The sequence below is a fragment of the Sinohyriopsis cumingii genome, chromosome 12 (assembly GCF_028554795.1).
Source record: "Sinohyriopsis cumingii isolate HCF-2022 chromosome 12, ASM2855479v2, whole genome shotgun sequence".
Classification (NCBI taxonomy): Eukaryota; Metazoa; Mollusca; class Bivalvia; order Unionida; family Unionidae; genus Sinohyriopsis; species Sinohyriopsis cumingii.
The window spans coordinates 31,772,446-32,349,161 of NC_142972.1; the positions used below are offsets into that span (position 1 = coordinate 31,772,446).

General features: G+C 36.9%; 5 protein-coding genes and 2 long non-coding RNA genes across 18 annotated transcripts in view; 2 read left to right on the forward strand and 5 right to left on the reverse strand.

The window, feature by feature from the left end:
• The first annotated feature begins 41,669 nt into the window (after window positions 1-41,669).
• LOC149786199 (uncharacterized) lies at window positions 41,670-48,895 on the forward strand. Its single transcript, XR_016425188.1, has 3 exons — window positions 41,670-41,985; window positions 44,778-44,846; window positions 46,822-48,895. It is a non-coding gene; the product is annotated as an uncharacterized LOC149786199 (long non-coding RNA).
• Window positions 48,896-139,639: 90,744 nt separating this feature from the next.
• Window positions 139,640-312,913, reverse strand: LOC149786200 (N-acetylated-alpha-linked acidic dipeptidase 2-like). Its single transcript, XM_089976557.1, has 20 exons — window positions 312,456-312,913; window positions 254,482-254,660; window positions 248,030-248,095; window positions 246,800-246,956; window positions 238,178-238,309; window positions 234,214-234,339; window positions 228,529-228,709; window positions 226,617-226,710; window positions 222,747-222,833; window positions 222,302-222,387; window positions 217,438-217,557; window positions 204,336-204,418; window positions 199,984-200,115; window positions 186,504-186,592; window positions 185,034-185,127; window positions 178,028-178,158; window positions 164,229-164,353; window positions 155,790-155,871; window positions 152,071-152,163; window positions 139,640-146,371 (listed from the first exon to the last, which is right to left on the reverse strand). The coding sequence occupies exons 1-20, from the start codon at window positions 312,480-312,482 to the stop codon at window positions 146,185-146,187; spliced, it is 2,271 nt and encodes a 756-aa protein (XP_089832683.1). The 5' UTR covers window positions 312,483-312,913; the 3' UTR covers window positions 139,640-146,184.
• LOC149786201 (lambda-crystallin-like) lies at window positions 306,279-403,100 on the forward strand. Of its 3 annotated transcripts, none has more exons than XM_089976559.1 (6): window positions 306,279-306,299; window positions 382,419-382,653; window positions 386,229-386,390; window positions 393,038-393,232; window positions 398,888-398,993; window positions 400,776-403,100. In XM_089976559.1, the coding sequence occupies exons 2-6, from the start codon at window positions 382,444-382,446 to the stop codon at window positions 401,015-401,017; spliced, it is 915 nt and encodes a 304-aa protein (XP_089832685.1). In that variant the 5' UTR covers window positions 306,279-306,299; window positions 382,419-382,443; the 3' UTR covers window positions 401,018-403,100. The 3 variants fall into 3 exon arrangements, with proteins under 3 accessions (XP_089832685.1, XP_089832684.1, XP_089832686.1); XM_089976558.1 differs by lacking the exon at window positions 306,279-306,299 and adding an exon at window positions 374,839-375,042; XM_089976560.1 differs by lacking the exon at window positions 306,279-306,299 and adding an exon at window positions 375,121-375,230.
• Window positions 403,101-419,951: 16,851 nt separating this feature from the next.
• Window positions 419,952-426,644, reverse strand: LOC149786202 (uncharacterized). The gene is made up of 2 exons (XR_016424889.1): window positions 422,029-426,644; window positions 419,952-421,490 (listed from the first exon to the last, which is right to left on the reverse strand). It is a non-coding gene; the product is annotated as an uncharacterized LOC149786202 (long non-coding RNA).
• A 656-nt stretch (window positions 426,645-427,300) lies between these two features.
• Window positions 427,301-440,108, reverse strand: LOC149786203 (uncharacterized). 8 transcript variants are annotated; one of them, XM_089976561.1, is made up of 9 exons: window positions 439,834-440,108; window positions 438,188-438,309; window positions 435,816-435,994; window positions 433,895-433,967; window positions 432,891-433,089; window positions 430,928-431,021; window positions 430,134-430,250; window positions 429,416-429,532; window positions 427,301-429,020 (listed from the first exon to the last, which is right to left on the reverse strand). In XM_089976561.1, exons 1-9 carry the CDS (start codon window positions 439,905-439,907, stop codon window positions 428,928-428,930), a joined length of 1,068 nt encoding a protein of 355 aa, XP_089832687.1. In that variant the 5' UTR covers window positions 439,908-440,108; the 3' UTR covers window positions 427,301-428,927. The 8 variants fall into 8 exon arrangements, with proteins under 8 accessions (XP_089832687.1, XP_089832691.1, XP_089832692.1 ...); XM_089976565.1 differs by having other exon boundaries at window positions 438,188-438,486; window positions 439,834-440,107; XM_089976566.1 differs by lacking the exon at window positions 439,834-440,108 and adding an exon at window positions 439,669-439,794 and having other exon boundaries at window positions 438,188-438,486.
• A 26,683-nt stretch (window positions 440,109-466,791) lies between these two features.
• On the reverse strand, window positions 466,792-486,583 carry LOC149786204 (uncharacterized). Of its 2 annotated transcripts, XM_089976570.1 has the most exons (10): window positions 486,474-486,583; window positions 486,014-486,077; window positions 482,321-482,424; window positions 480,965-481,143; window positions 476,283-476,355; window positions 475,323-475,521; window positions 471,825-471,918; window positions 470,546-470,662; window positions 468,686-468,802; window positions 466,792-468,285 (listed from the first exon to the last, which is right to left on the reverse strand). In XM_089976570.1, the coding sequence occupies exons 3-10, from the start codon at window positions 482,418-482,420 to the stop codon at window positions 468,193-468,195; spliced, it is 972 nt and encodes a 323-aa protein (XP_089832696.1). In that variant the 5' UTR covers window positions 482,421-482,424; window positions 486,014-486,077; window positions 486,474-486,583; the 3' UTR covers window positions 466,792-468,192. The 2 variants fall into 2 exon arrangements, with proteins under 2 accessions (XP_089832696.1, XP_089832695.1); XM_089976569.1 differs by lacking the exon at window positions 486,474-486,583 and having other exon boundaries at window positions 486,014-486,169.
• A 73,818-nt stretch (window positions 486,584-560,401) lies between these two features.
• LOC149786205 (uncharacterized) overlaps window positions 560,402-576,716 on the reverse strand; it is a 47,560-nt gene continuing 31,245 nt past the window's right edge. For both annotated transcript variants that reach the window (XM_089976572.1, XM_089976573.1), the window contains exon 2: window positions 560,402-563,477. In XM_089976572.1, coding sequence (XP_089832698.1) covers window positions 560,777-563,477 — 2,701 coding nt within the window. In that variant the 3' untranslated portion in view covers window positions 560,402-560,776. The remainder of the gene's footprint in view (window positions 563,478-576,716) is intronic.

The window sequence follows — 576,716 nt, forward strand, 5'->3', positions numbered from 1 at the left end:
TCCAGGTCCTCCATTTAATGCTATCAAACGATCCAGGTCCTCCTTTTAATGTTATCAAAACGATCTAGGTCCTCCAATTAATGTTATCAAAACTATCTAGGTCCTCCTTTTAATAATATCAAAACGATCTAGGTCCTTCATTTAATGCTATCAAAAGGCTCTAGGTCCTCCATTTAACGCTATCAAAAGGCTCTATGTCCTCCATTTAATGCTATCAAAACGCTCTAGGTCCTCCATTTAATGCTATCAAAACGATCTAGGTCCTCCATTTAATGCTATCAAACGATCCAGGTCCTCCTTTTAATGTTATCAAAACGATCTAGGTCCTCCATTTAATGTTATCAAAAGTATCTAGGTCCTCCTTTTAATAATATCAAAACGATCTAGGTCCTCCATTTAATGCCATCAAAACGCACTCTGTCCTCCATTTTACGTTATCAAAACGATCTATGTCCTCCTTTTAATGCTATCAAAACGATCTAGGTCCTCCATTTAATGCTATCAAAACGATCTAGGTCCTCTATTTAATGTTATCAAAACGATCCAGGTCCTCCATTTAATGCTATCAAAACGATCTAGGTCCTGATATTAATGCTATCAAAACGATCTAGGTCCTCCATTTAATGTTATCAAAACGATCTAGGTCCTCCATTTAATGCTATCAAAACGATCTAGGTCCTCCATTTAATAATATCAAAACGATCTAGGTCCTGATATTAATGCTATCAAAACGATCTAGGTCCTCCATTTAATGCTATCAAAACGATCTAGATCCTCCATTTAATGCTATCAAAACGATCTAGATCCTCCATTTTATGCTATCAAAACGATCTAGGTCCTCCTTTTAATGCTATCAAAACGATCTAGGTCCTCCTTTTAATGCTATCAAAACGCTCTAGGTCCTCCATTTTACGCTATCAAAACGATCTATGTCCTCCTTTTAATGCTATCAAAACGATTTAGGTCCTCCATTTAATGTTATCAAAATGATCTAGGTAATCCATTTAATGTTATCAAAACGATATAGGTCCTCCATTTAATGCTATCAAAACGTTCTAGGTCCTCCATTTAATGCTATCTAACGATCCAGGTCCTCCATTTAATGCTATCAAAACGATCTAGGTCCTCCTTTTAATGCTATTAAAACGATATAGGTCCTCCAATACTACTAAAGATTCTCAGTGGTTTTTTCTAAAATCTCCTCTTCAATAGGCATGCCATCATCTAAAAAAGCTTTTGTAACAAACACTAACAAAAGTGTAGGATAACAAATCATGTTTTTATTTATGCAAGTTCACAACAAACAGCTATTGCATCCATAGCACCTGAAACTGTTACTATACCAACCTCTTAAATATTTGCTTTCAATGATATCTGGAAAATAATGTTTGTTATTGCTTTTGTCTGTCATTTATTCAATTCAGAGAAATTATTCGTTTTGCTCGCGACATTTCTGGAAATGGATTTACCAGAACAACAAAACAATCAAGGCAACATTTCTGGAAATGGATTTCCAAACAATCAAGGCCCAGCTTCTCTGTGCCATTATTAAACTATTAAAATCTTAACCCATTTACTTCATCAAATTTAGGTCAATTGCCTACAGTTGGTATTTATTTGTTTCACAGTTTTTGTTATATTTGATAAATTCTGTTTTATAGCTATGTATTGTTTTCTTCAGTTGCGAAAGCCCAATCTTGACCTGGGCTCAGAGCCGTGCTATATCTTTGTGTTTCTCAGCAGCCGAGACACATAACAAAATCGCTACCAACGGTCATGCACCGTCACTACTGTTACCGGCTTTGGGGTCGGTTTCTTCAAAGACATTTTCAGCTTCCATTTACCTTTAGAGGCCAACTCTTTCATTAGATCATTTTGTCTTTTCACTACTAAAAACGCCTCATTAGAAAATACATTTATAGAAGAATGATTTCAAATCGATTGGATAATGGTCTGTTTGATACATTAATTGATTATCCTCTTCCTGGATTTATAAAAATTCGTTATGCTTTATATCGAGACAGCAATACGTTTCTAGACAACACTTAGGTTTGGCTCTTTGCGTATCAATTGAATATATCTTTTTCACGGTGTGACCCACGTGCATGTTTGTCGTGAATGAGTGCAAACGTAAGTGAGTGATCGAGTACAGTGTAAGAAGTGCATAATGGGGGCTCTAAAGGCGATCCCATGTTACCTAATAAAAGCCCTTGGCACTTCTGTTCTCGTGTCGGGACGAACAACACCTTTCTCGTTCTACTTTTGAAATCGGCATTCTCTACAAGCCCACTTTTCATGATGGCCAATCAATCAGACAACTCGTGATCCCAGAGCCATGGAGCCTAGCCTTGAAAGTCATTAATAACGGTATAGGCCATCAAGGCTAGGAGAAGACACGTTGGTTAGCTAGGCAAAGGTTTTATTGGCCTGGACTGGAGACGGACGTGAATAGCAAGGCGGAGTTTTGCGAATGGTGTATATGCAACACGACTCATGCAAGGGTCATGGCTGAATTAAACCCAATTCACACCACTCGTGGAGCTCGTTTGCATAGACCTTTGTCACTATAACGGTCTAAGGGAGGGTTTGAGAGTATATTGGAGATAACTGATCGTTTCACCATTCCTTGCCGCAACCAGATAGCTCAGACTACCGCTAAAGCCCTTTATGAGCAATTCATTCGATATTACAGTTTCCCAGAAAGGCTTCACAGTGATCAGGGATGTAATTTCGAGGTTAGGGTTATAAAGGAGCTATCCTAATTAGCAAACATATGGAAGTCTTGCTTATCTCAGTTTCACTCATAGGGAAATGATGCCTGCGATTGCTTCAATGGAACGCTCTTAAAAATAATAGGGACATTGGAGGAAAAGCAAAAAATGGAAGTTGTACATTGCTCCAATTGTCCATGCAAATAATGCTACTAAGAATGGATTTTCACCCATTTTTTAATGTTTGGGTGGCACCTCCGGCTTTCGGTTGGAGCCTATCTGGGCACCACACCAGATTTTTGGCTAGGCTGTTGCAAGGTCTCAAATGATGGATCGCGTCGACCCTGTCTTTCGGGAGCAGTCCATATCTAACGGTGCAGCTACTAAGCGGAGCAGTTATTAGTTAGAACTAGCAAGTAAACTACTATACCACACACATGCCCCAACTCACAATAGATGTCACCTTATAAACAGGATAGTCGGTGAAACAGTGGTCGAAGAGCGAAAAAGCACCACACATGAATATAACTTTTTATCTGTCTTTCAGTTTGTTTGGCAGTGTATTTAGGTGGGGTTAGAAAAACGTATACTAGAAAAGAAAAGGAATGTACTGATTATAATCAAACAGAAGTAACCTTTCTTCACATAAGTACCGTATATTTCCCGTTAGTTAATAAATTCCACGACCAGCTAGTGTTGTAGTAATTTCTTGTTCTATTTGTCTATGTCATGAAAAGGAGGGAGTCTCAAGTTGTTACAAAACAGAATTTATTCACACACGTTCTGAGTCATACATCAACAAGCTTCCATGATTGCCCCACCCCCCTCCTATCGGGATCAGTCCTATCTAATGTTGCAGCTACTAAGGAAAGCAGTTGTTAGTTTGAACTAGCAAGTAAACTACGATGCCACACATCTCCCGTCCTTTGAGAATATACGAAAATAACAGTTTACTTATGACTAGATTGAAAAAAAAATGTATTAATTCCGCCAATATGAAAACATTAAATAAGTAAGCAATGAATTTACTGTCTTTGTATCTGAGCTATCCATTGAAAGAATTTGACGGAATTGATTTATATAATAGGTTACTGTAACCTTGCACAGGATAGTCCTAATTTTAATACTATAGAAATCTAAAAGTCAATTCTATTGCAACAATTCAGAAATAGAATATTAAACTACGCTTTGACACATTGCTAAAAGTCACTTTCATAGACAAAATCACTGAATCTGGCTGGTTTTCGGAAGAATCTCCCACTTAACGTCTGCACTGGAGTGTTTGGACTGTTGAGTCCATTGGGTACAGCTTGCTTGCTGGGGGTCGGCTGCACTGGATTACTCTGGGTAGTAGAATCATCAGATGGTGACACGGGCTCCGTGTTCTTCAGAGACTTTTGCTGGACTCCAAATGAGTCCTGACAGGACACTGTGGGGACTTTGTTGCAATGTCTGTAGACGTATTTTTATTGACTGGAAGTAGATTCTCACGTCTTTTCACCCGCTGTACAATGTATTCGAATGCGCCTGTATATCCCTTGGGGAGCTTTTACCAAGTAGCTTAATCTGTCTTTGTCTGCTTGAATAGCTGTGCCTGGTGTTAACTACTTGTTATCATTTTCAGGCCATTTGATTCTGACGCTGTCTCCCTCAGTAATATTTCGCAAATTATGTGTAGTGTGGAGCCGGTTGTAAAAGAATCGATATCTGTGTTTTGTCTTAAAATCTCTCTGCCTGATGGTTTTAGGTTTGGCCACTTGGGGTTTAACGTCTTTTCAATAATGGGCAAGGTGGTCCTCATCCTGCGTCCCATCATCAATTGGGTGGGCTGGCACCTGTCACAAGAAATACATCATCCTGTTTAAGTACGGACTTTGCTATTTTGACACTACTATATGCTTCGCCATTCGCTTGTGGTTAGCGAGGGCTGGCAAATACTTTTTTAAAGTTGTATTTCTCAGCAAACTCCTTGAATTCTGAGGAAGTGAACTGGGTCCCATTGTCTGATACTGCGATTTCCAGGATTCTCCATCGGGCAAATGTGTTATTTAGCTTTCCAATTACCTGCTGCAGGTTGTTTTTGTTAGATGCATAATTTCCAAATAGCGTGAATAGTAGTCAGTAGCTACCAGGTATCATTCTTCTTTGGATTCACACATATCGATTGCAATTTTCTGCCATGGTCTGTCTGGTAGAGATGTTGTCTTCAATGGTTCCCTCGTCTGTGCTAGCTTCCTAATCTGACAAAATTCACATGTCTCTATTTTATCTTGGATCTGTCTTGCAATCCCAGACCACCATACACAACCTTGGGCTCTCTCACGGAATTTAGCTAATCCCTGATGACCCCCGTGAATGACATCAAGAATTCCGAGCATTAAGACTGTAGGCATGATAACTCTGTCTCTGAAGAGAAATATGTCGTTCTGAAGTGAGAGTTCACTGCGTATATCGAACTATGGATGTACATCTCGGAGATAGCTGTTTCTGTTAAGCTTGAGACCACTCCTGTTGAGCTTTTCCAATACCAAATTTAGGCGTCTGTCATGCTCCTCTAAGGTTCTGCCATAAATGAGTATATCATCCATAATCGTCTCTGCCCCTTTATAGCCAGTCAACAGCTCTGTCATTTTTCTCTGCAAAATCTCTGGTGTCGACATAATACCACATGGGACTCATTTAAAGCAGAATCGACCCAGTGGTGTAATAAAGGTGGTCAGCTTTGCACTTATTTTATGTAAAGGTATTTGATAAAATCCGCTTTCTGCATCAAGTTTGGAGAAGACAGTGGAGCCTATCAGCTTCGGTGATACCTCATCTAGAGTAAGGAGCATATATCGTTCCCATTTGTCAGCCTCATCGAGCTTCTTCAAGTCAACACAAATTCTAACTTTGCCATTTTTCGAAGGGACTGATACCATATGCGCACACCATTTTGTGGGCTCAATTACTTCTTCTTTCACCTTAAACAACAACGGAAATGGTACAGGCCTGGGTGCAGGTATACTGTATGGCCTGGCATCATCCTGGATTGCGATCTTTACTGGCTCACACTTCAACAGGCCAAAGTGCCCAAAGGATGTTTTGTTGATCTCTTCAAATCTTTTCACAAGACCCATTGCATTTGCAGCTGCACTTCCAAGGAGATAATTGGCACGTGGTCCCATGATGACAAATACCCGAAACTGGTACGATACTTTTTTTACAGGTGGTATGTGCTATAAACTCGCCTCTTGAATCCAGAATCCCTCCAGGACTGCACAACTTGGATCCCGATTGTCTCAGCTTTGGTTTTGTTGGAAGAGAGTTGCATGTTGCTTCAGACATAACTGTTGCGTCTTCTCCAGTGCCTATTTTGAAGTGAACTGAGGTTCCACAAATGTTAAAAATCACACGCCATGCCTCATTATCATCATCACACATATTTACTGAGCCAAGGAAGAATGCTTCTTGGTATTCTACATATTCTGTACCTGGTGTTTCATTGAATTTGACCTCATTTACTCTTTTTGAGCGACAGACAATGGCAAAGCGGTCAAGCTTGTTGCAACTTCTGCACCATTTTCCTTTAGCAGGACATCTCGCACCTTTACCAAGCCACTTGTTACATTGTGACATGTTTGTTGTGCTGTTGTTTGACCAATCTGATATAGTTTTCGCCATTTGCGCTGTCCATTTCGGTTGGTCGATCCTGGTTTAGTGCTTGATGCCTTGATCTGTTTAGAAATTTCATCCAAATCTTTGACCGTCCGACTTTGGTCGCGTATCTAACTTTTAACCAGTTCTGACTGTGTCGCTATTTGTATGGCCTTCACTAAGGTAAGGTCGGCCTCCATTTGTAGCTTTTCCGAAACCTCTTTATCCAGAATGCCAATTACAAGACGATCACTTATTGCCTCGTCCTTTTCTGTGCCAAAGTCACAATGATCGGAAATTTCATACAGCTTTCCTACAATTTCCTCCACAGAATCTCCTGGTTTTTGACTAAGTTGGTGAAAACTCACTCTTTCGTGGATTACATTGCTCTTGGGGACGAAGTATTCGTAAAAGTTCTGCAAAACTAGGGCGTACTTGTGGGCGTCTTCGTGTGAGCAAACTCAAACGACTTAAATAGTTGTTCTGTTTCTTTCCCCATTGCATATATTCGTGAACTTTATTGATCTGCCTCATCTTCCTTATTTAGTTTGGTGGCGATCATAAAGCGTGCGGTACGTTGTTCCCAATCCGGCCACTCCACTGGCTTCACAAAGTTAGAGCTCTTCGGTGCTGGAATTTTGCCATTTTCACTCACTACAAAAGTTTATGTATCTTTTGGAGTCACATCTGACACCACGTAACGACAACGAGGGAGTCTCAAGTTGATACACAAACAGTATTTATTCACACACGTTCTGTGTACACATCAACAAGCTGCCATGATGGATCGCGGCGCCCCCTGCCTCTCGGGATCAGTCCCTATATAATGTTGCAGTAACTAAGGGGAACAGTTATTAGTTAGAACTAGCAAGTAAACTACTATACCACACACATGCCCCAACTCACAATAGATATCATCGTATAAACAGAATAGTCGGTGAAACGGTGGTCGAACAACACAAAAGCTGCACACATGAATATAACTTTTTATCTGTCTTTCAGTTTGTTTGTCAATGTATTTAGGTGTGGTTAGAAAAACATATACTAGAAAAGAAAGGGAATCTATTGATTATAATCAGATAGAAGTGACTTTTCTTCAAATAAGTAATTATTAAACACTGATTACCTCAGAGCTCACAGTATAATTTAGAAAAAGTCCAGTCCACATCTATATCCCCCAAAAATCGGAAACCAGTAATTTATGGTAATGGAGACCCTGTTGTTAAGGGAAACAGAAATTGTCACTTTGAGAGCCCCAGTACTATACATAAGTGTTAATATAATTCATTTACATTTTTACACATATGTTTTAAATATAATTTATGTTTCCTGTACCCCTTTTTCTGAGGTAAGACGTGTTTCACTTTTATGATAGTATAAAAATTTAAATTGGTGTTTTATTGATAAAATAGTTTCAATTAGAACATTAGACTGACATTTATGTATGTATTTATTTATTTAACACACAAGCTTGGTATCCTTATCAGCTCGTGACCCTTCAAAACCGAAGATAACTTAAGGTCGTCGAGTGCGTAGTCAACCACTATCTATCAGCTGAGATCTTTAGATAAAGTTATTGAGTTTCTCTTGTTTTACTTTTGAAAGAAGGATAGAAAGAGAGGATATAAAAATAGAAGAAAATAATTTAAAAAGAAAACATGGAATTAAGTGCAACTAGAGACCCTATGCAATATAATTCACACCCGTATTGTTGCTTAACTATAGCAAATTATGTACCCTTTTCCTTCTCTCAATACACTATCAAATGCTTTGCATGGGTCAATTGGCTTGAAAAGTAAAAGCATGATTTCTTTCAGTTATATTTTTTAATAACTAATTGTTAGACAATTATCTATCTTCGTTTAATAATAATAATAATAATAATAATAATAATAATATAAAACAAAAACAGCAGAAAGAACAACACCACGTCTATCAATAATCTTTATTTAACAAGAATAACACGATTAATCATGAATGACCTATCTACCACGTGGCACTCGACGTAATGACAGGATAGTTTCATTATTTGATGATCTTAGTTGAAGTACTTTAGACATCGTCTGGCGATGGAGTGTTCGTGTGATTTATTTGTAATGATTCTTTCAAAATAAAGAATACTACTTTGTACTGGCAGCTTCTGTAGACGTGAAAAATGAACATTCGAGGGTGTCGGTATAGGAGGTTTCAGAATTATATGTGCGAGTTTTTTCTGGAATTTATCAATTCTGGATGGATTAGAATCGCATGCATTTACCTATATCGTACAGCTATAGTCTGTCAGTGGTAGTATATATCCAGATAAATAAACCCCAAGCGACTGGGAAGTTAAAAATGTTGACAGTAATTTTAAGAGTAATACATTTGACACCCATTGCACATGCATAATCGATATCTTAATTCCAACCGAGTGTTGATCAAATGTAAACGCCAAGAAGTTTTTGATTTTTAACACAAAACAAGTTTAATTCATTCCGAGTGAGAAGTAAATAAATGTCAATGGATAGGCGTTGTCTTGTTTCGAATGTTATACATATACATTCTGTTTTGTTAACACCAAAGTGATACATTGTAGAGGTTGATTTGAACTCACTCATTTCTATGTTAATCGTTTAGAGACTTCCTTGCCGTCTATTCTCACTTTTAAGTCGGATTCATTTCATGGCAAGAGAGGCACAGACCTTTAAAATGGGAGGGGGTAGGGTTTGCGTGATATTATGGTTTTAGCAAATAAGTGGTAGGAAGCAGGTGCTGTAAGGGAGATAAATAGTTTCTTTCATTTACTTTCTAAAGTATTGTTTTAGGATGAATTACATTCCCTGATATAAGGCTAAAGTAAAAGACAAGCAAACGAGTTCGATTTGAAATTACATTTGTCTTAGTTAATCGTTTTTTCTTTTCTTTTTTCGTTCGCCGTTCTCGGTCATTTAAATGAATACATCACTATTCCACCAGGAAAAATAGAACATAGTACCTATTTAATTATGTTATTTGGGTCACACTGACCCGTTGAGCAGTCTTATGTTACGTGTTTAGGCTCGAATAAACAGTAGCACAAGAAAGAGTGAAAAAAAAACAAGCTTTGAAAAATTAAACAAATAATTTCTTTTCCTGGAAAAATACTGTAAAAAATGAAAAAATAAAAACTTACGGTTTTAAGAATCACATCCAAAAATAATCCAAGAATAATCCACGAATAATATTTTAGAAGTCCTAATAATTAAATGTTTTAATGAATTCACGTTCGAGTCCCGACGAAGAATCCAAGATGGAAGGCGATGACGTATACTGTATCCTTTGTGGTGTTGGAATGTCTACAAATATACGTAACAAGCAGTCTTGGGCTTGCAGATTCACAAAGTATTTTTAGCTTGTTCGTTGGTTTTGGCTTTCTTTTCCAACTTGACTCTCTGTCTGGTGTTAATTTCCCGTTTATCCCCATAAACATTCGATCGCTTATTCCTATCCATTTTCTATAAAATCTAACACATTACTCATCTGCTATATTTCATTTAGAGGGTAGACAAATTCAGGTTTCCGTCCAAACACACGCAACACTCTTATACAAACAGGAAGACTCACATGACGTCATACGGTATTTCATAGCAAGTGCAGACCGTCACGCCATGCAACACTATTGCAAAACATGTGGACGAAGATATTTGCTGAATTTTCGTTTTGCTCAATACATGTTTGACCCTACTATACACAGTCACCTTCTTGTTAAAAAAAACTTCAGGTATATCTCTCTTTGTTTCACACACACACACACACACACACACACACACAACACACACACACACAAACACACACACAAACGCACGCACGCACGCAAGTACGTCCAAACACATACTGACACTTTCCTCATCTTGAGATTTATTTTATGAAACGGTATATTTATTGCGTTGCAGACCGTCACCTAAAACAAAACTTATGAACCAAGATAGTACCAATTTTGAATTCCCATTATTCCCGATAGCGTTTTGACCCTATTTATTACAGCGCCCACTTTTCTCAAAACTTCGTTAAATCATTTCTTAGTGTTTCGCACACACACACACACACACACACACACACACGGCGCGCGCGGGCTTATCTCACCCACACATTGAAAAACACAAAGTTCTCATGACTCAGACTCTCACATCAGGATACACCGTTACAAAACATAACATGGCTGCCTTTTTAATTTCTGTTTGTCCCCAGTGGACTAATAACTTTTATATTTTAATTTCTCGCTTGTCCTTATAAGCTTTCGACTTCAATTAACAAAGCACTTCTCTACAGTATTTCAATTAGAGGGCAGACAATCTCACATCTACTTTCAAACAAACGCAACTCTTACGCAGACAGACTCACTGGATATCATACGGTATTTCAGTTCGAGTGCAGATCATCACCTACTGCAATGCTGTTAAAATTCATACGGATCAGAATGGTACCTATGATTAATATATGTTGTTGTCGATAAACTTTTGACCTTATTTAACAGAGATGCCCTTTGTTTTGAACGATTATTTTCAGGCCCGGCCCTAGGGCAAAGCGAACGAGGCAACCGCCTTGGGCACCGCGCTTTCATAAATTCAACTTTGCAATGCAATTTGTTTGCCCGGGCCCCGCTCGTCGCTTGCTGCCTTGAGGCCCTGCATGCCGGCTTGGGCCCCGCACATCCTAGGGCCGGGCCTGATTACTTTTGTCGCTACAATTTTCAAACACACACATGCACACACATAGTCACTCAGATGTACACCCAAATTCCTTTGAAACATACGACATCATTTCCAGAGCAAACTGCGACCTCAGGCTATACGTTTCAACATGGCTGCATCGTGTTTCAATTTTGTCCACATACATATTCGTTACTTTGTCTCTATAAATTTGCGACCAGTAATTTTCCCATGCTAATTTCACGTTTGTCACTATAAACGTTCGACCCCATTTGACACAGGACTCCACCATAGCATTTCGTTGAGAGGGCAGACAAACATACATTTCAGACAGACTCACCTGACGTCGTATCTTATTTCCTGTCTACAGCAAACCGTCACCTAATCCAACACTGTCACGAAACATATGAAGCAAGATGGTTATATGTTAAATTCTCCTTATGTCACGTATATGATGGACCCTATTTAACGTGGGACTCCCCTTACACCCCTAAATGGCATGCTTTACTCCTACGTCTTGTAACAGGACAAAACTTTTGATGGGTTTTATCGTTCACTTTGAGGTGTGTTCATCGTTTGTGCGTCAGGGACGCACGCTGCAGAAAATTGACGCACACTTTCTGTTGCAGCGCGTTTTTTTTGTTTTTTTTTTGTTTTTTTTTTTTGTTTTTTTTTGATGCAAAGTATTCACGAAATGCACTGAGGATTTATTTAATTTCCAATGCTTTGCATGAGGGATAGCATTGTGTATAACTCGATCATAGGCGTAGACTAGTTCCCTGATTTGTATGTTCCATGCGTTTCACTCCGCTATTCGTGTAGTGGAGTGCAACGCACTGAGCATACAAAAAAGGGAACCAGACTAACATAGACAATGTTATTACGGAGTAACTTTCCCTAATCTCGCGAGTTCTCACGCGATTTCCATCGAAGTCAGCAAGATCATCCAGATGTTTGACCTCAATGCTTGTTGCACTAGGAAATTGATCTCCAGATTAAAATGGCGTGCACTAATAGTCATTAGCAAAGAAAATGAAAGAAACAGAACACAAAAGAGTAACTGTGGATATAACTTTAATGAAAAATGAAGAGAAAAAAATCCCACCACTGGAATACGGCAGAGCCATTAGGATTACCGGTGTGACATCTGATCGCGTTATTATGAAGACTGCAAAAGTGAATAATCCTTTCGTGACAGGGTTTAAGAAATTCAACAAATCTGCCCTCGTTCGCCACGAGATATCTGGAGAACACATTATCACCCAAGACATTCTTTCACAACAAAGAAATCATTAAACTTGCAGTGACAAATGCGTTATTTGGATTAAAATGTCAGGGGGTTGATGCAGATTTTGTTGGTTTTTAACTTTGCTGCAATAAGAGAAAGATCTTAAAGTTCAAGTGTAACTTATTCGAAAGAAGATGAATCATTAGTCTCTTATTTTTGGAAACATTTTTCTAGGACGAAGTACAATACAACCGTTGATAGTATACGGTTTATGACAGGCAGTAAATTAAATGCCATTTGGTTCAAAAGATTTATTTAGCTTTTTTATTGGCTTATATATAATGTGCTGGTCTATAATATTGCTACAAAAAGATGTAAGGCTTTCAAAGAAAAATGAACTAATAAAATTATTCTTTGTTTATTAATTGTGCATGTTGGTTTATTGTATACTTATTGAGAAAGATAGTATGTTGTGCAAGGTGCAATATCCTATTTCAAGCTGAAAAAGTACGGGTCAGATGAAAAATTTTCAGTATATTTTTAACCCCCACATGTTTTATTTGACCTCCAGTTCTGACACCAAGTTGGGTTTTTTTTACCTTCAGGTTTATTCCCCTGGGGGATACACTGTCAACCCTTACAGAAGAAGAACATAAACCATTTTTAGGTGTTGGATGGAGAAGTTGAAGCACATCAAGTGCTGAAAATATCAGAGAAGTCTTCGGCCGAATTGTCCGAGGCTGTAAAACAAAGTTTCACACCCCTGAACCAGACCGATTTATCCCGAGTTCAGCCAACAGGAAGAGTTCGCAAGAACGGCGAAGCTTTGCAAGCATTTCGAATACTGTAGCTTAGGACTCTAGCCTTCTCAGAAGCATTGTACATTTCATCATTGATGACTTGTATGATTATCTGATGCTCCTGGAAGTGCAAAAGGCAGCATTACAGACAACCTTTGAATCAGAGGTCTTTGACTAAGATGGGCTGCAATGAAGAGGCAAAATGGATGCGACAAAACACAACAAAGGGCAGGGATCAGCGATCAGAGATTTGAGAAACCAAGTATTGTAACTGACTAAATTGGTCTCCCGGCTGAGAAATGAAATCAGGAATACTGATCAATGGAGAACGGGTTCAGAGCGACGCAGAAACAGAAACCGTGACGAGTTTAGTTGCTACAGATTCGACCAGTTGGGACTTTCAATTGCCCTGCTAAGAAGCCTTGTAACAATGGTTCTCCACTGAGGCAGGTAGTGTAAAATATGGCAGGGACAAAAATACGAAAAAAGGTTTCAAGGAATAATATGATATAATTTATATCATTCGAACCTTTGTTAATTATTTGCGATTGTTATATATTGTATTTTACTATAAAAGCACAGTGCTTCCCATGATGTATTATGTTTGTGCATTCGTATGCAATGAAAGCACATACTTGTTGGGCGTTAGTTGCACAAGGAGAAAACACACTGACAGTAATTCTTGTTTCGCTAAAGTTTACGTTCTGATTTCAAATGTAGCTTTTTTCTCGTGTGATATAGAACCAATTATGACTGCGGTAATGGCGTGATATGGTGTGAAGAGACGGATTAAGCAAGACCAAGAACTAAGCTGTACCATCGAGTGAAGTAGTAGAAGCCACAAAACTGGATCAAGCACATTTCGTGGAACAGGATAAGGAAGGATTAATTATCTAGAACATTTGAAGACATGATCTTACGTCAACCAGAACAAAGGAGCTCCAAGGTCCGTCACAGAAACAACAAAATTTTGTAAATCAGTCCCTAGTGAGAGTATAGACTGTTCATGGAGATCTCTTCCCTCATTACTTCATCTCTGTTGATCTATAAGTCAATCTTGAGGGAGAACGACATCGATGACGGGTTATTTTGAAGACTCCAACGAGAACACATATACTACTGAGTCAACGACTCAGACGACGGTTTAGTCGCCGATACCATAGAGTCAACGACTGAGACTACGATCAAGTCTGCGACCGAGAATAAGACCCAATAGACAACTCGCAGTATATTAGTACGAGCATTTGTATGATGTACCAATGTTGAATAGTTCAAACACGATACATATGACTTAAATGAAAACGTTGCATTGAATTGCGCCTACAGTGAATACCTCCTATACTTGGAGTCATACTACGACTGCTGATGTGTTTTTCCAGAAAACAAATGTTTTGAACTTGTTCTTGGGCAAAATAAATTTCGCAGGAATATTTTCCAAGTTACCTTTACCTTATTCTCCGTCATAACAGGTCTATCATGAAGCTATGGAGCCATAAACAGAAAGCAGCTTTCTCTGTAGACTTTTGTTAATGGGGACAAAATATGTAGTCATGTACACAACATAATGTGCAGGAACCCTCATGATCTTCTTAGACTTACCATGATCTTGAACTTTAGATCCGAAACAATTTGTCTTTCTTCCCTTAATAACACGTCATGAACAGATAGTGACAAACGAACTTACTCTAAACAAAAGCTATTGAGCCAAACCCAAATTCCCATGACCCACAATGTCATTTGAATCCAAAAGCAAGATACATGACACCTTATGTGCAACCCATCCACAAAGTTTTATCAAAGGCTTAGGTTAAAAAAAATTACGATGCAAGAAATGTCTTTATCGGTCATGGTGACAGTTATAATGACTTTGACATTGCACTTTTCGATTCCTAAATCAACAGGTTTCTTTCCTCAGTGAAATTTAGGCCATTCAAACACAAATTTCGGTTATGGTAGAAGCTCCTTTTTTTAAATGCAGAAACCATTTTTTATTTCTCATTCATTTTTCTTCATTCCGATACAGTGATCTTGACATTTGGACCTTTAAAAAGGAAGACCTGGTCCTAACCCCAAGTGTGAACCATGCATTATGTTTGGTCCAGGTCTATGATAAAGAACTGGTGTAATTACATGGAGAACAATTTCCGTCTACAGACACAGTGGCCTTGACGTTTGACTATTTTGCCCCAAGGTAAACAGGCTTCTTTGCCCGAAACGCAACATGTTACACTTATCTTGGTCCAAATATATAATATAGAGATAACGTTATTACGCGGAAACTAATTTTGATTTCAGACGCAGTCACCGTGATCATTGTACTTAAAAATCGATAGGCTTCCTCCATGTATGTATTGCAAATTATTTCATAAATTGGCCAAGGTACATATTGTAGAACTCCTGTTCTGGTCCCGAAGCAAGTTAATGATGAATACAAATTGGTATAGTTCGGGGAAAGGGTGTCATAATTTTGCCTTCTATGAATTTTCATCATGACATGAAATGAAATTTAAAACTAACACTGGGAGGGGATGTTGTGCCCTGGTCAGTCCCCTTATACACTCAAGCTTGTACTTATGGCATGGAAAAACATATTAAAGACTTATTCCAAATGGACGTGATGGAAACAGCAGGGCATGGCCCTAAATTAATAACATGTAAAATTCATATTTAATGTACAATATCTTTATTGGTCAAGCTTGAGATATGCCTAGCCTCAATACACAATTCAGAGCATTATATATTTAGGTTCTGTCAACGAAATAATTTAAATATGAGTGAATCCAAACTGCGGGAGATGTTTCCGATGACGTGATAGGTTCTAGTTTCAGTAATAATGATAACCAGGACGTACTGTGTTTCTAGTGTGAACAGAGAGTAACAAGACTGATTAATCATCGTTTCTGAAGCATTAATCTGACTGGTATTCTGGGAGTTATCGATCTAAAAGCAAGTCAATAGCACTGCTTATACCCTCCTGTTGTTGAAATTATGTATTACTTTGTAAACTTTTTCAGCAATAAAGTAACGAGCAAGAAGTGGCGTATGATTATATATGAAAGTAGTACATGAGCGTACGTATAAACAGTAGTACATGAGCGTACGTATAAACAGTAGTACATGTGCGATTTTGTGGTTACAGAAAATAAAAAAGAACCTTTATATCTTGACCATACTACTGTCACGAACTCCCCTACACTTATCCGAATACATAAGATAGGGGAGGGTTAATATTTGGGACAGGTGAAAGTCACTCAAGAGATGAAGACAAACAACGAAAACTACAGGACTTTATTGCATTTATTTACATTCTCTAACGATGTTAAATGAATTAAAAAAATTATACACTGATTCAAGTCCTTATGTTCAGCTCTGGTACAGTTCTCTCGTGATGCTACACCCAAGTCAATTGTTTTTTCACTGGTCCGAATATCGTTCCTCAGTTTAGCTCCATGAATATACACATTTTATTCCGTCCATCAGTCACCAATACCTATAATACTATTTACTGTTCCGATTTCTACTCCACCGCCGAAAACGCTCGGTAGGGTCCTATAGATACGTACATCCCCCCCCCCACTTCTATCTTTCTCACTCACTGCTGTATATTCTAATAACATTCGATGTACATCTGATAGCTTGCTTCCCACACAACACGTTTATCTTGTAGGAACATAGGTTTCTACTTAAAATCGAAATGTCAGTATAAATCAATTATTATAACCTGTCTTCACTCCTGAGATGCTTTGGCCACACGGTTAATTTTACCGGTCAGTGTGACAGTTACACATTAATCCTGTTAAATTATTCAATTTTTCCTTGATATATAAATTCTGATGAGGTCTTCAAACTACAAGTAATGAGGTAAATTCAGCTGATTAGAAGCAAAACTCGCCATTACTGATACCGAGATAAGGAATAAATCAAATTTCTTAAAAATAATTCTCCATTGCTGAATAATAAATAAAACTGGTGTAAGGGTGATATGTTGGTGAGATTCTGGGTTTATTTTAGTGGTCAAGGAAGGTGAGTCAGCTTTCAAAAAAACTTAAATATTGGATACTTACATGAAAATGAGCCAAATTGTTTTGAGAAACGTTTAAAACTGGTTGTCATGTCCACAGTTGAGTTCTTTCTGGAGAAACAAAATATTGCAGGTCGTCTATTAGTGAGACAGTGTTTGAAAGGAACAGTGATGCACCCATAGAAGAGTGTTTTTGGAGAAAAAAATTAAAATGGTTGGTTGGAGGATCACCTGTCTCATCTTTTGAAGAAAGAAAAATTGTTTAACGCTCATATCTTGGCGAACCAAGTTTTTAAAAACATTTTCAATGTAGTATTCATACTTTATGAAGACTGCTTTTTAAAAACAGATTCAATCGGGTGGGAGTACCTATGACGAATGCCAATCGATGACTATTATGCTACAAAAATGATGTTTAACCTCTATGGAAAATATGACATATAAATCAGCGTTACCGTTGACTGACTTAATACAGTTTAGCGTTTATTAGCCAGCATTTCATTTCTTACCCCCAATGTATCCTTGCGGGCTCGGTGGGGTAGAACTGGCCCAATGTGACCCTAACCCACCCACCCCTGCGTGTGGCAAGCATATAATATAGGCCACTGTAATTCAGATTCTACCAGTGGGTATGTCCGGGTCGACTGCCGTGGTGTATCCTTGAGCAAGACACTTTGCTTCCATTGCCTGGACACTAAAATCTTGTTTTGCTGTGCTGTAAAACAACAACAAAAAATCAATCTCTCTTTTTTATATACTGATTTCAACGTACTGGGTTAGTAGTGGTATTGGGCAGAACGTAAGATTTAATGTATTTATTCAAGATCTGGATAACGAGATATCAGTAACTAGGAACAAATACGCTTAGTTCACAGTGATTCAGATGCCCGTTATCTACATATCATCCATCCATCTACCTATATATCCAATATAGGCCAGCTAGGTGGATGCCTAGGGTGCCAAGTTAAATGGGGCACCAAATGAGAGGACGGTTTAAGGGGGTTGGTGATTGCATGGTTCGCCTAGGGTACCAGGAGATGTCATCTATTCTAGGGACGATCCAGTATTTATCTATCTAACAAGCTTTCGTCAGGGGAGAAACCAGCTTACATACACAAAATAAACGGTACACGTTTGATGGTTTTATTGGTTTAATTTATCACAAGCGGAACCCTCTATCGAAGAGTCTAGTTTTGTAAATAGCCTTCTTAACTTAGCTCCTTCTGTATCCTCTCCTAAGGTGACCGTTAAGCTCTCCAAGTCTCTTTTAAAAAATAGAAGGTAATGTAAGAAAAATTCTGGACTACTATACGTTATAATCATAAGAGAAAATTTACAATAAGAGATATAAAAATAACATGTAACAAAAGTGAAACAACATGTCTTGTTTTAATTCCAGGTTGTAGACAAGTTAAGAAAATACAGCATAACAAAATAATCTATGGCATCTACAAAACTTGCTAAAGAAATTATAACCCAGTAGAGTTATGCATATGTGTTTTCAAGGAAATGTATAGAAAGAATGGTGTGGCTAGATAAATAATAATGATAATACAAATTGATAATAATAACGCATTTTATTACTTGGATAAATATGATAGCAAAAATTGCATACGATGGAAAACTGATGACTGGCTGTAATTTTGATAAAACTGCAAAGAGAAGGTTAATGCTTTCAAGTAGGCCCAACACTCTATGCGTTTTCAGTTTTAATGTCCAGTATCGTTCCTTACTCTGCATTGTATGTCAGTCCTACCCAGGTTTATACTCAATTGGTAGCATCTGAAGAGATTCGACTGAATTGTTGAAATGTGTTGCGAATGTGGCTTTTGTGATTAGTCAGCAGCTTTCTGAAATCAACGGATTCGCTAACATATTGACTGGCATGATATTGCATTCCCGAATATACATTGTTTGATCGAGATCATAGATTCTGATTGATAACTCGTGTTCTCGAAATTCTTAACGATTCAGTCTCGGGCATATGTTTGAAAATTATGGGACGCTGGTCTTTTCAGACGATGGACCTGAATTTTGTGTGGTCTTGTTTATTGTTATCTTGGCACGTACCAGATGGTCATTGCAGTATTTTGGTCTACGGTAAGCAAACAGGAACATCCTGAAACATACCATTTGGACGTTTCGATGATTTAGTATGGTGAAAATGCTTCTGAATGGCATGTCATTAGTCTGTAGCATCAGGGTAAAATCCTTACTCAAAACGGTACACGTTTGATGGTTTTATTGGTTTAATGTATCACGAGAGGAACCCTCTATCAAAGAGTCTAGTTTTGTAAATAGCCTTCTTAACGTAGCTTCTTCTGTATCCTCTCCTAAGGTGACCCTTAAGCTCTCCGAGTCTCTTTTAAAATATAGAAGGGTAAGAGCATTACAAACGGTATTTGGCAATTACACAAATACCGTAAGGAAATTTTTTTTATTAGCTGCTGTGGGTGGCAGCTGGTCGAGAGTAGATGATGTTAAGAGTCAGTAATTTTAGAATGCAGGTCAATTTCTATGTTCCCTTCCAGAAGGTTGGGTTGAGTAGAAGCTACTGGTTGTTAAATTCAAAATTATCAAACTTGTTAACATTCATTAAATGTTTGACCAAATAGAATGTTGGAAAGTAAGGACCAGGTCGATGATTCTATGCTTCATTGTAATCCATGATATCTTCATCGTGTGGTATGTTGGTCTATAATAAAGATACATCCATATCGGCATGGAGAGTGTGGTTTGAAAGGTTCGTTTGAGGGGGTACATTGTCAATGGTATCTTGGATATATGGAAGTTTTTTCGACGAAAGGCAGGAGGTAATAATCAACGAATTCAGATATTATATCAATGGGAATGTTGCTTTCATACATTATGGTCTCCCCGGGCTCCGATCTTTTAGTATTTCAAAGAGAAAATAAAATATTCCTAAATTTGGCGACAACTGGTAAGAAGTAAATTATTCTTTTGTCACCAGTGTGTCTTCTTCTTCGTCTTCTTTCAATAATGTGCAGGGTTCCTATGTGAACTATGTTAAAAGCAGGTTACACAGAAGAAGATATGTCCTTCATTATGCATGTATTTGAATGTATGGCAATTAGTTTGTAGTGTGTACAGCTGTTGGGTCATAATTGGGTTTCTTATATAAACTTTTGCCCAAATGCTGTCTGTTCTCCTTAGCGACGTAGTCAGACGCATTTATGCCAACAACACATCACCTCTTTCTTATCGGCTGTCACGTTCATTCCTCCAGCTCAGCGACTATCTTTCTTGTCGGGATAAATTGTCTTTTCTGCTATGGCTCGTTAGATAGTATGCTATTTTCCACACGGGAAAAGAGTACTTCAAGAGCTGAAACTTTACTATATGTGACAAGATCACATTATAACCCCTCGTGAATTGGCAGCCTTTCAAATGAGTGTGTGTGACTGACATTATCAAGACACGCACACACTCACACGCACTATCAATACTGTAAAATTACCAGAACATTGAAGTTGCTCATAACCTAAACGCTCGTCTTTATTTACAATGTGTGTGGCAGACATGGTGCCTCGTGGGTTGTGGTTGGAGAACCACCCAATGATGATCCCTACTGCCATGCACGCCAATCCCGCTTACAGCAGCGCTAGGTAGATTGTTCTTCTCGTCTGCTTTTGTGGTAGATTCATCTGTCAATAACTGGAGAAGAAAAAGAAATATGAGCAATAATCTGTTTTATGATTTCAGAAAGAAAAGCACTACACGACGCTTCACTACACTCGTCATTTTTTGCAGTTCAGCATATGCTGAAATAAGAAAAATTCAGCAACGTTTGCCACACACCTAATGTGTTCAATGGAACAAAAAATATACAGTAGTGATATTTGACTGAAATACTGAATCGTATTGTTACTAAGCCGACATGGCATGTTACCAAGTTTCATATCGCAAAGGGCATTAGAGTGATAATGTCCCAAAAGTGAACAGTTTAATTTGTGACCCTGAGCTTTGATATAAATCCTTGGCTATGATAAATGGCATATCATCAAACAAAGAAACAACAGTCCATCCAAAAACCTTCCACAGCTTCTAATACATGAAACATAAATGTAATGGAAAACGCTTTAATATTCACCTATCCCCTTCATCCCATAAACTCTAAGAGCTCTGAATTTATTGATCGAAAGAGAAAGTATGACAGAAAACTTCTTGCGTAAAGTTTTGAAATTGAACAAAGAGATATGAACCCCAATGTGGTAGGCAACAAATAATAATACTTTATATTATTACACTAAGAGGTACATCCCTTTTTCACCAACAGCTCAAACGGTGTTGAGAAGAACGAAAAGATCAATGTAAAAATTACGATAATTTAGTCCTGACCTTGAAGATATGATCCCTGATGTGGCAGAGAACACATGATGATATATAAAAAAGACCAATAGACCAAGTTCCAGCGATTAATCGCATACAACTCTGTAGACATTGTAGGGAAAGATTTATGTTGAGCCTTGATGTTGACCTTGAAGATACGACTCCCTTGCTCTCTTTCGCGACAGACTTTCTTATGATGATCTACGAGTTGTCCATTAATATCAAAGGGCTTTACAGTTACAGAACAGAAAAGAAACAGACGAACAGATGGAAACGCCAATGTCATGCCTCCGACTTATCGCGAAAAGGCGGGGCAATTATAGTCATAACAATAAATTCGATCCGTGCAGGAGAAGTCAACAAAATGTATAAAGGGTCATGTCGAGTAGCACCAACATTTTCTTCAAAAAGGGAGGGAGGAAGTTTTATGTTCAATAACGTTGGCAAGTGTTCTTCGCAGCTATAACATTAGTCGGTGTAATTTTAGCCACGTATAAACCATTTATGGAATATGGAGCAAATATTGGAGATGCTTGAAGGACATAAAAATGTGCTACAGATATTGCGACAGAAAACTATTAATAGATACAGTATGGGTCGTCATAAAAAATATGTCATGAATCAAGCGTTAGAAATACAGTTTGTTTAACTGACTATCAAGTACAGACTTAAAACCGTTGTATACAGATGTGACAGAAACAAAACTACTAATCCCAAAGCTTCCTAGTACAAGCTTAAGAAATAATTCTCTTGAGCTAACATTTAAGCGGACCAATTTTTATCAAACTTGATACTGAAAGCATTATCATTTGTTTACAACAACTTTAACGGGGTGGACACGCTGGAAAAGGAGTCAACAGGCCTCACAGTTCATGAGTTATGGTGCCATGTCTTCTTAAACTGTCACAGTAAATCCATCACGTCATTCACTCTTACCTCGTGGATGGCTTTTATAGTAACTCTTATAGACATCAAGTTTTCACAACTAGCAAGCTAATGTTGTCACTAAACCTAAATGACCAAGTACTCGTGTACCTGGTTTCAGAATTACAAGGAAGATTTTATAAATGCATCTCTTTGATTGACATGTAGCTTCTTGGTAATTCGTGACAACTATGGAACATAAGTATGTTCTGTGTGTTTGCGGACATATATATATATATATATATATATATATATATATATATATATATATATATATATATATATATATATATTCTCTGTGTGCCTTTGTATACACTGCGTTAATTCACGGATGTAAATTTTTCTTGTGTTGCTGTTGTTGTGATTTGATTTTTAAAGTAGCTCTCACAATGTTTCAGTCATATCGCTACGATGTCTGCTGTGTGGCAGTTAAAAGTGATGCCTACAATTGGGGCATTATGCCGCATATATGCAGCATGATGTCCCACTCAGTCACATGATCCTGACAGGGAGACGACCGGTCCTAACACTAACCTCGTAATGTTGAACGCCAAGCGAGGGAGCTGTTATTACCATTTTATAAGTATTAAGTATGACTCGGCCGGGGATCGAACCCACGACCTCATGCATCCGAGGCGGACGCTCTAACTACTAGGCCACCGGAGCGGTGGATGCGAATTGTATGGGAATTTTTCTAGAAGCAGACGGATTTAGTTTCTACTTTAAAAAGACCGTCAAACCGTTTTGTTTCTATAAGATACCAATTGAATATTATTGCAATTATTATTTATTGACCCTTACTGTTGTAACAAACGTTTGGTTTCTTTTCTCTCTCCTTTGGTTTTTCTTATGTTGTATGTGCAATATCTATGTGCAAGTTGTCATATTTGGGTTTATTTCCTAATTAGTGACATTCGATTTGATCTTTACTCGTCTTTTTTAATTTCATGTCAGTCTCTGATTTTCTGGAACGCTTTCCGACAGATATATATATATATATATATATATATATATATATATATATATATATATATATATATATATATATATATATATATAATGTCAGAGTAAACAGTACTTGTAAGAATTTGATAGATATAGTAATCTATGTCGAATGAAAACTATTTAAGTTTGGTCTGACTTCAACCTGCCGTCTCTTCTAAGCAATAAATGCCAACGAAGATTTACATTTCAATATTGATATTGCAAATATTTTTTGGTAGTTTAGAAACTTATAACGGGATGCGCACAATCGAAGAGGAGTCAATGGTGCTCAAAGCATGCAAATTATGGTACCGTGGCTTCTTAAATTGTCACAGTAAATCCATCACGTCATTCACTTTTATCTCAAGGATGGCTTTTAAAATAGAGGCTTTAGACGTTAAGTTTAAAACGCAAACAATCCAGTGTGAACACTAAACTTGAAATACAACAGCTGACCCGCGTTGATTCGATGGACAAAGTGGAGCCCGCATCGTCGAATCTCAATTGCATTACCGCGACTCCCAAGAAAGAAATGAACCCACTGTATTAAAATTTAGTAAATGATCAAATTTACGCGAAATCTATGTTGTATAGTAAAACCTGTTTTAGTTGACATTTTCTTATAAAAAAAACAAGTTTTTAAATGACTCCATTGTATGAACCGTTCTCTATATTACATACAGACTTGGCTCTCATATCGAGGATACTTATCTCTTGAGAGCAAAATGTGTGGTCCATTGAATGTCTTTTAAGTTCCGTTTCATTGAACATATGTTCATTTGACTTCCAAACAAATCCATGAGATTTCAATCTACACATTTTTGCTGTCATGCATCAGCAAGTAAATTAACCCTTACATGGGAATCCCAGCGGTACAGTAGTGATTGGTTGAAGGGCGGGGTTCTCGATCAGAAAATTTGAATCCTGCCATCGTGATATTTGTCTTGATAATAAATCTTTGGCGGGAACTCGGTAGCTTTGTTTTTGTTTGCAGATGTCGATTGAGTTCCGAATTAAACATTTTCCGAACTTGAGTTTGAACATCATGTAAGTTTAAAAAATGTATAGTAAAACTCGTTGTCTTTTCACGTCAATCCAATCTGGGCAAAAGCCGTAAAGTGTATGTGATGTAAGTTAAAAATACGTAATACGTTTCTACATGTATCGCACATGAAGCATAATATTTTGTTTATCCACAAGTATTTTAGACACGGGAAGACTGAATTGATTCGGATCGAATCTGAATCAATAACAACCTCCCATATTCCGAATTTTGATTTTGGATACAATTGTAACACTGCCGGACAATGTACTGTACTCTTATCTTTTTCCGCCGCAAAATATGACCTTTCAAATAGTATTGTGGCCCTAAAAATCCATTCAAGTCAATGATATGAGATTTTCATCCTAGCTTATTCTTGGCACAGAGCTCAAATCCAGTGATGAGCATTAAAATAATGAAATATACATATTGTTTTGCAAAAAATGTAAATCCCGGTACTCGAAATCTGGGAATTTATATGGAAATCGTGTTACCAATAAAACGATTATTTTTTTATGTTGTAGTTTATATACAAACTGATGATCTTCATGAATTGTACTTACATACAGCAAGGTTTCGAACTGGCTTAGCATACTATTCAAATGTGTTGATTAGCATGAAGCACGACTAAAGGTCATGGACTACTTTCAAAAACTCTATTGATTGCCTTTTGGAATAAGAAGTCAGAGGGCTAATGAAGCTCAAAGCAAACCATTATTGTGAACATTGTTCCACACGTGGATAGAAAGAAAAATGAATTCAGCACTATATGCAACTATCTTATGTTTGCAAGTAGCTTTAATATTTAAAATTTGACCTCGTCATAAATTTTAGCAAATTGCGTGCCTCGTTATGTACTGCCTTTTCCATTGTTTTAGTAATATCTGACCAACATGCAGAAAGAAGCCATTTTAAGCAACAAATTTCAGCAATATGCTGCGATTTCAATTTATGACTTGACTTCGTGCTCCACAAATAATGAATTTTCTTACGCCCCGTTTCTATTTATTGTTAGTACCGGGAAACGCTTGCTTTTGTGTTTAGGTCCCACAATAGATTTGCTTCTCCCTGATGTGTTTCTAACTGTCTAGATCGTTTTAGGATTTTCATTGTCTCTCGCGGTGCTACGCATTAACAGTTCACATACAGTTCGCCTCTGCTGTTATGAATAACTTATTGGGGAGTTTTATGCATTCAAATAGTAACATTATCACATCTTGCTTTGTTGGCATTACTTGTATTGTATGGCGAAGATTTTAAATATTTTCCTCATTACGGAGTTTATATTTATTTTTGATCTGCTCTAAATCACAGGATGATCTCTATAGACAACGAAGTAGTTCTGCTATACAAGAACAAGTACGTTGCCTCTGACATGAGCACTCCAGCAGACGTTTTCAGTGTTACTCCAGCGCGATACGCTTAGACCAAAAGGCCTCAGTTACTAACACTCTTCACATATAAACCATATATATTTTACTTGTAATAGTGACAGTTGTTGATGTCTTCGATTCGCCTAATTCAAAGCGAATGCGCTAGTGATTGTATCGAAACATAAACATACTCTAAGACTGCCTGATAATTCACTTAAGTCAATCACGTGCTTCATTTTATCATTTTTGTTTATTTCTAAGAATGATTTTAAGTGGCACGGTAAAAGATCTGGTAAGATAAATATCCCTCCTAGTCCTAGGGCGTCAGTAAAAACCAATATTTGTAAATAGCTTGTCTCACTGCGCTTGTGAATATTGATTTTGTTTTAAATTCACTGTTGTTACCTACATATACGAGTTTGATGGTTTGTGGAAAGTAAAGCAAGAACACTGGAATTGAAATTTATTCAAATGTAAGAGAAAACAGATTGTAATATATAACACTTCACATTAAGCCAGGAATCGTATTTTAAGAAATTATTCACATGTTTGCTCGTTGTAACCGCAAATACGATGGCTATATAATAGATATAATTTTAAATGCATCCAAATGGTCTTTATATCACAATGCTTTCTGTCATATTTGGTAAAATTTATCTTCGCTGTGTTTGAAAAGTCTTTGCTATTCTTTTAACAAAGTCAGTATTGGATGGCACAAATTTTTATCCAAATTGATACTGTAAGCATTATGTTTTGCTTAGAACAATTTTACTGGGGTGGACACGATGGAAAAGGAGTCAACAGGCCTCACAGTTCATGAGTTATGATGCCATGTCTTCTTAAACTGTCACAGTAAATCCATGACGTCATTCACTCTTACCTCGTGGATGGCTTTTATAGTAACTCTTATAGACATCAAGTTTTCACATCAAGCAAGCTAATGTTGTCACTAAACCTAAATGACCAAGTACTCGTGTACCTGGTGTCAGAATTACGAAGATTTTGTAAATGAATCTCTTTGACTGACATGTAGCTTCTTGGTAATTTGTGTCAAACATCGAATAAAATTATGTTCTGTGTGTTAGCGGATATATATATATATATATATATATATATATATATATATATATATATATATATATATATATATATATATATATATATATGGGGGGGGGTCTTTGTGTGATTTTATATACACTACATGCATTCACGGATGGGAATTGTATGGGAATTGTTTTTTAAGCAGACGTACTTAGTTTCTACTTTGCAAAGACCATCAAACTGACAAATGCTATGTAGACTTCCACTACATTGGCTCCAATCTACAAAATGAAGGATGATTCGTGTGTGAATGTGTTTGTGTGTGCTTGAAGGCACAGCAACACAGATGAATATGGAGAAAACATAGGAAGGTTCTTATAAAACACGACCGTGTACCATAGCTGATTAGATAGAAATGTCATGGAATCACGAGTCTGACACACCAACCACTGTACCATTGCAACTCACCAGAAAGGAATGAACCGAAGTTACTACACATTTTATAAATAATTAAATGTACAATAAATCTACGTTATATAGTAAAACCTGCTGTAGTGAATGTTTTCACGTAAATGACGCCAAGTTCAAAGGAACACCAATGCATGAACCGTTTCTAAAATATTGCATGGAGACTTGACATTCATTTAAAGGATAAATGTCTCTTGAGAGCAATATATGTGGTCCCTTGAATGTCAGTCAAAGTCAGATTTCATGACCTTTAGGTTCGTTTACCTTCCACTAGACTTAGCAGCAGAGACGGTTAACAGAGTTTTTGCTGGAACATGATTTAAAAAAAATAAAAACTACCTACGAAAATGAAAATAGAAGGTCAATAACGCCAGACCAAAGTCTCTAACTTACCGAGCGTTTCTCTAATCGGGTTAGTTTTTTTTTTGTTACTTTATCGCTGTCGTTAGTATGTTTAAAGAAGTATGCTCGTTTTCGCTTACCGCGGGACGTTTTATTGAACTCGCACCTTCTCTGTTGCTATAATCTATCAAATATTGTATCAACGCCTATACGATATCTTGTTCTGGGATCGAGTAAATTTATTGTTATAAATACGTGTGGAGTAGATTGTGCTTTTGCAAAGAAGTTTTTTTTTAAACCTAATCATGTCCATATCCCCACTACACCATGTTTGATGAATATTTCGCAGAGTATGTGTATCAACTCCATTAAACACAACTAAAATTGTACAGTTATCTCTGATCACTTTAGGTATTTGTACATATCTCAGAGTAACATAGATAATATCTGTATTTTATGCCTTCCACGGGAAAATATTCTTGCTGGATTTGTTTGTTTGTCAAACATAACATCATCATACACAACTAAATTATTCATAAATCCGTCTAATTCAACTATAAACGGTGGTTCATTAATATCTGTAATAAAATTATTAATATCATCGTCATCTTCATTTAATAACTTTACATTTTCATTAAAATTATTAAGTACATCGTAACATCTCTGATCATCAACTGACGGAGCCACTATTTATAACTTATCCCATTTGAGCCATCTCATTATCGAATTAAGTAATAATTGCGTTTTACAAGACCAAGATGGACCTATTTGTATCATTCTGATAGAATTCGATAATGCTGAAATAGGTTTTACTGGCTCTTGTTTTCGTGTCGCTGAGAAATCAATAACATCCATGTTGTAGAGATATAATAAATAATATGAATCTATATTGTGTTCGATGTAGAGGATTTACATCCACGCGTGGACTAGCAACAATAATAACAAAAAATAAAAAGCGTGCACTTACAGGCTAGTGTGTAAAATGTGGTACAAATAAAAATAAATTTATTTCTAATAATAAAATTGGTGGTTATATCGCTACTACATCAGGAAAATTACCAGGAACTCCATGGGCTAAATACCCAGGAGAAAAACATCTTCCAAGATATAATTATCGTGGTCCTGGAATCCGACTTGACGAGCGATATCAACCAAGACCTGGAGAGTATCCAATAAACGCGATTGATAAAGCATTTCATATTCATGGTGTAGCTTATAATAGTAAAGATTTAGAACAACGACAGATTGCAGACGTAAAATTAGCTCATGCATTAAATTCTTATATAAAAAAGTCTTTCAGAGAATCATTAGAAAATTGGTTGGTAAGATCTACGATGAAAGGTAAATTATTATTCGGAGCCGGTAATTAATCAACCGATTATTATAAAATAATGTAATCGATTTATTATAGCACAATACGATATTGGAAACTAGAGCAGCGATTAGTAAATTAGTAAACTTGCTGATGCAAAAAATGTTACAAGTTATGTTGCTACAAAATGATTAGCACGACAGTCAATATGGCAAATTTAGCTACCACCACCTAAACAAAAATTCCGCATGCCCATTTTGATGTCATCACTCCTAATTAAGTTCATGAAGCAAATATTATTTTTTTACCACATGATACTATCAAAATTGGAAGACATCAATTAACATACAAATATGCATTAATTGTCGTTGTCGTTGAAATTAGATATAAAGAAGCAGAACCGTTTTCAACTAAAACAGTAACTGATATATATCATGAACTACGAAAATATTATTATTATTTCTGCAATCCAAAAGTTAAAACATGACGGTATAAAAATATTGAATTCATGCAACAAAAATTTGAAAATAACTACACACTATCCACAGAAGACAGATTAATGAAGCTAATTCAGCAAGCTATGTTTCAATCTTTGGCTGCGATAGAGGAAACGGAAGTAAATTTGTTTCGCTTTCAAAATCCTTAGGTCAGAATCGTCTCACGAATACGAAAGGAAAAAGATATTAAACACACGTGTTAGACAATTAAGAAAGATTATGTCAGATCGTGGAAACGAAAGTGCTGTCAGTGACTGTAGTAGTGAAAGCACTGATTGTGTCTAAGAGAATCAGTACAAAAAGCTCTGGACTTTGTATTTTTTATCCTATGAAATTGTCATCAATCTGAGGAATTAGATAATATTTTTTTTAAAGTTTTTCAATTCAATATAAAAATGCGCATAATTCATAATATGATCTCTATCACACGTGCTCATAATACTATGTTCTCGTTGCAGTTCATTTAATTGTTCCTACGTCAATAAAAAGTTTTCACTGCCGTATTCATCAATAATTATACTGACACTATAAATTGTTTTGTCCCATCTTGACGTGGTGTCATTATTTTTCTGATTGCGTTTTCAAGCACGACTTTGTCGTGTAAAAAAACTGTCACATGCTGATACATTATATAATACCTCTTGATTAAATAATTAATTGTAAAACACTCTGATGATCAAAAATCGTTAAGATCTTACGTAATAATTTATACTCAGAGATTCTCCATTCGATAATTATTCTTCCATTTTATTTTTCCATATTTATCATGACAAAAAAATCAGAATCTTAAATATCTTTTTTATAATGATTTTTTAATTTTTCTGAATTTTGTGATTTTTTTAATATTTTTTTACTAATTTAGTTGAAATACTTGATCTTGACTATTTTTTGTATAAATTCTTGCATAACACACCTAAAGTGATGTTTTTCATGTGTTTCTTGTCAGGTTTTTTTGACTGATTTTCAAGTGAAAAATGAGAATTTATCGAAAAATGGTCAAAACCAATTAAAGAATCGCTGGGGTTTTCACCCACAAGAATTAAGAAATCTGAGAGATTGTCTTCGGCAAGTTTATCAAAATAGATACCCAAAAAAAATTGTCATCAGAAGAAAATAAATCTGATGTTAGGTTGAGGTTGAAAATCGTCAAAAATCGTTATGATTTTAAGTAGAGATTTATGTTCATATTTTCAGTTCTTAAATCAATTAAGTATCCGCTCTGGTCGGTAAGTTTGAATGTATTCTTGACAAATATGGATTATGACATCGTAGATAAACAGGATTGATCGGTTCTTGCACGAACAAATAACCGGGAGGAACTTGCAGCGTAAATGTATACAGAATATATCCTTGCTGAACTTGATTGGGCTTCTCAAGATGCTGCCATCAATTGCACCACATACTAGATTGACTGCGATCGTTGAAGTTATATTTACAATTCCCGCTGAAATATGTCTGCCGCCACCGTACGGATCATTGATGTATCTGAGAATAGCCGGTAGTGGGGCCATTTTTCTCCATGATTCAGCGAATTTAGGGAAAAACTCATTAATAAGATCTTTAATTAATTTTGTTTAGTTTATTTTAATTTTTAGATTCAGGTACTAAAGATTTTGGTAATTGCGCTTCGGTTATTTAATAATGATTAAAAAAACAATTGTTTTAATGTTATCGGTTTAGGATTGCGAATATTTGGTTTTCCGGTGCTAATATCTTCATCACCACTAACAGGTACTGTTTCAATGAAAATTTTATTAACAAATTTGAGATCTGATATAATATGGTTTAGATGCTGTATTGACTGGATGATCTGTTGTTTTACATCATCATTATAATACTGAGATAGATACGAAAACAAATTTCGTAGATCTATAAATGACTTACAGTGGTCAGATTTAATGGTTTTAAAAAATATTTTATTAAGATATTTTTCGTCGATGACAACATTATATTTATCTTCGTAATTATATACAGTACTTCTTAATTTCGAAAACCTTATACCATCAGACGCAATAAAATATTCCTCATCATGATGTTTCAAAGGAAGCCAAGTTCGATGTTGTGGAAGTTTCATAAATATTTTTTTTTTATCCGTGAGAAATTCATTCAACAATGGTTCTGGCGGTCCTTTATAATCTAAAGGAATTTCAGGCCAACCTATGACGCTTATAATCGATGATTGGTGGATCTCTTAAAACAACTATATTTTTTTTCCATTCATGATGACTTAACCTGTCGTTGTGTCACCAGTGGATCGCAAACGATTGGCAACACTTTTTGTAATTTCATTTCTAATAGTTGCGATTGATATATTTGAATCTCTGATTTTTCCGTCATTGGTAAATACTGCAATATTAACCGTAGTAGCACCAAGAACTCTACGAACTATGTCATTCCATTTGATATTACTCGTCTTTAAAACACCGTATTTATCCTGAAAAATAACAACTTCATCTGGGTCAACTCCAGAGAGGTTCATAATATCGGCAAGTTCACCTTTAGTTACCTAATTCGACAGATCGATATCATCCCATTTTTTCTTGCCTCCAGTGATCTTAGAAGATCTTCCGTAAATATCAACCATTATACTTTAAGATCTGTTTAAAACGATTGACGGCTACTTGTATAAGCATGCACGACTTTGTGAGGTGGTAATATTGATTTTGATATAGCGTCGACTACAGCAATTGCTTCAAGACCGCATATTGGCGGATCGGTTATTGTTTGTGTTGGTAATGTTGAGTACCAGACTGGAGTTTTCACTGTGTTCACGTAATTTAAAAATTCTTTTGTTGGAGCCAACCCATACGAATGAAAATAAATAATTTCACGTGGATCAATTGCGTATGGGTACCTGGACCAGAACTATTATCAAGATTAATGATACCTCTTTCAACGCTGTTTGGTCGTTCTGATAATTGATCGCGTACAAACACACCTCTACAATGTTTGATCATCAACCGAGCAGCATCAAGTAAATCAAAATTTGACATCGTAAAGATCAACTAATTTTTCCTGGAAGTATCAGGCCGTCTCCGTATCGATGGTGAGTTCCTGGTAATCTTAGATCGCTCCCTCTTTTTTAATTCATTTGCCTACTACTTTCTCAGCTAACCTATGACCAGAAAATCCAACAGCACCAAGTGCAGCTGCTTTTGCAACAGCTGGAGCCGCATCGCCTATCAACGCTGATATAGCCGCAAGAAGTGGAAATATACCGCCTGTTTTAATTGAGTGTTTAATCGCACCAGTAGAAAGATTGAGTTTAACGCCTGCTTTTGATTGCTTAGCGCTATTGAAATGTTTAAGTTGACTTTCGGTTAGTGATAATTTATCTTGACCATCTGTGATCTGATCTCGCTTTAGTGATATGTTTATTCCACAGTTCTTTGCTGAACTTGATTGAAGTTTTTTAATCTCACATGGAATCCGACTAACACTAACATGATGATATGACATTATAAATATCGTGAGTGATTTAGTTACATGTTTCTACGGGGGCATCAACGACTCTCATTCGTCCACCTATACCCTCAAGCAGCATCGATTTGTCGCTGAGTATAACAGTGATTGCTCTGTAAGCACCATGAATTATTGGTGGACCAGCTACAGCAACAGGAGGTTGTGTTACATAATCTCGAAAATGAATATCAACGACGGATTGTCTAGATAAATCAAGATGTTCCAACGAGAAGTAATAAATCGGATACATATTTGTAAAATCGAATTGTGATATTTGCAACACTGTGTCTAAGTTTTGATCGCGTCCCATAAACGTCATTAATGGATGATATGCACGAGCTACATGATTTTGATCAAAATTCAGTAATATATCTTCAGTTGGTTCTTGAGGTCCGTTTATCCGTAAAGAAACTTCACTTACTCCAGGTTTGTCAAATATCATATATGACTACGTGTTTGTGAATTTAATCGCGCAAAATCTTGAAAAGCAACAAATATGTGTCGTGGTGCAGAAACACCTTGCTGTGATGCCGTATGCCATGTAAATAAACCATTAACACTAGTTTGAACACTGTCTGTATTTACTGTTAACCATGACAACAATGATTTATCACCTTGATCCATAAAAATAAATAGTTTTTGTTCTTCGGCGATCGTTGGAGTCATTACCGGCATCCACAACGAAAGTTTTGTTAGTATTACTTTACCAGCATCATCAGCAGGTCACCAAATTTCATCATCGTCAGTAACCTCTCTTACAAGCGCAACTGTATGTCTAGCCCCAAAGATAACTTTTCTAACTTTTCTACAAAATCCGAAGATGTGAGATAGTGGAATTGCGCATGAAAATCTTCTACGATCATCTTTCAACATTGGTCGTCGTGCTAAAAATTCGAAGTTGTAATCTGGATTAGAACAATGAGACACCGGCCCCACATCAGCGTCGGCGTTGTTGGCAAAGTTTTGCAGTCGTCTTATATGATGCGGTCTGTGTTCTGAGCTGTCAGTACCGTCTTTGGCGAATATCATTGTCGGGCCGCTGATCTTGTATAATCATCTGAATATCTTGCTAGGCCTACTATCGTCGTGGCAACGTCGACGTCCTTCTGAATTGATTCAATAGTTCTTCCGTCGATGATATACGTGGCACTGTCAAACAACACCATGATTCCGTTGTTGACAAAACCGATGCTAACATCACCAACATATTCAGTATCATCTGTTTTAATAATTTCACCTTCTACCCCAATAAATGCCTCAGCGGGTAAGAACTATCTGCTTGTATCTTGAACTTGTAATTCAACTCGTCCACGCTGATTTGGTTGTCGTGAGTTGTAAGAATCATACTGATAATCGCGTATAGATTCATCCGTGAGAACTGGCGCATCGATGTCAAACGCGGGATATGCGCTTGAACATATTACAGTTATCTTCGTCTTCGTCTTCGTTATATCAAACTTCAAGCTATATTTGTTTCAGCTTCAACATCCAACTCTGATAGTTTTTGATTTGCAGCTTGATTTGCTACTTTACTGACATTTGCAGGCATAACATCAGTACTGGGTAACTCCACTGATGGTTGAGATTTTCGTCGTATTAATCGTGCTAGTCTATCCTTGAAGTATTTCTTCACCCACACGTGGAGGTTGTGAGGCAGCTATTTCAGTTGGAAAATCTCGTAACATCTGTTTTGTTTGTTTTGTTCTTCTCGCTATTTTGTTAGTTTGCTCAGCGATTTGTCGTACTGATGGAAGAATGCCTTCAGTAGCTTCTGCAACTCTTTCAGTAACTTTTCAAACAGATCTAAATAACCATTCTGAACTTTCTGCGTATTCAGCTTGAGATTCTTGTCGTTGTTGTTACTTTTGTTTGACAGAATCACGAACAGGAAGAAAATTCTTTATTGCTTCTAGTTCCTCCCAAGCTAAACTAGCCGTGTAGGTTTCTATAGCTGGTGACATTATTTTGCCAGTGATGATTTAATTGTCGCACGGATTTTTAACAATAAATATCGTACTGGTCTTGATAAAATCTTTGGCTGAGAGACTGCTAATTATAGTAGCAGAGAGGTGCGACCTCAGTAAAATGTCCCGCAGTAAACGAGAAGCTCATACTTTTTAAAACAACGGCGAGACAGTAACAAAATAAACTAACTCAATCAGAGAAACTCTCGGTAAGTTAGAGACTTTGGTTTGGCGTTATTGACCTTTTATCTTCGTTTTCGTAGGAAGCTTTATTTTTTCAAAAATGACGTTCGAGCAAAAGCTCTGTTCACCCTCTCTGCTGCTGACCGTGTTGATTTCATTGGTGTGCCGTTCTTAAAGGCACCTAGCGTCCCATGCATGTTATTGTTAATAATGTCATTAAAAGCAAATATGAAAAAGAAAATCAAATTTCTGTAAGATTTTGAGCCATTTAGTCATCACTTTCGTTCATTATTAGTTAAGAAAAAAGCAAGTAAATTGAAAATTACATGGGATCCGCAGCTGCTCATTGGTGTCTGGCCAAAGGGCATCAACTCTTTAGCGGGAACTCGGCAGCTTGGCTACACCTACTGCAGCTGTCGATCGAGTTCAAAATTAATATTTTCCAGTCTCAAGTTTGAACGGCATGGAAGTTTAAATAAGGAAATGAAACCTTTCTTAAATATTTTGTAGCTTTTGCGGTAGGATAGCAAATTTCGCTGTTGAATAATGACTAACTTCCATAAACTGCATAAGATTAGTAATTCTTGAATATTCTGTAAATGGAACTACACGCTGTGTTTTACAACATTATGTATTATAATGTTGGGGTAGGGTAGAAAAGAGATTCACATCATAAGCTGCTCCTAACACTTGGCGAAGAAATACAACGATTTACAGTTACTCAGCCTCCATGAAAGCAGACTGGAGAAAACAAAAGTTAACCATCTCCAGATCAGTTTATTACAGTTCATGCATCACGAGTGCACTTCTTAGCTAAGGACCAAACATTTTTTCTTTCTCCTTTCGTTTTTCTTAAGTTGAATGTACAACGTCTATGTGTCATTTTGCATATTTGGGCTTATTTCCTAATTATTGATATTCCATTTGTGCTTTCCTCATCTTTTTTAATTTCATGTCAATCAGTGAATTTCAGTGTAAACTATTACATTTCTAACTCTCCAATAGAGATTGATTCATTGATTGATTGAAATCACGCTAAACCAGAATACAATCTCTATAGTGAGACGAGAATCAAGGTGTTAAAAGATCGACACACACACAAACACACACACGCACACAGACACACACACACAATCTTTTGCAAATAAGGTACTGAAACTTGCAACTTATGCAGCTGACGAACACTTTGTTGACTGATATAGTGTAAGAATTTGTATTCTAATATTGTTATATTTTTTTGTTAATTTCTTTTTTTCTTTTTTTAAAATACTTATTTATTGATTGTATTCAGATGATTTATTCTTGTATCATGTAATCTTCCATGGAAGGAAATAAAGATAATGATGATGGGTTCATTTCCTAATTAGTGAGATTCGATTTGATCTTTACTCGTCTTTTTCAATTTCATGTCAGTCTCTGATTTTCTGGAACGCTTTCCGAAATCGTCAGTGTAAACAGTTACATTTTTAACTCTCCAGTAGAGATTGATTGTTTGATTATTTGATTGATTATATTAATTGAATCACGTTAACCCAGAATAGAGCATCTATACAGAGACGAGAATCAAGATCTTAAAGGTTTAACACACACACACACACACACACACACACACATATAATATATATATATATATATATATATATATATATATATATATATATATATATATATATATATATATATATATATATATATATATATATATATATAAACGTAAGAGCAAACATTACTTGTAAGAATTGGATAAATATGGTAATCTATGACGAATGAAAACTATTTAAGTTTGGTCTGACTTCAACCTGCCGTCTCTTCTGAGCAATAAATGCCAACGAAGATTAACGTCTCCATATTGATATTGCAAATATTTTTTGGTAGTTTAGAAACTTATAACGGAATGCGCACAATTGAAGAGGAGTCAATGGTGCTCAAAGCATGCAAATTATGGTATCGTGGCTTCTTAAATTGTCACAGTAAATCCATCACGTCATTCACTTATATTTCAAGGATGGCTTTTACGATAACGATTTTAGACGTTAAGTTTAAAACGCAAACAATCCAATGTGAACACTAAACTTGAAATACAACAGCGGACCCGCGTTGATTCGATGGACAAAGTGGAGCCCATATCATCTGGTCCTAACTTGACATGCTAACCATTGCACTACCCCGATTCCAAGAAAGAAATAAACCCAACTGTTTTAAAATTAAGTAAATTATCAAATTTACGCGAAATCTAGTTGACATTTTCTTATAAAGAAAACAAGATTTTGAATGACGCCATTGTATGAACCGTTCCCTATATTACATACAGACTTGGCTCTCATATCGAGGATACTTATCTATTGAGAGTAGAATGTGTGGTCCATTGAATGTATTTTAAGCTCCGTTTCATTGCACTTAGTTTCATTTGCCTTCCAAACAAATCCATGAGATTTCAATCTACAAATTTTTGCTGTCGTGCATCATTAGTTGCAAAACCAGCAAGTAAATTAACCCTTACATGGGAATCCCAGCGGTACAGTAGTGATTGGTTGAAGGGCGGGGTTCTCAACCAGAAGATTGGAATCCTGCCATCGTGATATGTGTCTTGACAATAAATCTTTGGCGGGAACTCGGTAGCGTTGTTTTTGTTTGCAGATGTCGATTGAGTTCCGAATTAAGCATCTTCCGAACTCGAGTTGAATATCATGTAATTTTTAATGAAATCTATAGTAAAACTCTTTGTCTTTCAAGTCAATCCAATCTTGGGAAAAGCGGTAAAGTGTGTGTGTGTGTGTGTGTGTGTGTGTGTGTGTTTATATATACTTGCGAGGACTTGAGTTTGAATGTACACCAACATCTTGAGGACTGGACTACATTGTGAGGACTTACATACCAGTCCTCGAAATGTTTATTCGGCAAATGGTTCAGAATCTCATCGTAAGAGATGAATTACGCGTTATTGTGAAAGTCCTCACAAAGTCGGTAATGTTTGACAGTAATTTATAACCTTATAAATAATTTTGGACTTCTGAAAACATAGCTAAAATAAGAAAAGGAGATCTAACTCGAGGCAGGAGAAATACAATTTTAATAAAGAAGTGTGGACCTTGAATCGAGCACAGCCTACCTATTGTTATGTCTAGTTTTTAATGCGAGGAACGACACATATTACCACTCATTTAAAAAAATAGGTTTGTTTCTTCCAAAACAACAATGTAGCACAACGTTCCGCTCGCCTAAATTATAAATTGAAAAAGCAAACCATTCAAAATATCATAAACATTATGTTAATTGATAGAAAATCCAATTAAATGAAATAAGACAACTGGGATAACTTTGATATAATCTTGCTGTCTCAAACATACAGAGAATATAGCAATAGACACAATATAGCACTAACACACATAGCAAACACTGAGACCTAGGAGGCCTCTAGCAAAGGTCACAAACATTTTCAGTGGAAGGGACTTCGAGCGAGGTGAATAAAACCTGGCTCGGACGAACAACCCTAAAGATAACACTAAGGAGAAAATAAATACCCCGTCAAAAATTAAATAAAAAATTTGTAATACAAAACTTCTTTTTGAAATAGAACAAACAACACATCTGAGGGGGAAACACACAAACATAGAAACACTTTAATTATTTTGGAAAGGGGGCATCTGTCTGGTGCCCCCCCCAAAAAAAAATAAATAAATAAATAAATAATTACTAGTATTATTAGTTGTTTTAAAAAGAAATAATTTTGTTAAATGGTAAACTGGTGATGTCAGCAGAAAGTGCGTTATTTTAAGCCCGGTGTGGCTGATATAGTGCGGTATTTGTGGCGCGTGATTTGGTGTGTACATGGATTTGACCGCTTCAAGACTTAATGCCCCTAACTCTCGGAAGACGGCAAGACGTACTGGATTAAACTGGTAAGAAACAAATAGATTCTTTATAAAAATTGTTTATTATATTCGTCCAAAATAGCTGTTCGTTCTTTCATTAGTTATCATCTGTGACAACTTGCTTGATTCCGGTTCCATCAAAGATGCGCAGGTCCTCATATCATTGCATCATTGCTTATATTTAACTTTGAGTCATGCACATAGGATAAATAAAATATTATGACTGACAGCGAAGTTGTAAGCAACGATACAAACCCCTGTGCGATGGTCTTGATTATTGTATTCCCATGTCAAAACAGTTGACATTGATGTCATAATAATTGGTAAACGATGAACCGGCTCTCTCTCTCTCTCTCTCTCTCTCCTTTTCAACTTGATTGTCAAGAGAGAAGCAGAGTAGAGCTAAATGAACTTTATAGTACAAGAAGAACATTGTGCTTTTTCTTGTTTGTTTATTTTTTTTTAAATCCGAAAAAGAAAAAGAAACTTTTCAAAACAAATTCAGATAGATAAGGAAAGGAAAATGGAATATCCCTGTGTCAGTACCTGATACCTTTGTAAAGTAAATGGTTGCTCCCTTTCAAACTAGTACAGTTCTCACTCATGATGAAGCAGTTATCTCCACACAGATAACAAGGCTCTGTACATGACAGACTCGTTGATTATTATATAAACAAACTTGGTTACTATAGTCTGAATCCTGACTTGGTATCTCACAAGCAGGAGTGTTCCAAAATCACGTTCTAATGAACTAGTCAACTACAAGTAAGACTTAGTGATTCTCAGGACTATACCGGTTGGAGGTCGCTGCTATTCTAGCCAAATTGGTCTGAGTATTATGGGACAAAGACATACTCTGACACTCTTTTACTTATTTCTGCCATTCCTATCATTACTCTTCTGACTGTCCTATCCTTTCCGTCGTTACTTTATCTTTGACCACACACCATCCGTTGCTTAATAGCTAAGCATGACTGTGTCGGCATATTTATAGATAGATAGATATAGCTCCCCGTTTGTTTGTACACAGTCAATAGCAAATCTTTAATGTGATAAAAGGTGCACAGAACTTAGTCATTTCATTCATTGAATTTCTTACCTGACTGTGACCCCGAGTGGCAATAACACTAGCATCCTCCACACCGTTCAAGCTTAACGGTCTGTCCATACTATCACGGCAGCATATTGTATGCACTACGGGTGAGTCTCTTTTCCTCAGACAGCGTTGTGATGTAGTTCATCTTCTTCAGAAACTGCCGGATAATTCCTTAAAGTACCATAGTGTTGAGAGTTTAGTTTTATATCTATTTCCACTCATGAATATAAAAATGACACCGCTTGTTAAATCCACGGGAAAGGCAAATTTGTATTTGTCATTTTGTTTTGTGTGCTTGATTTGACATTGTAAATATCGGAAGCAGACAGCATATTATTTTCCTTCTATGTACATACATGTTTAGTCCTGCACATACCACTTCACTGAAAATGGACTTGTCCAGGAACCAGAAATGACTGACGAGCATGGTCATCTTTTAAACTGAAAACATCGTTTGAAGTGAAATGCTCAAATGATAACTGTGTTAGGGCCAACCTGGGCATAATCAGGTTTGAAATTATAAATCAATAAATGAACTGATTAAGTTCTAAGCATCTCTGATCTCATTTGTGCCTTTTGTTTTTTAAATTGGGGAAGTATATTTAGACTATAGTTTAAGCTCGATTTAGTGGAACTTGCTGTTGGTATTGAATGGGATGGCCATGTCAGCATGTGATATGTGAGAGCACTTTCACATCCTGCAGAAAATTAATTCTCAGACTTGGAAAACTCTGCATATGGTTATTTATAGTTCTACACTTCCACACTAAACCCTAACGAACTTTATTCGACTTAGGCCTATCCCATACATATATACGGTAGTCAGCAGCATTGCCATTGCTATGCGTCAGCTGTGAGACTGCAACTATAATTAATGGCCATCATATTGCTTAGATCAACACACGGTGTTAACAACAGCTTTCTTGGGCAAATAAGTCTTGTAATTTTTGTTTCACTGATGTTCTGTTACAGTGATACAGAGTTATGGACTATTACATATGCTATCTCCCTGCTATTATTAGCACATGATTAATAGTTGGCCTAGACTGGACATCAGAAGACATCACTGTCCTGTGCCATAAACATATGCACGTATTATCCATACACTGAGCTAGGTAATATTTGACCATAAATATATAGTTCCCACATACATATCTTGGTGATGTCATCCATAAATATATGGCTCCCAAACTACCCTAGTTAATATTTGTCAGAATTCGCACCTTCACACAAGTCTGCTACTCCTTGTGCCACCATTGTAATATATGCTCCAGTAGAAAACAGTGTTTTAAAGTAACAACAGTAGTACATAAAAAACTCAAATTTACCAGAAAATGAGACAAAAGACTCACTTTAATATTCCTAAAGGTTTCTTATATCTATTATAATTTTGATTGGGGAGAGATTTTGTATCTAAAGCAAAACAAAATCAAAAAGTGGGGAAAATCATGATGGAATTATAATTAAATTACTTACTTGTTAGTAAAAAAAATAGTCTATCAGATTTAGCTTGTGACCCGTTTTTATAAAAAAAAATGGGCAATGTGCATATGCATCCATCATAACTCATTCCTCGATAAGTGCAGATAATCATAGACAAAAGACAAATTTACAGGAGAAGATTTTGAATTCAATTTATTATCATTCTTACCATTATCTTGATTATCTTCAAAGGAACTAAAATATATATGTCAGATTGAGTTAAATATCAACATTCTATTAAAGGATTGTTGGAAATTGACTTTTAAAGTTAAATTGCTTTTATCATCAGATTTAAGATCATAGTACTTTCATACATAACAGATGTTTTCTTAAGGATTTAATGCCATTTTAACACAATATAGGCTATACATGGCGGCCAGTATAACTGGCGGAGGAAGTACTCTGGAAAACCTTAGGAAGAACCATCCACCCACGAGAAGCTGCTGGCAAGCTTTGTCAAGTAACCACGTTAGCCGAGCCTGAGACTCAAACCCACGCAGACAGAGGTGAGATGGCAGAGATCAGGAACGGTGAGTGCTTTAGATACTGGCCGCTCGGGGACCCTAAAACAAATATAAAGGACACTGATACAGCTATGAAATGTATTTTAAAAGCATCTACAGTAACAACGAACCACCCAAGAAAATCGGTTACAACAGCTCCTCATGGAACTTGAGATTTCATTACAGCTACTGATGTAGGTGTCCACTGTCTGTCACATTGCCAACACATGTTTAGTAGCTGACTGTTTTAGGCAGAGGTTGGTTTGCCTCATCGAAATAGTTACTAAGGATTTTGATGAGAACTTTACTGATTCAAAACAGGATAATTAGTGTAATAGATTTTGCATGGCAAGTAACATTTTGTCATTGAGAGATTCATTCTCCTGAGAACTGGAAGTTCGTGAATTTGAGTCAAAAACAGTGCCTCATCAAAATGTGTTAGGATGAAACAGTTATTTTATCTGCTGTTTTTAGACCATGATTTCTTGTGTATAAAGCACATTAATATAGCTAGAATATCAAAACTTATACAGCATAGTGTTAGGAACGCTTTCAATTACAACTTTGAGAAGACATAAAATAAAATGCCCTTGAGATTTTGGAATTAATTGTCAAATGACTCTTTAGTTTGGAAATCTGTTGAGAACCCTGCCTCTGTGTGTAAGGAGGGTATACCTTGTCAAAACAGTAGCATGATTGTTTCTATCTTGAGATTCCTTATCAAAGCTTTCTACAGAATCAAATGAATAGTGCACAGTTTTTATTACATATGCAGTATTTAATGTGTTTTTATGACTAGCTTTATTTGAATCTTAAAAGGTGTTTATGAATTAAGTAGATGTCCCATTGAAGGCCCCGTTAAGTGGTTAGTAAAGAACTGAGTTTTAGAAGGACTGGCTGCATTACTGTTTCCACAATTAGAAATTAATGCTTGAATGATGGACTACTATAGTATTAAGGTTGGTAAGTGAGCAACATAACACTTGTACCCCAGACTTACCGATTTTAACACTGTTACCCTAGTCTTACCGATTTTAACACTGTTACTCTAGTCTTACCGATTTTAACACTGTTACCCTGTCTTACCGATTTTAACACTGTTACTCTAGTCTTACCGATTTTAACACTCTTACCCAGTCTTACCGATTTTAACACTGTTACCCAGTCTTACCGATTTTAACACTCTTACCCAGTCTTACCGATTTTAACACTCTTACCCAGTCTTACCGATTTTAACACTCTTACCCAGTCTTACCGATTTTAACACTGTTACTCTAGTCTTACCGATTTTAACACTCTTACCCAGTCTTACCGATTTTAACACTCTTACCCAGTCTTACCGATTTTAACACTCTTACCCAGTCTTACCGATTTTAACACTGTTACTCTAGTCTTACCGATTTTAACACTGTTACCCTGTCTTACCGATTTTAACACTGTTACTCTAGTCTTACCGATTTTAACACTCTTACCCAGTCTTACCGATTTTAACACTGTTACCCTAGTCTTACCGATTTTAACACTGTTACCCTGTCTTACTGTGTAAGCTTTCGCCCCTGATATGTATAGTGGGATTAGGGCTGGTAATTGTCTTACTTCCTGAACAAACCGTGCCAGTGGCCTAGTACTTAGAGTATCTGCCTTGGATGAGGGAGATTGTGGGTTCGAACCCCGGCCGAGTCATATGAAAGACTTACAAAAATATCACTGAGCATTAAGAGGTAAGTTCAACATCATATCAAACTTGTTTTAAAGTTTATTTTAAATACCTTGTTCACAAGGGGTCGCGTGCATAAATCCAGGGGACCCCACCAAAATGATCTGAATCAGGCCCCACATTTGAGAAGGTCGGTGCTTTGTGACTGGATGGGACAAGATGCTACATGTCTGTAGCATGATGCCTATTGATAGACATCACTATAAACTTTCTAACTGCAGACATCATTGCGATATGACTGAAAATATTTTAAAGCTACATTAAAAACTCAAATCACACACACATTTCCTAAATAATGTCTGCTGCATACAAGTTCCGTTATCTAATTCCTTTGGTGATACTGAAATTACCATTACGCCTTTTTACTTCTGGAAGTATATCCAGATAGAATCAAGTAGTTTAGTTTTTTTTTTATTTTTGCACCACTAAGAGTTATTAACCACTTTGTTAAAAGAAAATTTACACTTAGTTCACACATATTAGGCATATATCTGCTTACATATCTCTTCAATCTACTGAAATGATGATCAACACATTTTGAAGGAAATAAATACCTGATTATATCTGTATATACTTCTGTAAGGAGAAAGGCGACAGAGTAAATTTTGTATGATTAACACAGATAGAATCAAATCTGAGCAGTTTTATCAATATGGACTGTATGGGAGAGATTCTTGAAAACTAGATTATTGAAAACGTGTCCTTGTTGTTGACTGCCGATAGGTTATACTATAGATCAGTAATTGTTCAGGCAGTACATGGACCCTCCACCAGTATGTATCAGGGGTGATGCCCTACATGGTATGACAGACTAACAGCTTCTTATAATGCTTCTAACTGATGTGTTTTATGTATCCTTATATATAGTTTTCTTAGCTTCAGGAAATATGATGATGAAACTACATGCAAATATACATTATATCTCACCATTTTCACATATTTGATAGGTTCCAATTTTAAAGGTCAGATCATAGCAAGATATAAGACACATGCCAGATTTGTTTACTTTGTTATAGCATTTTTGATAATGAAAACAGTTGGAAAGTATTCAGGTCTTACAGTGTATTTAATATAAAATATATTTGAAGATTTTTTCTGACAGAGGTTATTGAAGACCTTCCAGATGATGGTGCAGACTAGGGAGAAGAAGAAAAAAGAGCTCTGTTACATTGTGTGTATGCTCTGAAGATAAGTAACAGAAAGAGTGAAAAGCAATAAGTTTTGTAAAATTCAACAAATACTTTATTTCCCTAGAATGCAAAGTAAAAATGTAATTAAAAGGAACTTATGGTATTATGAATTAAATCCCAAATAATCCTAGAATTACAGACACAAGTCCTAATCATTTAAAGGCCTGAATAAGTTAAATCCAAAACTGAGGGCGTTGCTGTGTATGTAGTAGCTTGTAGAGTGTTAACGTTCCAACAGTCGTTTGTTGAATCACAGTAGTATAATTCCAGGTTTGAATTCACTATGTATTTCAGTGACTGTCTCTATCCAAGATTTTTGTCAGAGCGCTTTTGTATTTCCAGAGAAAATAATAACTTGAATTCAATAATTTGAAGAAAAAGATCCCAGCCTGAAATAAAATACTGAACACAACTTATAATTCAACTTGAAAGTGCTAGATCTTAAAGCATGACTGAAAATTCCACTCAATTTCAAGATTACATACTATTCTACTTGACCTCAGGTCACAATTAGCATTTTTTAAGATATACCTAATTGACAATAACCTTCTAGAATGATCCTGATGCTTGCAAAATAAAATTGTTAGTTATTATTAGAAAGCAGAACCTGGACTACGTGAATTAAACTAAGGGAATTTCAAAACCTAGACCCAGACCCAAACAAACATATTTACTTCTTCTTAATAATGATCCTGATATTAATCCTATACACATAGAGAATATTTTAGCTATGTATTATTTGTTTACAAAATAAAATTTAAAAAATGTCAGTTCAGGTCAAGCAGAAGATGAACTCAATTTTGGACACGGTCAAGCCCAACATACAATGTTACATTATAATAGCATGTAATGAAATACAAAATTTAAAGAAAAAAAATAACAAGCGTTGCAAATTAAATTTACATAAAAGGAGAATTTTGTGAAGATAATATCGAGTTTAGCACTTGAAATAAATTGATATGCATAGCTTTATAATAAAAACAAGATGTGACCAGAAAAACCACAAAGGTTGTGAATTTCTTACTTGATGGTTACCACAAACAACTAATTGCATGAACCCGTGATAATCTGTATTGGAAGACGAGCTCATTTATTAAGGATATCCACTTAGTAATATCTCTACGTTGAAATTACATGTTTATAACGTTATTTAAATGTATCATACTAGATTGATTGGACCTTTTGTTATATCAAAATAATTATATTTCAGAACAGTATAGGACCATCAGAAATATGTGTATTACAAACTACAAACTTTCACATGAAAATAAAGAAATCGCTGTTAATGCTAACATCTGTACTTTCAAGATTGTTCAGCAAAAATTGGTGATAACTATATCTCACAATATTAAACTGAGTTCAGCTTATGTCAAAACTAATTGTTCCAGTATATCTAAATCATATTTAGTTAAGGGCGCATTATTCCGTTTTGATTGCTAGAGATGTTAACAATTAAACTCGTTTACTTTCTTTTTCTGGCTTCAACTCATAAACGTTATGGCTGTGATACTGAAGTTAAAACTTTTACATTTGCTATGCTTGTAGATGATATTCATTTGTAGCTTTTGCTGTTAAAACAAATTAATAGTATGTTACAATAACATATTTGTCAGTGTGCACTCAAGACCCTAATGTTAATATTCATATTATCAGTATTGGTTTCTTTACATTGCTTAGAGTTGTTCCATTTAAACATACCTGGTACCCAGGGTAGGCAGTGTTATAAAACTATATGCCACGGTACTTTGATTTCACAGAGTTCATATTGAAATGATGAGAAAATTCTAAATTGGATCTTTGGGTGAGTAACCACTATAAAAATGCCTTCCCTGTGTTCCAGGTATGTTTTAATGGAACAGCCCTTACATGGTAAACAGTTGAACAATTACTGCTTCAAATGGTATCAATATTTGGGGAATGTAAGATCTGAAAGTAAAAGGGAATATTTTGTTTTAGGTAAAAACTGCAAGTCAGGCGTGAAAGCAAAAAGGAAGAAAATGACAAGAATACCATGGTCTATGGAGGAGAAGGCACTGTAGAAAGACAACTGGGACAATTTATAAGAACTGGTTCACTACCAGGAAAAGCAACATGTGAAGAGGTAAAGAGGAAGGAACCTATTATGGCAAGGTGTCCATGGAGCCAGATTAAAGTCTATTAAAAATTCAAAATCTAAAGCTATATTAAAGATAAATAAATTAAAACCTTTACCTGAAAAATTCAAACAGATGATAAATATTTGATATCCTATAAATTGGTACTTTTGGAATAGAAAGTCTCGGCTTTGTTTTATACTGCAAATCAACATATATGTGGATTATGTAATTCAAAACGTGTTATCGTTCATCGTGTAATTCTTTGTTACTCCAACCTAAGTCTGTCTGAATATTGTGAAGGCAAAACTTATTAAACATCTTTCAGATGAATCTGTTTATGCAACTGTTCTGTTTGTCAGATGTTTAAAATGTTAATCGACGAGATTATGTCACATTCATATTCTTGACTTGTATTATGCACCTATTTTAAGTGTGTTCAAAGGTCTGCTGCCCATGTTTCATTTTTATCATTTTTTTTTTGGACTTAGGGAAAAAATTCTAATTGGAATTATAGCGCAGATAACTTAAACTTTGTTTGCTTTTTTTCCGAATATGTAATGGTGAAATTATTTGAATTACTCAAATACATTTATACTTTACAAAGGAAATTGTCTTGCTTCTTGATGTTTCTTCCAAACACATATTGACAGTGTGACGTTTCATCAAGTTTGGAAGGAACTACCTTATCTGATTATAATAGAGATTGTCCATGCAGACAGTAATGATAAATAAGATGATGTTTTCACGTAACAATGCAGCAGTATTGCATATGACTTCTGTGATGCCATTTTTGTCATGACTCCTCCACCTTAGATGGAAGTTGATGTCCTTTCGTTCATCTGTCAACGCCCTCAATGGTACAGTATTTTTTTACTTTCTTTCACTTTAATACCATTGTAACCAACATTTCGAATGTTGTTTATGAGTGGGCTCAATATGCATGGCCAGCTTCTTGTATTTATTCAATAATGACATACATATTGACTGAAATGACTTTGTTTGGGTTGCATCTTTTATATTAAACATTTTTGCGGAGATGAACATTTACAGAATGCAGTGAAATATGTAAAACAACAGTGAAGCAACACAAAGACTTTCTCATTCGCATTCTTTACCTCAAACAATAAATATCAGCAACACCAATATTAAATTCACACAATCAGTACGAAACCAAGGTGTTACTCTGGACAGTACTCTCACATTGCACAAATATGTGATGAACATATACAAGGCTGCATATCTTGAGCTGAGACGCATCAGCTCAGTTCGCAAATATCTTTCAGTTGATGCCACTAAAACACTTGTGTGTTCATTAGTACTTTCAAGACTCGACTATTGTAACTCAATTCTGTCTGGTTCATCTCAATATCTGCTCCAGAAACATTAAAAAGTTCAAAACACAGCTGCTCGGATCATACTTAGAGTATCACGATCAGAACACACCTCCCCGCTGCTCTGTACCCAACACTGGCTATCCATTCGATCCAGAATCAAACACAAAATTTGTTCTCTGTGCTACGTTTCACTGTCGGACTGTAGTCCAACATACCTATCCGACCTCACCCACGTGTACACACCAGCAAGATACTTACGCTCCTCTTCTGACAATCGTATGCTCATTATTCCCACTATGAAAACAAAGTCATATGGACAGCGTTCTTTTGCATATCAGGGCCCAGCAGCGTGGAATGAATTGCCCACGGAACTTAGACACAAAGACATAGTGATCACATTCAAGATGGCTCTCAAAACTGACTTATTTCGACTGCAAGAACAAACTTAAAGACCTAATAATGTTTCCTACCTTAAATATTCTCAGCATGTTTTTTTTTAATGTTTTCTAATTTCATGGTGTTTGTTTTTGTAATAATATTATATGTTTTTTATCTTATAGGTGTTGTCTAACGTTGTAAAGCGCTTAGAGCTTCTAAGGATTAGGCGCTATACAAAGTCCTCATTATTATTATTATTATTATTATTATTATTATTATTATTATATGTGTCATATTTATACATGCTTATCTGACTCAATTAAATTATAATGCAATTAAACCATTTAATGTTTTTCTTCTCAACTTCTTACTGTTATTTATTTTTAATTCTTTGGTTTCAAACAGTATTGGGTAGGTGGCCATATCAGCTCGGTAGGCGGATCACGGCGTTTTGTAATCCAATGGTCATTAGTTCACTACACTGGAGAGGAAAAACAAAGCCTGACCTTAGATCCTGAATAAGAACACTCTGACCAGATTTTGGCAATGCACCTGATAACAAAAGACTCTGAGAAGCTCCTGTGTCCCTTAATATTTTAATTGGGATAGGTTTGGTAGAATTGCCCACAGGTGATATAGAACCTTTCAACGTAAACGGCTTATTATTCTCAATAATAAAATCAGTCTGATTTGTTTGATATAACTATTTATTGCTTTCAGTACAGGACTGTGACCTTGGTCTCTTAAAATAGGAGCCTTTGGAAAGTCTGCCTTTATTTTGGTGCTTATTTTTCAATCTTTAACAATCAGAAATAGCATGCACTTTCTTGTTGCAATATAGGTTCATCCAGTTTCCATTTTTAAATTCCTAACCTGTGTTGAAATATATCAGGTACCAACTCATCACCCCTCAAGATACATTCCTTAACCATATCATAATTAACACTTTGTTGCAATGACAATGAAGTGTAGATTTTATTAGGTTTGCCAATAAGTACACTTTGTACAAATATATTTCAATGCTCTCTTGGTCGTATTGATATACTTCCTCTTCTCTAACAATTGATACTAACCCTTTATTTATGACAGCATCAAAACACAAACATGCATGTAAAGGGAGGGCCGCTTTTCACTTTTCAGTTCTATCTTTTAAAATCTAAATTGCATTTCCCCTTTTTCCTTTGCTCCCTGTATTTTCATCTCTTCTTTTTTATTTCCATTTGCCTATAGACCACTCCGGTGGCCTAGTGGCTAGATCGTCAGCCCTGGATAGGGGAGGTTGCTGGTTCGAACCCTGGCCGAGTCATACCAAAGACATAAAAATGGTACAACTTCCGCGCTGGGTGCTCAGCATTAAAAGTTTCATGTTGGCACTTGTTATCCTGGTGTTAGGATAATGTGTCTTGGTAGGACAGTAGCATGATACGCCACTACTAGACATCACTATATATCACTACACCACGCCGCAGACATTGTAGTGATATGACTGAAACATTTTTAAAGCTATGATAAATATTAAAATCGCACACACACACATTCCATTTGCATATCTTCTCTATCTCTCTCTCTCTCTCTCTCTCTCTCTCTCTCTCTCTTTCCTCTTTCTGAAATTGCGGTTGTCTTTCTTTTCTTCAAATGAATTCCAGTAGTCATGCAAACAAATTCCAATATTGAACTTGATATGTCAATATTCTCGAATGTGCTAATGTGCCAACAGTCTTCATATATCGGGGTGATATAATCCAAAACGTCTTAAATCAATTCAGTACAATTCCCAAATAGTGATTTAGTCTAAGAAGTAAGAATGAGTACCTTGAAATTCAAGTGAATAATTTAAAGAAATGAATCCTCTGAAATATTACCTGAAAAGCAACCTAAATTGAGTCCTCAAAAACTGATGTTAAGACATGCAATAAAGAAGTTCTGTTACTTCTCCCATTGTAAACAATCCCAAAATTTAATAACAGAACCAGGTTGAAGGTTATTTTGAGAATATTTTAAGATTTAAACAATGTCAGGTCCCTTACTAAAATTTCAGTTAATAACATCTAATGCAGCAAGTACACTTGGAATTCCCAAGAGGAACACCAGTGTCCTAAATTCAAACTCAAGTAAAAGTTTATCTCACGTAATATTGATCTTAATATATAATCTAAAATCATAGATAAATATTAGTTATGTATTATACTGTTTACACAAAAATAAGAGTTTTTTCAGGTATGCATTAGACTCAATTACTGACCAAGGTTAGTATCACAATTTAGAGATACGTAACAAATAATCATAAAGGCCAACAAATACAAATTAAATATACATCACAAGCGTTGTTACATGGTTTTAAAGTTGCGTTTTTATATGTCTGCGGTATCTAGAGTCTTGGCTACTTCCCACATTTATAATGAGAGAAACAATCCTTGCATTGTACCACCTGTATTATACGTACAAGGACAAACCGCCACCAGTTTTGCTTTTCTTGGAATATTGACGCTGTAACAATGGATCTTTTGAGAACAGTGAAAAGGAACCTGAAGTTTACAGCATTACGGGGTTCCTCTACTAACATTGGTCTAAAAATGTATTTCAAACTGAAATAGAGTATGTCTTTAATCAAGGAGAACTGAGAAAGTGAATGAAAATTTACAACTGTACAGAACTTCGCTCCCATCCTTAGTCCAAAAATGATTGTCGCATAATTTAGAGCAATGAGGAGGGGAATACCTAGCACTTTTCATATTCTTCTCAGGTAATGCCTTGTTTCTGCGGTGGTATTTTACAATAAAATCCAATGATATTGTTCAGATATTGTTGTTGTTGTAGGGTTTAACGTCATTTTTCAGCACACGATAGGCTATACATGGCGGCCAGTATTAATGGTGGAGGAAGAACCCGGGAAAACCCCGGAAAGAACCACCGACCCACAAGAAGCTACTGGCAAGCTTTCTCACATACCCATGTTGGCTGAATCCGAGACTCGAACCTACGCAGACAGAGGTGAGATGGCAGTGATCCGTAACGGAGAGCGCTTTAGACCACTCGATATTCACATCACTTTAAGTGAACTATGCTCAGTGGATTTATCATACAAAATTGTGAAGATAACACGTTGTAAAGAAGCATTGTCTGCTAGTACGACTCGACCTTGCCATGAAAGTTTACCACACGTAGTCTAATTGGTTCTAAATGAAAATGATGCCACTCAAACATTCAACATGGCCAACACAGCATCCATCTTGACAATATTGTTCTCGCTACTCCTGAGTGGATAGTCGCACCAATATGGGGTTCTCACCAACAGACTTCTTGTAATGTCTTCGTCCTAAATTAGAATGGTGCCGATCTGATGTTAAGTATGGCCACCATGGTAGGCATCTTGAAAAATGTTTTGCTACCCCATAATAGAAAGTTATATAGCCATCGGGTCTTCACGGAAAAACGTATGATGTCTAGTCTGTTCTAAACAAAACTGTTGCTGATCTGGTGTCTAATATGGACACAGCAGTTTTGCTTTGGTCCTATTAGTTTGATATTCTTGGATGAGAGGTCATGAACTTGTTACGATATGTGATCTGAAACTGTTTCAGTGCAATATATTACAGGTAAACAATGAATGCTGATAATGTCAGATGTTCAAAAAGTAGTAATAAAAAATAACTGAATTTGATTTTATGCTCTCCCCTCACCTATCTCGTACAATTGTTATAGTTGTAAATCTCGTCATCAGTAACTAGCACAAGTCTTCAATTTCATGCAGAATATAATAAACACTCTTATTATTGTTATTAGGACTTTCAGAATATACTTGCCTGATTCCAGGAAGAAGTTCACATTAGTCACAGGCATTACCCCGTGCGAAAGGCAACACAATTAAGAGAGGTCGTGTACAGTTAGTAATTCTGTATGATTTGCAATTTTCATACTTTGCGATCTCCCCAAACTACATATATCATCCCCTTTGTGTATGATTACATATATAGCAATCTTCTTTTCATAATGGTCCACAGTTTCTATAATCAGTCTATCCCTTTTAAAGTGTATAGTTTCCATTTTGTAATCCGTCACATAACATCAATATTTGAAGCAAGTTTTGACAACAGGTGCTATATATTTATATTTTATATTGTCAGTTACATATATATATATATATATATATATATATATATATATATATATATATATATATATATTAAAAATGACATGGCTTTTATAGTGTTGGTATAAAGCAATTTGATAGACCAATACTGTTGGTATATCAATTTGTGATCCAACCATGAAGCAATAATAAGCATATATAAACATTCTTGCAACGGCGCCTTTGCTACTGTGTTCTGTCCACTTATTAATCACTAGTGACGTATGAAAATAACGATAATAGTAATAATAATCCCCGTTTTCTAAATGAATACGCAATTTCATTGCTATCCTTTCTGCCTGGAGTGAGGGAGATAAGAATTTGGGATGCATGAAAACCTTGAAATTGAATTTAAACCAAGTAACATGCAACGGTATGTGTGCACTTGCCTTGGGATTTATATAATCAAAGATAGAAAGTTATAAACCCTGTCAACATTATACGGTAAATTTCTTGGTTACTTGGTACTCGTACATGTACTATGATGTGTGTTTGTGATCTGAATTTTTAACGTAGCCTTAGCAAGTTTTCAGTCATCTTCCTACGATATCTGCAGTGTGACAGTTTCTAGTGATGTCATGCACTGGGGAACCAAGCCGCAGACATGTAGCACGATGCCCCCGCTAGTCATATTATCCTGACACCAGAATGACCAGTCCTAACACTAATCTCTTAATGATGGGCGCCTAGCGAGGCAGCAGTACCATTTTTATAAGTCTTTGGTATGATTCGGCCGGGGTTCGAACCCGCGACCTCTCGCATCCGACGCGGACGCACTAACCACTAGTCCACCTTAGCGGTCCATACTATTGTGTATATAATGTTTAGTTGTTGTTTCTTAAACCTATTATAATGTTCTAACATCGATTATTATTAATTAAATATAAAAATGTCCACCACCACCACCTCTCTCTCTCTCTCTCTCTCTCTCTCTGGACCATAGTAGCAAGATACGGGCGAAAATCTATGAAAAGACGAGCTAACAGGAGAATTTTCGTTTGTGTCATCCCAAGATGCCTCTGGACTTATGAATGATGGTAATTCAAACCGACCAAAGGGAGACAGACAGACAGACAGAGACAGAGAGTTTATGGTTGTTAGTACTGTTATTAAAGCAAAATAATGATATAGATCAACTGTAAATATGTTAAAATATTTTAATTACCTCTTTGTTTGTTCATCATTTTGCTTGGTTTCTATTCCACACTAACTTCCATACGCTGGTCCGTGAAGGGCTGAGCGTTCATTTAATGATTGCGCTAAGCATGTGTTTGTAGTGCTCCACTTTCTTTATTAATACCATCTTTCAATTTTAAATCATAAATGTGTCTTATATTGATTTTATCAATGTAAAATGTAAAACCTCAAAAAGAAAACAATCAACTTATCAAACAGCAAAGGTGATTTTAAATAGCAACAAAAGGCACATACTGCATTTTGTAGTGGATACACTCGGTAGGGATGTGAGTAGTTCATTCACTCTGTCAATACACTGTTGCCTGTAGTCAATCTTAAACTCCATTCAAAGTGCAAACACATGTAAGCAGCAGGGAGGGCGAACAGACCTAGGGGTTCCGACAAAAAATAATCCCTCCACAGAAATCTAATCCGGAGAAAGATTCTATTTACCGAATAAAGGCTTCCTGTAGGAGTTACATCGCTATTGACCCTCAATCCGAAAATAAACATTTAGTTCGAAGATCTAGCTGCAGAATAATATGTTCATGATTTTTATTTTATTTTTGATTACATTTTGACGACCGACTGTTGGTAGGCGCCCTCCCTGCTGCTGTCGTATTTAAACGGATTTTTAGAATTCGGATTGCATTAAAATAGATATAATATCGAATTAAAAATATTTTAATTTTCAATTTCAAGATACAAATAAAAATAAAATAATATGAATGTAGGAGAGTCACTTAGATCTAGAATAGCACGAGAGCGACTAGAAGCAATAAAGAAATATATACCAACAAAAGAATCAGTAAGGACAAAAATAAAGGCCGTTAAAGACGCAAAGGAAGGATTTGCTTAAGCAACTAAGGAACTATTTAAGCCAATAACCGAAACAACAGAAAAGGTTCTTCTAGGTGATGTAAAAGATCTCGAGGTGAGAAAACACGGCATCCTTCCTGTGTTGAAAAGAATTGAAGAACAAACTCGACCGCAGCCTGCTGCTGCACCTGGAGTTGTACCTCCACCTAGAGCCGGAAAACCTGCAGTTGGTAAACCTAAAGTGGAATTAAAACCCAAATCCAAAGTCGCTGGGTATCAGGAGGCAGGTGATGGAACGATAGTACTCAACCCAAAACAGCAACAACAGGTAGAACTTTTACTGGCCAGATTTAATGATGAGGGTAAGCAGATGATAAAAGAACTACCTTGGGGAAGTGAGAGAAAAGTAACTGAGGCTGGTATTTTTGTGCATAATTCTTTTGATGACAGATTCGATTATCTAGGATCTGAAGGAGGAAAAGTTAGAGATCGAAAGGATTGGGCATCATTGATATATAAGATAAAATGAAATATTCCACGTCATTACGCCGATGATCCCGTTTATCCGCATTTTATGCGTGGTGTATCAGGTGAAGTGCGTATTATGGAGAAACGGCAAATAGAAGAAGAAGAACTAGAGAGAGAACAAAGACAACGGGAAAAAGAACAAAAAGAATCAGAAAGAGAGCAGAAAAAACAAAGACGACTGGAGAAAGAAAAAAAAATAAAAAGAAGTAAGGAGATACTACTGGACCCACAATCAGCCCAGCAAATGTTTACTCCTCCTACTGTTTTAGACAGATATAAGGATTTAATTACTGATGAAACCATTCAGAAAATCCAGGATGAAAAGTACGCACCTTCAGTTGCATCTCTTTATGCCTCTAGAGATTTATATCTCAAACCGGAACATCGTGATAAAATGATAAGCAAAGAAGCCTGGCCACTAATAATATATTCTGTGCATAAGAACAAAGAAACTGATCCTTCTGATCCAGAAAATAAAAAATTTTATGAGAGAGTAACAGAAATAAAAAAATCCCCACTCGGTTATATTAAATCGCTTTTTGGTAGTCCAAAAACAGGTAGCGGATACACCATCTGTCCTGATAGCGTCGTTAATGATGTATCCCGATTAGAGGTTCTCATTGGGGGAAAACGAGCTGGAAATAATTCACATGACATAGTTAACGAAGCAACCGATATCTGTCGGAGATTATTTCAGGGAAAAATCATCGACGTATCTATTTATCGCGATCTTATTGATGAGCTCATAGATGATCATCACAGCGATTAAATAATTAGATTATAAATAAAATGATTATTCATAAAAGTCATCAGAGACCGATACAGGCTCGTATCGTGAACTCGAGATTACCTGTATACAAATTTAAATACGGATTAGGGATAGGCGATTCGATTATCAAATTTTTCACTCGAGTGGCTCCTAAGGTTGGTCCGTTAGCTAAGCAGCTATCGTCGAAAGCCATAGGGGTTATTCGCGATAAGGTCATAGGTACCGTTGGCGATGCTACTAGCAAAGCATACGACGCTATTAAAGATAGAATACTGAGATTAGTGAGAAAAAAACCAAAACCAGCTGATAAATTAAATATTACCGCTGAGATGCCTAGCGATGTCAGTAAAATTATAAATAACGCAGCCAATGAAAAACTAGCATCATTGGTGTTAGAGCAGGTACCACAGCAGGAAATAATCAGCACCTCTGCATTTGGAGGGCGTCTTCGTTTTAGACGATAAAAATATTTTATTAATAAATATGTTCTCGCGGACATCTAATGAAGCTTTTAGATTGGACGAACCAGCAGAGAGAGACGATTCAGCGCGAGATTATCAGTATTACTCATACGACGCGATAACACCAAACAGTCCCAGTAGAATTGAATTACAGGTGCAGGATAGCACGAGATATTTTCTACCATGTGAGGCATTCATTGAGGTGGTTGGTAAGATTGTGAGAAACGATAATACCAATTACGGAGAAGCTGTCAAGGTTGGATTAGTTATCAACGGCATTATGGCGCTATTCAAGAGCGCCGCATACATGATCGATGGCAGAGAAATCGAATCAATCAATGATAACGTCGATGTAGCAACCACGATGATAGGCTTAGCGAGATACTCAGATGACTTCACTAGATCAGCTGGTCCCAGCATGATGTTCACTAAGGATAATTCAGACTTTGCTGAATCTGATCAATTTATCGTGAGACAACCAAATAATCGTGCTGATCCACCTGTTGCTGTTGCTAATTTTGAGGATGTAATGATTAGAACTGTTAATAATTATAATCTCGGATTTAAAGCGCGTAGGGATATGTTATCAGGCGACAGTAGAAGATTTTCATGTGCTATCCCGCTGTCACATATATTTGGATTCTGCAGAGATTTTAGAAAAGTTATATTTGGAGCCAAACACACCGTTGTCTTCTATCGAAAAGGTGACAGCAACGACGCTATCTGGAGGTCTGGACTTGCAGATGATAATGGTAAGGTTGTATTAGAAAAACTGACTCTGTGGATACCATCAATGACGCCATCGATAGACGAGGAGAGAAATCTGTTATCGTTTATGAATCAGGGTGGCAAATTTGTCATGTCATGGTTAACGACGTTTACAGATAGCATTCAAAGTAACATCAACGGTAATTTTACCTGGCATATAGCATCTCAGCAGGGTGTGTCTGCACCGAGACACATTTTCGTTGCTATTCAACGGGCTGCCAGATTAAATGATCAGCGTCAAACCCATATAATTTTTGATAATTTCAATGCTAGTGATGTATCACTGAGGGTAAATGGACATCAGGAGCCAGTTGAAGAGATTCACAGAAGGATCAGTAGCACGTGGTTATCATAGATTGTGGAGCTACATGGGTAGAGATCAAAATATAGATACCGGATTGCAAATATCACAGATTTCAGGAATTTCTATCCGATCTATTACTTTTCACTGGAACACATTAATTTGATAAAACAGTCCGTAGTTGATATACATTTTAAAGCCAGAATAAATAATGCAGGTGCTGCTGCATTTAGGGCTGTTGCTGTTATACTCAGCGATAGAACCATGATCCTCGAGGGTATTGAAGGCAGAATGAGAATTATTGATGCCCCTGTAGAAAAAATGTGATTTAGATTCAATCATAAATTTATAAAATGCCGTATGATCACGTTAGTGTGACTCTGACTCAGGGTCAGATAAAAAAGCTACAGTCAGAATTAACAAAAAAATGTGGTACGAAATTGACGTTAAAACACGATCAGATTCAGGGTGGTCCAAATAAACTATCTTTGACAAAAACACAACAAAAACATTTCAATAAAGCTAAATCATCCAATACCGGAATACAAATTACACTATCTCCTGCAGCTATAAAAGATATGGTTAAGGTAGGTGGTATTTTCCCGCTATTAGCTGCGATACCAGCATTATTAGCTGCTGCTGCGCCGGTTGTGGCAAAGGCAGCTGCGTTAGGTGCAGCTGGTTTAGCCGCTAAGGAAGGAGCTAAGTGGGTTGCGAAAAAAGTCACCGGCGGCAGATACAGTAAAAAAAAAGGACGAGGATTCTATCTGCCAGGAACACAATACGGTCGAGGTCAGAGGCGTATTTATGCGAGATCAATTACCGCCTCGTCCAGATAAATACGAGACAGGAATTATAAATCTCGATAACAGTACCGGACCTGGTACTCACTGGGTAGCGTACGCGATAAATCCACGTGAAATTATTTATGCTGACTCATACGGATTAGCCCCACCTAGAGAAATTTTAGATTATGTAGATCAGCTAAATGTTCCAACGTGGTATTCTACGCTACCAACACAAACATTAACTGATCCTCCGATATGTGGCGACGAAGCAATAAATATTTTATCAGCGATATCCAGATCAAAAAAAAAACTACCATAAAACAGTACACGAGTACACGTCAGATAAATTAAATTAGGTAAATAAATTATAAATGGTTGACATTTACGGTAGGTCTGGCTCGTTACCTGACATCGATGTGGATTTATCTAAATATGCAACAAAAGACGACATCAACGATCTTTTATCACTGACTGGAGTAGATCCTGATGAGGTTGTTGTTTTTCAGGATCAACACGGTAAACTAAAGACGAGTAACGTAAAGATAGGTGATATAATTAAACGAGATGAACACAGTACTCACGTAGATAATCTCAATACCGCCAAAGAAGATATCAATTTTAAATAATTTTGTAGAGAATATAGGTAATCTAGTGCGTCAGAAAATAGACATATCAGTATATGACGGAGAGATTCGCGATATTAACGTAAAAATCAATAATCGCATGAAAATCACCGGTGATACAATGTTGGGAGAAATTAATATGACTAAAAATAAAATATCTTCACTGGGAGATCCAACTACTGGTGAAGATGCTACACACAAAAATTACGTCGATGATGTAAAAAATAAATTACTGACTCTGCGCGAAGAATATAATTTTCATGTAATTACTTTTACGAGATTCAGGGAAAATAGCTTGAAAATACACAAAATACTTTAAGATTTTTGGGGAAACCACCTGTAATCAACATAAAACTTGCAGATATTAAAAATTTACTTGATAATACAGTTCGTGTGGTAGCATCGTCTGTATCTGCAATGTGGTCAAAAACAGAGTTCGCAATAAGATTTACTCCAGCTGTTACTGGTATCTACAGATTAACAATAACTAGTCCAGTAAAATTTAATAACATGACCAACTACATAGAAACAAATACATTTCAAACGTCGAGTATGCATATATTACAAAAAAATATCACAAATTTTCTTTCATTAAATCCTGAGGATAAAAATTTAACTGAAGCAACTTACTCGTACGTGATTGAACTTTTAGTTGAAACGTCCTAATTATAAATTTGGAATACAGATATAGTCAGGCTCGTGCATGGCAGATGTCGTTGAAGAGTATCATCGACGTCTATCAGGTAAAAATGAAGAAATATCAACGCAGATTGGTTATTATTGATGTTGCTGTTTATTCTGTCTCAGCGGTTATTACCGGTGTTGGAATAATCCTATCCGCGTTAACTATGACCGCCCCACTGGTTATCACGGTTATCGTTTCGACAACCACCACGTTAGCTGGTATATTCGGTATCATAACGAAAAAGATCTCCTCGTGTACTAACACGAAATTAATCGCGTATAAAGATAAACTAAATACAGCAACAGCAGCGTATTCTAAATTATTTTTGTTGCTGTCAGAGAGTCTCAACGACGGTGTTATATCCGACGCAGAATTCGCGCTGATATCTAGGATTTACAATCAAGCGATTAAAGACATCAATATAAATAATGACCGAATTGCTGCAACAGATGCGACGAACACGATGGTGACAAGAACGACCATGACCTCAGCTAGTTCAACTAAACCTGAATTTAGCATAATTTTTCCTATTCCTATCTCTATCGACGAGATAGCATTAGCTCAGTTGCGCATATATTACAGTTGGCCAAATATCAGATCAAAAATCATTTGGTGGACTGCAATCAAATAATTCCTTCGTTTTTGCCTATAAAAATAAACCTGATGGTACTCCAGACTGGAATGTGGTTGGAATACCATCAGGTAGTTACAGTATTGTTAGCATTAGTGATGAATTCACACGAAGAATAAAAAATATAACCGGGAAAGATCCTGGAATAAAAATAACTGCAAATGAACCAACACTAACCTCAATAATTGAGATTAACTCTGATTATCAGGTAGATATTTATGCGAGTTCGATAAGAACAGTGTTAGGTTGGCCCGAGGTTAGACCACCGCCACCACTAATACCACCAGAACCTAAGAGAGAAGATTTTACCACAGATAGGAGATCCTATCATGGAAACGAAGATATTTCAAGAATTATAAGAACTAAAACAATAAGAACAAATTTACATTTGGTAATGTAGGTACCATGAGGTGGGAGTTTGTTTTCAGAGAATTCGGGGGTGGTAGAGTGGATGAGTTATTATCCTTTGGATTCGCTGATTTAATCTTAAAATTTAGAGAAATTAATGGATACGCTGTGGCATCTTTAAACAAACTAAAAAAGTTTCTTCAGGAATGCATAAATAATATATCGAGCTCATGTGATGAAATCATTAAACATGTAGAATTAATAAATCAGTATATCTCAGATATCGAATATTATAATACAAGGGTAATTCAGGTGATAATGGATGATAATACAGGAAATAAAGAAAGATTTATGACGGCGTATTCGCTAACTGAAGCGACGCTACCAAATTATAAATTCCTGGAGTATAAAGCAGATGAATTAAAAAAATCTCTCAAATATACCGTTGATGAAAAGTTTCCTAAATTACACGATGTATGGAGAAAAAAATTACCACCAGCAATCACTTTAACGCGTAACAACGCCGAGGATGGTACCGGACGGCATGTTTCACCAGGGGTAGTCAATATAACCACCACCATCACGGTTAATCTCAATTGTGATATCATCGAAAACAGCTATAATGCTGATGCAGCAGTGTCAGATCAAGCGAAACAAGGGTTCGTTTTGTATTCGTTTTCACCAAATGTGCCACCGGGACATTTGATTGTGCAAGAGCCAATCAACCCCGTTTATCTTCGATGTCATAATAGGATGTCACAGCAGGTGAATTTTTCCCTGACTGATTAATCTGGACATCTGCTAGATACACGCGGAGAAACACTAAGTATAAATTTATTAATAAAATCATAAAAAAATAAATTCATAAAAAATAAAATAAATAAAATCATAAAAAAATAAAATAAATAAAATCATAAAAAATAAAATATAATTTAGTGATTTTTGGCCATTTTGGTCGTTTTTTTCACCTATTTTGCCTATTAGATAGATTGGGTAAGATACCCGTTTCTTTAATTGATTTCAATTAGAGATGATATAAAAGTCAGTAAAAAACGGTAAAAATCAGATAAAATCTACCAAAAATCAGATAAAATCAGCAAAATCAACTCAGAAAACAACCAAAATAGTTAAAAATCAGTGGTTTTTACTGACTTTTATATCATCTCTAATTGAAATCAATTAAAGAAACGGGTATCTTACCCGATTATCCAATGAATAAAAACGACCAAAAGCAATTAAAAATCACCCAAAACAGTCGATTTTTCGCCCAAAACAGTCAAAATTCACTAAAATTCACTTAAATAAAATAAAATTCACTAAAATAAAATAATTCAGAATAAATAAAATAATAATAATTCAGAATAAATATAATAATTCAGAATAAATAATAATTCTGAGTACCAACTAACCCATCAAAATTGATCATTTCACATAAATCTGAGTACCATCTAACCCATCAAAATTACGAATTTGATTGATTTGCATGATTCTGAGTACCAACTAACCCATCAAAATTATGAATTTGATCATTTTACATAAATCTGAGTACCAACTAACCCATCAAAATTATGAATTTGATCATTTTACATAAATCTGAGTACCAACTAACCCATCAAAATTATGAATTTCATTGATTTGCATGATTCTGAGTACCAACTAACCCATCAAATTCAGAATAAATATAATAATTCAGAATAAATAAAATAAATAATAATTTTGAGTACCAACTAACCCATCAAATTCAGAATAAATAAATAATAATTCAGAATAGATATAATAATTCAGAATAAATAAAATAAATAATAATTCTGAGTACCAACTAGCCCATCAAAATTACAAAATTGATCATTTTACATAAATCTGAGTACCAACTAACCCATCAAAATTATGAATTTCATTGATTTGCATGATTCTGAGTACCAAATAACCCATCAAAATTATGAATTTGATTGATTTGTATGATTGTGAGTACCAACTAACCCATCAAATTCAGAATAAATAAATAATAATTCAGAATAAATATAATAATTCAGAATAAATAAATAAATAATAATTCTGAGTACCAACTAACCCATCAAATTCAGAATAAATAAATAATAATTCAGAATAAATGTAATAATTCAGAATAAATAAAATAAATAATAATTCTGAGTACCAACTAACCCATCAAATTCAGAATAAATAAATAATAATTCAGAATAAATATAATAATTCAGAAAAAATAAAATAAATAATAATTCTGAGTATCAACTAGCCCATCAAAATTATGAATTTGATTGATTTGTATGATTCTGAGTACCAACTAACCCATCAAATTCAGAATAAATAAATAATAATTCAGAATAAATATAATAATTCAGAAAAAAATAAAATAAATAATAATTCTGAGTACCAACTTACCCATCAAATTCAGAATAAATAAATAATAATTCAGAATAAATATAATAATTCAGAAAAAATAAAATAAATAATAATTCTGAGTATCAACTAGCCCATCAAAATTACAAAATCGATCATTTCGCACGATTCTGAGTACCAACTAACCCATCAAAATTACAAAATTGATCATTTCGCACGATTCTGAGTACCAACTAACCCATCAAAATTATGAATTTGATTGATTTGCATGATTCTGAGTACCAACTAACCCATCAAATTCAGAATAAATAAATAATAATTCAGAATAAATATAACAATTCAGAATGAATAAATAATAATTCAGAATAAATATAATAATTCAGAATAAATAAAATAAATAATAATTCTGAGTACCAACTAACCCATCAAAATTACGAATTTGATCGGTTTGTATGATTCTGAGTACCAACTAACCCATCAAAATTACGAAATTGATCATTTCACATAATTCTGAGTACCAACTAACCCATCAAAATTACGAAATTGATCATTTCACATAATTCTGAGTACCAACTAACCCATCAAAAGTGATCATTTCACATAATTCTAGTACCAACTAACCCATCAAAACTGATCATTTCACATAATTCATGTAAAATTAACTTAAATTTATATAAAATAAAATAAAATAACAGAATAAAATAAAATAACAGAAACTAAAATAAAGTATTTTTTTTACTGACTTTCACTATCTATTAGTCTCCGTAATTGCCGTGCACGTGTATCTATCATTTTTTTGGATTCGTATTCATCAGACAGCGATGATCTAATCCTTTCAACGACACGCGCTAACGGAGTAAAATCTATTATGTTAGCCTCATCGATGTTAATGAGCGATTTATACATCGCAGATTGTATCTTTTTTATGAGTCTGTATTCAGACGACAGTGTGTATCTGCCCTCCTGCTTACTCTGCACTATGGTATCGAAATCAGCGGTAATCTTATCAGAATCCAGATCGTCTGATAACGATATCTCTTTTATTTTTAGCGTCTCAATTGATTTTATTATTTCATCAATATTTTTCTGATCCATATTTGTAAATAATTTATTTATCTAATATGAGTGGATAATAACTAAATTTGATCCACGATCCAAATTTGTATGAGAAGGTTGATTTATGTTTCCCCTCTGCAACAAACCGCACTGAAGCTGAATCAATACCAAAATATTTTGCAGCTAAATTCATGGATTGAAAATATAATTCCTCGTTGGTTTCTGTGTTAATTGATTTAACAGCCTTAGAAACTTTTCTTCCATCACCTGCATTTCCCTTTGCAGTATTTTCGCTTTGTGTTATTGCCTGAAGGTTATCTATGGAATTATTTAATTTATTTCCATCGATATGATCAATCACTAATCCGTGTTCGATTGGTCCATAAAAATATTCAAACACAAATCTGTGATTGCTGTAACATATTCTTCTTCTTCTCTTACCAAAAGTAAAACGAAGATAACCAACATTATTAACGCTACCAACCTTATTTTTCGTTTTGCAATTTCTGACTGAACCATCAGTAGATGCCTCGTAATTATCAATGATTGGATGTTTCACGAATATGACATTCATTATATAATATTCTATTTATCTAAATGGAAGTTTGTCCGAGAATCTACTTAAATAATCTTCCTCACACCTGATGGCGATATCACTATTGGGTGATTTTTTTTATCGTAATGTCGTTTTAATTCTCTGTAATTTTTACCGCCACATTCTAAGCATATTCTAGTCTTTCCCCGAATTCCAATGTTGCATCTGATGCATCTCGTAGGACCGACTCCACCTCGCTTTATATAAGCTAAATGTATTCCACAGTACTCTTTTCTGCACAATCTATCACAGCAAGTAAACGAACCAACCATGAGCCATTTGCAATTATTCATATTTATTTAAAGATATATTTGTTTAAAATATAATAAAATGGTATTTGATCTCGATGAAGCAGAATATATCATTCCTGAGGTAGATCAGGCTAAGAAGGAATTTTACGATGATGGAGCAGCTCATGTATGGTCGACGTGGAAAGCAGCTGATATTGATAATACGATGAACGATACACGAGCCAAAAAAATAATTAACTCACTCGGTAGTGATAAATATATATTCAGAATAAAATTTATTGTGAATAACGAGAACGATGTTTGGATTACTCGTGATAAACGTGATCCTGTAATTAATGGTAAAAAATCTGTAACGGTGAGTAATAATTCTAAGCCAGGATTACTAACAGGCATAGATAAACCATACTATGTACGAGCATATCCTGTAGCGGCTGTTGTTTATGGTATTTACAGACTGAATAAACCTGTTGCTGAGGATCTCGCTAAGATGAAAATGTCAGTGAAGATAAACTGTGTAGCTGAACGGGTGATAGAACATTTTACCAACATAAAACGCGGAAACGGCCTAACAAATTTAAGAAAAGAAAAAATAAATGATTGGGCGGAGTCTGTTGCTGATGGTGCATCGATAAGCGACGTTGCTGTGTTATCAGCGAAATTGAAATTCCCGATCACGGTAAAAACGATATCAGGTGAGATATTGTATTCTTCTGCGTATAAATCCAAAGGATCTCCTATCGAGATAATTGATCATAATTCACATGCTTGGAGTAGCGCAGTAACTGTTTTTCCTCGGAATCGTGTTATCAAATTCTATTCTGTAGATGCAGGAAATATGTTTGATTTTATTTATAAAATAAGCAAATCAGATCAAGTATCTGTTTGGTTATTTTCTAGTGATGATCGATATGATCAGTTCGTCAGGCCCAACGGAGATATGTATCGAAGTGAATCTCTGCATGATTCGATGACATCGATAGCGGAGAAGTACTCAGTGAATAAGGAATTATTGGTTAACTGCTTCACGATCCCGTCTGTTGTTGCTCATGCAGCAAGAGAGAAAAATTCGTGGAAACCAACCAGAAAAGATTTTCTTAAAGATGTTCAAGATAGTTGCGTCGAATACGGTCATGGTGGATTATGGAATACAAAATATAATTTTTATTGACATGATTTCGTTTGACATGATAGCGTGTTATCCGGGCAGTTTCTTAGGAATGGGAGAATGTAGCAAATATTTTACTCAGTTTGGTCATCCGTGTGACGAAATGACGAGGATATCAATTAACGGTCCGTTGCCAGATTTCCCCCTAACAGGATTCGCTAAGGTTACATCGTTCAAATTCGATAAAGGATTACATAAAATATGCTGTGTTTGGTTTGGAAGACACCTATCAGAACAGAGATGGGTTCCAATAGTATTATTGAGATATATGCTAGATTCTGCTATGTTAACATCGTTGATGGTCAGCGAAGCTATTATTTTGTATCAGAAGCAATTTAACGTCTGGCTACCAACCGAACACGATGACGCAAAGGATTTAGGCAGAAAAATAATCAGTAAATTCACTCAGGGTGGTGCTTATGATCATCAGAGATGTAATTGCAGATTAATTATGGATGAGGCTGAGTTAGATTTTATAATCGCTGATACCGCTGAGAGAGGTATATTTTGTAGCAGAGAGGATGTTTATGTCGCTGATGGAACGAAATTAGGTACCGTGGTTAATTATCTCGAGGGAGAATCACCTCAGTATGTTCATCTAAGATCATCAATGTTAGCGTACGCGAGTATAAATCTTTTATCGATGATAAATAAATTTCCTGATACCGCGGTTAGAGTAGTTACAGGTTCATTTTATATTGATAAAAAATACCTACCGGAGTTAAAAAAAACTAACCGGAGATGGATCATGGGGTACATGGCGAGTAAAGGACGAGTATAATTTACATTACTGTGAAGACGCTGATGTGGCTGATGAGGAAAAATACCACTCAGATAGCGCATCAGAAACATCAACAGCACCATCTGTGTATGATCCTGCCGCAAGATATAAAATGATATACATAAATGGACCGGGCTGATCGGGTAAAACAACCAGAATGATAGAATTATTTAAAAACTCCGATATCCATTAGCACGAGAAATGAAACAACGAGGAGTAAATTCGTGTACGTATCAAAGTTTTTTCAAGTACAACGGTGGTACGTGGAGTGCGTCTAGGATGGGAGAAAAACATATAAATAAAAAAATTATATGGGACGAAATTTGTACAGTATTTGCTGGTACATTGAAAATGTTTCTGGAATGGTTATTAACGAAAAATACCGCCGTAATTATGTGCGGAGATCACGGTCAACCTATTCCTATTGATGGTGAATCGCCTCACGAGTGGCTGAAGGATTTTGTTGATTATTACGAGGAGGTCGATACTGATTATAGATCACTTGATGGTAGATTGAGTGAATTTAAGAAATTAATTAAAATCAAATAAAATTCAGTGTGATGTAATGAGAGAGGTAATCCAAGAAACATCAATGAATGATTTTTTATCAATATGGACACCAAACGATCTGATAGTAGCTAGCAGAAAAGTAATCAGAGACGTACTTCAACAAAAACTATTTAAGTTACATCAGGAAAAATTTCCTCTGATGCCTGTTCCGCTGTGTTATAGACCAATCGATACCAGACTACAAAATATCGACGTCGATATACCAGGACGAGGCAAGCAGAATTTAGTGTTAAATGATATCGTCGTCGTTGATATCTGTTTCGTTAATGATATGCTAGGTGCGGAAAAATCACCGTGGACGTTGGGATATGCTATGACTATTCATTCCTCACAGGGATTAACTATCTCAGATTGTCGGGTTTGGATTGTGGACGATAATGTGGAGTGGTCCAATCTGGTATATTTAGCTGTATCCAGAGTGAGAAAAATATCTCAGTTGGGCAGAATCACCTTAGATAGATCGGTTATCAACGACGAAACCAGCGAATACGTGATTAAAAAAAATTATTCAGCTATAAACAAACTGATAAGAAAAATAATCACGAATTCGATCTGGATGTAGATTTCATTTTATCGTTGAAAGAAAAACAAAATAACCACTGTTCCGGTTGTAATTGTATTATGACTTGGACATATCAAAAGAATGATTCAAGACAATTTACCGTGGACAGAATAAATAATAATCTAGGACATAACAGAAAAAATGTTACTCTAGCGTGTTTAGAGTGTAATAGACGCGGAATAGATTATTTGAGTGACTGAGGAGGGAACTGAGTATCAGCCGGTACTACCTGTAATTCTTCTCGTGTAAAGCCGCGTTGAGGAGCAAAAACATCAAGCATATAAATTGCTGGTCTACCTGATGATTTTGTTACAGATACTATTTTGTGTGTCGTCACACTCCAGATAGGATCCGTCGCTCTTTTTCTGCCTCCCTCAGCCTCGCCATGTTTATATAAATATCTAACGATAACATCGCCGAGTACTGGTCGAATTGAAAAATCTTTTCTAATGATCGATATAAATTTTTTTTGTATAGCTATTGCTGGTTTCATATTTATCGTTCTTGTTACCTCGTTATTTATTGCTGAGATAACATTAGGTAGCCTGACGACCCAGTCGCTAGATCGTTTATCCTGAATGAATTCTCTCGCGTATTGATATCCAAATAATTTTTCGGCCAGTGTTCTGTTAAATCGTTCAGCAATATCCTGGTCGTTGTGAATGTTGACCTTGCCGCGTCTTATTGCAACATTCTTCTTGTTCATCAAATGAGTAACAGCGCCGAGGAATTCTCGTCCAGGATCAACCTGTAGTAACCTTGGCCATGTTAATGGACCTCGTTGATATATTCTTTCAAATGCATTAGCTACATCAGTTGTTGTTTTAGTTATAAGCGGCTCAGCTTCTTTGTATCTACTAGCGATATCTACCACAGTTAATACGTATTTGTATGTTTTATCGTTAACGGTATCGTGTGGTAGAAACATTATATCAGCCTGATGAACCTCATTTGGAACACTGACATCGAAATGTGCGTATTCTATTCGTTTGGGTGGTGGTAGATAAATCTGCCATATAGCCTGTTTAGATAACCACATAGCAGCTACTGATGGTTTTACCTTAGCAGCCTTCGCTAGTTTTTTGATAGCGGATTTACCTCTCCAGAATCCAGCAGGAGAATAATAAATTTCTTCCATATAATACTAACCAGCACCTAGAACTAATTTACTTTTCATAGCAGCATTAATTATCCAGCTGGCCAATCTTTCTCTGAGAGTCTTATTTTTTATGGAATTTAATGCGTGAATTAATTTAATGTCAGCTAGATGTCGTTGTTGCAGATCCTTACTTCGATATGCGATATCATGAATACGACAGGCTTGATCAATTGTACTTACAGGATCCTCACCAGGATTCGGTTGATCCTGATCGTTTAATCTGATATCGAGTCTGGTTCCTGGTCCGCAGTAATTGTATCCTGGTAGATGCTTTTCTCCGGGGTATTTGGACCAAAAGAATCCAGGTAACGATGATAATCCTGAGGTAATATCACCTCCGTATTTTCTCTTTTTTTTTAATCGTTTTTACTTTAACCGATTTTTCGACCGATGAAGAGAATCTAAATTTTTTCGTGCCACATATCTCACATTTACCGGTAACAGCCGATCTATTATTTTTTGTAACGACAGTTGATACATCTACAGTTGGAGTTCGTGTTCTACACCGCACACAATATAAATCATAATATAATTATACCATGAATGTAATTGATTTTTCAGCTACTTAGAAATCTGTTCCGGTAAAGCACCATGCTGCTTTACCTAATTCGATTAGAATGATTATAATAGGACCATCAGGGTCAGGTAAAACACAATTATTGCTGAATCTGATTATGAGATGGCTGAAATGGGATAAGCTGTATTCAGTTGCACCATCCGTAGATGATCAACGATGATATCAGGTACTTAAAGAGTTTAATGAAAATGCGGCATTGTTGAATAACGGTGAGAATATAATTGATTTTATCACTGATGTAGAAGAGGCTCCTTCGGTTGATGCTCTAGATGGTTCAATAAATAATCTGGTGGTCTACGATGATGTCATGCTAGATAAACAATCGAATCCTGCCAGAATATTTTCACGTGGACGACATAAAAACACTGACGTCATTTATGTAACTCAGAGATATACTCAGATTCCAAAGGTAATCAGAGATAATTGTAACATGCTAGCGATCTTCAACGGTGTAGATACACATACGCTGAGAAACATTCATCAGACTTGGTGTAGCGGCGACATGGATATAAATAAATTTAAAAATTTTTTTGGACGAGCTCAGTCTACGCCGTATGGATTCGTGACAGTAAATTTATGTGATCCACGAACCAGATATCGAGTCGGCCTAGATAGAATCTTTTGATACATCTGATTATTAAAAATTCATTTAAAGACGACAGCAGCAGGGAGGGCGTCCACCTCAGGTCGGTCGTCAAAATGTAATCAAAAATAAAATAAAAATCATGAACATATTATTCTGCAGCTAGATCTTCGAACTAAATGTTTATTTTCGGATTGAGGGTCAATAGCGATGTAACTCCTACAGGAAGCCTCTATTCGGTAAATAGAATCTTTCTCCGGATTAGATTTCTGTGGAGGGATTATTTTTTGTCGGAACCCTTAGGTCTGTTCGCCCTCCCTGCTGCTCATGTATTTGCATGTGATATAAATATAATATATGTACAGTATGTACGCTGTATCAATTATAAACCACTCGTATACATTTTTCATTAATAGAATGTTCGACAAGCCTCTTTTTCTATTAATGAGAAATGTATACATCTCGTGGTACGCGGACTTCAAGCCCTAACACAAGCGTGGAAAGATTGCGGTCTGCATTATATGCCGAGATTCCAAAGATTATTTTGATGGATGTCGCCTATTTTATAGTAATAAGGTAATACTTGTACATGATAATAATGTAACTCGTGTGAGATTTATTTTACAGGCATGCTTAATAAAGCACGTATCAATAATTATTATAGCCATTTCTATTTCTTTAAAAGCCTAATCAGTCAACCTTAACACTAGCAACCCAATCGGTGTTTATCATCTACTGTATGATTATTTACATGAACATTACATAAGGCTTATAACTCTTTGTTGTTTGAAAAATTAGTAAACGAATTAAAATAAGTATACTTAACTCCATCTCAAAAGTCAGCTCGTCAGAGAGAGTTTAATGCATGTCGCCGACTTCATGGTGATTAGATGATTATTGTTAAGCAAATGGATAAGTCAGTGTTCTCAATCATTTAGTTTTAAGAACAAAATATTATTCCATAAAGTCTAGCTTTCATTACTGTACATGTTGATCTGGTAACATATCTAGGCGTAGTAAAGTGAATTTAATAACGGTTCCAAAAGCAGATCAGATGAACCCTTTAGAAGAAAAATATTTAATGTTCCAGTTCAATGTATTTTACCTACTCCCAACCCTTTCTAACTATACTCTCATATATATATGCATTCTAAACCTTCCTTTCCTTCTCGCGTACATATTTATCTTCATTTATTATTTACACACATCTTTTTGATAACTGTAATTATGGGCATATGATTTTAAGGCATAAACAAAATAAAAATTAACTGTAAAACGAATGGAACGCAATTTCCTTCACTTCCCGTTTTATTCTGCCTTATATTTAAACTTTAGTTGTGATATATTGTCATATAATGAGTCAAGCGCAGATTTCCCAAAGGCAACTTTAGTTCCAGTGAATTTGCATTGGGCAAACTGACTTATGATATTTGTGTTGCTTTGGTGTCAACCTACATTTTTTGAAATCACATTTTTTTTAAATAGACGAATTGACAGTTTAGATATGTTTGATATTCTTATTTTTTTTTTTGTACTATCTAGACTTGATGCATATATTTGCTATAATGCTATTTCACAGTTCCCAACTGGATGGTAATTTTTGATTGTGTCAATAAAAGAGGTTACAAAGTTGCAAAACAGTGCCTGAGGTTTTGTTTTTGGCAAAATAACTTAAAATTATATTTTAATAAGATTTGAACATTTAAGTTCGTGTAACAATCTGTCTATAGTTTCAATTGCAGATAAATTAGTTCCTAAGCTTTTAAATAAATATCTTCTCATGTTTTTGCAAGACAAGCACAATAAGAAAAAAATATTCAGGTTCTCAGTGTGTAATTAGTCATCACAATGACGTCATCACAATGACGTCATCACAATGATGGTAAAGAGTACTCCTCATAATGTTTAAAGAAGTCTACGGCAAAAATGAAGTGATACAGATATTGCCTGGCTTACATTTAAGCTTGCTTTCAAATTTCTAACATATACTTTCATTCCTTCTTATGGTCCTCGAAATGTAGTCATATGTCAAGGACCTCACAAGTATATGAATACACATGTGTGTGTGTGTGTGTGTGTGTGTGTGTGTGTGTGATATGGATATTTAACGTTACTTTACCAGTTTTCAGTCATGTTGCTGCGACATCTGCAGTGTGGCGGTTTATAGTGACGTCTAGCACTGGGGCATCATACCGCAGACATGTAGCATGATGTCTCACCCAGTTACATTATCCTGACACCATGCCGACCGGTCCTACAACTAACCTCTTAATGCTTAGCGCCAATCGAGGCAGCTGTTAGAACCATTTTTATAAGTCTTTGGTATGACTCGGTCGGGGAACGAACCCACGACCTCCCACATCTGAGGCGGACGATCTAACTACTAGGCCACCGGAGCGGTGATGTAAATTGAAACACGTTTCTACATGTATCGCACATGAAGCATAATATTTTGTTTACCCACAAGTCTTTTAGACATGGGAAGCTTGAAATGATTCGGATAGAATATGAATCAATAACAACCTCCCATGTTCCGAATTTTGATTCTGGATACAATTGTAACACTATCGGTCAATTGACTGTACTCTTTTTTTTTTCCTTCACAATATAATCTTTCAAATATTATCGTGACTTTAAAACACCATTTAATTCAATTATATGAGTATCAACATACTTTCATGCTAGTTTATTCTTTGCACTGAGATTTAAATTCAGTCATGAGCATGAAAAAAGAGAAAATGTGTGATTTGGTTTGAATTTATGTCACATGTTATATTTCGCTATAGTCCTCAATGGCTTGTTTCAACAGCGCACATTATATTACGGTTGTTTTGTGTATTTTTTTGTCGTAATGTAAGGGTATACATATTTCCTTTTGCTGTCTGTTAGTTGCAGTTAAATTTTTATTCCCAAAAGAACGTTTCACACATGTTTTTGTTACTCCACATTTAGTGTAATTCCCATCCCTGTACATATTAATCGAGCTATTTTGCCCGTTTCAACTGTATGTAGCCGACGATCCAAACTTTTAGCATAGCCAGTTTGGCAAGACACGTAGCATTTAAACCTCAATTTACTTTTTATCGGTGGTAGCGTTCAAAATGATTATATATATATATATATATATATATATATATATATATATATATATATATATATATATATATATATATATGAAACTGCATGACCACAATGCAACACTGTCTTGACAACTGAACTACAAGATCTATAGTCTAGCGTACATGGCGAAATGGGTTATGATTGCCGTACATATTGAACTATATATAATACGTGACAAAATGGCGGACGGGTGGAGATATAACGTTAAAGCGCAAACGTTCAGTTGATAACACGCTGAATGATTGGCACGATAAGAATTCACATAACAAGTGATTTCCTTTATCTATTGGTCTAAAGATTAGCTTAAAACTGCTTTAGAAGATACATTACTGTGTATTAAAACTATGTAATTCTATGGGTTACAGCAGTATATAAAAAAAACTCTTCATTACTACAAAATTGACAAGAGAGCATCTTGAGATCGACTTGTCATTTATAAGTATCATTTTGTGATTTTAACATGTCCTTAAATTATGAGATTAAACGGTATTATTGCCTATTAAATACCAGCTAATGTACATAACAGCCATTGTACAGAAGCAGTTGCCGCATGATGCATTTTCATCTTTGTGTACAAGTGGTAAATATTATACACACGAGTTATTCACAAGCCAAGAAAATGCAGTTCATTTAAGTGATCAAGTGCTGACATTATTTGACACTATTATAATTTAATAGCTTTTGAAGATCGACAGCAGTTGAACAGTTAGTAAAAAACATGAAAATCAATATGTAAATATTTGCAACAAGTGATGTAAATATTGGTCAATGATTGCATCAAGCGATTTATCTATTGGCCAATGATTGCGTCAAGTGATATACCTATAGCTCAATGATTGCATCCAGTGATATACCAAGTTGTCAGAGCGCTCCGGTGGCCTAGTGGTTAGAGCCTTGGAAGCTGGAGGTAATGGGTTCGAACCACGGCCAAGTCGTGCCAAAGACTTACAAAAATGGCACTAACAGCTGCCTCGCTAGGTGCTCAGCATTAAGAGGTTAATGTTACGACTGGTCGGCCTGGTGTCAGGATAATGTGACTGGGTTGGACATCATGCTACATGACTGCGGCATGACGTCCCAGTGCTATACATCGCTGCCACACTGCAAACATCGTAGTGATATCACTGAAAAATTGTTAAAGCTACGTGAAAAATCATAATCACACACACTGCTCAATGATTACATCCAGTGATATACCAACTGGTTAATGATTGCATCACATAATATTCCTGATAATCATACCAACTGCCCATTGAGTTCATGTTGAAAGCATGGACAATATTTCTGCTGGTGGCTCGGATGGGAGGGGAGCAGATACCACATGCGCTCTGGTACATTATGCACGCATATCAAATGAAAGATATAAACCAAAAACGTCTTATGTATCCTTACTAATGATTACTTTTCTTTTCTTATACGTTCTTTAAGTACTTGGTAATGTACAGTGAGTGGTTCTGAAGTTTAACATTTCTAAAATTCACATCTCCGAGTTTGAATAAGAACACAAAGGACGCAGCCTTGAAATTCTATCAAATGAGCAAGAAAATGTTCGAATCATTTCTACTGTTTTACCTTAGACATAATTTGCTGGCATTAACCAATCTAAAATGCTTGCCTCTACACCATACAAGTGACTCATTAACTATAAACAAAAATAAATGAATACAAATATGACAAGGTCATTTTCAGTCAAAACTGCAAGCTGTTACTGCTTCCACTTGAAAATAAAGGTCTAATGTGTTTATGAAAACTAAGTTCTTTATAACCCATGCATACATGAGTAAATACAAACTTACTTGTATCATACGATATAAGGTCTATCATTTTTGCATGGTTCCCTGAGCGGTTGGTGTGAAATAAGTATGCAATCATCACAAAATTATTATTAAAGATCTACTATGTTAAGGAATACTTCGTTATAACACCTCAATAAGTACTCCAAAATACAGTACCATCGTACAAAGTGTAGTTTCACTTAATATTTGCTAGGTATATGTACATTAAAGGGATTTAATTATGCGGTGTTTACATAATTAGCACAATAACTGTTTTCATGGCACATGGGTGCTCAGCCACGGTGCTTAATATTCAAGAAAGAGTTGTTTTACTGTTTTATGTTACCACAGTGTAACGGAGAGAACAAAATCTATGAATTTATTTGGATGAAAGACGTAGCATATGAACACAAAGGCGAAACAATATTGATATTATCCCTGCCAAATTCATGAATTAAGAAAAAACTTTCAATTGTAAAGTTTCAACCAGAAAATGCAATCTTTACTTCGCATGAATCTAATCGTTATATCTTTGAAGGAATAAAATTACGTTTTGGTTTAACTTTGTTTGTCTCAATTTTGTCATCTAAATGAGAAAACGGTCATTATTGATAAATCGGCTAGGACAGCCAAAAGTCATTAGGTCAATCATACAAGATAAATTATAAAATCCATTTTACGAAGCCAAGTTTACGTTAGGCATGCCATTGGACTATATGTATCTAAATCTGGGCCATGAGTTGTATTCTCCTTGAAAGGCAGCACAATAATACCTATCATACCTATATTTTGAAAGTGGACTTACCTCAGCTTCATTGGCAGCCGACTAATAATTCTCTGTAGATCACTATTGCTATGTTACCAGTTGGAAAGTTTTTAACCCTATGAGCCCAAGACGGCAAGCAGACGACAATAAATGCGCATCTTTTTTATGTTGCGTATATATTTGTTGTCTAAAATGAAATAAGAATTATAAGGTTACATTCTTGAGAGACGAACGTTCAAATACTATAAGGCTATAAACTTGCCATGTACCGAAATAAAGTGATCAAGATTAAAAGGTTCCATTTAACTATTCAAATATTGATGCGAGATTGTTAATTCCAGGTAATATTTTTCCAAGCACGACTGAAACACATTTCGGGTCAATAAAAACAAGTGTGTTTCAGATTAAAGGTACTCTAAAATATTTCACTGATGTCACAAAATGGCAGATATACGATACAAAAGTAAAGAATAACGAAAATTCACACACATATACGATACAAAAGTAAAGAATAACGAAAATTCACACACATACAGGATACAAAAGTAAAGAATAACGAAAAATTCACACACATACACGATACAAAAGTAAAGAATAACGAAAATTCACACACATACAGTGTCAAGAACGTGCATGGCACTATACGATGCAAGGTTCATTCTACACTAACAGGCGTAATTTAGTGTCGGAATGACGCCATAAGTAACTAAACTTGTATGAAAAACCATTGTCAATCGTAAAATCAGAATTTTTTTTCCAAAATTGAGATACGTATCTCTTTACTTAAATAAGTTAAAAAGTCCCCAAAATCTGTGCAGGTCAACGAAAATTTAATGATTGCTACATTGTAGTTCATTGCAATAAGCTGAATTTTTATTCTACAGAGTTTACGAAATTCAATTGTAATGAGCAAAATCGTGAATTAAAGCATACTATTTTACCGATGCCACTGAGTCAAAGTAATTAAAATATAGCACACTTTGACTCTTTACACATGTCACTGAGTAAAATGAATTGAAAATATAACACACTTCAGACCCTTTACATATGACACTGAATGAAAGTAAATTAAAACGTGCCACACTTTGACTCTTTGCATATGTCACTGAGTGAGAGGATTTAAAATAAAGCACGCTTAGACACTTTACACGTTACTCAGTGAAAGTAATTAAAACGTGCCCCACTTTGACTCTTTGCATACGTCACTGAGCAAGAGGAATTAAAATATAGCACGCTTTGACTCTTTACACATGCCACGAAGTGAGAGGAGTGATTTGTAGGAATATGCGACTTACTAAACAGATATATTACCACACTTTGTGGACACAATTAGTGGACACAATTTCGTGTACATTATGGTGATTCCAAAAATATGAAAGGAGACTGAAAAGCTCTTTGTATCCTCAAAATGATAAATATAGTATGCAACCATATCTTATATACTTTATATACATACGTGTATGCAACCACATCTTATATACTTCTTTTATACATACGTGTATGCAACCACATCTTATATACTTTTTCTTACACATGCTTGTATGAAACCACATCTTGTATACTTCTTCTTATACATACGTGTATGTAACCACAAATTATATACTTTTTCTTACACATGCTTGTATGAAACCACATCTTGTATACTTCTTCTGATACATACTTGTATGCAACCACATCTTATATACTTCTTTTATAAATACGTGCATGCAACCACATCTTATGTACTTCTTTTATACATATATTAGGACAGAACGTTTAAGCAAAAGTATTAAGAATGAAATTTTCTCTAAATTGTATAAAAAGCAATTTTTCATTAAATTATATTGAAAGTAATTTTCCATTAAATTATATTGAAAGTAATTTTCCACTAAAATATATTGAGATAAATGTTATATATTTGTGTGATATAACTGTATGCTATTTTATAAACATCGTGCTTTACGAGCAGGTGCAGAAATCCATAAAATACATTTCGCTCGTAACTAAATGTCAGCAATTTAGATTTGGGGGGAAGCTGTTAAACAGAAAAATTATTATGTCAATAATGGATGAGACGTAGATGGTTCACACGATGGCCATGGGAAAGTGCAAGAGTCTTGTTCTGGCTGAAATGAACGAAACCAAAAACTATAAATACAGAAGCGGGCTTACGAAGGGTTAGTTCTTTCCTCGAGTCAGAACAGCCCTGTCTTTTCCTTACAGGTAAGAATCGTCTGTGTTCGCAATCTTCTTTAAAGAATGGGCACTTTTTAATATTTGAGACTTTAACGGAAAAGTTCATATTTTTCCAACATTTTTGTGACTTCTTTATATTTTATATTATAATATAATGGAATGTTTAATTGTATTTATGGTATGTATTATTGGAAAAGATGAATTCGCTATCAACTTCATGTTAAGATTTAATTTGGAAATAAATATCCTTAAGTAATATCGAATAATGTTTAGTAACCTATTCCAAATTAGTATTCTATTTTAAATTTAGTAAAATACATTTCTTTAAAATGATTGTTGTATTAATCGCAACTATTGAATTTTATACTCATTGGCTAACATGTAGTTAATCGAGATTTAACTATCTGTATTACATTCTAAAAGGCAGTAATTATACAAATGTATGAAGTTGGTAAGCTCGATGGGAAATTGTAATTTTATATGTATTTCATGTATTCTTAATATAAAGGCTTTATAAATGTATCTTTAGAATTTAGCGTTATATATATCAATAAAAAGTTCGTTCCTCGTGTCAGAACAGTTTCGTCTTTTCCTTACAGCGATTCCGTACCACATTCCCCAAGATGTAGCCGTATCAACGCGATTATTGGTGACACGCTTCTTAGAGAGCCTGAACTCCTTCTTCTCTCTTTCTCTCCAGCCATGGGCAAAGACATTTCGTAACTTATGAGTATGATACAAAACATATGATAACAAGACTCTTGAACGTGTAATGCAACGACATATTGTATACTTCGTTTATACATACGTGAATGCAACCACATCTTATATATTTCTTTTATATATACGTGGATGCAACCACATCTTATATACTTATTTTATACATACGTGGATGCAACCATATCTTATATACCTATTTTATACATATGTATATGCAATCACATCTTATACTTCTTCCTATACATACGTGAATGCAACCACATCTTATATACCTATTTTATACATACGTGGATGCAACCACATCTTATATGCTTATTTCATACATACGTGGATGCAACCACATCTTATATACCTATTTTATACATACGTGTATGCAATCACATCTTATACTTCTTCCTATACATACGTGAATGCAACCACATCTTATACATTTCTTTTATATATACGTGGATGCAACCACATGTTATATACTTATTTTATACATACGTGGATGCAACCACATCTTAGATACTTTTTCTTACACATGCTTGTATGCAACCACATTTGATATACTTCTTCTGATACATACGTGTATTTAACCATATCTTATATACTTCTTCATATACATATGTGTATGCAACAACATCTTACATACTTCTTTTATACATACGTGCATGTAACCACATCTTATATACATCTTTTATACATATATTAGGAGAGAACGTTTAAGTAAAAGTATTAAGATTGAAATTTTCTCTAAATTATATTGAAAGTAATTTTCCACTAAAATATATTGAGATAAATGTTATATATTTGTGTGATATAACTGTATGCTATTTTTTTTATAAAGATCGTGCTTGACGAGCAGGTGCAGAAATCCATAAAATACATTTCGCTCGTTTCCAAATGTCAGCAATTTAGATTGAGTGGGTGGGGGGAGCTGCTAAACAGAAAAATTATTATGTCAATAATTGATGAGTTACGCAGATGGTTCACACGATGGTAATGGGAAAGTGCAAGAGTCTTGTTCGGGCTGAACTGAACGAAACCAAAAACTGTATAAATACAGAAGCGGGCTTACGAAGGGTTAGTTCGTTCCTCGAGTCAGAACAGCCCTGTCTTTTCCTTACAGGTAAGAATCGTCTGTGTTCGCAATCTTCTTTAAAGAATGGGCACTTTTTAATATTTGAGATAATAACGGAAAAGTTCATATTTTTCCAACATTTTTGTGACTTCTTTATATTTTATACTATAATATAATGGAATGTTTAATTGTATTTGTGGTATGTATTATTAGAAAAGATGAATGCGCTATCAACTTCATGTTAAGATTTAATTTGGAAATAAATATCCTTAAGTAATATCGAGTAATATTTAGCAACCTATTGCAAATTAGTATTCTATTTTAAATTTAGTAAAACATATTTCTTTAAAATGATTGTTGCATTAATAGCAACTATTAAATTTTATACTCATTGGCTAACATGAAGTTAATGGAGATTTAACTATCTGTATTACATTCTAAAAGGCAGAAATTATACAAATGTATGAAGTTGGTAAGCTCGATGGGAAATTGTAATTTTATATGTATTTCGTGTATTCTTAATATAAAGGCTTTATAAATGTATCTTTAGAATTTAGCGTTATATATATTAATAAAAAGTTCGTTCCTCGAGTCAGAACAGCTCTGTCCTTTCCTTACAGCGATTCCGTACCTCATTCCCCAAGATGTAGCCGTATCAACGCGATTATTGGTGACACGCTTCTTAGAGAGCCTGAACTCCGTCTTCTCTATTTCTCTCCAACCATGGCCAAGACATTTCGTAACTTATGAGTATGATGCAAAACATATCATAACAAGACTCTTGAACGTGTAATTCAAGGACATCTTATATACTTCGTTTATACATACGTGTATGCAACCATATTTTATATACTTAGTTTATACATACGTGAATGCAACGACATTTTATATACTTCGTTTATACATACGTGAATGTAACGACATTTTATATACTTATTTTATACATACGTGTATGCAATCACATCTTATATAATTCTTCTTATACATACGTGTATGCAACCATATATTATATACCTCTTATACATACGTGTATGCAACCATATCTTAGATACCTTTTCTTATGCATACGTGTATGCAACCACATCTTGTACACTTCTTATCCATACGTGTATGCAACGATATCTTATATACTTCTTTTATACATACGTGGATGCAACCACGTCTTATATACCTATTTTATACATACGTGCATGCAGCGACATCTTACATACTTCTTTTATACATACGTGGATGCAATCACATCTTATATACTTATTTTATACATACGTGTTTGCAATCACATCTCATATGCATCTTCATATACATACGTGTATGAAACCACATCTTATCTACTTCTTGTACATACGTGTATGTAACCACTTCTTGTATACTTCTTGTTATGCACACGTGTATGCAACCACATCGTATATACTTCATATACATACGTGTATGCAACCACAGCTTGTATAATTCTTCATATACATACGCGTATACAACCACATCTTGTACACTTCTGCGTATCCATACGTGTATGCAACCCCATCTTATATACATCTTCTTATACATACGTGTATGCAACCACATCTTATATACTTATTCTTTTACATACGTGTAGGTAACCACATCTTATATACCTCTTCATATACATACGTGTATGAAACCACATCTTATATACTTATGCGTATGCATACGTGTATTCAGCCACATCTTATATACTTCTTCATATACATACGTGTATGCAATCACATCTTGTATACTTCTTATGCACACGTGTATGCAACCACATCTTGTATACTTCTTATACATACGTGTATGCAACCACATATTGTATACTTCTTCATATGCATACGTGTATGCATCCACATTTTATATACTTCTTCTTATACATACGTGTATGCAACCACATCTTATATACTTCTTCATATACATACGTGTATGCAATCACATCTTGTATACTTCTTCTTATGCACACGTGTATGCAACCACATCTTGTATACTTCTTATACATACGTGTATGCAACCACATATTGTATACTTCTTCATATGCATACGTCTATACAGCCACATTTTAAATACTTCTTCTTATACATACGTGTATGCAACCACATCTTATATACTTCTTCATATACATACGTGTATGCAACCACATCTTGTATACTTCTTATGCACACGTGTATGCAACCACATCCTATATACTTCTTCTTGTGCATAAGTGTATGCAACCACATCCTATATACTTCTTCTTATACATACGTGTATGCAATGACATCTTATATACTTCTTATACATACGTGTATGCAACCCCACATTTTATATACTTCTTCATATACATACGTGTATGCAACCACATCTTGTATACTTCTTATGCACACGTGTATGCAACCACATCCTATATACTTCTTCTTGTGCATAAGTGTATGCAACCACATCCTATATACTTCTTCTTATACATACGTGTATGCAATGACATCTTATATACTTCTTATACATACGTGTATGCAACCCCACATTTTATATACTTCTTCATATACATACGTGTATGCAACTACATCTTGTATACTTCATAGGCATACGTGTATGCAACCACATTTTATATTCTTCTTCTTCTGCATACGTATATGCAATCACATCTTGTATACTTCTTATGCATACGTGTATGCAACCACATCTTTTTACTTATTCTTATACATACGAGTATGCAACCACATATTATATACTTCTTCATATGCATACGTGTATGCAGCCACATCTTGTATACTTCTGCTTATGTATACGTGTGTACAACCACATCTTATATACTTCTTCTTGTGCATACGTGTATGCAACCACATCTTATATCGTTCTTCTTGTGCATACGTGTATGCAACCACACCTTATATACTTCTTCTTATACATACGTGTATGCAAACACATCTTATATACTTCTTCTTGTGCATACGTGTATGCAACCACACCTTATATACTTCTTCTTATACATACGTGTATGCAAAAACATCTTATATACTTCTTGTGCATACGTGTATGTAACCACATCTTATATACCTCTTCTTGTGTATACGTGTATGCAACCACATCTTATATACTTCTTCTTAGACATACGTGTATGCAAAAACATCCTATATACTTCTTGTGCATACGTACGTAAATCTCTTTACAATGCGGATAGTCTTGTCAGCCAGCAGTCTGCTTTAAGCTGTAGAGGTATGTAAGTTTATTAGTTTCTAGTCTATAAATTATAATTACTGTATTACCACGTTTATTTTTGTATGTTTGCTACGTAGTTTTTGTTTACGCAGTATAATGCACATATTTATATTCATGTTTTCGACTTAGCAAGGGATTTATATTAATAAAATAAAGCTACATTTTATTAGAACTGTTTAATATAGTAGGATTCTTATCGAGCAGGGTTAGGTTTATTTTTAAACTTCCTGTCGCAAGGATAGTTATCGAAACACCTTTTCTTCACCGGAACCGTGGAAGCGTTGTGCATAGCCAACCCGATCTATGCACTTACGATTGGCAATGTACAAGGATCTAGACTCCCGACCATGTCAGACTTCCGATTCCCGATCATCCAAGCAGTGCAAACTAGGGCTCAGGTAAAGGAAGATAACAAACATTTACGTAAATTAAAAGTACCGGAAGCCATTACTGAAATCTCCCGCGAAGAATTTCAGAATGAGCAAAAGCAGCAGAGGGGGTGAACAGACCACTTGTCTGAAACCTAATTTGCTTAAAGCCCTATTTTTGCTTTATTGAGGTCCCTCACCCCCTCTGCTGCTCTCAGAGGGATTTGATTGTTTGTACATCATCATAACTGTGACGATGACTCATCAGCAATTAAAGGAGGTTTTTTAAATTTATACAATATATATAATGAATAATCCCCGGGGGCAGTAGTAGTATGTGTAAAGGGGGTTATGAGCACAACTTCATACTAGTTAAATATTAATTGAAGGACGTTCCATGATCTACATGATCGTGTGAAGCCCTCGATTAAGAGGGTTATGATTTTTTTTGCATCAAAAATTCATCAACGGTCGGAAAAGTTTTGTTTGTTCTGATACAATATTCAACGAGACTTCGGTATCTTGATCCGCCACAATCTGTACAGATTCTGTATTTTCCTCTGACAGCCTTACCACATACAGTACATGGCCGCGGCCCAGTTGAGCTGCTTCTTCGTGCTAATACCATGTGCCGCCCACAAAATTCACCGTAACTTCGCCTGCCACACTCGAAAAATGATCCCTGTGGAAGCCATTTACATACGTGCACGGCTAATGCTGGATTTGGCATTATATATACTGTTTATTATATTTAAATATAAAACACAATTAGATATATAAATATATTAAATATAATGAATAATCTTATATGTATCGAGAACGATCCAGAATTTAATCTGGATAGTCCGTTCGAGACGAATACCGATGAAGAACTTCAAGACATTTCAGCGATTAATTATTTCGTTTTCAGAGATTACTACGCCGCGTTTAATATATCATCGTTGGAGAAATATGTTTGTGTTTCATCCAAGAGCGATGCAATACGAGCATTACGCAGCTGCAATAATTATGATTATTACCTCAGAGGAATAATTATACAGCATTTCGATAAATTCTACTTATTTGCGTCTGATGATTTTGAACAACTTGCCGATAAATTCATCGGTAAATCATCTGTGACAGAAATAATACCAAAATTCCGATTGAGATACCCAATCTTCGACATTGATTCATTTTACAAGCACAGGATGATTCACGAGAATAAATTCGATAAGTTGGGTACATACACGCAGACAGATGAAAAAATTACTCACGATGAGATTATCGATTATTTCGCTCAATTATGCAATTGTACACACGATCGAGTTTATTTATTCGAAACAACCCGTGGCTATCATGTTCTTGTTAAATCAACACCTGTGTCATTTCAGACACAGATAGAACTAATTGAAAAAGCATCAAATGACAATCGAGATTGGTGTATTGATAAACAAGCTGGATTACACAGTATAAAGCTGCATAATACTAAATCACACAAACCGGGTATAACAACAACGTGTAAAAGATTAATTTCACACGCTCATGAGACCATTCGACAAAGTGATTTATTAGTTTGTCCAACATCAATCCAACCCAAGGAGGTATTATACATCAAGGAAGAAAAACACCAACAATATTATTCTAATGAAATCACCGATCAAGATCTCGAAAAAATATCTACGGAATTGACAGGGGAACCGGATCAACTAATGTACGTAATTAGTACATGTGAAAACAGACTGACTATCCAGCGACGACCAGGAACTTTTGTAATATCTGTCAACGGCGACACGGATACAATTATATTAATGATCACGCCGAGGACAAATGTGATAATTATCTCGTATACGTGCACAGCGATTGTTTTGTTGTGGTTTGTCCGCGAGGAACCAGTAAAATAATAATTCAGCACGATTACGATAAACAAATTGATGATTATCTAAGCGAAGCATCAATCAATGGTGTCATTGGCGCTGTCGTAGAACCATTACCAATGTGTCAAAGAAATCCTGATTACATTAAATACCTAATGATGGCGAAATACCGTAGTGATAATTATCCTGGAGTGACCATTAGCAGCGTCGCAGATCATAATTACACTGCTGCTCCCGTGCACGAATCCGGTCCTGGTTGTAAAATCATCGACGGGGATTACATTGATGGATCATCTTGTGGAATGGGAAAATCTTTCGCGGCAATAGCGTCAATGAAGCCACATCAATCAGCGCTGTACTTATCATACCGAAAAACATTTACCGAAAAAATTAAATCAGATTGTAATTTTGAATCCTACACAGATATTCCTGGAGATATTGTTATGCGCGGCAACATAAGAGTAATTGTACAATGGGAATCATTACATCGTGTTCGAGGGATTTCAGATGTTGTTATCGTTGATGAGTGGCATGGTCTTCGCAGACAGTGTTTCTCATCGACCGCACGTAGCCGCGCACAATGGGATAAATTCGCTGACATTATTACAACGGCGCCACGAGTAATAGTTGCTGATGCTGATGCTGACAATGACGATCTGATATTATTTCGGGGTCAATTGGCGCGATCCGATATGAAATTCATCATCAATGATTACAGGGTAGATCATGATAAAACGTTTATCGTTGAACAATCACACCGGGATAATCTTGTCAGTTTGTTAAATTGTGTTAAAAACAACAGCGTTGCAGTGTTTACACATAACAAATCTAGCGGCGCTTATTCAGTCGAGAGTTTAGCTCGACAATTGCAGCATCAAGGATATCGCGTAAAATATTATCATGCTGATACTGATTCCACGCACAATAACAAAGATTTCTCTGATACCGACAACGCGTATAACAACACCGACGTGGTGATTTTTAATCATACGTTAGAAGCAGGAGTCAGCATCATTACACAGCGATTTCGACATTTGTGTTTTCGGAAGAATTAGGATCTGTTGAAGCAACTAAACAAGCACTACATAGATTTATATGTGTCGCTGAGATTCATTATTCAGCGACATCACGACGCAGCAAAAATCTTCCTTTGACTCGCAGTGATATCATCGCGACAATCATTGACAACGAAAGAAATCTCAATGAAGCTGAAAAATCATTTCGGACTCCAAATCTCGGAGAAATTAACATCGCGTTCTGATTCGCATTTATCAGTAATATCATCGATGAGAATAATTCCAGATCGTATTTTACTCCTCGATTAATCGCGGCCATGCGCAATACCGTCTATGAAATCATACAGACAATCCCGGACGAGTATGAAATATGGTTGTCGCGATTATGCATAAAAAAACCATCTGCGACAGAAATTAATAATAATCCCGCCGTCGATGAATTTCTTAAAACAACAATTGGCGCGCGGATAAAAAAATACTCGTATGAGAAATCAAACAACAGCACGTTAAAATACCATTCATGGAATCCTGATGAGCAATTGGAACCATATCAGAAGAAACTAAAATATCTCGACTATATATTTCAGACCGACATTGGAAAACTCGACGCGGATAAAATCGGGCATCTTTACAAGAAGTCCACGGCGATGATACGAGCCCAACATGTCATCGTTGACAAGTTCAATGATGGCCATTCCACAACAACAGTATTCAGATCTGATAAAATATCCCCACGGGAAAAACTAGCGACGGTCCGAGATGTCCTTGATGTGTTAAAATTACTCGATATTGTCCCGGACAACTTATCAACGATGACGATAACGATAATCCGAGATGAGCTCATGGCAAACATCGAAGCAATGTTACAGAATCCGCATCACATGGAAAAGTACACCGGGTTTATAAAACATTTCTCGGCGATATTTTCCGAGGCGCGATTACAAGCAAAATCACTGAAAACAAAAAATATCATTGAAAAAATTAAATTGATTTATAAAGGATTCGGCGCGGAAGTAAAACCAAATGACAATAATCACGCTAACAGGAACAATTATACACTGTATTATCCACAATGGCCTGAATCGGATTTTATCGTCGATGTATCATGGCAAAATACTATCATAGATGATCCAGGATATTTAGCCGGTAATGATATTTCGATCATAGATGAACATGCCAAATGGTTGAAATTTCACATTTGGAGTATTAATAAATGGTTTAGTCGATACGATATCCCGGATCAGTAATCAAACCACTTGAAATTGTTTGGCGAAACTATCATATTTCCTATATAATATATGATTATGATAGTTTCGCCATCATTCAGATAAATATCATTGTCAATCTGACGCTGGCGAAACTATCATATTTCCTATATAATATATGATTATGATAGTTTCGCCATCATTCAAATAAATATCATTGTCAATCTGACGCTGGCGAAACTATCATATTTCCTATATAATATATGATTATGATAGTTTCGCCATCATTCAGACAAATATCTTTGTCAATCTGACGCTGACGAAACTATCTTATTTCCTATATAATATATGATTATGATAGTTTCGCCATCATTCAAATAAATATCATTGTCAATCTGACGCTGGCGAAACTATCATATTTCTTATATAATATATGATTATGATAGTTTCGCCATCATTCAGATACATATCATTGTCATTCTGACTGAAATGATGGCGAAACTATCATATTTCCTATATAATATATGATTATGATAGTTTCGCCATTATTCAAATAAATATCATTGTCAATCTGACGCTGGCAAAACTATCATATTTCCTATATAATATATGATTATGATAGTTTCGCCATCATTCAGATAAATATCATTGTCAATCTGACGCTGGCGAAACTATCATATTTCTTATATAATATATGATTATGATAGTTTCGCCATCATTCAGATACATATCATTGTCATTCTGACTGAAATGATGGCGAAACTATCATATTTCCTATATAATATATGATTATGATAGTTTCGCCATTATTCAAATAAATATCATTGTCAATCTGACGCTGGAAAAACTATCATATTTCCTATACAATATATGATTATGATAGTTTCGCCATCATTCAGATAAATATCATTGTCAATCTGACGCTGGCGAAACTATCATATTTCTTATATAATATATGATTATGATAGTTTCGCCATCATTCAGATAAATATCATTGTCAATCTGACTGAAATGATGGCGAAACTATCATATTTCCTATATAATATATGATTATGGTAGTTTCTTCATCATTCAGAAAAATATCATTGCTTGTTGAAAGTGGCAAAAATATTACATAGTAATATGGCACTTTCCACAGTATCATCGCATGGTTATTATTTAATATTCATCGATAAATTCCACACTGGTGAATATTATTATGATATTTTACTCATCCCCGATTTGTCTGTCTGAATAATTAAATCAGTGATTATATATAATGTCTGAATACATCAGCATGATGATCTTAGAAAAACCCGTTGCAGGATGTAAAATTACCATGATATTTATCTGAATGATGGCGAAACTATCATAATCATATATTATATAGGAAATATGATAGTTTCGCCAGCGTCAGATTGACAATGATATTTATTTGAATGATGGCGAAACTATCATAATCATATATTATATAGGAAATATGATAGTTTCGCCAGCGTCAGATTGACAATGATATTTATCTGAATGATGGCGAAACTATCATAATCATATGTTATATAGGAAATATGATAATTTTGCCAAACAATTTCAAGTGGTTTGATTACTGATCCGGGATATCGTATCGACTAAACCATTTATTAATACTCCAAATGTGAAATTTCAACCATTTGGCGTGTTCATCTATGATCGGAATATCATTACCGGCTAAATATCCTGGATCATCTATGATAGTATTTTGCCATGATACATCGACGATAAAATCCGATTCAGGCCATTGTGGATAATACAGTGTATAATTGTTCCTGTTAGCGTGATTATTGTCATTTGGTTTTACTTCCGCGCCGAATCCTTTATAAATCAATTTAATTTTTTCAATGATATTTTTTGTTTTCAGTGATTTTGCTTGTAATCGCGCCTCGGAAAATATCGCCGAGAAATGTTTTATAAACCCGGTGTACTTTTCCATGTGATGCGGATTCTGTAACATTGCTTCGATGTTTGCCATGAGCTCATCTCGGATTATCGTTATCGTCATCGTTGATAAGTTGTCCGGGACAATATCGAGTAATTTTAACACATCAAGGACATCTCGGACCGTCGCTAGTTTTTCCCGTGGGGATATTTTATCAGATCTGAATACTGTTGTTGTGGAATGGCCATCATTGAACTTGTCAACGATGACATGTTGGGCTCGTATCATCGCCGTGGACTTCTTGTAAAGATGCCCGATTTTATCCGCGTCGAGTTTTCCAATGTCGGTCTGAAATATATAGTCGAGATATTTTAGTTTCTTCTGATATGGTTCCAATTGCTCATCAGGATTCCATGAATGGTATTTTAACGTGCTGTTGTTTGATTTCTCATACGAGTATTTTTTTATCCGCGCGCCAATTGTTGTTTTAAGAAATTCATCGACGGCGGGATTATTATTAATTTCTGTCGCAGATGGTTTTTTTATGCATAATCGCGACAACCATATTTCATACTCGTCCGGGATTGTCTGTATGATTTCATAGACGGTATTGCGCATGGCCGCGATTAATCGAGGAGTAAAATACGATCTGGAATTATTCTCATCGATGATATTACTGATAAATGCGAATCAGAACGCGATGTTAATTTCTCCGAGATTTGGAGTCCGAAATGATTTTTCAGCTTCATTGAGATTTCTTTCGTTGTCAATGATTGTCGCGATGATATCACTGCGAGTCAAAGGAAGATTTTTGCTGCGTCGTGATGTCGCTGAATAATGAATCTCAGCGACACATATAAATCTATGTAGTGCTTGTTTAGTTGCTTCAACAGATCCTAATTCTTCCGAAAACACAAATGTCGAAATCGCTGTGTAATGATGCTGACTCCTGCTTCTAACGTATGATTAAAAATCACCACGTCGGTGTTGTTATACGCGTTGTCGGTATCAGAGAAATCTTTGTTATTGTGCGTGGAATCAGTATCAGCATGATAATATTTTACGCGATATCCTTGATGCTGCAATTGTCGAGCTAAACTCTCGACTGAATAAGCGCCGCTAGATTTGTTATGTGTAAACACTGCAACGCTGTTGTTTTTAACACAATTTAACAAACTGACAAGATTATCCCGGTGTGATTGTTCAACGATAAACGTTTTATCATGATCTACCCTGTAATCATTGATGATGAATTTCATATCGGATCGCGCCAATTGACCCCGAAATAATATCAGATCGTCATTGTCAGCATCAGCATCAGCAACTATTACTCGTGGCGCCGTTGTAATAATGTCAGCGAATTTATCCCATTGTGCGCGGCTACGTGCGGTCGATGAGAAACACTGTCTGCGAAGACCATGCCACTCATCAACGATAACAACATCTGAAATCCCTCGAACACGATGTAATGATTCCCATTGTACAATTACTCTTATGTTGCCGCGCATAACAATATCTCCAGGAATATCTGTGTAGGATTCAAAATTACAATCTGATTTAATTTTTTCGGTAAATGTTTTTCGGTATGATAAGTACAGCGCTGATTGATGTGGCTTCATTGACGCTATTGCCGCGAAAGATTTTCCCATTCCACAAGATGATCCATCAATGTAATCCCCGTCGATGATTTTACAACCAGGACCGGATTCGTGCACGGGAGCAGCAGTGTAATTATGATCTGCGACGCTGCTAATGGTCACTCCAGGATAATTATCACTACGGTATTTCGCCATCATTAGGTATTTAATGTAATCAGGATTTCTTTGACACATTGGTAATGGTTCTACGACAGCGCCAATGACACCATTGATTGATGCTTCGCTTAGATAATCATCAATTTGTTTATCGTAATCGTGCTGAATTATTATTTTACTGGTTCCTCGCGGACAAACCACAACAAAACAATCGCTGTGCACGTATACGAGATAATTATCACATTTGTCCTCGGCGTGATCATTAATATAATTGTATCCGTGTCGCCGTTGACAGATATTACAAAAGTTCCTGGTCGTCGCTGGATAGTCAGTCTGTTTTCACATGTACTAATTACGTACATTAGTTGATCCGGTTCCCCTGTCAATTCCGTAGATATTTTTTCGAGATCTTGATCGGTGATTTCATTAGAATAATATTGTTGGTGTTTTTCTTCCTTGATGTATAATACCTCCTTGGGTTGGATTGATGTTGGACAAACTAATAAATCACTTTGTCGAATGGTCTCATGAGCGTGTGAAATTAATCTTTTACACGTTGTTGTTATACCCGGTTTGTGTGATTTAGTATTATGCAGCTTTATACTGTGTAATCCAGCTTGTTTATCAATACACCAATCTCGATTGTCATTTGATGCTTTTTCAATTAGTTCTATCTGTGTCTGAAATGACACAGGTGTTGATTTAACAAGAACATGATAGCCACGGGTTGTTTCGAATAAATAAACTCGATCGTGTGTACAATTGCATAATTGAGCGAAATAATCGATAATCTCATCGTGAGTAATTTTTTCATCTGTCTGCGTGTATGTACCCAACTTATCGAATTTATTCTCGTGAATCATCCTGTGCTTGTAAAATGAATCAATGTCGAAGATTGGGTATCTCAATCGGAATTTTGGTATTATTTCTGTCACAGATGATTTACCGATGAATTTATCGGCAAGTTGTTCAAAATCATCAGACGCAAATAAGTAGAATTTATCGAAATGCTGTATAATTATTCCTCTGAGGTAATAATCATAATTATTGCAGCTGCGTAATGCTCGTATTGCATCGCTCTTGGATGAAACACAAACATATTTCTCCAACGATGATATATTAAACGCGGCGTAGTAATCTCTGAAAACGAAATAATTAATCGCTGAAATGTCTTGAAGTTCTTCATCGGTATTCGTCTCGAACGGACTATCCAGATTAAATTCTGGATCGTTCTCGATACATATAAGATTATTCATTATATTTAATATATTTATATATCTAATTGTGTTTTATATTTAAATATAATAAACAGTATATATAATGCCAAATCCAGCATTAGCCGTGCACGTATGTAAATGGCTTCCACAGGGATCATTTTTCGAGTGTGGCAGGCGAAGTTACGGTGAATTTTGTGGGCGGCACATGGTATTAGCACGAAGAAGCAGCTCAACTGGGCCGCGGCCATGTACTGTATGTGGTAAGGCTGTCAGAGGAAAATACAGAATCTGTACAGATTGTGGCGGATCAAGATACCGAAGTCTCGTTGAACATTGTATCAGAACAAACAAAACGTTTCCGACGTTTGATGAATTTTTGATGCAAAAAAAATCATAATCCTCTTTATCGAGGGCTTCACACGATCATGTAGATCATGGAACGTCCTTCAATTAATATTTAACTAGTATGAAGTTGTGCTCATAACCCCCTTTACACATACTACTACTGCCCCCGGGGATTATTCATTATATATATTGTATAAACTTAAAAAACCTCCTTTAATTGCTGATGAGTCATCGTCACAGTTATGATACTGTACAAACAAATCCCTCTGAGAGCAGCAGAGGGGGTGAGGGACCTCAATAAAGCAAAAATAGGGCTTTAAGCAAATTAGGTTTCAGACAAGTGGTCTGTTCACCTCCTCTGCTGCTGAAAAACGTGACGCGTCTCTACGTGCAACCGCGGAGAGGGCATTATCGGGTACCGTGAGGAAGTGTAAGAACGGGGGTTCTTCTAAATTCCTTACTCGAAAAGGTTTAATGTATAGGGAATACTGTACACTTGCGAGGAAGTTCTTGCAACTAGTGGTTGCCCAGAAATTCAGGTCGCATGTACTCATGGTCGCGCGCGAGTCGAGTAGGCATGAAGAAAACAACAGATAGGGTATTAAGAGAATTCTATTGGCCTGGTGTCAATAGCGACGTAGCGCGGTTCTGTCGCTCGTGCGATGTTTGCCAGAAGACTGTCTCTAAGGGCATGTAATTAGAGTACCGTTAGGTCAGATGCCCTTGATACTCCGTTTAAAAGAGAGGCCGTTGACATTGTAGGACCTATATTTCCACATACAGATTGGAAAAACCGATACATCTTGACGCTGATAGATTACGCTAATAGATACCCCGAAACCATAGCTTTGCCATCCATTGAAACCGAACGTGTAGCCAAAGCGCTCGTAGACCTGTTCAGCAGGATCGGAGTGCCCGAAGAGGTTCTTACGGATTGTGGAGCGTAATTCACCTCAGATCTCATGGCATAAATTAGTAGGTTGTTGTCCCTTAAACAGTTGTGCACGACACCCTACCACCATATGTGCAATGGGTTCGTCGAGAAATTCAACGGGACGTTGAAGCAAATGTTTTGACGGATGTGGGCGGAGAGACCTAAGGATTGGGATAGGTATCTGAACGCAATTCTATTCGTGTGTCGCGAGGTTCCTCATGAAAGTTTAGGATTCTCCCCGTTTGAACTATTGTACGGTTGGACAGTTCGTGGTCCTATGCGCATTCTACGCGAACTGTGGTCAGACGAAGTCGCGGACGAAGAAGTTAAGACCACTTACCAATACGTGGTAGATTTGCGCGAAAGATTAGAGAGTATATGTCGAATGGTGGAAGACGAACTCGCGAAATTTAGCGTAGGTACGCGAAGTACTACAACCGAGGAACGCGGAGTAAAAAGTTCGATGTAAGTAATCAAGTGTTGGTACTTCTCCCAACGAATAAAAACAACCATCTAGTCCAATCGAAAGGGCCATATAAAGTCAGACAGGCGAAATGCGAAATGGACTATATCATAGACGTGGAGGGTAAGTCCAAGATATTTCACGCCAATATGCTTAAACTCTACGTAGAAAGACCTAGACAAACAATTGATAAAGAGGTCGTGAATGTAATATGCGTAGCGGTGATAGAGGATAGTTCGTGTGACGAATCGGAATTCGTCTCCAGTACAGAAATGCCCCTTGAATAACACATTGACGTAGGGAAAGAAGGTATTGCCCGGATTTATCAATGAGTCAGCGTACACAGATCTTGGGGTTTTTGTCCCAATACCCTGGCGTTTTTACTCACAAACTGGGCCGTACTGGATTGATCACGAGATCAAGTTGAAAACATCTGAGCCGATCAGGATTAAAGGATATCCAATACCCTTTAATGCGCGGAAGACAATCAACGAAGAAATGGGGAAAATGGTAGACCAGGAAGTGATCGAACCTTCCAGCTCCCCGCACTCGTCGCCCGTTTTGTTAGTGAGAAACAAAGACGGGACAAACCGTTTTTGCATTGACTTTCGGCACTTGAACAAAATCACAGTGTTCGACGCAGAACCAATGCCAGACATGGAAAGTTTATTTTCAAAGTTGGCAGGTCATAAATACATTTCCAAATTAGACCTTACCAAGGGATATTGGCAGATACCAATCGCTGATAATGTCTACGAGTTAACGGTATTCGCAACTCCCAAATGTCTTTGTCAATTTAAAGTTATGCCTTTCGGTTTAGTCAACGCCGGTGCGTCATGCGTTCGTCTCATGCGCAAACTGTTCAACGGTATGGAAAACGTCGACAGTTTCGTAGATGATATCTTTGTTTATACACATACATGGGATGAACATGTTAAGGATCTGTTTAATAGACTTCACACTGCAAATCTTACAGCTAAGCCCACCAAATGTAGTATAGGGTATTTTCGCATAGAATGTTTGGGACATTTCGTTAGGTGGACTAGGTCATTTGAAACCTGACCCAGATAAAATATGAGCAATCAGTGATGCATTTAGACCAGAAACTAAAAAACAAGTAAGAACTTTCCTAGGTTTGATTGGATTTTACATGAAATTTGTCCCCAATTTTGCGGCTATTGCCAGCCCATGAACAGACTTGACTAGGAATGGGCAACCGAATAAAATTCCCTGGGGTGTATGCCAGAAATAAGCATTTAACGCTTTAAAACATAAACTGGTAAGTGCGCCAATCTTAAAGTTGCCAGAATTGAACAACACTTTTGTGCTGAGGACTGATGCGTCCGATACGGGTCTTGGGGCTATTTGCTACAGGAGCAAGAGGGAACGAAATTGCCCATTGCTTATGCAAGTAGGAAATTGCTCCCTAGGGAGCAAAAGTACTCCGTGATTGAGAAGGAGTGCCAAGTCTTAGTATGGGGGATAGGAATATTCAGTACTTACCTTTTCGGGAGGGAGTTTACCTTACAAACGGGCCATCAGCCGCTCCTGTAATTGAACAAAGCGAAGGTCGCCAATGCAAGATTGATGCGTTGGGCGTTGTATTTGCAATCATATAGTTTCCGGATCGAGGCGATTCGAGGATTGGAAAATGTGGGTGCTGATTTTTTAAGTAGGGTGTGATTGTCAGATCATTTTCGTTCAGTGTTCAAGTTGGAAGTTTTAACAATTGTTTATGTTCACATTCCGTGATTTTTCTCAAAGTGGTAACACTTTATTTTTTTTTGGGGGGGGAAGTATTGTCACGGAATTAAACTCTTTTATTTATTGAATACATGTGGTCGGGTTTCGTTTTTGTATGCAACGATACCCGAAGGTGATTTATGTATATTGTGTCGTATTTAGAAATAGTGAGTTCGGTTCATCCCATGCCACACGTGCGAAGTGCTCTTGGTTGGACGAACCTAATACATACAATGCAAGCAGCAGGGAAGTTCTACAGACCAGACCGTTCCAATAAAAAAAAACCTTCTATGAGAACATTTTCTGCAGAAACCTCAGAAAACAGAAATAAACCTTTCCAGAAAAACTAATTTGCATAAATTCGACCCCTAATGCAATTTTTGTGTGCGAATTATGTCATTCTGGACAATGAAAAAAATATGATTTTTCGGGGGGGGGTGGGAAAATGATTGGGTGTCGATGAAGTTTGCAAGAAAAAAGCTGCAAATGCTAATTTTACTTCACAATAAAACAATATCATTGAAAATAAGATGAGTCGAAAAACTAGCACAGTTGGAGAGCCTCATTCTGCAAGATTAACACGAGAAGAATTAGCGGCAGTAAGGAAACTCATTCCGACAAAAAAATTATTTAAGAAAAAAGTTCGTGAGTATGATGATTCACAATATCATATTGGTGAGGTATCGTCAAAATGGTTGAGTCCAGTCACTGGAGTTATCGAACAAGTCGCATATGGCAAACAACAAAAGGATAAGGAACTTAAAGATCTTGGGCTTATTCCCATGACGAGAGATATTGAGCAACATACCCAAGTGGTTCCGGGTCAACTTGAGCAAATTCGACAAGCACAAGAGCAAGCACAAGCGCAAGCACAAGCACAAGCACAAGCACAAGCGCAAGCACAAGCACAAGCGCAAGCACAAGCGCAAGCACAAGCGCAAGCGCAAGCACAAGCGCAAGCACAAGCACAAGCACAATTGCCGCAAAAACAACCTCAAAGTGGAAAAATAAAAATTTTGGGCTCCGATAAATTTACCGATGAGACTATCGCAAGAATAAAATCAATGAATCAGAAAGAGGTTGTAATATTTATTGTGGAAAATTTTGAGAAAAACAGACGAAAAAAACTGATGAAACCGGGTCAATCCGAGAAAGTAACATTCGTAAATTGGACAAAGTGGGTATATTATGTATACAAGGATGTCAAAATAGTTAAATATAAAGATCCAGAATATAATAAATTTACTCTTTTGGTAAATAATTATGAAAAGATATACAAATCTAAACCATTATCGCTATCTTTGTCTTCATCTCACGAAGTTGAAACTGAACCAGAAGAATTTGAAACCGAATTTCCAAAAATTAAACAAAAAAGACTTATGCCATCAAGATATTTTACCAGTGATACTCTTGAAAAAATTAGAGACCAAGATGAATTAATTCGAATCGCAAGGTTTGGTTTTACAGAACCAGAAAAATATTTGAAAACAAAATATCATGATTTAAATATGACAAAGGGACAATGGATACCTACTGTGTATTTTGCTTCTGTGGAAAAACCTGTTGATATCGAAGATCCTGATTACAAAATTTTTACAAGAGAAATAAGACAATTAGATCAGGAAGAAATATCAAAATCGCCCGAAGAACTTGAAGATGAACCTGAAGATGAACCTGAAGATGAACCTGAAGATGAACCCAAAACAGGAAGTGGATATACCATCTGTCCTGACAGTGTTGTCAACGACGTATCTCGCCTCGAAGTATTAATCGGAGGAAAACGAGCTGGAAATAACTCTCGTGAAATAATCAACGAAGCCTCAGATATTTGTCAGCGATTATTTCGTGGTGGTATCATTGATTCTCACATTTACAAGGAACTCGTCGATGAGCTTATCGATTAAAATAACACAATTGAAATAACATGATTGTTCACAAACATCAGCGCAGACCAAGACAGGTCCGCGTAGTTAACTCTCGATTGCCCGTGTACAAATATATCCACGGTAATGGATTCGGTGATATCATTGGAAGTCTTGTCACGCGAGTAATACCTAAAATTGGACCCGTGATTAAGCAATTTGGGTTGAAAGCAATAGGAAAGATCGGCGAGACTGCCATTTCTGGTATCGGTAATTTAGCTAGTAAAGGCTTCAACGCTATCAAAGATAAAATATTAAGTTTAGTACGTAAAAAACAACCCGTCAAATTACCCATTACCAGCGAAATGCCACCTGAAGTCAGTAAGGCCATAAATGATGCGGCAAATAAAAAAATAAATGATCTAGCACAGGAAGCTGCTATAACAAATCTAGCGCAGGAAGTTGCTAATACAAATCCAGCAAATACAAGTTTTGTTTCAGGTGATGGTCTTCGTTTTAGACGATATTATTAATAATAAATGTTCGCACAAGTGTCAAATGAAGTATTTGATATGGACGAGCCAGTAGGTAGGGATACATCAGTGCGAGATTTTCAGTATTTCTCGTACGATACAGTTGAGCCAGATTCAAGAAATCGGAAGGAAATTCAAGTTCACGATACAACAAGATATTTTCTTCCATCTGAGGCATATATCGAATTTGTTGGAAAACTTGTTAGGACTGATGGTACTGACTTTGGAGCGGATTTTAAAGTTGGTTTTGTTAATAATGGAATTATGGCATTATTCAACAGCGCCACTTACATGATCGATGGAAAGGAGATTGAATCAATTACGAATAACGTTGATGTAGCAACGACGATTATAGGATTAGCAAGATATTCGGATGATTTTACCAGATCAGCCGGTCCTGGTATGATGTTTGTGAAGGATAATACTGATGACCCCGATCATTTTCCGCATGTTATCAGACAACCCAATGATCGCGCCCCTAATCCTGCCCCCGTTGCTAATATCGAAAATATGATAATTAGCGTTAATGACCGTTATAACCTTGGATTTCATGTGCGAAAAAAAATGTTACTGGGAAATAGTCGAAGATTCTCTTGTGCAATTCCATTATCTCATATTTTTGGATTTTGTAGACATTTTAGAAAAGTTATTTACGGAGCGAAGCATACGATAACTTTCGTTCGGGATGCCAATGATAATAGAGCCATCTGGCGAGCAGGTGGCGCAGCAGCTGATATCGGTAGAGTTGTCCTTGAAAAATTTACTTTGTGGATGCCAGCGATAACACCATCGATGATCATAGAAGAAAAATTATTATCATTTATGAATCAGGGGGGAAAATCTATTATGTCCTGGTTGACAACAATGACTGATTCTATCGAAAATGTTAATATTAACGGAATTTTTACTTGGCGAATTGCGTCACAACAGGGATCATCCGCACCAAGACACATCTTTGTTATTATGCAAAATATGGTTAGATACAATCAAGAACACAGTCACATGATATTCGATAGATTTCTAGCAACAAATGTATCGTTGAGAATAAATGGCCAACAGGAGCCAACCGAAGAAATAGCTATCAATTTTGAAAATTACTCCACGGCACGTGCATATCATCGATTACTAAGTTTTATGGGCCGTGATCAAAATATTGATACGGGATTGCAAATATCACAATTGGATTTTAATACTCTCTATCCCATCTATTACTTTTCCCTGGAACATCTCGATTTGGTAAAACAGTCGGTTGTCGATATTCACTTCAAGGCCAGAATTAACACACTTGGACAAAACGCAAAAGCCATTGCGGTTATTCTCAGCGATAGAACAATGTTTCTGGAAGGCATCAGCGGTAGAATGAGAGTCATCGACGCGCCCGTAGAAAACATGTAACAAATTCCAAATTTAGATTAATCGGTTATTAATATGCCATACGATCACGTCAGCGTAACTCTGACTCCCGGTCAGATAAAAAAGCTTCAATCGGCAACAACAGCGCGACGAGGTTTAAGTTTAACCTTAAAAAGCAATCAGCTTCACGGTGGACCTAACAAACTATCGTTAACTAAAAATCAACACGGATATTTCACCAGAGCCAGATCAGCAAATACTGGTATTCGCTTGAATCTCTCGATAGGAGCAATCAGAGATATGATCAAAATAGGTGGTATTTTTCCTTTATTCGCCGCTATTCCAGGATTAATAGCTGCAGCGGCCCCCGCGATTGCAAAGGCAGTAGGATTAGGTGCACTTGGAGGGATAGGTTCCGCATTAGGAAGGAAGGTCGTCGGAGGAAGATATCACAAAAAAAAGGGAGGGATATTCCCTCTTCTCCCCCTTCTCACAAAATTGATGCAGCCGCAACAAGGATCAGGCCTTTACCTAAGACGACCCCCGTACGGATCCGGTCTAAGTCGAGCCTACCAGCCTCAAATTTAGATTTAATCAGTGAAGCAAAAAAAAAGAAAATAAAATTTTTCAGGGGCGTATTTATGCGAGATCAACTACCGGATAAACCAAATCCTACCGAGACAGGAATAATAAACCTCGATAAAAATTCCGGCCCTGGCACTCACTGGGTTGCTTACGCGATTAATCCTCGCGAAGTTATTTACTTCGACTCATACGGATTAGCACCGCCAAATGAATTTATTAGGTATGTGTCAAAACTAAAACTTCCAGTTTGGTATTCAACACTTCCAACACAAACATTAGCAGATCCACCAATATGCGGTCCAGAGTCAATTAATGTCCTTGATGCAATTTCAAAATCATCCAATCCTTATCGCAAAATTTTATTTGAATATACCGTAGATAAATATCATGGTTGACATTTACGGTAGATCTCTCTTCAGAAAAGAAAAAAAGGGAGCAGTCGACATCGATACATCAAAGTTTGCAACCAAGAGTGATATTAACAATCTTCTATCGTTATCAGAAGTTGATCCTGGCGAAGTTGCTGTTTTTCAAAATACCGAAGGGCGATTACAAACTAGCAACGTTAAAATAACTGATATAATCAAGCGAGACGAATACCGCGATCACATTAGTCAATTTACTCGCCAATCGGAGATGGTATTAAAATCTGTTGCTGATATCGCCGATATTATAGCAAAGTTACCCCTGAAGGCCGATAAAGCATTACACGACGATCTTCAGGACAGAATGACAAAAAGACTTAACAGGCTAAATAACGACCTTAAAAAACTTGACGATATTTTAGATAAATTTAGCAAAAAATTTGACGAGAATATAAAAACATCAACTGATACTTCCTCCGCCGCAAACGAACTAGCAAATAAGAAAACCGATGACGATCTTAGCGAGAAAATAAAAAAAATCAACGAGGAAATTACTAATATTCTTGCCGAAATTAACGAAGTAAATATCTCGATGAGTCAGAAAATCGATAAAACATCAATCGACGATCTCAACAAAAAAATAAAAAAAATCAACGAGGAAATTACTAATATTCTTGCCAAAATTAACGAAGTAAATATCTCGATGGGTCAGAAACCATCGATCGACGATCTCAACAAAAAAATCAACGAGGAAATTATTAAACTCGGTAATGTTGTTGTTCCTGAATTTACCAGGGGGATTAACGCGATGCAAGGACAAATAAAATCCATCAACGATGAAATTAACGTGGTACGTGAATTAGCGCGTCAAAAGTTAGATACATCAACGTACGACGAAAAAATTCAAGATTTAAACACGAAACTTCTCGCTACAATAGCAAAGATTGATCAATCCGCCGATAAAACTGGTCACGCCACTGACGTAAAGCAATTAGGTAAGGAAATTATCGAAATAACCACAAAAATATCGTCAATGAACCTTGGAAGATTATCGCGAATTTCGATACCGGATGGGGTAGAAACAAAAAATCTACAATGTCATGTACCATTTGTGGTAAAAATATATTATGATCAATGGACACCTGAGAATAACACATTTAAATTCACCGCGCCAATTACTGGCGTATATCGAGGATATATTATCATATCGCAAAAATTCAATGTAATAATTGACGATGATTATGAGGATTTTAATGAATATAGTCCTGGTTTTTTTATTACTACTATATTTGAAAATCAAATAAAAATCTTTAAGCTAGAACCGCAAGTTAGAGATATTATGTTTGCTGATTATCAAGTAATTTTCGAATATTTATCTGGAATTGTCTCAATTAATTAAATAAATAACTAATAAATGACAGCATCTGATTACCGATACAATCTTGCGCGATCATGGCAGGATTCACTGCGAAAACAACTTGACGATTATCAAACAAAAATAAATAAATACCAGCGCAAATTAGTTATCATTGATGTTGCAGTGTACGCAGTATCTGCGGTAGTCGCTGGTGCAGGAATAATTCTATCCGCGGTAACAATGATAGCGCCAATCGTAGCAACAATAATAATCTCGTCAACAACAGCAATCGCGGGTGTTCTTAATATCATCGCAAAAAAGATATCCTCGTGCGCAAATGAAAAGTTATCTTCGTACAAAAGTAAACTAACTAAAGTTAGTGACGCGTACTCGAAGTTATCATTGTTACTTTCTGAAAGTCTCAACGATGGTATTATATCCGATCTAGAATTTTCCGCAATGATCAGTATTTACTCGGAGATTGAACAAATGAATATTAATAATGTCCGAGTTAGCCCAGATCGTGACAAACACGACACCGCCAACAACAACGTTAATATCGCTAAGTTCAACGAAACCAGAGTTTAGCATTAATTTCTCAACACCAATTAGCGTTAACGAAATTGCATTAACACAATTGCGCGTCTACAATAGCTGGCCTAATGTTAGATCGAAATCATTTGGTAATTTGATGCCAAATAATTCACTTGTTTTTGCAAATAAGAATAAACCCGATGGAACACCCGATTGGATCGTCGTTGGTATACCAACCGGTAGTTACGAAATTGATCAGCTGAATAATGAGTTTACCACTAGAATATCAAATTTAACCGGCGATGCTACTCCGGGAATAAAGATATCTTCACATGATCCAACACTATCGTCAATGATAGAAGTGAAATCACCGTATATTGTTGATATTTACCAATCATCGATTAGGAATATATTAGGTTGGCCCGAGGTCGCACCTCTGATAAAACCAAAGAAATCGGATGTTATTATTCCAGGTTGGTATGATGAAACCCTTCCAGAACTACCGGAACCAAAAAAGGAAGATTTTACAACCGACGAAGGATGGTATGGAGATATCAAACACAAACCTTTGATCCACAGCGCCATCAATCTCATGAATAACCACAAATTTAACCTGGTAATGTTCGCTTTCACTTTTATTAACGAAAGAATTCTCTCATGGCTGCCTCTTCCTAAAATCCCCCCAGATGTGAAAATCTTCGACGCTACCCACATTAACAGGATAATAGCCCCCATAGACGGTATCTTGGTAAGAAGAACCCTCGACGAGTTTATTCAAGAACACGAATTACAATTAAATTTATTGCGCGGATCATTTCATGAATGCATCCTAAATAAATCTGGTTCATGTAGCGAAATTATAAAACACGTGAAAATTTTAAATCAACTTGCGAATGATATTGAATATTATCATGATATGTTTATTCGGGCGATAGTCGACGATATATCAATTGCTGGCTATGTTCTCCCTATTAGCAAATTCGAGTTGATCAAGAACTCGGGTGAGAAACAAAAATTCATGAGAGTATTTGAATTAACCGAGGAAACACTGCCAAATTTCAAATTCCCCAATTCTGATTTTGATGCGATGAGAAAATCCGTCACTGATACCATTGATGATTTATTTCCGAAATTACATGCCGCATGGACCAAAAAAATACATTCAGAATTGATTCTTAAACACAATAACGATCCTGACAAAGGTGGACGGCATATCTCGCCGGGTATCGTTAATATAACGGAAGTTATCGCGATTTATCTTCACGCGGATGTTGTCGAGGGTAGCTATAATGTTGATTCGTCAGTGTCGAATCAAGCGAATCAGGGTTTTATATTGTACTCATTTTCACCTAGCGCATCTCCTGGTTATTTGATAATCAAGGAACCAATGAATCCGTTTTACCTGCGATGTCATAATCGATTTTTGTCAAGAATAAATTTCAAACTAACGGATCAGAAAGAAAATTTACTTGATATACGAGGAGAAACTGTAAGTATCAATTTGCTAGTGAAATCGTGAGAATCTTTGATTCTTGAATCTGTATCCGTGGGAAAAAATAAGCGAAAAAAATAAATAAAATCCAGGGAAATTTTCAAAATTAATATATTTTTTTAATTTTTGTTTTTTTTTTGTTTTGTGGAATTAGGAATCGGAAGATTCCCTAATTTTGTTTTCATCGACAAGTTTTTTCAACTGTCTGACACGCGAACTTGTAATTTTTCGTGATTCATATGCGTCTGATAAAATCAATCTAGCTTTCTCCACTAGCGTTGATAATTTAACGAAATCCTCGATGCGATCATCGTTGACTGTAGCAAGTGATTGATACATCGCAATTTGGATTTTCTTTATTAATTTGTATTCGGACGGCAGTGTGTATTTGTATTCGAGTTTTCCTTGAACAATCGTCTCGAATTCTGATCTGATTTTACTTGTATCTAGATCCGATGGAAGATTTATTTTTTTTCTCAAGTCATCGATAGCTTCGATGATATTGCTTATGATTTGTTCGTTCATTATATTAATTTTGTAATATTCAATTATTCTTCAAAATCTTCGTTATCTGAGTCTGGTATTATTTGGATGTAGGTGAATCTGATCCATGTGTCGGAATTATATGAAAATGTAGCGTGAATTTTTCCTTCTGCTACTCGCCATACTGTGATGGAATTAATTTCATAATATTTTGCAGCAGCATTCATTGATTCGAATGCAAGTTCTTCACCTGTTTCCTGATTTATCGATTTGACAGCTTTAGCGAATCGTGAACCACCTGTATTACCAAAGGCGCAATTTTGACTCTGGGTTATCGCTCGAAGGTTATTTAGTTTGTTATTGAGTTTATTTCCATCGATATGATCAATAACAAGTCCAATTTCTATTGGTCCCCGAAAACACTCGTAAATGAATCTGTGATTATAATATCTTGTTTTGGTTTTGCGGGAGGCGGTGAAGCTGAGATAACCCGAATTAACAACACTACCAATACAATTTTTTGTTTTGATGTGTCTGACATTACCATCGGCAGATGCCTCGTATCCAATGATTGTTGGATGTGATCTATATTCGTGTGTAGGAATCGTTGATTTTGAATCCATTATATAATATTTATATGTCTAAATCGAAATTTGCCTTGAATCTATTAATATAATCTTCTTCACATTTTATCACTGAGGAAGATCTTCTTTCATAATATCTCCGTAACTCACGATATTTTTTTCCACCACAGGAGAAACATAAACGCGTCTTTCCTCGGGTGCCAACTTGACAAACTAAACATCGTTGTGGTCCTTTGCTGCCTCGTCGAATTGCATATATATGAGCGCCGCAATATTCACCTCTGCAGGATTTGTCGCATGATTTTGTTGATCCGACTGTTATCCATGAACATTTATTCATTATATTTAAACATTTGTCTAAAATATAATAATGGATATATTTGATCTTGATGAGGCAGAATTTATCATTCCTGAAGTTGATCGTGCGAAGAAGGAATTTTTCGATGATGGAGCGATTCATACCTGGTCAACTTGGAAAACTAACTTCGTTAATGCTACGATGAACCTAGAGCGAGCAAAGAAGATAATCGATCATATAAAAAACTCACATGAAGAAGAACGATTTATCTTTGGAATAAAATTTATCGCACAAATGCCTGATGATACTTGGATCATTCGCGATAAACGAGACCCAATACGCGGTGGTAAGAAAAATGTTGTTCTTGATAAGAATTCAAAACCAGGATTGTTATTGGGAATCGACGGTCCTTATTATGCTAGGGCGTATCCATCTAGTGCTGTTGTTTATGGAATTTATCGGCTGAATAATAATCCTGATGTAAAAAATCTACCTGCGATGAAAGAATCGCCGATGATAAATTGTGTTGCCGAGCGAGTTATTGAGCACATGAAAAATGCCCGACGCGGATCTGGCTTGACTCAATTGAGGTTGGATAAAATTAACTCATGGGCGAAGACGGTTGTTAATGGTGCATCGATTGACGATGTTGCTGTGTTGAGCAAGAAACTTAAATTTCCTATCACGGTTAAAACACTATCGGGCGAAATATTATATTCATCACCGTATAGTTCTCGAGGAACACCAATCGAAATTGTTGATCATAATTCGCACGCGTGGTCACAGTCGGTAATGATGTTCCCGAGGGATCGTTCTGTTAAATTTTATCCCGTAGATTCCGGGAAAGACAATTCCGATGCAATGTTTAGGTATATCAAAATATTAGCCGCGTCCGATCCAATATCGGTTTGGTTATTTTCGAGCGAAGAAAAGTATGATCAGTTTATCTTGCCGCGCGGAGATATTTACCGTGATGAAATATTACACGAATCGATGAAAAATATCGCAGTGAAGTATTCATCAAATCCGGATCAGTTATTAACGAACTGCTTTACTGTTCCATCTGTTACTGCTCATGCTGCTAGAGAGAGAAACTCGTGGAAACCTACAAGGAACGAATTTCTCACTGATATTCAACTTAGCTGTATCGAATACGGCCATGGAGGATTGTGGAATACCAAATATTATTTCGAAGATATGATTTCCGTTGACATGAGCGCGTGTTATCCTGGAAGTTTCCTCGGATATGGCGATTGTGCAGATTACTTTGCTAAATTTGGTCATCCAACCAGCGATATGACAAGGGTATCGATTAACGGACCGTTACCTGATTTTGTTATGACAGGATTCGCTCATGTTACTTCATTCGAGTTTGCTGAAAACTTACATAAAATCTGCTATATTTGGTTTGGTCGGCATTTATCTCAGCGAAGATGGGTCCCTACGGTATTGTTGAGATTTATGTTGGATTCGTCGATGTTAATATCGTTGACGGTAAGTGAAGCGATTATATCGTATAGGAAACAAACTGAAGTGTGGTTACCCACGGATTGTGAAAATGCGAAAGATATCGGAAGAAAAATAATTGGTAAATTTACTCAAGGAGGATCAGTTGATCATAAACACCGACACGCTAGGTTATTTATCAATGATGCCGAGATGGATTTTATTATCGCCGATACCGTATCGCGTGGAATATTTTGTAACAGAGAGAATATTATCATTGATGGAGAAAAGTTGGGTACCGTGATTAGTTATCTCGATGGAGAATCAGCGCAATATACTCATTTAAGATCATCGATGCTAGCTTATGTGAGTATTAATTTGCTGTCGATGATAAATAAATTTTCTGATATCGCGGTAAGAGTTGCAACGGATTCATTTTATATCGATAAGAAATTTCAACACAGGCTGGAAAATTTAATCACTGATGGTTCTTGGGGAACTTGGAGAATAAAAAACGAGGATATTCTAGATTATTGCGAAGACGCTGATGTGGAAGATTGCGATAAGTTTCATAAGGATAAATGCGATGAAGTATCAACGGCCGCATCTGCATTTGATCCGATTTCACGAAGTAAATTTGTCTACATGAACGGTCCTGGCGGTAGCGGTAAAACAACAAGAGCGATAAATTTATTTTCAAAATCTGATATGATCGTGTTGACTCCAACTCACAGATTAGCGCGAGAAATAAGACAACGCGGCGTTGATTCTTGTACGTATCATAGTTATTTCAAATACAGCGGTGGATTATGGGATTCGGCTCGCATGGGAAATAAATATATCAACAAAATCATAATATTTGATGAAATTTGTACAGTAAATTTAGTTGTGTTAAAATCATTCCTGGGTTGGTTGGAGGAGAAAAACACCGCTGTGATAATGTGCGGAGATCATGGTCAGCCAGATCCTATTGATGGCGAATCTCCACATGAATGGCTCAGGAACTTCGTTGATTATTATGAAGAAATCGATACTGATTATAGATCCGATGATATTTTACTGACCGAGTTTAAAAAAATGATTCGGTTGCAACCTAATAAGTTTCAATGTGATGTGATGAGAAAAATAATCAACGAGACTTCGATGGATAATTTTCTAACCTTGTGGCGTCCAGATCATCTGATTGTTGCTAGTAGAAAAATTATTCGCGATGCTATTCAGGAAATGTTATTCAAGCTTCATTGTGAGAAATTTCCAACATTGCAGGTACCGTTGTGTTATAGGCCCGCTGATACCAGGAAACAAAATATTAATGTTACTTTGCCATGCGGAGAAGAAAAAATATTAGTTTTGAATGATATTATTTTCGTTGATATTAATCTTGTCAATGATGCGATAAACGCGGAAAGATCACCATGGAAACTCGGATACGCAACAACGATACATTCATCGCAGGGATTGACTGTACATGGCCAAGTTTGGATCGTCGATGATAGAATTTCTTGGTCAAATTTAGTTTATCTAGCCGTGTCTCGAGTAAGAAAATTATCTCAGTTAGGTAGAATTAAATTTCACATTAACGAAGATGGTGGTAATTGAGTATCCTTCGGTATTATTTGTAATTCCTCCTTGGTAAATCCTCGTTGTGGTGCTAGTGAATCTAAGAAATAAATTGCTGGTCTTCCTGACGATCTTGTTACAGCTGATATTTTATGTGTTGTAACACTCCAGGTTGGATCAGTTGCTCTTTTTCTTCCTCCCTCGGCTTCTCCTTCCTTATATAAATATCTGACTATGACGCTACCTAGCACAAGCGGAATTGTGGAACTTCGCTTTAGTGGTATATTTGGTTTTGTAATTGCAGTTGCGGGCTTCATTGATATTGTTCGTGTTACTTCGTTATTTAGTGCGTTAATCACGTGAGGTAATCTTGTTACCCAATCGTGAGATCGTTTATCTTGGATAAATTCTCTCGCGTATTGATATCCGAATAATCGTTCTGCAAGAGTTTTATTGAATCTCTCAACGATAGCTTGATTGTGATGAACACCTACAATACCGCGACGGATTTTAACATTATTCTTTTTCATCAGTGAAGTAACCGCACCGAGGAATTCTCGTCCTGGATCAATCTGAAGAAGTTTCGGCCATGTTAACGGAGATCGCGAGTAAATTTTCTCAAATGCCTTTGAAACTTCTGTTGCTGTTTTATTTGATAATGGTTCTGCTTCCTTGTATCTGCTAGCAATATCAACAACCGTCAAAACATATTTGTATGTAACTCCGTCAACGGTATCGTAAGGAAGAAACATTAAATCAGCCTGATGGACTTCATTAGGGACGCTGACAGAGAAACTCGCATATGATATTTTCTTAGGCGGAGGAAGATAAATTTGCCAGACTGCTTGTCTCGATAGCCACGATTCAGCGACAGATTGCTTTACTTTTGCTGCCTTGGCAAGTTTGGCAATTGCTGATTTTCCTCGCCAAAATCCTCGCGGAGAATAATATATTTGCTCCATTATAAATTACCAGCACCTAGTACTAATTTACCTTTCATCGCGCCTTTTATTAACCAAGTTGCCAATTTCTCTTTGAAATTTTTATCAGGAATAGCATCTATTGCGTGAATTAATTTAATATCAGCGAGATGTCTTTGTTGTAAATCTCCGCTACGATATGCAAGATCGTGATAGTAGCATGCGTTATCGATGGCGTTTACTGGATCCTCGCCAGGATTTGGTTGATTATTATTATTGAGTCTTATATCGAGCCTCGTACCAGGTCCACAGTAATTGTATCCTGGCAGATGTTTCTCTCCGGGATATTTCACCCAAGGAGCTCCAGGTAGATTTGTTAAGGAGGCGGCGATGTCTCCTCCGGTTCTACTTTTTTTTTTACAAATCTAAACTTGATTGTCTTGCAAACTTCACATTCACCTTTGATTGCATTTCTGTTGTTGCGTGTAACGACTTCGATTGGATTTATCGTAGCAGTTCGAGTGCGACACTTAACACAATATGAATCCATAATATTCTAATAACATGAATGTAATTGATTTTTCAGCCACAAAGAAACGCGAGCAAGTAAAACATATCGCGGCATTACCAAATTCGATCAGAATGATAATCATTGGACCATCGGGATCTGGAAAAACACAGTTGTTGTTGAATTTGATTATGCGATGGTTAAAATGGGATAAATTGTATTTGGTTGCGCCATCCGTTGATGATCAGCGATGTTATCAGGTATTAAAAGAATTTAGCGATAATACTGATGATGGCACAATAGAATTTATAACGGATATCAATGAAACTCCATCGGTGGAAAATTTAGACGGTGATGTTAATAATCTTGTCGTATTCGATGATGTAATGCTGGATAAGCAAACTAATCCAGCTAGGATATTCTCGCGTGGCCGACATAAGAACACCGATGTAATTTACGTGACGCAGCGATATGCGCAAATTCCAAAGGTAATTAGGGACAATTGTAATATTTTATCAGTATTCAATGGCGTTGATACTCACACGCTGAGAAATATTCATCAGACTTGGTGTAACGGCGATATGGATATAAATAAATTTAAAAATTTCTTCAGTCACGCTCAAGCAACACCGCACGGATTTATCACGATTAATCTTCATGATCCTCGTAGTAGATATCGAGTAGGTCTTGATCAGATTTACTCATAAAATTGCAGCTTTTTTCTTGCAAACTTCATCGACACCCAATCATTTTCCCACCCCCCCCGAAAAATCATATTTTTTTCATTGTCCAGAATGACATAATTCGCACACAAAAATTGCATTAGGGGTCGAATTTATGCAAATTAGTTTTTCTGGAAAGGTTTATTTCTGTTTTCTGAGGTTTCTGCAGAAAATGTTCTCATAGAAGGTTTTTTTTTATTGGAACGGTCTGGTCTGTAGAACTTCCCTGCTGCTCAATGCACAATGTCTGTGAATAAGTACCTCACAGTACGTAAATCTCTTTACAATGCGGAGAGTCTTGTCAGCCAGCAGTCTGCTTTAAGAGCGTGCACATCTTCAGTTGTAGAGGTATGTAAGTTTATTAATTTCTAGTCTATAAGTAATAATTACTGTATTACCACGTTTATTTTTGTATGTTTGCTATGTAGCTTTGGTGTACGCAGGATAATGCACACATTTCTATTCTTGTTTTCGACTTAGCAAGGGATTTATATTAGTAATATATAGCTACATTTTTTTTAAAGAACTGTTTAACATAGAAGGATTCTTATCGAGCAGGGTTAGGTTAATTTTGAACCTGTCATTTTGTAATTATTGTGCTGATAATGTAATCTACATAACTTACCGTGTATAACGTCATTACTTAATTATGCCGTGTCATGTATAATACACGGTATTGAATATATTTCAGCTGTCTAATGTCCGGGTTGTCCGGAGGGTCTAATGTCTAATGTCCGGAGTGTGTAGAGCTATGTAAAGCTGTCTGGAGTGTCCAGAGTATCTAGAGTGATCAGAGTGACCCTAGCGTTCAAAGTTATGTGATCGGGGTCGACGTGGTGCAAGCTGTAAAGCCAACCACAGGAATTAACTGTAGCAGCTGTGAAACTGAACTGTAGCAGCCGTGGAGCTGAAACAAAGTGTACTGATGACGGATTGTATCTCCTTACATGTAATTTGTTAGCCGTGGGCTACCCGTGAGCTAATTTTGGGGTTCGTAAACCTCATTGTATCTTTCGAGACTGTAAAGATCAGTTGTATATCTGTCCCTTTTTTATCACCATAATTTCACTACCTGAGTGAACCATTTTACTACATGAGTAAAATTTTACATTGTTTACTACCTGAGTAAACTATATCCATCATTTCATTGTCAGATCGTTGTGAACCATTCGCCCCTTGTCTTTGTATTTGGTAAATTTATTTGTATTTTTCATCATTAAGTCTGTGCGTTCTTATGTTAATTAAATCCAATATTTGGATTATATATACACGCACATCTTCATAATTAGTTGCTCATTCAAGTCATCTATTATTAAACATTGTATTCATATCATCGTCAAAAGTGTTCTGTTGTGAATCCGAAAATCCCACCCGGTTCATCTTGCTACATCTGTTACCATGTTTGCGTTTTTTGAACGAGTACGAAACTTTGGGAACCCTTAACCTCTCTGTGATTGCATCTACAAAGATTTATGTGCACATTATTCCGTCAATCTTATGAGTGAAAAATTGTTAAAGCAACGTAAAAATGAAAATTACATCACATCACTTATGAGTGGCAATTGTTCTTTATATAATTAATTTCGTATATATAACCGCAGATCTTATGTTTGGCATTGGTTCTTTGTATGACTCAGCAAATATTTATTTGCATATAAAGCCACCGATCTTATGTTTGGCATTGGTTCTTTTTATGACTCAGCAAATATTGATTTGCATATAAAACCACCGATCGTGTCAGAGGCAATCGATTCTACAAAGATTGACGTGCATATAAAACCACCGATTTTATGAATGGCAATTGACTCTACAAAGATTGACGTGCATATAAAAATCAGACCTCATGAGTGACAATTGACTCTACAAAGACTGACGTGCATATAAACCACAGATCTTATGAGTGGCAATTGTTTTTTATGACACATTTCATTCATTGACTTACATACACCAGGTCATTCAACCAGATATCACCCCACTAATATCTATCACACGATCGTCTCCAAACATCGGATTGGGAAAATCGCTGGCTTGCTTTTCTAATTAATCCTGGGCAGATTGCATCCTTATCACCGACAATGAACTTGAATCAACACTTGCCTTTGAGTGTTTCGGGTGAAAATATTAGATTTGTTGCATCACATCAATATCTGCGAACTATTTTATTAGCTATTGTTTTTTATGGATCCATACTGAGTCTATATTTCATGCATATGACTGATTTATTCCCACCTAGCTCACGAAACAAACTGTCATATAATCAGAGAAATTCGAATAATATCATTCAACATCTATGTCGAACCGATGTTAGAATGATTGTACATAGCAACACCTGAAACTCAGCACCAATTCCCACGAACATGTGCATCTAAACTAGCATTAAATAAAACCCAAATTTCCTTCGCAAACATTTACACTCCAAACTTTTGGCGAGCTTTTGCCGTATTAAGCCGATTAAGATAGCAGCAGAGAGGGCAAACAGACCACTGTGGGGAATGGTCACCCTTTTTTTTACCCAAAAAATAGTGACCCTTCATAGAGGTAAAAACCACGTCTACGGTTATTGTTTGTCCCAAACAGAATTGTAGACAATGCCCTCTCTGCTGCTATGTTATTCTGAATAATCCTGGGAATCTGTATCTGAATCCTGGGAATCTGTATCTTGAAGATCTTTAAATCTTAAATAATATTCAAGTTCTGATGGTGGTTTTTCTATTTTTGGATTTATGTTCCTTTTGTGTTTATAATATATCATTAAACTTCTGTATCTATCTCCACCGCAATTTTTGCAAATCTGATATAATCCTCTAACGCCGTTGTTGTAACCAACACAACTTCGTGGACCAGCATGAGGATTTTTTGATAAAATATAGTTGTTTTTTACAATATTCTCCACGGCATCTTTTATCACATTTGTTAGTGGTTCCTTGACGCAGCCACGTAATGATATCTGTTTAATTAAATTTACGCCCTCTCTGCTGCTATCCAAATATTTTATCAAGATCTACACGATATCTTGTTCTAGGATCGTGCAAATTTTATTGTTATAAATCCATGCGGAGTAGCTTGCGCTCGTGAAAAGAAATTTCTGAATTTAATTATATCCATGTCACCGCTGCACCAAGTTTGATGAATATTTCTCATCGTGTGTGTGTCTACGCCATTAAAAACAACTAAAATATTGCAATTATCTCTGATTACTTTCGGAATTTGTGTATACCGCTGAGTAACATAGATCACATCTGTATTTTTAAGTCTGCCACGAGAAAATATCCTGGCTGGATTGGATTGTTTGTCTAGCATCACATCATCATACACAACTAATTATTAATAAACCCATGAAGATCATCTACGGACGGTGCTTCATTAATATCTGTTATAAAATTAATAATATTTTCATCTTCATTTATTAATTTTGCATTTTCGTTAAAATCTTTTAATACTTCATAACACCTCTGATCATCAACGGATGGTGCTACCAAATATAATTTATCCCATTTCAACCATCTCATTATCAAGTTAAGTAATAATTGCGTCTTATCCGATCCAGATGGTCCTATGATAATCATTCTGATGGAATTGGGTAACGCAGGGTGGTGTTTACCTGGCTGTCGTCGCCGAGTTGCTGAGAAATCAATTATATCCATATATTTTATATCATGAATCTATATTGTTTACGTTGTAGATCTAAAACTCCAACTACTGATTTAGCTACGGTTACAACAAAAAATAAAAAATAGCGTATGGTGGAAAATGTTCTGTATGCGGTAGAAAGAAATTTTCGTTTTTACCTAATAAGCGCGGTGGTGATATTGCTAATTTGATGTCAAAGTTTCCAGGTACTCCATGGGCTAAATACCCAGGAGAAAAACATCTACCAGGATATAATTATTGCGGTCCTGGTACCAGACTTGATATCAGACTTGATAATCAGGATCAACCAAAACCAGGCGAGGAATCAATAAACATTATTGATCGAGCTTGTCACGCTCATGATGTTGCATATAAAAGTAAAAATCTACAAGACAGGCATATTGCAGATGTGAAATTAATTCACGCGCTAGATTCTATAAAAAAATAAACATATTAAAGAAAAATTAGCTAATTGGTTAGTAAGATCTGCGATGAAAGGTAAATTAGCGTTTGGATCTGGTAATATATAATGGAATCGATTTATTATTGACCAAGAGGATGCTGGAAAGGTAAAGAAGCAATTAGTAAACTTGCTGATGCAGCAGCGGTTAAACATTCTACTGCTAAAGCGTGGTTATCCAAACAAGCAATATGGCAAATTTACCTACCACCACCTAAGCAAATTAAGTACGCGTATTTCGCTGTCAATGTTCCTAATGAAGTTCATCAAGCTGATATTTTATTTTTACCACATGATACTGTACGTAGAAAAACATACAAGTACGCGTTAACTGTTGTTGATGTTGCAAGTGGATATAAAGATGCAGAACCGCTATCAACGAAAACATCATCTGAAGTAGCCGATGCGTTTGAACGAATTTATCAACGAGGACCATTACGATGGCCACAGCTGCTACAGGTTGATCCTGGCAAGTAATTTCTTGGTCCAGTATCATCGTTGATGAAGCAATATAATACCAAAATACGACGAGGGCATACTGCAATTCATCGTGATCAGGCAATTGCTGAACGATTTAATCGAACACTCGCTGAGCGGTTATTTGGATATCAATACGCGAGGGAATTTATTCAGGATACGAGATGTCGTGAATGGGTTGCAAGATTACCAAGCGTGATAGCTGCATTAAATAATGAGATTACACGAACAACCAACATGAAACCCATTAATGCAATTACAAAAAAAAATATATACCAATACAACGAAAAGATATTGAAAAACAAAAAATACTGGGTGATGTTATAGTTAGATACTTATATGAACCGGGTGAACTTGAAGGTGGTAAAAAAAGAGCTACTGATCCTATTTGGAGTGTTACCACACACAAAATATCCATCGTGACAAGATCCCCAGGTAGACCTGCAATCTACAGATTAGATTCGGTTGCTCCTCAACGTGGATTTACACGTGAACAATTACAAGTAATTCCCGAGGATACACAACTACCACCGCGATCACCTAACTAGCGCCTCTACGCCGATTACACTCGAGACAGGTCAACATCACATTTTCTCGTGCATGACCGCGACTGCTATCTTTTCTGTCTACGGTAAATTGTCTTGAATCATTACTCGAATACCTCCACATCATTATATAATTACAACTTGCGCAATGATTATTCTGCTGTTGTTTTAACTCAATAATAAATTCAACATCAAGATCAAAGTCGCGTTCATTTTTTTATCAGATTGTTTGTATCCGATTAATTGTTTTCTTATTATAAAACCGTCGATGATGTTATATTTATTAACGATTTCAGCAATTATAATTCTCCGTAACTGAGACATTTTTCTAACCCTTGATACCGCTAAATAAACTAAATTTGACCACTCTATACGATCGTCTACAATCCAGACTCGTGTATCAGAAATAGTTAATCCCTGAGACGAGTGGATCGTCATAGCGTATCCCAATACCCATGGAGATTTGTCAGCGTGTAATGCATCTTCGACCACACTGATATCAACAGCGACAATATCATTTAATACGAGATTTTGCTTCTCAGTCTGTCCTGGAATATTAACATTAATATTCTGTTTTCGTGTATCTGATGGTCTATAACATAACGATACGTGCAATTCTGAATATTTTTCTGCATGTAGCTGAAATAACTGCTGTTGTAAAGCGTCTCTGATTATTTTCCTGCTTGCTACTATCAAATCGCTGGGTCTCCATAGTTTTAAAAAATTACTCATTGAGGTCTCTGAGATCACTCCACGTATTATTTCACACTGAATTTTGTTTGATTGTAATCTGATTAATTTTTTAAACTCCTTTAAATTTACGTCAAGAGATCTATGATCATCATCTATTTCTTCTTAATAATCAACGAAATTTTTTAACCAATCATGTGGAGTGGTCGAACAAAAGGCGGCGGTTGACCATGATCGCCACACATTATTATAGCGGTATTTTTCGTCAACAACCAATCAAGAAACGTTTTTAATGTATCCAATGACACCGTACATATCTCGTCCCAAATAATTATTTTAGGTATATATTTTTCTCCCATTCGTTCAGGAGTCCATGTATCCCCGCGCCATCGAAAGAAACTATGATGCATGCACGATTGTACTTGCCGTTGTTTCATCTCTCGTGCAAGTCTATGTGTGGGTGTCAGCACGATCATATCTGAATTTCTAAAAACATTAATTGCTCGAGTCGTCTTGCCGCATCCACCAGGTCCATTGAGATATATTGTCTTATATCTAGTTATTGGATCACTCACTGACGGCGCTTTCGACATTTCTGATATTTTATTACCTTTACGATAAAAATTTCTCACCGGAACATCTGCTGATTCTGTATAATTGTGCAATATTTCCTTTTTTATTCTCCACGAACTCCATCGTTCATCATTACTTGTAAATTTCATAACAGACTCTAAATATTTACTCGAAATATAAAACGAATATGTTGCGACTCTGACTGCGGTCTCAGGAAATCTATTAATCATCGATAATAAATTTATAGAAACATAGGCCAACAAAGAAGATCTTAGATGAGTATACTGTGGGGAGACATCATTTATGTAACTAACGATCGTATCCAATTTTGTTCCGTCGGATAAATAAACACTTTCTCGATTTACAAATATATTTCTCGCTGTTGTATCAGCAATTATAAAATCGTACTCGGCATCATCTAGAATTAATCGTGTGTGATGTCTTTTATGATCATATGCACCACCCTGAGTAAATTTACCTATAATTCTTCTACCGAGATCTTTTGCGGTTTTTTCGTTATTTTTGAGTTTAATCTCGAGAATTTTAGGAGCTTCTTTGATAATATCATCTTCGGAAACATCAGGTCATTTTTCCTTAAATTCCTTAACAACTTCATCGAGACTGATAGAATCTGGCATGGGTAACCAAACTTCGGTCTGCGCGTGATATTATATAATCGCCTCACTGACAACCAACGATGTCAGTACCGCACAATCTAGCATATATCGTAATAAAACTATATGCACCCAACGTTTTTCACAAAAATGTCTGCCAAACATAACAAATCTTGTGAAGATTTTCATTAAACTCGAATGATTCAACACAAGCGAATCCAGTCAGATCAAAATCAGGTAATGGTCCATTAATTGCCACTCGCGTCATCTCGTTTGTAGGGTAACCGAATCTTTTAAAGTACACAGAACAATCTCCGTATCCTAGAAAACTTCCCGGATAACATGCAACCATATCAACCGAAATAACATCATTGTAATTATATTTGGTATTCCACAATCCGCCGTGTCCGTATTCGACGCAACTTGCGCGTACGTCCTCGAGTAAATCAAATCGTCTTGGTTTCCATAAATTTTTTTCTCTAGCAAAATGAGCCGCAACAGATGGAACGGTAAAACAATTAGTTAGTAATTTGACAGTATTTTCCGTGAAGTGCTTGTACTCTAAAAACTTCTTCGCGAGATTTTTCATCTCGTCGTGGACAGATTCTGTTCGATATATTTCACCGTTCGGTTTAACAAATTGATCAAATTCACCATCCTCATCACTTTTAAATAACCATACCGATACAGGATCGATTTTACTTATTTTATTAATAAAATCAAACATACCTCCCCCCATATCTGAGGGGTAAAATCTAACAGTTCGATCACGTGGAAATATTGTTACTGCGCTAGTCCATGCATGCGCGTTATGATGAATAATATTTATTGGAGCTCCTTTCGATTTATATTTTGATTCATATAATATTTCTCCGGTTATCGTTGATACTTGTATTGGAAATTTTAATATTTTTCCTAGTTCAGCAACATCTTTTATTGTAGCACGGTGTCCTTAACTGAATCAGCCCACGCGTTTATTTTTTCACGTCTTAAATCAGTTAATCCGTTTCCATGCATAGCGTTTGTAAAGTGTTCTATTACTCGTTCGGCCACACAATTTAATCTTGAAAATTTCATGGGTGCCAGTTTATCAACGCTGGGTTTTTTATTTATCTCATAGATTAAATAAATAACTGCTGTTACAGGGTAAGCTCGCTCATAATACGGTTTATCAATACCAGTCAACAGACCCGGTTTGGAATTTTTACTTAATATGACAGTTTTATTATTAACAAGGACAGGATCATATTTATCACGGATAATCCAGCTACCTGTTTATGTCAGTACAATAAATTTTACTCTGAAGAAATATTTTTGATCACCCTCGTACTCAGTGATGTAGTTAATAATAGTTGCCGCTCGTTTGTCATTCATTGTAGCGTCCTTGACAGCATTGCGAATAATCTTGAACGTTGACCATACATGAGATGCACCATCTGTATAAAATTCTTTCTTGGCGTCGTGAATTTTTGAGATCAAACTTTTATTTTTCGGATCAACCAGATCTCGTACTGGTAAGTCAGGAGATAATCTGTCGAGATTAAATTTATATTTAGACGGCCTAGTTTGGGATAATCTCTCGAATTCGTTCATATAATTAAAACAAATATTTAAATAAAAAATATTATATATACAATGTTTCAATGCAAATGGCTCATGATCGGCTCAGTAAATCGTGGCAACAAATCCTGCAGAGGTGAATTTTGTTGGATGCACTTACAAAGTATACAGCGAGGAAGTCTAGGACCAATACCGTGTCTGCAATGTGGTATTGGAGTGCGAAGGAAAATAGGGTTATGTGCAAATTTCGGTGCAAAACGGTTCAGAGAACTTAAGAGATATTATGACAACAAAAAATAATAGTGAAAACGCTATAAAATCCGTGGAGGATTATATATCAAGATTCCAGACAAACAATAATTTAAACAAATAATATTATTGCATAATGGAGCAAAATAAATTTGTTCCACATCCTGTCATCAAGAATTACGAATCGGATCATAATGGTGTTATTAGAAATTGTAGGTTGAAGAGACCAGTTGGTGTTGTTAATAATTCTGGTTATCTTAGATTTACTGTTGGGAAGAAACCTTATCTCTGTCATCATTTCATTTACGAGTGTCACAAGGGGTTGATCAAAGATGGTTTTGTTATTGATCATATTAACGGGGATCCTCAAAATAATAGTTTATCCAACCTTCGTGTTGTTACGCAGAGCGAGAACTCTGCACGTGGTAATACTGGAAGATTAAAACAATCAGAAAGAGGGCGTAAATTCTACAAACATAGAAACTGGTGAAGAAACAATATTTCGTTCGATATGTGCCGCTGCGAAATACTTTGATATTCACTCGTATTCAGTACAAAAAGTAGCAGAAAATATATATAAAACTGTTTTCTCAAAAAAAATATAAACAAAAAAATCACCTTTCAGTATTGTTAACTATCATCACTACCTCGAATTAATTTTTTTAATTTATGTCACAGTATTTCCTCCATACATTACTTATTTTTAGCCCATACGAAAGGGAGATTACTTCTGTATTCGTAGATTTCTGATTTTTTATGGTCGTAATTAGTCAGTTTTAACTAATTACGTCATAATTAATTGCTTGTAGAAGTATATTTATGGTTTTTAAATATATAAACGTATTTCCCATCATACAGCATAGCGAAATTACTTTTAGATCTGTTACGAGAAATTGAGGTAATTTACAATCTGCTTGACCGTTGTTATTGATCCGCAGGCAGTTGTATATAGGCAGAACACAATGCATTTACAATCTGCTTAGAAACCGTTATCATGGTACAAATCGATCCGTAGGTGGAACACGCTGTATTCACAATCCGCTATTGATTTCGCAGGTTTGTATTTGCAGTCTGTTACGAAAAACGCTGTTATAATACAGATATATTCAAAAACCGTTGTCATAATACAGATATATTCAGAAACCGTTGTTTTAATGTAAAAACAGTTATTTAAATGTAGAAATCATTGTTATTCAGAAACCGTTGTTTTAGTGCAAATGTATGTACCGTAACTATATATTAATTTCCGAAACATAAGTTTGCAAGAAGATTCGATAGCTCAATCGGTAACGTATTGAACTGTGAAGCTCGCGGTCCAGGATCGAATCCCCATGGCTAACAACTGTCTTTGGTGCGCATAATTGCGATTTTATAATAATTGGGGGGCACCGCCAAACACCCCCCGCTCAGCAGAACCCTCCCAACCACAATCACCGGTGGTTGATACATGTTTTGTCCTTCATTCATTGTATATACTCATTCATTAGATGTTTGTGCCGTCCTGCATTCATTGTATATATAATCTGAGCTCGCTAAAACACTCGATTAGGGGCTCGTCATTCATAATATATGTTGTGTCGTCTTATGTTCTGTATCCTCTAAACTTAGTAGAATGCGGTGGCAAGCTACGAGTTTAATGAGGTTGTAAATATGTAAATACTTATGTGTTGTGTTCCATGTTGTGTATCCTCTAAAGTTAGTAGAATGCGGTGGCAAGCTACGAGTTTAATGAGGATTGTCATCACCAAACACACCCTCTAGACCGTTGTTTGACGGGTTAGGGGCTGTCATAGGGGGTAGTGTTTCGTGTGCCCATAGAACTTGGTAGAATGCGGTGGCAAGCTACGAGTCCTTGGGTTGTAAATATGTTGTGCCGTCCTTGAAACATCCCGCCGAACTCGCTAAACACTCGATAGGGGTTCTGTAGGGATAATTTTTTTATTTTAAATATTTATATATTATATAATGAACCATGAAAATATCAAAGACATTATTTCTGCTATTAAAAAACTAGAAGAAAACGGAATTAATATATCTGATGAACTAAATCCTGAAAAAATAATATCTGATCTTGAAACGTTAGAACTTAAAAATGAAAATAAGTATGTTCTATCATCTCAGTATAAGTTCATCAAGCGGATTCAGGCAGCTATGTTTCAGTCACTAGCTATGGTGAACGATGATCAAGTAAATAAATTTATTCCTCTTTCTGTTGCAGTAGAAAAGGTCAGATCGGGATTATCCAGCGAGTACGAAACGAAAAAAAACAATCAGTACCCGCATAAGGTACTTAAGAAAAATTATGTCAGCAGGTAACAACCAAAGCAACCCTGTCTGAAATATAAAATCTGATTAATTGGCATAGTTTCGACCACATATGGGTGAAGCATCATAAATATATATTATTAAGAAAATGATACTTCACCCATTGTCATGGGTGTTATATTTAATATCACATCAGAATTAATAAATTGATTGATTTATACAAAAAATAAGATATTTCAGAATATTTTTTTGTAGTATTTTTTGGAAAACTGATTAATTTACATAATTTTAAGTACCAACCACCCCATCAGAATTAATAAATTAATTGATTTATACAAATTTAAGTACCAATCACCCCATCAAAATTAGCAAACTGATTGATTTGTATAATTTTAAGTACCATTCACCCCATCAAAATTAGCAAACTGATTGATTTGTATAATTTTAAGTACTAATCACCCCATCAGAATTAATAAATTAATTAATTTACATAAATAATAAAATATTTCAAAATAATAATAAAATATTTCAGAATAATAATAAAATATTTTTTGTAGTATTTTTGGGAAAACTAATTGATTTGTATAATTTTCAGTACCAATTACCCTATCAGAATTACAAATCTGATTGATTTGCATAATTGTCAGTACCAAACACCCCATCAGAATTAGCAAACCGATTGATTTGCATAATTTTCAGTACCAATTACCCTATCAGACTGATTTGCATAAATAATAAAATATTTCAGAATAATAATGAAATATTTCAGAATAATAATAAAATATTTTAGAATAATAATAAAATATTTTTTTTGGTAGTATTTTTGGGAAAACTGATTGATTTGTATACTTTTGAGTAGCAATCACCCCATCAGAATTAACAAATTGATTGATTTATATAATTTTGAGTACCAATCACCCCATCAAAATTACAAATCTGATTGATTTGTATAATTTTAAGTACCAACCACCCCCATCAGATTGATTCATAAAAAATAAAATATTTCAGAATAATAATAAATTGTTTCAGATTATACAAAACTGATTAATTTGTGTAATTTACCCCATCAGTGATTAATTAACCCTTACATTTATTTATTTATTCTGAAATATTATTTTTTTAAGTTGATCGAGTTTAATACAGGAGTGTGTATAATTTAGAATCTGATCTCTGTTGCAAATGATCGCGATAATATGTTCTCGACGGAGCTCATCTAACTGTTCTTGTGTTAATAAGAAATCCTCGTTTCCGTATTCATCAATAATTAAATTAACGTTAAATTGCTCTGTGTTTTGTGAAAACGCTGTTCTGATGGCGTTTTCAAGGACTTCTTTGTCATGTATAAAAACCTTCACGTGGTGGTACATTACATAATATTTACCTGATTAATTAAGATTTCACATACAGATTTATTACAAGCTCTTCTCCACGTAGGTTAATTAAGCGATTAAGGTGCTCTGTGAGCTTAAAATTTATTCGTGTTAACACATTATTGTGACACCGCAAATACACAGGATTAGTTGGTTCTTGCACGATTAAACTTCCAGGGGATACCTGTGGTGTAAATGTATATAAAATATATCCTTGTTGAGCCTGATTTGATCTTCCGAGATCTATTTGATAGCTACCATCAATTACGTCACAAACCAGATTGACCACGATCGTGCTGGTTATATTAACGATTCCCGGAGATACGTGTCTGCCGCTGCCGTGTGGATCATTATTATGTCTGAAAACAGTTGCTAGTGGGGTTATTTTTCTCCATGCATCGAGTATTTTAGGAAAATATTCATCAATAACATCATTGAGAGATTTTCTTAATCTATCCGGATTATAATCAGGGAACTTAAACGTTGTAATATCAGCTTCGGATATTTTGTACTTGGTTGCGAAAAACCTTCTATAACTACCCGATGATTCAAAAACTAAGTTTATGATTCTATTATGAAAATATTCAATAGTATCAGCTATATTATTTAAAATTTCTACTCGTTTAATAATTTCTTCACTCGTAGATGTCAAATCGGACAAATATTCATTAAAAAGAGTACGTAAATTAACCAGTTGTTCTTCGTGATGTGAATTTATGATACTAATGACATTATTGATATTTATATCGTAAAATGAATTATACAGGTTATTACCGCCATCAGCGTTGTGTAAGAGCCAATAGTACTCACCAGTTTTATCGACATGAAATTGATCCCGTTTATCCCATACCCGTTTTTCTATGTTCCACCAGAAACTTGTATAATTCATTTTAATATTATGATGAAAACTTTTCGATGATGTAAAATCATCCCGAGTTGGTTCTGGTGGTATCGGTGTTATCTGTGATATTTCAGGCCAACCTAGTACGGATCTTATCGTGGACTGATAAATATCAACGACATAATCAGGAGAATGTATCGCAATCGTCGAAGACAGCGTCGGTTCATGAACGTTAATTGATATTTTCGCTTCTTTTCCGGTTATTGATTTTATTCTACGTTGAAATTCCTCATTGATCTCTTCAATCTCATAACGGCCAGTTGGTATTCCAACATTTATCCAGTCAGGAGTACCATCTGGTTTGTTCTTGTTAGCAAATACAAGCGAATTATTTGCTTTGTGTACCATTAAATGATTTTGATCTGATATTTGGCCAGCTGTAATATACCCGTAACTGAGCTAGTGCTATTTCCTTAACTGGAATTGCAGTAGGAAAGTTAATACTAAATTCAGGATTAGTTGAACTTACAGAGATCATCGTTATCTTTGGTGGAGTTGTATTAGTCACGATCTGCTGGCGTAATTCCGTCATTATTAGTACTTGTATCTTTAATACCGATACCTTCGTCATATATTTTAGTCACCATTGAAAACTCGAAATCAGATATAATTCCATCACTGAGACTTGCTGATAACAACGAGGACAATTTCGAGTATGCTACCGTTGTTGTGTGTAATTTTATTGTGTAATCGGAATAATTTTTCATTAATGCAGTGCATATTTTTTTTGTGATGATATTATGTACACCTGCAATAGTTGTTGCTGCTTAAATGCAAATAGTTACGGCTACTGGTGCCATCATTGTCACCGCTGATAATATAACACCTGTTCCAGCAACAACAGCGGATACTAAATAAACAATCACATCAACGATAACTAATCGTCGTCTATATTTCTTTACTTTTACTGTATACTGTTCAACCCGATCTTTTAATGCTGCCTGCCATTCACGCGCCTGATTGTACCTGTATTGAGATGCATCGCTGATTGAGGTACTCGTTATATTTTTATGCAGTAACCAATTTAGGTGTTTCAGCTACAAATTCCAAACACCACCAATAAGATGTTGCGGTTAATTTCTTATCAGCTGCTTCCAGAATAAAAATTTCTTCGGTTCCGCTATTTAATATAACAGATACAACCCCGGAAAACTTATCAGTTGAATGGCGCCATGGATACGTTGCAAATATTTCAAATTTTGCAGCACTGAACACAGACAACCTGTACACGCCAGTGACTGTTGCGGTATATTTAATAGTTTTATTTTGCTGCGACCATGTTGCGAATCCCGATGATACAGTGTATACGATGTTTGTGATATGCCCGGGAGTTATTCCGGCTGGAATTTTAATCAAATTGGTTTTATTAACGATCTCAGGAATCCCCGCTACGATGTTTTGCTGTGTTTGTTTGATCGTGTCGATGTTCGTCTTGATATCAACGAGATTTATGTCAACGGAGTGCGGAGTGCCGAAAAATTTATCTATGGATTCGTCGGTTTTTTGAAAATTTCTTCGAAATCTTCCAAAAGCGCCCACATGAACATCATACTCGGCCCGCAACGTGGATAATTTACCATCTACGGTGTTGTAGTTGACGTCGACGTATATTTTTGTTGCTGCGTCTTCGTCGGATGTTGGATCTCTTAACACTACTATCTTATTCCCGTTCATGCTAAGTTCACCTGTCATTGTGTCGCCGGTATTTTTTACGCGATTAGCAACACTTTTTGCAATGTCATCTCTGATGGTTGTAAACGACATACTTGAATCCATGATTTTGCCGCTGTCAGTAAACACAGGGATATTATCCGTGACCGCACCCGTCGAACTATATCATTCCATCTGATGTTGCTCGTTTTTAGTTTTCCGTATCGATCCTGAAAAATAACAACCTCATCTGGGTCAACTCCAGCCAGGTTCATGATATCAGCAAGTTCATCTTTAGTCGCGTACTTTGACAGATCAACGTCGCCGGACTTTTTCTTAACGCGTGAAGATCTTCTTCCGTAAATATCAACTATTATATTTTAAGATCTGTTTAAAACGCTTTACGCGCAACGAATCGGTTGCTTGTATAATCATGCACGACTTTATGTGGCGGTTTGGATGATTTTAATACAGCGTTAAGTACATTAATTACTTCACGGCCGCATATTGGCGGATCTGTCATTGTTTGTGTTGGTAGCGTTGAATACCAAACTTGCGCGTGAAGTGGTGCAACATACTTGATAAATTCAACAGGTGGAGCTAACCCGTATGAATCAAAATAAACGATTCCACGTGGATCAACCGTGCATGATACCCAATGAGTATCGGGTCCTGAATTCGAGTCAAGATTGGTAATACCTGTTTCGAATTTGTTCGGTTGTTTTGGTAATTGATCTCGCATAAAAACACCTAAAGGCTTTTATTTTTAATCGTTTAGCAGCATCAAGTAAATCAAAATTTGATGGTGGAACATCTAACGTGGAAGCCTCAAACCTTTTCCCCAACGAGATACCGGTAATCTTAGGCCGCGTCCCTTTTTTTGTATCCATTTCCTGTTGCTTTCTTTAGAGCCATTCCAGCAGCTGTTCCAACAGCACCTAACGCGGCTGCTTTTGCTACAGCTGGAGCGGCAGCAGCTATTAACGCTGGAATAGCCGCGAGAAGTGGAAATATACCACCTATTTTAACCATGTCCTTGATGGCGCTCGGAGAAAGATGTAATTGAACTCCGGTTTTTGATTCTAGGGCTTTATTGAAATGTTTAATCTGATTATTTGTCAACGATAATTTGTTTGGACCACCATCAATCTGATCTCGTTTTAGTGATATTTTAGTTCCGCATTTGCTGGCGGTTTTTGATTGAAGCTTTTTGACCTGACCAGGAGTCAGAGTAACATTAACATGACCATACGACATTTTTATATAAATATATTTTTCTAAATAACATGATTAAAGATTTTCCACTGGTGCATCAACGACTCTCATTCGACCACTACCACCTTCAAGTAACATGGCTTTATCGCTGAGTATGACCGCGATTGCTCTGTAGAAGGCACCACCACCTGGCGGGTTAGTAACACGAGCTCGAAAGTGTATATCAACGACAGACTGTTTGGACAAATCAAGATGTTCCAGTGAAAAATAATAAATCCGATATAGATTTGTAAAATCTAATTGTGATATTTGCAAACCAGTATCTATATTTTGATCATGTCCCATGAATGACATTAAACGATGATATGCACGTGCTACGTGATTTTGATCAAAATTTAACAATATATCTTCAGCTGGTTCTTGATGTCCATTTATCCGCAAGGAAACTTCATTAACTCCAAGGTTGTCAAATATCATATGTGAACGTTCTTGATTATTCGTCCGAGCATTATTTTGCAGCGCAATAAAAATATGCCGTGGTGCATATGCCATGTGAATAAACCATTAACATTACTTTGAACAGCATCTGTGATTACTGTTAACCATGATAGCAATGATTTACCGCTTTGATCCATAAAAGATATTAATTTTTGTTCTTCAGTAATAGATGGAGTCATTGCTGGCATCCACAATGAAAGCTTTGATATATTTACTTTACCAGCATCAGCAACACCAACACCTCGCCAGATTGCATCATTGTCATCACCTTTTCTTACGAGCACAACCGTGTGTTTGGCTCCAAAGATGACCTTTCTAACATTTCTGCAAAATCCAAAGATGTGAGGTAATGGAATTGCACATGAAAAATTTATATTATCTCCTGACAACGCTGCTCGACGTGTTGCAAACCCTAAGTTGTATCTCGTATTAACAATTTTTATAATATCAAATTCACCTGCTGGTCTATCTTTATGCTCAAAATCACCTGTTTGATCAGCAACTGCAGTATCTCGTGGTGTCCGTAATTTAATATACTGAACATGATCAGCGTTGTTGGTAATACCTTTAGCAAACATCATTGTTGGACCGGCTGATCTTGTGTAATCATCAGAATATCTCGCTAGACCAATTATTGTTGTAGCTACATCGACATCCTTCTGAATTGTTTCAATATTTTTTCCGTCAACCATATATGTGGCGCTATCAAACAACACCATAATTCCGTTGTTGACAAAACCAACACGCAAATTGACACCATATGGCGTATTATCCGCCTTTACAAGTTCACCTTCTACTTCAATAAACGCCTCAGCGGGCAAGAAATATCTACTTGTATCATGAACCTGTAATTCGATTCTCCCCCGCTGATTTGGTTGTCTTGCGTCATAAGAATAAAATTGATAATCACGTACCGATTCATATTTAATGACAGGTGCCTCCATATCAAATGCTACGTCGGATTCGCGCTTGAACATTTTTATTATAATTACCATTTTTCCAAATGATGATCTAAATTATCGTCGACGAAGACCGCTTCCTGCTATTAAATTTGATGTTATATCCCTTTCTGCTTCTTAAGATAATTCCGCTAGTTTTTGATTTGCAGCCTGATTTATTATTTTACTTACGTCAGCGGGCATCACTTCAGTACTTGCCAGTTTCAGTGATGGTTGTCGTTTTCGTCGCATTAATCGTGCTAGTCTATCTTTGATCGCCGAGAACGCCTTACCAGCAACATTGACAATTGCTCCAGGAGCTTTATCACGAACAATATCAATATCTTTCATTGATAATTGTTTTGCAATAGGTGCTACTTTTGGAGCTATCCTTGTAAATAATCCCTGTACAACATCACCAAGTCCATCTCCGTAAGTAGCTCTGTAGATTGGTAATCGTGAGTTTACCGCTCTGACCTGCACTGGTTTGCGATGATTATTATGTATGATCATCTTATTTTATTTGCTATTTATCTAACAACTAGTCACTATAATCATCAACAAGTTCATCGATAAGTTCTCGGTAAACTCCGATATCCATGATACCACCTTGAAATAATCGCCGACAAATATCAGCTGCTTCATTAATTATTTCTGGTGAATTATTTCCAGCTCGTTTTCCTCCTATGAGAACTTCTAACCGTGACACATCATTAATAATATTATCAGGACAAACAAAATCATTTCCCAGACCACTTCCAGTTGCTCCTTCTTCTGATTTCTTAGATGGTTTTGTTCTAAATAGCTTTTTAATTTTTGACAGCGGTGAAGAAGATTGTTGTTGTTCTATTTGTTGCAAAGGTGAAGGAAGTTGATACTGGGAGAGTTTTTCTTGTTCTTGTTGTCTCATTTTCTCTCCATGAAGTACTTTTACTTCTCCATAAAGATTTCTATATTCTAAATCATTACTTCTAACCTGCCTTTTGTTTGCATATATGCGATATATCCATTTAATAAGATCTTCATTATTTGTCTTTTCATGAGGGGGGTTTAAAATATCAGATTTATTAATTATACAATATAATATTTTTTCGGGTAATTTTTCTCTTTCAGTATTTCTAATATCTTCGGCAAACCCTTCCTTAAATTTTGCAATTAATTTTATATTTTCTCTTACTGGTTCTGGTTCAAATTCAAGTTCTTTTTCCACACCGGTGACTTCAGCACGAAGTTTTCCAATACTTTCAAGTATTTCCTCACCAACAGGTGGAGGTTGACCGCAGCTAATCAATTGGAAGATCTCGTAAAATCTTCTTTGTCTGTTTAGTTCTTCTTGCTATTTTTTCGGTTTGTTCTGCTGTTTGTTTTGATACCGGAAGAAGATCTTCTTTGATAACAGCTGTTACTTGTTCAGTAGCTGCAGTGACGGGTTTAAACAGTTTTTTAGTGTCCTCTTCGTATTCAACTTGTGCTTCTTGCTGCGCTTGTAGATTTTTTCTAAATGAGTCTCGCACGGTAAGAAATTTTTTAATTGCTTCTAGTCTCTCTCGTGCTATTCTTGCAGTATGAGATTCTGGATGTACCACTATTTTTTAATATAACAATTTTTTAATTAATAGCAGCAGAGAGGGCCTTGTCTACAATTCTGTTTGGGACAAACAATAACCGTAGACGTGGTATTTACCTCTATGAAGGGTCACTATTTTTTTTTGGCAAAAAAAAGGGTGACCATTCCCCACAGTGGTCTGTTCGCCCTCTCTGCTGCTAAGATACAGCTGCAGTTCGCAGAGTTATGATTTACTTGCATGCAATCTTATGCCATTTTCTTCCCGTTATTGGGGATTTCCAACAGAAAACGGCCATCATTTTCTTTATGAATGCAGTTTAATAATGCAAGAAAAGCAGGATATTAGCAATGAATATTTGCATGGTATAGAAATGCGACTTCTCTGATTGCTTTGAATAATATTCATGATAATGAAGAGGTCAACTGGCTGATTTTTGCTTCTGTTAGTATATGACAAACGACAGCAGTCCACTTGTTATTATCATATTTTATTAGACTTATTTTTGTAAGAAAACACTTTAAATTTCTGTCGTTATTATTGATTCATCTTTAATGTCAGTCTGTGGAATTCTTTACTGTTGTGTTCAGATATAATTTTGGAGAAATAATTTATTTAATAATTTAATTAACAGAGTATTTGAACATGCCTTGCTGCAGAGAGATATGTTTATTTGTTGATTTTACTAAACTTGCAGGTTTTGCTACTTTCTGGTACTTAGTTCTTTATCCTGGATAACTGCACCATCCAGTCTGGAAGGTGTCCAATCTGGAAGGTGCAATTATCCAGGATAAAGAGAAGTCAATAATCCAGAACAATATATTGCACTTTTCTAGACCTGGTCAATTATTAAAAATAAGAAATGCTAAAATTGTCACTTTGTGTTTGTATTCTTGTGTAAGTTTATATCTGTTCACAACCAAGTAAACTGTAAAATCCCTTATCATCCCCCTCATGTGTGTGAGTATGGTGTGTGTATAAACACTCACTTCCCTTTGATCCTTCTCATGTGTGTGAGTATAGTGTGTGTATAAACACTCAATTCCCTTTGGTGCTGTAATTATAAAATAATCACTTTTTATAATTAGCAGCAATTCACCAGAACAATGAAAATAAATAATTTGATCAGTTATATATGCTCCAGTTTCAAATTTTAAAATGACACATCTTAAGCAATCAAACTGAATTTCAAGTATTTGAGAATTACAAGGATGTTTAGTTTTTCAAACAGTTCATTAAGTGCACACTTCCCAGCATTTATGGAATATAAGTATTTGTCTCATCCATAAAACTGTTGTTGAAGGTATCATTTATATCAAAGTCTCATCATTTTTCATAATCTCAAAACAAAAGTGCAAACACAAAAATGGAAGACACTACCTGATAGAAGTCAGTGTGCCATTAGAACAGTGTCTACAATCATGAAAATCTTGCAGTTGGGATTCTCAAGTGTGTTATATTTATGTATAAAAAGAAATCTTTAGAAATGTGGAATAAAAAAAAACATATTTGAGTTTTTAGAGAGTATCTAAACCATAAATATTTTTTGACTGTATTTTAATCATGTTTCCATCGTCGATAGATATCAATTTGTTGGCAACTGGACTTTAAAATCCTTACATTTGATTACATAACTTATTTCTCTCTTGATCAGTCTTTCATACAAACTAAATTCCTTCATATTTATTTTTCAGGTTGATTGGATGCATCCTGTAATCTGTGTATCTGTGTATTAGCTAAGACCTCCCATATTATAGCTGTTTTTTTTTTTTTTTTTTTTTTTCACAATTAAAAAGAAGCCAAATGATACAAAGATACAAAGAAAGAGTTCATCATCACTGTAATGAATACATAGTACACTATTTGCCTACAACATACATTGCACATCATACATACATGTTGTTGGAATCCGTTAGTCTCGAGAGACGATGGAACTGCGCCCATGAGAGATGTCCCGGTTGGTGGTTGTGCAGCGTCTGCTGTGGCTATGTAGTCCAAACCGGGAGTGACAGTCCTGGCTGCACTTGAAGGTTGCGTCTGATGTTGGTTGGAGCTGCTTCTTCTTCCTCTGAGATCGTCTTTCATCAGCTAGCAAGTGTAGCTTGTCCTCTCCGGCTTTCAGACCAGTGATCAGAGCATGTCGCCAGCTTGATCTGTCTAGAACGAGCTCTTCCCAGGTGTTGACATCGATGTCAAGGGCTTTCATGTCGTGCTTGCAGACATCCTTGAAGCGGAGATGTGGCCGTCCGATCGACCTTTTGCCAGAGGCGAGTTCCGAATAAAGAATATCTTTGGGGATCCGTCCGTCATCCATCCGGTGTACATGGCCCAGCCATCTGATGCGACGTTGGCGGAGGAGTGTAACCAATGCTGGGAATCTTGGCACGCTCGAGCACCTCGTTGTTTGTTACTCGATCGCTCCAGGTGATCCATCCCGAGTATGCGTTGGAGGCATCGCATGTGAAAGGCGCTCAGTCTTTTCTTTTGTGAGGCGTACAGAGTCCAGGTTTCACTGGCGTACATGAGAGTGCTTAGCACGCAGGCGCGTTACACGGTGATCTTAGTGTTCAGGGTCAGCATGCTATTGTTCCACACTCTCTGCGACAACCTGGAAAGAGTTGATGATACCTTTCCGATCCGCTTGTTGAGCTCAGCATCGAGCGAGAGGTTGTTGGTGATGATAGAGCCGAGGTACATGAGCTGACTGACCACCTCAAGTTCGTAGTTGTTGATGATGCTGGGGGGGGGTCCGCGACATGAACCATCACGTTTGTTTTCTTTAGGCTTATGGTTAACCCAAACTCATCGCATGCTTTAGCAAAGCGGTCCATCAGGCGCAGAAGCTCAGTTTCTGTGTGGGTGGCTAGAGCAGCATCGACTGCGAAGAGCATGTCCCTGATGGTGACTTCACGCACTTTGCTCTTTGCCTTCAGTCGTGCCAGGTTGAACAGTCTGCCGTCTGATCGCGTGTGCAGGTAAATCCCTTCTGTGGATGTCCCAAAGGCGTGTTTGAGCAGGACTGCGAAGATGACGAAGAGCGTGGGGGCAAGGACGCAGCCCTATTTAACTCCATTGCGGATGTCAAAGGGGTCGGATGTTGAGCCATCGTACTGCACTGTGCCTTTCATGTCATCGTGGAAGGACTTGTTGTTGTTGTTGTGGGGTTTAACGCCATTTTTCAACACACGATAGGCTATGCATGGCGGCCAATATTAATGGTGGAGGAAGAACCCGGGAAAACCCCGGGAAGAACCACCGACACACGAGAAACTACTGGAAAGCTTTCTCACATACCCACATTGGCCGAATCCTGGACTCGAACCCAAGCAGACAGAGGTGAGATGGCAGTGATCCGTAACGGAGAGCGCTTTAGACCACTCGGCCACTCGGGGCCCCCGTGGAAGGACTAGATCATGCTTAGCAGCTGTAGAGGGCAGCCAATTTTCGCCAGGATTGTGAAGAGTCCGTCTCTGCTAACCAGATCGAATGCCTTGGTGAGGTCTATAAAGGCCAGGAAGAGGGGTCTGTGTTGTTCTCTGCATTTTGTCCTGCAGTTGCCTGACGGAGAAGATCATGTCGATTGTGGACCTCTCTGCACGGAACCCGCACTGCGACTCTGGGTACACTCTGTCAGCAAGCGTCTGCAGTCTGTTCAGGATGACGCGTGCGAAAACTTTACCCACGATACTGAGAAGTGATATGCCCCTGTAGTTGTTGCAGTCGCTTCTGTCGCCCTTGTTCTTGTACAGGGTTATGATGTTAGCGTCTCTCATGTCCCGAGGCACTGCACCCTCGTCCCAGCACTGGCAGAGGAGGTCGTGCAGGTGTGTGATGTGAGCAGCACGCTACATCCGCACTTGATGAGTTCTGCTGCGATGCCATCCTTCCATGGGGCTTTACTTCAGGACAGTTTATCTAAGGCCTTCTTTAGTTCGGCTACAGTAGGTTTCTCGTCCAGTTCGGCCATGAGAGGGAGGTTTTCAATGGCGTTGAGGGCATCACTGTTCACGTGGTTCTCTTTGGAGTACAGTTCAGAGTAGTATTCCACCCAACGCTCCATCTGCTTACCCTTGTTGTGGATGGCATCACCTGTGGCAGACTTCAGTGGTGCTGTCACTTTCTTCGTGGGACCCATTGCTTTCTTTATGCCATCGAACATGCCTCTGATGTTTCCGATATCTGCTGCTGACTGGATGTTCTGACAGAGCTGAAGCCAGTATTCATTGGCACACTGCCGTGTTAATCTCTGCACTTTGCTTCTGGTAGACCTGTATGCCTGTAGTGTCTTCTGGCAGGGGGATCGCTTGTATTGCAGGTGAGCACTGCGACGCTCTTCTATGGCTGGCATTAGTGTGGCAGAGTTAGCCTCAAACCAGTCATTGTTCTTTGCTTCTTACCAAAGATCCGTGTGGCTGTGCTGTACACAATCTCTCTGATGTGATCCCATCTTTCTTTGGCACTGCCGTTGGGGGTTCTGAATCAAACGTCTTGGAAAGAGCATAGGTGAATTCCTCAGCCTTGTCTGGATATGATGTTTTGCTCACATCAATGTGTGGTTTACCCTCTTGCCTAGAGCGGTGGAGCTTCTTCGGCTGAAGCTTTATTTTCAGCACATCAGCGAGTGGTCGGTGTCTCAGTCAGCACTGTGGAAGGTACGGGCAAGAAGCATAACCTTCATGGCTGACCGTCTTGCAATGATCAAGTCCAGCTGGTGCCAGTGTTTAGACCGGGGATGCCTCCAATACACTTTGTGCTGTGGCTTGGTCTGAAAGAATGAATTGGTGATGCTGAGGTCGTGGTACAAGCACATCTCTAGAAGGCGCTGCCCATTCTCATTCATCTTCCCAACGCCAAACTTGCCAAGACAGGAGGGCCAAGAGTCATGGTCGGCACCCATCCTAGCACTGAAGTCGCCCAGCAAAATCAAGTTCTCTTCCTTGGGAATTTTGTCGTTGAGCGAGTTTAACTCATCGTAAAACTCATCCTTGGTGTCTGCTGAGGCGTTTAGTGTGGGAGCGTAAACGCTGATCAGGTTGACATGCCCGTTTATGGTGTGGAGGCGGAGGGATAGCAGTCTTCCATTTCCTTGTTGATAGAGTTCTATGATCCCCAGCAGAGTGTTCCTGACAGCGAATCCAACACCAGACTCTCTGGCTTCGTCGGCGCTCTTTCCTTGCCAGAAGAATTTGTAGTTCTTTTCTCTGAGGGACCCATAATCTGGTAGTCGTGTCTCCTGAAGTGAGGCGATGTAGACCTGGAGTCTTGCAAGCTCGCCGTTGATGAATGAAGTCTTTCGAACATCACTGATTGTCTGGAGATCATCTAAAAGCCCAGTCAGCATGGTCCGGACATTCCAGGTACCTACCTTGAGGATTGAAGGTTTCCTTGTTGGTTTTCTTTTGTTATTTATTGGTGCAGTAGTTGCATTCCGCTTGTCAGGTACTTGCGTACCTTAAGCCTTACGAACCCTGCAAGGCAGGCGAACTGTGACGGGACGACACCTTATTGGCTGGGGGTTGCCCACTTTGAGGTGGGCGGTAGCTGTCCAGTGAAACCTGTTGATCTCTCCCACCGTCAGAAGCAACCCTTGGCGTCTGGCTCTACGCCAATCGAGCGGTGACTTATAACCGGTAAACTGCTGATTCCCGTGTTGTGTCGACGCTGTGGAACGAAGCTGGAGTGTCCTCTCCAGGGCGCAAGCCTGGGCCATGTGATATGGAGAATCAACTGTAGCCCATGCAGCTTATCCCCCCTCTCCACTCAGCTGATGGATCCAAGGGAAAGGACAAGCCGATAAGTCATGGCACCAGCTGCGTCACAGGAGTTGCCGAGATGACACTGAAATCAATGCCAAGTCGCCTTAGGGCCTCCGTCTCCGGATTTTCTGTTGAGGTTTACTCCCTTAACCTTTCCCATGAGAGGGTATAGTCGCAAGGCAGCGAAGGTTTGAAATCGGAGTTTACCTTCTCCTAGATGGGTGACCAACCAAGGTTAACGAGCCCCATCTGCCCGAAGCATCTGGTTTTGAGGCGCCAGAAACTCAACTGTCATCCCTTCTCCAGTCAGTTTAAACAGGTTCCGCCACTCGTGAAAGCCTGGAGCTGGATTTGGTTGTCAGAGGTTCTATCAGACGCAAGCCATTGGGAGATTTCCAAAGGAACTGGGTACTTATCTCCCACATCTGCCCCCGGCGATGACAACCCTTGGAATATACATACATAGAATCAACAGCAAACGTACATCGCTGCCATGTATATAGAATCCACATCAAACATACATGGACATTATCTATGTAGAATATGGCTGAATATGTACACAGCCACCATGGATATTAGTCACTACTTAGCAGTCCTACTGTACAAGCTGCAAGCAAATGGGTGTTAGAGGGCAAAGTCTAGATATGAAAAAAGATAATTTTCTCAAGCAACAAATGCACATTTTGTTTCAATTTCAAAAGAGCTTGCCAACTGGGACTTGCCAAAAGTGGCTTCTAGAACCTAAATAAGTAGTTAAAGCAGGAGAATATCAAAATTTGCTTGATGTGTATTGTAGTTGTAGTTGTTGTAGGGTTTAACACCATTTTTCATCACATGATAGGCTATACATGGAGGCCAGTATTAATGGTGGAGGAAGAACCTGGGAAAACCCCAGAAAGAACCACCGACCCACGAGAAGCTACTGGCAAGCTTTCTCATATACCCACATTAGCCAAATCCGAGACTCGAACCCATGCAGACAGAGGTGAGATGGCAGTGATCCGTAATGGAGAGCACTTTAGATCACTCGGCCACTCGGGACCCCTGATGTGTATTGGAAACAGTTTTGAAATGATGACTCTTGAATAAAAGGTGATATGCTTTAATATATACATGTATCACGTTTTCTCTACAGGTCAGCATTACTGTTTAAAATACAAGTGACTTGATGAATTTAGAAGTATGCATCACTACTTTTTTGACAATTTGACCTTGTCAAGTTTATTTTCAATGATAAGTAAACCATTCCTCCACTTTCCAAAAACTGTTTTAGTCCGTCATTTTTATAATTGGAAAACAAGAATTATGTCTGAACATACAAGTATAAAGAAAAATCTTCTAAAATGATTTCCAATAATTACAGTAATGAAAATAAATGCTTGCGTTTGAAATATAAAGTTAAAACAATGAAACAAACATATTTAAAAATTGTCAAAACAATCTTTTTAAACAAAATACAATTTTAGGTAAACTTGTATAGAAACCATCCTGTATGCACTATATTAATATGAGGATTAAATGGGATTATTTGTTTTATACTTGTGTTGGAGCCTGTAGGAAACTGTACATACTGTTTGTTGTCTTATCTCATGATTGTTCAACACAAATACTATAATTAGTGCTTTCCTTTTTATGCCAAATTATCATTTGATAATTTGTCAGTACTTTGAGAATGAATCAAATTCCCTGATGTTTCACATGTGTCTGTGCTTTGAGAATGAATCAAATTCCCTGTTTCACATGTGTCAGTGCTTTGTGTCATGAATTATGCTCTTACATGAAGGCAAGGGTAGTAGTCAAATGTGGAATGTTCAGTATGAGTAAAATGCTAAGAAAGCGTTACCAACGCCATCTCACGTGAAGGTATCTGTGCAAAATCAATGGAAGGATTTGCAGAGGTTTTCAGTAAATACTTTTGTAAACTTTCAGATAAACTTTGTGAGGAATGTAGCAATGCTTGAACATCAAGATATCTGGCACTCCTCACTGATTCCATTTTCATTAGATATCTGGCACTCCTCACTGATCCCTGCTTACCTCAAAATATCTGGCACTCCTCACTGATCCCTGTTTACATCAAAATATCTGGCACTCCTCACTGATCCCTGTTTACATCAAAATATCTGACACTCTTCACTGATCCCTGTTTACATCAAAATATCTGGCACTCCTCACTGATCCCTGTTTACATCAGAAGCAGATGTATATGACACATTAGTTGACTTCAATGTCAATAAAGCTGTAGTACTAAATGACACTGGACCAAAGTTGTTAAAACTTTTAGCACCAGTAAATGCCAAGTCTGTAGGAAAAAAACTAATCTAAGTATTAAGATAAATGAATTTCCATACCTATTTAAATGTGCTAAAGTAACACTAATTTACAAGAGTGGAGGAAAGGATGATTGCTGTAAATACAAGCCAATATCAGTCTTACCAATACTGTCTAAAGTCTTTGAAAAACATGCTTACTCACATCAGAATGATAATCTTTTTCACAATGAGCAGTCTGGATTGAGGGATTCCCATTATTGTCAAATAGCCCTCATTAAAATCACTATGCTTGGTTAGATAAAACGAATAAACAAAACATGACCAGTGTTGCTTACCTTGAATTTAAATAGGAAGATCACTGTATCCTTATCTTGCTTACAATGCAATACTTTTGATGATGACATAAAATGGCTCAGTTCTTTTCTTCAACACAAAATGCAGCATGTTTGTATAGGTAGCACTAATAATAGCATCTACTGCAGTTATTATGGATCATGTTCCACAAAGGTCAGTATTGGGTCATCATTATTTTTAATCTTTATAAATGACTTCTTAAGTACTAATAAGAACTTGGGGGCCCCGAGTGGCCAAGTGGTCTAAAGCACTCACCATTATGGATCACTGCCATCACACCTCTGTCTGCGTGGTTCAAGTCCAAGACTCGGCTAACGTGGGTACGTGGGAAAGACTGCCAGTAGCTTCTCGTGGGTCAGTGGTTCTTTCTTGGGTTTTCCAGGGTTCTTCCTCCACCAGTTATACTGGCCGCCATATATAGCCTATCTTGTGCTGAAAAATGGCATTAAACCCTAGAACAACAACAACTAATAAGAACTTGAATGTACACTTGTTTACAGATAACACAACAAAATACCATTCTGCTCCATCTTTAAATACCATCCAAACCAAGTTAGAGATTTCTTTATTGAATTATAGTGTAAATAATGACAAAGTAAGACTAAGTGCATGTTAATAGCTACATTTCAGATATTGGCTCACAGGGATTGGACGCATCTATACTTAAATGTTATGGGCCCCGAGTGGCCAAGTGGTCTAAAACGCTCTCCATTACAGATCACTGCCATCTCACCTCTGTCTGCGCGGGTTCGAGTCTAGATTCGGCCTCTGCGGGTATGTGAGAAAGCTTGCCAGTAGCTTCTCGTGGGTCGGTGGTTCTTTCCTGGGTTTTCCTGGGTACTTCCTCTATTAATGCTGGCTGCCATGCATAGCCTATTGTGTGCTGAAAAATGGCATTAAACCCCACAACAACAACAACAACTTAAATGTTATGAATGTAACTGTTAAAAGTGCTTCAAAACATAAACTGCTTGGAATTCAAGTTGGCAGTTTTCTTCAGTGGAGTGTACAGGTTAATATTGTATGTAAATTGCTCTCTTATATTTCTTCATTGTTTGCAGAAATTAAGAAATATCTCCCTCCTGATGTCAGGGTATTATATCCGAATGCTTATATTCAACCAGATTATTGCCCTGATGGATGGATAAATAACAACAACAAAAAAGAAAAGCATGTATACCTTTAAATAAACCTTTTGATGCACCTTCAGAACTCCTGTCGTAAACATCAAGTTTTTAGGAAACTGACAAAAGAATTTATTGAAGTAAAGCTGTTTTAGTAAACAAAGCTGTAATTGGCACTGCACCACATCTACAAGACAGGTTAAGCTGGATACAATCAAGTTTTGGTGTATATGTATTTTACCCACCAAGACACATCAACATTTAAACAAGATATTTCATTTGAAAAAGATGTGTGTGTGTGATTAGGATGAGGTGGACGCTCTAACCACTAGGCCACCGGAGCAGTTTGAAAAAGATATCTTGTTAAAAAAAATATAACAAAATTCTTTATTTCAATAAAATTTAATTTTAAAAAGATAGTTTTTAAACAAGACATTATTTCATTTAAACAAAATATTTATCACATTTAAATTCAAACAAAAGATTAACTTAACAAAGTCTGTTACAAATTAGAGAAAAGTTATCTTTATTATTTATACTGTACACACTGTCAAGATTAAAGACTAAGAATGATACAGAATGCTACATTTCACACCACAGGCACAGTACTTAAGGTAATCTTATGAGGCTAAATGGCTAATGGAAATTCTATCTGCAGGATAATACAGTGCAATAACAGACCGTCTTGATCGAATATAATGGCAGATGGAAATATCTGCAGTATAATACAGTGGAATAACAGACCATCTTGATGGCAGATGGAAATTCTATTTACAGTACAATCCAGTGGAATAACATATTTTGGTCATATAGAATGGGTGATGGAAATTCTATTTACAGTAAAATACAATGGAATAACATATCATCTTGGTCAAATTTAATGTCTTTGATGACATGACTGTACCATACATTCAAACAACTCGCATGACAGTATTAATCCATATCAACATATGACCTTGATGTGGCATCAAACAAGTCACCTTCACTACATCAAAAAAGACTTACTTCATAAATAACATCTTTGAAAGATTGCATAAAGGGGTGGGTGGGTTAACTGACTTTACATAATATAAAAACCTAACTCTTAATTTTACTTACAATTTTTTTATTTTTCAATGGGAAGAATTGATATTAGGCAACTACTGGGAAATCCATACAAGGGTTGACTGAAGTGTTCCAGAAAGAATGTAAAAATATCTTTTAAATAAAGCAACTTGAAATCATAATTTTAGGCAACTATTGGACAATATATACAAGGATTGACTGAAGTGTTCTAGAAAGAATGCAAAAATTACTTATAAATAAAATGACTTGAAATCATAAAAGTTTGCCTTCCATAATTAAAAACATTCCAATTTAGGACATAATGATATCACATGCTTAGCAACTTTATCATTTTCTACAGCTTATATGTAGACATGTTGAGAAAATAGCAGAGTCCATTTTCAACAGGTTGTGGGTATGCAGTGTTATGCAAAATCACTGACACAGGCAAAAGCTGACATGGATGCTGGGTGTGGATCAAACACGCTTGCTAAATCTGGGATCGGTCTTAATACCGATGAATCTTAATAACAAAGAGCACTTGTAACTGTTTAGGAATAAAACATTTCTCACAATACTTTATAACAAATTTTGGGACCTTCTAAAGACTGCTCCATTCAAAATAAATGTTTATTTAAAGAAGAAACTATCTGGTCCATAAACTGATGTTAAAACCAGGCTGTATTACACTTTCATGTCTCATAATGAGATTAGTTCACCAGGGTTGTACTGTAACTGATCTTAAAACCAGGCTGTATTACACTTTCATGTCTCATATTGAGATTAGTTCACCAGGGTTGTACTGTAACTGATCTTAAAACAAGGCTGTATTACACTTTAATACCACAGAATGAGATTAGTTTACCTGGGTTGTACTGTAACTGATCTTAAAACCAGGCTGTATTACACTTTCATACCTCATAATGAGATTAATTCACCAGGGTTGGATTGTACAAGTAGTTAGTTAATACCTCCAAAACTTGACAAGATGTACACAAGATAGCAGGTAAAAATGTATTCCAAACAAAGTAAATGAAGGAAAGCAAACACACATACTTTCCATGCAGTAACAACATTTTGAAATAAAATCTGATGACAAACTGTCCATTTAAAGAGCAATGAACACAAATACATTAAAAAAAGGCATGGATTAAGAACAGAAGAGTTGCTAAAGAGACTGTATTGTATTTTTGTATTTTTAACACAAAGTGAAAAAAGGACACAGACTGTAGACAGTAGATTACAACAATACTTACAGTGTGATTTGGATTTTTAATGTAGCTTTAACAATTTCTCAGTCATAGCACTATGATGACTGCAGTGTGTCAGTTTATAGTGATATCGAGCATTGAAGCATCATGCTGCAGACTTGTGGCATCATGTCCCACCCAGTCACATTATCCTGACACAAGACTGACCAGTCTTAACACTAACCTCTTAATGCTGTGCGCCAAGTGAGGTAGCTGCTGGTACCATATTTTATAAGTCTTTGGTATGACTCGGCCAAGATTTCTTAGATTCACTAACATTTTATTTTGTTTCGGCCACTCCTCAGTTGACATATGAAATTAGTTCACATTCCAAGGTACAGACATTGCTACCTCACCATCTACAGACATGTCAGTATTTGCTTCTTGAGTAGAGAGTAGATGATCATTGATAAATCAATGAGGTGTGGACCCACTACAGAGCCTCATGGAACACCACATCATGTGTAGAATAGGAAAAAGTGGATATTTCCCACAGGGACCTGTTGCTTCCTATCACAAAAATATGAATTTAAGTTTTTTGCATCGCCCTGAAATCTATAACATTGTAGCTTAGGTGATATGATACTGAATTGCTACACGTATATTCATTAATGTAAGGGCTATGTCTTGGGAGAAGAAAATAGTTTTTTTTGTTTCCCAAGACCTTTGTGCATATACAAAAAAAAACATCGGTGCATTTTCATTGTGCCAACATTTATTGACACACAAAATGACAGACAAAACTGGGATGACTGCAACATGTCACATGGCAGTGGCCAGCTCTTGTTCAGTTATGACTTCAATCAACTGTCATTAACTACTATGAATTTTTTGATCATTATGTTGCATATGCATATTTTCAGATTTCTCTAATGTGAAATACAGACTTCATAATTCATGGAACGCTTAGTGTTTACCTCAAGAACTGTCTACAGAGTACAGTACAGTACTTACACAGTGCAAATCGTACACAGCATCACATACATTTTTTATTCCAAAAAATATTAGATGCAGATTTGCTTTATGCAATATTTTTATGAAAATGCATTCATCCAATCACATTTTATCTAGACATCCATTGCTATTACATTTATTTTGACCATGCACTCAAGAGTTAGTGTTTTTCAGAAATGTGACTCAACAAAATGATGTAAATTATCTGAAAAAATGCACATATTTCATTACATAAAACACTTAACCAGCATGTATTAAAAAAATTGATCATCATCATTTTTAGTTTTGTATTTATATGCTTAACACAAAATCATTTTCCACACATTAGTCATTCCACTTTTGATTTTGGCCACCTCGTTATTTTAGCATTTCCTTTTGTTTATAATCGGAAGGTTTGTTGTTTGTTTTCTGTCAGCAATACAGATCAAGTAAATGTTTAAGCCATGAAACTGGCTTAGTTAGAGATTTTTCTGGTGACAATGTCGGTACCCATTTGTTGAACACCATTAATACACACCAATTAACAGTTGTAAAATCTAAACCGAGTTAAGCAGTATGAGAGGCCATACAAAATAGCAGTAATAAATTAATTTTGGCCCTAAAATTTATAACAGATTGACTACCCATAGTAACAATGTTGTCGTATTAATGTTTTTGTTTTTGACCATATGACATTTTTTTTCTCCAGCTCTCACTCTCTCTGTGCATTCTACTCCATAATATTAGCAAGATTACCATAGCCAAGGAAACGGGTACTTATTCAAGCTCACTTAATCAAAGTCATCTAGGTTCGAGTTTTATAGTATTACAATTATTTTCAAAGCATTATTTCTGAAACTTCTTACCATATTGTAGGGATATTACTCAAGTTTAGTGCAGTGGTGCCTATGATTTGAAACCAATGTATGTACTTCATTTAGCACAAGTTAAAATCTTCAATTTACATGTGGAGACGCTGTGATGTAAGCATGCTCACTAAAAATCACTGAAGCAAACTATTTTCATTTTTTCATACTGTATCACTTTATAACATAAAGTAATTACATTTTCAAGCATAAAACATAATTACTGGTGATTATCAACAATTTTCATGCAATAATGCTTAAAATGACAATTGTTATCTAGAGCATAAAAGGGGAGAGATTACTGTTTATACTGGTACAACATCCCACTAATGCTTAATTCTTGTCACTGTTCAATTTAATTATACATATCGGAATTAGGTAGAAGGATAAAGAAAACAGGAGAATTAAATATATTTAATTACTTTTCAATTAATTGTATTAATTCATAACATTTCTATTTAATAATTCAAGATGATAGTCCATTAATAAAAATGAAGTTTTTTTCTCTTTTTAATGAAATGTCGTTAAATCATTCAAATACATTGATTGATTATTATAAAAATAATGATGGTCTCCCAAAAACTTATAGCCCATGAAAAAACAGCCATAAATTAATGTACCAACATTTAACAGTCATAAAAATTACTTCTGAATAAAATTAAGGGTGTCCCAAGATTCATAGTGTCGTAATAATTACAGTTATTATGCATATGTACTTCAAGTAGAGTCAAATAAAGAGACCTTTGCACATTTAGCCTGGATGTGTGATGTCTCTGAAAGTAGACCTTTAGAATCTCTAACATTCAAATTTTTTTAATGGTGTTTCTTTTCCATGTTTGCTAAAGTATCCGAAGAGTAATTTCACAGCCATTACAGGTTAACAAGTTACACTGTGTACACAGATCAAACAGTGACTCAAACCTGTTTACAGAATTATTACATTCAAAATTGTACACATGTTCTAATCCAGTTTGTTGGTTATGTATGTTGCACAGAGCTGTACTCCACTGCACTTCACTTACTGGAATGTGCATGACTTTTGTTTAGGTTCTAGTTAATTATAAACAAAACGAATCTGCTTTCCATTCGAACACCTCTGTGCTATATGACCTCTGACCAGTGTCCCGTTAAACTCAGTGATACCAACATACGTGTTTGTATTTGTACAAGAACCAGTAAAAATAACATTTATCTACAAATTTCAGCATGCAATCAAGACATTAAAAAAAACATCTTATCATTAAAGCAGCAAACTTGACTATACACATTTCGACAATGAAACATGGAATTTGCTCTTTGATTGACCTTCTCCTGATTGGATCATGCTCAACAATTCCAGAAAATAGTATATGTAGTAAGAGCAAGTGAAATTTTTTGTTTCATTGTAATATTATAATCTCAAAAAATAACAAGACAGCCGCATCAGTTACTATCTTCTTTAGATCATTAACTAATGGACCAAATCTGAAAGAGTATCATTTCAGTTCTTTTGTGAAAGAACAAAATACTAGATAAGTTAAATTAAATATATGTACAACAAATATGTGCTTGTCTTACAAGATATCAGAACGATCATGGTGGTATAACAATAAGCAAGTGTAGGTATCATAAAAAGAAATACAACACAGAGCTAAGGGCATAACATCAGATCAATCCTGGCTGTATCAAATAAGTGTAGGTATCATAAAAAAATATTAAACAAAAAACAAAGCTAACGGCATCACATCAGATCAATCCTGGCTTTATCATGATGGGTTAAGTTTATGTATCATAAAAAGGATGTACAAAACAGAGCTAAAGACAAAATAGGGTAAAATCCTTAAAATACAAAGTCAAATTCTTTTCATAAACTGCAGTCTTTTAAAAAGTCTAAGATCTTCTAAGGAAGAAAATAACATTAAGGTATCATGAGACAATTTTATATGGCAAGTTTTGTCAATGGATTTTTAACATTGGGTATATCTTCAGTTAACTTCATTGTTTTCTTTTACAAATGTGTGAACCATGTGATTTAGATGGCATTCAAAAGAATGAAGCTGCAATTACATCATGTTATGTGCCATCTCTGACAGTTCCGACCTTGTTGCACTTTCTTACATTAAGGTAACAAGACATCATATTTTTGGTTTTAATTTGTCATACTTCTGACTTGATAATGCAGCTACTGCTGTATTGTCTGAGATTCAGGTTTACATTTGATTTTATATATGAATCAGTAGAGGTAAAAATAATATTTATTTCAGTTTTATCTACCTATGATTTGTACATCTTTTAATTTTTTATGAAAAATCTAAGGCAAAGATAATTTTATTTTCTGAACTTGTAGGTATATACAATCTGTATACTTCTACAGTTGCAAAAATATATGGAAGATTGCTGGTGCATGAAAAATTAAAGGGATGTGCACAAACAATTATCAAATAGAAAGGAAATCATATATATATATATATATATATATATATATATATATATATATATATATATATATATATATATATATATATATATATATATATATATCTTATTCAGATTTGATCTGCTTAATTTTGCTATCTTTTTACTGATAACAATTCAAGATCTTGTTAGTATGCATTACAATATCTTAGCATTTTTAAAACAACTGATAATATGAATAAATGTATGCTAAAAATAAACACATGCCCTGAACTTATCATCTATGTTTTACAGTATATTTAATCATTTGTAATTTTACACACAGAAATCTGCTTTAAAAATCTTTACAAATATGCCAAAATTATGTATTTTTGTGCCATGAGACAGTATCACTCTTGTTATTGTTTCAAGAGGAGATAACTGTAGCTTCTTGATTAGTTCCTAAAGTCCAATAGGATCCAATGAATTAGCAGCAGACTGAATAGTGTAGGTGACCACATACACCTGTTGTTTCAGCAAATCCCAGCTGCTGGCTTTATTGTGCTGAATTTCAAACATGGTGTCCACAATTCCTGGAAAACTAGTTCCTGTGTAGCTGTCAAACTTGCTAGGAGCAAACATCACATGCCTAGAGGGATAAACATATTGCTATCAGTCATATTACTGTAACCAAGGTTACCAAACATCATAATAATAATATACATATTGCACATCAGTACTAGGTGCCCTTGCCTATAACATAGTCCACATTTATAAAATGGATATGTTAATAGACCCAATAACAATAATAATAATAATGATAATATAGTCCACTGTTCCCTCTCTACAGTACACCTTGATAACTTGTAGACACACTTATAATGCAGAGGTAGATACGGATCCCATATTTTCTAAAGGAAATTCCAAAAACAATCGAACCCCTGTTCAATGAAAGCAAATAAAATTAAGAACAAAACTGGAAAATTAAACCTTGATATTTCATTCATTTTATAATTCAAAATGGTGGCTAGTGCCTAGAAAATTGAACAAATATCATGAAACACAACTTTAAATAAGAAGTCATATATTTTGTTACATTTATAGTAAAAAATACCCAGCACACTGTAAATAACAATATACAATGAAATTTTGATCAAATAAAATGTTAGTAAGGTCTACTATAATAACTGTAACTGTAATCATAATTGTAATCATTAATATTCATGGATCTCACTCATAATTGTAATCATTCATAACACCTCATTATTATGCATGCTCTCACTCATAATTGTAATCACCTTAATAATATGCACAGATTTCACTTATAATTGTTACAACCTTATTAATATGCATCGTTGCACCCATAATTGTAATCACCTCATTCATAGGCATGGTCACACTTATAATTGTTATAACCTTATTAATATGCATATACCTCACCCATAATTGTAATCACCTCATTAATATGCATGGTCACACTCATAACTGTAATCACCTTATTTATATGCAAGGATCTCACTTACAATTGTAACAACCTCATTAATAAGCATGGACCTCATTCATAATTGTAATCACCTTATTAATATGCATGGATCTCACTCGTAATTGCAATCATCCAAGACCTTAACGATTTAAACCTATGTTCCAAGCTTTGGTCAAAATCAGATCACAAATAGTGTAATAGTAACAAGCTCACCCAATCACATGCATTCATAAGGGTGGATCCAATGTATAATCCAACTCTTGTTGTAAGATCATGATAGTATAATCTATATTCTCAGTTGTCTCAGTTTTACAAAATTGGATCAAATATATGACTTCCAGAGGGCTTACAAGCTCAGGCAGTCAGAGGTAACATCATCTCATTAGTATGCAAAGATCTTGTTGACATAAACCCATATTCCATATTGGATCAAAATTGGTCCTGAAACATGCATGGTGTCCTGGGTGGTAACAAGCTCATCAGATGTGTAGATTTCACACAATCTCTGACTCTTACAAGATCTTGATGCTTTAAACATATGTTCTAAGCTGTATCAAAACTGGATCAGAAATATCTCTTGCCGATTGGTAACAAGCTCAGACAATCTGATGCACCATCACTTCATTGAAAGAGCATGGTGGCTCATTATCAACATTATCAGAGATTTTGATATTCAAACCTATATTCCAAATTTGACTGAACTCAGATCTAAATAGTGTTGTTGCCATAGTTATAACAGTGATAAAGTAAATAGTACTCAGATTGGAAACTCCAGAGAGTTGCCCGACATCACCCATTCACTTCTGATATGCAAATGAAGTTCCCAGTCATCGGTTTAGCAGTATGATTGATACCACAGCTAAAATGTAACAGTGTTTTATTGGGAAGCAATTTATATTTTCTACCTTTCCAACTTTACATTAAGATTTATTATATTTTGCTAATATCAATAACAAAACAAACATCTGATATCCCTTCCATTTTTATCTTTAGTAATATTAAAAGCATTATATCATGTTCTGCATTATCGAGCAATAACATCTTCTAGCACACAAGGCTTGATTAGCCTGATCTAACACACGACTGGTTAGCTTGATCTAGAACACAAGTCTTGATTAGCTTGATCTTCTAGCACCCAAGGCTTGATTAGCTTGATTTTCTAGCACCCAAGGCTTGACTAGCTTGATTTTCTAGCACCCAAGGCTTGATTAGCTTGATCTTCTAGCACCCAAGGCTTGATTAGCCTGATCTAACACACAAGGCTTGATTAGCCTGATCTAACACATAAGACTGATTAGCATGATCTAGAACACAGGTCTTGATTAGCATGATCTTCTAGCACCCAAGGCTTGATTAGCTTGATTTTCTAGCACACAAGGCTTGACTAGCTTGATTTTCTAGCACCCAAGGCTTGATTAGCTTGATCTTCCAGCACACAATGGCTGGATTAACTTGATCTAGCACACAATGCTTGATTAGCTTGATCTAACACACAATGCTTGATTAGCTTGATCTTCTAGCACCTAAGGCTTGATTAGCTTGATACAGCACATAAGGCTTGATTAGCTTGATCTTATAGCACCCAAGGCTTGATTAGCTTGATCTAGCACACAAGGCTGGGTTAACTTGATCTAGCACACAAGGCTGGATTAACCTGATCTAGCACACAATGCTTGATTAACTTGATCTAGCACATAAGGCTTGATTAGCTTGATCTTCTAGCACCAAAGGCTTGATTAGCTTGATGTAGCATACAAGGCTTGATTAGCTTGATCTTCTAGTGCCCAATGCTTGATTAGCTTGATTTTCTAGCACCCAATGCTTGATTAGGTTGATCTAACACACAAGGCGTGATTAGCTTGATCTTCCAGCACACAAGGCTTGATTAACTTGATCTAGCATACAAGGCTTGATTAGCCTGATCTTCTAGCACACAAAACTTGATTAGATTCATCTTCTAGCACACAAGGTTTGATTAGGTTGATCTTCCAGCACACAAGGCTTGGTTAGATTCCTCTTCTAGCAAACAAGGCTTGATTAGCTTGATCTAGCACACAAGGCTTGATTAGCTTGATCTTCCAGCACACAATGCTTGATTAGATTCATCTTCTAGCACCCAAGGCTCGATTAGCTTGATCTAGCACACAATGCTTGATTAGCTTGATCTTCCAGCACACAAGGATTGATTAGATTCATCTTCTAGCACACAAGGCTTGATTAGCTTGATCTAGCACCCAAGACTTGATTGGCTTGATCTAGCACACTTCCAGCACACAAGGCTTGATTAGATTCACCTTCTAGCACACAAGGCTTGATTAGCTTGATCTTCTAGCACCCAATGCTTGATTAGCTTGATTTTCTAGCACCCAATGCATGATTAGGTTGATCTAGCACACAAGGCTTGATTAGCTTGATCTTCCAGCACACAAGGCTTGATTAACTTGATCTAGCATACAAGGCTTGATTAGCCTGATCTTCTAGCACACAAGGCTTGATTAGATTCATCTTCTAGCACACAAGGCTTGATTAGCTTGATCTTCCAGCACACAAGGCTTGATTACATTCATCTTCTAGCACACAAGGCTTGATTACATTCATCTTCTAGCACACAAGGCTTGATTAGCTTGATCTAGCACCCAAGACTTGATTAGCTTGATCTAGCACACAAGGCTTGATTAGCTTGATCTTCCAGCACACAAGGCTTGATTAGCTTGATCTAACACACAAAGCTTGATTAGCATGATCTTCTAGCACCCAAGGCTTGATTAGGTTGATCAAACACACAAGGCTGGATTAACTTGATCTAGCACACAAGGCTTGATTAGATTGATCTAGCACACAAGGCTTGATTAGCTTGATCTTCTAGCATGCAAGGCTTGATTAGCTTGATCTAGCACCCAAGGCTTCATTAGCTTGATCTTGAGGCACACAAGGCTTGATTAACTTGATCTAGCATGCAAGGCTTGATTAGCTTGATCTAGCACACAAGGCCTGATTAGCTTGATCTTATTGGACACAAGGCTTGATTAGCTTGTTCTTCTAGCACCCAAGACTTGATTAGCTTGATCTAGCACACAAGGCTTGATTAGCTTGATCTTTCAGCACACAAGGCTTGATTAGATCTATCTTCTAGCACACAAGGCTTGATTAGCTTGATCCAGCACACAAGGCTGGATTAACTTGATCTAGCACACAAGGCTTGATTAGCTTGATTAGATTTATCTTCTAGCACACAAGGCTTGATTAGCTTTATCTAGCATACAAGGCTTGATTAGCTTGATCTTTTAGACCCCAAGGCTTGATTAGCTTGATCTAGCACACAAGGCTTGATTACATTCATCTTCTAGCACACAATGCTTGATTAGCTTGATCTAGCATACAAAGCTTGATTAGCTTCATCATCTAGCACACAATGCTTGATTAGCTTGATCTAGCACACAAGGCTTAATTACCTTGATCTTCTAGCATACAAGGTTCAATCACTTTGATTTTCTAGCACACAAGGCTTGATTAGCTTGATCTTCTAGCACACAATGCTTGGTTAGATTCATCTTCTAGCAAACAAGGCTTGATTTGTTTGATCTAGCACACAAGACTTGATTAGCTTGATCTTCCAGCACACAAGGCTTGATTAGATTCATCTTCTAGCACACAAGCCTTGATTAGCTTCATATTCCAGCACACAAGGCTTGGTTAGATTCATCTTCTTGCAAACAAGGCTTGATTAGCTTGATCTAGCACACAAAGCTTGATTAGCTTGATCTTCCAGCACACAAGGCTTGATTAGATTCATCTTCTAGTTCAAAAGGCTTGATTAGCTTGATCTAACACACAAGGCTTGATTAGCTTGATCTTCTAGCACCCAAGGCTTGATTAGCTTGATCTAGCACACAAGGCTTGATTAGCTTGATCTGGCACACAAGGCTGGATTAACTTGATTTAGCACACAAGGCTTGATTAGGTTGATCTAGCACACAAGGCTTGATTAGCTTGATCTTCAGGTACACAAGGCTTGATTAACTTGATCTAGCATACAAGGCTTGATTAGCTTGATCTAGCACACAAGGCCTGATTAGCTTGATCTTCTAGCACACAAGACTTGATTAGATTCGTCTTGTAGCACACAAGGCTTGATTAGCCTGATCTAACATACAAGGCTGGATTAACTTGATCTAGCACACAAGGCTTGATTAGCTTGTTCTTCTAGCACCCAAGACTTGATTAGCTTGATCTAGCACACAGGGCTTGATTAGCTTGATCTTCCAGCACAAAAGGCTTGATTAGATTTATCTTCTAGCACACAAGGCTTGATTAGCTTGATCTAGCACACAAGGCTGGATTAACTTGATCTAGCACACAAGGCTTGATTAGCTTGATCTTTTAGAACCCAAGCCTTGATTAGCTTGATGTAGCACACAAGGTTTGATTAGATTCATCTTCTAGCACACAAGGCTTGATTAGATTCATCTTCTAGCACACAAGGCTTGATTAGCTTGATCTAGCACACAAGGGTTGATTAGTTTGATCTAGCATACAAGGCTTGATTAGCTTCATCATCTAGCATACAATGCTTGATTAGCTTGATCTAGCACAGAAGGCTTAATTACCTTGATCTTCTAGCATACAAGGTTCAATTACTTTGATTTTCTAGCACACAAGGCTTGATTAGCTTGATCTTCTAGCACACAAGGTTCAATCACTTTTATTTTCTAGCTCACAAGGCTTGATTAGCTTGATCTTCTAGCACACAAGGCCAGTTGAGCTTGGTCTATGTTTCATTAAGAATAAAATAGCTTCCTAAAGTACCATAAACAAAAGGAATTAAAACCTATAACTGTGACAGTTCTGACATGAATAAAACTTACTTGTAGATTGGTCTTCCCGGCACCCCCTCTGGGTCTATGAAGGCCCTCTCAAGCTGCATCATCTTATCATTCACTATCCTTACTGCCAAGGGACTGGAATGGAAATGATGGTTATCTAATTATTTCATTCCTAGTCAAAAAAGCCTCCATGGTGAAAAATTAAAGCACTGAATTGTTGACTAATGCAATTAATCACAACATCTTGCACAGAAACTATTCAAATGGAAGGCATGGTATAATTTCAAAGGAATGGGGTAAAACTAATTTCAATTATGCAATATTTAGCTGTCATTATTGCACTGCCCAAAGTTTTCCTAGAACGAGTCCCCAATGCGAGGTGAATTTCCTTCTCCAATTACAAATGGAGGCCTTAGAATGTACAAAACATAATCCCAGTCTAATGCTTTAATAATTTCCATTATTTGGAATACTGTCCATTTTTGTTTTTGACAATGACTGAAAGGATATCAGGACAAGCAAGGCTGAGGGGAGTTGGACAATAACAGGTGGTAAGTATTATATGATTAAAATTGGTTTTAAACAAAAAGACTCCTTCAAAGGGACTGATGCTCTACTGGAAGAAAAGAATGTATAAGAATTCAAAATAAGACCAGGTCTTCCTTTTAACTGCAAAGTGTTGAATCCAGCTTTGATATTTTTCAGCTATAATATGATTTTCAAATTAACTGCTGTGGTGAACATACTGGAAGTTATTTTGGTAACACCATCATTCAGGACCAAGAAGGCATCATAAGAAATATTCTGGTGGAAACCCCATGTTGGTATGGCTTTCCATTTTGGAGAAGCAATACTAAGAAGATTTTCAAGAAGGATGCCACAGTGGCTATATTTGTGTCAGGCTGCTGCTATTGCTTTTTAGTACCAGCTAGATACCATAACAAATCTTTTGGCAAATGCAAAATGTTAATATGACCAGTCATCTGGAAGAAGTAGTGATAACAAGATGGTCAAAATGCCATTGTGGCAGTCATATTAGAAGTTGGATCTGCATATTTTCATTTCATTAGAAATCATCTTTCAGTGACAACCCCATGTGGATATGACCAAACACTCAGGAAAGATAGTGGTAACAAGATTTTTGAGATGGCTGCTGTTGCAGGCATACAGAATGACTGAATGGCACCATTAGGACCAACCATACATCAAAAGAAGTTGTTTCATAAAAATAAAATATGCTGATATGACCAACCATTCAGCAGGAGTAGTGATAACAATGTTTGCAACATATTAGAGATTAGATTAGCCCCATTTTCAATGAGGGCCAACTAGACATCTTTTAGTGAAATCCCTATGTTGATAACACCATCCATTCAAGATGCATAAAGATAATGATAAGATTTTCATTATGGCTACCATGGCATAATGATAAGAAGATTTTCATTATGGCCACTATGGCATAATGACAACAAGATTTTCATTACGGCCACTATGGCATAATGATAACAAGATTTTCATTATGGCCACTACAGCATAATGATAACAAGATTTTTATTATGGCCACTATGGCATAATGATAATAAGATTTTCATTATGGCCACTATGGCATAATGATAACAAGATTTTCATTATGGCCACTATGGCATAATGATAATAAGATCGTCAGTATGGCCACTATGGCATAATTATAACAAGATTTTCATTATGGCCACTATGGCATAATGATAACAAGATTTTCATTATGGCCACTATGGCATAATGATAACAAGATTTTCATTATGGCCACTATGGCACAATGATAAGATTTTGATTATGGCCACTATGGCACAATGATAAGATTTTCCTTATGCCACTATGGTATAATGATAAAAAGATTATGGTCACTGTGGCCATCAGATTAGCCCTATTTTCATATAGGACTAACTAGACATCATAAGATGTATTCTGGCAATAGTATTTTCCATTCAGTGGGATTTACAAAAATCAAGGTTCCAAGATGGCCATTATCGTGGCCAAATTGGATGCCAAATTGGCACCATTTTCATTTAAGACCAACTGGACATAATACATGAAGTTTTCTGTTGATGCTCCATGTCAATATTACTTTCCATTCAGGGTGAGTCATGATAACAAGATTTTCAACATGGCCACTATAGTGCCCATTTTGGATATTAGATTGGCCCCACTTTCACTGAGGAACAGCTAGACATCATCAAAAGCCTTTAAGTGAAAATTAAATGTCAATATGATGATCCATTCAGGAGGAGTAGGGATAACAAGATTTTCAAGAAATGACTAATCCACCCACTCCAAGTACCATTTAATTCTATACATATGAATAGTTCCTAGGTGGGAACTGGTATTCTGCACAAGTCCACATGTACATGCTGAGATTTTATTGAATATTAACTTATCTTCATTTCCAGAAATATAAAATAAAAACCAGTAGCACAGTTCTCTGAAACTGGCTGAAAGTTCACAGCACAGCCACATTTCCTTCCAGAACAATGAGTCTAGGCCATAATAGACACAACTTTAGAAAAGATATTGAAAAATTGGGAGTCCATGGTCACAATCTGAATGTCCCCAAAGCAGGAAAACTAACAAAGATTGAAATAGACAAATGTATTCCACAATGGCAAACAAGTTAATCTATGTTAGATCCTGCGAATTGCATGCAGTTTTCAAGGTCAGTATTGAATAATATCTACACCTGGTATTTAAAAGACACATTCGACTTTTAAAGTCCGTTTCCCTTCAAGATATATCTGATATTTGATATTTGTAAACACTGGATGTTAGTTTAATACAATGAATGTTATGACTATGAATAAGTGACATCAATGAGCAAAAATCAACAAAATTTGTAAACTTCAACAAATAATAATACAAAGTGAAATTATAAAAAGACCTTGCACTAATGTGAATTAAATCCCAAATAGTATTACAAGTTCTATCAAAAGTTAAAATGTATAAAATTCCAAACGAATTCCAGTAATGATCTGAATGTGTTGATGTATGAATAGCCTGGAATGTGGTGATGTGTTAACAGTCTTGTTGTATCCTAATAACATAAATCCAAAATGTCCTTGAATGAATTCAAGACAATCCCCAAATAGTGATTTAGTCCACATGTGTAGTTTGTTATTCCAGTGAATAACGTAAGTAAATAAATCCTCTCAAATTAAAACTGAACACAACAATAAGACTGATTCCACTTTCAAGTTAAGGTAGGAGCAAGTCATTCTAATATAATCAGCCTTAAGATAAAACCTAAGAAAGTTCATTTCTAGAACATTCAAAGTTATAAGCAATCTTATGTTGATCCCCACCACTCCCAACTTAAAGGAAACTTCCATCAAACTGTAAACAAAATTTGTTTCTAGAAAATTCTAAAGTCATAAATTAAAGCTGTATCTAGGATTCAAACCTAGCAAACATGATTACCCTGCATGACATCAGACATGTAGGCCCAACTGATTACCCTGCATGACATCAGACATGTAGGCCCAACTCCTACCCTCAATTATAGATAAAAGTCAATCACACAATACAAATTAAATATATATAACAGGATCAAAGCTGTAGCTAGGATTCCAACTAGCAGACATGATTACCCTGCATGACATCAGACATGTAGGCCCAACTCCTACCCTCAATTATAGATAAAAGTCAATCACACAATACAAATTATATATATATATAAAACAGAATCATGGACAAAAGCCAACACTAAATATACAAAATAACACCATACTTACTCATTTTTATCAACAGTTTGTATATAGTCATAAAACTTCTGTGCAGCTAATGTCAAGTTGCTACTTGCTGAATCCAAGGCAGCTAAAAAAAAGAATCTTCTTTTACTTTTTTGTAGGCTAATATTTAAGTGTTAGTAATACTTTTATATCTTTACTTGATAAACACGAAGGCAAGTTAAGAAAGCACACAATTTTTGGTTATTTACATCCACCCATATGCTAATCAATTTTTCCAAATGGAAATAAATGACAGAGAAAATAGTATGTTACATATATACTATTAGATCTTAATGGTCCCTACACTAACATACTGAGTGGCATTTTTATCTGAAATGGATTCAACAGGAATACCCAGAGCATGCTTCTTCTTTATGGGATCTACCATATCATATGCATACATCACGCCACCAGCAGGATGCTGTTTATAGGGGAACTACCTTGTCATAATCATACATCATACCATCAGTAGGATGCTGTTGTTAGGGGAACTATCATGTCATAATCATACATCATGCCACAAGTTGGATGCTGTTTTCATGGGAATTACCTTGTCATAATCATACATCATGCCATCAGTAGGATGCTGTTTTCATGGGAATTACCTTGTCATAATCATGCATTATGCCACCAGTAGGATGCTGTTCTTACAGGAACTACCTTGTCATAATCATGCATCATGCCATCAGTAGGATGCTATCTTTATGGGAACTATCTTGTCATAACCATGAATCATACCAAAAGTAGGATGCTATCTTTATGGGAACAACCTTGTCATAATCACATCCGCTCCGGTGGCCTAGTGGTTAAAGCATCCACCTCGGATGCGGGAGGTTGTGGGTTTGATCCCCGGCCAAGTCTTACCAAAGACTTACAAAAATGGTGCTAATAGCTGCCTCGCTTGGCACTTAGCATTAAGAGGTTAGTGTTAGGTCTGGTTGGCCTGGTGTCAGAATAATGTGACTGGGTGGGACATCATGCTACATGTCTGCGGCATGATGCCCCAGTGCTAGACATCACTGTAAACTGCCACACTGCAAACATCGTAGCGATATGACTCAGTTTTGTTTAAAGCTACGTTAAAAATCCAAAACACACATACACACATTGTCATAATCATACATCATGCCAAAAGTAGGATGCTGTTTTCATGGGAACTACCTTGTCATAATCATACATCATGCCACTGGTAGGATGCTGTTGTTAAATGAACTACCTTGTCATAATCATACATCATGCCAAAAGTAGGATGCTGTTTTCATGGGAACTACCTTGTCATAATCATGCACCATGTCACAAGTAGGATGCTGTTATTGTCTGGGGAACAACCTTGTCATAATCATACATCATGCCAAGAGTAGGATGCTGTTGTTAGGGGAACAACCTTGTGATAATCATACATCATGCCAAAAGTGGGATGCTGTTCTTAGGAGAACTACCTTGTCATAACCATACATCATGGCAAAAGTAGAATGCTGTTTTCATGTGAACTACCTTGCCATAATCATGCATCATGCCACCAGTAGATGGCTGTTTTCAAACGTAGGATGCTGTTGTTAGGGGAACTACCTTGTCATAATCATGCATCATGCATAATCATACATCATGCCAAAAGTAGGATGCTGTTTTCATGGTAACTACCTTGTCATAATCATTCATCATGCCAAAAAGTAGGATGCTGTTGTAAAGGGAACTACCTTGTAATAATCATACATCATGCCACCAGTAGGAAGCTGTTTTCATGAGAACTACCTTGTCATAATCATACATCATGCCAAAAAGTAGGATGCTATCATTAGCTTGTCATAATCATGCATCATGCCAAAAGTAGGATCCTGTTGTAAAGGGCACTACCTTGCAATAATCATACATCATGCCACCAGTAGGAAGCTGTTTTCATCGGAACTACCTTGTCATAATCATACATCATGCCAAAAGTAGGCTGCTGCTTTCATGGCAATTACCTTGTCATAATCATAAACCATGCCCAAAGTAGGATGCTGTTCTTAGGGGAAATACATTGTCATAATCATGCATCACGCCACCAGTAGGATGCTGTTTTCATGTGGACTACCTTGTCATAATCATGCATCATGCCACAAGTTGGATGCTGTTTTCATGGGAACTACCTTGTCATAATCACAACCACTCTGGTGGCCTAGTGGTTAGAGCATCCACCTCAGATGTGGGAGGTCGTGGGTTTGATCCCCGGCCGAGTCTTACCAAAGACTTACAAAAATGGTACTAATAGCTGCCTCACTTGGTATTCAGCATTAAGAAGTTAGTGTTAGGACTGGTTGGCCTGTTGTAGGATAATATGACTGGGTGGGACATCATGCTACATGTCCGTGACATGATGCCTCAGTGCTAGACATCACTATAAACTGCCACACTGCAGACATCATAGCGATATGACTGAAAAATTGTTAAAGCTAGGTTAAAAATCCAAAACACACATACACACATTGACATAATCATACATCATGCCAAAAGTAGAAGCTGTTGTTAGGGGAACTATCTTGTCATAACCATGCATCATACCAAATGTAGGATGATGTTTCTAAGGGAATTGCATTGTCATAATCATGCCACACTGAACCTAAATATTCAATCCATCCAATTTTCTTGAAATCATTACAAACTGATGATGCTGAGACTTAAACTAAAGAGTGTTTTAACTGTACTTACAAACAGGTGTGTGTGTGTGTTGTGTGATTTGGAATTTTAATGTACCTGTCACAATTTTCAGTCATATCACTACAATGTCTGCAGTGTGGCAGTTTATAGTGATGTTTAGCACTGGGACATCATGCTGCAGACATGTAGCATCATGTTCCACCCAGTCACCTTATCCTGACACCAAGGTGACAAGTTTTAACACTAACTTCTTAATGCTAAAGGCCCTAGAGTGAGGCAGCTGTTAGTATCATTTTTATTTATAAGTTTTTGGTATGACTCAGCCGGGGTTCTAACCACTAGACCGCCAGAGCGGTCACTTACAAACTGGTGTTTGATCAGACAACTGTCTCATTATGAAACTGCTTTGATTATCCATGTTATTTTATGGCAGCAAAATCAGCTGACATATGCACCAAAACCTGATTGCTCAGTGTGACCTTGGCATTTATTTGTGATACAGTGGTCAACATCTGTGACATGCGAGTTTCATGACTGCTTATCATACTACTTTTATTCGATGGTAGATTTCCCAATTATAACCTTATTTAAGACAAATTCAGTTTCGTCTTTCAACTTAGAAGATCATTACAAACAGCGGTGTTTGTAATTTGATCCATTTCCAACATCACTGCTGCTTGAGTGCTTAGATCCAATATTGCCTTCACTAACTGATGTTATTAATACCTCTCTCTAATCAGGGGAATTCCCATCATTTTTCAAAACTGCCATTGTAAAGCCTCTGCTGAAGAAACCAACACTAGACCATAACGATTTAAAGAACTACTTACTAGTTTCTAATCTCCCATTCATATAAAAAATCTTAAAAAAGGTTGTTCTATCCCAGCTTGTATCTCATCTGAATTCAAACAGTCTTTTTAGCAATGTACAATATGCATATCGCCCTTGCCACAGTACTGAAACTAATCTTCTAAATGTAGTTAATGATATTCTCTCTGCACTGGATAGCGTAAAGATTACAGTTCTCACCCTCCTTGATTTGTCTGCAGCATTTGACACAACAGACCATGATATATTACTTAACCATCTCCAGCATGTATTTGGCATTCATGATACAGCTTTACTGTGGTTCAAGTCCTACTTGGTCAACAGGACACAAACTGTATCTGCAAATGGAATACACTCCAGCCCAGTTGATCTATGTTGTGGAGTTCCACAGGGGTCTGTTCTTGGACCTGTTCTCTTCATTATATACACTCAGTTGCTCTCAAGTGTCATAGATGATCATCCAGTGTCTCACCAATTGTATGCTGATGACACCCAAATATACAAATCTAGCCACCCAACTGAAGTTGGTGCTACCATCCAAGGTGTAGAGAGGTGCATTTCTGATGTGAAATCATGGATGACATGTAACAAGCTGCAGATGAATGATGATAAAACAGAGGCCATTCTGATCACAACACAAAGAATTTCTCATTCACATCCTTTACCTCAAACAATAAATATCAGCAACACCAACATTAAATTCACACAATCAGTACGAAACCTAGGTGTTACTCTGGACAGTACTCTCATATTGCACCAACATGTCATGAACATATGCAAGGCTGCATATCTTGAGCTGAGACGTATCAGCTCAATTCGCAAATATCTTTCATTAGTACTTTCAAGGCGGGACCATTGTAACTCAATTCTGTCTGGTTCATCTCAATATCTGTTCCAGAACTTCAAAAAGTTCAAAACACAGCTGTTCGGATCATACTTAGAGTACCACGATCAGAGCACACCTCCCCGCTGCTCTGTATCCTACACTGGCTATCCATTCGATCCAGAATCAAACACATAATGTGTTCCCTGTGCTATGTTTCACTGTTGGACTCCAGTCCAACATACCTATCCAACCTCACCCATGTGTACACACCAGCAAGATACATACGCTCCTCTTCTGACAACCGTATACTCGTTATTCCACTTTCAAAACAAAATCATATGGACAGCATTCTTTTGCATACCAGGGTCCAGCAGCATAGAATGAATTGCCCACTGAACTTAGACACAAAGACACAGTGATCCCATTCAAGAGTGCTCTAAAACTCACTTATTTCGACTGCAAGAACAAACTTAAAGACCTAATAATGTTTCCTACCTTAAATATTCTCAGCATGTTTTTCTTATGTTTACTAATTTCATGGTGTTTGCTTTTGTAATCATATCTTTATATCTTTTTTATCTTATATGTGTTGTCTAATGTTGTAAAACACTTAGAGCTTCTAAAGATTAGGCGCTATACAAAGTCCTCATTATTATTATTATTATTAATTATCTTAATGAACCAGTCTAAGTGATTAGACTCATTTATGTATCTAAAGCATCAGTGACCTATCTATCGCTTCAAGCATCAAGCAATTTTGATGGAGAATATGGAATATCTTTCAAAGATAATATGAATAATAGGCAAATAACTTCAATCATACATTTTATTGTCAGGGCAAATCCTCACAATCTTAATATTAGAACTGGCTCCAGTCAGCAATTTGTATATGTTATTATAATGTGAATCCCACTCAAAGATAGGTTTCTAATGATGTTTGAGAGTTGTTGATCTTTGATCAATTCACTTTGTTAATACTTTACTCAAACCAGTTAAGCAACATAATATGTTCCACAGTTCAAGAACTTGCTAATTTTTTGTAAAATCTGAACTATGGTAATTATATCATTTATGTAAAATCTGAACTATGGTAATTATATCATTTATGTAAAATCTGAACTATGGTAATTATATCATTTATGTAAAATCTGAACTATGGTAATTATATCATTTATGTAAAATCTGAACTATGGTAATTATATCATTTATGTAAAATCTGAACTATGGTAATTATATCATTTATGTAAAGCTTATACTTATCACCAGTTGCAGTATGTATACACAGTAAACAGACTAACCTAGCTTTACAAACAAAAGCACAAGAAATGTAGCCAGAATTCATTATTTGTGAAATAATATACTCAAATATCATCATTAAAATATTCTTTACAGGCAAGCAAAGACATAATGTAACCTAGTTTACTTACTTGGACCATTTTCTGACCAGCACTGAACTTGTTAAGCAAACTGATGCACTAAAATATTAAAAATATACAGCTGAACCTGTCATACTTCATATCCACTCACTGCCACTCAATGATATTAACAAACATGCAAACCTCATGAATGGGAGGGTTTTCCTCCCAAGATTAGGGCTTTCTCCTGTCCCTCCTGCCACTCACTGAAATCTTCTGTGCATAGAAAATTATTAAGGAAAATATGTTTCCATTTTCTGCACATTTTTATTTCAGTGTTGCATATTTACGGTAATGCTGCCTGTAATCGCATCACTGTAAATTGGCTTAAGCAGGGCAGGACTGCTGATGTCACCCTTTGATCCTTTTGGCAGAGTTGTCTGGCTTCACTGTTTGAAGTTTGTTGAGATGGAATTATAATATGTGTGAGCAGAAGTAATTCCAAAAGGATTAAAGACATTAATTAATTATAGTTGGGTTGCTAAACAGCTCAATCAGCATATACAATAAACATTACTTTTATTCTCTCTACAAGTATTTTTGGCTTCAGTGATTAAAGTTGTAGAGGTGAATTCGAGACTATAATATGTACAATTAACGTAAATTGGACAGGATTAAAGATGTTTATTGATTATGGCTGGACTAGTCAAGAGCTCAAGTGGGATAAAACTGAGACCTGCTAATCCTAACAATACTTTTCCAGCATGGCAGTCCATTTTTTTTCAATAAGTTAGACCAGTTTCAATAACGTGTTACAAAATATCAGGGGCCCCGAGTGGCCGAGTGGTCTAATGCGCTCTCCATTACGGATTACTGCCATTTCACCTCTGTCTGCGTAGGTTCGAGTCTCGGATTCGGCCAATGTGGATATGTGAGAAAGTTTGCCAGTAGCCTCTCGAGGGTCGGTGGTTCTTTCCGGGGTTTTCCCGGGTTCTTCCTCCACCATTAATACTGGCTGCCATGTATAGCATATCGTGTGCTGAAAAATGGCATTAAACCCAACAACAACAACAACAAAATATCATGTACTGCTACTGCCAAAATAGAAAACTTACATTTAAAATTCCAGAAGTGTGATTCAAGACAGATGGAGCAACGATAAACATTGTGTTCAACTAAACAGTTTGTAAAATGGACCTTAATTACCTCCAGTACAGTTTCCAATCCCTATGAAGCTCAATTGCTTCCTATCTTTCAGTATGATGTAATCCTGTAAAAAAATTTAATTTCATTGTGATGATGGCAATAATCTTTCCCACCTGAAGACATACTCCAATCAACACAAGATGTCCATTAAGCATAACTGTTGCCGTTCCTGCTATTTCCCCCAAAAATCTGAGTATTCCTTTTTATTCTTCTGTTCTGACTATTAAAATTTTTAAGAGGCTTCTTGGATGCCATTTTTGGAAAGTTCTAAGCAAAAGCTTGATCATGCAGACATACTGCATCACAAAATATGTGCAGATTAAAGCATCTGAGGTAGTCCTGTAAAGTTAGTCTGGTTCCCTGACCAACTCCACTGAATCTAATCTCAGATCCAAATCAAACACTGACACACTAATATCTCGATTTTGTCAAAATCATGTAGCCAGATTTTGTTTTTTTATTCATATTTCAAGGGCCATTATCTTAAGACTTGCTGCAAATTCGTAAGGGTTGGCAGCTCTGTAGAGTTTGGTCATTCTGACCTTAGTGTTGTCAAGATGTTTAAATGCACGTTATCTCCCACAGCCAAACACCAAAAAATACCCAAAAAACAAATCAATCAAAATATCACAAAAAATTAAATGATGGATGGAAATAGGGATTTAAGTAGTTGAAATTAAGTTCAAAGGAATATGACTATGTATTCTGCTCTTCCTGGAAATCTGATTTTAAAATCTGTTACAGTGGTAAGAAATTTTGACAGTACACTTCATGCGGAAACCCTGTCTCATAAAAGCATATCAACCATGACAACAAATATGTCATTAATACGATAATAATGATGATGATTATATAGCACTGCTCTATACACTTTGTGCCATCAAACAGTACCTCTAGCAATACTAAATACATAACACAGACTTCACACTCCATTAATAAGTAAAAAAGAAGCAGACCTACAAGTTAGGTAATTATTACATAGAGAACTGGTAATTATGTAAACAGGAAATAGCATTCTTCCACTTCATTAAACTTAAAGGGGTTGGTTGCTGACCAATCAAATTCTTTAACTGATTCACAAATTGGTTGGTCCATGTTTTCCTGCCTTCTTGTCATTCCATAAATCGACATTGCTCAGTTGAGACCTATTGTTTATTTATGTGTAAATTTGAGTCAAATTTTGAAGGGACGAAGGATAATTATTTTTTGCAACCAAGTGATCCATCCAAGATGTGGTAGGAATTTCATTGAAACCAAGTTATCCATCCAAGATATGATGGAAATTTCATTGAAACCAAGTGATCTATCCAAGATATGTTGGGAATTTCATTGAAACCAAGTTATCCATCCAAGATGTGGTGGGAATTTCATTGAAACCAAGTTATCTATCCAAGATGTGGTGGGAATGTCACTGAAACCAAGTGAGCCATGCAAGACATGGTTGGAATTTTTATTACAACCAAGCAATTATTCCAAATACTTTCATCCTCATGAACTTAACTCTTTCATAATTTACCCATCATGGCATAGTATATTAACATGAAAGAAGATGGATTAACAATATAGTAAGTGCTCTACAACACTGCTTACCAATATTAACACTCTGTTCTTGCCATAGAGTTCCATATTGTTCCTTAAATGCGACTGTTACATCTGCTACGGCCTTTGCATATCTCCTTACATCAAATGACAACAGTGTTTCATCAGCAAGTTTCCTGAAATACAAAGCAACAACATAATCAATGTTTCTTAAACAAAAAATTTATATTTTCAAGGTTTACTTATGGCCCTAACTGAGTGGAATGAACATTTTGGCATTTATAAAAAAAATCTGATTCGTTTTCAGAGTGTCATATAATCTAAGTTCTGACTTTAGATTAGACATTGGATCATGTATTGAAAAAAATATGTATCATTAGAAACAATGGCAGCTGTATAAAATCAAATGTAACTATGCAAATACATTGAATTTTTCATGCTAAATATGATAACCTTTTGATACTAACTGCCTGCTATCTGGGACTAAGAAATATAAGGTTGTTTTTTGTTTCTTCTTAACTTATTAACTCTGAAAAAAGCAGACTGATTGGACACAAATGAATATGCTTTTTGTTAAATTCTGTAAGTAGAGTGGACTTTTTATAGTCATGTAAATGCTTCTCCGTTTATTTTGCAACAGTGGCCAGATGTAGTAAAGGCTCGGCACCATCTGAACAACACTGAAAGCCATGGATATCTGGATGATTTCAAAGTTTGTCACATTCAGTTGAATGGTTGTTGTGTGTGTGTGTGTGTGTGTGTGTGTGTATGTGATTTGAATTTTAACGTAGCTTTAACAATTTTCAGTCATATTGCTACCATGTCTGCAGTGTGGCAGTTTATAGTGATGTCCAGCTCTGAGGCATCATGCTGCAGACATGTGACATCATGTCCCACCAATTCACATTATCCTGACACCAGGATGACCAGGCGGATGATCTAACTACATAGGCCACCAAAACAGTCCTAGTGGTTGTTGTATTTGTTTTTTTGTAATGGAAGCCATATTTGACAGGGGACCAGCATCACATGACAAATTTAAAATCCATCCAATCCAAGACGCTTTCTGTTAAATGTGCTCAAATTCTGTTGATCAATTTCTGAGAAATCATTTAAAGGCTTTCTATTTTTAGTAACACTTGCCATATTTTATGGAGAATATCCACTATTTGGACAAACTGAAAGGCTTTCATGTCTGGATGCTTTCTCTCCAATCTGGCCAAATTCTGCTGGAAGTTTTTAAAAAGTCATTAAAGAATTGTCTATTTTTAAAAGGACAACCATAAAGGATGGATCAGTATCAATTAAACAAGTGTGAAAGGTTGTATAATGCAAGACTGCACCTTCAAAATCATGTGTAAACTGGTCAAGCAATTTTTGAGAAATTGTAAATAGCAATAATAACTATTGGAATAGAAGATGCACAACTGACAAATCATGACAGATAAAGCACTCTACCATGAACTCACTTGGCCTTATGACTGACAAGGCATGATGGATGAAGCACTCTACCATGAGCTCACTTGGCCTTATGACTGACAAATCAAGACAGATAAAGCACTCTACCATGAGCTCACTTGGCCTTATGACTGACAAAGCATGATGGATAAAGCACTCTACCATGAGCTCACTTGGCCTTATGACTGACAAAGCATGACAGATAAAGCACTCTACCATGAACTCACTTGGCCTTATGACTGACAAGGCATGATGGATAAAGCACTCTACCATGAGCTCACTACTTGGCCTTATGACTGACAAATCAAGACAGATAAAGCACTCTACCATGAACTCACTTGGCCTTATGACTGACAAGGCATGATGGATAAAGCACTCTACCATCAGTTCACTTGGCCTTATGACTGACAAATCAAGACAGATAAAGCACTCTACCATGAGCTCACTTGGCCTTATGACTGACAAAGCATGATGGATAAAGCACTCTACCATGAGCTCACTTGGCCTTATGACTGACAAAGCATGATGGATAAAGCATTCTACCATGAGCTAACTTGGCATTATGACTGACAAATCATGACAGATAAAGCACTCTACCATGAGCTCACTTGGCCTTATGACTGACAAGGCATGATGGACAAAACACTCTACCATGAACTCACTACTTGGCCTTATGACTGACAAAGTATGATGGATAAAGCACTCTACCATGAGCTCACTACTTGGCCTTATGACTGACAAGGCATGATGGATAAAGCACTCTACCATGAGCTCACTTGGCCTTATGACTGTCAAAGCATGATGGATAAAGCACTCTACCATGAGCTCACTACTTGGCCTTATGACTGACAGGGCATGATGGATAAAGCATTCTACCATGAGCTCACTTGGCCTTATGACTGACAAGGCATGATGGATAAAGCACTCTACCATCAGCTCACTTGGCCTTATGACTGACAAGGCATGAAGGATAAAGCACTACCATGAGCTCACTACTTGGTCTTATGACTGACGAGGCATGATGGATAAAGCACTCTACCATGAGTTCACTACTTGGCCTTATGACTGACAAAGCATGATGGATAAAGCACTCTACCATGAGCTCACTTGGTCTTATGATTGACAAATCATGACAGATAAAGCACTCTACCATGGGCTCACTTGGCTTTATGACTGACAAAGAATGATGGATAAAGTACTCTACCTTGCATAATTCACATCTCAACCTTTTTAATAATGAATACGCCCATTTTGAGTTACAAGTTGAGAGAGATAGATAATAAAGCATCCCAAAATATGCAATCTTGCTCAATTTTTCTTATCAGTATTTTTACTAGCTTTAGCTGCAAAAACAAATGTGGGATACTTTGGTCTCAGCAAAAAACATGAAACTCAATTCTTTCCCAACTGAGAAATCAGCTCGAATGTCTCCTATGTGTGCATGCAGGAGAGACATATACAAAGCTTACTCTAATAACATGGTAACAGCAAAAAAAGGTTTTATTTTGGGGAACATCTCAAGGTGTCATCAGAGCACATGGCCCATATACCAGGTGCATTAAAATGTTCTGAAAATTAGTGCACTGTACAACAAAGTTTCTGAATTAATGAATTGTATGTCAGTGCATCCCATCAAAGCGTAACTCATGCACCTTCACCCCATTTCTCATTTTAATTATTCAAATATTAAATGTCATTTTGTATTCACAATTTATTATGTCGTTCACACACTAGGAAACATCACTTCCAACTGTACGGCAATTTTCAAATTGTCTGCCTCTCAGTAAATCTTTGTCAATGAATTTCAGCCAAGTATCAATAGGCGCTAAATCATGGCAGTATGGAGAATGTGTCAAAATTTGGATCCTGTGCTCCTTCAGGACCTATCACAATGTTGGTTCTATGCACTGGTGAGTTGTTGAAGAGTGGATGGATAGCTCTCATACTGGTGCACAGATGGGTGGCTTGGTAGAGTTCCACAGCTTTTGGCAACCCTTTGGAAGCATAAAAATATTATGCCATTCTAACCAAGTCAGACACAGTACCTGGATGAAGGGGCCTTAGCATAAAAAACAATGCATGTACAACTCTCCTGATAGTCCGAATACATCTAACAATTTGGGGTCTCTGCTAATTTTCTCTGATCCAAACCTGACTTTCTTTCACATCACATTCAAATATCTGGTCACTCTTTAGCTATTTGTCAATTTCAACCCAAGTATTGTTTTGAACAGCATTCAACAAATGCAGCAACCATCTTGCAAAAGCCTTTCTGCACTTCAAATTATTCTTCAACAGATTACAAAAAGCTGATGAATTAATGCAATAGAAATATCTTCATTATGTACTGAGCATCTCATCAACTGCTCCCTTCACTACAGGCACTTCCCACCAATCTTGTACAGACCTTTCCGAGTTTCAAAACGATGCAAGATATTAAAGAACTGCTGCTGATATAATGCCTGTCACAATAGAAATATCTTCCACCATATATTCAGCATCATTCATTGCAGCCACTCACCAATTACAGACAATGGTCTTCCAAAACATTGCTTATCTTATAAAGGATTTGTAACCCTCTTTTAAATGATCAAATATCAAAATTGAAGCACATGACAGAATTACGCCTGTAAACTTTACTGATGTTGACCTTGATGTCAGTTTGAGAGTACACTAACAGCACTGGGATCTGAATCTTTGATTAATAGCAATACTGCATTTCTCTGACATTTTTAAGTCACTGTCATTTACTTATGTCATATGCATATATATGCAAATGTCTGGCATGCTGCATGTGACACTGCACATCATTTTATAAAATGTTTTTTCACTAATTGATCGACATTTAATTACTGACCACATTAAAGATGCAAAAAAAACTTAAAAATATTCAGAACTTTTTGAATACCCCTCGTAAAAATTGAACTACTCAGATTTATGACACTCTTTGGTCAGAAATGTATGATTTTTACTTCATACAGTAAAACATGTTCTCAAAGACCACTGCAAGGAAAGACCATATGTCTTGAGACACCAGAATCTCAGTGCAAATTTATTAACTATAGAGTGTTATGACCTGTCATGAGGGGCCACCTGTCTTGAAAGACCATTATTTTGTTGCAGAAGGGGTGGTCTTTCAAATCCATTTCCATTGCATTAGGCAGATAAATCAGCCCCAAACCTGTCCTGATACTAAATAAATGTTTAAATCTATAATCAATATCAGTACAGGTTTGGGGCTATTTATCGGACTAGCTAATAGCCAGCCCTGTACAACAGTACTATAACTTGATGTACAGTATTTCATGTTATTTTTCGTATATGAAAAAATAATTATTAATTTCAGTGTATGAAAAATTATATATAAAATAAATAATTATCATTTGGTGGTACTGACAGTGTACAAAAAATAAAGGGATCATGCCTTAACAAGTTGTACGGAACACACACTACTTGACAATCTAATGGTACAAACGTACAAAGTATATGTATTTTTCTGTCTCATTTTGCTCCCAACTCAAGAATCTAATTACAATAAAAATAAAAGTACTCAAACATTTTTGTTGTTATTAGTGAATGAGAGAGAGAAAGAGGATTATGTCTCAGTGTGCAAGCTTGTCTGCATTTAGAGCATATGTAGCTGTTATGTTGTGTAATGTTGGCAAAATGATTAAGATGATTTGAACATGTATTAGTTATGGGTATTATTTATTGGTAAAGTGTGTGTGTGTGTGATTTGATTTTTAACGTAGCTTTAACAATTTTTCAGTTATATCGCTACAATGTCTGCAATGTGACAGTTTATAGTGATGTCTAGCACTGGGGAATCATGCTGCAGACATGTAGCATGATGTCCCACCCAGTCACATTATCCTGACACCAGGCCGACCAGTCCTAACACTAACCTCTTAATGCTAAGCGCAAAGCGAGGCAGCTGTTAGTGCCATTTTTGTAAGTCTTTGGTATGATTCAACCAGGGATCGAACCCACAACCTCCCACATCTGAGATGGATGCTCTGACCACTAGGCCACCGGAGTGGTAAATTGTATGCAACGATATGAGACCACACTGTCAAGAAATTAAATGCAACTTGTACTTTTACAGCAACAATAATCTCATTATCAAATTGCAATAAAAAATAAAGAACCTGAAATCACGTTTTAGTTAATGTGCGCAAATACGGGCATGTGTGCGAGAGTGAGAGAGAGATATGAAACAAATTTTTTTCAGTGTACAAGACTGTATTTATTCAAGGTGGTTTTTATTTGTAGCTTTTGCAAAGAGAAAAAAGACTGTTACCTGATGATTGTGATAATCCTCATGTATTACAATCTTACTATATTCCATTATCAATAAACACCACTATATCAACAATTCATTCTTGTTTCAACTACAATGTACATTGTCAGAACAACCACATTGTTATGCAGTGTTATTTACACAGTAATTAAACATGCCTAGCACTTTGGTTATTCCAGTTCAAACCAGATTGAGTGCAAAAATCGACAGACAATGTCAAATCAGCGACGCTGCCAGTAGAGAAATGAGGCTCTCTTTAGAGAAATGAAAATCTAACAATGTGCTATTGAAGTTGTTGTCCATACAGCAGATGTTATAAGGGCAAGAGATCATATGCATTACTTGTTATTCAAACTCACCTATAAAGATACCAGTGGGGTATATCGTAGAATAGATTTGCAATAAAATGTTAATTATATCCAAGTCAAAACAGAACAAGCACTTTAAAGATAGTATATATATATATATATATATACACACACACACAAATCGATTTACTGGAGTCCATGACTTTCATATTTACAATAGAAAATGACAAGGTTTTTATATTTTATGTTTGTATGACTATAATGAAACAATAAGACTAGTTGACCAATGGTCTGTGGTCTTCACTTTAGCATGTACTGAGATGTAATTTTTGTTGGATAAGAAAACATCAAAGGTCTTCGGAACTCATTTTAAAATGCAAATGGTGTTTTGTTATGGTGACGGACTTAATAAGGAGAACTAATTAACGATAACATTTAAAGGTATGGTCTGTGAAGTCCTTTGTACATTTGTTAATAAACACCAGTAAATACTGTAATGACATTTGGAGAGCTTATGCACATGGGCGCCACAGGATATTTTGCAGGGGGGTGCAGTCAGTCATGGCCAGGAGAGTTAGTATAGCAAGCAGTCTGAAACTATAGCTAATATTTACTAAATGTATCATTGTATTTTTTTGTGCAAAAACAAACTGGCAATATGCTATTTTCAATCTTTTTACAAACGTAAATCTTCTTAGTAGACATTTTATGTCCGATAATTTAATGGATTTTTTCAAAAAATTACAAAGTGATATGTATGAAAAATTATAATACATTTAAATAATTATTATTTTGATAACTGGATTGTGTACGAAAAATTAAAAGGTACAAAAAAATACATGAAATATGGTACACATACATATTTCTAAATAAAAGACAAGTTGTCCTTTATTTAGAATATGAATGGATCAAGTTATATTATTGTTTCTCAGGTCAGCCAAGTTTTATTTTCACATGACCTTCATAGACAACAGAAACATGATTGAATATAGTGATTTTGCATGCACCGAAATAGTGACAATCCAAAGATCACATAGCAAAAGCTGTTTTAGCCCAATGATTTGAAACTCTAAGTACCCTTACCAGAATTGTTCTGTTTATACAGTACATTTTCACCATTTTATCTGGACATCACTAACAATCACACATGTTTATGTTGTTACTTATTGCTGGGAGAGAATGATCTGAACATGTACCTATCTGTGAAATTACTACAATATCTGTGATTTACTCACTATACTGAACATGTACCTATCTGTGAAATTACCACAATATCTGTGATTTACTCACTACACTGGACATGATGCTGACCAAGAGTTGCAAGGGGCTGACTTAAGAGTTGTGTGTATAACATTACAGAGTGGCTGACTGGAGTTGTATAATGTTATATAGTGAGTGACTGAAGAGTTGCATGTATAACATTATAGAGTGACTGAAGAGTTGCATGCATAACATTACAGAGTGACAAACTGAAGAGTTGCATGCATAACATTATAGAGTGACTGAAGAGTTGCATATATAACATTATAGAGTGACTGAAGAGTTCCACAGATAACATTATAGAGTGGCTGACTGGAGTTGTATAATATTATATAGTGAGTGACTGAAGAGTTGCATGTATAACATTATAGAGTGACAGATTGCAGTTTTGCATGCATAACATTATAGAGTGACAAACAGAAGATTTGCATGTATAACATTACAGAGTGACAGATTGAAGTTTTGCATGCATAACATTATAGAGTGACAAACTGAAGAGTTGCATGTATAACATTATAGAGTGACAGATTGCAGTTTTGCATGCATAACATTATAGAGTGACTGAAGAGTTGCATGTATAACATTATAGAGTGACAGATTGAAGTTTTGCATGCATAACATTATAGAGTGACAAACTGAAGAGTTGCTTGTATAACATTACAGAGTGACAGATTGAAGTTTTGCATGAATAACATTATAGTGACTGAAGAGTTGCATATATAACATTATGGAGTGACTGAAGAGTTCCACACATAACATTATAGAGTGACTGACAGAAGTGTTCCATGTATAACATAAGAGTGACTGAAGAATTGCATATATAACATTAGAAAGTGGCTGAAGAGTTACACATGCAACATTACTGGGTGAATGACTGAAGGGTTGCATGTATAACATTATAGGGTGAATGAAGTGTTGCATGTTTAACATTATAATGACACTGAGGAGTTGCATGTATAACATTATACTGTGACAGACTGAAGGGTTGCATGTACAACATTACAGACTGACTGAAGAGTTGTATATATAACATTACAGAGTGAATGAAGAGTTACACTTACAACATTACAGAGTGAATGACTGAAGAGATTAATGTATAACATTATAGAGTGACTGAAGAGTTGCATATATAACATTACGGAGTGACTAAGTGTGTGTGATTTAGATTGTTAACACAGCTTTAACAATTTTCCAGTCATATTGCTAGAATGTCTGCGGCGTGGCAGTTTAAAGTGATGTCAAGCACTGGGGCATCATGCCACAGACATGTACAATGATGTCCCACCCAGTCACATTATCATGACACCAGGACGACCATGTCCTAACACTAACGTTATAGAGTGACTTAAGAGTTGCATGTATAACATTATAGAATGACCAAAGAGTTCTATGTTTAACATTATAGTGACACTGAAGAGTTGAACGAATAATATTACAGTGACAGACTGAAGAACTGCATGTATAACATTACAGTGACTGAAGTGTTGCATGTATAAAATTAGAGTGGCTGAAGAGTTGCATGTGTAACGTTACAGTGACTGAAGTGTTGCATGTATAACATTACAGTGACTTAAGTGTTGTATGTATAATATTACAGAGTGACTGAAGAGTTGCATGTATAACATTACAGAGTGACCAAAGCGTTGCATGTTTAACATTATAGTGACACTGAAGAGTTGAATGAATAACATTACAGTGATAGACTGAAGAGCAGCATGTATAACATTACGGAGTGACTGAAGAGTTGCATGTATAAAATTAGAGTGACTGAAGAGTTGCATGCATAATATTATAGACTGTCAGACTGAAGAGTTGCATATATAACATTATAGAGTGGCTGAAGAGTTGCATGTGTAACATTTTAGAGTGACTGAAGAGTTGTATGAAAAACATAACAGAGTGAATGACGGAAGAGATGCATGTATAAAATTATAGTGACTAAAGTGATGTGATGTGATATGATTTAGATTTTTAACGCAACTTTAACAATTTTTCAGTCATATCGCTACGATGTCTGCAATGTGGCAGTTTATAATGCATTATAATGTTATACATGCAACTCTTCAGCCCATCACTGGGGCATCATGCCGCAGACATGTAGCATGATGTCCCACCCAGACACATTATCCTGACACCAAGCCAATCAGTCCTAACACTAACCTCTTAATGCTGAGCGCCAAGTGAGGCAGCTGTTAGTATCATTTTTGTAAGTCTTTGGTATGACTCGGCTGGGGATCGAACCAATGACCTCCTGCATCTGAGGTGGACACTCTAACCACTAGCCCACCAGAGCAGTCATAGTGACTAAAGAGATGCATGCATAACATTATAGAGTGAGACTGAAGAGTTGCATGTATAACAGTAAGAGTGACTGAAGAGTTACATGTATGACATTAAAGAGTGACTGGCTGAAGAGTTGCATGTATAGCATTATAGAGTGACTGAAGAGTTGCATACAAAACATTATAGAATGGCTTTAGAGTTGCATGTATAACATTATCGAGTGACTTAAGAGTTGCATATATAACATTTTAGAGTGACTGAAGAGTTGCATGAAAAACATTACAGAGTGAATGACTGAAGATTTGCATGTATGACATTAAAGAGTGACTGAAGAGATGCATGTATAAAATTATAGTGACTAAACAGATGCATGCATAACATTATAGAGTGAGACTGAAGAGTTGCATGAATAACATTAAGAGTGACTGAAGAGTTGCATGCATAACATGATAGCGTGAATGAAGAGTTGTATGTATAACATTACATAGTGACTTTAATGTTGTATGCACAACACTAAAAGTTACCAAAGAGATGTATGCATAACATTATAGAGTGACTGCCTGAAGAGTTGGATGCAGAACATTATAGAGTGAGACTGAAGAGTTGCATGTATAACATTAAGACTAATGAGTTGCATGCATAACATTATAGAGTGGCTGACTAAAGACTTGTATCTATAACATTAGTAGAATAACTGAAGAGTTGCATACATAACATTACAGAGTGATTGACTGAAGAGTTACATGTATAACATTATATAGTGACAGACTGAAGAACTGCATGTATAACATTGTAGTGTAACTGAAGAGTTGTTTGTATAACATTTTAGAGCGACTGTAGAGTTGCATGCATAATATTAGAATGATTTAAGAGTTTTATGAGTAATATTACAGAGTGACTGAAGAATTGCATGCATAACATTATAGAGCAATTGAAGAGTTGCATAAATAACATTACAGAATGAATGACTGAAGAGTTGCATGTATAACATTATAGAGTGACTGATTTTGTTGTTGTAGGGTTTAACACCATTTTTCAGTACAAGATAGACTATACATGGTGGCCAGTATAACTGGTGGAGGAACAACCCTGGAAAACCCACGGAAGAACCAGACCCATGAGAAGCTGCTGGCAGGCTTTCTCATGTTCCCAAATTAGCCGAGCATGAAGACTCGAACCCACATAGAAGTGAAATGGCAGATATCCGTAATGGTGAGCACTTTAGGCTAATTGGTCAGTCAGGGCCCCTAATGAGCGACTAAAGAATTGCATTTATAACATTACAGAGTGAATGAAGAGTAGCATGTATAGCATTATAGTGTGAATGAAGAGTTGCATGTATAACATTATACAGCGACTTAAGAGTTCCATACCCAATATTATGGAGTGACTGACTGAAGAGTTGCATGCATAACATTATAGAGTGACTGAAGATTTGCATGTATAACATTATAGAGTGACTGAAGAGTTGCATGTATAATATTATAGAGTGGCTGAAGAGTTGCATGTATAATATTATAGAGTGACTAAAGAGTTGCATGTATAATGTTATAGAGTAAGGGACTGAAGAGTTGCATCTATAACATTACAGACTGACAGACTGAAGAGTTCCAAGTATAGTATTATAGTGACGGAAGAGTTGCATACAAAACATTATAGAGTGGCTTTAGACTTGCATGTATAACAAGATAGAGTGAATGAAGAGTTGTATGCATAACATTACATAGTGACTTTAGAGTTGTATGCACAACATTAAAAAGTTACTAAAGAGATGCTTGCATAACATTATAAAGTGACTGCCTGAAGAGTTGGATACAGAACATTATAGAGTGAGACTGAAGAGTTGCATGCATAACATTATGGAGTGAATGAAGAGTTGCATGAATAACATTATAGAGTGGCTGACTAAAGAGTTCTAACTATAACATTAGCAGAATGACTGAAGAGTTGCATGCATAACATTACAGAGTGATTGACTGAAGAGTTACATGTATAACATCACAGAGTGAATGAAGAGTTGCATGTATAACATTACAGAGTGACAAACTGAAGAGTTGCATGAATAACATTGAAGAATGACTGAAGAGTTGCATGTATAACATTACAGACTGTCTGAAGAGTTGCTTACATAACATTGAAGAATGACTGAAGAGTTGTATGTATAACATTACAGTGACAAACTGAAGAGTTGCATGAATAACATTAAAGAATGACTGAAGAGTTGCATGTATAACATTACAGAGTGACAAACTGAAGAGTTGCATACATAACATTACAGAGTGACTGAAGAGTTGCATGAATAACATTACAAACTGTCAGAAGAGTTGCATATATAACATTACAGTGACTGCAGAGTTGCATTTATAACATTGCAGTGAGACTGAAGAGTTATATGTATAACATTATAGTGAATGAAGAGTTGTGTGCATAACATTATAGAATGACTGAAAAGTTGCATACATAACATTACAGAATGAATGACTGAAGAGTTGCATGTATAACATTATAGAGCAATTGACGAGTTGCATACATAACGTTACATAATGAATGACAGAAGAGTTGCATGCATAACATTACAGAGTAACTGATTTTGTTGTTGTAGGGTTTAACACCATTTTTCAGCACAAGATAGACTATACATGGTGGCCAGTATAACTGGTGGAGGAAGAACCCTGGAAAACCCCAGGAAGAACCACTGACCAGTGAGAAGCTACTGGCAGGCTTTCTCATGTTCCCACGTTAGCTGAGCTCGAGACTCGAACCCACGTAGGCAGAGGTGAGATGGCAGTAATCCGTAATGGTGAGCGCTTTAGACCACTCGGTCAGTCAGGACCCCTATACAGTGACTGAAGAGTTGCATGTATAACATTATAGAGTGACTGAAGAGTTGCATGTATAACATTATAGAGTGACTGAAGGGTTGCATGTATAACATTACAGAGTGAATGAAGCATGTATAACATTATATAGTGACTGAAGAGTTGCATGTATAACATCACAGAGTGAATGAAGCATGTATAACATTATAGAGTGACTGAAGAGCTGCATGTATAACATTATAGAGTGAATGAAGCATGTATAACATTAGAGACTGAAAAGCTGCATGTATAACATTATAGAGTGACTGAAGAGTTGCATACATAACATAATAGAGTGGCTGAAGAGCTGCATGTATAACATTATTGAGTGACTGAAGAGTTACATGTATGACATTGTAGAGTGACTCACTGAAGAGTTGCATCTATAACATTAAAGAGTGACAGACTGAAGAGTTGGATGTATATCATTATAGATAGACTGAAGAGTTGCATGTATAACATTATAAAGTGACTGAAGAGTTTCATGAATAACATTATCGAGTGACTGAAGGGTTGCATGTATAACATTATAGAGTGACTGAAGAGTTGCATGTATAACATTATAGAGTGACTGAAGAGTTGCATGTAAAACATTTTAGAGTAACTGAAGAGTTGCATGTATAACATTATAGAGTGAATGAAGCATGTATAACATTATAGAGTGACTGAAGAGTTGCATGTAAAACATTATAGAGTAACTGAAGAGTTGCATGTATAACATTATAGAGTGAATGAAGCATGTATAACATTATAGAGTGACTGAAGAGTTGCATGTATAACATTATAGAGTGACTGAAGAGTTGCATGTAAAACATTATAGAGTAACTGAAGAGTTGCATGTATAACATTATAGAGTGAATGAAGCATGTATAACATTAGAGACTGAAGAGCTGCATGTATAACATTATAGAGTGACTTAAGAGTTGCATACATAACATTATAGAGTGGCTGACTGAAGAGTTGCATTCAGTTTTATGAAATTCTGGGTATTTATGTAAACACAATAATCTCGGTTAAATTACGATTTTAAGTTTTTTCTGCAACTAATCTAATGTTCTGACTAAACATTCTTAGCTTTTCTCCAACTTTGACCAACTGTTGCAAATTACAGAGCTTTTTCCAGCCTGGTATAACTTACTTTTATTCTTGACATTTTCCTATTTTATCCGTGGTTTTACCTTTCATTTAAAATGTTTGTTTGATTATAATAAAAAAAGTCAGATTTATTAATTCAACTGTTGCACACATACCAGAATACTCAGAATGCCATTATGATACTTGATGGCCTGGTCTGTTGATTGGCTACATTTATCAGTGCTAAACAAATTACGCATATGCTACTGGGATTAAATTATGAGAGCTATTGAGATATAACAGACTTACCAGCTAAGAACTCCCCACAGTCTTGCCATGGCCAATGTATAGTTGAAGGATGGGTCTATAAATGACGTGTACATGTGGAATGTTTCGTATGCAGAGTGATATAATGGGTAGGAAATTATGTCCCACTTTTTCTGAAATATGAAACATGGCAACTTCACAATAATGTCTTTGTAATGAAAGAAAAAAGATTTTACAGCAAACAAATATTGAAAAAATACTGTACATTCATTTTCCTATATCCAAGCCTTGATTCTTAGTCTTCAGTCTAGGAACAGCATTATCTATAGACTAAGAAACCTATGTAATAACATTCTTCCTTCACATTCAAATTCCTTTCATATTATCATGCATCACCTTGTAGGATTCAGTGTTAGTAATTCTTATATTTCTTTATTTCTGTCTCAGGAGTTCAAAATGCTTGCATATTTAGTGTGGAGTTAATTACTGGACCATCAAGCAAGTGTGTTGACCTGTTACATAGTAATGCCTTTTTCAAGGACCAAGTTCTGTCCATTTTTGCAGGGAAGCACAGTCATTTGAGAACATATAGGGTTGATGTGTGCAAGTAAGGCAATGACTACTAAAACTCATGGATCAAGTTCAATTCCCTGGACAACCAGGGACAAGCTTGCAAGATCTATGTACATTGGGTAAGACCACAATATCCATCAATACAGATACAATTTGAATACAAATTACTTCTCACCAAATAAAAGTGAATACAATATGTTGAAGAGAAATATTGTTCTAAATATTGCAATGAATGATATCAAAATATTAACAGTAGGTGAACAGAATAATTTTGAGAAAGGCTAAGTTTATGCACAAAGTTACAAAAAATATGAACATATTCATATATATAAAATGCAAGGAAATAAGGCAACACATTTAATATGAATTAACTATCATTACATTCCAAAACCCAACAAAATAATTGTCAAATAATAGTATTCAATATTTCAAAATAATTCTTGAATAATAGCATTCAATATTTGGGGCCAATAATTCGGAATAAAGTTAAAAACCGAAATTATAGAAATCGCAAAGTATAAAAAGAACATATTTCATTATAATTTAACAAAAACATTACAACTTCAAAGAATCAATTCTAAAACCTGTTACTAAGTTCACTATAGTTTTATACTGTATGTATCTAGCTGTAGCAAGTATTATACAATTTTCTGTTTGTTAAGTTCATATATAAATTTAGCTTATTATTAATTACATTTAAATTGATCTATTTTATATACTTTCCATGAGATATGAATATAGAATAGTGTATGTAAATATGTACTATATATGTCGGTGTTGTTGTTGATGTTGTTGCTATGGGGTTTTAATGCCATTTTTCAGCACAAGATAGGCTATACATGGTGGCCAGTATAACTTGTGGAAGAAGAGTGGGGGAAAACCATGGAGAGAACCACCCACCTATGAGAAGCTACTGGCTAGCTTTCTCACATACCAGCATTGTCTTAGCCCGAGACTCAAATCTATGCAGACATATGAAATGGCAGTGATCCATAACTGTGAGCACTTTTGACCACTCAGAGCCCCTACTATATTTGTACCATGTGCAAATAATTCAGGATAATCAATGATCACATGAATTCACCTCTCTGAAGTTTTCTCTTGTCATCAGTAGTCTTTGTAAACATTTTTGTTACACAAAGTAAGTTTACAATAAAGTGATCTTGATAACAAAGTTATAGCTCCTTTTCTAATTTTGTTTTGAAATTTGTTCTCTAATCAGTTTAACTTTCAATCTTAAAATTGATATCACACGACCTATCTACCTACACGCAAACCAATCAATCTACATACCAACCTAGTAACATCTCATCACAGGCATTAAAGACATAAAACAATAAAGCCAAACATTCTTTTCTAGGAGGTCAAGGCATTGTTAATGTAACAAGTTCATAAAACCAGAAATTAATCATTCTGCATTATGTTTATTTAAGTTATTCTTCATAATCTGCTTGGGAAACCATTACTACTATCCACCCTTATAGATAGCCAATTTTTACAGAGTGAAAGTCACATGCTTTGTTTAACTTGACAGTAACAGTTACCTGTACAAGGATGCAGTAACAGCTACCTGCATCAATAATTACCTTGATTAACTGCTACAGATGAGAATTTATATAAAAGCATGCCGTTCATTCATCTAATCCTTAGTAATTCACCTGTACAATATATAGCTAACTTGCTCAGGTTAACCAACAGCAAAATACATAAAATGTGTAGTCATTAATACAGAAAGTTCTTCATTGTTTAAACATCTTTATTCCTATTTCCAATGACCATGGTTTGAAAGGCCCTTCTCAGAATGTACATAGTACGGAAGAATCTATGTGAACATAAGTGCAAACACTTCATCCATTTCAATAAAGCATAAAATGCAGGTCACAGTGACCTTCTTTGGTTTTAAGGATGTAGCAGTAACTAAGATGTATAATAATGATGTTTCATTATTGAAACATAAACAGCACTCAATATATTAATTTTTAATAGAAAATTTCAACCAAGCTACTGAAGCATGAAATTTGGGTCATAGAGACCTCTTTTTGCAGTAAGGCTGTAGAACTTTCCGAAATGCAAGCTTCATGTTTCTAGGTAGGATGGTGTGCATGCCAAAACTTTTGTTGTCATGATCAAGCCAAATACAAAAAGCTAACCAGACCCAGTAAAAGATGAAATGAAGGATACAATAGGTTTTTTTTGTTTTAAAAGGTGCATATCATTGTGAATGTTATGATTCTAGCATAAATAGTGCCTTACAAATGGAACAAAACTTAACTTTAAAATATCAACAATAATAACATATTTCTGCAATGAAGGAATAGTACTTATTAAGATGCATCTTAGTACCAAATTCATGACCCTATCTCTCTCTGTCTCTGTCTCTGTCTCTCTCTCTCTCTCTCTCTCTCTTATATATATACATAAGTTTTATTGTTTGTTGGTTTCTTTTTCTCTAGGATTATATGTTATGTATCACTGTATTTTGGACCTGATCATGTCCAAAATCAAGTTCATTGTGTACCTGGCCAGTAACTTTTATTTTGGTAAACAAATAATATATACTAGGTAATATTTTCTCTATGAGTGAGAGTTAAATATTAGTATCATTATCAACAAAAATAAACATATATATTGGGTCTTGTTCTAGGACATTTGTATTCCCTATACAATAACCTGTTTTACCTGATGTTTACCTCATTCTTTATTATTATTTTAGTAAAAGAGTTTATCTGTAACCCAGTTTGGCAATATCATGCTGAGGAAATGGAAGCTAAGTGCCTTTCCCAACAACTCACCAAAGAAGCTGGTTTGGGCAGGTCTTGAACCCACAAATCTTGGACAACAAATCTGATGCTCTACCAAGTGAGCTAGCATGGTTACCTTGTTTGGCATATAATTCAGAATTGAGTGAAGAAATGATTCAATACCAAACAGCATGGATAATGAACATAAGACATTGTAAGCTTTCTTTTAAAATCTGAGGCCCACCCCCCAGTCTCAAATAGCCTGCTGAATGAATGAAGGCCATCCACTGCTTCAAGGAATTTGGCAGGTTGATTTGTATGTCAGTCATGCTTCAAGGAATTTGGCAGGTTGATTTGTATGTCAGTCAAGCTTCAAAGAATTTGGCAGGTTGATTTGAATGTCAGTCATGCTTCAAGGAATTTGGCAGGCTGATTTGTATGTCAGTCATGCTTCAAAGAATTTGGCAGGTTGATTTGTATGTCAGTCATGCTTCAAAGAATTTGGCAGGCTGATTTGTATGTCAGTCATGCTTCAAAGAATTTGGCAGATTGATTTGTATGTCAGTCATGCTTCTAGGAATTTGGCAGGTTGATTTGTATGTCAGTCATGCTTCAAAGAATTTGGCAGGTTGATTTGTATGTCAGTCATGCTTCAAAGAATTTGGCAGGTTTATTTGAATGGCAGTCATGCTTCTTTAGTTTCTTTTGGTTTAAATCCTGACCCCATGGATGCATTTTATAAAGAAAAATGTTGTATGCATTTTGAGATATATACGTACAGTTATGTCTTTATGTTGCATAGAGTGAAACCCTGTTATAAGACTCTTCTTTATGAAATGAATTTGGACATAGCATAGTGGTGGCATGACATAGCATAGTGGTGGCATCACAAAGCATAGTGGTGGCATGACATAGCATAGTGATGGCATGACAGCATGGTGGTGGCATGACATGGCATAGTGGTGGCATGACACAGTCTAGTGGTGGCATGACATAGCATAGTGGTGGCATGACACAGCATGGTGATGGCATGACTCCACAAAATGTTATATTTTATACATTTCTAAAAATACTACAAAGTTTTTGTGCCAAAACAAGAAAAGTTTTCTTTAATAATTTGGCAAGAAAAAGAGTCTTATTACTCAATCTTTCATTGTATGAATAAAAATATTAAAAGTTTCTTTTGTGAATGTTCATTTCAACTGAGTCAACAGTCAATCATTGCAACAGGATCTTAATCTGAACTATTCATGCTATATATGTATGTACCAATGCATCATTCTCTGCTTACAGTTAACTATTAAGTATGCAAAAACTGTTTTTCATTTAACATCCATTGATTTAAAATTGTAACTGTGCTACTGAAAAATTAATCCATCCACACTGTTGCCCATCATGGACCAGATACAATGGCTATCATGGATGTCCACAATGTGGCTTGTAGTGGACATAAAGTTTTACTTTGCCAACTGGAAAGTCACAGCAATAGAATTATGTAATAATGTATGTCCACTGTGTATGGTGTTCATTGTGTAATATGTAATTATGTAATAGTGTATGTTCACTATGTATGGTGTTCATTGTGTAATATGTAATTATGTAATAATGTATGTCCACTGTGTGTTGTGTTCATTGTGTAATATGTAATTATGTAATAATGTATGTCCACTGTGTATGGTGTTCATTGTGTAATATGTAATTATGTAATAATGTATGTCCACTGTGTATGGAGTTCATTGTGTAATATGTAATTATGTAATAATGTATGTCCACTGTGTATGGTGTTCATTGTGTAATATGTAATTATGTAATAATGTATGTCCACTGTGTATGGTGTTCATTGTGTAATATGTAATTATGTAATAATGTATGTCCACTGTGTATGGTGTTCATTGTGTAATATGTAATTATGTAATAGTGTATGTTCACTATGTATGGTGTTCATTGTGTAATATGTAATTATGTAATAATGTATGTCCACTGTGTATGGTGTTCATTGTGTAATATGTAATAATGTATGACCACTGTGTATGGTGTTCATTGTGTAATATGTAATTATGTAATAGTGTATGTCCACTGTTTATGGTGTTCATTGACTGGCTCACACAAATATGGATCATGGTTGTTGTTGTAAGGTTTAATGCCTTTTTTTTCAGCACAAGATAGGTTATACATGGCGGCCAATACAACTGGTGGAGGAAGAACCCGGGAAAACCCCGGGAAGAACCACCGACCCACAAGAAGCTACTGGCAGGCTTTCTCATGTACCATCATTAGCCGAGCCTGAGACTTGAACTCACGCAGACAAGGTGAGATTACAGTGATCCATAACAGTGAGCGCTAAGGACCACTCGGCCACTCAGGGCCCCATGGATCATGGTAATGTATGGCAGGGACAATGGGCTTATTATACCACCATAAACATTCTCATGTAAAAGTAAACAGTTATTATGACTTTTCATGTTATTACAGTACAGTACTATGTTTCATTGTAACAGACTAACGTGAAAGCGTAACGAGTTACACTGACTTAGCAAACATGTGATGACACTTCAATATTATCTTTCATTGTAAGAGACTTGCATGAGACTGTAAGGAGTAGAGGTACCTGTTTACTGTGGTATTTTTGGGGGTGGCAAGTACTATACCTTTTCACTATAACAGTAATTTATTAATTCTGACATTATGCAATTTACATAATCTTGTTATGCATTTAATGATATTAATAGTTATGTTTTAAGTGTTCATGAAATGTATTTTTAAAAAGTTATATTTATCACAAATTAATTTTGAATATTACAAAGATAATCATATTTTAATCCTTTATCTTATGTTTGACATGTGTCACATATACCAGAAGGATTGCCAAATGGGATGTTGTGAGAAATATTTAGGCCAAATCCAGCTTCTGGACAAATTTTAGTGTTTAAACTTGTTCATTTTTCAGTTATTTACTGATGTATGTTAATGTGTAAAGTAAATGTATTCCTTGTAAGACTGAGAAACATACAAAGAATTTAAGGACAGCAGTACTGTTCTTTTCAATTTTTTAATTTTATGTAATTTCTCAAATTCACTGAATATTTTCTTATTTGTTGAGCAAATGTTTTGTTTACAGATAACTATCTTTGCCATGTGTTGCATTCTAGTCTTACCTTTCCTGAGAATTAATCAATATTGTAGACAGCGAACTGTAGGCTTCAAAGTAAATAGTTCCTACTTTTATCAACAATCTCAGTATAATGTCTTTAACAGGGCATCAGCTATGGTGCAAGTTTAATCATCCCACTTTAGCTATGGTGTTAGATTACAACTTGTACAACAATTAACATTAACACAACGAATTCATCTACTACAAGGTACGGACCATTTCTGGCTTTTTGGGTGGGGGCTGCAATATTTTTTTGAGTTATTTTATTTGCTCAAGTTTTGTTCAAATAATATAATGGGTATAATATGGTGTTGTTTTTCTATAACTCAAAGCAAGATGTCTCTTTTTCAGCTATTGACAGATGATGTTTTTAAAAAAAATAACATGTCAGGCACCTGCCTCAAAACATTAAATTGTTGGTTCATAATATAATTGTGGTATACAGTGGTATGCATTGTGGTATGTTCAGAAATACAGCATTACAATATTTTTTGTGGTACACAGCTCTAGTAGGTAGTTATACTGAGTTTGTAATAATGTAACGGCTCTTAAATATTATAAATTTTAATTGTAAGTTACTTACATAATCATAAGAATACCACATGTCAATACTGGGCACTCCAGCTCTTTGGTAGAATGCAGCCATGTCACTTCCTGAACCAAGGGAATAAAAAATGCTGCAATGATAATAATGATAATAATAACAGAATCAGTAACAGCAGCAGAGGGTCCCTTACTATAAAGCCTTTCAGTATATCACTGTCCCTCTTAATAATGCAGGTATGCATTCAATTGATAAAGTTTCCTCTTATACTTGCTACTTACTTTACTTGTTTTGTCATAAAGAGAACCAGTTATAATGCGATTTCACATCATGATATACTCAGTTTGTGTGGTCTAATGTACTTTAGGACTGAACTGCAGGAGCAACCCATGGTAAAAAGTACACTCACATACAATGTGGTCCACTTGTATGCCTCCAATGAAAGTATTTATAATACTGTAGCAGCAATACACTGTAGTAGTAGTAGTAAGAGTAATAGTAGTAGTAGCAACAGTAATAGTAGTAGCAATAGTAATAGTAGTAGTAGCAATAGTAATAATAGTAGTAGTAGCAATAATACTAGTAGCTGTAGTAATAGTCATAGTATTAGTAGTAGTAATAGTAGTAGCAAAGGTAACAGTAGCAGTAGCAATAGTAGTAGCAGTAGCAATAGTAATAGTAGTAATAATAGTAGCAGTAGTAATAGTAGTAGCAATACTAGTAGTAGTATTAGCAACAGGAGTAGCAATAGTAGTAGTAGCAACAGTAATACTAGTAACAATAGTAATAGTAGTAATAGTAGTAGTAGTAGCAATACTAATAGTAGTAGTTGTAGTAATTATCATAGTATTAGAAGTAACAATAGTAATAGTAGCAGTTGCAACAGTAGTAGTAGTAGCAATAGAGTAGTAGTAGCAACAGTAGTAGTAATAGTAGTAGTAGCAGTAGCAGAAATAATATTAGCAGTAGTAGCAATAGTAGTAGTAACAGTAGTAGCAATAGTAGTAGTAGTAGTAATAGCAATAGTAGTAGTTGTAGCAATAGTACTAGTAGTAGTAGCAATAGTAGTAGTAATGTTACACAAGTTATTAACAGCATCATTACAGGAAGACAAAGAAGATGCAGCAACTGAAGAAAAAGGAGAAGCATGCAGAGATGAAACTGAAGAAGACAATAATGACATTGAGCCATCTCTGCACTATAAAGATGACACTTGAGTTACCAAAAGCCAATCAACATAATAAGTTTATGATTGCTAGCAAACATGTGCGAACTGTATGACTAATTTTTTCACTGAAAGACAAAAGTAGTTCATATGGGCCCATTTTTGTGCTTGGATATTATTTTCTAGGTTTCCTGTTTACTTATGAAAAACACTGAAGCTATTAAAGAACAAACTTAAACTCTGAGGAAGAATACTCATGATGTTTCAAGTTATCTACAGAGATATGAACTATAGTGTGATACAGGCATTTAAACTACAATGAAAATCAAACAATGTCAATTTACCTTGGTTCTCCGGTTCCATTTCCTGGATTTGCCTTGTTCCATATGTCATATAGGGTCCTATAGGGTGATGCTGGATCAGGATTAGGAATCTTAAAAGGAAAAATAATTTTTTAAAAATTCAGTCCAACTTATAAAACACAATGTGGTATGGGTATAAAAGCTTTATCCAATTTTTGTATTGCTTGGAGTACTCTGAGGTTGCATGCAATTCAAGTGTTCTTGAGTATTCCAGTGATTGTATTTGATTTATGCTGAATATTCAAGTGTTTCTTAGTGTTTTGTGATGAGTGTTCTAGTGATGCTTGTACTTGATTTATGCTGATGAGTGTTCTAGTGATGTTTTGTATTTGATTTATGCTGAATATTCAAGTGTTGCTTAGTGTTTTGTGATGAGTGTTCTAGTGATACTTGTACTTGATTTATGCTGATGAATGTTCTGGTGATATTCTGTATTTGATTTATGCTGATGAGTGTTCTAGTGATGCTTGTACTTGATTTATGCTGATGAGTGTTCTAGTGATGCTTGTACTTGATTTATGCTGATGAGTGTTCTAGTGATGCTTGTACTTGATTTATGCTGATGAGTGTTCTAGTGATGCTTGTACTTGATTTATGCTGATGAGTGTTCTAGTGATGCTTGTACCTGATTTATGCTGATGAATGTTCTAGTGATGCTTGTACTTGATTCATGCTGATGAATGTTCTGGTGATATTCTGTATTTGATTTATGCTGATGAGTGTTCTAGTGATGCTTGTACTTGATTTATGCTGATGATTGTTCTAGTGATGCTTGTACTTGATTTATGCTGATGAGTGTTCTAGTGATGCTTGTACTTGATTTATGCTGATGAATGTTCTAGTGATGCTTGTACTTGATTTATGCTGATGAGTGTTCTAGTGATGCTTGTACTTGATTTATGCTGATGATTGTTCTAGTGATGCTTGTACTTGATTTATGCTGATGAGTGTTCTAGTGATGCTTGTACTTGATTTATGCTGATGAGTGTTCTAGTGATGCTTGTACCTGATTTATGCTGATGAATGTTCTAGTGATGCTTGTACTTGATTTATGCTGATGAGTGTTCTAGTGATGCTTGTACTTGATTTATGCTGATGAGTGTTCTAGTGATGCTTGTACTTGATTTATGCTGATGAGTGTTCTAGTGATGCTTGTACTTGATTTATGCTGATGAATGTTCTGGTGATATTCTGTATTTGATTTATGCTGAATATTCAAGTGATGCTTAGTGTTTAGTAATAATGAGTGTTCTAGTGATTCAATGTATTTCAATAATTCTGTATATTTAAGTGATGATTTGTACAAGTGATTCTATGTATTTCAATAATTCTGCATATTTCAGTGATTCAATGTATTTCAGTGATTCTGTGCATTTTAGTGGTGCTGAGTATCTGAGCAATGCTAAGTGAGGTGTGCAGAGTCTCTGAGTGATGCTGAGTATGTGTTCTATGCAGAGTATCTGAGTGATGCTGAGTATGTGATCTATGTAGAGTATCCGAGTGATGCTGAGTATGTGATCTATGCAGAGTATCTGAGTGATGCTGAGTATGTGATCTATGCAGAGTATCTGAGTGATGCTGAGTATGTGATCTATGTAGAGTATCTGAGTGATGCTGAGTATGTGATCTATGCAGAGTATCCGAGTGATGCTGAGTATGTGATCTATGCAGAGTATCTGAGTGATGCTGAGTATGTGATCTATGTAGAGTATCTGAGTGATGCTGATTATGTGATCTATGCAAAGTATCTGAGTGATGCTGAGTATGTGATCTATGCAGAGTATCTGAGTGATGCTGAGTATGTGATCTATGTAGAGTATCTGAGTGATGCTGATTATGTGATCTATGCAAAGTATCTGAGTGATGCTGAGTATGTGATCTATGTAGAGTATCTGAGTGATGCTGAGTATGTGATCTATGCAGAGTATCTGAGTGATGCTGAGTATGTGATCTATGTAGAGTATCTGAGTGATGCTGATTATGTGATCTATGCAAAGTATCTGAGTGATGCTGAGTATGTGATCTATGCAGAGTATCTGAGTGATACTAAGTATGTGAGGTGTGCAGAGTAAATGTGGTGCTGAGTAAGAGTGATGCAGAGTATCTGAGTGATATGGAGTATGCAACTTATGCAGAGTATCTGTGATGCTGAGTATTCAAATGATCCTCAGCATCCAAGTGATGCCAAGTATTCATGTGATTAGTGTTTGAGTTATCAAGATTTACTCTACTTATAGTTCACTTACAGGTTGATTATGAAAGTACATAAGCACACAATAAGCACATGTTCTAATGTGAAAGTAAATAAAAAAGCAGAAATAAATAAATATACTAAATCAGACAATTTGAAAAGATCAGAATGCTAAAATATGCAAACATACATTCATACTGGTTAATGTGTGTGGCAACTTGGCAAATATTCTAGTTTAGTCTTAAATTTGATATTTATCAAGTTCTACAAAATTGTCAGCTTTGCAGCCATTGTGACATCATGGTATTCTGTGTAGAACAGTACTAAGATTTATCACTTCAAAAATGATAAACAAAATTTATTTGAACAAGTGTAAGAATCGGAACAGCAGCTTTGTGTTTAAGGTTGTGTGGTATTAATGACAGCAACTATGTGTTTAGGGTTGTGGGACAATAATGATAGCAACTATGTGTTTCAAGTTGTGTGACAATAATGATAACAACTATGTGTTTAAGGTTGTGTGATATTAATGATAACACTATGTGTTTAAGGTTGTGTGACAATAATGATAGCAACTATGTGCTTCAGGTTGTGTGACAATACTGATAGCAGCTTTGTGTTTAAGATTGTGTGACAAAAATGATAGCAACTATGTGTTTAAGTTTATTTGACAATAATTATAACAACTATGTGTTTAAGGCTGTGTAACAATAATGATAACTATGTGTTTAAGGTTGTGTGGCATTAATGATAACAACTATGTGTTTATGATTGTGTCGTATTAATGATAGCAACTATGAGTTTAAGGTTGTGTGGCATTAATGATAACAACTATGCATTTACGGTTGTGTGGCAATAATGATAACTATGCATTTAAGGTTGTGTGGCATTAATGATAACAACTATGCATTTAAGGTTGTGTGACATTAATGATAACAACTATGTGTTTATGATTGTGTCGTATTAATGATAGCAACTATGAGTTTAAGGTTGTGTGGCATTAATGATAACAACTATGTGTTTAAGGTTGTGTGGCATTAATGATAACAACTATGTGTTTAAGGTTGTGTAGCATTAATGATAACAACTATGTGTTTAAGGTTGTGTGGCATTAATGATAACAACTATGTGTTTAAGGCTGTGTCCTATTAATGATAGCAACTATGTGTTTAAGGTTGTGTGGCATTAATCATAACAACTATGTGTTTAAGGTTGTGTGGCATTAATGATTACTATGAGTTTAAGGTTGTGTGGCATTTATGATAACTATGAGTTTAAGGTTGTGTGGCATTTATGATAACTACTGTGTGTTTAAGGTTGTGTGGCATTAATGATAACAACTATGTGTTTAAGGTTGTGTGGCATTTACGATAACTATGAGTTTAAGGTTGTGTGGCATTTATGATAACTATGAGTTTAAGGTTGTATGGCATTTATGATAACTACTATGTGTTTAAGGTTGTGTGGGATTTATGATAACTATGTGTTTAAGGTTGTGTGGCATTAATGATAACAACTATGTGTTTAAGGTTGTGTGGCATTAATGATAACAACTATGTGTTTAAGGTTGTGTGGCATTTATGATAACTATGAGTTTAAGGTTGTGTGGCATTTATGATAACTATGAGTTTAAGGTTGTGTGACATTTATGATAACTACTATGTGTTTAAGGTTGTGTGGGATTTATGATAACTATGTGTTTAAGGTTGTGTCATATTAATGATAGTAACTATGTGTTTAAGGTTGTGTGGCATTAATGATAACAACTATGTGTTTAAGGTTGTGTGGCATTTATGATAACTATGAGTTTAAGGTTGTGTGGCATTTATGATAACTATGAGTTTAAGGTTGTGTGGCATTTATGATAACTATGAGTTTAAGGTTGTGTGGCATTTATGATAACTACTATGTGTTTAAGGTTGTGTGGGATTTATGATAACTATGTGTTTAAGGTTGTGTCATATTAATGATAGTAACTATGTGTTTAAGGTCGTGTGGCATTAATGATGACAACTATGTGTTTAAAGTTGTGTGACAATAATGATAGCAACTACATGTTTAAGGTATAACAACTATGTGTTTAAGGTTGTGTGACAATAATGATAGCAACTACATGTTTAAGGTATAACAACTACATGTTTAAGGTTGTGTGACAATAATGATAGCAACTATGTGTTTACGGTTGTGTTACAAAAATGATAGCAACTATGAGTTTAAGGTTGTGTGACATTAATGATAACAACTATGTGTTTAAGGTTGTCTGACAATAATGATAACAACTATGTGTTTAAGGTTGTGTGACAATAACGATATCAGCAATGTGTTTAAGGTTTTGAGGCAATAATGATAACAGCTTTGTGTTTAAGGTTTTGGGACATTATTGATAACAGCTTTGTGTTTAAGATTGTGTGACAGCAATAATAACACAGCTATGTGTTTAAGGCTGTGTGACATTAATAATAAAAGCTATGTGTTTAAGATTGTTTGATATTAATAATAACATCATACCTATTAAGACTGTGTGACACTAGTTATAACAGCTTTGTTTCTAGTGTTGTTTGACAATAATGATAATACCTTTTATTCAAGGCTGTGTCATTTTGTATTGCTATCCACTGCATCTGGATTCATCACTAGATGTTTCAGCATCGTCATGATACTGGATCAGACAGGCCTAGTTGAGAGAGTGAAGGTGGCTCTGCACAACATTCCCTCACTTAAATCCAACAAATATCCAAGTGATGTCATTATACCCCACCTACCATCAAATACCTTCAAGTCCTGCGGTAATGGGCAAACAGCAAGTGTGGATACACTAGGAGCTGTAATTGCACACCTGCACACAAGTGACGCTGGTCATTTTTCACTGGTTTGAAGCAGCAGAGGAATTCAGCATCCTCTGGGCGCCTGAGCAGCCCAAATTAGGATTAGGTTGCTCACCTCCACAGCAAGAAGACAAGGCTAGAAAAGGCGCCTAAACATTGTCTGTTTCAATACAATGCTGGTCAGCATACTGTGGCTTACAGGGATCCCATCTTAATGGTTGAAATCTAAGAGGACAAAAATGACACAACTCGCCATCATTGCCTGGAATATGTGCACACTAATGGAAAGGGCATCAGCAGAAAGACCAGAGAGAAAAACAGCTCTAGCTGGTAAATAGCTGGCAAAATTCAATATCCTGATAGCAGTCCTGAATGAAAACTTGCCTAACTGATGTAGCTCAACGCACCAAAATAGGAGCTGACCACACATTCTTCTCGAGTGGCTGGAGTAAAAAGTGACATGAAGCTGATGTTGGGTCTACCTTCAAAACACAGCTGGTCAGCAAGCTTACAAATCTCCCAAAGGGCATGAATGAGAGACTGATGCAAATGAGATTCTGTCTCAAAAGAACATGCAATCATCAGCAACTATGCACTCCTTATGACTAACCCAGATGAGATCAAGGACAAGTTTTACGAAGACCTAGAGTCTCTTATAGTAGAAGTACTTAAGGCAGAGAAGCTCATCATCTTTGGTTACCTCAATGCTAGAGTTGGCACACATCAAAAGACATGGCCAGACATCATTGTCAAAAATGACCTTGGATTATGCAGCAACAACAGACACCTCTCCCTGAGGAAATGTGCTGAACACGACCTAATCACCAACATGGTCTTCCACTGCTAAACTGTAATAAGACATCTTAGATGCACATCCCAAGCACTGGCTTCTCACTGACTAGATCAGGGTCAGAAGACAGAAGCAGGATATCCAAATGATGAAGGCCAAGAGAAGTGCTGAATGCTGGACTAAACCTAGGCTCATAGTATACAAGCTTAATATCCAAATTCATCTGAGTAGATGGCCACAAGGCAAAAAAAGCCCCAAAAGTTCAATGTCTTCATACGGAAACAGGAGAAGATAAAACAGGCATTTGTCAAAGAACTGTGCACCCAGCAAGAAACAATAGCTGTGAACACTGAGAATTCAAGGAAAAGTTGGCATCCTTCAGTATCTGTGTAGTCAGCTACATCCAAAAACCCGTGATTGCACCTTGTGTAAACATCAGGACTGGTTTGCTGAGAACAATGCTGCTATACAGATAGTACTGCATGAGAAACACACAAGAAATATCAGTTACAAAAAATTTCTGTTTAGAAGACAGCACTTCATCATCTAAGAAAGCTACCCAAACAACATCAAGAGGACTGTCCAATGCAAGCAGAGTTGCAAGAACATTGGCTGAGCAACAAGGCAGATATGTTTTAGTCCTATGTAGACAAGAATGACAAGAAGAACTTCAATGGTACTTTGAAGACAATCTATGGGCCACAGTTATAAGGGGCATCTCCATGGCAACACTACAATGATCAGAACATTTCAACATCTTCAATCAGGATTCATCTATCTGTGAAAAGGCAAATGACTGACTGCCTCAAGTGGGAATCAACACATCATTGCTGAACCTCCAGTACTGACTGAAATTGAGAAAGGAATTTATCCACTGTCAAATGGCTAAGCACTGAAGCAGATTCAATACCAGCATAAGTCAACAAGGTTTACTTGGCACCTAATGATTGAACTCTTCCAGTTGTTGTTGTTGTGGGGTATAACGTCATTTTTCAGCACACAATAAGTTATGCATGGCAGCCAGTATTAATGGTGGAGGAAGAACCACCGACCCATGAGAAGCTACTGGCAAGCTTTCTCACATACCCACATTGGCCAAATCCTAGACTCGAACCCACGCAGACAGAGGTGAGAGAATTCTTCCAGTCAAAGTGGACTTAAGTTACTACCATATACCACTTGGGTACAAGGAAGCATTGACTGTCAACTTCTGCAAGCAGAAAGACAATCCTGTGACAAACATGGGAACATCTTCTTGCTGCCAATAGATGAAAAATTCCTTACCAGAATTCTGCAGAATCACCTTGTGCATCACACTGATCAAGTCATTAAGCCTGCGAGTCAGTGTGTCTTCTGGAACGGTCATGGGACGATAGACATGGTGTTTGCAACTTTTCAGTTCCAGAAGAAATGCCAGGAACAGAACTCCAAAATATAAAAAGCATTCATGGAACTGACAAGTCTTTTTACAGTCAGTCATAGGGACTCAGGAAGATTACTCCTCTTTTCCCAAAGAAATTTATTTTAATGGTTTGGCAATTCCATGATCACATGCTAGCTCAAGATGTGGGTGATGGTTAATGATCTGAATCATTCACAGTCACCAATGGAGTCAACCAAGGCTGTGTGTTGGCCACAACCCTCTTCAGCCTGTTCTCTGCTACACTTAAGATGCCTTCCATACTATACACTGGGATTGACATCAAATACCTGACTGATGGCAAGCTCTTCAATCTGAGGAGACTATGGGTGAAACCAAAGTTACAGGAAAGACTGTTCATGTTCCCCCCCAATTGGTGGTGATGGTTCCTTGAATGTAAAATCAGAGTCTGACATGCAACAGAGAATGGACAATTTCTCTTCAACTTGCAACAGTTTCAGTATCACAATCAGTATCAAGAAATACCAACCTTCCTTATATAGAGCCTATCATCACAGTAAAACCCTCCAGACAGTTGACAAGCTCACCCCTCTCAGCAGTACACTGTCACATGCGATCCACAAATGCCAGAATCACTAAGGTGGCGCTCACCAGATAATATGTACTTTTGAGAGAGTGACGTATGTAAGGTGAAGTAGTTCGCATTTAAAACATGCACAGTGGAGAGAATGTTTGCATACCTCTATGCTACATTAATGTAATGTGGATGATATTTCTTTTGGATATTGTACTTTTGGAAATTTTACATGATTTAAGCACACTGCTAACTAAAATGACTGCTCCCTTGTGTTAAAAAATCAGTCTGAATTAGTCTAAAGTACACTATACATAGCAGCTATTAAAATAGGGAAAATGAATTTTGCCAGACTAGACAATACCAGCTTCTGAAAGTGCAATGAATGAATTACCAAATATATAAAATGTAAAAAAAGTTATCGGCTCTTTTTTATACAATTGACCTCTGAAGTTCAGGAAGTGAAAATGACCAAGTAGAGCTAGCACTTTTTGAAAGGTGCACATTTGAAGTAAGGCCAAGCTGTATACTCTATAACCCATAGTACACCCATCAATCATACACCAAAATAAAGGGAATTAAAGGTTCTTTGCATTATACCTAAGATATACAAGGTCTTTTTTAAATAGCCAGTATAACCAGTGAGGAAAGCCGGGGACATTCTTTTTCTTTAAATTCCTAACCCTATGCAAAATGCGAAACTGTATAGCGCCACCTTAAAGAAAATAAAAAAATGTTTGCAATTATTTTTTTTTATTTTCATATAATTATGTATGATGTTCTGAATAAAATGGTACATTCATATTGCATTTAAGCATGAAAATAAGCTAATTATGATCATTTTTCTCTTGCTTACATAATTTGCCATGAGGTATGTTTGTGTGAGTAGTGACCTTAATTATGGGGAAATTAGAAGACTTAGAATATAGGAATAGAGTCAACTTAAATTTAAAACTGTTGCAATAAGTGACAGAAATATATGGTGAAAATGTTTCTTTTCATTTATTTGCAATGAAATAAAAAATAAATGATGAGAAAGTGAATTCGCTTCTTCCATATTAAACAATAGGCAAATATTTTACACTTTGACCTTTGACCTTTATGAAGCTGATGAGTTACCTCCCTTTTCTAATTGTAAAATTCATTGTTGATATCTCAGAAATAATTCTGGCTAGTTTCATGTTCCTATCATTCAGCATAACATTGGTTGCTATGTTTACAAAATGTAATGTGCATTCTTAAAATAGCTCACTTTTATCATGGGGGGGGTAGGCTGGACTTGTTAGAGACTCTGACACTCATAAATACTGTTCTGTGGGGAAAAAGGCAGGAGAATTATTCATAAGGATTGTTTTGATGCTTGCGACTTAAATGTTTCAGCCATATAAACATAATTAAATCATAAAAAAATAATATCTACATCTTCTTTATGGTGGTGCTCACCAGATAATATGTACTTTTGAGAAAGTGACGTATGTAAGGTGAAGTAGTTCGCATTTAAAACATGCACAGTGGAGAGAATGTTTGCATACCTCTATGCTACATTAATGTAATGTGGATGATATTTCTTTTGGATATTGTACTTTTGGAAATTTTACATGATTTAAGCACACTGCTAACTAAAATGACTGCTCCCTTGTGTTAAAAAATCAGTCTGAATTAGTCTAAAGTACACTATACATAGCAGCTATTAAAATAGGGAAAATGAATTTTGCCAGACTAGACAATACCAGCTTCTGAAAGTGCAATGAATGAATTACCAAATATATAAAATGTAAAAAAAGTTATCGGCTCTTTTTTATACAATTGACCTCTGAAGTTCAGGAAGTGAAAATGACCAAGTAGAGCTAGCACTTTTTGAAAGGTGCACATTTGAAGTAAGGCCAAGCTGTATACTCTATAACCCATAGTACACCCATCAATCATACACCAAAATAAAGGGAATTAAAGGTTCTTTGCATTATACCTAAGATATACAAGGTCTTTTTTAAATAGCCAGTATAACCAGTGAGGAAAGCCGGGGACATTCTTTTTCTTTAAATTCCTAACCCTATGCAAAATGCGAAACTGTATAGCGCCACCTTAAAGAAAATAAAAAAATGTTTGCAATTATTTTTTTTTATTTTCATATAATTATGTATGATGTTCTGAATAAAATGGTACATTCATATTGCATTTAAGCATGAAAATAAGCTAATTATGATCATTTTTCTCTTGCTTACATAATTTGCCATGAGGTATGTTTGTGTGAGTAGTGACCTTAATTATGGGGAAATTAGAAGACTTAGAATATAGGAATAGAGTCAACTTAAATTTAAAACTGTTGCAATAAGTGACAGAAATATATGGTGAAAATGTTTCTTTTCATTTATTTGCAATGAAATAAAAAATAAATGATGAGAAAGTGAATTCGCTTCTTCCATATTAAACAATAGGCAAATATTTTACACTTTGACCTTTGACCTTTATGAAGCTGATGAGTTACCTCCCTTTTCTAATTGTAAAATTCATTGTTGATATCTCAGAAATAATTCTGGCTAGTTTCATGTTCCTATCATTCAGCATAACATTGGTTGCTATGTTTACAAAATGTAATGTGCATTCTTAAAATAGCTCACTTTTATCATGGGGGGGGTAGGCTGGACTTGTTAGAGACTCTGACACTCATAAATACTGTTCTGTGGGGAAAAAGGCAGGAGAATTATTCATAAGGATTGTTTTGATGCTTGCGACTTAAATGTTTCAGCCATATAAACATAATTAAATCATAAAAAAATAATATCTACATCTTCTTTATGGTGGTGCTCACCAGATAATATGTACTTTTGAGAAAGTGACGTATGTAAGGTGAAGTAGTTCGCATTTAAAACATGCACAGTGGAGAGAATGTTTGCATACCTCTATGCTACATTAATGTAATGTGGATGATATTTCTTTTGGATATTGTACTTTTGGAAATTTTACATGATTTAAGCACACTGCTAACTAAAATGACTGCTCCCTTGTGTTAAAAAATCAGTCTGAATTAGTCTAAAGTACACTATACATAGCAGCTATTAAAATAGGGAAAATGAATTTTGCCAGACTAGACAATACCAGCTTCTGAAAGTGCAATGAATGAATTACCAAATATATAAAATGTAAAAAAAGTTATCAGCTCTTTTTTATACAATTGACCTCTGAAATTCAGGAAGTGAAAATGACCAAGTAGAGCTAGCACTTTTTTGAAAGGTGCACATTTGAAGTAAGGCCAAGCTGTATACTCTATAACCCATAGTACACCCATCAATCATACACCAAAATAAAGGGAATTAAAGGTTCTTTGCATTATACCTAAGATATACAAGGTCTTTTTTAAATAGCCAGTATAACCAGTGAGGAAAGCCGGGGACATTCTTTTTCTTTAAATTCCTAACCCTATGCAAAATGCGAAACTGTATAGCGCCACCTAAACCAAATGTGGACTTCAGCAGAAAATGGACAAATATACAGTAGCACAGATGCATCAGTATGCAAATAAAACTAAAGGGCTACTAAGTCGCTGTGTTGGTCACCCTAACATATGCATGCAAAAATCTGGATGTTGTACAGATGACATGCCAAAAAGCTGAACCATTTCCATTTGGGCTGCCTGAGGAAACCAATGAGGATAAGATGACAGGACAGGGTCCAAGACACAGGTTGTCACATGGGCAGGTTGTCACATGGGCAGGGATTCCAAGAATCCACACTCTGCTGGCAAAATCACTGATCAGACGAGCAGGCCATGTCACTAGGATTTCAGCAGCTACTAAAGATCTTATATGGTGATGCGAAGGACAGAATGTGATCTCAGAGTGATCTGAAGGACAGAAAGTAATCTCAGAGTGATCAAATGAAATCCTTCAAAGATTCCCTCAAGTCATATTTGAAACACTTCAGCACTGAGTTTTGGATAGATCTCACAAAGGATCAGAGCTGCAGACCTTGAACTGAGTAGAATTGCAGAGATATCAGAATCAAGAGCAGCTTTAGTCTCAGAACTGCAGCATATCCTCTATTGAATCAAGCAACCCCACAGTGGTATCTCCTGTCCAGTGTCCTCTATTGAATCAAGCAACCCCACATTGGCATCTTCTGTCCAGTGTCCTCTATTAAATCAAGCAACCCCACATTGGTATCTTCTGTCCAGTGTCCTCTATTGAATCAAGCAACCCCACAGTGGTATCTTCTGTCCAGTGTCCTCTATTGAATCAAGCAACCCCACAGTAGTATCTTCTGTCCAGTGTTCTCTACTGAATCAAGCAACCCCACGGCAGTATCTTCCATCCAGTGTCCTCTATTGAATCAAGCAACCCCACAGTGGTATCTTCTGTCCATTGTGCCACAAACAATTCATATCACAAATTGTCCTCATCATCCACTTGTGTACTCACAGAGATCGAACTAGTTAGTAATGTCATGGTCATCTTTGAAGTCGAATTATGCAAAACATGTTACTTTTGATTTCGTAACTGTAATCTCATACACTGGGGAAAAAAAGAAAACTTCAGAGGTGACAAAATAAATAAAACACTAGATGTTGCAAATGAAATAAAATGAAGACTTGTTTTTTTTATCAAGTCTTCTAATTGGGGAGCATGTCAACGTAATTGTTTTACAGATCCATCTAATGTAAACACCAAACACCTATACCTAGTGCATATTTTCTGCACACACACACACACACACAGAAAACCTGTGTAGGAAAAGATATTTCAAGTGGAAAAGTTGCTGCATGGGGCAGTCCCACTCTCTCAGCCTCAAAAGCCTGGATCCAGTGGTAAAACAAAACATCACAGCTGTAGACCTCCTTTGCTGGAGTGGATGGCCATGGCATCCTCTGTGCTTTGTTTATGCACATGAATAAATATACAAATGTAATGAATTTTGTTTTTTCATTTTATTGTTTTTGCTATTTTATTATTATTATTTATTATTATGCAAATGCAGCAATATCGTTACTGTCACTGTAAGTGTTCTTAATTCATGGTCTGAGAGGAAGCCATTGTTTTCTTCTCACTATCTACTGTTCTGGAAGCTCAATACATGGAAACAGTAGGCCTATGCAACACCTATATCAATTATGGGACAGTAAGTTTTTTTGGAGCAGCCTATACGAATGAGCTTAATTTTAATTGGACTTTAGTATCTTCATTTTAGGAAGCTTTTTTCCCTGTTGCACCAAGTCACATAGTGCATTATGTATCACAATGACTACTATTTTTTAAAAAAACGTTAACCTGGATCTTACTGTTTCAGATTTTAGTGGCCATTCCACCATAATTGTTTGGTGGCTCTCACATCCCAAATTTGATCTTTCTAATGCCTCACATTTTGGTGGCTGCCTCACCTCCAAGTTTGAACACAATACTGTGTCAAATTTCAATTACATTACTGCCACAAATTTTTGATTTACAGCTATCAAAGAGTGCATTACATTCACAGACATGTTTCAATGAGATTTTCACTTTTGCATTGCTTGCATGGTACATTATGTGTCACAATTTCTGACAACAAGTTTCCAACAGCTCAACGTGGATCTAGCTGCCTCACACTTCACTGACTCTGCTACCTCAAGTTTCAAAGATTCTGTGGCCTCATATTTTGATATCCGACTAATCACTAAGTTTATTATGTCTACATTTGTGTTACATATATATTTCAGAATGTTTCTACTCACAAGTCTGGCAGCTTGATAAAGTGGATCCTGAAGAAGTGGACTAGTACCAGCCATCAGATTATCTATGAAGTCCACAGCATAGTCCACGTTTATATAGGCTACAGCTCTCTCATACAACACCTTCATGTATTCCTGTGTAAGGAAGAATTATCATATCAAAAAATGTGTACAGTTTAAGTTGTAATCACAGAAATATCATTCAACTCTATTCCTGCACATTTTCTTTTTCTTTCTTTCTTTTTTCGATTTCCTAATGCTTGCTTGCATAATATTATTTGTAAAACAGCTGGATATACCTCACAAACAGCAGGATATACCTCATACGCAGCTGGATACACCTCACATACAGCTGGATATACCTCACACACAGGCTAATATTAAGCATTCTTCATAACCATGTAAATATCCATGTAAATATTATTAAATGGTCAATCTTGGAAAACTGGACAATTACTCTTCACATCATGCTAACATCCTGCAATATAATGGAATATGCAAAGGATAAGGGAAACAGAAAGTATCAAGTCACATGGCTACCAACTGATGGGTGAATGCAGAGTTGAATTATTGACAAAATAAATTCTAAATGAATTTTTACACCATAGTCTCGTGATGACTTGACATAAAGAACCATTCACAATTACATGAGATGGATGGGTATAAGAAAGATTGAAAGGTTAACTGAATGCTATCTGAAGCACAGTCTGCTTCATTCTGATTTCTCTGTCTCTGCCTCTCCATCTATATATATCTCTCAATCTCTCTTTTCCTCTCTTTCTTTTTATATATATATATAAACATACATACATACATAACATTCAGTTAAATAAAACTGAAGGGTACAATGAGTGGTTTTGAAAGAGAGAGAGAAATGTAAAACAGGTAGCCAGAAAATCTGAGATAATAAAAAATCCCTACAATATGAAATTAGAAACCTGCATCTGAGGAAATAAATTAGAGGAAAATCTCTCCCACTTTTCATATACATCCATACATACAGGATTTGCAATTTATTCAGAAGTCAGGAACAGAAGCCTCATCCCAACATAAAGAAAACTGTATTATAAAAACAGAGAAGAAACAAATGTGCAGTATTCCCAAAAACATTTCTAGGTGTGTGATTCTTTAGGTAATTTACAACACCCAAAAACACACTCAAAACATAATTATTGTTTTTTTCTCTTCTAAACTGCTGTTATTACCAATCTATCCAGCCAAATTAAAAAAAGCAGCAATTCTGGAAGGGTTCCCATGCTTGTTTTAATTCAAAAATGACGAAATCATTTATTTATTATTCCATATGATTTTCAAAGCAAGCTGCTTATTCAACAAGGCACTGTATTGGTGAGTTTGTCTTTGGGCATAGGGCTTTACTGTATTTGCTGACCCATAAGTCAATGCAAAGTATAAAAAGAATTCGCTAATTTTGTAAATCTTCCATCATTCATCCTGTTGTTGTTGTTGCTGTTGTTGTAGGGTTTAACGCCATTTTTCAGCACACGATAGGCTATACATGGCAGCCAGTATTAATGGGAGGAAGAACCCAGGAAAAACCCAGAAAGAACCACCAACCCACGAGAAGCTACTGGCAAGCTTTCTCACATAACCACATTAGCCGAATCCGAGACTCAGACCAGGCAGACAGAGGTGAGATGGCAGTGATCCATAACAGAGAGTGCTTTAGACCACTCGGCCACTCGAGGCCCCCTCATTCATCCTGTACAAGTCAATGTGGAGTAAAAGATGAGGCCAGATCATACCTTGGCTTTGTCTATTTCACTAGCAACTTCTAGTTTTATGAATATTAACGGTATCACTATATGCTATTCCAGATTACCAGCAAACAGGAAATTACATTGCCAATGCTAACATGCTTTTTCCAGTTTTATTTTGAAGAGAGAGAGTGAGGTTTCAGGATAAATGTAATCTGTATTGTTCAGTTATCTGATCATTGTGATGTTACTCATGTACAAGGGAAATACTGAATATCAATACCTACATATTCAATTAATACCTCTGAATAAAAGAATTCTTCTTTTTTAATTACGATATCCGTTGTCACAAAATTCACATGGCTTTACAGTGTTCTTTACATGCTAATTATAGCTACAGCTCTGGCCATGTCATTCTAGCTGACTTGTGTCAAAGTGCAAGACTTGGCAGACAAGATCAAATTAGTGAGGCTACCTATAGGTGAATATGGTACCATGTACTGACAGGAAATGCCAGGTGCTTGCTCCTTTAAGTTGCTCAACCAGTGACACCTTTTGTTCTCACCAAAATAAGTGTCAGAGCAATTCTGAGTAACAACTAGCATGAGCAGAGATCAAACCAAATGCCACCTAACTATAGAAAGTGTACACGCACACACTGATAAAGGGTAATCTTTTTTAATGGGGATGGAAAGGTCATTGTACTTGCAAAGAAAATAAAACAGCATGCAACATGGTCATTCTTGGGATTTAACCAAAATGAAGTCTATAGGGATACCAATATCATGAATATTTAAATATAAATGATATACCTTTGAAACTGATGGAGTATACTATGTACTTTCATAGTTTCCATTTACTATTTTATCACTGTTTTCTTTCTTTGACAAAATATTCAGCTAAAGAGGGGCAGTAAGGTACCAAATAGCATGAAGGGATGAAATATCTTGCTCTCTCTCGTATCTGGGCATATTTTAGTTTGGTCACAAAGAGCAAGAAAAATATGATGGAATACCTGTCTTTGTCATGGTTACTAGTTTTCTAACTTGTCTATTCTAATACACATATAAGTAATCAAATTTAAAAAAACAATTATATTACTAGTGCATCCTGCTTTAGCAATTTACATCTGATGCACATGAATTTAACACTGATGATCATGCAAATGATTTAAAATCCTTCTCAATGTCAGTTCCTATATTTTTCATACATGATCACTTCCTCAAAATGATAATCATTTGTTATACATTACTTTTTTGTACTTTGAAGAAAAAAATGTTTTAATATGAAAAATGACATGACATACAACAAAGTAATTTGAATGACATAATCCATATACAAGTCAGTTTGGAGTACAAGATCAAGCACAGACTTCCTGGTCAAAAAGTATTGACTTATAGGCCATCAAATATGGCATTGGTGAATTTGTCTTGGGGCATAAGGCTGTATTGGTAAATTTGTCTTCGGGCATAAGGCTGTATTTGTGAGTTTGTCTTGGAGGATAAGGCTGTATTGGTGAATTTGCTTTCGGGCATAGACTGTATTGTTGAGTTTGTCTTTGGGCATAAGGCTGTGTTGGTGAATTTGACTTGGGCATAAAGCTGTATTGGTGAACTTGTCTTTGACCATAAGGCTATATTGGTGAATTTGTCTTGAGGCATAGGCAGTACTGGTGAATTTGTCTTCGGGCATAATGTTGTATTGGTGAATTTGTCTTGGGGCATAAGGTTGTCTTGGTGAATTTATCTTGGAGCATAAGGCTGTATTGGTGAATTTGTCTTGGAGCATAAGGCTGTATTGGTGACTTTGTCTTGAAGCATAGGCAGTATTGGTGAATTTGTCTTCAGGCATAATGCTGTATTGGTGAATTTGTCTTCGGGCATAAGGCTGTATTGGTGAATTTGTCTTGGAGCATAAGGCTGTATTGGTGAATTTGTCTTGGAGCATAGGCAGTATTGGTGAATTTGTCTTGGAGCATAGGCAGTAATGGTGAATATGTCTTGGGGCATAATGCTGTATTGGTGAATTTGTCTTGGGGAATAAGGCTGTATTGGTGAATTTGTCTTGGAGCATAAGGCTGTATTGGTGAATTTGTCTTGGAGCATAGGCAGTATTGGTGAATATTTGTCTTCAGGCATAAGGCTGTATTGGTGAATTTGTCTTCGGGCATAATGCTGTACTGGTGAGTTTGCCATTCAGCTTAGTGTCACATCAGTGTGAATTGCACATTCATTGAGTTACATTTGATATATTGTCACGGAATCTAATGAAGTGGCTTTTGCATGGTTTATTTTGTACAAAGAAGGGTTTTTAATGTGAAGAGTACTGGTGGGAGTTTGCATGATATAATTAATGGTTTTTACCCCTATTGAGGGTCAATATATGGTGACTGATATTTTTTGTCCATTTATGTTTTGTGTGGGAGAACCACAATGTCTTTACTGTATATAATAAAGACTCATAGTAGATCTGATAGCACAACTATCTATTGATGCATGTACAGTTCAATTTTAAATATGCAACGTGTTACACTTAACAGCAGGTACTGACAGAAGCTGTACCAAATGGCACAACTAATGGCAGACAGACAGACAGACAGACAAACAGTCAAAGATACATAAAACCTGACTAATAACTGACCTCAACCCATTCTGTTGATCCAATCAATCCAACTTCCTCTCCACCCCAAGTACAGAAAACAATTGTTCTCTGAGGTCGAATATCTGCAGTAGTTTAAAAACTAAAAGTTAATTAAAGTTGATGAGTAAACTCATGCTGAAACATGCTCAAACAGGAGTCCCTTATAGGAACTTATGCAATACTAGCTAAACAATTCCAGAAATCTGAGACAGTTTCTTCTGTTAATTATTTTTAACAATGAGAACTGAATTTGTCTGATATTCTTGAGAAACTCCAACATACTAAATTTAGTAACAAAACTATTTTCTTACTTATCAGAGTTAACATGTTTCTAAGTAAACCTGTAACTGCTGAACAAAGTTCATCATCACAGCTTCTTATGTTGAACCTGATACCATGGATAAAAGATCAGTGAACTTGTCCCAGACAATTTCAAGAAGGACAATGTTAAGATATACCCACATGCTATGTTTGGCTAAATCATTGTTTAAAACCAACTATTCATAATAAGAAGTCTTTTAGTGAAAATCACCAGTTAGAGAAACCATCCATTCAGGAGGACTAGTCATAAAGCGATTCAGAAGACAGCCACCATAGCAGCCAAACTCGATATCACATCTAGGACCAGCCAGACATCATACTGAGTCATATTGCAACCCATGTTAATATGACCATCCTAAGGAGTAGTCATTAGAATATAATTTTCAAGATGGCCTCAATGGTGACCATATTGGATGTCAGATTGGCACTATTGTCATTTTGGACCAACAAGACATCATAAAAAGTGTTTCAGTGAAAATTCCATGTTGACGTAACATTGCATTCATGAATAGAAATAAAAATATTTTCTAGAAGATGTCCAAACTGGATGTCAAACTGGAACCATTTTCATCTGGGACCAACTCACACATAAAAAGTCATTTGGTGAAAACCCCTTAGTCAATATACCCATCCATTCAACGAAGAAAGAAAAAAAACAGCCAGAAGAAGATTTTCAAGACGGACACAACAACTGCTATATTGGATGTCAATATGACTCCTTATTTGCTGGAATCAATTTGATCTATTAAAAGTCCTTTAGTGTAGATCCCATGTTGATATTACCAACCAAGAAGAAGAAATTGTAATAACAGGATTTTCAAGATGGATACCACCTAAAACCAACTAGACATCATAAGAAAACTTTTAGTGAAAACCCCATGTTGATATGACTATCCACCCAAAAGAACAGTTGCAACGAGAATGTACAGATGACCAACATAGTGACCTTGTTAGATGCCAAATTTAGCTTTACTGTCATTTAGGACCAACTAAACATCAAGTTCCACATGTCACTATGACCATCCATTAAGGAACAGAAGTGAAAGTAAGATTTTCAAGATGGCCATAATGTCAGATTACCACCATTTTCATTTAGGACCAACTAGTCCTTGCTAACTCTTTTAGTGAAAATCCCATTATGAAATGAAGATCCATTAAGGAGGTATGGTGATAACAAGATGATTTTGAAGATTTGTCATCATGGTAACCATAATGGATTTCATATGTATACAATTACCATTTAAAACAAATAAGACATCATACAAGGTATTTTGGTGAAAATCTCACGTTAATTTGACCTTCTGTTCAAGAGGATTAGTTATCAAAAGATTTTCAAGACAGCCACCATGGTGGCCATATTGGTTACCTAAGCATAACCATTTTCATTTACTACCGACTAGACTTTGGGACATATGTGAGTGTAGAGTTTCATGGCAATCCTCCAAGAAATTTAGGAGGAATAGTGCTAACAAACCTGTCTAACTGACAGGCATTGGATGGACTAGAAACAACAGGCCTACATAATGGTTCTTTTGATGAGTAGAACAATTTTAAAAATGCATATTTTAATAAGTACTTTATATTTTCATTTAAATACAATGAATTTTTATTAGTTTCCATTAAAAAAAGAAAAGTTGCAACACTACTTATTGCAACACTATTTATCACAACACTACTTATTGCAACAAAGTGATTACAAATTTTCTTCATACAACATCAAAACAGTGATGTAACAAAACTGTGTGCAAACAAAGGTTGTTGCAATATATGTGAATTTAACAAAAAAGATGATATAAATGACTTCAGATTATATTTTATATATAATTAACTTAACCAAATTGTCTTGTGAAGGATAACTGACCAAACCTTTTTCTCAAAGAGAATTAAAAAAATTAAAAAGAACAACAAAAAGAAAAATGAGTCAAGATTTAATATAATATATCCTTCACACATGCAAGTGTAAATAAATGATTACATAGCTCACCTCTATGTAGCTTTTACTAGTGTCCTCATCCAGTGTAAATATTATCATGCAGATAATAAATTCAGTCTAAAGTGGTCCTGACAAAAAAAAAACTGGCATTTTTTCTAACAAACGTTTTTATTTTTTGCCATTTTTTACCTTAATATTTTGAACTTCTAATCTCTTTTCAAAATGCATTTCTGGGGTAAAATGTATTTCAATTTTGTTAATTTTACTTACCTGTTATAATTACATTACTTTCACTTTTAATGGGCTATCATACTCAATGATGCATTTCCTCCTGTAGTTACAACCAAAAAAAAAAGAAACATTTCTGAAGAATAAACTTTCTCCCAATCTGATGCCTTGCTTACTACTGTCATATGGCATACTGCCATTTTTCACTAGGACCTAGTCTGATAGGACATAAAAATACAAGAAGGACGTAAAAGTGGGGACCAAGGAGGGAAATTTGGTAATAGTTAACAGACAAGTACTACATAAACAAAATCAGCTTTACCACATAAGCTATATTTTATAACAGTAATACATTATATGCATACTGAAGCTCTGGGCTCACTTTTACAGATCAATGACATCTCACCTGTTTGTGTGGGTCTGAATCTGAGATCAGCCTATGTAGGTATGTGAGAACCAGTAACTTCTTGCAGAGCAGTAGCTCTTCCCAGGGTTTTCCTGGGTCTGCCTCCACCAAATATGCTTAACCCATGTGCTGAAAAATGGCATCCAGCAGACAAAACCAAACCATTATCTGTATGTCTAACATTGGTGAATTTTTTAGCCAACAGGAGATGGATGGCCCAATATGTGTCAGAGCAAACATACCATCTGCTGTCAGTAGAGTGATTGCTGCAGACAAGGATGGTCTGATAACTTGCCTGGACAACACAAACATGCCTAATGTATATGTGCTTTTGCTCTGCTAAGTTCAACATCAAAATAAATGAAGAGAAGGTGGAGTGAAATTGTCATTAAATCATCAGAAAAGAATGCTTAAGATGCATGATGCCTTAACTTTACCAGCTTTGATTCTCAAGGTGGAAAGATCTCTATCAGTGTCCCACTGAATAATCCACCTAATGATAATGCCTGCTATCAGAATGCTACAGAATAGGGAATACAGTTGGTTCAGGGGTACTGAAGATAGCCGATTCTTGGCCAGAAAGCCCAGAAGAAAGACTAATTCACAGATGCCACTGAAAAATCATGGGCAAGCCCCCTTTTCATACAAAAGGCATTTGGTCTCCTCCATGGCAAAATAAACATCATCAAGGTCAAAACCCTTCTAGCATAGGTCATGTAGTCTGCAAGACTGCTCAAACCTGATCAAAGCTGACAGATCATTTTATATGAGCCTCACACTATGTGCTTTGACAACAGAAGCCTACTCAAAGGCAACTCCCACAAACATGTTGAGGAGATCATTCAACCATGATCAATGAAATCACTGGGGGCTATCAGGATGAGCCATGATGTTGTTGTTGTTGTTATAGGGTTTAACGCCACTTTCAGCACAAGATAGGCTATACATGGCGGCCAGTATTAATGGTGGAGGAAAAACCCGAGAAAACCCTGGAAAGAACCACCGACCCATGAGAAGCTACCGGCAATCTTTCTCACATATCCACACTGGCCAAGCCCGAGACTCGAACCTATGAGCCATGATGTAGAAGTCCTGACTTTGTGAGTAACTTGAGGGATTATTCTGAACTGTGGAAATGTGTAAGCATACAGTTAATCCAACTTCAGTCTGAAGGCATCAACTGCCACTGCTACTGACCAGTGCAGAGATCATTCTGTTAGGATGGCCCATCCTGGTCTGGACAGGCTGTCAACCAGGATATTTATCTTGTCTAAATCTGCTGCTGTCTTCACAGTAAACAGGAGACAGAGGAAAATATACAACTAAGTCTTCTATGACAACTTATTATTTCCAGATAGCCTTCATTTTTCTAATCTTTCTATCTATTATGCATCTTCTTTATATTTAAATATAAATTAAATAATATCACACAGATACGCTTGAGTTAAGGCCCCTCAGGGCACTTATGAGATTCATGCTTCTGACATTAAAGTAATATTCCTGACTTTACTTTTTCCTGTAGGTAAGAATGATTCTATGCTACTGTGGACTTGCTCTTCAACTTAAATATAAACTAATTTTTACAGATTGGTATTTTTCAGTCAAACATTTCCATATAGAGTGCAATTTTCTGAAGTCAGAGTATGAATGGACAAGTAAGTTGCACTGTACAAGGTCATGATGTATATTAATGCCAAATCCAGTGCATACCATAATGGCTGTAACTCTTGGGACATGAAAAATAGTTTATTTTGTCCATGTCCCAAGACTTGTATGCATGTAAACATACAACATTTTCAGTGTCCCAACACTTGTTGACAAAATTGTCAAGATCAATACGCCACACGGCAGTGACCAGCTCGTTCAATCACCACTTAAACAAACTGTTATGAACTAATATGAACTGTGTTATTAATTTGCATGTGCATATTTTCTGATTTCTCCAACAAGAAATTAAATAATGCTAATAAAGACTTCATAATTTGCATGCCAGTTTGAATTTTAGCTGGAAGTCCAGGCTATACTATTGTTATGTATATTTAATTTAATTGTTTGTTTGTTAGTTTGTTGTTTTTTTAAAATTTCATTACATGTTATTGTAATGTAACATTGTATGCTGGACTTAAACTTGTCCAAAATTGATTTCATTTCTGCTTGACCGGACTGACCTTTTTTTATTTCATTTATGTCAACAACTAATACATAGCTAAATTATTCTCTATGTGTATGAGCTTAATATCAGGATTATTATTCAGGTAAATAAGGATTAAATATGTCGATTTGGGTTAGGGTTTTGGAGATTCCTAAATTTTACAGGTTATTGTGTTGTAAATAAACAAGGCTCATTAGATCATTCTAGAAGGTTATTTTCCCTTAGGTAATGTTCTTTTAGAAAATGCTAATTGTGACATAAGGTCAAGTGGAGAACAATATAATCTTGTGATTGTGAGGATTTAGTCCGTTCATGCTTTAACATCTAGCAGCTTTAAGTTGTAATGTTTTGACCAGTTTGGGCTGAATTTTATTTTCTCCAAATTACTGAGTTCAAGAGATTATTTTCTCTGGAAATACAAAAGTGCTCTGATAAAATTCTTGGAGAAAGACATTCACTAGAATTTATGCTGAATTAAAACCTGAAATAATATTTATGTGATTCAACAAGAGACTGTTGATACATCAGCACTCCATAGGCTATAACAGACATGTGACTGCCTTCAGTTTGGGATCTCTTTGGGACTTGAACTCAGTTTTATTCAGGACTTTTTTTTTAGGGATTTGCATCTATATTTCATGGATTATTTTAGGATTTAATTTGCAATACCTCAAGTTATTTTATTCTCATTTTCACTTTGTATTCCAGGGAAATAAATTATTTGTTAAATTTTACAAAGTTTATTGTCTTTCACTCTTTTCTCTTGCTTACTTTAAGAGCATAGACTCGTAACACTATCATGTACTGTACTGACGACATACAGCATATCATGCTTTGTGTCACTTACATCCTTCTTTATTTCAGCAAACATTTACTTTGATCCACACACTTATGAGTTGTTTCTGTGTCTCCATTTATAATCTGAAGATTTGTCTTTTGTTATCCAACAGCAATCCAGGCTAGTTAATCATTTAAACCCTGAAATTGGCTTGGGTGAATAAGGAATTGTGTATGGCAGCTATGCCAGTACTTTGATGCCTGTAATTGCCTTTTACTCCATAATATCAGCACTTTTACAATAGCTATGTACTTATTTTAAAAACTGCTTACATCAAAGCAAACAACAAACAAGTTTTTATGGTATTACAATTATTCTGAAGCATTACTTCTCAAATGTCTTTGTTGTATTTTGGTAATATTATTTAAGTTTAGTGCAGTGGTGCCAATGGTTTAAATCCAAGAGATGTACTTCATTCAGTGCATCTTAAAACCTTCAATGTACATATGGTGCTGCCATTATGTAAATATTCTCACTCAATGCAAATGTTGAATCAAACACTATTGTTCTTCAATGTTGTCATACTGGAATCACATTTTAATGAGTTGAGTATTTACATTTCGAAGGTAAAATAAAACTTTTAAAACAAATTATATTAACCTGTAACATTTCCATGTCATAATTAATTGCTGATAGTCACTAAACATCCACAAAGCATTTTGTTGTGTCATTTCAATTTATAAATTACACATATCAATTAGCAGAAAAAATGTTGAAACTTCTACTGCATAAACAAATTGTTATAATTTCCTGTCCAAACATGTATAGGTCATTTAAAAAAAAATGTAAATGCAGCTTAATTTCCTAGTTATTATCAGACGAATGAGAAGCGAGTATTTCTGCAATTTCCTGTTACAGTAGGAAAGATGACTGCATTAGGTAAGTTGGTCCTATTATAGTGGGAAATACGACTGCATTAGGTAAGTCGGTCCTATTATAGTGGGAATCATGACTGCATTAGGTAAGTTGGTCCTGTTATAGTGGGAATCATGACTGCATTAGGTAAGTCGGTCCTATTATAGTGGGAATCATGACTGCATGAGGTAAGTCGGTCCTATTATAGTGGGAATCATGACTGCATTAGGTAAGTCGGTCCTGTTATAGTGGGAATCATGACTGCATTAGGTAAGTTGGTCCTATTATAGTGGGAATCATGACTGCATTAGGTAAGTCGGTCCTATTATAGTGGGAATCATGACTGCATTAGGTAAGTTGGTCCTGTTATAGTGGGAATCATGACTGCATTAGGTAAGTTGGTCCTATTATAGTGGGAATCATGACTGCATTAGGTAAGTTGGTCCTATTATAGTGGGAATCATGACTGCATTAGGTAAGTTGGTCCTATTATAGTGGGAATCATGACTGCATTAGGTAAGTCGGTCCTGTTATAGTGGGAATCATGACTGCATTAGGTAAGTTGGTCCTATTATAGTGGGAATCATGACTGCATTAGGTAAGTTGGTCCTATTATAGTGGGAATCATGACTGCATTAGGTAAGTCGGTCCTATTATAGTGGGAATCATGACTGCATTAGGTAAGTTGTTCCTATTATAGTGGGAAATACGACTGCATTAGGTAAGTCGGTCCTATTATAGTGGGAATCATGACTGCATTAGGTAAGTCGGTCCTATTATAGTGGGAATCATGACTGCATTAGGTAAGTCGGTCCTATTATAGTGGGAATCATGACTGCATTAGGTAAGTTGGTCCTATTATAGTGGGAATCATGACTGCATTAGGTAAGTCGGTCCTATTATAGTGGGAATCATGACTGCATTAGGTAAGTTGGTCCTGTTATAGTGGGAATCATGACTGCATTAGGTAAGTTGGTCCTATTATAGTGGGAATCATGACTGCATGAGGTAAGTCGGTCCTATTATAGTGGGAATCATGACTGCATTAGGTAAGTCGGTCCTATTATAGTGGGAATCATGACTGCATGAGGTAAGTCGGTCCTATTATAGTGGGAATCATGACTGCATTAGGTAAGTTGGTCCTATTATAGTGGGAAATACGACTGCATTAGGTAAGTCGGTCCTATTATAGTGGGAATCATGACTGCATGAGGTAAGTCGGTCCTATTATAGTGGGAATCATGACTGCATTAGGTAAGTTGGTCCTATTATAGTGGGAATCATGACTGCATTAGGTAAGTTGGTCCTATTATAATGGGAATCATGACTGCATTAGGTAAGTTGGTCCTGTTATAGTGGGAATCATGACTGCATTAGGTAAGTTGGTCCTATTATAGTGGGAATCATGACTGCATGAGGTAAGTCGGTCCTATTATAGTGGGAATCATGACTGCATTAGGTAAGTCGGTCCTATTATAGTGGGAATCATGACTGCATTAGGTAAGTCGGTCCTATTATAGTGGGAATCATGACTGCATTAGGTAAGTTGGTCCTATTATAGTGGGAATCATGACTGCATTAGGTAAGTCGGTCCTATTATAGTGGGAATCATGACTGCATTAGGTAAGTCGGTCCTATTATAATGGGAAATATGACTGCATTAGGTAAGTTGGTCCTGTTATAGTGGGAATCATGACTGCATTAGGTAAGTCGGTCCTATTATAATGGGAAATATGACTGCATTAGGTAAGTTGGTCCTATTATAGTGGGAATCATGACTGCATTAGGTAAGTTGGTCCTATTATAGTGGGAATCATGACTGCATTAGGTAAGTCGGTCCTATTATAGTGGGAATCATGACTGCATTAGGTAAGTCGGTCCTATTATAATGGGAAATATGACTGCATTAGGTAAGTTGGTCCTGTTATAGTGGGAATCATGACTGCATTAGGTAAGTCGGTCCTATTATAGTGGGAATCATGACTGCATTAGGTAAGTTGGTCCTATTATAGTGGGAATCATGACTGCATTAGGTAAGTTGGTCCTGTTATAGTGGGAATCATGACTGCATTAGGTAAGCTGTTCCTATTATAGTGGGAAATATGACTGCATTAGGTAAGTTGGTTTTGTTATAGTGGGAATCATGACTGCATTAGGTAAGTCGGTCCTATTATAGTGGGAATCATGACTGCATGAGGTAAGTTGGTCCTGTTATAGTGGGAATCATGACTGTATCGGGTGAGTCGGTCCTATTATAGTGGGAAATACGACTGCATTAGGTAAGTCGGTCCTATTATAGTGGGAATCATGACTGTATCGGGTGAGTTGGTGCTATTATGGTGGGAATCATGACTGCAAGTGTTAAGTTGGTGCTATCACAAATATTAGTATCAAGGACTCAAACCAGTAATTCTAATTTTATACCACAGTCACATGGTTGACAGATGAGTTGAAAAGATTTTTGATAGAACTAAATATGACTGACTTGTGCAATGTTTTAATGGTGATATTTGCAAATTATCTTAATTAATTAAACTCATATATTGCACAGGTAACAACTTTAAGATTTTGGAAGTTATTTACGATATTGTTTTGCAATGTTAATGTATGTATTAGCAACATTTCTCTCATGAAATGGGTCCCTGCCAACTAGAAGAAAGAGACTGAATTGCATTATTTAGTATTTGAGTAATACAGTCATTGCTGCATTCTTTGTTTTAGTCAGTATCATACTTTAGTTCAGTCTAATCAGACTTACAAGTCTTCTTTCTACAGTCAATGGCCAGATGTTTCTTAACCAAACAATGGGTCAATTCATACAGTAAAGAAAGCAAGTTCATTACAAAAATCATTACAAAAATCATTTCAGTGACAATTATTCCCAACACAAAATTTAAAATTAGTATTAAAGCACATAACAGACACACTCTCCATGCCCTGGTTATCTCACTGGCAATGTCCAGCTGGTCCATGCCCTGATTATAAAATGTTTTTTAAGAGGTTCGAAATAAACATACACTATATGGTGGAGTTTGATCCATAAAATAAGTTCCCAATGATAAGACTGTGGTGTATATTACATGTTTGGAACAATGCATATTATGACATTCAAATACGGTGCAGGTTGAAATCTCTTTTTCTGCAGGGTTTAAGGTTGACATTGTAACTAATGTAACTAGTAAGTAGTTTTGTTCAGGCATTGGACCATTTCTGCTGTTTGTCACTCATAATAGAGTAACTACTTATCGACTGAAGTTGATAGTTCATGCTACTGGTATGTGTCAATTTCATCCCTCTATCATATTTGCTTTTTTCTTTCAGTCTTTTCATCATGCATCCCAGTTTCTTTGATCCAGCAACTTGTTTTTAAACCATTTTTGGGTTTGTAGCTGTGATGGGGAAAGGATTTTCTTTACAAAATTCTGCCAATAGCTTCTCATGGGTATGTGGTTCTTCCTGAGGTTTTCCCGGGTTCTTCCTCCACCATTAATATTGGCCACTGTGCATAGTCTATCGTGTGCTGAAATATGGCGTTAAACCCCACAACCACCATCCCCACTACAAAATTCTGCTGGTCTTTTTCTCAGCATACCTTTTGTAGATAGCAACTGGGTCTCTCTCATAGTTGTCTTTATTTTAACATACATTAGGATTAATAACCTGATGTCTTTCCCAATGTCTCCTGCTCTTGTCTTTTTCTGCCTTTCATTGAATTCAAGGTATCCTGGTTGTTCACATCTTGTTTTTAATACAATATCCGCCAACACCATTTCAAATTAAAATGTCCAGTCACTCCCCTCCAAACAAACTGCACAAAATGTTTAAACCACACTATGTTAGCATGGCTTCAGGTGCTTTCATCTCCATCAGTTTTTTGTGATAGAATGCATTCATTTCTTCATTTGTGACTGGCTGACTGTGCTGGGATTTATTCCTTAGATTTTGATTTTAAATCTCTTTGCATTGCTTGAATAGCATCTCTGGTTAAAGTAAAATTTGTGTGATTTCCACTGATGAAATTCTTGCATATTTATTTTTAGGTTGCAATCAACCAAAGTGATCGTAGTACTTCTTAAGCTACTGAATTCAAACTCAGATCCATTTTATTTCCCTAACAATGAATATAAAACTAGTTTTGATGGGGCAATTGCATGTAAGCTTCTGAATTAAATTTTTATTTCAAGAATTAAGTCAAAAGGCTTACATCATAGAGTATTTTTTTTTGTGAGTGCTTGCATCGTGCTTGCTTTCAGTAAATTTCAATATGTTATCAGGCTCATTGTGTACGAATCCATGTCTCACATGCAGGCACAGAATGATCAATTTTATGTACAATTTTTCATTTATATGTCAAGCAAATGCCTAAATTAACTCACTTTAGTTGCTTTATCATCCTGCTCCTTTCTTGACAGCATCTTTGTTTTCTCCAGAGTTGAACAGAATATTTGCCAATTTATTGCAAGACAATGAGAGGCCAAAAACAGATGTGTTGACAGGGATGACAGCAGACAACTCAGGGTGGAGCTTAATAACCTTCTTGGACTCAATATTTATTGTTTTATTTATTTAAAAACAATTTTAATTTAAATCCAAAACCACGCTTTGAAAGTACAACATAAAAACAAGATCACTATGCCTACTCATACACCATGGGCAAATCACAATTTGATACACCTATACTATGGATATATTGTACTGCTTTGTGCCAATATTTTTTTTAAATGTTATTTTTAATGTATGAGGGGCGTGTATATGTGTGTTGTTGTTGTTGCTGTAGTGTTTAACGCCATTTTTCAGCACACGACTGGCTATACATGGCAGCCAGTATTAATGGTGGAGGAAAAACCCCGGGAAAAAAAACACTGACTTATGAGAAGCTACTGGCAAGCTTTCTCACATACCCACATTGGCTGAATCTGAGACTTGAACCCATGCAGACAGAGGTGAGATGGCAATAATCTGTAACAGATAACACTTTACACCACTCGGGGCCCTCGTGTGTGTGTGTGTGTGTGTGTATGTGTGTAATGTAATGTAAATATAAATGTAATGTAATGTAATGTAATGTAAATGTAAATGTAATGTAATGTAATGTATTGTAAATGTAATGTAAATGTAAATGTAATGTAATGTAATGTAATGTAAATGTAATGTAATGTAAACGTAATGTAAATGTAATGTAATGTAATGTAATGTAAATGTAATGTAATGTAAACGTAATGTAAATGTAAATGTAATGTAAATGTAATGTAAATGTAATGTAATGTAAATATAAATGTAATGTAATGTAATGTAATGTAAATGTAAATGTAAATGTAATGTAAATGTAAATGTAATGTAATGTAAATGCAATGTAAATGTAAATGTAATATAATGTAAATGTAAATGTAATGTAAATGTAAATGTAATGTAATGTAAATAGAAATATATGGTCCTCAAAACCTATTTGATCATGAGCAAAATGCCAAAACTTAACCAAGGCAAGTAAAATGTGAAATGTAAGTCACAGTACAAACAGGGATGCATACATTTAATGATTAAACCATGAACACATGAACAGAACATGAAAAAATAAACTTAAAACAAAATTTAACTAAAATCAGTGAAGGATGAAATACGGGTCAAAGTGATCTATTTTTATGATCATGTAGAACCCATCAAAATGCATCCTCATGCCATGTTTCATGATTCCTGATATAACAGTATTTATAAAGAATGAAGGAAAAAAAATGAAATAAAAGAAAATCCTTAACCAAGAAAATTAATGTACATGTATATACAGAGTTAGCTCCTTCACCCCCACCCCCCACCAGGGAAGATGCTATGAAATGTTCCAAACTATTTTATCTATGTAGGTGGACCAAACATCAAGTATCTACACAAAACAAATTACTGAATAATGTATCAATAAGAATACAAGCAGATACATAAAATGCCATATCTGACTTTGTGGGCTTGAAAGTCCTCATTTACAGAAAGTAATGTATCTGACACTTTGTACCTAAAACTCCTCATTTGCATGAAGTACTGTATCTGACACTATGGGCTTAAAAGTCCTCATTTTCATAAAATACTGAATCTGAAACTGGGGGCCTAAAATTCCACATTTGCATAAAGTCCATGTGTTTGAAGCTCAGCATAATAAGTGCACAATGCTGATGTCATAAGCAGTGTATACTTGAAGATTAAAAAGTGCATAATATATATTCATGGATAAACAGTGTATGGTATATACTTGTACATAAACAGTGTATAGTATATATTCATATACAGGACTGATGATGACTACCTGTACCATAAACAGGACGATGATGACTACCTGTAATATAAATTCATTGTTAGATACTACTCAACAGATATTCAACTTACCTGACTGTTTCATTTTTCCCATTACCCGCGTAATTTCAGTGAGAGCTGCTGTCCCCGACAGTGGATCTATTGCTCCAAACACCCATGCATCATGGTGGTTACCTAGCAACACATACCTGTCTGAATAATAATAAAAATAATTACACTGTTTTAAACGTATTTAGTTAATAAATAGAAGAATGAAATTTTAAGATTGATTAAATAACTCATCAAAATTGTTTGATGATTATTCGACAAAACTCAATCTTATCAAAATAAATCATCAGCAACATTCAAATTCAATTACTGACATGATCTGTTTAATATAAAATCTAGCTCTAATTAGAACAAAGTATTAAGTATACCTAAATGTCCAGAGATTAGAACAAGTATTAAATATACCTTGATATTCTCAGATCAGTTACAAGTATTAAGTATAACCTGATGTATTCAGATTAGAACAAGTATTAAGTATATGCTGATGTCCACAGATTATAACTAGTATTAAGTATAACCTGATGTCCTCAGATTAGGACAAGTATTTAGTATACCCTCATGTCCACAGATTAGAACAAACTTTAATTATACGCTGATGTCCTCAGATTAGAACAAGTATTAAGTATACCCTGATGTCCTCAGATTAGAACAAGTATTAAGTATACTCTGATGTCCTCAGATTAGGACAAGTATTTCGTATACCCTCATGTCCACAGATTAGAACAAGCATTAATTATACGCTGATGTCCTCAGATTAGAACAAGCATTAAGTATACCCTGATGTCCTCAGATTAGAACAAGTATTAAGTATACCCTGATGTCCTCAGATTAAAACAAGTATTAAGTATACCCTCATGTCCATAGATTAGAACAAGCATTAATTATATGCCAATGTCCTCAGATTATAACAATTAAGTATACCCTGATGTCCTCAGATTAGAACAAGTATTAAGTATACCCTGAAGTTCATAGATTAGAACAAGTATTAAGTATAGATTAGAACAAGTATTAAGTATACCCTGATGTCCTCAGATTAGAACAAGTATTAGGTATACCATGAAGTCCATAGATTAGAACAAGTATTAAGTATAGATTAGAACAAGTATTAAGTATACCCTGATGTCCTCAGATTAGAACAAGTATTAAGTATACCCAGATGACCATAGATTAGAACAAGTATTAAGTATACCCTGATGTCCTCAGATTAGAACAAGTGTTAACTATACCCTGATGTCCTCAGATTAGAACAAGTATTAAGTATACCCTGATGTCCACAGATTATAACAAGTATTAAGTATGTCTTTGTCCTGAGATTAGAATAAGTGTTAAGTATGTCTATGTCCACAGATTAGAAGTATTAAGTATGTCTATGTTCATAGACTAGAACAAGTGTTAAGTATGTCTATGTCCTCAGATTATAACAAGTATTAAGTATACCCTGATGTCCATAGATTAGAACAAGTATTAAGTATGTCTATATCCATATGTTAGAAAAAGTATCAAGTGGGTATAAGCAAGAAAAAAGTAGGTCTATATTCAGATGCTGGAACCATGGTTCCCATGCTTTTTTAAAGATAAATTTCCAGGTCATTTCCAGGGGTTTTTTCAGGATGAAATTAAATTTTTCAAGGCTCACATATGATCATTACTGAATGGAATTAAAGAAAATTTTAGATTACAAAACATGCATTTTATTTAAAACAAAAATGTTTCTGTCTTGAGAATGCCAAAACATCTATGTCAGAAAAGATGATCATGCACTAAACCATAAAATGTATCACATGTAACAAGATCAACAACTATATATTCCAATAAATTTGCATGTAAAGAGCATCAACCCGAAACCTGTTGTTGTAGCAACAATCTGGACAGTCAGATTCATCATGCAGAGAGCACATTTCAATGTGTTAGCCACGTAATACAACAAAACCTGTGTAGTTGTTCTCAGAATAAATATATAGAGAGAATTTTGTGTTCTTTCATCTTTGCTCTTTTTATTACAAACAGTGTATGACTTTCATATAATACTTTTATTGTTATCTACAACATTTGAAATGGGGTTAATATTGATACCACATCACTACTAGATCTATGATGTCATGAATATGTGGGTTGCGAGATTTGTGTACTCATGCGACTAACAATGCTAATCACAAGTACCAGGTCAAATGTCATCAACGCCATGGTTTCATCTTGTCTTTAAGCAGATTCAAGACATAACAATGTAAAACTTGCAATTTCTGAGAAAATCAATCATTTTTAGATCAATTTCATGCACTTATGACTCGATATAAGAACATTTAAGTTTGCTAGGACATCTAGTAAGTGGCTACACTTTGCTGCCACCATGTTGGCTTCTAGTGACCATAAACTGGTTTTCAAACTTCTATGTAATAAAGGATGTCAATATTCATCAAGCTCTCTGTGAAACAACCAGTCCACTAGCTGAATCTAATCCACTGAGCATTTTGATTGCCTCAACAAATATGTTTATGGCAAGCACCAAAATGACCCATACTATAACCTCCAAATATTCTGGGCAGAGCTCGATAATTTTAACTCACAAACAATTCAGTTACGATTAAATTATGTAATTGTTTCTGGCATCAGGTGCTGGTGGAAAACTCTCAGGTTTTTCCCAACTTTCATAAATATTGCAAAATTCAAAATCTTTTCACAGTTAAGAAAACAATTATAATTTCTCCTGCCTTCATCCTGATTTCCCAGTAGTGTGGGAACCCTTCAGAACAAGCATCAAGCTGGTCTAAGTCGAGACATTAGAATAATTATCAGGTTGATCTGTATTCCGATGTTACATTGAGAAGTAGTTCTATGTCCAGACATCAGAAAAAGCATCAAGTATGTCCAGGCACAAGAACAAGCATCAAGTATGTCCAGGCACAAGAACAAGTATCAAGTATGCCTCAATTAGAAGAAGTTTCAAATATGTCTATGTCCAGTTATTAGAACAAGCATGTCCAAAATGTTAAAGTATGTATCAAGCAGGTCTATGTCAAGACATCAGGACAAGTATCAAGTAGGTCTATGTCAAGACATCAGGACAAGTATTAAGCAGGTCTATGTCAAGACATCAGGACAAGTATCAAGCAGGTGTATGTCAAGACATCAGGACAAGTATCAATTAGGTCTATGTCAAGACATCAGGACAAGTATCAAGCAGGTGTATGTCAAGACATCAGGACAAGTATCAATTAGGTCTATGTCAAGACATCAGGACAAGTATCAAGCACGTCTATGTCAAGACATCAGAACAAGTATCAAGCAGGTCTATGTCAAGACTTCAGGACAAGTATCAAGCAGGTCTATGTCAAGACATCAGGACAAGTATCAATTAGGTCTATGTCAAGACATTAGGACAAGTATCAAGTAGGTCCATGTCAAGACATCAGGACAAGTATCAAGTAGGTCCATGTCAAGACATCAGGACAAGTATCAATTAGGTCTATGTCAAGACATCAGGACAAGTACCAAGTAGGTCCATGTCAAGACATCAGGACAAGTATCAAGCAGGTCTATGTCAAGACATCGGGACAAGTATCAAACAGGTCTATGTGGAGACATCAAGACAAGTATCAAGCAGGTGTATGTCAAGACATCAGGACAAGTATCAATTAGGTCTATGTCAAGACATTAGGACAAGTATCAAGTATGTCTATATCAAGACAGGAAAAGTATCAATTAGGTCTATGTCAAGACATCACAAGTATCAAGTATGTCTATATCAAGACATCAGGACAAGTATCAAGTAGGTCTACGTCAAAACATCAGGACAAGTATCAAGTCAGATTCATCATGCAGAGAGCACGTCCAGACATTAGATCCAGTATTATGTCTATGTCCCGACCTTAGATCCAGTATTATGTCTATGTCCCAACCTTAGAACCAGTATTATGTCTATGTCCCAACATTAGAACCAGTATTATGTCTCTATGTCCTGACATTAGAACCAGTATTATGTCTATGTCCCGACATTAGAACCAGTATTATGTCTATGTATCAACATTAGAACCAGTATTATGTCTATGTCCTGATATTAGAACCAGTATTATGTCTACATTCTGACCTTAAAACCAGTATTATGTCTATGTCCCAACATTACAACCAGTATTATGTCTATGTCCCAACATTAGAACCAGTATTATGTCTCTATGTCCTGACATTACAACCAGTATTATGTCTATGTCCTGACATTAGAACCAGTATTATGTCTATGTCCCGACATTAGAACCAGTATTATGTCTATGTCCCAACATCAGAACCAGTATTATGTCTCTATGTCCCAACATTAGAACCAGTATTAAGTCTATGTCCTGACATTAGAACCAGTATTATGTTTATGTCCTGACACTAGAACCAGTATTATGTCTATGTCCCGACATTAGAACCAGTATTATGTCTATGTCCTGACATTAGAACCAGTATTATGTCTATGTCCTGACATTAGAACCAGTATTATGTCTATGTCCTGACATTAGAACCAGTATTATGTCTATGTCCTGACCTTAGAACCAGTATTACGTCTACATCCCGACCTTAGAACCAGTATTATGTTTATGTCCCAACATTAGAACCAGTATTATGTTTATGTCCCGACATTAGAACCAGTATTATGTCTATGTCCTGACATTAGAACCAGTATTATGTCTATGTACCAACTTTAGATCATGTATTAAGTTTGTCTATTTCCAAACATCAGTCTTACTATTACAATCATGTAATTGTTCTGATTGTTTTAGTGATGACGTTGTGTTTATATGCACATGTGTTTCAACCCTTTTCAATATTTGGTAGCATCAAGAAGAGTACTTTGTGATACCTTTACTAAAGATTACAAATATTAAGTATACAATTGTCAGTTTTTAAATACCTGGTTCAACCTTTCCCCTAATAACTCCAATTATATTTTCCACAGTTGCAACCTTCAGGTAATTGTTCACTGTTAATTTCACCTTCCTGAAAGACAAATGACACTAAGGTACCATCAACACTTCCACACTAAAATTTACAGCAGATAAAAAAATATATTATGTTCATATGAATATAATTCAAATGTATTACTTTGTTGTAGTAATTGAAGGTAACTGAGACCAACCTAGCTAGAAATTTGAAAATTGGCTGACATATTGAAAATGATTAATTCTAAAGTCTTGCTCCCACTGTATGCAGCAGTTGATACATACAACTTTCAAGCAACTTTCAAAAGTTGGATGCATAACAGAAGACTTATTTAAGAAGTTTATTTATTTGAGCTTACAAAATCTTGTGTGTACAGTGCTAACTGAAAAGTAACCTTTGAATATTCATAAAATTACCTGGTTGTATTGAATCCAGGACCAATCATGTATGTTATATTGAGTTTTCCTTTCCAGGTGTTAGGAGCTGGATGGCCACCCAGTTCCCTGAAATTTGCAATGATTTATTTACTATATTTAAACATGTATCACTTGTGTTCAATTGCAAATAGCTAGTGCTTTAAGCTCAACTGTAAATAGCTAGTGCTTTATGCTCAATTTCAAATAACTAGTGCTTTATACTCAACTGTAAATAGCTAGTGCTTTATGCTCAACTGTAAAAAGCTAGTGCATTATGCTCAACTGCAAATAGCTAGTACTTTGTGCCCAACAGTAACTAGCTAGTGCATTATGCTCTTCATTTCTAATAACATGATAATATTCATATAGAGGACTCTAATCCACTGATTATTATTATATAAAATCATACTTATATAATGTTCATAATGTGTGTGCAGTATACATGATAAATTATGGTAAAAGTCAACACTAATTTAAATATTATAACTTTTTAACTAAACAATCTAAGAATCACACAAGTGTTGCAAAATATAAAGACCAGCTATTTACAATCAGGTATGAACAGTCTTTATCCCATGATACGGTGTGAAGGAATCTAACAAATTTGTCCACAAACTGGATGGGTTGATATCCTTAATAAACTGTCAACATTTGAAAGAAGAGGTAAGGGCTTATCTTCTGATAAAAAATAAAGGATAACCAAATTAAAAGAAATAAACAACCAATAGCTACAATGAATGTGATCAAATGTTCCTATTAATGTCTGATTGAAAATGTATTTCCAACAATTCTCTCATTTTTACTAGAAGACAAAATAATAATTTAAAAAGTTATTTTACATATACATTTCTATTCTGATATACACCAAGAAAAATAATGGTGTGTGCAAGTTTACTCTGAAATGATAATTAGTTCAGCATAATGTATGGTATTATCTATAATGTTCATGAAAAACATGTCGAAGTTAACAAACAATATAATGTATATCTGCTATCTTTAATGCTCATGGAAATCATGTAGACTATAACAAACAGCATACTGTATATCTGTTATCATCTCTACAACGCTCATGGATAAACACCATACTGACTATAACAAACAGCATACTGTATATCTGTTATCATCTATAATGCTCATGGATAAACACCATACAGACTATAACAAACAGCATACTGTATATCTGTCATCTATAATGCTCATGGATAAACACCATACAGACTATAACAAACAGCATACTGTATATCTGTCATCTATAATGCTCATGGATAACACACAGACTATAACAAACAGCATACTGTATATCTGTTATCATCTCTACAACGCTCATGGATAAACACCATACTGACTATAACAAACAGCATACTGTATATCTGTTATCATCTATAATGCTCATGGATAAACACCATACAGATTATAACAAACAGCATAATGTATATGTCATCTATAATGCTCATGGATTAACACCATACAGACTATAACAAACAGCATACTGTGTATCTGTTATCATCTATAATGCTCATGGATAAACGCCATACAGACTATAACAAACAGCATACTGTATATGTCATCTATAATGCTCATGGATAACACATAGACTACAACAAACAGCATACTGTATATCTGTTATCATCTATAATGCTCATGGATAAACACCATACAGACTATAACAAACAGCATACTGTATATCTGTTATCATCTATAATGCTCATGGATAAACACCATACAGACTATAACAAACAGCATACTGTATATCTGTCATCTATAATGCTCATGGATAACACACAGACTATAACAAACAGCATACTGTATATCTTTTATCATCTATAATGCTCATGGATAAACACCATACAGACTATAACAAACAGCATACTGTGTATCTGTTATCATCTATAATGCTCAAGGATAAACGCCATACAGACTATAACAAACAGCATACTGTATATGTCATCTATAATGCTCATGGATAACACATAGACTATAACAAACAGCATACTGTATATCTGTTATCATCTATAATGCTCATGGATAAACACCATACAGACTATAACAAACAGCATACTGTATATCTGTTATCATCTATAATGCTCATGGATAAACACCATACAGACTATAACAAACAGCATACTGTATATGTCATCCATAATGCTCATGGATAACAAACAGACTATAACAAACAGCATAGTGTATATCCATTATTATCTCTAATGCTCAATAGATAACAAGTAAACTATAACAGCAGAGACTCAGCACTCCATCATAACACATTACTCAACATTTCAAACAATAAGTGTTTCTCATTGCTGGAAATTGATAAATACAGTCTTTTGAAAGGTCAGATGTTTTTTCAATAAGATTGGAATTTGACAAAAGATTTTTCTTGGAAGAACTAGGCCCCTTCATCATCAAACTTTATTAATACTTTGAGTAAAAAAATCTTAATCCAGACTCAGAAATATTACTCACAATTCACAAATACAGCCTTTTGATTGGTCATTGGACATTTCTGAGTAAGAATTGAATTTTATTACGAAGGAACCAGATCTTCTGTTGCACACTGTCCCAACAGATCAATGTCTACACTACTGGTTCTACTTATAATCTTAAACAAACCACATGGACACTGATACTCTAGCACAATTTGTGATGGCAAATTCAGGTCTATTCTGTTCTGAGTTGGGATTTGTGTACCATACAGAGGAAAATGTTTTATCTCTCTTGTCCCATTAAAGCTCAATTTCTTCATTATGGTCAAGGATGAATAATAAAGACAAGAAAAGTATGATCTGAACCTAACAATGTTTTTTTCAAAAAGATTTAAGCATTACAGTTTAACCAATCCAAATTAATCCATATTGCTACAAACATTAAAACTTTGATAAGAGTTAAGCAACTGAAATACAAAACATTTCTCTAAGGGCATGCTCAATCTCTTTGTACACAATTATCTTGTCTACAACCCATCATGACATTTCCCCACTTAAATAAAGATAAATACTGAAAGTTCTGTACGGTCCATGACTCAATTTCTGTACTACTTGTACTGTACCCTTTGGTCCATTGTTCAGTTTCTATACTACTTGTACTGTACTCTGGTCCATTACTCAATTTCTATACTACTTGTTCTGTACCCTATGGTCCATGACTCAATTTCTGTACTACTTGTACTGTACCCTGTGGTCCATTACTCAATTTCTGTACTTCTTGTTCTGTACCCTATGGTCCATGACTCAATTTTTATACTACTTAATATGCTGTACCCTATGGTCCACAACTCAATTTATATACTACTTATGGTTCAGTTATTTTACACTTTGTTTCCATGGTAACAAAGAAAATCCTGAATGCTGAAAGTATCAACAGGCACCTAAAGCAACAAGCTCGTCATGTGTACCAAGTTTGGTTGAAAAACCACTCTGAGTATTATGCCCAGAAATGTAAATAGACATCTTCTCTCTCCCCTTTTCCTCAATCCAGCCCCAACCCCATGCAAAAATTTGAAACAACAAAAAATTCAACTGCAAAATTTGGTCACAGATCTTCAGGTTTTATAAGTTTTATTGTATTTATCTCATGCAATCTTATAATCTCATATGCAATCCTATATTAACTGTTACTAACTATAGTGCATGGCTGTATTTCTTGACCATGATGAATTATTTTATTATATATGACAGTAGGTCAAAGATTTAAAAAACAGGCATGCCTGCATCTCTTCTTTTACAAAGGTTTGGCAAATAATAACTAAAGACGTCTTTTTCTAACTATAAGCTCCCCCCCCCCAGTTTCATCAGGCTAATCTATCATGTTTATAATAGGAAAAATAATGTAGCTCAGTGTTCATTTTTCATTGTGAAACTAAGTCTCCATTACCTTAGAAAGTGAACTGCATCCCCATATCCAATTGGTTGGCATGGAATCTTGATATTAATGATACTTTTGTCCACTGCTAGTCTGTGTGCATACTCTAAAAGATGACAAAAATATACAACACAAAGTAAAAGAAAATATTATGTATATTTAATCTGCATTATTTGTTACTTTATTTTTTTCATTTTATTATTTCATTATATGCTATTGTAATGTAACACTGCATGTTGGACTTAACCTTGTCCAAAATCAAGTTTATTTTCTACTTGGCCTGAAATATTGATTTTTGTAATTTATTCTGTAAACAACTAATAAAAAGTTAAACTGTTCTGTGTGTATGGGTTTAATATCAAGATCATTATTAATACAGGTAAACATGTTTATTTGGGTCTGGGTCTAGGTTATTGGAATTCTCCTACAATTTATCTGGTGTACCTGACATAGTTCAGGTTTATATTATAAGTTTAGCAATAAATTTGTAATTATCACAAAGATTTTATTTTGTAAACACTGAGAAGTTTCTAGAAGGTTATTTTCCATTATTGAATGTTTTTGTTTTTCTTTTTAGAAAATGTTAAACGCGACCTGAGGTATTGCAGAAGACTATATAATATTGTTACTGAAAGAATTATTTGTTGCTGCTTTAAGATCTAGCACAATTTATGTTGTATTATACATAGTGACCAGTAATTTGTTTCAGGCCGGACTTTATTACTTCAAATTATTTAACTGAAGTGATTTTTTACTCTGGAAATACAGTGCTCATAAAAAAAAAATATTCTTGGACAGATGCATTCACTGAAATATATAGTAGATCAAACCTGGAATTGTATTAATGTGATTCAACAAAAGACTGTTGGCACATCAACACTTTAGGAACTACAACAGGTACATCAACACCTTCAGCATTGGATTTAATTTGGACTTCAGCTAAATTTTATTTTTAACTTTACATTATTAGGACTTGAGTCTGTAATTCTATCATTATTTGGGATTTAATTCGCAATACCATAAGTTCCTTTTTATTACATTTTCACTTTGTATTCTTGGGAATTTAATTATTTGCTTAATTTTACCAAGTTTGTTGATTTTCATTCTTTTCTGTTACTTTTTTTAAGAGCACAGACTCGCAGCAATATTACTAAAGGTAAGCTCCCTTGTTGCAATTTTAACACCAAAAGAAATTACCACCAAGTCAATTCTCATGCCTAAGATAAAAATCTTTTATTGTTGTTGGATGAGAGTACATTTTAAAACAAGCAATTAAATTTCCATAGTTTAGGCTCAAAATTAAAGACATGTTTGAGAACAAAAATGAAAGAATGGAACCTGGTTGATAATTGAGTCAAATCTGCTTCTAAGATTTAAAAATATCTCAGTTTTTCTGAAGCAGTACCAAGAACACATTAATTTAGGAAAATTAGAAGAAGCGGAGCTAGACTGAGAGTTTTACAAAAAATAACAAAAGATCAACAAAAAATAACAAAATATCAACAACAAAAGCAATCAAGAATATCCAGGTCTCCTACATTTGTTTCCATACTTATCTGTTTACAAGCTGGAGGACAACACCACCAATAACTGTACTAACATTTGGCAAATAATGACAAAGGATATTTTTGTATGATAATAAGCCTACCCTAATTTGTTACAAATTTATTAAACTGAACTCCTGGTCTAAACAATGGAGAAATTCTGATATAACATGATTTTTGTTGGTGTTTGATCTTTGAAAGAGTTGTAATGTTTTCAAGATCAGTTTTATTTAAATGTCTTATTTCACTGATCTAATTTGAGAAATTTCAGGTGAAATTTAATACAATACACACCATGTGGAATTGGGGTGCTGGACTGTAATGGGCCCCAAACATGTATTGAAAGAAAATCCATGTTAAACATTTGGTTTAGTTCATACCTCGAGCAGGATAAAATGGTGTCAGATAGTCACCATCTCCACCAACAGTTCCACGCTGAACACCAGTATCTGGCATCCACCAGGAATGAGGGTATGTATTTGATGTTCCATTAATATTGACATCGGCTGGATCGGAGTACAATATCACACCAGAGGCATGAAACCGCTGAGCATTTAATACCTGAAATAGCATTACGGCCTTTATCAGAAGATAGTAATATTACAGCCTTTATATGAAGACAGCTATATTACAGCCATTATCAGAAGACAGCTACAGTACAACCATTATCAGAAGACAGCCATATTAGTCATTATCAGAAGAGAGTTATATTACTTATATTACAACCATTATCAGAAGACAGCCATATTACAACCATTTTCAGAAGACAGCCATATTATAGCCATTATCAGAAGACAGCCATTATCAGAAGACAGATATTATTACAACCATTATCAGAAGACAGTCATATTACAGCCATTATCAGAAGACAGCCATATTACAACCATTATCAGAAGACAGCTATATTACAACCATTATCAGAAGACAGATATTATTACAACCATTATCAAAAGACAGCCATATTACAGCCATTATCAGAAGACAGCCATATTACAGAAATTATCAGAAGATAATAAGAGCTAAGTTTTGTGCAAACACCCAGGCCTAACTGGAAAAAACATTGGCAAATAAAGTATTAGATTGCAAGACCATGAATTGCAGTTTCTGCAAGAAAATGGATATATCTAAAATCTTTAGAAGCACATTTTACTAACCTCAAATAGAAATCAAAATTAAGAGGACATTGTACCACACATAATGTCATCTATTTACTCACCTGCACTAAATATGGTAAACAATATGTAGGTGAGACAAAAAGGGAATTCTAAGTGAGAATAAAAGAAAACTTGAGGGATATCTATAATCATAAAAATTCCCGTGTCCAAACATTTGAATTTATCTGACCACAACATAGACTGTGTTAAATATTAGATAATAGAAATGGTGTCCAAACATTTTAATTTATCTGAACACAACACAGACTGTGGTAAATATTATATAACAGAAATCACTAAATCTGATCCAGAGCTCTCTAGTAGCACTATTTTTATGAAAGACAGACCTTTTTGGGATGTACCAATTACATACTCTACAGCCAGTAGAGATCAACATCTCTGTATAAATGGGAGTTCAGGCATTTTTAACATTATCAGAAGATAATCCTGTATTTCTCTTCGTTATAAATTTGAACCCATCATGACTTACCAAAGAAACAAAATGATGTGCCTAATTACAATTCTTGGACTGGTATTGATGGAATCAAATACACTGTACTTTGGTCTCACATATTTTCATAAAGGTAGCAATTTATATAGGAATTTTTGGTGATGAATTTAAAGGACCCAATGACAAATTTGTCACACGTGATATGCAGAGGTCCCCAGCCCCTTTTTCTTATTCACACACTCCTAGCAATCAAGAAAACTCAACTGTTTAATAAATCAAATTCATTACTATAATTCAGTAATACAATATTAACTGTTACACATGTTTCCTTTATATTAACCCTTAAAAACAAAATTATAAATCATAAGAATAGTTAAATAATACTAGTATACAAAAACATAGACTTAATACTTGCTCAAATCACTCTTTCATTCAAGTAAAACTGTTGTTGAAAATTGTATAAACATCTCACTGTATCCATGGATGCTTAATCCCAATGAACTACAAGACTGCAAATACTAGAACAATTGTTTGAAGCAGAATTACTAACAAAATGTTAATTTGGGGTTTAATGTCATTTTCAGCACATGATAGGCTATATTACACAGCCAGTTTCTCTCATAGAGGAAGAACCCGGAAGAAGAAAAAAAATGGAAAGAACCACCAATCTATAGGAAGCTACTGGGAAGCTTTCTCATAATCCCATACTGGCTGATTCTGAGGCTTGAACCCAAGCAAATAGAGATGAGATGTCGGTGATCTGTAAAGGTGAGTGCCTTAAGACCACACAGCAACCTGGGGCTGATTTAAACAATTCCAGCTTCCTCAAAGTCAAGATAAATAGGTCCAATTTTTCAGTCATTTTCATGTCAGCTGTAAATATTCATTGTGCTTGAATCAGACTGATTGAAGAGTTTTAAAGTCCACTAAAGCAATACACTGTAATTCATCTTTGAAGTCTTTGTTGTCCCTGATGGTCTCAATTACCTGTTGCGCATACCAGTTGTTGTATGATTTTATTTCATCTTTGTAGTTTCTTTTTGTAGTCAAGTCTAGTGAATGAAGTTGGTCTGTGTCATGAGGCAGGTACAGACAAAGGAGTGATTCCATTGTCTTTATTTGCTGTCAAGTCTTTAGTCTAGTGACTGAAGTTTTTCTGTCATGAGACAGGCACAGACAAAGGAGTGATTCCATTGTCTTTATTTGTTGTCAAGTCTAGTGACTGAAGTTGGTCTGTGTCATGAGGCAGGTACAGACAAAAGATTCCATTGTCTTTATTTGTTGTCAAGTCTAGTGACTGAAGTTGGTCTGTGTCATGAGGCAGGTACAGACAAAGGAAAGATTCCATTGTTTTTATATGTCAAGTCTAGGGACTGAAGTTGGTCTGTGTCATGAAGCAGGCACAGACAAATGAGTGATTCCACTGTCTTTATTTGTTGTCAAGTCTAGTGACTGAAGTTGGTCTGTGTCATGAGGCAGGCACAGACAAAAAGGATACCAATGTCTTTATTTTGATGTCAAGTCTAGTGACTGAAGTTGGTCTGTGTCATGAGGCAGGCACAGACAAAAGGATTCCATTGTCTTTCAATTTAGTTGGCATCTTTGCCCTCTGAGCACATAAAACAATGACACTGACTGCTGATTTCCTTGAGCAAGGAGTAGCTGGTCACATGACTGGTTCTCCTGTGGAATGGCAATATTATCCACATAACAAATCAGATTCTTCTGTGTTCCAGTGTGAAACTGTTGGAGTCACATCCCATGAGTCAGGGATAGTGCTTTAAAAAAGAGATCATACACATGCTTTAATAACCAAATGTTGTTGACTGTGTTAGCACATTCCGATGTTGAACACCTGGATGTAAAGACTGTAGGTGACTGATTTTGATAGGTGTTTGGATTGTGCTCATACCGGTGGTAGTCTTTTTAACCATACCTGTCATTTTGTTTGTTGTCAAGTCTAGTGACTGAAGTTGGTCTGTGTCATGAGGCAGGCACAGACAAAAAGGATACCAATGTCTTTATTTTGTTGTCAAGTCTAGTGACTGAAGTTGGTCTGTGTCATGAGGCAGGCACAGACAAAAGGATTCCATTGTCTTTCAATTTAGTTGGCATCTTTGCCCTCTGAGCACATAAAACAATGACACTGACTGCTGATTTCCTTGAACAAGGGGTAGCTGGTCACATGACTGGTTCTCCTGTGGAATGGCAATATTATCCACATAACAAATCAGATTCTTCTGTGTTCCAGTGTGAAACTGTTGGAGTCACATCCCATGAGTCAGGGATAGTGCTTTAAAAAAGAGATCATACACATGCTTTAATAACCAAATGTTGTTGACTGTGTTAGCACATTCCGATGTTGAACACATGGATGTAAAGACTGTAGGTGACTGATTTTGATAGGTGTTTGGATTGTGCTCATACCGGTGGTAGTCTTTTTAACCACACCTGTCATTTTGTTGCTGGCATTATATTAGCCCTTGGTGTTCTTTATTTTGGAGGTTATTCCATGAAATTAAATAAAAACATTAGCTAAGGAGATGTTTGTCTATAAATCAGCCGTCTGCAACTTGCTGAAAAAGGGGTAAGGTACTGAAAGAGTTGATTTCGGACAATTTATCAGTTACAGATTAAACTTTTACAGACAAAATATGCCCGCTCCCCTCTTTAAATATGTATTTGATTTGTATTAAGGACAGAATTTAATAAAGAAAATTATTTAAATAGCCCATGTCTTTCTTCTCTGTAGTGGTACATATATTCATGGATTGTAGACATGTTGGTTAAAAAGCTCCAATCATGCATACTGACAAACAATATATATCGTAAATTGTAAATTTGCATGCAATGTGCATTAAAGTCAATGAGAAGGCTTATAAAAAACTTTTTGCTTTGTAAAAATGTTTCAATGATGTGTATATTCACATCAGCTCTGAAACTTATTTTCATTTAATATGTTTTACACAAGTACATTTTTAGTACTGACTTGCTGTCAAGATGTTGCCCAAATTGCCATAGAAAAAGCAATTTATGTAATACTTGATCATTTGTTTCAAAACAATATTGTGCATACACTTTGTACATTACTAATAGGTGATGTGTATGGAGAAGAATTAAAAATGTTCCAATTGTCAGTGATGAAAGCTATTTTGTTTATGCACTGTTTGAGGGAAAAGCTACATTTATGTTATTATTAATTAAAAAAAATATTCCTTATCATCATCATTGATCCAAAAATTATGTTTCAATTCATTTTATACGAGTGATTTTGCAATAGCTGTGACCTACACAACAAGCAATGCACATGTTCAACATATAAAGCACAGTTTTTTATTTCACTGACCGAGGACATCAGTTTGATAGAATTATTGTCAAGACAAGTGAACATGCACTGGTTTTATATTATATATCAAATAGGTCACCAGAATGGATGGAATAAAGAAAGGAAAACTGCATTAAGACAGATTAATAAAAATGTATCTTTAATGTTTTAGCACAAGGCCAAATGTATCAAGTTCCTACTTAATTCCAGTGGTATTCCAAATAAGTTCTAATACTGAATGTGTTGACGTGCCTGTAGTCTCGAATATCCTAATGTGCCAGTGGTCTGTAGTGTGGTGATATGCTAAGTCTTTTGATGAATCACAGTAGCAAAATCCAAATATGTTCTAGTCTGAAATCACTATAATGCCAAATTAATGTTCCAGTGAAAGAATACTCTAGATGTACACTTTGTACTTCCAGTGAATAATAATTTGAATAAATAATTCCACACAAATGAAAAAGTGAACACAACAAAAAGACTGGTTCTACTTTGAGATTATAAAGCAAGAATGAGTAATTTTCAAGTAAACAACATTATATAAAAACCTAAGACACAAAAGTAGAACCTGGATGAGGGTCAAAAGTTCATTTCTAGAATATTCTAAATTATCAACAAGATAAGGTCTATTACTAAAATTGTAATAAAGAACATGGGAAACAACAGGTAGACCAGGTATTTCCATGGGGAAATCCAATGTCTTAGACCCAGACTAAGATAAACATGTTTACTTCCAATGATAATGATCCTAATATTTAAATATTAACTATGCATTATTTGTTTACCAAAACAATTTACTGGTCAGATACAGAATATACTTAATTTTGGATATGGTTAAGCCCTAAATACAATTACACATAACATATAATCAAGGAGAAAAAACTAATAAATACAAATCAAATATACTTAACAATAACATTCAAAATTCAGCAACTCTACAAATTTTGAACATTTGTGACTTTTTGGGCTAAAAGAAGGCCTTATAGTACCATACCCTTTATTAGGCTTGCCTTTTGGTACTATTATAGGAGAAATATTTATGCCATTTTAATTGATATTACTAATACTTCAGAGACAAATGTCAACAGTTATATTCTGAAACTTACTAAGAGTGACAGGAATTAAATAAACTGACCTTGTCACCTCGAAATATTTTCCCATATCTTGCAATAACTATCTTATTGGTTATATTGATGGACAGATTTTTTTTCAGGAACATGAAATCTTCAATTTGTCCATAGTTGACATACACCAGGTCACCCTGAAAATACAAAATATATTCCAAAGTAGGAATTTTTCTTCAATAGTGCATCCTGTATTTAACAAAAGTATGTGTATTTATTTATTTTCACCAATGTTCAGCAATCATATTAATAAAATAAAGTCTCAATACAATAAAGTAATACATCAATTATTTGTAAACCAATTATCTGAATTTTTCACCAAACTGGACTATGTATTTATTTATGTCCTAATAATTGTTATTTATATTATGATTTATCAAGATGATCATAATATCAGTGTCTTCCAGATACTTTGAATTATCAACCTTTAACATTATTCTAAAATTTAAATCGGTGAAATAAATTAATTGCAAATACTGTAAGAGAAGCAATATTTTAGTGCTTTGTTATACACACATCTATTGGATGTCTTGAGCTGCCTCCCTTAATATGTAATGCCAACTAACCAATAGCATGTAACAACTGTGCATTATACATCGGCCGAAAATGGTGGTGGGAAATGACTTCAAAAGGATACTTTATAAGTTTAACATCGAAAGTATGACTATATACAAGAGAGAAGCCACTACTGGTGTATTGGAGTGAAAGGTATATGTACAAACACAGACCGACAGTGGAAAATCGCTTATTTTTTAAATCCATTTAAGTTGTGTGCTCTACTTGTCTCAATCACGTAGGAACAGTGTTCAAATTTGAACATACTAAGTTTGACTGTATGTGTTGGCTTGCCAAATAGGGTTAACATATTGTATCGGAACTATGGCTAGCGAAGATGGTTGTTGTCATGCCACACATTTTTGAGATGATATCAGCTGGGGTCTTACAATGTGACACCTGTTGTGTCAAAAACAACGGTACCATATATACTCAGTTACAAGTACACTTGACTAAAATTCTACCCATCTCCTCCTTTTATCGCTGCAAGAGGCTAATTTTTCTTTCACCACTGAATATATTAAGGTGTACTTAGCAACTCAGTCTGTAAGGGGTGACAGGTCATCAGCAAGTCAGACTTGCACTTCAGATTAATAAACAAGACAAGCTAAATAGACAGATTAAAAGTTAGATATATTAGAAAAATAAATACAAAATCACTGTAAAAGTAAATACACCTATATATTGAGTGGAATAAGTCACAAAATAAATTGACACAAATAGAAAACAATACTGATGGACATGTTACTGTGTGGTGGGTAATATTTAATATTTCAAATTACTAAAACCCAAATTAAATGCTCATAAAAGCATTGTGTAATGAATACTGTAAGGAGATGGATAACATAGTGCATACCATATATAGGCAATTCTGGAAGCTATAGTGGCATGAAAATAAAAATATTTGAGTTTACAGCTTTCTATACTCACTACAAACATGTAGAGTTTCCAATATAACACCTTGATTAGTTATAATTTTTGCGTGTTTCACTTATAAATTGACCCATACTCTTCATGAATAAAACTGCCAGTAAAAAATCTTTCACATAAAAGTCGATATATTCCATTCTAATTAGCCTCAACTATATATATATATATATATATATATATATATATATATATATATATATATATATATATATATGTCATTTAATAACCAGCAATTTTTCCACAGATATTTCCCTGCCACTGCCAACTAGGCCCTGATTCATAATTTAGAAACTATTCATAGCTCCACCCTTAACGTATATGCACTAACCTGGCATTACAAGGGGAGGTAATTGTGCAGTCAACATGCATTTATGAGCCTGTCCCTACACCATGAGGCAATGCTATGAGAGTCATAACTTGGAAACTATTGAGATCCCAACCCAAGGGAACTGTGGTAGTTTAGTGGCGAAGGAGTTGGACTTCTGACAAGATTGTTGCAGGTTAACTCCCACAATGTCATCAGCATGGCTAGACTACCCAGTTTCTACAGACGTTTCTACGACCATGGATTTCTTCGCTCTTAGTAAGTAAATCTGGAAGTGTTCCAGGAGGAAAACATTGTTACCTTTTTATTGGAAGCTAAAACTAATATACGTCAAATATATATACTAGTAATGGCAACGAATATATAAAATACCATATTAAATTACATTTGCTACAATTAATCCAAATATCTGGACCAAAAAAAATGATTACTTTTCTCACAGTTTGGATAATTGGTGTGCAAACGAAAAACACCATTTTTCACAGAATACCTTGTCTAGAAAATGAACATCTTTATTGTGTTCTGGTACACACAGTACATTCAATCATCAATGTCAGTTGAATGTGAGGTATGAAAGCCAGGTTACATTATAAGCCCTACTGCAAAAACAGAACTTTGCATGATATGTTTTCTTTTACAAATGCAAAATACTTTCTAATTTATTTTTCATTTTGATCATGTAAACATAATGCCATTGCAAACCAGTGTTCAGAAAGGTCAAGTTGTCTTAGACACAACATATACAACTCTGCTATCTTCTTCAGTGAGAGTGACATCCCCTTTTTTGTGCATGTGCCCATAGGTGACAGTAAAAAGAGTCAATGTGCCCCAGTCCTGAGAACATGATGGTCTCTGCATAGGAAAATAATAGTCTGATTCTTAATATGTTATGAACTGTAGATTTCTGGCCCTCTCTGCATACTTCTTCATTGATTAGATAACTAAAGGTGAAAATTCTGATGGTAGATAAAAATAATAACTGGGAGTGCCAGTGGAACTCTGCTATAGATAAGGCAATCAAAGCTTTTCAAGGTCTGACACTCATCTATTCAATCACATGATTTAGAGAAAGGTAGAACAAGTCTGTGATCCAATATTTTTTAAAGTTTACCTTAAAAAGAAATATACTTTGTGTCACAAAATTGTATATACTATTGAAAACTACTAAAAATTATAGAAATGTAGTGTAAAGAAATCTAACCAAAATACCATACTTCCTTAATAATATTCAGGCATTTCAAATATGGTACAACTTTTAGAAATAACTCTCTGCACACGAATAAACTTGGACATTGTATTTTTATGATAAATATGTGTCTGTGTGATTTGGATTTGTAACATAGCTTTAACAATTTTTCAGTCATATCCCTACAATATCTGCAGTGTGGCAGTTTATGGTGATGTCTAGCACTGGGGCATCATGCCACAGATATGTAGTATGTTGTCCCACCAAGTCACATTATCCTGACACCAGGCCGACCAGCCCTAACACTAACCTCATCATAGCAAGGCAGCTGTTAGCACCATTTTTATAAGTCTTTGGTATGACTCTGCAAGGGTTTGAACATGTGACCTGCAACATCTGAGGTGGATGCTCTAACCACTAGGCCACAGGAGCGGTACAATAAATATGCTCCTATTAAAACAAAATCTTTTCTTGCACATAATTAAATTATGTTCTTGTTACTTCTTTTGTAAAAGCCTAGGGTTTTGGTTTGCATCAGAAATGCACAATAATACAGTGGGATGTTTGCCCATCTTTAAGGTATTTTGACAAAAAGACTATTGTTGAGTTCATTATTTACTACAATAAGAATGAACTTTTTTACTCAGTAGAACGACTAATAATTCACTGGTATTTTATAAACTCATCTACTAATATAGTGATATCATCAAATTATTACCAACTATTAAGGTTACTTGTTATAAAAATATTTTATATTTTTTTTCTTTAACTGAAATTATAAGTCATTTATTATAATCACTAACATTTATTACTTTCTGATTATTCAAAACTTCTTCAATTGAAATGTAGGCATCTTGTATTCTAAAACAGAAATCAATCCTGCAGAGTTTTCACAAGCAAGTGCAGATGTAAGGAGGGACAAAGCATGGAACAAAATAAATAAAGCTGCAGGTTATAAGAATAAATTTAAGTCTGCTACCTGAACAATTCCTGCTGGAGCAAATGAATTGTATGGTGGAATAATGTCAGACTGGTTGCCATCTGGATCCAGGGGCTTCTCTACAAAGGCAGAGGTGAAAATTGCGGTCCCATTGTCAAACACAATCTCCACCTGAAAGTTCAATATTCTCATGTATCATGATTTGATTGAAAACTGCAGTCATTGTAACACATGAACATTTAGGACCTATTGTTGTGATAGGAAGATGCAAACTTAAAAACTACAATTATAAATACTGACAGATGATTATCCAAGCTTGTCATATTTATCTCCCCTGAATTGCAGTCAGCCATCATGCAGGTAACACACTCAGATTAAATGTATGGTAAATGTTAGATCTACACAAATTTAATTAATTTTCACAAATTCTGTATACATAAAATTACAGCTTGAATGTATAGCAAATGTTAGATCCATAAAAATTATATTTACTTTCAGAAATTGTGTATTTTTCAAAATTAGACAAATTTTCTATTGTGGCAATGTTATAGATCAGTTTATCTATTCATTAGAGAAGATTGATCTTAAAGATGGACCAGAAGAGCTCAGAAGTAGTATCAGATGAACTGTCCTTTCCATGTCCTTCAATTTTATTTGTTATGGCTTATCGTTTACCATTTATTTTCTATTTATTTCATTTGATGAGGGGACTATTACGGTAAGCAGTCTTCTCAAGCTTATTAACCAATTACAAACATAAATTTCTATCATGTGGACCTAAGACAGACACACGGACAGACAAAATATTATGGGTAAGATAATGGAATACAATCCAGGCATCTACACAGGGTGAGGTACTTAAGGCACATAACAAGCAGAAATGTAAGTTGAATTTTATGTATATCATGATGCAGTTAATAGAATCTATGTTGGCATTTGAACTGAGACAAGGAAATCTCAGTCAAGGGGTTATACAGAAAAGGAAAAAAAACACAAAAAATTATAATGGTTATGTGTTGGAAATATTGTGCAATGAGCATCTTGACCCATGTACTGCTTTTCCTATTATTGTGCATTAAGATGAATATGTTAATGAGGGCAATGTGGCGACCTGTAAACCCTAAGTACACAAGTTCTATGCAAGAGAACACAGAAACATAAAAACTTTTGATATTATTACCGTATTATCACACTGAATCAATGGATGTCGTATGAAATTAACAATAAGTAATGAATATTTTTTAAATTAAGTTAAATTTTATCTTTCATCAGTTCTAATTTGGAAAGCAGTCTTTATGGGTATGAAATGATATGATACTGCGCAGTACAATATGCCTACTGGGCACAGTGCTAACAAAGTGTCAAGAGACATGAGGAAATTTCTAATTCATGACTTTCTTTAAATTCATATTTTCTGTCCTGGAAATGAGGCAAGTATTGCTAACACTAGTGCAATGATATGCTACCTAGAAATCTTTCTGTGGAATAGCATATGAACAGATGAATGAACCACTCTGGTTGGTAAGTGCAGGAGTTTTCATTTGCAATAGCATTATGTTTGATTCAACTGAGGTGGATTGTGAGTGTTCGACTAGGTTAGAGGAAACCAGTCTGAAATAATACATTTCTGGTTTTTGCCAGCTTTGCAGTAGCTTTTGAGTGAGTTTGGAATTGTGTAGCCAGTGATGTGTATTGCCTGTGTCTCTGGAACTCTATAAAATAGCTAGAGCTGACTGAGATAACAAGAATGAGATAGGAAATGTAAGGTTAGCAAAACAGGTAGATTTTTCTGTCACACAAGTAAGAAACTTAAAGCAAATAATAGGCTCAATGTAAGATGAATTTTATGTATATCACAGTGAGGTATTTGAAGCAAACTACAGGCTGAATATAAGCTGAATTTTACATACATCATCATGAGATACTTGAAGCACACAACTGTCTGAATGTAGGCTAAGTTTAATGTACATCATGGTGAGGTACCTGAAGCACACAACTGTCTGAATGTAGGCTAAGTTTAATGTACATCATGGTGAGGTACTTGAAGCACACAACTGTCTGAATGTAGGCTAAGTTTAATGTACATCATGGTGAGGTACTTGAAGCACACAACTGTCTGAATGTAAGCTAAGTTTAATGTACATCATGGTGAGGTACTTGAAGCACACAACTGTCTGAATGTAGGCTAAGTTTAATGTACATCATAGTGAGGTACCTGAAGCACACAACTGGCTGAATGTAAGATGGAATTCATGTACATCATGGTGACATACTTGAAGCATACAACTGAGTTAATGCAAGTTTAATGTTCATCATGGTGAGGTACTTGAAGCAAATAAGTTGCTGAATGTAAGCTGAATTGAATTTATATTATGGTGAGGTACCTGAAGCACATAACTGTCTGAACGTAGATTAAGTTTAATGTACATCAAAGTGAGGTACCTGAAGCACACAACTGGCTGAATGTAAGTTGAATTTAATGTACTTCATGTGAGGTACCTGAAGCACACAACAAACTGAATGTAAAATGGATTTCATGTACATCATGGTGACATACTTGAAGCATACAACTGACTGAATGCAAGTTAAGTTTAATGTACATCATAGTGAGGTACCTGAAGCATATAAGTTGCTGAATGTAAGCTGAATTTAATGTACATCATGGTGAAGTACTTTAAGAACACAAATGGCTTAATGGAAGATGAATTTTATTTATATCAAGGTGAGGTACTTCAAGCATACAATTGGCTAATGTAAAGTGAATTTTATGTATGACATTGTGAGATAATTGAAGCACACAGCTGGCTCAGTGTAAATCGAATTTTATGCGCATCATGGTGATATGTTTGACACACAACAGGCTGTATGTAAGCTGAATTTTATGTACATCACGGGGAAGTACTTGAAGTATACAACAGGCTTAATTTTAGATGAAGTTTTGTGTATATATCATAGTGACACATAAAACAAACAACTAGCTGTGTAGAATTAAATTTATGTATAACATGGTGAGGTACTTGAAGCACACAACTGGCTGAATGTAAAATTAATTTTATGTGTATCATGGTGACAATGCTTGACACAAACTGGCTGAATGTAAGATGAATTTTATGTGTATCGTGGTGACAATGCTTGACACACAACTGGCTGAATGTAAGATGAATTTTACGTGTATCGTGGTGACAACACTTGACACACAACTGGCTGAATGTAAGATGAATTTTTTGTATATCATGTACTCTTACTCATAATACCTGACTTGTACAGCACTCACAAAAATTAGAACAAAGCATTCATTTCACATGGTACTAATGTTTATACAGTGCAGAAAATGCAGTGCAAGGTAGGGCTCAAACCTAAGACTTTCCCAACAAAGCCCTTCCAGCAGTTTCACAGATGTAATTTGATTTAACTAAAGAATCTCTTCAAGGTCCAAAGAATGAATTATGCAGACATCACAAGACATTCTCTCTTCACAGTCCACAAACTGTATTATGTATACCCCACAAGACAGTAAATTATGCAGACACCACAAGATAATTTTTCTTTTCAATCAACAATCAGAATGATGATGACCACAGAAGAATCTCTCACTTCAGGGTCCATTAACTGAATTATGTATACCCAACAAGAGTCTCCTCATGAATTGTGCAGACTGCACAAGATACACTTCTGGGTCCACATTATGAATTATGTAGACCGTACAAGACACTCTTCTGGATCCAAAGAAAGAATTATGTAGACCGTACAAGACACTCTTCTGGGTCCGCAGAATGAACTATGTAGGCCGTACAAGACACTCTTCTGGGTCCACAGAATGACCTATGTAGACCGTACAAGACACTCTTCTGGGTCCACAGAAATGAATTATTTAGACCGTACAAGACACTCTTTTGGATCCACAGAAATGAATTAAGTAGACCGTACAAGACACTCTTCTGGGTCCACAGAATGAATTATTTAGACTGTACAAGACACTCTTCTGGGTCCGCAGAATGAATTATGTAGACCATACAAGACACTCTTCTGGATCCACAGAAATGAATTATGTAGACCGTACAAGACACTCTTCTGGATCCACATTATGAATTATGTAGACCGTACAAGACACTCTTCTGGATCCACAGAAATGAATTATGCAGACCGCACAAGACACTCTTCTGGGTCCACAGAATGAATTATTTAGACCGTACAAGACACTCTTCTGGGTCCGCAGAATGAATTATGTAGACCATACAAGACACTTTTCTGGGTCCACAGAATGAATAATTTAGACCATACAAGACACTCTTCTGGATCCACAGAAATGAATTATGTAGATCGTACAAGACACTCTTCTGGGTCAGCAGAACGAAGTATGTAGACCATACAAGTCACTCTTCTGGGTCCACAGAATGAATTATGTAGATTGTACAAGACTATCTTCTGGGTCCACAGAATGAATTATGTAGACTATACAAGACACTCTTCTGGGTCCGCAGAATGAATTATGTAGACCATACAAGACACCCTTCTGGGTCAGCAGAATGAATTATGTAGACCATACAAGACACCCTTCTGGGTCCACAGAATGAATTATGTAGACTATACAAGACACTCTTTTGGATCCACAGAAATGAATTAAGTAGACCGTACAAGACACTCTTCTGGGTCCACAGAATGTATTATTTAGACCGTACAAGACACTCTTCTGGGTCCGCAGAATGAATTATGTAGACCATACAAGACACTCTTCTGGATCCACAGAAATGAATTATGTAGACCGTACAAGACACTCTTCTGGATCCACATAAATGAGTTATGTAGACTGTACAAGACACTCTTCTGGATCCACAGAAATGAATTATGTAGACCGCACAAGACACTCTTCTGGGTCCACAGAATGAATTATTTAGACCGTACAAGACACTCTTCTGGGTCCGCAGAATGAATTATGTAGACCATACAAGACACTTTTCTGGGTCCACAGAATGAATTATTTAGACCATACAAGACACTCTTCTGGATCCACAGAAATGAATTATGTAGATAGTACAAGACACTCTTCTGGGTCAGCAGAACGAATTATGTAGACCATACAAGTCACTCTTCTGGGTCCACAGAATGAATTATGTAGATTGTACAAGACTATCTTCTGGGTCCACAGAATGAATTATGTAGACTATACAAGACACTCTTCTGGGTCCGCAGAATGAATTATGTAGACCATACAAGACACCCTTCTGGGTCAGCAGAATGAATTATGTAGACCATACAAGACACCCTTCTGGGTCCACAGAATGAATTATGTAGACTATACAAGACACTCTTCTGGGTCCGCAGAATGAATTATGTAGATCATACAAGACACTCTTCTGGGTCTGCAGAATGAATTATGTAGATCGTACAAGACACTCTTCTAGGTCCACAGAATGAATTATGTAGACTATACAAGACACTCTTCTGGGTCTGCAGAATGAATTATTTAGATCGTACAAGACACTCTCCTGGGTCCACAGAATGAATTTTGTGGACCATACAAGACACTCTCCTGGGTCCGCAGAATGAATTATGTAGACCGTACAAGACACTCTCTCTCAGACTGAATTATGAAGGACCAATAAAAAACTCTCTCTTCAGGGTCTGGAGACTGGATTATGCAGATCCCACAGAAGTCTCTCTCAGGGTCCACAGGCTGAACTATGTAGACCTCACATAACACTCTCTCTCTTCAGGGTCCACAGATTGAACTACGCAGACCTCACATTACGCTCTCTCTCTTCAGGGTCCACAGAATGAACTATGCAGACCTCATATGATACTCTCTCTGCAGGGTCCACAGACTTAACTATGCAGACCTAACATGACACTCTCTCTTTATGGTCCACATACTGAACTATGCAGTCCTCACATCACACTCTCTCTTCAAGGTCCACAGACTGAACTATGCAGACCTCACATCATACTATCTCTTTAGGGTTCACAGACTGAGCTATGCGGACCTCACATCACACTCTTCTTTAGCATTCACAGGCTGAACTAAGCAGACGTCAAATGACACTCTCTCTTTAGGGTTCACAGACTGAACTATGTAGACCTCACATGACACTCTCTCTTCAGGGTCCACAGACTGAACTACGCCGACCTCACATGACACTATATCCAACATGACACTCTCTTCAGATCCAAAGGCTGAATTATGTAGATGTCACATGACACTCATCAGGTCGAAAGGTTGAATTATGTAGATGTCACAAGACACTCTCTTCAGGTCCAAAAACTGAATTAAGGGTTCCTACGATACCGAGAAATCGGGAAAAAGTCGGGAGAAATGATAATTTTTTCCGACAGTGAAAAGTCCTTGAATTGTGCAAATATTGATGAAAGTCGGGAAGAACCAGGGAATTTTCCTCCACAATGTGATGCACGAAACAATTATGTAATTGAGTCGTAACTGAACTGATCGTGAGTTTAATTTATCGATTTCTAACCAGAATATTAGGAGGTTGCAGTATGGATCATTTGGGTGCTTGCCATAAATATATTTTCTGAGACAATCCAAACGCTCAGTGGATTAGATTCAGCATGTAGACTTTTTGTTTCACAGACAGCTTGATATCCGTACTTTTTTATTATTATGGAAGGTATGAAAACCAGTCTAGCATCACAAGCAGCCAACATGGTGGTGTTAAAGCATATCCCCTTAGCGGATGGGCTAGCAAACTTAAACATTGTTAAATCGAGTTATACCTGCATGAAATTGATATGAAAAATATTTATTTTCTCAGAAATTGTGAGAGTATTCAAATCGTTATGTCTATAATCTGCTGAAAGACAATGAAACTAATGCGTTGATGAAATTTGAGCTGGTACTAGCAATTCTGATAGCATGTCGCACGAGCACACAGAATCTCACAACCGTCATTTTGAAATATTGTAGAAAAAAATATTCAATGAAAGCTGTATACTGGTTGTAATAAAAATACAAAACAAAAGAGCACAAAATTCTCTATATTTATTCTGACAACAACTTTGGAGTTTTGTTGTATCACGTGATTATCACGTTGACATGTACTCTCTCACGCAGGGAGCATACGAAGCAGGAAACAAGACTACTCTGCTTGACGAATCAGACTGGCCCAGTTTCTTGTAGTTGTTCTCGAAATAAATATGTTGAGAATTATATCTTCTTTCTGTTTTTATACAAAAGGTATCAGACCTTGATTTAATATAATTGAAATTTTATACAACAACATTAAAAAGGAGTTTGTTGTTGATATCACATGCCTACTGGACTTCCGATGTCGTTGTTTGAGTTTTGTGAAGTAATGTGACTATTAACGCAAATGGCGAGTACCAGGTCAGGTTTCATCTATGCCGAGTTTCATCTAGTCTGTCAGCGGATTAAAGACATAATGATTATAATACTTGCATTTTTGAGAAAATAAATAATTTTCCTATCGATTACATGCAGGTATAAGTCAATATAACCTAGTTTAAATTTGCTAGGCCTGCTGGTAAGCTATCTTAAGGTGGTGGCAGATTCAAAATTTTTTATATGTAACTGCTCTCAACCCACACTCCATCCAAAATGTCCAAATGTGAAAAATGGAGTAGGAATATTTGGCGGAAACCCAGATTAGAAAAGTTTTGAATCTCTGAGCTGAACTTTGGTGCAAAACTATTACACAGTGACATGTAGCTTGAAGCATTGGTTTCAGATCTTAAATGGAATGCAGAAAAAATGGGAAATTGTCATCACTTTTATTATATATAAAGTAATGATAATAGCCCATGTATCAATACAGGTTTTGGGGACTGGGTTATTGAACTACAAGAAGACAAGTTGATTTTACAGAAAATTCAGTCCTTGTTTATACAACAATATATAATTTTGAAAATCTTTTGTCAAAATTTAAATCAACCCTTTTGTAAATGTCCTTAAACGATGGAATTTTTAACCAAATCATCTTAAGAAGTTTAGGTCGGTTGAAAAATCTTGTTTGAGATTTTATTGGCACACATGATCATCGTTTCTGACATGTTTTGGAGTGTCTTGAAAGAAAAACATCTTCAGATTTGGAAAATGCATGTTTTACAATCCAAAATGATTTTTAATTCCATTCAGTAATGGTCATATGTTAACCCTGAAAAAATTAATTTCATCCTGGAAAAAACCTGGAAATTTATATTTAGAAAAGCATGGGAACCATGTGAATTCCATAGATGCAATAAGACTCTCTATTTCAATCCAAATGATTAGACCCCACAAAGCAATCTCTCTTTGAGTCCAGAGAATGAATTGTACAATCCCCACTATAACTCTTTCTCTCTTCTTGTCCAAAAAATGAATTATGGAGATTCCACAAAACTCTGTCTTTAGGTCCACCAACTAAATTATGTAGACCTCATAAGAAAATCTTTCTTTGGGTCCACAGACTGAATTATGCAAACCTCACAAGACTTTCTCTTTGGGTTCAGATAATGAATTACATAGACCCCACAAGATACTGTCTTCAGGGTCCAGAGACTTATCATTCTACAGAGTTATCATCCTACAGTGTAAGAAGATTGGAGTAACTTCCCTTCAAATTGGCCAACCAAGATATCCAAGATGATGCCTTGATGGGTTGTATTTAAAAATAGAAGACAGTAAAACTCCCAAAAAGTTATCTGACTCACTTTATTTGGATCTGTAGTGTTTGGGTACGACAATAGGACTTCATAGGGAGTAACTTCCACTTTGTCCAGTCCATTGTCTCTCCACTGCTGGGCAATGTGCTTCACCAAATCATGGACACCATCTGTTGCTGCCAATCTTTGTCTGCCTGTGTAATTCCTAATAAAACGGCAGTTAAGAATAAAAGAAAAACTGGATATTATATATATATATATATATATAGTATCTTGACCTTTGTCCATGACCTGAATACAGTTTTAGTGTACACCTGATTTATGTCTTGTTTGTTAGTAATATATAGATGTCTGCTTGAATGTGAGTTTAAGCCCTAGCATTGATTATGAGCTTAGAAGGTTTTAGAAGTTAACATATTTTACAAATCTGATGAGAAAAAATTACCCACATCCTGGTTGTCTTACTGTGTCTTAGGTTATATAAAGGTTGTGATAACAAAATTATTCATAGCCAGATAATCACATGTAACTACAAATAACTTGTATCTAGCTATATAATAATGACCAGCAACATACATTTATATCTAGCTATATACTAATGACCAGCTACATACATTTATATCTAGCTATATAATAATGACCATCTACATAAATTTGTATCAAATTATATAATAATGACCTGCTATATAAATTTATATCTAGCTATATAATAATGACCAGCTACATAAATTTATATCTAGCTATATAATAATGACCAGCTACATAAATTTATATCTAGCTATATAATAATGACCATCTACATAAATTTATATCTAGCTATATAAATAATGACCAGCTATATAAATTTGTATCTAGCTATATAATAATGACCATCTACATAAATTTATATCTAGCTATATAAATAATGACCAGCTATATAAATTTGTATCTAGCTATATAATAATGACCAGCTACATAAATTTATATCTAGCTATATAATTACATATAGCTATACAAAACTTGCATCTAGCTATATAATCACAAATTTCAGCATGATTGTGCATGTTCTGAAATACAAGAAATATTTTAGTCTAAATTAATATCTTAAACTGAAAAATCTTAAAGATTCAATTTCAATTTTTTTTCCATTAGAAAAGTATAGTTCTGATTCATGCCCACTTGAAATTACATTCCTTAACTATCTATTTGTAATTTTTATTTGTATTTATTTACTTATTTATTTATTTATTTATTTATTATAACAGCACTGAAAGCGCAGAGATCTGAAAACATACTTACTGAAGGTTAGATTTGATATTTTCCTTTTCTAGATCATTCATAATGCGTTTGAACGAATTCTCCATGCTGAAAAACAGGAATTAATTTAGAAAAAAAGCAATAACTTGATATCTGCATTGTTTACTGGATTTGACATTGTCTAGAATTGATTTTTTTTACATTTTTTAAAAATATTTTTGATGTAAACAACATTAATAGAAACACTGTATCTAGTTGCTGACCTTGTTCCAAAATCAGTAACAGTTTTAGTAAACAATTTTTTTATTTTGTTTTAATTATCTTTCTCAGAGTGAAAAATCATTAAGTTGAGTCAAAGTCATACCTGGACTACGACATCAAGCAAGTGTCAATTGGTAAACTAACTTCTATTTTTTCCAGAAGGATGAACTTATGACCCTCAACATGGGAATCTGTTCTGCATCTTAGTTAGTCATATAACAGATGTATTAACAAAAGCTAGTCAGTCAAGCTAAAAACATTTGATACATTAAGATTATTATGTTGTGACCAGTTTGGGCAGAAATTTATTTTCTTCAAATTACTGAGTGCTCTGACAAAGACATTCACTGGAATTTATATGGAATTCAAAAACTGGAATAATAATTTCTGTGATTCAACAAGAGACTGTAGACACATCATTACAACGCTGACTATTACGGATGTCAATGCCTTCCATCTTGAATTTCATTGGGACTTGAACTGTGATTCACTCAGAACTTTTCATTGATAGGACTTGTGTTTTAATTCTTGGATTATTTTTTGGATTTAATTTGTAAAACCATGAATTCTTTTTTTCTCATTTGTCACTTTGTATTCTAGAGAAATAAATTATTTGTTAAATTTTAGAAAGCTTGCTGTCTTCACTATTTTCTGTTACTTATTTTAAGAGCATAGACTTATAACAAATATATCAAAAAGATACACCTCACTAGCAGACAAAACCAGTGAAAGGATTGCAGGGCAGGTTATCACAATGAAAGTCAATGTTAACAAACCAAAGTGCAAAGCATAATACATGTACATGTCAGTTAAATTTGACAATGAAAAGGCCAAATCTGAGAAATAAAGAAGCTGTGGCCAATTTAGACAGAGTGATCAATAGATACAATGTGTGCAATTTAGACAGAGTGATCAATAAATAAAATGTGGGCAATTTAGACAGTGTGATCAATAGATACAATGAGGGCAATTTAGACTTAGTGATCAAAAGATACAATGTGGGCAATTTAGACAGAGTGATCAATAGATACAATGTGGGCAATTTAGAAAGTGATCAATAGATACAATTTGGGCAATTTAGACAGTGATCAAATAGATACAATGTGGGCAATTTAGACAGAGTGATCAATAGATACAATGTGGGCAATTTAGACACTGATCAGTAGATACAATGTGGGCAATTTAGACAGAGTGATCAATAGATACAATAGATACAATGTGGGCAATTTAGACAGAATGATCAATAGATACAATGTAAGCCAAACTGAGCATTACATGAAGCTGTTTAACACAGCATATGCCATAACAAAACAGAGATAATTCTTTCCGACTATGAATTTCTTTGCATCAAAACACTGACACATGTCTGCAGATTTCCCAGTACAATTTTCATATGTTGCATCCAATTTATTATTTATGTTATAGCACTGGAAAGTGTTCAACTTGTAGTTGCAGGTGTTACTGAACTGGCTGGTTCTTCTGTTATTCACAACTATAGATGCATTGCTATGATCCTCTCCAATAAGTTCCTGTTGGTCTTGAGCACTGATGGCCGAATGAGGGCCATGCACGTGCCTAAAAACTATTAGAAACATAACTGGACCTGTTACTTTTTCAAATAATAATATCCTATTATGAAATGAAGGTTGGACTCAAACTCAGACTACAGTTTCTTCATGTTCATAATCTTTTCTGAAATTTCCAGAGACAAGTAAAAGGTGCTTAAGGGCAGCAAAACTGTCTCAAATTCTATCCATCCGATCATGCACTCTTATTTATACATAACTTATTAAGTTATCAACTTCAACTGGTTAGTGGTACCTTATCAACTGGTGATTTTGAATCAATCATTGGATCCCACCACAAGAATACCAACGAGCTTTTTGAGAATGAAATTCAGAAACTGCTGCATGTAGATGAACTGCAGCTGTCTGAGCTTGAATGATATGCATCTTTCTGTGTTGTTGGGGATTATGCTTACTGGTGCCTTTGATACTTCAGAGACTCCTTGCATTATTAAGTGGCAATCATACCAACACAGGCTATGAAGTACACCAAGGAGTTTGTTTAATTCACATTTAGTAGACTGCATTCATTGTGTGTGGTTCCTCTGTATGTACCAGTCACAGATGTGACAGTGATCGCGTACTTTGGCATCAGTCCGAAAAGGGCCATCACAAATCCAGCAATGAGAGGCCACAGATAACCAGCAAATATTATCATGTGCCATAATCGTGAACACAGGTGAGGAGAGCTACTGCAGATCCATTTCAACTGTAATACATTTGAGATACCATCTCAACTATGTCCTGGTCATGATACAACATTGGTGTCTCAGTCACTCAATACATCTTACTACAGGGGGGCAAAACCTGCATTGGACTAGTTCAGAAATTTGTGTTGTCTTTCAATGAACCTAAATTAGGAAAGCAGGACATCCCATTGGAATGTGCAAGCATTCAAAGTCTGCATAAATGACATGTGTAACTTTCATCTTCCTTTGCACCACAGTAAAATTCAGAATGATTTTGCTAGGCTCTGGAATAATTATAGACTGTGCTTTTTCAGAGATTCAACCAATGTCATACATCAGCATGGCAATTTCCTAGAATTGTACAGTACTTACTGTGCTGTTACACTTTATGGGGAGAATCCTTTATCCACTGGTAATGATATTGTGTCTCTGGACCAAGCAAAAATAACTAATCAACAGTAAACAGATTGTATGTGTGCATAAATAGAAGAACTAGTTGCAGACCCAAACAAATGCATTGATAGCAATGTCTGGATCAAGCGATTCAAACTTGACAGTGTCAGGATTAAGCCATTCAAACCTGACAGTGTCAGGATTAAGCCATTCAAACCTGACAGTGTCAGGGTTAAGCCATTCAAACTAGCCAATGCCAGGATTAAGCCATTCAAACTTGACAGTGTCAGGATTAAGCCATTCAAACTTGACAGTGTCAGGATTAAGCCATTCAAACCTGACAGTGTCAGGATTAAGCCATTCAAACTAGCCAATGCCAGGATTAAGCCATTCAAACTTGACAGTGTCAGGATTAAGCCATTCAAACTTGACAGTGTCAGGATTAAGCCATTCAAACCTGACAGTGTCAGGGTTAAGCCATTCAAACTAGCCAATGCCAGGATTAAGCCATTCAAACTTGACAGTGTCAGGATTAAGCCATTCAAACTTGAGGGGGTCAGGATTAAGCCATTCAAACTAGCCAATGCCAGGATTAAGACTTTCAAACATGCAAGTGTCAGAAACCTGTATAGGGAGTTCTATTTTGTCAAATTCAAGTTCACTCCATTATCATTTGTATTCTGCTTCTAATCCATATTGTTGCTCACTAGATGTAACATGGACAAGAGTGCCCATTAAAACATATCATCATTTTTTCAAGTTGATTACTGTTCACTGGAATACAAGTTGGCATTTTAATATAATCTGACCTGCAGAAAGGCTTTAACAGGAAAACATGAAGTGAACTTTGATGAATTTGTCCACAGTCTATCCATACCCTCTATTAGTGAATTTTTCCAATATCACAAGAATCATTGTAAAAGCTTTATCAACTTCCTCATTAATAGTCTCTGTATCTTTGCAGTTCAGCATCACATGAGAACCATTTTGAATTCACAGGCTTTTGATTTAAAACATCACCACTGCACGGTTAAGTGACATATACATGAAGAACAATCTCCCTCTTAACAATGGATGTGCCCATGGGTTGTCTTGTTGATATAATTCTAAGATGCATCATTGAAAGAAGTTTTACCACATCTTTTTCCTTGCTTGTAATTGATTGGTGTGTGTGTATGTGTGTGATTAGGATTTTTAACGTAGCTTTAACAATGTTTCAGTCATATCGCTATCATGTCTGCAGTGTGGTAGTTTATAGTGATGTCTAGCACTGGGGCATAAAGCCGCAGACATGTAGCATGATGTCAAACCCAGTCACATTATCCTGACACCAGGCTGACCAGTCCTAACATTAACCTCTTAATGCTGAGCGCCTGGTGAGGCATCTGTTAGTACCATTTTTTGAACCCACAACCTACCATTCCGAGATGGATGTCCTAACCACTAGGCCACTGGAGCGGTCATGTATGTATGTTTTTGATTGAAATAACTGCCTGATAATCTTGTAAAACATGACATTTATGGAATTTAAACTCTGCGACTTGCATTTATCATGTTTTTGCAGCAGCGATAACAGCTGTGATACAATGGTGATGCTCCTGTTCATTGTCAACCACCTGTGCCATTTCATCCTGCTTAGGATTCTTTATATGGTACTGTACAGGTATTTTACAAAGTTACTTCACAGTCAGCTGTGGCTCCAATGGAGAATGTCCAAACATCACAAGTATTTATGTTTTCCTCAATCTGACTGATATTCATACTCCCAAGCTCTCATGCAAGTTGCTTCAGCAACTTACATAAAATATGTCTTAGGCTGATGTCTGCCCAAATGAGCTTTAAATGATTAATCAGTGAGTGCTGCACCAACCTGCATACTTCTGTTTGCATCAACAAACCCAATAATTCTAACTGCTTTGCGTGTATATCACAGTATGGCTTTTGCTCCTCTGGATATACAATGGGTTTCATAAAATCTCCCCCAATGGTCAAAGAGTGTGGATGCCATTGCTAGGTTAATACTGAAAGCATTTATTTAATTGCAATTACCCTCATGACATTCACTATCTTTGTCGCTAGGTTCACTCACTGGTGATTTGACTAACATCAGCCATTTGGATTTTTCTTGCTCAAAATCATACAATGACTTTTCATGCTTTTCCTCCATAAACATACCTGAAAACTCATACAGCTTATAAACCTCTTTGACAAAACTGTATGACTCATTAATGTGAAGTTGCACACTCTCCATTGTTTGGGCAATATGATTCCCATGTTAGATACGCTAATATATCCTTCAAAATACATTACACATCAATCTTAGGTTTTCACCATTACATATAATGCTTTAATTTAATAGAGAGCAACAATATCTGGTGCATTTATTGGCTGGCTTATTTGAACTTACTGATCTTCAAATCATTAAAGTACGTTGCATCTATACAACTACTGTTTACCTTACATTTTCGACAATAATAAACAATAGATGCCAGGCCCTATGCATAAACTTGTCATGTTGAGCATGGGCAGTGCTGTGGTGGCAAACAGACAGCCTTTATTCTATCGTAAACATATTAGATCTAACTCATCAAACAGTCTTCTATGCCTCGTGTACGAGTCTGATATTCACTGTAAGAAGTAATTAGTGAAATAAATTTTGGAGATTACTGAGATTTGGCATGAACTTGAGGTAAAAATTATGTTCTCTATAAATTGCCATTTTCTTCTGGTACATAATAGACGCATCAAAATAAACATGTTTGCTGATGTTTACAAACGACGTGGTGGCCCCGAGTGGCCGAATGGTCTAAAGCGCTCGCCGTTACGGATCACTGGCATCTCACCTCTGTCTGCGCCGGTTCGAGTCTCGGATTCAGCCTATGTGGGTATGTGAGAAAGTTAGCCATTAGCTTCTCGTGGGTTGGTGGTTCTTTCCGGTGTTTTCCCTGGTTCTTCCTCCACTATTAATACTGGCCGCCAGGTATAGCCTATCGTGTGCTGAAACATTGCGTAAACCCCACAACAACAACAACAACAACAAACGACGTGTAATTTACTTGCCAATTTAGATTTTGTCTGTTAAATAAACGAGCTTACACGGTGAACAAAGATCAATTACAGTCAAGTTGTCGTGTTAGAAAACAAAAACAGAATTTAAATAAAATTGATTAACTAAAGAGTATAAACTTATTTAAAACATTTATGAAAAATATAACCCTTTATTCGACTTGACATGTGACTGACCCGATACATATGTGTTACAGGCCATGTTACTGTCCTTAGTTTGGTTTAATTATTAAACTTTTGTTTTTAAATAATCCTAAACTAGCAAATATAAAATTTTATTTGTTTATTTATTCAAGAGACTGATATATTATGAGATGATATCTAACTGAAACTAGGAAGTAAATGCGTACACTTCACAAGCAGAGACAGATATGGTTACATGTGAAATATGTGTCTGATACTTGATAGAATTATATAGCAGCGGTCCATGAACTGACAGCCACTAAGAGGCGCATGGGAACTCTAAAAAACATACAATAACTACTGGAAAATTACCAGATATGAAATTATGCAAACTTACTCGTGTTGATGTTGCTGATAACTGTTATGCTGATTTTCACAGCCTTGTTTGCCTCCTGAATTGTGGAAGAACAGCCACCCAATAAAGACCCCCGCCGCCAGACACAAACATACCAACCCCATCACTTTCAGCACCTGGCATAGTTTTCTTTTCCTCGGCTCTGGAGTTCGAAAATCCATCTGTCGGAAGAAAACAGTAAAAATTAAAAATAACAAAAAATGTGGCTTACAATTTAACCAAAAAAAGCAACTCTATCGTCCACTAGACAAAACATTCTTCATAGGCAAATATATAATTATATTTGAAATTTTTTTGAACGGTGTAGGAGAATTAAAACTTTTACACATGTTCACATGGACGGAAAAAATCAAAATATCCCTATTTCTGCAAGAGAACCAAGAAACGCATTTTCTGCTTCCCAAACGCGTCATAACTGTCTATAAAGACGATAGGAAATTTCAATTTAAGTACGTCAAATTACACCTAGCAGCGAACTACGTGTAATAGTACAGCTTAAAAGGCAAAATTAGTCCGAGGTCTTGAGATTACCAGTTGTACAAAATTCATATCCTCGTGGAACGGATATGCAGAGAGATATCGAAAAAGCTTTCTAGTTTTATCTTTACCCATAAAACACTATAGTGTCATGGGTAAAACTTGTCACAAAGTCAGTTGCAAGTTTAGTATGAAACTGAATAAATCCAAGACATTCAAAACCACACATACAAACCTGAAATATACCAGTCATTGTACCATTTGTTACATTTAACTTACCTTACTTGCGTTAAACAATGTATAGGTCATACCTGTAAATTTCAAATGAAGCTAATACAACACTTATTGCATATCTGGACAAAATGAGATATCTAAATACTTCAATTTATCTAACCACATAGATTGGATTCAAGAGCAGACGGTAGAAATTATATTGTGTGACAGTCTACTGGCTATGTCCATTCTACTAATTATATTGTGTGACAGCGATTTGTCTACTGGCTATGTCCATTCTACTAATTATATTGTGTGACAGTGATCTGTCTAATGGCTATGTCCGTTCTACTAATTATATTTTGTGACAGTGATTTGTCTACTGGCTATTTCCGTTCTACTCTTATGTTACGTGTTTAGGCTCGAATAAACAGTAACACAAGAAAGAGTGAAAACAACAAGCTTTGAAAACTATAATAAATAATTTATTTCCCTGGAAAAATACTGTAAAAAATGAAGAAGAAAAAAATAACTTACGGTTTCCATAATCAAATCCAAAAATAATCCAAGAATAATCCACGAATAAAATTTTGTAAGTCCTAATAATGAAATGTTCTAATGATTTCAAGTTCGAGTCCCAACGAAGAATCCAAGATGGAAGGCAATGACGTATGCTGTAACTTGTACTGTGTTGAAGTCCACAGGTCCTTGTAGAAACACAATAATTAATCCTCCGGTTTTGGAAATCCGAATAAAATTTTCCAGAAATGTCCTTGTTTAACAATTCTGTAAGACTACAATAGTATTTCCAGAGAAACGAATTAATCCTTTAGAGTCCAAACAATCTGAAGAAAAATTAACATATAACTCAAAAACTCAAAACTATTCACAACAGAAGAAAACAACTTGACATCAAGTGTTTAAAAGCCCCAAAACTCTGAGGTCTCTCTCTCTAAACATCACTATTAATATTAAGTATTTCGCAATTTTGGAAATGCCTAATTGCGAAATAGAGGATCAGGTGATCATGTTTACATATAAATATCACGTAGCCCCTGTATGTCCTTGATAAGAACCAATCATTTTACTCCGAGAATAAAAGTTGTTTACCTGACCCTCAATCAAGGCCAGGGACTAAGTCAAAAATAGAAACAAGTGTTTCTGTTATAAGGTATTTATGGAAAGTTCCAGGTCAAACTGAATTTTCTGGAAAATATCAAATTCCTTGTAAACAAAATTACATTACATTGACATGTAAAGAAAATAAAAAGATTCCAAAACCCACAAACAATCAAATCAAACACAGATTAAATCAAATATACGTAACACTACTAATTATAATGCGTGACAGTGATTTGTCTACTGGCTATGTCCGTTCTACTAATGATATTGTGTGACAGTGATTTGTCTACTAGCTATTTTCGTTCTACTAATTATATTATGTGACAGTGATTTGTCTACTAGCTATTTCTGTTCTACAAACTGTATTGCGTGACAGTGATTTTTCTACTGGCTATGTCCGTTCTACTAATTGTATTGCGTGACAGTGATTTTTATACTGGCTATGTCCGTTCTACTAATTGTATTGCGCGACAGTGATTTGTCTACTGGCTATGTCCGTTCTACTAATTATATTGCGTGACAGTGATTTGTCTACTGGCTATGTCCGTTCTACTAATGATATTGTGTGACAGTGATTTGTCTACTGGCTATGTCCGTTCTACTAATTGTATTGTATAACAGTGATTTGTTTACTAGCTATTTCCGTTCTACTAATGATATTGTGTGACAGTGATTTGTCTACTGGCTATGTCCGTTCTACTAACTGTATTGTGTAACAGTGATTTGTTTACTAGCTATTTCCGTTCTACTAATTATATTGTGTGACAGTGATTTGTCTACTGGCTATGTCCGTTCTACTAATTATATTGTGTGACAGTGATCTGTCTACTAGCTATTTCCGTTCTACTAACTGTATTGCGTGACAGTGATTTGTCTACTGGCTATGTCCGTTCTACTAATTGTATTGCGTGACAGTGATTTGTCTACTGGCTATGTCCGTTCTACTAACTGTATTGTGTGACAGTGATTTGTCTACTGGCTATGTCCGTTCTACTAACTGTATTGTGTGACAGTGATTTGTCTACTGGCTATGTCCGTTCTACTAACTGTATTGCGTGACAGTGATTTGTTTTTTATGAGCTATTTCCGTTCTACTAATTATATTGTGTGACAGTGATTTGTCTACTGGCTATGTCTGTTCTACTAATTATATTGTGTGACAGTGATTTGTTTACTAGCTATTTCCGTTCTACTAATTGTATTGTGTGACAGTGATTTGTTTACTAGCTATTTCCGTTCTACTAATTACATTGTGTGACAGTGATTTGTCTACTGGCTATGTCTGTTCTACTAATTATATTGTGTGACAGTGATTTGTCTACTAGCTGTATTAAATGTAAAGACTGAATATATATAGATACAACAAGTGCACACACTCTATCCGGTAGCAATCCACGTCCGTTGTTTAACTGAGATTTCAAGCAATTTAACTAAGAACAATACATACTAGTTTTGCATATTCTTTTTAACCATAATTTTACCTGTTATTTTTATCCATCACTGAAATCACCTTTAATGCTGTCCAAAGGTTTCGACTGAGAATTAGTTTCAATATATCCACTATTGGAAGGTATCACGAGAGTTAGTTAATGCAATGAAAATGAAAAACTGAAGTTAAAGAAAATAAAAAATAATTTTAAACATGTAAAAATGTTAATGCCAAAGTTTCTAATCTGATACTTATTATTCACTAATTTTATTTTAGAGAAGACTAAAATTTCAATTTATTTAGATACTGTAAATGCATTATCGACAGTTAATCCCTCCTAAACACTTCCCACTGCCATGTTACAGTGATGACAGCTGATCGTTTATCCTAACTGTGATGATACCTGATCTTTTATCCTTAATGTTTTATCATAATGGTTCATCTTTAATGGCGAACTACAAAGGAATTGTTCATTTATTTTCCAGTGGATTTCCTCTCTGATTCAAATGTCGAAAAATTAGGAAATTACGCTCGAGTTCAATGTAAAACCGCTGTAAATCGCGACTAAATAAGGTAAAAGGTCAAGTTTAAAAGACTCAGGGTTTTCCCGGTATAGTTCGATTACGCGTAATGTGGCCACACATTGTCACGGAATTGAGTGAACTTAATGTTTACGCATTACGTCTGAACGAAAATGTACTCGGGTTACGATACCGTGCACATCGTTGCCCTAGCGTGATTTAGTTTCGTCTTTAGCTATTTTTAAATACTGAATTTGGTTTACCCATTGCTGCACAAGAAAATGACAGCAGTTAGCAAACAGAATACGTTAAGCTCTGTGACCGTTGATTTCACCACAACCAGGGGATTTATTGAGTAAACGTGTGTGTGTGTGTGTGTGTGTGTGTGTGTGTGTGTGTGATTTGGATTTGTAACGCAGCTTTATCAATTTGTCTGCAGTGTGGCAGTTTGTAGTTACGTCTAACACTGGTGCAGACGTGTAGCATCATATCCCACCCAGTACATTATCCTGACACCAAGCCGACCAGTCCCTAACACTAACCTCATAATGCTGAGCGCCAAACGAGGCAGCTGCTAGTATTATTTTTTATATTTCTTTGGTATGACTTGGCCGGGGTTCGAACCCACAACCTACTGCATCCAAGGCAGACTCTGTAACCACTTAAGCCACCGGAGCAATCAGTTAATTAGGTTTGTTTCATCACATCGTAAAGATTTTTGTCAGCCAACTGTCAGCTTTAAGGATGGCTTCCTGACCGGCAAAAAGGCTAAGGCAAAATATCTGACAGCGGGCTCTGCCCGTAATGATTGTTTCAAAAGACAAGCAAGTAGTGAAAGGGGTGAGATTAGCGTCAATGGGAATTAGCATTAAAAACACCCCCTGGGCGAGATTAGCGTCAATGGAAATTTAACATGGGCAAAAAACCCTGGGTAAGATTAGCGTCAATGGAATTTAACATTGGAGAAAGGAAAAAAAAGGAAATATTGAGATCAGCGTCAAAGGCATTCGAACAATGGAAAAAAAATATCGATTCTAGGGACAAAGGCAATTGAACATGGGGAATAGAGTTTGGGTCTGTCTTGGGACAAGGGGAATTGAACATGGGAATAAAGTGTGGGTTTGTCTAGGGACAAAGGGGAATTGAACATGTTAGAAAAAAAAAACTACTTTAGGGACAAGGGGAATTGAACATGGGATTTTTTTTTTTTTTTAAATTTTTATAAAGGGGTAGGCAATCGAAAGGCTATCTCTTTTCGAGAAATGTGGGTGGCCCTGAAAAGGGCCTTTGGGTTTATGTTAATATTAATATTAACATAGACGGCATCTGTCACATCTTCTTCTTCTTCTTAAACTCCTTCTAACTGCAGGTCCATACACAAGTACCCTCTTGAGGCATCCTTGTCTTTCTATGTAAACTCTTCTCATCCATAGACTAGTATCTGTCCTATCAACAACAGTCCACTTGGACCGGACATACATGAGCATGTCCGTCCTAAACATCATGGAAGACACAAGGGTGGATGATTCAACTGTGGTCCACATCGTGAGGCGACGAGAACAGGTGAATCAATGCAGTGAACTGCGCTTATTTATAGGTAGAGGAAGGATTGAAACGGATTGAGTTCATTCACCAATCCGAACACGCGTTACAAAATTCAGTCAGTCCGCATCCAATCCGAAGAGAGCAGTCTGTGACGTCATGTGGTCTATATAGATTCGCTAGCGCCTGTGTGCTGTCAATCTATGCGACAGTGATTCAACATGACGGAAACTCAGAAAACGATCCATTGGGGTGCACCAGCAGTGGAGACCGCCCAAGGGAACCCGGACTTACTTTCAGAAGAGGTACATTGGGATTTTGTGGATTTTCTTACCTCGCAAGAATTTGTTCCGGAGCCTTCGTCTCATTCTTCATTACAGCAAGTGGAGAATGTTAGACAGAGACAGAAAGAAGAATTGGAGAAATTTATGCAACGACAAAAGGAAGCGGAACAAGCTTTTCTCCTACAGCAACAGCAACAGCAACAAGAAGAGGTAAGAAAAAAACAACAACAAGAAGAAGTAGCAGCAAAGAAACAAGAGGGTGAAAATCAAACGGCTACGGTACTGTCGGACATTTTAGCGGAGTTAAGAAGTCTGAAACAAATGTATCAGACTTCTTTATCACGACCTAAGAGAATACGACCTTCCCGAGCTAAACACGCCAACCCTGTGACTAAGCCTATCGTACCACCCTTAGTGATTTCAACCCAATCATCAGAAGTAGGCCTCGGCCGTGGCAAAGGCTTAAGGCAGTTAAAGTTGATTGCTTAAACTCACCCCCTACACCAAAATAAAAAGGCCCTTCTCAGGGCCACCCACTTCTCTCGAAAAGAGATAGCCTTTCAATTTGCCAATAACTCAAAAATCAACAACAAAAAAAAAAACATTTTACCCTTATAGTACATGTCTGTGTATGAGTGCGTGAGTGTAGCTTCTTATTTTAAAATCAAAACTCAAAGACACTTACCTCATATAATTAAAGTATTCTTTTCTCCATAGTTACAATCCAATTCACAATTCACAACAGAACACTTTATAAATTACATTCACTTCTTCTGTTTCTTTTTTTTTACTCTCTCTTTATTTTTCAATTTCTTCACCGTACACAGTCTTTTCCTCCTCTTCCTCCTCACTTTCTTCCCTTCTTCTTTTCTTCTCCTGTTTCTTTTTCTTCACCTGGCTGCTTTCTTCCTCTGAAGAATCTCTCTCTTCTTCTGAAGAATCCCTCTTTTCTTCCGACTCCTCTTGTTTCTTTTTTGGGCAATCTGGAGACCAATGTCCTTTTTCTTTACAATAATAACAGGTATCTTGACTTTTGTCTTTTCTAGCCCCTTTTTTTCTTTTTTGACGGTCTGGACACTCTGAAGACCAATGCCCTTTCTTCTGACAGATATAGCAAGTATCTTGACTTCTATCTCGAAAGGAAGGAGAGTAGTCCCTCGGCTGGTCTGAAGAGAATTTTCTAATGACCCCTCGCAAAGCTCTGATGAAACGTTCCATCTGGGTAGTCTCTTCCATCGTTGTGCTCGGCTTGAGAGTGAAATGAATAGAGAAAGGACAAGACACACACCCTTTTTATATACGCTGGTTTGTCATGACTATAAATTAGTCTATGGTGTTTAAACTTGAGTCATTTGACGTTTTGCACTCAAGATGAAACGATCCTATTCATTCGAGAAGAAAGAAGAAGAAGAAAGTAAGAGGCAGAAACGTGATCTATCGCCTCGTACCAGAGCTGAAGTCTTGGCACAAATTCATGCCAGTGATTTTGAAGAGGACATGAGTGAACCAGAATCCGAACCCTCTGAACAAAGTTCACCACCCTTAGTTAACCCTGAAAAGTACTATTCCATTCGAGAGACGGAAAAGCGCTCCTCTAGAAAATTTAGAACCACGGCTTACACCTACACAGTGAAGTTTAAAGATTTCAAGTCCGACGTACCGTTGGAGAAAGCAGAAGGGTTTATCACCGAGATGTGGGATTCTTTGCTCACCGCACTCAAGCGACAATGTCAACCCAAAGAAGACGATCGCTTGATACTATCCATAGATCACGACAGCTTGAAATCCCCTGTTTGCATCGAGTTTAGCAGACCCGCAGAACTAACCCCTTCCAAAGTCATGGACAAGATTCAACACGTACAACAATCTAATGACCAGTTTGACATCACCGATGGTAAAGCCACACTGAAAATGGCCCACGTCTCTCCTCCTCATGGGACCGGACAACGCAATAAGGTGTTATTGGTGAACGACCTTCGCAGCACCAAAAAGAGTCTCGTCCAAATTAACAACCCTCAAGACCAGATGTGCTTAGCCCGAGCCATCGTGGTGGGACGAACCTATGCCAACAAGAACGACACGGCAGAATGGAAAAGAGCCTGGAAAACTATTCAACAATCGGACCGAGCCAAACAACGAAACGAAGCAGAACTCCTGTTGAAACAAGCCGGACTGTCCAAAGACACACCCTGTGGCATTCCTGAAATGCAAAAATTGCAAGATGTCCTAGCTCCACGCTACACTTTGAAAGTGCACCCTCAAGAAGTGCGCGGACCTCTGTTGTTTCGAGGGAAAGACTTTATGGACGGAAAATACATTCATGTCTATTATCACGATGACCATTTCGATACCATTACCACTATCACTGGATTCCTGGGATACAGTTATTACTGTGAGAAATGTGACTATGGCTATAACAATCGAGAGCAACACAAACATTGCGGATGGAAATGCCCAGGATGTTTGGCCTCTCCACCCTGTCTGAGCGAAGGACAAGAAAGAGTACATTGTCCTGCTTGTCTGCGCACGTTTGTCAGCCCTGCCTGTTACCAACAACATCTGAAGACGCAAGGTTCACAGCAGAAATGTGCTTGTCAACTGCTGAGACTGTGCCCTACGTGTCGACAAGGCCTACGTACCAATAATGCCAAGGCACACGTATGTTCAGGAAAGAAAAAATGTCACATTTGTCACCACATCGTGGACTTGAAACACCAGTGTTACGTGCAAAAATACCAACCCCAACCAGAGAAAGAGGACGGTCACAAGAAGAAAGGCAATTTCATCTTTTTCGATTTCGAATGCATGCAAGAGACTGGCATTCACATTCCTAATTTCTGAGTGGCTCATCGAGCGTGCGAGAAGTGCATTCAAGAACCTATCTTCAGTCATTGCCCTCACTGCAGCAAGATTCCCGGAGGGCGTGACAAAATCTTTCGAGGACCGAACACGTTAGCCGATTTTGCCCAATGGGTCTTAGATCCCATCGACAAGACGTGGAGCAAAGAGGACATCGAACGTTACGGAGATTGTCATCGTCATGCCACAGTGATGGCTCACAATTTCTCCGGATACGATGGACAGTTTCTTCTCAGATACTATACGGAACAAGGCACCGAACGTCCTAAAGTGACTTTGAACGGAGCCAAAATCATTTTCATGCAAGTGGGACAAGTGCAGTTTAAAGATTCGATGAGCTATTTGGCCATGCCTTTGAATCGAATGCCTAAAACGTTTGGAATGACAAAAATGGCTAAAGGGTACTTTCCACACTTTTTCAATACTGAAGCCAATCAACACGCCGTTCTACCCCATTTGCCTGAGGTTCACTATTACGACCCCGACAACATGCGTACCGAACAACGAGAAGCTTTCTACACTTGGTACCAGGCTTATGCCTCTGACCCCTTCGACTTTCAGGAAGAAATGTAAAAGTATTGTCGTTCCGACGTGGACATTTTACGACGTTGCTGTGGAAAATTTCGAGAACTGTTCATGGAACACGGAGGGGTCGATCCTTTGAAAGAAGCTTGCACCATTGCCAAAGCGTGTTCCTTAGTGTATCGACAACGATTCATGCCTGAAAACACCGTGGCTGTCATCAGTCCTCAAACGACCCACTATGTCAAACGTCAGTACTCGGTCAAAGCCCTACGTTGGTTACATTACTTGTGCGACAAGGAAGACAAATGGATTCAGCATGCCCGCAACGGAGGAGGCGAAAAGACCATCGGAACGTATTCGGTCGTGTACGAGTTTAACGGTTGCTTATTTCACGGATGTCCCGTCTGTTACCCTGATCGTAGCACTAAAAATCAGTTTTTACAACGAACCATGGAAGACTTGTACCAGGACACTTGTCAGCGACGCCTAAGGTTAGAACAGCAAGGATACCAAGTGGTGGAAATGTGGGAACACGAGTACGATCACCGTATGAAAACCAATCCCGAGTTTAAACGTGCCGTGGAAAGTTACAAGCTGATGGACCCCCTAAACCCGAGGGATAGTTTGTACGGAGGAAGGACCAATGCCACCTGTTTGCTGTACCAAGCCGACGAAGAGAAAGGAGAAGAAATCAAATACTTGGACGTGTGTTCGTTGTATCCTTACGTGTGCAAATATTGTCCCTTTCCTGCAGGGCACCCACAATTGTTCACGGAACACATCGACCTGAAAAACATTCGACAATACGAAGGCTTGATCAAGTGTAAAGTTTTGCCTCCCACGAACCTATACCATCCCGTCTTACCTCACCATTGTCAAGGCAAACTGATGTTTCCATTGTGTCGTACTTGTGCCGAAACGTGCAACCAAGACCAACCTTGTCAGCACACCCAGGAAGAACGGGCCTTGACGGGAACCTGGGTCAGCGTAGAATTGTTCAAAGCTCTGGACATGGGATACCAACTGTTAGAAGTGTACGAAATTTGCCATTTTCCCAAGACACAACAATACCACAAGGGTGACCCCAGTCAGAAAGGCATTTTCGCCGACTACGTGGATGCCTTTTTGAAACTGAAGCAAGAAGCCAGCGGCTATCCTTCCTGGTGTCACACTTCCGAAGACGAAAAGACATTCAAAGAGAAATACTATGAACAAGAAGGCATCTCTTTAGACCACATCGAGAAAAACGAAGGCAGGCGGTCGTTTGCCAAAGTGATGTTAAATTCCTTGTGGGGTAAAATGGCACAACGACCGTGTTTACCCAAGACGGAATATTTGACAGAACCTTCCCGCTACTTTCAGATGATTCACGACAAAACCAAATACATGAAACACGTGGACGTCGTTCGCGAGGATTTGATCTTGGTCAATTACGAAGAAGATCTGGACTTTGTACAAGACGACCCCTTTGGAAATGTCATCATTGCGGCTTACGTGACAGCTCATGCTCGCTTAAAATTGTACGAAGCTTTAGAACTGTTAGGGGAACGTGTCCTGTACTTTGACACGGACAGTTGCATTTACATCCATCACCCGAGTCAACAGCACCCTGACATCGAAGGAGACCGTTTAGGAGCCTGGACAGACGAACATCCCGACGACAAGATTCTAAGTTTCGTCAGTGGTGGTCCCAAAAATTACGGCTACGAATACCGGGACCCACAAGGAGAATTGCACACGACGTGTAAAGTGAAAGGATTGACTCTGAATTATCGTACCAGTCGTGTGGTGAACTTTGGGGTATTGAAAGAAGCCTTGCAATCGGCAGAGGATGCAAACTTTAAAGTGACCACCTATCAACCGAACAAAACTGTAGGTTTACCCACTCACCACATCGTCAGTCGACCCTTGGAAAAAGTCTATCAAATCGTGTACCAGAAGCGAGTGCGACTTCCCAATCATTTCACCTTACCGTATGGCCACGTCGGTATTGGTCTGTATATAAAAAGGAACCCTAGGCAAGATCGATAGTTCATTGTGACTACCAAGACCGAGCGAACAAGATGAATACTTTCAGAGAGACACAAAACAAGTTTAGACAGGCACAATTCAAGTGTGGGGCTTCTGAAGTGGAATGCGATTGTGAGCCTTGCGACTTTTCAACCTGTGTTAGTGACGGTGCCAGAAGAACCCGTCACCCAGGACGGGACTGTCGTGGACAGGCCTCAAAGACCCTTTCGGGAGGACACTTGTGTGACCTTACCCCCTACTACAGAACTGGTTAGAACATTACCCAAAACATGTTGTACAGACACTTGTGTTTATTCCACGTTAATGGTTATCATGTGCCTTTTATCCTTATACTTAAGCCTTTGGCTTTTATGTATTTCTGTCTTTCGTATTCATGTTTGAAACATTCAATAAACGTGTTCTGAAAAAAAGTATATGAACTCTTGTCTTGTTTGTTTTCGTGTCACAAGTGACATTTCTCACACTATGGCTACCTCTGCTGTCTCTGCTCCCTCTTCCTCCACTGTCAAAGTCATCGACGAACACTTAGATAGTGCCAGTTGGGAGACTTTGTATCTTCGCCATCCCTTTAACATGCTCATTGCTGGACCTAGCGGTTCAGGCAAAACCGAATTTGTCAAACGTTTGATCGAACATAAACATCATTTGATCGATCGACCACCTCAGCGGATCGTGTGGTGTTACAAACAGTGGCAATCGGCGTACAGCCTCTTGCGAGAAAGTCAAGGCGATTCCATCGTGTTTGTGGAAGGCATTCCTAAAGAAGACGACGGCATCGTCTCTGACTCCCGTCAAACCCATTTGGTCATTTTCGACGACATGTTAGGAGAAGACGAAGAAGAAATTAAACTGTGGTTTACGCGCAAAGGGCATCACCGTAATGCCAGTGTCGTTTACATCACCCAAAATTTGTTTCAACAAAGTAAAGCCCATCGCACCATCAGTCTCAATGCGCATTACGTGGTCTTGTTTAAAAGCCCTCGAGATAAATCGCAAGTGCAAGTCTTAGCCAAACAGTTAGGAACGCCTTGGCTGACTCAGGCGTACGACGATGCCACTCAAACTCCACACGCCTATTTACTCGTCGATTTGAAACCTACGACCCCCGCGGATTTGCGATTTCGTACCCACTTGTTTCACCACTGGTGCCAAGACGGAGGGCCTGTCCTGTATACGTCTCCGTCCTCGACTTCATTTCACTCCACATAAAAAAATCTTTAAAAACCTCAGACCCTTTTTCGTCTGTCTCACTCACAGTGCGAACATGACGTCCCTTCAGTCGCATCTTCCCGTCAAATTGATTCGTGCCTTGTATGGCATCAGTCGAGAAAAAAATCCACAAATACGAGCTCGTGTCTTAGAAACTAGTCTCAAAGAAGTCTTACGATGGTTCACGGTGACGACACGTCAAATACTCCAAGGAATCATTCAGATTCCTCATCAAACCAAACGCTTTTTCGATCGAAACAAAGTCGCTTTGGTCCAACTGGCCGATCCCCGCATCGACACTCAAACAAAAAAACAAATCATTTTGAAACCTGGAGGGAGTGGTACTCTAGGAGGGGTCATCATTATCTCACTCTTAAGATGGGATCCTAATGCCCCCAAAGTTATCCCCAAGAAAAAAGTCCAACGAAGCCCCAAGAAGAAAAAGAAAAAGACCAGGTCCCCAAGAAGAACTTCTCCAGTGGCGGGACCCTCCTCTTACCAGACACCACCCCGGGAAAAGAAAAGAAGCCCCCAGAAAAAGAAAAGTCCACAGAAGAAAACTAGTCGCAAGAGAGGCACTTCAGCCAGGACGCAACCTTACACCCGCAAACCACGACCTGCCACGGCGGTGACCGCATCTCCGGCAGCCTCACGTTCATCCACTTCTCCGTTGATGACACCAAGAACTGAAGAGTACTTGGAGACGTTGATCACACCAAGAACTTCTCCGTTGATGACCCCAAAAAGAACTTCCCCAGTGGCAGGACCCTCCAATTTAGTGGCAGTGGCTGCTGCATACAAAGTACCTTCTCCCAAAATCAAAGTCCATGAAAGATCGGGTATGTTACAAAGTTTACTGGATTTGTCCAAGCAAGAACTGGCTCGATTTAGTCCGTTGCGTACCCCTCCACGACGTGTCATGCCTGTCCTCAAACTGATACGCTGTAAAGACAATCAGTGGCGACGCGTTCCAGTATAAAAAAGACCTGTGACCAAGTCGGGGGTATCAGTGTTTTTTTGGTGCTCCTGAAGACTCAAAGATGTCACCCTCCAGAAAACCCCAAGGAAAGAAAAGAAAAGGACTACCACCACGTTTAGTCAAACATGGGGACATGTTATCTGTCCTGTCCAAAGCTTCTTCACCTCTACGAAAAAAACTCATTCAATCGGCCTCCAAAGAGGTCATCGATACCGTGTGCGAATGTTGTTTGAACGTTTTGAAAGGCACGATCCCTTTGTCCAAACACCAGAAACAATGCTTAAGCAAACATCGTCACGTTCTTCGCCAAATGGTTCGAAAGAAAATTCCCATTCGTCAAAAGAAGAAGATGTTGGTCCAACGTGGAGGCATTTTGCCTCTCTTGTTAGGCCCCATACTGAAAGGAGTCTTGGGAACCATGTTGGGAGGACTGGTGGGAGCAAGATAAAAAGGCCCTCGGAAGTCCCAAGATCTCAGAATTGACCCCTGACAACCCTATGGAAGGACGAAAACTAGCTCTAGTGCCTTACAAACGATGGATGGAATACCATCGGTGGCAAGAACAACGCACCCCGCATTTACCTCCCAATCCCCATTTGAGCGAGATGTCCCAGTTACAACACGAATTGCAGTCCTTAATGGATCGCCAAGATTTGTCCGAAACAGAAAAATCGCAAAAGTACGGTCAACTCTTGCAACGACTGCAACTCTTTCACCAGAAAGCTTTAGACGAAACAGCTCTACCCACTCTGAAAGATTTTAAGACCTTGATGAAAAGTCCAGCACCATCACCAGTACCAGTACCAGTACCACCACTACCAGTGACCAAGACAGAAAAAGGAGAAGAAGAAGAAGAAGGGTTTCAAATTCCACCAGAAAAAGTACGCAAGTTAACAACACCACCTACCTCCAGAATTGGATGGATTAAAAAGATGATGGCCACCCCTTCTTCATCACAAGAGAAAAAGAAAGTGAAGACAGAAGTGAAGACAGAAGTGAAACAAGAACCGATATCCCCAGCTCAGATATCCTCCTCTTCAACACCTATTGCTGGTCGCACACGCAAAGCATTGCAATCCAAGAAAGTACCACAAGAGAAAAAGAGTAGCATCTTCCAAGAGTGGGTGCCTTATTAACACACCAACCAACACAAAAAATGGAAAAAGTCTTAGCCAGCATTTACTACGATCCCTCGCATCCTGCAGGTTACGCAGGAGTTCAAAAATTGTATCGTGCTGCCAAAACGCGACTGAAAAGTCTCCGTTTACCTCAAGTGCAACGATGGTTACAAGAACAAGCTACCTACACTTTACACAAACCCATTCGACGCAAGTTTGCCAGAAGTCGCATCCGAGTGGAAGGCATCGATCATCAATGGCAAGCCGATTTAGCCGATGTCTCTCATTTGGCCAGCTACAATCGTGGCTACAAATATTTGTTTTGTGTCATCGACGTCTTTTCCAAATTTGCCTGGGTCGTGCCCTTGACTTCCAAATCGAGCAGCGAGTTAGTGCGAGCCCTGCAACGGGTGTTGAAACAAAGCGGTCGTCACCCTCTTCGATGGCAAACGGACAAAGGCACCGAATTTCTGAACCAAGCTTTCCAAAAAGAATTAAAGAAACGTGACATTCATTTTTTTACCACCGAGAATCCCGAAACCAAAGCCAGCATCGTGGAACGTTTTCAACGCACTTTGAAAGAACGCATGTGGAAATATTTTACGCATCACCACACTCTGAATTACATCGACATCTTACCGCACCTGGTGCAAGCGTACAACCAATCTTACCATCAAAGCATCGGACGTGCCCCGCAAGACGTGACTCCCGACAACGAAGTGTTGGTGTTTGAGCGTCTGTTCGGTACGTCCCCGACGAGGGTTGTCCCCAAGAAAAGTGGAGAGTTGACCGTAGGAGATTGGGTGCGCATTGGCAAAACCAAACGCACTTTCGACAAAGGTTACTTACCTAACTGGACGACCGAATTGTTTCGCGTCACTGGACGAGTGCATGGCCGTCATCCTGCCGTCTATAAATTGGAAGACATGAACGGAGAAGTGCTCAAAGGAACGTTTTATTTGCCCGAGTTACAACGTGTCACCAAAAAAGAAGACGACGTGTACGACATCGAAAGCATTCTCGAACGCAGAACCCGTAAAGTGGGCAAACAACGTGTCAAAGAAGTCAAAGTACGTTGGAAAGGATATCCGCCCAGTTTTGATTCTTGGATCGACGCTTCGCAAGTCATCGACTATAAAAAGAAGTGACCATCATGTCCTTTCACACAGACGCAGCTACGTCGATCACTCCTCCTTCACCTAGTTCTTCTGTGCAAGATTTACAAAAACAACCCTTGTGGGTGTGGTGTGGAGAACGTGTGCCTAAAACGCAAATCGTCTTTTTCTGCCAAATCTTCGTGGTGTATTGTGTCATCGGGGCAGCCCTTGCCAATTTGAGTTTGCAACATGGAGACAAACAATTGTGGACCATTTTATTGAGCAGTTGCATCGGTTACCTGCTTCCCAATCCCTCCCTGAAATTCTCCTCGAACGGGAACCACGGGAACCTTGTGTCCAGTGCCAGTGCCAGTCACCACTCCAACAACAACCACAACCAGAACCCCATTTTGGGCGGAGACACGCCTCTGACATCCACTAACCCCTCGGACAGCCACAGAACTCTGGAATTATGAGTCACGAAAACCAATTTTACTTAACCTTACCCAGTGACAGTTTCATGGAGGTGTTTCCCCACAACACGTTGTGCTGTTACACGGCTAAATTACCTCAAGCCATCCAGTTAGATCACGAAGCCCACTGGGAAGTGGCTTTAGTAGAAATGATTCACCCTACACAAATCCAAAACATCACCGAAAAGCAAAACACTTTTGAGGTCGAAATCCTGAAAAAACAATTACAAGAAGCCACGAATGACATCGGGTTTTCAGGGGACACAAGACCATCCAACAATTCACCCTTCAATATCTACACCTTGAAAATTCCGGCAGGGTTTTATTTTAGTGGCCAACATTTGGTGGACACCATTACTTCCAGGTTCGAGTTCACCTTTGGCAAAGCCCTGAACAGAGTCAAAAAAAGTGTCACCCTGGAGTACCATAAAGTGGCTCGTCGCTTACTGATGAAATTTCAGGATACCCAAACGTTGTCCATCAGTTTTAATCGTGACTTGTTTGATATTTTAGGTGCAGACACAAAAATGGCTCCAAATTTTAAACCGAAGATCAACAGCAATACGGAATTTTACAAGTTTTCTCGATTCCCTGTAGAACTGAACCAAGGACTGAATTTGATGTTCGTGTACTCCGATGTGGTGGAGTATAACGTGGTGGGACACACCTCTGTACCGTTACTGCGTGTCATTCCTTTCAAAGTGGATAGTACCACGACCAGTGACCAGGAAGGTGGAAACACCTATCACGTCCACCGGGAATTTGTGCATCCTCATTATTTGCCTGTCAGCAAGTCGTATTTGGACACGGTCAACATTGCTATAAAAGGAGATTTGGGACAAAATATTCCATTCACCAAAGGAAAAGTCACGGTGAAACTCCATTTTCGAAAACGGTTCTCTCACGACTCGTAAGTCATGTATCCAGTGTATCGAGGGGTTGCACGACAACGAGGACACGGTTTAGGAGATATGTTAAAATCGGCCTTTCGTTCGGTGGCCCCGGTGTTGAAACCGATGGTGACACGCGGATTGCACGCCTTGAAAGATGCGGCACTGACGCAAGGCAAAGAATTTCTCCAAAATGTCATCATCGACAAACAAAACCCTAAAGAAGCCTTCATGAGGGCAGGCAAAAATGTCTTGCTGCAAACGGGTAAAGACCTTTTGGGCCGACAAGACACACCTATAAATGCCCTGCACGCTACCGAGTCAAGCATTCAGCAAGGACAAGGCAGAAAGAGACGTCGAAGAAAACACCCTTTCACCAGACTTCAAGCTAGAAAGGCCAAGAAAAGAAGAACCGTTCGAGACTTAGACGTTTTCGATTATTGAGACACTGCAACAAAAAAATGATGCACCGAGAGTCTTGCGCCTGTTCCAAGACAGAACTAGATCTGTTTGCCATGCCCCCCACCATGATGACCATGCAAGAATCCCAAAGGGTGGAATTTCATCCCGTCTCCTCATTGACCGATTCCGCTCCCATCGAGTTTGAAATCAAGGGACAGCCCGAAGATTACATCGATCTGAATAGCAGTTACTTGTACCTGAAAGTCAAAGTTCTAGATAAGGATGGAAATGCTATAGACACTGAGCCAGTAGCTCCCGTCAACAATTTCATGCATTCCTTGTTCAGCTCAGTGGACTTGTACTTGAACAACAAACTGGTTAGCAGCAGCATGGATACTTACCCTTACCGTGCCTACCTGGAAAATCTCTTGACGTACGGAATAGACGCCAAGAACACTCATCTCAATGCCTGCGTGCTATGGGAACCTGACGAAGCGGGCGAATTTGATAAAACAGGTCTTGAAGCTGACCCCAAGTCAAAAACAACCACCAATGAGGGATTTGTAGAACGAAGAAAGAGAATCATAGGACCCAACCAAAGTTTAGAACTGATGGATCGTTTGCATTTGGACATGTGGTTGCAAGAAAAATATTTGCTGAACGGGGTGGATGTCCGCCTGAGACTGAATCGGAGCAGTACCGCTTTCCATTTATTGGCTGATGCTGGCGAGTACAAAACCAAAATCCAAGAAGCCAGACTCTACGTACGTCGTGTGGAAGTGTTACCTAAAGTAGGTAACGACATCAGTCAGACGTTGAGCAGAACGACCGCCAAGTATCCGATCCGACGCGTAGAAGTGAAAACTTTCACCATTCCTATGGGACAGCGATCCATGATCGAAGATCATCTGTTCCAAGGACAGCTACCCAAACGTTTGATCCTTGGTATGGTCTCGAATGAAGCCTTCAACGGAACTATCACTAAAAATCCTTTCAACTTTCATCACTTCAACGTGTCCAAGAGTGAAGTCAGTCGCGATGGCAAGACCTTGTGTACCCGACCTTTCGAACCTGACTTTGAGAAGAAGAATTACTTGAGATCGTACTTGTCCTTGTACGAAGCCACGGGACAGTTAGGAACCAACACCAGTCACAGCATTACGTACGACGATTATGACGGAGGCTATGCTTTGTGGGCTTTTGATTTCACTCCAGACCAAGGCAGCGACGAGGGACATTTCCACCCTATAAAATCCGGCCAGATTCGTGTGAAAATTCAGTTCGGAAACAGAATCGGTGATGATGATGTAACGTTGAACGTCATCCTGTATGCAGAATTCGATAATACCATAGAAATCAACAGTTTGAGAGAAGTCATTCTAGATTACTAGAAGCCATGGAAGACTGTTATCCCTCTTTACCTAGTGGAGAAGCTTTGAAGATGGAATGTGGGGAGACCGTGGAAGGAGAATCCCAACACAAAGACGAAAAGGACATCGTGATCAAGTCGAGATGGCCAGAACAAGAACAGCAATTGGTCTCCTACTGTGCTACATACCTGGCAGACACAATTACGACATGGATGAAGCATTATTACTATGGATGTCAAAACATCAGTCAAGAAGAAAAATTCAACGAATATCTGGACGAAGCTTGGAGTCCGTTTAAAAAAGACGTGTTACGTTGGTGGTATAAAGACTTGCGTGAACATTTCTGTCCTCCATTAACGACTCGAGACATCCATTACATCAAAACCCTCTTTGACACATTCAAAGAGAAAGTCGAGATCGAAATTGATCACTTATTATCAGCAAAAGAACATTTAGTGACTTATTTTGATCGTGATTTTTCTAGAAACGATGAGAAAGTAAATCGTTGATTTTTTGACTAGTATGCTTATTTTGTTGTCTTAAGCTAGGAAACGTAGTGTCCATCCATGACTCAATGACTTGCAACAGTGGAAATCACAATTTCATTCACAACTTTGCCAACCCTGTTTAAAGTAGAGTGTAAATTGAAAAAAAAATGTTTGATGTTATATTGTTGGATTATTGTTAAAAAATGTTAGAGTTGTTGGTTAGTGTTAAGTGATTTTTGAATAAAAAATGATGTGTTTTGAAAAAAATGCCTTTGTGATTTGTTTGGCTATAAGAATGTTTGATTCATGCTCTTTGACTTCTTACTATCCCTCTCATGACACTCATTGAACATTGCGGCTCGAAAACCGTGGAGGTATGTTTTCCTTCACGTCCGCGCTTTGACTTTAAGAACCGGGTTGTTTTCAGTCTAACCATCCATTGTCGACTCATCCTCCTACGAAGATGTGCTCCAAACTAGCTAAGCTAAACGAAGCCTACGTGAATTTGCATAGGGTCAGACACAGTCTGATACCGAAGACAGAAGAGATAGAGAATGTAAGAATGCTAAAAGTCACTGAAGACTTGATAGAAGAACTCTTCAGAGAAGAAGTGAACAGGGAGAAAGAAGAATGGACAGAGAAGTACAGACTTCAGAGACAGCAGCAACAACAACAACAGCAACAGCAACAGCAGCAGGAACCTGAACCTGAGAGAGGCTTTGTCGATTGTCGTATCGACACCAAAGAGTTCTTCTTCTCTTTCCGAAGAAGCAGACCTATCGCCAGAAAGTCTATCCTCAGAGGACATCGCATTCTTAGAAACTAAAAGATTGCCATAGCAAACAAAAAAACAAACAGCCCTTTTCAGGGCTACCCCAATACTCTAGAAAAGAAATAACAATCAATTTGCCAATGTGTGTAGGTAGAGTAGTGTGAATATAAACACTAACTCTTTTTTATAGTGTGAGGGTATGTGTTTGTGTGTTCGTGTTTGTAACATCTCACGTACGTTGGTGTGGATAGTAGATTAAGATCATGTTTTTTTTTTGGCTGTTTGAGGTGTGGGGAGAGTAGATTTGGGGGGTTTGATTGAATTGCTTTGCGTATGTGAATAGTATATTCGAGTGATTAATGAAAAAAAATTTTAGAATAGGAATGGGTAGTATAAAAAAGTGAGTGAGTGTTTCTTTTAGGTCCGCGCGTTGTTTTTTGGTCATGATCTAGGTAAGATCAATTTTATGTTTTTTAGGGGGATGTTTTCCTTCACGTCCGCACTTTTAGTATAAATTGAAACTCGTTCGGCAGTCCAGCTACCCTTGTTGATTGATCAACACCAGAATGAACACGAGACTGGCGAAACTGTTGGAACTTCATGTTCATCTGGAATATGCCAGGCGCCTGTTGAACGAACTGGCCGCGGAGGCCATTGTGGAAGGAAGGATGAGAGAGGAGGAGGAAAGAAGAAATAAAGAAGAGGAGGAGAGAAGATACAAAGAAGAGGAGAGAAGATACAAAGAGGAGGAGAGAAGATACAAAGAAGAGGAGGAGGAAAAGGAGAAAAGAAGAAGAAATTTCAGAATCCCAGAAACCGAAAATTGGGATTCTGAAGCCACATATCCTGCCTCTGCTCTCTCCCCCAAAAAAGTAAAAAGCAACTGGGGAACAAGATGTGTATGTGGCGCCAGGCCTGGAAGGTGCCACCATTAACCAGGTGTCCATGAAGTTCCAAAAAAAACAGCCCTTTTCAGGGCTACCCAATACTCTAGAAAAGAAATAACCATCAATTTGCCAATGTGTGTGTGTGTGTGTGTGTGTGTGTAGGTAGAGTAGTGTGAATATAAACACTAACTCTTTTTTCATAGTGCGAGTGTATGTGTTTGTGTGTTTGTGTTTGTAACTGCTCACGTAAGTTTGTGTGAATGGTAGATTATGGGCTTCTTTATTGTTTCTTAGCGTATGTGAAGAGTATAGTTTGGGTTTTGTAACCGCTCACGTACGATTGTGTGGATAGTAGATTATGGATTTTATTTATTGTTTCTTAGCGTATGTGGAGAGTATAGTTTGGGTTTTGTAACCGCTCACGTACGATTGTGTGGATAGTAGATTATGGACTTTGTTTATTGTTTCTTAGCGTATGTGGAGAGTATAGTTTGGGTTTTGTAACCGCTCACGTACGATTGTGTGGATAGTAGATTATGGATTTTGTTTATTGTTTCTTAGCGTATGTGGAGAGTATAGTTTGGGTTTTGTAACCGCTCACGTACGATTGTGTGGATAGTAGATTATGGATTTTGTTTTAATGATTTGCGTGTGTATATAGTAGATTTGGGGTTTGTTTATTGTTGCTTCACTTATGTGGATAGTATATTATATGAAATGAGAAAAGTAGGGGATGTTTTCTTTCACGTCCACACGATGTTAGGTCATGATCTAGGTAATATCAATTTTATGTTTTAGGGGGATGTTTTCCTTCACGTCCACGCTTTTCGTATAAGAACCCACAGTATTCGTCGTTCAAACCATTCTACAGAGAAGATGGCTTCGAACCACCTCGATAAATTTCAAACACTGCAAGACGTCCTTGACAATTTGGGCATGATAGAACAAATGCTAGTACGACTCAATGAAGACCACTATTCTTATAGTCCGCATAGAGTAAAAATGGAGATTAACAACTTAAGAAAAGCAAAGGACATGATAGGTGGTGTGATGAAGGAAATAAAGGAGGAGAAGGAGGATGAAGAGGAAAGGATAAGAATAAGAAAATGGAATGAAAAAATTGAAAAAGAAGAAGAAAATGAGAAGAGGAAGAAAGAAGAGGAGGAGGAAGAGAAGAAAGAAGAGGAGGAGAAAAAAAGAAGAAAAAGAGTGTAGGTGAGAAAATAAGAAGTTGGTGGAGAAAAAGAAGAAATTAGAAGCAGAAAAAGAAGAAGAAACCAAAGGCCCTTTTCAGGGCCAGCCATATTTCTCGAAAAGAGAATGACTTTTCAATTGCCTACCCCTTTATAAAATTTTTTAAAAAAAAAAAAATGCCATGTTCAATTCCCCTTGTCCCTAAAGTAGTTTTTTTTTTCTAACATGTTCAATTCCCCTTTGTCCCTAGACAAACCCACACTTTATTCCCATGTTCAATTCCCCTTGTCCCTAGACAGACCCAAACTCTATTCCCCATGTTCAATTGCCTTTGTCCCTAGAATCGATATTTTGTTTTTCCATTGTTCGAATGCCTTTGACGCTAATCCCAATATTTCCTTTTTTTTCCTTTCTCCAATGTTAAATTCCATTGACGCTAATCTTACCCAGGGTTTTTTGCCCATGTTAAATTTCCATTGACACTAATCTCGCCCAGGGTGGTTAATGTTAAATTTCCATTGACGCTAATCTCGCCCAGGGGGTGTTTTTAATGCTAATTCCCATTGACGCTAATCTCACCCCTTTCACTACTCAAGCACCAATAACCTTTACCTGTTGAGGTATGTGAAATATAAAATTTTATTATTTTTTTAACTGTCTATTTAATGTGATAAAACTGTTTGATTTACTCGATGCTCCAGTATTTATTATAAATTTTACAGAGTCATAACTATGTCATATAACGCCTCTAATGACTATACGGTCTTATAATAAGTAAGAAAAAGAGCGAAAACTAATAAATTTTGTAAAATTGAAAACAATAGCGGCCTTAGCGTGGCGCGAAAGGTGCGATCGCACCGCGCCCGTAAGCTAGGTGGGCCCTAAAATTTTGGAGTTTCTTTCAAACAGATTATAATTAAAGCAGATTATTTAAAAATAAATTTGATTTTATCTATGAACATTTCATTGAATTTCTTCAGTGACAGAAAAATTAGATTTAGGGGGCCATTGTCCTCATTTCCAGTAAATGAGTGAATTGAATAAATGAATCTTATCAACTAAATGCAGCTGAATATAATCAAAGACTGGTGTTTGCTACTGAAAATGTTTAACAGTAAACATCTCTTATATAGATTACTAAGACGCAATACAAATGGGGTCACATATTCATGTTGTGCAACCTTGAACGAATCGCTTTTACCAGATTATCCCGTCTTGCACTAGCTGAAGTTTGTCCCAACTATTCCCGTCTTGACCTTAAACTAGTCTAAGCTTAACCCATCTTGCCTTAGCTTTATCTTAATGCAAATACCACGACAAATAATGGACACTTATAAATGTAATGATGTAACAAATATTCATTTTACCATCTACACTGGCCTTAGAGTTAGTCATAATACAAGAATTATTAACACTGATACGTGACTTTGATCTTACTAATAATACCATGGAAGTGACACACATAATAGATAAAAGATACACCATCAATCCATAATCTTACTGATAATACCATGAAAGTGATATGCATGATAGACAAAAGATACTCCATCAACCTATTATCTTACTGACAATACTATGAAAGTGAAACACATGATAGACAAAAGATACACCATCAATCCATGATGTTACTGACAATACCATGAAAGTGATACGCATGATAGACAAAAGACACACCATCAAACCATTATCTTACTGACAATACCATGAAAGTGATACGCATGATAGACAAAAGACACACCATCAAACCATGATCTTACTGACAATACCATGAAAGTGATACACATGAAAGGCAAAAGATACACCATCAAACCATTATCTTACTGACAACACCATGAAAGTGATACACATGAAAGGCAAAACATACACCATCAAACCATTATCTTACTGACAACACCATGAAAGTGATACACATGAAAGGCAAAAGATACACCATCAAACCATTATCTTACAGGGTAAAACGATTCATTACGTTACCAATAAAATTAAAGTGGAAACGTCCATGAAAGTTGTAAATGACAACATCAAGGCACAAGGTAAAAGCTATACCATGTTTTGTGTCTAGTACTATATTAAACATTTCAAAGTTACAGACCCAACGACAAATAACAATGCTCGCCTTTGATCTTGAGGTTAGCACAAAGTAGCAAATTAGACACACCTGTCATTCAAGTCTATAAACGTTCACCAATTTTCAAAATTTCCAACCCCACACTAAAAGTACATCGTACCTTACACTGTTACTTTGACCTTCAAGAAAAGACAGCAACAAACCCTGTAATTCCTATGTCCAAAGGTACAAAATATCAGCAACACAATAAGCTGGATTTAGTAAAAGTTGCATGTAGAAGAATCTGCGTAATTTTGTTCCAAATTACACACGCAACTATGCACACAGGTCCCACATTTTCCTTTAAGAAGCACGTGGGAAGTCTCACTTGTATAGTTATCACACCGCATTATTGCTTGGGTAAACATAAATTTCACTGTAATCCAAAACATAATGATGCATAATTTTTTTCAAAAGGAGACAAAAAACCAATTAAATCAATGACATGCCGCTTCATGTTAAAGCAGTACAAATCCATTCTCCTGCATTACGGATGACCTCAAAATTCAGCCAAGCTTCAGAAATGTATCCTTTAGGCTTCTTATATAATCTTTATTATCGCATATTTGGCAACGACTTTAAATATCACTTTTCTGAGAGATCTGTTTGGCCCTGAAAAGGGCTCATTGTTTTTTGTTTTTCAGGCACGCTCGCTGTTAGTGTTATCACCTGCTGTGCCAGGCTCCACATGCAGCACTTTTTCCTATTTGTTTCCCCCGCCATGATCAACAGAAATGGAGAGGGAAAAGAGAGGCTGGTTAGTCTCATTCTCCCAATCCTCCACTTCAGGAACATGGGTTACTCTTGCTGATAATACACTTGTTACTGCAGCTCCATCTCAAGTTCCATACTCCAATATCTTTGCTCGGCCTTCTGTTGTTAAGATCTTCACCGCTGCTGTTCTTCTTCCTTCTGTCTTTACTCTTCCTCCTACTCCCTCTTTCTCCATCCTTTCTTTCCTTCATAAAATCCTTGATAAAATCTTTCACCATTTTGTAGTATATGAATGATCGCTCTTACAGGGAAAGACATCCATGTCTTCATCCCGGTTTAGGGGTTTTTATACTTGTCCAAATGGATGATGGCTTCCAGACGTCTTCCATTAATATTGGAACTCTTTTTATTTCTTGCTGAATCGATGATGAAAGGAAAGACCGGTGAACAGGTTTAATAGATCTGAGACAGGAACATGAAGAAACAGTCCCTCCAAATTTGATATCAAGATGTGAAAGAATCCTCTTGGAATATTCAAAGATCGACAGAGAAAGTGAAAATGTTTGTCAAACTAATTTTTGAAAACAAAAAGCAAACAGCCAACACCATTTTTCAAAATCAACATAATTTAAATCAGCCCCGCTACCTTAAGCATCAACAAACAATGCAGAGCGAGGATCAGGGCTAGTCCGTTACCTTTCATACACAAATGCCAAACAAATATTAAACACAAACATATCAAGGTTGGTAATGTTACGAAGTAAGACACTACTTTCAATGATTTCTTACTGTTATTTTGCCATTAATGAACACCACGTTTCTGTACTAAAGAAAATAGATATTCACATTGTCCATGTAACAGCAATATGTGACCTCAAAAATTCCCCTCTGACATTGATGGGAATTTAACAATGAGATGACACTCTGACCTCAGTGGGAATTTAACTCTGTTGGCTCTCTGGCTTCAAAGGAAATTTAACACAGTGGGGTTCTCAGGGAAATGTAATGCTCAAACTACACTTATTATCCAACATGCCATTGGGAGTGACTACCACCCAGTCATGTAATATCCAACACCCCACTCGCAACACTTACTATCCAGCACCCTACACATACTGTCCAATATAATGGCTGGAGCGACCAACACCCCATTCATGTACTATACAACACCCCATACTTACTACCCAACATGCAATTTGGAGAGACTAACACCCACTCATATATTAAACAATGGGTAGGACTGCTTACACATACATAAGCATACTATTACACACAGTGGCAGGAGTGGTCACGCATACACAATCATATTATCACCCTAGTGGTGAGTTTACCTTTTAGTTGTGAATTAAAACAAATACAGCCTCATTGTTAAATTCCAAATGAGGCATGAACACCATCTTAATGTTAAATTCCCAACGAGGTATGAGTGCCATTTTTTAACCAAATTTAAGCCTCGATCTTAAATTCCAACTGAGGCCAGAGTACCGATCTGAAACCCACAATTATAGTATTAATGTCAAATTCCTACTGAAGCAGGATGCAATCTCACTAATTCACACTAAGTACAGAGTGTCATCTTAATGTTAAATTCACACTGAAGCAAGAGTGCCTTTCTTGAAACAAAAAAGTATAGCCTTGGTGTTAGATTCCTATTAAGGCCAAAGTGCAATCTGAATACTAAATTCCCATTAAATCAAGAGTGCCATTTTGTAGGCCAGACCACCGCATACTACAACTATTCAGGAAAGAAATTTGATTAAAAAATACCCATTTGAGAAAAGAAGTACTTCCGGATATCGCTAGTATTAAGGAACTAAGTAATAGCAAGTTTTATAATTGATTATATTGTGCCACATCACCGTTCAACTTCCTTGTTCTGTGAATTCAACATAGTATTTCATGAAAATTTAATCTCGTCATGCCCAAGAGAAAGTATATAAAGTACGTTAAAACTGACCAATTCTTGTGAGTGGACAGCACTACAAAGCCAAATAATTACTCTCACCCACCTGAATTGTCTTATGAAATTAAACAGATATTTTCAGTTATCTGCAAAATAAATTATTTTATATATAAAAAAAACAGCAGACTTCTCTATGTTCATTTAAACCTTTACATAAGACTTTAAAAAAATTCAGTCCTTCAGATTCGCGAAAGATCTCTGTCGTTTATGTATACCCATCAAAGCATTTTGTGTTTAAATTTGCAAACTATGAGATATATTATCTCAAACATTTGGAGTGAATAGTGTGGATAAGTAATTATAGGTTAGTGCATTTGTATGGGATGGAAATACTGCACGACATTGGAAGTCCAGTATATCCATCCGACAAAACGAGTTCATATTTTCCCATACAAATGTACCGCTCAGGTGGCCTAGTGGTTAGAGCATCCGCCTCGGATGTGGGAGGTCATGGGTTCGATCCCCGACTGAGTCATACCAAAAACTTACAAAAATGGTACTAACAGCTGCCTCGCTTAGCGCTCAGCATTAAGAGGTTAGTGTTAGGACTGGTCGGCCTGGTGTCAGGATAATGTGACTGGGTGGGACATCATGCTACATGTCTGCGGCATGATGCCCCAGTGCTAGACATCACTATAAACTGCCACACTGCAGACATCGTAACGATATGACTGAAATATTGTTAAAGCTACGTTAAAAAACCAAATCACACACACACACACACACACACACACACACACACACAAATGCAGTAACCTTTCTACTATATGCTCATTTTCTTATTCTACCTAAGGCTTAATTATGTAAACAAAAATACACTACAAGAAACAAGGTAACTGAATGTATGCCGTATCCAAACTAAATGCACACATAACTCCGCCCAGATAAATTTGAAACTAGTCGCGTAATAGACATAACTTTCGAAAGAAAATGGTGTTTTGGTCTACTTAAAACTGAAATTTGGAGTCATATTGTGAATTAATGTGCATTGCAACAACTTTTCCAGCTGATCTGGAATTAATAGATTTTTGGTATATTTGTCGTTTCTACGAAATTTTGTGATTATGGACGGGATTTATCTGTGCCAATTCGACATGAAGTACATCGGATTTCAGCGGCGACGGAACAGCGGGTTGGCATCTGCAAGTGTTTCTGTTTTGTCACTGAATGCTTGAAATCATAATGTGTGAAAAATATTAGGTCTTTCAATTGCAATTATCAAAAGGACGCTATGGAATATAATGTTTATTTCATTTTGTTTGCATAAAGGAGGATGTAACTGCACTTGATAAATAGTCGAAATTACAGTACAATTTCGAAATAAGTAATCAAGCTTGAGAAGCTATGACACGGCTCGTGTAATTCGGATTTGCAGAACTAAGAACGTACAATTTGGATAAATTCAGGATGTAAAACTGTAAGTATATTTTTTGGCCATTCTTATTAACAGCTAAAGAAGACAGCTTATGCCTTGTTACTTCCATGTTATTTGTAGGTATCCAGAAATTTTATGAAATCTGGCGTCTATCGCCTGCCCAAATCCGAAACATTGTATCGAAAAAGTTAACATGGAATGTAGCAATGCAGCTGGTATTTGGCAGTCCACGAAACATCTGCTTTAGTTCATTCAGAAACAAATTTAATCAACCAAAACGTAAAGCGCCTACTACGTGAGTGTACATGATTGGTTTACAAACCAAAAGTGCTGGCATCTGCATCCATTGTTGTTTACAATAGAAAGTAGTTCCTTTATGAGTGCAATATGAAGTGCGCGCGAGTGCAATATCGTAAACTACTAAATGATTCTGACAATGTAAAGTTACCAGAGAAATAAAACGAGCATACAATAATCTACTTAATGCATTTGAATGTGACAGCATAACTACATTCTATTTGCTCTTACTGAACCTGTTCAGTATCGCTTCTAATTGTATAAGATAGCTACCAGCAGCAGAGGGGGCGAATCGGACATTTTGTCCAATCGTCATTTGGCTTAATTAATACCTTCTGCACTCAGCGGATCCAGCGTCGTCAGCGCCTGGTAAAAAAAAATGACGTCGTCGTCGGGGGGTAAATCGAACGTCATTTAGTTTAATATACTTTCTGCGCGCCGATCCCAGTGTCGTCAGCGTCCGGTAAAAAAGCGCGACGACCGCGTTGATGTCATCGCCCCCTCTGCTGCTAAGTGGCTATTTACAATGATCTTACAAACAGAGTGATCACTAACTCCTCCTCTTGTAGATCAATTAGGTTATTTGACTGATCGGTAAGTCTGAAATTAATTCTTGTTAAAAACCGATTATGGCATCGCATATAGACCGGATTAATTGGACTCTCAACGATTAAAAATCCCGGAGGGGCTGTTGGTGAAAATGAATAAAGGATATACCCCTGTTGAGCCTGATTTGATTGCTTGGTATTCACCTGGTAACTCCCTTCGATAACATCACACACTAGATTGATTGCTATCACAGACGTAATATTTACGTTGTATGGAGCAATATGCCTACCATCCTCTCCGTTATCGTGTCTGAGGATAGTTGATGGGGCGAGAAAATCATTAAGAGATTTTCTTAGTTCTGGTGCGTTGTATCCTGGAAACTTGAAATCGGGTAAATCGGCTTCTGTGATATTATACTCGGTTAGGAATTTTTGTTTATTATCATCGCTGTTAGCAGATGTTGTCTTAACGATTCGTTCATTAATATATTCCATGTCTGATATAAGTTGATTTAACACCTCAACGTGTTTTCGTGCTTTTGTTTTCCGTAGCTGTTCTAGTTGTGATCGGTAATTACGATTAATCTCGGCAAACGCACCAGTGATATCATTTAAACTAACTGTGACCACGGCGGACGATTCAGGAGTTTCCTTATACGGAAAATACCATTGCATGGTATTCCTGTCTTGAAATATAAACCTGCTGGGTAATAACGTGTTTTTTATAATAGACAAATCATCTCGATAACTGGGATTAATTTCATGATACGATTGCGCATTCGTGTGCAAGTCCGCGGGGATTTCATGAGGTGGATTCTTAGGCCATCCTAGTATGGTTCTTATTGAACTGTTATAAATATCAACCATATACCCCGGTGTGCTTATTTCAATCGTCGACGATAACGTCGGTTCATGAACCGTAATAGCGATTTTTGATTCTTTTCCTGTGATCGATTTTATCCTGCGTTGAAATTCTTTATTGATTTGTTCTATTTGGTATGACCCAGTTGGTATTGTAACCTCCTTCCAGTCTGGGGTTCCATCGGGTTTATTTGTCCATGCAAAAACCAGCGAGTTATTAGGTTGTTGTCCGTTAAATGCGTCCGCTCGGATATTAGGCCAACTGTGATATACTCGCAATTTTGCCAGTGCTATTTCCTTTACTGGAACCGGTGATGGGAAGTTCACACTGAATTCGGGTTTCGTTGACGTTATCGATATCATACTTGTTTGTACCGGAGTGGTGTTCTCCGCGATCCGTTGAAGTAATTGAAACCCTTCGGGGTTCAGCGACATTATTATTATTTGCTGTTTTTAGTGTTTAATTTCAACACCGAATATTAACAACCTGCTTGTTTTCAGGAGAATGTTTTAAGCCCATTGAAGTGGTTTCAGCGACGTGGTTTCCGGCTTCCAGTTGAAAATTTTCGATTTTTGACATCGCGGAGCCATACAACTGGACCATCGTGGAGAATTCAACATCGGATATGAACGAATTATCAATCGACAACGAGATCAACCCGGATAATTTCGAGTACGCGTCGGATACTATTTGATGTTTTATTGTATACTCGTTGAGTTTTTTCTGAGAACACGATGATATCTTTCTAGTGATTGCGTTGGCGACTTCAGCAATTGTTGTCGCCGCGGAGATAGCGATTGGAACAGCGATCGGGGCTATCATGGTCACCGTGGATAAAATGACACCGGTACCGGCTACTATACCGGACACCGAGTACACGGCCACGTCGATGGCGGTTATTTTACGACGGTATTTTTTTATTTTTGCGCGGTATTGTTCGGAAAGCGTTTTCAAGTTCGCGGAGAATTCTTTTGCGGTATCGAATCGATATTGATGTGACGTCGGTGATACCTCTGATTCAATTACCCTGGTGGTCATTTTATTTTAAAAAAACTAGTGTTTTCAATTACTTACTTAGATCCACTACAAATTCCACATACCATGTGATGTTTGTCTTAAATAGACCGCTATCAACGGCTCTAATTATAAACCGTTCGGTTGCATTTTTGTCAACGATTGTTGATATTGTATTGTTAAACCCGGATGAACTCGACGATGATATACTGAACTGCATCGCTGAAATCAATGTCAATCGATAAATGCCCTTAACAGTTGCGGTGATATTTACTGTATCATGCGTAGGAGTCCAATCGAATGATCCGTGTTGAACCGTGTATACGCTATTGCCGATGCTCCCATGAGGTGTTTTCATTTTTTCGAGTTGCTCTGTCATTCCAGGTAGTCTGTCTTTAATCTCTGTAATATCAGTTTTGACCGCTTTTATCCCCCGTTCATGCACGTCTATATTAGTTCTGATCGCTGTAATATTATTGTCTACTGCTTTTAATTCCCCTGTATGCGCGTCTATACTTTTTCTGTTCGCTGCAACATCAGTTTTGATTGTTTTTATTTCCCCTCCATGCACGTCTATACTTTTTTTGTTCGCTGCAACATCAGTTTTGATCGTTCCTATTTCCCGTCCATTCGCGTCTATACTTTTTTTGTTCGCTGCAACATCAGTTTTGATCGTTCCTATTTCCCCTCCATGCGCGTCTATATTCCTTTTGTTCGCTTCAACATCAGTTTTGACTGTTTCTATTTCCCCTGTATGCGCGTCTATACTTTTTTTGTTCGCTGCAACATCAGTTTTGATCGTTCCTATTTCCCCTCCATGCACGTCTATACTAGTTCTGATCGCTGTAATATCAGTTTTGATCATTCCTATTTCCCCTCCATACGCGTCTATATTCCTTTTGTTCGCTACAACATCAGTTTTGATTGTTTCTATTCTCCATCCATGCGCGTCTATATTATTCTTGTTCGCTACAATATCAGTTTTGATCGTTCCTATTCTCCGTTCATGCACGTCTATACTAGTTCTGATCGCTGTAATATCAGTTTTGATCGTTCCTATTTCCCCTCCATACGCGTCTATACTTTTTTTGTTCGCTGCAACATCAGTTTTGATTGTTTTTATTTCCCCTCCATACGCGTCTATACTTTTTTTGTTCGCTGCAACATCAGTTTTGATTGTTTTTATTTCCCCTCCATACGCGCCTACATTATTCTTGTTCGCTGCAACATCAGTTTTGATTGTTTTTATTTCCCCTCCATACGCGTCTATACTTTTTTTGTTCGCTGCAACATCAGTTTTGATTGTTCTTATTTCCCCTCTATACGCGTCTACATTTTTTTTGTTCGCTTCAACATCAGTTTTGATTGTTTTTATTTCCTGTCCATTCGCGTCTATACTTTTTTTGTTCGCTTCAACATCAGTTTTGATCGTTCCTATTTCCTGTCCATTCGCGTCTATACTTTTTTTGTTCGCTGCAACATCAGTTTTGATCGTTCCTATTTCCTGTGTATGCCCGTCTACATTTTTTTTGTTCGCTTCAACATCAGTTTTGATTGTTTTTATTTCCTGTCCATTTGCGTCTACATTATTCTTGTTCGCTGCAACATCAGTTTTGATTGTTTTTATTTCCTGTCCATACGCAGTGATCTCATTTATAGTTGTTGTAATCTCATCCAGCTTGGTATTTTTTTTACCAAAAAATTTATCAAAGTTGTCATCGATCCTGTTAACATTTTTTCGTAACGTGTAAAATTGGCCTGACAGCGTTGTAAACTCCGAAATAGTATTTTTTATTGTTGTAATATTCGGTTCGGTTACCGTCGGGGTCCCAAAAAAACTAGCGGTAGTGAGTTGTATATCGGTGACAGATTTTTTCACCTCGGTGACAGATTTTTTCACCTGCGTGTCAAGTTCGGTCACCAATCTATCCAACCTTATAAAACCGTCTTGGATTAATGTTACCCTATTCGTTATCGTCAGTAGATGTTCACCCGGTTTGAGTCGTCCGTCGCTGGTATACAGCGCGATAGCGTTCTCGGCGGCATCACGCTATCGTGTTAAAACGTCATCCAGCGACACATTACTGGATTTCAATTTACCCTGGCGGTCTTGAAATACAACTATTTCGCCCGGGTCAACACTTGTTAGGTTCAACGTCTCAGCGATTTCATCCTCGATTAGTTTTTTTATGTCATCGGTGGCGGGCGTTTCCGTGGATTCTTTCAGCGCCGAAATAGGTCGTCCCCAAATATCAATCATTATTATTTAATGTAATTGTCTCTAAATTTCCCACTAGTGTATTCGTTTACAATCACATGTGGTGGTTTTCGCGATGATGAAATCGCCGCGAGTACGTTCAATACCTCACGGCCACATATCGGTGGGTCGCTTAATTGCTGTGTTGGCAGCGTGGAATAAAAAACCGGGGCTGAACACGCCCGGATATACCGCATGAACTCGTTCGGCGGGGCTAACCCGTATGAATCAAAATAGACGATCGCGCGCGGATCAATCGCGTACGCAACCCAATGAGTTCCCGCTCCGGAGGATTTATCGAGGTTAATTATGCCGGTTTCAATATTCCTTGGTGCCGCCGGTAATTGATCCCTCATAAAAACACCTCTGAAGTTTTTTATCGCTAACACGTCGGCGGCATCTATTAAATCAAAATTAGACATAGGAGTCATTGACTCTTGCGTTAATAAACGGTTCCCGGTAGTCTTAGACCCTTTCCCGAGTACCATGAATACGGGGTTCCCGGTAGTCTTAGACCCTTTCCGGCCACGGATCGTCCTTGTTTCTTTTTTTTATAGCCTCTTCCGGTTGCCTTCTTCAATGCCATCCCCGCCGCGGTACCAACGGCCCCCAACGCCGCCGCCTTAGCCACTGCTGGTGCGGGCGCGGCAATCAACGCTGGAATCGCAGCTAACAGCGGAAATATCCCACCGGTCTTTTCCATGTTTTTAATCGCTGCGGCCGAGAAATCTATTTGAATACCCTTTTTATTCTTCATTGCATCATTGAAATGTTTTATTTGACGCGCCGTCAACGATATCTTATGATTACCACCTACCATCTGCGACGGCTTTAGCGTTATTGTGGTCCCGCATTGTTTAGCCGACTTTGATCGTAATTTCTTGACTTGACCATCAGTTAGTGTAACGCCGACAACACTATACGACATTTTATTGTAAACGCGTTTGTGTTTTCAATTACATGTTTTCCACTGGCGCATCAACGATTCTCATTCGTCCACCAACACCTTCTAGCAGCATTGATTTATCGCTGAGAATGACAGCAACCGCTCTATAATCGGCACCACCCGGGGATATACGAGCTCGGAAGTGTATATCAACGACGGATTGTCTCGTTAAATCAAGATGTTCCAACGAAAAGTAATAAATCGGATACAGGTTTTTAAAATCAAGTTGTGATATTTGCAAACCAGTGTCGACGTTTTGATCACGACCCATATATGACAGCAATCGATGATACACACGTGCGATATGGTTGTCGCCGTAATTAAGCTGTATATCCTCGGATGGTTCCTGTTGTCCGTTTATTCTCAGCGAAACATCCCTGACTCCTAATTGATCAAATATCATATGGCTGCGTTCTTGATTACCCAATCGATCCATATTCTGTAGCGCTATAAATATATGACGCGGGGCTGAAACGCCTTGTTTTGATGCCAAGTGCCATGTAAATGTATCAGCGACATTATCCTCTTTAGCATCAGTTGTTACCGCTAGCCAACTTAACAACGATTTCCCTCCCTGTTCCATAAATGCTAACAATCGTGCTTCCGTGGTAACTGATGGAGTCAACACCGGCATCCACAATGCTATTTTAGTTAAAACGACTTTACCGTTATAGACGCCAGCAGCACGCCATATTGCATTGTTATCATCGCCCCTTCGCGCTAGCACAATTGTATGCTTAGCCCCATAGATAACTTTTCTGACATTTCTACAAAATCCGAATATGTGATGGAGTGGAATCGCGCATGAAAACTGTCGGCGTGGTCTTTGCAACATCCCTACTCGTGTTGCAAATCCTAGATTGTAATTATCGTTAATACTTTTTATAACAGTGAAATCAGCGCCTGGTTTTGCTCTGCGATCTGGATTGGCTGCTTCAGCCTGGTCAACTGCGGTATTTTCTTTCGTCAGCACGTTAATGTACTGAAGATGATCAGCGTTATTAGTGGTATCCTTTGCGAACATCATAGATGGGCCCGCCGATCTTGTATAATCATCCGAGTATCTTGCTAACCCAATTATCGTCGTTGCAACATCAACCTCGCGTTCTATTGATTCAATTTCTCGCCCGTCAATAAGATATCTGGCACTCTCAAATAACGCCATGATACCGTTGTTGACAAAACCAACTCGAACACGAGGGTCATCTGCGTACGGTGTATTAGCGGCAACATTTGTCACGAGTTCTCCCTCAATTTCGATAAACGCTTCACACGGCAAAAAGTATTTACTGGTATCTTGGACTTGAAGTTCAATTCGCGATCGTAGGTCGGCTTGTGGTGGTTGATAGGAATAAAATTGATAATCACGGACGGAATCATCCCTGCGCACTAGGGCATCCATATCAAACGCGGGATCAGCGGTTCGCGCAAACATTTTATTATTCATCATGTTGATGTTTTCAATTGCAATTCATCAACGTCGTTTTCGTCGTAAATTCTTTGAATTCTGTTTAAGACCACTTCCCGCTATCGCGTTCATGAGCGCGTTGGTTGTTGCATCGGTGGATGACTGAGCCGCCAACGACTCTAGTTTTTCTTCCACGGCGTTATTTATTACTTTACTGACATTTGCAGGCATCACTGTCGTTGATGGCATCACCGGTGGTTTCTGTTTTCTTTTTCTCACCAACGACATTAGTTTGTCCTTTGCTGCAGAAAACGCCTTTCCGGCAACATCTCCAATAGCACTAATACCCCTATCACGAATAACATCAATAGCCTTCATTCCTAATTGTTTGGCTAACGGCGCTACTTTTGGAGCCATTCTTGTAAATAACCCCGCAATGGTATTACCGAGACCATCTCCATAGTACGCGCGGTAAACAGGCAATCGCGAGTTTACCACGTAGACGAGTACTGGTTTATCATGGTTGTAGTGTATGATCATCTTATTATTATCATGTTAATGTTTTCCAATTAGTAATTGTGATCACCAGTGATTGATCAATCGCTGTGATGACCGTGGTCATCAAAACCATCCACGAGTTCGTTTATGAGCATTCGATATATATTAATACCCATTACACCGCCGGCAAATAGCCGCCTGCAAATATCAGCGGCTTCATTAATAATTTCTCTGGAATTATTTCCGGCTCGTTTCCCTCCGATAAGTACTTCTAACCGTGATATATCACTGAGAACATTACCAGGACAAGTAACATTAGCGTTTCCAACTAAGCCGCTGCCTAAATATCCATCTTCAGTTGTTTCTTTAGTTGTGTCCCATTTACCAAGAAATCCAGCTGACTTTTCTTTATCCACTCTACTCAATACCATCTCTTTAAAATCCTCGAAATCATTGCGGATATTTTTTGTGATTTTAAATTTGTCACGTTTTGCCAGGTATACTTTTTTTTATCCAATTCTTGTCATTTTTTATATACTCTTTATACATTTTGTTTACAGCGTTTTCTCTTAGATCAGGTGAAAAATTCAGCGCGGTGAATTTAGCTAATTCAGTGACATCTAAACTTTTAATTTTATTGTATACATCGTGTGTAAATATACTTTGTGGTGAATACATTTTTTTATAGTAACGTCTTCATCCTCTTCTTCAGTATCACCTTGTCGTCGTAGTTCTTCTAGTACTCGTTCTTTTTGTCGTTGTTGCTGTCCAGTAGTTGTTATATCCACGGGAAGTGTTTCCAGAGACTTTTTTGTTTGTTCGGTCTCTGCTGCTATCTTTTCAAGTACAGGAAGAAGAGGCACTTCTCGTCGCTCGCCCTCCTTAGGAATATCTCCATATATTGCTCGTTCTGTTGCCGCTGTAACATCCTTAGTCGCTTTAGTTACCGGGGCAAATAACTGTTCACTTCCAACAGCAAAATCAATTTGCATTTGTTGCCGCGTTTGAAGTTTCTCTCTCACTCTGTCTCGTAACGGTATAAACTTTTTAAGCGCTGCTAGTCTTTCACGTGCTAATCTCGTTGTAAGTGATTCACCTACCATTTATTATAAATAAAATTCTTCTAATTTTATAATACAAACCCCCAACACGTCATTGCAATTAAGTACTAAGTTATTTAATAATGTACTACCAGGTCAAAGTATCCATCAACGACAAAGTCAAACTATACGACGCAATCCGGGAATGCTTCAAAAATAATCACGGGGAGGGTTTTAAACTAGTGGTTGCTGAACACGGTGATGATAGATTCTTGCTAACACCACAGCAATATCAGCAACTACGTGAAAACGGCGGTGTCGCAGTAATTATCTGCGACCACAAACAGTTAATTCAGTACGCACATAGTTGTATAGGAAAATCCAGATTGATAAGAATTCTTGGAGGAGAAAATCCTATGTAGAAATATACCTGCACACGTATATGACTTCGCTGATGGCAAAAAAAAAATGTTGTTTTAACGTTTTATTTTTTTTTTACTTGTACACACAAGTAACTTCAATGAGTATAATCGGTGATTTCAATTGAGAGAGTTCTCTCCTCCGCAGCGTCTTCGTCTAGAATCTTCCTGATGTTTTTAATTTTATTAGAGATTTCTCGACGCCGTTCAAAAGCCTGTCCGAGTTTTCGTCGTATTTTTTCAACAATCCAATAAATGCATTTACGTCATTGCCATACAGGTTTTCATTGATCGTATATTGTAATCGCTTTATAAAAGAATACTCACGTGGCAAGGTATATCGACCTTTCTTTGATTGCTCGTTAATAATTTCATAATCGGACAATATTTTTTGGTTATCAAGCTTATCAGATAATACAATTCCTTGATTTTTTAATTTTGAAATTTCAGTTAAAATGTTACTGATGTCTTCGATATTCATATTCTTATAAACATCTTTATTTCTAATATAAAAAAAATGTTTTACAAAATGAACTCTAGGCACATAAAGATGCTGTTAACATCTTTACTGCCTAGAGAAATATGTGCGTGATTATGGACTCGTATAACATAAAGTTGCCACCGCATCTTCGTGTTAACAGAGAGTATTATGATTGGACGGCACATACATAAAAGACCCGTTTGGAAACCCCGCTGGCGCCCTATGACGTCAGAGAGGCCCATCGGTTACTTAATTAAGGACATTCATCAACAACACATCTTGGAACCCCTTGGGTGCCTTCGCATCCATCTGAGCCCAAGGGAACCCCAAAACATACATCTCCGGGAGGGAGGCCTAGGGTGATAAACGTCATCGTAGACCGCCCAGAAGATATGCTTGGGGGGACATCACTACATGTACTTAATTAAGGATGGATATATTTACAATGAAATGATTGATGGATGATGGGACGGCACAAGACAGCACAAACATAAAACGGCGGGGCGGAACTCTACGGCCAATTCAACCAATCAAAAGCAACCCAATTAAATAAACCCGGTTGCATGATTGTGAACAAAAGACAACCACACGCCCGGGTCAAGAGCGTGGGTTAGTTTTGATTAGTTGAATTGGCTTTCGAAAGCCCCAGGCTTATAACGAGTCATAAGGTGACTAGTACAACCGCGTCAGTCACAAGGTGTGTGTTAATTTGAATTCCCTTGAATCGTTAAATCCTTAAATACTTATTAATGGTGTTTCACAGCGTTTAAATGAAACCAAATATTTGAATAAAACATTAAAAAAAAGAATACAGCTGTTAGATAACAGCGTGTATTTCATTAGTTTTCATCGTAAAATGATTAATTAATCGTAACATTAATTGGACTTCAAGGGACGTAACTCTTGTCATGCGACGCTATCACAAAACGAGTTATCTCCCTTGATGCCCATTCAGATAATATGAAAATCGAATTTTGTGTCCGGTCTTTTTTGAGATCGCTGTTTTAGTTATATTCTCTGCAACATCTCGAACTGATTTACTACAAATATCGAAGTATTTACCAGCCGCATTCATAGAGCGAAATATTTTTTCTTCGTGCGTTATTGTATCAAATGACTTTATGGGTTTTGCCTTTCTCATCCCTCCTGTTTTTCCAAATTTGGAATTTTGACTCGGTGTAACAGCTCTTAGATTACACAGTCTGTTATTTTGAGGACATCCATCAATGTGATCAATAACGAGACCGTCGTTGATCAGTCCGTTAAACGCTTCATATACCATCCTGTGAATAAGACAGATTTTTTTCCCAGCATTAAATCGCAAGTATCCGTGATTATTTACGGTACCAACCGGCTTCTTCAGTCTGCGGTTTCTAACAACGCCGTCGCGAGATGCCTCGTAATTAACAAACACAGGGTGAGGTCTGAACTCTTGGTCCATTTGTATAATAATACTACTTGTCTAATTCATTATTTGGTTTAATTATAAACCTTTCAATGTAGTCTTGAGGAGTTTTGATGATTTTGTCCTTGACGAAGTCAGCGGTGGGGTCAATGACAGCGTTTTTAATTCGCTTGTCATAATAGCGTTTTAGTTCCCTGTATCGTTTGCCGCCACAATTGATACATAATTGTGATTTACCACGCACCCCAACGTGGCAAACCAAGCACGGGAGGGGACCAAGAGAACCATTACGAACGCTTTGTAAATGATACCCGCAGAATTCACCTCTACATGATTTATTGCACGGGGTTGTCGACCCAATCATCAACCATTTGCAGTGATTCATTATACTATATTCTTTTATTTAAATACTTGTTTTAATTATATGGAGGAGGAGTTCAAGAAATTAGCAGCAATTAAGCCCTGGAAAAATATTAAATTCAATCTCGATAGAGTCCTCAAGGACACACCAAAAGCGTTAATAAACGATAGAACCCTGTTGAATAAAATCCGTGATTGTATCAATGAATTCAAGCGTGATGGTGCATCTCATAGTTGGTCAACATTTCGAATTGATGGTGTTGTTGATGCTACCATGAACGACAAACGCGCGGCAATGATAACATCACAACTTGGCTCCAGCGAGTATTTCTTCAGAGTAAAATTCATTGTCCGGGTGGAATCAGGTAATTGGATCATACGTGATAAATTTGAACCAGTTCTCAGCGACAAGAAAACAGTTATTGTTAGCCGCGACTCCAAGCCGGGGTTGTTAACCGGAATTGACAGACCATACTATGAACGAGCGTATCCTGAAACAGCAGTTGTTTATGGAATATACCCGTTAAATAAGAAACCTGATATCGGAAAACTAGTGCCGATGAAACAGTCAACGGGGATAAATTGTGTAGCAGAACGAGTAATAGAGCATTTTACAAATGCATGTCGAGGAAATAAACTGACCGATTTACGACGTAGCAAAATCTGCCAGTGGGAGGAGACAGTGCGCGAGCGTGGAGCAACCATCAGCGACGTAGCGAGATTAGAAACGTCGCTGAGATTTCCAATAACCGTTACAACGATAACCGGTGAAGTATTATACGAATCAAAGTATACATCAAAGGGAGCCCCAATCAAAATTATTGATCATAACGAACACGCATGGACGTCCGCGATCACAGTATTTCCACGGGATAGAACAGTAAAGTATATACCTGAAGAATTCCTGGGAGAACAATTCTCCAAGGACGGTTTTCTCGCGGAGAGGAAACTATTTGATGCTATTGCCTGCTTGTGTAAAAACGACCCTGTATCAGTGTGGTTACTTCGCAGCGCTGAAAACGATGCGGATACCTTTGATCAGTTTATAAGACCAAACGGTGAATTATATCGCACTGAAGCGTTTCACAACAAGATGAAAAAAACCGCCATGGAATTTGAAGAGCATGATGAACAACTGCTAACAAATTGTTTTACGATTCCATCGGTTGCGGCTCATGTTGCAGCAAAGAAAAATGCGTGGAGTCCAACACGCAAGGAATTTCTACCGGATGTACAATCCAGTTGTTTGGAATACTATCACGGTGGACTATGGAACACCGGATACAACCGCGACGCTATGATCTCGGTTGATATGGTTGCCTGTTATCCAGCGAGTTTTCTCGGGTATGGATCCGCCGCTGAGTACTTTAAACGATTTGGACACCCCAGACATGAAATGACTCGTGTTGCTATTAATGGACCACTGCCTGATTTTGATTTAACCGGATTCGCTCGCATAGTATCATTTGAATTCGCAGCAGGACTTCATCGCTGTTGTTATATTTGGATCGGTAGACACATGACTGAAAAGAAGTGGCTGCCAATAGCGCTGCTACGGTATATGATTGATTGTAAAATGCTAATTTCGTTGATTGTCAGTGACGCGATTATATCATACCGGGCGCAGACTGAAGTCTGGTTACCAGAACCGGAGCGTCTAGATAGTATAATTGACGAATCCAGAAAACAGATTGATGCCGACGAGGAATATATCATCGAATGGTCCAGGAGGATATTTAACCAACGAAACCGCGAGGCAAAAGATCTCGGTAGAAGAATAATTGGTAAGTTCACACAAGGTGGAAAAAACTGCGATTACAAACGATATTGCTCACGGCTGATTATAGATGACGCAGAATATGATTTCGTAATCAAGGACGCAGTGGCGAAAAATAAATACGTGAACTGTAAAACAGCTTTCTTGTCCAATGGAACAAGGTTGGGTACAGTTGTTACTTACAGCGATGGAGACAGCCCAGCATACCCGCATTTGAGGGCGTCTATGCTGGGTTATGCTTGCATAAATTTATTCTCGATGATAAATAGATTTCCCGACACCGCAGTTAGAGTTGCGATTGATTCATTTTATATTGACGTAAAGTATAAGGGAAACATAGCCGAGTTTACTAGTCCGGACGAGAGTTGGGGCACATGGAGAATTAAAAATGAAATACGACGCGATTATTCACCATCAGCAGATGTCACCGTTGAGAACAACTACTTACGCGGTGATAATCTATCAGAATGGTCTAATGCATCACCGTGTTCTGATCCAATTTGTAGACACAAAACAGTTTATTTAAGCGGCTGTGGCGGGTCAGGAAAGACGACCCGGGCAATTGAATTATTTCGAACGCGGGCAAGTATAATCGTGCTTACACCGACCCATAGACTAGCGCGAGAGATAAAACAACGAAATGTTGACGCCGTTACTTATCACAGCTTTTTTCGATACAGCGGCGGTGAGTGGACTCCTGATCGAATGGGGGAAAAATTTATTCCTGAGGTTATCATCTGGGATGAGATATGTACTGTTTCGTTAGATGTTTTACAAATGTTTCTTGAGTGGTTGCTGCGCGCGAATACAGCGGTGATAATGTGTGGCGACCATGGCCAACCACCACCATTTGTCGGCGAGGGTCCACATGATTGGTTAAAGGGTTTTGTGGACTATTATGAAGAAACCGATACTGATTACCGAGCACTTGATGAACAACTGCGCGAGGTTAAAAAATTAATCAGATTACAGCCGGATAGAATTCAATGTGAAATAATTCGTGAGGTGATTCCGGAAACGCCGTTAAATGAATTCTGGGAAACATGGAGACCAAACGATTTGATTGTAGCGAGTAGAAAGATAGTCAGAGACACACTTCAGCAAAAGTTGTTTACGTTGCATAAGGAAAAGTTTCCAAGGCGCCCAGAGCCGTTATGCTATAGACCCGCGCACACACGGCGGCAGAACATTGAAGTTGAAATCCCGGGCCCGACGGCGTCAGGGACAAAAAAACAGGTTCTCGTGCTGAATGATATCGTGCTCGTTGATATCAGCGTCGTCGAGGACGCGCTACGTGCTGATAAATCCCCGTGGACGCTAGGATACGCAACAACAATACATTCCTCGCAGGGACTAACCATCACGGACACAATTGTTTGGATGGTTGATAATCGCATCGAATGGTCAAATCTAGTCTATCTTGCAGCGTCCCGAGTATGGAGAATAAATCAGCTTCGAAGAATTGTTATTGACGAAGCCAGTGACGGAGTCACCGACAAAGTCACCAACGACATCATCGATGCAAGCGTCATCGATAGAAAACTCTCGGGTTACCGCCAACAGGATAAAAAAAAACAGCGGCGTTTTGATACTGATGCCGAATTAATAATTGCGTTACGACAACAACAGAATAATCACTGCACGAGTTGTAATTGTGTAATGCGCTGGCGTTATTCGGATAAAGACGCTCGCCAATTTACCGTGGACAGAATCGATAACAGTCTCGGTCATGTCAAAAACAATGTGAGGTTGACCTGTCTTGAGTGCAATAGACGCAACGGCGCTAGTTAAGACCACGCGGGGGTAATTGAGTATCGTCAGGTATCACTTGTAGTTGCTCGCGTGTAAACCCCCGCTGTGGGGCAGTTGAATCCAGTCTATAGATCGGTGGTCTACCAGTTGATCGTGTTATCGTTGATATGTTATGTGTGGTAACACTCCAAATAGGATCAGTAGCTCTTTTTTTACCGCCTTCAAGCTCTCCTGGTTCATACAGATATCTCACGGTGACATCGCCGAGAATCGGCTTGGAAACGCTATCTATTTTTGATCTTCCGGGTATATACTTTTTTTTAATCGCGTCGCTGGGCTTCATGTTGATTGCTCGGGTAATCTCGTTATTTAACGCTGCAATTACGCCTGGCAACCTTTTGACCCATTCACGAGATCGTTTTTCTTGGATGAATTCCTTCGCGTATTGATATCCAAATAACCGTTCAGCAAGAGTCCGATTGAATCGTTCAACAATTGCCTGATCACGATGTAGCGCAGTATGACCTCGTCGTATCGCGACGCTATGATGTTTCAGCGTTGATAAAACAGCGCCGTGAAATTCACTACCAGGATCAACTTGTAATAGATTTGGCCAGCGCAGAGGACCTCTTCGATAAATCCGCTCAAACGCATCGGCCACTTCAGTTGCTGACTTTGTTTTTAACGGCTCCGCTTGTTTGTATCGACTCGCAACATCAACTACGGTTAGCGCATATTTGTAACCGTTGTCATGCGGCAGAAATAGTATATCAGCCTGATGAACTTCATTAGGTACGCTGACATCAAAGCGCGAGAAGTTGATTTGTTTAGGTGGTGGTAGATAAATTTGCCATATAGCCTGTTTGGATAACCAATTAGCCGCAGTGGCCTTTGTTACCTTTGCAGCGCTTGCAAGCTTACCAATTGCGGCCTTCCCCTTCCAGTATCCTCTCGGAGAATAATAGATGGATTCCATGTTGTTATTAATTACCAGCGCCCATCATTAATTTACCTTTCATAACCGATTTTACCAACCATGAAGCCAATTTTTCTTTGAAGGATTTATCAGGAATAGCATTTAACGCGTGAATTAATTTTACGTCCGCGATATGACGCTGTTGCAGATCGCTACTTTTGTAGTAAGCAACATCATGAGCATGACACGCCTTATCGATAGCGTTTATTGGATACTCACCGGGTTTGGGCTGATTTTGATCATCGAGTCTGATATCTAATCGTGTTCCGGGGCCACAGTAGCTATATCCTGGGAGGTGCTTTTCCCCTGGATACTTTGCCCACGGTGTTCCGGGGAGTTTTGATAACTTGGCTGCAATATCACCTCCTCGCTTTTTTTTAAAACATCCCCGGGTCTAATAGAAATAAATCTAAATTTCTTTATAGCGCATTGTACACACTTACCAGTAAGTGCTGATCTATTATTTCTTGTTGTAACGGTTGTCATATCATTTGTGCCAGTACGTACTCTACACTTCACACAATATAGATCCATAATTTATGTACAGAGATATGAATATAATTGATTTTTCGGCGACTAAAACAAGAGAACCAGTTAAGCATGTTGCAGCGTTACCAAACTCGATCCGGATGATTATCATCGGACCATCTGGATCCGGCAAGACGCAATTGTTACTTAATTTAATAATGAGATGGATGAAGTGGGACAAGTTGTATTTAATCGCCCCTAGCGTAGATGATCAACGATGCTACGAGGTGTTGAAAGATTTTAACGAGAATGCATCAGCAATCGCTGAAAAAAATGTTATTGAGTTTATTACAGATATCAATGATGCACCAGGTATTGATGATATTGATGGCGACGTTAACAATTTAGTCGTGTACGATGATGTTATGTTAGACAATCAAAAAAACCCAGCTAGGATATTTTCCAGAGGCAGGCATAAAAACACTGACGTGATATATGTCACTCAACGATACACTCAGATTCCAAAAGTAATCAGAGACAACTGTAATATTCTTGCTGTGTTCAACGGCGTTGATACACACACGCTACGAAATATTTGGCAAACATGGTGCGGCGGTGACATGGACTTTAATGTTTTTCGAAACTTTTTTAGTCATGCTCAGTCGACCCCACATGGATTTGTAACGATAAATTTACATGATCCTCGGACACAATATCGTATTGGACTTGACCAAATATTCGGTTAGTTGTAAATAATTTTCATTGTAAATAGCCACTTAGCAGCAGAGGGGGCGATGACATCAACGCGGTCATCGCGCTTTTTTACCGGACGCTGACGACACTGGGATCGGGGCGCAGAAAGTACATTAAACTAAATGACGTTCGATTTACCCCCCGACGACGACGTCATTTTTTTTTACCAGGCGCTGACGACGCTGGATCCGCTGAGTGCAGAAGGTATTAATTAAGCCAAATGACGATTGGACAAAATGTCCGATTCGCCCCCTCTGCTGCTCTACCAATGTGGGTTTTTTTTCTCACTGTGGTGTAAACCATCTAGCCTTTCATGCAAAACACTATACAAAAGAATAAATAGCTACCATATAAAACCACCAGTCATACCAAACATCCTGAGTCAGAGTATATACAATACTGGGTGCATCTTATATTAAATAGTAACCTCTCTTTGATCACCATCATATCTTGGGATACATGTGTTCAATCCCATCATAGCGAATTATACTCAATAAAAGCGCTGCTGTCTTGAATGCCAAACCTATAATGGTTGCTTAAGAGGCGCTCTTAAAGATGAATAAAATAAAAAATTATTTATTATTATTATTATTATTATTATTAATTTATTTTTAATTTTTAGGTTTTTTTTGCAAACTATTTCATCCACAAGATAAGGATCTTAATTGACTGAATCAACGAGAAATCCAAGGAGTCAAATTTCTGAGACAGAATAAATTGTACCCACTTGTGCTTAACCATAAAATCCAGATCAACTTTTTCAAGCATACAATACATACAGGCTCTCTGAATTCCAATTCCATCTGGTTTTTAACTGTATCTCATCAAAAACATATAAAGACCTGATAATCAAACCCAAAGCACTAACATCCCAAAATTTCCCTACCACCAAATACTAAATCAAAATATTTTTTATCTCCTGTTTTGTTGAAGATGCTTTTGCTCCAGAAAGATCATAATGTCTGGCAAGCTAAAGCTACATGTCCTTTTTCAAAGACTCTAACCCTTCCTGGGTAGGATTTAACACAAAGTTCTCCACTTTAGATAACACTGTGAATGCTTGCTGGTTTCACAAAAGATTTATCCCATATGTGAAATAAAACCTTTACCTGGGACAATGAAAATTCCAAAGGTAAATCAATTTAAATTTTAAGGACAATATTTAATATCTCTGAAATGTTTTAAATTCAGATTCTGCAATGGACCCCAATTTCTGTTATGACTATGGTCTTAACTATGTAACATTAATAAAACAAAGCCAACAAGCTTAGTAAAATCAATAAATAATCTATCTAAGTTACAAACTCTAAATTTATGAGAAACTTAGAGTATTGTGAATTAAATCCCAAATAATCCTCAATGTTCTATCGTAAGTCCAAACATAATGAATGCTCCAAATGAATTCCATAGGTCTTCAATGTCTTAAAGTATCATAATGATATAGCCCAGAATGTCTTTGAATGAGTCCTCAATAATTCCAAAGTAGTGTTTTAGTTCAAAACATCAATAAGCAATTCTGTAATTAAAAAAAACAATTTATATATATAATTTCCCTCAAATTACATAGGAAAACAACTTTAAACTCTTATCAAAGATTCCCAAAGACTCATAAAAAGAGGAATGAAGAATTGTTTACCTCACTGTATATATGCCAATTTCACTTGACCTAGGACACAATACAATTTTCCAGGGAAAAGCCCAGGTCTTGAACTCAAATCCATGTAAGCATGTTTAAAAAATGACAAAAGTCAAGTAGGCCAAAACTCTACCTTCAATCATGGACAAGGGTCAAACCCACAAAACAAATTAAATACACATATCACTTTAATCATGCAGTTAAGCTTTGCATACATGTGACCAAGTAATATGAATTAAAAGCTATGCATATATGTGACAAAGTAGTGTGCAAAGTACAGTAGGTGCATATGTAAGAAACAAAACATGTATAAACATTCTATGGTTACACTGAAATGGCAAGGTTTATGACCATGTGACTGCACGGAATTTGAACATTCTAGTTACACTGTAATGCGATCCCCTTTATAAGGAGAGTACAGTAGGTGCATATATAAGAAACAAAAATTGTATAAACATTCTATGGTTACAATGAAATGGCAAGGAGGCTGATGACCATGTGACTGCACGGCATTTGAACATTCTACAGTTACACTGTAATGTGATCCCCTTTATAAGGAGAGTGCACCGATCAAACCTGATGAGTGGATGTACTCAGAGAAGCAGACCTCAGGTATGTAACTGCAACTCACTGTTTTGCTCTATTACTAGTATTACAATCAGTGTTTTCTTCTTTACACATCTGGCAATATTTTAAGCACAATTATTTTAACACTGTATGTAAAAAATATAAACTTGTCTCACTTGTCTATTGGATATTATAGTCAAATATTTTCAGATAAAATTGCATCAATACTTTGTTCAAGGAGGACAGAGTTACTGGAATGACTAGGAAGCATCCTACTTAATAACTAAAACTTGTACATTTTCAAATGCAATACTGGCTTTCATACTACTATTCCAGGTGGTCTCTAAAATATATCAAGGCAATCTTGAAACATCTACTGCAGGACCTATTCTAGAACTGAAAATTATCACGTGAAGATCCCACCCTCCACTGAAAAAAGGTGAGAATTGTCTGACTAAATAAATTTTAAGACTTAAAAAAATTATGGGTGGCTTCTCAAGCATTCTGCTGATTTTTCTGCATAATGTTTTAGAAATTATGAGTTAATCTTGCAAAAAAGTTTCTGTGTAGACCCTGCTACTTTATATATAAAAAATGCCTACAGTATTCATTCTTGTTTTCGGCATCCATTCTTGTTTCACTTTCTCTTTTTGTGCCCACAAGTATGCATGCTTTACATATCCCTTGGCAACAATCAGCATTTATTCACTGTTTGCTGATGGGGGAGGGGGATTCAGCTGGTTGCATAAAACAAATTTAATGACAATTACTGCATACAAGATGTATGGTGATGAATAGCTTCTCCCCATCCCCACCCCATGATGGGGATGAGTCAATAGTGAAAAAATGGCAAAACTCTACTAAAAGTATTGCAGGTGCAATTTATGATCTGCATATCTGATGATGATGATAATTATAAGTACAAAGCAGTATTTCCTCAAAGGTACAAAGGTACAAAACAGCGAGTCCAAAATACCCTTGGTGTCTGAACTGGAGGTCAGATTTAAGAAAATAAAGAAACTGGTATCAGAAGTGAGAGTCAAATTAAATATTTGGCGGTCTCTGATGCACAAATAAGGGTAAAGGTAAGTAATACGTTTCACAGCAATTCACACAAAAATGGCAAAATTCTGTGACATATTGCATCCATCTGCCTGTTATGAAAGGGGAAATTACTCTTACAAAACCATGGGAGCACAGAAATTTGTCAATATGTGCATCTCTTTTACATGAAGACCATATTACGTACCAAGTTTCTCAGTGATCCACAAACAAAGTGTCGAAGTAGATGTAACAGGCCATATACAGAGTGCAAAACTCATTTGGGTTATGAGCTAACTGCAAAAACAACCTAAAGCAGTCAAATGTAATATGTATAGTAAGACATAGTAACATTTTATTGTAACTATGGTGCCAATAGTAGGGCATAACTGATTAGCATTTTTCTACTGATTTCCAATTCCGGATTTTGGGCATGAAATTTTTCCGATTCCGGATACGATTCAATTAATCGGAAATGCTAAATTAAAAGGTTTTTCAAGTTAACTTTTTAAACCGTGTTACACACGTTTTGCATATCACACCGATGTCACAAGGGGAAGGATATGGCAGGACTATAGCAAAATGCAACGATGTTCAAAGCCACAAAGAATCCATGAAATTTTTTATTTTTTTGCCAGTTCCGACCCATTCTTTGTTCAACAATTAGTTGATCTTGCCGCCAGGCTTTTATTTTCCCGCCTTAATCATTTATGTCGGCAAGCGGCCAGTTCCATCCTGTACTTTATTCAACAATTAGTTGATCTTGCCGCCATGCTTTAATGTCGCGGTCAAATAAAAATAAAACAGGCTTTTGTTTGGTCCTATAAAGTTGGCCTCTTGCGGAATCATTTTCTTTTAATACCTCATTAGCATGTGTCAATGTATTCAATATTATGCCTTCATTATTGAGGATGTTGACATAAACGGGTAGGACTGTATTATATATTTTAATAAATTTAAATCTTTCGGTCTAACTCAAGTATTATCATTTCACCCCGTTGTGTTGACCATATTGGACTTTTCTGACTTCTTATTTAACTTTATTAACGCACTATCGAATGACACGCAGTGTTAGACACGGTGCTATAGAAATTCAACTTTATTATTTTTATTATCCGAATCGGTCGTTCCTGCCTTGTCCGACTCCGATTAATCGGAAGTTCATACTATCCGGTGGAATCCGATTTCCGGATCAAAAGTCGGTTATGCCCTAGCCAATAGAGATACACAGAACTTAGTTTGATTATTCTAGTATGAACAATACATAAGAATGGTTTCATTTGCTATTTTACTGCATAGCAACACAAGTAGATTATTTAGTGCCGAATCCAAGCAAGAAACATGTCTCACAATGAACAACTTGTGTGATGAGAGTAACCCTCATCAAGAAGCATCCCCTCACTAAGTTTCCTGATTCCAAACATAAATGTTGTTATGATTCTAGGTCTTACAGTGAATAACAGAATGAAAGTAAAACCAACAATTTAGGTTAAATCAACAAGCAATTTATTTCTCAACAATACAAAGTGAAAATTTAAGAGACACTAAGTGTATTTGGATTGAATCCCAAATAATCCCAAATGTCCTGTCACAAGTCAAAAAATATTGAACGTCCGGAAATAATTCCAAAAGTTTTATATGACCTGATATAAGAAATGATGCAATTCATAATTACTTTGAATGAGTTCACAAAATAAAGTAGTGTTTAGAAATTCCAAAAGTTGAATATCAAATCCCTATTTATGCACCTTTTCACTTGACCCATGACATAAAATGTGAATCATTCCAACCGAAAATTTCAGTCTACTTAAAAACATGACAGACCTTGAATTCAAATGCATGTAAACACTTTCTTTGACGGTACAACTTACAATCATAGACAAAAGTTAGCTATGTAAAAATCTTGCTTACAGCTTACAATCATTGGACAAAATAGATATATATTAACAGGGTATACAACTGAATGTGCACACAAAAAAAGAGCTAAATGCAACCGCTTCGCCCTGAAAGATCAACTATTGTTATTGTTATGAATATCTGCACTACATATCAATTTTTAATACAGTTTTATTTAAATCATTTGAGTTAATGACATTTATATTTTAATTCTTCAGATTCAGTGACTGGCTTTTGTTGAAGGAAAAGTACATGTACAATACAGGTATAACTTCATTCATAAATCAAGGCTGATTGACAAAGTCAAGTTAACAACTATTTTGTTCAAGTACACCACACATCAATTAGACTGGAGGTCATGAAATGATCAAAAATACTTGGAGTGCATTTCAAAGCCACCGGTGTATCATGCGTGCCCTAGTTGTTGATTACCTCAAAATTATGAGAAGGTCAGAACACGACTGTTAAGTATTTCACAGTTTAATGATTTAAATGTTGGTGACTCAGATTTTGTTGATTTTGGTGCACACATAGAGGCTATATAAAAGCACCAAGTTAGGATTCTTCTGTTAGTTGAAGCTTTTTTAAGAGTCGTAAGAGTGAACTGTGATGTTGTGATTATAATTTTTCATTGGTATAGCCAAGGGAAAAAAATTATTCTATAACTAACAGTACCTTGGGGATCATGTGCAATTATTCAAAGTCATGAATGTTTCAATAATTCAGTGATTATGTGAAACTTTCAAGGACTTTAGTGATATCATGCTTTTACCTTGAAGTAAAAACATTTGAATTCAGAACTGCGGTGCTAGCACATTAGCACATTAGAACCTTCATTTGGAATACCTTTGGATAGTTTCTGGATTAATGTGCAATTTGGGATAATATTCAAGGATTTCATTCACTGTTTAATTCTTTCACTTTGTTTGATTTTTATATTTTAAGGAAATAAATTTATATTTTGGAAACTTGAATGTTGGGTTTTATCTTGTCTTATTATTTAGTTTTCTGCCCAGAGATATAACATTATTTATAACCCCTCCCCAGTGGATGGGTGCAAAGAAACCCACTCCTAACTACAGCCCAGGACCTAGGAGGAAAGGCTAAACATACACATATTGTTTTGTACTGTGCACCTGCTGATACCTGGGGTAGTATAGAGGCGAGATAAAACTGTTATGATAATGAATATCTGACGTAGCACTTACAACCAGCAAACCAGCTCTTGTCAGTTGACAAAAAATAGCATGCTCAAAGGCTTATGAACTATTTCTTACGGTCACCTGCTATGGGGAAAAAAGAGGGGTGTTTCTCAGGATGGACACAGTATTCATTTTTTGTGCAAAGCGATTACAAAGGTAAGAGTCAACTAGCTGCAAACAATCCAAGTAAAAGCATGACTCAAATAACCCATATCTTAAATTGGATGTTATGAAGTGCATTCAGTCCACTAAATGCATGGTACTGATAAGATATGGGGTAAACATAATCAGCCAGTGTAATCATGTGTAGGAAGTCATGATTGCTCAGCTGGGAGAGCATCAGACTCATAATCCAAGGGTTAAAAGTTTGATGCCCATCCAAACCAGCCCTTGTCAGCTGCCTTGTTGTGTCCATGGCACAGGCAAATGGTTCCAATTTGCTCTCTTTGATATATCTAACAAAAGTTAAAAGTGCCATCAAACCATAAAAATAAATCCAATCTAATCACCTGTAACTTATTACTAAATTTCTAGGTAACAAGTATAATTAAGATGATCTTTTTTTTACAAGTAATGATAATTACAATCCAAAGTACAGTCTTATCAGGATTGCTGCATGATGTAACATGATTACATTTTCATAAATTTATGCTTACAACCTAAATGCGTTTCAAACTATTTTAAATGATAAGGAGGCATGGAGTTAACTTTTGTGGTATCTGTATTTTATAAAAAATATCAATATTTTATTGCAAAAGATCTCTATTTTATCAAAAATATCTATATTTTATTGCAAAAGATCTGTACTATATCACAAAAATCTATATTTTATTCCAAAAGATCTGTAGTTTATCACAAAAATCTCTATTTTATTCCAAAAGATCTGTATTTTATCACAAAAGTCTATATTTTATCAAACAAAAAATGTTCTCTGAGCACAATTCTACAATTAGTCTCATTTATCTTATTATACTGTGGGTCTGTAAACCCTCAATCAACTTTTTCAGCAAATGTTATTTCATAAACTCTCATGATATTCTGAGAAGTTTCATTCCATGTATTTAAATAAATGACATGAAGAAAATGAAATGTATGTTTAGACTGTACTTTCTATTTGAATAATAACCACATAATCACATGTGCATTAGATAGCATGTAACACAATTTTTATTTAGACTATATATCACATAGATGCCCAACAACTCTGTACTTGCATATTTTTTTGGCAAGTTTCACTAAGTACATTTGGAAACATGTCTTCATGTAGAGCTCCATGACTGAAATCATCTACAGGCAGCTTGAGATTCTTAAAAATGCATTTGGGTTTTGTTTTCTATTTTTAGACCAACTTTGGTATAGATTATCTGCTTATTGTCAGAGTATGACCAGTGTTAATACCCTCAGTATAAATACAATGATATTCACTTTACCTTGTTCTATGTTAACTCTGAAAAAGTACTCTTAAATGGTCTAGACAAACATGCACCAATAAAACATTCATACCCACAGAGAAAACCATTACATTATATGAAAAGAAGCTAACGTAACACACATTCCACTGTTTTCACAAAATGTCTCCACAATATTAATTTGCCAGTGCAAAGATCCGACTGTATCAGCACAGTTTGCAATGACATCGGCATATATGAATGCAATAATATCAAATGTTTCTTATGTAATAAAGATACAGTCATAAAATTAAAACAGTGGTTAATTTCTGATTCAATACAATACAGTAATGATCTGGAAAACCAAATGCACCGATGACATGAGACTGTACCAATTAACTGCATACTTTGTGCACATGTGCTTGTTTGATCAGCACCCAAAGACATTGGACCTTGACTCTATTAATTCCTTTTTCTTTTCATACTTATAATTTTCTATTTTAATGCAAATCACATTTTTGAATCTATTTCAACTCATTTTGTAATCTGTCAGATTTTGAATGGAACTGTTAAGTTATATTTATAGAAAGAATGTGCTTTTTTTAAAGGATTACATTGTTTATCGCACCAAAAAGGTTGTGCTTTCTTTGTTACACTGAAACAACACACATCAGGCTGACTTGTGATATATATCAATGATACATTGCATAGCTTCTTCAATCCCACGGGATAAAGAATGATTAAAATTATATCCAAATTCAGAATGTTTACAGTGGAATAAATTAATAAATTCGTTAGTCTTTTTTTTATTCCTTCTGTACCTGTCAAAAGTTTGAACAGTATACTTTTCCTCCAATATGCGCTTGTTTCTAGTGTTGGCAAGTGGAAAAGTGAACTCACATATAACTGGCTTGTGCACAGTTTCACTCCGTGTGTCAATTTCAAAATCTGAACAATATTTAAAGACGCAGGTTGAAGCAATCATATAGTTAACTACATTAGCCCCTTCATTTTCAATACATATGAAATTTTCCTCTCGATTCTGGTGCAATCTACTATTTAGGATCTACATGGAGTATGTTTACAGTTTACTTGAATATTGGAGGAAGGCTAGTGATGAAAGCAAAAATGTAGCAGCAGTCCTGATGGGATTTATCCAAGGCCTTTAACTATCTACCTCAAGATATTCACCTTTGCAAGGGCTTATGATATGTTAGATGGTTCAGTACATCTATTACTAAGCATATCTGTCACATCAAAAGCATCAAATTAAGATGCGTGTCTTGAGTAACTTGACAGAAATTCAAAAAGGGGTTCCTCTGGAATCATTCCTTGGACCATTACATTTTAATGTTATTATCAATGATATCTTCTATTTTATTATTATCAATGATATCTTCTATTTTATTATTATCAATGATATCTTCTGTTTTATTATCATCAATGATATCTTCTATATTATTACACATGGCTCTTTATATAACCATACCAATGATAAAGCCTTGTCCTATTCCTTACCGGATTTTGACTCTTCGATTAACACACTTAAAACAGAATCCAACATTCTGAATGTCCGGTACACTGTAAACAAAATACAAGCCATCTCTGAAAAGTTTCATGCACTAGTGGTAGTAATAAAGATCTTTAGTATGAAGCCTGTACTAAACATAAGCAGTGCCATCAAACTGTGAAGAAATTGTTAAACTGCTATGAATTGCCTTGACTATCAACTGCTATACAATTTGCATGTCAAAATCTTCGTAGCAAAGCTTCGAGACAACTATCTGTCTTGAAACATATTGGTAAGAATTAAACAAGACTCGAGGCAACTATCTGTCTTGAAATGTATTGGTAAGAATTAAACAAGACTCGAGGCAACTATCTGTCTTGAAACATACTGGTCTGAATTAAACAAGACTCGAGGCAACTATCTGTCTTGAAATGTATTGGTCTGAATGAACCAAGACTCGAGGCAACTATCTGTCTTGAAATGTATTGGACTGAATTAACCAAGACTCAAGGCAACAATCTGTCTTGAAATGTAATGGTCTGAACTAACCAAGACTCGAGACAACTATATGTCTTGTATTGGTCTGAATTAAACAAGACTCGAGGCAACTATCTGTCTTGAAATGTATTGGTCTGAATTAACCAAGACTCGAGGCAACTATCTGTCTTGAAATGTATTGGTCTGAATTAACCAAGACTCGAGGCAACTATCTGTCTTGAAATGTATTGGTCTGAACTAACCAAGACTCGAGACAACTATATGTCTTGTATCGGTCTGAATTAAACAAGACTCGAGACAACTATCTGTCTTGAAATGTATTGGTCTGAATTAACAAAGACTCGAGACAACTATCTGTCTTGAAATGTATTGGTCTGAATTAACCAAGACCCGAGACAACTGTCTTGAAATGTATTGGTCTGAATTAACAAAAACTCGAGACAACTATCTGTCTTGAAATGTATTGGTCTGAATTAACCAAGACTCAAGACAACTATCTGTCTTGAAATGTACTGGTCTGAATTAACCAAGACTCAAAATAACTATCTGTCTTGTATTGGTCTGAATTAACCAAGACTCGAGGCAACTATCAGTCTTGAAATGTATTGGTCTGAATTAACCAAGACTCAAGACAACTATCTGTCTTGAAATGTATTGGTCTGAATTAACAAAGACTCGAGACAACTATCTGTCTTGAAATGTATTTTTCTGAATTAACCAAGACTCTAAATAACTATCTGTCTTGTATTGGTCTGAATTAACCAAGACTCAAGACAACTATCTGTCTTGAAATGTATTGGTCTGAATTAAACAAGACTCGACAACTATCTGTCTTGAAATGTATTGGTCTGAATTAACAAAGACTCGAGACAACTATCTGTCTTGAAATGTATTGGTCTGAACTAACCAAGACTCAAGACAACTATCTGTCTTGAAATGTATTGGTCTGAATTAACTAAGACTCGAGACAACTGTATGTCTTGCATTGGTCTGAATTAACCAAGACTCAAGACAACTATCTGTCTTGAAATGTATTGGTCTGAATTAACCAAGACTCAAGACAACTGTCTTGAAATGTATTGGTCTGAACTAACCAAGACTCGAGACAACTATCTGTCTTGAAATGTATTGGTCTGAATTAACCAAGACTCAAGACAACTGTCTTGAAATGTATTGGTCTGAACTAACCAAGACTCGAGACAACTATCTGTCTTGAAATGTATTGGTCTGAATTAACCAAGACTTGAGACAACTATCTGTCTTGAAATGTATTGGTCTGAATTAACCAAGACTTGAGACAACTATCTGTCTTGAAATGTATTGGTCTGAATTAACAAAGACTCGAGACAACTATCTGTCTTGAAATGTATTGGTCTGAACTAACCAAGACTCGAGACAACTATCTGTCTTGAAATGTATTGGTCTGAATTAACCAAGACTTGGGACAACTGTCTTGAAATGTATTGGTCTGAAATAACCAAGACTCAAGACAACTGTCTTGAAATGTTTTGGTCAGAATTAAACGAGACTCAAGACAACTATCTGCCTTGAAACTAAGCAAACTGACAATCTTACATACAATGATCCTTTATAACTTCAACTTCTATCACTAGCCTGCATTTCTGCTGTGACATCAACAGTAAAAAAATATTTAAAAAATATGAAAGCATTCTCTGAGATTTGTGTATGATGATTACACTAGCAGTTACCATAAACTCTGATTTATGGCAAAAATGACAACCCTGAGGTGCACAGACTTCTGGCTATGGCTATAAGGACTTTTGCAATTCTGAATAAAAATGCTCCCAAATGTTTGGATGATTTGACATGTTTAAACACAATAAATACATTTCTAGATATTCAATTATTTTAGATATCCTAAGAATTAAAAGCTCAACATTTTGCAACAAATCTTTTCGACATGCAGCTGTCATACTATTTTAGAGAACAGTCAAATCGTAATTCATTTAGATTATTAATTCTTTACTGGAATGGCAAAAAATGTAAATTCAATATCTGCAAACAATACACATAACCCACCGACTACCAACTCCCCATGCCGAGATGATGACAGCTGATATCTGTCTTACCGTTTCGTTTTATCTGTCCTAGTCTTATGTACTATCAAACGCCATGTTGTTCGCTTTCGTTTTCAGTCATCTCCATCCCAACATGCGTTTTTATAGTCCTAAACAGGTGGCTCTGCATTTAATATAAATTTCTATTTTTACCCATATTACAATTCTCTGTAATAGCATCTTTTTTTTTCTTTTTTTTTGTAAACTATCCTAACTTTCGGTTTTAACGTATCAAAATACTAAATTCAGTTTTAAGTATTGCCTTTTAAAATGCTTTGTTTGCTTGTGTTTATATTATGCGCCGTGTTTATCTTTTCAGCTGCATTATGCTGTGTTTGTATGTCTTGCCAATCATGCTTGTTTTAATGTCTTATTCGATCGTTTTGAAATGTCGATAAAAAGAGACTGTTTAACTGCTGTTCTAAATCATGTTGACAAATCTTATCTTATCGCGACTTAAATTGGCTATCACAGGAAGTGAAACAGTCGTCTGCGAAACAACTACGCAGCTAAACCGGTACAACATGTAATTTTACACTGTAACAATTAGGTCCTGAAATCGTACACTAATCCCAATAACAAAGCCATATTGCCTTCAAAAATGTATTTCCACATCTGAGCCACAAAGACTGGTAAAGGTGACGTTGGTCAATTGTTTAAGATCAGAATTTAAATTTATCAAAAACAACAAAAAAGACAATGATTCACGCGTATGTACAGGGAAGGGGGGGGGGGGCAGTCGGTGACATTCAAGTACATGAAGCTAATTCAGTTTGTCTTGTAATGTGGAGCTGAAATGACATATGCAATTGAAAAAGAAAATAAAATAATTACTAGCCTCATTCAATAACTGATATTCTGCCATCGTTTCTGTTTCTGAAGTTCCCTTCCGCTGCCTTGTCCGATTTGCCCTGTACCACCAAAATAAGTTAATACCACGAACCGAGCACAGGTACCGGAACAAAATAAATTTGAATGCGTTTTAATACAATGAACGATAGTTCCTCGAATCCTACACTCGCCCAAATTCCTTCCGAGATATGGAGGGTCTTAGCTACGATGTCGTAGCCTCAACTTGATTTGTTGTGGTTGAGGCTACGAACTGATCCCATATCATGTAATGGAGCAAAAAAAATCATCACTAAAGTCAGAAAAACAAACAGTGTAGAAATCAACTACATAAGTATAATCATGTTGTGAAAGAAGTTTGGCTTATTTTGACTTCATTAAGCCCTTACACGATAAAATAAATTGGCATGGTTACTCTAACCTTATCCTGTCCACCATGACAGACAACGCGAGACTCTCACCGTGACCCCTTTTCTAGGTAAGGCTTGCCAGAACATATTTTGGATATTCTACGCTTTATTATCATCAATCAAGTGCGAATAATCGCTTCTTGGTTGAATTTCAAAGTTGCCGATAAACCGTATTTACTTTTAATGCGCAGATTTTCTTACCCAAACGGCGCCAAATTTTTACTACGATTTGTTTACATTTCCAAATAAGGCGTCAATGTCCTAATAAGGCACACAAACAAACAGGCTGAGAACGGAAGTAATCATTATTTGAAATAACATGGCGGACGATCTAAACGAAAATATCGGCTGAAAAAAGTAAAAGAGATTTTACAACTATTTCTACAATGATTTTCGATACTTCCGGTATTAAATAAGAGGACTACTCTATTTATTGGAATATATGCAAGGAATGTGTTTAAAGTGTTATTATTAGGCTAAAAGAGCGCCGGGTGTGATTCACACCCGGCTTGCTCCATTAACACGTATATGCTCATGTTAGTACCCTGTCCACGAGGTACGAGTAAGGGTACTAATATTAGTACTAGGAGGGTCTGTGGTTGCTGTGTTGTGCATCAATGCGCCAGTGTTAAGCAAAGATTGTTAGAATATAGTTTTATAGACTTTTAGTCCTAGTTTTCTATGACTCTTACCACCCAATTTTGTTTGTTTGTATTTGGACAGTTATGTGTACTCCGCCATAAATGCCCATATATAAAAACAAAACGATAGATTGTGAGTCAATTCGTAAGTGAAAAGGAAAAGTATTGTTACATTTAATTATCTCCATAAAGTAATTTTTTTAATTTGAAAAATCAGATCTCAGTAACGCTGTGCACGATAACAATTCATATTTTTTAAATACGAATAATGAAAACTTTAATCATTGTCCTGTTGATGCCAGGATATATTCTAACGGAAGTGTCTAGGGCATAGTTAAATTACGATATACTGTTATGTGATGTTGGTGTAGATTAACGCCAGAGTGTCTAGGTTAAAGGTACAGTACGATATGCTGGTATATGATGTTGGTATATAACCGAAGTGTCTCGGGCAGGGGTCTCAAAAACGCGGCCCGCCAAGCCGTATCATGTGGCCCTCAAAATGATTGGTGTCACAAGGTGTCATGAGAGATAGCAAAGGTGATGCACCCTTGGGCCATCTAAAATGCCCTCACGCGACCCTCAGGGTGGTTTGAGTTTGTGAACCCTGGTCTAAGGCGCAGGAACACAACGATGTATGATATACAATGCTGTTGGGCATTTCTACGCACCTAAGGTTTCCGTCACCAGTATTGAACCAAAAGGCATACCGATTTCGTCTGATTGACGAAAATAAAATACTGCAATGATTACCATTTGAAAAGAAGCAATTGTCACCAGAATATTATGTTCAAAATAATAATACACACCGGTCACCACCTCTGTGTTTTCGTGATAAGCGATATGTCGTCCTATTCTGCGCATAGCTTGGAAAAGATGTAATGTTTATCCATTGGGGGGATGGAAATGAAATACATTACTTTGGACTGTTTTTGTCAGCATTTCGGTCGAGTAATGACTACTGGTCACACTTTTGGAGAGGTATCTTCAAACGGGAACAAATGTCATTATGATTTCAATCAAATTTACCATGACGGAGAGAGAGAGAGAGAGAAAGTTATTCCTACTTTTAAAAATATCCCGACTGTTACGTTCTATGGTATATTTTTCTTACGAAATTTAAAAAACACACATCTCATTGAAATAATTACTCCTTTAGGAGAAAAAAAACCACTATTATAAAATATCACAAGAGTGAATTGGAAACATAGCCTACTAAAATTATTTTGTCAAAAACGTCGATGTGAAGTTCTCACAGAATAGTACATCCAAAGATGCCGTAATGTATTTCGCAATAAGATTGACAATTTCCACGAGCCGCCCATGGTACGATTGTGCATTAGTTTTATTGTTTGTGAAGTGACTGGTGGTCAGGTACAGAAAAACACGTCTGTGCAAATAACAGCTGATACCGATTAGAAGCTAAGGCGGTGGAAAATATCGGTTAGCCAATGAAGTCACTTGCAACGAGTGACGCATTTGTTTTCTTCTAAATTCAGGGCACAGTAGTGCAGTGGTCAGGAGGAAAACACGTCTGATCTTTTCACTGTGTGAAGAACGACTGAAGGTGATTCGAAGCTAAGGTGGTAGAAAATATGTGTAGCCAATAAATTTGCTTCTGACGACTGACGCATTTATCTGCCAAGGCTCTTGAGTTTTTACCATTGCAATGCAGACTGACTGGAGTGTGAACTTAAAATCCTGTGTTGTGTTCCGTATCGTTTCTTTTTGCCACATCAAACACTTAACTGTACCATTATTGTTCGCGTTTCGAAACTGACAAAAAAAAAGATATTTTCTCACTTGGACATTTTTGACATATACACATTGACATAGGTAGAAAGAGAAATGATATAGTATCAAGTGGTACTTTTTTTCTTCAAACTAGTGAATTTGGGTTTGTATGAAGTAAAGAAGCTAAAGTACAGTGAACCTCAAGGATGATAACCCAAACTGTCTGTCCATTGATGCATGCATTTGCATCAGAAGAAATGTGATCTCCAAAACCCAAAGATATACGGTAAGCATTATTAGAATGAACACAAAGACAGCAAGCTGTACTTACAAAGTCCGCGTAACTTAGAGTTGCAAGACAAACTTGGTATGTATACATATTATTATAGAGGTGGCAACCCCCCCACCCGCCACCCCCCACCCCCGCCATCAGGCCTAGATACACACGACAAGAGTGGTAAGATATTAATAAACACAAAAAAATTCTTAGCCCCAACCATCTTAAGTCTATAAGGTGACCTAAGCGCACACACAATGCGGAACTAAATAAACAACAACACAATCCCCAATTATTAACACGACATGTAAATCCAACACTGATACTCAGACCAAAGATACTAATTTATACAACAAAAAGGGGCACAATATACCTTCCAAATTCAATATAGTTATTAAACAAAGAATCGTGTCGATAAAAGACCAGTCGCAAACATCAAGATCTATGGCAATGAAAGTCGAGTCGAAGCAGAACATCAAACTCTAGCAAGAAAAAAACAGCCAAACACTACAACAGCACGAAGAAGAAAGAAAGAGGATAACACAGAATGAAGGAGGAGTAAAGAAGAAAACGGACATCGACTCTCAAATTGCCAATTTATATGAGGTTCTTCTTTTGGCTATTGAAGACCTCTTTCGATAAAAGCTCTATCCCCACAACCCTAACTCGATCCTTTGTATACCACCATCAAAAGTAAAAACCGAAAGTAAAGACAGAGTGACCCAAACATGTATAGGGTGCCTGACACCCAGCTGATTGACAACATTTCGGAAAATCAAAAGTACACCATGTACACCAAATTCCAACTTTAATTAAAAATAATAATTAAATTACACAACTCAAAGGATTAGGAAAATTACACGAGTGGCTTACACACCATCAGAATAGATTTCTGTCCACTAGTACAACTGGACTTGATTTGATCTTACGCGCTTTGCCGTTTCTGGGCGTACAGCTTTCCTGTGGCGTTTCGCGTCCCACGGGCCCTTTGCCTCCTTTCCTTGGCCGGACATGTTCATGAACTAAAAAGTGCGACATTCGCACATAAAAGCGGGACTGTTGTGGCTCCATTCCCACAGTCCCGATCAAATGAAAATCTCGACCTTCGAGACTTAACCAGTCGCGAAAGCACTAGTTGCCTAGGCGACTTAAATCCTTTAATTGATTGATTGATTGATTGACAAACGTGGTACCTTTTGTAGAGCTTGAAATAAGAAAACTGAACAAACTTAAGCACTTTGCTACAGATATTTTCTTTCGCTGCAACAGGCTAAACAACATAAATACCGTTACAAAAATAAACAATCTTACATCTTCTATTTTAAAAGAAGAAATATATAAAAAAATAGAATTAAAGATTTACGATGACTAACCAACAAACCCGAATTTAACAAAAACAATGACACGTGCAGAAATGCTTCTCACTTTGAGAAGGTAAGCGAATGTAATCTGCCATGCACCAAGAACTTTAAAAATTTATAAACAGAGAGAAAACTCAATTAAAAATTCTTTTTTTTAAAAAAAATTGTTTGTGTTTTTAGGGAACATACCTAAGTACTAATAAAGGGTGGAACAGGAAAATGCACATAAAATCATTGATATTTCTAAAAGCAAATGAGGGGATATTCCTAAATTTCTTAACCAGCAATATATGCTGGGACGGGTCTGTAGGCTCTCCACAAATAAAGACGTACAGATGTCTGGTCACTTTGCAAGTGTGTGCGTGTTTTGAAAAATGGTAAAAATTGGATAGATATTTTTCTCGTGACACTTTTAACTTTTGTACGGCTTGTAAACATTTCCACTTTAGAACATGTGAAGTATCACATGCTATTATCACAAACAGAAGTGGAACATAGGGGATAGACAGTTGTTGTTTAGATACATCAACTCAACTTCACATCTTACTTGCTGTCTCATACTTGTTTGGTCTTAGGAAAAATCACCTTTGTATGTGTAGCAACAGTGGTTAGAGAAGGAGGATACGTCGTCGCTGCTGTCGATAAAGGATAGTTCTTTTATAAATGGGTTTAACATTTTTATAAAATATCGAATGAAGAAATACGGATGTTAAATCAGGGTTGGTAGACATCGTGGTCAACGACAAAGTAGAAGTGACAGAGAGAAGGAGACACTGTTGCCGAGCAGCGTGGTTTTATAGAGTACGTATACGTCCTAACGGCACAATACTGTCTCTATCTCTCTTGATGACACCAACTTTTTTTTCTTGCAACTTTTTTCGTGGTAGGGTTTGAATCGAAGGGTCGTGAGGTGTTTAAGACACACCGATGTCGTTTTCATAAGTCAGCCAGGCTTCCTGTATGTTTCGCTTTCACTTGCCCTTGTGAAATATACCAAGTCACTGTCACAACAAGAGGTAGAGAGGGTATATATAGAGTGAGAGAACGAACTTGGTTCAATCATTTTTGAATCAGCAATCGAAATGAAATGATCGCACGATATCAGCGAGAGAGAAGAAGAAGGTAAGAGGCAGCGACGTGACGTATCGCCTTACACATGAAAAGAAGTGTTCGCTTAAATCGAAGACATGAGCGAACCCTAACCAACACCTTCCACGTCAGAAATCAGCTCGAGAGAGCCTACGTCAACATCAAAAGTCACCACTATCACCCTGAAGATATTATCACATTCGAGAGACGGATAAATGTTCCTCTAGAAAATTTAGAACCACGACCTACACGTACACGGTGAAATTTAAAGATTTCAAGTCAGACGTACTGCTGAATAAAACTGAGGGGTTCATCGCCGATTTGTGGAATCCTTTGTTAACCACGCTGAAACGACAATGTTGAGTCAAAGAAGACAACCGTTTGATACTCTCTATTTATTACGACAGTTTGAGATCACCTGTTTGGATCAAGTTTAGCAGCCAGGCAGAACTGACACCTTCCAAAGTCATCGATAAGATTCAACACGCACAGCAATCCAACGACAAGTTTCACATCACCGATGAATAAGAGACACTGTACATGGCCCACGCTTCTCTTCCGAAAGGGACCGGATAACGCAAAACAGTGATAATTATGGAAGCAGCAGAGAGGATGAATATACCTTTTGCTGAAACGTCATATTTGAAAAATAAGACCTCATACGAAAAAAATAGAAAATATAAGCGTAATAACGCCAAACCGAAGCCTCTAACTTACCGGAGTTTCTCTAATTGGGTTAGTTTATTTTGTTACTTTATTTTTGTCGTTAGTGTTTTTCTAAATTTGTATGTGTGTTTTCGTTTACCGCGGGACGTTTTATTGAGGTCGCACCCTCTCTGCTGCTATAATTAAATCATTGTTATATCAACCAAATATTTTATCAAGACCTACACGATATTTTGTTCTGGGATCGTGTAACTTTATTGTTATAAATCCGTGCGAAGCAGATTGTACTTTTGAAAAGAAATGTTTGAACTTAATCTTGTCCATATCCACGCTACACCAAGTCTGATGAATATTTCGTAGAGTATGTGTATCAACTCCATTAAACACAACTAAAATATTACACTTATCTCTGATGACTTTAGGTATTTGTACATATCGCTGAGTATCACAAATCACATCAGTATTTTTATGCCTTCCACGGGAAAATATTCTTGCTGGATTTGTTTGTTTGTCAAGCAAAACATCATCATACAAAACTAAATTATTCATAAGTCCATCTAATTCATCTACTGACGGTGCTTCATCGATATCAGTTATAAAATTAATAATGTCATCTCCATCTTCATGTACCAATTTTCCATTTTCATTAAAAATTTTAAGTCCAACGTCACATCTCTGATCATCAACTGACGGAGCTACTAAATATAACTTGTCCCACTTGAGCCATCTCATTATCACATTAAGTAATAATTGCGTTTTACCGGACCGAGATGGACCTATTATTATCATTTCGATGAAATTCTGTAATGCTGAGATATGTTGGACTGACTCTTGTTTTCGTGTCACTGAGAAATCAATGACATCCATGTTGTAGAAATATAATAAATAATATGAATCTATATTGTGTTCGATGTAGAGCACCACTCCCCACAAGTGGATTAACAACAATAATAACAAAAAATAAAAAGCGTCCACTTACAGGTAAACGTGTAAAATGTGGTACAAGTAAACATAAATTTATTTCAAATAATAAAATCGGTGGTGATATCGATTCTTCATTAGGAAAATTACCAGGAACGCCATGGGCTAAATACCCAGGAGAAAAACACCTTCCAGGATATAATTGTTGCGATCCTGGAACCTGACTTGATATCCGACTTGACGCGCGAGATCAACCAAGACCTGGAGAGTATCCTATAAATGTTATTGATTGAGCATATCATATTCAAGATGTAACTTATAAAAGTAAAGATTTACAATAACGACATACTGCAGATGTGAAGTTGATTCATGCATTAAATTCCATAATATAAAAAATCGTTCAGAGAATCATTAGAAAATTGGTTCGTAAGATCTTCGATGAAAGGTAAATTATTATTCGGAGCAGGTAATTAATCAACCAGTTATTATCAATCAGACAATGGAATCGACTTATTATAGCACAAAAGGATATTGGAGGGTTAGAGCAGTGATTAGTAAACTCGCTGATACAGTAAATGTTACACGTTATGTTGCTGCAAAATGGTTAGCAATATGGCAAATTAACTACCACCACCTAATAAAATACAGCATGCACATTTTGATGTCAGCACTCCCAATGAAGTTAATCAAGCAGATATTTTATTTTTACATGATACTATTAAAATTGGTACACGTTAATTAATATACATATACGCGTTGACTGTCGTTGACGTTGCAAGTAGATATAAGGAAGCAGAGCCGTTATGAACTAAAACAGCAACTGAAGTTTCTTCTGCTTTTGAACAAATTTATCAACGAGAACCCTTACAATGGCCACAACTATCACAGGTTGATTCTGGCAAGAAATGTCAAGTTGCAGTATCATCTCTGAAGGAAAAACATAACGTAAAAATCAGACGAGGACATATTGCTGTTCATCGTGATCAGGCAATTGTTGAACGATTTAATTGAACACTTGCTGAACGGCTATTTGGATATCAATATGCGAAGGAAATAATTCAGAAAGATGAGATCTCGCGGGTGGGTTGAAAGGTTACAAAGTGTGATAAATGCATTAAAAAACGAATTACTCGAACAACTGCCATAAAACCTATTAATGCGATTACAAAAAAAAAGAAACATATACCAATACAACGACATGAATTTTCAAAACAACTGGTATTAGGTAATGTTACTGTCAGATATTTATGTGAACCCGGTGAACTTGAAGGCGGTAAAAAAGAGAGATTGATCCTATTTGGAATATTACAACACATACAATTTCTAGTGTGGTAAGATCTACGGGTAGACCTGCAATCTACAAATTAGATTCAACCGCTCCTCAACGTGGATTTGTACGTGAACAATTACAAGTAATTCCTGAAGACACACAATTACCACCGCATTCACTTTTCTAAACTAGCACCTCGACGTCTATTACATTCAAGACAGGTCATGATTCATTTTCGCGTGTACGACCAAAATTACTCTTAGTTCTGTTTTTGAGAAAATTGTCTTGGATTATTATTTGAATACTGCCACAACATTACTGTGTTACAGCTCGCACACTGGTTATTTTGCTATTGTTTTAATGTCACGATAAATTCAGCACCGAGATCAAAGTCGCGCTTATTTGTTTTTTGTCACTCTGTTTTTAACTAATTTTTTTCTTACTATATCATTGTCAACAACATCGCTATTACCAGTAGTTTCTGTGAAGTCTATGACAATTCTCCGCAGCTGAGATATTCTTCTGACTAGAGATAATGTGAGATAAACTTAGTTTGACCATTCGATACGATCATCGCCGATCCACACATTTGTATCAGAGATGGTTAATCCTTGTGATGAATGAATTGTCAATGAGTTTTTTCCATAATTAACGCACTCTCAACAGCATTGACAGGAACACAGACAATATCATTTAATACAAGATTTTGTTTTTCTGATGATCCTGGTATATCAACGTCGATATTCTGCCGTCGCGTATCAACCGGTCGATAACACAATGGTACGGGTAGATTTGAAATTTTTTTCTGTGTGTGACATAAATAATTGTTGCTGAAGTGTATCACGAATTATCTTTCATCCCTCAACTATAAAATCATTTGGTCTCCATAAATTCCAAAAATTGTTAATGGGAGTTTCTGAAATAGTTTCACGCATTATTTCACATAGAATTTTATTTGGTTGTACTCTGATTAATTTCTTAAACTCACTTAATTCTGGTTCAAGTGCTCTATGATCATCAATTATCTCTTCATAATAATCTAAAAAATTCCTCAGCCATGCATGTGGAGATAATCCAACAAAAGGTGGTGGGTGACCATGATCGCCACAGATTATTACAGCATTATCTTTTGTCAAAAGCCAACGCTGAAATATTTTTTACGTTTCTAATGCAACGGTGCATATTTCATCCCAAACTATAATCCTTCGAATATATTTCTCTCCCATTCGTTCAGAAATCCATTTATCTCCCTTCCATCAAAGAATTTATGATAAGTGCATGATTTAATATTTCTTTATTTATTTATCTTGCGAGTCTGTGTGTAGGTGTTAATACAACTATTTTTGAACAACTGTTCAAGAATAATTTAATCACATGAGTTGTTTCACCAGAACTCCAGGCCCATTGAGATAAACTATTTTATGTCTACCTACAAGATCATATACAGATGGTGCAGATGAAAATTTTGATATTTGATTTTTGTTAGCAATAAACAGCATTAATTTCAACGTCGGCGGACTCAGAATAATTAAGTATATTTTATTGTTTTATTCTCCATTCACTCCATGAAGCATAAGTGACAATATGTAGTTGTTCTAGCAATCCTGTAATTTTGTTTTATTGATATAAAAATGAATCCGTAGAGACTCTAACCGCGGTATCAGAAACTCTATTTATCATTGATGATAGATTTATCGAAACGCACCCGAGCGTTGACGATCTTAAATGAGTAAACTGTGGTGACTCACCATCAATATAACAAACAATTGTACCTTAGTTCCGTCTAACAAATTAACATTACTTCGACTTATAAACGTATTTCTATTCGTTGTATCAGCAATTATAAAATCTAGTTCAGCATTATCTATAATCAATATTGTATAAATTTTTTTATGTTCATTTGATCCTCCTTGGATGAATTTACAGATTATGTTTCTACCAAGATCTTTTGCGATTTTATTCTCAAAATCAGTTATATCGAGATTTTCATCATCGGAATACTTCTTCTTGTGGACGATATGACATAATTGCTTCACTTACTGTTAACAATAATAGTATTCTTGCATCGAGCATATACCATAATAATAATGTTGGTGCCCACATATTTTCTGAAAAATGTTTGCCAAACCAGATATAACAAATCGGATGAAGATTTTCGAAAACTCTAATGACTCGATACAAGCGAATCCAGTCAAATCAAAATCCGGTAATATTCCATTTATCGATAATCTTGTCATTTCGTGTGTGAGATGTCCAAATATCTCAAAATACTTAGAACACTCCCCCATACCAAGAAAACATCCCGTATAACATGCAAACATATCAACAGAAATAACATCTCTATAATCGTATTTAGTATTCCATAATCTACCGTGTCCGTATTCGACACAACTGCGTTTTATTTCTTCAAGAAAATCAAATTGTGTTGGTTTCCACGAATTTTTCTCTCTAGCAAAATGAGCAGCAAATGAAGGAACGGTAAAGCAATTACTCAGTAATTATTCAGCGTCGTTATGGGTATATTTCAACGCAATATCTTTCATTTCTTCATGGAGAGATTCTGTACGATAAATATCTCCATTAGGTCGTACAAACTGATCATCATTTCCATTATCTGAACTTTGAAATAACCACACTGATACAGGATCACTTTTACTTATTTAGTTAATAACATCAAATATATCTCCTAAATAAAATTTAACAATTCGATTTCGTGGAAATATTGTTACTGCATTGGTCCACGCATACGCATTATGACGAATAATTTCAATCGAAGCTCCATTCGATTTATACTTTGATTCGTATAAAATCTATCCAGTTATCGTTCTTACTATTTTGTAGAAATTTTAATTTCTTTCCTAATTCAGCGACGACATTGACATATGCTCCGGTATCTTTAACTATTTTCCCCGTCTCGTTTATTATTTTACGTATTGTTTTATCCGCTAAATCATTTCCACGTATCACGTTTGTAAACTGTTCCTTTACTGGTTCGGCTACACAATTTATTTTGAAACTTTCATCTGATTTAGACTATTAAGGATGGGTTTATCATTTATCGGATAAATTCCGTAAATAATCGCGGTTACATGATACGCTCTTTCATACTAGGGTTTGTCAATACTAGTCAACATTCCTGGTTTGGAATCTTTACTTAATACGGCATATTTTTCATTATGAAGGATATGCTCACGTTTGCCACTGTTAATCCAAGTATTGTTTGTTTTTACTCATACGATAAACTTTACTCTGAAAAAAATATCTTTGATCGTCGAGATAATTAATAATCGTTGCCGCTTGTTTGTCATTCATTATAGCATCGACGATTTTGTCGACACCATCGGTGTTGCATATGATTTTGAACGTCGACCACACATGAGATGCACCATTCTTGCTAAATTCTTTCTTAGCGTCATGAATAGTATAAATCAAACTTTTGTTCGTCGGATCAACCAGAGCCCGCACCGGTAAGTCAGGGGATATTCTGTCAAGATTAAATTAAGTTTTAGAAGGCTTAATTTTAATCATGGATAGTATCTCTTTCATATTATTATTAGGACAAACATATATAATGATTAAAAAAAAGAAAAAATGCAGATGACTTATGATGGGCTCTACAACTCCTTGTGACAAAGCTTGAGTAAGCGAATTCTGTGGATATCATTTACAAAGTGTACGGATGAGGGAGTTTAGGACCAAAACCGTGGCTGAAGTGTGGTGTTGGAGTTAGAGGAACAAAACAGTCATGCGTGGAATGTGGTGGTAAAAAATACAGAGAAATAAAAATATATTATGATAAAAAAATAACGACAATAATAACAGTGTTATAAGAAACGATGAAGACTATCTGGCAAGATTTTTAAAATAAGACTTTAGACAGTCATTTAAAAAAATGATACTCTTATATACAAATGTAACAAAAAGAATTTGTAAGGCATCCTATCATTAAGAATTATGAAGCATCTCCTGATGGTATCATCAGACAATGTCGACTGAAAAAAAAGTCGGTTATGTCATTAATACTGGTTATCTTATATTCAGTACCGGGTGAAATAAAATATATCTTTGTCATAAATTTATTTACGAGCCTTTTCACGGGGTACTGGAAGGCGGCCTTGTGATCGATCATATTGATGGAGAAAAACCTCAATAACTCTTTAGATAATTTACAAGCCATTACTCAGAGCCAAACTTGTACATCTGGTAATATTGGTAGATGTAAAACAATTACAAAAAGGGTGGTTAAATCTACAAATACAGAGACTGGCGAAGAAATGGTATTTCAATCAATGAACGCCGCTGGCAAATATTTTGATATTTGCATGCGCTCAGTTCAGTGCGTCGCAGAAATTATAACCAAATTGGCTTTTTCAAAGAAATATAAACAAAAAATTACATTTCAAAATTCTTGAAGGAGATAACTCTGTCTCTCTCCAGTAGAGTAATTAAGTAGTAATGCCGCTTGTTCTAATATTATCTTACTACATTTAATTTTTTGTCATTATTCAGTAATTAATTAATTAGGAAAGAACGTTATTTCATCAATTTGAGGCTTCGATAGTTTGTATTGAAACTTCGGTTGAAAATTTCAGTATTCTTGAAGGGATATAACTCTGTCAAGCTAACACTCCCTTCGGAAGAGTAATTGAATAGTTACCTCGCTTGTCGCTACGTATCGATCTCAAGAAAGGATATAAGGCTGTAGAATATCTTTCTCCGGTAGAACTGTTTTATCATCTTAATTAATTATTGACCATCTGTGTTATAATTAATATCAGTGGAGTAACATAATTTTATAATAGTTCAAATTAATAGAAGGGTATTTGTACTTTCTAATTTAAGGCAGAAAACAGGTCACACACGCCGTTACATGTACAATACAGTTCAGTTATTTCTCGATCTTTCTGTTATACAGAAATATTATAAATCTGACTTTGTCAAAGGCTGAAATATATACAATATACGATTCTTTTAATACGATGTGGAAAATAAAACTACACCGTAGTTATTTGTAGGAAAATCTAGCATAGGTAACTTTATAATAATTTCGACCTTCGAAACCGTGATTGGACATGGTTTTGTGCCGATAAAATTCTATACTGGTAAAAGTATCTGTGATCACCGCTAGTATCGTTGATGTAATTTATTTCAGTTGTGTATTCGCTACCGTGACACTTTTAGCACAGACTTCCTGATAGATACTAAGGATACATTATCCAAGTGGTTACCTTGATAGATACTAAGGATAAATTATCAAACTGGCGACCATGATAAATACTAAGGATAAATTAGACAACTGGTGACCATGATAGATACTAAGGATAAATTAGACAACTGGTGACCATGATAGATACTAAGGATAAATTAGACAACTGGTGACCATGATAGATACTAAGGATAAATTTGCCATGTGGTTACCATGATAGATGCTAAGGATAAGCTATCAACTTGTGACCATGATAGATACTAAGGACAAATTAGACAAGTCGTGACAATGGACAGTAACAGATGCCAGTAATTTTCCGTTGAGCTCAGAATGGATAGTAACAGATGCCAGTAATTTTCCACTGAGCTCAGAATGGACTAGAGTGTGAGAAATCAAGCAGTAATGTTCAGTGGACAGTAAGCTCTCAATCTTACTGAAGTGTACCCTACACAAAAACATTCAGAAAGAATGTCAGCCAAAAAGAAAAGCCTCGTGGGGTGCCGCGAAGATCATAAAAAAGATCTCACAAAAGGATCCTACGGAAGGCACAAAAGGACAACGTATGGATCCATGAATGATAACAGCTCATCATACTACGATTTATTTTTTGTTAAAATGTTTGCATGGTTCGTGTGTGTGTGTGTGTGTGTGTGTGTGTGTGTGTGTGTGTGTGTGTGTGATTTTGAATCATTGCAAGCACGTAAATTTGAAGATAGATATACACTACCAGCAGAGTACAGATTCGTAAAGATTATACAACAAGTTGTGTTCTAGTCTTTGGCTACTGTAAAATATATGGAAGTTAAAAAGTTCGTATTTCTCTCAAGCGTGTTCGAAAAATATAGATAAGAATTAGCTCACGAATACGAAACGAAGACAATTATTAACACATGTGTGAGTTAGTTAAAAATGTTAATGTCAGATTGTCTAAATGAAAATAGTAAAGAAGATTTTCAAAGTAGTGACGAAAGTAAAAATGTTAAAGAGGATTTTGAAAATGAAAGTATTAATAACAAAGTCACGGATGAAAATGAAAGTTACGGCAATGTCGTGGTTAATTATCCTCTGACTTTTATTCTACCTGAGGAATAAAAAATAATAATTTGACTTGACTTATGCAATATTTTTATGGTAATATACCCATCAATCTGAAAAATAAGACAATATTTTTAAGCTGATCTAATTCAATGCAAGAATGTGCAGAATGCATAATCTGATCTCTATCGCACGTAATCATAATAATATGTTCTCACTGCAGTGCATTTAATTGTTCCGGTGTCAACAAACATTTTTCATTGCCGTTTTCGTCAATAATTATATTAACACTAAATTGTTCTGTACTGACTGGGGGCTGTGTCATTATTGTTCTGATGGCGTTTTCAAGGACCTCTTTGTGAAAATGAAAACTCTCACATGTTTGTACATTATATAATACCTCTTGATTAAATAATTATTGTAAAACACTCTACATGATCAAAAATCGTTAAAATCTTACATATAAATTTATATTTAAATTTTCATTTCTTAAATCAATTAAGTGTCCGAATTGGTCAGTAAGTTTGAAATGTATTCTTGACAATAAATTAGTATGACATCGTAGATAAACAGGATTAAAAAGGCTCTTGCACAATCAAATATCCAGGAGGTACTTGCGGTGTAAATGTATATCAAATTTATCCTTGTTGAGCCTGACTGGATTTTTCAAGATCTATTAGACAACTGCCGTCAATTGCATCACAAAGAAGATTAACTGCAATTGTGCAAATTACATGTACAATTCCTGGTGAAATATGTCTGCCGCCACCGTATGGATCATTGCTATATCTAAGAAGAGATGCTAGTGGTGATGTTTTTCTCCATGCTTCAAGTATTTTAGGAGCGTTTTCGTTGATAATATCGTTAAGTGATTTTTTAGTTCGTCGTCGTTAAATCCTGGCAGTACAGATTTTAATAAATCTGCTTCGGTTATTTTTATAATGATTAAAAACCATCTGTTTACGGGTCATTTCTGTAGGCGGTTCATATTTCGAATAACGGTTTCATTCATATATTTAAGACCTGACATAGCATGATTTAAATGTTGTATTATTTCAATGATTTGTTGTTTTACATTGTCATTGTAACGTTGCATGATGCTGTAATGTTAATTGTGTAGTTTGTTGGTTGATTGCTTAAGCTCGGAATTAATAGGGTCGGAAAATGATTTGATAAATTTTTCATCGATGATTGGATTTAGTTTATCAGTATGAGTATACCATTACCCCAGTATTTCAGGAAATCTTTCTCCTTCATAAGAAATTAAAGCAGGATAATTATAATAAACACAATATTTCCACGGACATTCTTTTCGATAATGTATAGTTGTTATATATATTTATTTTTTTTGTCTGTAAGAAATTCATTTAACTTTCGTTCTGGTGGTCTTTACACTCTCGGTGCTATTTTAAAACAGATTTAATTGATGATTGATACATATCTACAACGTAATCTGGAGAATTTATTTCAAATGAAGCTAATAAAGTTGGCTCATGAACTGTTATTGCTATTATAGATTGTATTCTACATTGGAATTCATTATTGATTTGTTCGATTTGAAAATTGCCTGTTTGAATTCCGACAACTTGCCAATCGGGAGTTCCATCATCTTTATTTTTTTTTTTGCACATACAAGCGAATTATTTGCTTGTTATCTACCGTATGATTTTGATCTGATATTTGGCCTACTATGGTATACTCGTAATTGTGCTAACACTTTCTTTCGCTGGAATTGCAGTTGGAAAGTTAATATTAAATTCAGGATTAATTGAGCTTACAGATACCACTGTCAGTGGAGTTGACATTATTTAAATCCTGATTTTCTAAATCAGGAGCGGATTCTATTAGTCATCGCTTCTTTGTAGAATTATAACAACATAGCTGATTAAACAATTATGTCAACGACAACTACACGTCTGCGATATTAATTTACTTTTACTGTATACTCGTCAACGATATTTTTTAGTTTTGTTTGCCATTCACCCGCTTGATTGTATCTAAAATATTGAACGTTGATCAGAATGCTCATTATACTCATTATATTTTAATTATTTAGTAATCAATTGAGGTGTTTCAGCTATAAATTCCAGACACCATCAGTAAGACGCTGTGGTTAATTATTTATCAAATGATTCCAGCATAAGTGTTTCTTCATTTCCTTTATTTAACAAAATAGACACGGTTGCAGAAAAATTATCGGTTGAATGACGCCACAGATACCTGGTAAATATATTAAATTTTGCACCGCTGAACACGGACAGCCTATACATACCAGTGACTTCCGCGGTATGTTTGATAGTGTTATTTTGCTGTGACAATGTGGAAAATCCTGATGACACTGTGTATACCACGTTGATAATCTGCTTGTGGAGAATTTTAATCAAATTAAATTTTTTAACGATATCAGGAATTCCACTTATAACATCTAGTTTTTTCTAATTGTTTCAATATCTGAGATAGCTGTTTTAATATCGCCGCGTTTTACGTCGGCAGTCGACGGACTTCCAAAGAAATCATCTGCGATTTTTGATTGAGTTTTTGAAAGTTTCTACGAAGATTTAAAAACATACTTACGTGTGCGTCATTCTCAGCTCGTAGCGTGGATAATTTAGTATCTACTTTATTATAATTATTGTGTAAATAATTTTTTGTTGCGGCATCTTCATCAGATGTTGGATCTCTTAAAATAACTATTTTATTTCCATTCATGCTGAGTTCACCTGTCATTATATCACCAGTATATCCTAAACGATTGCAACACTTTTGGCAATTTCATTTCTAATAGTTGCGATTGATATATTTGACTATCTGATTCTACCACCGCCGTCAGTACATACTGGAATATTATCCGTAGTAGCACCGAGAACTCTACGAATTATGTCATTCCATTTGATATTACTCGTCTTTAAAACACCGTATTTATCATGAAAAATAACAACTTCATCTCGGTGAACTCCAGAGAGGTTCATAACATCAGGTTCATCCTTAGTCCCGTAATTTGACAAATCAATATCACCTTTTTTCTTGTCTTTGATACAAGAATATCTTCCATAAATATCAACCATTATACTTTAAGATCTGTTTAAAACGATTAAAATTACTTGTGTAATAGTACACGACTTTATGAGGTGGTAATGTTGATGAAGATACAGCGTTGAGTACAAATATTATTTCACGCCCGCATACTGGCGGATCAGTTAGTGTTTGTGTTGGCAATGATGAATACCAAAATGGAATATTCTTGGCGTATTTTAAAAATTCTTTTGGCGAACGAAGCCGATATGAATCAAAATAAACAGAACCGCGTGGATCAAATGCGTATGCAAGCCAAAGAGTACTAGAATCAAGAACTATTATCAAGATATATAATTCCTGTTTCAATATTTTCTTTGTTCTCGTAATTGACCACACATAAAAAACTCTGAAATTGTTATATTTAATTTCTTAACAGCATCAAGTAAATCAAAATTTGACATTGGAAAGATTAACGAATTGTTCCTGGAAATCTCAGACCTTTTCCGTATCTCTAGTGGGTTCCTGGTAATAATAAACCCGTTCCCTATTTTTTAAAATTCTCCATCCTGTTATTTTTCAGTTAGCTTTTTACCAGCATGTCCAGCAACACCACTTAAAATACCAATTGAGGCTGTTTTTGCAATGGTTGGAGCTACAGTGGCTATCAACGCTGGTAATGCTGCAAAAAGTGGAAATATACCACCTGTTTTAATTGAGTCTTTAACCACACCAGCAGAAAGATTGAGTTTAACGCCTATTTTTTATATTTTTTGGCGCTACTGAAATGTTTGAGTTGACGTTTTGACAATGATAGTTTATTTTGACAACATGTGATCTGATCTTTATTTAGTGATATTTTTATTCCGCAGTTTTTTGCTGAACTTGATTGAAGCTTTTTATTCTGAGCAGGAGTCAGACTGACACTAACATGATGATATGACATTATAAATATCGTGAGTGATTTAAGTACATGTTTCATACTAAAGCATCAATAACTCTCATTCGTCCACCAACACCTTCAAGTAACATTGATTTGTCGCTGAGTATAACAGCAACTGATCTGCAATTAACAGGGTTTAGATAGTCGTGAGACAGGTTAGTTTTACCCTACCGTTGACCGCCGTCGTTGCACCGATAATCTTGCCCAGTACGAGAGGAACCGCAGGTTAAGACATTTTGACATAGAACACAATTAATTTTACTATATGTTCTCTACATTTGTTTCTCAATACTGAACTTTCCACTGTGTGACAATCAATACCAATCATATGTTAATCTCAAATACCTTCAAAGATGACTTCGCAGTGAAGGTCTTGTCAAAGGTTGACCTGTATTTGTTTGAGAGGCTGGACTGTCACCAGAGCAGCATGTAAACAGAACACAGATTTCACTTTCGGATCATCACCAAGGCCTTATTATTCACGGCGCATTGTCGCCGAACTACACACGAAAAAGCACACCCTGAGGTCATATTATCAAGAATAAATAATTACCTTTAAATTCCTACCAAAAACGCATAAATATAACTCTTCTATCACCACCAAGATGAGAAAGGAAAAAAAAAAGTTCTACAAATAGAATAGAACTACAATCGAGGGTACTGAGCTTGAAGTACTAATTGTGACCTGATTCGAGACAGGCCCTATTTGTCATGCCAATTTTAATCAAATTTGTATATTTGCATGCTACACCTATTTCAACTTTATACATCTTTTTGAATTTCCTTGCAAACAAAACATCTGGCACCTGTCAGAAGTATGTAGTGCCGGTGTTCCACAGGGTGCAAGTTTTGGTCCAAGTGCTCTTGAGAAACCAAAACTAAATCTTCCTTAATTATAAGAATTTTTCAATGTAGTAAAAACCTAATTGTAATACAGGATAATGCCTGTCTAAAAATATGTTTAGAAATTAAAAATATTGATAAGTTATATTTTAATGGCAATGTAAATAAACATTTAAAATTTAAAACTAAATTTTACTGAAAACTTAAATTTTCATACAGGTTTTATAGCATAGTTTGACAAATTTTGGACAGCAAAGTTGACTAATGAATGATATTTAAAACAAATGGTAGTTTGGGTCTGTACAACTCATAACATTTTTCCCAGGGGTAGTGAAACAACATAGCTCATAGTGATTTTGGCAGCAAACCGCAATATGCCTGTCCAGATGCATATAGGTGTACACCCTAAAGAAACAATCACAGGTGCTATGTTCCACATTTATTGTGTCAGGTACTAAGCAGTTGTTTGTATAACTAATATCACACTCGGATTTAAAGTTCTGATGGGACCACTACCACGTTTTATAGCGAAATCGCATTCCATTTCAATGTCGATAACTACAAAAGGTTACAATGGGATAGGAAAATAGTTTCTAGGGAGGCTCTACCTTACTGAAAAATGGTGCTAATCTCTCTCATAAAGACCTAAGCCATGTCTTTGAGGTGCTAAATATCACTGTGGTGAGACGAACTAATCTTGGTCACGTATGGCATTACACTGCACATGCCCTTATGAAACCTTGCTATCACCACCGGACTACTGCAGAGCTTCAAATATGATCCAACTCTAACACTAACAGATACCAGGCTAGACCTGAAAAGATACAATATGTTTCACTTAATTCTAGAAAACAGTAAGATGTAGGTAAATGAAGTTAAAATGTGTTAGATATGGTGATTTCAAAATAACATTATGGTTACAAGCATGGGGAAAAAATATTAAACTTGACAGAGTGACACTCAGAAATGTGAAGCAATGGCCATGTATTAAAGTGATAAATTCATCCTAAAACTATACGAGGTTTCTAGAAGAATATTTAGCCATTTACAGGTTAAATAACTAATCAGGTAGACGATGTATCATAAAGTTTAAGGCAATGTTGGGGCGGGGAGGTTTGATCATTGGTGCAATCATTAGTACATACCAGTATACAGGAAAGTCAAGCGACAGTGTACTAAATTAAAAAAAATATTACTATAAGCAATCTTATTCATGAGGGAAATAATTTTGGATATTGCAAGTGAATTCGGCCAATTGTGGCCACACAGATCAACTATAGGTGCCAATAAACCTATATCATCAACTAAATGTGAAATTCTGGTCCCCAAAACTTGTAAACAAGGATGGAAATTTGCATAAGTGGGACATATGCAAAGTACTTGTTAAGATCAAATGTACAAACATAATTCAAAAGATCTGTTTGAACATTTATGATGTATTTTTAAGAGCGTTAATTACCAGTTATTAAGCTCATTTATTCAATGGAATAAGATATCAGCTGACGCTTCAATACCGAACTCTGTCAGAGTACTAAATTGAAATATGTTACCATGCATGGGCATATTCATGATGAAAATAACATTTTGGGATATTTTCGGTGCACACAGCCAGAAATGTGCCTTACAGATTCACTATAGGTTTATGTCAGCCTATATGATGTGCCGATTGTGAACTTTTGATCCCAAACATTCTAAAATATAGGGATATTTGTTTATGTGGAATATGTAACTATGTTAAGATCAGTTGTACAAAGTTAAATTCAAATAACCTGTTTGAATATTTTTTTTGCAATCTTTAGAGTGTCAGTTAACAAATACTATTAGTAATTAATAACGCATAAAGCAAGATGGATCATTAGAATTCCCATAACATCATAAAGGTCACAATGCCGCACTACACCAATCAATATCTTAAATAAACTGAGCAATAAAAAGGAATGCATTTTGTGTTCAACTTACATCATTTCGCTGTTTTCATCATCCAAGGGTAAATATACCTCGGGAAAGTATATTTTATCCCTTTGACCTGTATTTCATTCTCAGACAGTTTAAAATGATTAAGTAGGCTCTAGTATAAAGTTTTCAACTCTGTCCTCTCACTAAATACCTTATAACTATGTTTATAAACAGTTATTGAAGGTTATGCAAGCATATATGTGTTACTCAGGAAGTGATCCCATCATAAACACATAAATGAACTGCTTGGACCCCTAATAAGTAGTTTGAATGGCAAATGCAAAATAGAATTTTGTGTTCGTGTATTTTAAATGAAGGTCTGACTTTGACTTACAAAGATATTTTCTGACAAAAAGTGACAAATATCCAAAATTGGAGCTTGTATATGGTGTAGGGATATATATATATGTATATATATATATATATATATATATATATATATATATATATATATATATATATATATATATATATATATATATATATGCATTTTGGGGAATTTTTTAAAATAAAAGTGTCTATCATTAATAATAAAGATTTTATAGCAATTTAAACTTTACTCCAATACTGCACTGACAGGACATAGATCACAATTAATTATACTATATGTTCTCTACATTTGGCCAATAGACTAGAACTATAGTCGTTGGTACTGAACTGGAAGTACTAATTGTGACCCGATTCCATTTGGTGCATGTGCTCGGTAGGCCAATGATGTATGGAAACCGTCCAGAGGTGACTATATTACACTGAGGGATTATAACTGAACGCTTCTGGTATTCCTTTTGGAATGTTCAAACATGGTAACCATAGTTTAGTCAAATTGTTGGTGTTGAATGTTGTATTTCGTGTTTCGAGTTTTGCAACTTCGTCTTTTGAATTACATGGCGAAGATTGTAGGTTATATTTTCTGAGTCGAGATTTTTAATGTTTTTTTCAAAACAAACAGCTGTAGGTCAAATTTCTGTTACATTTCGATAGTCTGAAGGTTCATTGGTCCGAAAGAAGGGTTCAGTAGTCAGATGGTTCAACGGTGCGAAGGTGCATTAGTCTGGACCCAAATAAAGATATTCGAAATAAAGAATTTTTGAAGCAAGTTAACCAAATTTCAAATATCTTCGAATTTATAAATTGTTAAACCCTTTTTACAAATATTTTGAGATTAATGACCCCTCGGACCAATGGACCCCTTGTTGCCAGAAAGTTTCAGAATAACAAACCTTCAAACTTCTGAACCCTTGAATTTTTCTTCGAAGTTATGACCCCTCAATTCAATGAGCATTCGGACTGTTAGTCCGCCGTTTGTTTTGTGTGTGTGTGTGTGTGTGTGTGTGACATTACTGGTGTCGGAGACCAACTGTGCGATTTGCGCTGGAGCGTCAGAAATTTAAATTGCTGTCTCATATGTGGAAATCATCGTCACTCCAAGGCAAAATTAATGCATGGAAACCGTCCAGAGGTGACTATATCACACTGGGACTGACAAATGCTCAGGACGGAGCTGACATTACTCTTACCTTTGGCTGATGCTGCCTTCCACGCTTTCGTCAGCAATTTAAATATCAGGTCAATAACCGATTCATAGACAGGTGTTCAGTTCTGACATGGATTAATATAAAAAGAGAATGTTGAGAAGGATTGACTGTAATGGGTCAAAAGAAGGGATGGTTTACTTTCCATCCGCATAGTCGAAATAAAGTTATAAATTTTAGCGAGCGATTCGATAGTCTGACAACTTCAGCACAAATATTGGCAAACACTACTGGTCTCCGCCACTAGTAATGTCATCAACAACAAAAAAGATGGAGAACTGCGTGTTGGTTTCTTGTCCCATATATCCTTCGGAAAGAGAAGGAGAGCTCGTTTGTGTCTATCTACACGGCGGTCGCCAAAACCTCTGTCTGGTTCCTGCTGTTGCTGATGCTGCTTTCTCTGCTTTTGAAGTCTGTATTTCTCCGTCCATTCTTCTTTCTCCTTCTTGATTTCCTCTCTGAATAGCACTTCTATCAGATCTTCGCTCACTTTTAACATTCTGACATTTTCTATCTCTTCAGGCTTGGGTGTCAGGTTTTGCCTGACACGATGTAAATTCACGTAACCTTCGTTCAGTTTGGCTAGTCTTCATAAGAGGATCAGTCAACAATGGATGGTCAGACTGTCGGTCGGTCGGTCGTTTTAATTAAAGTTGTATTCGACTTTACGGGCATGTACCACTGGTTAATTTCCCGTTTGGGAATAATTTCTTTCTTTCGAGGGGGAAGGAATGATGCCACTTACCCCAACGCATTAATGCACTCATTTGAGTACTGATTGATTAGCCGACAGGTCGTGGGACAATAAGTCCATTTCGACCTGTATGTAAGGCTATCTCGAATGGGATTAGACCCGACACGCACTCAAGTTAAATAAATGTCTGTACTGGAAGGTATAACTACAAGATAAAACGTCTCACAGGATTGGGCACTGGTCTTATGAAGTCACCCTGGTTCCATGCGTACACGCTCATCGGGGCACCTGATTATAGATGAGTGGGAATCGGCCCACACACTCTTCTTTTAATGTCCGAGCAGGCAGGGAGGAGAGGGACTTGGAGGAGAGGTCCAAACATGGCCAGAACGTACCTGAAATGCCTAAATTAATATTGCCAAAATTCAATCCAGTTACTTATATAATGAATATTCCCTATTCCCATTTCTGTCCTAGCCACAATCAGAATTCGAGTCTCGGATTTAAGTATCAAATTTTCCTATCTTAATTAATTCCAAATGCACAAAATGTGCATTAATACTTTAAATCAAAAGAAATTTAGGTCTAAGAGACCAAATGAATATTTCTGAATGTCAAGTTGGGTATTGTGGTTTTGATTTAGAACGGTGGTCAAAGGATCACATTTGGTATCATAGTATTATCATGTCGAGATTTCAAGCCAAATTGAAATTTCTTAAATAAAATGGCAAATTTTGATAACCCTGAGAAGGGCTGAGTGCTACCCCTCGGAGAATGGATACATGAACAGCTGGATGTTTGATGGAGGGTTGAAGCTTTCCCTCTTACGTCCTGCGTATCCATCTATACTGCATAGGTCCCCCAGGACCAGGAGTGTAGATTGTTGGTGTCTTTTAATTGGATTGGACTACACTCCATGGAACTACAGAAACTCGTTTATCAGTATTGCCAAGATTGGCATTGGGCAGTCATAAAAAATCTTCGCCCAGGGGGCTGATATCTACAATGGCTTCTTTGGCATCTTTAAATTTTTGAGGTTTTTCTTTCCTAGTGCTCCATCACAATAGATCTTTGATGAGCCTCATGTATATTCCGGAGTGCGTCAATGAAATAAATTGCTGCGTTGTTATTTTGAAGTAGGTAGGAAAGGCCCCATGCATCAAAGTGTTCGGCCACATAGTTGTGTGCATCTGTTTTTACTGTGGCTTGGTCAGTCTTGGTTGGACCACTTCTTGTTTTTGTTTGTTTAGTGTCGTTTTTCGCAGCTTGTAGTAGTCTTTTATTTACTACTTTCTGGTGGTGTAAAGGTTTTTGGTCTGCCACCAGTCGTAGCTGACATGGTTGTAGTTGTTGTTGTTGTTGATTCAGTTGGAAGTGTAGTGGGTTGTTGTTTCTTGGTACGCTCACTAGGTTTGGTTGTTGTTGCTGTTGTTGTTATTGTGTTTCCCGGGATCGGTAGTTTTACTTTCAGTAATTTTCCCATTAGATGATTTAGGGGGTACTGCAGTAGGAGATGTCGGTGAGGCTGCAACTCGAGTTGTTGAAGGTGCTGTTATTCCACTTTTTGGTTTAGCAACAGTAGTTGTTGATTTTATTGTAGTTGTAGTTGCTTCGAGTAGAATAATGATTGGTTGTTGTTTCTTAGTGCGCTCGCTAATCAGTGACGTCGGAGATGTCGGTGAATCTGCTACTGGGGTTGTTGAAGTTGTTGTTGTTGTTATTAAACCCGTGTCCATTTGCTGGGCTATGAATGGTAGTGTAGCTTCTACAGATCTTCTTAATTTGTTTTGGTCCTTAATTTCGTGTGTTGGTACTGGGATAGTAAAAGGAATTGGAACTGTTTCCTTTTTTTCTCCTCCCTTAGGGTTTCCTCAATTGCCATTTACTCCTTTCCATAAAATAAATTACTTGATTTCACCTCCATGACCCTCTCTTGAATCTCTTTTCCATTTCAGGTAGAGGTTTCAACTGTTCTTGTTACCAGCTGAATATTTGGAGGTGATTTATTGTTGACATCATTCCGTGGGGGAAGTCGCTAAGTTGCCGACACTGGGAGTCACTTGCAGCTTGGTGTATACATTCTGCTGTTGTAAGCTGTGCTCCCTCTGCGGTGCCTCATTTTCTGTTCTTGGTGTCGGTCTTCATGGAGGCGCATTTCTTCAATTTCTTCTATGGCACCTCTCCAATTGTATCTGCTATATTCTTCCCATATCAGCAAAGGTGTGCTTTATACCTACATGGTAGGCTATTTAATTGCTCCTAGGGGAAGGAATTGGAGCCACTTCCCCCAGGCATTTATGTGCTCAGGGAGTACTTTTTAAATGAAGGTCAGATAGTCAGACTGATGATCATGAAAATGATTTAAGTCACCTATGCACCGAGTGCTTTCGCGACTGGTTAATTCTCAAACGTCGAGATTTTTAATTGGTCGGTACTGTAGGAACGGAGCCACTACAGGTCCGTGTTTATGTGTGAATATCACACTTCTTAGTTAACCTTTCTGGACGAGGCATGGTGGAAAGGTACCCAGGAATGGCGCGCAAACTCAAACAAACAATTTCGAATCTGCCAACTAATACAGAGCGTTTTGTTGAAATCAATTAGCATTTTCAATCAGAGTTAATACAAAACATTCCAGAGAATTCAACTCCCAATCAAATTTAACCTAACGAACACGAACAGGTTAGAAAACCAACCAAGGAATCCAACTCCCAATCAGATTTGTCTTTACATAACTGCTACTAACAAGTCTGAGACGAACCAAAGATTTCAATCCCAATCAGGTTTGACTTTACATAACTGGCACGAACAAGTTATTAGCTTAAGAAATCGACCAAAGTATTCAACTATGGTCAGACTGGTCGGTCGGTCGTTTCAATTAAAGTTGTATTCGCCCTTATGGGGATGTACGACTAGTTAATTTCCCGTTCGGGAGTCTTTATTCCACTGATGAAACACGGCTTCTTCCGAGATGAGACTCCTAGCTTCGTCCAGATACTCGTTCAATTTTTCTACCTGACTCAGCATCAGACATTTATCGTGTTGAATTTGACTGGAATGATCGTTTTGACATCCATAGCAATCTTTCTTGATAAATGCCGTAATTTGTTATGCCAGGTGTTTGGCAAAACAGCAGACTAAATGTTGTTCTTGTGCTGGCCATCTGGACTTCATCATTATGTCTTTTTCGTCTTTGTCTTGGGGTTCTACTTCCACGGTATTCTTTTATTCCATTTCCATAGATTCTCTACTATTCAAAGATGGATTACAGTTTTCCATTGCTTATAATAGTATATAATGACTTCATTAAAACTGTTGATTCATATGGTATTATCAAATTCGGCATAAAGGATGACGTTAACTGTCTCCTTCAACTCGTCTAAAAACTGAAGTTCCACACGAATCTGAACGGATTGTACAGGGTGGAAATGTCCCTCGTCACTGCATTGGTCTGGAGTGAAATAAACACCCCAGAAAGCGTAGCCTCCTACATAATCGTTGTATGTAATACCGTGGCTGGTGTTGGTTCCTAACTGTTTGATGGCTTCATACAGCAACAAGTACGATCTCAAGTAATTCATCTCTTTATCAAACTTAGGTTCGAAAGGTCTGGTACACAATGTCTTGCCTTCGTGGCTGACTTCGATTTTCTTCACTTCAAAGTGATGAAAATTGAAAGGATTTTTATTGAAGGCTCCCTTGAAGGCTTCATTCTCGACGATGCCAAGGATTCAACGTTTGGGTAACTGTCCTTGGAACAGATGATTTTCGATCATGGAATGATGTCCATCGGCAATGGTAAAAGTTTTCACTTCCAAACGTCGTATCTGATACTTGGCGGTCGTTCTGCTCAACCTGTGACTGATGTCGTTACCCACTTTAGATAACACTTCCACACGTCGTACATAGAATTTGTCATCCTCTATTTTGCTTTTGGGATTGTCAGCATCTTCAGCCAACAAATGGAAAGCGGTACCGCTGAGATTCAGTCTCAAGCGGACATCCACGCCAATCAGCAAATACTTCCCTTGTAACCACATGTCCAAATGCAAACGATCCATCAGTTCTAATCTCTTCTTGTTTATGATGTTCTTTCGTCGCTCAACATATCCATAGTTTTCGTTCGATATTTTATCAAACTGTCCCGCCTCGTCAGGTTCCCATAGAACGAAAGCATTTAGATGGGTGTTCTTGGCGTCTATTCCGTACGTCAAGAGATTTTCCAGATAGGCACGGTAAGGGTAAGTATCCATGATGCTACTGACTAGTTTGTTATTCAAGTACAAATGCACTTAGCTGAACAATGAATGAATGAAATTGTTGACGGTTGCTACTTTTTCATCGTCCTCTGTAGACTGTCCACCTTTATCTACAACTTTGACTTTCAAGTACAAGTAACGACTGATCAGATCAATGTAATCTTCGGACTGTCCTTTGACTTCAAAAACTCAATGGGAGCTGAATCCGTCAAAGAGGAGACGGAGTGAAGTTCGACCCTTTGGGATGCTCGCATCGTCATCATGGTGGGTGGCATGGCAAACAGATCTAGTTCCGACTAGGAACAGGCACAAGACTCTCGGTACATCGTTCTTAAATCCATGATTTAATAATCAAAAGCGTCTAAGTCTCGGACGGTTCATCGTTTCTTAGTATTTCTAGCTTTATGAGTATGAAGGCTTCTGAAGGGGAATTTTCTTCATCGTCTCTTTCTGCCTTGTCCTTGCTGTGGCGTCAGGGAAGCAGGAATGCCTCACTCGGCAGCGTCAAGGGCATTTATAGGCGTTTCTTGTCGGCTCAAAATATCTTTGCCCATTTTCAGCAAGACATTTCTGTCTGCTCTCAAGAAAGCTTCTTTAGGGTTTTGTTTGTCGATGATGATATTTTGGAGAAATTCTTTGCATTGCGTCAATGCGGAAACTTTCAAACCGTGCAATCCTCGTGTCACCATTGGTTTCAAACCTGGGGCCACAGCACGAAAGGCTGATCTCAGCATATCTCCTAAATCATGTCATCGATGTCGAGAGACGCCTCGGTACACTGGATATATGACGTACGAGTCGTTTGAGAATCTTTTTTTCGAAAATGGAGTTTCAACGTGACTTTCCCTTTGGTGAATGAAATATTTTGTCACAGAACGCCATTTATAGCAATGTTGAGAAATACGACTTACTGACGGGCAAATAATGAAGATGTACTAAGTCACGGTGAACGTGATAGGTGTTTCCACCTTCCTCGTCAGTGACCGTAGCAGAATCCACTTTGAAAGGAATGGCACGCGGCCCTCCACCACATCAGAGTACACAAAGATCAAACCGAGTCCATTGTTCAGTTCTACCGGGGAACGAAAATGTTTCACAAATTTTGAGTTGTCGTCAACGATTGGCAATTCTCTTAAGTTCTTGATATCTTTGATCATCTTGTTTCCCCTACCAAATTGTCATACAATTCAGGCCAAAACCTAATAACTATACCTTTTTTTCCTCAGTTAAAATTTCATCCGTAGGCAACGAGCCAATTTATGGTATTCGATGGTGACATGTTTGTTTAGTTTGGCCTGATGTTGACCGCTAAAATAATGTGCTGAGTTAATTTCAAACTCATAGAAGGATGTAGGAGTAGTGCCGGGTACTGGTCGATTCTCAGCGAAATATTTATGTTGTTTAGTGGTAATCATGGTTTGTTGCACTGCTTCGTTCATAAGTATGACCTCAAAAGTGTTTTGAGTTTCAGTGATGTTTTTGATTTGTGTAGACTACTTCATTTCCACAAAAGCCACTTCCCAATGGTCTTCGTAATCTAACTGGGCGGACTGAGGTAATTTGACCGTGTAACAAAACAATGTATTGTTGGGATAAACCTCCATGGAATTGTCACTGGGTAGCGTCAAGTAAAATTGGTTATTGTTGTTCATAATTCCAGAGTTCTGTTGCTGTCCGAGGGGTCACTCGAAGTCAGAGGAGTGTCTCCGCCCAAAATGTTGTTGTTGGGGTGGTGACTGACGTTCGGCAAAAGTGTCCCGTTGTTCCCGTTCGAGGAGTAGTTCAAGGAAGGATTGTGAACAAGGTAACAGATGCACCTGCTGAGTAAAATGGTCCACAACTGTTTGCCTCTTTGTTGAAAACTCAGATTGGTAATGGCTGCACCGATGACACAATACACGGCAAAGACTTGGCGGAAAAAGACGATTTGCGTTTTAGGAACACGTTCTCCATACCACACCCACAATGGTTGCTTTTATAGATCTTGCGTAGAAGAACTCGGTAAAGGAGTGGCCACTGCATTGGTAGTGGTAGCTGAGGCTGTTTGGAAGGGCATGATAGTCACTTCTTTTTGTACTCAATGACTTGCGAAGAGTTGATCCAAGAATCAAAACTGGGAGGATATCCTTTACAACGTACTTTGACTTCTTTGACACGTCGTTGTCCCACTATACGGGTTCTTCGTTCTAGAATGATTCCGATGTCGTTCGTACACTTCGTCTTATTTTTTTGTTACGCGTTGTAACCCGGGCATGTAAAAGGTTCCTTTTAACACTTCCCAGTTCATGTCTTCAAATTTGTAGATGACAGTATGACGGTCACGCACTCGTCCAGTGACACGAAACAATTCGGTGGTCTAGTTGGGTAAGTAACCTTTGTCGAAAGTGCGTTTGCTTTACCAATGCGCACCCAATCTGCTACTGCCAACACTCAACCTTTCTTGGGGACAGCAACTGTCGGGGACGTACCAAACAGGGACTCAGAAACTGTCACTTCGTTGTCAGGAGTCACTTCTTTGGGGGCACTTCCGATGCTTCGATGGTAAGATTGGCTGTACGCTTGAACCAAGTGCGGTAAGACGGCGATGTAGTTGAGAGTATGTTGATGCGTAAAATATTTCGACATGCGTTCAAGGTGAGTTGGAAACGTTTCACGATGCTGGCTTTAGTTTCGGGATTCTCGGTGGTGAAAAAATGAATGTCACGTTTCTTTAATTTTTTTGGAAAGCTTGGTTCAGAAATTCAGTGCCTTTGTCGGTTTGCAATCGAAGAGGGTGACGACCACTTTATTTCAACACCAGTATGAGGGCACGCTCTAATTCACTGCTTGGTTTGGAAATCAATGGCACGACCCAGGCAAATTTAGAAAAGACTTCGATGACACAAAACAAATATTTGAAGCCACGATTGTAAGTGTCACAAAGAGAGACAGTGGCTAAATCAGCTTACCATTGATGATCGATGTCTTCCACTCAGGACTTCTGGAAAATGTTCGTCGAATGGGTTTGTGTAAAGTGTATGTGGCTTGTTCCTGTAACCATCGTTGCACTTGAAATAAACTGATACGTTTCAGACGGATTTTGGCAGCACGATACAATTTCTGAACTCCTCCATAACCTACAGGATCGGATGGATCGCAGTAAAATCTGGCTACCACCTTCTCCATTTTTTAATATGTCACCCACTCTTTGCTGATGCTACTTTGGATGGGACGAAGTGTTCATTTTGAAACGGCTTTACGTGTCCGATCAGTCACAGGAGTAGAAGTCGAAGGTAGTGGTGGTGGTGCAGGTGGTAATGTGAAGGCTTAGGTCTTCATCTCTTTTTCACTATTGGTTTCCTTTCTTTCTTTTTCACTTCTGTCGAAGAAGGAGTGCACATCATCTTTTTAACCCAAGCTTTCAGTTCTTCTCGATGTGGAATGGGGGAAAGGGTCAACGAGGACGCTGTAATCTTACTAGGAATGGGAGCTGCTGACGGTGTTTGAAAGACTTCTCGTACCTCTCCTTCCTCAGGCATTCGTGGGGCTGCGTCTGTTTTGGGGGTGGTGGTGGCGGTAGTGATGGTGATGGTTATGGACTTTTCATCCAGACCTTAAAATCTTTCAGTTTGGACATAGCTGTTTCGTCTAAATCTTAATGGTAAAAGAGTTGTAGTCGTTGCAAGAGTTAACCGTACTTTTGCGATTTTTCTGTTTCGGACAAATCGTTGCGATCAACGACTGCAATTCGTGTGGTAACTCGGATATCTCGGTCAAATGAGGATTGGGAGGCAAATGAGGGGTCCGTTGTTCTTACCAACGATGGTAGTCCATCCTTCGTTTGTAAGGCACTAAAGCCAGTTTTCGTCGTTTCATTCGATTTCAGTGGTCACATCTGCGATTTTTGGACTCCAGAGGTCCTTTTTATCTTCTTGGTCCTTTTTATCTTCCTCCCATAAGCCCTCTCAGCATTGTTCCGAATATTCCTTTCAGCAAGGGTCCTAACAACATGGGTAAAATTCCTCCGCGTTGTACCAACATCTTCTTTCGACGAATGGGGATTTTCTTTTGAGGAATTTGGCAAAGAATGTGACGATATTTGGATAAGCATTTTTTCTGGCGTTTAAACAACGGTATGGTACCTTTCAAGATGTTCAATCAACATTCGCACAATGTATCGATGACGTCTTCGGAGGCTGTTTGAATGAGGTTTTTTTCGCATGGATGGAGAAGCTATGGACAGGACGGACAACATGTCCCCATGTTTGACCAAACGAGGAGGCAGTCCTTTCCTTTTCTTTCCTTTGAGGTTAGAAGAGGGAAGACTTCTGAGGGGTGTCATCTTCGGGTGTTCGGGAGCACAAAATCTCTGATTCCCATTCTTTACCTCAGATCTTTGTTATTCTGGAACGCGTCGGACTGATTGTCTTGACGTTGTATCAACTTGATGACTGGCATCACGCGTCCTGGAGGGATTCGCAACGGACGCAATAGGAACAGCTTTTCCTTGGACAAATCCAGTAAACTCTGTAACATGCCCGATCTCTCATGGACTTTGATTTTGGGAGCAGGTACTTCGTGAGCAGCTGCCACTGCAGCTAAAGAGGATAAGGGTGTCATCGCAGGTGAATGTTTTGGAGACGCGGGTTGCCGTTATTTCATTAACTGAGGAAGAACGGGTTTCAAATTGGGTTTGGCTTGCATCACCAACAAAGGAGAAGTGGAAGAACCTGAAGCTACTGCAGACGCGGTTGCCGTCGGTGCAGGCCATGGTTTGCGAATGTAAGGTTGCGTCCTGACCGAAGTGTCTCTCCTGCGGGTAGAAGCTGTTTTCTGTGAGCTTTTCTTTTTCTGGGGACTTTTCTTTTTCTTTTTGTGTGGGCTTTTCTTTTTCTGGGGTTGTGACCTGGTCTTGACACCATTGCTCTTTTCCTTCCTTGGGGTTGATTTTGCTTTTTTGGGAGTGACTTTTTCTTGGGGAGAATTTTGGGGCATTAGGATCACATTTTAAGAGGGAGCTAATGATGACACCTCCTAGAGAACCGCTACCTCCAGGTTTGAAAATGATTTTCTTTTTGGTTTGCGTGTCGATGCGAAGATCGGCCAGTTGTGTCATGGCTACTTTGTTTCTGTCAAAAAAGCGTTTGGTTTGATGATGAATGTGAATGATACCTTGCAGTAATTGACGTGCTGTCACCGTAAGACATCGTAAGACTTCATTCAGACTGGCTTCTAAGACACAAGCACGTATTTGTGGATTTTTTGCGACTCATGTCGTACAAGTCTCGGATCAATCTGACGGCAAGATGAGACTGAAGGGACGTCATGTTGACGCTGTGTGAGACAGACTCAAAGTGTCCGAGGTTTTTATAGACTTTTTTGTTAATTCCACGACGAGGACGTGTACACGACAGGTCCTCCTTCTTGGCACCAGTGGTGAAAAAGATGGGTACGAAATCGCAAATAATCGGGGGGGGGGGGGTTAAATCCACGAGTAAATAGGCGTGTGGGGTTTGAGTGTCATCGTCGTTCGCATGAGTAAGCCATGGCGTTCCTTACTGTTTGGCTAATACTTGCACTTGCGATTTAACTAAAGCACATGACTTTATCCCCCTTCGCCCAAATAGAAAAATCCGGTTTTGGTTAATTCTTCAGGGGTAGGTTTTCAAATATATTTAGGCCATTTTCCTTGGAAGGATTGGACTCGACTTTCAAAGTCGCAGTATTCAGGCAAACGCAAAGTGAACGAATATTCGTCTTTCACAGGCTCATTTCGATGAGGGTACGGTGAAATCCGCAGGCGTTTGCTCAGTTTTGGATGACATCCGTAGGATGGTAGACGCATGGTCTCGCGTGGAGATTGACATCCACCATGAAAACAAGTAAAGAGCCCACGATAACGAGTGGCATCGCTTTCGCGTACGAAAGGATTGACACGCACATCATCAGTTTCCATTTTAGGTGTCGTGGTAGTAGGTAGTAGTAGTAGTAGTAGTTATAGCAAAGTTCCGATGATGTGGTACTGCATCTCTGAGGTCACAACGTACGGCATCGCTCTCATCGTAAGGCACATCATCGCTCTCCACTTGAGAATCCACAACCTTGACTGATGTATGTTTGAAAGGATTCATCTTTCGCGCTTGGCCTTGGTAGTGGCAATGAACTATCGCTCTTGGACGTTGTCCCTTTCTATATGCTGACCAATTTCGATGTGACCGTATGGTACAGTGAAGTAGTTTAAAAGCCGCACTCACTTCTGGTACACAATTTCATGGACATTTTCCAAGGGTCGACTGACGATTTGGTGAGTGGGTAAACGTACAATCTTGTGCAGTTTGTTGGTGGTCACTTTAAAGTTGCCATCCTGTCCAGACTGCAAGGCTTCTTTCCATACGCCAAAGTTCACCACTCTACATGTGCTATAATTTAGAGTCAATTATTTCACTTTACACACCGTGTGCACTTTTCCTTGTTTTCCCGGTATTCGTAGCCGTAATTTTTAAAACCTCCACTAGCAAAACTTAGAATCTTGTCGTCAGGGTGTTCGTCAGTCCAGGCTCCTAAACAGACTCCTTCGATGTCAGGGTGACGTTGACCCAGACGATCGATGTAGATGCAACTGTCCGTGTCAAAGTACAGGACGCGATCTCCTAACAGTTCTAAAGCTTCGTACAATCTTAAGCGAGCATGGGCTGTCACATAAGCTGCAATGATGACATTTCCAAATTCTTCAGCTTCTACAAAGTCCAGTTCTTCCTCGTTATTTACTTGGATCAAATCCTCACGAAGGACGTCCATGTGTTTCATGTATTTGGTTTTGTCGTGAATCATCTGGAAGTAGCGGGAAGGTTCGGACAAATACTCCGTCTTGGATAAACAGGGTCGTTATGTCATTTTACCCCACAAGTAATTTAATATCACCTTGGCAAACAATCGCCTTCCTTCGTTTTCTCCACGTGATCTAAAGCGATGCTTTCCTGCTCCCAGTATTTCTCTTTGAATTTATTTTGGTTTTCGGGAGTAAAGCACCAGGAAGGATAGCCGCTGCCTTCTTGTTTCAGGTTCAAAAAGACATTCACGTCGTCTGCGAAAACGCCTGTCTTGGGAAAGGGGTAAATTTCGTATACTTCTATCAGTTGGTATCCCAGGTCCAGAGCTTTGAACAATTCCATGTGGACCCACGCTCCCGTCAAGGCGCGTTCTTTCATGGTGTGCTGACATGGTAGGTCTTGGTTGCACGTTTCGGCACAAGTACGGCACAAGGGAAACATCAGTTTCCCTTGCCAATGGTGAAGTAAAACGGGATGGTACAAGTCGGTGGGAGGCAAGACTTTACATATTATCAATCCTTCGTATTGTGGAATGTTGTCCAGGTCAGTGTGTTTCGTCAGCAATTGCAGGTACCCCGTGGGAAAGCGACAATATTTGCACACGTATGGATACAGCGAACATACGTCCAAGTATTTGATTTCTTCTCCTTTCTCTTCGTCAGCGTGGTACACCAAACAGATGGCATTTGTCCGTCCTCCGTACAAACTATCCCGTGGGTTCGGTTGGTCTACCAACTTGTATCTTTCCACGATGCATGTAAAATCGGGATCGGTTTTCAAACGGTGATCGTACTCGTGTTCCCACATTTCCACCACTTGATATCCTTGCTGTTCTAACTTCAAGCGTCGCTGACAAGTGGCCTGGTACATATCTTCCATGGTCCGTTGTATAAACTGATTTTTAGTGTCACGTTGAGGGTAGCAGAGGGGACATCCGTGAAATAAGCATCCGTTAAACTCGGACACGATCATGGGGTTTTCTAAGTCCCATCCACCCACTGAATACCTTCCAATGGTCTTTTTGCCTCCTCCATTGCGAGCATGTTTGATCCATTTGTCTTCTTTGTCGCACAAGTAATGTAGACAGCATAGGGCTTTGACCGAGTATTGACATTTGACAAAGTTCGTCGTTTGAGGGCTGATGACAGCCAGCGTGTTTTCGGGCATAAATCATTGGCGGTATACGAAGGAGCACGCTTTGGCAATGGTACAGGCTTCTTTCAAAGGATCGATCCCTCCGTGTTCCATAAACAGTTCTCAAAATTTTCCACAGCAACTCCGTAAAATGTCGACGTCGGAATGACAATACTTTAACATCTCTTCCTGAAAGTCAAAGGGATCTGAGGCGTGAATCTGGTACCAAGCGTAGAAAGCTTCTCGTTGTTAGGTATGCATGTTATAGGGGTCGTAGTAGTGAGCCTCGGGCAAATGGAGTAGAACGGCCTGTTGATTAGCTTCGGTATTGAAAAAGTGCGGTAAATAGCCATTTCTGTCATTCTAAATGTTTTAGGCATTCGACTCAAAGGCATGGCCAAGTAACTCGTTGAATTTTTAAACTGCACTTGTCCCACTTGCATGGAAATTATTTTTTCTTCGTTCAAAGTCACTTTAGGACGTTCGGTACATTGTTCCGTATAGCATCTTAAAGAAACTGTCCATCTTTTTCTTATCCCGATAATTTGTGAGCCAATACCGTGGGATGGCGAGGCGATGACAATATCGGTAACGTTCGATGTCCTCTTGGCTCCCCGTCTCGTCGATGGGGTCTAAGATCCATTGGTCGAAATCGGCTAGCGTGCTCGGTCCCCGAAATATTTTTTCACGTCCTCCAGGAATCTTGCTGCAGTGAGGGTAATGACTAACGATAGGCTCTTGGATGCACTTCTCGCACGCTCGATGAGCCACGCAAAAATTGTGAATGTGAATGCCAGTCTCTTGCATGCATTCGAAATCTAAAAAGATGAAATTGCCTTTCTTTTGCTCGTCCTACTTTGGAATGGTATTTTTGAATTAGCATTCGTGTTCCAAGTCCACGATTTGGTGACAAATGTGACATATTTTGTTCCTGAACATACGTGTGCCTTGGCATTATTGGTAGATATGCGTTGACCACAAGTAGGCCACAGTCGCATCAGGTGAGAAGCACTTTTCTGCTGTTAACCTTGTGTCTTCAGATGTTGTTGGTAACAGGCAGGGCTAACAAATGTGCGCTGACAAGTAGGGCAATGCACTCGTGGTTGTCCTTCGTCGAGAGGAGGGTTGAGAGGTCAAAAATCCTTCTCATTTCGATCCACAATGCTTGTGTTGCTCGCGATTGTTATAGCCATAGTCACATTTCTCACAGTAATAACTGTATCCCAGGAATGCAGTGATACTGGTAATTGTATCGAAATGTTCATCGTGATGATAGACGTGAATGTATTTTCCGTCTTTGAAATTTTTGCCTCGAAACAACAAAGGTCCGCGCACTTCTTGAGGTTGTACTTTTAATGTGTATCGTGAAGCCAAGATCGCTTACAAGTTTTGCATTTCAGGAATGCCACATGGTGTCCAACTTGCTGTAACAAGAGTTCTGCTTCACTTCGTTGTTTGGCTCGGTCCGGTTGTCGAATAGTTTTCCAGGCTCTATTCCATTCTGCAGTGTCGTTCTTGTTGGCATACGTTCGTCCCGCCACAATATCACGGGCTAAACACGTCTGGTCTTGAAGATTGTTAATTTGGACAAGGCTACGCTTGATGCTACGAAGGTTGTCCAACAAGAACACCTTTTTGTGTCCGGTCCCTTGGGGAAAAGATATGTGGGTCATGAACAGTGTCGCTTTTCAATCGTTGGATTGTTGCACGTGTTGAATCTTGTCGATTACTTTGGAAGGTGTTAATTCTGCCGGACTGCTAAACTTGATCCAAACGGGGAACTTTAAACTGTCGTGATGAATGGTAAGACTCAAGCGATCGTCTTCTTTGGCTTGACATTGTCGTTTCAGTGTGCTTAACAAAGAATCCCACACCTCGGTGACGAAGGCCTCTGCCTTCTCCAGTGGTACTTCACACTTGAAATCTTTAAACTTCACCGTTTACGTGTAGGCCGTTGTTCAAAATTTTCTAGATGAGCACTTTGCCGTCAATCGAATGTGGTAGTTGTTTTCAGGAGTTAATGGTGGTGAACTTTGGTTAAGTGTAGACTCTCCGGGTCTGGATTCTGGCTCACTCATGTCATCTTCAAAATCACTTGTATGAGTTTGTGCCAAGACTTTAGCTACTGTACGAGGCGATAAATCACGGTTCTGCCTCTTATTTTTTTCTCCTTTCTCCAGGATATGATGCTTTCATCTTGACTGAAAAAGTCAAAGGACTATATTTTAAACGTTATGGGTTCCTTTATATCCATGTCAGACCAGTCTTTATATAAAGGGTTATTTTCTTCCCTTTCAGTATTCATTTCACTCTCAAACCGACAAGAACGATGGAAGAGCACACACAGATCAAACTTCTGATCAAAGCTTTGTGAGGTGTCATAAAAAAGTTTTCTTCAGACATGCTGACGGACTACTCCCCCTTCTTTCGAGATAAAAGTCAAGATACTTGCTATATCTGTAAGAAGAAAGGACATTGAGCTAAAGAATGTCCAGACGGTGAAAAACGCAAAACAGGTGTCAGAAGAGGCAAAAGTAAAGATACTTGTTATCATTGTCAAGAGAAAGGACATTGGTCTTCAGACTGCCCTAAGAAACAACAAGAGCAAGAGAAAGAGAGGGGTTACGAACAGGAAGAAGAGATACCCTCCCAAAACGAATAACCCAGATTTTTGAAACTGTAGATCCCATTAGCACAAGACTGACTTACTTGGAATATTTGTTGTTCCATCGTGAGGAGAACATGGTCAGTGAGAGTGTTTACTGTAAGAGAAAAGAAGAAGAAGAGAAGAAAATAAGACGAGGAGATAGTGATGAACAAGAGGAGGAAAAACCTGTGAAAGTGAAGAAATTCAAAACCCAGAGAGAGTGAAAAAAGACGCAGAAGAAGTCTATGAACTTCTAAAGTGTTATGTTGTGAATTGGATTGTAAAATTTGTACCAGAATAGACCAGCAGAAAACATAAGTGTCTCTTGGTTTTTATCTTTTTAAATATGGATCTACACTCATGCGCTTACTCACATACGTAAATCATAGGTAGAAAAAAGGATTTTGAGTTTTAATTGATTTTGGCAAAATGAATGTTATCTCTTTTCGAGTGAGGTAAGTGGCCCTGAAAAGGACCGTTGGGTATTTGTTTTTTTTAAACTCAGGTATGGGACGTAATCCGCTTTAACTGACTTAAGCCTTTGCCACGGCCAAGGCCTACTTCTGGACTGGATCCTGTCGATGATGATTTGGTAGAAATTACTAGGGGTGGTATCGCAGGCCTAGCAACAGGCCTGGGTTGTTTGGCTCGGGAAGGACTTGTTCTCTTGGATCGTATATAAGAAGTCTGATATATTTCTTTCAGACTCCTTAAATGTCTAAGAGTACCGTTACCATTTGTCTTTCACTGTCCTCCTTCTCTCATAGACCTTTTCCTTCTCTGCTGCTTCTTCCTGTCGTTTCCTTCTTCTTGCCTCTTCTTCTTGATATTGCTGTTGAAAAAGAAAAACTTGTTATGCTTCTTTCTGCTGACGTAAAAATTTCTCCAATTCTTCTTTCTGTCTGTGTGTAAAATCGTCGACGTGTGGTAAAGAAGGAGAAGGTGGTGAAGGTGCTGGTACTGGAACAAATCCTTGCGAAGAAGAGAGAAAATCCACTAAACTCCATTTAAAATCGATCTCTTCTGGAAGTAAGACTGTGTTGACTTTGGTAGCCGCTGCTATACCATCGCTTCTCGTCTCCACGGCCGGTGTACCCCAATTCATCGTTTTCTCAGTTTCCGTCATGTTTGAAAACTTTGTCGCATGGATTCACGGCGCACAGACGTTAGCGCACCTATATAGGGAATGTGACGTCATAGTAAGCTCTCTTCGGATTGGAAGACATACTCCGCACTGTAACTGAATTTTGTAACGCCTGTTAGGATTGTGAAAAAACTCAATCCGTTTCGATCTGCTCTTCCATTATTATAACCGCAGTTCATTTCATTCTCTTCGCCTGTTCTCGTCAGAAGATGTGGACAAACGTATAATCATCTACCCTCGTATCGTCTATGCTGTTCCGTACGGATGTACCCATGTATGTGAAAGCATCATGGACAATTATCAGGATCACGGATACGAGCATTTGGAAAAGAAGAATTTATGTGGAGAGACAAGGCTGTTTGAAGAGAGTCCTTATCTACGGACCAGAAGTCAAAATAAGTTTGAGAAAGAGAAGAACTATGCGATGCCCTCTATGTTAACGGAATGATGTTAACATAAACCCAAAGGCCCTTTTCAGGGCCACTCATGTGCCTCGAAAAGATTTCTTTTCTTGCCTATTTTTTTTAGTCGGTTGTATAGTTGTGTTTTATGTTGTATATTGTATGTGTTATATATGTCAGTAGTGAATGGGGATCCTATAGCCTCAATGGGAATTAGCATTAAAAACACCTTTGGGAACATATAGCCTCAATGGAAATTTAACATGGAGAAAAATCGTGGGAACATATAGCCTCAATGGGAATTTAACATAGAGAAAAATCGTGGGACGATATAGCCTCAAGAGGAATTGAACATGGGAATTGGGACTGTATAGCGTCAAAGGATTTAAACAGGGTGGGACAGTATAGCGTCAATGGAAATTGAACATGGGATTTTTTTAAAAAATTTTTTTAAAAAAGGGGTAGGCAATGGAAAGACTATCTCTTTTCGAGAAATATGGCTGGCCCTGAAAAGGACCTTTGGGTTTTCTTCTGCTTCTAATTTCTTCTTTTCCTCCACCAACTTCTTATTTTATCTCCAACACTCTTTCTCTTCTTTTTTTTCTCCTCCTCTTCTTTCTTCTCTTCCTCCTCTTCTTTCTTCCTCTTCACATTTTCTTCTTCTTTTTCAATTTTTTCGTTCCATGTTCTTATTCTTATCTTTTCCTCTTCATCCTCCTTCTCCTCCTTGATTTCCTTCATCACACCACTAATCTTCTCCTTTGCTTTTCTTAAGTTGTTAATTTCCATCTTTACACGATGGGGACTATAGGAATAATGGTCTTCAACGAGTCTTATTAGCATCTGTTCCATTATTCCTAAGTTGTCTAAAACGTCTTGTAAGGTTTGTATTTTGTCCATTTGGTTTGACGCCATCTTCTTTTTATTCTTTGCAGAATGGTTTGAACAACGAACACTGTGGGTTCTTATAGTGAAAGCGCGGACGTGATGGAAAACATCCCCCTAAAAAACATAAAATGGATCTTACCTAGATCATGACCCAACAACGCGCGGACGTGAAGGAAAACATCCCCACTTTTCTCATTTCATATAATATAACCCAAACTATACTCTCCACATAGGCTAAGAAACAATAAAGAAACCCATAATCTACTATTCACACAAACTTACTTTATTAGTTACTAACACAAACACAAACACACAATCACATACACTTCCACTATTAATAAAGAGTTAGTGTTTATTTTCACACTACTCTACCTACACACATTAGCAAATCGATCGTTATTTCTTTTCTAGAGTATTGGGTAGCCCTGAAAAGGGCTGTTTTGTTTGGAACTTCATGGACACCTGGTTAATGGTGGCACCTTCCACGCCTGGCGCCACATACACATCTTATCCCCCAGTTACTTTTTACCTTTTGGGGGGAGAGAGCAGAGGCAGGATATGTCGCTTCAGAATCCCAATTTTCGCTCTCTGGGATTTTGAAATTTCTTCTCTCCTTTTCCTCCTCCTCTTCTTTGTTTCTTCTTTCCTCTTTATATCTTCTTTCTTCTTCTTCTTTATATCTTCTCTCCTCCTCTTCTTTGTTTCTTCTTTCCTCCTCTCTTATCCTTCCCTCCTCGACAATGGCTTCCGCGGCCAGTTCATTTAATATGCGCCTGGCATATTCCAGATGCACATGAAGCTCCAACAGTTTCTCAAGTCTCGTGTTCATTTTTTGGTGTTGATCAATCAACAAGGGTAGCTGGACTGCCGAACGAGTTTCAATTTATACTGAAAGCGCGGACGTGAAGGAAAACATCCCCCTAATAACATAAAATTGATCTTACCTAGATCATGACCAAAAAAAACAACAACGCGCGGACCTAAAAGAAACACTCACTCACTTTTTATGCTACCCATCACTATTTTAAAATTTTTTTTATAAATCACTTCAATAGACTATCCACATACGCAAAGCAATTCAATCTAACTCCAAATTTACACCTCAAACACTAAGAAAAGATATCATTTTAATCTACTATCCACACCAACTTACTTGAGCTCTTACAAACACAAACACACCAACACATACCCTCACATTTTTAAAAAGAGTTAGTGTTTATTTTCACACTACTCTACCTACACACACATTGGCAAATCGATCGTTACTTCTTTTCTAGAGTATTGGGGTAGCCCTGAAAAGGGCTGTTTTTTGTTTGCTATGGCATTCTTTTTTAGTTTCTAAGAATGCGATGTCCTCTGAGGATAGACTTTCTGGCGATAGGTCTGCTTCTTCGGAAAGAGAAGAAGAACTCTTTGGTGTCGATACGACAATCGACAAAGCCTCTGTCAGGTTCAGGTTGCTGCTGCTGTTGTTGCTGTTGTTGCTGCTGTTGCTGCTGTCTCTGAAGTCTGTACTTCTCTGTCCATTCTTCTTTTTCCCTGTTCATTTCTTCTCTGAAGAGCTCTTCTATCAGGTCTTCAGTGATTTTTAACATTCTCACATTCTCTATTTCTTCTGGGTTCGGTATCAGACTGTGTCTGACCCTATGCAAATTCACGTAGGCTTCGTTGAGCTTGGCTAGTTTGGAACACATCTTCGTAGGAGGATGAGTCGACAATGGATGGTTAGACTGGAAACAACCCCGGTTCTTATAGTGAAAGCGCGGACGTGAAGGAAAACATCCCCCACACGGTTTTCGAGCCGCAACGTTCAGTGAGTGTCATGAGAGGGATAGTAAGAAATCAAAGAGCATCAATCCAACATTCTTATAGCTAAACAAAAGACAAAGGCATTTTTTTCTAAACACAACATTTTTTATTCAAAAATCACTTAACACTAAACAACAACTCTAACATTTTTAACAATATAACATCAAACAATTTTTTTCAAATCACTAACATTTTTTTCTTCAATTACAATCTACTTTAAACAAGGCTGACAACGTTGTGAATGAAATTGTGATTTCCACTGTTGGAAATCATTAGGCCATTGATGGACACTACGTTTCCTAGCTTGAGACAAAAGATAAGCATAATGGTCACAAAACCATCGATCTACTTTCACATCATTTCTAGCAGAAGAACGAGGATCAAAATGAGTCACTAAATGTTCTAAGGAATACCCCAGGCTGCGATGATGCAGAAAATACACACAGTACTGTCCACACACCAAGGAATCTGTGCCTTGTAATTTCACGTTATTGAAACGGGTGGTTTGAGCATTTCTTCTCATAAAGTCGATGATATCGTCTTCCAAAGGGGGCAATCCGTACGAATCGAAATATTCCACACAGCCTTCTTGAGGAAAGTAAACGGCTACCCAGTGGGTTCCTGGGAGATGACTGTCGTCCGTGTTGATCACGTAAGCTTGATGGTCTTTAGGTTTGCGATGAGGGAGTTCATCTTTAGCACAAACGACAGGATTCCAAGAAGCCGTATACGAACTGTGGTTCAAAAGGTAATAAAGTTCCCAGGTATCCATTGATTTGTGTTGTTTTCTTCTTCACAGGTAATAATAAGTCGTCAATTCGATCCTGACTTTTTGCTTGAAAATGTCTGACGAATAAACGGTTATTCGTTCTGTTTCCTCACTCTGATTCAGGAGAGCTTCAATACGATGGATCTCTTGAGTGGTTAATGGTGGACAAGAATGTTCACGCAAGTCTTTATACCACTGGTGCAACACGTTTTTGTTCGAGATGAGACTCCAAGCTTCGTCCAGATACTCGTCCAATTTTTCTTCTTGACTCAACATCAGGCATTTATCGTGTTGAATTTGACTGGGATGATCGTTTTGACATCCATAACAATTTTTCTTGATCAATTCCGTCATTTTATCAACCAAGTGTTTGGCAAAACAGGAGACTAAATGCGCTTCTTGTTCTGGCCATCGGGACTTCATCATGATCACTTCTTCTTCTTTTTCTACAGTCTCCTTACATTCCATCTCCAACATTTCTCCACTAGGTAAAGAGGGATAACAGTCTTCCATGGTTTCTAGTAATCTAGGATGACTTCTCTCAAACTGTTGATTTCTATCGTATTGTCAAATTCTGCATACAGGATGACGTTCACTGTCTATGGTAGTTCTTTTGCAAACTGAAGTTCCACACGAATCTGTCAGGATTTTATAGGGTGGAAATGTCCCTCGTCGCTGCCTTGGTCTGGAGTGAAATCGAAAGCCCACAAAGCATAGCCTCCTGCGTAATCGTCGTACGTAATGCCGTGACTGGTGTTGGTTCCTAACTGGCCGGTGGCTTCGTACAGGGACAAGTACGATCTCAAGTAATTCATCTTTGTGGGATCAAAGTCAGGTTCGAAAGGTCGGGTACACAAGGTCTTGCCATCGCGACTGACTTCGATTTTCTTCACGTCGAAGTGTTTAAAGTTGAAAGGATTTTCAGCGAAGGCTCCGTTGAAGGCTGAATTCGAGACCATACCAAGGATTAAACCCTTGGGTAACTGTCCTTGAAACAGATGATCTTCGATCATAGAATGCTGTCCCTTGGGAATGGTGAACGTTTTCACTTCCACACGTCGTATGGGATACTTGGCGGTCGTTCTGCTCAACGTTTGACTGATGTCGTTACCTACTTTGGGTAACACTTCCACGAGTCGTACGTCGAGTTTGGCCTCTAAAATTTGGCTTTTAGGATTGCCAGCAGCAGCATCAGCCAACAAATGGAAAGCGGCCCTGCTACGATTCAGTCTCAAGCGGACATTGACCCCGTTCAGCAAATATTTCTCTTGCAACCACATGTCCAAATGCAAACGATCCATCAGTTCTAAACTCTTTCCACCTAGGATTTTGCTTCGTCTTTCCACAAAGCCGTCATTGTCTTTATCTGTTTCCTCAAATGCCTTCGCTTCATCAGGTTCCCACAGCACACAGGCATTGAGATGAGTATTCTTGGCATCTATTCCGTACGTCAAGAGATTTTCCAGGTAGGCACGGTAAGGGTAAGTATCCATGCTGCTGCTAACCAGTTTGTTGTTCAAGTACAAGTCCACTGAGCTGAACAAGGAATGCATGAAATTGTTGACGGGAGCTATTGGCTCAGTGTCTGCTACTTCACCATTATCCTTATCTAGAACTTTGACTTTCAAATACAAGTAACTGCTGTTCAGATCGATGTAATCTTCGGGCTGTCCCTTGATTTCAAACTCGATGGGAGCAGAATCGGTCAATGAGGAGACGGGGTGAAATTCCACCCACTGAGATTCTTGCATGGTCATCATGGTGGGGGGCATGGCAAACAGATCCAGTTCCGTCTTGGAACAAGCGCAAGATTCTCGGTGCATCATTTTTTGTTGCTGTGTCTCAATAATCGAAAACGTCTAAGTCTCGAACGGTTCTTCTTTTCTTGGCCTTTCTCGCTTGAAGTCTGGTGAAAGGGTGTTTTCTTCGTCGTCTCTTTCTGCCTTGTCCTTGCTGAATGCCTGACTCGGTAGCGTGCAGGGCATTTATAGGTGTGTCTCGTCGGCCCAAAATGTCTTTACCCGTTTGCAGCAAGACATTTTTGCCTGCCCTCATGAAGGCTTCTTTAGGGTTTTGTTTGTCGATGATGACATTTTGGAGAAATTCTTTGCCTTGCGTCAGTGCCGCATCTTTCAAGGCGTGCAATCCGCGTGTCACCATCGGTTTCAACACCGGGGCCACCGAACGAAAGGCCGATTTCAGCATATCTCCTAAACCGTGTCCTCGCTGTCGAGCAACCCCTTGGTACACTGGATACATGACTTACGAGTCGTGAGAGAACCGTTTTCGAAAATGGAGTTTCACCGTGACTTTTCCTTTGGTGAATGGAATATTTTGTCCCAAATCTCCTTTTATAGCAATGTTGACCGTGTCCAAATACGACTTGCTGACGGGTAAATAATGAGGATGTACAAATTCGCGGTGGACGTGATAGGTGTTTCCACCTTCCTGGTCACTGGTCGTGGTACTATCCACTTTGAAAGGAATGACACGCAGTAACGGTACAGAGGTGTGTCCCACCACGTTATACTCCACCACATTGGAGTACACAAAGATCAAATTAAGTCCTTGGTTCAGTTCTACAGGGAATCGAAAAAACTTGTAAAATTCCGTATTGCTGTTGATCTTCGGTTTAAAATTTGGAGCCATGTTTGTGTCTCCACCTAAAATATCAAACAAGTCACGATTAAAACTGATGGACAACGTTTGGGTATCCTGAAATTTCATCAGTAAGCGACGAGCCACTTTATGGTACTCCAGGGTGACACTTTTTTTGACTCTGTTCAGGGCTTTGCCAAAGGCGAACTCGAACCTGTCCGCAATGGTGTCCATCAAATGTTGGCCACTAAAATAAAACCCTGCTGGAATTTTCACGGTGTAGATTTTGAAGGGTGGATTGCTGGTGGATGTTGTTGTGATCCCTGAAAACCCGATGTCATTCATGGCTTCTTGTAATTGTTGGTTCAGGATTTCGACCTCAAAAGTGTTTTGATTTTCGGTGATGTTTTGGATTTGTGTAGGGTGAATCATTTCCACTAAAGCCACTTCCCAATGGGCTTCGTGATCTAAGGGGATGGCTTGAGGTAATTTAGCCGTGTAACAGCACAACGTGTTGTGGGGAAACACCTCCATGGAACTGTCACTGGGTAAGGTTAAGTAAAATTGGTTTTCGTGACTCATAATTCTAGAGTTCTGTGGCTGTCCGAGGGGTTAGTGGACGTCAGAGGTGTGTCTCCGCCCAAAATGGGGTTCTGGTTGTGGTTGTTGGAGTGGTGACTGGCACTGGCACTGGACACAAGGTTCCCGTTCGAGGAGAATTTCAGGGAGGGATTAGGAAGCAGGTAACCGATGCAACTGCTCAATAAAATGGTCCACAATTGTTTGTCTCCTTGTTGCAAACTCAAATTGGCGATGGCTGCCCAGATGACACAATACACCACGAAGATTTGGCAGAAAAAGACGATTTGCGGTTTAGGCACACGTTCTCCACACCACACCCACAAGGGTTGTTTTTGTAAATCTTGCACAGAAGAACTAGGGGAAGAAGGAGTGGTCGACGTAGCTGCGTCTGCTGTGTGAAAGGGCATGATGGTCACTTCTTCTTTTTATAGTCGATGACTTGCGAAGCGTCGATCCAAGAATCGAAACTGGGTGGATATCCTTTCCAACGTACTTTGACTTCTTTGACACGTCGTTTGCCCACTTTACGGGTTCTGCGTTCGAGAATGCTTTCGATGTCGTACACGTCGTCTTCTTTTTTGGTGACACGTTGTAACTCGGGTAAATAAAACGTTCCTTTGAGCACTTCTCCGTTCATGTCTTCCAATTTATAGACGGCAGGATGACGGCCATGCACTCGTCCAGTGACGCGAAACAGTTCGGTCGTCCAGTTAGGTAAGTAACCTTTGTCAAAAGTGCGTTTGGTTTTGCCAATGCGCACCCAATCTCCTACGGCCAACTCTCCACTTTTCTTGGGGACAGCCCTCGTCGGGGACGTACCGAACAGGCGCTCGAACACCAGCACTTCGTTCTCGGGAGTCACGTCTTGCGGGGCACGTCCGATGCTTCGATGGTAAGATTGGTTGTACGCTTGCACCAGGTGCGGTAAGATGTCGATGTACTTCAGAGTGTGGTGATGCGTAAAATATTTCCACATGCGTTCTTTCAAAGTGCGTTGAAAACGCTCCACGATGCTGGCTTTGGTTTCGGGATTCTCGGTGGTAAAAAAATGAATGTCACGTTTCTTTAATTCTTTTTGGAAAGCTTGGTTCAGAAATTCGGTGCCTTTGTCCGTTTGACATCGAAGAGGGTGACGGCCGCTTTGTTTCAACACCCGTTGCAGGGCTCTCACTAACTCGCTGCTGGATTTGGAAGTCAAAGGCACGACCCAGGCAAATTTGGAAAAGACGTCGATGACACAAAACAAATATTTGTAGCCACGATTGTAGCTGGCCAAATGAGAGACATCGGCTAAATCGGCTTGCCATTGATGATCGATGCCTTCCACTCGGGTGCGACTTCTGGCAAACTTGCTTCGAATGGGTTTGTGTAAAGTGTAGGTAGCTTGTTCTTGTAACCATCGTTGCACTTGAGGTAAACGGAGACTTTTCAGTCGCGTTTTGGCAGCACGATACAATTTTTGAACTCCTGCGTAACCTGCAGGATGCGAGGGATCGTAGTAAATGCTGGCTAAGACTTTTTCCATTTTTTTGTGTTGATTGGTGTCTTAATAAGGCACCCACTCTTGGAAGAGGCTACTCTTTTTCTCTTGGGGTATTTTCTTGGATTGCAATGCTTTGCGTGTGCGACCGGCAATAGGTGTCGAAGAGGAGGAGGATGTCTGAGCGGGGGATATCGGTTCTTGTTTCACTTCTGTCTTCACTTCTGTCTTCACTTTCTTTTTCTCTTGTGAGGAAGAAGGGGTGGCCATCATCTTTTTAATCCATCCAATTCTGGAGGTAGGTGGTGTTGTTAACTTGCGTACTTTTTCTGGTGGAGTTTGAAACCCTTCTTCTTCTTCTTCTTCTTTTCCTTTTTCTGTCTTGGTCACGGGTACTGGTGGTACTGGTACTGGTACTGGTACTGGTGATGGTGCTGGACTTTTCATCAAGGTCTTAAAATCTTTCATAGTGGGTAGAGCTGTTTCGTCTAAAGCTTTCTGGTGAAAGAGTTGCAGTCGTTGCAAGAGTTGACCGTACTTTTGCGATTTTTCTGTTTCGGACAAATCTTGGCGATCCATCAAGGATTGCAATTCGTGTTGTAACTGGGACATCTCGCTCAAATTGGGATTGGGAGGTAAATGCGGGGTGCGTTGTTCTTGCCACCGATGGTATTCCATCCATCGTTTGTAAGGCACTAAAGCTAGTTTTCGTCCTTCCATGGGGTTGTCAGGGGTCGATTCTGAGATCTTGGGACTTCCGAAGGCCTTTTTATCTTGCTCCCACCAGTCCTCCCAACATGGTTCCCAAGACTCCTTTCAGTATGCGGCCTAGCAAGAGAGGCAAAATACCTCCACGTTGGACCAACATCTTCTTTTTTTGACGAATGTGAATTTTCTTTTGAACCATTTGGCGAAGAACGTGACGATGTTTGCCTAAACATTGTTTCTGGTGTTTGGACAAAGGGATCGTGCCTTTCAAAACGTTCAAACAACATTCGCACACGGTATCGATGACCTCTTTGGAGGCCGTTTGAATGAGTTTTTTTCGTAGGGGTGAAGAAGCTTTGGACAGGACAGATAACAGGTCCCCATGTTTAGCTAAACGTGGTGGCAGTCCTTTCCTTTTCTTTCCTTGGGGTTTTCTGGAGGGTGACATTTTTTGCTTGTGGGTTCCGGGACATTCACCGAACAGACACTAACGTCGATGACTTAACGCACACCCTTTTATCTTTTTTTTTGGGACTATCGCTTTGTCATAAAGGTGACAATGTTTTTCCCAAAATCACCAAGGAATCCTCCCCTTTGTTGACGCCTCTTTTTCTTGGAACGACTGTGTCTTTTCTTAGGGTAATGTCGATGCTTGGCTAAGCGCTTTGTCGGATGACGCGTCTGCCTTTGTCTCTTTCTTTTGTGGCTTCTTGGAGGTGACATCTTTTTTACAAGTTAACTGATACCCCGACTTGGTCACAGGCTCTTTTTATACTGGAACGCGTCGCCACTGATTGTCTTTACGTTTTATCAGTTTGAGGACAGGCATGACACGTCGTGCAGGGGTACGCAACGGACTAAATCGAGCCAGTTCTTGCTTGGACAAATCCAGTAAACTTTGTAACATGCCCGATCTTTCTTGGACTTTGATTTTGGGAGAAGGTACTTTGTGAGCAGCAGCCACTGCCACTAAATTGGAGGGTCCTGCCACTGGGGAAGTTCTTTTGGGGGTCATCAACGGAGATGTTCTTGGTGTGATCAACGTCTCCAAGTACTCTTCAGTTCTGGGTGTCATCAACGGAGAAGTGGATGAACGTGAGGATGCCGGAGACGCAGTCACTGCCGTGGCAGGTCGTGGTTTGCGAGTGTAAGGTTGCGTTCTGGCCGAAGTGCCTCTCTTGCGACTAGTTTTCTTCTGTGGACTTTTCTTTTTCTGAGGACTTTTTCTCTGTTTCTTTTTCTGGGGGCTTCTTTTCTTTTTCCGGGGTGGTGTCTGGTAAGAGGAGGGTCCTGCCACTGGAGAAGTTATTCTTCTTGGGGACCTGGTCTTTTTCTTTTTCTTCTTGGGGCTTCGTTGGACTTTTGTCTTGGGGATAACTTTGGGGGCATTAGGATCCCATCTTAAGAGTGAGCGAATGATGACCCCTCCTAGAGTACCGCTCCCTCCAGGTTTCAAAATGATTTGTTTTTTGGTTTGAGTGTCAATGCGGGGATCGGCCAGTTGGACCAAAGCGACTTTATTTCGATCGAAAAAGCGTTGGGTTTGATGAGGAATCTGAATGATTCCTTGGAGTAATTGACGTGCCGTCACCGTGAACCATCGTAAGACTTCTTTGAGACTAGCTTCTAAGACACGGGCTCGTGTTTGTGGATCTTTTTCTCGACTGATGCCATACAAGGCACGAATCAATTTGACGGGAAGATGCGACTGAAGGGACGTCATGTTCACACTGTGTGAGACAGACGAAATAGGGTCTGAGGTTTTTATAGATTTTTTGATGGGGAGTGAAATGAAGTCGAGGACGGAGACGTGTACAGGACAGGCCCTCCGTCTTGGCACCAGTGGTGAAACAAGTGGGTACGAAATCGCAAATCCTCGGGGGTCGTAGGTTTCAAATCGACGAGTAAATAGGCGTGTGGCGTTTGAGTGGCATCGTCGTACGCCTGAGTCAACCAAGGCGTTCCTAACTGTTTGGCTAAGACTTGCACTTGCGATTTATCTCGAGGGCTTTTAAACAAGACCACGTAATGCGCATTGAGACTGATGGTGCGATGGGCTTTACTTTGTTGAAACAAATTTTGGGTGATGTAAATGACACTGGCATTACGGTGATGCCCTTTGCGCGTGAACCACAATTTAATTTCTTCTTCGTCTTCTCCTAACATGTCGTCGAAAATGACCAAATGGGTTTGACGGGAGTCAGAGACGATGCCGTCGTCTTCTTTAGGAATGCCTTCCACAAACACGATGGAATCGCCTTGACTTTCTCGCAAGAGGCTGTACGCCGATTGCCACTCTTTGTAACACCACACGATCCGTTGAGGGGGTCGATCGATCAAATGATGTTTATGTTCGATCAAACGTTTGACGAATTCGGTTTTGCCTGAACCGCTAGGTCCAGTAATGAGCATGTTAAAGGGATGGCGAAGATACAAAGCCTCCCAACTGGCACGATCTAAGTGTTCGTCGATGACTTTGACAGTAGAGGAAGAGGGAGCAGAGACAGTAGAGGTAGCCATGGTGTGAGAAATGTCACTTGTGACACGAAAACGAACAAGACAAGAGTTTATATACTTTTTCAGAACACGTTTATTGAATGTTTTTTTTTCAAACATGAATACGAAAGACAAAAATACATAAAAGCCAAAGGCTTAAGTACAAGGATAAAAGGCACATGATAACGATGAACGTGGAATAAACACAAGTGTCTGTACAACAATCACATCTTTTGGGTAATGTTCTAACCAGTTCAACAGGGGGTAAGGTCACACAAGTGTCCTCCCGAAAGGGTCTTTCAGGTCTGTCCACGACAGTCCTGTCCTGGGTGACGGGTTCTTCTGGCACCGTCACTAACACGGGTTGAAAAGTAACTTTTTTCCTTGAACAACTCTCGTGCATACTGGGCCACTTCTTGGGTCCAAGCCTCAAAATCCCATTCTTTCCAGGCACGGACATCTGTCCAATGGGGATGTAAGTCACAAGCTACACACACATCGTCATACACGTCTTGGGTAGCTAAAAGTTGACGAATCTTTTTTTCCCGTAGAGGTCGAGAAGTATCCAGATGAAAACGCAAGGCTTTGAGCAAAAGGAGTTTTTCGTGACCATTTAAGGCCATGGAGGTGGTAAGTACTGATCGTAAAGAGTCCACAAAGAATCGGCTGGTAAACGAAATCCCAAAAAACAAGTCACTAAGACACACACCACTTGTCGTCCCAAATTGAATGGATACAGTTCTTGTAATAATCGATGGTAATGATCCACGGTTTGAATATGGTCATTGAGTTCCTTCCACGGAATCTGTTGGATGACATGTGACATAAGTCGTGGCATGGCAGCCTGTTTTTATAGTCTCTTTGTTTCGGAAACAATACACGTACTTTCTAGCCAGAGATCTTCGTTCTCCAGTAGGGAATCTAAATCTTGCATACTGTAACCGAAACTTCAGAGTTCGTTTAGAAGTTTCCTCTTCCTCTAAGTAGATTCCACGTAAAATATGTTGATAATCCTTTAACTTGTCTTCCTCAATGTATTGCTGTAGGTGAATCTCGAAGTAACCAAAATAATGAACATTTCGATCATTCACTAACTCAAAGTGTTGAACAAGGTCTGACCACTGAAACAATTTCTGACGAATCAGTTCTCTTATACCATTCAGGTACCAGTGGTTAAAGATCTGGTGACGTAACGGATGCAATTGTTCTTTACGTTTGACTTGTATTTTCACCAGCTCTCGGTAAATGCGTTCTCTCAACTCCACAGGCAAAGCACGAATGTTCTCTAGCAAAGTATCCATGAATAGGTCATACTAAATCCTCTTTGGTCTGACACAAGAAATGTACTGTTTGCACAAACATGGTTTCACTTCAGTGTCGAATTTAAATCGTTGAGTCACTAATCTACACATTACAATTCGTTCAGAAGTTTCCTCTTTCACTAAGTTGACATTGTGTTCAAGATGTTGGTAATTCGTTAACTCTTCCTCTGGAATTCGATGCAGTACGTTTACAATGATGTAGGTAGAATCGTCCATACCAAACCAATCCTTTTTAAAACTAGAGGATCGTTGATCAATGTCTGTCCGATGGAACACTTTCAATTGAATCAATCCTTGTATAGCCTTCAGGTACCAGTGGTTCAAACACCGGTGACGTAACGGATGCAATTGTTCTTTACGTTTCACTTGTATTTTGACCAGCTCTCGATAAATGCGTTCTCTCAACTCCACAGGCAAAGCACGAATGTTCTCTTGTAAAGTATCCATGAACAGATTATTATGGTAAGAAGTTACTTCAATGTCTCGGTCCCACTAAGGGCAAGTAATGACAATTCGGTGACCATCGAGCATGTTCTACGTAGGCCGAATCTTGCGGTTCCCAGTGGTGAAGTGTCACATCGCAACTGAAGCACCTGACTTTATCTCCTTCGCCCAAGTAGAAAAATCCGGCTCTGGCTAATTCTTCAGGGGTCGGTCCTCCCAGATACTTTGGCCATTTTCCTTTGAACGATTGAAGACGATTTTCAAAGTCGCAGTATTCCGACAAACGCACAGGAAACGAATATTCGTTTTTCACAGGTTCGTTTCGATGAGGGTTGGGTGACAGGAACAGGAGTTTGCTCAGGGCTGGATGACATCCGTAGGGAGGTAAACGTGAAGGTGAACATTCCCCTTTAAACCGGGTAAAATGTCTAAGAGGACGAGCGGCATCGCTTTCGCATCCCTCAGGTTTGACACGCACAGCATCACTTTCCATGACAGGGGCAGTGAGAACAAAGTTCCCATGATGCTTTACGGCATCGCTCAGGTCACAACGTACAGCATCGGTCCCATCGCAAGGCTCACAATCGCACTCGTCTGCAAACTCCGTTACGCAATTACAATGGTAACCACATGGACAATCGCAGTTTCCTTCCGGACATTTTCCGTCGCAATGCCTGGGTCTTATCCATCCAATATTAGTCACACTAGAGGAAGATACAACTTTTTTACAATCCCCAAACTGGAAAGATGTCTCTTTCAAAGTATTCATCTTGTTCACTCGGTCTTGGTAGTCACAATGAACTCTCGATCTTGACCATAGCCCCTTTTTATACTAGTCGCAATGCAGTCTCCAGCTTGTACATCTTTCCTTTTTTACGTTTTTTATGTCTTGTTTCGGAAGGTACCGTCTCTAAGGTACCGTCAACATTGTACCGTAGTGTAATGGGTGGAAAGGCCATAGAAAGGTAAGGGCAGTGCGGAGACCATCGAGTATGTTCCAGAATAGCTGAATCTTTATAGATACATAGATCCATTCGTAACTTCAGTCCGCAAGCGAAACACTGTACCTCGTATCCCAATCCTGACTCAGGTCCCAAGTAGACAAATCCTGTTCTAGCTAAAACATGCGAAGAAGGTAATCCTTCCCTATCCGTAGGCCATTTCTGAAACGTGTCCAATCGACGGGCACAATCACAATAGTCAGGTAAGAAGACTGGAAAATGGTAGGGTTTGAACTTGGAGTTCTCATCGGGTTTCTCACTCGATTCTTGCTGTGGCGAAGTCATCTTTCTGGTGGGTGGCTATCCTCTTACAACCAATGTTTTATACCAACGTGTCCATACGGTAAGGTGAAATGATTGGGAAGTCGCACTCGCTTCTGGTACACGATTTGATAGACTTTTTCCAAAGGTCGACTGACGATGTGATGAGTGGGTAAACGTACAATCTTGTTCGGTTGATAGGTGGTCACTTTAAAGTTTCCATCCTCTCCCGATTGCAAGGCTTCTTTCAATACCCCAAAGTTGACCACTCGACTGGTACGATAATTCAGAGTCAGTCCTTTCACTTTGCACGTCGTGTGCACTTCTCCTTGTTTGTCCCGGTATTCGTAGCCGTAATTTTTGGGACCGCCACTGACGAAACTTAGAATCTTGTCGTCGGGATGCTCGTCTGTCCAGGCTCCTAAACGGTCTCCTTCGATGCTAGGGTGATGTTGAATCGGGTGATGGATGTAAATGCAACTGTCCGTGTCAAAGTACAGGACGCGTTCTTCTAACAGTTCTAAAGCTTCGTACAATTTTAAGCGAGCATGGGCTGTCACGTAAGCCGCAATGATGACATTTCCAAAAGGGTCGTCTTGTACAAAGTCCAGATCTTCTTCGTAATTGACCAAGATCAAATTCTCTCGAACGACGTCCACGTGTTTCATGTATTTGGTTTTGTCGTGAATCATCTGGAAGTAGCGGGAAGGTTCTGTCAAATATTCCGTCTTGGGTAAACACGGTCGTTGTGCCATTTTACCCCACAAGCAATTTAACATCACTTTGGCAAACGATCGCCTGCCTTCGTTTTTCTCGATGTGGTCTAAAGTGATGCCTTCTTGTTCGTAGTATTTCTCTTTGAATTGTATTTGGTCTTCGGGAGTGTGACACCAGGAAGGATAGCCGCTGGCTTCTTGCTTCAGTTTCAAAAAGGCATCCACGTAGTCTGCGAAAATGCCTTTCTGCGTGGGGTCACCCTTGTGGTATTGTTGTGTCTTGGGAAAGTGACAAATTTCGTACACTTCTAACAGTTGGTATCCCATGTCCAGAGCTTTGAACAATTCTACGCTGACCCAGGTTCCCGTCAAGGCCCGTTCTTCCTGGGTGTGCTGACAAGGCTGATCTTGGTTGCACGTTTCGGCACAAGTACGGCACAAGGGAAACATCAGTTTGCCTTGACAATGGTGAGGTAAGACGGGATGGTATAGGTTCGTGGGAGGCAAAACTTTGCACTTGATCAAGCCTTCGTATTGTCGAATGTTGACCAGGTTGATGTGTTCCGTCAGCAATTGCGGGTGCCCTACAGGAAAGCGACAATATTTGCACACGTAGGGATACAGCGAACACACGTCCAAGTATTTCATTTCTTCTCCTTTCTCTTCGTCGGCTTGGTACAGCAAACAGGTGGCATTGGTCCTTCCTCCGTACAAACTATCCCTCGGGTTCAGCGGGTCCATGAACTGGTAACTTTCCACGAGGCGTTTAAACTCGGGATCGGTTTTCATACGGTGATCGTATTCGTGTTCCCACATTTCCACCACTTGGTATCCTTCTTGTTCTAACTTTAGGCGTCGCTGACAAGTGTCCTGGTACAAGTCTTCCATGGTTCGTTGTAAAAACTGATTTTTAGTGCCACGGTCAGGGTAACAGACGGGACATCCGTGAAATAAGCAACCGTTAAACTCGTACACGATCTTTGGGTTTTCTAAGTCCCAGCCATCGACCGAATACGTTCCGATGGTCTTTTCGCCCCCTCCGTTGCGGGCATGCTGAATCCACTTGTCTTCCTTGTCGCACAAGTAATGTAACCAACGTAGGGCTTTGACCGAGTATTGACGTTTGACATAGTGGGTAGTTTGAGGGCTGATGACAGCCACGGTGTTTTCAGGCATGAATCGTTGTCGATACACTAAGGAACACGCTTTGGCAATGGTGCAAGCTTCTTTCAAAGGATCGACCCCTCCGTGTTCCATGAACAGTTCTCGAAATTTTCCACAGCAACGACGTAAAATGTCCACGTCGGAACGACAATACTTTAGCATTTCTTCCTGAAAGTCGAAAGGGTCCGAGGCGTGAGCCTGGTACCAAGCGTAGAAAGCTTCTCGTTGTTCGGTACGCATGTTGTCGGGGTCGTAATAGTGAGCCTCAGGTAAATGGGGTAGAACGGCGTGTTGATTGGCTTCCGTATTGAAAAAGTGTGGAAACTACCCTTTAACCATTTCTGTCATTCCAAACGTTTTAGGCATTCGACTCAAAGGCATGGCCAAATAGCTCATCGAATCTTTAAACTGTACTTGTCCCACTTGCATGAAAATGATTTTGGCTCCGTTCAAAGTCACTTTAGGACGTTCGGTGCCATGTTCCGTATAGTATCTGAGAAGAAACTGTCCATCGTATCCGGAGAAATTGTGAGCCATCACCGTGGCATGACGATGACAATCTCCGTAACGTTCGATGTCCTCTTGGCTCCACGTCTTGTCGATGGGGTCTAAGACCCATTGGGCAAAATCGGCTAACGTGTTCGGCCCCCGAAAGATTTTTTCACGCCCTCCAGGAATCTTGCTGCAGTGAGGGCAATGACTGAAGATAGGTTCTTGAATGCACTTCTCGCACGCTCGATGAGCCACGCAGAAATTAGGAATGTGAATGCCAGTCTCTTGCATACATTCGAAATCGAAAAAGATGAAATTGCCTTTCTTCTTGTGACCGTCCTCTTTCTCTGGTGGGGGATGGTATTTTTGCACGTAGCATTGGTGTTTCAAGTCCACGATGTGATGACAAATGTGACATTTCTTTTTTCCTCAACATACGTGTGCCTTGGTACTATTGGTACGTATGCCTTGTCCACACGTAGGGCACAATCTCAGGAGTTGACAAGCACATTTCTGCTGTGAACCTTGCGTCTTCAGATGTTGTTGGTAACAGGTAGGGCTGACAAACGTGCGCAGACAAGTTGAACAAGGCACTGGTTCTTCGCTCAGACAGGGTGAAGAGGCCAAACATCCTGAGCATTTCAATCCACAATGCTTGTGTTGCTCTCGATTATTATAACCATGGTCACATTTCTCACAGTAATAACCGTATCCCAGGAATCCGGTGATACTGGTAATGGTATCGAAATGGTCATCGTGATGATAAACATGAATGTATTTTCCGTCCTTAAAATCTTGCCCTCGAAACAACAGAGGTCCGCGCACTTCTTGAGGGTGCACTTTCAAGGTGTATCGTGGAGCTAGGGCATCTTGCAATTTTTGCATCTCAGGAATGCCACAGGGTGTGTCTTTGGACAGGCCAGCTTGTTGCAACAGGAGTTCTGCTTCGTTTCGTTGTTTGGCTCTGTCCGATTGTCGAATAGTTTTCCAGGTTCTTTTCCATTCCACCGTGTCGTTCTTGTTGGCATAGGTTCGTCCCACCACGATGGCACGGGCTAAACACATCTGGTCATGAGGATTGTAAATTTGGACAAGGCTACGCTTAATGCTGCGAAGCTCGTTCACCAATAACATCTTTTTGCGTCCGGTCCCTTGAGGAGGAGAGACGTGGGTCATGTCCAATGTGGCTTTACCATCGGTGATGTCAAACTGGTCATTAGATTGTTGCACGTGTTGAATCTTGTCCATGACTTTGGAAGCGGTCAATTCTGCAGGGGTGCTAAACTCGATCCAAACAGGGGATTTCAAACCGTCGTGTTGTATGGAAAGTCTCAAGCGATCGTCTTCTTTGGGTTGACATTGTCGCTTGAGTGCAGTGAGCAGAGAATCCCACACTCCGGTGATGAACCCTTCTGCTTTCTCTAACGGTACTTCGGACTTGAAATCTTTAAACTTCACCGTGTATTTGTAAGCCGTGGTTCTAAATTTTCTAGAGGAGCGCTTTTCCGTCTCTCGAATGGAATAGTATTTTTCAGGGTTGACTAAGGGTGGTGAACTTGGTTTAGAGGGTTCTGATTCTGGTTCACTCATGTCCTCTTCAAAATCACTGGCATGAATTTGTGCCAAGATTTCAGCCCTGGTACGAGGCGATAGATCACGTTTCTGCCTCTTACTTTCTTTTTCTTCTTTCTTCTCGAATGAATTAGATCGTTTCATCTTGAAAGCAAAAAGTCAAATGACTCAAGTTCAAACACCATGAGCTACTTTATAGTCATAGCAGACCAGCGTATATAAAAGGGTGTGTGTCTTGTCCTTTCACTATTCATTTCACTCTCAAGCCGAGCACAACGATGGAAGAGACTAACCAGATGGAACGTTTCGTCAGAGCTTTGCGAGGGGTCATTAGAAAATTCTCTTCAGACCAGCCGACGGACTACTCTCCTTCCTTTAGAGATAAAAGTCAAGATACTTGCTATATCTGCCAGAAGAAAGGGCATTGGTCTTCAGAGTGTCCAGACCGTCAAAAAAGAACAAAAACAGGGGCTAAAAAAGACAAAAGTCAAGATACCTGTTATTATTGTAAAGAAAAAGGACATTGGTCTCCAGATTGCCCAAAAAAGAAACAAGAGGAGTCAGAAGAAAAGAAGGATTCTTCAGAAGAAGAGAGGGATTCTTCAGAAGAAGAGAGGGATTCTTCAGAAGAAGAGAGGGATTCTTCAGAGGAAGAAAGCAGACAGGTGAAGAAAAAGAAACAGGAGAAGAAAAGAAGAAGGGAAGAAAGTGAGGAGGAAGAAGAGGAAAAGAGTGTGACAGTGAAGAAATTAAAAAAACAGAGAGACTAAAAAAGGAGAAAGAAGAAGTCAATGAACTTTAAATTAAGTGTTGTGTTGTGAATTGGATTGTAAAAAATGGAGAAAAGAATAAATGAATGATATAAGGTAAGAGTCTTTGAGTTTTGATTTTAAAATAAGAAGCTAAACTCAAGCACTCATACAAAGACACGTACTATAGGGTAAAATGGGTGGGTTATTTTTTTTTTTTTGAGTTATTGGCAAATTGAAATTGTATTTCTTTTCGAGATATGTGGGTGGCCCTGAAAAGGGCCTTTTTTCTTTATGATGTAGGGGTGAGTTTAAGCAATCAACTTTAACTGCCTTATGCCTTTGCCACGGCCAAGGCCTACTTCTGGACTGCGTAATGTTGATGATGATGATAATGATTGGGTTGAAACCACTAAGGGTGGTACGGTAGGCTTAGTCACAGGGTTGACGTGTTTAGCTCGGGAAGGTCGTATTCTCTTCGGTCGTGATAAAGAAGACTGATACATTTGTTTCAGACTTCTTAACTCCGCTAAAATGTCCAACAGTACCGTGACCGTTTGATTTTCACCCTCTTGTTTCTTTGCTGCTACTTCTTCTTGCTGTTGTTTTTTTCTTACCTCTTCTTCTTGTTGCTGTTGCTGTAGGAGAAAAGCCTGTTCCGCTTCCTTTTGTCGTTGTATAAATTTCTCCAATTCTTCTTTCTGTCTCTGTCTAAAATTCTCCACTTGCGGTAATGAAGAAGGTAACGAAGGTTCCGGAACAAATTCTTGCGAGGAGAGAAAATCGACAAAATCCCAATTCACCTCTTCTGAAAGTAAGTCCGGGTTCCCTTGGGCGGTCTCCCCTGCTGGTGCACCCCATTGGATCGTTTTCTGAGTTTCCGTCATGTTGAATCACTGTCGCATAGATTGACTGCACACAAGCACTAGCGAATCTATATAGACTACGTGACGTCACAGACTGCTCTCTTCGGATTGGATGCGGGCTGACTGAATTCTGTAACGCGTGTTAGGATTGGTGAATGAACTCAATCCGTTTCAATCCTTTCTGTCCCTATAAATAAGCGCAGTTCACTGCATTGATTCACCTATTGTCGGAGCCTCAACATGTGGACAGACGTTGAATCTTCAACCCTTGTGTCAACAATGATGTTCAGGACGGACATGCTCATGTATGTCCGATCCAAGTGGACCGTTGTCCACAGGACCAGCAGCAGCCTGTGGATAAGAAGAGTCTATATAGAGAGACAAGGTTGCCTCAAGAGGACTCTGATGTATGGCCCTGCTGTAAGACGAAGTTTGAGGACAAGAAGATGTCGCAAATGCCCTTTATGTTAAGGGCATATTAACATAAACCAAAGGCCCTTTTCAGGGCCAGCCGTATTTCTCGAAAAGAGATAGTCTTTCCATTGCCTACCCCTTTTTTAAAAAAATTTTTTTAAAAAATCCCATGTTCAATTTCCATTGACGCTATACAGTCCCACCCTGTTTAAATCCTTTGACGCTATACAGTCCCAATTCCCATGTTCAATTCCTCTTGAGGCTATATCGTCCCACGATTTTTCTCTATGTTAAATTCCCATTGAGGCTATATGTTCCCACGATTTTTCTCCATGTTAAATTTCCATTGAGGCTATATGTTCCCAAAGGTGTTTTTAATGCTAATTCCCATTGAGGCTATAGGATCCCCATTCACTACTTATGTCTCTGTCCCGCCAAACATTCTAGGGTTTTTCCCGCTCTTTGGTCCCGATTGAGGTCAGCCCCTTACTATACTGTTACCAATCTTCAGTACGGTGATGTCACCTTACCTGTTCCATTCCTATTGTGTTTACACAACAACTCCACTTTCCTTTGACGCCATACAGACCCAATATTCCCCATGTTCAATTCCCCTTGAGGCTATAGTGTCCCAGGGTTTGCTAAAAATCTTGAGGCTATAGTGTCCGGAGGTGGTGGGTCTGTAATGTATTTTCCCATTGAGGCTATATGTTCCCACGACCTTTTTGACTGGGATTTCCATTGAGGCTATAGTATCCCACTACACTACTACTAATATAATCTAACCAAAGTTTCTTAAATCCTGATTGTTGAATGTTCTGCGCCTTATATGTCATCAAAAATCTTCCGGACGAAAATTATTGAGTTTCACGATAGTGGTCGATCAGGTGCTCAACTAGATCAAGAAAAGAGGACATATGGTCTACCATAATAAACAAAAGGGTAGTACGAACTGTTTTTCAACCGGCGCAGCTTTCGTTGTAACATCACAACGTGCATAATCCAATTAAGAGTTAATGTTGTGGGGGGTTTTTTTGGGGGGGAGGGTTGTTGAGTTTATAGTGGTCTTTTGAACATTCCACTGCATGGTCTTAATCTTTTATCTAAACTGGCATATGTGATATGTGTAAAACTTCAATATTCGAAGCGAAGGCTGTTTTGTTTTGTTTGACATCCGAATGAAACTTGGAATTGATGCTTTTATGAGTTCATTTGTGTCTTGGCCGTGAGTAACCAGTTTTCCTTCTTTAAATCTATTTTCGTGTTCCTTAACAGTTATTCTACCTACAGGGGCTACTTAATAATAATAATAATAATAATAATAATAATAATGACTTTGTATTGCGCATAATCTTTAGAAGCTCTAAGCGCTTTACAACATTAGACAACACCTATAAGATAAGAAACATAATAATATTATTACAAAAACAAACAACATGAAATTAGAAAAACATTAAACAATAAAAAAAAACATGCTGAGAATATTTCAGGTAGGAAACATTATTAGGTCTTTAAGTTTGTTCTTACAAATGAAATGTATGACTAATGGTAAATGGTTATAGTAATGGGGTCCAATAGTCAAAATGTGCATAACATCGACCCCATCAGTTACGATGGGGGAGTAGCGAGATTTTTTTCCCACCCACCCCCACATGGTAACTATCATGGTCTGCGTCTTACATTGTAGGACTGTGAGTCCAATTGTTAATTTGTCAGCCTTTAAATTCCTAATCCCTATAAACTCCTAATCCTAATTACCTATAGTTTTAAATTCATTTGTAATGAGCTACAGTGAAAGTGCTGTGCAGCATAACCCTAATGTTCTTCTTGGCCGATTTTGAGTTTCTCAGCTTTTTCCCCTCAAATCAAGTCAAAGAAAGAATTGCACTAAAAAGCCTGAAACTCGTATTCAAGCCTCTTATTGCATGATCTTCCTCCATTAAATCTAGAGATTTAATCTTTCGTATGGAGGACGCCATCCTATATTAATTCTGGAACTAACGCTGGACTGGATGTAGTCTGTAACAGTGCACCGTTCTTGCTCTTTCATTAAGCGTGGATCAAGCGCACCCACAAATGTGCTCGTGTTAAGAATTGCCCTGTCCTTTTAGCCGATATTCCTTTATCTTGCGCCGTTTGATAATTGGAACTTGCTTGCATACTTCAATCCTTTACATTAAACATCATTTTTTTTTTTGCTAACTTTACAAAATGGAAGGAGCAACAGTACATGGAGAAGAGAAAGTTGCCATTGTGGGAAGGTTGTTTTCATAGTTCTTTTGAGTGTATTCATTCATTACTAGGGCACTTGCCGATCGGTGTAAAAAGCAAAACTCCTTGCAGAATACGACTTAAATCACGGAATATTTTCATGTTTGATTGCACAGATCAGATGCAAGATTTATCCTGTCGTGATGTAATGAATGAGTGTACCTTTATAGTTCTTAAGGTATTTTTAGAAGACGAATGCAGATTCCAGATTGTACGATACATTTTTTTACTCCCGTGACCGGGTCAAGTTAACGCAAGTGGTTATGAAATATGAACACAATCCAAACATTATGCAATGTGGTTTTGTATCATTACATAGATAGCAGATTAATTTAAGCTTAATGTTGAACAAGGAAGTATTTGAGTATTTTAATCGAAGCTTTTAAGTCAAAATTTTTCCAGTGGCTGCAGATGAAGTTTATACCATGTTGAAAGTACCATACTGTTGCCTAAATAACATACTATATAGCTTCTCACTGACATTGAACTTTAATGTCCAATTCATTTATCAAAGTAGGACAAACTTTAATGTCAGTGAGAAGCTATATATCATGTTATTTAGGCAACAGTATGGTATTTTCAACATGGTATAAGCTTTAATTTAAAGCTTATACCATGTTGAAAATACCTTACTGTTGCCTAAATAACATGATATATAGCTTCTCACTGACGTTAAAGTTTGTCCTATTTTGATAAATGAATTGGCTTATGTCTTCAGATTACTTATATAACATGTCGGGATAAATTTCAGAACTGAAAATTATGGGGGGGGATTCTGTCATCCATTTAAAAAGGGTTAATTATATGAAAATATAATGAGTTAAATGAAGGAAAAAGGTAGGGCTTAGAAATATGATGCACTATTTTCACACATTTAAGTTTTTTGGTATGATTGTTAAGAAATAAGCACAAGTTCCTCATTCTAGAATAGACGATGCATTATGACCAAGAGCAAAAGCTTTTAAAACAAAGTAGTCCCTGATCATAACACTGAGAAGTATATTATATGGTTATATCTTGTTATAATGCAGTCCTTTGGAGCCATAGTGTACAACTACAAGTTTGTAAGAGACAACCTTATGATAAAGTACATAATATAATTCTACAGTACTACTACTCGATGAAATGGGATCAGTGACCATAACTTACAACAGGAACTGCATTATAATGAAGGACATTAGAGTGCAGGACTGCTGAAAATAAATAATCAAGGGTTTTGTGGAATGGAATGTCAGTCCTGATGACTATTTAAGCAGAACTCGGTATCTGATGTAGATGTACTACAGCTTTCAGAAACTTTAACACAAAGTTATACCATTGTTCAAGATTGCTGCTATGTCGCCTCACTGAGTGATTCATGAATAAATGAATAAATTTCATAAATTCACCACCTTATGTGACATATCAATTGTGGTGGCCTTCATGGTTCCTACAAACAATTTAGAGACCCAATGAGGAAATATTCTCTCTAAAAATGATATAATCCCATCCCTAATCAAAAGAATTGAAATACCCCCAAAAATATAATTTGGAGGATGGATGGGTGAGGCAAAACCATGAAAATTGATACCCCAACAAATTAATTGTAAATAACTGAATATGTGAGACTAATCATAAATTTACTAAATGCATAATGCATAAAGGCAATGATAACTTGTATTAACTTGGAGTAAAATTTTAATCTCACCAACTTTTTTTGGCATCCTGTCTGGGTTTTTTAGTACTTTAAAGTTTTGTTTCCAGTGATAAAACATTTATATTTTCATCAACAGTGCATGTATTATAATTTTTTTGTGCAAGGGGCATAACTTGTTTTGATATCAATACAACCAGTTTTTAAGGTGCTTACCAGTTTTTATGTACTTTTGAGAGAGTGACATATGAAAGGTGAAGTTGTCTGCATTTAAAACATGCACAGTGGAGAAAATGTTGGCATACCTCTATGCTACAATAATGTAATGTGGATGATATTTCTTTGGATATTGTACTTTTCGAAATTGTACATGATCTAACCACATTGCTAACTAAAATGACTGCTCCTTTGTGCTAAAACTTCAGCCTGAATTAGTCTAAAGTACACTTTCCATAGAAGCTATTAAAATAGGGAAAATGAATTTTGCCAGACTAGACAATACCAACTTCTGAACATTCATTGAATGAATATATAAAATGTTAAAAAATTATTGGCTCTTTCTTTTTTTCAATTTACTTCTGAAATTCAGGAAGTGAAAATGACCAAGTGGAGCTAGCACTTTTCTGAAAGGTGCACATCTGGAGTAAGGCCGGGCTGTATACTCTATAATCCATATTACATGCATCAGTCATACACCAAAATGAAGGAAATTAAAGGTTCTTTGAAAAATACCTAAGATGGACAATGTCTTTTTTAAGTAGCCAGTATAACCAGTGAGAAAACTCAGGGAAATTCTTTTTCTTTAAAATTCTAACTCAATGCAAACTACGAAACTGTAGATCATCACATGAAAACAAATTTGACATATGTATGCAATTGTTTTTCTCATTTTCATATCATTATGTATGATGTTCTGAATAAAATGGTACATTCATATTGATGTTAAGCATGAAAATAATCTAATTATGCTTATTTTGCTCTTGCTTACATAATTTGCCGTGAGGCTTGTTTGTGTGAGTAGTGACCTTAATTATGGGGAAATTAGAATCTTAGAATATAGGAATAAAATCAACTTAAATTTAAAACTGTTGCATTGAGCAAAAGAAATGTATAGTGAAAATATTTATTTTCATTTATTTGATATGAAATTAAAAAATCAATGATGACAAAGCAAATTCTTCCATATTAAAAATGAAGCAAATATTTGACCGTTGACCTTTATGAACCTCATCTGTTCCATCCCTTTTCAAACTGTAAAATTTGTTGCTGACATCTCAGGAATAATTCTGGCTAGTTTTATGTTCCTGTCTTTCAGCATAACATTGGTTGCTATGTTGACAAAATGTAATGTACATTTTTAAAATAGGTCACTTTGTATCATAAGGGGGGTGGGGCTGGACTTGTTTGAGACTCTGACCGTAATAAATGCTGTTCTCTGGGGGGGAAATACAGGAGAATTATTAAAAGGACTGTTTTGATGCTTGCGACTTAAATGTTTCAGCCATACGGTCAAAATTAAATTATACAGTAATAATACCTTAGCGCTCTGTAAGGGGGTGCTGTTGTGTACTTTTGAGAGAGTGACATGTGTAAGATGAAGTTGTTTTCATTTAAAACATGCACAGTGGAGAGTTGTTGTTGTGGGATTTAACACCATTTTTCACCACAGGATAGTCTATACATGGCGGCCAGTATTAACAGTGGAGGAGGAACCCGAGAAAACACCGGAAAGAACCACCGACCCACAAGAAGCTACTGGCAAGCTTTCTCACATACCCACATAGGCCGAACCCATGACTCAAACCCACGCAGACAGAGGTGAGATGGCAGTGATCCGTAACAGTGAGCGCTTTAGACCACTCGGCCACTCGGGGGTCCCCACAGTGGAGAGAATGTTGGCATACCTCTATGCTACTTTGATGTAATGTGGCTGACATTTCTTAGGATATTGTACTTTTGGAAATTGTAAATGATCTAAGCACACTGCTAACTAAAATGACTGCTCCCTTGTGCTAAAAAAAAAAATCAGCCTGAATTAGTCTAAAGTACACTATACTTAACAGCTATTAAAATAGGGAAAATGAATTTTTCCACTTTAAACAATACCAACTTCTGAAAGTGCAATGAATTAATTGCCAAATATATCAAATGTAAAAAAAAGTTAGCGGCTCTTTTTTTAAATATAATTTACCTCTGAAGTTCAGGAAGTGAAAATGACCAAGTGAAGCTAGCACTTTTATGAAAGGTGCACATCTGGAGTAAGGCCAAGCTGTATACTCTATAACCCGTATTACACCTGTTAATCATACATCAAAATAAAGGGAATTAAAGGTTCTTTGAAAAATACCTAAGATGAACAAAGTCTTTTTTAAATAGCCATTATAACCAGTGAGGAAACCCTATGCAAATTACAAAATTGCAGGGTGCCACTTTAAGTCTTTAATGTTGTTACCTCCCCTGGTTATTGTAGCTAATAAAACTGTCTATAAAATGAAATTGTGGGGATGCTTTGTGTTGGTCATGAATACTATTGCAACTCTTTTATATGAGATGATGAAAGTGCAAACATGTTAAACATGAGTTAGGTTATTTGGATCTGTAAATGTTGGATTTGGTTACAGTCACCATATAAAAAGAACATGAATGATGTTCATCTTTCTATTATTTGCACAGTATATTTTTTGCTAATGTCAAACAGAAATGATAATATGCATCCTGTTAAAATTTGAATTATGCAGATTAATTTATTAGGGATGATCAGTTATTCAGGTACTCCATATTTTTTATAAAGACATCCTGAAGGGATGTTGAGACTTCATATAAACAAAGATCTTATTCTGAGCAACATTTTAAAAATAAAGTGCATGTCTGTGTTTTGCTTTATCATGAGATCTTGCCATTTAATAAAGTGCGTGTCTATGTTTTGTTTTATTATGAGATGTGGCCATTTAATAAAGTGTGTGTCTGTGTTTTGTTTCATTATGAGATGTGGCCATTTAATAAAGTGTGTGTCTGTGTTTTGTTTCATTATGAGATGTGGCCATTTAATAAAGTGTGTGTCTGTGTTTTGTTTCATTATGAGATGTGGCCATTTAATAAAGTGTGTGTCCGTGTTTTGTTTCATTGTGAGATCTGGCCATTTAATAAAGTGCATGTCTGTGTTTTGTTTCATTATGAGATCTGGCCATTTAATAAAGTGTGTGTCTGTGTTTTGTTTTATTATGAGATCTGGCCATTTAATAAATTGCGTGTCTGTGTTTGTTTTATTATGAGATCTGGCCATTTAATAAAGTGTGTGTCTGTGTTTTGTTTTATTAAGAGATCTGGCCATTTAATAAAGTGCATGTCTGTGTTTTGTTTTATTATGAGATCTGGCCATTTAATAAATTGCATGTCTGTGTTTTGTTTTATTATGAGATCTGGCCATTTAATAAAGTGCATGTCTGTGTTTTGTTTTATTATGAGATCTGGCCATTTAATAAATTGTGTGTCTGTGTTTGTTTTATTATGAGATGTGGCCATTTAATAAAGTGTGTGTCTGTGTTTTGTTTCATTATGAGATGTGGCCATTTAATAAAGTGTGTGTCCGAGTTTTGTTTCATTGTGAGATCTGGTCATTTAATAAAGTGCATGTCTGTGTTTTGTTTCATTATGAGATCTGGCCATTTAATAAATTGTGTGTCTGTGTTTGTTTTATTATGAGATGTGGCCATTTAATAAAGTGTGTGTCTGTGTTTTGTTTCATTATGAGATCTGGCCATTTAATAAAGTGTGTGTCTGTGTTTTGTTTTATTATGAGATCTGGCCATTTAATAAAGTGCATGTCTGTGTTTTGTTTTATTATGAGATCTGGCCATTTAATAAATTGCATGTCTGTGTTTTGTTTTATTATGAGATCTGGCCATTTAATAAAGTGCATGTCTGTGTTTTATTTTATTATGAGATCTGGCCATTTAATAAATTGTGTGTCTGTGTTTGTTTTATTATGAGATGTGGCCATTTAATAAAGTGTGTGTCTGTGTTTTGTTTTATTATGAGATCTGGCCATTTAATAAATTGCGTGTCTGTGTTTGTTTTATTATGAGATCTGGCCATTTAATAAAGTGCATGTCTGTGTTTTGTTTTATTATGAGATGTGGCCATTTAATAAATTGTGTGTCTGTGTTTGTTTTATTATGAGATGTGGCCATTTAATAAAGTGTGTGTCTGTGTTTTGTTTCATTATGAGATCTGGCCATTTAATAAAGTGTGTGTCTGTGTTTTGTTTTATTATGAGATCTGGCCATTTAATAAATTGCGTGTCTGTGTTTGTTTTATTATGAGATCTGGCCATTTAATAAAGTGCATGTCTGTGTTTTGTTTTATTATGAGATCTGGCCATTTAATAAAGTGCATGTCTGTGTTTTGTTTTATTATGAGATCTGGCCATTTAATAAATTGCATGTCTGTGTTTTGTTTTATTATGAGATCTGGCCATTTAATAAAGTGCATGTCTGTGTTTTGTTTTATTATGAGATCTGGCCATTTAATAAATTGTGTGCCTGTGTTTGTTTTATTATGAGATGTGGCCATTTAATAAAGTGTGTGTCTGTGTTTTGTTTTATTATGAGATCTGGCCATTTAATAAAGTGCATGTCTGTGTTTTGTTTTATTATGAGATCTGGCCATTTAATAAAGTGCATGTCTGTGTTTTGTTTTATTATGAGATCTGGCCATTTAATAAATTGCGTGTCTGTGTTTGTTTTATTATGAGATCTGGCCATTTAATAAAGTGCATGTCTGTGTTTTGTTTTATTATGAATCTGGCATTTAATAAAGTGCATGTCTGTGTTTGTGTTTTGTTTTATTAAGAGATCTGGTCATTTAATCTCAAAATCTTCTGAATTTTGACTTGAGTTATCTCAGTTTTGCTATGTTTGTAAATATTGATTTTCTAAATATGCATTTTGTCTTTATGATTTGCTCATGTAAGATACTGATGCAAGAAACAAACTGTAGGTCAGAGAAGATATTCTCTTTGGATATGAATAAAACCTGAATAATTGCCAACAGAAAAAAAATGATTTTGATTGCAGAGCACAATTAGCTTTACTTACATGAAAATGAAGATAAAAATTAAAATATATTTAGAATGAGATTATGTTTCTTTTATTAAAAAAATTAAGAGAAATATGATACGATTTTTATAATGTATTTATTAATATCTGAGTGTGCACTTAAGCTGAGGAGCTTGATGAATAATTTGGTACCCAGATGGCTGAGTGGTCGAAAGTACATGCCTTACCAATCACTGCCATCTCACCTCTGTTAACATGGGTTCAGATCTCAGACTAGGTCAATGTGGGCATGTGAGAAAGCTGCAGGTAGCTTCCCATGGGTCAGTGGTTCCTAATGGGGTTTTCCCAGGTTCTTCCTCCACCAGTTATAGTGGCTACCATATATCCTCATTTATAAATCTAGTTCAGCTGCAGAGTGCACAGACCCAGGTCCACCATCACATAACATGGCAGCAGATCTGGGTCTATGCAATTCGTTAGAAGTAATCAGTAGAATAAAAACAACATTGATTGACCAGTGCATTATACATTGTCTAGATTGTATGCAATTGGTCTCAACATGTAAACAAGTATGTACAGTAGACCAATTTTATCCATTATCACCATCCTATTCCAAGTTCTGGTCTGGCCCAGAGGTTAAGGCAGATATAAACTTAATTGTTTCTCATTTTTTTAGTGGATTGATTGGTCAGAACTGGGCAATGATATTTGCTGGAGCAGGTTATAATGTGTATCTGTTTGATGTGGACCCAAACCAGCTGTCAAAAGCCCTAGTACAAACAAAGCAGACTCTAGCCAGATACCAGTCCCAAGGAGTGATCAGAGGGAGTGGAACAAGTGATGAACAAGCAGCAAGGATTCATGGCACCAGCTCACTTCCTGAGTGTTTAGAAGGAGCATTTTATGTTCAGGTATCCTATACTTTTTATATATAAAAAAAATAAACTAAATTCCTATAAAATTAAGACAGCATACTGCATTCAACTGATTTACATTTTATGTTCTTTCCTAAATTAAATACAAAAATAAACACAAGTCCCCTCGTGTTCTAGCATGAACATCACTTGAGAACTAAACTTCAAATACATTTTTACAAATATTGGTCACAGTGACCTACTCTGAGATGAGAGTCAAGTACTCATCAAGATGCATCTCCTAAACTAAACCTAACAGGTTGGTAAAAGGATGTTTTTCAGACACATGCCCAAAATAGCTCTAACAAAATACACTTGCTCGACAACCCTATTTTTTTATACATTTTTTGACAAGAGGTTGAAACTTCATTACCTTATATATATATATATATATATATATATATATATATATATATATATATATATATATATATATATATATATATTAAATTGAGTAATTTTAATTTTCTTTATATATTTGCCTATCAACATAGTGTACATTAGAAATAAGTTGTGTCACCTTGTCTAATAAATTTTTTATTTGATTTCTTTCCAAGGAACGTTTTCTAAAGGTCCACATGTTAATAACAACTCAATAGTTCAGTTTTCCAAAAGTGTACAAATGTCCAGGCTTCTCAACCAAACTTGAAAACAGAAATGAAACTCGGGATGTATTGGTCGATTTTTTTACATCCATCTGTTAAAACTATAGCTTCAAGTTTTATGATTAGCTCACATCATAGTACTGTGGATGTGTCACAATTACAGAAAACACTAACTCCATCTGTGAATAGAACCAGCAGTTATCTTTTCTTTGAACAAAATCAGTTTAAATATACAATGTAGTTATTACAGTTCCCAGAGAGCAAAAACATTGTATACAAGGTTTTATAAGTTTCTAATACCCAGCTTAGCTTAGTTGTCATTGTCAAACAATCACATAGGTGTGTGTGTATGTGTATATATATATATATATATATATATATATATATATATATATATATATATATATATATATATATATATATATATAACTGTTGATTTATTATGAAGTCAGCATGAGCAAAACAAGCTCATTATTATTCATGCAAGACAAGTGATTGCTAATTATAGGTAACCACTGAAACAGAGAACAGAAGTAGTAATGTCATGATTTGTGAAATTAACAAGTAAACTTATTACAAGTGAAGCTATTTTCATCAGTATGATTGATAATACATGTAGTCCACTCATTTATAGGAATGGAATGATAAGAAACAGTCTGTGTTAGGATTAGTAAAAACAGCTGTAGCTTTAAAAAAAAAAAGAAGGTTGAACCTTGGAGAAAGAAATGACCTGTAATTCATATTATACATTCTGTGATATAAGTTAATTAAAATAGTCCACATACTTTCTACTATGCTTCAAAAATAATTTTGAGCTTTCCAAAATTTTCACTTTAGAATAGTCAGTTGATCCTTTAACAACTGGAAAAACATATTTTTCACATTATATATGTTTCTATCAGTAACAAAGAGTTTGAATCCATAAAAATCAATAGCCTTTTAATGTGCCTGCAGATCCGGGTCTATGTTGTTTGTTCTGCTGATCACTCCAAACAAACTGCACAGACCTAGATCTGCCGGTGCAGTATGCAATGACAGATCTGGGTCTGTGCAGTTAGCAATTGGGCTCAGTTTGAAGCTAGTGTAGATGGCAGTTTTTTTTTATTTTTTATTTACATGGAGTTTTTTTAAATGGTGAAATCTTGGTGGTGTTCAGGATCTGAAAAATTTCACAGATGACTGCCCAGTCATCCACTGGCAACTGGTCACATTTTACAAAAATAAGTCTTAAAGTTAGAAGTAGATTTGACATTTATTAGTCAGTGTTAAGGTGGACATAAATTTTAGTCATTCATATCATTGGATTCAAGTTGTAAGTCTAAGTCCAAACTTACGTTGTTCTGGTGACATCCAAGCATGAACTTAATATCCTGACTTAAATTGAGTATCTGTTGATAAAACTAAGGCATGAACTTAACATTCTGACTTAAATTCACTATCTTTTTGAAGAAATCCAAGCATGAACTTAGTATCCCAAATTAAATTTGCTGCACTTTTGAAGAAATCCAAGTATGAACTTTGTGTCCAAACTTAAAGGTATATTTTAGTGAAATCTAAGTATGAACTTTGTGTCCAAACTTAAAGGTATATTTTAGTGAAATCCAAGTATGAACTTTGTGTCCATACTTAAAGGTATATTTTAGTGAAATCCAAGTATGAACTTCGTGTCCAAACTTAAAGGTATATTTTAGTGAAATCCAAGTATGAACTTTGTGTCCAAACTTAAAGGTATATTTTAGTGAAATCCAAGTATGAACTTTGTGTCCAAACTTAAAGGTATATTTTAGTGAAATCCAAGCACGAATGGTATCTCAACTTTTATTATCTTGTCATGAATCAGTAAAAGTATTCTTTCTGAAATAAATAAAATATTACATTTTCTTTGTTCAATTGAAAAACATTTAGGAAAAGTAAAGATATTAAGTCGCCCATATAACAACCAAATATCAATGTTTAGTACCCTAGACCCAGTTTTATGGTAGCCCCTGTGATCTGGTCACATGATTTGTTGGACCCTGCCTAAACCTTAGAAGTTTTAGGAAGTGATGTTCTCTGTAAAGATGGACTAGAAATTCTTGTGTTCTTTCGTAAAGTTGTTTATTATCATGGCATTGCAGGGAAGGTGAGGGGTTAGGTGTCATATCATAGCAAGACTAGGAAGGTGAGTGGTTAGGTGACATATCATAGCAAGACTGGGATGGTGATGGGTTAGGGGTCATATGGCAATTTGGGAAGGTGAGGGGTTTGGGGACATATAGAATTAGCTTGGCTGGTTAGGTGAGGGATTCAATGTCATATCATGGCAAGACTGGGAAGGTGAGGGGTTAGGGGTCATATAGCAAGACTGGGATGGTGAGGGGTTAGTGGTTAAATGACAAGGTGGGGGGTTAGGGGTCATATAAAATTAACTACGCTGGGTAGGTGAGGGATTCAGTGTCATGTCATGGCAAGACTGGGAAGGTGAGGGGTTAGAGGTCATATAGTAAGACTGGGAAGGTGAGGGATTAGGGGTCATATGGCAAGGCTGGGAATGTCAGGGGTCATATCATAGCAATGCTGGGAAGATAAGGGGTTAGGGGTCATATAGTAAGACTGGGAAGGTAAGGGGTTAGGGGTCATATCATGACAAGGCTGGGAATGTGAGGGTTTAGGGGTCATATCATAGCATGGCTGGGTAGATGAGGGGTTATGGGTCATATTATAGCAAGACTGGGAAGATGAGGGGTTAGGTGTCATATAGTAAGACTGGGAAGGTAAGGGATTATGGGGTCATATCATGGCAAGACTGGGAAGTTGAGGGATTAGTGGTCATATCATGACAAGGCTGGGAAGGTGAGGGGTTAGGGGTCATATCATAGCAAGGCTGGGAAGGTGTGGGGTTATGGGTCATATTATAGCAAGACTGGGAAGGTGAGGGGTGGTATGTTAATAATGTAATATGCCTGGTTGTTTATTGTTTATTACTAGGAGTGTGTACCAGAGAACTTGGACCTGAAGAAGAAGGTATTTGCCCAGATGGATGAGCTGGCCTCTGATAACATGATTTTAGCCAGTTCCAGCAGCTGTCTTTGTGCCTCCATGTTTGCTGAGGGATTGAAACACAAGGAGAATGCCCTTGTAGCTCACCCGGTAAGTTCAAACTTGGGAATATTTTGTTTTATTAAAATGTATTGTAGAAAGTGTTCATTGATTATTATTGACAGTTATTCATCAAGATTTTTGAAATACTTCCTAAGAAAGGGTATTTTAATGTTTTTTAATGTTTTCTTATTTCATGGTGTTTGTTTTTGTAATCATATCATTATATGTTTTTTATCTTATAGGTATTTTCTAATGTTGTAAAGCGCCTAGAGCTTCTAAAGATTAGGCACTATACAAAGTCCTCATTATTATTATTATTATTCAGTGCCACATAAAGTGTCCATGATATTTTCAAGAAGTAAATTCAGTTAATATCTTTCTCATGTCAATTATTGTGAGGTCACAAAAGTTCACAGTAATGAAATGTGATTCTGTACAGAAACATCCACACTCAGTTTAATGAAAGAAAACGTTTTTTTAATGTACAACAAAATCATGCTATAATAAGCTTTGTTATGTCTGGTAAGTATGAATGTTTTGGAAAATATTGTGGTTCATGAGCTGGTTTGAGTTTATTAAAAAGATATTTAAGTATAAAGATTCAATGGAATCTACCAGAAATGTTGTGGACATGTTTCTTTATGAATATTTTCAATGGAATTAATATTATGAATACAATGAGATTGGCTGGTGAATGCAAGTACAGCTGTACTTCAGTTGGCATTTTTGTTATACATGTTTATATATGTACCAGTAAATAATTCTCTGCTGAAAAAACATTAAATATTAAATAAGTTTTGAAAACTATTTAAAATATTGTAACATTATGATCCAGATTGGGATTCAGTTTTAGCAAAGATGCAGTTTTGTGAATGAGATGTATAAATTATTTGAATGGTGAATGAATCTGACACTAAACTCATTCACACAGAGTCCAACAATGAGTTGAACAGAATGATGCATAACTGATATAAGGATATTATATTGTTCCTAATCAGAACATGTAACTTCAGTGAGTAATCTAACAAGAAGCAAGGTACGTAACTTAATGAACAAATATAATTGATATATGGATAAATAATGATGATTGATCAATTTTTAGAATTTAATCACAAAAATGAATTCATTTTCATCTATCACCAAGGGTATCAAAGTATAGGATGTACACAACTGTGAGTAAGGTATAATCAAAGCATAGAATTTGTACAAAAATGTGAATAATGTTTCATCCACAAGTATGGGATATATGTTTTACACGATTTTCATTCATATGGTGATACTGAATACCGGTATTTGTTAAACAATGGAATATATGTAACTTGTGCTGTCCAGTCGAGAGTCACAAAGTATTTCCAGTTACACAGATCTAGTTGAATGGTCAAGGAGCGACCATGCATGGCCTGCCCCTCCCAGTTTGCTGAAGGATCCCTCAAGAGTTCCCTTATTCACTGCAGACACATTGGTCCTGAAACTTTGGTCCCTCACTGCAAGATAGTTAGTACTGTCCTCTGATTCAATGTCACCATCAACAATAGCATATAGTTTTTACAAAATAAACCAGAGTTCACCAACTCCCCATCCAAAATCAGTTCAACCGCTGAAGATCTGCTCTTGTAAAGTGGACAGCTTTCTGATAAAATTCACTGTGTTATCTCTTTGTTTGGAAGGTCACAATCTGAAACAGATAAGAAAAACATTCAAGACCTGTGTAACATAACATTATCACTATTAGGATATGACAGCTATTTCGGCATGGAGTGTCAAGTGGTCTTCAACAGATGTTGTAAACCACTCCCTCGTAGCTGAGCCATCTGTCTGCCCTCCTGGCTTCAACCTTTAATGTCTTCCTTGAACCATGCTGAACCACTTCCAGACAGGACAGGGTTGTTGTGCAGTCAACCTTGTCTAATGGGGCCAGGCCACTGACTCTTCCTGTTGCTGTGGAACTGTATAGACCATGTCACACATTGTAAACAACTGTCCTCTGACAGTGTTCCCTGGTGGACTGCAGGCTCTGCACCTTGCTGATGATGATGCTGTTAAATTGTGGAGCATGCACTGCACATCAATCATTCAGTCAATCATAAATAAATATAAAGAAAGAAGAAGCAACCATACACTATGCCTAATCTGATCCTACTTCTGACATCATTGTATTTGCACCCTTTCCAGATTGAAAATTTCCACCTTTGTCACTTTAACGTCAGGAATATTAGCCTGTTACCTCTTGATTGCATGTCATACTAAAAGATGAAAATTTGACTTTTTCTGTTTAACTCATATAGACAAAGGGCTATAACTCTTGACATTACCTCCCTATTCCACTGTCAGGTATCACCAGATTTTTAGTTTCTCTGCTTTACTGATAACACATACATTATACCTCCTACAATCCAAGCCATCTTAGTATTAAAATTGGACCATCCAACTTTACATTTGGATTTATTGTATTGGACAATAATTCTTCTACAGGTTGTATTCATTGTTTTAATTTTGTATCCGAATTTTAGTGACTTTGTCACCTTTACAGACTTCGCCTATTTAAGACTATGTTTCAACATGCTGTTGTTGAACTCATTTTGTCTTTTACAAGTTAGCACGACACTGACTATTTTTGCTTACACTGTTATTAACGGGGTGGTATTAACAAGTTAGTAACATGCTGAATTGCTCATTTTGGCTGTGTTTTCTCTTCTTGTGTTGTTTTCTGCAGAAATGCCAACTAAATGCATGAAATACCAAATGTTCAAAGTAAAGGAAGACAACCATGACTCTTGTATCTTATATACTATAAGTGTACATCGTCTGTGGCATTCAGCATGCGTAATACAGAGGAAGACTAGGCCACAGTAGTCCAGATGGCATCAAAATGGAAGGAAAGACAGAATAAGTCAAGGAAAGTTAACGTTGATGTGGAATTAATTGTATGAACCAATGCCAGTGTTGTACAGTTGGGTGCCCACCTGTTGCCAGACTTAATTACTGTCATTGGCATGTGGGAGGCATGGGGAGCAGCTTCTGCATATCAACATCCTGGAAGTGAAAGCCATTAATCAATCTTCATTTGGATCTGTGCACTTTTAAAGCATCTGATGATTGATCTTTTTGTGACAAGGTGGAATCACAAATTGCCCAACTTTGTCTCTCCAGTTCCAGACCCAGAAGCTTGGGCCAAGGATGTTCTATCAGTCAGTTGTAAGGGGTTATGGGCATTTGCGTACCCTCCCACACTCTTGGTACCAAAATAATCCAGTAGTTACGGTGTCAGAAGTGCATAATGATTCTGATAGTCCCTCTTGGGATAAGTCCTGGTTTACAAATCTACTTGATCTAACAATATAACCACTTAGGAAGATTTCTGGTCAACCTATATCTTTTCAAGCAACCACAATCATGGATGTTCCATCCCTGCCCATATTGTCTTCATGCTTGGCTCTTGTCCAGACAGCCTTGTAGACAAACAGTTCAAACCTTTGATTGTGGAGGGAATCTCAGGAGCAATAATGCCCTCCATTCTGAAGGCTTATGAGGAAAAGTGGTATTTTTTCATGGACTGGTACCATGGTCTCTCAGAATGCTTCAGTTTCTCAACTGGCTGAATTTTTTCTCTGGCTCATCCAGAAGAAACAGTTGACTTCAGTTACTATCAAAGGCTATTGCTCCATGATATTAGACATATTCAGGCATCATGGTAGACATGATATCGGGCATATTCAGGCATCACAATAGACATGATATCAGACATATTCCGGCATCATGGTAGACATGAAATCAGACATTCAGGCATAATGATAGACATGATATCAGATATATTTAGGCATCATGACAGACATGATTTCAGACATATTCAGGCATCATAATAGACATGATATCAAACATTCAGGCATCATGGTAGACATGATATCAGACATTCAGGCATCATGGTAAACATTATATCAGACATATTCAGGAATCATGGTAGACATGATATCGGGCATATTCAGGCATTATGATAGACATGATATTGGGCATCATGGTAGACATGGTATCGGGCATATTCAGGCATCATGGTAGGCATATTCAGGCATCATGGTAGACATTATATCAGACATATTCAGGCATCATGGTAAACATAATATTGGGCATGATTAAGATCTGTCAGCTCTTTTAGCTGAATGTGATCTCAATCAACCAAAATCCATCACTGTGTTTCCAAAATGAAATCTGTCTTGGGTTTTAACATGGTTCAATTCAAATAAATTTGAGTCCTTAGCTCACACCTTGATGAAGCTACTATGATACAAAACATGTTTCCTGATAGCTTTAGCTTCAGCATGCAGGGTAAATGAGTTTCATGCCCAACTATCTTCAATTCAGACCTAATGGTTTGTTTGTCCTTTGGCACAATCAGGCTTTGTAGCCAAAAATAGGTTAATATCTGTCGGCAGTCAAAGAGTCGTTATTCGCTCGCTGTCTTCCATAGACAGGTCGAGAGCAGTGACCATGCAAGATCATGTTCTTGCACTCAAGCACTACTTGAAATTCACAGAGACATGTCGTGGCACATGCAGGTGCCTGTTTCTTCTGGTGAAAGCCAGGAAACATTATGTCACCCCTTAAGCCCTTACTTTGAGGCTGAAATGGGTTATATGTTCATTATACTCAGATCACATTACTTAAAGTCCCTCCCAACTACCCTGCCATGTGAGGGTTCTTGTTAATATAGTGCTCAGCTAAAAAAAACTAGTGATGCTTATTGGTGACAAGGGGATGTAATGGGCAAGAGTTATTGCCCTTTGAATAAGATAGAAAAAAGAAAATTTGTGTCTCTTTGTTGGCCTGGATTCACGAAGAAGAAGGCTAATATCCTAACATTAATGTGATTGGGTAAGCAATCAAAAGACAAACACAATTTACTTAAAAATTTGCTTTCCATCAGAAATAAATACAACCCCTTACCACAAGGAGTTAGGGGGCACTGAGTGGCCAAGTGGTCTAAAGCGCTCACCGTTATGGATCATTGCCATCTCACCTCTGTATGCATGGGTTCAAGTTTCAGGGTTTGGCCAATGTGGGTATGTGAAAAAGCATGCCAGTAGCTTCTCGTGGGTCGGTGGTTTTGTCCAGGGTTTCCCGGGTTCTTCCTCCACCATTTATACTGGCCTCCATGTATAGCCTATCTTGTTCTGAAAAATGGCATTAAACCCTACAACAACTGCAAAGAGTTAACAGCTGGTCCCAAAATAAAAAGTGGATAAAAACCCTTGAATGTTTTTAATCTTACCACATTCAACCCACTACTGGTTATAATTTTCCATCCTATTGGGTGAATGTCATACCTTTCTTGGGTTTCCTACTGACGAATTGGGTGAATGTCATGATTGTCAGGTTTACTATACTTAATCATATTAATAATGTATCGCTTCAGTCATGAGTAAATGTAGTACTTTACCCTTTAGTAATGTGCTGAGACTGAGCAACCAATCCTTTCTCCACTTGTGGACAGTGCCATATCCTTCATTCCTATGCAAATAGCTATCCTTGTTATCCATATTGTTTTCAAATGGGGACAATTTTGGGCCCCTTAACTTGCTTGAGCTAGGGTCTTCTTCCCCTACCTCTTAGCTTACAGTAATTCATATTTCTTGTATACACTATCTATTTTCCTGTCTTCTGACTCTATGGCTTCCAACTAACCTTCTCTTTGCCACCCTATCCTTTCCTTCTCTGCCTGCTTCTCTAATTCTGTCTTCTCCTTCTTTGCATGCTTCTCTGTTTTCCTTTCAAATACTATCTTTCTTTTGTGGAATTCTGTTCTTTACCTCTTTGCCTGTCACTCCATCTCAAATTTCTCTCTATCTGTATCCTTCTCTTTTAATCTTTGTTTCCTTTCCCAAGCATGCTCGTCCATTACAGATTTTCTCACGGACTTCTCCTTTTAATGGAGTTGTTTCATCTTATAATGGAGTTGTTTCCCCTTATAATTGAGTTGTTTGCCCATTTCCATTCCTAAGGTCATACCATATGAAACTTACAGTTATGGAATTGTCACACAAAGCAACCATATCTTCTTTCTCAAAGGGCAACAAAATATATGCAGTATGTATATATGACATACAATTGGACCAGTTATCATGTGAATGCAATATTTACTCACCACCTGTATTTTATTTTTAAAATATTTGAGTACTGTAGATACTGTTACAATATTTGAGTACTGTATATACTTTTACAATGTTTGAGTATTGTAGATACTTTACAATGTTAAAGCACTTTAGATATGTTTAGTGTCTGATTACTGTATATACTTATAGATTTATTTAGCACTGTAATTACTTTTACAGTGTTTGAGTATGGTAGATACTTGTACAGTGTTTGAGTACTGTAGATACTTGTACAGTGTTTAAGTACTGTATATATGTTTAGTGTTTGAGTACTGTAGATACTTTTAGTGTTATAATACTGTAGATACTTTTACAATGTTTGAGTTTTGTAGATACTTTTACAATGTTTTAATTCTGTAGAAGTTTACAGTGTTTAAGTACTGTAGATACTTTTACACTGTTTGAGTACTGTGATACTTTTACACTGAGTACTGTAGATACTTTTCCAGTATTTGAGTACTATAGATACTTTTACAATATTTGAGTACTGTTGATACTTTTTAATAGATTACTTTGTATCATTTTGTTCATTTCTGTTGTTTTTACAATTAGATTAATCCCCCCTACTTTGTGCCACTGGTTGAGATTGTGCCTGCCCCATTTTCACGACCAGAGGTCACACAGAAAACACGGTTGCTGATGGACAAGATTGGGCAATCTCCTATCACACTGCAGAAGGAAAGTCTGGGATTTGCTTTAAACAGGATCCAATATGCTTGCATCAATGAATGCTGGAATATGTATCAGGTAAACACATTGTTTTTATCAACAATAAAAATTAAAAAACCACAAAATATTAAAAAGCATGACAGAACATCAATTATTTAATGTAAATGTATAGAACTCCACTGGAATAGCATTTTTTACATTTGAAAGAAAAGAATATTAAACAACAAATATTGGCCTTGGTGAAAATATAATTATAGGTTACTGCATATGTATGGGAAAATAGGAACAAGTTTTTTCAGATGGATACTGTCTGACCTTGTGGAGTGCAGTATCCATCTGACAAAACGAGTTCATATTTTCCCATACAAATGCAGTAACCTTTTTATTATGTACTTATTTTGTTACTCTACCTAAGGCTTAATTCTATATAAAAAAACATACTTTACAAGAAGCAAAGTAATTGAATTTATGCTGTATTCCAAAATAAATACACAAGTGCAGATTCATCAATACATAACAATAATATTAATATGCACATAGATCCACCCAGCGAAATGTGAAAGGAATTTGTCATTTTGGTCTGTTTAAAATTGAAATATAGAGTCCTAATGTGAATGAATACATATTGCAACAACTTTTCCAGTTGGTCTGAAATGAGTGGATTTTGGTATTTTTGTCAGTTTTGCTAAATTTAGTGATTATGGACTGGATTTATCTGTGTCAGTTCTACATGAAGTACATGTGATTTGAGCAGCAAGGCACGCATCTTGATTTATCAGTATGTGTGTGTCTGTTCTGTCATTAAATGTTTGGAATCAAAATGTGGGGAAAATATGAAGTCTTTCAATTTTAATTATCAAAAAGGCACTATGGAATATAATATTCATTTCATTTTGAGTGAAGCAGATTCATCATTACACAACAACAATTTAAATGCACACATAACTCCACCCAGCGAAGTTTTAATGTAGTTATACACTCAGCATCACTTTAATAAGAAATGTCGTTTTGGTCTGCTTAAAGTTGAAATTTAGAGTCATACTGTGAATGAATGCACATTGCAACAACCTTTCCAGTTGGTCTGCAGTGAATGGATTTTGGTATGTTTTTCGATTCTACTAAATTTAGTGATTATGGACTGGATTTATGTTTGTCAGTTCCACATGAAGTACATGTGATTTGAGCAGTTATGAACATTTCTTCTAAATAACTGTTTAAATGACAGAATGGTATTTTCAATACAGCATCTCAGGTTTGTTGTGGACGTTGCGAATATCAGGTTTATTCATTTGCTTGTTTGAAAGTTTCATTTGTGACTCAGTAAACCCGTCCACATTGTTCACTTTATCATCTTAACTTAAAGTCTACTACATAAGTGCACATGGTTTGTTTACAAATTAGATCCTAATGCACTATACTATTTATGCACACGTGTTGTGCACATACATGCAAAATCAAGGTGTTCAGTATCATAGAATACTGAACAATTCTGACAATGTTAAGTTAACAAAGAAAAAAGGATATAATAAGAACTGTTTTAGTTCCAGGGAGCACAAAATAGTGAGTGTTTTTCACTATTCTAGTAACTTAAATTGTACCTTGCCCCTTTTCCAGTACATCCTTCCTTGATTTTAGAACATCTGCTGCCTTTTCCAACCAGTCCCTATTAATGTTGAAAATCAGTTGCAGATATCTTTTACATTTTATGTTGGACAGTGTCATTTTTGCAAACTTAGAAACAGTTAATTTGTTGTACTAAGAAGTGAACTTGAAGCAATAAGTGTCATAATGGGTCAGTAATTGCTTGCTTTGTTAAAAAGTATGTTGTTCATTACCTTATTTGATCAACAAGTGTTTTACTTGATCAATAATTGTCTTGCTCAGTCAGTAAGTGTCTTATTTGGTCAGCAAGTGTCTTACACAGTCAGATAGTGTACTACTCCATCAGGAAGTGTCTTACTCAGTGATCTACTCCAAAAGTGTCTTACTCAGTTAGCATCCTACTCCATCAGCAAGTGTCTTAGTGTCCTACTCCATCAGAAACTGTCTTACTCAGTGTCCTACTCAATTAGCAAATGTTTTAGTGTCCTACTCCATCAGCAAGTATCTTACTCAGTGTCCTAATCCATCAGCAAGTGTCTTACTCAGTGTCCTACTCCAACAGCAAATGTCTTACTCAGTGTCCTAATCCATCAGCAAGTGCTTACTCAGTGTCCTACTCCATCAGCAAGTGTCTTATTCAGTGTCCTACTCCATCAGCAAGTGTCTTATTCAGTGTCCTACTCCATCAGCAAGTGTCTTACTCAGTGTCCTACTCCATCAGCAAGTGTCTTACTCAGTGTCCTACTCCATCAGCAAGTGTCTTACTCAGAGTCCTACCCCATCAGCAAGTGTCTTACTCAGTGTCCTACTCCATCAGCAAGTGTCTTACTCAGTGTCCTAATCCATCAACGTCTTACCCAGTGTCCTAATCCATCAGCAAATGTCTTACTCAGTGTCCTAATTCATCAGCAAGTGTCTTATTCAGTGTCCTACTCCATCAGCAAGTGCTTACTCAGTGTCCTACTCCATCAGCAAGTGTCTTACTCAGTGTCCTACTCCATCAGCAAGTGTCTTACTCATTGTCCTAATTCATCAGCAAGTGTCTTACTCAGTGTTCTACTCCATCAGCAAGTGTCTTACTCAGTGTCCTACTCCATCAGCAAGTGTCTTATTCAGTGTCCTACTCCATCAGCAAGTGTCTTATTCAGTGTCCTACTCCATCAGCAAGTGTCTTACTCAGTGTCCTACTCCATCAGCAAGTGTCTTACTCAGTGTCCTACTCCATCAGCAAGTGTCTTACTCAGAGTCCTACCCCATCAGCAAGTGTCTTACTCAGTGTCCTACTCCATCAGCAAGTGTCTTACTCAGTGTCCTAATCCATCAACGTCTTACCCAGTGTCCTACTCCATCAGCAAATGTCTTACTCAGTGTCCTAATTCATCAGCAAGTGTCTTATTCAGTGTCCTACTCCATCAGCAAGTGCTTACTCAGTGTCCTACTCCATCAGCAAGTGTCTTACTCAGTGTCCTACTCCATCAGCAAGTGTCTTACTCATTGTCCTAATTCATCAGCAAGTGTCTTACTCAGTGTTCTACTCCATCAGCAAGTGTCTTACTCAGTGTCCTACTCCATCAGCAAGTGTCTTACTCAGTGTCCTACTCCATCAGCAAGTGTCTTACTCAGTGTCCTAATTCATCAGCAAGTGTCTTACTCAGTGTTCTACTCCATCAGCAAGTGTCTTACTCAGTGTCCTAATTCATCAGCAAGTGTCTTACTCAGTGTCCTAATTCATCAGCAAGTGTCTTACTCAGTGTCCTACTCCATCAGCAAGTGTCTTACTCAGTGTCCTAATTCATCAGCAAGTGTCTTACTCAGTGTTCTACTCCATCAGCAAGTGTCTTACTCAGTGTTCTAATCCATCAGCAAGTGTCTTACTCAGTGTCCTAATTCATCAGCAAGCATCTTACTCAGTGTCCTAATCCATCATCAAGTGTCTTACTTAGTGTTCTACTCCATCAGCAAATGTCTTGCTCATTTAGCATCCTACTCCATAATAAGTGTCTTGGTGTCCTACTCCATCAGCAAATATCTTACTCGGTCAGTAAGTGTCTTAGTTGGTCAGTAAATGTTTGTCACTAAGGATCTTAATTCATGAACAAGTGCCTTATTCAGTCAGTAAATGTCTTGGTCAGTAAGTGTCTTATTGTTCTCTGTGCTATGTTTCACTGTCAGACTGTAGTCCAACATACCTATCCGACCTCACCCATGTGTACACACCAGCAAGATACCTATGCTCCTCTTCGGACAATCGTATACTCATTATTCCCACTCTGAAAACAAAGTCATATGGACAGCGTTCTTTTGCATGCCAGGGCCCAGAAACATGGAATGAATTGCCCACTGAACTTAGACACAAAGACACAGTGATCACATTCAAGAGGGCTTTCAAAACTCACTTATTTCGACAGCAAGAACAAACTTAAAGACCTAATAATGTTTCCTACCTGAAATATTCTCAGCATGTTTTTTAATGCTTTCTAATTTCATGGTGTTTGTTTTTGTAATCATATCATTATTTTTTATCTTACAGGTGTTGTCTAATGCTGTAAAGTGCTTAGAGCTTCTACATATTAGGCACTATACAAAGTCCTCATTATTATTATTATTATTATTCAATCATTAAGTGACTTATTTTAATCAATAAGTGTCTTATTCAGTCAATTAAGTGCCTTATTTGGGCAATATATGTCTTATTCATTCATTAAGTGCTCTATTCAGTCAATAGTGCCTTATTCAGTTATTAAGTGCCCTATTTGGTCAATACATATCATATTCAGTCACTAAGCACCTTATTCAATCAATAAGTGCCTTGATTGGTGAATAAGTGATTTAGTCATTAAGTGTCTTTTTCAGTCAACGAGTGTCTTATTCAGTCAATATGTGCCTTATTCAGTCATTAAGTGTATTATTCAGTTAATAAGTGTCTTATTCAGTCATTATGTGTCTTATTCAGTCAATAAGTGTCTTTTTTCAGTCATTAAGTGCCCAATAAGTGTCTTAATCAGTCATTAAGTGCTTTATTTGGTCAATACATGTCTTATTCAGTTATTAAGTGCTTTATTTGGTCAGTAAGTGTCTTACTTGCTCTTTAATGTCTTAATCCATCAGTAAGAGTCTTGTTCAGTCAATACATGTCTTATTCAGTCAATACATGTCTTATTCAGACATTAAGTGTCTTATTCAGTCATTTAGTGCCCAATAAGTGTCTTAATCAGTCATTAAGTGCTTTATTTGGTCAATACATGTCTTAATCAGTCAATGCATGTCTTATTCAGACATTAAGTGTCTTATTCAGACATTAAGTGTCTTATTCAGACATTAAGTGTCTTATTCAGTCATTTAGTGCCCAATAAGTGTCTTAATTAGTCATTAAGTGCTTTATTTGGTCAATACATGTCTTGTTCAGTCATTAAGTGCTTTATTTGGTCAATACATGTCTTGTTCAGTCATTAAGTGCTTTATTTGGTCAATAAGTATCTTACTTGGTCATTAATGTCTTAATCCATCAGTAAGAGTCTTATTTGGTCAATAAGTGTTCTTAGTAAATGTCTTACTTAGTCTGTAAGTATGTAACTTAGTCAACAGGCATCTTAATTGCCCAGAAAGTATCTTTAAGTTAGTGTCTTAGTAATTTATGTTGAGTCTTATTTATAGGGATGAATGTACAGTACTAATAAAATCTCATAACTGTGCATGCAACAGAAATGCAAAGGTAAATGCAATATCTGGCCTAACTTATAAACACTGCTGGTCATGTGGCACCAATATCACGCCTATACTTTGTGGACTATATATTGATTTGGTGAGAACTTTTGTATTGTAAAAGCTTAATTGTACAGATAAAAGACATATTTGTTATACTTAACTCAGTTATAATTGTGTGATTCTGGAAATCATCATCATGAACTATCTGCTTTTAGGCCAGATATCACTTAAATGTTCAACGTGAAAATGTTTTTGTTACCAAGGACTCGATCAAAATTTTACTTCTCTGTGACTTAATTGGATTTTGTGTCCTAAATCTGAAAGGTAGCTGACAAACACAAAATACTAGAAATTATGATTTGGTTTTTAAACTACTTTTCTTAGTGCAGATTATATACACCAATTATGTAATCATTTTTATTGCAGACTGGTTTGCTGAGTGCAGAGGATATTGACAAAGTGTGCCATGATGGTCTGGGTTTGAGATATGCTTTCATAGGGCCCCTGGAAACCATGCACTTGAATGCTAATGGCACGTAGGCTTGACTGTGACAACATCTGTATTTAGCTTGACTGACAATGTCTGTATTTAGCTTGACTGTAACAATGTCGATATTTATTGTCAGCTGCCTGCAGCAATGTGTTTTGTTGATTGCCTGTGACAGTGTCAATATTTATTGTTATTTGCATTGTTACTTGTTTGTGATAATGTCAGTGTTCATTATTATTTGCCTGTGATGTCTATGCTTCTTGTTAATTGCCTGTGATAAATCTCAATGTTTATGCAACACTGTCTGTGTTGTTAATTATTGCATTAGGTCTTCTTTATAAGAAATATTTCAGTTTCTTTGTCATCAATGCATTTACCCATCTATTTCTATTTGGGAAAGAAATTTTGCATGTGCCAAACCTATTTACCTGTATGGATTTTCCGTATTATGTATGAATGAAACCCAAAAATACTCACTAAGGATCGCCTTGGTAAGACTACGGAAAATGGCCAGATTGGCAAAAATGATATCTTAATGTTTTGTACTACTTCTAAAATTTCTTTTCTTTAAAAAGATTATTTGATCAGTGTCAAGGAAGTGCTTATTCAATGGTTTCTGTGCAAATTGGTAAACCATCTGCAGGCATCGAAGGGAGCGATTGGAGTTGGCAGTTGTTTTTAATGGCAGACCAGCGCTGTAGGAAAAGAAAATTGAAAAAAGTCGAAAAGCCAAATGCTTGCCAGACGTTTTAATGATTTATATGGATATTTGGCCATTTATAGAATTGTTTAACAAAGGAGTTCATTATGTTCTCTTTTGTTTGTGTGAAAAGGGTTTTTTCTGTAGCACATTTTGATGGAAGTGATGTATAAAGACATGTTGAGTGCTAATCCCACAAGGAATGGGCTGGAATAAAAGATTCAAATAAGTTTGTTCTCATTCTGTAAAGCACAGTGTTGAACAGTGAGGAAATGCACATTATCAGTGCTGAAATGATGATAAGTCAGTGTTTGGCTGAGTTAAATTTGCCTTTGAAAATGGCTGATTAATTAAACTGAGATTTAAAGATAATGTTTCCAGATAGCAAAATTGCAGCAGGGAAGTAAACTACTGAGAATATAGTTTGATAAAGTAAAGTAGTGATACAGGTTTTAGGAAGAGCCGCTTCTTTCTTTGGTAAAAGGAACATATTATTTTCATTTAGGAAGAGCCATTTCTTTCCTTGGTAAAAGGAATATATTATTTTGTTGTTTTCAATAAAGATAAGTGTATATCTGGATGAAGTTTTTTTGTTGTTGAACTGCTAGTTTTACAGCTATACTACTGACAGCTGTCAAAAACTACAGACAGACTGCTTTTGGACTTCTGATGGAGCTGGGAAAGGGTAAACTGATCTGATAGGCAAAAGTAAATTTTACCCTTCCTCTCTATGGCTTGTAGTTGCATTTTGCATCCCAGCTTAGTGATGCATTCCCACACATGGCTATTCAGACTACAAGATCATATAAATTTTGAAATTTTTCACTTAACAATTGAATGTGTTTTTCAGTTATTAATTAAATAAAGTTAAACATGGTAACCAGCATGTTGACGTTAAGATTAGGAAAAAAACTGATGTAAAGCTCTTTTACTTGACTTCTGAAAGTTTTATTAGAAACAAAAACTGTCTTATGTCCACCAGGACTTCCATTAATAGCTTCATTGTCTGCAGTCAGTCTTAATAGTCAATAGATTGATTTGCTTTTTGATTTTGCATGTACAAGTAAAATAAAAGTTCACAGTTGACCATTCACATTTTAAAAATTTCTTTTCCTTTTTTTCAGGTATCACTGATTATTGTGAGAGGTATGCTCATGGTGCCTACAATGTTCAGAAAGAAACATTTAAACCTGTACCAGTCATGTATGATACTGAGACCGCCAAAATGATTGAGGAGGAGTTTTCTAAGTCACTTCCTGTTGACAAACTACAAGTACGACGACATTGGCGAGATAGTCGACTGGCAGCACTTGCAAAGTTGAAAAGGGAGATGAAAGATGCGGAGGAGGAACCTCAGCAGCAATAATTACAATACAGAGAACTTTAGAAAGAATAGTTTGCTGTCATCATCCATATATAATACTAAATTTCACAATATCTCAAAATCTTTAAAATAACGATTTAATGTTTCTCCTAATACCATCAAACAGTTGACACTGACAGAAAAGCTATTTGAATGTGTAAAAATAATATAATAATTACAAAGCATTGTTTATACAACTTTTTAAAAAACCTTCAGTTTGAGGCATTGCCTATGAAAACTTGTTTATTGAAAAGTTGGTTTTATCTTCAAAAGTCCATAACTTGGTTTAAAAAACTCCTTGAATTTTCCCTTCACAATTCTTGAATTTATCTAATAGAATACAGATTTTTAAAACTGAATGAAATATTAAATATTTTGGAAATATAATGAATTAATAATTAAATAAATCTATAAAATTGAGTGGATCAAATGGCACTGGACAAGGGTTGTTACTAGATGGAGTTGTGTCCCTTTGTAGTAGAGGCATGCTACTTCTGTGTTTTACTAATACTTTTATAGTTATTTATAACATAATATATAAAGAAGCATTTGGAAAATATTTATATTTCCATAAGAATCAATAAGCCTTGAAACCTTTTGGAAGTCTTTATAAACTCCTTAAAAAGTCATTAAATATCATCAACTCGGAGGCTGTAGAAAGCCAAATAACTCAGGGTTGTCTGCTTGGACAATGCTGTTCTAAGATTTTATGTAAAGTAGTGCTCTGTGGTGAGGATCTCAAATTCACAGAATTGCTAGTTTTTCTTGACTTGGCCTGCTGAACACAGCAGTTCACTATAAAACCTAGATGGTGTTAATCATGGATAATCCTAACGATGCATGTAGTTTCTTTGTAAAATTATGCATATTGTCATAGATTAATAATTATGGCATTGGTTAAGCTAATATTGGTAGCCCCATTATCCTTGATTACAATATTTTGATTTTCTTTGCATTTCCTTTACCCATGCATGCTCTAGATGCAAAGTACCAAAACTCCCAGTGAGTTGCCTTGAATAAACTGGCTTCATAATTTATATTTATGTAAACAGACCAGGTTATATCTTATGCAATATGAGGACACCAGTCATTGTTTTAAGCTTTATTTTGAGAAGAAGAAGCTCGGAACACTGTTTATTTTTGTTTCCTATTATTACATAGTTGGGGGCCCCAAGTGGTCTGAAGCGCTCTTCATTAAGGGTCACTGCCATCTCACCTCTGTCTGCATGGGTTCGAGTCTCGGATTCAGCCAATGTGGGTACATGAGAAAGCTTGCCAGTAGCTTCTTGTGGGTTGGTGGTTCTTTTTGGGGTTTTCCCCGAGTTCTTCCTCTACCATTAATGCTGAAAAATGGCATTAAACAACAACGACAACTTCATTACATAGTTGAATGAAACTGATTTTTTATACACCAGGATTCATTCAAGGCTGGTAATAATATTTGTTTTGGTTAACTTTCTGTTAAAAAGTGTTTGATCACTTTTGTCACTTGTCTGTGCAAAATAAGCCTTGGATTAGTGCTGGTTGGATCAGTATATAATTTAATTGGATTGTATTGTAGTAATTAAAATTATACTTTTGAACAATTCTAGACAAAAGTATAATTTTTTAACTTTCCATTTGATATACAGTGATCTCCAGATAACTGTTTTACAAATAAACTTGATTGATTCCATTTATAATTAAATTTATTGATTTATATCAAATCACATGACTGATTCTGTAATATTGTATATAAACTTGATTGATTCATATGGATTACGTGTCATATATAGTTACTTATAAGTTAAGCCCAACTTGAATTAACATAGACCCAGAGTTGCTGTCATATAATGTGCCAGCAGATCAGGGTTCATGTCATTTGTTCTAATAATTGCTCCTAAGAAACTGATAGCAGATCTGGGTCTCTGCAGTTTGCATTTGGACTTGTATTATATACAAGTATACATGGTAATTTTATGGATTCCATTATCATTATTATTATTAGATGTAGCATTTGCACAGTCATCATCTATTTTCATAAATTATGTTTGAATATACATGTAATATTTTTAACAAAAGCAATAAACTTAATAGGCTGTTACTATTTCTTTTTTCTGTATCGTGAATTTAATTTAAATTTTTATCAAACAAAAGTTCACTTTGTGCAAACAGAATGTTTTGTGTATCAGTGATAATATTGAATTCTTTGTCCAAATGTACAAAAGAAAACCATCAGTGGCTGTATATCCAAATTTCAAAACTTAATTTGTCTAAATTGTGTAGTATGTATAAATTGGGTTTAGTAGCACATCAGCACAGTGCTGTGTAGTGGTATGTATGTATGTTTGTATGGTTGTGTGTATGTATGATTGTATTATGTATGTATGTTGTACATATGTATGGTTGTATGTATATATAATTGTGTGTATGTATGTATGTGAGGTTCTACATATGTATGTATGTATGGTTGTATGTATATATGGTTGTATATATGTGTGTATGACTGATTTTATTTCCTGTTCAGAAGAGATTTCATTCAGTTAATTTTTTATTATTACACAATAGAGATAGGAACATAGCTTGACAATAATGGATTTATAGCACACTAAACATGTAATATATCGAGAGAATAGCTGATAAAAGAGGCCATCATTCCATACTGTATTAAAGGCCTTCGCATTGTTCAGGAATGCAGCATAAACTTTTGAGTGACCTTCTTAATAATAGGCTATTCCCTCTTTTATAATAAACGCTGCAGTGATGCCACTGCATTCACTTCAAAATCCCTATTGTAATTGATGAGGGAAATTGATCCTTTCACTAAAAAAAGTTAGCCTCTTCAACAATATTTTTTCAAATACTTTTTGAAAAACTGAAATGATTGAGATAGTACTTCATATCTAGCCTGTCTTTTTTCTGACCTTTGAAGATAGGTATAACATTTACAGTTTTGAAGTAGTCAGGATACGTTTCCAAGGAGATTATGCGATTGTACACTTTGCACAAAGTAGAACTGATCGATTGACAGGCAAAAATTAAATGCTCTGCATATATTTTATAATGTCCACATGATTTAATTTTCTTCAACTCTCTTACAGCCTCTTCATTGTCATTCAGTAATATGGTTTCACACATATCCTTATCTGCTCCATCTTCAATATTTGAATCCACAATATTCTTCATGGTGTTTCTAATTTCAGCTGCAAAGGATTTGTTAAATTGAATATCTGTTGTTTCAGTTCCTAAAGTTTTAAAATGGTGGCACCACACATTTCGAAACAAATGAGGGTCCCATATTATTTCTCCTTCCACTTTTAGTTCAGAAATATCTTGTCTCTGTCCCTTTTTATGAAGTCTTACTATTCTGTAGAATTTCCCTACATCCAGTTCTGCAGCTTTTTCTAGCTCATCGAATTCTTCCTGTTTGTACTGGTCGTTTGCATTGTTTAATAGTTTCTGAGTTTTCTTTTCACATTTTTATATTCTGCATACATTTTAAATTGTATACCACATGGCCATTCATCTCTTATCCATAATGCCTGTTTTTCTCTCTTCTCTTTATGTAGTTCAGCCACCTTGGTAAATTTCCAGTATGGGTTTAGGTGAGGCAGGAAGGTTTTCTTTGGAAGATTTTTGTCAGCTGTATTTGTGTAAAATAATCGCAACAGTAACAAGGGTGTTTTGTACATCTGCAGTGTTGTGTAAAACTAGCTCCACTGAATTTAAGTGCTCGTTGGTTTTACTTCTGTACCGCTCCTGCTGTTCTGAAGAAGCATTTTGCCAAATCCGGAGGGATGTTTTCTTTCTCATGGAGATGTATGAATTCTGTTATCCGGTCTCAAAAAAGCAATAAATTCCCTGTCAATGCCTTGAAAAAATTGCAGTTGCTTTGGATGTAGCCAATGCTTTTGTATGCATACACTATCCGCCTTATGAAGTAATGAACAAAGATTGGGCATTCCTGTCATAATGCCTTTCGCATTCCAAGTCATTATGTTTAGAGTAGTCATTCAAAAAGTAAACAAAAGCTTCTTCACATGCAATTTAGGGACATGGGATCATTAATCTATTGTACCATTCTCTGGCTAATACAAATTCAGGCCAAAACCCCTGCTGTAAAGTTTTGGTAAGCAGATTTTCCAGAACAGTAACACGAATGGTATAAGTTTCTCCATTTATATTTAACCACTTTTTAAGAATCCTAATATTTGTGATGTTTTTTTATTCCTCGATTGTACGCATGTCCGAGTGTTACATGATTTAGCTCTTCTGGGCCATAGTCTGCTTTAATTCGAGATAGCAACAAAGATTTTGTTTTCGTGCTCCTCTTCACTCCACTGAAAGTCATATTGCTGATTCATACCTGGATTGGTTTCGAATTAGTATTCATAGCATTCATGTCAATTCTTTCAGTGGAGAATTTCTAGTATTTGAAATTTGATTTTGATTAGTTTGATTTTCTTTCTCAACAATTTTCTTTTGATATGTTCTTCCTTTGTCTGCTTGACATCTTACAGTAGGTGCTGTACTGTTTGGGGTTTGTGCTACCCAAGATTGCATCAGACCTACAGTACGAATCCCATCTGTTGGTAGCCTTGATTTGCTTAGGCCAGTATTTCTATATTCTTGTTGACCTGACAAAATCCTGTTGCGAGAGTCTAGGCGACAGCTATCAACACACTTTTGTTTGGAACTGTATTAGGTATACTTGATGTGTCTGAAACTGGGCAAGAAGATCTGGTCATATTTGCATAAGAGCAAGACAACTGTATAAAGTTTGTAAGTTGGAACTGAATTTCACAAATCTGTGCACTTACTGTCTCAATTTGTTTCTTGTTTACAGCTTGTAGCTTTTCAACTACCATTGCCTTGCCATTACATCTGCTATTGCATGTAGTCAGATTCCAAATGCAATTCCGACTCCCTTGCCTTGTCAGTGCTCAATTTGAGTCTTTTAATTTTCTCATCCTTACTTTGTATCATCTGATCCAAACAAACGATGTCCTTCTCTTCTTTTCTTCCATAATAATTGCACAATTGACGTGTAGTTTATCTTTTACAAATTGTTTCAGATCAATAAATTGTTCATACTGCAATATCGGAATGCTGGTTTCAACTCTCTCATCTCGACTATTAATTCCACAATCACCTATTGATGCATTACCTCTTGATTGATCTGTGTCACTCGACTGACCAGTTTCTTGCAGATTCTTTAAGCAACTGAAACTATCTGTGCTACTCGGCTTGCTTTTTCCACGCCTAGACATACATGCATTTACTTTGCTAGTCTTACCATCACCCTCCAGAAAATGAAATATTGCATATATGTCATCTGCTATTTTTTCTTTCACTAGAGCACTATCAGAACACAATGTCCTCTCCACCAGTCAGCCAGAAGGATAACTTGAATAACTGAGCCTACCAATATCGTGGAAAGAACTACGAATGTGGCAAAGGAATATTATGTCAAGACTACTTTATATCTCTCGCTTGAATGACTGTTTGTCTAATTTGCCATATTCTTCTCTTATTTCTGCAAGAAAACAGCATTCTAATTGAGGAGCTCACAGTGTATCACTATCTAAATCCTAGGTATTCTGAGTATCCAGGGTATTCATTCTTGTCACTGTAATCATAAAGAAATCAATGGTCCCTATGCATGTATGGTTGTATGTATATATGGTTGTGTGGTTGGTTGTATGTATGTATGGTTGTATGTACGTATGGTTGTGTGCATGTATATATGTATGTATGGCTATACATATAGTTGTAAGTATGTATGGTTTTGTGTAAGGCTGTACATATGTATGTATGGTTATTTGTGTGTGTGTAAAGGGTTTAACAATACAATACTGTGTAGGGATATGTATGATTTTGCAGCAGTTTGACAAGTCGCAAGCATCTGTATTGTTTAGCAGCATGTCAGCACATTACTGTGTAGTGGGACTGCGCCTAGTGGTTAGAGTGTCCACCTTGGATGCAGGAGGTCATGGGTTTGATCCCCGGCCAAATCATACCAAAGACTTACAAAAATGGCACTAACAGCTGGCTCACTTGGCACTCAGCATTAAGAGGTTAGCGTTAGGACTAGTTGGCCTGGTGTCAGGATAATATGACTGGGTGGGACATCATGCTACATGTCTGCGTTGTGGTATTGTATATGTATAGTTTAGCAGCATGTCAGCACAATTTTTGTGTAGAGTGCATAAAGGATAACAGCACATTGGCACATTAATGTGTGGTGGTATATATGTATGTCTATGATTTAACAGCACATAAGCACAATATTTTGTAGTGGTCTGTATGTTAATATGTATGTATGTACTGTATATATATATATATATATATATATATATATATATATATATATATATATATATATATATATATATATATGTGTGTGTGTGTGTGTGTGTGTGTGTGTGTGTGTGTGTGTATGCATATGTGTGTGTATGTATATATGTATGTATGCAATATACATTTATATACAGTTTAACAGACGTGGTCCTCATGAGTCTTATACATATCAAATTACAAAGCTCTGTAGGCAGTGATGTTGGAGATACTGAGTTAGATATAAAACTTTACACTGAGTACTGGAGTGAGAAATACGGAACACAGTGACATAGTTTTGATCTCTGTAATTTTCCATATTGCCGTATTTCATGCAATTTTTTGTACATGAAAAACTAATTGATTTCAGTGTACAAAACATTATATGTAAAATAAATAATTATCATTTTGTGGTACTGACCTTATATGAAAAATAAAGGGATTGTACCCAACAAGTTCTATGAGACACGTGCTACTCGACAACCTAACGGTACAGACATTAAAGTAAATGTATATTTTCTGTCTCTTTCTGCTCTCAATTCAAGAATCTAATTACAATAACAATAAAAGTACTCAAAAAGAGTTTAGTTGTTATTAGTGAATGAGAGAGAGAGATACACCAACAAGTAGGTCTCCGCTGTCAGAAAAAAAAAGCAGAGACCTACTTGTTCGTCTAAAGAGAGAGAGGATTATGTCTCAGTGTGCAAGCTCATCTGCATTTAGAGCATATGTAGCTGTTATGTTGTGTAATGTTGGCAAAATGGTTAAGATGATTGGATCATGTATTATAGGTATTATTTATTGGTTAATTGTACTCAACGATCCACATTGTCAAGAAATTAAGTACGACTTGTATTTTTGCAGCAACAATAACCTCATTATCAAATTGCAATAAAAAATAAAGAATTTGACATCATGTTCTAGTTAATGATTGTGTGTGTTTGTGTGCAAGAGAGATGAAACAAAAGTTTGTCAGTGTACAAGACTGTATTTATTCAGGGTGGTTTTTATTTGTAGCTTTTGCAAAAAGAAAAAAGATCATATTTTCAGTTACCTGATGATTGTGATAATGCTCATGTGTTATCACCCTACTATATTCCATTATCAATTAACACAGCTAAATCAACAATTCTGCCATCTCACCTCTGTCTGTGTGGGTTCGAGTCTCGGATTCGGCTAATGTGGGTATGTGAGAAAGCTTGCCAGTAGCTTCTCGTGGGTCGCTGGTTCTTTCCGGGGTTTTCCCGGGTTCTTCCTCCACCATTAATACTGGCCACCATGTATAGCCTATCGTGTGCTGAAAAATGGCATTAAACCCTACAACATCAACTTTCTTGTTTTAATTACGATATACATTGTCACAACAACCACATGTCTATGCAGTGTTTTTTACACAGTACAGTGGAACCCCGCTATAATGCGATGATCGGGGTCCATAAAATCGGATCGCGTTAAAAGCGGGGTCGCGTTAATGCGGGGTTTTACAATATTTAACTTTTTTTCCGAGAACATATACGTGTATACATGTACAATGATCAAAAGTCGGCTTATCATCAGATGAATATTAACTGGAATGCATTAATTAAGATATATTCAAAATAATCGATGGCTAATATATTTATAGGTTATTACTGTGCATTAAAAACATTTACTAATTTTTATTTGTTTGAACGATAATACAGATTGACCGATAATACCAGACTATTGCTATATCATGAAAAGTGTATCAACACCGTATGCTACCGTGCCGTCGTGGCATGCAGTTCATCCATAATGGATGTAATTTCATTGAAAATCGTACAGATTTAAAATATTCAATAATTTTGTAATAGTCTGAATTCGTCGTGTAAAATATAGGATGAACAAAATATTGAAACCATTTACTTGCTGTCTGATATCGTACGGTCATTGCATGCAGCTATTCCCGGGTCTACATACGGTGTCTGTACAAATTTCATACCGCTAAAATTTTATCATATGCGACAACTGCAAGAATAATTAACAATCAACGCATGATTTCAGCGTGCAAATAACTTTTATTTCAGATTTTGTGAACATCAAAAGAAACATGTGAAAACTGCTAAATTAATCGTTGCGCAAAGTGCAAAGTCATTGTGGTTCCAAATTTAAATTTCATCATTTCTTGAAAAATATATCCAATGACGTTTGCTTCTTTGCCGCGAACTGTTGGGTTCTAGCAAAGTCAAGAATGTTTCTTAAATGAAGGACTTTGACGCTGTCAACATCTTGTGTTTCCAGCCACCTTAAACTTGCTTCTAAATGTACTACTGCTTCAGATACTTTTGGTGGGGGAGTTGGGGTGCCATCGTCATCGTTATCATTATCGTCACTGGTTTCAGGTTCTGATTGTGCAGCTTCATTCTTCCTGCTGACATCTGTAACAATTTCGTCATCTGATATGTGTTCATATATAGGGCAGATGTCATCTACTGAATACCAGTTAAGGATATCATGATGACTGTGCTCGTATTTTTTGAGTGCTTCTTCTGCTAAATGTACGTCGTCTTCAGTGAATCCTGTAAATTCAAGCTCATCGTCACTATCATTTTGTGTCGAGGGCGTAAAAGCTGGCCCAAGACCCTTTATCCAGCATCGTTCAATGCAGCGTGCAGTGATAGCATCCCAGGCTTTACCTCCAAGGTGACATACTTCTTTCTTTAAATACGGAAATTATGCCTTGGTCAAGTGGCTGGATTTCTGACATAGTGTTTTTCGGGAGGTACGAAACTTTGATTTTGCCATCACTGCTGACAAGAATTTCCGCTGGGGGGTGGGCAGGGCAATTATCCAGCAGGAGGAGAGCTTTTTCCTCCAGCTTGAGTTTTCGTAAATGAGCCCGAACATCTGGAACGAATGTTTTGTGAAACCAGTTGTCAAATATGGAGCTATTCATCAAAGCATTCTTGCTGTTAGTGTACTGAAATGGAAGTGCCTTCATATTTACATGATGAAAACATCTGGGAGCTTTCGATTTTCCAATCATCAGAGGTCTGACTTTGTGGCTGCCAGACTTGTTAACACAAAATAAGAGAGTCACTGTGTCCTTCCTCTTCTTGAAACCTTCTCGTTTGTGACTGTCAGTCTTGGTTGCAAGGGTGCGATCGGGTAACATTTTATAACATAAACCAGTCTCATCGCAGTTGTAAACTTGGTTGGCTGTGTAGCAACCGTCCTCCAGCAACTTTTTAAGCCCAATCGGGTAGGAATTGGCAGCCTCTTTGTCAGCGGAGCGGATTTCCCCAGACACAAGAACTTGGCTGATAGCATGCCTTTTCTTGAATCTGTCTAGCCAGCCATTACTCGCCTTAAATTTGGAATCATCTCCATTGATACGGCGATCAAATTTCTCTGCTTGGGCTTTCAGAATTGGGCCAGAAATTGGAACACCTTCTGAGCGAGCTTGTACAAACCATTGGTACAAAGCTGAATCTAGGACATTGTCATTAGCTAACTTAACCCTTTTACGCTGTAAACCAGTTTCCTCTTCAAGAATGTTGGGTAGACTACGGAGCTTTCCTTCATCTGTTTTCCACCCTCGCAAAGTGGACTCGCTGATTCCTAGATCTCTGGCAAGCTGAGTTTGTTGTTTGCCCTTCTTTAGTTGATCTAGGGCATACAGTTTCTCTTTAGCAGAAAACGACTTGCGTTTTTGAACTTGCTTTTCCATAACAGTAAAATATTTTTTTATATAAGCAAACAACGTACACAGATAAAGCTCGATAACTAAGTAATGAAGGCCTGCAATGGTTACGAATCACTTTTTATATAAAACAAAATTAAGCTGAATGGATGTACAATTTCATACCCTTTTAATTTACAGATAATAAAGTGGATATTATTTACTTTCAACTGTTTGTTGTTTGATCACACCGCCAAGCACAGCATACATGTTGGCGGCTTTCGTCCTTTGATGTTTATTAAATTGTGCGACTCTTGTATCAACCACAGCTTTGTCTGCTGCTTGGCTGTGATTGCAGTTAAATAAGAAGCCCATGTCGGCTATTGTTTGAGCAACGACTGTATACAGAATTCATGGAAGACAATCACAAAGACGATTTACTGGCTTTACTCATGGATCCGTAATAAGTAACACTTCCGATAATGTTTACTTCGGCTTAACAATTCAAAAACCTAATGAAACCAGTTTTCTCTTCTAGAGTAGAATACGGAGCTTCACCACAACCTGTTCAAATTGATAAATTTCAGAAGCCATGCGTTTTACACACTATTTCTCGTACGTTATATATATCGTATTATTTTAGAATTCATACTCGATCACTTCTCCAAAATCACTTAAAGAACCTGGATAAATTGTTAAGTTCCGATCGTTTATTATTAAAAGTCATACACGAATTCTTCCACCAAATTATAATAAACGTTTTACACACTATTTCTCGTACGTTAAACAAATATTTTCACGGTCCGATAAAAATACACGTAAATGAATTTCAAATTTCAGGAACCATGCCACGATCATATTATTTTAAAAGTCACAACTAATCTCATGCCCAAAATGAAGTTAATTTCTTGTTTTGTTTTTTTTACTTTTCTCCAAATTTTTTTTCTCCATGTGTGAATGAATATACGAAATTTCGGGAGCCATGCTACGACCGCGTTATATCCGAATTCGCGTTATGGCGGGGCGCGTTATAGCGGGGTTCCACTGTAATTAAAAATGCTTAATGCTTTGGTTATTCCAGTTGAAACCAGATAGAGGGCAAGAATCAACAGAAGAGGTCAAATCAGCAAGGCTGCCAGTAGGGAAATGATGCTCTCTTTAGGGAAATGAAAATCTGTCAATGTGCTATTTAAGTCATTGTCCATACAGCAGATGTTGTAAGGACAAGCAATCATATGCATTACTTGTTATTCGAACTCGCCAATAAAGATAACAATAAAAGGGTATATCATAGGATAGATTTGTAATAAAATGTTAATTATATCCAAGTCAAAACAGTACAAGCCCTTAAAAGATATTATATGTTTATATCCAAATTGATTTAACGGAGTCCGTGACTTTCAAATTTACAATAGAAAATGACAGTTTTTGTATGTTATGTTTGTATGGCTATAATGAATCAATAAGACTACTTGACCAATGGTCTCTGGTCTTCACTTTAGCATGTACTGAGATGTAATTTTTGTTGGATAAGAAAACATCAAAGAGCTTCCGAACTCATTTTAAAATGCACATGGTGTTTTGTTAAGGTGACAAACTTAATAGGGGCCCCGAGTGGTCTAAAGCGCTCTCCGTTATGGATCACTGCCATCTCACCTCTGTCTGCGTGGGTTCGAGTCTCAGATTCAGCTAATGTGGGTATGTAAGAAAGCTTGTCAGTAGCTTCTCGTGGGTCGGTGGTTCTTTCTGGGGTTTTCCCCGGGTTCTTCCCCCACCATTAATACTGGCCGCCATGTATAGCCTATTGTGTGCTGAAAAATGGCATTAAACCCTACTACAACAACAACAACAACAACAAACTTAATAAGGAGAACTAATTAACAAAAATATTCCAAGGTATGTTCTGTGAAGGTTTTATTCCAGTTGTTTATAAACACTAGTATATATTGTAATGCCAATAAGAGACCTTATGCATCAATCATTTTATTTTCTCATCAACAATTAATTATTAATTTTTGTAAAAACAAAATGGCAATACCGTATTTTTGAGCTCTTTGCAAAACGTAAATCTTTTTAGTAGATATTTTATGTCCAATAATTTAATGGATTTTTTTAAAAATACAAAGTGATATGTAAGAAAAATTATGATACATTAAACAATTATTATATTGATAACTGGATTCTTATGAAAAATTAAAGGGTATGAATAAATAAATGAAATTTGTTATATACATACATATCAAGTTACACGACTGCTAATGTTATTGTCTTGGAAACTGAAATAAGGGCCAGACTTGATGCAGATTGTTGAAGCATTAAGTACATGTGTGTACCAATAAGTGATTATGGCTGTTTTAGTTTCAAGGTTATGACCCTTGTTTCAATTTTTTGTAGTTTATATAAGCCTAGAGAACTCCTGTTATTTTCATTATTTTATGATACATAACTGAATGTTTAGTTAAAAGTTAGTGAAAAGTCAAGGAAGTTTGTACTCTAGGGGAATTTAATATGGACAAGCACACAAAATATAATTCGCTAAACATCACAGAATGCTTAATGATGATACAGAATGCGTAGTTGATTACTTGTTTGGTCAGTTAATTAGGTTGTCCTAGGCTGCAACTTTCAGTTTGGTTTTTAGTTCTGTATTTCAACTGGGTGTGTGGTGCTGCCCAAAAGAATTTTCTAGGTTATTTTATCTTGTTTAATTGCCAAGTAATGAAATCATCTAAAAGGTGACTCCGAAATTCCAAAATACATTTGGTAACAAAAATTATTTTTTTATGTTTGATTTAACCAGTTTATAGCACAAGTGCAGTATACACATTTTCTCATGACCTTTGACCTTGAACCTGACTTGTTTGGCTGCTTTGTTTTTAACAGTACTTTTACAATATTACTAGTTATATCCTGCCAAGGTGACTGTAGCTAAGTGCATTTCCAAGGTTACACAAAGGCAACCACCCAAGCTGGCCTGGACAGATATCAAACCTGTGACATTTGGATTTTGAGTCCAGTGCTCTACTGTTATTATCCATGGTCCTATACTAAGTAACAGAAAAGAGCAAAAACCAATAAGTTTTTGTAAAATTCAACAAAAAAATTATTTCCCTAGACCTCAGAGTGAAAATTTAAAAATAACTTAAAGTATTGTGAATTAAATCCCAAATATTCCTAAAAGTTCTATCACAAATCCAAAAGTACAAAGTATTTCTAATGAATTCCAGTGGTATTCCAAATTAATTCCAATCTTGAATGTACTGATGATGTACCAATGGCCTGAAATTTAGTGATGTGCTATGTCTTGATATATAACTGTGATATAATCCAAAATTTCCATGAATGAATTCACAATAATCCCAAAATAGTGATCAAATCTGAAATTATTAATGAGTGCTTTGTAATTCCAATAAATAGTTTAAATAAATAATCTCAGATATTAACTGAAATACAACTTAAATTGATTCCACTAAGACTGATGTTAAGATTTTGAATAAATACTTCTGTTTACTTCAAACTTATATAGTCACCTGACTTATTACACAACAAAAGTTTCTGTACCTAGTTCATTTAGAAATGGAATTTTCCATCAAATTCATAAACAACTTGCTTCTAGAACATTCTTAATTTCTAAAAGCTAGACCTTGAACTCAGTACTGATAAACATGTTTACCTCCAAGTAATAATGATCTTAGAATATAATTGAAAATCATAGATAAATATTAGCATTGTAATGTTGTTTACAAAATAAGACATTAGTCAGTTGGTACTAAACTCAGTATAGATCTACATAACATTTAATCATGAAAAAACCAAATTAAATATACATCACACTGCCAACAAAAGCCTCAAGTGGCCGAGTGGTCTAAAGCACTCACCATTACAGCTCATTGCCATCTCACTTCTGTCTGTGTGGGTTCGAGTCTCGGATTCAGCCAATGTGTGGTAAAAGAAATGTGAGAAAGCATGCCAGTAGCTTCTCATGGGTCTGGGGTTTTGCCGGTTTCTTCCTCCACCAGTTATACTGGCCACCATGTATAGTCTATCTTGTGCTCAAAAATGATATTAAACCCTACAAAAGAGATTTGAACCCAGGTGTGCGATAGTATTATTTGTATTAAATATGAGTTCCGCCTACTATTATCAAGCATTCTTCTATAGAAACCAGGGATAGCACTTTCCGTTTTGTCTAGTTTATATTTTTATTTCTCTATAATTCTATATATCTTGATTTCTTTCATAGGAATCCGGAATGGCTGTGTTGCTAGATGAGAATTAATTACTTGGTCCTCATGCAAGTGTGCCTGCTACACATGAGTGCATATAACACTGATACAGTAGCACCATTTTTTTGGTGATGTGTGCTTAGTCTGGAGGGAGTATGGGCTCGTGTGTGCAGGCCAGGCGATGGGTGTGTTTACCCATGGACCTGAGTTAAAATCTCCACAGAATAAGAATTAAAAATTCTCTAAACTGTATGATAGTATTATTTGTATTAAATATTAATTCTGTCTGGTGTATAATTCTCTCTCTCTCTCTCTATATATATATATATTTGTAAACTTTTAAAATTTGGAAATTAAGATTTCTGCAGACGAGTCTAAATATATAGGAATTAAAAATGTGAATTTTTTTATATAAAACATCTAAATAACTGACAATTTTTCAATTGTCAAAGTTTTGAATAAAAGTTTAATATCTAAACATACATAAATGTTTGAAATTCGAATTATTAAGTATTACATGGACCCAGCTGGTAATGATTCAGTTATTATATTTTTGCTATCAAAATTTCTTTTCCATAAATGCCAAACTTTCCACTATTTAATAAAAATCAGAAAATATAGTAAATTTAGTCTTAATTAATTTACTGTCTTTTGACATTAAATAGTGTACACCAATTTTTCAGTTCCATAATTAACATGATAAAAGAATACCTTTTATCAAAGATAAAATGATAGTTACCTGGTCTAAAATCAATCTTATCCCATCAATTTACCTGTGCATCCTTGACACTTCTGTACCTATACTTCCATAAATAGTCAGTAAAAGTGCAGCTTATATCTTCACAATGAAACTATTACAAGAAATGAACTGGCCCATTGGGACTATACCATTCTGAAGCAAAAGGCAGACATTTCAGTACAAGAATAAAGCAAATAATAGGTACAACCCAGTACTGCACCTGAAACCTAGGGTCATGCACTCCAAACACAGGTTAACTGGTGTATAATGTCATCTTAAGTGCAAGTCCAGTGCTAAACTCTATACATCTTCCTACACAGCTGTACTTAAAAGCACATCACAAAATAGGATATAATTATTGTATACACTCATATATAGTTCAGGTTCAACTGCAAATAACAAATACTGTGTTCCAATGTTGCATAATGTGCCAGCAGATCAGGATCTATGCTGACTGCAATACTGATCAATCCTAATTAGCTACATAGATCCAGATCTGCCAGTGCATTATACAATGGCAGATTTAGACTTACTGTCATTACTCACTTACAAGTCAACTCAAACTGCAAACAACAAGCATCCTAATCTGCCATATCATAATGCACCTGCAGATCAAGGTTTATGCTGTTTGTTCTTCTGATTATGCCTGTCAAACTGCACAGACCCAAATCTGCCAGTGCATTACGTTATGGCAGATCTGGGTCTATGCAGTTTGCAGTTGGACTTGACTAATAAGCAAGTAAATATGGTTTGTAGTTTGCAGCTGGATTTGACTTTTATGCAAGCATATATGGTATATTAATGGATTCGACTGACATATAAATTTAACAACCATTATCACTTTAACTGGTAATGAATCATTCCATTTTGCTGACATTTCTGGATTAGAAGTCATGAAATCGTGAGAGTTTATTTCAGATGAAATGGGCAAACAAGTTTGCCTGAATATCAAAACTTAAGGGGAAAATCTATCAACTGTTATTTTATCAGCCAGACAAAATTATAAAATCAATCAGTGTTTGCATTTTTTGTATTATGCCAAATGTGTGCTTTCCTTAATCAAAAGGTACTTCAAGAATAATGCTTTCTGAGCCTGTAACCCCCTAATTGCACACACATACAGTATTCCCAGACATTTCAAATGTGCAGTATCTATTATTGTTTCTATGCAGTTTTGTTGTTACATGTATTGCCGTGTCGAAAAATCATTAATCAATAATACCAAACTTAGTTAATAAGAATGCAGGTTTATTTACAATAAATGCACACAAACACATAAGAAAACACATGCATGCAATTGTACATAATAATATTATTAACTATCAGCCTCTCATATTGATTCATACAACCAATCTCTTTCATTATTTTCAGTTGAAGTATCCATTAAACCTGTCCACTGTCAATAACTTATCCCTTTATCTTGTCCAGTCTATCTACCTATCTCATCAGGCAAACAGTTCAAGCATCCATCCATTAAACCTGTCCACTGTCAATAACTTATCCCTTTATCTTGTCCAGTCTATCTACCTATCTCATCAGGCAAACAGTTCAAGCATCCATCCATTAAACCTGTCCACTGTCAAGAACTTACCCCTTTATCTTGTCCAGTCTAATCTATCTCGTCAGGCAAACAGTTCAAGCATCCATCCATTAAACCTGTCCACTGTCATGAATTTATCCCTTTATCTTGCCCAATCTATCGATCTCTCTCGTCAGGCAAACAGTTCAAGCATCCATCCATTAAACCTGTCCACTCTCAAGAACTTATTCCTTTATCTTGTCCAATCTATCCATCTATCTTGTCAGGCAAACAGTTCAAGCATCCATCCATTAAACCTGTCCACTGTCAAGAACTTATATATCCCTTATCTTGTCCAGTCTAATCTATCTGTCTTGTCAAGCAAATACACAGAAGAAATACTATACAGTGCAAAACGTCAGAGACCCTAAATCAGATTGAACCGCACTATTCAGTTTTATTTCCTCATCGACTTACAAATCCTGTATCACTGCCTTAATAAAGTTTTACTCAGGCTTTAGCCTTCATAATCATACATTAAATTGTTTCTCTTCTTCCAGTTCTGATATCTGTATTCTTATTTCTCTTCTTGAACTTCGGGTCCAAAACCATATACAGGACTAGCCCTTTAGCCTCTAGAATTTGAGTGCCCAACAAAACCACATGGAGGACCCACAAAAGATGCAGTGGAAGTATGATGACTGGTCCTTTGTACCTACATTCTGTAAAGAGGAGGCAGTCTTTGCACCTCAAGACAAATGCCATATTGGGAATGCACCTGATACATTTAATCAAGAAGTCGGAGCTGCAAAATATATGTTTAAAATCTTCTTGGAATTAATGACACATTGGGCAAATTTGTCTGAGTTGCAAACATCAGAAAAGTAAGTGTAGACTTTGGAATTATGATAGGCAAGAGTGGTGTTCAGACTATCCCTGTAGGCTAAATACATTTCTCCTTGTAATATCTCTCTTATAAAAAAGTAAAAATATTGGCAACACATGTGGTTTAGATGATTCTGGTTATTAATACTATATTAAACAGGATGAAAGACAATACATAACTTATAAGAATATCAATAATCATGTTCCTTTTCAGGATTATATCCCTCTAAATATATGAACTCTTAATTATAAATGCTGCAAGTCTTTTCTTCTCTCATCTATCAGAGAACTGATTAAAAAAATTAATAAAATATATCGAGAAAAATATCCAGGTAAATGTCTTTAATGAGCATTTTGTATTGAAACGATTCTGTATTGTTTTAAGTGCTACATGTACAAAGAAGCTGTCAAGCTAAATCAAGGCAGGTAATTAATCGGATGAATCATTTTGTCAGAACTTGAGTTATGTCCCTATTACTCACCTTTTAGCGTCACACAAGAAACTCTATCAATAAGAGACAGCAGGCATTAAATCCTTTACAGTTTACTTTTAGTTCCAATGCAATTTTGAGGTTGTATATCATGTAGTTATTGACCACCCTTCTATCTCTCCCACTTTGTCTTGATTTCAAAGATGACACTAATCTAGTGATTAATTAACAATAAAAAGAATGGAGTAAATTTTAGAAAATAATAATAGCAGCAATAATAATAATAATAATAATAATAATATCTGGACATAACAAGACCAGTTTATTTTTATTTCATTGTGAAATTAAAATGTGGGATAAGACAGACTTGTGGGATCATGCCAGACTGAAACCATGCTGTAAGAAATAACAAGCTTGTGGAATCATGCCAGATTGAGACAATGCTGTCAGATATGACAGACATGTGTTATCATGCCAGACTGAAACAATGCTGTAGAGTATGACAGGCTTGTGGAATCATTACAGACTGACCATGCTGTCTGATAAGACAGACTTAAGGAATCATGCCAGACTATGCTGTGGGATATGACAGACTTGAGGAATCATGCCAGATTAAGACCATGTTGTGGAATATGACAGACTTGTGGAATCATGCCAGATTAAGACCATATTGTGGGATATGACAGACTTGTGGAATCATGCCATATTAAGACCATGTTGTGGGATATGACAGACTTGTGGAATCATACCATATTAAGACCATGTTGTGGGATATGACAGACTTGTGGAATCATGCCATATTAAGACCATGTTGTGGGATATGAGTTGTGCAGCTACTGATTATGACCTGAATTTGCTCCAAAGGCAGCTCTGACATTATTGAAAAAGAATTCATGAATGGCAGGCTACACTCATCTAAAACCTGTCAGAATAACTAAATAATTTCCCACCTAAACTCAGTTTAAAATAAAGCAAATGGATAGATTAATCAATCATATGATATTATTTGTTCTCTGGTTGAGTGAACAATTACTAACTGGACTGGTCATAGGTTGTATGAATGGTCAGTACACAGTCCAGGCAATATAAGTACATGTATAATCAGAGGGGTATAAAGAAGCTCCTACTGGGTATAATTAAATGGATAAAACTGACAATAGAAATAACAACAATGAAACAACATATGGGTATAAACATTTTATTTATCTATTTAATGCCTAATGCAGTTACACTGACATGAATTTATTTGTACTTTCTGTTAATCTGTTTATAAAAAATATGAAATGTAATTATAGTTCTAATAAGACTATTCAGTTCACTCAGCAGGTAAAATTTTTAAGTTACTGACCCTCCCTCTCTAACATACACACAATTTGTTAAGTTATTGCCCACTTCCTCTGTTTCATATCACAATTTGTTAAGTTGATGAAACCCTCATTATCTCTCTCACAAACAGTTTGTTAAGTTCTAGCTTTGCTGTTATCAATTTTACAAACATGCTATAGAGTAATATAGATATTCATTACATTTAAAACTAAGCAAAATAAGGTGTAAACATGGATTGAAAAATAAGTCATCTGCCCACACCTGCACTATACTGAGTTAGGGCCAACTTGAGTGAGTGATGTGGACTAGTCAGAAAAGTTAAGTGTCTCTTTCTGTGGATTCAAAAATCTCTTTTTGGGCAGAATGATTTTCACATTGTGTGCCAATATGATCCTTTAAAACACTGACTGAAAAATAAGTCCTCTGCCCACACCTGCACTATATTTAGTTAGGCCAACAAGTAAGTAAGGTGGACTAGTAAAAAGTTTTAGATTCTTTCTGTAGATTTGAAAATGTCTTTTTGGGCAGAATAATTTCCAAATTGTGTGCCAATGTGATCCTTCAGTTGTGATGCGAAATGTACAACGCAAAATCATACACTGACAGTTTCATCAATGGATTGTTGGAGCCTTGATTGCTATACATCTAGCTTACACAAATAATTACCATATATACTCGATTATAAGTAAAGTCCAAATGCAAACTGCATAGACCCAGATCTGATGTTGCATAATGTGCTGTCAGATCTGGATTTGTGCAGTTTGTTAGGAGTAATATGTAGAACAAACAACATATACCCTGGTCTGCAGGTGCATTAAGCTATTGCAGATCAGAATGTTTGCAGTTTGACTCAACTCATAAGCAAGAATATATGGTATACAAGTTGGCACTGGCTATATATAGTGCATGTGCACCCAGTGGACTTATCTTAAGCCCACGTAATGCATTGGTCTACTTACTTTTAAATGTAATGAATGTGAATAAACGATGATGGCCAATTCAGTGAAAACTTTATTTGCCATTTTTAGCAACATTTGTCACTTACAAACCAGAAAGCAACACAATAGTTCAATGGCACACTAAAATTTCCAATTTCGATGGGACCAGTACTATGATTTAAAACAAAATATCGATGCACTTAAAAATTGTCAATAACCACAAAAGGCATCAATGTAAATGGTAAATAATAATCCATGGAAACTCTGCATTACAGAATAATGGCACTGATCTCTCTCAGGAAGACCTAAACCATGTCTTTGAAGTGTTATATCAGCGTGGTACTTTATGAATTAATCCTGGTAACATATGGCAGGTACATTGGACACATCTTAATGAGACCTTAGTATGACCACGCAACTAATGGAAAGCTTCCAAGCTATTGCAACTCTATCAAATCTGAAAAGAGATTAGATATGTATTTGTAATTTAACAGATCAGAAAGATGTAGGTAAATGAAGTGACAATATGCTAGATATGGAAACATCGAAATTACATTAAGTGTGCATGCAGACAAAACATTAAACTTGACATACTGACACTCAGAAATATTAATCAATGGGCATATACTAAAGTGACAATATATCCCCAACACATATTAAGTTTCCAGAAGAATGTTTATCAGAGTGTGTTCAGCCACTTACAGGCTAAATAACTAATATATTACATTATATTACATATAATTCTGATCACCAATAACTAATATATTACATTATATTACATATAATTCTGATCCCCAATAACTATTATTATATGCTGATTTTTCCCCCATTAACTTTACATTGTCAGAATCGTTCAGTATAATAATCATATCTTGATCTAAAGTATCTTCAAATATGAACTCATGATAAAGTTCTTGTCATAGGTTAACTGAAAGTTTTGGAGAGGTTGAACTGTAAAAACAGGCAATTGGTTACAGATTTTACTCTGGACTCACTGTGCATTGTTGTCAAACTACGCACAGACATCATCATCATCATCAAACCCCTAACACAAGAGGTCGTTGGGACAACACAGTTGACTTTACAACCAATTCTCTCCACCTTTCCATGTTCTCTACTGCCCTTTGGGAATCTCCAAATCCCATGCATCTGTCCACTCCTTAATGTTATCTTCCCACTTCTTTTTCTGTCTGCTTCTTCTTCTGCACCCTTGCACTGTGCCTTGCAAGAATGTTTTTGCCATTCCAGATGATCTTGAGACATGACTGTACCACTTCAGTTTATTGATCTAAAGTATCTTCAATATATATATATATATATATATATATATATATATGCAATAAACTGATAAAGAACAGTGCAAAAACTAGTATCAAAATAGAATGAGTGCTTCTGACTCTTAATGAGCCTTTTTCAAAGACAAATACAAAACAGACAAGACAAATATAACTTTACAGGACCTTTTTGTTTATTGGACCCATCATTTTCTGTTTAATTTGTTTGTCTTTACCTCATGTAAATTTTAAAAACAACAAAAGTGGATACACCTAATTTTCAAATATATCCATTTCTTTAATTATTTTCTCATTCAGCCCTAGAGACTTTTTTAATTTTCACCTCAAATGGGGGTAGGAAATGCAGTTTGGAAGTCAATCTTGAATACATCTGCTTCCATGAGTTGTTCGCTTAGACTGATGACTAGTTGTGCTAGAAAAGTTGTTTCTCATTGGCTATTTGGCTCACGAATGTGCAGAAGGGTAAAAGTTGAAGTTTTTTTTTGCTGTTTATTGGGCTCATTAGTTTTGACTCCTGATCCCCAACTTATCCTACTTTTGCAAAGGTTCACCTGTCTATGTGCAGTACAGACCGTCTGCCTTAGATCACAGGCCAAAAAGTCTATAAATCAGACATAAAATTTTCAGTGTAAAGAAATCAGGTCTCAAGAGAGGTCTTCCCCTCTGCATTTTGTAATGCAAGTAGAAAGTCCAGATTATGTGTTATCATCGTAGAGCTACATCTGTTTGCTTTATTGTAATACCACCCATTTTAGTGTATCTTACATTACCTTGACACTACAGAGCTCGGAAGCAGGGTAGAGCCTCATCATGCCTACAGGTAGGATTGGGCTGAATGAGTTAAACAATAAGAGATGTTAAAGTCCAACAATTTAATTCTTGTGCAACTAATAATTTTTACATGAACCCCTGACCCCTCTTTTATAGTGTTAATTTCTGACATTCAAAGGCTTATAGGACAAGTCTCACTGCAAATTGCAGACATAGATCTGCCACTGCAGAATGCACTGTCAGATCTGTCTGTTCATTGTGTTAGGAGTAATCAGTAGAACAAACAACATAGACCCTGATCTGGTGATACACCATGCTATGGTAGATCAGGATCTGTATTGCTATAGTAGATCAGGATCTGTATTGTTTGAAGTTTGACTTGATCTATGAGTGAGTACATACGGTAGCAAAATTCTTTTATCAATCGCAAAATGTAGTAATAAAAGTATTTAGTTATTTCAAAGTAACTGTGCGAAATGTCAACCGTAACTCACTTATAGGTCAAGTCCCACTGCAAACAAGATAGATCCTGATCTGCAATAACACAACGCACCTACAAATCAGGGTCTGTGTCATTTGTTCTACTACTAAACAAATGGCATATACTTGGATCTTCCAACGCATTTTGTGTCGGCAGATCTGTGTCTATGCAGTCTGCAATTTAACTCATCTTATAAGCAAGTATGTGGTACTTGTTTTGCACTTTATAATTAACTGCGTATATATGGTATGCTGAAGTGTGTAGCATACATACACTGATCAGCGAAAATTCACTGCATTCATTGATAAGGGACATTCATCACAACAGACTCAAAAAAGTTGTTACATATATATCTGCATGTAAAATCTCCATGGCAACTGGTTCTGACTACTCCTGAAGAAATTATGTTTGTACCACTTCGGCAGGTGTGCTATCCATGACTTTGAAGTCAAAAAGTGTGTTTGTGATATGGATATTTAATATAGCTTTATAAAAGTTCCAGTCATATCGCTATAATGTCTGCAGTTCGGCAGTTTATAGTGCTGTCTAGCACTGAGGCATCATGCTGCAGACATGGTGGAATCATTTCCCACCCAGTTGCATAATCCTGGCACTAACCTCTTAATGCTGAATACTAAGCATGGCAGCTGCTAGAACCATTTTTATAAGTCTTCGGTATAACTAGGCTGAGGTTTGAACCTACAACCTCCACGAAAAATGCAGCCCAACACTAGAAGACTACTGATAATGTTAGAATTAATTTTCAAAATGCATAATAAATTGTGTGGCTTTTCAGCTCCATATCTGACATTACAACACTATCTATGAACAGGACTATGCACAATTTTATTCTGACAAACATGGGACACAATGTTTTCAACGTTTTGAGACTGACATATTTAGGACTGTGCAAGAAACACAGTAAAGTAGGAACTAAAAGTTTTGTTCTTTCCTTAGTACGAATCATTCCATATCCTGCTAAAGATTTGGGTCAAAGCCAAATTGTATCATGAAAAACTGGGTATATACCAGCTTGACTGTTATCTTACTGAAATTGGTGCTTTTCAGCAAGTGGTACATTGGTGGTGTATATATAGACCATCATCATACCTGCCATATTCCCAGACAGTGTTGGGGTATTATGAAGGCTCAAGAAAAGTTTTGAGGTCCTCAAAGGGTGTAAGCGCATATAAGCATTTAAAGAATGACTGGAAGTTAAAGTTTGATACAAGAAAAAGAAAGCATGTTTTATTTGAAGCATTCAAAACTCTTGCAAACAAATGATAGTTGATACATTTAGCACTGTCTAATACCATCAACACACACACACATACACACACACAATCACAACTCCACATATGGAAAAATATACCAAGTTTCTGTCTTTAAAATACATTGGACATTAGAATACTTTCTTAATTAGATGCTGTCTTTGTTGCTCTCAATTGTTTGGGGAGGTAAGGGTTGTCATTAGTGTACATCACTGCACTCATTACAGACTGTACAATACTGTTGTTCAAACTTCACTAAACAACATGCTGAATTTTTCTCTGCATAGAAAATTATCTTTCGGCATTTGTATTGCTGTAAGGGAGTGGCAAATATGCCAGGTGGTGTTGCTATGTTCATGGATGTCACACTACAGAATCACTGAATGCAGCATGCACAAAATAAATTTAGCTTTCCAGGGCTTTGTTCACTTGTCAAAATGGCTAGCCTATATTGAATCGTGGCTGCATTTCAACATTTTACCTTTAAGAATGAGTCACATTCATACACAATTTCAACAACCAAAATAATCATGTCATTTTACATATGGAGTTGAAATTCAAGTTCAAAGAAACATTGATGCTTATTATAAACTTGCAAATAATCGTTAATAAAGACAGCATAAATATTCTCAATCAAGGCAATGGTGTGTCATAACACACATCTCTTTATCAATAACTTCAAATGAATTGGGTTGTTCCACTTTACCTATGCAAATTAGCCAAATGGGCTCCACCACATCATTCTTCAAACAATTTGGCATGGCTTCACTTTATCTATTCCAGCCAATGAAGTAATATGTGAAATTGTGGTTGCTTATGTGTGACCACCTTACCTTTCAATTGTCTCTATGAAAATCAGCTGTAGAAAAAGCCATGAGGATAGTTGTTTAACCTATATTTAAAGCAGGACTGATTACTGTTTATACACTCTACATCCTTAGGACATATATAGTGGTGGTAATTTCTGTAATCAGGATTATATCCAAGCATTTTAAACATTACATCCTGTGTATATCAGTGTTAAAACTCTTTGGTCATAAACAAAGTAACAGAAAAAAAGCAAATCCAACAAGTTTTGAAAAACTTCACAAACAATTTAATTATCAAAGTTATAAATGAAAATGTGCGAGGAACTCACAGTAATCTGAAGTGAATCCAAGCTAATCCCCATAGAGGTCTATGAAAATCCTAAATTAATGAAAAGTTCTTTATAAATTAAAAAACTGGAAATGTACTGGTCCTCCAAGAACCATGAAGTTGTCAAGATGGCATTATCCAAAATTCCTTCGAATAATTTATAACAGTTTCAAAGTAATATTACAGTCCAAATAATAAGCATTTTCTGTTTCCACTTAACATTCCAAACAAAGTTTTTCCCTCTCAAATAATATCTAAGTACAATATAAAACATGTCTGCAGACTTACAACAGGAACACAATAAGTGTGAATAACTCCAAAAATCAGAATGAATCTGATTGCTTAATTATCTCCTTACATATACAATACATTGCGACAGTATTTTGCAATAGACCCAACCGGACAAAATATACTACTCACGTTGCATCACTTTAGCCTATTCATGTGGCCTAGCCCAACCAATGGGAAGTTATAGAATTGTTCTAGAAATGTCAAAACCTCATTAGCCACTGAGAAATTAAGCCATAAGTACCATTTAAGTCTTTTTATTAAGATTATTATTAACAGATGTCAACACATATCGCAAAGCATGAAATTAGAGTAATCATAATCAAATTATAAAAATTTATAATATAATGTAAATATTGAGAAACTAAATAACAAAGTAAAATAATTCAGCTGAACCAACTTGCATGAATCAAAGGTTTAAATAGTTCATTAGCAGAATGGGTGAGATGTTACCCACCTTAACTGATATTATTGAGTTAGCTCCCTTATACTATGATTTATTACCTTAAAATCTATAGAAAACACTGTCAGTATACAGATAATCAAGTACTGTTACTATTTCATTATATGATGAACTAATCTTCTGTAAAAATATGCATTACTTTATTAGGTCACTATAAAGGTTGGTAAACTTTTAGAAACAAAAGCAAAAAGGTTGTAATTATGTTGCAAGTACTCTCATCAGCACACAAGAGACTACAGTGTCTGCTATGTTTATTTACCATCAGATTATGTATTAGCTTTCAAAGTCACATCAGCATCTAATGAATATACAGTACCAAAGGATAAAGAACGCCTATCATTAATAAGCAAAGCACCCTACCAGTACATCCCTTTCTAATGAGTAAGCAATACACACATACTAGAAATGATAAGTAATACACACATACAGTGTATATTATTAAATTTAAAAAAAAACTGAATAAATTTTTTTAATAGAAGACAAATGAATCTGGTGCATGTCATGATTTCTTCTCCACTGGTTCATGTTGAGTGTTTCCAAGCAAATATAAGAACAAATGTATTTGGAGAAGTCCTTTTATTATTTTTGTAACACTTCAAATACACATTATACAGTAATTATAGGTTACTGCATTTGTATGGGAAAATATAAACAAGTTTTCTGGATGACAATACTGCATGACCTTGGGAGTGCAGTATATCCAGCCAACAAAAGGTGGTCGTATTTTCCCATACAAATGCAGTAACCTTTTTATTTTATGCTCATTTTCTTCTTCTACCTAAGATTTAATTATATATAAAAAAAATATACTACAAGAAACAAAATAACTGAATGTATGCTGTATTCCAAACTAGATAAACAAGCACAGATTCATCATTACACAACAACATTATTAATCTGCATGTAACTCCACCCATAAAATTTGAACTTAGTCATGTGATAGACATAACTTTCAAAAGAAAATGGCATTTTGGTCTACTTAAAATTTAAATTTGGAGTCATATTGTGAACGAATGCACATTGCAACAACTTTTCCATTTGATCTGGAATGAATAGATTTTGGTATTTTTTTTTTTTTGTTTCTATGAAATTTCATGATTATGGGCTGGATTTATCTGTGCCAATTCTCCATGAAGTACATTGGATTTCAGCAGTGATGGAGCAGCATGTTGACATCTGCAAGTGTGTTTCTGTTCTGTCATTGAATGTTTGAAATCATTATGTGGGAAAAATGTCTTTCAATTGCAAAATGAGCATATAATAAAGCACAAAAGATACAACAACTGGACAATTTACAAAAGTATATGCATAATTATAAGCTTTTCATAAAATGCTGGCCTTCCTTTTTGGTTAAACGAATTGGTTTTTTTCAAAACCCATTCATGTAATGGGAAGGGGTGTAGAAGATGGTGGGGGTTGGATGCAATATCTATATCTTGATGGATAGCTATGACATGTTTTCTCAAGCATGCTTTTCAAACCTTAAAATAATACCCAAGAACTTTTAAAATAAGGTAAAAGCTATTCATTGCATAGTCTACGAATTTGGACAGAGAATGGTGCAACCAAGCCCAATGGGGATAATGGAAAGATATACAGTATTAAGCTGGGCTTGCTCTCTGGGTTTTACCGAGTCTGATAAATCACCCACACACACACCCAAACCCATGGTGATACTGAGAGACAATGTAGGTCTGATGTCAACTGTGCATAAAAAAGTGCAATTTCGCTGCATACAAATCTGCCCAGAACACATCAATGTATAATTAATAGAAACTTACTGGTATCTGGTAACAGCTGTTTGAAGCCATGAAATTCAAAATGGCAACTGGACATAAGATTGTGCTATTCCATATTAATTTACAAGTCATTAAACATAGGATTTGGTCAAGAAATATTCTGGATATACCACCTAAAGGACCGTTCAAACAACTGCTGTTCAAGAGAATAGAAAAATATCTATAAATATCTAACACGTACACTGGTGTGCTATGGACAGATCAGTCTATAAACAATTCCTTGGTTTTATGAATAACTGACAAAGATCTAATTGTATGATGCACTGAAACCTAAATTGCAAGCAGTATGGACATATATTACCATTTGCTAATGATTGTATAAACCCATTTTCCTGAAAAAGACAGCAGCAACTGTTTCAGTTTCACTTTGAAGAAACAGAGTAAAGATGTCACTTCATATTGTGGCGATTGTGCTGTTCATAGAAGTTCAGATCAGGTCCAATGGAAATAATATTGTAAGGTTTGATCATCTCCTGGCTTACCTAAGAAAATGGAAAAGACAACAATTGTGAGACATTATGTCTGATTATTAATTTGTTTTTAGTTTCCATGCAATGCAGAATAGAAAATAAACTTGTATAGTACCTTAAAAATGTAAATTTTACAATGCTAGCTACACATTTCTCTGTCTCTGCCTCTCTATCAGTTGACATACTTTTTATTATAATTGATTTCGTTAAAAAGCTTTTGAAAGAATCAGTTTTACAGCATTCAGAAAGTAGGTCATAGCTGGCATAGTTAATTCTAACAAATAAAATCTATTTAATAAATTTCATAAACTGGTTCCAATACAATACTGTGCACTTGTTTAGAGTGTTTGTAACATTTAGATCATCCATCTCCTTGCATGTCACACATTCAGTAATCAAAGCCTCACCATGTAGCCCTTTCTAATATGATCCATTTTCACTGTATCACTGACCCCAGGGATCTGGTAAATGTCCCGCAAATAGCCCCACATGTTAGGGTATTCTTTGATCATCTTCTTGTTGCACTGAAGTTTGGAACATACAGCTGTTAGTATTTTTCATTTGACTATAAAGTTATGGGAAATGTCCAAAGTTGTAGATTGGGGGAAGGGGGAATCTCCTATTGGGAAATAAAAGGAATCTTCATGACACACAATTAAAAATACCCAAAAAGGACTCCTTCAGTATTTATTACAACTATTTTGCTCAGAAGGATTTTTATGACTGTAGGACCCTGTGCTACAGCTACCTCCAACACTTCAGGAAAGTGACACAAGTATATTATATAACTATGGAGAGTGACCTCAAAATAAATAGATAATCAGTTTTAGAATAAGGTAGAATGAGTTGCAATAACAGTATATGTACATCATATGTTACATTACATAACACTTCCATGTGAAATTTTTTTCTTTATGAGGTATTTCCAGTGTGAATTTGAACAATTTTCAACTTTTTTATTTTCAGCTTTTATTATAAACATCCACTTTTCTGGCAATGATAATTAATTTATGTTGATGGGCTAGCATTTCTACAAAAAAAATAAAAATTGTTATACATGATGGGTAACAGAACATTATTTTTGCCTCAATGAAGTCGGCAGGTTTATCTTACATTAATAAATACCTTAAAACGACCATGATACACTTTGTCAAATCTGACCAGTGTCACAAAAAGTCGTATATCAGCTTCAGTCATCTGATTTCCAACAAGGTAACGATTCTTTGACAGTATTTCTTCTACCTGAAAAAATGAATAATTTTTGTATTCTTCACAACTTTAGGCTTCTGCATCTGAAAATTTCAACAGTGAGAACTCAATTCATTGGCAGTTTTTTGTGTGTGTGTGTGGGGGGGACAATCTATGATAAAATACTATGTACATTATAATGGAAGATGTGAAAAACATATGAAAACAGAATTTTGGATGGTTATATATCTACCTGCCCTACTGAATATTATGCAGAAATAATAGATCCTGCAGATGTATAATAATGCACTGAATCTATTGTTCAAGTAAAACTACAATCCCTCAAAGAGTTTTGGACTCTGGCTGCGTATGAAGAAAAAATACAACTATATCATGAATACAAGTTAACATTACTGCAGCCTCCAATTAATCAAATGTTTTGATACTATCTGCGGCACTTCTGGTCAATCTGCTGCACTAATGTACTACTGGCTGGACACAAAAAACCATAAAATATTATCCCATACATCTGTTATTAAGCCACCAGAATAAATGAATATATCTCACATCTACTGTTACCATCAAGACAATCTACAAGAGGTAGTTATAGTCTGAGGGGGCTACTTTGATAAAATGGTTACTGGACGATAGTTTGGCTCAAACAAAATAACCATTTTTTGGGGTCAATAAACCAAGGAAATATTCTGCTTAGAGAGTTAATAATAATTTACCCTGTCAAGAGAGAGAAATAGCTGGTGGACTGCTTCATCATAAGGTTCCTGTGACCGAGCAAAACCGCATTTGTACACCCCATTGTTTATGTCTCTGAAATTAAGGTTAATAAAGCTGCTGGTCATTTTGATTTTTAAACAGGAACAAGTTATAGATATACCATGGTGTGGAAATGAAAAGTGCAACTTCAACTTCTTGTGGACATCTAATAATAATAATAATAATAATAATAATGCTTTATTTATAGAGGGTGACTCATTAGTCAAGGACTATTCTCCCTTGAGGCCCTCAAACTTAAACGTTTCCTTAATGACTTTTGACTTTTCTTGCTCGTCTTTAACATAACCTTTTCAAAATGTTTTGATAATGTAAGATATGTGATGTAAAGTTTAAGATATCACTTAGAAAACAGACAAAGAAGACAAATTCAAGAAAAAAGTATTGAGTTTTACTGATCCATAAAATAGTCTTGTTTCATCATTGTCAAAGTGACAAGTACAAATCAATTTGGTGTCATAAAAAAGACCATTGTTTCATCACAGTCAATGTGATATGTTCAAATAGATTTGGTGTCATACAAAAGACCTTTGTTTCATCACTGTCAATGTGACAAGTTCAAATCAATTTGGTGTCATACAAAAGACCATTGTGTCATCACCATCAGTGTAATATGTTCAGATCAATTTATGTCATACTAAAGACCATTGTTTCATCACTAACAGTGTGACATGTTCAAACTGATTGGGTGTCAAACAAACGACCATTTTTTCATCACCACCAATGTGACATGTTCAAATCGATTTGGTGTCATACAAAAGACTATTCCCTGAAACCTAATATAAACATTTTCATGAGAAATTTTGCCTATCTTCAATCTGTATTCAGTATGGAAATGCTGACTGGGTACTTACGAATAACTCCAAGATTTATTTCATCTATTTCTTTCTGTAGATGTTTTGGAAATGAAAAGTGCAACTTCAACTTCTTGAGGACATTTAATAATTGTTGTTGTTGTTGTTGTGGGGTTTAACGCCATTTTTCAGCACACGATAGGCTATGCATGGCAGCCAGTATTAATGGTGGAGGAAGAACCCGTGAAAACCCCGGGAAGAACAACTGACCCACAAGAAGCTACTGGCAAGCTTTCTCACATACCCACATTGGCTGAATCCTAGACTCAAACCCACACAGACAGAGGTGAGATGGCAGTGATCCGTAACAAAGAGCGCTTTCGACCACTCAGCCACTCGGGGCCCCGACATTTAACAATAATAATAATAATAATAATAATGCTATTTATAGAGAGTGACTCATTAGTCAAGGACCATTCTCCCTTGAAGCCCTCAAACTTAAATGTTTCCTTAATGACTTTTTACTTTTCTTGCTCGTCTTCAACATAACTTTTTCAAAATGTTTTGATAATGTAAGATATGTGATGTAAAGTTTAAGATATCACTTAGAAAACAGACAAAGAAGACAAATTTAAAAAAAAGTATTGAGTTTTACTGATCCATAAAATAGTCTTGTTTCATCATTGTCAAAGTGACAAGTACAAATCAATTTGGTGTCATAAAAAAGACCATTGTTTCATCACTGTCAGTGTGGTATGTTCAAATAGTTTTGGTGTCATACAAAAGACCTTTGTTTCATCACTGTCAATGTGACAAGTTCAAATCAATTTGGTGTCATACAAAAGACCATTGTGTCATCACTGTCAGTGTGATATGTTCAAATCAATTTATGTCATACTAAAGACCATTGTTTCACTAACAGTGTGACATGTTCAAAGTGATTGGGTGTCATACAAACAACCATTTTTTCATCACCACCAATGTGACATGTTCAAATCGATTTGGTGTCATACAAAAGACTATTCCATGAAACCTAATATAAACATTTTCTTGAGACATTTTGTCTATCTTCAATCTGTATTCAGTATGGAAATGCTGACTGGGTACTTACGAATAAATCCAAGAATTTATTTCATCTATTTCTTTCTGTAGATGTTTTGGATAAAAATCTAACTTTCGCTGCTCCTCAGTCTTGCAAAATGCATTAAATTCCGAATTCAGCATGCGAATGATTTCTGAGGATTCATTATTGACCACAGTTTTCTTCTGTTTGTCCCAGAGACATGGCACTGTGAATCTGCCATTGTATTCTGAAAGGAAATGATGATAATGTTGACAATATCTTGTCAAGCAATTTAAGTGTAAAATATGAACATACTGGTAGGACAAGTTTAACTGCACATTTTGCACTGGCAGTGTATTCGCAAAACGTTTTGAACATATTCCAAGCCAAGGTCAAATTTCCAAAACCTTGACAGTCATTTAAAGTTAACTGAAATAAATCAGAATTATAAAATGATCAGGGCTATTTTTTCTCACTTAAGTCTTTCTTCAAAATGTAAAATTTCAGTCACCTCAATTAGCTAAAAGTAACCCACCAGATTTAATAGGTTTTGTGTTTGAGCTTGAATTTGTGCTAAAGAGTTTACAAGAATATGGAACTTGACATCTGACAAAGAGCATGCATTCTATATTATTTAAAACACATTTATTTATTACAATCCTGAATCCATTCCCTGGCTGTTTTGTATTCTTTTCTTCAGCATGTGAATTTGTCTAAAAGTTTGTGAACTTTTTGGTTCTTAGGTACATCGTACACTTTATGGATAATAATGGCATCCTTTCTAAAAACAAGATCATGTTATACGTTTATAAAAGCTCTGTCAATCATATGACATCAATAAAGAGTGAGTTTCCAGAATGACAGGAACTGTATTATGGCCAATTATGTACATCATTCACATCCAAAGAGAGAATGTCTGCCTATACTTGTCAACATGTTTGTATGCAATGCACACTTTTCTTTTATGTATGTTTACATGAAGAGTGAGAGAAGAAGATATGAAAAAGTGTTTTGTTTTTTTCACCTTTGTCACTAAAAATAAATAAAAATACCTGGATCTGCCAATAAGTAGATTTCTTTCAGGTTTTCACATCCGTTGACAGTGTCTAATGTTGATCCCTCCATCTGCCACAGACAAAGAACTTTTTGTTATTGCCTCAAATTCTCATCTAAATGAGGATTACATTTTATCACTTTTATTTTTTCAGGACTCAATGCAAGACATAAATTAGAGTCTAATAAATTTCACCAGGCTTAGTAAATATAACATCAGTGATCAACGATGGAAGCTAAACACTCAACAAGAAGCAAACTTTTTTTCAAGTATGGGTCTTTGCATCCAGGATCTGCAGTTTCTGATTCTCAACCCTCAATTTAAAAATAATAATAACTGGTCTTTACTTTGAGACCCTATACTGCAGTCTGTGTTTGGAAACCGCGTGACCCAGACCTGTGTATTTAAAAGTTTATAGAATTATGATATAGTCAGTTGAGAAGTTTGAGCAATAGCAACTGTAAAAGGAAGGCACCAGTAAAGGATACTTCACAGAAGATTACCCATAAAAGACTACATAAACACGATATGTGTAATCCAAAGTGATTTATGTACTTTCTCTAACCAGTCAACTTTTGTGTCGGGAATGTATCATATTAATAGTTTCAGTCAAATCATTCTGAATATAGAATGCAAACTGACTGGACTGATGCTCACCTGATTGAAATTCAAGATCATTTCCTTTTTGTAACTGGCTGACTGTTGAAACCATTTCTGATATACTTGAGCAATACAATTTTCATATTAGCTGCTGTGGTGGCCATACTGGATGTAAGATCAGTATAATTTTCCTTTAGGATAATCTAAACACCATTAGAAGACTTTCGGTGAAAACCCCTTGCCACTATGACCATCCATTCAGCTCAATTTGTCACAGGATTTTGACTATGTTCATTTGCAACAGCCCTATTGGTTTTCTGCAAGGCACCATTTTTGTAAGAAGTCTTTTGGTGAAAACCTACATTTATATGACTATCATTACTTGTCATTGTAACAATAACAAGATTTTCAAGATGGACACCATACTGACCTAATTGGCCATCAAATGGGTATCATTTTTTTAATTCAGGACCAACTTTTGCCCTTCTAACTATATCTGCATTCAGAGACTTTCTCATCTATATATTTAACTACATGTATCACTTGCATATATATTTTTATAACTAATTATTTGTGTATGACAACAAAGATAAAATAAAATAAAAAATTTAATAAAAAATATGATTTTCTTAAAACATCCTATAGTTTATTTTATCTTACCATTAAGCTAATCCTGGAATATTATGTTTGAAGAATGCTCAAATTTCCAAGGAAAGATTCAATTAAGTTTACAGTCAAAAAAATTCCTGCATGTTGATATAACATTCCATTCAGGATATGCAACAATAACAATATTTTCAACATGGCTGCTGTGGTTGCCATATTAGACATCAGATAGGACCATTTTCGCTTACAAACAACCAGAATATTGGTTCCCTGCATAAAAAACATTCAAGGCAATATCATAGGTAAGTAATTAGTACAACTGTGTCTCCTTATTGTTCAGTCAATGATGTCATTCCCATAACTGTTTGTTTGGAGGCTTCACACTATAATTCAGCGATCGACCAGTAACGCACACTACTATGCAGCTTCATGGGAAACAAAATCATGAAGATTCCATATATTCGTTAAACATGGAGAATGAATGTAATATAATTTGACACACAAGCAATAGAAGTCCAATGCAGCTGTATTCAAATTATTTGTATAGACTGTTACCAAAACCTCACAAAGCAAAGATTTCACAGGGCCATGTGAGAGATATGGTTGAGCAAAAACCAGACACTTTATTTGTTAATGTACAAAGGATCTAATGCAGCTATCCCATGTTCTGTATGCAAAAAAATATTTTTACTTGATTTAAAAAAATGACTGACCTTGTCAGAAAACCGCCATCCCTCGGGTCCCTTCAAACAGTCTACAACATCCATCGAAATGACATCCTCAAGACCTTTAAGCTTTCTAACCAAGATAACCCTACTAGCCCATGGACATGCATATGCCACATAAAGGTGGTACTTATTGGGTTCAGCCTTGAAACCTGTTGACCCATCAGCTGTAGAAGAAAAATAGCAAGTGACAAAGGCAAAGGCTATTTATAAACTATAGCAGATGCAAATAGTACTTAAGCAGACAGAAAATGAAGTTACATGCAGGTAAAAACTTACACTTTTTTCAGTTTCATTGACAATAATTTTTATATGCCAGTAACTATAACATTAAACAGCAAGAATCTTTTAATGGGATTAACAATTTATGGGATGAAAAGAATTTCCAGGAATGCAGAATGATTTCTTACTTTTAGCTGTTGTTTGTTGAAACCATCTCTGATATTCTACAACAGTAACAAGATTTTCAAATTATATATTGTACACAAATTGAATGTGAGTTTGGCACAAATGACAAGCCAGACATCCTTAGAAATCTTCTTTTAAAAACTCCATGTCATATTGATCATTCATTCAAGGGCTTTTGTGACAACATTTTTAAAAGAGTCACATTTTCATTTAGGACTAACCAGACACATTGTTGATAGTACCATACATTCAGGAGTAGCAATAACAAGATTTTCAAGATGGCTGCAGTGGTGGCAATAGTATACTTCAGACTGGCAGTTTTCATCTAGGACCAACAATACATTATAAAAAGTCTTTTAATGAAATCCCCATGATGATATGATCATCCGTTCAGGAGAAGTAGTGATGTCATGATTTTCCAGATGGCCACTAAGGTGGTCAAAGTGGATGTCCATGCAGCACCACTTTCATTTAGGACCAACAGCAAAATGGAATAAATATGTGTGTAATGTTTCAAGGTAATCTTCCAAGTAGTTTAAGAGGAGAAGCAATAACAAACTGATGTTAATGGACAAACAACACAAAGGTCTTGGAAACGCTTAATCATGCGTATCTGGTCCGCAATTGTTTATCTGGGATGCAGAAAATCACGTAGGCAGGAGTCCTCTGTACGCATGTAATAGTTGGGCGGAAAAATTGAAAGACTTGCCAGTCCTGTTTCAGCCACCTGTTTAGTGAGAAAATGTATTGATCAGTTAGCTTTGCTGATATTTACAATGACAGAATTCAGTGGCTGAAAGACCCCTTGATGTAATGTTGTCATTATAAGAGTACATCAAATGAACATGATGCAATAACTGGGCAGCAAGTTCAAAGACTTTGACTGGTGGAAGGGTGGTAAAATGTGCTGATATTTACAATGACAGAATTCAGTGGCTGAAAGACCCACCTGATGACATGTTGCCATTATAAGAGTACATGAAAAGAACATGATGCAATAGGTGGGCAGCAAGTTCAAAGGATTTGACTAGTGGCAGGGTGGGAAAATATACTGATATTTACAGTGACTGAATTCAGAGGCAGAAAGACCCAGAGATGAACATGTGGTCATTTATAAGAATATAATATAAGAAACAACTTTAGCTTCATAATTGTGTTCATTTCTGAGTGTAGTGGAATAAGCAGTGCATGTGACCTCGGATTAAAGACATGTTAAGACTTAGACAAAATGACATTCACAAAGTTGGATAGTATTTTGGAGTTAAATGGCAGATCGATGAAGACTGTAATGAGATACAGAAAAGAGCTAAAGTTGCTAGAACTGAAAATTCAGATGGGACAGTAGCCAAGTGTAACAAAAGTGTGTGATGTCTAGGTTAGTGCTTGGAATAAGATCTAACTTGGATTGACAAAATTCAGTCTCACTCTGATGGACAAACAGGAGCTATGTCAATGTTATATAGAATGTAGAAATTAAACTCAGTGGCAACCAATAGTTTTAATTTGCATAGTTTTCTGAGAGGGGACTGCAACTTTTGTCACTGGGACTCCTGTTTTTACCAAAATTAGAGTCCTGGACTCCTAGTTTAAAAATCCTAGCGAGACCTCTGCAACAAAATGGAAGATGGACAAAAGATCATCCCATAAGCTATTCTGATCTATTACAAGAAGAGCTAAAATTCAGTGACTTGGAATAAAAATTGATTACACAATTAAATCAATGACATGATCTGACAATAAGCCTGCAATAGCTTATCAAATATGAGGATTGGAGATGTATGAACAAATTTTAAACTAAAAATGTTGCACAAATTTGACCTATACAAAACTAGCTTATAGTACCTGGATGTTAATTTTACTGATTATCAACTGTCTGTAATGATCACCTCTCAGCAGTTATATGTTAATGAAACACATAAGTGGCTTGCAAGGGTACTGCCTTTTGTACTTACCAGATATCCAGTTTCTGCACTGAGATTCTTTTCTCACTAATTCCCCTTTCGAAGTAAACAATGTGTCAAGTGTTTTGGCTTTTTCTTTCTGGTCATCCATGGCTTTCTGGTTGTCCATGGCTCTAAAAGCAGATTATCATGGACTTTGAACAAGAAATCCTGCTGTCAGACTAGTATGGGCTTACAACAAGAATCCATCAGACTAGTATGGGCTTATAACAAGGATCCTCCTGTCAGACAGACTAGTATGGACTTAGAATAATGATCCTGCTGTCACTGACTAGCTGGAAATACTGAAACTGGATTGAATTGAAGTATCATTCTTTAAATAAACAAAAAAAATATAATAATATTAAAGAAATTGTTTAGATAGCTTCACTTAATTCAAAAGACTTATCTTCCTTTTAACTGATTTCAGCATTCCTGGCTTCCATCGCATTCCAGCCAACTGATATGCAGGCCAATAGAACTCAATTGATTGTGTGAGAATCTGAATTTTTTTTTAAAAAGACACCAAAGTAAGTAAACTCTGACTAAAACACTATAACTCACATTTGTAGAAAAGAGTTGATATCGGTTACCAATTGTGTGAGTTTCCTGAAATTTTGACTTCTCATTCCGATGTAGTCAACATCAGACTACACTACACAGCGCCATTATTTGGACAGGAAGATCTCGACCCCCCCCCAATCATAAATATCAGGATCAATATTTTACATTATATTACTAACACTGGACTGTCTATCATACTATAAAAGAGCTGATTTTCCTTCTGGTTATTAATTTTTTTATTCACTTTAGCTTGCGTCAAGCACCAGATCAGATATAGTGTTGTGGGGGTGGGGGTTCCAAAACTTTTAAAAGGCCCTTACTTTCCTCGAACTGGCACTAAAGCAAATGTCTCTGTGACTATTTACTCAAAGTAAGCATCATACCCAATAAACGTAAACAAGAATAAAACGATTTCAAATTTCAAGTGATTACGTTTGTGCGTGTGCACGTTTTCTTAGCGTGGGGAGGTCCGGACACCCTGGAAACACCCATTCCCGCGGAATCCGGCCCTGATGTACGTCTTCGTCTAAATATTGTTACTGTCATCATCGTCATAATCATCGACTGATTTCTGTTCTGGAAAGAAGATCCCTGAATGCCTTGTTCAGAAGCCAGGTTAGTGTTTTAACGATAAGAAAGATAACTTGAAATCACCGAAACAAATAAATTTAAAATAAAATTAAAAAAAAAAAAAAAAACAACGAACTGAGGAGTCCAGCACGAGTAGCATACAATTATTGCCGTAGGCCTACCTTGTAGTTTGACAGTTGTTTCCTCATAGGATTGCAAGAGAATAGCGAACTTCGGTAAATAAAAATACCTGAAAAAATCCAGATCGTTCAATTTATATGACACACTTAACAATTAGCTTGTTCATCCTGTGTTATTGAAGTGTATGCGGGTTCAGAAATTAGAACAGCCGTACCTACCCATAATAACAGTCCCTTGTGAAGTGAAACATACATGCTACCAGTGTCCTAATTTCAATTTAAAAATTCTTCACGATGCATATAATGGGTGAGGGTGACTTGTTGGCAAAGTATATAATTCTACGTGGAAAATTATGATAGGTTACAATAAACAGCAAAACATACTGGAATAAATCGAACAGTGTACATGATATGGTGTCTGGTTTCCTGCCTGAAGCAGAGTCGAACGCAGAGAACATAACATATTCGGAGTGCAACGCAGGGAGTCTACGAAGCAGGGAACCGACTACTACTATCCTAATTCTACTTGTTGAGCTGGTTTAAATCGTTCCATAACATTTAAATTATAAGCAATGCACTTCAAATCGTATAAACCCTTTTTATCCATCATGACACAATCAATTTAAACTTATCAGCTTCTTAAAATAACTTTGCATGGAGACATAGCAAACGCGCCATACGATGAGGCGCCGTAGCGGACAAAAGCTGCTCCAATCAGAACGATACCTTTTAAATTTTAGGACCCACGGTACTAATTCAGTTCCTATAGTAAATCTATGCAAACACTATCGTATTAAAAATTCAATAACTTCAAATATGCGAGAGCTCATAATCAAGCCTATATTTATCAGTATAAATGAAACGTGGATGTCAGCTTCTGTGTAGAGGAAATGAGACGAGCCGCGGCATTTTCTGGACCTGCATGTATTTGAAACGTGCTTTCAAATCCGCACCAAAGAGTCAGGCGCTAATTTTAGTAATGAGTGCTCCAAACTCAAGACCGTTAAAGAACTGAAATTCCATCAATAAAACATTATTTCTTTGTTTTCACTTACAACTAAGATAAGCTCTCAAAAGATTATTTTTCCTAAAACATAATTTGCATTATTAACCGATCCTGTCCAGCCAAAACCCATATATACTCCATTTTATGTTCACTCATTTCCAGGCTGGTTCACAGAACGGACCGCGTTATGTTTAAACAAGGTATGAGACGCCATAGCGGATTAAAGCTGGTGCAATAAGACTGTTGATGTTGAAATTTCGATGGCGTATGTCGAGAAATCAAACATCACGTGTTGGATCAAATTGCATGTCTCTAAAATTCCATTTTCTAGATCGAGATTTTAGATGCTGAATTGATACAGTGGTGGTTTAAAATTCTGTTTGGGGACGTCCATTAATTATGTCAACAATTTTTAGGCAATTTTTTACACCCCTCCCCCTTGTCAACAACTGTCAAACTTTCAGTGACCCCCCTAATAAAATGTTACCACCCCCTACAAACTAACTATATTTTATGCGGCTGGCTTTTATGCTAAAAATAGAATTATGGAAATTAAGAGGTCTACAAATAAATTTTAATACATTTTTTTTAACTTGTTTAACAGATTTCAAATTGACTATAATAATTTTACAGCACATGCAAAATGGGGGGGGGGGGGCATTTGCCTGAAATGAACAAGAGTCTGTTATCAAAGTGTACAATATTTGTAAGGCATTAAGATTACTGCATCTGGTCGAAGAAGTTGTATGCTTGTGTAGGCTACATAACTTATTTTATGTATTATGTTAAAGATGACTGTGTAATAGTCAAGCTCTCAAGTTTCCTAGGCTCAGTTATCCATCCTTGGAGGGATAGCTCATGGACTTCAATATATATAGCATCTATACTTATAAATAGATGCTATTTAGTAGAAGTCCATGGATAGCTATACTATTTAGATGTATATGGCTCAGTGCAGTCTTTGAATTTAGTAACAGCTTCCCTTAAAAATCTGTATACAGTCTACAATCTACATTGAATAAAAACAAAATATGATGATGCAAGATTATGACTTCCTTGGCAAGACCTCAACCGGTTTAAGATTAAACTGGTGGGCTGTTGACGGGCGAGCGAGTGTGTGCCATACCAACGCACCGACTAATTTCTTATTTTTTTATTTATTAAATTTATTGTAAAAAATAACATTGTTGACGTCAATTTATCTTGAACTCCCCCCTCCCCCATGTCAACAATTGTCAAACTTCTTCAAACCCCCTCCCTCCCCCCATTTTGTTGACATAATTAATGGACGACCCCTTTCCTATGTTAACGTTTTACAGTGTATATTTTGAATTGCACAGCGGTGATTGAAATTTCAATGTCATATGTCGAGAATCACTAATTCACACGCTGAATGTAACTCTTTGTGATGAAAGTTCCATTTCATATGGCGAGTATTTAGTTTTCATCTGTTGAATTTCACAGCAACGAGAAGCAGCCTCCTGGTTTAAAAATAACGGGGTCCGTTCAAGAGAGCGAGTTCTAGTGAAAAAAATTCATAGTAATTCTCAACCTGTCAATGGTAACTTTCAAACTGTAAATGCATGAAATGTAATGGTGATTTGTAATTGAATACACGAATGATGTATCGTAATACTCGATATTATTTTGAATTGTTAAAGTGGACATTGTGTAATGTTACCTTTAGCACCAACACATCATTTCACTATATAAAAATAGCAATTCTGACAAGCACAATAAAAATGGCCAACCACCGCTGTGTAATTCAACAGATGCAATCTAAAAACTCCACATATTGAACAGAACTTTCAGTACAATCAATGTGATTCAACATGTTAAGTTGAAGCTCTCGACATATGACATTAAAATTTCAACAACCGCAGTGTAATTCAGAAGATACAATCTAAAAACACGACATTGGACATCGAATTTGCAGCGCTGTGCAATTTAACAGACGAAATCTAAATACTTATCGTATGAAATGGACCTTTCAACATAAACTCTTTGAACCAATACGTATATTAGGAATTCTCGATGTATGACATTGCAATTTCAACCACCGCCGTGTAATTCAAACGACACAATCTAAAACCTCGACATAAGAAATATGACTTTTAATCACTACTGTTTAATTCAACAGATACAATCTAAAATCTCGACCTAGAAAATGGCACTTTAAGGAAAAACATCTTTGATATAACACGTGAAGTTGGAATTCTGGACATTAAAATTTCTACAGGAACGTTTTGATTGGACAAACTTTTGTCCGCTAAAACGCCTCATAACAAGGAGCTTGCTTCTCGTTGCTGTGAAATTCAGCAGACGAAATCGAAATGGTCGCCATATGAAATGGAACTTTCATCACAAACAGTTGCATACAACATGTGAATTAGGGATTCTCGACATATGGTATTGAAATTTCAACCACCACTGTGTAATTCAAAATATACGCTTTAAAACGTCGGCATAGGAAATAGAACCTTAAACCAACACAGTATAATTCAACATATAAAATCTAAAATTTCGATCTAGAAAATGTAACTTTAAGGAGATGAAGTTTGATCCAACACATGATATTGGATTTCATGACATACCCCATCGAAATTTCAACAGCAACTTTCTCATTGGACCCGGTTTTGTCCGCTATAGGTCCTCGTACCATACACGTGTTGATCAGAATCTGGAACATTCACCCCAGAACAAGTTGTGCGATTTCAATATAATCCTTTTGTACAAGCATTTCCACAACGCGAGCTCGTTTTGTTCCTTTCAGCATACCTGTAAATTGCTTACAACTCATATATGTACTATATAATAAACCAGTACATATGCTATTCAAAGGTGAATTGCAAACAACAATAATAAGAGCAATGAGGAAAAGAGATTATTGCCGGCGTAATATTTACGGCGACACGACCATACGCTATGACTTCGATAATTATATCCGTTTCGCAACAAACAAAATGTACTTCTGTTTTTGTGTGTTATGGACGTATGTATAATATTAAAGCGTTAAATTATACCATAATGACAGAATACAGAATGTCCTTCAATGAATTCACAAAAATCCCAAAATAATATTTCAGTCAGAACAAGCAATGAGAACTTTGTAATTCCAATGAATAATTTAAATAAATAAATGCTATTATTCCCGTTCCCGTTCTTTTTTGTATAAAAATATGCATTCATGCACTGTACATTACTTCTTAAAGTCTTCATCATTATTATTATTATTATTATTATTATTATTATTTGTCTAATATATATATATATATATATATATATATATATATATATATATATATATATATATATATATATATATATATATATATCTGTGCATGTGTGTACAAGTCTCTTCATCATTGGATATTATCTACATTTGATGATTTACCTCTTCTTGGAAGATCTTTTTAAATTCATTTTTGGTTTCCGATATTTTAATTTCAGAATTTATATAATTTTCGTGAAAAACATTATTATGTGTGTGTGTGTGTGTGTGTGTGTGTGTGGTGGGAATCAATTATCATTTAGAGTATCATTGGAAACAATGATAAGCAGTAATATATTGCATGATGCATTTCAATTTTGGATCTATCCTATCGTGTTTTTTATATTATAGCCTGAATAGCGTTTTCTGGATTGAAAGATAATTTCCTGTCAGTATAAAATTAAAGAAAAATAGGTGTGATGACCATTCAAGATAAAAAGTCAAAGCGTTAAGCTTGTCTAGGTCAGCTCATGAATTCGATCCTCTTGCATATCAATAAACTCTTACTAGTTTTTGATGACCATGGACCTTTTTATTTATAAAAGTAACACTTAGATCAAGGTAATCATGCGTAAATGTGATTTATTCTTTAAAATTCGTGGGATTTACTATTTACGCAGTAACAATTCTATTTTATTGCCGTAAATATTAGTGTATTAATTATTCTGTCGGAATATAGAGTCCCCCGAAGATGCGGGCCAGTCTGTTTGTTTACAACTGATTGAATGTTTGCTAGACTGGACTTTTCTAAATATACGGAAAAAAGAACAAAAGAATTAAAAAAATATCCCACTTTTTCGCCTGATTAGATGAAACTTTGATACATATTTTAGAAAATGTCTGAAATCTCACACTAGAGAGGGAAAAGTGCAAGACAGCAGAAAGCATCAACGAACTGGAAGTATTACAGCAAAGCAGAGTTAAGAAAAACAAGTGTCCAATAAAAAAAATTTAAACGACCACAAAGAAAATTGTATTGACCGAGTAAATTTTAAAACTGCTTTTGGAACAACTGTTAAATTTCAGTTGGTGATATAAGAGGCCCAATTTGTCACAGAATTAGGTAAAAAAAATTAACTTGGTTTTGCCTTGGAACTGTTTGACTATTTTTCGTTGTACATGTGTACAACGCTATCTAGGGTGAATAAGTGTTTTTCCAGGTAAGCGACTGTACTAACATGTACCTCGCCGGAAATTACTTGCGACGAGGGACATTAATAGCATGATATGCACGGGTATTTTACCCTGGCTATTGCTCACTCTCCTATGGATTTAAGTAAGATCTATTATTAAACCGACACTGGTCGTTTTGGATCACGTCAAGGAGTGTACGCTTTCCATTGTTCTCCAGCCATAGGGGTAAGTGTTAAATTTATATTTCATTTGATATGCGAAGCTTATTGGGTTTGTAATGTCTTATCGCGTAATACTGCGTTTATTACAACGCAGATTTGAACTTTGAACTACAAGTCACTATTAGAAGTTAATGTATTAGCATATATCTAGAGATTTTACAGAAACTATTATTATGACCAGTTTGGTTTTATTGTAGCTGACTGTGACTATGACTAGAGCTGACTAGAGTTGACTAGAGATGTCTAGAGCTATCTGAAGCTGTTTAGAGCTGTCTGGAGTTTCCAGAGTATTTAAGGCTACGTGCTGTCGATACGTATGTATGTATGTATGTACGTATGTCTGAGCCACTGACGTAGACGTAGCTAATTCAAAAGGGGGCTGTATGCTGTATGTACGTGCGTATACATATGACTGCACATGTGGTGGATCCATGAAGGGTGCGAGCGGCGGATAAGAGTGTAGGCCAACCCAAGGAATCGTGCGACTGTACAAGGGTCTAGAAGCATACGTTTGGTTCAATTGTTGTTCCAGTTGGGTGCATTATTATGTTCATAAGATTATTGTGAATCTTAGTTTTGTTCCAAGAGATTATGTGAATCTCTCTTATAGTTTATAACATTATTTGGAAACACATCTGAATATCATAAGATTATTTTGAATCTTAATCGGAGTCTATACTTGAGATTATGTGAATCTCTCTTGTAGTGTATAATACTGTTTGAAACGTATCTGCAGTCCATGAGGTTTCTTGGATCTGTATTTCACATTGAATTCATATTTTTGGTTTGTTTTCAATGTGTGAATGTTTGTGTAGAGTGATTGGGTCAATCGTATGTTGAGAGCGTGAGAGAATCATTGTATTTTAACACCATATATTTTTCTTTATCAATTCATTTCATAAATTTCCATCTTTCACACACTGTGTTTGTCTTATTCATTTAGTCCAAAAACCCACTCGTTTTCTATTCTGAGACACACTTAGAAATTAATTCAGTTGAATTGTCTACTACACGTTTCCTTGCAAATTATGCCGACCCATACCAATGAGATCACCGCTGGTGCAGAGTTTCTATAATAATAATAATAATAATAGGAAGTCAAAGGTCAAATGTGCCGGACGGTCAGTGTCAAATATGCTCTGGTAAACAATCGGCATTTTACCCGCTCATCTCTGGATATGAACACTCTTTAATTGTATTTGGTTTCCAGTGATGGATGAATAGTGTTCGATACGTTTGAAAGTAAATTTTATGATACTTAAAAAGATTCATAAGTCAATATACAATAAGGTCGGTGCAAGCAGGCAGACCTGTCCGTGCAATTATGCAACTAATACAACCAGATAAACTTTCTCTTTCTACATATTGAATTTTACCAGAAGATATTGGTAAAATGTCAGGCCGGACAGGAAACTCATGAAATGAAACAAACAAGACAAAATATAAAGAAGTAAGCATGGGGACTGACCCACCTTGAGTTGGCGAAGATGCAGTTGAGACATTTAATCGTACGTCGCTTGGTAGCGCCCCCCCCCCCCCCCCCCCCCCATACCTACCATTCGTCAGTTCGTATTGCAAGGACTCAAATCATATGGTGACTAAGTCTTGGAACTAAAAACGAATAAAATGCAGTCCATTGAAACCAAACTATATAAACTAACTGCAAGTCTGGAAAATATGGCTTCCAGAGACTATATATATAACAAACTCAAATCTCTGATAACGGAAAGTGTGCTGAAGTCCACCCATGACAAGGCTTTAGTACATATCACAGGAGATATTCTGAAGAAATTTAATGAAGTTAATAAAGATGTGGAACTACTTAGAGGAGTTGTTTTAGAATGCCAGACCGAAAACGAACAGTTATAACGGAACGCAGCTCTACGAAATCAGGTCGATAAACAGGAACAATACATGAGAAAAAAAATGTTCTGATAATTTACGGCATTAAGAAATATGAAAAGGATTCTTGAAAAATTGCAAGTTTTAGAAAGAGCTTTCTTTGAATTTAGAAATGATTAATCCCTAAAATTATTAAGATGTAAAATGTTGAAAAAAGGGTTTACTGGTTCTATTCTGTCAACTTTCTTTTAGAAGTTTAAATTACCAGAGTTTGTTTCAGAATTGAAAATTTGCCATTTATAGATGCCACTTATTGATGTTTTATGGAATTTCATTCTGAGCATTTGTCATTGTTGTACATGTTAACGTCATGCATGAAACTGAAGTTCCAACATGTCATTTGTCATGAGGATTCAGGTTTTTTTTTAAATCAAATTTGCTGCCATGATCCTGTTGCTATGATCTGGTTACATGCCCTTGTATTTGTGGTCTGCACGGTGACAAATGTGTATGTAGATACAAGGGTTAGTGTTAACACGCTTGTCTTGGCTTGGTTTCAGATGGAGTTCTCATGATCAAAATACTTAGTTCAAAGTTTGTTGGTTAACTTTACAGTGTCTCGGATTACACATGGTGATGCATATTCTTGACAAACTTGAATTTTTCAAGATTGGAACACAACATTTTAACAAAGATGTAAGAAATATTTTTGGCAATATCTTTTGAAATAAATATATTAAACTGATTGCTGTTTTTGAAGCATTATGTAGATATCTTTGCAATTTGTATGGGTACCGAACCATGCATAATTTAGTAGAAATATTGCAGATAATGTAGCTCAGTATATGGTGACCTTTTCTGTCACTTTTTCTCCTACAAACAGGATTACAGTGGTCGTAGAACAGATGTAAGGCATAGGAGTGACTGTCCATGCTAATAGCATAACAGATGCGCTAACTGTTAAGGACAAAGAGAGGATATAAAGTAGAATGCAGACTTTGTAGCAATTCCGTATGCATATCATAATTTTGCATTATTCACCTAGGCATCTTAAATGCTTGCTTCTCTGCATCCCTAACAATTTTTATAATCACCACTCAAACGTACCAGATTTTGACTCTGCAATAAATGCTCACACTTAATACAGCCTAATGTTGCAATGAAATTTCCATTTAGCATGCTGACTGAAAATGGTAACTCGGTCTGTCAGTCAGATTTAGGTTTTTGTATTTTATATAGAAACACTTTGCCCATCTATAGTCTGGTGATGCGCCCAACTCTCGTACACCATGAGTAATATAAACATGATGACCAAACTGGAGCTGGTATGCTAGAGGTAGTCCAACAGAAATGCACACTAGATTTAGAATTATAATCCTGCAAAAGGTAAGCTATGTAACAGAAGTGCAATTTATCAAATTTTAATTACAGTATACACCACTGCTCCACTCATTAAAATATCATGTTTTTCATACCACACGATGAAATATATCCGGTATTAACGTAGGAAAAGTTTCTTTTTCTATATATCAAACTTGCTCCAGAATCAAAGTTTAGAAGTTTAAACTCATTGTTTATACAACACGCCTCCCCTACCCCCTCTTCGCAAATTCATTTCACTTTCATAGTCTGATCATATACATATACGTAAGCTAAGTAAGCATTAGGATTTGGTTCACCCAATCTGTCACACTAAATTACATTTCTGTCATTTGTAAACTATTTGACTCTATCTGAAAACGAGTCCGATTCAGCAATGCATTGCAACGGGTTTGTTGTTGTTCCCGTCTTTAAAGGGGAGATAACTTCTGAGAAACGTGAACAACGTCTGGTGATATTTCTTTATCAAAGAATAATCATCATGTCTGTAATATAAGGAAGTTTCTATTTATTTGTTCTAGCTCACAAAGTACGTGTTTTTCTTGCTGCAGGCACAACTTTTGTGACCACACAAAATTGAGTGTCGCATATCATGATGGGAAATCATACATTTTCACATGAAAATATAAGGATATTTTTGCAAATGTGAAAATATAGGAACGAAAAAAGTAAAATCATTTCATCAAAAAGTCTTTATGCTTAACCCTTTAAGTATATAATAAACCAGGGTTTTCGTGATTTTCTGACACAATATAACAAGTGTTGTCATGTATATGTTCTTGTAAAATAAGACAGCAACTCTCAACTTTTTAAACATGTTGGTCTACAGAAAGCACAGAACACAGAACAACTGGATAAAATAAACATTTTGTTGAGGTATTCAAATAGTAAAGACCCTTTATTATGTTTTTGGATACACTGTGTTGTTTTTCTAGGATGCTGAAGTTTAATTCCCATGGCCAAATTTCAAAGGTTTTGTTATAATGTCACTCTGCTACCAGGCTTAATTGGTTATTAGTTTTATTTCTGCGGTCCATAAGAGGAAATTAGCTCATTTATACTACTTTTATCACTTGAATGATGAAGCCAGGTAAACAAGGGCAGTCATTTAAAAAACAAAGACATGACAATAACACCTCATTCATAACATTAATTTTGAATCACATGTTGCTGATTCAGTACAATTAAAGCATAAGAGAAACATTGTTTTGTTTTTGGATCCAATAATTTATTAATGTACACATATCTTGATTAATTGAGTGCAACTGATACTGACATACCTAATTTTTGTTATGAATAAAATGAGCGAAGAAAACAATCTCAGATTAACAAAAAACGTGACAACTGACAATTTTGATCCATCCAAAAAAATCAAGTAAAGGACTAATTTACTTGTCGTTAATTTAACGAACAAAGACATTTCCAAACAAAAGTGATTTTGTATGATTCACCAGCTAGTTCATTTATATTGACACTGGTGTATTGTTTTTTGTTAAATGATAACATGTATTTGTACAAATGTCTCTGTACAATTTCACACAAGTTTAAATAAATTTTTCTGAGTAATCATACCAGTATATTGTCTACATAAAACTTATGAATAAAATGAACTTGAATGTGTTTCTAAAATGTAATTTTGTAAAATTCCCCATTTTCTGTTAAATTTTATAAATAATCTTTATTATATATATATATATATATATATATATATATATATATATATATATATATATATATATATATATATATAATCTTTATTATATATATATATAATCTTTATTATATATATATATATATATATATATATATATATATATATATATATATATATATATGCAATTTTGTGAAAGGTTGTACACAAGCGCACACTCACACTGACAAAAAATCCATTGGTGATTTTGACATTAGTTAAATTTTACCAGTGGGTCTGAAAGGCCTCAAGAACGTCTTAAGGTGGCTACCCAAATTCAAAACAGTATTCCCATGTATATTGTATTGGAACTGTCATGAGCAGTTATTACTTACAAGTGTGTGATTCTGACACCATCCAATCCGCAAGTTCTCGTGTACTGGAAATGAGATTTGAATTTTCTCAACTCGCTTGGTAATTTTTTTTTTTTTACAGTATATATATATATATATATATATATATATATATATATATATATATATATACACACACACATATATATATATATATATATATATATATACATATATATATATATACACACATATATATATATATACACACATATATATATATACACACATATATATATATATATACACACACACACACATATATATATATATATATATATATATATATATATATATATACATATATATATATATATATATATATATATATATATATATATATATATATATAGGAAAATATGATTGGGAACTAAATTTCAACAAAGTTTATCATTAATACTACAAAATATACTATTGGAGATTGCCAGATTCTGTATTTATAACTCAAATGATGAAGAACTTTTCTATGCTGTCTGTACATTCAAATGTCCAAGTACTTCTACTATTTCATTATATGATGTACTTATCTTTTGTAAAATCTACTTTACAGATGGGTAAACGTTTAGAAACAAAAGTAATAAAAAGGTTGTCATTATATTGCATGTACTCTCATCAGCACACAGCATACTATAATGTCTGCTACCATCTATTTACCTTTGAATTATGTATTAGCTTTCAATGTCACATCAGCATCATAATGAATAGACAGTGCCAGTTAAAATTAAAGTTCTAAAATATGTATGTATTTACCAAAGGATAAATAACGCCTATCATTAAAAAGCAAAGCACCCTACCAGTACATCCCTTTCTAATCAGTTGGTAGAAATGATAAGCAATACACATATTCTACTGGTAGAAATGATAAGCAGTACACACATTACTTGTTATTGGATAAAAATATAGAAATGTTTAAAACAGACAAAAAGGAATCTAGGGCCTGTCATATGATTTCTTCTTCACCGGTTCATGTTGGATGTTTCCAAGCAAATATCAGAACTAAATGTATTCAGAGAAGTTGATTTATTACTCTTTTACCACTTTAAATACACAGTAATACAAAACAGATACAACTGGACAATTTACAAAAGCATAATCATAAGAATTTGCCTTTACTAAAAAGGCTTGCCTTGTTTGGTTGAACTGATTGGGTGCCTTCTCAAAACCCATTCATGTCGTGGGTGGGGTGGAGAGACGATGGTGGGGGAGGGATGCGATTCTTATACTTTGATGGATAACTTTTACACATTATCTCAAGCATGCTTTTCAAATCTAAAATAATTAATTAAAGAACTTTTAAAGCAATTTAAAAGCTATTCATTACACCTGTGTTGATGCTGAGAGACGATTTGTAGGTCCGATGTCACATGTTCATAAAAATGTGCATAAAAATGTGCAATTTAGCTTCATACAAATCTGTCCAGAACATACCAACATATGGTTGTTAGAGACTTGCTGGTATCTGGTAACAGCCGTATGTAGCCATGGAATTCAAAATGGCAACAGGACATAAGGTTTTGCTATTCCATATTCATTTACAAATCATTAAACGACCCTTCAACCAACGGTAGCTCAATAGATGCGAGAAATATCTAAAATTTACACTGATGTGTTGCGGACAGATAAGTCTACACAAAATTGCTTGGTTTTATGAATAACTGACATCAGATTAATATTTACAAACATTTCTAAATGCGCACAAGGTTTACAATAACTGAAACAATGCTGTTTAAGTGAAACAACGATAAGTTCAGCCTTGACCCCTATCTAACTATGAGATTTACTGAACCACTGACTACTTTATAATGAATATGTAGAACCTCACCAAAATTGGGACTGTTTCACTTTTGCTTTACATCTTTAACCTCTTATCATGACTGTAGATTCAGTATGTAAAATAAGTCTTTGTTGAATATATCGGACAATTTGGGTAAAACATCCCTAGAATTGTCTTGATGTTGTTGCCATATGCTATACACAAGATGAGAAAAAACATGCATAAAAGCAACCGGACATACATTGTCACGTGCACATGGGGTACATTTGTAGGGTCCACAAGTACTAAAACAACTGAATGTGTCTTACAAACTTGAATGCTGCTGTTAATCAACGTTATGTTAGCATACAAGGTAAATAATGTAATTTCAGTAAACTTTTATCACTATTATCAGTAAATCAACGTTATGTGCAACTGTATGAAACTTGAGCTACAACCAATTCTCATCAACTTCGACCTTTTCGTAGCAATGCCATATTTGATGCAAAAATCAGACATAATGTAAGAAAAGGATTATCAGAAATATCTCACTACACAGTCCTCTTAAAGAGATATATGGAAATAAGTAATTTAATTGGAACTGGTAGTTCCTGCATTACATACAGTCATGTGTATGTCCGTCTACACGGTTACCAATTTTGTTAATGTTTAAAACCAATAAACTAAACTAAGCCATTTACATGTGTAAACGTTGCAGACCAACAAATTATCCATCATTATCAACACAGGTTCGGGGGACGATTTATTGAATTAAGTTTTACATATTTCAAATATATGTTGCTGCCACACTGACAACATATGATCTTCGCCTAACAAAAGAATGGGCAAACAAAACCAAAACAACAATACACCATTGCATCATGGGACGATATACATTTGAACCCAGGTGGTGTTGCTGAAAGATGCTGGATTTTCGTGTGGAAAAATAATACTTGTTAGACATGCCAAGGCATTGCTGAAGACCTCCAACTAAATATTAACAGGAAACATGGCAACCATTAAGCTTCATAATGGGAGACAACTGGCCCTTGTTTGTCAGAGTTGACAGGTTTTGAGTGTCATGGACATTACTGTTGTAAACCAATTAGCATGTTATGCATCCAACAGTCAGTACCTACATTATCAGAAAACATATAATTGTATTATTTTCTAAAACCTAAATTGCAAGTAGTGTGGACATGTATTGTCATTTTGCTAATGATCATATGAACTATTTTCCTGACAAAGACAGCAACAAAATGTTTCAGTTTCACTTTGAAGAAACAGAGGAAATATGTCACTTCATATTGTGGCGGTTGTGCTTTTCACTGAAGTCCAGATCAGGTCCAATGGAAACAATTTTGTATAGGTTGATCATCTCCTGCTTACCTATGAAGATATCAATGACAACAATTGAGACACACTAGGTCTGATTTACATTACATGCAATACAGAAAAAACAATTTTTCTAGTACTTTAAAAATGTAAAGTTTACAATACAACATACAGATCAGCCTGCCTCTCTCTCCCTCTCTCTCTCTCTCTCTCTCTCTCTCTCTCCATCAGCTGACATACTGCTGATTCTTGTTGATTTTAATAAATTGGTTATAAAACTTTATAATGAATCAGCCTTACAACATTCATAAAAATGGGCCATAGCTTGCATAATTGATTCTAACAACTGAAATGAGCACAAATCTACTTAACAATTTCATGAACTAGTTCCAATACAATAATGTGCAATTATTTAGTGTGTTTATATATATATATATATATATATATATATATATATATATATATATATATATATATATATATATATGTATGTATGTATGTATGTATGTATGTATATGTGTGTGTGTGTGTGTGTGTGTGTGTGTGTGTGTGTGGAACTAACATCTTTTTCTTCAAAATAATCACTGGCAAATCAAAAATACTGAAAGCCGATGTGTTCAAATAAAAACGGTACAAAATATCATGGTAAAATTTGTACAATCTCGACCATTGTCCTTTCAAATATAATAAGAGATGGGTTACCTTTCTTCACTGCAGAGAGAGAGAGAGAGAGAACTATTCAAATACTTCATCATCCTGACAATCTTACAACCATCGTTGTCGTCATCATTTTAATCACTTTTATCATCTGATTTCTGTTAAGGAAATAAAATCCTCTGACATGTTATACTCAAATGCCCGGTTAGTATGAAGTTCTATAACGATAAGAAAGATAACTCTGTATAAAGAAAAATAAATTTTAATTTAAAAAAAACACACCCAAGAACAGAAACAATAATTCTAACACAAGTAGCTACTGCCGTACCTTGTAGTTTGACAGTTGTTTCTTCACAAGATTGCAAGAGACTTGCGAACTTCTGTGAAAATACCTTTAAACATCTCAGATCATTCCATTTACAGGACACTAACAAGTCCCTTGCTCATTCTGTGTTGGTGTCGTATATGCAAGTTTAAAAATTAGAATAACCATACCTACCCTAATTAGAGTCCCTTGTGAAATGATATACAAATGCTGCCTGTGTCCTCATTTCAATTTTAAAATTCTTCACGATTTCACTACATATTATAGGTGAATATGACTTATTAGCAAAGTATCTAATTCCACATGGACAATTATAATAACTTGCAACAAAGAGTAAAACGTAAAGAATAAATCAAATAGTTGTGCCTGACATTGTAATTGTTCCAGCTGAGATAGTTTAAATCATTCCCCTATATTTAAATTATAAGCAATGCACTTCAAATCAAATAATCATTATTTACCCCTCATGACACAATGGCCTTAAATTTCTTAACTTTTTGACGTTACTTCGTGTGCGGACATAGCGAACGTACTATACGCGTGTATGCAATGGGATCAGAATCTGGGACATTCACGACAGAACACGTTGTGCAATTTCAAGATAATCCTTTTGTGCAAGCTCTTCTAGAACACGCACTCGTATAATTCCTTTCAATATATATGTAACCCATATACAACTCATACATGTACTATATAATACCCCTGTACATATATTACTTTTAGGTTAATTGCAAACAACGATAATAAGAGTAATAGGGAAAAGATACGATTATTGCGCGCGTAATATTTACGCAATACGTGCTCGTAGACTATGACTACAATAAATCTATCTGTTTTGTAAGAAACAAAATGTACTTGTGTCTTTGTGTGTTTTCTATTTATGTATTCTATTAAAACATTAACTACGATGATGTTGCCAATTCACAAGCATGCACAAGGAGTCTATGTCAACAATATTAAGACACATCCACTCCGTTTCCAAAAAATGTCTTGTCAACAGCCTTGCTGTATCACAATGATATAATCTAGAATGTCTTTGAATGAATTCACAATAGCCCCAAAATTGTATTTAGTCCGAACAATCGATGAGAACTTTTTAATTCTAATGAATAATTTAAATGCATAAAGCTTCTCAACTTATAATTGAACACAACTATAAAACTGATTCCACTAGATAGATGTTAAAAAAGGAATAATCAAATCAGTTTAGCCTTTATATAAAAACTCAAGATACAACATGAGAATATAATAGTGTTAAACCATGTAATAATTTGTAATTGTTTCAATAATAATAATAATAATAAGCAAAACAAACCTTGATTTAAGTGATTTTGATCTAATTTACTTTTAACCAATTTCGGGCTCGTATCTTTGGTGGAAATATCATATATTTATCTGTTTTAAAGTAAATAAAGATGTAACAGAAATACAAAACGAAGAAGACGAAACCATCCAATCAACTGAACTACGAACGACTTACTTTATTACACGACGGAGCGATAAATAGCAATATGTCAATAATTCCTATAAAAATCACTAAAATCAGATTTTATCTTGTTTTTCCATAATTATTCAAATTATACAAATCATAATTTATTTATCTGCATGAGTATTATGATACAAAATATGTGGATTTTGGGTTTTGAGTGTAGTTCGATGTTTCTAGCATCATGTGGGTACGTAAAAAAATGTACCATGGCAACAATAAGGCTTAAATTGAGTTCAAAACATACAAAAAATAACCTTCATGTATGACAACGCGGACATTTATGCCAAGGAAGCAGATTATGCAACTGTATCTTCATTCATTATAATAAATGTATTACAAAACCTGGGTACAATGGTTTGGTGTGTAATGTATTCTCAAGGTTACACTTAATATTTACAAATGACGGGTCATATCTAGAAGCCTATTTAATTTATAATTATCATGCTTAGTATGGGCGAAAAGGAGGTACAATTTGAATTATATTGAAGAAAATAAAAATAAATTTGTGGCATTTATTGTGAACATCAATATACTATGAATATTGACATTATCAAAAATAAACAGTAGATCAGTATCATATCACGTTATTAAAAATATAAAATAATCATAATTTTCGTGAAAACTCAGTGCCAGTTCTCTCTCTCTCTCTCTCATCCAAAACTTAAAGTTGCAACATAGACAATTTACACAATAGAAATGCAGATTACTGTAACAATAAATTTGTGGAAGGCCTGTACACTATGAAAAAGTGAATGAGGAATTTGTCAAGAATTTTGTCCATATGACTGACCTACTTTGTAGAATTGTGGAAGTATTTAATGTAAATTATTTTTCTGTTTCTTTTTCCCCATCATTTTAAAGATATGAAAATTGACCAAAACAATATTATTATAATTAAATTCTAAAGTGGCAGTTGTTGATTACAAAACTGGGATTTCAGATCTGCACAAGAACACTGTAATGATTATGCACTATTAGTTTAAGAGTAAAATATAATTTCAACTTGTGTATGACTCGTCATTATGGCATTTCATGCAAAAATGATGGGGGTGGGTGTGACTTTAAAAAAGGTACAAGAAGGCTTAAGAAGTACCTTAAACAATGAACAAGTCAATTTATTATTAAAGCTGAATATTTACAAAACAGTTATATATTACCACATGTAAGAAATATGCCAATTTCAGCTTGAAAATAACCATAAATTACAAGATTTTGCAAAATGTGACCAAAGACCAATATTAAAATGGTGGATGGTGCAGGTGTTTGAAGGCAGGCTGTAAATTTATTTGAAAAGATATAATAAAGATGAGTTCAATTTTGAATTCTGAACACACAAATTAGGCATAAAACATTAAATTGTAAGAACAACATTTCAACATGTCTATGATTCAAGAATATAGTATTTCATACTAACGTGTGAGGGGTACACTTGATAAAAAGGCATGGAAAGGCTTCACAAATAATTGGAATATATGACAATCTAATTAGTCTTATAGTTCAATGCTCACCCAACATTGTTCTATACTCACATGTAAAAAATATGCAAATTTCAACTTGAAACAACATGATGTAAAGATTTTGCAAAAGTGACCAAGACCACAAGATCAATATTAAAAATGGTGGAAAGTGCACGTGTTTGAATGCTTCCTGTGAATTTATCAGGAAAGATATCATAAAGATGGATTAATTTTTTAATTCAGCACATTTGCATTATGCAGAAAACATTCCATTTTTATTTATTCTAAAATCATCCCCTGCTGATAATAGAAGATAAATCATGTACAATCTCCACAAGTACAATATTCAAATAAATATCAGCCAAGTACACGAACGTAACATAGAGGTATGGCAAAATTCTCTCCACTGTGCATGTTACAAATACAAACAACTTTACCGTACACGTGTCACTCTCTCTGAAGCTCTTACTATCTTTAAAGGACCCCCTTTAGGCTTTAAACTCAAAGACAGGCTGGAATCCAAACCATATTTAACTTGATTCATCTGGGTCTCCTAAATGACTTAATAACACAATGCAGAGAAAGTATGATTATCTTTAAGATCATTCCCACATGTAGGCCCTAAACTAAAAATTACAGTTAAAGCTATCAGCAATTTACTCACTGCAATGGCTCCCATTTACTTGTGAAGCCCTCATAAATATACTTAATAGAACATGAATGAGTATATTAACAGGGTAAGATAATACAAAAGCCGCCCTAAAATGGGTTACTGTCTTACCTACTTTCAAGTGAAATATTGCACATTTTTACATTTCTAGACAAATGAATGCTATTATGCTGACTTTGATCTTTCCTTATACAAATATTTGTTTTCCAAAAGCATGATGACCTTTGACATTTTTTTTTCATACCGTACTACTATTGTTTTGTTACCTTCTATTTCATTCTTGTATGTTACCTTACCTTTCCTTATGCCTCCATTAGCTGTTATTTTCACCACTTTTTTCTCCACAGCACATTCTGAGTTATTTTCTCTTTCATCCTTTATTTTACCATCCAAAGTTACAATTTGTTTTATTTATTTTTTATCTTTTCCCATATTTTTATTTCATTTTCCTCTCAATTTTCAACTAACTCCTTGTTATAAGTTTGTACACCTTAATTGCCATAAAGGTACTATAATTTGTATATATGCAGAATATTCAATTTAGATGTACAAAATATCAGCAATCTAACTTCACATCTATCTAGGTCTTCTCTGCAATTGGTCGGTCTACTTTTATATTTTATACAACAAAACTTCGATGACAAATTAAAGATTGTAACTACGAATCATCAAGGATTAGGGAATCCAGTTAAAAGAAGGGATGCCAGAACTCTTTAAAACAAAAGAAATACTCAATTTATATTTTTCAGGACAGCCAGTTTATTAAGAAATGGGAGATTTACATATGATCAGCTTGGGGCTATGAATTTCTTTTCAATTCCTTTACATCTAACTTAAACAGTGTGGCTATGCAACTTGATATTTTTCAAATCACCATGCAGAGACCCAAGAAAGACAATGCTAGTAATAAAATAATTCCAGATATATAAATGCAAAACTAGTTGATAGCTTTACTTTGATTAATATGTATGGTCCTAACCATGGTAATCTAAATTTCTACTAAGAAATTAAGAATGATATAACATTCTTCAATAGTGATTATCATTATGTCATTGCTGAAGGTGACGTTAACTTAGTAGTTGAGCCATAATTTGATACATGTAGTTATAATACTCTGAATAATCCCAGAGCAAGTGAGGTGGTTCTTGATGTATGCACACAACATAATTTTTATTGCGTTTGACGACAGAGAAATATTGGTACTGAAAGATACAGCAAAAGAAAAAGCATCTAATTTAAACAAGCCAGGCTATGCTATTTTCTAATCTCTAAGAATCATTCTACAATGATGGCAGAAACTGTTATAGAACCACGATAGAGAAATGACCACTCCCTCGTCAGGGTTTTCATTATGCAGCCATGAGCCCAATGATTTACCTGGCTACTTTTACTTTACATCTGGCTTCTTTAAACAAAAATTGTATTCCATTGGGGGAGGTCCCACCAAACTCCCACCTACTTTGGCAACTCACCCTCCAATTTTAAATCTGATGGCAGACCCTGCTGATACAGTAACTCTGGTCTTTAGAAAAACTGATAAACACAAAACTCATTTCTCTGGTTAAAGATTTAATTCATCATTGTAAAGTCAATATATTTGCTATGATTCTGAACAATTTCCAGCTTCGTAGGTAATTTTAACTACAAATAATAAACTTTTTTTTAAAAACTATACTGTTAGAAATTAGAGGGAAAACCATCTCTTACTCTTCCTTAAAAAAAAAAACAGATCAGCTGGAGACATTATTAATGAAATTAATTATTTTTTGGAACAAATTAATGAAATTAATAACTTTCAGATATTAGAAACCAAAAAGAATCAGTTTGTGGAAATTTGTACGATAAAAATGGAAGGTGTAAGACTAAGATGAAAGACAAAATGAACTGAAGATTGAAGGAGAGCGGACATCATAATATACATTCAATTTGAAGTAAACAAAATTTGAAAGAATCAGAATTGTTTTTATTAGAAGTTATATTCTCATCACCAGGTGGATCTAGTTGATCTTGACTCCCTCCTCAATTGGAATGTTCCAAAATTAGACAATACACATAAGGGATCTTTGAATGGTCCTGTAATTTTGACTGAAGCAATTACATTAGCCTAAAAACATGCCAAATAATAAAAGCCCAGGATCAGACCTGTTTCCTGTTCAGGTTTTTAAAAGTTCTTTGGGACAGATATTCGTCCATATTATTTAAGGGCAATTAATTTTTCATATAATTCTGGGAGCTATCATCAATTGAAAAGGAAGATGTAATAACTCACCTTCCAAAAGGAGACCAACCACATCAGGTATCTGAAGAATTGAGAACTCATCTCTTTACTTAATGTAACTAACATCAGCATGTATTGCAAATAGCCAAAAGCAAGTTCATCCAGCAATTTGAAATAATTTTCAAACTGGTTTTTTCAAGGGAAGCTATATAGGAGAAAATATGTGTACCCTATATGATCTCATGTTTTGTACCCCTCATAAATTACATACCTGGACTCCTTCTCTTTATTGACTTTGAATAAATGTTTCATTGTTTTGCATGGCCTTTCATTGATAAAGTTGTCAACTTTTATAAATTTTGGAGAAAGCTTCAAAAAGTGGATAAAGCTGTTTTCCAAAAAATATAAAGTCATGCATTATTGTAGATGGACATTGTTCATCGTGGTTTGAAATTAGGAGGGGCTGCAGAAAATATTAAATCAAGCATTTTTGTAAATGGACATTGTTCATTGTGGTTTGACATTAAGAGGGTCTGCAGACAAGGTGTTCGCCTCTCCCCATATATTTTCCTTGTGTATGCAGAGATATTAGCCCACATGATCAGGAAATAGATCAGGAAATAGACGAGTATTAAAGGAATACAAATAAATCATAATGAACATCTTATTTCACAGTATGCAGATAACACAGCACTCACTCTTGATGGCTCTGAAAAGTCTCTGAAATCAGCACTAGATCTCATTCATCAATACTCTAAATTCTCAGGTTTTAGTATATATATATATATATATAAACACTTTTTTGCATATTAAAAGAGTTTTATTCACTTTGCTAAAGAAACAATTTTATTTGTTTTGTTAAGGAAACATACTTAACTTAATCCAGTTTCATCATTCCCAGCTTCCATCGCAACTGCTTCAGTGGCCTAAGTGGTTAGAGCATTCACCTCAGATGTGGGAGGTTGCAGGTTTGAACCTGGCCAAGTCATACCAAAGACCTATAAAAATGGTTCTAGCAGCTGCCTTGCTTGGTGCTTGGCATTAAAAAGTTAGTGTTAGGACTCATTGGCCTAGTGTCAGGATAATGTGACTGGGTGGGACATGATGCTATGTGTCCGCTGCATGATGCCCCAGTGCTAGCCATCACTATAAACATTGTAGCAAAATGCCTGAAAAATTGTTAAAACTATGTTAAAAATCCAAATCACACACACACACACACACTTCCATTGCAATCTCGCTAACCGAAAAGTAGGTCAATGGATCTTGAAAACACGTCCATTTGCTTGTGTGAGAATCTGAATTTATTAGAAGATAGACACCTGAGTAACTAAAGCCTGACTACAACATTAAGACTTTAATTTTTAAACGGCGTTGATATGGGGTGCCAAGTCTTGAAATTTTCCTGAAAATGACTTCGTCCCGATGTTCACTGAGAAGAGAACACTCTACACAGCACCATTTTAAATGCAGTAAGGCCTCGATCAGCACAACATAAATATCAGCGTTGGTGTTTTACATTGTAGGACTATAACATGAGCCTGCTATGAGTATTCTATATATACATGATATGTTCAGTTTGTGCAAGTCCCACTTATCCATTACTTCCTTTAAATACCTTTTGGTTTTTAAAACCTAGTTATATGGATATTTATTTAGTTAAGAAAGTTCTTATGTTACGTGTTTAGGCTCAAATAAACAGTAACAAAAGAAAGAGTGAAAACATGCTTAGAAAAATTTAACAAATAAATTTTTCCTGGGAAAAATACTGTAATAAAAAATAATAACTTATGGTTTTAAGAATCAAATCCAAAAATAATCCAAGAATAATCCATGATTAACATTTTTGAAGTCCTAATAATGATATGTTCTAATGAATTCAAGTTCGAGTCCCGAGGAAGAATCAAAGATGGAAGGCGATGACGTATGCTGTATCCTGTAAAGTGCTTTTGTCTACAGTTCCTTGTAGAAACACTAGAAACAACACTCAGGTGTTGTAAATCTGAATAAAATTTTAAAGAAATGTCTTTGTTCAAATTTCCACATGAGCACTCAAAATATCTCCAGAGAAACGAATCAATCCCTCAGAATCCAAATAATCTGAAGAAAAATTAATATATAACTCAAAAACTGGCTACAACAGAAGAAAATGACTTGACATCAAGTGTTTTAAGCCCAGACTGAGATTACTGCTCTAAAAAAATGGTTATACATTAATTTTGAGAAGCAGAATGGGTACCCGTATGAGGGTCACGTGATCATGTTTACATCAGGTATTCTTAACATGACCTAGGGGGCCCCGAGTGGCCGAGTGGTCTAAAGCGATCTCCATTACGGATCACTGCCATCTCACCTCTGTCTGCGTGGGTTCGAGTCTAGGATTCGGCTAACGTGGGTATGTGAGAAAGCTTGCCAGTAGCTTCTCGTGGGTCTTTGGTTCTTCCCGGGTTCTTCCTCCGCCATTGAATACTGGCTGCCATGCATAGCCTATCGTGTGCTGAAATATGGTGTTAAACCCCACAACAACAACAACAACTTAACATGACCCTGACAAAAAACCAATCATTTTACTCTAAGAATTTAAAAAAAGTTGTTTACTTCACTAACACTATTTACAAGTTTAGGGTCACGTATCCAATACAGCCTTGATCTCACCCTTATTATTACCACAATAAACATAAATAAAAAAGAACCTGTTCACATGGCTGTTACTAATTTTGAATTAAGGTTGGGAACTAGGTCAGCTTTAAGTGTTACAAATGAACAGTCATGGTGAAACTATTTTCTGACAAAAAATTTAAAGTCACATAAACAAGAATATATTATAATAGCATGTAATAGAATATAAAAAAATTAAAGCTCACAAACAATAAAATTAAAATAAATATAAATTAAATCAGATATATGTAACAAAGTGTATTTCTTAAATTTTGTTGATTTTTATACACAGAGCAATAAACTATGATAGAAAAATATGTGTTGGTAACACTTTAAATTAAATTAATACCAATCACATTTTATAATTCAGTTCCTTATGTGTGTTAGCCAGAAGATACAAATTAAATTTTAAAAGCTCATTATGTCTGGTTGTTCTTAAGTGAAGAATGTTTTTCATTATTTCTTTTATAAACAGTACGATGAATTAACTTCAGCATTTGCAGGTTTCAGTGAGAACCAGTATTTAGTCCAATGCTGTGTCAGTGTAAACCAGTATTTAGTCCAATGTTGTCTCAGTGAGGACCAATATTCAGTCCAATACTGTCTCAGTGAGGACCAGTATTCAGTCCAGTGCTGTCTCAGTGAGGACCAGTATTAAGTCCAATGCTATCTCAGTGAAGACCAATATTAAGTCCAATGCTGCTCACTGTGTAAACCAGTATTCAGTCCAATGCTGTCTCAGTGAGGACCAATATTCAGTCCAATGCTGTCTCAGTGTAAACCAGTATTCAGTCCAATGCTGTCTCAGTGAGGATTAGTATTCAGTCCAATGCTGTCTCAGTGAGGACCAGTATTCAGTCCAATGCTGTCTCAGTTAGGAATATTTAGGGATCTGTTTCTCAATATTTTATTTACTTTTCTGTACTAAATTAATAAAATTTTAGCAAATAAGACCATCTTCTAAAGAATCTCCCCTTCCTACATATCCAGTCCTTACTTTCTAAAAATACTTTACAATTCCAGATAACCTGCTCTGCATGCAAATTCATTGCCAACTATAATCAAAACTTAGGAACATGCTACTTTCATATGTATTATTATTATTATTATTATTGGACTAGTCTAGGGATTTTCTTCAGCTATTCTTAAACTTTTGAGCAAAAGCTTGTTTGTGCTTACTACTGTAAGCAAGGTATCAACCAAAAAACAAAAGTAAAGAACCATTTAGCTTACCCACGCCAGATCAGATATTTAGATAGGTCCTTAAAGATCAATTTAGGTTCTTTTGGCTCTGTCTTTGTGTTCTAATTTTGTACAGCTATTTAAAATTTAGAATGACACTTATTTTTTAAAGAAAAAACTTGTTGGCATGGTTCACCAGCAATCACTTATGGTCCACAAATAAAATGTTGGAAGCATGTTTTGTAACAATATGTAGATGACCTGAATAGGTTTTCAGACATTTACAACAATTTGTCCACATTTAGTAACATTTTAAATTTGGCTTTGTTTTTAAACAAGAACACATTTAGAAAAATAATATTTGATGCAGACAAGGTATACCTGTTGCCATGCATATGTAGATGACTTCATATGATTTCATATTATTATAGCAGTTTTGTTTATAAACTTTACACTGCCATCTCACCTCTGTCTGGTTGGGTTCAAGTCTCGGATTTGGCCAATGTGGGTGAGAAAGCTTGCCAGTAGCAACTCGTGGGTCAGTGGTTCTTTCCAGGGTTTTCCTGGGTTGTTCCTCCACCATTAATACTGGCCTCCATGTATAGCCTATTGTGTGCTGAAAAACGGCATTCAACCCTACAACAACAACACCTATGCAATGAATGCTCTGCCAGATGAATACATTCCAATCTCAAGTTTAGGTGTGATTCATTTAAACATCTTGCTTTTACATACATAAATTCTTCTGCATCAAGCTCACTTGTACAGTTAATCACTTTGCAAAAGTGCATGTGTATCCACCTAAAAATTACTTTTCTCCTTACCATAAGTAGGTTACACTAGCTCTCAGTTCATAAGCCTTTAGAAAGAGTTAACTTTTTGATGGGATATTTTTTTATAAGACTGTGTTTTCAAAATAAGTTTACATTGACTTTTCATACCCCTGTGATTTAACAGGTTTGAACAGTGTTCTGATTCTTTGTTTTGTGTCTCCACCCCCCACCCCCTTCCCAGGGAATAAAAAATGTACAAATCACACAGGGTCCATGTTTTCTAAAATGAAGCTTGCAGTAACTTATGATTCCCTGTGACTGTTTAGAGTGTGAACAGAATGTTGTCACTTCGATGCTCTCTTGCAGAATTACTCTAAAGTGACCCAAATGCTAAATGTTACAATCCCACAGTATCATCCAGAATGTTAAATTCCTATTTGACTCCATATCATTCCAAATGTAATGTTAAATTCCTATTTGACTCCATATCATTCCAAATGTAATGTTAAATTCCTATTTGACTCCATATCATTCCAAATGTAATGTTAAATTCCTATTTGACTCCATATCATTCCAAATGTAATGTTAAATTCCCACATGACCCTATTTGTGCCATGCCTACTGCTTGCTATTCACCATCTGTTTTAATTTATTAGGAGGAGGGTTTACCTGAATTGATATATTGATATGAACAGTTATTACTTACTAGTGTGTGTTTATGACAACACCCAATTCACAAGTTCTCGTGTACTGGAAATGAGACTTGAATTTTCTCAACTCACGTAGTAAAGCTTCTATACAGTAAATAAACAGGAAAACAGGCAATTTCTACAAAGTGTATCGTTAGTACTGCAAAATATACTACCGGAGAGTTATTTATTGACAGATACAGTAATCTGTATTCTATAACTCAGACGATGAAGAGCATATGCTATGATGACAATACATTCAAATGACTGTTACTATTTCATTATATGATGAACTGATTTGCTGTAAAATTTACTTTACTTTAAAATGTTACTGTACAGATTGAAGCTTCCAGAAACAAAAGCAATAAAAAGGCTGTAATTATGCTGTAAGTACTCTCATCAGCACACAACAGACTACAAATTCTTCCATCATCTATTTACCTTTGGATTATGTTTGTATTAACTTTTAATGTCACCTCAGCATCATAATGAATACACACTGCCAATTAAAAGTAAAGTTTGAAAGTATAATGAACACCTATCGCTAAAAATCAAAGCACTCTACAGGTACATCCCTTTCTAATGAGTATGCAATACACACATACTGTACTAGTGGTAAAAATCATAATTCTGCCGGTAGAATGGATAAGCAATACACACATTCTACTGGTAGAAGTGATAAGCAATACACACATTCTACTGGTAGAAGTGATAAGCAATACACACATTCCACTGGTTGAAGTGATAAGCAATACACACATTCTACTGGTAGAAGTGATAAGCAATACACACATTCTACTGGTAGAAGTGATAAGCAATACACACATTCTACTGGTAGAAGTGATAAGCAATACACACATTCTACTGGTAGAAGTGATAAGCAATACACACATTCTACTGGTAGAAGTGATAGGCAATACACACATTCTACTGGTAGAAGTGATAAGCAATACACACATTCCACTGGTAGAAGTGATAAGCAATACACACATTCTACTGGTAGAAGTGATAAGCAATACACACATTCCACTGGTTGAAAGGATAAGCAATACACACATTCCACTGGTAGAAGTGATAAGCAATACACACATTCTACTGGTAGAAGTGATAAGCAATACACACATACAGCACTTGTTATTAGATTTAAGATTAATGTAGAAGTATTTGAAAAAGAAAGAAATCAGGGGCACTCCACTGGTCCATGTTGGATGTTTCCAAGAAAATATCAGACATAACAACTGTATTTGGAGAAATCCATTTATTAGTTTATAACACTTCAAATACATATTATACAGTAATACAAAATAGATACAACTGGATGATGTACAAAACTGCCTTTACTAAAACACTGGCCATCTTTTTGGATTGAACTGGTTAGGTTCTCTTTCAAAACCAATTCATGGGGGGAGAAGAATTTGGTGGGGATTAATTCTTACATTTTGATGAATAACTTTGACACATTTTCTTAAGCATGTTTTTCAAATCTTAAATTAATACTGAAAGAACCTATTAAACAAAGAAAAAACTATTTTTTGGAAGGTCTATGAAATTGGGAACAGGATGGAGTAGCCATGCCTAATTGCAATACTGGAGCTTCCAGTATAAAGCTGAGCCTGCTCTCTGGGTTTTACTTTGTCTGATAAATCAACCCAACCCCAACCCCCAACTGGTGTTGATACTTAGAGACGATTCGTAGGTCTGATGTTACCTGTTCATAAAAATCTGCAATTTTGCTGCATAGAAATCTGTCCAGAACACACCAGCATACAGTTAATAGAACTTACTAGTATCTGGTAATAGCTGTATATAGACATGAAATTCAAAATGGCAACTGGACATCTGGTTGTGCTATTCTACATTAATTTACAAGTCATTAAATATAGGATTTGGTCCAGAAATATCCTGTGCATGCTACTAAAACATCCCTTCAAGAGACATGAGAAATATCTGTAAATATCTAAAATGTACACGGATGTGTTGTGGACAGATCAGTCTACAAACTATTCCTTGATTTTATGAATAACTGACATCAGACTAATGCTGCAACATTTACAAACATTTCTAAATGTGTACAAGGTTTACAATAACTGAAACAATGCTGTTTAACTGAAACAATGATGAGTTCAACTTTCCCCCTAACTACCTTATTTCATATTTCTGGTGCTGCCATCCTGACAACACATGCTCTTTGCCTGACAGAAGAATAGGCAAACAAAATTATATCATGGGAGGATATATTATTTGAACCCAGGTGGTGTTGCTGCAAGACATGATTTTTTTTCTTTGGAAAAATAATACTTTTTAGACATGTCAAGGTAATGCTGAAGACCCCCAACATAATATAAACAGGAATCATTGCAACCAATGAGCTTCATAATGGGAGAAGACTGGTCCTTGTTTCTGTCAGAGTTGACAAGTGTCATGGATATTAATGTTGCAAACCAATCTGCATGATATGCATCAAACAGTTGGTACCTACACTATCTAAAGACAAAAATCTATTTGTATGATTCTGTAAAACCTAAATTGCAAACAGTGTGGACATATAATGTCATTTTGTTAATGATTGTATAAACCCATTTTCCTAAAAAGGCAGCAGCAAATGTTTCAATTTCACTTTTAAGAAACAGGGTAAAGATGTCACTTCATACTCTGGCGGTTGTGCTTTTCATTAAAGTCCAGATCAGGTCCAATGGAAACAATTTTGTATGGGTTGATCATCTCCTGGCTTACCTAAGAAGATGGCAAAGACAATGGAGAGACATTAGGTCTCATTTGCATTTTGTTTTCAGTTTCAATGCAATACAGAAAAATAAATACTTTTATAGTACTTTAAAATGTAAATTTTACAATGCTAACTATAGATCTCGATCTCTCTCTCTCTCCTTCGTCTAATACACTGTTAATCAATAAATTCATTATATAACTTTAAGAAAAATATGTCATAAAAGGCATAGTTAATTCTAACAACTAAAACAAGCCCAAATCTATTCAATAGTGTCATAAACTTGTTCCAATACAATAATGTGCACTTTTTAAGTGTTTTTAATATATATATATATATATATATATATATATATATATATAGTATTCATCTCCTTGCATACAACTCATTCAGTAATCAAACCCTCACCATATAGTGCTTTCTAATATGCTCCATGTTGACTGTATCACTGACCCCAGGAGTCTGGTAAATATCCCGCACATAGCCCCACATGTTAGGGTATTCTTTGATCATCTTCTTGTTGCACTGAAGTTTGGAATATACAGCTGTTAGCATTTTTATTTGACTAAAACAATGATGGAAAGTATCCAAAGTTGTAGATTGGGGGGAGGGGGAGTCTCAGAAAAGGAAACAAAAGGAATACGTAATTAATTCTACCCAGAAGGAATCCTTCAGTATCTATTACAACCATTTAGATCAGAAGAAATTTTATGACTACGGGATCATGGGTGACAATTACCTCCAACACTTCAAGAAAGTGACACAAGTGTATAATGAATTACGGAGATTAAACTCAAAATAAGTTTTAGAATAAGGTATATGGAGTTGCAAAAACAGTAATTGTATGTCAACTCTCATGCCAGGAGAAAAAAACCACCTGATTATTGGGGCCATTCCACGCCTACCTTCTGATCTCATAATATCTCCCGATTTTTGGCGAAGAACTCTTAATCATTACATTATGTCTGTTGATTTTCATTTTCTGAAAAAATCCTACATAAATAGATATACTGTATGCAATTCACAAAGACATGTTTTATTTTATCACCTGTGAATATTGTTATGATGAAATAATAACAAGCTAAAAGGATTTTTTCTTCATTAAACTGATCAAGTTTAAACAAAAGTCACATAAATTTCAATTTTTTGCAGCCATACAACAATACTATAGTCAAAATAATAAATCACAACAATAAAATTGTCATCAGTTTCAGTCCAATGAATTCAGTAATTGTCTCTACAAGCAAAATAGCATCTCCATTCCCAAAAAAAGAAACTTACAACAGTCAACACCTGTCATTCCTGTACTATATATATATATATATATATATGAACTTTAATTACCATAATTAAATTAAAAGATGGTAATGAAAAATATACCACACAGCATATGTGCCCCTAAGAACAAATCAGAATAAATATTTTATTTATTAAACAGCGTTACATGCCTTACACATTGACCTTAAGGAATTAAGGTGGGATATAGCACATGGGAAAAATAGTTGCCACATGTACGGTAACTTGTGACTGCAGATTTGAATTGTTCAAATGATGATTACACACACACACACACACACACATTAGAACATGGTTTCTTTGAAGTATGTCAGAGGGGCAGTCTTTTTCATAAGATAAATGCAGTAATACGGATTAACTGTTAATTAGTTATGCTGGTATTATGCTAACCTTTAGCTATTGTGAAGGTTTGCCACAACTGACCTGAATATGAAAAGAGGGGAACATCCTGGGGGAAAATAAGGCACATCAAAGGAGAAAATGGTGCATTCCATGGACGCTCGCACATTAGCGACAACGGGGGTAGGGACACTAGACCCCACTCCCAATTTCACCTTTAAACCTGGAAGATATGTCAATATGTATTGAAACCGGCACTTAAAAAAATGCCACAGAAAAACCTCCTGATTTTAAGTCCCAATCTCCCAATTTTTTTATTCAATCTCCCTATATGGCTTTAAAAAAATTTGATAGGTATGTAACTGTATACCATCTGTTACATTACATAACACTTCCATGCAAAATTTGCATGTTTACGAGAAATTTCCAGTGCAAAGTTTTCACAATTTTCCACAACTTTTAAATAATCATAATTTCTTCATCAGTGATGATTATTAATTTATGTTGATGTGGTAGCATTTCTACAAAGAAAACGTAAATTGCTCTATCTGATGTGTAGCCATTTTTTAATGGTAAGAGAACATTATTTTTGCCTGAGTGAAGTCTGCATGTGTATCTATCAGTAATAAATACCTTAAAATGACCATGATACACTTTGTCAAATCTGACGAGTGTCATGAAAAGTCGTATATCGGCTTCAGTCATCTGATTTCCAACAAGGTAACGCTTCGTTGACAGTATTTCCTCGACCTGAAAAATTTAATAACTTTTTTTATTCTTCATGAGTTGACCACATTAAGCTTCTGCACCTGAAAATTTCACCAATGAGAACTCCATTCATGGACTGATGTGTGTGTCTGTGTGTGTGTGTGTGTGTGTGTGTGTGTGTGTGTGTGTGTGTGCATCTATCTGTATGTGCAGGTGGGGTGGGGAGAATCAATGATGAAATACTATGTGAAAAGGAAGATAAGGAATATAAAACAGAATTCCAGATTGTTTTATATATACATGAATACAAATCATATGGCAAATAACAATCCTTTCAAGTGCACTGGATCCAGCAAGGGATCACGTTTGTCAGGGATTGATTAAAATAAATACAATAAACTGACAATGAACAGTGCAAAATTAGTATTTAACTAGCCTGAGCACTTTTGACTCTTTAATGAGCATTTTTCAAAGGCAAATACAATACACAGACAAAACAAATGAATAACATAGAAAAATGGTTATGTTTGCATAACTTTACATGGCTGTTTTTACTGGAAAATAACCTTAAACTTTATTATGTTTCAACTAGTTTATTTCAACTTGTTGCTGATACTGATTGACCTAGAAATGGATGAGCCATAAAGACATGTTATTTTATGTAAATTTATGCAAGCGCAAATTATATAACAGATATTTCATTACTATAGTAGACATTATAGGCTATTAAGCAAATTTAGCATTTTGCTCTGAGGAATAGTCCAGTTACTAAGATGAGTATAGAAGCCAACAATGGTAACAACTAAAACTACTGCTGATGTGAATGTGATGTAAACAGTGCTAAGTAGTGCTCATTTGGCATGCTAATCTGTATGTAAATAATTGTCAATAAACATTTACAAAGAGTTTTAAAAAATTTGTTTTTTATTATGCAATGTATAATATTAGCCTGGATCAAAAAAAGAATTGAAAAATATAAAGCAATCATAATCATCCCATGTAATCATAATCATAATCATGGTTTCCGAATAAAGCATATTCATAATGTATATCATCAGTGCCAAACAACTTGTAATTGTAATTATAATCAAGCACCTGTAATCAACCCCATGCCTGACTAAGATAGTATGGCTCAAACTGCATAACATTATTCTTGTCAGAAAACCAATGACAGATTCTGTTTTGACAGTTGCTATTAATTTACCCTGTCAAGAGAGAGAAATAGCTGGTGGACTGCTTCATCATAAGCTTCCTGTGACCGAGCAAAACCGCATTTGTACACCCCATTGTTTATGTCTCTGAAAGTAAGGTCAATAATGCTGTAAATCATCTTAAAAATTGTATACAGGAACAAGTTATAAATATGGTGTGGTGAGGAAAGGAAAAGTGCAACTTTGACTTCTTGCAGACATTTACAAATTTTTTTAATGACTTTTGTTGACGTTTCTTGTTTGTCTTCAATATAATCTTTTAAAAATGTTTTGGTAATGTAAGCTATGTTATGTAAAGTTCAAGAAATCACACTTGGAAAACAGACTAAAAGACAAAATAAAGAAAAGAATCAAACTGAATTTTACTGGTCAGTTTGTATGATGTAATTAAAATATATTCATCATCATTTTCATAAATTTTGTCAGAACTATTACTTTCTGTTTTTCTTGTCCTTTCAGCTCTACAGACAATACTGAACTTAAATAGGTTTAGCCAATTTTAGCATCTGCCGACTTGTTTTATCATGACCAGTGTGATATGTTCAAATCAATTTGATGTCATACAAAAGACTGTTGTTTCATCATGATCAGTGTGATATGTTCAAATCAATATGGTGTCATACAAAAGACTGTTGTTTCATCACAATCAGTGTGATATGTTCAAATCAATATGGTGTCATACAAAAGACTGTTGTTTCATCATGATCAGTGTGATATGTTCAAATCAATATGGTGTCATACAAAAGACTGTTGTTTCATCATGATCAGTGTGATATGTTCAAATCAATATGGTGTCATACAAAAGACTGTTGTTTCATCATGATCAGTGTGATATGTTCAAATCAATTGGGTGTCATACCGTTGTTTCATCATGATCAGTGTGATATGTTCAAATCAATATGGTGTCATACAAAAGACTGTTGTTTCATCATAATCAGTGTGATATGTTCAAATCAATTTGATGTCATACAAAAGACTGTTGTTTCATCATGATCAGTGTGATATGTTCAAATAAATATGGTGTCATACAAAAGACTGTTGTTTCATCACAATCAGTGTGATATGTTCAAATCAATATGGTGTCATACAAAAGACTGTTGTTTCATCACAATCAGTGTGATATGTTCAAATCAATATGGTGTCATACAAAAGACTGTTGTTTCATCATGATCAGTGTGATATGTTCAAATCGATTGGGTGTCATACCATTGTTTCATCATGATCAGTGTGATATGTTCAAATCAATATGGTGTCATACAAAAGACTGTTGTTTCATCATGATCAGTGTGATATGTTCAAATCGATTGAGTGTCATACCATTGTTTCATCATGATCAGTGTGATATGTTCAAATCAATATGGTGTCATACAAAAGACTGTTGTTTCATCATGATCAGTGTGATATGTTCAAATCAATTTGATGTCATACAAAAGACTGTTGTTTCATCATGATCAGTGTGATATGTTCAAATCGATTGGGTGTCATACCATTGTTTCATCATGATCAGTGTGATATGTTCAAATCAATTTGATGTCATACAAAAGACTGTTGTTTCATCATGATCAGTGTGATATGTTCAAATCAATATGGTGTCATACAAAAGACTGTTGTTTCATCACAATCAGTGTGATATGTTCAAATCAATATGGTGTCATACAAAAGACTGTTGTTTCATCATGATCAGTGTGATATGTTCAAATCAATATGGTGTCATACAAAAGACTGTTGTTTCATCATGATCAGTGTGATATGTTCAAATCAATATGGTGTCATACAAAAGACTGTTGTTTCATCATGATCAGTGTGATATGTTCAAATCGATTGGGTGTCATACCATTGTTTCATCATGATCAGTGTGATATGTTCAAATCAATATGGTGTCATACAAAAGACTGTTGTTTCATCATGATCAGTGTGATATGTTCAAATCGATTGGGTGTCATACCATTGTTTCATCATGATCAGTGTGATATGTTCAAATCAATTTGATGTCATACAAAAGACTGTTGTTTCATCATGATCAGTGTGATATGTTCAAATCAATATGGTGTCATACAAAAGACTGTTGTTTCATCACAATCAGTGTGATATGTTCAAATCAATATGGTGTCATACAAAAGACTGTTGTTTCATCATGATCAGTGTGATATGTTCAAATCAATATGGTGTCATACAAAAGACTGTTGTTTCATCACGATCAGTGTGATATGTTCAAATCAATTGGGTGTCATACCGTTGTTTCATCATGATCAATGTGACATGTTCAAATCAATATGGTGTCATACAAAAGACTGTTGTTTCATCATGATCGCTGTAATATGTTCAAATCGATTTGGTGTCATACAAAAGACCATTGCTTCATCACGATCAGTGTGATATGTTCAAATTGATTTGGTGTCATACAAAAGACCGTTGTTTCATCACGTTCAGTGTGATATATTCAAACTGATTTAGAGTCATACAAAAAACTGTTGTTTCATTACGATCAGTGTGATATGTTCAAATCGATTTGGTGTCATACTGTTGTTTCATCATGAACTGTGTGATATGTTCAAATCGATTTGGTGTCATACAAAAGACCATTTTTTCATCATGATCAGTGTGACATGTTTAAATCAATTTGATGTTATACAAAAGACCGTTATTTCATCACAATCAGTGTGATATGTTCAAATTGCTGTGGTGTCATACAAAAGACCATTGTTTCATCACAATCACCGTGATATGTTCAAAAAAATTTTGATGTCATACAAAGAGCATTTTTCGTCACAATCAGTGTGATACGTTCAAATCAATTTGGTGTCATAACAAAAGACCGTTGTTTCATCATGATAAGTGTGACATGTTCAAATCAATATGGTGTCATACAAAAGACCGTTGTTTCATCACAATCAGTGTGATACGTTCAAATCAATTTGGTGTCATAACAAAAGACCGTTGTTTCATCACAATCAGTGTGATACGTTCAAATCAATTTGGTGTCATAACAAAAGACCGTTGTTTCATCATGATAAGTGTGATATGTTCAAACTGATTTGGTGTCATACAAAAGACCATTGTTTCATCACAATCAGTGTGATATGTTCAAACTGATTTGGTGTCATACAAAAGACCATTGTTTCATCACAATCAGTGTGATATGTTCAAACTGATTTGGTGTCATACAAAGAGCATTTTTCGTCACAATCAGTGTGATATGTTCAAACTGATTTGGTGTCATACAAAAGACCATTGTTTCATCACAATCAGTGTGATATGTTCAAACTGATTTGGTGTCATACAAAAGACCATTGTTTCATCACAATCAGTGTGATATGTACAAATTGATTTGGTGTCATAACAAAAGACTGTTGTTTCATCATGATAAGTGTGATACGTACAAATTGATTTGGTATCTTGAAGTCTAAAAGGAGCTTCTTCATGAGAAATTTTGCCTTTATTCAATCTGTATTTATTTGTATTTGTTATAGAAATGCCAACTGCGTTCTTACGAATAAATCCAAGAATTTATTTCATCTATCTCTTTCTGCAGATGCTTTGGATAAAAGTCTAACTTTCGCTGCTCCTCGGTCTTGCAAAATGCATTAAATTCTGAATTCAGCATGCGGATGATTTCTGAGGATTCATTATTGACAACAGTTTTCTTCTGTTTGTCCCAAAGACATGGTACAGTATTTCTGCCACTGTATTCTGAAAGGAAACAATAACATCAGTGTTGTTTTATCAACCAATTTTAGCATAAAACATGGACATAATGGTAGGACAAATTCAACTATACTTCTTGCGTTGTCATTGCATTCTCAAAACACTTTGAAACATTCGATATCAAGGTTGAATTCATCAAACCTTGACAGTCTGTAAAGTTAACACAAACAGGATTTGAATTATAAAATGATCAGAGATTTTTTTCACTTAAGTCACCTCAGTCAAATATATGTAGCCTACCTGTTGTTTTAGATTTTGTGTCTGAACTTGAATTTTGTGCTCATATGTTTTGAGAATTTGGAACTTGATATTTAATGAAGAACACATGTTTTGTATATTTTAAAACATACATATTTATAATGCAGAAACCACTCCCTGGCTGCTATGCATCCTTTTCTTTGGTATTTGAATTAGTGGTAAGTTTGTGAAATTTTAGGTTCCTAGGTACAGTGTACTCTTTATAAAATAATAACTACAGCCTTTCCAAAAACAAGATCATATTATACACTAATACAATCTCTGCTGATCATTTAACATAAAAAAGACAGTGATATTCCAGGATGATAGAACCATATTATGGCTGATGAGGTACATTTCTTACTCTCGTCTGGAAAGAGAACATTTGCCCATCAACACTGATTTGTCTGTTTATCAGAACTGTGAAAGCCTACATGCACTGCACATGTTTCTTTTATGTCTGTTCACACAGAGAGTGTTAATATATTCACTAACAAATAATCAAATACCTGGATCTGCCATTAGGTAGATTTCGCTCAGGTATTCGCGGCCATTGACAGTGTCCAATGTTGATCCCTCCACCTGCCACAGAGAAAGAACTTTTTGTGATTATCTTAAATCTTCATTAAATATGTTCAGATAAACATTTAAGAGTTATAGTAAGTTGAGAAGTTTGAGCAGTAGCAACTGTAAAACACTGTACCAGTAAAGGCTACTTCACAAAAGATTAACTATAAAAAACTATGTAAAGCAAAGAGATGAACTTTCCATAAATAAAAATATGAATCCATTCAACTCCTGTTTCAGGACTGTAATCATATGATATTAGTGAGTTTTAGTCCAAATGTTCTGAAAGGGACTGAAGCTCTACTATCTGAAAATAATTTCCTGGAATTCAAGATAAGATCATTTGCTCAAAATAACTGAGTGTTGAATCCATTCTGATATTCTTGAGCAATACATGTAATTTTAATCTTAGTTGCTGAGATGGCTGTACTGGATTTAAGATCAGCACCATTTTCCTTTAGGATAAGATAAACACCCTTAGAAGACTTTTGGTGAAATCCCCATACCAATATGACCATCCATTCAGCTGAATTTGTGACAAGACTTTGAATATGCTTATTGTGACAGCCCTACTGTCTGCAAGGTACCATTTCTGTGAGACATTTTTGTTGAAAACCTATGTCAGTATGACCATTTCTAAAGGAGTAATAACAAGATTTTTCAATATGGCCACTTTACTGATATCACTGGATGTCAGGTGGGTATCATTTTGATTCAGGACCACCCTGACACCATATAAAGCATTCTAGTCAAAACCCCATGCCAGGAATTTACAAATCCACTTGCCTGACTCCAGGGACAAGCTCAAATTCGATCTGACTCAGGCAAGTTCAGGTTTCAAAGGTATTTGCCTAAGGGCTAGCCAAAAAATTGAGAAGGAGAAATGGCTGGAGGTTATGTTCTGTTGATAACGCTTTATGTTCTGAGAGATTTTACCCTGAAATCTTGCCACAGTACATACCACCATCAATGCTTTTATTTAGTGTTTATTTGTACTGCATTCTTAAAACTGGCCAGTTTCATTTATCTATCATGTCATTTCCATGACGTAGTCAGTGTCAAAGTCAGTCTCACATTTCTCACACTGACATGACAATGTGAATATTTACTATTTAAAGCAAGTTTGAACAAATATGGAATAAATAGTTATATCATAAGTTATGTTACATTTTATTCACTAAATGTGTACTATTAGATAAAAAGTACTCTTCCACTATTTTTATGCAGCAGTCTTTTTTTATTTTTTTGTAATCAGATAACGCCTGACTTATCTGATAGTTGCATTCCCAGGAGTTGGTCATGTTGGCTTTTGTAGTGGCCATATCACATGTCTGAGCAACACCGTTTTCGTCTGGGACCAGTTAGACTTTTTGATGAATACATGTGCAAAGTTATCACAACATCTTGACTCACTTCTATTGGCCAAAAATTAAAAGCGATGTTTGTAAATACTGTAAATCTTGTCATACTTGTCAAATGATAGGAAAACCCATTCAGAAGATACATAGGGCTCATCTGCAAACCTATTCCTGCATTTGACAAACTATTTAGCCAAATTATGGTCCCTTACCCAGGACCAAGTCAGGTAACCAATACTTTTTTACCATAATGTGTGCATCAACAAGGTTTCCAGAGGCAATTTCTTTGAGGAATATTAAATAATTTAAATGAGTACCAGTATATTGAGACAGATAGCCAGGTTAAACATGCAATGAATTTAGTTGTACCTGTCCCTAAGTGAAGATTTAAGTGAAGGAATATCATTGGACTCTACTGATTCTGGGGCGACAAATCTGTGGAATTCAGAAATTATGAATGATCTGGACCAGAAACTTTTGCATTTGCAACAGCAAGAAAGGAATGAATTTAAACAGTTATTATTTGAATATGAGCACTTATTTCCAGATGTTCCTATAAGAACAAACAAAATTTTCCATGATGTTGAAATTGTAAATTCCAAACCTAACAACACCCATACAGGATGAACCCTCTCAAACAGGAATACTTGAAGAAAAAAATTCAGTATTTGCTGGAGAATGATTTCACAGAGCCCAGTAAAAGTGACTGCAGTTCACCATGTATACTTGTTCCGAAACCAGATAACACTTTTTGAAAGTGTACTGATTATAGGAAGGTGAATAGTGTGACTAAAACAGAACAGACTCATTTCCATTACCAAGAATTGATGACTGCATTGGTAAAATCAGAAATGCCAAGTATGTCACCAAATGTGACCTTCTGAAAGGATTTTGGAAAATTCCACTGACGGAACGAGCAAAGGAAATTTTGGCATTCATGACTCCAGATGAACTTTATCAATATAAAGTGAAGCTCTTTGGGATGAACGGTTTGCCAAGTACTACTCAACATCTAATGAACATGATTACATCTGGTCTAGATAATTCTGATGCTTCCATTGATGATGTCATCATCTACAATGACACCTCTCAAGAACATTTAGCAACAATTCGGAAATTCTTTGACAGACTCAATGATGCAAGTGTGACAATTAATTTATCAAAAAGTGAGTTCTGACATGCTTGTGTAACATTTCTGGGACATATCGTGGGACATGGACAAGTTAAACCTACAGAGGCTAAGGTCAAGGCTATCTCTGAATTTCCAGTGCCAGTTAGTAGAAAGCAACGATGCGATTTTTAGGTATGGCTGGATACTATCGGAATTTTTTTCTCCAATTTTTCCATAATTGCTGAACCCCTGACAAATTTATTGAGTAAGAAAAACATGTTTTTTTGGACTGAAAAATGTCAGAAGGCTTTTGACAAGTTGAAAGCCATACTTAGAGCACCAGTTCTTACAGCTTCAAATTTCAGCCAATCATTTAAACTGTCTGTTCATGCAAGCTGGGGTTGGAGCAGTATTGATTCAAGAAGACAAAAATAGTGTTGATCATCTAGTGTACTATATTTTTCTAAGAAATTAAAAAGCACCAAAGAAATTATTCAACAATAGAGAAGAAACGTTTAGCTTTGATACTGGCATTACAACATTTTGAAGTTTACATTAGTTCAGCTCCTTCTTCGATTATTGTGCTTAGAGATCACAACCCCCTTACTTTCATCGGCAAAATGAAAAATTAAAATCAAAGACTACTAAGGTGGAGTTAGTTGTTACAGGAATATAATATTGACATCAGGCACATGAAGGGAAAGGACAATTTAATAGAAGATGCACTTTCCCATGTATAGAAATATTATTTCATGTACACTTTTTATAATTCATATGAGTTCTTCTTATGTTATTTTTTTTATAACTTCATATATAATTAATCTATGGTAAAAAGAAAGCTTTATTATATAAATCTTTCTTTTTCTTAATGGGGGGAAGTGTTATGTATATTTGATTTAATTTATAATTGATTTAATTTAATTGTTTGTTAGTTTTAAATGTCTTTTTTAATTCCATTGCATGGTATTGTAGTTTAACTTTTTTTTACTGGATTTGACATTGTCCAGAAATTCAGTTCAGTTCTGTTTGACTTGACTGTGTTTTTGTAAACAGCTAATAATAGAAACTTTGTATCTAATGCTGACATAGTTCCTGACCTTGATTCAGAACCAGTAAGAGTTGAAGTAAACAAATTTTTATTTTTTTATTTTTTATTCTTTCTCAAAGTAAGATTCATAAAGTGACATCGGGGCCATACTTGGAGTATGTGGCAAATAACATGTATCAATTAGGTTTATCCAGTGGATTGACTCACATCCGGGCATCTATTTTGTGTTGTAGCTAGATTTATTACTGATGTTTTGAAAAAGAATAGTCAATACTTGCCTTAACACTGGAGACATCCAGGTATTTTATGTTGTTACCAGTTTTTGGGCTAATTATTTTGTTTTCTTCAAATTATTTTGACTCAAAGAGATTATTTTTACCTGGAAATGCTTGTGCTCAAAATTAATTCTTGAACAAGGACAGCTATCGAAATTTACACAGAATTCAAAGACTGGAATATTAATTTTCTGTGATTCAACAAAGAACTGTTGACACATCAGTATGATGCTGACCACAGCATACATCATCACCTTCCATTTTGGATTTCATTGGAATTCAAACTCAGTTCCATTAGGACTTTTTATTACTAGAACTTCTATTTTTTTCAATTCTTGGATTATTCTTGGATTATGTTTAGATTTGATTCATAAAACCATAAGTTCTTTTTCTCATTTTACCTTGTTTATCTAAGAAATTAAATTATTTGTTAAATTCTACAAAGCTTGTTGTCTTCACTCTTTTCTTGTTACTGTTTGAAAGAGCCTAAACACGCAACAACTATACTTCAGTGATCCTCCGGTAACGCACATTGCTTCGAAGTATATATGAAACAAAATTATAAAGATTCTATACCTTCATTAAAGATGGAGGAAGATTGTAATATCATTTGACTCACAAGCAACAGAAGTCCAGTACAGCTGTATTCAAATTATCTGTACAGACTGTTACCAAAACCTCAAAGATCTCACAGGGTCATGTGAGAGATCTGGTTAAATAAAATCAGACATGTATAAACACTTTAGTTGTTTATGTACAAAGGACCTAAAGCAGCTATCACATGTTCTGTATGCAAAAAAATATTTAACGCCAAACAAAAGAATAGACTGACCTTGTCAGAAAACTGCCATCCCTTGGTCCCCATCAACCAGTCAACAACATCCATCGAAATGACATCCTCAAGACCTTTCAGCTTTCTAAGCAAGATAACCCTACTAGCCCATGGACATGCATATGACACATAAAGGTGGTACCTATTGGGTTCTGCCTTGAAAGCTGTCGAGCCATCAGCTTAAAAAATAAAAATAAATCTTGACAAAGGCAAAGGTTGTTTATGAACTAAAGTAGATGTGAATTATACTTAAGCAGACAGAAACTGAAGTTACACACAAGTAAAATTATCACACTTATTTTCAGTTTCCATAGACATTTATTTTGGTATGTCGGTAAATATAACATTAAACAACTAGAGTCTCTAAATGCGACTGACACTTTACTGAGTGAAAAGAATTTCCAGGAATGCAAAACCATTTCTTCCTTTCAATTAAGTGATGAATCCATCTTTGCTATTCTAGAGCAATAACATGATTCTCAAATTAACTGCTGTGATACACATACTGGATGTCAGCTTGGCACCATTTTCATTAAAGACAAAGCAGACATCGTAAGAAGCCTTCTGGTAAAATACCCATGTCATAAAGATTATTAAGATAATTGTTATGGCAGATATACTGGATACATAACTACCACAAGTTTCATTTAGGACCAACAGGACATTATGACCACCCAGAAGTAGCAATAACACGATTTTCAAGATGGCTGCAGTGGTGGCCTTATTGAACTTCAGATTTGCACTGTTTTAATTTAGGACTTCATAAAGAGTCTTTTATTGAAATCCCCATGTTCATATGATCTTTATGCAGGAGGGGTAGCAAGAAAACAATTTTCGAGATGGCCACCATGGTGGCCATACTGGATGTCCAAGCAGCACCACTTTCATTTTGGACCAACATGACAATGGAATGAATGTGTGTATACAGTTTCAAGGCAATTCTCCATTTAGTTTAAGAGGAGACAAAACAGCAAACTTGTGTTAATGGACAGACAACAAATGATGGAAGACAGACAAAAGATCATCCCATAAGCTCTTCTGATTTATGACCAACAGAGCTAAAAGAAACAGTGGTTTTGGACAAAAATAAATTATAGTTAAATCAATGGCATGATCTGGCATTCAGCCTGCAGAAGTTTATCAAATATGAGAACTACATTGTATGATGTATGATCAAATTTTAAACTCAAGATGTTATCAAAATTTGAACAAGATGGAAGCTAGCTTATGGCACCTGGGTGTTATTTGTATTGATCACTGTATCTTTATTCAACTATCCATAATGATCACCTCTCATCAGTTATATATCAATGAAACACATAAGTGTCTTGCAAGGATGCTGCCTTTTGTATTTACCAGATATCCAGTTTCTGAATTGAGATTCTTTTCTCACGAATGTCCCTTTTGAATCAATCGCAGTGTCTAATATTTTGACTTTTTCTTTTTGGTTGTTCATGGTCCTGAAAACAGATTAGAATGGACTTTGAACAAGAATCCCATTGTCAGACTAGAATGGGTTTTCAATAATGATCCTGTCAGAAGTGTATGTGCTTTAAATATTGACCCTGTTAGACACATATGGGCTTACAAAAATGACCCTGTCAGACTAGTATGGGCTTACAATAATGATCCTGTCAGATTAGTATGGGCTTACAATAATGATCCTGTCAGACTAGTATGGGCTTACAATAATGATCTCACTTTCAGACTAGTATAGGCTTACAATAATGATCCAGTCAAACTAGTATAGGCTTACAATAATGATCCTGCTGTCAGACCACTATTGGCTTACAATAATGATCCTGTCAGATTAGTATGGGCTTACAATAATGATCCAAGTCTGACTATTATGAGCTTATAATATTGGTCCTGCTGTCAGACAAATATAGACTAACAATAATGATCCTGTTGTCAGACGAGGATAGGCATACAATAATGATCCTGTCAGACTAGTATAGGCTTACAATAATGATCCTACTGTCAGACTAGTATGGGCTTACAATAATGGTCCTGTCAGACTAGAATGGGCTTACAATAATGATCCTACTTTCAAACTAGTATAGGCTAACAATAATGATCCAGTCAGACTAGTACAGGCTTACAATAATGATCCTGCTGTAAGACAAGTATGAGCTTACAATAATGATCCTGTCAGATTAGTATGGGCTTACAATAATGATCATGTCAGAGTAGTACAGACTTACAATAATGATTCTACTGTCAGACTAGTATGGGCTTACAATAATGATCTTGTCAGACTAGTATGGGCTTACAATAATGATCCTGTCAGACTAGTATGGGCTTACAATAATGATCCTACTTTCAGACTAGTATTGGCTTACAATAATGATCCAGTCTGACTATTATGGGCTTATAATAATGATCCAGTCTGACTATTATGAGCTTATAATAATGATCCTGCTGTCAGACTAATATGGACTAACAATAATGATCCTGTTGTCAGACTAGGATAGGCATACAATATTAATCCTGTCAGACTAGTATAGGCATACAATAATGATCCTGTCAGACTAGTATAGGCATACAATAAAGATCCTGTTGTCAGATTAGTATGGGCGTACAATAAAGATCCTGCAGTTAGCCATAATTAGTGCAATCAATAGTTTCCTTTCATTCCTTTAAATTTCTTTTCTTCTGTACACTCAAAAGTTTTGTCCAAGCTGGTAGGGATAGGGGATGATTGGGAGAGTTATATGCAACTCAATACTGAATTGAAGCATTCATCATAACATCTCTGTGATTATATAGCAACCAGCTAGTATTATCCATAATTCCATGATTGATGAATTTTCAGCTCTGATATCGGCTTATTACAAAACTGATACAATGTAGTTAACTGAAATACCAAAGGCTGGAGGATACAAGCAAACTCAGAAAATTGGATATACAGATTTTAAGAGATTGTAATTTTAGTGTTTATTTTAATCAAATTTCTATAATGAATGTGTCAAACATTTGAGGAAAACTAACCAATTTAGTTGTTTTGCAAAGCTTAGACCAGATAATTTATTTTGCAAGCAAACTGACGGGACAATAAAATGAAATTTTATGGCTTCTTCAAGGAACAATAGTTTACCTGGACAATTCTGAAAAATGTAAACTGAAAAATCCAGAGCATTTGTCAACCTGTGATAAATATAATCTGCTCAATTTTATGTTCTCTGATCTTTTTCAAATTATCATACTGGGACCAATGCAGATTGTCGGAAATTACTTTACTTCTTTTTGGATGACTATGAACTACCACTTGCACAGGATACTGCAGGTAGTGATTAGAATCAGATTCTATATACTCAATATGGACAAATGTATAACCAAGCTGACCAGATCAAACTTATTTATCACAGCATGGAATGCATATAATGCTGCCATGTGCCTAACATTCCTGCCATAAGGTAACATTTAAAGTTTGCATGTAACTGCTAAAGTTGGTAACCCTACCTATGGATATTATGAATCATACTGAAACATCTAAAGTTTGTATGTAACTGCTAAGGATGGTGACACTACCGATGGATGTTTTGAGATCACAAATCAGAATCATACAGGAATGTACATGTATAACGGGAAAGACAACTCTGCTACAATTTTGTAAGAATAAATTTTAGGTATACTTTGATAATACTAATAACAGCAACAACAACAATAATGTTAATAATATGCTGGTTCACCACTTGTGCCAATTTTCTGCATGTACACAGAATTTATGTCCTACATGCAGATAAATGGATGGATAATTACAAAATACTTATTTCATACTATGATCAAGAAATGTTGATATTCAAAATAGGAAATTATTACAAAAAGAACTGATAACTAGCATTATTCCGCTATGTAAAATGGATAGGGACTGGTTTCTCATAATTAAATCAAATTCTTTCACTAATTAGATAGTATGTGCATTTTCAATTTGTGGTCAATCCAATACTGTTCAGTTGGGACCGTTTGTTTATGTGCTTCAGTTAAATAGTCAATTAAATAGTAAAATTCTAAAGGAAAAAATGGAATTATTGTTCTTCACCCTCCAACCCATTTTGTAGCAAATTTGATTTAGATTGTAAAAGAAATATATTTATTTTAAAATGCATGCAGAATTAGCTGTATTAACCTACATTTGTGAAATAAATAAAATATACACTTTCAAGCTTGTACTGGGAGGTTTAATACAATTCTGATCCACCTTTCACAATATTTTACATTAGTGTATACTGATTGTTGACCTTGTGATGAAATTAATGCAGTTCTATTTGATGTTAGATATGGTTTGTATGAGGCTGGATCATAATGTATTAATTCATTTTTGTGGTCAAATTATTTCATTCATTGTAAGGTGAAACAAAATATGATGCCTTAGTTAAGCAATTAAGTGTATATATTAAATGCTGCAAAATAATGCATGTCTTTATTTTTTTATATGCTCTATGCAAGTCCTTTTTGGCCAAAAATATTTGTTTCCTATTGAACTAGTTTTAAAGTTATAGTAGGCAGGTAGGTTCAAAAAAATTATATATATATATATATATATATATATATATATATATATATATATATATATATATATATATATATTGTTGATATTTTCTTTTTATTATGGGGTGATAAAAGTGCTAGGGTCGGCAATGAAAAACTAACATGTTTTCTATTCAAATAATCACTGGCAACTGAAAAATACTGAAAGCCAAAGTGTTCAAATAAAGCGTTAAAATCCCATGGAAAACGTTTGTACAATTTCTACCATTGTCCTGTTTGATACCGTTAAAGATGGGTTGTCTTTCTTGAATGCAAAAACAGTGAAAAGTGAAGTCATCATCCTGAAACACTTACTATTACTATCGTCGTCATCATCAACATTATCATCTGATTTCTGTTATGGAAAGAAAATACACTGACAAGTTATGCTCAGAAGACAGAAGCCGGTTAGTGCTAAGTATAGACGATCAGATTCAAGAAAGATCACTCTGTTGAAAGAAAATAAAAACAAATATAAACAATAATTCCAACATGAATACCATAAAACTATTGCCTTACCTTGTAGTTTGACAGTTGTTTCCTCGTGAGATTGCAAGAGACTAGCGAACTTCAGTGAAAATACCTGAAAAAAGTCCAAATTGTTCAATTTATAGGACACTAACAATTTCGCTTGTTCATCCTGTGTTGGCGTTATATACGCGGGTTCAGAAATTAGAACAGCCGTACCTACCGATAATGAGAGTTCCTTATGAAATGATACATAAATGCTGTCGGTGTCCCGATTTCAATTTAAAAATTCTCCACGATTTAAGTACATATTATGGGCGAATATTTTCTTATAGGAAAGAATCTAATTCCGCATGGACAATTATAATAACTTACAACAATCAGTAAAACATATTTAGAATAAATCAAAAGTTGTGATTGATATCGATTTTTTCCAGTTGGGCTGGTTTTAAATTATAAGCAATGCACTTCAAGATCACATAACCCTTTTTACCCATCAGACCACAATCACCTTAAACTTCTCGACTGCTTAAAGTAAGTTCGCTTGTGGACGTAGCGAACGCATCATACGGGCAATGGGATCAGAATCCGGGACATTTATGCCAGAACAAGTTGTGCGATTTTAAATATAATCCTTTTGTACGAGCACATCCAGAACACTCTCGTATGATCGTTCCGTTCAATGTACATGTAATCGCATACATCTCATATGTGTACTGTATAATAAACCAGTACATATGCTATTCAAAGGTGAACAACAATAATGAGAGCAATGAGGAATTGAAAAGATCATTGCGTACGTAATAATTACGGGTACGTGCTCGTACGCTATGACTTCGATAAATCTATCCGTTTGGTAACAAATAATATGTAGTTGTGTCTTTGTACATTTTTAGATTTATGTGTACTATTTAAGCGTTAAATTAGATCATGTAGCCAATCCACGAGCACGCACAAAGATTTTATATTAAAAATACGAAGACAACACCCACCTCACACCCCAAAAAGTTCTTGCGAACGGGTATGCCTCAAAACGGTCTTGGTAAACGCCGATGAGTATTACTAAGAAGCGCTAAGAGGTTCTAAATGTTAGAAATTGGGCACTGATTAAGAACATTGTAAAGCATTAAATTACCCAAGAAAACATAAGTGTTGCTAAAAAAAAATTGATAAATATTCTTAACACGGACCGTAATCGATAGCAGCAGAGAGGGCGAACAGCCTCTAATTGATTCACTCATGTTTCGTCAAATTAAGCCTTCCTACGAAAACACAAAAAATCGTTAAAAAAAAGTGCGTATCCAGCGTAAAAACAACTTCGTTTACCCATTATCGCCGGTATGTTTTTCTTCTTTGTCGCGTCGAAAGAAAAATGCGCGATTGTCGGTGACAATTTGGAGGCGTGCCCTCCCTGCTGCTATTATCCAAAAATCGTGCCTAACCCGACTCGATACCGTGTTCTAGGATCATGTAAATTTATTGTTATAAATCTGTGCGGGGTTGATTGGGCATGACTAAATATATTTCTAAACTTATTTATATCCATATCACAGCTACAACAAGTCTGATGAATATTTCGTAACGTGTGTGTATCAACTCCATTAAACACTGCGAGAATATTACAGTTATCCCTGATCACTTTCGGTATTTGGGTGTATCTTTGGGTTACATAAATCACATCTGTGTTTTTGTGTCTACCTCTGGAAAATATCCTGGCAGGATTTGATTGTTTATCCAACATCACATCATCATACACGACTAAATTATTAATAAATCCATCAATATCATCAATACTTGGTGCTTCATTAATGTCAGTTATAAATTCAACAACATCATCACCGTTTTCATTTAATGATTTTGCACTTTCATTAAAATCTTTTAACACTTCGTAGCATCGTTGATCGTCCACAGATGGAGCTACCAAATACAAGTTGTCCCACTTCATCCACTTCATTATTAAATTCAACAGTAATTGCGTCTTACCACTCCCAGATGGTCCAATTATAATCATACGAACAGAATTTGGTAGCGCTGCGTGATGCTTAACAGGTTCTCGTTTCCTTGTTGCAGAAAAGTCAGTGATTTCCATTAGAATAATATAAAATAAATATGGATTTATATTGTGTGAAATGCAGGGCGCGCACGCCAACAAGTGATCTAACAACCATTGCAACAAAAAATAATAGATCCGCGGTTTCGGGCAAGTGTGAGCGATGCGGTACAAAGAAATTTAAATTTATCTCTACTGGAAAGTCAACGCAGTCAGGTGATAAACCAAAGCCAGAGTCAAAGCCAAAGCCAAAGTCAACGCCAAAGTCAAAACCAAAATCAAAACCAAAGTCAAGTAAAAAAAAAAAGAAAGAGGAGGTGATATTGCCGCCAAGTTAAGAAAACTTCCAGGAGCTCCGTGGGCTAAATACCCAGGAGAAAAACATCTCCCAGGATATAATTACTGTGGTCCTGGAACCATACTTGATATCAGACTTGATGATCAAGATCAACCAAAACCAGGTGAGTATCCGATAAACGATATTGATAAAGCGTGTCATGGGCATGATGTAGCTATTAAATAAAGTAAAAATCTACAAGATAGGCATCTCGTGGATGAGAAATTAGTTCACGCGCTAAATACCGTCACTGATAAATCTTTCAAGGAGAGGTTAGCCAGTTGGTTAATAAAATCTGCGATGAAATCTAAGCTTGTATTAGGTGTTGGTAATTAATTATAATGGAGTCGATTTATTATTCCCCAAGAGGATACTGGAAAGGTAGCGCAGCAATTAGTAAACTTGCCAACGCGGCAAAAGTCACACGTAATACTGCAGCAGATTGGTTATCCAAACAGGCAATATGGCAAATTTATCTACCGGGTCCTAAGAAAATTAATTTTGCACATTTTAATGTTAGTGTGCCAAATGAAGTTCATCAAGCTGATATATTATTTCTACCACATGATACCGTTCGTCGTGGAACATACAAGGACGCGTTAACTGTAGTTGATGTTGCAAGTAAATACAAAGATGCAGAACCGTTAACGACTAAACCAGCATCTGAGGTTGCTTCTGCGTTTGAACGAATTTATCAACGAGGACCTGGACCACAAGGTGGTCTGCGATGGCCAAATCTATTACAAGTTGATCCTGGCAAAGAATTTCAAGGCGCAGTATCATCGCTAATGAAGCAACATAATGTCACTATCAGACGAGGACATACTGAGATTCATCGTGATCAGGCAATTGTTGAACGATTTAATCGAACACTTGCTGAGCGGTTATTTGGATATCAGTACGCGAAGGAATTCATTCAGGACAAGATATCTCGCGAATGGGTTGCAAGATTACCAAGTGTGATAACTGCATTAAATAATGAAATAACTCGAACAACCAACAAGAAACCTATTAATGCAATTACCAACAAAAAAAAATATACCACAACGACGTGATTTTTCAGCACAACCAATACTGGGTGATGTCACTGTGAGATATTGATATGAACCAGGTGAACTTGAAGGTGGTAAAAAAAGAGCGACTGATCCTATCTGGAGCATCACGACACACAAGATATCGAACATAACTAGATCCACCGGTAGACCAGCAATCTATAGATTGGATTCAACTGCTCCTCAGCGGGGATTTACACGTGAACAATTACAAGTAATTCCCGAGGACACACAATTACCACCCAGGTCACTTAACTAGCACCAAAGGTGCTGGCACCTCTACGTCGATTACACTCAAGACAGGTCATCATCACATTTTCTCGTGTATGACCAAGATTGTTATCTTTTCTATCTACGGTGAATTGTCTTGGATTATTACTCGAATACTGCCATAGCATTATACAATTACAGCTCACACAGTGATTATTCTGCTGTTGTTTCAGTGTCAAGATAAATTCAACATCAAGATGAAAATTGCGATTATTTTTTTTTGTCACTTTGTTTGTAACCAGCTAATTTTTTTCATATTATATCGACTTGACATTTATCGTTGTCATCAGCCATTGACTCGTCCAAGACAATTCTCCGGAATTGAGAAAATCTTCTGACTCTGGACACAGCCAAGTAAACGAAGTTTGACCACTCGATTCGATCATCAACGATCCAAACAACTGTATCAGAGATAGTCAGTCCTTGTGATGAATGTATCGTCATTGCGTATCCTAGCGTCCACGGGGATTTATCAGCACGCAGTGCATCTTCAACAACATTGACATCAACTGTGACAATATCATTTAATACTAAATTCTGTTTTTCGGTTTGTCTTGGTATATCAACGTCAATATTTTGAAGGCGTGTATCAGCTGATCTATAACACAACGGCACTGGCAACATTGGAAATTTCTCCCGTTGTAATTGAAATAACTGCTGTTGAAGTGTGTCTCTGACTATCTTTCTACTTGCCACTATCAAATCGTTTGGTTTCCACGTTTGCAGAAAGTCGCTCATTGAAGTCTCTGAAATTATTTTACGCATAATTTCACATTGAATTTTATTCGGTTGTAATCTGATTAATGTTTTAAATTCCTTCAACGTTGCATCTAGCGCTCTATAATCATCAGACACTTCTTCATAATAATCAACAAAATCTTTTAACCACAAATGCGGAGATGGACCAACAAAAGGTGGTGGCTGACCGTGATGGCCGCACATAACGACTGCGGTATTTTTTGCTAGCAGCCAATCAAGAAATATTTTTAATATATCTAACGACACTGTGCCTATTTCATCCCAAATAATAATCCGCGGAATGTATTTATCTCCCATTCGGTCAGGAGCCCACGCACCACCGCTGTATTTGAAAAAGCTGTGATAAGTACAAGAATTGAGTCCTCGTTGTTTCATCTCCCTGGCGAGTCTGTGTGTAGGTGTTAGCACAATCATATCTGAATTTCGAAATAATTCAATCGCTCGAGTTGTCTTACCAGACCCATCCGGTCCGTTCAAATAAACGGTTTTGTGTCTGGTGATTGGATCATACACAGACGGCGCCAACGACACTTCTGATAATTTTGATCCATGATAACTGTCTTTGACTGCAACATCAGCGGTTTACAATATCCATGTAACGTTTCCCTTTTTATTCTCCATGAAGCCCATAATTCATCATCATCATTGCTTACAGTCAGTGATTCTAAATACATGTATTTACTATCAATATAAAATGATTCTGTGGCAACTCATCGATAACAAGTTAATGGAAACATAAGCCAGCATCGAAGATCTTAAATGTGTGTACTGAGGTGATTCTCCTTCGATGTAACTAATAACTGTGCCCAACCGTGTTCCGTCAGACAAGTAAGCGTCTTCAGGACAACAAAGTATATTTCTTGCAGCGGTATCAGCATTTATAAAATTTACTTCAGCATCATCCATAATCAGTCGTGAGTGATGTCGTTAATGATCATTTGAGCCGCCTTGAGTAAACTTGCCAATTATTTTTCTACCGAGATCTTTTGCTTCCTTTTCACTGTTGTACAGTTTAGTCTTAAGAATTTTAGGAACTTCACCGACGATAACATCCATGGTCTGATGGGGACATTCTCGTGCATATTCTTCAATAACTTCATCGAGACTGATATGCTCAGGTGTTGGTAACCAAACCTCAGTCTGTTTCCGATATGATATGATCGCTTCACTGACAGTCAACGACTTTAACATTTTACTGTCAAACATATAACGTAATAACACTATTGGTGCCCAATGTTTCTCTGAGAAGTGTCTACCAAACCAAACATAACAGCACGGATGAAGATTTTCAGCGAATTCAAACGATGTCACACGAGCAAATCCGGTCAGATCAAAGTCTGGTAATGGGCCATTAATAGCAACTCTAGTCATTTCATGACAAGGATGACCAAATCTTTTAAAATATCCAGCGCACTCGCCGTTCCCAAGAAAACTTCCTGGGAAACATGCAACCATGTCTACGGACATCATCTTACTGACATCATATTTGGTATTCCATAATCCGCCATGTCCATATTCGATACAACTATCCTGAACATCTTCAAGGAACTCAGCTCGTGTTGGTCTCCACGAATTTCTCTCTCTGGCAGCGTGGGCAGCAACCGACGGAACTGTAAAACAATTAGTTAATAACTGCTCAGTGTTTTCTGAATATCTCTGTGCGAGTTTTCTCATTTCTTCATGCAGAGATTCTTTACGATATAATTCGCCGTTTGGTCTTACAAATTGATCATACTCACCATCTTCGGAACTTTTAAACAACCACACCGACACAGGGTCGTTTATGCTTATCCGGCTGATGGCATCAAACATTCCACCCCACAAGTTCTCTGACGAGTAATATCTCACAACACGATCTCGTGGAAACATTGTTACTGCGTTAGTCCAAGCGTGAGCGTTACGGTCAATAATTTCAATCGGCGCTCCCTTTGACTTATTCGCTGATTCATATAATACCTTTCCCGTTAACGTTTTAACGGTTATTGGAAACTTTAATTTACTTGATAATTAAGCGACATCGTTTATTGGCGCTCCTGTATTCTTAACCGATTCAGCCCATTCATTTATTTTTTAACGTCGCAGATTGGCTAAACCGTTTCCACGCTTCGCATTTATAAAATATTCTATTAATCGCTCGGCTACACAATTTAGCCTTGACTTTGTCAAGGATGAAAATCTCATTGGGGCAAGTTTATTGATTTTTGTTTTATTATCGGATAGATTCCATAAATGACCGCTGTTACAGGATACGCTCGAGCGTAATATGGTTTATCAATCCCAGTTAACATTCCTGGTTTGGAATCTTTACTTAACAGAGCGGTTTTTTCCATTAGCAAAGACAGGGTCACGTTTGCCACGGATAATCCACGTATCGGAATCTCCTTGCACAATAAACTTTATTCTGAAAAAAATATTTCTGATTATCAAAGAGGTAATCGATAATCGTTTTCGCTCGTGCATCATTCATTACAGCATCAATGACAGAGTCAGTGTCGCGTACAATTTTGAATGTAAACCATACGTGAGATGCTCTATCATTACGAAATTCTTTTTTGGCATTCCTGATAATATCAAACAGATAAGTCAGGGCTTGTCTCCGCGAGTCAGGGGTTAGTCTGTCAAGATCGAATCTAGAAGCTTTCCAGGGCTTGATTGCAGATAATCTTTCAAACTCCTCCATATTACATTTAAGACAAACATTTAAATAAGAAATATTATATATATATATATATATATATATATATATATATATATATATATATATATATATATATATATATATATATATATATATATATATATATATATATATATATATATATATATATATATATATATATATATATATATATATATATATATATATAATGAATCAATGCAAGTGGCTTCAACTTGGATCCGTAACCGCCTGTAATAAATCCTGCAGGAAAGAATTCTGCAGGGAACATTCCCAAAGCATTAGAAGGGAGCAGCGGGGGGGGGGGGCGAATCGGACATTTTGTCCAATCGTTATTTTGCTTAATTATTACTTTCTGCACTCAACGATCTAGTGTCGTCAGCGCCTGGTAAAAAAAAAACGACGACGTCGTTGGGGATCGTCCAGTCGTCATTTGGTTTAATTAACACCTTCTGCGCGCCGATCCCCAGCGTCGTCAGCGTCCGGTAAGCACATCGACGACCGCGTCGATGTCATCGCCCCCCCTGCTGCTAAGTGGTTATTTACAATGAAAATTATTTACAACTAACCGAATATTTGGTCAAGTCCGATACGATAACGTGTCCGAGGATCATGTAAATTTATCGTTACGAATCCATGTGGGGTCGACTGAGCATGACTAAAAAAGTTTCGAAAAACATTGAAGTCCATGTCACCGCCGCACCATGTCTGCCAAATATTTCGTAGCGTGTGTGTATCAACGCCGTTGAATACAGCAAGAATATTACAGTTATCTCTGATTACTTTTGGAATCTGAGTATACCGTTGAGTGACATATATCACGTCAGTGTTTTTATGCCTGCCTCTGGAAAATATCCTAGCTGGGTTTTTTTGATTGTCTAACATAACATCATCGTACACGACTAGATTGTTAACGTCGCCATCAATATCATCAATACCTGGTGCATCATTGATATCTGTAATAAACTCAATAACATTTTTTTTAGCGATCGCTGATGCATTCTCGTTGAAATCTTTCAACACCTCGTAGCATCGTTGATCATCTACGCTAGGAGCAACCAAATACAACTTATCCCACTTCACCCATCTCATTATTAAATTGAGTAACAATTGCGTCTTGCCGGATCCAGATGGTCCGATGATAATCATCCGGATCGAGTTTGGTAACGCTGCAACATGCTTAACTGGTTCTCTTGTTTTAGTCGCCGAAAAATCAATTATATTCATATCTCTATACATAAATTGTGGATCTATATTGTGTGAAGTGTAGAGTACGTACTGGCACAAATGATATGACAACCGCTACAACAAGAAATAACAGATCGGCCCTTACTGGTAAGTGTGCACAATGCGGTACAAAGAAATTTAGATTTATTTCTATTAAACCCGGGGATGTTTTAAAAAAAAGCGAGGAGGTGATATTGCAGCCAGGTTATCAAAACTCCCCGGAACACCGTGGGCAAAGTATCCAGGAGAAAAGCACCTCCCAGGATATAGCTACTGCGGCCCCGGAACACGATTAGATATCAGACTCGATGATCAAAATCAGCCCAAACCCGGTGAGTATCCAATAAACGCTATCGATAAGGCGTGTCATGCTCATGATGTTGCTTACAAAAGTAGCGATCTGCAACAGCGTCATATCGCGGACGTAAAATTAATTCACGCGTTAAATGCTATTCCTGATAAATCCGTCAAAGAAAAATTGGCCTCATGGTTGGTAAAATCGGCTATGAAAGGTAAATTAATGATGGGCGCTGGTAATTAATAACAACATGGAATCCATCTATTATTCTCCGAGAGGATACTGGAAGGGGAAGGCCGCAATTGGTAAGCTTGCAAGCGCTGCAAAGGTAACAAAGGCCACTGCGGCTAATTGGTTATCCAAACAGGCTATATGGCAAATTTATCTACCACCGCCTAAACAAATCAACTTCTCGCGCTTTGATGTCAGCGTACCTAATGAAGTTCATCAGGCTGATATACTATTTTTGCCGCATGACAACGGTTACAAATACGCGCTAACCGTAGTTGATGTTGCGAGTCGATACAAACAAGCGGAGCCGTTAAAAACAAAGTTAGCAACTGAAGTAGCCGCTGCGTTTGATAGAATTTATCAAAGAGGTTCTCTGCGCTGGCCAAATCTATTACAAGTTGATCCCGGTAGTGAATTTCGCGGCGCTGTTTTATCAACGCTGAAACATCATAGCGTCGCGGTACGACGAGGTCATACTGCGCTACATCGTGATCAGGCAATTGTTGAACGATTCAATCGGACTCTCGCTGAACGGTTATTTGGATATCAATACGCGAAGGAATTCATCCAAGAAAAACGATCTCGTGAATGGGTCAAAAGGTTGCCAGGCGTAATTGCAGCGTTAAATAACGAGATTACCCGAGCAATCAACATGAAGCCCAGCGACGCGATTAAATACGAGTATATACCCGGAAAATCAAAAATAAATAGCGTTTCCAAGCCGATTCTCGGCAATGTCACCGTGAGATATCTATATGAACCAGGAGAGCTTGAAGGCGGTAAAAAAAGGGCTACCGATCCTATTTGGAGTGTTACTACACATAACATATCAACGATAACACGATCAACTGGTAGACCACCGATCTACAGACTGGATTCAACTGCTCCTCAGCGCGGATTTACACGCGAGCAACTACAAGTGATACCTGACGATACTCAATTACCCCCACGTGGTCTTAACTAGCGCCGTTGCGTCTATTTCACTCAAGACAGGTCAACCTCACATTGTTTTTAACATGACCGAGACTGTTATCGATTCTGTCCACGGTAAATTGGCGAGCGTCTTTATCCAAATAACGCAAGCGCATTACACAATTACAACTTGCGCAGTGATTATTCTGTTGTTGTCGTAACGCAATTATTAATTCGGCATCAATATCAAAACGCCGCTGTTTTTTTTTATCCTGTTGGCGGTAACCCGAGAGTTTTCTATCAATGACGCTTGCATCGATGACTCCGTCACTGGCTTTGTCACTGGCTTCGTCAATAACAATTCTTCGAAGCTGATTTATCCTTCGTACTCTGGACACTGCAAGATAGACTAGATTTGACCATTCGATGCGATTATCAACCATCCAAACAATTGTGTCCGTGATGGTTAGTCCCTGCGAGGAATGTATTGTTGTTGCGTATCCTAGCGTCCACGGGGATTTATCAGCACGTAGCGCGTCCTCGACGACGCTGATATCAACGAGCACAATATCATTCAGCACGAGAATTTGTTTTTCTGTCCGGTCTGGAATCTCAACTTCAATGTTCTGCCGCCGTGTGTCCGCGGGTCTATAACATAACGGCACTGGGCGCGTTGGAAACTTTTCCTTATGCAACGTAAACAACCTCCGCTGAAGTGTGTCTCTGACTATCTTTCTACTCGCTACAATCAAATCGTTTGGTTTCCGTGTTTCCCAGAATTCATTTAACGGCGTTTCCGGAATCACCTCGCGGATTATTTCACATTGAATTCTATCCGGCTGTAATCTGATTAATTTCTTAACCTCGCGCAGTTGTTCATCAAGTGCTCGGTAATCAGTATCGGTTTCTTCATAATAGTCCACAAAACCCCTTAACCAATCATGTGGACCCTCGCCGACAAATGGTGGTGGTTGGCCATGGTCGCCACACATGATCACCGCTGTATTCGCGCGCAGCAACCACTCAAGAAACATTTGTAAAACATCTAACGAAACAGTACATATCTCATCCCAGATGATAACCTCAGGAATAAATTTTTCACCCATTCGATCAGGAGTCCACTCACCGCCGCTGTATCGAAAAAAGCTGTGATAAGTAACGGCGTCAACATTTCGTTGTTTTATCTCTCGCGCTAGTCTATGGGTCGGTGTAAGCACGATTATACTTGCCCGCGTTCGAAATAATTCAATTGCCCGAGTCGTCTTTCCTGACCCGCCACAGCCGCTTAAATAAACTGTTTTATGTCTACAAATTGGATCAGAACACGATGGTGCATTAGACCATTCTGACAATTTATCACCGCGTAAGTAGTTGTTCTCAACGGTGACATCTGCTGACGGGGAATAATCGCGTCGTATTTCATTTTTAATTCTCCATGTACCCCAACTCTCGTCCGGACTAGTAAACTCGGCTACGTTTTCCTTATACGCTACGTCAACATAAAACGAATCAACGGCTACTCTAACCGCGGTATCGGGGAATCTATTTATCATCGAGAATAAATTGATAGCGGCATAACCCAGCATAGACGCCCTCAAATGTGGATACGCCGGGCTGTCTCCATCGCTGTAGGTAACAACTGTACCCAACCTCGTTCCATTGGACAAGAAAGCTGTTTTGCAGTTCACGTATCTATTTTTTGCCACTGCGTCCTTGATTACGAAATCATATTCTGCGTCATCTATAATCAGCCGTGAGCAATATCGTTTGTAGTCGTGGTTTTTTCCACCTTGTGTGAAATTACCAATTATTCTTCTACCGAGATCTTTTGCCTCGCGGTTTCGTTGGTTAAATATCCTCCTGGACCATTCGATGATATATTCCTCGTCGGCATCAATGTTTTTTCTGGATTCATCAATTATGCTATCTAGACGCTCCGGTTCTGGTAACCAGACTTCAGTCTGTGCCCGGTATGATATAATCGCGTCACTGACAATCAACGAAACTAGCATGCTACAATCAATCATATACCGTAGCAGCGCTATTGGCAGCCACTTCTTTTCAGCCATGTGTCTACCGATCCAAATATAGCAACAGCGATGGAGTCCTGCCGCGAATTCAAATGATACTATGCGAGCGAATCCGGTTAAATCAAAATCAGGCAGTGGTCCATTAATAGCAACACGAGTCATTTCATGACTGGGGTGTCCAAATCGTCTAAAGTACTCAGCGGCGGATCCATACCCGAGAAAACTCGCTGGATAACAGGCAACCATATCAACCGAGATCATAGCGTCGCGGCTGTATTCAGTGTTCCATAGTCCACCGTGATATTATTCCAAATAACTGGATTGTACATCCGGCAGAAATTCCTTGCGCGTTGGTCTCCACGCATTTTTCCTTGCTGCAACATGAGCTACAACCGATGGAATCGTAAAACAATTTGTTAGCAGTTGTTCATCATGCTCTTCAAATTCCATGGCGGTTTTTTTCATCCTGTTGTGAAATGCTTCAGTGCGATATAATTCGCCGTTTGGTCTTACAAACTGATCAAAGGTATCCGCATCGTTTTCAGCGCTGCGAAGTAACCACACTGATACAGGGTCGTTTTTACACAAGTAGGCAATAGCATCAAATAGTTTCCTCTCCGCGAGAAAACCATCCCGGGAGAATTCTTCGGGTATATACTTTACTGTTCTATCCCGTGGAAATATTGTGATCGCGGGCGTCCATGCGTGTTCGTTATGATCAATAATTTTGATTGGGGTTCCCTTCGATTTATACTTCGATTCGTATAATACTTCACCGGTTATCGTTGTAACGGTTATTGGAAATCTCAACGACGTTTCTAATCTCGCTATGTCGCTGATGGTCGCTCCACGCTCTTTTACGGTTAGTTCCCACTGGTTGATTTTGCTACGTCGTAAATCAGTCAATTTGTTTCCTCGACATGCATTTGTAAAATGCTCTATTATTCGTTCTGCTACACAATTTATCCCCGTTGACTGTTTCATCGGTTTCAGTTTTCCGATATCAGGTTTCTTATTTAACGGGTATATTCCATAAACAACTGCTGTTTCAGGATACGCTCGTTCATAGTATGGTCTATCAATTCCGGTTAACAACCCCGGCTTGGAGTCGCGGCTGACAGTGACTGTTTTCTTGTCGCTGAGAACTGGTTCAAATTTATCACGTATGATCCAATCACCTGATTCCACCCGGACAATGAATTTTACTCTGAAGAAATACTTTTTACCGTCAAGTTGTGATATTATCATTGCTGCGCGGTTGTCGTTCATGGTAGCATCAACAACACCATCAATTCGAAATGTTGACCAACTATGAGATGCACCATCACGTTTGAATTCATTGATACAATCGCGTATTTTACTCAACAGGGTTTTATCGTTTATTAACGCTTTTGGTGTGTCCTTGAGGACTCTATCGAGATTGAATTTAATATTTTTCCAGGGCTTAATTGCTGCTAATCTCTCAAACTCATCCATATAATTAAAACAAGTATTTAAATAAAAGAATATAGTATAATGAATAAATGCAAATGGTTGATGATTGGGTCGATAACCCCGTGCAATAAATCATGTAGAGGTGAATTCTGCGGGTATCATTTACAAAGCGTTCGTAATGGTTCTCTTGGCCCTCTCCCGTGCTTGGTTTGCCACGTTGGTGTAAGAGGAAAATCGCAGTTGTGTATTAATTGTGGCGGAAAGCGATACAGGGAACTAAAACGCTATTATGACAAACGAATTAAAAACGCCGTCATTGACCCCACCGCCGACTCCGTCAAAGACAAAATCATCAAAACTCCTCAAGACTACATTGAAAGGTTTATAATTAAACCAAATAATGAATTAGACAAGTAGTATTATTATACAAATGGACCAAGAGTTCAGACCTCACCCTGTGTTTGTTAATTACGAGGCATCTCGCGACGGCGTTGTTAGAAATTGTAGACTGAAGAAGCCGGTTGGTACCGTAAATAATCACGGATACTTGCGATTTAATGCTGGGAAAAAAATATGTCTTATTCACAGGATGGTGTATGAAGCGTTTAACGGACTGATCAACGACGGTCTCGTTATTGATCACATTGATGGATGTCCTCAAAATAACACACTGTGTAATCTAAGAGCTGTTACACCGAGTCAAAATTCCAAATTTGGAAAAACAGGAGGGATGAGAAAGGCAAAACCCGTAAAGTCATTTGATACAATAACGCACGAAGAAAAAATATTTCGCTCTATGAATGCGGCTGGTAAATACTTCGATATTTGTAGTAAATCAGTTCGAGATGTTGCGGAGAATATAACTAAAACAGCGATCTCAAAAAAGACGGGTCACAGAATTCGATTTTCATATATAACATCAAAGGGAGATAACTCGTTTTGTGATAGCGTCGCATGACAAGAGTTACGTCCCTTGAAGTCCAATTAATGTTGCGATTAATTAATCATTTTACGATGAAAACTAATGAAATACACACTGTTATCTAACAGCTGTATTCTTTTTTTTAATGTTTTATTTGAGTATTTGGTTTCATTTAAATGCCGTGAAACACCATTAATAAGTATTTAAGGGTTTAACGATTCAAGGGAATTCAAATTAACACACACCTTGTGACTGACGCCGCTGTATTAGTCACTTTATATATAAGATGACTCGTTATAAGCCTGGAGCTTTCGAAAGCCAATTCAACTAATCAAAACTAACCCACGCTCTTGACCCGGGCGTGTGGTTGTCTTTTGTTCACAATCATGCAACCGGGTTAATTTAATTGGGTTGCTTTTGATTGGTTGAATTGGCCGTAGAGTTCCGCCCCGCCGTTTTATGTTTGTGCTGTCTTGTGCCGTCCCATCATCCATCAATCATTTCATTGTAAATATATTCATCCTTAATTAAGTACATGTAGTGATGTCCCCCCAAGCATATCTTCTGGGCGGTCTACGATGACGTTTGTCACCCTAGGCCTCCCTCCCGGAGATGTATGTTTTGGGGTTCCCTTGGGCTCAGATGGATGCGAAGGCACCCAAGGGGTTTGTCCTTAATTAAGTATATGTATATGCCTGTAATCTGCCACAACACTCGAGTGGAGATTTACGGCATTGTACTGTCCATGTATGCCTGCAATCTGCCACAACACTCGAGTGGAGATTTACGGCATTGTACTGTCCATGTATGCCTGTAATCTGCCACAACACTCGAGTGGAGATTTACGGCATTGTACTGTCCATACAAAAAACGGGGTCAAAAATGACCCCCAATAATTTTATTAAACTTTAAACTTAAATTTTAATAAAATTTTTGATATTAGAAATAAGATGTTTATAAGAATATGGATTCCCAAGACATCAATAATATATTAACTGAGATTTCAAAATTAAAAAATCAAGGAATTGTATTATCTGATAGGCTCAACAGCGAGGAAATATTATCCGATTATGAGGCTATAAACGAACAATCGAAGCGAGGGCGTTTTACGCTAGCCCGCGAGTATTCTTTTATAAAACGATTACAACATACAATTAATGAGAACCTGTATGGCAATGACGTAAGCGTATTCATTGGGTTATTCACTGCCGTTGAAACAATACGAAAAAAACTCGGGCAGCTTTATGAAAAACGCCGCGAGATCTCTAGTAAGATTAAAAACATTAGGAGGATCATAGACGAAACCCCTGTGGGGAGCCTCAGCTTGAAGTTACCTGTGCCCACGTCGCGTGACGAAGTCGGCATACAAATGTAACATTATATATATGTGATGTATGGAAAGACCCGGCGGAAAATTAGAAAATTTTATTTAAAATTGCTGATCAATTTACAATAATGGTAGGTGAATCACTTACTACTCGGCTAGCCAGAGAGCGGCTAGCCACGCTTAGAAAGTTTATACCGTTACGAGACAGAGTGAGAGAGAAACTTCAAACGCGACAACAAATGCAAACTGATTTTGCTGTTGGAAGTGAACAGTTATTTGCCCCGGTAACTAAAGCGACTAAGGATGTTATGGCGGCAACTGTACCCGTTCTTGGTGCGCTTGAAAAGATAGCGGCAGAGACAAAACAAACAAAAAGGTCCTTAGAAACACTCCCTGCAAAAATAGCGGCTGCTACAACACGGAGGCCACCACCACTCGCTATAACCGAACCACAAGAACCTTATGTTACAATGGCCGACGAGGAAGAATTAGGTGCTACTGCGAAAGAACCAGAAGAAGAAATACCGGAAGAAATACCAGAAAAAGAAACACCGGAAGAAAAAAAGAAAGAGGGGAATATACCCCGTAATGTTCTTAAAAAGTTCGCAATAGATCAAATTAGAGACATCGACGACGATGAAGAATTAGTTAATTTTGTTGCTACAACATCAACTAAGAGCATTCGAGATGAGTATATCAATGAAGGTTACAAGAAAAAAATAACCTCGACGGAGAACTGGGCAAGAATAGTGTATTTAGCGAGTAAACATAGAGACGCATTACCACATCGTGGTGATCCCGATTACGATGAATTCCTCGAGAAAGTTAAGAGTAGAACACCAAAAAAAGGAAAAGGATACCCTGTTGGTAAAGAATCCTACGGCGTTACCTGCCCTAATAGTGTTCTCAGTGATATATCACGGCTGGAAGTACTAATCGGAGGAAAACGAGCCGGAAATAACTCTACGGAAATAATCAATGAGGCCGGTGATATTTGCAAGCGGTTATTTACAGGCGGTATTATGGACATTAATGCATATCGAACGCTCATAGACGAGCTCGTGGATGATTAATTGGAAAACTGGTGTTTTTAATAAGGATGATCATACACTACAACCATGATAAACCAGTACTCGTCTACGTGGTAAACTCGCGATTGCCTGTTTACCGCGCGTACTATGGAGATGGTCTCGGTAGCACCATTGCGGGGTTATTTACAAGAATGGCTCCAAAAGTAGCGCCGTTAGCCAAACAATTAGGAATGAAGGCTATTGATGTTATTTGTGATAAGGGTATTAGTGCCATTGGAGATGTTGCCGGAAAGGCGCTTTCAGCCGCGCGGAACAAACTAATGTCATTGGTGAAATCCAAGAGATTCTCAAAAAGAAAACAGATGCCATCAACGATAGTGATGCCTGCAAATGTCAGTAAAGTAATAAATAACGCCGTGGAAGAAAAATTAGAGTCGTTGGTGACGACTCCGTCGTTGGCGACTTCGCCATCCGCCGATGCGGCAACCAACGCGCTCATGAACGCGATAGCGGGAAGTGGTCTACGACGAAAAAATCGCAATTGAAAACATCAACATGATAAATAATAGAATGTTTGCGCGTACCGCTGATCCCGCGTTTGATATGGACGCCCCAGTGCGCAGGGATGATTCTGTCCGTGATTATCAATTTTATTCTTATTATGCAGCGCAACCTGACCTACGATCGCGAATTGAACTTCAGGTCCAAGATACCAGTAAATACTTTCTGCCGTGTGAAGCGTTTATCGAAATCGAGGGAGAACTCGTGACAAATGCCGCCGATAATGCACCATACGCAGATTACCATCGTGTTCGAGTTGGCTTCGTCAACAACGGTATCATGGCGTTATTTGAGAGCGCCAGATATCTTATTGACGGGCGAGAAATTGAATCAATAGAACGCGAGGTTGATGTTGCAACGACGATAATTGGGTTAGCGAGATACTCGGATGATTATACAAGATCGGCGGGCCCATCTATGATGTTTGCGAAGGACACCGCTAATAACGCTGACCATCTTCAGTACGTCAACGTGCTGGTGGAAAGAGATACCGCAGTTGCTAATCAAGCTGAAGCAGCCAATCCAGACCGCAGGGTAAGACCGGGCGCTGAGTTCAATATCATAAAAAGTCTTAACGGTAATTACAATATGGGATTCGCAGCACGAATAGGAATGTTGCAAGGACCACGCCGACAGTTTTCATGCGCGATTCCACTCCATCACATATTTGGATTCTGCAGAAATGTCAGGAAGGTTATCTATGGGGCTAAGCATACAATCGCGCTGACGCGAAGGGGTGATGATAACAATGCAATATGGCGTGCTGCTGGCGTCGCTGCCGGTAAAGTCGTTTTAACTAAAATGGCATTGTGGATGCCGGTGCTGACTCCATCAGTTACCACGGAAGCACGATTGTTAGCATTTATGGAACAGGGAGGGAAATCGCTGTTGAGTTGGCTAGCGGTAACAACTGATGCTAAAGAGGATAACGTCGCCGATACGTTTACATGGCACCTAGCATCAAAACAGGGTGTTTCAGCCCCGCGTCATATATTCATAGCGCTACAGAATAGGGAACGATTGGGCAGTCAAGAACACAGCCATATGATATTTGATCAATTAGGAGTCAGGGATGTTTCGCTGAGAATAAACGGACAACAGGAACCATCCGAGGATATACATCTTAATTACGGCGACAACCATATCGCACGTGTGTATCATCGATTGCTGTCATATATGGGTCGTGATCAAAACGTCGACACTGGTTTGCAAATATCACAACTTGATTTTAAAAACCTGTATCCGATTTATTATTTTTCGCTGGAACATCTTGATTTAACGAGACAATCCGTCGTTGATATACACTTCCGAGCTCGTATAGCCCCGGCTGGTGCCAATTATAGAGCGGTTGCTGTCATTCTCAGCGATAAATCAATGCTGCTAGAAGGTGTTGGTGGACGAATGAGAATCGTTGATGCGCCAGTGGAAAACATGTAATTGAAAGCACAAAACGCGTTTACAATAAATGTCGTATAGTGTCGTCAGTGTAGAGTTGACTGATGGTCAAGTCAGGAAATTACGATCAAAGTCGGCTAAACAATGCGGAACCACAATAACGCTGAAGCCGTCACAGATGGCGGGTGGTAATCATAAGATATCGTTGACGGCGCGTCAAATAAAACATTTCAATGATGCGATGAAGAATAAAAAGGGTGTTCAAATAGATTTTTCAGCCGCAGCAATTAAAAACATGGAAAAGACCGGTGGGATATTTCCGCTGTTAGCTGCGATTCCAGCGTTGATTGCCGCGGCCGCACCAGCAGTGGCTAAGGCGGCGGCGTTAGGAGCCGTTGATACCGCGGCGGGAATGGCATTAAAGAAGGCAACCGGGAAAGGCTACAAAAAAAAACGACCCGTGGCCGGAAAGGGTCTAAGACTACCGGGAACCCCGTATTCATGGTACTCGGGAAAGGGTCTAAGACTACCGGGAACCGTTTATTAACTCAAGAGTCTGTGACTCCAATGTCTAATTTTGATTTAATAGACGCCGCAAACGCGTTAGCGATAAAAAACTTCAGAGGTGTTTTTATGAGGGATCAATTACCGGCGGCACCAAGGAATATTGAAACCGGCATAATTAACCTCGATGGGTCCTCCGGAGCGGGAAATCATTGGGTTGCGTACGCGATTGATCCGCGTGCGATCGTCTATTTTGATTCATACGGGTTAGCCCCGCCGAAAGAGTTCATGCGGTATATCCGGGCGTGTTCAGCCCGGGCGTGTTCAGCCCGGGTTTTTTATTCCACGCTGCCAACACAGCAATTAAGTGACCCACCGATATGTGGCCGCGAGGTATTGAACGTACTCGCGGCGATTTCATCATCGCGGAAACCACCTCATGTGGTTGTAAACGAATACACTAGTGGGGTCGTAGAAGCTCAACGGATTTTAGAGAATAACATTTACAATAATAATGATTGATATCTGGGGGCGACCGGTTTCGGCGCTGAAAAAGCCCACGGAAACGGCCGCCGCCGACATAAAAAAACTAATTGAGGATGAAATCGCTGATACGTTGAATCTAACAAGTGTTGACCCGGGTGAAATAGTTGTATTTCAAGACCGCCAGGGTAAATTGAAATCCGGTAATGTGTCACTGAATGACGTTTTAATACGACAGCGTGATGCCGCCGAGGACACTATCGCGCTGTATACCAGTGACGGACGACTCAAACCGGGTGAATCCATCTTGACGATAAATGGAAAAATAAGTACACTTGGCGACAATTATATAACCATGTCAAATTCGTTAAAAGGTTTACGTAGTGAATTTAACTTGAATGAAGAACGGTTCAGGTTGACGCTAACGCATTTCGCCGAGGTGCAACACATTGTCGATAGTTTTTTTCGGGGACCCCCGACGGCAACCGAACCGAATTTTGTAATGATAAAAAGTGCTATTTCGGAGCTTATGGCGCTGTCGGCCAATTTACCCCCGTTGCGAAAAAATGTTAACAGGATCGATGACAACTTTGATAAATTCTTTGGTAAAAAAAATACCAAGCCGGATGAGATTACAATAACTATAAATGATATCACTGCGTATGGACAGGAAATAAAAACAATCAAAACTGATGTTGCAACAAACAAAAGGAGTGTAGACGCGCATGAACGGGAAATAGAAATAATCGGCGCTAATGTTGCAACGATCATAAATAATGTAGACTCGCATGGACGGAAAATAGAAACAATCAAAACTGATGTTACAACGATCATAAATAATATGGACGCGCATACACAGGAAATAGGAACAATCAAAACTGATATTGAAGCGAACAAAAAGAGTGCGGACGCGCATACACAGGAAATAGAAACAATCAAAACTGATATTGAAGCGAACAAAAAAAATGTAGACGCGTATTGGCGGGGAATAGGATTAATTAAAACTGATGTTGCAGCGAACAAAAAAGGTATAGACGTACATACATATGAAATAGGAACAATCAAACTTGATGTTGCAGCGAACAAAAAAAGTATAACCGAGAATACACGGGAAATAGAAACAATCAAAACTAATGTTGCAGCGAACAAGAATAATATAGACGCGCATTGGCGGGAAGTAGGAATAATCAGAACTGATGTTGAAGCGATTAAAGAAAAACTACCGAGAATAACAGAGCAACTCGAAAAAATAAAAACCCCTCATAAGAACACCATCAACACAGTATACACGATTCGGCATGGATCATTCGATTGGACTCCTGCACAGAATACAGTAAATATCACCGCAACTGTTAAGGGCATTTATCGATTGACACTGGTTTCAATGATGCAGTTTAATATATTATCGTCGAGTTCATCCGGGTTTAACAATACAATATCAACAATTATAGACAAGAACGCAACTGAACAGTTTACAATTTATGCCGTTGATAGAAATCTAGCCGGGGCAAACATTACATGGTATGTGGAATTTGTAGCGGATCTAAGTAATTAAAAACACTAGCTCTTTTAAAATAAAAATGACCACCAAGGTAATTGAATCAGAGGTATCACCAACGTCACATCAATATCGATTCGATACCGCAAAAGAATTTTCCGCGAACTTGAAAACGCTTTCCGAACAATACCGTGCAAAAATAAAAAAATACCGTCGTAAAATAACCGCCATCGACGCGGTCGTGTACTCGGTGTCGGGTATAGTAGCTGGCGCCGGTGTTATTTTATCCACGGTAACCACAATAGCCCCGATCGCTGTTCCAATCGCTGTCTCCGCAATGACAACAATTGCTGGAGTCGCCAACGCAATCACTAGGAAGATATCATCGTGTTTTCAGAAAAAAATCGACGAGTACACAGTAAAACATCAAATAGTATCCGACGCGTACTCGAAATTATCCGGGTTGATCTCGTTATCGATTGATAATTTGTTCGTATCCGATGTTGAATTCTCCACGATGGTCCAGTTGTATAGCTCCGCGATGTCAAAAATCGAGGATTTTCAACTGGAAGCCGGAACCACCTGGTTGTTGAAATTAAACACTAAAGACAACGAATAATAATAATGTCGCTGAACCCCGAAAGGTTTCAATTACTTCAGCGGATCGCGGAGAACACCACTCCGGTACAAACAAGTATGATATCGATAACGTCAACGAAACCCGAATTCAGTGTGAACTTCCCATCGCCGGTTCCAGTGAAGGAAATAGCGCTGGCAAAATTGCGAGTATATCACAGTTGGCCTAATATCCGAGCGGACGCATTTAACGGACAACAACCTAATAACTCGCTGGTTTTTGCACGGACAAATAAACCCGATGGGACCCCAGACTGGGAGGAGGTTACAATACCAACTGGGTCATACCAAATAGAACAAATCAATAAAGAATTTCAACGCAGAATAAAATCGATCACAGGAAAAGAATCAAAAATCGCTATTACGGTTCATGAACCGACGTTATCGTCGACGATTGAAATAAGCACACCGGGGTATATGGTTGATATTTATAACAGTTCAATAAGAACCATACTAGGATGGCCTAAGAATCCACCTCATGAAAGTCCGCGGGAATTTCACACGAATGAGCAATCGTATCATGAGATTAATCCCAGTTATCGAGATAATTGGTCTATTATAAAAAGCACGTTATTATCCAGCTGGTTTATATTTCAAGACAGGAATACCATGTATTGGTATTTTATATATAAGGAAACTCCTGAATCAGACGTCGAGATCGTAGTCAATTTAAATGATATCACTGATGCGTTTGCCGAGATTAATCGTATTTGCCAATCACAACTAGAACAGCTACGGAAAACAAAAGAACGAAAACACGTTGAGGTGTTAAATCAACTTATATCAGACATGGAATATATCAATGAACGAATCGTCGGGATAATATTCGCTAACAGAGACGGTAGTAAACAAAAATTCCTAACCGAGTATAATATCAAAGAAGCCGATTTACCCGATTTCAAGTTTCCAGGATACAACGCGCCAGAACTAAGAAAGTCTCTTAATGATTTTCTCAGTCCATCAACTCATATCCTCAGACACGATAACGGAGATGATGGTAGGCATATTGCCCCGTACAACGTAAATATCGCATCGGTGATAGCAATCAATCTAGTGTGTGATGTTATCGAAGGGAGTTATCAGGTAGATACCAAGCAATCAAATCAAGCTCAACAGGGATATATCCTTTATTCATTTTCACCAACAGCCCCTCCGGGATTTTTAATCGTTGAGAGTCCGATTAATCCGGTCTATATGCGATGCCATGATCGGTTTTTAACGAGAATTAATTTTAGACTTACCGATCAGTCAAATAACCTAATTGATCTACAGGAGGAGGAGTTAGTGATCACTCTCTTTGTAAGATCATTGTAAATAGCCACTTAGCAGCAGGGGGAGCGATGACATCGACGCGGTCGTCGATGTGCTTACCGGACGCTGACGACGCTGGGGATCGGCGCGCAGAAGGTGTTAATTAAACCAAATGACGATTGGACGATCCCCAACGACGTCGTCGTTTTTTTTTTACCAGGCGCTGACGACACTAGATCGTTGAGTGCAGAAAGTAATAATTAAGCAAAATAACGATTGGACAAAATGTCCGATTCGCCCCCCCTGCTGCTAAGGGGGAGTTTAGGACCGATACCATGCCTGCGATGTGGTGTTGGGGTCAGGAGTAAAACACAATTATGTGCAAGGTGCAGGGAAAAAAGATAAAGTGAACTTAAAAGATATTATAACAAAAAAAATAACAATGATGCGCTAATGTGAACGCGATTATATAACTAAGTTTTCAGACACATTATAAATTAGACAAATACATTATTATATAAAATGAATCAAGAATTTGTTTCACATCCTATCATTAAGAATTACGAAGCGAATCGTAATGGAATAGTCAGACATTGCAGGTTGAAAAAACCAGTTGGTGTTGTTACTAATGCTGGCAATCTTAAATTTACTGTTGGAAAGAAACATTATCACAATCATCGCTTCGTGTTAGAGGTATTTAACGGAGAGATCAAAGACGGTCTTGTGATCGATCATATCAACAACAACAAACTCGATAATTCTTTATCCAATCTGAGAATTGTCACACAAAGTCAAAATTGTAAGTCTGGTAATACTGGCTGTAGTGACAAAAGAGTCAAAGCAATTTTATCCATAAATTTAGATGCAAATGAAGAAATAATATTTCAATCGATGAACTCAGCTGGCAAGTATTTTGATATTTGCATACCATCAGTACGAAGAGTCGCAGAAAATATAACCAAATCTGCCCTTTCAAAAAATATAAACAAAAGATTGTTTTTCATTATTGTTAGGTACTTCACTAAAATCCTGAAGTTTTTTTTAAAATGTAAATATCATTATTTAAGGGAGATAACTCCGTTAAGCATATCTCATGCAATTGGTTCCCTCCCCTTGACTTTCAGAAGATGTTATTACCTTTTGCGGGTAATATATTATTGTGAAAAGTAGGACTAATTTCAAGTATTATTTTGCAACAACTGAAGTCAAATGGTACGTTATACAGTTACCTGTAACGATATACACTACAAACGGGCAAACGGTTCTCCGTGTTACCTGTACAGGGAAGTAAAACATCTCCAATTACTTCCCCTTGATTTTATCAAGGATTTTATCAAGGATTTTATCAAAAACTGTCAACACGGGCGGGCGTACAATAAATAATATTTTTTTTCACACATAAAATCCTTGTTTTATTAAATTCGTTTGGTTTTCTGGTTCATCTGTATTTTTTCTGCGATTATATTTAAGAAAAGAAGTACGAAAAACCGAGTGAGCCATTTTTGAATTTCCAAGTATCAGTCAGTTTATATACTATAGTGTCCGTATTATGTACGGGGTTTCGAAACCCAACAAAGTTGCACAACTTCCGCTTTATCGTCTCGACGCGGTGACATTTTACACCTCGCGGGATTGATTCGGGGAGGGTGTGCAACTTTGTTGAGCGTAGAATATAACCTCGTATCTGTCTCTGCTGTCCTTAGTATAAGTTATAGTTAAAAATACATGTTGTACTGTCCTTAGTATAAGTTATAGTTAAAAAAATACATGTTGTGCTGTCCCTTAATTAAGGTTTACTCGCTTGTAAACTTGCTAAGATGCGGTGGCACCTTAGGAGTTTACAAATGTAAATAGTGTAAACACTATGTGTAATAGTGCAAATACTATGTGTTGTTGTCTCTGTAAGCTTGCTAAGATGCGGTGGCACCTTAGGAGTTTACAGATGTAAATAGTGTTATGTATATATATCTGTCTGTGCTATCATTATATGTATTCCTCTGAACCCGCTAGCATATCATTTGATAAGCTAGAGCTTCACATGGGGAATGTTTCGTCTTTCGCAAATACGCCCTCTGGGTCTTATAGACTGTTGTTTGACAGGTTAGGGGTCCACATGGGGGTTGTGTTTCCGCTCCTGAGTTTGGTAGGATGTCATAAGACACCCTAGAGACTCAAGGAGATGTGTCGTCGCTAGTGTAAAAATTTTTTTCTTTTAAATATATAATATTTATAGATATATATGAATTACGAAAATATCAATGATGTGATTGTTGCTATTAAAAAATTAGAAGAGCGCGGATTTAATATATCTGATGAACTAAATCCTGAAACAATCATATCTGATTTTGAAACACTACATGAAGCTAAATGCGCAGGGCGTTATATTTTGCTGCTCACTACAGATTTATAAAGAGGATCCAGACGAATTTGTATAAACCGCTGGCTACAGTAGAAGAAGCACAAATAAATGTATTTGTTTCGTTGTCTCGTGCAATTGAAAAAATTAGGTTGGAATTAGCCCAAGAATATGAAACAAGGAAAGTAATAAATACTCGCGTAAGACAGCTAAAAAATTTTATGTCAGAGAGTAATGAAGTCACGGAAGTAAATACCTAGAAATGAAGTCAAGTACTTGGAAATGAAATCGAAAGTAAAAAAAGTGATAATTATTTTTTTTACTTCCTCTTGACAAGGTCAAGGATTTTATCAAGGTGATGAAACCAAGGTGACTTGTATCAGTCCGAGTTAGATAATATTTCCCTTAGTCGATCGGATTTAAATCAAGAGTGCGCATAATTGAGAGTTTGATCTCGGTCACATACAATTGAAATAATTTGCTCGCGTCTGAGACTATCTAACTGTTGCTGTGTTAGTAAGAAATCTTCGTCTCCGTATTCGTCAATAATGAATTTAACGTTAATTTCTTCTTGGGTAAATGCAGCCTTAACGGCTTGCTCGAGCGCTTGTTTGTCATACACGAAAACATTTATGTGGTGGTACATATATAAGATCTAAGATCTAAATATACGTACATATTCTAAAATTTGAGGTATACTGCAATGCGCGATCACAATATGATGTTTTTTTAGTCTTTTCAGTTGCGTATCAGTTAATATAAAATCGTCAGTGCCGTATTCGTCAACAATTATTTTTTCCGGGGTAACTTTTCCGGTTTTGACAGCTTCATCAAGAAGTTCTTTGTTATGTATGAAACATTTTAAGCGGTGGTACATTATATATTAATTTGGCTGGATTTAAATCGTTGTATGTGAAAAAATATAATTTTTTTGTAAAAAATATAATTTTTTTACTCGCTAAGTCATCGTGCACGATTTTTACTAGTAAAGTACCCGCTATAAAAGCAAAACAAGTCAGTGTGAAAATTATTTATATAATTTTAAGACTGAAAGTCTTAAGACAAAATCTCTGAAAATCTTCGATTTGGAAGTGGAAATCTACGATTTCTAAGACTTCTAGGATTGAAAGTATTTAAGACTTTACAAGTAAATTAATATGTAGTGTTTCATTCCGTAAATCAAGAAGGTGACCAGACTGGTCTGTTAGTTTGAAATTTATTCTGGTCAGCCACGGATTATGACATCGTAGATAGACTGGATTGATCGGCTCTTGCACGATTATAAATCTAGGTGGTACATATTTCGGGGTGAATGAATAAAGAACAAATCCTTGCTGGACTTGATTTGATACTGTCGTGACCGTGCTGTAACTGCCATCAATGACATCACACACAAGATATCATCAAAGAACTCATTGGTTAGATCGTTAACAGATTTCTTTAACTCAGATGCGTTATATCCAGGAAATTTAAAATTCGGCAGCGTAGCTTCTGTCAGCGAATACTTAGTTAAAACATTTTGTCGAGGTCGATCTTTACTGGTGTCAACGTGATCGATTATCGACTGAAGTAATCGTTGGTTAAGATATTCCATATCGTATGCAAGCCGATTTAATGTTTCTATGTGTTTAATGATGTTGTCGCGTGAACTTGTTATATCAAAAAGATGTTCTTGGATGTGCTGCTGCAGCTGATTCAAATACATTTTATGGTCTTTTCCGATATTTACGTTAAATCCACTAATAACTGATTCATGTATGGTTGTGTCAAAATCATAGTTTTTATGACTAATATCATAACAATGCCACCAAAACTCCGATCCAACTTGTTTAAAAGTTATATAAGGTATTTCTTTTAACATGTTGACGTAACGATAATTATGATGGTCGTCGTGGACAAAAAATTCGTACTGGGAGAGTCCGTGGTACATTTGCTTGTCGGAGGTATAATCAGACTTTTTAGGTTGTGGTGGTATTGGTGGTGCCGGTGGCGGAGTTTCAGGCCATCCTAACACTGTTCTGATCGAACTCTTATATATATCCACGGCGTAGTCTGGGGTGCTTATTTCGATTGCAGAAGACAGCGTTGGCTCATGAACAGTTATTGTTATCTTAGATTCTTTTCCTGTGATATTTTTTATTCGACGTTGTAATTCTTCATTGATTTCTTCGATTTGATTAGACCCGGTTGGTAACCCAATAACGTTCCAGTCGGGAGTGTCATCTTCTTTATTTTTATTTGCAAACACAAACGAATTATTTGCTGGCAATCCACTAAATGATTTTGATCTAATATTGGGCCAACTGTGAAATACTCGTAACTGTGCTAACGCGATCTCGTTTACTGGAATCGCAGTTGGAAAATTAATACTGAATTCTGGTTTAGTCGAGATTACTGTTATCGAAGAAGTTCGTTTTGGGCTTGTATTTTCGACTATCTGTTGAAGTAATTCTGTCATTATTTATCTTTTGTCTTTTCAAATGACTGGTGTAGTCTTCGTATATCTTTACCATTTGCGCAAATTCGGAATCTGATATTGTTGTATCGTCGAGACTTGATGATATCAGCGACGATAATTTCGAGTAGGCGCTCGTGGCGGCATTGTTTAACTTTTCATATTCGTGCAATTTTGTTAGCGCGCATGAAGATATTTTTTTCGCGATGATGTTAGCAACGCCTGCAATTGTCGTTGATGTTGAAACTGTAATTGTTACCGCGATTGCAGTTGTCACTGGCGTTAGCGCTGATAATAATACTCCCGTAGATGCAACTATCGCGGATACTGAATACACTATTGTGTCTAGGATGATTACACGCCGCTTGTATTTTTTTACTTTTATTGTGCATTCGTTAATGGTATTTTTTAACTCTGACTGCCATTCGCGTACTTGATCATATCTATATTGTTGCGCATCTAATGTTGTCGTTGATGCTGACTTATTTTTTAACGCCTTTTTATTATTTTACGCAGCAACCAATTGAGGCGTATCAGCTACAAATTTCAAACACCACCAGTAAGATGTTGCGGTTAATCTCTTATCAGCTGCTTCCAGTATAAATGTTTCTTCGGTTCCTTTGTTTGATATGATAGTCACAACCCCGGAAAATTTGTCAGTGGAATGTCGCCAGGGATACGTTGTAAATATCTCAAATTTAGCGGCACTGAACACAGACAGTCTATACACACCAGTGACTATTGTATATTTGATAGTATTATTTTGTTTAGACCATGTTGCGAACCCGGATGATACTGTGTATACTATGTTGGTAATATGCCCGGGAGTAACTCCAGATGGGATTTTAATCAAACTGGTTTTGTTAACGATCTCAGGAATCCCACTTACGATATCTTGCTGTGTTTGTTTGATCGTGTCAATGTTAGTTTTGATATCAGCAAGTTTTATGTCAACGGTGAGTGGATCAACAAAGAATTCGCTCGCGGTTTCATTAGTTTTTTGAAAGTTTCTACGAAGTCTTAAAAACGCGTTTACGTGAACGTCATACTCGGCCCGCAACGTGGATAATTTACCGTCAACGGTGTCAACATACTTTTCGTCGTGACATCTTCGCCGGATGTTGGATCTCTTAACACGGTTATTTTATTTCCGTTCATGCTGAGTTCACCTGTCATTGTGTCGCCGGTCTTTTTTACGCGTTCCCCTGCAGCTTTCTGCATTTCATTTCGTAATTCCGCAATTGATATAAATGAATCTCTGATTTTACCGCTGTCAGTGAACACAGGGATGTTACCCGGAGTAGCTCAAATAACCTTACGAATTATTTCATGCCATTTGATATCGCTGGTTTTTAGTTTTCCGTGTCGGTCCTGAAAAATAACAACCTCATCTGTGTCTATCCCGGTCAGGCTTAAAAGATTATCAATTTCATCTTTGGTCGCATATTTGGATAAATCTATATCGATGCGCTTCACTTTTCTGTTGAGAAGAGATCTTCCGTAAATATCAACCATTATTTGATAGGAAACTGTTTAAATTGACCCGTGGTATACTCATGCACGACTTTGTGAGGTGGTTTGATTGATTTTGATATCGCGGTGAGAACATTTAATACTTCACGACCACATATCGGAGGATCGGTCAGTGTTTGTGTTAGTAGCGTTGAGTACCAAACTTTCGATGGGATGTCTTTTGCATATTTTAGAAATTCAACTGGCGGTGCTAACCCATACGAATCGAAACAGATAATTCCACGTGGATGTATCGCGTAAGCAACCCAGTGAGTTCCTGGACCGTTACTGTTATCGAGATTAATAATTCCAGTTTCTGGATTATTCGGTTGTTGTGGTAACTGATCTCTCATAAAAACACCTCTGAAATTTTTTATATTTAATTGTTTAACAGCATCGAGTAAATCAAAATTTGACATTGGTGTAAAACCTAGAACCGTTTTGGGTACCATGAGGGCGGAGTTCCTGGAAGTCTTAACCCTCGTCCTTTTTTTGTATCCTTTTCCTGTGGCTTTCTTTAGTGCCATTGCAGCAGCTGTTCCAACAGCTCCTAACGCGGCGGCCTTAGCGACAGCTGGGGCAGCAGCAGCTATCAGTGCTGGTATCGCGGCGAGAAGAGGAAATATACCACCGGTTTTAATCATGTCTTTGACGGCTTTTGGAGCAAAACTAAGTTGAACCCCAGTTTTTGCTTGTTTTGCTTGATTGAAATGATTAAGTTGTGTTTTAGTCAGCGATAATTTGTTTGGACCGCCAGTAATTTGATCATTTTTTAGTGTTATCGTTGCCCCACATGTGCTTGCGTTTTCCGATTGTAATTTTTTTGCCTGACCAGAAGTCAGAGTGACATTAACGTGACTGTATGACATTTTATTTAATACGAGATTGATCTAATTGTCTACACATTATTAAAATAATGTCTACATGTTTTCCACTGGTGCATCAACGAATCTCATTCGGCTGCCAGCACCTTCAAGTAATATTGCTTTATCAGAAAGTATAACAGCGATTGCTCTGTAGTCGGCTATAGCCCCTTTATTCACATTAGCTCTGAAATGCACATCAACGACAGACTGTTTAGTTAAATCAAGATGCTCTAGTGAAAAGTAATAGATTGGATAATGTGCCATAAAATCTAATTGTGATATTTGCAAACCAGTATCAATATTTAGATCACGCGCTAGATATTTCGTCAAGCGTTGATATGCACGTGCAACATGATTATTATCAAAATCTAACAGTATGTTCTCAGATGGTTCTTGATGACCGTTTATTCTTAAAGAAATTTCTGAGACACCGAGTTTGTCAAATATCATGTGACTCCGTGTTTGTGAGTTTGTTTGTGTAACATCTTGAAGAGCAATGAAAATATGTCGCGGTGCAGAAGCTCCCTGCTGTGATGCTATATGCCATGTAAATAAACCATTATTATTACTCTGAATACTATTTGTGGTTGTTGTAAGCCACGATAACAACAATTTACCACCTTGATCCAACAAAGAAAGCAGTCGCTGTTCTTCAGGAATTGCCGGAGTCATTACTGGCATCCACAGTGATAGTTTTTTTTTTTTATTTCTACTTTACCAGTGTCACCTAGGGGTCGCCATAAAGCATCATTATCGTCATTTTTTCTAACAAGCACGACCGTATGTTTTGCTCCGAATATTACCTTTCTGACATCTCTGCAAAATCCAAAGATATGCGACAGCGGAATAGTACAAGAAAAATTTCTACGATCCCCGCTCAACATTAATCTACGTGTAGCAAAACCTAAATTAAATTCTGCATTAGCACCATGAACCACCGGCGTCACATCAGCGTCAGCGGTGTTGCCAAAGTTTCTTGGTCGTCTAATCGACATTATTTTCAATTGACTCAATTTTGTTTCCGTCAATCATATATATGGCGCTACTAAACATGGCCATAATTCCGTTATTGACAAAATCGATTTTAACCTCAGGTCCGCATACTGTATCATCTGTTTTTATAATTTCACCTTCTACTTCAATAAATGTTTCAGCGGGTAAAAAAATATTTACTTGTATCCTGAACCTGTAATCCAATTCGTCCTTGTTTGTTTGGTTCTCGTGCGTCATAAGAATAATACCGATAATCACGTACTGATTCATTTTCAAGAACCGGTTCGTCTATGTCGAATGCTGGGTCGGATTCCCGTTTAAACATTTCATTATAAAAGTTATCGTCTAAAACGAAGACCAGACTTGTGTTTATTTGTTCAGCCCCTTGATTTATCAGCGCTGCTAGTTTTTGATTTGCGGCTTAATTTATTACTTTACTAACATTTGCAGGCATGTCTGCGGTGGCTGGTAATTTTACCGGTGGAGGCGAACCTCTTTGAGGTTTGCGTATTAATCGTGCTAGTCTATCCTTAATTGTCAAAAATGCTTTACCGGCAGCGCTACCAACAGCACCAGTAGCTTTATCTTTGATAACATCAATAGCTTTCATTGATAATTGTTTTGCGATCGGTATTGCTTTAGGAGCCATCCTCGCGAATAAACCCCGAACAACATCACCGAATCCATTTCCATAAGTCATCCTGTACACGGGTACTCGTGAGTTTACAACCCTGACCATGACTGGTCTACGATGAGAATTGTGTACGATTATTTTATTTAATTAGTTATTTATTTAACTAATCGCTGTAGTAGCCACTGACACCGTAAGCGAGTTCATCAATAAGTTCTCGGTATATACTAGCATACATGATACCACCTTGAAATAATCGCTGACAGATATCAGCTGCTTCATTAATTATTTCTGGCGAGTTATTTCCAGCTCGCTTTCCTCCTATGAGAACTTCTAACCATTGCACGTCATTGACGATATTATCAGGGCAAGTAAGATCACTTCCCAAACCACTGCCAGTTGCACCAGGAGCATCGTGAAATTTTCCCCTTTGAGATTGTGGTTGTTGTTTCCCCTGTTGCTGAGGAGGACGTTGTTGTTGTCGTGTAAAATAATCATCTATTGCTTTAGAAAATGCAATATATCTAGTATCACTGTTTCTAGCCTGATCAACATCATAGTATATACGAAATATCCACTTGTACCAATCTTCACGACCTATAGCATCATTGACATATTCGGATTTTAAAATTTTGCCTCGTTGATCATAACTTCGCGCGGCAAACTCAGCTAAACCACCTATGGTTGGAACTTTCCTTATGGATTTAATACCAATTTCGGTAAATTTATCGTTTAAATCAATCCTACCCCCCCCCCCGGCTTGTTCTGTTTCTGTTTCTGGTGTGCGATCTTTTATATCACCGATTTTAGTACGAATTTGTCCAATACCTTCAGGTATTTCTTCGCCGACGGGTGGAGGTTGAGCTGCAGCTATATCAGTTAGAAGATCTCGTAAAATCTTTTTTCTCGACTGATGCCATACAAGGCACGAATCAATTTGACGGGAAGATGCGACTGAAGGGACGTCATGTTGACGCTGTGTGAGACAGACGAAAAGGGTCTGAGGTTTTTATAGATTTTTTTTATGTGGAGTGAAAAGAAGTCGAGGACGGAGACGTATACAGGACAGGCCCTCCGTCTTGGCACCAGTGGTGAAACAAGTGGGTACGAAATCGCAAATCCTCGGGGGTGGTAGGTTTCAAATCGACGAGTAAATAGGCGTGTGGCGTTTGAGTGGCATCGTCGTACGCCTGAGTCAACCAAGGCGTTCCTAACTGTTTGGCTAAGACTTGCACTTGCGATTTATCTCGAGGGCTTTTAAACAAGACCACGTAATGCGCATTGAGACTGATGGTGCGATGGGCTTTACTTTGTTGAAACAAATTTTGGGTGATGTAAACGACACTGGCATTACGGTGATACCCTTTGCGCGTGAACCACAGTTTAATTTCTTCTTCGTCTTCTAACATGTCGTCAAAAATGACCAAATGGGTTTGACGGGAGTCAGAGACGATGCCGTCGTCTTCTTTAGGAATGCCTTCCACAAACACGATGAAATCGCCTTGACTTTCTCGCAAGAGGCTGTACGCCGATTGCCACTCTTTGTAACACCACACGATCCGTTCAGTTGGCCGATCGATCAAATGATGTTTATGTTCGATCAAACGTTTGACGAATTCGGTTTTGCCTGAACCGCTAGGTCCAGCAATGAGCATGTTAAAGGGATGGCGAAGATACAAAGCTTCCCAACTGGCACGATCTAAGTGTTCGTCGATGACTTTGACAGTAGAGGAAGAGGGAGCAGAGACAGCAGAGGTAGCCATAGTGTGAGAAATGTCACTCGTGACACGAAAACAAACAAGACAAGAGTTTATATACTTTTCAGAACACGTTTATTGAATGTTTTTTTTTTCAAACATGAATACGAAAGACAAAAATACATAAAAGCCAAAGGCTTAAGTACAAGGATAAAAGGCACATGATAACCATTAACGTGGAATAAACACAAGTGTCTGTACAACCACATGTTTTGGGTAATGTTCTAACCAGTTCTATAGTAGGGGGTAAGGTCACACAAGTGTCCTCCCGAAAGGGTCTTTCAGGCCTGTCCACGACAGTTCCGTCCTGGGTGACGGGTTCTTCTGGCACCGTCACTAACACGGGTTGAAAAGTAACTTTTTTCCTTGAACAACTCTCGTGCATACTGGGCCACTTCTTGGGTCCAAGCCTCAAAATCCCATTCTTTCCAGGCACGGACATCTGTCCAATGAGGATGTAAGTCACAAGCTACACACACATCGTCATACACGTCTTGGGTAGCTAAAAGTTGACGAATCTTTTTTTCCCGTAGAGGTCGAGAAGTATCCAGATGAAAACGCAAGGCTTTGAGCAAAAGCAGTTTTTCGTGACCATTTGAGGCCATTGAGGTGGTAAGTACTGATCGTAAAGAGTCCACAAAGAATCGGCTGGTAAACGAAATCCCAGAAAACAAGTCACTAAGACACACACCACATGTCGACCCAAATTGAATGGATACAGTTCTTGTAATAATCGATGGTAATGATCCACGGTTTGAATATGGTCATTGAGTTCCTTCCACGGAATCTGTTCAATGACATGTGACATAAGTCGTGGCATGGCAGCCTGTTTTTATATTCTCTTTTTTTCGGATGCAATACACGTACTTTCTAGCTAGAGATCTTCGTTCTCCAGTAGGGAATTTAAATGTTACATACTGTAACCGAAACGTCAGAGTTCGTTTAGAAGTTTCGTCTTCCGCTAAGCAGATTCCACGTAACAAATGTTGGTAATCCTTTAACCCGTCTTCCTCAATACGTTGCAGTAAGTGAATCTCGAAGTAACCAAACTTATTAACATGTACATCATTGGCGACCTCGAAGTTTTGAACAATGTCTGACCACTGAAACAATTTCTGACGAATCAGTTTTCTTATACCATTCAGGTACCAGTGGTTAAAGATCTGGTGACGTAACGGATGCAATTGTTCTTTACGTTTGACTTGTACTTTCACCAGCTCTCGGTAAATCCTTTCTCTCAACTCCTCAGGCAAGCCCAAAATGTTCTCTTGTAAAGTATCCATAAGTATATACACTGTTTTTGGAATCGTTGGGTGGTGGCCAATAGCCTCGTTTAACTTTGTGCCTAATGTAATATCCACTCATAATCAGTCTTCTTGTACTTTGGAACAGAGCATAATTTAAAAACGGTTGAATAACTTTGTGTTTGCGTTTCGCTTGCATTTTGATCAGTTCTCGGTAAATGCGTTCTCTCAACTCCACAGGCAAAGCACGAATGTTCTCTTGTAAAGTATCCATGAATAGGTCATACTAAATCCTCTTTGGTCTGACACAAGAAATGTACTGTTTGCACAGACATGGTTTCAATTCATTGTCGAATCTAAATCGTTTAGTCACTAATCTGCACATTACAATTCGTTCAGAAGTTTCCTCTTTCACTAAGTTGACATTGTGTTCAAGATGTTGGCAATTCGTTAACTCTTCCTCTGGAATTCGATGCAGTACGTTTACAATGATGTAGTAGATAGAATCGTCCATACCAAACCAATCCTTTTTAAAACTGGGGGATCGTTGATCAATGTCTGTCCAATGGAACACTTTTAATTGAATCAGTCCTTGTATAGCCTGAAGGTACCAGTGGTTCAAACACCGGTGACGTAACGGATGCAATTGTGCTTTACGTTTCACTTGTATTTTGACCAGCTCTCGGTAAATGCGTTCTCTCAACTCCACAGGCAAAGCACGAATGTTCTCGTGTAAAGTACCCAAGAACAGATTATGGTAAGTTACTTCAATGTCTCGGTCCCTCTAAGGGTAAGTAATGACAATTCGGTGACCATCGAGCATGTTCTACGTAGGCCGAATCTTGCGGTTCCCAGTGGTGAAGTGACACACCGCAACTGAAGCACTTGACTTTATCTCCTTCGCCCAAGTAGAAAAATCCGGCTCTGGCTAATTCTTCGGGGGATCGGTCCTCCCAGATACTTAGGCCATTTTCCTTTGAACGATTGAAGACGATTTTCAAAGTCGCAGTATTCCGACAAACGCACTGGGAACTAATATTCGTCTTTCACAGGTTCTTTTCGATGAGGGTTGAGTGACATGGGCAGGAGTTTGCTCAGGGCTGGATGACATCCGTAGGGGGGTAGACGTGAAAGTGAACATTCCCCTTTAAAACGAAACCCAGTAAAATGTCCAAGAGGACGAGCGGCATCACTTTCGCATCCCTCAGGTTTGACACGCACAGCATCACTTTCCATGATAGGGGTCGTAAGAACAAAGTTCCCATGATGCTTTACGGCATCGCTAAGGTCACAACGTACAGCATCGTACCCATCGCAAGGCTCACAATCGCATTCCACTTCAGAAGCCTCACACTTGAATTGTGCCTTTCTAAACAACTTGTTTCGTGCTTCTCTGAAAGTATTCATCTTGTTCGCTCGGTCTTGGTAGTCACAATGAACTATTGATCTTGCCTACGGTTCCTTTTTCATATACAGACCAATACCGACGTGTCCATACGGTCAGGTGAAATGATTGGGAAGTCGCACTCGCTTCTGGTACACGATTCGATAGACTTTTTCCAAGGGCCGACTGACGATGTGGTGAGTGGGTAAACGTACAATCTTGTTCGGTTGATAGGTGGTCACTTTAAAGTTTCCATCCTCTCCCGATTGCAAGACTTCTTTCAATACCCCAAAGTTGACCACTCGACTGGTACGATAATTCAGAGTCAGTCCTTTCACTTTGCACGTCGTGTACACTTCTCCTTGTTTGTCACGGTATTCGTAGCCGTAATTTTTGGGACCGCCACTGACGAAACTTAGAATCTTGTCGTCCGAATGCTCGTCTGTCCAGGCTCCTAAACGGTCTCCTTCGATGTCAGGGTGCTGTTGACTCGGGTGATGGATGTAAATGCAACTGTCCGTGTCAAAGTACAGGACGCGTTCTCCTAACAGTTCTAAAGCTTCGTACAATTTTAAGCGAGCATGAGCTGTCACGTAAGCCGCAATGATGACATTTCCAAAGGGGTCGTCTTCTACAAAGTCCAGATCTTCTTCGTAATTGACCAAGATCAAATTCTCTCGAACGACGTCCACGTGTTTCATGTATTTGGTTTTGTCGTGAATCATCTGGAAGTAGCGGAAGGTTCTGTCAAATATTCCGTCTTGGGTAAACACGGTCGTTGTGCCATTTTACCCCACAAGCAATTTAACATCACTTTGGCAAACGATCGCCTGCCTTCGTTTTTCTCGATGTGGTCTAAAGAGATGCCTTCTTGTTCATAGTATTTCTCTTTGAATTGTATTTGGTCTTCGGGAGTGTGACACCAGGACGGATAGCCGCTGGCTTCTTGCTTCAGTTTCAAAAAGGCATCCACGTAGTCGGCGAAAATGCCTTTCTGACTGGGATCACCCTTGTGGTATTGTTGTGTCTTGGGAAAGTGGCAAATTTCGTACACTTCTAGCAGTTGGTATCCCATGTCCAGAGCTTTGAACAATTCTACGCTGACCCAGGTTCCCGTCAAGGCACGTTCTTCCTGGGTGTGCTGACAAGGTTGGTCTTGGTTGCACGTTTCGGCACAAGTACGGCACAATGGAAACATCAGTTTGCCTTGACAATGGTGAGGTAAGACGGGATGGTATAGGTTCGTGGGAGGCAAAACTTTACACTTGATCAAGCCTTCCTATTGTCGAATGTTTTTCAGGTCGATGTGTTCCGTTAACAATTGCGGGTGCCCTACAGGAAAGCGACAATATTTGCACACGTAGGGATACAGCGAACACACGTCCAAGTATTTGATTTCTTCTCCTTTCCCTTCGTCGGCTTGGTACAGCAAACAGGTGGCATTGGTCCTTCCTCCGTACAAACTATCCCTCGGGTTCAGCGGGTCCATGAACTGGTAACTTTCCACGAGGCGTTTAAACTCGGGATCGGTTTTCATACGGTGATCGTACTCGTGTTCCCACATTTCCACCACTTGGTATCCTTCGTGTTCCAACTTTAGGCGCCGCTGACAGGTGTCCTGGTACAAGTCTTCCATGGTTCGTTGTAAAAACTGATTTTTAGTGCTACGATCAGGGTAACAGACGGGACATCCGTGAAATAAGCAACCGTTAAACTCGTACACGATCTTGGGGTTTTCTAAGTCCCAGCCATCGACCGAATACGTTCCGATGGTCTTTTCGCCCCCTCCGTTGCGGGCATGCTGAATCCATTTGTCTTCCTTGTCGCACAAGTAATGTAACCAACGTAGGGCTTTGACCGAGTACTGACGTTTGACAAAGTTGGTCGTTTGAGGGCTGATGACAGCCACGGTGTTTTCAGGCATGAATCGTTGTCGATACACTAAGGAACACGCTTTGGCAATGGTGCAAGCTTCTTTCAAAGGATCGACCCCTCCGTGTTCCATGAACAGTTCTCGAAATTTTCCACAGCAACGACGTAAAATGTCCACGTCGGAACGACAATACTTTAGCATTTCTTCCTGAAAGTCAAAAGGGTCCGAGGCGTGAGCCTGGTACCAAGCGTAGAAAGCTTCTCGTTGTTCGGTACGCATGTTGTCGGGATCGTAATAGTGAGCCTCAGGTAAATGGGGTAGAACGGCGTGTTGATTGGCTTCCGTATTGAAAAAGTGAGGAAAATAACCTTTAGCCATTTCTGTCATTCCAAACGTTTTAAGCATTCGACTCAAAGGCATGGCCAAGTAACTCATCGAATCTTTAAACTGTACTTGTCCCACTTGCATGAAAATGATTTTGGCTCCGTTCAAAGTCACTTTAGGACGCTCGGTGCCTTGTTCCGTATAGTATCTGAGAAGAAACTGTCCATCGTATCCGGAGAAATTGTGAGCCATCACCGTAGCATGACGATGACAATCTCCGTAACGTTCGATGTCCTCTTGGCTCCACGTCTTGTCGACGGGGTCTAAGACCCATTGGGCAAAATCGGCTAGCGTGTTCGTTCCCCGAAAGATTTTTTCACGCCCTCCGGGAATCTTGCTGCAGTGAGGGCAATGACTGAAGATAGGTTCTTGAATGCACTTCTTGCACGCTCGATGAGCCACGCAGAAATTAGGAATGTGAATGCCGGTCTCTTGCATGGATTCGAAATCGAAAAAGATGAAATTTCCTTTCTTCTTGTGACCGTCCTCTTTCTCTGGTGGGGGTTGGTATTTTTGCACGTAGCATTGGTGTTCCAAGTCCACGATGTGGTGACAAATGTGACATTTTTTCTTTCCTCGACATACGTGTGCCTTGGTACTATTGGTACGTATGCCTTGTCCACAGGTAGGGCACAATCTCAGGAGTTGACAAGCACATTTCTTCTGTGAACCTTGCGTCTTCAGATGTTGTTGGTAACAGGTAGAGCTGACAAACGTGCGCAGACAAGGTGAACAAGGCACTGGTTCTTCGCTCAGACAGGGTGGAGAGGCCAAACATCCTGGGCATTTCATTCCACAATGCTTGTGTTGTTCTCGATTTTTATGGCCATAGTCACATTTCTCACAATAATAAACATATCCCAGGAATCCGGTGATACTGGTAATAGTATCGAAATGGTCATCGTGATGATAAAGGTGAATGTATTTTCCGTCCTTAAAATCTTGGCCTCGAAACAACAGAGGTCCGCGCATTTCTTGAGGGTGCACTTTCAAGGTGTAGCGTGGAGCTAGGACATCTTGCAATTTTTGCATTTCAGGAATGCCACAGGGTGTGTCTTTGGACAGGCCAGCTTGTTGCAACAGGAGTTCTGCTTCGTTTCGTTGTTTGGCTCGATGGGAACGTTGAATAGTGTTCCAGGTTCTTTTCCATTCTACTGTGTCGTTCTTGTTGGCATAGGTTTGTCCCACCACGATGGCACGGGCTAAACACATCTGGTCATGAGTGTTGTTAATTCGGACGAGACTCTTTTTGGTGTTGCGAAGGTCGTCCACCAATAACATCTTTTTGCGTCCAGTTCCTTGAGGAGGAGAGACGTGGGTCATGTCCAGTGTGGCTTTACCATCGGTGATGTCAAACTGATCATTAGATTGTTGTACGTGTTGAATCTTGTCCATGACTTTAGAAGCGGTCAATTCTGCACGGGTGCTAAACTCGATCCAAACAGGGGATTTCAAACCGTCGTGTTGTATGGAAAGTCTCAAGCGATCGTCTTCTTTGGGTTGACATTGTCGCTTGAGTGCAGTGAGCAAAGAATCCCACACCCCAGTGATAAACACTTCTGCTTTCTCTAACGGCACTTCAGCCTTGAAATCTTTAAACTTCACTGTGTATTTGTAAGCCGTGGTTCTAAATTTTCTAGAGGAGCGCTTTTCCGTCTCTCGAATGGAATAGTATTTTTCAGGGTTGACTAAGGGTGGTGAACTTGGTTTAGAGGTTTCAAATTCTGGTTCACTCATGTCCTCTTCAAAATCACTGCATGAATTTGTGCCAAGACTTCAGCCCTGGTACGAGGCGATAGATCACGTTTCTGCCTCTTACTTTCTTCTTCTTCTTTCTTCTCAGATGAATAGGATCGTTTCATCTTGACTGCAAAACGTCATATGACTCAAGTTTAAACACCATAGACTATTTTATAGTCATGGCAGACCAGCGTATATAAAAGGGTGTGTGTCTTGTCCTTTCACTATTCATTTCACTCTCAAGCCGAGCACAACGATGGAAGAGACTAACCAAATCGAACGTTTCGTCAGAGCTTTGCGAGGGGTCATTAGAAAATTCTCTTCAGACCAGCCGACGGACTACTTTCCTTCCTTTCGAGATAAAAGTCAAGATACTTGCTATATCTGTCAGAAGAAAGGGCATTGGTCTTCAGAGTGTCCAGACCGTCAAAAAAGAACAAAAACAGGGGCTAAAAAAGACAAAAGTCAAGATACCTGTTATTATTGTAAAGAAAAAGGACATTGGTCTCCAGATTGCCCAAAAAAGAAACAAGAGGAGTCAGAAGAAAAGAGGAATTCTTCAGAAGAAGAGAGGGATTCTTCGGAAGAAGAGAGGGATTTTTCAGAGGAAGAAAGCAGACAGGTGAAGAAAAAGAAACAGGAGAAGAAAAGAAGAAGGAAAGAAAGTGAGGAGGAAGAAGAGGAAAAGAGTGTGACGGTGAAGAAATTTAAAAAACAGAGAGACTAAACAAGGAGACATAAGAAGTCAATGAACTTTTTATTAAAGTGTTCTGTTGTGAATTGTGAATTGGATTGTAACAATGGATAAAAGAATAAATGAATGATATAAGGTAAGTGTGTTTGAGTTTTGATTTTAGAATAAGAAACTACACTCACGCACTCATACACAGACACGTACTATAGGGGGTAAAATGGGTTGGTTTATTTTTTATTTTTTTTTTTGAGTTATTGGCAAATTGAAAGGCTATCTCTTTTCGAGAAATGTGGGTGGCCCTGAAAAGGGCCTTTTGTTTTTGGTGTAGGGGTGAGTTTAAGCAATCAACTTTAACTGCCTTAAGCCTTTGCCACGGCCAAGGCCTACTTCTGGACTGCGTAATGTTGATGATGATGATGATTGGGTTGAAATCACTAAGGGTGGTACGGTAGGCTTAGTCACAGGGTTGACGTGTTTAGCTCGGGAAGGTCGTATTCTCTTCGGTCGTGATAAAGAAGTCTGATACATTTGTTTCAGACTTCTTAACTCCGCTAAAATGTCCAACAGTACCGTGACCGTTTGATTTTCACCCTCTTGTTTCTTTGCTGCTGCTACTTCTTCTTGCTGTTGTTGCTGTTGTTTTTTTCTTACCTCTTCTTCTTGCTGCTTTTGCTGTAGGAGAAAAGCTTGTTCCGTTTCCTTTTGTCGTTGTATAAATTTCTCCAATTCTTCTTTCTGTCTCTGTCTAAAATTCTCCACTTGCGGTAATGAAGAAGGTAACAAAGGTTCCGGAACAAATTCTTGCGAGGTAAGAAAATCCACAAAATCCCAATTCACCTCTTCTGAAAGTAAGTCCGGGTTCCCTTGGGCAGTCTCCCCTGCTGGTGCACCCCAATGGATCGTTTTCTGAGTTTCCGTCATGTTGAATCACTGTCGCATAGATTGACTGCACACAAGCGCTAGCGAATCTATATAGACCACGTGACGTCACAGACTGCTCTCTTTGGATTGGATGCGGGCTGACTGAATTTTGTCACGCGTGTTCGGATTGGTGAATGAACTCAATCCGTTTCAATCCTTCCTCTACCTATAAATAAGCGCAGTTCACTGCACTGATTCACCTGTTCTCGTCGCTTCAAGATGTGGACCACAGTTGAGTCATCCACCCTTGTGTCTTCCATGATGTTTAGGACGGACATGCTCATGTATGTCCGATCCAAGTGGACCGTTGTCCACAGGACAAACACCAGCCTGTGGATACGTAGGATCTACGTTGAAAGACAAGGATGCCTGAAAAGAGTGCTGATTTACGGGCCAACAGTGAGACGCAGCCTAAGGACAAGAAGAAGACCAATGCGGTGCCATTTATGTTAATGAATACATTAACATAAACCCAAAGGCCCTTTTCAGTGCCAGCCATATTTCTCGAAAAGAGAATGACTTTTCAATTGCCTACCCCATTTTTTAAACATTTTTTTTAAAAAAAAAATCCCATGTTCAATTCCCCTTGTACGTAAAAGTGACCCACAATTTATTCCCATGTTAATTCCCCTTGTACGTAAAGTGACCCACGATTTTTCGCCATGTTAAATTTCCATTGTACGTAAAGTGACCCAGGGTGTTTTTTAATGCTAATTCCCATTGTACGTAAAGTGACCCCATTCACTACTGAGGCTAGAGTTGCCCAAGGGGTCCTGTAATGCTAATTTCCATTGAGGATAGTTTTGAGCAGACTGGAAAGGCTAAATGGAGGAAAAATACACAAATTGTTTTCCTGGGTCCAGTTCTATTGCCAATCTGGAATGTTTACAACAAATAAAATGGATGAACAGCTTCAAGAATAAAAAGAGACAGAGTTTGTGATGACGATGTTAATATGGAAAATCAATTTAGAATGTTAAAGTCAAATTTTTTAATCAAATTTGACGCTTGCCAATTCTATTAAATGAAATTAATTATTCAACAGAAATTCTATTGGAAATAAACATGAATTAATGAAAAGATGAACACATACCTCACAAAAGATACAATTAGAGCAAGGGCAAAGTAGATCTGAAGAAAGCGGCGTCATAATGAAAATCATTTATTAAAGCCCCTAAGCCGACCTGTGCATGTATTTGTAAATTAAATTTTTAAATGTAGAAGAATACTTTGGAAATAATAAAATAGTGTAACACGTTTCATTGGTTAATCATCGTCATCAACGACGACAACTCAAACGCTAATAACAAAGAGCTGTTAAACTGAACGTTGAAAGAAGAGACACATAAGTTACTGGAGCCTCTCTCTCTCTCTCTCAATGTATGTATATATATATATATATATATATATATATATATATATATATATATATATATATATATATATATATATATATATATATATATATATATATATATATATATATATATATATTTGCGTGAGCGTGGGTGGAAGCGGTTATGTTTCTAAATATCATTGTAAGCAATGATAAAACAATAGTATCTTGCATAATGCAATCAATTTTGTAAAACTATCCCGCCATTTTTGCTTTTTGGGGTGGGGGTGGGTTGTTTTTTGGGGCGGGTTGGTCAGAAAAGCATGAATAGCGTATTGTAAGACTCAAAAAGACTGAAAAATATATCCTCCAACTATAAAATTAAAGAAAAAGAAATAGACAAATGTTATGATGACCATTCACGATAAAAAGTCAAAGCTTTAAGCTTGGCTACGTCAGCTCATGAATTCGATCCTCTTGCATATCAATAAACTCTTGCTAGTTTTTGATGACTATGGGCCTTTTTATTTATAAAAGTAACACTTAGATCAAGGTAATCACACGTCAAATTAGCTTGAAACTGACTGAATGATTGCTAGAATGGACTTGTAAAGATCCGAAAGAGAAATTTGTTTAGTAAAAATGTCCCACTTTTTGTCTTTGAGATGAAACTATGAAATATATTTTAGAAAATGTCTGAAATGTAATATTAGAGGGATGGAAGTGCAAGACTACATAAAGCATCAACGAATCTGAGGTATTACAACAAAGCAAAATTAAGAAGATTCAGGTACAGCTCCAATGTTGATGGGGGGGGAGAAGGGGACGCAACCCAAGATATTTTATTCCTAAGGAAGTAGCTCCCCTTTAGAAACCCACACAGTCGAGTCCAAACTCATTTTACAAAACAAATGTTTATATACTACATGACTTCTCATTTAATTTAGCAAAATCGTCCTCAGACGAGCAAGACGAGGGACGCGAAGCATCTAATGAGGGTGAAAGCCCATACGAGGGGTTATCGGCAGACCTGTTTGGTCTTAAACCCCTCACATCAACGCCTGCTAATACTAAAAGAAATAGAAAGAAATCAGACTCTAGGCAATAGCCACACGAGGGGAACCAACCCCAGAAAAAAGAACAATAAAAAGACGCTCAAAACAAAGATCCCTAATCAGAAGATAACCATTGTGAGCTACAAGCAAAAGGAAAAGGAAAAAGAAAAACGAAAACGGACAAGAACGAAATGGAAAGGGCGACGAAGAACAAATGGAACCGGACTGTGTGGCAATGGAAACGGATAACAAAGGGAACGAAGGACAACGATGTAGAAGGACAGACAGGACAGTGGGAGAGGTAGAAGAAGTACAGGAGATGCTAAAAGATCAAGTTGAACAAACTGTCACAGCCGGAGAGAGCCATGATGAATATCAGATACATAACAAACTATAAAACCAATACAAAATGCATAAGTAGAATGACATGCCCATATCGATAAAATGGATCAACTTAAAACACGGATAACCAGTATCAATGTTACTGGAATAAACGAAAGGAAAATGGAGGGAGAAAAAAACGCAGCATAATCCTATTATACGAAATACACAATAACACCGATGAAATGAAAGCCCTTTTAAAAAGTAAACTAAACGCGATAGTTACAACTAATAACAACATTAGTGAAGCAAAGAAAGGCGCAGAAACGATTATAACATTATAAATTATAGCAAAGTAGTGGGAAGAAATTAAGGTAGGGGAATCTTTCAAAGGCAGGTTCCAACATATTCAAATTTCCGGTTGGCACATCCTAAACGATTATATCCCTACGAAATACACCGCAAGGAAAGTGCAATTTCTTGAAAAACTAACTGATTATATTAAAAACTTTGCCATGGAGAAATTTGTACTGGCGTTTTTTTAACTGGGTGGAAGAGAAAATAGAGTGAAAGTCAAGACTAACAGCGAAAAACATACTATTAAAAGAAAGCTTTCGGAAACTTTTAAACAACAGCAACCTAACAGATGGTTACAGGAAATTAAACCTCATAATGACAGAATGCACACATGAACAGGGAGCTGACCAAGCAAGTATACTGGATGAGTTCTACGTATTAAAATTGGATATGCAACATGTCCAGGACCGGAATATATGTGTACCCAAATTATCAGATCATTTCATGATTGAATTACACCTGGAAATGGACACGAGGAACAAACGTGGCCCATGTTCCTGGAATCTAAATAATACTATCTTAAAAGACAAGTAATATATATACATTCTTAGGAAAGAACTAAATGAATTTATAGAAAAGGAACATACGATACGAGTATCAGGCACGAATGGGACAATTTAAAGAGGGAAATAAAAATAAAAATCAAATCTTATTGCATAATACGGAAAGAAAAGCTCAACAAAAAAAAGGAATTAAAGAGAGAAATAAACACAAATATGACAGAAATTGGAATTAAACAGGCGGCAAAGACCGACTTAGAATTAGAGAGGAGAAAACCAGGGGCGAACTACAAGGGCGAGGAAATTCGGGGACTTGTATGAAAAAGCTGAAGTACTAGACACAAGGGAGGACATTAGACGGGGACAGGAGAAAAGTGTAGAACAAATGAAAGAGGGAAATATAGCTTATACTGGGAAAACATCAGTGCTGGGGAAAATCAGAGACTTCTACAAAAACTGAATGCTGAAGAAATTAGCCCATATATACAGAGTGTAACTTTTGAAAGAATAACAACGGAGCAAAAATATGTGATGCATTCATACAAAGTGAAGAAACTGGGTAGACAATAAAGTCTCTAACAAAAGGAAAATCGACAGGCTTTGATGGCATCACCCCAGAGTATTACTAGACCCTCAGCAATGAGATCATACCAATTTTAGAATCTGTATATAACAATATATTTTTATAAAGGGAAATGCTTAGTTCAATGTGGAAGGGAATACCTATACTATATAAACGGAAGGGAGGAAAAGAGGATCTTAAAAACTGGTGACACATCTCGCTACTAAACGTAGATTATAAGATTTTTAAGCAGAATATTTTTAGAAGAGTTAAAAAGAGATGTTTAGAATTATAAATGTAAATCAGAGTTGCGGAGAAGATGGGGAGGGACATACAAAACAAAATTTTAACCATTCAAACCACATTCGACTTGTTAAATATACAAGGTTTAAAAGGAGAAATTATGCTATCTGATCAAGAAAATGTCTTCGACAGCCTCGAACATAATTATACTGATATGGTACAAGGAAAATTTAGCGTCGGAGAAAATTTCCTAATATGGACCAAAATCCTGTACATAAACGTCTACTAAAGAGTGCTGGTAAACGGTGCGACAACTCAGGAATTCTAAAGATCAGTACGTCACAGTTGCCCCCTGTCTATGCTATTATACGTAATAGCAACAGAAGTGTTCAGCTCCAAAATCAGACAAAACACTAACATAAACGGGATCCCCATACCAAATTGTGATTTGTTGTTTCTTTTAACGTAGCTTTAACAATTTTTCAGTCATATCGCTACGATGTCTGCAGTGTGGCAGTTCACAGTGATGTCTAGCACAGGGGCATCATGCCGCAGACATGTAGCATGATGTAACACCCTGTCACATTATCCTGACACCAGGCCGACCAGTCCTAATACTAACCTCTTAATGCTGAGCGCCTAGCGAGGCAACTGTTAGTACCATTATTATAAGTCTTTGGTATGTCTCGGACGGGGATTGAACCCACGACCTCCCGCATCGAGGCGGACGCTCTAATCATTAGGCCACCGAAGCGGTCCAAATTGGAAACAAGTACTGAAAATGTTGCAACTTGATGACGATTGCACGAACTTTCTCTGAAAATTGCAGTTAAGGGTATTTATTATGTAATAATTGCAATTGCATCCATTGATAAATGTAGGGAAGATTTTCATTGGTCAGAAAATACCCATGTGATTATGCCCAGTTGCATTTACTTCAGAATATCCTGTACGGAGAACTAGTTTATACTAACTAATATAAGAAGAGTCAAGTACAAAGTAACTAAGATAACCACTTAATCGGAAGCCATACATACTACATGCCTTTAAAACGAAATAAAATCGGTGGGTTTACATTTTGTTTGGAAAATTGAATAAACCGATTTGTCAATATCAAATAACAAATCTATGTAGTTTTTCTGAAGATTAATAATTCTTTGACAAGATTTGCAAAAGAGATCGGAAGTTTGGAAATTTAGAAGAACATTGGAACTACAACACTTTCAATGCGGCTCGTTGCAAATTAATTAAAAATTATAGGTAAACGGATATAGGGATTGAGAAGGGGTTCTAATATTATAACAATTTGACTCACAGTCCTACATTGTAAGACGCCGACCATGATAATTATGATGTGGGGGTGGGGGGGTGGGAAACAGATCCCTCTACTCCCCCATCGTAACTATCAGGATCGATGTATTCCACTGTTTGAATATTGGACCCGATCAATATAACTATTTACCGATGATTTTAATTTCATTTGTAAGCATGTAGCCGAAACTGTTAGTGAACACGAAAATAGATTTAAAGAAACGAAAGTTGGTTACTCACGTGTCTGGATAACAATGATTCGGCCAAGTCACAACGGACTCATGAAATCATCAAATCCATGATTTATTCGTATGTCAAACAAAATAACACGTCGTTTGCTTTGAATAGTGAACTTCAGCTCAAATCAGATATGTCAATTTAAATAAAATATGAAGACCAAGCTGAGATCGCCTGCCGGGGACCCCGAGTGGCCGAGTGGTCTAAAGCGCTCTCCGTTACGGATCACTGCCATCTCACCTCTGTCTGTGTGGGTTCGAGTCTCGGATTCGGCCAATGTGGATATGTGAGAAAGTTTGCCAGTAGCTTCTTTCCGGAGATTTCCCGGGTTCTTCTTCCACCATTAATACTGGCCGCCATGTATAGCTATCATGTGCTGAAAAATGGCGTTAAACCCTACAACAATAACAACAACAAGATCGCCTGCCAATGGTAAAACTGTTTATTTCATGCTGGTTTAGCTATTACGTTAGAGATGGTGAATCCCCTTCTTATATAAATAGCTATGTAGTAGACGCCCTCGACAAGAATTCATACTCCTAAAATAAATTCTAAAACTGACTGGAAATATTTTTAAAACCACAAATAAAAGAATAAATACAATTACAAAGAACTGCAATTATAAGAGTTTAATTTTGTCTTCTGAGTTTATCGTGGTATAAACTGTCCGTTGCCGACTCACACAGCTTACATAACGCCCTTCGTTCATTCTTTGGTGTGATTTGGCAATTGAATGGTTTATACCACGATCAACTCAGAAGAAAAAAACAACCGTAAACCCTTATTTTAAAAAATAATAAGATGGCGTGATATCCCACTTATCAAAAAGTACTAATCTAATGAATCGAAAATAACAAAATAACGACAACTAACCATCACTACATAAGAAGAGAAAACTATATTATCTAATATATACTATAACATCAGCACTTACGCACATAATATAGAAATATTACAGACGGGGCTTGTGAAGCTCGGGAAGTATAAACCATGGATCTGTGCCACATGGAGCTACGCGAAGTGGGCAGGAAGCTTGAGGAGCCTGAGAAAACCGAAATAGCAGAATATGAGCAAACAAAAAACAGACTCGATCGAGGGATACATCGACACGTAACAAAAAAATTTCACCACTATCTAACTACTCACACGCACACAAAACACAAACACGCATCTAAGTATGCATAGTTACCACATCGTAACTTTTACTCATTGTTCTATTTTCGGTCTTGTTTCACACGGTTTGATTAAAGTTACTAGCATTAAAAAAAAACACAGTTGAGTTTTAAAAAATGGAGAAATAAACATGTTCTCTTCATTCTGTACACTCAGTCGCTCTCAAGTGTCATAGATCATCATCCAATGTCTCACCAATTGTACGCTGATGACACCCAAATATACAAATCTAGCCACCTAACTGAAGTTGATGCTACCATCCAAGGTGTAGAGAGGTGCATTTCTGATGTGAAATCATGGATGACATGTAACAAGCTGCAGATGAATGATGATAAAACTGAGGCCATTCTGATCACAACACAAAGACTTTCTCATTCACATCTTTTACCTCAAATAATAAATATCAGCAACACCAACATTAAATTCACACAATCAGTACGAAACCTAGGTGTTACTCTGGACAGTACTCTCACATTGCACCAACATGTCATGAACGTATGCAAGGCTGCATATCTTGAGCTGAGACGCATCAGCTCAATTCGCAAATATCTTTCAGTTGATGCCACTAAAACACTTGTGTGTTCATTAGTACTTTCAAGACTGGACTATTGTAACTCAGTTCTGTCTGGTTCATCTCAATATCTGCTCCAGAAACATCAAAAAGTTCAAAACACAGCTGCTCGGATCATACTTAGAGTACCACGATCAGAGCACACCTCCCCGCTGCTCTGTACCCTACACTGGCTATCCATTCGATCCAGAATCAAACACAAAATGTGTTCTCTGTGCTACGTTTCACTGTCGAACTCTAGTCCAACATACCTATCCGACCTCACCCATGTGTACACACCAGGAAGATACTTACGCTCCTCTTCTGACAATCGTATACTCATTATTCCAAGTATGAAAACAAAGTCATATGGACAGCGTTCTTTTGCATACCAGGGCCCAGCAACGTGGAATGAATTGCCCACTGAACTTAGACACAAAGACAGTGATCACATTCAAGAGGGCTCTCAAAACTCACTTATTTCGACTGCAAGAACAAACTTAAAGACCTAATAATGTTTCCTACCTTAAATATTCTCAGCATGTTTTTTTCATGTTTTCTAATTTCATGGTGTTTGTTTCTAGAATATCATTATATGTTTTTTATTTTATAGGTGTTGTCTAATGTTGTAAAGCGCTTAGAGCTTCTAAAGATTAGGCGCTATACTAAGTCCTCATTATTATTATTATTATTATTATTATTATTATTATTATTATTATTTACAGACCCAAGAACAATGAAAATAATGGGCGTACCGATCAATGGACTTTCTTGCTGAGTGGCAAGAATTCACTAAAACTCCATATATGAAACATTTATAGCATTAATCACCTCATTCCTTGTAATATTTTCCATCACCCATAAATGTTAACTGGAGTAATTCACAATTGATTAAGGCACAATAATGCCATCTATCATGGATATTCTAACAAAGAAAGCAGAGGAATTTCGAAAATATATTTCCAACCATTCGGACGCAGGGCCTGCATAATGTCAGTGACTAATCATCCATATTGTCCGGACGAAGATTATCCATGTGCTCAGGACTTCGTGACGTCATTGCTGTCAAGACGTAGGTAGTCCATTCGCCCGTACGTCACTCGTCCAGTCGTCTGGATGTTCAAACGTAAGTCGTAAAGACATCACTTTTCTCACCCATGCGACAGAGAAATCTACATGTTTTGCTAACGTTACTTTTCCCATCTCTGTCCGTCTATCTCAGTCGTGCCATCTCAGTCATGGTGTCCACACGCTAGAACTAGTAAGAGCATGATTTTATAATGTCGATCTTTTAGCATTGTACCGATAGATTAAGATGTTAATTCAGATATCCTCTCCGTCTTCCTTAAAATGCGGTTAGGACATAACTTAATCTGTACACTTCCGATCCCATTCTCCAGCTGCGTTACTAAGAAAACTTTCTTCGCCTTTATCATTTTACAGTCACATGACATGAGTATTTGACCCCATTCTTTCCACACACATAACACTCACTAAAGAGATGCTCACTGAATGGAGCAATGTCAAAGGCATTCATTTAGAATATAATATTTTTAATCTGGTTATTTTAAATGTTTATATGACCATCACTTACGAAGCATATATACATTTTGTATGCTTCCGTATTTTCTTTCCTGGTGATTTGCAGATGGATGACTTGTTAAGCTTTCGCCAGTTTATGACTACTTCCATGTACTGCATTATAGGGAGCAGTGCCGAATTACCCATTAAGCACACTAGGCACGTGCTTAGGGCACCAGCCCAACAGGGTCACCAGAAAAAATTGAAATTAATTGTTGATAAAAATGAATCAATTATGACACTTATTTTCATAAATTCAGTTTTCTTCTGTGGCTCTGTGAATTGTTGCATGGGGAGATAACATTGGCAAAATATTATGTTGGGCAAACCCCTAGTCGTTACCCTTATATTTTTAATGACTGGATTAAAATACTTTCGGTATCTGTCTTGTACCACGTTAGCGATTGTTTGTTTGGCACTCACATCAATTATTCCGTCGCTCGCGATATAATAAAGGTATGCCAATTCTCTACTAATCATTGTTCACAAATTATGTCTTTCCATGTTTGCTTTAGCATTGATGCGTCTGAACGATTGAAAAATATATTAGCTCATCAATACTAGACCAGAATCAACTGCATCGCCTAACTGCAACGGTCATATTTGATTTAATGGTTGTCAATTTTGAGGCTATCACATAACAATCTACAGTCTGGTAATTTTATGTGGTTTCTTGACTTTCACGGCAAAAACAAAACAAATACACCAAAAGTTAAAGAAAAAAACCCCACAAAAAACACAACAATAACAGAAATTCATGATATCTCTTCGAGATAATGTGTACGTGTATGTTTGATTTTGTACAACGAGCTACGATCAATTTTAGCATCAAACGTGAACGTGGTAATGTGGTCACTTGAAGACATTTCATTACAGAACTCGATCTCATCGACGTTGAAGCTAAAGGTTGTTTCATCGTACTTAATTGTGATGACATCTATATTGATGATGTCAATGGAAATTAAGTATATGACGGATTTCTTCACCTATATTACCCCAACGACCTTAGCATTCAAGTCATAATAAGCGTGTTCAAAGAAAAGTGATTGGTGCACAATTACAGCTATACGTTATGTGTAAGATAAGTGGTGAAACTCTACTATGCAGCGTTCCCAATATTCCCTCGACGTTACCAGTGCATACCATTTAAGGAGCTACTGCTTTTTTTTGTTGTTGTTGTAAAGTGTAACGTCATCATTCGGTTTCAGCATAATACTAATGCCATTTTTATATATCTTCGATCTCTTCCTTGAGTTCATGAATCTAACTGGTAGCTGTAGTGCTCATTATCCCCATTTTTGTTTACAACTTTGAATGACTTATTATTATTTTTCATATAATTTAGATCTTTCCTTATTCGTTTCACCCTCTTATATAGCTCATCTATACTATATTGTACCAAACATGTATCGCAACCTAGTTCTTTGTCAGCTTAAGTTTTGGCCTCATGTCTGTTTGAATTCAGTTCATATTTAAGATTAATTAAAATCTGATCTGAGCCTTGTTTCAATTAGGACTTTAATCTTGTCAGTAAAATAGATCACATGTTGACTTCATTGATCCGATGTTTGTTTCAATTAGGGTTTAATCTTGTCAGTAAAATAGATCACAGGTTAACTTCATTGATCGGATGCTTGTTTCAGTTAGAACTTTAATCTTGTCAATAAAATAGATCACATGTTGACTTCACTGATCCGGTGCTTGTTTCAATTAGGACTTTAATCTTGTCAGCAAAATAGATCACAGGTTGACTTCACTGATCCGATGCTTGTTTCAATTAGGACTTTAATCTTGTCAGCAAAATAGATCACAGGTTGACTTCCTTGATCCGAGACTTGTTTCAACCAGGACTTTAATTTTGTTAGTAAAATAGATCACAGGTTGACTTCACTGATCCGATGCTTGTTTCAATTAGGACTTTAATCTTGTCAGCAAAATAGATAATAATAATAATAATAATAATAATGATAATAATACAATAATAATAATAATGAGGACTTTGTATAGCGCCTAATCTTTAGAAGCTCTAAGCGCTTTACAACATTAGACAACACCTATAAGGTAAGAAACATAATAATATTATTACAAAAACAAACAACATGAAATTAGAAAAAAAATTAAAAAAAAACATGCTGAGAATCTTTCAGGTAGGAAACATTATTAGGTCTTTAAGTTTGTTTTTGCAGTCGAAATAAGTGAGTTTTGAGAGCTTTCTTGAATGTGATCACTGTGTCTTTGTGTCTAAGTTCAGTGGGCAATTCATTCCACGTTGCTGGGCCCACAGGTTGATCACAGGTTGACTTCCTTGATCCGAGACTTGTTTCAACCAGGACTTTAATCTTGTCAGTATAATAGATCACAGGTTGACTTCACTGATCCGATGCTTGTTTCAGTTAGGACTTTAATCTTGTCAGTAAAATAGATCACAGGTTGACTTCACTGATCCGATGCTTGTTTCAATGAGGACTTTAATCTTGTCAGTAAAATAGATCACAGGTTGATTTCATTGACCCGAGACTTGTTTCAGTTAAGACTTTAATGTTGTCAGTAAAACAGATTACATGTTGTCTTCATTGATCCCAGACTTGTTTCACTCACTCTGATTCTATGCACTAATCCGTATTTTTCTTTCCATCAAACATATTAGTCTCATTCTATTCATCGTTCAGTTCTTTCCGCAGTTGTTGAACTTGCAATTGTAAAGTACAAGTATAGTGATTGGTAGCTGCCTCCATTTAATTTCTCGAGACAAGCTACCTCAATATTTATCTTGCCTTCTTAAAGTTGCAAGTTTGGTAATAATCCCCATGCTCCAATAGCTTGTAAAGATCGTAAAGCACTGATTGTATTAACCAATCTCCTGGAAAATATGTCCTGAAATTCTGAAACGTCTCCTTGCTTGCCTCCATCTGTTCCTGGAGTTCCGAGAGTTTAGTAGCTTTCTGCAATATACTGATTTAGAGTGTTCAGTTTACCATTAACTTGTTATCTCCATATTGTTTCAATTTCTTATCTTCCAAAGTGTGTGCATTTGACCACCAATACAACTTTGTACACACTGTCTTACGTATTTGACCACACGTGCATTGTTTTACGAACTTGACCACCAACACGTCTTCGTTCGAACTGTCTAACATATTTGACCAGTCATACGTTGTTGTACGAACTGACGTATGTATGTGACCACCCACACGTATTTGTACAAACTGTCTTACGTATTTTACCGCCTATTCGTCTTTGTATTAACTGTCATACGTATTTGAAAACCCGTACGTTTTTGTACGCACTATCGTACGTATAAGACAGCCCACACGTCTTGGCACGAACTTTCTTACGTATTAGAAAAGACGTGTGTGTTGTCAAATACGTAAGACAGCTCGTACAAAGACGCATGGGTAGTCAAATACGTTAAAAAGCTGGTACAACGAGATGTAGGTGGTAAAATACGTTAAACAGTATGTACAAAGACGTGTGGGTGTCCAAACACGTTAAACAGTTGGTACAAAGACGTTTGGGTCGTCAAATACGTTCAACAGTTGCTACGCAGACGTGTGGGTTGTCAAAAACTTTTACGTGTACGTCTTTGTACCAAATGTATTTGATCGCCCATACGCATCTATATGAACTGTCAAACATATCTGACCACCTTACAACTTTGTACGATTTATATTACGTATTTGACCACTCACACATATTTTGTACTAACTGTCTAGTATTATCATCAGTTAGTTTGAGCAAAGTCTGCTAAACTGATAATGTATTTTTTGTTCAAGTTTAAAGAATTAGAAATAATCGTATGATATAAAAATTTTCTTCATATCTTCTATCACGTTGAGGCCTCTTAACATCCCTCATTTATATTGTGGAAGATACATGTAATTGGCATGCTTTGAAAAATCTATCACCTTTATTTCTTCGTTTTAATGGTGACATTCAAGTTATTTACAGTATATCTATGCGATTGCTTGTATGGACTATGCCGTCATACGATATAAAACAACCATGAAACATATGCTTGACCAGTAGAGATTTAACAGAGCAGAGTAAGGCCATTATAGTAAATAGAAATGTGGTGGTGCTGACCACGAAAAATTTGTAAATTCTTGGGCTACAGAAATCCACTCAGTGTTTCATGTTCTGTAGTGTGCATTTCGTTGTATTGAAGCCTAAAACCGTAACATTATAGTATATTATGCAGGAATGAAAGCATCAGAAGTTGAAGTGGTTTCCCTCTTTTTTATCCTTCTAATATGAAAGGTTGTCTGGTTCATTAAACTTCCCATTAATCGAAACGAAGGTCTATGATTGTCTTAATCATGACTTGTGATAATGCCCAGTTTTGAAATTTAATTTGCTTCAGATTGTAATGATGTCAATTCAGTTGCATGCCGTTGCATAAATATATTATGATAACAACATTGTGTAATATCATGAATAATTTAGTTTGTACATATTCCATTCTAGACGATGGAATAATTTCATTATGAACTTTCCGTCATATTGGCCATAATTACACAGATTTCTTTATAAACTTATTTAAAAACAGACTGCTATAAAAAAAAATGCTTTATTGATATAAAAAATATTTCCTATCGTTTTATTTAACTATTAATATATCGATTTGTGGTCTAAGGTTGACATTGCCCGGGGTGGGAGTGGGAGACAAGCGCCCCAATCCTCCAAAATGCCCCATACGGCCTGCGTCTCTTACTGCCTCTGTCAACTAAAATCCAGCTCCTGGCCTTCGCGAGTGGCTTAGATTTGAAGCCCGGCAGACCATGTTTTCTACTAACAGGAGAAGGGGTGAAGGCGGCCTACTGGCACCTTAAAACCAGTTGCTTCGGGTAGATGGGACTCGTAAACTTTGGATGGTAGCTCATCTAGGAGAAGGAAAACTCCGATTCCAAACCTCTGCTGCCTTGTGGCTATACCCACTCATGGGAAAGGCTAAGGGAGTAAACCCCGACAGAAAATCCGGAGATGGAGTCCCTAAGGCGGTATGACATTGACTTCAACGTCATTCCGGCAACTCCTGCGACGCCGTTGGTGCCAAGCTGTATCGGCATTCGTCGTTCCCTTGGGCACACCAGCTGCGTGGAGAGGGGGGATCTGCTGCATGGGCAACAGCTGATTCTCCATACCACCCTGCCCAGGCTTCATAGCTCCACTGGAGAGGACACTCCAGCGTCGTCGTACGGCGTCGGCACAACACGAGAAGTAGCAGTTTACCGGTTCTAAGTCAAAGCTCGATTGGCGTAGAGCTTGGCGCCAGGGGTTACTTCTGACGGTGGGAGAGATCATCAGGTCTCACTGGACAGCTACCGCCCGCCTCAAGCTGGGCAGCCCCCAGTCAGTAAGGTGCTGCCCGCCATGGCCTGCCTGCTTCACTGGGTGCGTGGAGCTTAGAGAACCATCTCGACAAGTGGGCCACAAAACTCTGCACCAGGAAAGACTAAAAGAAGAAATAAAAAGACTCCAACTCTTCGTTTTGCAACCTGGAACATCAGGACCATGTGTCCTGGATTGACCACTGACCTACAGCAGATCGACGATGCACGGAAGACTGCCGTCATTGATAGAGAACTCTCCCGACTGAACATCGACATTGCCTGCCTCCAGGAGACCCGACTGGCTGACAGCGGCACCATCAGGGAAGCCAATTACACATTCTTTTGGCAGGGGAAGCCCTTGGATGAACCTAGGCAGCATTGTGTAGGCTTTGCCGTCAAGAACACGCTAATCGCCTTCATTGAACCTCCATCATCAGGTACTGAGAGAATCCTTGCCCTCCGGCTGTCAACATCCTTAGGCCCGGTCAACATCTTCAGTGTGTACGCTCCAACCCTCTACTCCACCTAAGAGGAGAAAGACAAGTTTTATGAGGCTCTGGATCAGGCAATATCCAGTATCCCCAACAATGAAAGCCTTTACTTACTAGGAGACTTCAATGCTAGAGTGGGAGCTGACCATGAGGAGTGGTCCACCTGTCTCGGCTTTTACGGAAGGGGCAAGATCAACGAGAATGGTCAGCGACTGCTGGAGATGTGCTGCTCCCACAGCCTATGTGTGACAAACACTTTCTTCAAATGCAAGGAGATCCACCAGGTGTCGTGGAGACACCCACGTTCACGCCACTGGCACCAGCTTGACCTCGTCATCACCAGGCGTGCAGAACTGGCCAGTGTCCTTCTTACCCGCAGCTACCACAGTGCCGATTGTGACACGGACCATTCCCTCGTGGCCAGCAAGGTACGAATACTACCCAAGAAGCTGCACCACGCCAAGAAGAAGGGTCACCCACGTATCAACACCTGCTGTGCAAGCAACCCAGAGAAAACACAGCAGTTCATCAGCAAACTGAAGGAAGCCCTCACCAAAGTGACACCTGATGACACATTGATTCCAAGTGGTCCCATATCCGTGACTCTGTGTACAATTCAGCCATCACAGCTTACGGGAAGAGGGAGCGAAAGAATGTCGACTGGTATGAGGCAAACTGGGAGGAGATGGAGCCCGTGACTGAGGCAAAGAGGAAAGCCCTCCTGGCATACAAGGCTGCACCTAGCCCCAGAACACTACAAGCCCTCAGGATTGCAAGGAATAACGCCCAGAAGACCGCCCGCCGCTGTGCCAACACCTACTGGCTGAACCTTTGCAACAGTATACAGACAGCTGCTGACACCGGGGATACAAGAGGAATGTATGAGGGTATCAAACAAGCGACAGGCCCCCCCCCAGCTACAAGACCGCCCCCCTCAAGTCCAAGACGGGCGAAGTCATCACAGACCAGGGGAAACAACTGCAGCGATGGGTTGAGCACTATCTCGAGCTATATGCAACCCAAAACAATGTCACTGGAACTGCCCTGGACGCCATTCCAGACCTGCCTGTCATGGAGGAGCTAGACACACAGCCCACCCTGGAAGAGCTCGGAAAAGCCATCGATTGCCTTGCCTGTGGGAAGGCTCCCGGAAGCGACGGCATTCCGCCTGAAGTCCTCAAGAGCGGAAAACCAGCACTGCTCCAGCCCCTACACACACTCCTCTGCCTTTGCTGGGAACAGGGATACATCCCACAGGACATGCGTGATGCCAACATCGTCACTTTGTACAAAAACAAAGGAGACCGTAGCGACTGCAACAACTATCGGGGCATCTCCCTCCTCAGCATCGTCGGAAAGGCCTTCGCCCGTGTTGCCTTGGCACGCTTGCAGATCCTAGCCTCCCGCGTCTACCCAGAATCCCAGTGTGGATTTCGAGCCGGCAGGTCAACTGTAGACATGATCTTCTCACTACGTCAGCTGCAGGAGAAGTGTCGCGAGCAGCGGATGCCCCTCTGCGTTGCCTTCATAGACCTGACGAAGGCGTTTGACATGGTTAGTCGGAGTGGACTCTTCAGACTTCTGCAGAAGATCGGCTGCCCCCCACGTCTGCTTGCTGTCATTATGTCGTTCCACGAGAACATGCACAGCACAGTGTGCTTCAATGGCGCAACATCTGAAGCATTCCCAGTCGTTAGCGGAGTCAAACAAGGCTGTGTCCTTGCACCGACGCTCTTTGCCATCTTCTTCTCCATGCTTCTCCAGTACGCATTCAAGGACTGCAGCGAGGGAGTGTACATCCATACCAGGGCTGACGGCAAGCTGTTCAACATCGCCCGTCTCCGTGCTAAGACTAAAGTCACAGAGGTACTCATCCGTGAATTGCTCTTTGCCGACGATGCAGCCTTGACATCACACACGGAAGATGGACTTCAGCAGCTGGTATGCTGCCTCTCCCATGCATGTAAGGAATTTGGACTGACCATCAGTTTGAAGAAAACAAATGTCATGGCACAGGACACAGACTCCCCTCCCTCTGTCTCCATCGATGGGTACAATTTGGAAGTTGTCGAGAACTTCACATACCTCGGGTCTAACATCTCCAGCTCACTCTCCATTGATTCTGAGGTGGGCGGCAGGATTGCCAAGGCAGCAGCAGTGATGGCCAGACTTAACCAGAGGGTCTGGAACAACCCCAACCTCACAGAGAAGACCAAACTGCGTGTCTACCAAGCGTGCGTGCTCAGCTCACTTCTCTACAGCAGCGAAACATGGACCACCTATGCAAGACACGAGAGGAAACTCAACAGCTTCCACCTGAGATGTCTGCGGCGCATTCTGCACATCCAGTGGCAGGACAAAGTACCCAACACAGAGGTTCTAGAACGCGCCAACATGAACAGCATGTTCTCCATACTCAGCGAGAGGCGCCTTCGCTGGCTCGGCCATGTCAAGAGAATGGACCCAGGTCGCATTCCCAAGGACCTGTTATATGGGGAGTTAGCAGAAGGTGCACGACCAACTGGACGACCACATCTGCGCTACAAAGATGTTTGCAAGAAGGATATGAAGACAGCAAACATCAATGCCAACGACTGGGAGAGCTGTGCAAACAACCGTTCCAGCTGGCGTCTAGCTGTCAGGCAGGGAGTTCAAAACGCAGAGGAAAAGAGAAGAATAAAGCAAACTGAAAAGAGAGTTAAAAAGAAGGATAAGCAAAAGCGTACTTTGGAGCTATGCCATCGTCTCTCGTAGACGGACGGATGCCAAGAGAAGAGAATATATCGATTTAACATGTTCCTTTAACATTATTTGAGTATCGACCACTGTTGTTATTTTATTGTCTTTTCTCTATAGATTAAAGTTCGATATAAGACGTGTGTGTAAATATTATGACGTCGCAAATGAAACCTTTTTGCATATATCCAATCACAAATACAGCTATATAGATATACAACGGATGTATACAAAGAATTATTTCACATCACTAACGTGGTGTTAGACAACTTAAATGCGACTTTTTTATGAATCATGTCATACTATATAGCTTCAAGACTGGTAGAACATCGACAGCAATCTTATCCCAGAAGTTAAAACAGCGCATGTCTGGTCGATTCGTGTGTTCGAATAGAATATAATAGACTATATTAATGAAACAGGTACGAAGGGTGCCACGGTACTCTTCGACAAAGAAAAAGCCTTTGACCGATTAAAGCACAACTATATACAGAAAGTATTAGAAAAATTTGGTTTCGGATCAAATTTCCGAAAGTGGACTGAAATCCTATACACAGGAATGAGGTCATGTGTACAGGTAAATGGAAAATGCACGAAAAAATTTGACATACAACGATCCGTGAGGCAAGGTTGCCCACTATCAATGTTTTTATACGTAATAGCAATCGAAATTCTAAGTTACAAAATACGCAACAACCAAGAAATACAAGGTATCCAAATACCAAATATGAAAGAGGAATTTAAAATGCTTCAGCATGCTGATGATTGTACGAACTTTATAAGAGATGCAAAATCCTATAAACATCTAGAGAAAGAATTTGAACATTTCGGGAAAGAATCAGGCTCAAAAATCAACCATGACAAGACAGAAATCTTGAAAATAGGCAACTGGATGGGGAACCACCCCGGGCTTCTTCCCCACCTACTGAGAGATACAGTGAAAGCTTTAGGGGTACATTATGGAGGAAAAGACACTATAGAAAACTATAGAAATATAATCAATAAAATCTGAGACAATGCGAAGATCTGGGCCCTAACGCCACTATGCATCATGGGACGGGCCCAATTGGCAAAAACATATTTGTATTCAAATATTAATTATACATTTAGATCAATAGACATGGAAAATAAACTTCTGAATAAGATGGATAAGGAAATAATAAAGTACATATGGAATTACAAAACCCATTATATTATTAAAAAGACTCTGTATAGAGCACAAAGTAGAGGGGGATAGGGACTTCCAAGCCTACTACTACTAAAAGTAACTAATATAATAAATAGATTGAAAAAAGTACAACCCGAACTTAAGACAGCGTGGGAGGCATTGTATATATACCGGTTAGGCTTCGCCATAAGGGGCCGATGGAGATATACAGAAATAATAAAATTACGAAAAATCTCGAAGTGCCACGAAAATTCAGATATCTTAAGGAAATACTTGTAAAATACAGAGATCACGCAGAATTATGGAAATTGGATATAGGAAAAACATATGATTGGATAACAGAGGCTGTAACGAAAAGAATAAGACGTAGAGTAGAACAAGACAACTGGAGGATTAACTGGTGGAGAAAAAAAAAAACTTGGAAATATTGGGAGAAAATAAGATCTGTCAAAATTCAAAGCATAATTTTTAAATATCTGCACAACGCCTGGCTTACTGGCGAAGTAGCTGTCCGACGTCGTGTGATCAGATCAATACCGAAATGCCCTTTATATAAAGTTGCCAATTTCACAAAAATCCATACGATCGCCCAATGCGAAACACATACACACACCCAAAAATAGGATATTGCTAATTATGGAAATATGTAAAAAGTACAAGTATCACAGAAACAATATTTTATATCTAGATGTAAATTTTGAAAATAAAGTGGTTTTAAAAATAATTGACTACATTAAAGCTACTACGCTATATTGTGGTCAAGTAATAAAAATAATTAAATAACGGTTGTTTTTTTAATATAAAAAAAACCTATTCCGTACTAAGAATCCTCTCTTTAACAATAAGTCTACTTTTCAAGGTTGTGTGTCTTGACCAGGGAGAGGGGAGATGTGGGAGCGGCTTCGGTATACCGCCCAACTAGGGACAAGTAGCGTCAAATACGGGCTGGACCCCGGCCTTCATCCCTCACATCACAGTACCAATATGCGAAAACAAACTATTGCAGAATATTTAGAGAAAACAATAAAATCTAACCAACAACGCAATACTAAGTAACTGTTTGCACTAAATAATACTAATAAAGCACCGATAAAGTATTCTGTCCTTTGTACTCTTTTCCAGTGAAGGGATACAGGGAACCTCCATGTCGGAGAAGTATGACGCACAGACGCCAAAGCGCTATGTCACATGGCTCCGCGCAAAGTGAAAAGGCCTTCGGAAGAGCGTCAGAAAACCCCACATGTTTGGAAATGGACAAACAGAACAACTATATGGGGACAAACTATAAATTTAGTAAAATAACCAAGAGTTGCCCTTTTAAGGACTGACCCAAAAATAAAACCCTTTTGGAACTTTTATATCTTTAATGATAAATGAGATGACTAAAACCCGTAGATAAGGGATGCATAAACGAATAAAGAAAATGCGGCTCCTTACTCGGGATTAGCCTTCTCAGCAATTAAGATACATAGAGAAAACGACACACTATGATCACGCATGTGAAACATTAGGATCTTTTCTTTTATAAACCTTGAAATACACCGTTTTCTCTACAAAATTAAAAAATGTAAATAAAAACAAAAATAAATTATCCAAAATTTTGGACAATTTATAAGTCCAAAAAATATTAATGATAATATAACTGGAATATACTTTGACTGAGACTGCCGTCCCTACATCTAAATCTAAAGCATACACATAATATATAACAAAAACACATATAGCACACACGGGACTTAGGAGATCTTTGGCACAGATCACAAAAAAGAGGGGAAGGAACTCCGACACTGGGGACAAAGCCCACAATCAGACGAACAACCCTATAGATAACACTAAGGGGAAAAAAATGATACCCCGACAAATATTTTAGTAGTTAACTAAATTTTTGATCGAAATTCTTTCGTTAAATTAAGAGAAACATAATTACCTTCTGGAGCAACATACACACATAAAACACCTTATATTGGGGGGGGGGGCATCATTCTGTCAAAAAAAGAATAGAACTGTGAACTTAAGTCACCTCAAAACGGCCGAGTCCAGACAATTTTTTAAAAGAGTATCGGTTTTTTCCTTTCTCGAGAGGAAAAGCAAAGCTATGTTCTGAAATAAATTTTAATTCATAAAGCATGTAGTTTACCTTAGATTTATGATTTACATTGTTGGGAAAAGGTACTTCTCGGAAACATGTTGTTGTGTGAACTGTATTGCATAAGAAAGAAAACATGCACTACGCTTCATAATAAATATTTAATGAATAGGGATGAAAAAAGAGGAGAAAAAGACATCTGTATTGCCTCCTTAAGCGGCGGTGTCACTCTAGCAATTCAGTGTTACATTGCGAATACGTGCGAAGATGTACTGGGGTTAACGTGTCTTCGCTGAGGGTATGACCTAGGTTGGTTAGTTTCCTAAACCTTATATGGCACTTAGACGGTCGTGCTGTCAGTCCCGTTTGTCGAAGTCGCTCTAAAACGTTTTTCAGCAAACTGATATGATCGTCCCAAGTAGCTGCCGCTAAGAGTAAATCGTCCATGAAGTTCGAAACTCCAGTCCCCTTTAACGGTTCAAGTAATGTTCTCATCACACGCTTGAAGACATTCAGCGCATTCGGACCCCGAATGGCATGACTACCCACTGATAGGTCCCATCTGGAGTTGCGAAGGAAAGTCTTGCTCTGTCTTCACTTCAAACTGGAATTTGCCAGTATCCGTTGGACAGATCGATTTTCGAAAAATACTTCGCATTGGTCACCCCGGCAAATATGGACTCAGGGTCAGGTAAACGTTCTACTAGGAATTCCGTGATCCTGTTCAGCTTCCAGTAATCGACGCAAAATCTGTGTGTACCGTCTTTCTTCTGTACCAACACAACAGGAAAGCTCTACGCCGCCTCAGTTGGTTCTGTAACTCCCAAGTCTATCATAGCTTGAATTTTATTTCGAACAGTTTCTAATTTTGCATAGGGCAGCGGATATGGTTTCAACTTCATTGGCTTCTCATCCAGTAATTTCAGGGTGAACTCCTCCAACTCCGTTTTGCCAGGTCGTTCTGTCAAGACACTTGAGTAATCTTGGAGTAACGACTCCACTTCCTTAAGTTACTCTGACGTTAACGTCCCGTCAAGGACAACTTCGACGTAGGTTTCTTCTCTCGTCAAAGGACAACTAGGGAGTACTTCCGCCTCTCCTCCGTTGTCGTCGAGTTCTTCAGTTACAACCGTAGCAACCACAAACTATGTGGGTGTCTCTCTTTCACGGTAACGTTTCAGGAGATTTACGTGGTACAACTTCTCTTTGTCTCCTACCCGGATACGTTAGTTCTGCCCACCTTTTTCTCCGTTACCACAAATGGTCCCCTCCATGATACCTGGGGTTTGTTGTGCTCTAACGGCAGTAACAACAGCACCTTATCACCCACCTCAAGGTGATGTTCCTTCGTATTTTTATTGTAATATTTGGCTTGATGTCCCATTGCGTCGCGGATATTTTTCTGAGATAATTTACAAACCTCTTCCAGCCTGTTGTGGAGGTCATCAACATATTGGCATGTTGTCCACACATTCTCTGATGCTTGCTCATCCGTCCATAATTGCTTTAATACAGACATGTGTCCCATGACTGTCCTCACATAGTCTAATTCAAAAAGCGAAAACCCCAAACTATCCTGTGGTACTTCTCGATACGCAAAACGTATCGCGGGAAGGTATCGATCCCAATCCCTGGGTCGACCTTCACATAACTTCTTCAGGACACGTTTCAATGTTAGACTGAAACGCTCCACCAAACCATAGCACTGCGGGTGATACGGGGTAGTCGTCAGGTGTCTAATGGATAGCAATCTATTTACCTCTTCAATCACCTGACTCACGAACTCCGTCCCCTGGTCAGTCAGTATCTCCTCAGGGACACCGACTCTCGACCAAACTTCTAACAAGGCCTCAGCCACCATGACTGAGTCAATGTTCTTCAACGCCACAGCCTCCGGGTAACGGGTGGCGTAATGGACTCTTTCGAGAAAGGTTCGTGCATCAGTGGGGTGGTTCCTAGTGGCACCGGGCGATGGGAGATCTTAGGTGCCACCCGCTGACACTTGTTGTACGACAAAAAAAACTCCGAACATCCCCGTACACACCTGGTCAGTAGAACTCCCTCATCAGACTATATCTGGTCTTCGCCACGCCCATGTGGTTTCCAAGTAGACCCTCATGTGCCAACCTAAGCACTTCTGCTCGCTTCGCTATGGGCACAACAACTTGCTTTAACATATCGGTCCCTTTTTTGGCGTACCGATACAAAATACCGCATTTCGTCGCGAACTTCACCTCGCCGTCTGGCACGTTCTGCATGGACTCATCTTTTGCGTACCTGCGTACCTTTTTGAGAGACAAATCTTCCTTTTGAAGTTTCCTCAACTCGTCAGGTAGCCAATTTTGCATGGGCGAAGTCGTGGGTGGTAGTGGCTTTGACCCTGACCTTCGCTTCATAGCCCTCGTCTCAACAGACCCGACCTGTACAGGGAGGGGTACACGTCATAGGGTTAGGTTATGGCAACACATACCTACACCCTAATATTACGTCATGAGACAGTCCCGACAAATACGCCGCTTGAATTCGTCCCTTTACATATGACGAATTAAGATCAGTGTTAACGACCGGGAGGCAATCTTTCGTCCGGTTAGAAAATTGGACTTTAACCGTCTCACCTGTGTAATCTCCAGGCTTGACAAACCTACTATCCACCAAGGCCGGATAAGTACAACTGGTATCATATAACACGGTTGCCATCTCACCATTAACCGTATCTACCGCTGTGTTAGTCAACTCCACTGTTGTCCGTTTCTTAACATTATTCGGAGTTACCGAATTAATCGTTGTCGGACGATACTTCCTACAATCCTTAACGACATGGCCTGGTCTGTTGCAGCCGTAACACACCGGCTCACCTTTCCTCCCCGTGGTATCCTTCTCTGCCACCAGTCTTCCCCGACCCAAGGAAATGTTCTCGGCTGAGATTTCCGGTCCCTGGCCTTCCACCATTCTGACCATTCTGTCTTTCGGGTGCCATATCAGTGGTCTTTCTATACTTGCTGATTCCAGGTCAGTCCCTCCCACCCCAGGTGGTTGGACGCGAGTGCGCGCTCTCATAGCGCTCGGACATCACGCTTATCTCATCCAAGGTTGAGAATTCACGCTCCGCTAAGAACACTATCAAGTATTTTCTGTATGTACTTAAGACGTGCTTTTTCAAAATCTCCTCGCGTATGCCTTCATACGTTAGCGCGGTACCAAACAATTTCATCCATTTATCAAAAATTACGCGTACGCAGCTATGGAATTGCGCGTGCGTTTCGGTAGCTCTCTTCGACGATTCTCTAGAGAGTTTCCGAAACGTTTCCGCCGACAGCTCATAGTGCTGTAATAGCACTTTCTTTAGAGCGACATAGTCGTCTATCTCGTTCGGTGTCATTTTATGGTAGACGTCTTTCGCTGCTCCCTGTAAGAATGCCGAAACATTGATAGCCCACTGGTCCTTGGATAGCTGATGAACCAGAGCCAACTTTTTGAACTGTGTCAAAAAGTTGTCAGTGATCCCGTCCTTGTCTTTAAACATGGGCATGGTGATCTGTATGGGTCGGCTGTCTTTTGGTTACCTACTTGTGGGCCCTGAACGTTCATTCAGGTCTTCAGCCCTTCTGGACTCTGCTTCGATCCTCATTCTCTCCATGTCTAACATATGTTTGCGTTCTCTAGACATTTATTCGGCCTGTAATCTGGCTAGTTCGAGCTCTCATTCAGCCGCTTGTCTGTCTTTCTCTCGTTCACGCTCAGCTGCTTGTCCGTCTTTCTCTCGTTCCGCGGCCTGTTGCACCTTGTATTCTCTAACACTTCGCTCAGTTCAGTTAACTGGGTCCCTTCATACCTAACTCGTCCTTACCAATTGATTTAAATTCCCTAACTAATTGTCTGTCTGTCTCCATCCTGGTCTACTTGTAACGGTGTCACAAGAAGAAATTCTTGCAGTATAGCGATTTAACAAGCGCCTGTCTCCATAAATCTAATTAATTATTCTCTGGTCTCAACCTAATGTGTTCTTCATAGATCGACAGAAATTTGCCACCTCACACTGATAGAACTTGTTAAAGGCACCACAGTAGAATCACATAATAAAAAAATTCTAACAATCATTTTCTTCATTCGAATCACATAATTCAAAAAGTCCAACGATGATCATCTTTGTTAAAATTATATGAAATTAAATTACGAATCCAAAAATCATACGTTCTAAAAATTCCTCAAAAACACATTTTAAAAATCTCCAGAATTTACATCGAAACAAATACATTTTCCTACCACCATGTAATGTTTAGTACAAAAACCGTTTTTGTTCCGAATCTCCTTGATGTTTTATAATATTTGGTTTTAATTTTAGTATTTTAGGAGTTGCAAGATACACCTGTTTTCCATCAGCCATATTAGGAACCAGAGGAAACGCACATGTTTCGATGGACGGACCATGGTTTCTTGATAACCTCACACTGGTAGATCTAGAGTCATTTTCATTACACTCTAGTAGGGCTCTGAGGTTAAGTGACCAAACTCGCGTCTTGAGATTTTCATGCATTTCGTACATAGAGGATCTCATATGGGTAATGATTTAATATTGAATTTATGAAAGCTGGACATTATTCAACGAGTTTCATAAATTCAATATTAAATCATTACTAATTTGAGATTCTTATTATCACATAGTTTTTATTTCAGTGGAAATTATTTAGATAGAAAGAAGAATGAATAATTTTGTTCATTCTGACAGACGGTGGACTTTCATTTGTTGTGCATAAATATAGTACCAAATGAAGTTGAACTAATAAAAGTGGATTGTACCTTTTTTTTACAAGCTGTAAATCAAAGAATACGTATCTGTCTGAATAAGCAGAACATTTTATAACGATAAAATCAGAAGGATCAGTGTTTGTGACGTCACGTTGTTTGATACGGTCCACAGCAGGCCTAGAGTACATGTTTACCCTAAAATGTCACTTTCACAACAGTATTGCGATTTTCATGTGAAATGGGATTACTGGATGCAGAAATTCTCATATTTACTGTAATGTATTTGTGACTGCATATTTGCAGTATTTGCATTGGAACAATTGACAGTACAGAAGACGTAAACAAATATCTTTTTGAGTCGGACTTGCATCATATACTTACTGCGTAAATATGTTGTAGTTGGATAAAGTTCTGTCAGCATTGAGACCGCTTTAGGTCCGGATTCTTCTGTGAACAGGGCTGATTTTATTTACGTATGTAAGTTAACATTTAAACCACACTTAATATATAGGGTGTATTCTATGTTACAGATATATCGTCCTCTCCATCCCCACCTCACACACCAGCTATAAAATGAGCAATACCCTTAGTTTTACTTCTCGTGTTGTTCTTGTCTTGGATTTTCATTCCATTTTTCTTATGATGATAGTGTTATACATGTCATAACAAACCCCGGTGGGGGTAAATTGTCCATATTCAGACAGCCGAGATTATTTTCCTCAATTTCCCTTTCGCGGGTCGAGTTGAAAAATGGCTGCCAAAATGATCATTGAAAACAAACATTCAAGAAGGCGGGGTTAAAAAATAGTTTTCCCACGATCGCAGCCAATTAGTAACGAGAACACTGCACAAACATTGCATGGGCTTATTTGGACCAACCAGAATCACATAAAGTGATATGTTCACATGTTATAATATCAAAATATTAAACTGCACACACTATAGGCAAAGTGTATCTACTATATGATAAATTATTTTACTGAGCTTTGAATGTATTCAACAAAACAAAATCCAGCAGCTGTTTTATTACTTTCATATTGCGACTTAAAAATAACGCCACGCTTGCACAATACGTTGTTTTGCTGAACTGTAATCACTGTAAGGAAACCAAGACAAGTATGACTATTTACACACTAAAGCTATTTAAATAAAATTCACGGTACCTATGTTCACAATCCACGGTACTCTTGTTCACAGTCTATGGTACTCATGTTCACAATCCACGGTACTCTTGTTCACAGTCTATGGTACTCGTGTTCACAATCCACACAACCCACGGTAAAGAGTACAAGAGATTCACAGTCCATGGTACTCATGTTCACAATCCACAGTACTCGAGTTCACAATCCACGGTACTCGTGTTCACAATCCACGGTAATCGTGTTCACAGTTCACTTTGTTCTAGCATTGTGAAATCCTGGTATTATAAAGTTGTTGTCTGTTGTTGTAGTTTTTATTTGCTTCTTTGTTGTTGTTTTCTTTCGTCCTTTTGGGGGTTGGGGTGCTTTTTCCAACAAGTTCTTTGATAATATTCTGAATTTCAATTATTATTATTATTATTATTATTACCAGCAGACGCGCAATCCTGCAATATGGACTCAGTATAGTCTGATGACACACACACACACACACACACACACACACACACACATTTTTTAGAGGAAGGATTAGATATATTTATCCGTATAATTATATTCTCTAGAATGGCCGAATGTATAAAAAAATGTTTACAGTAATAGCCAAAAGTACTTTTTTTTAAGTATCTGTATATTTCTATTCTTGAGGTAACAGTAATGGACATTCGTATAAATAAAGTTAACAGTAATGGCCAAATGTTTTTTTTTTATTTTAAATCCATAATTAATAGCATTTCTTGGTAGAAAACAGATACCATAAGTACTTCAGAGTAAACATACACTATCGATTCTTATTGAATATTGTCAGCATTTCACATCCATGATGTGACTGCCCTCCAGCATGTTCCATGCTATGATTGCCCCCAGCGTTCCTAACGCTGTGATTCACATCCATGATGTGAGTGCCCTCCAGCATGTTCCATGCTATGATTGCCCCCAGCGTTCCTAACGCTATGATTCACATCCATGATGTGAGTGCCCTCCAGCATGTTCCATGCTATGATTGCCCCCCAGCGTTCCTAACGCTAGGATTCACATCCATGATGTGAGTGCCCTCCAGCATGTTCCATGCATTGATTGCCACCAGCGTTCCTAACGCTATGATTGCCCCCAGCGTTCCTAACGCTATGATTCACATCAATTCTCATCCTATAATTATTTGCCAGCATTTTCCATACTTTCACTGACCTCCGATATTTCACACTCTATGACTGCCCTTCATCATTTCACATACTATGTTTGCCCTTCAGCATTTTACGTAATATCTTTGCTCTTCTTGCCTTTCGCATACTATGATTGCCCTTCAGCATTTCACATACTATGTTTGCCCTCCAGCATTTTACATAATATGATTGCCCTTCAGCATTTCACATACCATGTTTGCCCTCGAGCATTTTACATACCATGATTGCCCTCCAGCATTTTACATGCTATGATTGCCCATCTTGTATTTAACATAATATGACTGACTTCAAGCATTTCCCATACGATGATTGCCCTTCAGTATTTCATATACTTTGTTTGCATTCCTGCATTTCACATACTCTGTTTGCCCTCCAGCATTTTACATAATATGATTGCGCTTTTTCCATTTCACATACCATGACTGCGCTTTTTTGCATTTCAATACTATGATTGCCATACAGTATTTCACATACTATGATTGCCATACAGCATTTCACATACTATGATTGCTCTCTAGTATTGTGTATACAATGATTGCCCCTTCAGTATTTAATATACTACTATTGCCCTCACGGGAATAATGTACATTAAAGAGTGTGCACAGTTCGGGTACAGCTGCTACTTTTCATCGTCCTCCACATTCTCTACATTCTATTATCATTATTGGAACTTTACTGTTGCTTCACTGTCTTTAATTGTATATTACTAATTCACTTGTTCCTGGATCTTCTGTATATTTTTTGTTCAGAGAAAGAAACAATGCCTACTTTGAACCCTTTCTAACGTTTGTTGGTGTAAGGGAGGAAACCAGTACAGTCAGCATACAAGGGAAGTAGCGCTTGAATTTTACACAACTCGTAATTCCCTGTTGCACAGGGTGTACTCTTTGTTTTATTAACTCTTTAAAATTTTCCTTTGTTGTTTTACAGCATAGCAGCTTAAGTGCCTTGTTTGGTGCCAAGGCAATTAGAGTAAAGTGCCTTTTCTAAGGACCAGCAAGGTTGCCTACTAAGGCTGATGATCAGATTCTAACCAAGAGCATGAAGAGAGAACACCTAAATGTGGTAGCTGACAAAGTATGTGTATTTCAGGCTGCATTCCTTGTTCTCAAGGATGAAATGCTATCTTCCTGGCTTTCTTTCCAATGCTATCTTCCTCGCTTTCTTCCTAATGTTATCTTCCTCGCTTTCTTTCCAATGCTATCTTCCTGGCTTTCTTTCCAATGCTATCTTCCTCGCTTTCTTCCCAATGTTATCTTCCTCGCTTTCTTTCCAATGCTATCTTCCTGGCTTTCTTTCCAATGCTATCTTCGTCGCTTTTTTTCCAACGCTATCATCCTCGCCTTCTTTCCAATGTTATCTTCTTCGCTTTCTTTCCAATGCTATCTTCCTCGCTTTCTTTCCAATGCTATCTTCCTCGCTTTCTTTCCAATGCTATCTTCCTCGCTTTCTTTCCAACGCTATCATCCTCGCCTTCTTTCCAATGTTATCTTCCTCGCTTTCTTTCCAATGCTATCATCCTCGCTTTCTTTCCAATGCTATCTTCCTGGCTTTCTTTCCAACGCTATCTTCCTCGCTTTCTTTCCAGTGTTATCTTCCTCGCTTTCTTTCCAATGCTATCTTCCTGGCTTTCTTTCCAACGCTTTCTTCCTCGCTTTCTTTACAATGCTATCTTCCTGGCTTTCTTTCCAATACTATCTTCCTCGCTTTCTTTACAATGCTATCTTCCTGGCTTTCTTTCCAACGCTTTCTTCCTCGCTTTCTTTCCAGTGCTATCTTCCTCGCTTTCTTTCCAATACTATCTTCCTCGCTTTCTTTCCAAAAGGCGATGAACAAAATGGGAACAAAGGGTGATGTACACTTGACGCACACGATAAAATACTGGATTTCGTTATCGTACAGTTAGTCTGTCAATATATTTTATCATGAGCTTTGCAAATGTGCCGAATATTGCCATAAACTATCATGATTTGGCGACATTAAGCTACTTTTGAATATGGAAAATATATCAATGCAAAATGGAAGGAGACAGCATTGTTACCAACAATATTCGTGTTGTAACAATAAATGATGAAAATCAATAGCTATGTAGCAATAAATGATGAAAATCAATAGATATGTAGCAATAAATGATGAAAATCAATAGATATGTAACCATAAATGATGAAAATCAATAGATATGTATCAATAAATGATGAAAATCAATAGAAATGTAGTAATAAATGACGAAAATCAATATATATGTAGCAATAAATTATGAAAATCAATAGATATGTAATAATAATTGATGAAAATCAATAGATTTGTAACAATAAATGATGAAAATCAATAGATATGTATGGTTTCTTTTCTTGTATAGTTTAGGACAATACTGTAAACAGAATAAGACCATGAAATGGAAATGAATGGATTTGTCAAATAAGACATTTTCATGCAGTTTATTTATATTATCAATCTATCGGGAAATGATGAATAAATCAAAACAACAAATGATGTTTTCCAATGGTGTAGTGCTAAATAAAGAATTGAGAGAACGCAATAAAGAGGCGATGGAACGCGTGTTACTCAGATGCGGGGAGGGAGACAATTAGGTTTTCCTTATCCATGTGAAACAGAGAGGATTCGAATGAAATAATAGCTAACTCTAGTCCTGAAAGATAGTTACTGTTTCGATTACAAACATTCGGATGGTTTCTGATATTTAATAGTTTGTTTGCCTTTTAAACGAATTATGTGGACTGTCAAATGAAAATACAAAATACATGTTTAGTACACAAAGCTCTTCCACAAGTCTCTGAATTATTTTGTATTACTGCTCTAAAAATATATAACAATCTTCCCTTATCCATAGTCAGCCTCCCTTATTCCCTTCCTAAGCCCTCCTTTTCGTAATCTGATATATATATATATATATATATATATATATATATATATATATATATATATATATATATATATATATATATATATATATATATATATATATAATTGGTTCGATGCGATCTCCTGCAAGCCGTCAGAGGCGAATAATGCAGGCAGCAGTCAAAGTGGCCAAGTAATTAGCGTATCAGACTCGCTACCAAAAGGATGCGGATTCGAATCCTACCATCTGACCTACATTCCCTTTAACGAGATATATTGCACACTCTATCAATCTCAAGAAATAGGAATTGATACCAACATTTTCTGTCATGTTCTTTATTCACGATGAAAGACAAAAACATTTACCTCATTTCTATGCTTCCAAGACTTACGTTTATAAATATAGCCAGTTAATGAATACCTGTATCGGACGGTTCTTAAAAATATTTGCAGGTTTTTAGATTGTTTTTAGAATTTTCTAGTCCCTGTTAAGAATTATGTAATAACGTCACACGCTATTTTCATGTTAATTTTCTTATAATCTTTACAACCTGGGTGTAATAAAGTCTTGTATTGCCTTGCCTTGCCTTGGCTTGGCTTGGCTTGACTTGGCTTGGCTTGGCTTGCCTTGCCTTGCCTTGCCTTGTCTTGTCTTGTCTTGTCTTGTCTTGTCTTGGCTTGGCTTGGCTTGGTTTGGTTTCACTTGGCTTAGCTTTCTTTGCTTGGCTTTCTTGGCTTGGTTTGGCTTCACTTGGCTTGGCTTTCTTTGCTTGGCTTGGCTTGGTTTGGCTTGGCTTACCTACCATAGCATGTCCCTGGGCAAGGCACTTTATGACAAGTGCATCAGCACTACAAATCTATTTATACTGATGTGGCATAAAATACCAAAATCAAACCAAGCTTCCTTTATTAAAGTTTCAACTAGAAAATAAGGCTTATTAATTGTCAAATATACAGACTGATTAAACTTAATTGGCCTACATCTAATGCATCTTATGTAATCTCTTACAGTATTTGCAAATACAGTACAGTACACATTTGTGTTCGTGCATGATATAATGCAACCTGCGAACAGCTTGGACCCAAATATTTCGTATGGATCTACTCTGCTAGCTTAACTCGTGATTTCCAGCCAACAACGTGGACCCCTATCTATTGATGAGTTATGGGTCTTTCAGATTCGCGATTGTTTGGGTGTTATACATTGGATCATAATCCAATTACTCGACCGCCTCACCCCAGTCTGTATTGATTTTAATGGACGATATGTGGATCTAATGTCACCTGTTAATCAAAATGTGCAAACTTGCTGCATGCAAATCTTTCCGGAACACACCTGTGCACAGTTTGGACACTTACCGGTATTTGGTAATAACCATATCTAGGCTAAAGAACAGAGGGCTGTGCTATTCCACGTGGATTTACAAGTTGCCAAGCAAAGGATTTGCTACGGAAATATAATGCACATCTCACCAAAAGACCCCTTCAGCCGACGCTAGCCCCACAGCCGTGAGAAAACCCGGAAAGTGTATAAAATGTACACCTAAGTGTGCAAACAAAATTGACATAAGATTCTTGCATATTTTGATGGATAGGCAATATCAGCCTCGGAATTCCAGTCAATATCATCCCGAATGTGGGGCTGATTTATCGGTCTAATTAGATCCCTGTCTGTTAATAATTTTGCAACGGTAGACCTGGATCTATTATGTTCGCGGTTGTGTGATCATAGATAAGTAAACACCTGTACTACAGGGAGCTAAGTAAGAAAATACGTAATTAAAGTGATAAATTGTTTTTATGATTACATATCCAGGAAGAAACGAGTTTATATAACACTCATGACAATAATATAAGCAAAATAACAGCTATAAATAGATTTTTCAGCCTAAACTAAATTTCGACTTAAAGATCAATATCATAAAAATTCATCTTTATAGTTCGATCTTCGAAAGAGTTATTTTTTTTATAAATGCCCTATATAAACCTGCTGTAAATAATTTGTATCTGGAACCCTATTCAACTATCACTATGTAGGTAGGAAAAAAATTGTTTCATGAAACGTATGTCATAAGTTGGTAAATACACGTGCTGACATGTAACTAGTATGTCCCGTGTGGAATTACACCGAATTGTTCCCACACTGTATAAAAACTAATCAAAGCCTATCTCAATGCTCATTGAATCCGTGTGGGAAGCGATTTCATCGTATTCCGAATCCTTATTCGCCGGCTGCTCTTTCTCCTCCAAGCCATGCCTAGATAAAGTCTGTGCGATGTCATTCGCCGAAGTTTCGATTGATGCTGAACTAGTAGCAATCAATCCATGCGGTTTATCTTTATCATCACCAGGAGGAGTGGATACCGATACTTCTGGACCGACTAAATCCGGTTCTATGGCGAGTTCTTGCGTTTCAGGTCGCTTTTGCAACTCTGGAGTCCGTGTAGAGATAGAGTCGTCGTTATTCTGCGGATAATTAATTTCTATCTTGTTGTCAAAGTTTTCTGTTGTTACGCCGATGTCATGGTTACCGTATGTGTCTTGTTGATTCAGTTTGTTCATTTTTACAGTGTTAACTGAAAGGGATGGCAAGATACTCTCTGTTCTAATCTTCTCTTCAGTTTTGCCGTTTTCTAGGCTTTGAGACTCAGTATATGTATAATACAACGTTTTATGACTTTTGACTGACTTAGTGTCTCTACCTCCTTCGTCCTTTACTTCCTTCCGCTCTTCCTTCACTAATGACTTCCCGTATATAGTCCGTGCACGTTCACTTGACTTATGCCCATAATTTTGTGCATTGGGTTTCTTTGAAATTATTACTTCTCCAGGTTCGAATCGGAAAACAACCTCTTGAACTCTGACTTCTGACTTTACAATATCGCCATCATATCGAAGTTGAGTTTTCTGGGGATATGGCTTCAAGTCAAGTTTATATCCAGAAAACTCATGAGTTGTACCAGATGCAGGCTGGTGACTTTCACTGGACTGTTTGAACTGCGAATTGTAAGACTCGCTAATCGCCATTTGATTCTTTTGTGATTCTGAAAATACTTCTAGCTTGTTGAACTTTTTCAGCACAGATCTTTGACGATGCTTTCTTGTTGTTGTGGAAATACTGGTCGCATCACCCATATATGTTTCTCCAGCCGTCGGAATCAATGTCATCCTTTTGTCAATGTTATCTTCTTTTGAGTTTTCAGTCTTTTCAACATTGAAGCCTTTCATGTTTTTATCATTTGAAACGTGTACCTTTTCAACGTGACTACCGTTATGTCTCCACTTAGATCTATCATTCTCACTGTACACTTCTGCAATTGGACTTCCAATTATGATAGTATTATGCTTTTCTCGTCTTGTATTCCTTAGCATCTCAACGGCTTGAATTGTCTGCTTTAGTGAGTTTTCGCTACGTACATCCAAAGTCGACGTATTCATTCGCATAAACATTTTCTCTAATGACTGATGAAATTTTGATTCATGTGTGTCTTCTTCTGACCAGTGTTTATTTGGCAGCTTACTGTGATGTATACTGTTAGAATACATGGTTTCAGAATTATCTCCTTTCTGGAATGAATCTTCATTCGGCGTTCTTACGGCATCAAGAGCCACGTCGTTTATGTTTACAGTCTTTAAACCTGACTTTTCATTTGGGGTATCACCACTCACACCGATTCCATTTAACAAAACATGAGCTGGGAGAACCTGTTGTCTGTTCCTGGATTCTGATCTTGCCGTACTGGAAGTAAGCTTCACCGGAACTGTCATGGATGCTGTAATGGAATCAAACTTATCAATTTGTTTGCTTTCACCTCTTTCTGTCTCGTCCAGTTCGTGCATTTTCAGTTTGTGTAAAGACTTCTGTTGAAGTTTATATTTGTTCAGTTTATCATTGCTGTCCTCTCGGCATAAGTTTTCGAACGAGTTCGCGCTAAACTGAAGGTATGTGTTTGGCACACGTCTTGAATTACTGCCTCCGGTGCGTTTCGGATGAAGAGTCTGGGCTTTTGCTTGACGCTTGCTCTGGTACAAGTCAAGGCGGTCCCTAATGCTTTCCTCCATTAAAGCACGTTGGGCTTTGTCAACAACTTCTTCTGGCATTTCCGAAAACCATTTGTCTAGTTTTCTTTTGACAATGCCATTTGATTCGTGAGTTTTATGTTCGTTTGTCTTGCCTCCTAGTTCAGACATTTTTCTATCATTCAAGTCTTCAGATTTGGACACATATGGTCGTTTCTGTAACCCTGGAAGCGAAACATCACGATGCAGAGAAGGCCTCGCTAAATCATCCTTGTTCGCATCAAGATGTCCTTTAACAGATGGCAAGTTTATGGGATTTTTCAAATTTTCCTTGTCTTCTTCTCCGTCCTTCCTGTTTCTCAAGTCCTTGATATTTTTATTTCTGTGATGCATAGATGCAAAAGACATTCCATCTTTCCTCGGGGAGACAGTTTTTGCCCCACTTCTAAGGTCTTTCATGCTTATAGCTTTACTCAAATGAGGAAACAAGCCACCATCCTTTATCTTGCTAGCAAGCTCTTGCTTCACAGCCGTTCGCAAGTCCTCCGTTGACTTAGTTTTATTAGACACAAAGCTATATAGTTCTCTTGGATTTGTCAAGTCCTTTTCTTGCAAGTATATTCCAGGATTGGATTTAGTCAGAAGATCCTGTGGTGTTATCTGCACGGGCGCCTTCTCTTGATCCGCCATTATAGAGCGTTCTATGTTAGACACCAGAAGATCGAAGTCTAATAAAGCTCTAGGAAGCCGAGAATGTTTTCCACTTGAACTTCGATCGCCATGATCAAGATGAAGTTCACCCCTCTTTCCCGCAACACTGGCGACATGAAGAGCCCTGAAAGTAAACAAATTTCTTCTCAGTAGCGATCGGGCATGGTCAGCATGAAATCTGTGAAATAAAAATGCCCATAAACCCATCTGACACTACATGTAAATAATATATAGACAGCTTAAAGTTGCTCAGTTCCAAATTTTCACTCTCAAGAATCATTCTGAAGACCACTCTCTCTCTCCACTGACACCCCCAAAGTATTTAATATTAATGGCTATTCTAAATACTTTAATATCTTGCAATCTGTTGGACTTTTCAAAACTCTTGCGTCCAAAACTTGATCTAAGGATTGAACGTTTTTTTCTATGTATTATGAAGTACGACTCACCCTCTCCTTCTCCTAAAACATACATAAGGTTGTGCAAATTTTATCATCCTCTTAGCGTGGAGTATCACACAAAAGTTTGCACAGTGTTTTTTCGGATTCGGTCTAAAAATTACTGATAGAATCGCCGATTCCGAACCGGAGACCTGTCACGGACATTTAAGAACGATATAATAAGAAAAGGAGGGCAAAATTTTCAGATACTCGTATTTCTACATCTAAACATTTAGTAGATTTATCAACCTGTATGTTCCAAATAACATATAAAAACTCCCAGTATATTCGAAATCGACTTTTGGCAACTGCGGGGATCTAAAAGTCACAAATGTACTTGCCTAACCGTATATTCCTTCAACCCATGTCCTAATCCAAGCACGAATGTTTTTTATATTGTAAAATTGTATCAATACGACGCTGTTTTCCTGGTCAATAATAAATCGAAGTCACTTTAAAACACTCGTGTTGTCGATGTATTAAAGATAAAAACTATTTCGAAATAAAATGAAAGTAGCGGCGCTTGACAGAGAGGTCTGGGTGTACGCATGCGTATGATACAGGTAAATATCAACCTTGGTTAGTAATAACTTCACTAGGAAACATATCGACCGTGACATAAGAATTTCTTTCTCAAGTAATCATTCCATAATTTGTAAATATATACTTTAAGAGACAGACAGACAGACACTATGGAATGTGATTGGCAAGACTGGAGCCTTTCTAAAATAAAACTAAATGTCTGTGATTTGTGTCACATTGTGATAGGGAACCAGTCTTTATTTCCGAAGGTACGGGTTTGGCTTTGAGACCGCTGGGTGACGATTATAAGTCGATTTCTAAAATACTTCTTGGAATTTTGGGATGACATTTGTTGGTAATACAGATCTAAAAGTAATTTGGAAATATTTCAAAATGACAGTGCCCATTTACTGATTACTTATCGTATGGCTCGGTAATTCTAGTAACATGTCGACAGTTAGGGGCCTACAATTTAATACTGCTTTTTTCGGTTTATTTTACTCTGAACTTAAAAATATCAACTGATTATCCGTGTAATTAAATTGCAACATTATTGCCTAACTGTTTCACATGTGTGTGTTTCATATATACAGATGTGGAAATTGGGGAGTAGCACTAGCCACAACCCTTACTATTCACCAGTAAAGGAATGAGCCATAGGTTTATATAATATATAGTTTATAAGGATGGTATGTACTCATCTTCGTTAGCCATGATTCCCTTACGTTAACCCTGTTAGCATATCGGAACCTCAGTCTAGCGAAGATTGCATCTACTTAACAGGAACCTTTCGTACGCGAGTTAAAGACAAATTGAGTTTCATTTGTCTTTGAGATCACTTGTGATTATTTAACTATTATTGACTATTGTTGAGATGGTGGTAAATAAATCCTAGTATGGAATGTACTTGTCCGTATATATGTGAGGCGAGAATGGGAGTACATAACCTTTGATATTAGTAGCAACATACAACATGTCTATAAAACTCGAAAGACGGCCTAGGTATCCACACCCTCCCAAGGTACCCACACCCTCCCAAGACATATTCGCACCCTGTCTTGGGAAAGGACAGTAGTACGTCCCAACAGTAATATTGAAAATATTGAATACAAATGGAACTCTAACATGCAGAGAGAGAGAGAGAGAGAGAGAGAGAGAGTCATTCTGGGAACGAATTTTAACTCTCTACTCGAACCTGTTTGTTTCTCTCTGTTATGTTCGGGTTCAAAGGACAGACAAACACCGAGTAAAGGTATAAGCACTTTATTAATTTCTTGTTACGAGTCAGTCGATGGAATTAGAGCAACCAATATATACATGATCTATTTTATCAACTGATCTCACAAATTTCTAAGAAAGTCAGTAAGATGAACAATACTAACCGGATGTGTCCACTTTGGCGGGCAGGGGTGCCCCCTTGTAATGGTATATATGAAATCATTTGAAATGCAATATTAAAACTTTGAGTGATGTATGAAGTAGTTGCACAAATATATGCGTTCGGATTAATTCCCTAGGTGCGGGGCATAAGAGAGAGAGAGAGAGAGAGAGAGAGAGAGATGGGTGTATGACAACGTCTAGTCGAATGCCTTAAAGGAGACTAGAAATCAAAATTTTCCTTTTACGTATGTAATTCTCTACAGATTTTAATTCGACTGCAATGTTTATAAATTAAATATCGTAAGCGGGTAGTGATTATATTGCGTGGAAGATACCACGATTCCGTAAATTGCCGAGTTTTTCCGAGTTTTGATGAGACGACAGATCACGTGGTACCGTGACGCTGTACTAGCCAGTCCTCGAATACAAACATAAACATTGGCGAGCGAGGCAGACAGGAGACCAGATTTGGGTTGCACATTCAAAAGTTGAATCTGCAGTCTCATATAAAAGTTTATGTACTGTACTGGTAAGTGCTAAAATAAATTTGTTAGGCACAGGCCCCGGGCTGGTGACTTAAATAAACTAAAGTCCTGAATGAAATTCCACAAGCCCGAACAGTTCATACCTGTCAAGTCTCAAGCCGGGAGAAAAACCTCCCGATTTTGGGGGTATTTCCTCATCTACCTCCCGATTTCGTAACATCTCTCAATTTTGCGCAGCGAAGTCCCGATTATTACATTATGTCTGTCAATTTTCATTTGTCAGAAGAAAAAAAACCAACACCAAACCATTTTTAAATATAACGTATGCAATCCACAGTCTAAACTGCCACACTGCAGACATCGTAGCGATATGACTGAAAAATTGTTAAAGCTACGTTAAAAATTCAAATCACACGCACACACGTCTAAACCGGCACTGGACGAAATAATTAATATCATACAACAGTTTTTTCTTCTTTTTTTCTTCTTCAGTAAATAGAGCGTGAAAATTAAACATTATTCAAGTAAATTTCAGATTTTTTTTAAACAACTACAACAGTACTGTAGTATTAAAAAAATTAAAAGAATAAAATTGTCACCAATTAGCTTAAATGAATGGTCACTTTGAAATTTTCTCTGCAAACAAAATCGCATCTCCATTTCCGCCAAAGAAACTCGGCCAGTTAACACCTGACATTCCTCTACCGTATATAAAAAGTTTAATTATCATGATTAAATTACAAGGAATAAAACAAAATATACCATGCAGTATATGTGGCCCTAAAGAACTAATTCTGAATAAATATTTTATTCAGCAAACAGTGTTACATGCATTAAGGCTTAAACCTAAGGAAATAAGGTGGGGCATAAAACGTGAGAAAAACAGTTGCCACAAGTACGGTAACTTGTGACTGCAGATTTGAACTGTTAAAATGAAGTCCATGGCATCGTAAGTAACAAGAAAATAGGCATCGTTTATTTGGTAATCAATTGCTAGTGCTTACGCATACACACACTGTCGAACATGGTTTCTTTGAAGTATGTCCGAAGGGCAGTCCTTTTCACAAGATCAATGCAAGGATACGGATTATGTTCATTAGTCACACCTACTTTATCGTTTGCGTACTTAAATCAAAACTTTAGCTATTTTGCAATTTAGCCAGAACTGACCAGAATATGCAAAAGGGGCTTGTCATGGGGGAATAATAAGGCGTATCACAGGGAGAAAAGACACGTCAAATGGGAGGTCGCACATTGGGGCAAGGGGGGGGGGGTCAATAGTCCTCCCCCGTTCTATTGTCAGAAGTTAATGTGAAACTTTGACCTTTTTTTTTTTAATCGCTGCTTTTTAAACTGCCCAAGGAATAGTTTTATATCAGTTCCAATTATTACAGATTACCGTTTATGCATGCTACATGTATACAATGCGTTTTTTATTAAATTTTTAATTTTTATAAGATTACTGAAAATTGTGTTTTCTCGAAACACGACAGGTTTAGAATCTTATTTTTAGCAAAGCTTCCAATTGATTAAAATCAAATCTAAATTTCACCTAGGACAGTGGTGATTTGATTTAGATTGTGCCGTGTTAAGGCATGTATGTCAACATCTTGGAAATACATTTACTCATTTCACCAGCGCAAAGTTTCCTCAGGCAAACAATTTTTGTTTCGACAAGCCTGACGGGCACCTCACTTTGAATACATGATGGGCCGGAACTAAAACCAGAAGGGGCCCAGGGTGTCGGGCTATCAGATTTGTTTTTAGCACCGCTGTTTTTAGATAAAAGATATGTGGATTGATTGTTGCATTTTGTGGTCACTTACTCGTCCTTCTGCCTATTTTCGGAACTCACATATTTAACACTTTTCCCAGGATTTAAAATGTCCAAAGGTATGTCTGGAACAGCGCCAACTGTTAGTCTAGGCCTAGCATTTGCGTATCTTTGAGCTGCTATTTTTTCATAATCCCTCTCGTAACATTCCTTTGAGAAATGTAACGAGCACATAGTGCTGTATGGTGTTGCTTTGAAATCGACTCGTTTGTAATAATGTACCTATTCTTTCATTATGCCTTTATCTTTCGGAAAATAATTTTTTTTTTGTATGTCAACAGGCTTTTCTTAATGTTCTATTACACCCGTAAGCAACGCAAAACGGTATTGTCTTTTACTCTGGCAACTCCCACTTGGGCTGCTGGAGTCGCTACTATGACGTCACATCCCGAAAGTAACCGAATAGGCGCGGAAATTTTGCATACGAGGTCACGGAAATTCAGCTCCTAGAAGATTAGCCAATATTTAAATATTGGCATTACGGTCACAGATGATACTTCAGAATAAGGTTTTCTGCTATAGTACTTTTATTATTATTCTATATTTCCATTGGTTTCTGGTCTCCTTTAAGGCTCTTATGCTATGAAGAGTAGTTGCCATGGTTAATGATTCATGTTCTTACTGTTTGAATTCAGCGACACTCCCATCCCCTTTAATATTTTAGAAATAAATTCGTTTCAGGATCTAATATAAATCTGAAAGTGACATTTTGGGATGGAAGATGCTCAAAATACTTTTTTACCCAGTTGAGTTTATTTGTTTATGTATTTTCAAATCCACAAAGTGGGAGAGAAAGTTTGGAGTTGTCTCCATTTAAGGCAATCACCTTGCGGCATTTTTCATGAAAATCTGCGTCTTTCTTTAACTTGTTACCATTCGATCATATTTATTTCTATGTTACCCCCTTTCCTAAGATACTATTTTAATCATTTATACTAATATTTTACCCCGTCTCCTAAGATATCGTTTGATCGTTTATATTGGTAGTATACCCTTTTTCCCAAAATACCAAGTAAGTATTTGATATAGTGATCTTGCAGTTGTATTTATTAGCACAAAATACTTGTTAATTTTGATATGAACAACTTTGCAATGCTTTCTGTGTGTGTTTGGTTTAGATTTATAACGTAGCTTTAACAATTTTGCAGTCATATCGCTACGATGCCTGCAGTGTGGCAGTTTGTAGTGATGTCTAGAATTAGGGCATCATGTCGCAGACATGCAGCATGATGTCCTACCCAGTCACATTATCCTGACACCAGGCAGACCAGTCATAACACTAATTCTTAATGTTGAGCGTTTAGCGAGGCAGCTGTTAGTACCATTTTTATAAGCATTTGGTATGACTCGGTCGGGGTTCGAACCCCCGACCTCTCGTATCGGAGGCGGACGCTCTAACCACTGAGGACACCATTCTATAATTTCTCTTAGATTTATGCACAATGCATAAAAATCTATTCTTTAAAAATGTAATTATTAGAAATGTTTAATTTGCAATTAATATTCCCTGTCACACACGTTCTCACGTTTCTTTTAATGCAACTATGCTCAAAATGAAATAACAGAATGAAAATTTCGTGCTTTAAACGGAAAGTTCCAGGGTAAAATGCAAGATACGTTTTGTTTTATTTTCTATCGAAAAGAGATTTCATATAATATATATGCTTTAGAGAAATTAATGAACTAGAATCCGTTTATATGGCGGTCTTTATTTGTTTTCTGCTTCAATATTTGCCTAATCCTGAAGAAGCCGTTGAACCGCTAGCCCGAATAGCCCGAAGGGCGAAGATTTCAAGGCATCTGAGGGATACGTCGATAGTCGATACCAGAAAAAAAAAACAGGCATGATCACTATTCCTATATAAAAACAATGTTTAAAAACAATTCAGATTAAATTTAAATTTTACTTACTGAATTCGCAGATCCGGTCAGTTAGTTTTACTTAACCCTTTCCTGGGCGACGCGTTTTTACGATCATCTGATGTCAAGCAAATTAGAGTTTTCAAGGAGACGACTTCTATGCTTGATTGAAGACTAACCATGTATGTATATATTATTTGTCATTTCTGAGTAATGAAGCAATTACAAAATGGTTGACAGGTGATTACGTGAACTTAGACGGATTCTAAACTATCTTTTGATTCAACACTGATATGAATACACGCCAGTTAATGTGCAACAGATTAATCAAGAAATCCCATTATGCATCATCATTTCTATCGGGGACCCAGAGTGGCCGAGTGGTCTAAAGCACTCTCCGTTACGGATCACTGCCATCTCACCTCTGTCTACGTAGGTTCGAGTCTCGGATTCAGCCAATGTGGGTATGTGAGAAAGCTCGCCAGTATCTTCTCGTGGGTCGGTGGTTCTTTCCGGAGTTTTCCCGGGTTCTTCCTCCACCATTAATACTGGCCGCCATGTATAGCCTATCATGTGCTGAAAAATGCCGTTAAACCTTACAACAACAACAACATCATTTCTATCGCTCTGAATTCTTAAGATGTATTAGGAGATGATAACAGTTATTGTTCTATGTTCAAAAATTATCTCTTCTGTTGACTGGATAATCTGACTGGATTCATGTTTTCGGCTAATGTATATTCGCAGAATGCAGTTATTGGTTTTGGATGCGGTCTGGAAAAATTGTAAATACCGTCTAAAATCGCTTATAAGACGAGTCCAACTGCAAACTGCACAGACCCAGATCTACAGTCGAATAATACGCTGGCAGATCTGGGCGTGGAGTTTGTTAGGACTAATCAGCAGAACAAACAAGACAGACACTGATCTTTATGCGCATTATGCTAAAGCAAATGTGGTATAACCACACACCGGGGCATCAGCTTCGCGTGAAACGCATTAATTACACCTGGATACAGACATATTTATAAACCTCATTCAACAACAGTGTTCTGCGCGCATTTTTTTAAAAACAAATCTGTCAGTGAAACACGAAAGCCACACCACAGTGACTGAAATATATAGACCCAAACAGAACTTAACAAAGTGTGAGGTCTGACTGATGGATAAATGTCAAAGCAAATGACATTCCTTTCTCGGTGTGAGACATACCTAATTTAGGTTGAAGTGGTTGTCTTTGCCATGGTAAACCTCTTTCAAAATGTCAATAATTACGTTATTTTAATAGCAATTGTTAGTATTGTGCTGTTAATATATTGATATTAATTTGAATGAATGAGAAACGAAACATTACAGCACAAAACTATAGAGATAATGGCTCCAGGTGCACAAACAGCATCGTATATACTCACTTATAATCGAGTCCAACTGCAAACTGCAAAGAATTAGACCTGCAGTCGCATAATGCGTGGTCAGATCAGGGTACGTGCAGTTTGTTAGGAGTAATCAGTCGATTAAGCGACATAGACCCTGATCTGCTTGATGCGACGACAGAGCTGGGTATATATTCATTGCAGTTGGACTCGACTAATAAGCGAGTAAATGGGGCAATTGGAAACCGGCTTATTGTACTTGAACGCAACTTTCGTCCTGCATTGATTTATTACCTCTTGTTATGCAATTCGGATTAAATTCTAATCAGTGCTGCCAATATTTGTATCACAATCTTTCTTGTTATTGCAATTATTGCATAATTCTCTTTCAGTGCTGTAAAAGAGATTACAATCTCAACTGCCTTCTACCATTGAAAAGCGATCAATAATTAAAATGGCTATTATAGTTTTCTTTATTTTCAAGATAAGGCTGTACATTTTGTATTTATTCTGTAATCAGTAAAAGAAAATTAATGCATTATTTCAAAATATTTTCTAAAGGTTAATCAGATCATGCATGCGGTACAGTTAAGTAGTATCGTCGAAAATCTGTACACTTATCATTTCAAATAAATATTTTAATGCAGACAAATGTATGGTATCAAGAGTGTAAATATGCACCTTGTGTTTCTTCTAATTGCCAGAGGTAAAAATTAGACAAAAAATAACTAAGCATGCACGGTTCCTGTTAAAACTGGATTTTTAAATTCTCGATACTGAAATCTCTCTTAAGAAAGATAGCTAGCAGGATGTTTATTGTGGACTAATGTAATCTTTATGATTTACTATTTACACGTTGAATGGTTTCCTTGAGAAGAGTCGAACGATAAATGTCAGTTATCCTAAAGTCACGTGTGCACCACAAACGCATCCCCACAATGACAAAATGAAAACAGTATTTCCTAAAACTGTACATAATAAATCATCATTATTTCCTAAACTGTATATGATATGAAAACATAACATCATTTGTGTGTGATCTGGATTTTGAACGTAGCTTTATAACAATTCTTCAGTCTTATTACTACGATGTCTGCAGCGTGGCAGTTTATAGTGATGTCTAGCACTGGGGCATCATTCCGCAGACATGTAACACGATGTCCCACCCAGTCACATTATCCTGACACAAGGCCGACCAGTCCTAACACGAACCTATTAATGCTGAGCCCCATGCGAGGCAGCTGTTAGTACCATTTTTATAAGTCTTTGGTATGACTCGGCCGGGGTTCGAACACACGACCTATCGCATCCGAGGTCGGAGCCTTTTAACATTATTTCGTCAGCTGTATATGATATGAAAACATTATTTCCTAAGCTGTATGTGATATGTGTCTCTTTGTGTACAAAATACTGTAGCGAATTTTTGATATTCTTTGAGCTAATGTAGTTTTCAGACATCGACGACAAAAATTATTATTATTAGTAGTAGTAGTAGTAGTAGTAGCAGTAGTATTTTATTAGTAGTAGTAGTAAGTAGTAGTAGTAGTAATAGCAGCAGCAGCAATAGTAGCAGCAGTAAGAGAAGTAGTAGCATCAGTAGTAGTAGTATTTTGCAGTACCGTCTTAAGGCATGGGCACACTGGGCAGTTGCCCAGGGCCTCACGCTTCTAGGGGCATCATGCTGCCCATATTGCAGGGCCGGTACGGGGCCCCAGCGCATTGCTTTGCCCAGAGCCTACAATGTTGTTAAGACGGCCCTGGTATTTTGTCTGCCCTTTCGTGAATAAAGTCATCTCATTTCTTGATTACATAAAACTCTAATTCTCGCTGTGATCTAAAATGTAAATATATATCATTATCTACTTTGGAAGAAAAAAAACATGGGTGCCAGCTACTGGTATTTCCACCATAAGGCTTTGAGCCTAAGAGTGCAATAGTCAGCCTTTACGTGAAAGCGCGTGACCATACATCGTTAGAAAGAGCATACGCCTTTTCAAGCGTATAAGTCACAGGGAATACATACGAAACAGTGCGCCGCGTAAACAAATGGAATATCCCATACTAGCGGACTCGTCAAAACACAGTCCAAACACAGTTGTTCATAGTGGAATGTTTTGTTTTTGTTGTTGTTTGTTTTTGTTGTTGTTTTTTTTTCCACCTGAACTATCAAGTTAGGCATCCAATGGCCTATCACACTCAGAATGATTTAAAAACTCATTTTAAGAACAAATGAAATAGTATTAGGCAACTTGTTACGATAGCTATTTAGCGCTATTCGATTTAAAGACAGCACAATAACATAGAACCACGCGGCAACGTGCATTTCCATGGTTTACAGTGGTTCCGAAACTTCCTTTGGCGCGACCCTAAATATAGTTTTTCTGAGACTCACGACTCCGTTTCCACATTTTTAAGTTTTACCACCCTTAAAATACCCTGACGACCCTCCTCGACCCTGATTTGGGTCGCGACCTGGAGATTGTGAACCACTGCTGCAGCACATTTTAGTCATCAGTGGCAAATGAATAAATTAAATATAGGCGTTGTTGAATTGTTTATTGAACAATCAAATATGGTACGAATCTTTTTTATCATGCTGTTTCTTCTTTATTTTTCCTTAAGTGCATCATACATCAAAGTTAAGCAGGCTAAGGTGTTTAGTCTTTTAAAGAACTGATTCATTTGCTGCTCAGAATTGTTTTACGATAATAAATAACGTCGCACACATACCTCAGGGTGAAAACAATGGATCATATCCATCTACTTTTAAGAGGAACAAATCTGTCAGTAGTTCCAGTACTTTGATTCCGCTCAGGCCTTTTATAGGCCAGTCAGTGTGTATTGTTTGCACAAACAAAAAAAGAAAGAAAAACAAGTATGGTTCACTAAATCTGCATATATGAATTAACCAGAGTCATTACATTGTTGTTGGCCCAGTATATAAGTACTGCGATGATTTGTTAGTATATTTTTATACAATATTTGTATTACTAATGTTAATACGATTCCACTTTTGTTTCGCAGTGCAAGTTCAGACAGTATCCCCATTTTTCACATTTACCTTGCTGCAAGTTTGCCACCAAAACTAATCAAAATAAAATAAAAATAATAATCAGACTGCATTTTTTAAGTTTGAAGTAGAGTAATTCTAAACGCCTTTGATTATAGCTCACTTTTGTATATCTCTTAGATTGAGTGTCACCGGCGATTGATTTATTGTCCAACATGTTTCGGCACGGTTCTCTAATTTAATTGACGATTTAAGGTGAATACATAGATCTACACACAAAGAACAAACTGTGGGGTATATTGGTCATGAATCCTTAAGAGATTATAAAACAACGCGAAAAACGCGTTTAGAAAATTAACAAACGGACTACTTATTCAGCATTTCTTCTAATAAACAAAACAAATCAAATATTTATCCCAGAACATAGAAACGATCACGCCCCATAAAAAATGCATTTTCATGTGAAACTCGACATCTTGCAAATAGTGACAGTTCGGCAATGTAGTGAATAACATAAACAAATTTGTCTGGATATTTACTACGCTGTTGCATATTGAGTCCGTGTGACTCCCCACTGATAAGATCAGCGGCGTCCGATAACTGCTCTGTCCAATAACCCATTCAGCTATATGGCAATGTACTTGAAAGCGTGGGCGATTTTGCACATTCATAATTTGTGTGCCTTGCTTTATTTCAGTTTTGTTATTTTTTACATTTAGAAATAAATATGACCATATAATGTTTTAACTAACCCTGGATAAAATGGGTGCAAGCACATTTCGATTTATAAATTAAACAAAAATATCAGTAGAAGTATGTTTTACAATCAAACCTTGCATGCATTTCCGGTATAAATTTTGAATTAACTTGATTTCTAATTTTTTTTTCGCCGTTCCATCATGGTTTTGGTATGATGTATATAATAAAATCTTTCCCTTTATCACATTTGTATCATGTCCTTTGTCATCGCTGTATGAACACATTTATTGCACGTGATCGGGTCGGTTTTGATTGGTTGCATACGTGATATTTTGTGATTTCAAAATTGTACGTGCTGTCTGAGTACATCTTTCGTGTTTAAAACGCTTTATTTAATGTCGAATATTATAAAGAATTTGCATTTTAGTAGAAATTATTGTATGTCCTTAAAAACAATACATCAAAGCAGTTTAACAAACGACTATAAAATTATGTTTCCAAAGCGTATATCCTTTGATATATAGCTTAAGTTCTTCCCGCGTTGGCGTAAATGGTCAGAGCGTCCACCTCGGATGCGGGATGTTGCGGGATCGAACCCGACCGAGTCATACCAAAGACTTATAAAATGGTACTAGCAGCTACCACGTTTGGCGCTCAGTATTAAGAGGTTAGTGTTAGGACTGGTTGGCCTTGTGCCAGGATAATGCGACTGGGTGGAACATGATGTTGCATGTCTGCGGCATAATGCCCCAGTGCTAGATATCACTATAAACTGCGACATCGTAGCGATATGCCTGGAAAGTTGTTAAACCTACGATTAAAAACAAATCACACACACACAAACTTCTTGCGTACTCCGACATTGTTTAATCTTAGCAATTTCTGACTTGTTGTCACGTATATTTCTTAGTCGTAATACACTATTCACGTGTACGATGACAGTATGTATAACGAAAATACGCACACAGACAAACATAAAAAAATCCGCTGCTAAATAACGGTATTATAGTCAGGCAGAAGTAGGTCACAGTCACACAAGTTTATAGTACTTGGTCAACATAACACATCTAATAAATATTTCCATAAGAAATAACGATTGTTTCTTTGCCTCAAATTGCTATTTGCTGGTGCAAAATATGAGCCAATAATGTATACAATTTCACTAGAATTTACCGAATAAAATGATATGCAAAACATTTCAAGCCTGTTGGTGAACTATTGTAAGATAAGTTACTCATTAAACAAAGAACGTCTTTTTAGTATATAAGATGGCATGTTGAATTGTAATACTTCGAGTTCGACCCCCGGCCGTGTCATACCAAATACTTACACAAATGGTACTAGATGCTGTCTCGCATGGCGCTCGGCATTAAAAAGTTAGTGTTAGGACTGTTCGGTCTGATGTCAGGATAATGTGACCGGGTGGGACATGATGCTACATGTCTGCGGCATGATGCCCCAGTACTAGACATCACTTTAAACTATCACAAAGGTCATCGTAGCAATAAGACTGGTAAGTTGTTAAAGCTACGATAAAAATCCAAATAGCACACTTACACACACACACACACACACACACACACACACACACACACACACTTCTATACTTTAATTATAGCTATAATTTGTTTCATTGTAGATCTTTGACCTCCATTTTCATGATTGATCTTTTATTTCCCTTTCCTAATTGATCTTTGACTCTCATTTCCTAACTAATCCATTGTTATATGTATTTATATACCCACTCTTACATCAAGACA

Coding starts and splice junctions, on each gene's coding strand:
- LOC149786204 (XM_089976570.1), bottom strand. CDS start 482,420: ATGAACAACCAAAAAGAAAAAGTCAAAATATTAGACACTGCGATTGAT. Junction 481,144..482,320: donor ATTCAGAAACTGGATATCTG/GTAAATACAAAA, acceptor TTATTTTTTAAG/CTGATGGCTCGACAGCTTTC. Junction 468,803..470,545: donor TGTATCATGGTCATTTTAAG/GTATTTATTACT, acceptor TCCAAACTTCAG/TGCAACAAGAAGATGATCAA.
- LOC149786200 (XM_089976557.1), bottom strand. CDS start 312,482: ATGGCAGAATATCAGTTATTGAATGAG. Junction 226,711..228,528: donor ACCATTTTATCCTGCTCGAG/GTATGAACTAAA, acceptor GTCATCTTTTAG/AGTATGCACACAGACTAGCA. Junction 217,558..222,301: donor TAGGGGAAAGGTTGAACCAG/GTATTTAAAAAC, acceptor ATTATTATTCAG/ACAGGTATGTGTTGCTAGGT.
- LOC149786201 (XM_089976558.1), top strand. CDS start 374,993: ATGGAAGGAGCAACAGTACATGGAGAAGAGAAAGTTGCCATTGTGGGA. Junction 386,391..393,037: donor ATGCCCTTGTAGCTCACCCG/GTAAGTTCAAAC, acceptor TTTTACAATTAG/ATTAATCCCCCCTACTTTGT. Junction 398,994..400,775: donor CATGCACTTGAATGCTAATG/GCACGTAGGCTT, acceptor CCTTTTTTTCAG/GTATCACTGATTATTGTGAG.
- LOC149786203 (XM_089976561.1), bottom strand. CDS start 439,907: ATGTTCTCTGCGTTCGACTCTGCTTCAGGCAGGAAACCAGACACCATA. Junction 435,995..438,187: donor GTGCAGAAACTGGATATCTG/GTAAGTACAAAA, acceptor TTTCTTCTACAG/CTGATGGGTCAACAGGTTTC. Junction 429,533..430,133: donor TGTATCATGGTCGTTTTAAG/GTATTTATTAAT, acceptor TCCAAACTTCAG/TGCAACAAGAAGATGATCAA.